Genomic DNA, 576716 nt, shown 5'->3' on the forward strand with positions numbered 1-576716 from the left:
GTTAGGCTTAGGTATAGGTTTTCTGGTAGGGGAAGAGTTAGGGTCCAGTTTAGGGTTAGTGTCAGGTTTGGGTTAAGGTTAGAGCTAGAATGAGGCTGAGGGTTAAGACTAGTAAAAGAGGGTTTAGGATAGGCTAAGGATTAGTGTTAGGACTAGGGTAGCATTAGGGTGAGGGTTTGGCTTAGGGTAATGGATAAAATTAAAGGCAGGATTAGGAATAGGAATAGAGTTATGGATAGGGTTAGGGTTAGGGTTACTGTTAGGAATAGGTTTAGGGTAAGGGTTGCGGTTTGAGTTAGTGTTAGGGTTAGAGTTAAGGTTAGGGATAGTGTTAGTGTTTGGGTTAGGGTTATAGTTAGGTTTAGGATTAGTGTTATGTTTAGGGTTATGGTTAGTGTTAGGTTTAAGGTTAGGATTAGGTGAGTGTTAGGTTAAGGGTAAGAGTTAGGGTTAGGGTTAGTATTAGGATTAAGTTTAGGTTTAGAGACAGTGTTAAGTTTAGGGATAGGGTTAGGGTTAGGGTTAGGGTTACCGTTAGGGTTACTGTAAGGTTTAGTGTTAGGGTTAGGGTTATTTGTTTTAGGGTTAGGGTTTGGTTTAGGCTTAGTGTTAGAGGTAAGATTAAGGTTACGCTTAGGGTTAGGTTTAGTGTTAGGGTTAGGGGTAGGGTTATTGTTAGGGTTAAGGTTAGTGTTTGTGATAGGGTTAGGTTTAGGCTTAGAGTTAAGCTTAGGGTTAGGGTTAGTTTTAGAGTTAGGGTTAGGGTTGGCTTTAGGGTTAGGGTTAGTGTTAGGGTTAGTGTTAGGGTTAGGTTTAGGTTTACAGTTAGGGTTAGGGTTAGTGTTACAGTTAGGGTTAAGTTTAGGGTTAGGATTACTCTTTGGGTTAGTGTTAGAGTTAGGTTTACGATTACTGTTAGGGTTAGTGTTAGGGTTAGTGTACAGTTAGGGTTAGGATTTGTGTTAGGGTTAGGGTTAAAGTTATCATTAGGGTTATGGTTAAATTAGAGATAGAATTAGGGATAGGGTTAGGGTTATTGTTAGGGTTAGGGTTAGTGTTAGGTTTAGGTTTTGGTTTAGAATTAGTTATAGTGTTAAGTTTGGGGTTAGGGTTAGTGTTAGGGTTAGGTTTAGGATTACGTTTAGGTAGGAGTTAGGGTTAGGTTAGGATTAGAGTTATGGTTTGGTTAGGGTTTCTTTTAGGGTTAGTGTTAGGTTAAGGGTTTATCTTAGGGTTAGTGTTAGGGTGTGGGTTAGTGTTAGGGTTATGATTAGGATTAGGTTAAGGTTTCGTGTTAGAGTTAGGGTTAGGCTTAGTGATAGGGTTATTGTTAGGATTAGGTTTAGGGTTCATGTCAGAGCTAGGGTTAGGGTTAGGGTTAGGTGTAGGTTTACATTGAGGGTTAGGGTTAGTGTTACAGTTAGGTTTAAGTTAAGGGTTAGGATTACTCTTTGGGTTAGTGTTAGAGTTAGGTTTAGGATTACTGTTAGGGTTAGGTTTACAGTACGTGTTAGGATTAGGGTTATGTTTATGGTGAGGTTTAGTGTTAGTGTTAGTGTTAAGGTTAATGTTAGTGATAGGGTTAGGGTTAAGTTTATGGTTAGTGTTAGGGTTAGGTTTAGTGTTAGGGTAAGGGTTAGGTTTAGGATAGTTTTAGGGTTAGGGTTAAGAATAGTGTTAGGGTTAGGGTTCGTGTTAGGGTTAGACTTTGTTGTAGAGTTAGGGTTAGGGTTAGTGATAGGATTAGGATTAGGGTTACAATAAGTGGTAAGTTTAGGGTTAGGGTAATGTTAGAGTTAGTGTTAGTGTTAGGTTTAGGATTAGATTTAGGGTTTGTGTTAGGGTTAGGGTTAAGGGAGGTTTAGGGATAGTGTTAGGGTTAGGGTTGTGTTTGTGTAAGGGTTAGGGTTAGTGTTAGGTTTAGGTTAGTGTTAGGGTTAATGTTAGTGTTAGGCTTAGTGTTCGGGTTCAGAATAGTGTTAGGGTTTGTGTTAATTTTAGGTTATTTGTAGAATAAGGTTAGGGTTAGGGTTAGTGTTACGGTTAGGTTTAGTGTTAGGGTTAGGTTTAGTGTTAGGTTTATTGTTAGGGTTAGTGTTAGGATTAGGTTAGGGTTAGTGTTATTCTAACGGTAAGAGTTAGGGTTAGAGTTAGGGTTAGGCTTAGAGTTTAGATTAGGGTTAATGTTAGGGATAGGGTTAGGGTAAGTGTTATGGTGAGGATTAGGGTTAGGTTTTGTGTTAGATTTAGAGTTAGGGTTATGGTAGGATTTGGTTTAGCGTTAGGGTTAGGGTAAGTGTAGGGTTACTTTTAGGGTTAAGGGTAAGATTAGGGTTAGGGTTAAGGTCAGTGTTAGGGTTACAGTTAGGGTTAATATTAGGTTTAGCGTTAGGGTTATGGTTAGGTTAGTGATAGGTTTACTGTTAGTGTTACATAAAGGTTAGGGTTTCGGTTAGATTAGGTTTAGGTTTATCGTTTGGATTAGGGTTTGTGTTCAGGTTAGGGATTGGGTTAGGGATAAGGTTACGGTTAGTGTTAGGATTAGTGTTAGGATTAGGATTGGGGTCATGGTTCATGTTAGAATAAAGGTTAGGGTTAGGATTACTCTTTGGGTCAGGCTTAAAAATAGGTTTAAGGTTATTGTTAGTTTTAGGGTTAATGTTAATGTTAGGGTTAGTGTTAGGTTTAGGTTAGGGTTAGGATTTGGTTAGGGGAATGGTTAGGGTTAGGGTTAGGGGCGTGTTAGGTTTAGATTCAGGGTTAGTGTTAGGTTTAGGTTTAGGGTTAGGTTTAGAATTAGGGTTAGGGTTATGATTAGGGTTAGGGTTTGTGATAGGTTAGAGTTACAGTTAGGGTCAGGTTGAGGATTAGGGAGAGAGTTAGTGTTTGAGTTAGGTTTAGGTTTAAATTTAGGTTTAGAGTTAGGGTTAGTGTGAGGGTTAAGATTAGTCTTGGGATTACGGTGAGAGTTCCAGTTAGGGTTATGATTACGGTTAGTTATTAGGGTTAGGGTTAAATTTAGGGTTATTATAAGGGTTATTATTAGTGTTTTGGTTAGGTTTAGTGTTAGGGTTAGTGTTAGGGTTAGAGTTAGGGTTTGTGTTAGGTTAGGGTACGGGTTGGTTTAGTGTTAGGGTTAGGGTTAGGCTTAGGGTTAGGCTTAGGGTATGCATTAGGGTTAGGGTTAGGGTTAGTATTAGCGTTTTGGTTAGGTTTAGTTTTAGGGCTAGTGTTAGGGTTAGGGTTAGGGCTAGTGTTATGTAACTGTTGCAGTTAGGGTTAGTGTTAGGGTTAGGGTGAGAATTCCTGTTAGGGTTAGGGTTAGGGTTAGGGTTAGGGTTAGTGTTAGGGTTACTGTTGCAGTTAGGGTTAGTGGTAGGGTTAGAGTGTGAAGTCTTTTTAGGGTTAGGGTTAGGGTTAGTGTTAGGGTTAGTGTTAGAATTAGTATTAGTGTTTTGGTTAGGTTTAGGGTTAGGGTTATTATTACTTTTAGGGTTAGGGTTAGTGTTAGGTTAGGGTAAGGGTTAGGGTTAGGGTTAGTGTTAGGGTTAGGGTAAAGTTTAGGGCTAGGGTTAGGGTTAAGAAAAGAGTGTTAGTGTTAGGGTTAGGGTTAGGTTGAGGGTGAGGTTTAAAGTTAGGGTTAGTGTTATTGTTAGGGTTGTGTTAGGGTTATGGTTAGGGTTAAGTTTAGAGTTATGGTTACAATTAGGATTCAGGTTAAGTTTAAAGTTAGGTTTAGTGTTAGGGTTATGTTTAGTGTTAGGTTTAAGGTTTGTGTTTCTGTTGGGTTTAGAGTTAGGATTATATTTCTGGTTACGATTATGGTTAAAGATAGGATTAATGTTAAGGATATGTTTAGGCTATTGTTATATTAGGGTTAGGGTTAGGGTTAGTGTTAGTTTTAGGTTAGGGTTAGTGTTAGGTTTAGGTTAAGGTTGAGGGTTAGAGTTAGGGTGAGTGTTAGGAATAGGGTTAGGATAAGTGATAGGTTTAGGTTTAGGGTTAGGGTTATTGTTAGGGTTAGGGTGAGGTTTAGTGTTAGGGTTAGTGTTAGGGTTAGGGTTAGTGTTTGGATTAGGTATAGGGTTAGGGTTAGTGTTAAGTATTGGGATAGGTTTAGGTTAGAGTTAGGGTTAGTGTTAGGATTAGGGTTAGGTTTCATGTTTGGGTTATGGATAGAGTTAGTGTTAAGTGTAGGGTTAAGTTTAGGGTTAGTGATAGTGTTAAGGTTGGGGTTAGGGTTAGGGTTAGTGTTAGTGTTACCATTAGGAAAAGGTTTAAGTTTCAGTTTCGTGGTAGGGTTAGGGTTATGTTTAGTGTTAGGGTTAGGACAAAGGTTATGGTTATTAATCGGGTTAGGGATAGGTTTAGGGTTATTGTTAGGTTAGAGTTAGTGTTAGGGTTAGGTTAAGGTTAGGGTTATGGTTAGAGATAGGGTTTGTGTTACAGTTAGGGTTAGTGTTGGGGTTACTGTTAGTGTTAGGGTTAAAGTTAGTGTTAGGATTAGGTTTAGGGTTAGGGTTAGGTAAAGGTTTAGGATTAGGGTTAGGTTTAGGGTTAGAATTCTTGTTAGGTTGAAATTAGGGATAGGATTTGTGTTAGTTTTAGGGTTAGGGTTAATTGTAGGGTTAGGGTTAGGTTTTGTGGTAGGGTTACTGTTGGGGTTATGTTTAGAGTTATGGTTATGGTTTGGATTAGGGTTAGGGTTAGGGCTAGTGTTAGGGTAGGTTTGGGTTGGGGTTAGGGTTAAGGTTAGTGTTAGGGTTAGGTTTAGGGTTAGTGTTAGGGTTAGAGTTAGGGTTAGGGTTAAGGTTAGGGATAGGGTTCGTGTTAGGTTTAGGATTAGGGTTGGTGTTAGGTTTAGGTTTAGGGTTTGGGTTAGGGTTAAGATTAGTGTTAGGGTTAGGGTTAGTGTTTGTGTTAGCATTACTGTTTGGGTTAAAGTTATACTTAGGTTTAGAATGAGTGTTAGTGTTAGAGTTAGGGTGACTGTAAGGTTTAGGGTTAGGGTTAGTGTGAGGGTTAGGATTAGGTTTAGGGTTAGGGTTATTTTTAAGGTTAGGTTAGGGTGAGGATTACAGTTAGGTTTAAAGTTAAGGTTAGATTTATTGTTAGAGTTAGTGTTAGGGTTACGGTTTCTGTTAGGATTAGCGTTAGGTTTAGGTTTGGGGTTAGAGTTAGGGTTAGGTTTAGGGTTAGGGTGAGGGTTAGGATTAGTGGTATCATTAGGTTAAGTGTTTGTGTTAAAGTTACTGGTAGAGTTAGTGTTAGGGTTAGTGTGAGTGTCAGGATTACGGTTAGGGTTAGGTAAGCTTTAGCTTTAGGGTTAGGTTAGGGTTAGGCTTATGGTTTAGGCTTAGGGTTAGTGTTTGGCTTAGGTTTATGGTTTAAGTTAGGGTTAGAGTTAGGGTTAGTGTTAGAGATAGTTTAGGTTTAGTGTTAGGGTTAGGGTTAGGTTTGTGTTAGGGTTACAGCTAAGGTTATGGTCAAGGTTACATTTAAAATTATTGTTAAGGTTCATTTTAGGTTTATCGTTAGGTTTAGGTTAGAATAAGAGTTAGGGTTAGGTTAGGATTAGGTTTATGGTTAGGGTTCGTGTTAGGGTTAAGGTTAGGGATAGTGTTAGATTTAGATTTAGGGTTAGGGTTAGGTTACGGTTAGTGTTAGTGTTAGGGTTAAGGTTAGCATTAGAATTTGGGTTAGGGTTAGAAATAGTTTTAGGGTTACTGTTAGAATTAGAGTTAAGGTGAGTGTTTGGTTTAGGGTTAGGTTTAGGGTGAGGATTAGGGTTAGGTTTATTGTTATTGTTAGGATTAGGGTTAGCCTTTGGGTTAGGGTTAGGGTTAGGGTTAGGTTTAGTGTTAAGTTTAGTGTTATAGTTAGGTTTAGGTTTAGGATTATAATTCGTTTTAAACTTAGGGTTAGCGTTAGTGTTAGGTTTAGTGTCAAGGTTAAAATTAATGATATGGTTAGTGTTGGGGTTAGGGTTAGGGTTAGTGTTATGGTTAGTTTTAGGTTTAGATTTAAGGTTCGTGTTAGGGTTAAGCTTAGGATTAGTGTTAGGATCAGGATAAGGGTTATAATTTGTGAGAAGGTTAGGTTTATGTTTAGGGTTATGGTTACGGTTAGTGTTAGGGTTAAAGTTAGTGATAAGTTTAGGTTTAGGGTTAGGGTTAGTTTAGGTTAGGCTTAGGGTTAGGGTTATGTTAAAGTTCGGGTTATGGTTAGGGTTTGGGTTTGAGTTACGGTTAGGATTGTGGTTAGGGTTAGTTTTAGGTTTAGGGTTAAAGTTAGTTTTAGGGTTAGGATTAGGATTAGGTTAAGGTTTAGGTTTAGATTTAGGGTTATGTTTAGAATTAGTGTTAGTGTAAAGTTAGGGTTAGGATTAGTGTTAGGATTAGGGTTAGGGTTAGTGTTAGGGTTAGTGTTAGGGTTAGGGTTTGTGTTAGGGTTAATGATAGGGTTACATATAGGCTTACAGTTATGGTTAGGATTAGGGTTAGGGTTACGGACAGTTTTAGGGTAGGTAAGGGTTAGGGTTAGGGTTAAAGTTATTGTTAGGGTTAGGGTTAGGGTTCGTGTTAGGTTTAGGGTTACAGTTAGGGTTAGGTTAGGGTTTGGGCTAGGGTTAGGGTTAGAGTAAGGGTTAGCATTAGTGTTTGGTTTCAGGTTTTAATGAGGTTTAGGGTTAGTGTTAGGGCTAGAGTTAGTGTTAGGGCTAGAGTTAGTGTTAGGATTAGGGATAGGGCTCTGGTGAGTGTTAGGTTTAGGTTTAGGGTTAGGGTTATCGTTAGGGTTAGTATTAGGGTTAGGGTTAGGATAAAAGGGTTAGGGTTAGTGTTAGGGTTGTGGTTATGGTTTGGGTGAGAGTTAGGCTTAGTGGTATGGTTAGGGTTAGGGTTTGTGTTAGAGTTAGGGTTATGGTTACTGTTAACGTTAGTGTTAGTGTTAAAATTTGGGTTTCCTTAGGTAAGCGTTAGTATACGGTTAGGTAAAAGTTAGGGTTATGGTTTTGGTAGGGTTGTTATTAGGTACACGACTAGGGTTAGGGTTTGTGTTAGGGTTAGGGATACGGTTAGGCTTTGTGTTAGGGTTACAGTTAGTTTTATGGTTAGGGTTAGTGTTAGTGTTGGGGTTAGGGTTAGTGTTAGATTTAGGGATAGGCTTATGGTGAGGGTTAGGTTTAGGTTTAGGGTAATTGTCAGGGTTAGGATTAGGGTTAGGGTTAGAATTAAAGTTAGGTTTAGGGTTAGTGTTAGGGTTAGGGTTAGTGTTAGGATTAGGGTTTCTGTTTGGGTTAGGGATAGGGTTAGTGTTAGCGTTAGTGTTAGGTTTGGGGTTATGTTTTGGGTGAGGTTTAGGCTTAGAGGTATGGTTAGGTTTAAGGTTTGTGTTAGGGTTAGTGTTAGTGTTAAAATTTGGGTTTGGTTAGGTAAGCTTTAGTGTTAGGGTTAGGTAAAAGTTATTTTTATGATTTTGGTTAGGGTTGTGGTTAGGTATAGGATTAGGGTTAGCTTTTGTGTTAGGGTTAGAGTTAGGTTTAGGTTTTGTGTTAGGGTTATGGTTAGTTTTATGGTTACGGTTACAGTTAATGTTACTGTTAGGGTTCTGGTTAGGGTTCGGGATAGGATTATGTTAGGGTTAGTTTTGGGGTTAGGGTTAGGTTAGGGTAAGTTTCAGGGTTATGGTTCATGTTAGGGTTAGGGTCAGGATTAGGGTTAGTGTTAAGTTTAGGTTTATGGTTAGAGTTAGGGTAGTGTTACGGTTAGAGTTAAGATTAGGGTTTCTTTTAGTTTTGGGGTTAGGGTTACAGTTAGGTTTAGGTTTAGTGTTGGGATTAGGGTTAGGATTAGTGTTAGGTTTAGGGTTAGGGTTAGGGTTATGGTGAGGGTTAGGGTTAGAGTTATGTTTATTTTTAAGTTTATATTTAGCGTTAGGTTTAGCATTAGGGTTACTGTTAGGGTTAGGGTTAGGGTTAGGGTTAGAATTAGGGTTAGGGTTAGGGTTATTGTTAGGGTTAGGTTTAAGGTTAAGCTTCGTGTTATGGTTAGGGTTAAGGTTAGAGTAAGTGTGAGGGTTAGGGTTGGGGTTATGGATAGGGTTAGTGTTATGGTTAGTGTTAGGGTTAGGGTTAAATTTATGGTTAGGATTAAAATTTGGGTTAGTGTTAAGGTTTGATTTAGGGTTAGGGTTAGTGTTTCTGTTAGTGTTAGGGTTAGTGTTAGGTAAGGGTGAGGGTTAGGGATAGATTAGGGTTAAGATTATGGTTGGGTTAGGGTTTGTATTAGGGTTAGAGTTAGAGTTAATGTTAGTGTTAGTGTTAAGGTTAGGATTAGGATTAGTGTTAGTGTTAAGGTTAGTTTTAGTTTTAGTGTTCGGGTTACGGATAGGTTTGAGGTTTGGGTTAATTTTGGGCTTAATGGAATCATTAGGGTTAGTGTTAGGGTTAGTGTTATGGTTATGGTTAAGGTTAGGTATAGTGTTCAGGTTAGGGTAAGGTTTAGGTTTAGGGTAAAGTTTGGGGTTAAGTTGATTGTTATGTTTAGTGTTAGGGTTAGATTTAGGGTTATTGTCAGGTTTAGGGTTTGGGTTAAGGTTAGGGTTAGGGTTAGATTTAGTTTTAGTGTTAGGATTAGTGTTACTGTTAGGGTTGTTTTAGGGTTAGTTTTAAGGTTAGGGTTAGGTCTAGTGTTAGGGTTATGGTTAGGGTTAGTTTTAGGGTTAAGGTAAGTGTTAGGGTAGGGTTGGAAATAGAGTTGGTTTAGGGTTATGGTTGGTCATAGGGTTAGGGTTAGGATTAGTGTAATGGCTAGGGTTAGGGTTAATGTTAGAACTAGTGTTAGTGTTAGGGTTAGGGTAAGTGTTAGGGTTATGGATCGTGTTAGGTTTAGGAATAGGTATGGGTTAGCGTTACGATTAGGGTTATGGTTAGGAATAAGGTTAGTGTTAGGGTTAGGGTTATGGTTAAGGTTAGTGTTAGGGTATGGGTTAGGGTTAGGCTTAGGCTTAGGATTAGTTTAGTTTTAGGTTTAAGTTTAGAATTTGTGTTAGGATTATGGTTAGGTTAGTGTTAGCATTAGAGATATGTTTAGGATTATGTTAGGTTTAGTGTTAGTGTTAAATTTTGCATTAGGTTTAGGGTTAAGGTTAATAGTAGGTTTAGAGTTAGGGTTAGGGTTAGTATGAGCGTTGGGGTTGGGGTTAAGTTTAGGGTTAGAGTTTGGGTTAAGGTAAGTGTTAGGATTAGCGTTAGGGTTAGTGTTAGGTTTAGAATTAGGGTTTATGTTAAGGATAGGGTTATGGTGAGTGTTAGGGTTAAAGTTAGGTTTAGGTTTAGTGTTAGTGTTTGTTTTAGGGTTAAGTATAGGGTTAATTATATTGTTAGGGTTAAAGATGATTTAGAGTTATTGTGTTGGTTACTGTTAGTTTTAGTGTAGTATTTGGTCAGGGTTAGGGTTCGGGTTAAGGTTAGTGATAGGGTTTGGTTTAGGGTTAAGATTATTGTTAGTTTAAGAGTTAGGGTTAGGGTTAGGTTTAGGGTTAGAGTTATTGTTAGGTTTAGGGTTAGAGTTAGGATTAGGTTAGGGTTAGGGTGGATGTGTAGTGTTAAATTTTGTGTTAGGGTTAGTGTTAGGGTTAGTGTTAGGATTAGGTTTAGGGTGAGGGTTAGTGTTAGAATTAGGGTTAGGATTGGGAAAGTTTTAGGGATAGGGTTAGGGTTAAGTTTAAAGTTACTGTTAGGGTTAGGATTAGGGTTTGGGTTAGTGTTAGTGTTTGAATAAGTGATTGATTGTGTTAGGGTTCGGGTTCAGCTGAGTGTTGGTGTTAGGGTTAGGATTAGGTTTGTGATACGGTTAGGGTTTGGGGTAATTATAGTGTTACTGTTAGGAATAGGTTAGAATTAGTGTTAGTGTTAGGGTTAGGGTTAGAATTAAGGTTAGGGTTATGGTTAGGTTTATTGTTAGTGTTATTTTTAAGGTTAGTGTTATGGTAAGGGTTAGGTTTAGGGTTAGTTTTAGGGTTCGTGTTAGGTTTATGGTTAGGTTTAGGTTTAGTGTTAGAGTTAGTGTTAGGGTTAGTGTTAGGGTTATGTTTAGTTAGGGTTTGGGTTAGGGATAGGGTTAGGGTTAGGATTTGTATAAGGTTTAGGGTTAGGGTTAGTGTTAGGGTTACGGATAAGATTATGGTTATATTTAGGGTTAGAATTAGGGTTAGATTTACTGTTAGGATTATGATTTAGGTTTAGAGTTATAGTTAATGTTAGTGTTAGGGTTAGGGGTAGAGTTAGGGTTAGTGTTAGCGTTAGGGTTTTGGTTAGGGTTAGTGTTATTGTTAGGTTTGGGGTTATGTTTAGGTTAAGAATTAGTGATAGGATTAGAATTGGGGTTAGGTTTATTGTTAGGGTTAGGTTTAAGGCTAGGGTTAGTTTATGGTTGGTGTTAGTGTTAGAGTTAGAATTAGGGTTAGTGTTAGGTTTAGTGTTAGAGTTAGGGTTAGACATAGGGTTCGTGTTAGAGTTCAGGTTATGGTTTGCATTAGGGTTAGTGTTAGGGTTAGGGTTAGGTTTAGGGTTGGGTTTAGGGATAGATTTAGTGTTAGTGCTAGGGTGAGTTTTAAGGTTAGGGTTAAGGTTAAGTTTAAGGTTCGTTTTAGGGTTAAATGTACAATTAGGATGAGTGTTAGGGTTAGAATAAATGTTCGTGTTAGGGTTAGGGTTAGTGTGAAATGTAGGGTTATGGTTAGGTTTAGCGTTAGTGTTTGTGATTGTGTTAGTGTTAGGGTTCATTATACTGTTCAGGTTAGGGATAGGTTTAGAGTTAGTTTTAGGGTTAGGGTTAGGTTTAGGGTGAGTGTTATGAATTGTGTTAGGGTTAAGATTAGTGTTATGCTTAAGATTAGTGTTAGGTTTTGGGTTAAGATTAGTGATAGGGTTTGGTTTAGGGTTAAGGTTACTTTTAGGATAAGCGTTAGGGTTAGGGTTAGGGTTAGTTTTAGGGTTAGGTTTAGGGTTTGATTTAGGAATAGGGTTAGGGTTATTGTTAGGGTTAGGGTTACAGTTAGGATTAGGTTAGGGTTAGAGTTAATGTTATTGTTAAGTTTTGTGTTAGGGTTAGTGTTAGTTTTAAGTTTATGTTTTCTTTTTTTTTTAAGTTTAGAGTTAGGGTTAGGGTTAGTATTAGGGTTAGAGTTAATGACAAGTTTAGGGTTAGTGTTAGGGTTAAGGTGAGGGTTAGGATTAGGGTTAGTGTTAGTGTTAGTGTTAGAGTTTGTGTTAGGGTTCGGGTTATGGTTAGTGTTAGTGTTAGAGTTAGGGTTGGGGTTAGGTTTGTTTTAGGGTTAGGGTTAGGGTTAATTATACTGTTAGGTATAGGGATTGGATTAGAGTTAGTGTTACGGTTAGGGTTAGGGTTATATTTAGGGTTAGGTTTATGGTTAGTGTTAGTTGTAGGGTTATGGTTAGGGTTAGTGTTAGTGTTAGGGTTAGGGTTTGTATTAGGTTAGTGTTAGGGTTAGGGTTAGTTAGGGTTAGGATTAAGTTTATTGTTAGGGTTAGGGTTAGGGTTAGTGTTATGGTTAGTGTTAGTGTTAGGGTTAGGGTTAGGGTTAATGTTAGTGTTAGGGTTAGAGTTAGACTTCGATTTTGTGTTAGAGTTAGGTTTATAGTTTGGATTAGGGTTAGTGTTAGGGTTAGGTTTAGGGTTGGGTTAGAGTTAGGGTTAGGGTTAGCATTAGGGTTAGGGTCAAAATTATTTTTAATGTTAGAGTTAAGGTTAAGTTTAAGGTTGGTGTTAGTGTTAAGTTAAAAGTTAAAATTATGGTCAGGTATAGTGTTACAATTAAAATTAATGTTCAGTTTAGTGTTGGGTTTACGGTGAGTGTAAGGGTTAGGGTGAGGGATAGGGTTAGGGTTAAATTTACTGTCAGTGTTTGTGTTAGGGTTAGGGTTAGGGTTTATTATACTGTTAGGGTAATGGATAGTTTTAGAGGTAGTGTTAGGCTTAGGGTTAGGTTTAGGGTTAGTGTTATATTAATGTAAGGGTTAGGGTTAAGGTTAGTGTTAGGGTAAGGGTTACGGTTAGGGTTCATGTTAGGGTTAGGGTTAGTGTTAGGGTTAGAGTTATTGTTAGGGTTAGGGTTAGGGTTATGGTTAGTGTTAGTTTTAGGGTTAAAATTAGTGTTAGGGTTAGGGTTAGACTTAGGGTTCGTGTTAGGGTTAGTGTTAGGTTTAGGATTAGTGTTAGTGTTAGGGTTAGGGTTAGGATTAGGATTAGGTTTGGGATAAGGGTTAGAGTTAGTGTTGGTGTTCGAGTTTGAGTTAGGTTTAGGTTTAGGGTTATTGTTTGGGTTAGGATTACATTTAGAATTAGGATAGGGTTAGAGTTAATGTTAGTGTTAAATTTTGTGTTAGGGTTAGTGTTAGGATTATGTTTAGAGATAAGGTTAGTGTTAGAATTAGGGGTAGGGGTAGGGTTAGATTTAGTGTTAGGATTAGGTTTAAGTTTAGGGTTAGTATTAGGGTTAAGGTAATAGTTAGGATTAGGGTTAGGATTAGTGTTAGTTTTAGGGTTAGTGTTACAGTTAGTGTTAGTGTAAGGGTTAGGGTTAGGGTGAGTATTAACGTTAGGTTTAGGGTTAGGGTTAGGTTTGTGTTAGTGTTTGTGTTACAGTTATGTTTAAGTTTAATTATAGTGTTAGGGTTAGGGGTAGGTTTAGAGTTAGTGTTAGGGTTAGTGTTACAGTTAGTGTTAGTGTAAGGCTTAGGGTTAGGGTGAGTATTAACGTTAGGTTTAGGTTTAGGGTTAGGTTTGTGTTAGTGTTTGTGTTACAGTTATGTTTAAGTTTAATTATAGGTTTAGAGTTAGTGTTAGAGTTAGGGTTACTGTTAGGGTAAGGGTTAGGTTTAGGTTTAGGATTAATTTGGGGGTTAGTGTTAAAGTTAGTGTTATGGTTAGGGTAAGTTTTAGAGTTAGGGTTAGAGTTAGGGTTAGGGTTAGAGTTAGGTTTAGTGTTAGGAATAGGGTTAGGGTTTGTGTTAGGGTTAAGTTTACAGGTAGGATTTTGTTAGGGTTAGGGTTAGTGTTAGGGTTACAAATAGGATTAGGGTTATATTTAGGGTTATAATTAGGGTTAGGTTTAGTGTTAGGATTATGGTAAGGTTTAGAGTTAAAGTTAGTGTTAGTGTTAGGGTTAGGGTTAGGGTTAGGGTTAGTGTTAGTGTTAGTTTTAGGGTTAAGGTTAGTATTATGGTTAGTGTTAGTGTTAGGGTTAGTGTTAGGGTTAGGGTTAGACTTAGGGTTCATGTTAGGGTTAGGGTTAGGATTAGGGTTAGTGTTATGGTTAGGGTTAGAATTTTTAGGGTTGGGTTAAGAGTTAGAGTTAGTGTTAGTGTCAGGGTTAACTTTAGTGTTAGTTTTAGGGTAGGGTTATGGTTAGTGTTAGGGTTAGGTTTAGGGTTACTCTTAGGTTTTGTGTTAGGGTTAAGTTTAGGGTTAGTTTTAGGGTTAGGATTATGATTAGGGTTAGGGATAGGGTTAATGTTAGGGTTAGTGTTTCTTTTATTGTTTGGTTACTGTTAGGGTTAGGGTTCGGGTTGGTATAATGGTTAGAATTAGACTTAGGTTTGGGTTAGGGTTAGGGTTAGTGTTAGGGTTAGGGTTAGAAGTAGGGTTAGAGTTAGTGTTAGGGTTAAGGTTAGGGTTAGTGTTTGTGTTCGTGTTAGGGTTAAGTTTGGACTTAGGGTTTGTATTAGGTTTAGGGTTAGATTTAGGTTTAGGGTTACAGTTAGGGTTAGAGTTATGGTTAGGGTTAGCTTGAGTATTAGGGTTATGTTTAGAGTTAGGTTTAGGGTTATGGTTATGGTTAAGGTTAGATTTAGTGTTAGGTTTAGGGTTAGGGTTAGAGTTAGGATTAATGTTCGCTTTAGGGTTAGTGTTTGTGTTAGTGTTAGGGTTAGGTTTAGATTTAGAATTTTTGTTAGCTACAGGTTTAGAGTTAGGGTTACAGTTAAAGTTAGGATTAGGGTTAGGGTTATTATTAGGGTTAGTGTTAGGTTTAGGGTTATTATTAGGGTTAGTGTTAGAGGGTGTGTGTTAGGGTTAGGGTTATTCTTAGAATAGGGTTATGTGAGGAATAGGGATAGGGTTAGTGTTCATGTTAGTGTTTGGGTTTTCACTAAGGTTAGTGATAGCATTAGTTTTAGTGTTAGTGTTAGGTTTGGGTTAGGGTTAGTGTTAGGGTTAGGGTTAGAATTTGTGTTAGGGTTAGTGTTAGGGTTTGGGGTAAGTTTAGGATTAGTGTTAGTGTCAGGGTTAGGGTTAGGTTTAGTGTTAGTGTTAGGGTTAGGTTTAGTGTTAGCAATACTTTAATTAGAAATAGGTTGAGATTTAGGGTTAGGGTTAGGGTTAATGTTATAATTAGGGTTAGAGTTAAGGATAGGGTTAGCATTAGGGTTACATTAAGGGTTAGTGTTAAGGTTAGCATTATGGTTAGGGTTAGGTTTATTTTTAGGGTTAATGTTAGTTTTACGTTAGTGTTAGGGTTAAAGTTATGGTTAGGGTTAGTATTATGTTTAGGGTCATTGTTATGGTTAGATTTATGATTAGGGTTTTGGTTAGCGTAAGGTTTAGTGTTTAGGTAAGGGTTATGGTTAGGTTTAGTCTTAGGTTTAGTTTTAGGATTAGCTTTAGTGTTAGTGTTAGTGTTTGGTTTGAGGTTAGGGTTAGTGTTAGGGTTTGTGTTAGGTTTAGGGTTAGTGTTAGGGTAAGGTTTACAATAACGATTAGGGTTAGGTTTATGGTTAGGTTTATATTTTGGGGGTTAGTGTTAGGGTATGTGTTATGGTTAGGGTTAGTGTTAGGGTTAGGCTTAGGTTTAGGATTAGTGTTAGGGTTATTGTTAGGGATAGGGTTAGAAATAGTGTTAGGTTTAGGAATAGGTTTAGATTTATAGTTAGGGTTAGGGTTAGGGTTAGTATTAGGTTTAGGTTTAGGGTTAGGGTTAGGTTTAGTGATATGTTTATGGTTGGTTTAGGGTTAGTGTTTCTTTTAGGGTTAGGGTTATGGTTTTTGTTAGGGTTGGGGTTAGGTTTACAGTAAGTGTTAGGGTTAGTTTTAGGGTTAGGGTGATGTTTAGCATTAGGGTTATTGTTAGAGTTAGGTTTAGTGTCAGGGTTAGTGTTAGGTTAAGGGTAAGGGTTAGGGTTAGCTTTAGTGTTAGGGTTATGGATAGGTTTAGGGTTAGTGTTAGGGATAGTTTTTAAAAACATCAGAAATTTATTCGTTCCTCAAAACATTACATTGATCTTGACATATCATATATCATACATTTGTTTCAAATGGGTTATTAATTCTTATTTTTCCCCCATGTATACATTGTAGGATCAAGTTGATTATACAGCCACGTTTATACATACTGCCAAACAAGTGTCTGTTGTATTCTGCTGCTCCTCCTATCCCCTTCCTATTCCCTCTCTCCTCCCCTCCCTCTACCCCATCTACCATAACTCATTTCTCTCATTCTCTCTTATTTTTTCCTCCCCTTCACCTCACATCCTCTTATATGTATTTTTGTATAACAATGCTAGCCTCCTTCCCTCTTCTGTGCAATTCCCCCTCTCTCTCCCATTCCCTCCCACCTCTTGTCCCTATTTGATGGTAATCTTCTTCTCATGCTCTTCCTCCCTGCTCTGTTTTGAGTTGCCTTCTTTATATCAAAGAAGACATTCGGTATTTGTGTTTAAGGGATTGGCTGACTTCACTTAGCATAATCTGCTCTAATGCCATCCATTTCCCTGCAAATGCCATGATTTTGTTGTTTTTATTGCTGAGTAATATTCTGTTGTGTATATGTGCCACATTTGTTTAATCCATTCATCTATTGAAGGGCATCTAGGTTGGTTCCACAGTCTAGCTATTGTGAATTGTGCTGCTATGAACATTGATGACCCTGTATCACTGTAGTATGCTGTTTTTAGGTATTTTGGGAATAGTCCGAGAGGAGGAATAGCTGGGTCGAATGGTGGTTCCATTCCCAGCTTTTGGAGGAATCTCCATACTGATTTCCAAATTTGTCGAACCAGTTTGCAGTCCCACCAGCAATGCACAAGTGTACCCTTTTCCCCACATCCTCACCAGCACTTGTTGTTGTTTGACTTCATAATTGCTGCCTTTCTTACTGGGGTGAGATGGTACCTTAGAGTGGTTTTAATTTGCATTTCTCTGATTGATATAGATGGTGAACATTTTTTCATGTATTTGCTGACTGATTGTATATCCTCCTCTGAGAAGTGTCTGTTCAAATCCTTGGCCCATTTGTTGATTGGGTTGTTTGTTTTCTTATTGTTTAATTTTTTGAGTTCTTTGTATACTCTGGAGATTAGGGCTCTATCTGAAGTGTGAGGGGTAAAAATTTGTTCCCAGGATATAGGCTCCCTATTTACCTCTCTTACTGTTTCTCTTGCTGAGAAAAAACTTTTTAGTTTGAGTAAGTCCCATTTGTTGATTCTTGATTTTAACTCTTGAGCTACAGGTGTCTTATTAAGGAATTTGGAGCCCACCCCAACAAGGTGAAGATTAGAGCCAACTTTTTCTTCTATTAGACGCAGAGTTTCTGGTTTGATTCCTAGCTCCTTAATCCATTTTGGGTTAACTTTTGTGCCTGGTGAGAGACAGGGATTCAATTTCATTTTGTTGCATATGGTTTTCCAGTTCTCCCATCACCATTTGTTGAAGATGCTATTCTTTCTCCATTGCATGCTTTTATCACCTTTTTCTAATATAAGGTAGTTGTAATTTTGTGGATTGGTTTCTGTGTCCTCCATCTTGTACCATTGTTCTACCCACCTGTTTTGGTACCAGTACCATGCTGCTTTTGTTACTATTGTTCTGTAGTATAGTTTAAAATATGGTATCGCTATACCACCTGATTCACTCTTCCTGCTTAGGATTGTTTTTGCTATTCTGGGTCTCCTATTTTTCCAGATGAATTTCATGATAGCTTTTCCTATTTCTGCGAGAAATACCATTGGGATTTTGATTGGCATTGCATTAAACCTGTAGAGTACTTTTGGTAGTATCGCCATTTTAATGATGTTGGTTCTGCCTATCCATGAACAAGGTATATCTTTCCATCTTCTAGATCTTCTTCTATTTCTCTCTTTAGGGTTCTGTAGTTTTCATTGTATAGGTCCTTCACCTCTTTTGTTAGGTTTATTCCCAACTATTTCATTTTTTTGAGGATATTCCAAATGGGCTGGTTGTCTTCATTTCCATTTCAGTGGATTTGTCACTGATATACAGGAATGCCTTTGATTTATGTGTGTTGATTTTATATCCTGCCACTTTGCTGAATTCATTTACTAGCTCTAGAAGTTTCTGGGTAGAACATTTTGGGTCTTCTAGGTATAGGAGCATGTCTTCCGCAAATAGTGCTAATTTAAGTTCCTCTTTCCCTATCTTTATGCCTTTAATTTTTTTGTCTGTCTAATTGTTCCAGCCAGTGTTTCGAGAACTATGTTGAAAAGAAGTGGTGAGAGAGAGCATCCCTCTCTAGTTCCAGATTTTAGAAGGAATGCCTTCAATTTTTCTCTGTTTAGAATGATGTTTGCTTGAGGCTTAGCATACATAGCTTTTACAATGTTGAGATAAGTTCATGTTATCCCTAATTTTTCTAGTGTTTTAAAAATAAAGGGATGCTGTACTTTGTTGAATGCTTTCTCTGCATCTATGGAGATGATCATATGGTTCTTATCTTTAAGTCTATTGAAGTGGTGAATAACATTTATTTATTTCCATATGTTGAACCAGCCTTGCATCCCAGGTATGAATCCTACTTGATCATGGTGCACAATCTTTTTGATATAATTTTGTATCTGATTTGCCAGAATTTTATTGAGGATTTTTGCATCTATGTTCATTAGAGATATTGGTCTGTAATTTTTTTTCTTTGAGGCGTCTTTTTCTAGTTTTGGAATCAGGGTGATGTTGGCCTCATAAAATGAATTTGGAAGAGCTCCATCTTTTTCTATTTCCTGAAGTAGCTTGAAAAGTATTGGTATTAGTTCTTCTTTAAAGGTTTTGTAAAACTCTGCTGTATACCCATCTGGTCCTGGGTTTTCTTGGTTGGTAGTCTTTTGATAGCTTCTTCTATTTCCTCCTTTGATATTGGTCTGTTTAAGTTGTGTGTATCCTCTTGACTCAGTGTTGTGTGTATCCTCTTGACTCAATCTGGGTAAATTATATGACTTAAGAAATTTATCAATGTCTTCACTATCCTCTATTTTACTGGAATATAATGTTTCAAAATAATTTCTGATTATCTTCTGTATTTCTCTGGTGTCTGTTGTGATATTGCCTTTTTCATCACATATGCTGGTAATTTGAGTTCTCTCTCTTCTTCTCTTCATTAGCCTGGCTAAGGGTCTCTCAATCTTATTTATTTTTTCAAAGAACCAACTTTTCGTTTTGTCCATTTTTTCAATTGTTTCTTTTGTTTCAATTTCATTGATTTCAGCTCTGATTTTAATTATTTCTTGTCTTCTACTACATTTGCTGTTGTTTTTCTCTTCTTTTTCTAGGGTTTTGAGTTGAAGTGTGAGATCATTTTTTTGCGGAATGAACTCCAAGCAATAAATTTTCCTCTTAAAACTGCTTTCATTGTGTCCTATAGAATCCGATATGTTGTGTCTGTGTTTTCATTTATCTATAAGAATTTTTTTTATTTCCTCCTTTATGTCTTCTGTAACCCATTCATCATTCAGTAACATATAACCTGTTAGGGATAGATTTAAAGTTAGGATTATGAATAGGGTTAGGGTTAGGATTTTTGTAAAGGTTAGGGTTAAGGTTAGAATTACAGATAGGTTTATGGTTAGATAAAGTTTAGGGTTAGAGATAGCGTTAGTGTTAGGCTTATGTTTAGGGTTAGTGTTAGGTTTAGGGTTAGTTTTAGGGTTAGGGTTAGAGTTAATGTTAGGTTTAGGGTTAGGGTTAGGGTTAGTGATAGGGTAAGGGTTCGGGTTCGGGTTACTATTAGGGTTAGTATTAGGGTTACGGTTAAGGTGGGTGAGGTAAGGGTTAGGGTTCCGTTAGGGTTAGGGTTATGGTTTAGGTTAGGGTTTGTGTTTGGGTTAGGGTTTGTGTTAGGGTTAGGATCAGGGTTATGGTTAGGGTTAGGGTTAGGGTTACGGTTATGTGTAGGGTTAGGGTTAGGGTTAGTGTTAGGGTTAGGTTTAAAATTAGTGTTAGGGTTAGCATTAGGGTTATGGATAGGGTAATATTTAGGGTGAATTTTAGTTTTAGGGTTAGTTAATTAGGGTTAGTGTTACAGTTAGGGTTAGGTTTAGAGTTATAGTAAGGGTTAGGTTTAGGGTTACTGTTATGGTTAGGGTTAGGGTTAGTGTTAGGGTTAAGGTTAAGGTTCGTGTTAGGGTTATGGTTAGGGTGAGTGTTAGGGTTAGGTTTAAGATTAGGGTTAGTGTTAGTAATTGGGTTAGTTTTAGGGTTAGGGTTGTGGACAGTGTTAGGGTTAGGAAAAGGTTTAAGGTTAATATTAGATGTAGGGTGAGGGTTAGTGTTACGTTTAAGGTTAGGGTTCAGTTTAGTTTTAGTGTTAGGTTTAGATTTAGGGTTAGGTTTAGTGTTAGGATAAAAATTAAGGTTAGGGTTAGTGTTAAGTTTACGGTTAGGTTTAGGGATAGGTGTAGTGTTACTGTTAGTTTAGGGTTAGAATTAGGGTTAGTGTTAGTGTTAGGGTTAGGATTAGGATTAGGGTTAGGCTTAGTGATAGATTAAGGGATATGTTTAGGGTTATTGTTAGTGATAGGGTTAGGATTGGGGTTGTAGTTAGTGTTAGTGTTATGGTTAGGATTAGAGTAAGAGTTAGTGTTAGTGTTAGGGATAGGGTTTAGTGTTAGGTTTATGGTTATGGTTAGGGTTAGGGTTCATCTTATGGTTAGGATTAGAGTTATGGTTAGGCTTAGGATTAGGGTTAGGGTAAGTGTAAGGGTTAGGTTTATGATTACGGATAGAGTTAGTGTTAGGGTTAGGGTTAGAGTTAGTGTTAGGGTTAGGGTTATGGTTAGGGTTAGGATTAGGGTTAGGGTTAGTGTTAGGGTTAGTGTTAGGTTTTCTGATAGGGTGCGGGTTAAGTTTAGATTTAGGGATATGGTTACAGTTAGGATTCAGGTTAGAGTTAGGGATTGGGGTAGGATTGTGTTAGGGTTAGAGTTAACGTTTGTGTTAGGGTTAGATTTAGGATTAGGTTTTGGGTAGGGTTAGTGTTAGGGTTATAATTAGATTTAGGGATAAGGTTAGCTTTAGGGTTAGGGTTAGGGTAAGGGTTAGGTTAGGGTTAGGGTTAGGGTTAGGGTTAGGGTAAGGGTTAGGTTAGGGTTAGGGTTAGGTTGAGGTTGGGGTTAGGGTATGGTTAGCATTAGGGTTTGTGTTAGGGTTATGGTTAATATTAGAGTTAGAGTTAGGGTTAAGTTTAGTGTTAGGGAAAGGGTTAGGGTTAGAGTTAGGTTTTTTGTTAGGTTTAGGGTTAGTTTTTTTGTAGGGTTAGCGATACAGATAGGGTTACAGTTAGGATTAGTTTTAGATTTAGAATTAGGGTTAGGGTTAGGCTTAGGGTTAGTGTTACGGTTAGGGTCATGGTTAGGGTTAGGTTTAGTGTTAGGGTTAGTATTAGGTTTAGGAATAGGGTTAGGTTTATTGTAAGAGTTTGGTTTAGTGTTAGGTTTAGGGTTATTGTTTGTGTTAGGGTTAAGGTTAGAGTAAGACGTAGGGTTTGCTTTAGGTTTAGGGATAGAGTTAGGCAGGATTATGGTTAGCTTTAGGGTTAGTGATAGAGTTAGGGTTAGTGTTACATTTAGGGTTATGGTTAGGTTTAGGTATTCTCTTAGGGTTAGTGTTATGGTTAAGGTTAGAGGTAGGGTTAATGTTCACTTGAGGGTAAGTTTTAGGGTTAGGTTAAGAATTAGCATTAGTTTAGGGTTAGGGTTAGGGTTAGGTTTAAAATTATGGTTAGGGTTAGGGTTAATGTTATATTTAGTGTTAAAATTAAGGATAGGGTTAGTGTTAGGGTTAGCGTTACGGTTAGGTTTAGGGTTAGAGTTAGTGTTAGTGTTAAGCTTAGGGTTAGGGTTAGTTTTAGGTTTATGTTACAGTTAGGGTTACTGTTAGATTTAGGCTTAAGATTAGGGTTAAGTTTGGTGTTAGCATTAGGCTTATTGTTGGGTTTAGGTTTATTGTTTGTGTTAGGGTAAGGTTTAGGGTTAGGTTTACTGTTAGGTTTAGGGTTAGGGTTAGTGTTAGGGTTAGGCTTTGGGTTAAAGTTAGGGTTATGGTAAGTGATAGGGTTAGTGATAGGGTTTGTGTTAGGTTTAGGGTTAGTATTAGGGTTAGAGTTACAGTTAGGTTTAGGATTAAATTTAGGATTAGTGTTAGGGTTAGGGTCAGGGTTATGTTTGTGTTAGGTTTAGGGTTAGGGTTTGTGTTAGGGTTAGGGTTAGTGTTAGTGTTATGGTTATGGTAAGAATTAGGATTACTGTTACTGGTAGGGTTAGTGTTAAGTTTAGGGTTAAGATTAGGTTTAGTGTTAGGGTTCGGGTTACGGATAGGGTTAGTGTTAGTGTTAGGTTTAGGTTTTTGGTTAGGTTTCAGGGTACCGTAAGTGTTAGGTGAGGTTTAGACTTAGGATTAGGGTTAGGGTTAGGGTTAGGGTTAGGGTTAGTGTTAAGCTTAGGGTTAGGGTTAGTTTTAGGTTTATGTTACAGTTAGGGTTACTGTTAGAGTTAGGCTTAAGATTAGGGTTAAGTTTGGTTTTAGCATTAGGGTTATTGTTAGGTTTAGGTTTATTGTTTGGGTTAGGTTAAGGTTTAGGTTTAGGTTTACTGTTAGGTTTAGGATTAGGGTTAGTGTTAGGGTTAGGCTTTGGGTTAAAGTTAGGGTTAGGGTAAGTGATAGGGTTAGTGATAGGGTTTGTGTTAGGTTTAGGGTTAGTATTAGAGTTAGAGTTACAGTTAGGATTAGGATTAAATTTAGGATTAGTGTTAGGGTTAGTGTTAGGGTTAGGGTCAGGGTTATGTTTAGTGTTAGGTTTAGGGTTAGGGTTAGTGTTAGTGTTAGGGTTATGGTAAGGATTAGGATTAGTGTTACTGGTAGGGTTGGTGTTAAGTTTAGGGTTAGGATTAGGTTTAGTGTTAGGGTTCGGGTTATGGATAGGGTTAGTGTTAGTGTTACGTTTAGGTTTTTGGTTAGGTTTCGGGGTACTATAAGTGTTAGGTTAGGTTTAGACTTAGGATTAGGGTTAGGGTTAGGATTAGTGTTACAGTTAGGTTTGCACTATGGTAGGTGTTTAGGGTTATTGTTAGGGTTAGGGTTAAGGTTGGGTTAGGGTTATTGTTAGGTTAAGGTTGGGATAGGGTTAGTGTTAGGGTTAGGGTTTGTGTTAGGGTTAGTGTTAGGGTTAGAATAAGATTTTGGATTAGTGTTAGGCATAGGGATAGGGTTGGGGTCAGGCTTAGGGTTAATGTTAGGGTTAGGGTTAGAGTTCATGTTAGGGTTAGTGTTAGGGTTGGTTTTGGGGTTAGTGTTATTGTTTGTTTTAGGATGAGTTTTAGCAATAGTGTTAGGGTTAGGGATAGGTTTACGTTTAGTGTTAGGGTTAGGGTTAGTGTTAGGGTTAGTGTTATATTTAGGGTTTGGTATAGGGATAAGGGTAGTGTTAGGGTTACACTTAGGATTAGGTTTAGGTTTAGTGTTGGGTTAGAATTATGGTTAGGTTTAGGGTTAGTTTTAGTAATAGTGTTAGGATAAGGGTTAGTGTTAGGGTGAGGGTTATGGTTAGGTTTAGGTTCAGTATTAGGCTTAGTGTTATGTTTAGGGTTAGTGTTAGTGTTTGGATTTGGGTAACGTTAGGGTTAAATTAAGGTTTAGGGTTAGTTTTAGGGTTAGAGTTAGTGTTAGGGTTTGCTTTAAGGCTATTGTTAGGGTTAGGATTAGTGTTAGGGTTTGTGTTAGGGTTAGGGTTATTGTTAAATTTAGGGTTACAGTTAGGATTAGGGTTAGGTTTAGGGTTAGTGTTAGGGTTAGATTTGGGGTTAGGTTTAGAGTTAGGTTTGGGGTTAAATTTTGTGTTAGGTTTAGGGTTAGGTTTAGTGTTAGTTTTAGGGTTACATTTAATGTTAGGTTTGTGTTCGGATTAGTGCTATGGTTAGGGTTAGGGTTAGTGTTAGATGTTAGGTTTAGTGTTAGATGTTCTGCTAGGTTTAGAGTGAGGGTTAGTTTTAGTGTTAGGGTTAGGGTTAGGGTTAGAGTTAGGGTTAGGGTTAGGTTTACTGTTAGGGTACAAGTTAGGCTTAGGGTTAGTGTTAGGATTAGGGTTAGGGTTTGATTTAGCATTAGGGTTTGGGTTAGGGTTAGGGCTAGAGTTACATTTAGGATTACGGTTTGGGTTATTGTTAGTGTTACTGTTAAACTTTGCATTAGAAACAGTGTTAGGGTTAGTGTTAGGGTTAGGTTTATGGTTATGGTTAGTGTTAGGGTTAGGGTTAGGGATAAGTTTAGGTTTAGTATTCGGGTTAGGGTTAGGGTTATGTTTATGGTAAGGGTTAGTGTTAGGGTTAGGATTGGGGTGCATGTTATGGTTAGGTTTAGCATGAGTGTTAGGGATAGGGTTAGGTTTAAGTATAATGTTAGTATTTCTGTTAGGTTTAGTGTTAGGGTTAAGGATATTGTTGGGGTTAGTGAAAGGTTTAGAGTTAGTGTTAGGATTAGTGTTATGGTTATTGTTATGGTTAGGGTCAGATTTAGGTCTAGGGTTAGTGTTAGTGTAAGATTTAGGTTTATGGTTACTGTTAGTGTTAATGTTAGGATTAAGGTTTGTGTTAGGTTTAGTGTGAGGGTTAGTGTTACATTTAGTGTTATGTTTTGTGTTACTGTTAGGGTTAGGGTTAGTGTTAGTTTTACGTTTAGAGTTATGGTTAGGGTTAGGGTTACAGTTAGTGTTAGATTTAGGGTTAGGGTTAGTATTAGGGTGAGGGTTAGGTTTAGGGTTAGTATTAGGGTTAGGGCTAGGGTTATTTGTTGTGTTAAGGTTTGAGTTAGTGTTAATGTTAGGGTTAAGGTTAGGGTTAGGATTAAGTTATGATTAGTTTTAGTGTTTGTGTTAGGGTTAGGGTTGGGATTACGGTTAGGATTAGCGTTAGGGTTAGGGTTAGGGTTAGGTTAGGTTTATTGTTAGGGTTTGGGTAGGGTTAGGGTTAGTGTTAGGGTTAGCATTACAGTTAGGTTTAGAGTTAGTGTTAGGGTTAAGGTTAGGGTTCGGGTTAGTGTTAGGGTTAGCATTACAGTTAGGTTTAGGGTTAGTGTTAGGGTTAAGGTTAGGGTTCATGTTAGGGATAGGTTTATCGTGAGTGTTAAGATTATTGTTAGATTTAGGTTTGGTGTTAGTGTTTGGGTTAGGGTTATGTTTAGGGGTAGTTTTAGGATTAGGGATAGGGTTAGGTTTCATGTTAGGGTTAGGTTTAGCGTGAGTGTTAAGATTATGGTTAGATTCATGTTTGGTGTTAGTGTTTGGGTTAGGGTTAGGGTTAGTGTTAGGGCTAGTGTTAGTTTTGTGTAATGGTTAGGATTAGGGTAAGACTTAGAATTTGTGTTCGGTTTAGGGTTAAAGCTAGGGTTAGGGTTACAATAAGGCTTATGGTTAGGGTTAGGGTTAGTGTTAACGTTTATGTGTTACTGTTAGTGATATGGTTAGGGTTATGTTTTGATTTAGGGTTAATTTTAGGGTTAGTGTTAGGTTAGGTTTACGGGTAGGATTAGGGTTTTGGTTAGAATTAATGTTAGTGATAGGGTTTGGATAGGGTTAGTGTTCTTGTTAGGGTTAGGGTTGGGTTAGGATTAGTGTTAAATTTAGGGTTATGGTTTTTGTTTGGGTTAGTGTTAGGGTTATGGTTAGGTTTAGGATTAGTGTTAGGGTTAGGGTTAGGGTTTGAGTTATGGTGAGAGTTAGGTTTAGTGATAGGTTTAGTGTTAGGGTTAGCATTAGGGTTAGGTTTAGGATTAGTGTTAGGGTTAATGTTAAGGATAGGGTTAGGGTTAGGATTAGGGAAAGTGTTAGGGTTATGGTTAGTGTTACTGTGAGTGTTAGGTTTAGGTTTAGAGGTAGAGTTAGGTTTTGTGTTAGGGTTAGGATTAGGGTTAGGTATAAGTTTGTGTTTGGGGTTAGATTAGGGTGAGATTTTACTGTTAGGATTAGGGTTAGGGTTATTAGGGTTAGGGTTAGGGTTAGGTTTAGGGTTAGTGTTATGGTTATTGTTAGGGTTAGGGTCGGGTTAGTTTTAGGGTTAGTGTTAGTGTTAGGGTTTGGTATAGGGTTAGTGTTAGGGTTAGTGTTAGGGTTAATTTAGGCTTAGGATTTGTGTTAGGCTTAGGTTTAATGATAGGGTTAGGTTTAGGGTTAGTATGAGGGTTAGGATTAGAATTAGTTTTGGGGTTGATATAGGGTTAGGGTTAGGTAAGTGTTAGGTTTAGGGTTGGGGTTACAGTTAGAGTTAGTTTTAGGGTTTGGTTTCAGGTTAGGGTTAGTTAGGGATAGGGTTAGTTATAGGATTAGTGTTAGGGTTAGGATAAGTGTTTATGTTAGGTTTAAATTTAATGTTTGTGTTAGGTTTAGGGTTAGGGTTAGGGTTAGCGTTAGGATTAATATTAGTGTTAGGGTTAGTGTTACAGATAGGTTTAGGGTAAGGGTTAGGGTTAGAGTTAGGGTTTGTATTAGGGTTAGGTTTAGGGTTAGGCTTTGTATTAGGGTTAGTGTTAGGACTAGGTTTAGGCTTATGGTTAGGATTAGGCTTAGAGTTCAGTTTAGGGTTAGGGTTTGGGTTAGTGTTAGGATTAGCGTAGGTGTTAGGTTTAGGATTAGAGTTAGGGTGAGTGTTAGCATTAGGGTTAGGTTTATTCTTATGGTTAGGGTTCGAGTTTGGGTTAAGGTTAGGGTTAGGCTCTTTCGCTTCGCTCCAGGCAGAAAAGGTGAATGTGTAATCAGCAGTGGATTGTAAGTACCCTAGGCAAAGAAAGCTCAGTGAGCCCTGCCTTTTTTTTTTTTGAATATTTTTTATATAGGGAGAGTTTGTGGATTGGGATCGTTGGCTGGGCTGCGGTTTCTGTGCCGAAAATCCACTCCGCGAGAGCCGCCATTTGCTTTCTGCCGGCTGTCTTGATGGATATGGCTACATTGTCCCGCAGCCACACCTAGAGGTTGGAGCTGGGCTGCTGCGTGCCGAACCCTGTCCTCCAAAGGCTGCACCGCAGCCTTGAGCGCCTGGGTCGCCTGTTGGCCGCTGCACCCTCGGGCAGAGCCTGCTCTGGGGTCGTTCTGCATGCCCCTGTGAGGGGACCCATGCTTCAGAGGAGGGAGCTGGAGAACCGCGGCGGCAGCCGCTTGGGCCCCAGGGGCTGGGCACCGGTCGGCGGCGCAGCTAAGGTCGCGAACGAGTGCAGTGCCCCTGAGCATGGCCCCGGGGAAGAGGCGACGGCGGCAGGGTTTAATTTCTAGAAATCTGGACTGGAAACAGAAGCAGCAGCTTGTATAATCCCAAGAACTTGCTTATGCCAGGAAGCTGTAAGGGCAACATGAATATCATTGAGGAGATATAACATGGCAGCGGGCCGGGAGAGATCAAGTCTCTGACCTCTTCAACTGCGTGGGCATAGGGAGCTGTAAACTGTATAAATGCTGTTTGTTCAGGATCACTAGGCAATGCTGAACTGACGTGGATCTGGGGTGTACAGTCTGGGCCCCTCAGAACACACACACCGAGCCCGGATCGGCTGCATCCAAGCTCCGGTTCGCCTGCTTCTCGTGACACAGCACTAACAATCCCACTGAAATAACGGGTTGGCCCTTAGGAACTTTCAGAGGTAAAAACCAACCAAGCCTTCATAGGCAGTGGCTACAGGATTGAAACGGGGATTGGGAGAGACAGTCAGGACCCACCCGTTGCATTGGTCACCTGGCAAAGGGAACGAACAGTCACCATTTACATGTGATACCACCTTGGCAGAGAACTGACGTCACGGGCGGAGGAGATAACTGCATTGAAACCAGCGCAACAGGGCTCCCAGGAGCAGCAGACATGGCGTGTAGCCAGTATTGTGGTGAGCGTCACAGGTGAGCGAGGCCTGGCTTGAGGAAACACAAGAGAAGGCCCTAGGCACTCAGGATTGGAGACCCGCCCAGTCTGTGAGGAAGAGCTGCTACACAGTGATTGGTTCCCACTTTGTGAGAGGAGAAGGTTGACCCAGTGGGCACAGCTCCACCTACTGGAAAATAAATTAATCGAACTCTATGACTGCATTTATTATTATTATTATTATTATCATTTTTTTTCTTTTTCTTTTTTTCTTTCATTTTCAATTTTTTTGTTGTTGTTCTTTAACTTTTTTTAATGTTTCAATTTTTTTAATTTTTTAATTTTTATCATTATAATTTTTTAATTTTAATTTTCATTATTTTTATTATCATTATTATTTTTGTAAAATTTTTTTTTCTTTTTCTCTATTTTCTAACTTTTTTGTGTGTGTTTTGTTTTTGTTTCTTTTGTCTTTTCATTTCTTTTTAATTTTCTTATTCCTCCTTCCTTGAATTCTACCTGCCTACTCTCATTCTCTTTAGTGACTTCTTCCCTTCCCTTCTAATATCTTTTCTCCCAAGCATCAAATAAATTTATAAGAGTAAACAGTAACTCAGCAGTCAAACAGAACAAGAAGTAACATGAGCAGCATAAAAAAGCAAGGAAGAAAAGGGGTACAAACAATGAAGGACAGCCTAAATATGCAGGAGGACCCAGAGTCAGCAGAAAAATGGTCATAAAAAGAACTCAAGGAATACCTTAGACAGATGGAATGGAACCTTAAAGATGATACGAGACAGCAAATCCAAACAGTGAAAGAACACTTTGAAACTGAATTACATAAACAGATAAAAGAAAAAGTTAAGCATCTTTATCAGGAGATAGAGATTATTAAAAAAAATCAAACAATAATTCTAGAAATGAAGGAAACGATAAACCAAATTAAAAACTCAATTGAGAGTGTCACTAACAGAGTGGAGCAAGTAGAAGCCAGAACATCAGATAATGAAGACAAAATATATCATCTTGAAAAGAGCCTAGCCAACTCAGAAAGGCTGGTTAAAATCACGAGAGAAACATCCAAGAGATATGGGATAACATAAAAAAAACCAAACCTACGAGTCATCAGGATAGAAGAAGGTACAGAGATTCAAACCAAAGGAATGAGTAGCCTGCTGAATGAAATAATTACAGAAAACTTTCCAGAAATAAAAAAGGAAACGGATATACAAGTTTTAGATGCATACAGGACACCGAGCACACAAAATCACAGTAGACCAATGCCAAGACACATTGTTATGAAGATATCCAATATACAGAACAAAGAGAAAATATTAAAAGCTACAAGAGAAAGGAGGCAGATTACATTCAGGGGTAAACCAATAAGGTTAACAATGGATTTTTCATCACAGACGCTGAAAGCGAGAAGATCCTGGAACAACGTATTTCAAACACTGAAAGACAATGGATGCCAACCAAGAATTCTGTATCCAGCAAAATTAAGCTTCAGGTACGACAACGAAATAAAAATCTTTCATGATAAACAAAAGCTAAAAGAATTTGCAGCCAGAAAACCAGCATTGCAAAGCATCTTGAGCAAAACACTACATGAGGAAGAAATAAAAAACAATAACCAAAACCATCAGTGGGAAGTGCCTCTATAAAAACAGAGGGCGGGGGGAAAGCTAACCATGGAGAAACAAACTAAATAAAATAATAAAAAAAGAAGATAAATAATCAAACATGGCTGGAAGTACAAACCATATATCAATAGTAACTCTAAATGTTAATGGCTTAAACTCTCCAATAAAGCGACATAGGCTGGTAACATGGATTAAAAAAACAAATCCAACAATATGCTGCCTCCAGGAGACACATCTGATTGCAAAAAACATACACAGGCTGAAGGTGAAAGGTTGGGAAAAAATATACCATGCACACGGTCCTCGTAAGCAAGCAGGGGTGGCCATCCTCATATCGAATAAAATCGACTTCAAGACTAAGTTAATCAAAAGGGATAAGGAAGGACATTATACACTGTTAAAAGGAACCATTCACCAACAAGACATAACAATTATCAATATTTATGCACCAAATAATGGTGCTGCGAGGTTCATAAAACAAATTCTCCTCAAGTTCAAGAATCAAATAGACCACAACACAATAATTATGGGTGACTTCAACACACCTCTCTCACCATTTGACAGATCCTCCAAACAAAAGTTGAATAAAGAAACTATAGAACTCAATATCACAATCAACAACCTAGACTTAACTGACATATATAGAATATATCAACCATCATCAAGTGGATATACTTTTTTTCTCAGCAGCACGTGGATCCTTCTCAAAAATAGACCATATATTATGCCATAGAGCAACCCTCAGTAAATATACAGGGGTGGAGATAATCCCATGCATTTTATCTGATCATAATGGAATGAAACTGGAAATCAATGATAAAAGAAGGAAGGAAAAATCCTACATCACATGGAAAATGAACAATATGTTACTGAATGATCAATGGGTTACAGAAGACATAAAGGAGGAAATCAAAAAATTCTTAGAGATAAAAGAAAATACGGACACAACATATTGGAATCTATGGGACACAATGAAAGCAGTTTTAAGAGGGAAATTCATCACCTGGAGGTCATTCCTCAAAAAAAGGAAAAAACAACAAATAAATGAGCTCACACTGCATCTCAAAGCCCTAGAAAAGGAAGAGCAAAACAACAGCAAATGTAGCAGAAGGCAAGAAATAATTAAAATCAGAGCAGAAATCAACGAAATTGAAACAAAAGGAACTATTGAAAAAATTAACAAAACTAAAAGTTGGTTCTTTGAAAAAATAAATAAGATCGACAGACCCTTAGCCATGCTAATGAAGAGAAGAAGAGACAGAACTCAAATTACTAACATACGGGATGAAAAAGGCAATATCACAACAGACGCTACAGAAATACAGAAGACAATTAGAAATTATTTTGAAAACCTATATTTCAATAAAATAGAAGATAGTGAAGACATTGATAAATTCCTTAAGTCATATGATTTGCCCAGACTGAGTCAGGAGGATACTCACAACTTAAACAGACCAATATAAATAGATGAAATAGAAGAAGCAATCAAAAGACTTCCAACCAAGAAAAGCCCAGGACCAGATGGGTATACAGCGGAGTTTTACAAAACCTTTAAGGAAGAATTAATACCAATACTTTCCAAGGTATTTCAGGAAATAGAAAAAGAGGGAGCTCTGCCAAATTCATTCTATGAGGCCAACATCACCCTGATTCCGAAACCAGACAAAGACACCTCAAAGAAAGAAATCTACAGACCAATATCTCTGATGAACCTAGATGCAAAAATCCTCAATAAAATTCTGGTGAATCGGATACAAAGACACATCAAAAAAATTGTGCACCATGATCAAGTAGGATTCATCCCTGGGATGCAAGGATGGTTCAATATACAGAAATCAATAAATGTTATTCACCACATCAATAGACTTAAAGATAAGAACCATATGATCATCTCAATAGAAGCAGAAAAAGCATTCGACAAAGTACAGCATCCCTTTATGTTCAAAACATTAGAAAAACTAGGAATAACAGGAACTTACCTCGACATAGTAAAAGCTATCTATGCTAAGCCTCAGGCTAGCATCATTCTCAACGGAGAAAAATTGAAGGCATTCCCCCTAAAATCTGGAAAAACACAGGGATGCCCTCTCTCACCACTTCTATTCAATATAGTTCTCGAAACACTGGTCAGAGCAATTAGACAGACGAAAGAAATTAAAGGCATAAGAATAGGAAAGGAAGAACTTAAATTATCACTATTTTCAGGTGACATGATTCTATACCTAGAAGACCCAAAACGGTCTACAAAAAAACTACTAGAACTAATAAATGAATTCAGCAAAGTGGCAGGATATAAAATCAACATGCATAAATCAAAGGCATTTCTGTATATCAGTGACAAAACTTCTGAAACGGAAATGAGGAAAAACACTCCATTCACAATATCCTCAAAAAAATAAAATACTTGGGAATCAACCTAACAAAAGAGGTGAAGGATTTATACAATGAAAACTACAAAACCCTAAAAAGAGAAGTAGAAGATCTTAGAAGATGGAAAAATATACCCTGTTCATGGATAGGCAGAACTAACATCATCAAAATGGCGATATTACCAAAAGTTCTCTATAGGTTTAATGCAATGCCAATCAAAATCCCAATTGCATTTCTTGTAGAAATAGAGAAAGCAATCATGAAATTCATATGGAAAAATAAAAGACCCAGAATAGCAAAAGCAATTCTAAGCAGGAAGTGTGAATCAGGTGGTATAGCGATACCGGATTTAAAACTATATTACAGAGCAATAGTAACAAAAACAGCATGGTACTGGTACCAAAACAGGGGGGTGGACCAATGGTACAGAATAGAGGACACAGAGACTAATCCACAAAGCTACAACTATCTTATATTTGATAAAGGGGCTAAAAGCATGCAATGGAGGAAGGATAGCATTTTCAACAAATGGTGTTGGGAAAACTGGAAATCCATATGCAACAAAATGAAACTGATTCCCCTCCTCTCGCCATGCACAAAAGTTAACTCAAAGTGGATCAAGGAGCTAGATATCAAATCAGAGACTCTACTTCTGATAGAAGAAAAAGTTGGCTCCGATCTACATATTGTGTGGTCGGGCTCCAAATTCCTTAATAGGACGCCCATAGCACAAGAGTTAATAACAAGAATCAACAAATGGGACTTACTTAAACTGAAAAGTTTTCTCTCAGCAAGAGAAACAATAAAAGAGGTAAATAGGGAGCCTACATCATGGGAACAATTTTTTACTCCTCACACTTCAGATAGAGTCCTAATATCCAGAGTATACAAAGAACTCAAAAAATTAAACAATAAGAAAACAAATAACCCAATCAACAAATGGGCCAAGGACCTGAACAGACACTTCTCAGAGGAGGACATACAATCAATCAACAAGCACATGAAAAAATGCTCACCATCTCTAGCAGTCAGAGAAATGCAAATCAAAACCACCCTAAGATACCATCTCACTCCAGTAAGATTGGCAGCCATTATAAAGTCAAACAACAACAAGTGTTGGCGAGGATGTGGGGAAAAGGGTACTCTTGTACATTGCTGGTGGGACTGCAAACTGGTGCGGCCAATTTGGAAAGCAGTATGGAGATTCCTGGGAAAGCTGGGAATGGAACCACCATTTGACCCAGCTATTGCCCTTCTCGGACTATTCCCTGAAGACCTTAAAAGAGCGTACTACAGGGATACTGCTACATCGATGTTCATAGAAGCACAATTCACAATTGCTAGACTGTGGAACCAACCCAGATGCCCTTCAATAGATGAATGGATTAAAAAAATGTGGCATTTATACACAATGGAGTATTATACAGCACTAAAAAATGACAAAATCATGGAATTTGCAGGGAAATGGATGGCACTAGAGCAGATTATGCTTAGTGAAGCTAGCCAATCTCTAAGAAACAAATACCAAATGTCTTCTTGGATATAATGGGAGCAACTAAGAACAACGCAGGGAGGAAGAGCAGGAAGAAAAGATTAACATTAAACAGATACATGAGGTGGGAGGGAAAGGGAGAGAAAAGGGAAATTGCATGGTAATTGAGGGAGATCCTCATTGTTATACAAAATTACATATAAGAGGTTGTGAGGGGAATTGGAAAATAAACAAGGAGAGAAATGAATTACAGTAGATGGGGTAGAGAGAGAAGATGGGAGGGGAGGGGAGGGGAGATAGTAGAGGATAGGAAAGGTAGCAGAATACAACAGTTACTAATAGGGCATTATGTAAAAATGTGGATGTGTAACCGACGTGATTCTGCAATCTGTATTTGGGGTAAAATTGGGAGTTCAAAACCCACTTGAATCAAATGTATGAAATATGATATGTCAAGAGCTTTGTAATGTTTTAAACAACCAATAAAAAAAAGGTTAGGGTTAGTGTTAGGGTTAGGTTTAGTGTTAGTGTTGGGGTTAGTGTTAGGGGTAGGGTTGGAGTAAGGGTTGTGGTTAGTGTTAGGGTTAGGGTTATTGTTAGGGTTAAGGATCAGGTTCTAGTTAGGGTTAGGTTTAGTTTTAGGGTTAGAGTTAGGGTTAGGTTTATGGTTAGTGTTTGGGTTAGCATTAGGATTTAAGTTGGGATTAATGTTAGGGCTAGCGTTAGGGTTAGGGTTCGGGTTATTTTTAGGATTAGGGTTAGGGTTAAGTTTAGAGTTGGTGTTAGTGTGAGGGTTAGGGTTAGGGTTAGTGTTAGGGTTAGGGTTTGTGTTAGATTTAGAGTTAGATTTAGGGTGAAGTTCAGGGTTAGGGTTAGGGCTTGGCTTATTTTAGGGTTAGGTTTAGGGTTGGCGATATGTTAAGGGTTAGTGTTATGGTTTGGGTTAGGGTTATAGTTATTGTTAGTGTTAGGATTATGGATAGGGATACGGTTAGGATTAGCATTAAGGTTAGGATTTGAGTAGAGGTTAGTTTTAGGTTTTGGGTAGGGGTTAGTGTTAGAGTATTTTAGGATTATGGTTGCTGTTAGATTTAAGGTTACACATAGGATGAGGGTTAGGTTTAGGGTTAGGTTTAGGTTTAGGGTTAGTGTTAATGTTAATTTTAGGGTTAGGATTAGTGTTATTGTTAGGGTTAGGGTTAGGGTTAGAAATAGGTTTAGGGATAGTTTTAGTGTTAGTGTTAGAGTTAGGGTGAGGGTTAGGTTTAGGGTTAGTGTTACTGTAAGTGTTAGGTTTAGGGTTAGTGGTAGTGTTAGGGTTAGTGATTTTGTTAGATTTGTGGTTAAGGTTAGGGTTTGTGTTAGGGTTAATAATTAGAGTAAGGGTTAGGGTTAGGTTCATTATTAAGGATACGGTTAGGGTTAGGGTTAATATAAGTTTTATGGTTAGGTTTGGTGTTAGGGTTAGGGTTAGATTTATGGTTAGAATTAGTATTAGGGTTAGTGTTAGGGATAGGGTTAGTGTAAGGGATAGGGTTAGTATAAGGGATAGGATTAGGGTTAGGATTAGGTTTAGAGTTAGGGATAGGGTTAGGGTTTGTGTTTGGGTTAGTGTTAGCGCTAGGGTTAGAGTTAGTGTTAGGTTTAAAGTTAGGGTTAGGTTTAGTGTTAGGGTAAGTGTTAGGGTTAGGGTTAGTGTAGTGATTGGGTTAGGGTTCGGGTTAGGGTATGTGTTAGGGTTATTGTTAAGGATAGGATTTGTGTTAGGGTTAGGTTTAGGGTTATGGTTGGATTATGATTTGAATTAGGGTTATATTTAGGGTTAGGGTTAGTGTTAGGGTTAAGGGTAGGGTTAGGGTTAGAGTTAGGGTTAGGGTTAGGGTTAGGATTAGTGTTAGTCTTAGGGTTAGGGTTAGTGTTAAATTAGGGTTAGTGTTAGGTTGAGGATTAGGTTTACGGTTAGGGTTAGTGAAAGGGTTAGGGTTAGGTTTAGGTTTAGTATTACATAAGGGTTAGGGTTATTGTTAGTGTACTGGTTATGGTTAGGTTCAGGGTTAGTTTTAGAATTAGGGTGAGGATCAGAATTAGTGATTGGGTTAGAGTTAAGATTAGTTTAAGGGTTAGGATTAGGGTTACGATCAGGGTTAGTGTTAGGGTCAGTGTTAGGGTTAGTGTTATGTTTTGTGTTAGGTTGAGATTTAGTGTTAGTGTTTGAGTTAAGGTTAGAGTTAGGGTTATGTTTGAATTAGGGTTAGAGTTAGGGTTAGGGTTAGGGTTAGTGTTAGGTTTAAGGGTAGGGTTAGGGTTAGTGTTATGATTAGGTTTAGGATTAGGGTTAGTGTTAGGGTTAGGGTTAGGGTTAGGATTAGGGTTAGGGTTAGTGTTAAAGTTAGGGTTAGTGTTAGGTTTATGGTTACGGTTATGGTTAGGGTTAATGATAGGGTTAGTTTTAGGGTTAGTTTTAGAATTAGGGTTTGGTTCAGAGATAGGGATTGGTTTAGGGTTAGGGTTAGTTTAAGAGTTAGGATTAGGGTTAGTTCTAGTGTTAGTGATAGGGTTAGTGTTAGGGTTAGGGTTATGGTTTTTGTTAGGTTGAGGGTTATGGTTAGGGTTTGGCTTAGGGTTAGAGTTACGGTTACATTTCGATTAGGTTTAGAGTTAGGTTAAGGTTCTGGTTAGGGTTAGTGTTAGAGTTAAGAATAGGTTTATGCTAAGGGTTAGGGTTATGATTAGTTTTAGGGTAAGGGTTAAGGTTAGAGATAGGGTTAGGAGTGGGTTTAGGATTAGTGTCAGTGATAGGGTTAGGATTTGGTTTAGGGTTAGGGTTAGGGTTAGGGTTAGTATTATGGTTAGTGTTAGGTTTCATGTTAACATTAGGTTTAGGGTTAGTGTCAGGTTTAGGTGTGGGGTTAGGGTTAGGTTTAGTGTAACGTTTAGGGTTACTGTTAGGGTTAGGGTTAGAGTTCATGTTAGGGTTAGGGTTAGTGTAAATTTTAGCATTAAGGTTAGGGTTATGGTTAGTTTTAGGGTGAGATATAGGGGTTTTGTTAAGTTTAGGGTTAGGGTAATGGTTAGAGTTAGGATTAGGTTTAGCATTAGGGTTAGTGTTAGGTTAGTGTTAGGGTTAGGGTAAGTTTAGGGTTACAGTTATGGTTTGGGTTAGGGTTTGGGTTATCGTTAGGGTTAGTTTAGTGTTAGAGTTAATGTTAGGGTTAATGTTAGGGTTAGGGTTAGGGTTAGTGTTAGTGTTAGGTTTAGGGTTAAGGTAAGGTTTAGGGTTAGGGTAAGGATTATGATTAAAGTTAATGTTACTGTTAGGATTAGGGTTTCGGTGAGTGTTAGGATAATAGTTAGGGTTAGGATTAAGGTTAGTGTTAGGTTTCGGGTTAGTGTTAGGATTAGGAATAGGGTTAGAGTTAAGTTTAGGGTTAGGGTTAAGTTAGGGTGAGGTTTAGGTTAGAGTTAGTGTTAGGGATAGGGTTGGGGTTATGGTTAGGTTTTCTTAGGGTTAGGGTTAGGGTTAGGGTTAGGGTTATGTTTAGGTTTAGGGTTAGTGTTATTATTAGGGTTAGGTTATGTGTTAGGGTTAGTGTTAGGGATAGGATTTGTGTTAGGGTTACGTTTAGGGTTATGGTTGGGTTATGATTTGAGTTAAGGTTAGATTTAGGGTTAGGGTTAGGGTTAGGATTAGGGTTAGTCTTAGGTTTAGGGTTAGTGTTAAGTTAGGGTTAGTGTTAGGTTGAGGGTTAGGTTTACAGTTAGGGTTAGGTTTTGGGTTAGCATAGGTTTAGGGTTAGGTTTAGGGTTAGGGTTAGGTTTAGGGTTAGGGTTAGTGTTAGCATTAGGGTTACGGTTAGGGTTATCATTAGTGTTGGGGTTAGGATTAGGGTTTGTGTTTGGATTAGGGTTATGGTTAGTGTTAGGATTAGCGTTAGGTTTAGGGTTAAGCTTACTGTTAGTGTTAGTGATAGGGTTAGGGTTAAGAATAATGTTAGGTTTAGGGATAGGTTTAGAGATAGTGTTAGGGTTATGGTTAAGATGAGGGTTAGTGTTGTGTTTCAGTTTCTGTTTAGGTTTAGTTTAAATTTAAGGGTTAGGGTTATGGTTACGGTTAATGTTAGGGTTTGGGTTAGTGTTAGAATTAGGGTTAGGGTTAGCGTTAGGATTAGTATTAGGGTTTGTGTTAGGTTTAGGATTAGGCTTTGTGTCAGGGTTATGTTTAGGGTTATTGTTAGGCTTAGAGTTTGTGTTACAATTAGGGTAAGGCTTAAGTTTAGGATTAGTGTTTGTGTAAGGTTTAGAATTAGGTTTAAGGTTAGTGTTAGGGTTATGGTTAGGTTTAGTGTTAGGTTTAGGTTTAAGTTTAGGGTTAGGGTTAGTGTGAGTTTTCAGGTTTGGGTTACAGTTAGAGTAGCGATTAGTGTTACGGTTATGGTAAGGGTTAGTGTTTGTGTTAGGGTTAGGATTAGGATTAGTGTTAGGTCAGTGTTAGGGTTACAGTTAGGGTTAGAGTTCGTGTAGGGTTAATATTAAGGTTAGGTTTAGTGTTAGAGATACGGTAAGGGTTAGGGTTATGTTAGGGTTAGGGTTAAGGTTAAGGTTAGGGATAATGTTAGGTTTAAGTTAGGGTTAGGTTTAGGGTTACTGTTAGTTTTAGAGTTAGGGTTAGGATGAGAGTTAGGGTTAGGGTTTGAGTTAAGGTAAAGGTTATTGTTAGGTTTAGGATTAATGTTAGGCTTAGGTAAAGGTTAGGGTTAGGGTTAAGATTAGGGTTGTCTTTGTGATTAGGGTTAGGTTTAGGGTTAAAATTAGGGTTAATTTTAGGGTTAATTTTAGGTTTAGGGATAGGTTTAGGGTTAGTGATAGTGTTAGTTCAGGTTTAGGGTTATGGTTAATGTTAGGGTTATGGTTAGGATTAGGTTTAAAGTTAGTTTAGGGTTAGCATATGGTTTAGTTATAGGGTTAGTGTTAGTGTTAGTTTTAGGGTTATGGTTACAGTTAGGTTTAGTGTTAGGTTTAGGTTTCATGTAAGTGTTAGGCTTATGGTTAGTGTTGGTTTTAGGGTTAAGGTTAGGATTAGTGTTAGTGTTAGGTCAGTGTTAGTGTTATTGTTAGGTTTAGTGTAAGGTTTGATGTTAGGGTTATTATTAGAATTATGTTTAGGGTTCAAGTTAGCATTATGGTTAGGGTTGTTGTTAGGTTTAGGTTTATGGTTAGTGTTAGTGTTAGGGATAGGTTTATGGATTGTGTTAGGGTTAGGGATAGGTTTAGTGCTAGTGTTAGGGTTAGGCCTAATGTTAGGGTTAGAGTTAGTGTTACGTTTATGTTTAGTTTTAGGTTTAGGGTTAGGGTTATGGTGAGTTTTAGGATTAGTGTAAGGGTAAGGGTTAGGGTTAGTTTTAGTGTTAGGAGTAGGGTTCATGTTAGTGTGAGAGTTAGAGTTTGTGTTTGGGATTAGGATTAGCTTTGGGGTTAGCTTTAGTGTTTGTTAGGGTTAGGGTTAGGAATAATGTTAGGGTTAGGGATATGTTTAGAGTTAGGGCTAGGGGTAGGGGTAGGGTTATTGTTATGGTTAGGGTTATGGTTAGTGTTAGGGTTAGTTTTAGAGTTAGGATTAGGGTTATGTTTAGGGTTAGTTTTAGGCTTAGGTTTAGAGTTAATGTTTGGGTTATGTTTAGAGTTAGTTTTAAGGTTAGGGTTAGTTTTAATATTAGTGTTAGGTTCAGGGATATGTTTTGTGTTAGGTTAAGGGTTAGGTTTAAGGTTTCTGGTGGGTTAGTGATAGGATTAGGTTTAGAGTTATGGTTAGGATTAGAGTTAGAATGAGGCTTTGGGTTATGAACTCCCATTTTTAGTAACTGTTGTATTCTGCTACCTTTCCTATCCTCTAACCCACTTGAATATAATGTATGAAATATAATATGTCAAGAGCTTTGTAATGTTTTGAACAACCAATAAAAAAAACATAAAAAAAAGAATGAGGCTTTGGATTAGGTTTAGGGTTAGTTTTAGGGTTACAGGTAGGATAGGGTTAGTGTTAGTATTATGGTTAGTGTTATGGTAAGGGTTACGGTTAGAGTTTTTGTTCGGTTTAGGGTTAGTGTTAGGTTTAAGGTTAGGGTTAGGTTTAGTGTATGTATTAGTGTTACTGGTAGTGTTAGAGTTAAAGTAACGGATAATGTTGGGGTTAGGGATATGTTTAAGGTTACTTTTAGGGTTAAGGTTAGGGCTAGAATTAGTGTTACGGTAGGGTTAGTGTTTGGTTAATGTTAGGGTTAGGGTTAGGGTTAAGGTTAGTTTTGGGGTTAGGGTAAAGGTTAGGGTTTGGGTTAGGGTTAGGGTTAGTTTTAGAATTAGCAATAGGGTTAGGGTTATGGTTAGTGTTAGGGTAAGAATTATGGTTTGTGTTAGGGTAAGGTTTAGGTTTAGGATTTCTGTAAGAGTTAGGGTTAAAAGATAGGTTTAGTGTTAAGGTTAGGTTTAGTGTTAGTGTTATGTTTAGGGTAATGGTTAGGTTTAAAATTAGTGTTTGGTTTAGTGTTATACATAGATTTAGGGTTTGTGTAAGGGTTAGAGTTCGAGTTTGTTTTACACTTAGGGTTATGTTTAGTAAGAGGGAAGAGTGAGGCATAGGGTTAAGGTTAGGTTTAGTTATATGGTTACGGATAGGATAGGTATAGGGTTAAGGTTAGTGTTACTGTTAGTGTTAGGGTTAGGGTTAGTGACAAAGTTAGTGGTGGGGTTAGGGTTAGTGTTAGATTAGGGTTAGGGTTAGGGTTAGTGTTTGTGTTAGGGTTAGGGTTAGGGTTAAGTAAGGGTTAGGATTAGTGTTAGGTTATGGTTAGGGTTATGTTTTCCTATAGGGTTTGTGTTAACTTTATGTTAGGGGTAGGGTTAGGGTAAAATTAGGGTTAGGATTAGGGTTAGTGTTAGTGTTAGGGTTAGGGTTAGGGTTAGTGTAAGGGTTATGTTTAGGGTTAGGGTTAAGGTTAGTGTTAGGTTTATGGTTATGGTTAGGATTCATGTTCGGGTTAGGATTAGGGTTAGTGTTAGGGTTAGGTTTAGGGTTAGGGTTAAGTTTAGGGTTAGGGTTATGTTTAGAGTTATGGTTAGGTTAGGATTAGATTTTGGGTTAGTGTTAGGATTAGATTTAGGGTTAGTGTAGGGTTAGAGATAGGGTTAGTGTTATGGTTAGGGTTAGGGTAAAAATAACTTAGTTTGAGGTTAGGGTTAGGTTAAGGTTTGGGTTATTATTAGGGTTAGGGTCAGGGTTGGTTTTAGGTTTAGGGATAGAGTTAGGGTTAGTGTTAGTGATATGTTAGGGATAGGGTTAGAGTTAGGGATAGGGATAGGTTTAGAATTAGGGTTAGGTTTAGGTTTAAAGTTATTGTTATGATTTGGATTAGGTTTAGTTTGAGGGTTAGGGCTAGGGTTATTGTTAGGTTTAGGGTTATAGTAAGGGTTAAGGTAAGGTTTAGGGTAAGGGTTAGGGTAAGGTTTAGTGTTAGTGTTAGGGTTAGGGTTAGTGTTAGGGTTAGGGTTAAAATTTGTCCTAGGGTTATTGTAAGGATTATGTTTAAGGTTCCGGTTACAGTTAGGATTAGGGTTAGATTTAAAGTTAGGGTTAGGTGAATTAGGGTTCAAGATAAAGTTAGGATTAGTGTTAATATTAGGGTTAGGTTTGGGATTAGGTTTAGGTCAGGGTTAGTGTCGCGACCCCTTGCCCGCAAGGAAGACGCAACACTCAGGAATCTTCTCTCAGCAGTTTATTCAGGTCCCTTGATATTTCTTATTCTTTCTTCTTCTCTTCTTCTCTCTCCCCCGGATGCCCTCCCAGCCTTAATAAAGCATCCCAAGCCCCAATGCAAAGCTGCCGTGTGGAGCTTTCTCACAGGGTGGTGAAAAATCATGTGCCAACTCTCTCAGATAAGGAGTTGTTTGTCACATACCACAGCGGAGCCAGCGCCATCTCGTAATGGTGACCATAGTCTGCAGAAACGGCAGAAGCGGCTCACCACAGGTTAGGTTTAGGTTTAGGGTTTGTGTTAAATTTAAGGTTAGGGTTAGTGTTAACTTTAGTTTTAAGGTTAGGGTTAGGGTTAGGGTTATATTTAGGTATAGGGTTAGTGTTAGGATAAGGGTTAGGTTTAGGTTTAGCTTACGGTTAGAATTAGGGTGAGGGTTAGATTTAGGATTAGGGTTATTGTTAGGGTTAGTGATAGATCTACTTTAGATCAAGTAATGATGAAAATACAGCTTTATTTTTGTACCGTTTTATGCTTAGAAAGCATGTTGCTAAGTCAGGAAGCTTGGCTTCCAGAATTCATTGGTAATCCAGGGTGAAAAAAAAATAAGTATCACCCAGATGGCAGTTGCAGGAGATTATTTATTGATAATCCTTTCTTTTTTATCTCTCTCTTTTTTTCTTTAATTTTTATTGTTGGTTGTTCAAAACATTACATAGTTCTTGACAAATCATATTTCACACTTTGATTCAAGTGGGTTATGAACAAATCTTTACTCCTCACACTTCAGATAGAGCCCTAATATCCAGAAAAATAGTGTTTCTAATTTTTTTTTTTAGTTTTCTGTGGACACAACATCTTTATTTATTGGTATGTGATGCTGAGGATCAAACCCAGCACCCTGCACATGCCAGGCGAGCACGCTAATTCTTGAGCCACATTCCCAGCCTCTAAACCTAGCTTTAACCCTAAACATAAATTGAACCCTAACCTAAAAAAAGCCCTAATATTATACATAACCCTACCCCTAATCATAAGTCTAAACTTACATATTACCCTAATGATAAACATTATGCTAACCATAAGCCTAACCCTAACCCTATCCATTACACTGAACCACACCTAAACCCTAAACCTAAACATTTCATTACCTTAACCTGAAATCCTAATGATAATTCCAGCCCTAAACCTAAACCCTAACTTAACACAAACCCTCACCTTGATTCTGATAGTAACAATAACCCTAGCTCTAAAACTGACCTTTAGTATAAACCTAACCCCTACACTGGTCCAAGCCATAAACCTAACACTAAATCTATCCCTAACTATAACTGTATACCTGACATTAGCCCTAGACCTATTACTAGCCCTAACCATAACACAAACATTAGCCCTCATCCTATCCCTAAACCTAGCTTTAATCATAACACTAAACCTAAACCTAGCCCTAGCCCTAATTCTAACCCTGGCCCTAGCCCTCAAACAAGCTATAACCCTAATTTAGACCTATCCCTAACCCTAACCCTAAACATAACCCTAGCCCTAAAACTAACTCTAACTCTCATACTAGCCCTATCACTAGTTCTAACCCTATCCCTTACCATAATCCTAAATCTAACCCAAACCTTAGTCCTAACCCTTGCCATATCCTCAGCCCAAGCCCTAACCTTAGAACAAAACCTAACTCTAGATCTAATCGTAACATGAAGTGAAAGCCTACATATTATAAACACATTTATATTTAGACTCTGGGTGTACAGATATTGGCTTCAATTATTGTTTAGAATATAGTCATTAGTTTCATGAAAGGCATACCATTTCTCATGGTTTATAGAGAACTGAGGGACAGGGGTAGGATGCTATGTTAAGGCGGAAAGGAATGAGAGTATGAGATTAATCTAACTTAGCAACTTTGGAGGAGAACTCTACTGAATAGACAGGAGGAATTTATGAAAGAAGGTATAAATTCAAACTCCTTATATGTATTCATAAAATTATCCTATGTATACATAGTAAAAGTTAGGAGGCTGAAAGTGGGATAGAGGGAGAAAAAAGAGAAGAAAAAATAACAAGGAAAAATAAAGAGAGAGAGAAAGAAAATAAGAGCAAATAAAGAGGTGTGAGGTGGGGCCTATGCAATTCCTCTATATTATACAATTCTAGTGATTCAGTTTTTAAAGTCCAATTTCATGAAAAGTTCTTGGTTTCACATATGTTGAAGTCGTGAGGACCAGAGGAGAAAGAGTAGAGGAGAGTGGATGATAAGAGCAGAAAGGAAAAGTAAGAAAGAAAAAAAAAATGTCTCTCAGAACTCTGTTTTCTTTTCTTGCATTAGGTAGAGTTGTATATTACTAGCTTGAGTCACTTTGCTCAGGGTGGCGGAGGTAGCCAGGGTGAGAGGGCTTGAGCTTCTACCTGGAGCCTCCCTAATCTTAGTCTCTAAAATGGAAACCAAATGCCTGTAGAGTTGCTGTTCAGCAATGATAGATACACCCCCCAAAACTTGTGAGAAAAATCTTGAGTTATCACAGCTGGAGGTAGGGGAGTTGGAAACTGGGTACCTGATAAGCTGCAGAACCAAGCTGGTAGCCATGCCCACTGATAGATGGCGAGTAAGGTTTTGCAAGATGGATTCCATCTATTACCCATGTATGGTGTTTTGTGTGGTTGGTGGTTCTGGAGTGACCTTGTGCTGTGTCCAGAGCTCGGTCTGGTGACAAGGAAGCAAAGCCTCTTTGTTCTCTACTGCCTTCCATCTGTGCAGAGAGTGCTTGTGTGGCTGAGACTGCTGTGTGCGCCCAGAGAAACTGCACAGCCAAGCCTTCCATCTGCACCAAGAGCAACCATGCGGCCTTTGTTTTCTTCAAATTTCTATGATACTGCTCAGGATTCATCTTTTACTTAGCCATCCTATGGACCACAGGTTTGGGCCTTGTCGGTTCAATGGTTCACTGTCAGTAACAGTTTGTATTTTAAGGTTTCCCTTCATTATCGTTTATTGATGTGAATTAAAATTGAGCTGGATATCAAACAGGGATGGTACGACGTGCTTGAAACTTCACACAATCAGTTTTCAGTGGGCACTCCCTGGTTTCTTTCTTTTGAAAGTAGACCAAAGATGAAGCATAAAAAAGAAACTGTATCACAGAGCACTTAAGGAGAAAACAAAGAAATATGTATGTACTGAAATAAGTATCCGAAAAATTTGATCAGATTTCTTTGATACTACACAGTATTCATCTTTTGGCTTGCTCCACTAGGCTCCCCAAGGTTGGCACTTCTAGGATCAATGGTTCTCTAAAAAGGTAAGGGTTAGTTTTACGGTTATGGTTATTGCTAGCTTTAGAGCTAGTGTTGGGGTTAGAGTTTGTTTTGTTCAAATTTCTTTGATACTGGGAAGATTTATCTTTTACCCAGCCTCACTATGTGCCCCAGTTTGGGGCTTTCTTGGTTCAAAGTTTCGCTGTTTGGGATAGTTTGTTTTTAATGTCTCACTTCATTTTGATCTATATGGATAAATGAGAATGAAGCTGGAAATCAGAGGGTTGGTGCTAGCTGGTTGAAACTTCACATACTCAATTAGTTGTCTGTGGGCACTCTCTGGTTTCTTTCTTTTAAATGTATCAATAAGTTGAAGCATGCAAAACGAGTTTATCCAAGAACACTTGAGGAGAAAACAGGGCAATATATATGTACTTAAATACCTCCCTCAATTATTTGATAATATTTCTTTGATACTGTGCAGGATTCATATGTAAGCTTGCCCCACTAGTGTCCACAAGTTTAAAAATTTTATGATCAAAGGTTCTCTTAACAGGTTAGGTTAGTGTTATGGGTTAGAGTTAGGATTGTAACTAGTGTTAGGGTTAGAGTTAGTTTTTTTCAGCCTTTTGGATACTGGGCAGGATTTATCTTTTTCCTATTCTTAGTATGCTCCCATTCTTTGGGCCTTCCAGTAAAAGGGTTTACTCTCAGGAGCAGTTTCAATTTTCATGTTTCACTACATTTTGCCCTATAGGGGTGAATGGAAGCGGAGCTGGACTTCAACAAGGTTTTTGCTAGCTGCTTGAAACTTCACACACTTAATCAGTTATCAGTGCACACTCTCTCAATTGTTTCTTGCGGTAGTAACCCAAAGCTGAATTAGAAAGAAACAGCTTTATCTGTGAGCACGTTAGGAACAAGCTTCAATGTTTTTTTTTTTTTTTTGTTTTGTTTTTTTTTTTTTATGGATAACTTTAATATTGTACAGGATTCATCCTTTTCCTAGTCTTAGTAGGATCCCCATGTTTGGATTTTCAAGGTTTGTCAGTTCACTGTCAGGAACAGTTTGAATTTTTAGGTTTCACTTTATTATGGTCTATAGATGTGAATGAAACTGGAGCTGGAATTCAAACAGAGTTAGTACTAGCTGCTTGAAACTTCACACACTCAATCAGCTCTCCGTGGGCACTCTCTGGTTGCTCCTTGTAAAAAAAACCTTAAAGTGAAGCATGAAAAAATAATTTATCCAAAAGCACCTTAGGAGAAAACAGGGAAATATGCACATACTGAAATACCTCCCTCCAATTATTTGGTCAGATTTATTTGATACTGCACAGTATTCATCTGTTAGCTTGCCCCAGTAGGCTCTGCAATGTTGGCACTTCTAGGATAAATGGTTCTCTAAACAGGTAAGTGTTAGTGTTAAGGTTACAGGTAGGGCTAGCTTTAGAGCTAGTGTTAGGGTTAGAATTTTTTTTGTTCAAATTTCTTTGATACTGGGAAGATTTATCTTTTACCTAGCCTTACTATGTGCCCCAGTTTGGGGCCTTCTCAGTTCAAAGGTTCGCTGTTGGGGATAGTTTGTTTTTAATGTCTCACTTCATTTTGACCTATATGGGTAAATGACAATGGAGCTGGAAATCAGAGGGTTGGTGGTAGCTGGTTGAAACTTCACATACTCCTATGATCAATGGTTTTCTAAACAGGTTAGTTTAGATTTAGTATTAGGTTTGGGCTAGGGTTACAGCTAGTGCTTTGTTAGATTTAGTTTTGTTCAAATTTCTTTGATACTGGACAGGATTCAACTTTTACCTAGCCTTACTATATTCTTTAGGTTGGGGCCTCTTGGGTCAAGGGTTTGTTTTCAAATTTCTATGATACTGTGCAGGATTCATCTTTATTTTATTTTATTTTATTTTAAATTTGGCTATACTCCAAAAGTCTGGGCCTCCTACATAAAGGGTTTGTCTTCAGGAACAGTTTCAATTCTCATGTTTCTCTTCTTTTTGCCCTGTAGGGGTGAATGCAAATAAAGCTGGAAATCAAACACAGTTTGGGCTAGCTGCTTGAAACTTCACACACTCCATCAAATTTCAGTGAGCATAATCTTGTGTTTTCCATGCAAATAGCCCTAAGATGAAGTAGAACATAACAGCTTTATCTCTGAGTGCTTTAGGAGCAAGCAAAATACCCATGTAATGAAAGAGCTTCAAATATTTTTTGGTTGGATTAATTTGATACTGTACAGGACACATCATTGACCTAGCCTTAGTAGGCTCCCCAAGTTTGGTCCTTCAATGTTCAATGGTTCAGTGTCAGGAAAAGTTTGAATTTTTAGGTTTCACTTCATTATGGCCTATGTGTGTGAATGAAATGGAGCTGGAAATCAATTAGGGTTGGGGCTAGCTGCATGAAACTTCACACACTCAATCAGCACTCTGTGGGCACTCTTTGATTTTTCTTTGTGAAAGTACCTTCAGCTGAAGCATAAAAAAACAATTTATCCATGAGAACTTTAAGAAAACAAACAGGGAAATATTAATGTACTAAAATACTTCCCCAAATTTTTCATCAAATTTCTTTGATACTGCACAATATTCATCTCATAAGTTGTGCTGGTAGGCTCCCCGAGTTTGGGACTTCTATGGTCATAGGTACTCTAAACAGGTTAGAATTAGTTTAGGGTTGGGTTAGATCTAGTGTTAGAGTTAGAGTGAATTTTGTTCAAATTCATTTGATACCTGGCATAATTCATCTTTTACATAGCCTTACTATTTTCCCCAGGTTTGGGCCTTATCCCTTCAATGGTTTGCTGTCAGGAATGGTTTATATTTTAAGGTTTCCTTCAATTTGACTTTTATGGGTAAATGGAAATGGAATTTGAAATCAAACAGGGTTAGAACGCTGCTTAAAACTGCACACACTCAATCAGTTCTATGTGGGCACTCTGGTTTCTTCCTTGTGAAAGTATCCCAAAGATGAAACATGCAAAAACATCTTTATCCAAAAATACTGTTGGAGACAACAGAGAAATATACATGTACTGAAACACCTCCCCGAATTATTTCGTCAGATTTCTTTGATCCTGCACAAGATTCATCTGTTAGCTTGCCCCACTTGGACCCCTTAATTTTTGACTTCTATGATAAAAGATTCTCTAAACAGATTAGGGTTAGTGTAAGGGCTATGTTTAAACCTAGTGTTAGGGTTAGAGTCAATTTTGTTCATGTATCTTTGATACTGGGCAGGATTCATCTTTTACCTAGTCTTACTTGGTTCCCTAGGTTTGGGCGCTTTAGGTTCATTGGTTTCTGTCAGTATTTCAGTTTTATTTTGAGGTTTCACTTCAATGTGACCTATATGTGTAAATGGAAATGGAGCTGGAAATCAAACAGGGTTTTTGCAACCCGATTGAAACTTCACACACTCAATCACTTCTCTGTGAGGATGCAATGGATTTATCCTTGTGAAATATCCCAAAGATGAAGCATGCAAAAACAACATTATGCAAGAGCATTTTAGGAGACAACAGGAAAATATACATGTACTGAACTACCTCCCCAATCATTTGGGCAGATTTCTTTGATACTGGGCAGGATTCATATGTTAGCTTTCCCCACTAGGCTCCTCAAATTTGAGACTTCTATGATCAATGGTTCTCGAAAAAGGTTAGTTTAGAGTTTGGTCTAGTGTTAGGGTAAGAGTTTGTCTTGTTCAAATTTCTTTGATACTGGGTAGGATACATTTATACCTAGCCTTACTATGTTCCCCAGGTTTTGGCCTTCTTGGTTCAATTCTTTGCTGACAGGAACAATTTGTATTTTACAGATTCACTTCATTTTGACCTACATTGGTAAAAGGACATGGACATGTAAATCAAACAAGGTTGGTGCTAACTGCTTTAAGCTTTACACAATCAATTCTCTGTGGGTACTCTCTGGTTTGTTCCTTGTGAAATTAGTAATAAGCTGAAGCATGCAATACAAATTTATCTGAGAAAACTTTAGGAGAAAACAGGGAAATATGCATGTACTGAAATAGCTCCCCCAATTATTTTGTCAGATTTCTTCCAAACTGCCCATGATTCATCTGTAAGCTTCCCCACTTGACTCCCCAATTTTGAAACTTCTATGATCTAAGATTCTCTAAACAGATTCGGTTTAGGGTTAGACTTAATATTAGGACTAGGTTTAGACCTGGTGTTAGGGTTAGAGTTAGTTTTTTTAAAAAAATTTCTATGATACTGGTCAGGATTCACCTTTTTCCTATTTTTACTATACCCCAAATATTTGGGCCTCCTACATAAAAGGGTTTTCTCTCAGGAACAGTTTCAATTTTCATGTTTCTCTTCTTTTTGCCATATAGGGGTGAATGGAAATGAAGCTAGAAATCAAACAGGGTTTGTGCTACATGCTTGAAACTTCACACACTTAATCTGTTCTCAGTGAGCATTCTCTGGTTTGCTTCCTGTGAAGTATCCCTAAGCTGAAGTAGAAAGAAACAACTTTATCTCTGAGTGCTTTAGGAGCAAGCAAAATACACATGTACTGAAAGGGTTTTGATTTTTTTTTTGTCAGATTAATTTGATACTGTACAGGATTCATCTTTGACCAACCTTAGTAGGCTTCCCAAGTTTGGGCCTTCAAGGTTCAATGGTTCAGTGTCAGGAACAGTTTGAATTTTTAGTTTTCACTTCATTATGGCCTATAGGTGTGAATGCAAATGGAGCTGGAAATCAAACAGGTTTGGTGCTAGCTGCATTAAACTTCACACACTCAATCTCTTTGCTGTGTGCATGCTGTTGTTTTTTCCTTGTGAAAGTACCTTAAGCTGAAGCATAAAAAAACAATTTATCCAAGAGCATTTTAGTAGAAAACAGGGGAAATAGGCATGTACTGAAATACCTTCCCCAATTATTGGTCAGAATTTTTGATACTGGGGAGGATTCATCTATTACCTTTCCCTCCTGGGAACCCCAAGTTTGGGCCTTTTATCGTCAATCTCTATAAACAAGAAAGGCCTAGTTTTAGGATTAGGGTTAGGGCTAGGGTTAGAACTAATGTTCGGGTTAGAGTTAGTTTTGTTCAAATTTCTTTGATAACAGTCAGAATTCATCTTTTACCTAGCATTACTATATTTCCCAGGTTGGGCCTTCTCTGTTCAATGTTCACTGTCAGGAACAGTTTGTGTTTTAATGTTTCACTTCATCTTGACTTCTATGTGTTAGGGTTAGGGTTAGCTTTAGGGCTATAGCTTGGTTTTGTTTAAGCACTAGGGCTAGGGTTAGGGCTATATTTTGAATTAGTGTTAGGGTTAGGGTTAGTTTTAGGGTGAGGTTTATGGTTGGGGTTAGGGTTATATTTAGAGATAGGGTTAGATCCAGGTTTAGGGTTAGGGCTAGTGTTAGTGTTATGGTAAGGGATAGGATTAGAACGAGGGAAATGGCTAGGACAAGAGTTAGATTTAGATTATGATTAGACTTAGGGTTAGGGTTAGGGTTAAAGCTAAAATAGGGCTAGGATTAGGGCTAGTGTTAGGGTTAGGGTTAGGCCTAGGGGTAGGGGTAGGTTTAGGATTAGCATTGGGGTCAGGATTAAGTTTAGGGGAATGGGTGGATTTATAGATAGCTTTAGGGCTAGGGAGAGGGTTATAATTAGGATTAAAGCAAGGGTTAGTGTTTAGGTTAGGATTAAGGCTAGGTTTAGGGCTAGAGTTTCTGTTATGTTCATGGCTAGAACTAGGGCTAGGGCTAATATCAAGTCAAGGGTTATTAATAGGATAGTTTTAAGGTTAGATTATGGCTAGGTCTAGTGTCAGAGCTATGTTTAGGGTTATTGGTCAGGTTTAGAGTTAGGGATATTATTAGGTTTAGGGTCCTGGTTAGTGTTTTGTTTAGGTCAGAGTTTAGGTTTAGGGCTTGAATTAGTGTTATGTTTAGGCTTAGGGTTAGGGTAAATGATAGGGTTATGTTTAGGTTTCAGTTAAGGTTTAGGTTAATGGATTCATTAGATTTAGCAATACGGTTAAGGTTAGCATTAGGTTAGGATTATGTTTACTATAATTAATAGATTTAGAGCTAGGGTTAGGGCTAGGTTATGGTTTGGATTAGTCTAAAATTAGAGTAAGGTTTAGGGATAGGGCTAGGGTTTGGTTTTACGCTAAGTGTTACGTTTAGGGATAGTGTTATTGTTAGGATAGGGTAAGGGTCACTCTTTGAGCTAGGGTAATGGCTAGGGCGATGGTTAAGTTTACGTTCAGGTCTAGGGATATGTTTATGTTTAAGGTTTGGTTTCGGATTTGGGTTATGGCTAGAGTTTTCCTTACAGTTAAGGTTAGGTTTAGGGTAATGGATAATGTTAGATTTAGGGTTAGGGTTAAGGTTTGGATTAGAGCTAGTCTTAAGATTAGGTTTAGTGTAAGGCTTAACATTTTTTCTAGGGTTAGGGCTATGGTGAGGTTTAGGTTTATGGTTAGGTCTTGAGATACGTTTATTGTTAGAGTTAGGTTTAGTGTTAGGTATTGGGTTATAATTAGGGTAATTGACATGGTTAGAACTAAAGTTTGTGCTAGGATTAAGGTTCAGATTAGAACTAGGGTTAGGGTTATGGTTTAGGATAGGGCTAGGGTAATATTTAGGGTAAGGGTATAGCTTTGAGCTAGGGTTAGGTCTAAGGCAAGTGTTAGTATTAGGGTTAGTGTTAGGGCTAGGGTTAGGTTTAGAGTTATGCTTAGGGCTAAGTTTAGGCCTAGGATTATGGCTCGGTTTTGTGTTAGGTTTAGGGCTAGGATTAGGACTATGGTTATGGTTAGGGCTACTGTTAGGATAAGATTAGTGTTAAAATAGTGTTAGTGTTAGGGTTATTTTTAGGACTAGTATTAGGTTTAGGGTTATGGCTAGGTCTAGTGTTAGGACTAGGTTTGGGGTTAGTGTAAGGTTTAGAGATAGGTTAATGTTAGGGTCAGAGTCAGTGTTCCCGATAGGTTTAGGGTTAGGTTTAGAGCCAGAATTAGGACTACTGTTAGGTCTATGGGTAGGGTATGTGTTTAGTTTAGGTTAAGGGTTATAGTTAGGGATAGATCCAGGATTATGTTTAGGTCTAGGGCTAGAATTATAGCTATATTTATGATTAGTTTTTGGTTTAGATCTATATTAGGGTTAGGTTTAGGTATAGTCTTAGTGGTAGGGCTAGTGTTAGGCTTTGGTTTAGAGTTAGGGTCAGGTTTAGACATAGGTTTACTGTTAGGGTCAGAATAAGGATCAGGGTTAGGGTTGGAACTTGAATGAGGACTAGAGTTAGAACTAGTAATACTGTTAGAGTTTAAGATAGGCTAAGGATTAGGGTTAGGACTAGGGTTAGCATTTGGTGTAGGGTTTCACTTAGGGTAAGGGATAGGTTCAGGTATAGGGTTAGGGCTAGGGTTAGGGTTAATGTTAGGGCTAGGGTTAGGGTTAAGAGTAGGGTTTAAGCTAGGGTTATTACTAGAATTAGGGGTAGGATTTGTGTTAGGGTTAGGGCTAGGGTAATGACAACAACTAATGTACAAACTAAGGTTACATTTAGGGCTAGTTTTAAGGTTAGGGTTAAGGCTAGGTCTGGTGTTAGGGTTGATTTAAATTTAGGGTGATGTTTAGAGCTAGGATTAGTGTTAGGATCAGTGTCAGGTTTAGGGTTATTTTTACAGTTAGGGTTAGGGTTAGGTGTAGGTTTATGGTTTGTTTTAGGTTAAGGGTTAGGGTTAAGGTTATCACGTGCTTTTGTTTTAAGACTAGGGCTAAAAGTAAGGGAAGTTTTAGGATTAGCATTATTGTTAGGGCTAGTGTTAGGATTTGGTTTTGAATTGTTGTTATGTTTAAATTTAGAGTTAGGTTTAAATTTAGAGTTAGGTTTAGATCTAGGTTTGGGCTAGGGCTAAGTATAGAACTAGGGCTAGGGCTACAGCAAGAGTTAGAGTTAGCCTTAAGGCTAGGTTTAGGGTTAGGATAGGAGAAAATTAGGATTAGTGCTAGGCTTAGTGTTAGGTTATGTCTAGGGTTAGGACAAGGGTTAGGATTAGGTTTAAGATTTTGGTTAGGTTTAGGTTATGGTTAGGTTTAGGGTAAGGGATGGGGTTATAGCTAGTTTTTGGGCTAGGGCGAGGGTTAGAATTAGGGTTAAACCTCGTTTTATGGTTCGAGTTAGAATTAAGGCTAGATTTAGGGCTAAAATTAGTGCTAGGGATAATTGAAGGTACAGCTTTACTCTTAAAGATTGTTTAGGTTTAGGTTAGATATAGTGTAAATGTTAGGTTTAGAGTTAATACCAGGTTTAGAGCTAAGGTTATTGTTTGGGTCAGAGTTATGATTACTGTTTCTGATAGGTTAAGGTTTAAATTTAGGGGTCAAATTAGCATGGGTTTAGGATTAGGGTAATGATATACTTAGGTTATATTTCAAGTTTGGTTCAGGGTAATGGATAGGGTTAGGATTAGGGACATGGTAAGGTTTAATCCTAGTGTTAGCATTAAGTTTAGGATTATGGTTAGGGTAATGGATAGGGTTAGAGCTAGATTTAGAGCTAAGTTTATGGTTATTATTAGTGCTAGGTTTAGGTTTACTATTAAGGTTAGGGTTAAAGCTCCATTTAGGGCTCAGATTAGGCTAGGTTTTGGGTTACATTAGGCCTAGGGTTAGGGTTATGGTTAATGTAAGTACTAGGGTTACAATTAGGGCTAGTATTAGGGATAGGATTAGGGTTAGGGCTAGGTCTATTGTTATGTTTAGGGTTATGTTTAGGGTAATGCTTAAAGCTAGGGTTAGTGTTAGGGTCAGAATCAGGGTTAGGGTTAGTTTTAGGGTTCTGCTTAAAACTAGAATTAGGGCTAGAGTTGGGAAAATGTGCAGGGTCAGGGTTTGGTTTAGGTTAAGGGTTAGGGTTAGGTCTATGGCTCGGTTTTGTATTAGGGCTAGGAGTGGATTTAGGGCTAGTTTTAGGAGTGGTGTTAGGGTTAGGTTTAGGGTAAATGTTAGGTTTAGGCTTAGGCTTTGCATTAGGGTTAGATTTAGAGTTAAGGTTAGATCTATGTTTAGGGCTAGGGCTAAGAAAATGGCTAGGGTTAGGCCTATGGTTAGGGCTAGGTTTAAAGTTCCAGTATGGAATTGGGTTACAACTAGTTTTATGGTTGGGGAGAGAATTAGACTTAGTTTTATGGCTAGAGTTAGGGTTAGGTTTAGGGATATGGCTAAGTTAGGTCTAAGATTATGAATAGGATTAGTTTTAAGTTAGGCCTAAGTTTAAAGTTAGGGTTATGATTAAGGCTATGTTTAGTGCTAATATTTGCTAGAGTTTGTGTTCAGGTTAGGGCTAGGATTATATCTAGGTCTAATGTCAGTTCTGGGGTTATGGTTATGGATTGTTTTAGTGTTAGGTTTTGGCTAAGTCTAATGCAAGGGCTAGGTTTAGGGTAAAGGTCAGTTTGGAGCTGGAGGAATTATTAAGATCAGGGTCATGGTTAGGGTTTCTTTAAGTTTGAGTTTAGCGTTAGGCCTTAAATTAGCATTAGGGTTATGGTTAAGATAATGATAGGGTTGGATTTGGGGTTCAAGTTAAGTTTATTGTAATTGATAGGGTTGGAGTTAGTGATAGGTTTCGTTTAGGCCTAGGGTTAGCATTTGGGGAAGACTTATGTTTACGGTAATGGATACTGTTAGAGTTAAGGTTAGGGCTAAGGTTATGTTTAGGATTAGGTCTTGAGAAAGGGTTAGGCCTTGAATTAGTGTATGGGTTATGATTAGGGTAATGGATACAGTTAGAGGTAAGGTTATAGCTAGAATTATGGTAAGGATTTGGTCTTGAGTTAGTGTTAGGGTATGTGTTAGAACTAGGTTTAGGGTTAGTGTTATGTTTAGTGTAAGAGTTAGGTTCTGAGCTATGATTAGGTTTAGAACAAGGGTTAGGTTCAGGGTTATGTTTAGGAATAGGATAACAGTAAGTTTAAGTTTAGGGTTAGGGCTAGGGGAATGGTTATAATTAAGGTTAGGGTTAGGGTTAGGTCTATGGTAAGGTTATGTTTAGGTTTATGTTAAGGGTTAGGGTTTGATTTAATTAGGGCTTTAGCAAATATTAGCTTAGGGTTATGTCTAGGGTTAGATTTCTGTTTAGGGTTAGGATTATGGTTAGGGTTAAGGTTAGGGTTACAATTAGGGTTAGGGTTAGGGTAATGGGTAAGTTTAGAGCTAGAATTAGGGCTTGTGTTAAGGTTAGGATTAGGACTTGATTTACAATTAGATTCAGGGATAGTTCTAGGTTTATGTTTATACTTAGGGTTAGGTTTTGAGCTAGGATTAGGACTAAGGCGAAGATTAGGCTTGGGTTATGGCTAGGTTAGGGTTAGGTTTATGCTTAGGGCTAGGTTAAGGCATAGGTTAGCTCTAGATCTTGTTTTAGGTTTAGGCCTAGGGTTAAAGCTGAGGGTAATGTAAGAGCTGGGATTATGATTAGGGCTAGTTTTGGGGTTAGAGTTATGGAAAGATCTAGTGTTATGTTTAGATTTTCAGTTAGGGTCATGTTTAGAATTATGTTTACTTTTAAAGGCAGAGTCAGTGTTTGGGTTAGAGTTCAAGTTAGGGTTAAAGCCAGAATTAGGAGTAGGTTTAGGTCTAGGTGTAGGGTTAGTGTTTGGGTTAGGATAAGGGTTATTGGTAGGCCTAGGCTAGGTTTATGTTTAGGTCGAGGGCAAGTGAAAAGGCTAGATTTAGGATTAACTTTAGGTCCAGGGCTAGTGTTTTTTTCTAGTCTAGTGTTAGGTTCAGGTTTAGAACTAGGGTTTGTATTAGGGTCAGGATAAGGTCAGGGTTAGTGTTCGGATTTGGGATAGGATTAGAGCTAGAATGAGGGCTAGGGTCAGCACTATTAATAAGGATAGGATTTTGGTTAGCCTATGGATTAGGCATAGGTATAGGGCTACCATTATGGTTAGGGTAATTCATAGGGTAAAAGATGGCCTTAGAGCTAGGGTTAGGGCTAGATTTAGGGTTAAGGTTAAATGTGGGTTTAGGGCTCAGATTAGGGCTAGTTTTTGGGTTAGGGTTAAGGCTAATGATAGGATAATTGCTAATGTAAGAACTAGGGTTACAATGAGGGTTAGTTTTAGGTTTCAGATTAGGGGAAGGTGTAGTGTTAGGGTTAGATTTAAGGTTATGTGATATTTAGAGCTAGGGATAGTGTTAGGTTATGAGTCAGGGTTAGGGTGAGAGTTAGGACTTTAATTAGGAATAGGTTTACTTTTAGGTTTCATTTTAAGATTAGGAGGGTTTTAGAGCTAGGGTGAGTGTTAGGATATGAGTCAGGGTCTGGGTTAGATTTAAGGTTAGGGTTAAAATTCGAATTAAGGCTATGGTTAGTTCTAGGTGTAGGGTTAGGGTTTGGTTTAAGTTAAGGTTTATGGTTAGGGCTATTGTTCAGTTTGTTTTACTTTTAGGGTTAGGGTTAGGGCTAGTTTTACCATTAGCATTAGGGTTAGGGCTTGTTTTAGTGTTTGGCTTAGGCTTAGGGTTAGGGTTAGATTTTGAGTTAGGATTAGATCTAGGGTTAGGGCTAGGAATATGGATAAGGCAAGGGTTAGGCCTAGGGTTAGGGTCATGATAATGATAAGCTTAGAACTAGGGATAGGAATAGTGTGAGAGTTAGAGTTAGTTTTAGGTCTACGGTTAGGTTTAGGCTTATGTATAAGTTAGCATTATGGCCAGTGTTAGGGTTTTCTCTAGGTTGAGGGTCATTTTTAGACCTAGGTTTTTTTTTTTTTTTTTTTTTTTTTTGTCAGAATAAGGGTCAGGGTTAGGGTAAGGGTTTGGGATAGGAGTAGAGCTAGAATGAGGGCTAGGGTCAGGACTATTAATAGGATTTGGATTTTGGTTAGCCTAAAGATTAGGGATAGATCTAGGTTTACAATTAGGGTTAAGGTTTCACTTAGGGTAAAGGAGAGTGTTAGAGCTAAGTTTAGGGCTAGAGTTAGGATATGGTTAGGGTTAAAGTTAGGTTTAGTGTTCAGATTAGGACTAGTTTTGTGTTAGAGTTAGGGCTAGAAAGAGGGCAATCGCTAATATAAAAATTAGGGTTACAATTAGGGTTAGTTTTAGGGTTAGGGTTAGTGGTAGTTTTAGTGTTATGGTTAATTTTAAGGTTAGGGTGATATTTAGATCTAGGGTTAGTTTTAGGATATGCATCCAGGTTAGGGTTAGGGTTAGGACTCACATAAGGTCTAGGGTTACTGTTAAGCTTTGTTTTAAGTTTAGGATGGTTTTTCGAGCTAGGGTGAGTTTAGCATATGAGTCAGTGTCAGGTATACTTTTAAAGTTAAGGTTAGGACTAGAATTAAGGCTATGGTTATGTCTAGGTGTAGTGATAGGGTTTGGTTTAAGTTAGGTTTAGGGTTAGGTATTTTGTTCTGTTTCTTTTTACTGCACATAGTAGGGTTAGGGCTAGTTTTATGATTAGAGTTAGGATTAGGTTTAGTGTTAGCATGAGGCTTAGGCTTAGGTTTAGGGCTAGGACAAAGGATTGTGCAAGGGTTAGGGCTAGGGTTAGGGTAAGGTAAGGGCTAGGATTAGCACTAGTGATAGGGCTAGTGTGAGAATTTTTGTTAGTCTTAGGGCTAAGGTTAGGGTTAGGGATAAGAATAGGGCTAAATTAAGGCTAGAATTAGGTATATGGTTAGTGTTCAGTTTAAGCATAAAATTAGCATTAGATTTAGGATTTAGTTTAGGGTAAAGGATGGTGTTGTGCTAGTTTTAGAGGTAGGGTGATGTTTAGAATAAGGGTTAGGATTTGGGTTATGATTAAGGCTATGTTTAGGGCTAGGATGAGGGCCATGGTTTGTTTTAGGGTTAAGGCTAGGATTAGGAGTATGGCTAATTTCAAGTCTAGAATTATGTTTAAAGATAGTTTTAAGGTTAGAATTATGGGAACGTCTAGTGTAAGTTTTAGGTTTAGGGTTAGGGGTATTATTAGCGTGAAGGTCTCAGAATAGGTTAAGGCTTAAAGTTAGGGATTGGATTAGCATTAGGGTAAGGGTTTGGGTAATTATAGGCTTAGAATTAGGGTTCATGTTAGGTTTAGGGAAATAAATAGGAATAGGATTAGAGATAGGGTTAGGTTTAGGCCTAGGGTTAGCATTAGGGTTAGGGTTATTGTTATGGCAATGTATAGGGTTAGGTCTAGGGTTATGATTAGGTTATGTATAGGATTAGGGCTATGGTTATGATCAGGGCTAGTGCTAGGTTTTGGTTTAGGGTTAGGGGTAAAGCTTGGATTAGGACTTGAATTAGGGCTAGGATTTGGGGTAAGTTAGTGCTAGGGTTAGGATTATGGCTAATGTAAGTACAATGGTTATGATTAAGTCTAATTTTAGGGTTAAGATTAGGGCTAGGTTTAGTGTTAGGGTTAGTGTTAGGATTAGGGTGAGGTTTAGAGCTAGAATTAGTGTTATAGTTAGAGTCAGTGTCAGTTTTAGTTTTAGTGCTCAGCTTAAAACTCAAATTAGGTCTAGGGTTAGGGGTAGGTGTATGGTTAGGGTTTGCATTAGTTTAAGGGTTAGGGATAAAGCTTATGGCTCAGTTTTGTTTTAGGGCTAGGGCTAGAATTAGGGCTAGTTTTAAGATTAGTGTTAGGGTCAGGGCTAGTCTTAGAGTTAGCCTTAGGCTTTGGGTCAGGGTTAGATTTAGAGATAGATTATGATCTAAAGATAGTACTTGGGCTATGGATAGGGCATGGGTTAGGACTAAATTTAGGGCTAATTTAGGTTTATGTTAAGGGATTGGATTAGAACTGGTGATATGGGTTTTGTGTGAGTTAGATTTATTCTTAGGTCTAGGGTTATGGTTAGGTTTAAAGATAGGGTGAAATTAGGGCTAAGATTAGGGGTAGGATTACTATTGGGTTTAGAGCTAGGGTTAGGGTTAGGGTTAGGGTTAATCTAGGTTTAGGGCTAAGATAAGTGCTGAGGTTTTTGTTAGGGTTAGGGCTAGGGCTTATTTTAGGTGTGGGATTACATTTCAGAAAGGATAATTTTAGGATTAGGTTTATAGGTAGTTCTAGTTTAAGGGTTAGGTTTAGGGTTAAGGGTAAGATTTAGAGCTAGGGGAATTATTAGGGTCAGGATCAGGTAAGAGTTTGGTTGAGGTTAGGGTTTAGGGTTTGGGCTCAAATAAGCCTTAGGTCAGGGTTAGAATAATGATAGTTTTTTTTGTTGTTGTTGTTTAGGGTTCAGGTTAGGTTTACGGTAATTGACAGGGTTAGGTTTAGCAATAGGGTTTGTGTTAGACCTAGGGTTAGTATTAGGGTAAGGGTAATGGTTAGGATAATGGATAGGGTTAGAGCTAAATTTAGGGCTAGGGTTATGGTCAGAAATATGTCTTGAGTTAGGGTTAAGGTTAGGGTTAGAAATAGGGTTAGTTTTAGGGTTATGTTTAGCATAAGGGTTAGGTTTTGAGCTAGGGTTAGGGCTAGGATGAGGGTTAGGCTTAGAGTTAGGTCTAGGGATAAGATTAGAGTATAGTTATGGTTAGGATTGGAATAGTGCTAGCAACATCATTAGGGGTAAGTGTAGGGTTAGAGTAATGGGTATGCTTAGATGTAGGCATAGGGTTATGTTTTGTGTTATATTGAAGTTTCAGTTTAGGGTTAGGGCTATGGTTATGTTTAGGTTTATGATAAGGTTTTGGCTTTTACCTAGAGCTAGGTATATGGCAAGTGTGAGGTTTAGGGTTAGGTCTAGTGTTAGTTTTCTGGTTAGGTTTAGGGTTAGGATTAGGCCTGGGGTTATTAATAGGTTTAGGTTTAGTTTTAGTGTAATGGGTAGGTTTAGAGCTAGGTTTAGGGCTAGTGTTAAGTTTAGGATTATAGCTAGTGTTAGGGGATTTTTTAGGGAAAGGTGTAAGTTTAGGTTTATGATAAGGGACAGACATTGAGCTAGGGTTAGGACTAATTAAGTGGTAAGTTAGGGTTAGGGTTAGGGTTATGCTTAGGCTTAGGACTAGCTCTAGGTTTTGTGTTAGGTGTAGGCCTAGGGTTAGTGATATGGGTGATGTAAGATCTAGGGTTATGATTAGGCCTAGTTTGCGGGTTGGGATTTTGGCCAGGTCTAGTGTTAGGTTTAGATTTTTGGTTACGGTTAGGTTTAGAGTTAGGTTTACTCTTAAAACAGGGTCAGTGTTTGGGTTAGAGTTAGAGTTAGGGTTACAGCCAGAATTAGAAATACGTTTAGGTCTAGGGGTAGTGTTTGTGTTAAGGATTACTTTAAGGGCTAGGTATAGGTTTTTGTTTAGGTCTTGGGATAGAGTTAAGGCTAGATTTAGGATTTTATTTAGGTCTAGGTCTAGTGTTAAGGTTTGGTCTAGGGTTAGGGCCAGGTTTAGACCTAGGGTTAGTGTTAGGGTGAAAATAATGATCATGGATAACATTTTAGTTTGAAATAGGTTTAGAGCTAGAGTGAGGGTAGGGTTATGACTATTAATAGGGTTAGGGCTTTGGTTAGCTTAAGGATTACTGATAGGTCTCTGGTTTCCTTTAGGGTTAGGGTTTCGCTTTGGTTAAGAGATAGGCTTAGAGCTAGGGTTAGGGCAAGAGTTAGGGTTAGGGTTAGGGTTTAATCCATGTTTGAGCTCAGATTTGGGTTAATTTTTGTGTTCAGGTTAGGGATAATGTTAGGAAATGGATCATGTAAAAACTAGGTTACAATTAGGGGTTGGCGTCCGGGTAGGTCTAGTGTTAGGTTAGGTTTAATGTTAGGGTGATATTTATAGCTAGGTTAATATTAGGATATGATTCAGAGACAGTGTTAGGGTTAGATTTAGGACTCAAATAACTTCAAGGATTACTTTTAGGGTTCAGTTTAAGGTGAGGGTTGTCTTTATAGCTAGGGTGACTATTAGGATATGAGTCAGCATCAGAGTTAGTTTTAAGGTTAGTGTTATTACTCGAATTAAGGCTAGGGTTACTGTTAGGGTTTGGTTTAAGTTTAGGGTGGTTTTTAGACCTAGGGTGAGTGTTAGGATATGATTCGGTTTCAGGGTTAGTTTAAGGTTATGGTTAGGACTCGAATTAGTGCTAGGGTTAGGACTAGGTGTAGTGTTAGGGTTTGGTTTATGTTAAGGTTTGAGATTAGGACGATTACTCAGTTTTTTTTTTTATAGAGAGAGAGAGAGAGAGAGAGAGAGAGAGAGAGAGAGAGAGAGAGAATTTTTAAATATTTTTTATTATTTAGTTTTTGGTGGACAAAACATCTTTTATTTAATTATATTTTTTGTTTTTGCTGAGGATTGAACCCAGCACCCTGCGAATGCCAGGTGAATATGGTACCACTTGAGCCACATCCTCAGCCTATATTGCTCAGTTTTATATTTGTCCTAGGTTATATGATTAGCATTAGGATTAGGGCAATTGTTTGTGTTAGGCTTAGGCTTAGGATTAGGTTAAGTCTTGGAGTTAGGGTTAGATCTAGGGTTAGGGCTAGGTCTAAGTATAGGGCCAGGCTTAGTGCTAGGTTTAGGGTTATGGTAAATGATTGAGATAGAACTAGGCATAAAGCTAGAGTGAGAGTTAGAGTTAGTCGTAGGGCTAGAGTTATTGTTAGTTTTAGAGATAGGGCTAAATCAGGGCAAGGATTAGAACTAGGGTTAGTGTTCAGCTTAGGCCTAGCATTAGGGCTAGGTTTAGGTTAAGTTTAGGGTAAGGGATGTGTTTTAGCAAGGTTTAGAGGTAGAGTGAGGGTTAGAATAAGGATTAGGGCTAGGGTTATGGTTATGGTTATGATTAAGGCTAGATTTAGGGCTAGTATGAGGGCTAGGGTTTATTGTAGGGTTAGGTCTAGAATTAGGGCTAGGGGTAATGTCAGGTCTATTGTTACAGTTAGGGGTAGATTTAGGATTAGGTCTATATCTTAGTCTAAGGTAACTTTTAAGTTTAGGGTAAGGGTCAGTTTTAGAGCTGGGGGTATTTTTATGTTCAAGGTCACAGTTATGGTTTTAATTAGGTTAAGATTTAGGGATAGGGCTCAAATGAGAATTACGGATAAAGTTAGGATTAGGGTAATGAATATGGTTAGGCTTAGGGTTCAGGGTAGGTTTTGGGTAATGGAGAAATTTAGGTTTTGAGATAGAGTTAGGGTTAAGCCAAGGGTTAGCTTTAGGAATAGGGTTATCATAAGGGTAATGTATAGGGTTAGGGTTAGGGTTAGAATTAATGTTAGGGTTAGGGTTAGGGTTATTGTTAGGGATAAGGCCAGGGTTATATTTAGGACAAAGGTTAGGCTTTGAGCTATGTTTAGGTCTAAGGTGAGGGTTAGGCTTAGGGTTAGGGCTAGTTTTAGGTTTAGGGTTATGGCTAGGTCTAGTGTTAGGTTTAGATTTTGGTTTAGAGTCAATTTTAGAGGTATGTTTAGTACTAGTGTCAGGGTCATTGTTAAGATTAGAGTTAGGGTGAAAGTGAGAATCAGGAGTAGAATTAGTGTTGGGGGTAAAGTTATTGTTTGGTTTAGCTTAAGGGTTATTTTTAGGGCTAGGACTAATTTTTTGTTTAGGTCTAGGGCTAGAGTTATTGCTAGATTTAGTATTAGGTTTAGGTCTACTGGTAGTGTTAGGGTTAGGCTTAGGTAAAATTTTACCGCTAGGGCTAGTTTCAGGGTTCAGTTTAGGGTTAGGATCAGGTTTAGACCTATAATTAGTGTTATGTCAGAATAAAGGTGAACATTAGGGTTAGGTTTTGAGTTAGGTTTAGAGCTAGAATGAGGGCTAGGGTTTGGACTAGTAATAGGGTTAGTGTTTGATTTAGGCTAAGGATTACGGTTAGGACTAGGGTTAGCATTCTGGATAGGGTTTGGCTTAGGATAAGTGATAGGGTTATAGTTTAGGACTAGGGTTAGGTTTAGGGTTAAATCTAGTTTTAGGGCTCAGAATAGGGCTATTTTTGTTTTGGGGTTAGGGCTAGGGTTAGCACTATGGCTAATGTAAGAACTAGGGTTAATATTAGGGTTAGTTTTACAGTTAGGGTTTGGGCTAGGAATAGTGTTAGCATTTGCTTTATGGTTAAGGAGATATATAGAGCTAGGATTAGTGTTTGGATATGAGTCAGGGTAAGGGTTAGTTTTAGTCCTAGGACTCGAATTTGACCTAGGGTTATGGCTAGTTGTAGAAAGAGTGTTTGGTTTAGGTTAGGTTTATGGTTAGGATACTGGCTCAGTTTTTTTAAGGCTAGGGCTAGTGCTAGTGTTAGTTTTATGATTAGCGATAGTATTCAGCTAGTGGTAGGGTGAATTTTAGGCTTAAGGTTAGGGTTAGATTTAGAGTTTATAACCATAATTTAGAGTTATAGTTAGATCTAGAGTTAGGGCTAAGTTTAGGGCTAGTATTAGGGTTATGGTAATGGACAGGTTTAGAAATAGAAATAGGTCTAGGTTGAGATTTAGAATTATTCTTAGGGCTAGAGTTAGGGATTTGCTTAAGTTTAGAGCTAAATTAGGGCTAGATTACTGCTAGGTTTACTGTTAGGGTTAGGCCCATGGTTAGGGCTAGAATTAGGGTTAGTGTTAGTGTTAGGGTTATGGTTAGTTTTAGGGGAAGGAATGAGGTTATGGTTAGGTTCAGGAGTAGGGCGAGGGTTAAAAGTAGTTATAGGAATAGGATGAGTGTTTGGGTTAGTATTAAGGTTAGGTTTAGGGCTAGCATGAGGGCAACAATTTGTGTTAGTTTTAGAGCTAGGATAAGAGCTAGGGCTAATATCAGGTCTAGGCTTATGGTTAGGAATAGTGTTAACTTTAGGTTTATGGCTAGGTTTAGTGGAAAATTTGGTTTAGGGTAAATGTCAGGTTTAGAACTAGGTGTATTATTATAGTTAGAGTCCGGTTCAGGTTTTGGTTAAGGATAACATTTAGGGTTAGGGCTCAAATTAGCTTTAGGTTTAGGGTTAAAGTAATGGATAATGTTAGGTTTAGGGTTAAGGTTAGGTTTAGAGTAATAGATAGGGTTAGTGTTAGCGATAGGATTAGGGTTAGGCCTAATGTTAACATTTGGGTTAGGTTTATGTGTAGGGTAAAGGATAGGGTTAGTGCTATTGTTAGTGCTTGTGTTAACGTTAGGATTTTGGCTAGGTTTAGATATAGGCCTAGGGTTATTGTTAGTGTTAGGTTTAGTAGAAGTGTTAGAGTTTGAGCTAGGGTTAGGGCTAGGGTGAGGGTTTGAGCTAGAGTCAGGGCTATGGTTAGGTTTAGGCTTAGGGTTATGGCTTGGGTTATCATTAGGGTTAGGTTTATGTTTAAGGCAATGGATAGAGTTTGTGCTAGGATTTGTGCTATGGTTACAGTTAGGATTAGGGCTAAGTTTAGGGTTATGTTGAGGGTTAGGGCTATTGTTTTGTCTAGGATAAGAATTAGAATTTGAGTAGTGTTAGGGATGAGGCCAGTGTTAGGGCTAAGGTTAGTGGTAGGGATAGGGTTAGGGTTATGCTTAGGTCTAGGTTTAGGGCTAGGATTAGGGCTAGGTTGCATGTGAATTTAGGGCTAGTGTTAGGTGTAGGGGTAAATGTAAGACCTAAGGTTATGATTATGGGTAGATTTAGGGTTTGTCTAGTATTAGGGTTAGTTTTTCAGTTAGGATAAGGTTTAGAGCTAGGGTTTGTGTTAAGGTAAGTGTCTAGGGTTAAGTCTAGGGTTATGGTTAGGGATAGATTTAGGGTTATGTTTAAGGTTAGGTCTAGTGTAAGGGTTAGATTTAGGGTAAGGGTCAAGTTTAGTGCTAGATATATTATTAAGGTCATGGTATGGCTTATGGTTCAGTTTAGGTTAAAATTTAGGTTTAGGGCTTTAATTAGCGTTAGGGTTAGAGTTAGGGTTAAGATAAAGAATAGGCTTATGATTAGAATAGAGGACAGTTTTACAGTAATGGATAGGTTTAGAGATTGGGATAGTGTTAGGGTTAAGCTTTGGGTTAGAATTAGGGTTAGGATTATGTTTAGGGTAATGGATAGGATTAGAGCTAGGGTTAGGGCTAGGGTTAAGGTTAGGATTAGGTCTAAGAGTAGGGTAGTGTATAGAATTAGAGTTATGGTTAGGGCTATGGTTAAGGGTAGGATTAGGGCTAGGGTTAGGTTAGGGTTTGGGATAGGGCTAGGTATATGTTTAGGGTAAATTTTAGGATTTGAGCTAGGATTAGGTCTAAGGGGAAGGATAGGTTTAGAGATAAGGCTATGGTTAGGTTAGGCTCAGACTTAGCGCTAGGTTTAGGCCTCGGATTATGGCTGGGTTTTGTGTTATTTTAGGCCTTGTGTTAGGGCCATGGGTAGTTAAGAGCTAGGAATATGATTAGGGCTATTTTTAGGATTAGGGTTATGGCTAGGTGTTAGGATTAGGTTTTGATTTAGGGTGAGCTTGGAGCTAGGTTTATATTAGGTTCAGGGTCTGGGTTCATGTTATAGTGAGTGTTGGGGTAAGTGCCAGTATTAAGACTAAGGTTAGGTGTAGAAGTAGGGTTAGTGTTTGGGTTATGGTAAGGGTGATTTTTAGGGCTAGGGCAAGTTATGGCTAGATTTAGGATTAGGTTCTTTTCTATGACTAGTGTAAGGCTTATGTTTAGGTATAATATTACCAGTAGGGCTAATGTTAGGGTTCAGGTTCTGGTTCGGGTCTGGTTTAGACTACGGTTAGTGTTAGGGTCAGCATAAGTTTCAGGGTTAGGATTAGGGTTTGGGTTATGGTTAGAACTAGAATGAGGGCTAGGGTTAGGACTAGTAATAGGGTTATGATTTGGGTTAAGCTATGGATTCGGGTTAGGACTAGGGTTAGCATTAGGTTTATGGTTTGGCTTAAGGTAACAAATAGGATAATGCTAGGATTAGGAAAGGGTTAGGGACTGGCTTATGACTAGGGTTAGTGTTAGGGTTAAAGCTAGGATTAGCGCTTGGGTTAGGGCCAGGTTTTGGGTTAGGTTAGGGCTAGAGTTAGGGCTACAGCTAATGTAAAATCTAGGGTATGATTAGGGCAAGTTTTTGGGTTAGTGTTAAGGCTAGGTCAAGTGTTATGGTTAGGGTTAGATTTAGCATGATGTTTAGAGCTGGAGTTAGTGTTAGGGTAAGGATCAGTGTTCAGGTTAAAGTTAGCTTTAGGGTTAAAGCCAGAATTATCACTAGGGTTAGGTCTAGGCATAGGGTTAGTGTTTGGGTTAGGTTATGGTTTATTATTAGGGGTAGGGCTAGGTTTTTGTTTATGTCAAGGGCTAGAGATATGGCTAGATTTGGGATTAGGTTTAGGTCTAGGGCTATGTTAAGTTTAGGTTTAGGAATTGGTTTATTTCTAGTGCTAGTGTAAAGGTTCAGTATAGGGTTAGGGTGAGGTCTGGACCTACGGTTACCATTAGATTCAGAATAAGTGTCAGTTTTGTGTTATGTTTAGAGCTAGAATGAGGGCTAGGGTTTGGACTAGTAGTAGGATTAGGGTTAGGACTAGGTTTAGACCTACGTTAAGGGCTATATTTAGAGTAGGTTTAGGGCTAGTGTTATGATTATGTTTAATTTTAAACCTAGAGGTAGGTTTCAGATTAGGGCTAAATTTTGGTTAGAGTTAAGGCTAGGTTTAGAGTTACAGCCAATGTTGCAGTAGAGTTACGATTTAGGCTAGTTATAAGATTGCGGTTAGGACTAGGTCTAATGTTAGTGTTTTGTTTACCATTAGGGTGATGTTTAGAGCTAGGTTTTGTATTAGGTTCAAAATTAAGGTCAGGGGTAGTTTTAGGGTTAGGGTTTGGACTTTAATTAGACCTAGTGTTAGGGCTAGGTTTAGAGTTAGTTTTTCATTTAGGTTAAGCCTTAATGTTAGGGCTATGGCTCATTTTTATTTTAGGGCTAGGGTTATGGTTAGGGCTTCTTTTAAGATTAGCATTAGGTTTAGGACTACTTAGTAATCCTAACTCTAAATCTAACTCTAAACCTAAGACTAGCATTAGAAATAAACCTATTCCTAAACCTAACCCTAACACTAGTCTTAGGTTTAGAGTTAGATTTAGAGTTAGGATTAAATCTAGGGAAAGGTCTAGAGCTAAGGATATGGCTAGCATTAGTTCTAGATTTATAGCTAGGATTAGGGTTATGATAAAAAATAGTGTTAGAACTAGGGATAGGGATAGGGCGAGAGTGAGAGTTAGTTTTAGGGCTAGGCTTAGTGTTTGGTTGGTATAGGGCTTAATTAGGGCTAGGAATAGGACTAGATTTAGGTTTATGTTTAGGCCTAGGGTTAGTGTAAAGAATGGGGTTAGAGCTAGGTTTAGGGCTAGGATGAAGATTAGAATTAGCATTAGGGCTAGGGTTTCATTAGAGTTATGATTAAGGCTAGGTTAAAGGCTAGGATGAGGGCTAGGGATTGTGTTTTGGTTAGGGCCAGGATTAGTGCTAGGACAAATGTTAGTTCTATTGTTATGGTTAGGGATAGTTTTAGGGTTAGATTTATGGTTAGGTTTAGTGTAAGGGTTAGATTTAGGGTAAGGGTCAAATTTAGAGCTAGGGATATTATTAGTCTCAGGGTCATGTTTAGGGTTTGGTTAGGTTAGAGTTTAGGGTTAGGGATCAAATTAGCATGAGGGTTTGGGTTAGGGTAATGACAGGTTTAGGTTTAGGCTCTAGGTAAGGTTTAGCACGATGGATAGGGTTACGGTTAGGCATAGGGTTAGTTTTACGCCAAGGGTGAGCATTAGAATTAGGGCTATGTTTAGGGTAATTGATAGTATTAGAGCTAAGTTTAGGGCTAGGGTTATAAATAGGATTAGGGCTAGGGTTAGGGTTAGGGTTAGGGCTATGTTTTGTGTTAAGTTTGAGGCTAGGATTATGGCTAGGGCAATGTCAGATCTATGATTACATTAGGAATAGTTTTAGTGTTAGGTTTATGGCTATGTATAGTGTATGATTTAGGTTTAGAGGGAGGGTTAGGGTTAGAACTAGGTATATTATTACAGGAATTGTCATGTTAGGGTTTGGCTTAGAATAAGTTTAGGATTAGGGCTCAAATTAGTATTAGGGTTAGGGTAATGATAGGGTTAGGTTTAGGGTTCAGGTTAGGTTTAGGTTAATGAATTAGGTTAGGGTTAGCAATAAGTTTAGGGTTAGGCCTAGGATTATGGTTATGGTTAGGGTATGAATAGGTTTAGAGCTAGTGATAAGGCTAGGGTTATGGTTAGAAATCTGGCTAGTGTTAGGGTAAGATTTAGGGGTAGGTTTTGGGTTAGGGTTAGGTTTAAAACTAGGTTTAAGTCTCAAATAAGGGCTAGCTTTTGGGTTTGGATAGGCTTAGGGTTAGGGCTATGGCTAATGTATGAATTAGTGTTACAACTAATGCCAGTTTTAGGGTTAGGGTTAGGGTGATGTTTAGAGCAAGGGTTGTATTTAGGGTCAGTGTCAAGGTCAGGGTTAGTTTTAGTGTTATGTTTAGGACTCAAATTAGGGCTAAAGTTACTGCTATGTTTAGGGTTAGGCTTTGGTTTAGGTTAAGGGTTATGGTTAGGGCTATGGCTCAGTTTTTTTTTAAGGCTAGGGCTAGGGTTAAGGCTAGGTTTTGGATTAGCGTCAGGGTTAGAGCTAGTGTTAGAGTGAAGTTTAGGCTTAGGGTTAGGGTTGGATTTACAGTTAGGGTTGATCTAGAATTAGGGCTCATGCTAGGGTTAGGGATAGGGTTAGAGTTATGCTAACGAATGTTTAGAACTAGGGATAAGTCTAAGGTGATAATTAGAATTATTCTTAGGAGTAGGCTATGATGAGTATTAGGGCTAATTTAGGCCTAGAATTAAGACTAGGGTTTGTGTTAGGGTTAAGCCTAGGCTTTGGGCTAGGTTTAGATTTAGCACTGGGGTTAGGGTTAAGTTTAGAGGAATGGGTGGGGTTATAGCTATGTTTAGGCCTAGGACGAGTGTTAGAATTATGATTAGGCCTAGGGTTATGGTTCAGTTTAGGATTAAGGCTAGGATTAGGACTAGGATGAGGGGTAGTTTTTCTGATAGGGTTAGGGCTATGAATCTGATAGAGATAATATCATGTTTAGGGTAATGGTTAAGGATAGTTTTAGGGTTAGGTTATGGCTAGGTCTAGTGTAAGGGTTATGTTTATGTTAAAGATCAGCTTTAGAGGGAGAATTATTATTTTTGTCATGGTCAGGGTCAGGGTTAGCATTTGGTTTATGTTAAGATTAAGGGGTGAGGGCTCAAATTAGTGTTAGGGTTATGATTAGAGTTAAGGTAATGGCTGGGTTTACTTTAGGTTTTAGTTAAGATTTAAGATAATAAATGGGTTATGTTTCAGCAATCAGGTTAGGGTTAGCATTAGGGTTAGGATTATGTTTAGTGTAATGGATAATTTTAGAGCTAGGGTTAGGGCTAGGTTATGGTTTGGATTAAGTCCAGGATTAGGGTTAGGTTTAGGGATAGGGCTAGGGTTTGGTTTAGGGTAAGTGTTATGTTTAGGGTAAGTGTTAGTTTAGGGTTAAGGTTATGGTTAGGTTAGGATAAGGGTTAGTGTTTGAGCTAGGGTTAGGGCTAGTGCGAGGGTTAGGTTTAGGTTCTCTTATGAGATTATGGTTAGAGTTAGGTTTAGTGTTAGGGATAGGATTTTAGGTTTAGGGTTAGGGTAATGGATATGGTTAAAGCTAAAGTTTGGGCTATGGTTAAGTTTGGATTAGGGCCAGGGTTAGGATTACGATTTAGGATAGGTCTAGGTTTATTTTTAGTGTAAGGGTTAGGCTTTGAGTTAGCGTTAGGTCTAAGGAGAGTTTTAGGGTTAGTGTTAGGCTTAGGTTAGGGCCAAGCTTAGGTTTATGCTCAGAGCTAAGTTTAGGCCTAGGATTAGCTCTAGGTTTTGTGTTAGGTTTAGGGATAGGGTTAACACTATGGGTAATGGAAAAGCTAGGGTTATGTTTAGGGCTAGTTTTAGGTTTAGTGTTATAGCTAGGTCTAGTGTTAGGTCTATATTATGGGCTAGTGTCAGATTTAAAGCTAGTTTAAGTGTTAGGATTAATGTCAGTGTTCGGGATAGGGTTAGGTTTAGCGTTAGAGCCAGAATTAGGACCAGGGTTAAGTCTATGGATAGGCTAAGTGTTTGGTTTAGGTTAAGGTTTGGTGTTAGTTCTAGTGCTAGGATTTTGTTTAGGTCTAGAGGTAGATTTATAGCTATATTTAGGATTAGCTTTGGATCTAGGTCTAGAGTTAGGCTTAGGTATAATATAGGGTTACCGGTAGGTCTAGTGTTAGGATTTGGTTTAGGGTTAGGGTCAGGTTTAGACCTAGGGTTACTTTTAGGGTCAGATGAGGGTCAGGGTTAGGTTTAGATGTAGAAAGAGGGCTTGGGTTAAGATTAGTATTATGGTTAGAGTTTAAGTTAGGCTAAGGATTAGGATTGGGACTAGGGTTAGCATTTGGTTTAAGGTTTGGCTTAGGGTAAGGGACAGGGTTAGAGCTAGGGTTAGTTTCAGGTTTGGGTTAGGGTTAGGGATAGGGTTATGGTTAACATTAGGGCTTCAGCTCGTTTTAGGACTAGAATTAGGGGTAGTATTTGTGTTAGGGTTAGGGCTAGGGTTATGACAACGACTAATGTATGAACTAGGGTTACAATTACAGCTAGTTTTAGGATTACAGTTAAGGCTAGGACTAGTGTTAGTTTTAATTTAAGTTAGGGTTATGATTAGAGCTAGGATGATTTTTAGGGTCAGCCTCAGGTTCAGAGTAATTTTTAGAGTTATAGTTAGGGCTAGGTGTAAGGTTTGGGTTTGGTTAAGTTAAGGGTTTGGGCTAGGCATATCACTTGGTTTTGTTTTATGTCTATGACCAGGGCTAGGGCCAGTTTAAGGATTAGCATTATGGTTGGGGTAGTGTTAGGGTTTGATTTGGCTTAGGATTACAGTTAAATTTAGAGTTAGGTTTAGATTTAGAGTTAGGTTTAGATCTAGATTTAGGATAGGGCTAAGGATAGAACTAGGGCTAGGGCTAGGGCAAGAGTTATAGATATAGGTTTAGGGTTAGGTTTAGGATAGGATTAATTTAGGGCTAGGATTAGCACTAGGCTTAGTTTTAGTATTAGGTCTAGTGTTACGGCAGGAGTTTGGGTTAGGTTTAGGGTTATGGTTAGGTTTATTGCAATGGGTGGTGTTATAAGTAGGTTTTGGGCTAGGGTGAGGGTTAGAATTAGGGTTAGGGCTCTGGTTATGGCTTGGATTAGGATTAAGTCTAGGTTCAGAGCTAGGATTACTGTCAGGGCTAATTTCAGGTCAAGATTTATGGTTAAAAATAGTTTAAGTTCAGGTTTATGGTTATGCCTTGTTTAAGCATTAGGTTTAGAGTTAGGATCAGGATTAGAGATAAGGATATTATTAGGGTCATTTTCATGATTAGTGTTTTGGATATATTAAGGTTTAAATTTAGGACTCCAATTAGTATTAAGGTTAGGATCAGCAGAATGATAGGGTTAGGTTTAGGTTTCAAGTTAGATTTAGGGTAATGGATAGCTTGAAGATTACGGATAGGGCTAGGTTTAGGCCTAGGGTTAGCATTAGGGTTAGGGTTATGGTTAGGGTAATGCATAGGGTTAGAGCTAGGGTTAGAGCTAGGGTTATGATTACAAATAGTGATAGGGTTAGTGTTAGGTTTAGTGTTAAAACTAGGATTAGGGCTCGGAATTGGGCTAGAATTTTGGTTAAGTTAGGGCTAGGGTTAGGGTTATGGCTAATGTAAGTACTAGGGTTATGATAAGGGCTAATTTTAGTGTTAGGGGTTAGCACTGGGTCTAGTGTTAAGTTTGGGTTTAGGTTTAGACCTATGATTAGTGTTAAGGTCAAAGTCAGGGTGAGGGTTATTTTTAGGGTTCAGCTTAAGACTCAAATTATTGCTAGTGTTAGGGCTAGGTGTAGGATTAGGGTTAGGTTTATATTAAGGATTAGGGTTAGGTCTATGGCTTGGTTTAGTTTTAGAGCTAGGGCTAGGGTTATGGCTAGTTTTAGGATTAGCCTTAGGGTTTGGGCTAGGTTAGGTGTAGGCTTAGGCTTATTGTTAGGGTTAGATTTAGAGTTTTAGGGTTAGATCTAAGGTTATGGACAGGGATATGAATAGGGCTAGGGTTAGACCTATGGTTCAGGCTAGGTTTAGGCTTACAGTAAAGTATAGGTTTAGAACTAGAGTACCTATAGGGTGAATGTTAGAGTTAGTCTTTGGGCTAGGGTTAGAGTTAGGGTTAGTGATAGGGCTAAATTATTGCTAAGATTAGGGCTATGGTTAGTGTTAGGTTTAGGCCTAGGGTTATGGTTAAGGTTATAATTAAGGCTATGTTTAGGGCTAGGTTAAGGATTAGGGTTTGTGCTAGGGTTAGGGCTAGAATTATGGCTAGGGCTAAAGTCAGGTCTAGGGTTATGGTTAGGGACACTTTTATGGTTAGGTTTATGGCTAAGTCTAGTGTAAGTGTTATGTATAGGGTAATAGTCAGGTTTAGAGCTAGGGGAATTATTAATGTCAGGGTCAGTGTTGGGCTTTGTTTTAGGTTTGAGATTAGGGATAGGGCTTGAATTAGCATGAGAGTTAGCATTATGGTAATGAAAGGTTAGGTTTATGGTTCAGGTTAAATTTAGGGTAATTGACAGTTTGGGGGATAGTGATAGGGTTAAGGTTAGGCCTAGTGTTATATTAGTGTAAGGGTAATGTTTAGGATAATGGATACAGTTAGAGTTAAGGTTATGGCTAGGGTTATGGTTAGGATTTGGTCTTGAGTTAGGGTTAGGTTGAGGGTTAGATCAAGGGTTAGTTTTATGGTTATGTTTAGCATAAGGGTTACGTTCTGAGCTATGTTTAAGGATAGGCTGGGAGTTAGCTTCAGGATTAGGTCTATGGATAAAATTGCCATAGGTTTTGGGTTAGAGTTAGACCTAGGATTAGTGGTAGGGTCAGTATAATGGTCAGGGTTAGGGTTAGAATTTGGGATAGGGTTAGAGCTAAAATGAGAGCTAGGGTTAGGGCTATTAATAGATTTAGGGTTTTGGTTAGCCTAAGGATTAGGGATAGGTCTAGGGTTACCCTTAGGTTAAGGGTTTTGATAAGGGTAAGGGATTGGTTTAGAGCTAAGTTTAAGGCTATGGTTATGGTTAGATTTAGGGTTAAATTTAAGTTTAGGGCTAGTGTTTGTGTTTGGGTTAGGTAAAGGATTAGGGTCACGGCTAATATAAGAACTAGGATTAAAATTCGGTTAGTTTTAGAGTTATGGTTAGGTTTAGTGTTCGGGTTAGGTTTACGTTTAGGTTAATATTTATAGCTAGCGTTTGTGTTAGGATAAGAGTCAGGTCAGAGTTCGTTTTAGGTTTAGGGATAGGACTCAAATTATGGGTAGGGTTATTATTAGCATTCAGTTTAAGGTGAGGGTGGTGTTTAGAGGTAGGTTGAGTGTTAGGATATAAGTCAAGGTCAGTGTTAGTTTTAAAGTTAGAGTTAGAACTCAAATTTGGGCTAGGCATAGGTCTAAGTTTAGTGTTAGAGTTTGGTTTCAGTTAATGTTTAGGGTTAGGGCTATTGCTTGGTTTTGGTTTAGTCCTGAGGTTAGGTTTAGGGATAGTGTAAGTGTTAATCTTAGGCTTAGGGTTAGGGTTAGATTTGGAGTTAAGATTAGATCTAGGGTTAGGGCTGGGACTAAGAATAGGGCAATGGTTAGGACTAGGGATAGGGTTATGATAATGGATAGGGTTAGAACAAGGGATCAGTATAGGCCAAGAGTTAGATTCTTAGGGTTAGGGTTAGAGTTAGGGTTGGAGATAAGGCTACATTAGCACTAGGATTAGGGCTATGTTTATTGTTTGGCTTAAGCCTAGTGTTAGGGTTAGCGTTAAGTTTAAGTTTAGGGTAAGAGATGGAATTGTAGCTAGGTATAGATTTAGGGTGAGGGTTACAATTTGTGTTAAGGGTAGGGTTAGGGTCAGGGTTATGATTGAAGCTTGGTGTAGGGCTAGGATGAGGGCTAGGATTTTTTTAGGTTAGGACTATGATTAGCACTAGGGGTAATTTCAGGTCCAGAATTATGGTTAAAGATAATTTTAGGGTTAAAATTATGGCTTCGTCAAGAGTAAGGGTTAGGTGTAGGGTTATGTTCAAGTTTAGAGCTAGGGGTTTTATTAAAGTCAAGATCAGGATTAGGGTTTGGGATAGGCTAAGGTTTAAAGTTAGGGCTTGAATTAGTGTTAATGTTAGTGTTAGTGTAATGATAGGGTTAGGATTTGGTTCAGGTTAGCTTCAGGGTAATAGATTGGGTTAAGATTAGGGTTCATGCCTAGGGTAAGCATTAGGGTTATGGTTTTTGTTATGGTAATGGATAGAGTTAGAGATCAGTTTAGGGCTAGGTTTATAGTTACAAATGGGGCTAGGGTTAAAGCTAGGATTAGTGGTAGGTTTAGAGTTAAGTTAGGGATAGGGTTAGGGTAAGGGCCAATGTAAATACTAGGGTGATGTTTAGGGCTACTTTTAGGGTTTTAGGGCTAGAGTTAGTGTTAAGGTTAGTTTTAGGGTTAGGGTGATATTTAGAGATAATAGTGTTAGGGTCCACTGTCAGGTTCAGGGTTAGTTAAAAGTTTTGATTACAACTCATTTTAGGGCTAGGGTTAAGGCTAGGTTTAAGGTTAGGTTTTGTTTTCTGTTAAGGTTTAGGGTTATAGCTATAGCTAGGATTTGTTTTAGGGCTAGTGCTAAGGTTAGGGCTAGTTTTAGGATTAGTGTCATGGTTTGGGCTAGTGTTATGGTTTAGCTTAATCTTCGGTTTAGGGCTTGATTTAGAGTTAGGGTTTTTCTAAGGTTAATGCTAGGGCAAAGGATAGGGCCATTTTTAGGGCTAGGGTTAGTGTTATGGTAAGGGTTAAGGTTAGAATGAGTGAAAGGTCTAAGGTTATATTTAGAGTTAGTCTTAGGGCTAGTATTAGGGATATGAATAAATTAGGGCTAAGATTAGGGTTAGGATTAGTGTCAGGGTTAGGCCTAGAGTTTTGATTAGGATTGCAATTAAGCCTATGTTTAGGGCTAGGATAATGGCTAGTGTTTGTTTTAGGGAAGGACTAGAATTATGGCTAGGGCTAATGTCAGGTCTAGGGTTACAGTTAGGGATAGTTTTAATGAAAGGTTTATGGCTAGGTCTATTGTAAGGGTTAGGTTTAGGATAAGAGTCAGGTTTAGAGGTAGGAGAATTATTAGAGCCAGGGTCAATATTAGGGCTTATTTTAGGTTGTGTTTAGAATTACGGCTCAAATTAGAGTTATGGTTATGGTTAAAATAAAGATAGGGTTAGGTTTAGGGTTTAGGTTATGGTTAGGGTAATTGATTGTTTTGGAGAGAGTGATAGGTTTAGGATTAGTCTTAGGGTTAGCATTAGGATAAGCGTTATTTTTAGGGTAATGGATATAGTTAGAATTAAGGTTAGGGCTAGAGTTTTGTTTAGGATTAGGTCTTGGGTTAGGGTGAGGTTGAGGGTTAGGATTAAGGCTATGTTTGTGGCTCAGATGAGGGTTTGTGTTAGGGCTAGGGCTAGGATTAAGGCTAGGGCTAATGTCAGGACTAGCATTACATTTAAGGGTAGTTGTAGGGTTTGGTTATGAATAAATATACTATAAAGGTTAAGTTTAGGGTAAAGGTCAGGTTTAAAGCTAGGTGAATTATTATGGTCAGGGTCAGGATTAGGAATCTCTTTTGGTTAAGGTTCAGGGTTAAGGCTCAAATTAGCATTAGGTTTAGAGTAATGGATATGGTTAGGTTTAGGGTTCAGGTTAGGTTTAGTTTTTGAATAACCTTAGGGATAGCTATTGAGTTAGGTTTAGTCCTATTGTTAGCATTTGTGTTATGCTTCAGTATAGGGTAAAAGATAGGATTACAGCTAGGTTTAAGGCTACGTTTATGGTTAGAATTTGGGCTAGTGTTAGGGTTAGTGTTAAGGTTATGGTTAGGCCTAGGGTTAAGGTTAGGTTTAGGGTAAGTACTATGGTTGCAGCTAGATTATTGAGAGGGTGAGGGTTAGGGTTAGAGCAGGTCTAGGGTAAATGTTAGGGTTAGGGCTGCATTTAGCACTAGGTTTAGGGTTAGAGTTATGGTAATGGGTAGAGTTAGAGCTAGGGTTTGGGAAATGGTTACATTCAAAATTAGGGTTAAAGATAAGTTTAGGTATAGGGCTATGTTAATATTTTGGGTTAGGATTAGGGCTCAGTTTAGAGGTAGTGTTAGAGTTAGAATTAATTTATTCAAATATCTTTGATACAATCCAAGATTCCTCTTTAACTAAATTTACTCTGTTTCCCAGGTTTAGGCATTTTGGTTCAACGTTTTGGTGTCCAGATCAGTTAATATTTTTACTTTACTTCATTTTGACCTGTATGAGTAAATGTAAATGGACCTGGAAAACAAACAGAGTTTATGCTAGTTGCTTGAAACTGCACACACAACCTCAGTTCTTTGTGTGGACACTCTGGTATGTTCCTTGTGAGTGTAGGCCTAAGATGAAGCATGCAAAAACAACTTTATCTGAGAGCTGTTTAGGAGAAATCAGGGAATATGCATGCACTGAAATTCCCCCATAATTATTTTGTTAGATTAGTTTGATACTGAGTAGCATTCATTATTTAGCTTTCCCCACAAAGCTCTCAATGTTTGGGAATTCTAGGATCAATGCTTCTCTACTCAGGTTAGTGTTAGTGTTAGCTTTGGCTTTAGGGTTAGGGTTAGAAATAGTGTTAGGTTAAGAATAAGTTTTGTACAAATTTCTTTGATACTTGGAAGGAGTCATCTTTTACCTAGCCTTACTATGCTCCTCAGGTTTGGGCCTTCTCATTTCAATGGTATGCTAGCAGGGACACTCTGTATTTTAAGGTTTAACTTCATATTGACCTACATATGTAAATGAAAATGGAGGTTGAAATCAAACCGGGGTGGTGCTAGCTGTTTGAAACTTCAAACACTAAATCAGTTCTCTGTGGGAACTCTCTGGTTTGTTCCTTGTGAAAGTAGCCCTAAGATAAAGATGGCAAAAACAACTTCATCCGAGAGCCCTTTAGCAGAAAACAGAGAAATATGCATGAACTGAAATACCAGCTCAATTATTTGGTCATATTTTTTGATACTGCATAGGATTCATCTGATTGCTTAGCCCACTAGTCTCCCCACGTTTGGGAATTCTAGGATCAACAGTTTTTCAAACAGGTTAGGGTTTTTATTAAGGATAGTGTTAGGGCTAGTGTTTAGAGATAGTATTAGGATTAGAGTTTTTTTTTTTTTTTTCAAATTTCTTTGATACTGGGCAGGATTTATTTTTCTCCTTCTCTTCCTATACTCCACATATTTGAGCCTCCTAGGTTCAATGGTTCACTGTAAGTAACATTTTGTATTTTAAACTTTCAGTTCATTTTGTCCTACACAGGTAAAAGGAAATGGAGCTGGAAATCAAACAGCATTGGTGCTAGCTGCTTGAAATTTCACACTTCATCAATACTATGTGAGCAATCTCTGGTTTGTTCTTGTTACAGTAGGCCTATAATAAAGCATGTAAAAAGAACTTTACCCAAGAGTCCTTTAGGAGATAACAGAGAAATATGCATGTACTGATATACTCCATCAACTTTTTGGACAGATTTCTTTGATAATGTGTAGCATTTATCCCTTAGCTTGCCAACTAGGGTGCCCAAGTTTGGAAATTCTATGGTCAAAGGTTTCATAAAAAAAGTTAGGTTTAGGGGAAGAGCTAGAGTTAGAGCTAGTTTTAGGGTTAAAATTAGTTTTATTCAAAATACTTTGATACTTGGCAGGATTTATCTTTTAGCTAGATTTACTCTGTTCCCCAGGTTTACGCCTTCTCTATTCACAGGTTCGCTGTAAGGAATATTTTGTATTTTAAGATTTCACTTTTTTTTGACCTACATGGGAAAGTTAATGGAGTTGAAAATCAAACAGGATTTGTGCTAGCTAATTGAAACTTCACATACTTCATTAGTTCTCTGAAGGGACTCTTGTATGTTCCTTGTAAAAGTAGGCCTATACTTAAGCATGCAAAAACAATTATTCTGAGAGCCCTTTGGGAGAATACAGGAAAATATGTATGTACTGAAATACCTCCCATAATTATTTGAGCAGATTCATTGGATGTTGTGTAGGATTCATCACTTAGCTTGCCCCACAAGACTCCCCAAGTGTGGGCATTCTAGGATCAATGGTTCTCTAATCAGGTTAGGGTTAATGTTAGGTTTAGTGTTATGGCTAGGGCTAGGCTTAGAGGTATTTGTAAGAGTGAGAGTTAGTTTTATTCAAATTTCATTGATACTGGGCAGGAGTCATATTTCATCTATCCTTAGTATGCTCCCAAGGTATGTTCTTCACAATTCAATGGTTCACTATCATGAACACTTTGTATTTTAAGGTTTCACTTCATTTTGACACCTATGGGTAAATTGAAATGGAGATGGAAATCAAACAGGAAGCCCCCTTCCCCTAATCCTAACCCTAAGCCTAACCATAAATATAGCCCTAATACTAAGCCTAAGCCTAACATTAATACTAGAACTATCCCTATCCCTAATTAGCCTTAACCCTAACCCAAACTCTTGCACTAAGACTAATTCTAACTCTTGCCATAGCCCAATTTCTAGTTATAACACTATCCTTTACCATAAACCATACAGTAGCCCTAATCTTAGCTCTAACACTAGCCATAGCCCTAACCTTAGATTTAACCATAACTCTAAATCTTCTCCTAAGCCTAATCTCACCCTATATGTAGCAATAACACTAACACTAATCATAAAACTACCCTTAACTTTATCTTTATTCCTAAAAGAAAACCGAGCCATAGGACAAACACTAAACCTTAACCTAAACCAAATCCTAACCCTACATCTAGCCCTAATACTACCCCTAATTTGAGTCAAATCCCTAACCATGAAATGAATCATGAGTCTTACTCTGACCCTAACAGTAACCATATTTAAAAAAAAAAACACCCTAAACATAAACATAATCCTAAACCTAGTCTCAGTCATAAATGTATCCCTAGCACTAGACCTAATCATAACCTTAGTTGTTACATTAGCTGTATCCCTAAGAAGAGTGCTAACATAACCCAAAACCTAGCCCTAATCCAAGACACAACCCTAGCTTTAATCCTAACTCTAACCCTAAATCTAGCCCTAATCCTTATTCTAAACCTAACACTAAATTTAATCCTTGCACTAAACCTAAAACTAACCCTACCCCTAGCCCTTAATCTAACCATAACCCTAACCGTAACCCTAGCTCCAACCCTATCCATTACCTTAACCCTAACCCTAACCCTAATGCTAATCCTCAGCCTGACCCTACCACTAACCCTAAACCTAACCTATTCATTACCGATAACCTAACCTGAACCTAATGCTAAAATTATTATTACCCTAACTGTAACCTTAGTCCTAATGCTAACTCGAGCCTTAAACCTAACACTAAACCTAAACCTAACCATAACTCTATTCCTCACACTAACACTAATCATAAAACTAACCCTAAACCTAACCCGAATGCTAACCCTACCACTAACACTAAACCTAACCCTGACACTAACACTAATACAAACATTAACCCTATCCCTAAACCTACCTAAACCTAACACTAAACCTAACACTAACCCTAAACCTATCCCTAACCCTAATATTATCGTTAACTGAAATCCTAACCCTAACTGTAACCCTAATAAGAAACCTAACCCAAAACCTAACAATAACCCTAACATTAACCCTAACAATAACACTAATCCTAAACCTAATCGTAAACCTAACATTAACCCTAACACAAACCCTAACCCTAACCCTAAAACTAACCCTAATCCAAACGTAAAAATAACCATAACACTAACCCTAACACAAACCATAATGCAAAACTTAACACTAACACTAATCCTAATCCTAACCCTATCCTACCCATTAACCTAACCTAAACCTTACCATAACTCTAACCCTAAACCTATCCCTAACATGAACAAAAACCCTAACCATAACCCTTACCCTAACACTGACCCTAAACCTAATCCTAAACCTAACACAAAATTAACCCTAACCCTAACCCAAACACTAAGGCTAACCCTAATATTAAACTAAACTAAACCTAACACTAAACATAAACCTAACCCTAACCCAAACCTTACACTAACCCTAACCCTAATCCAAAATCTAACACAAACCCTAACATTAAACTTAACCCTAACACTAACCCTAAACATAAATTTAACCCTAATGCTAATTCTAAACATAATCCCAACCCTAACACAACCGTAAGCCTAACACAAACCCTAACCCTATCCATAACACTAAACCTAACGCTAAACCTAAAACTAACACTAAACAAAAGACAAAATTTAACCCAAACCATAATTCTAAACTTAACCTAACCCTAACCCTAATCACAACCTAGCTCTAACCCAAAACTTAACAGTAACCATAACAATGAAACTAATCCTAACACTAACCCTAACTCCAAATGTAAACCTGTCACTGACCCTAACTGTAAACGTAACTCTAAACCTAACAAAAACCCTAACCCTAACACTAACAGTAACGTTAAAATAAACCATAAACCTAACACTAAACTTAAACCTAAAACTAACAGTAACCCTAACAGTAACCCCAACACTTACCCTAACTCTAATTCTAATTCTAACCCTAATTCTATCTTTAACCCTAACCCTAAACTTAAACCTAATTCTAAAACAAACCCTAACCCTAAAACTGAACCAAACTCTTAAACTAACCCTAACCCTTAACATAACCCTAACCCTAACAGTTACACTAAACCTAAGCCTAAACCTAACCCTAAACCTAACACCAAACCTAACCCTAAACCTAACACCAAACATAACCTTAAACCTTACCAGAAACCTAAACCTAACCCTATCCTGAACATTAAACCTAACACTAACCCAAACAATAACACTAACGCTAACCAAAACCTAACCCTAATCAGAAACCTAACACTAACAATAACGCTAAGCATAAGACTAACCCTAAAACTAACCAGAACACTAACCCTAATGCTAACTGTAACATTAAGCCTTAACCTAACCCTAATGATAACCCTAAGACTAACTCTATCCTTAAACATAACCCTAAACATAACAATAACCCTAACCCTGACCCTAACACAACCCTAACCCAAACCTAAACATAAAGCTAACACTAACCTGATAACAAACACAAACACTTACACCAACCCTAACCATAAAACTAATCCTACCCATAAATCTAACCTAACACTAAAACTAATCTTAACCCTAACACAAAACCTAACAATAACATTAACACTAACCGTAAAACTAAGCCTAACCATATCCTAGTTGCAACCGTAACCCTAACTCTAACCCTAAAACTAACACAAAACCTAAGTCTTCTACTAACCCTACACCTAACACAAACACTAAAACTAAATGTAAAACTAATAATAACTCTAACCCTAACCCTAACACTAACCCTAAACCTAACAATAACTCTAACCCTAACACTAAAAGTAACCCAACCTGTAATCATAAAACTAACCCTAAATCTAACCCTAATGCTAACCCTAACACTAATCTTAACCCAAAACCCAACCCTAAATCTAATCCTAATCATAATCCTAACCCTAACCCTAACCACAACCCTGACACAAACACTAACACTAACCATACCGCTAAACCAAAACCTAAACTTAACACTAACCATAAACATATTATTAACACTAACATAAACCCTAACACAAACACTGACCCTAACCCAAATATAAAACTAAAACTCACTGTAATCTTAGCCCTAAACATAATTTTAATCATAAACCTAAACTTAACCTAACCCTAAACCTAACACAAAACCTAACCCTAAATCTAATGATACCCCTAACACAAAACATAACACTAACCCTAAACCTAAACCTAACACTAAACATAACACTAACCCTAAACCTAACACTAAATTTATCCCTAAAATTAACACTAACCCTGACCGTAAACATAACTTTAACATTAACACTAACCCTAACCCCAACCCTAAACCAATATCTAACACTACAATAATACTAACCCTAACACTAATCCTAACCCTAACACGAACCCTAACCCTAATCCTAATACTAACCCTAACACTAACACTAACACTAAACCTATCACTAAATCTAACCCTAAACCTAACACTAAACTTAACCCTAACACAAAACCAGACCCTAACTCTAAACCTAACCCTAACCCTAACACTAAACCTAAACCTAACCCTAACCCTAAATCTAACCCTAATTTAATCATATACCTAACACTTACCCTAAGGCGAACCCTATAAAAAGTCTAACCCTAACCGTAAACCTACCACAAACCCTAACACTAACAGTAACACTAAACCTAACACTAACCCTAAACCTAACTCAAACCCTGACTCTAAAACTGACCCTAACCCTAAACCCAACACTAAACCTAATGCTAACCCTAACACTAATCCTAAGCTTAACACTGACCCTAACACTAACACTAAACCTAAAAATAACCCTAAACATAACCATAACACTAACCCAAACAATAACTCTAAACCTATTCCTAACCCTTACACTATCCTTAATACTCACCTTAACCCTAAACCAAAAACTAACACTAAACCTAAACATAACCCTAATCCTAAATATCATGTTAACCCTAAGCTAACACAAACCCTAAACCTAACCCTAACACTAACCATAATCATAAACCTAACCCTAACACTAACCCTAACACAAAACCTATAATTATCCATAATCTTAATACTAACACTAACACTAACCCTCAACCTAACCTTAAACCTAACACTAACACTAACCCTAAATTTAAACCTAACCCTGACACTAAACCTAACACTGACTCTAATGCAAAGTTTAGCACTAAAAAAAACCCTAACATTATCCATAATCCTACCCGTAAATCTAAACTTTTACTTACCTTGAACGTAACATTAACACAAACCCTGACCCTAATCCTAACACTAACCTTATTCCTACCTGTAAAACTAACCTTACACTTACCTTAAACCTAATCTTAACACAAACCGTAACCCTAACCTTAACACTAACCCTATCTCTAACTCAAACCATAACATTGACCCTAACCCTAAACCTCACCATAACACTAACTCTAATGCAAAATTTAACACTAACCCTAAACCTAACCTTAACCCTAAACCTAATTCGAATCCTTACCCTAAATTTAAAGTGACCCTAAAATTAATACTAACCCTAACACTAACACTAAACCTAACTTTTGGGTTAGGGTTCTAACCCTATCCCAAACCCAAACCTAAACCTTAAACCTGACACAAACAATAAATCTAACTTTTACCCTAACCTTAATGCCAACACTAACACTAACTCTAAACATATCCCTAATGCTAACCTAATGCTAATCTAACCATAACCCAACCCTTATATTTACCCTAACCCTAACCAAAACCAAACACTAATCCTAACCATAACCTTAAAGCTAATATTAAACCTAATCCTAAAACTAACCCTAATCCTAAAACTAACCCTAATCATAACACTATCACAAACACTAACCCTAACCCTAATACTATCCCTAAACGTAACTAAAACCAAATCACTAACCCTAACCATTATTCTAAAAGTGACACTAAACCTAACACCAAACCTAAACCTAATCATAAGCATAACCCTAAAAATAACACTAACCCTAATGCTAACCCTAACATTAACCCTTAACTACAATGCTAATCCTAAAACTAACCCTAACCTTAACCCAACCCTAACACTAACCCTAACCCTTACCCTAAACCGAAAACTAACCCTAATGCAAATCCAAAACATAATGCTAATTTTGACCTTAATACTAATCTTAAAACTAACACTAAACTTAACCTACACCCTAACCCTAACCATAATGCTAACCCTAACCCTGACCTAATGCTAACCCTAACATTAATATTAACCCAAACCCTACCACAAAAACTAATGATAATCCTAACCCTAACACTATACTAAAACATAATTCTAAAACTAAGTCTAACCCTAATCCTAATCTTAACCCTAACCCTATCCCTAACCCTAACACAAACCCTCACCCTAACCCTAACACTAACACTAACCATAACACCAACCCTAACACTAACCCTATCACAAACCATAACCATAACCTAACGCTAATTCTAATCAAAACCTTACCCTAAACCTAATCCTAACACTAACTCTAAAACTAACCTTAACCATAAATCTAAAGTTATCACTAACAATAACCCTAACCCAATAGCTAAACCTAAATTTAACCCTAACCCAAACCTTTACTCTAACCCTAACCCAAACCTAACCCTAAACATAAACCTAACCTGAATCCTAACCATAACCATTAACCTAATCCTAACCCTAAACTTCAATCTAATAGTAACCCTAAAACTAACCATAACACTAACCCTAACCCTAAACACTAACCCTAACCCTAAACCAAACAATAATTCTATCCGTAACCATAACTCTAACCCTAACACTTACCCTAATCTTAACCCTAACCCTAATGCTAAACCCAACACGACCCCTAATTCGAACAGTAACCTTAACACTAAACTTAACCATATCCCTAACACTAACACTAACCCTAACACTAATCCTAACCCTAACCTAACACCAACCCTAACACTATCACTAACACTAACCCTAACGATAACCCTAAACCTATCACTATCACTAACACTAACCCTAACCTGAACACTAACACTAACCCTAACCCTAACACTAACCTAACAATGACACCAAACCTAATCTTGAAAATAAACATAAACTTAACACTGACCCTAACCCTAACCCTTACCCTAACAATAACCATATCCCTAAACCTAACTCTAACTCTAACTGTAACACTAACCCTAACCTTAAGCCAAACAGTAAACCTAAACCTATCCCTAACACTACCACTATCCGTAAACCTAACACTAACTTTAACCCAAGCAATAAAACATACTATAACCCTCAACCTCAACCTAAACCCAACTCTAACACTCATCTTAACCCTAAACTTAACACAAAAATTATCCCTAATTCAAACACTAACCCTAACCATATTTCTAACCATAAAACTAACCTTAAACCTAACCCTTACAAAAACTCTAACTGTAACCCCAATGCTATCAATAACCCTAACTGTAACCCTAACCCTAACACTAACACTAACCCTAAACCTAAACCTAACCCTAATCTGAACTGTAACCCTAAACCTAATACTTACCCTAACCTAAACAAACCCTAACACTAAGCCTAAAACTTACCTTAACCTAACCCTTACCCTAACCCTAAACCTAACTCAAAGCTTAACACTAAACCTAACCTTCAACCTAAAACTAAGCCTAATCCTAAACCTTACCCTACGTTATCCCTAACTTAACACCTAAACCTAACCCTATCACTAACCCTAACACTAATCCTAACCCTAACCTTAACCCTAAAACTTACCCTAAACCTAACCCTAACCATAATGTTAACATTAACACTAAATCTAATCCGAAACCTACCACTAACCCTAACCCTAACACTAACACTAACTCTATTCTTAATCGTAACCCTACCCCTAAATCAAAGCCTAATGCAAACCCTAACAAAAACCTTATCCTGAAACCTAACACAACCCTAACCATAACATTACTGAATTCTAAACCTAACTGTAACAGTAATCATAAATCTAAAGCTAAAACTAAACCTAAACCTAACATAAACCCTAGCCCTAACCCTAATCCTAACCATAACACTAACTGTAACCCTAACCCTAACCCTAATATTAGCCCCAAACCTATACCTAAACCAACACTATACCTAACACTAACTATAACCCTAACACTAACACTAAACCTAACACTAAAACCAACCGTATCCGTGTTGCTAAAACTAACACTAGCAGGAACCCTAACCCTAATCCTAATAATAACCCTAACCCTAACTCTATTACTAATACTAATCCTTACCCTAGTCCTAACCCTAATCCTCACCCTAACCCTAAAACTAACCCTAACCCTAATCTTAACCATAACCCTACCATAACCCTAGCTATAACCCTAATGCGAAACCCAATCAGAACCTTAACCCTAAGCCTATCACTCACCTAAACCTAACCCTAAACCTACACTAATCCTAACCCTAACACTAACCCTGTCTGTAACCCAAATCTTCACCCTAAACATTACCCTAACTGTACACCTAACCCTAACCCTAACACTAAATCTAACTGTAAACCTAACACTAACCCTAACCACAACCATAACCCTTACCCTAAAATAATTCTAACTCTAACCTAACCCTAACCCTAACCCTAATCTTTACCATTACTCTATCCCTAACCCTAAGCCTAACCTAACCCTAAACCTAACATTAACGCTAATCCTAATGCTAACCCTAACACTAAGCCTAAATGCAACACTAAGCCTAAACCAAACCATAACTCTAACCCAAACCCTAACCATAACACTAACCTAACCGGAATCTGAACTGAAATCCTAAGCCTAAACCTGATCTAAACACAAATCTTAACCCTAATCCTAACAATAACCATAACCCTAACCCTAACTAAACCTAAACCTAATAGTAAAACTAACACTAAACCTAATTCTAACCCTAACACTAACACTAACTCTAACCTTAATGCTAACACTTTCACTAAAACTAAACCTAACCCTAATACTAACTATAACACTAAACTTAACCCTAACTCTAACCCTAACACTAACTCTAAACCTATCCCTAACATTAACACTATCCATAACACTAACACTAACCCTAAACCTAATCCTAACACTAACTCTAAACCTAATACAAACACTGACTCTAAGCTTAATCCTAAACTTTACCCTAATCCTATCCTGAACCCTAACACAAAACCTAATCCTAACACTAACACTAACCCTAACAGAAACCCGAACCATAACACTTACCGTAATCCTAAACTTCACCTTAAGCCTAACACTAAAACTAACCCTAAAACAAAACCTCATGCTTACCCTAACCCTAACCCTAACCTAACCCTAACCCTAAACCTAACCTAAACCTTACCCTAACCCTAACACTAAACAGAAAACTAACCTTAATCTAAATCTAATGATAATACTAACAATAAACTTAACCCTAATCCTAAACCTAAATTTAACCATAACACAAACCTTAACCCTAACACTAACTTGAACCTAACCGTATCCCAACACTAACCCTAATCCGAATCCTAACTGTAACCGGAACCCTAACCCTAAACCTAAACCTCACCCTAAGGAAAACCCTTAAACTAAAGCTAACACTAAACCAAACCCTAACCCTAACCCTAACCTTAACCATAACCCTAACACTAACCCAAATCCTAATCCTAACACTAAATCTAACTCTTTCCATAACCATAATCCTAACCCTAATGATTACCCTAACACTAACCTTACCCCTATACCTAACACTAACACTAATGCTAACACTAATCCTAACCCTAACCCGAACACTAACCTTAACCCCAACACTTACCCTATCACTAAACTAACCCTAAACATAAGCCTAACAGTAACCCTAAAACTATCTCTAATCCTAACACTAACCATAACCCTAACCATAAAACTAACCCACACAATAAAACTAACCCAAACCTAAAACTAAACATAACACTAATCCTAAAACTCACTCTAACCCAAACCTTAACACGAACCTTAACGCTAACACTAACACTAACTCTAATTCTATCCCTAAACTTAACACTAACCCTAAACCTAACTCTTACCATAACTCTCAATCTAAACCTAACCCTAACACTAACCCTAACCCTAACACTAACATTAATATTAACCCTAAACATAAACCTAAACCTAATTCGAACTGTAAGCCTTACCCTTACACAAACCCTAACACTAAGACAAAAACTAACCCTAACCTAACTCTAACACTAAATCTAACCTTAAACCTAAATCCAAACCTAACCCTAAAACTTACCCTAACCCTAAGCATAAACCGACCACTAATGATAACCCTCAGCCTAACCCTAACTCTAAACCTAACCCTAACCTTAACATTAACCCTATCACTAAACTTAACTCTATCTCTAACACTAAACCTAACCCTAAAACTAATCCTAACCCTAACCCAAAAACTGACCATAAACTGAACCCTAACCCTATCACTAACACTAAACTTAAACATAACCCTAAACCTATCACTAACCCTAACCCTAACCGTAATACTAACACTAACTCTAACCCTAACCCTAACCTAAAAAATAACACTAACCCTAACCCTAAAACTAAACGTAAACTTAACACTAACCCTATAACTAACCTTTATCCTAACACTAACACTATCCCTAAACCTAAACCTAACACTAATCCTAAAAATAATAAGTAACCCTAACTGTAACATTCACCCTGAACTTCAGACTAACACTAACCCTAAATCTATCCCTAACCCTAACACTATCCGTAACCCTAACCCTAACTTTAACTAAAACACTAAAACTAACACTAAACCTAATCCTAACCCTAATCCTAACACTCACACTTACTCTAACCCTTACAAAAATTCTAACCTTAACTCTAACACTAACACTAACACTATACCTATTCCTAACACTAACCGTAAACCTATCCCTTACAATAACTGTAACCCCAAACCTAAATCTAGAGCTAAACCTAACACTAACCCTAAACCTAACTTTATCACTAACCCTAACACTTAACCTAACCCTGATCCAAACTGTAACCCTAAACTTAATACAAACCCTAACCCTAACACAAACCCTAACACTAAGCCTAAAACTAACCCTAACCTAACCCTAACACTAAACCTCACCCTACCTCTAAACCCCAACCCTAACACTAAACCTAACCTTAAACCTAAACCTAAACCTAACCCTCAACCTCAACCTAACCCTAACCCTAAACCGAACACTAACGCTAACCCTAATCCTAACCCTAACACTTACCCTAACACTAACCCTAATCCTAACAGTAACCTTAATTTTAACATTAAACTTAAAACTTGCCCTAACCTTAACACTAACCCTCACCCTAATGCTAACCCAAACACTAATTCTAAACCTTACCCTAAATATAACTCTAACACTAATCCTATTCCCAACCTAAATTTAACCCTAACCCTAAACTTAATCCTAACACAAACCCTAAGCCAAACCATAACATTAAAACTAACCCAAAAACCTAAACCTAACTCTGACCCTAAACCTTACTCTAAACATAACCATAACATTGACACTAACTCTAACCCTAACAGTAACCCTAAACCTATCCATAATGGTAATACTGTATTTAAAATTGACCCTAACCCTAACCCTAACACTAAACCAAACTCTAACAATAACCCTAAACCTAAGAGTAACCCTAAACCTAACCATAACCCTAATACTAACACTAACCCTAAACCTATCCCTAACCCTAACACTAAACCTAAACCTAACCCTAACCCTAAACTTATCCCAAACATGAAACCTAACCCTAAACCTAACATTAACCCTAACCCTAAAACTAACCCTAACACTAAACCTAATCCTAACCCTAAACCTAACCCTATCATTGACCCTAACACTAACCCTAACACTAACCCTAACCCTAACCCAAACATGAAACCTAACCCTATCATTGACCCTAACACTAACCCTAACCCTAACCCAAACATGAAACCTAGCCCTAACCCTCACACTATCCCTAAATCTAAACCTAACACTCTCTTTAACACTATCCTTAATCCTAACACTAACCTAAACCTATCACAAAACCTAACACAAACCCTAACCCTAACCCTAACCCGAACACTATACCTACCACTAAAACTCACCCTAACCCTAACACTAACCATAAACTAAAACTTATCACATATCCTAATTTCAACCCTAACACTCAACCTACACTAACCTTCAACCTTAACATAAAACTAACACTAATCCTAACCGAAAACTAACATTAACCCTAAACCTAATGTAACACAAACCCCAAACCTATCCCTAATCCTAATCCTAATTTAACCATACCATAACAATAACTATAACCCTAACTGTAATCCTAACACTAACTCTAACTTTAACACTAAACATAACCTTAAAACTTACCCTAACCCTAACCTTACACTAACCCTAAGCCTCACCCTAATCCTAACACTAACCCTAAACCTAAACATAACCCTAACATGAACCCTAAAACTAATCCTAAACCTAACCCTAATCCTACCCCTAACACTAACCCTAACACAAACCCTAACCCTCACTCTAAAAATAACCTTAACCCTAATTAACCATTAACCCTAACCCTAATCCTAACCCTAACCCTAACATGAACCCTATCCCTAAGCCTAACCCTAAACCTAATACTAATACTAACACTAAAACTAACCCTAAACCTAACCCTAAACTAACACTAACCCAAATTAGGATTAGGGCTAGGGTTAGAATTAATGTTCGGGTTAGAGTTAGTTTTGTTCAAATTTCTATGATACCGGTCAGGATTAATCGTTTACCTAGCATTACTATGTTTTCCAGGTTGGGCCTTCTCAGTTCAAGGTTCGCTGTCAGGAACAGTTTGTGTTTTAAAGTTTAAATTCATCTTGACTTCTATGGTTTAGGGTTAGTTTTAGGTTTAGGGCTATGTCTCAGTTTTGTTTTAGGGCTAGGGATAGGGTTAGGGCTAGATTTTGAATTAGTGTTATGGTTAGGGCTAGTGTTAGGGTGAGGTTTAGGCTGGGGGTTAGGGTTAGATTTAGAGTTAGGGTTAGTTTTATGTTAAGGGATAGGGTTAGGATTAGGGAAATGGCTAGGACAAGAGTTAGATATAGATTATAATTACATTTAGGGTTAGGGTTAGAATTAAAGATAAAATAGGGCTAGGATTAGGGCTAGTGTTAGTGTTATGGTTAGACATAGGGGTAGGGCTAGTTTTAGGATTTGCATTTGGGTTAGAATTAAGTTTAGGGGAATGGGTGGGGTTATAGCTAGCTTTATGACAAGGGATTTTTTTATGGTAAGGGATAGGGTTAGAATTAGAATTAGGGTTAGGGTTACCTTAGGATTAAGGCTAGGTTTAGGGCTAGAGTTTCTGTTATGTTCAGGGCTAGAACTAGGGCTAGGGCTAATTTCAAGCCTAGGGTTATGATTAAGTATAGTTTTAGGGTTAGTTTATTGCTAGGTCTAGTTTCAGAGCTATGTTTAGGGTAAGAGTCAGGTTTAGAGTTAGGGTATTTTTAGGTTTAGGGTCAGGGTTAGCATTTGGTTTCAGTCAAAGTGTAGGTGTAGGGCTTGAATTAGTGTTAGGTTTAGTCTGAGGGTTAGGGTAATTGATAGGATTATGTTTAGGTTTCAGTTAAGGTTTAGGGTAATGGGTGGGTTAGGTTTAGCAATAAGGTAAGGTTAGCATTAGGTTAGGATTATGTTTACTATAATGGATAGATTTAGAGCTAGGTTTAGGGCAAGGTTATGGTTTGGATTAAGTCTAAAATTAGAGTTAGGTTAAGGGATAGGGCTAGGGTTAGGTTTTACGGTAAGTGTTAGGTTTAGGGCTAGGGTTATTGTTAGGTTAGGGAATGGGTTACTGTCTGAGCTAGCATAGTGGCTAGGGCGAGGTTTAGGTTTACGTTCAGGTCTAGTGATATGTTTACGGTTAGGGTTTGGTTTAGGGTTCAGGTTATGGCTAGAGTTTTCATTACAGTAAGAGTTAGGTTTAGGGTAATGGAAAATGTTAAATTTAGGGTTAGGGTTAGGGTTAGGTTTAGGTTTAGATTTGGATTAGGGCTAGTCTTAGGATTAGGTATAGTGTATGGCTTAATATTTTCACTAAGTTTAGGGCTATGGTGAGGTTTAGGTTTATGTTTAGGTCTTGGGATATGTTTTATAGTTAGAATTAGTTTTAGTGTTAGGGATTGGTTTATAATTAGGGTAATTGACAGGGTTAAAACTAAAGTTTGAGCTAGGTTTAAGGTTAGGATATGAGCTAGGGTTAGGGTTATGGTTTAGGATAGGGTTAGGGTAATATTGAGGGTAAGGGTTAGGCTTTGAGCTAAGGTTAGTTCTAAGGCAAGTGTTAGTGTAAGGGTTAGTGTTAGTGCTAGGGGCAGAGTTCAGGTTATGCTTAGGTCTAAGTTTAGGCCTAGCATTATTGATAGGTTTTGTGTTATGTTTAGGGCTAGGGTTAGGACTATGGTTATGGTTAGGGCTACTGTTAAGGTTAAGATCAGGGTTAAAATAAGGTTAGGGCTAGTGTTATATTTACGGCTAGTATTAGGGTTAGAGTTATGGCTAGGTCTAGTGTTAGGACTAGGTTTTGGGTTCGGGTCAGGTTAAGAGATAGGCTAATGTTAGGGTCAGGGTCAGTGTTCCGGATAGGAATAGGGTTAGGGTCAGAGCCAGAATTAGGACGAATGTTAGGTGTATGGGTAGAGTAAAAGTTTAGTTTAGGTTAAGGGTTATATTTAAGGCTAGAGCTAGGATTTTGTTTAGGTCTAGGTCTAGAATTATGGCTATATTTACGATTTGTTTTTGGGTCTAGTTCTATGTTAGGGTTAGGTATAGGTATAGGCTTACTGGTAGGGCTAGTGTTAGGGTTTGGTTTAGGGTTAGGGTCAGATTTAGACCTAGGGTTACTGTTAGGATCAGAATAAGTGTCAGGTTTAAAATTAGATCTAGAATGAGGACTAGGGTTAGGACAAGTAATACTGTTAGTGTTTAAGTTAGGCTAAGGATTAGGGTTAGGACTAGGGTTAGCATTTGGTTTACCATTTGGCTTAGGATAAGGGATATGGTTAAAGCTAGGGTTAGTGCTAGTGTTAGGGTTAAAATTAGGGTTTAAGGTAGATTTATTACTAGAATTAGGGGTAGGATTTGTGTTAAGGTTAGGGCTAAGTTTATGACAACAACTAATATATGAACTAGGGTTACAAATAGGGCTAGTTTTATGGTTAGGGTTATGGCTAGGTCTGGTGTTAGGGTTTATTTAAGGCTAGGGTGATGTTTAGAGCTAGGATTAGTGTTAGGATCAGTGTCAGGGTCAATTTTATTTTTAGAGTTAGGGTTAGGGCTAGGTGTAGGTTTATGGTTTGTTTCAGGTTAAGGGTTAGGGATAGGGATATGGCTTGGTTTTGTTTTAAGGCTAGGGCTAGGGGTAAGGCAAGTTTTAGGATTAGCATTATTGTTAGGGCTAGTGTTAGGGTTTGGTTTAGGATTATGTTTATGTTTAAGTTCAGAGTTAGGTTTAAATTTAGAGTTAAGATTAAATCCAGGGTTGGGCTGAGGTTAAGGATAGATCTAGGGATAGGGCTAGGGCAAGAGTTAGAGTTAGGCTTAAGGCTAGGTTTAGGGTTACAATAGGACTAAATTAGGATTAGTTCTAGGCTTCCTGTTAGGGTTAGGCCTAGGGGTAGGGCTAGTGTTGTGTGTAGGTTTAAGATTATGTTTACGTTTAGGGTTATGGTTAGGTTTAGGGTAAAGGATGAGATTATAGCTAGGTTTAGGGCTAGGGCAAGGGTTAGAATTTGGGTTAAACTTCAGGTTATGGTTGGGGTTAGATTTAAGGCTAGGTATAGGGCTACGATTAGGGCTTGGTCTAATTTCAGGTCCAGCTTTACAGTTAAAGATAGTTTAGGATTAGGTTAGATATAGTGTAAGGGTTAGGTTTAGGATTCGGGTCAGGTTTCGAGCTAACAGTATTGTTTAAGTCAGGGTCGTGGTTAGTGTTTGGGATAGGTTAAGATTGTAGTGTATTCTGCAATCTGTATATGGGGTAAAAATGGGAGCTCATAACCCACTTGAATCAAATTGTGAAATATGATATATCAAGAACTATGTAATGTTTTGAACAGCCAACAATAAAAAATTAAAAAAAAAAAAAAATAAATAAATAAAATACTCAATTTAAAAAAAAAAAGATTGTAGTGTAGTGCTCAAATTTGCATAGGTTTAGGATTAGGGTAATGATATAGTTATGTTTTTGTTTCAAGTTATGTTTATGTTAATGGATAGGTTTAGGATTAGGAATATGGTAAGGTTTAGGCCTAGGGTTAGCATTAGGGGTAGGATTTTGGTTAGGGTAATGGATAGGGTTACAGCTAGATTTAGATCTAAGGTTATGGTTATTATTAGTGCTAGGTTTAGGTTTACTGTTAGGGTTAGGATTAAAGCTCAGTTTAGGGCTCAGATTAGGCTAGGTTTTGGGTTAAGCATTTAGGGTTAGGGTTAGGGCTAGGGTTAGGGTTATGTCTAATGTAAGTACTAAGGTTACAATTAGGGATATTTTTAGGGTTAGGGTTAGGGTTAGGGCTAGGTATAGTGTTATGTTTAAGGTTATGTTTAGGGTGATGTTTAAATCTAGGGTTCGTGTTAGCCTCAGAATAAGGGTTAGGGTTAATTTTAGGGTTTGGCTTAAAACTAGAATTAGAGCTAGATTTAGGACAAGGTTCAGGGTTAGGTTTTGGTTTAGGTTAAGGTTTAGGGTTAGGGCTATGGCTCGGTTTTGTGTTAGGTCTAGGGCTAGAGTTAGGGCTAGTTTTAGGAGAAGCATTATGGTTAGGGTTAGGTTTATTGTTAGGTTTAGGCTTAGGCTTTGTGTTAGGGTTAGATTTAGAGTTAAGGTTAGATCTAGGGTTAGGGCTAGGGCTAAGGAAAGGGTTAGGCTTAGGCCTAGGGTTAGGACTGACTAGGTTTAGAATTCCAGTAAGGGATAGGTTTAGAACTAGTTTTAGGGCTAGGGGAGAGTTAGACTTAGTTTGAGGGCTAGGGTTAGGGTTAGTGTTAGGGATAGGGCTAAGTTAGGTCTAAGATTAAGGATAGGGTTGGTTTTAAGTTAGGCCTAGGATTAAAGTTAGGGTTATGATTAAGGCTATGTTTAGTGTTAACATGGACTAGGGTTTTTGTTCTGGATAGGGCTAGGATTATATCTAGGGCTAATATCAGGTCTAGGGTTTTGGCTATGTCTAATGTAAGGATTAGGTTTAGGGCAAGGGTCAGGATAGAGTTAGGGGAATTATTAGGGTCAGGGTCATGATTATTTTTATTTTTTTAGGTTTGAGTTTAGGGTTAGCGCTTAAATTAGCATTAGGGTTATGGTTAGGGTAATGATAGGGTTCGATTTAGGGTTCAGGTTAGGTTTAGTGTAATTGATAGGGTTGAGGTTAGTGATAGGTTTAGGGTTAGGCCTAGGGTTAGCATTAGTGAAAGGGTTATATTTAGGGTAATGGATACAGTTAGAGTTAAGTTTAGGGCTAGGGTTATGGTTAAGATTTTGTCTTGAGATAGGGTTAGGCCTAACATTAGCATTGGGTTATGGGTTATATTTAGGGTAATGGATACAGTTAGAACTAAGTTTATAGCTAGACTTATGGTTAGGATTAGGTCTTGAGTTATTTTTAAGGTATGGGTTAGAACTAGGGTTAGTGTTGTTATTATGTTTAGTGTAAGAGTTAGGTTCTGTGCTATGATTACGGTAGAGCAAGGATTAGGTTCAGGGTTATGTTTAGAGATAGGATAATGGTAAGTTTATGGTTAGAGTTAGGGTTAGGGGAATGATTATAATTAAGTTTAGGTTTAGGGTTAGGGTAATAAATATGATTCCATGTAGGTTTAGGTTTAGGGACAGGGCAAGATTTAAGTTTAGCGTTAGGGTTAGGTATATGGTTATGTTTTGGTTTATGGTAATGGTTAGGGTTTGATTTATGGTTGGGCTATAGCCAATATAAGTTTAGGGTTAGGTCTAGGGTTAGTTTTCTCTTTAGGGTTAGGATTATGGTTTGGGTTAAGGGTAGGGTTACAATTAGGGTTAGGGTTAGGGTTAGGGGTTGGGTAATGGGTAAGTTCAAAGCTAGGGTTGGTCTTATATTAAGGTTAGGATTAGAACTAGATTTAGGGTTAGATTCAGGGATAGTTCTAGGTTTATGTTTATAGTAAGGGTTAAGTTTTGAGTTAGGGTTAGGACTAAGGCAAGGTTTAGGTTTGGGTTAGTGCCAGAGTTAGGGTTAGGGTTATGCTTAGGGCTAGGTTAAGACCTAGGATTAGCTCTAGGTTTTGTGTTAGGTTTAGTCCTAGGGTAAAGCTTAGGGTAATGTAAGAGCTAGAATTATGATTAGGGCTAGTTTTAGGGTTAGGTTTATTCCAATATCTAGTGTTAGGTTTAGATTTTCAGTTATGGTCATGTTTAGAAGTAGGTTTACTGTTAAAGGCAGAGTCAGTGTTGGATTAGCTTTCAAGTTATGGTTACAGCCAGAATTAGGACTAGGTTTAGGTCTAGGGGTAGAGTTAGTGTTTGTGTTAGGATAAGGGTTATTTTTAGGCCTAGGACTAGGTTTTTGTTTAGGTCTAGGGCTAGAGATAAGCCTAGATTTAGAATTAGGTTTAGGTCAAGGTCTAGTGTTAGGTTTTAGTCTAGTGTTAGTGTTAGGGCCAGAATAATGGTCAGGGTTAGTGTTCCGATTTGGGATATGATTGGAGCTAGAATGAGGGCTAGGGTCAGGACTATTAATAAGGTTAGGATTTTGGTTAGCCTAAGGATTAGGCATAGTTCTAGGGCTACCATTATGGTTAGGGTTATTCCTAGGGTAAGTGATAGCCTTATAGCTAGGGTTAGGGCTAGAGTTAGGGTTAGGGTTCTATCTAGCTTTAGGGCTCATATTAGGGCTACTTTTTGGGTTAGGGTTAGGGCTAATGATAGGTCAATGGCTAATATAAGAAGTAGGTTTACAATAAGGGTTAGTTTTAGGTTTTGGGTTAGGGATAAGTCTAGTGTTAAGGTTAGGTTAAAGGTTAGGATGAGATTTAGAGCTAGGTTTAGTGTTAAAATATGAGTCAGGGTCAGGGTTACTGTTAGGATTTAAATTAAGAGTAGGTTTACTTTTAGGTTTTAGTTTAAGGTTAGGAGGTGTTTAAAGCTAGGGTGAGTGTTAGGATATGAGTCAGGGTCAGGGTTAGATTTAAGGTTAGTGTTAGGATTTAAATAAAGGCTATGGTTAGGTCTAGGTATAGTGGTAGGGTTTGGTTTAAGTTAAGGTTTATGGTTAGTGCTATTGCTCAGTTTGTTTTCTGCTAGGGTTAGGGGTAGGGCTAGTTTTACGATTAGCATTTGGGTTAGGGCTAGTTTTAGTGTTAGGCTTAGGCTTAGGTTTAGGGTTAGATTTTTAGTTAGGGTTAGATCTAGGGTTAGGTCTAGGACTAAGGTTATGGCAAGGTTTAGGGCTAGGGTTAGGGTTAGGGTAATGGATAGGCTTAGCACTAGGTATAGGGATAGTATGAGAGTTAGAGTTATTCTTAGGTCTAGGGTTAGAGTTAGGTTTATGTATGAGTTAGCAGTATGGCCAGTGTTAGTTTTTGCTCTAGGTTGAGGGTAAGTTTTAGACCTAGGTTTTGTGTTAGCCTTAGGGTATGTATCAAGGTTATTTTACGGGTTTGGAATAGGATTAGAGCTAGAATGAGGGCTATTAATAGGGTTCGGATTTTGATTAGCCTAAGGATTAGGGATAGGTCTGGGTTTACCAGTAGGTTTAGGGTTTCACTTAGGGTAAGGGAGAGAGTTAGAGCTAGAGATAGGGATAGATTTATGGTAGGGTTAGTGTTAAAGTTAGATTTAGGGTTCAGATTAGGGCTAGTTTTGTGTTAGGGTAAGGACTAGGGTTAGGACAATCACTTATATAAGAACTAGGGTTACAATTAGGGTTAGTTTTAGGGTTAGGGTTAATGGTAGGGGAAGTTTTAGTTTTTGGGTTAAGTTTAAGATTAGGGTGATATTTAGGGCTAGAGTTAGTATTAGGATGAGTCAGGGTCAGGGTTAGGGTTAGGACTCAGTAAGGGCTAAGGTTACTGTTAAGTTTTGTTTAAAGTTTAGGATGGTGTTTCGAGCTATGGTAAATTTAGCATATGAGTCAGTGTCTGGTATACTTTTACTTTTAGGGTTAGGACTCGAATTAGGTCTAGGTGTAGTGTTAGGGTTTGATTTAAGTTAGATTTAGGGTTAGGGTATTGCTCGGTTTTGTTTTACTGCTAGTTTTAGGGTTATGGCTAGTTTTATGATTAATGTTAGGATTCGGTTTAGTGTTAGTGTAATCTTAGGCTTAGGGTTAGGGCTAGGACTAAGGATTGGGCAAGGGTAAGTGCTATGGTTAGGGTTATGGTAAGGGCTAGGATTAGAATGAATGATAAGGCTAGTGTGAGGATTATTGTTAAACTTAGGGCTAAGGTTAGATTTAGGGTTTGGGATAGGGTTAAATTAGGGCTAGGATTAGGTCTATGGTTAGTGTTCAGTTTATGTATAGAATTAGTGTTAGATTTAGGATTAAGTTTAGGGTAAGCTAGGTTAGTTTTAGAGGTAGAGTGATGTTTATGATAAAGTTTATGATTAGGGTTATAATTAAGGCTAGGTTTAGGGCTAGGATGAGGGCTAGTGTTTGTTTTAAGGTTAGGGCTGGGATTAGGAGTATGGCTAATTTCAAGTATAGAATTATGTTTAAAGTTATTTTTTAGGGTTAGGATTATGAGTATGTCTTGTGTAGGTTTAAGCTTAGGGTTAGGGTCAGGCTTAGGGCCAGGAGTATTATTAAGGTGAATGTCTAGTTTAGGGATTGGAATAGGTTAAGGCTTAAATTTAGGGATTGAATTAGCATTAGGGTAAGGGTTTGTGTAATGATAGGCTTAGAATTAGGATTCATGTTAGGTTTAGGGAAATGGATAAGAATAGGATTAGAGATAGTGTTAGGTTTAGGCCTAGGGTTAGAATTAGAATTAGGGTTATTGTTATGGTAATATATAGGGTTAGGATTATGGTTATGGTTATGACTGGGGCTAGGGCTAATTTTAAATTCAGGGTTAGGGTTAAAGCTCGTGTTAGGGCTCAGATTAGGGCAAGAATTTGGGGTAAGTTAGTGCTAGCATAAGGATTATGGCTAATGTAAGTACAAGGGTTACAATTAGGGGTTATTTTTGGGTTAGGTTTAGTGTTAGAGTTAGTGTTAGAATTAGGGTGATGTTTAGAGCTAGGATTAGCGTTAATGTCAGAGTCAGTGTCAGGGTTAGTTTTAGGGTTCAGCTTAAAACTCGAATTAGGACTAGGGTTAGTGGTAGGTGTATGGTTAGGGTTTGTTTTAGTTTAAGGGTTAGGGATAAATCTTATGGCTCAGTTTTGTTTTAGGGCTAGGGCTAGAATTAGGGCTGGTTGTAGAATCAGTGTTAGGGTTAGTGCTAGTGTTAGGGTTAGGCTTAGGCTTCGGGTCAGTGTTAGATTTAGAGATAGATTATGATCTAAGGTTAGTGCTTGGGCTAAAGATAGAGCAAGGATTAAGACTAAGTTTAAGGCTTGGGTTAGGTTTATGTTAAGGGATAGGGTTAGAACTAGTGTTAGGGCTAGTGTGAGAGTTAGATTTATTTTTAGGTCTGGGATTATGGTTAGGTTTATAGAGAAGGTGAAAATAGGGCTAAGATGAGGGCTAGGGTTAGTATTGGGGTTAGAGCTAGGGTTAGGGTTAGGGTTAGGATTAATCTAAGTTTAGGGCTAAGATAAAAGCTGGGGATTTTGTTAGGCTTAGGGCTAGGATTAGGGTTAGGGATAATGTCAGGGGATGGGTAACTATTGAGGAAAGGACAGTTTTAGAATTAGGTTAATGGCTAGGTCTAATTTAAGGTTTAGGTTTAGGCTTAAGGGTCAGGTTTAGAGCTAGGGGAATTATTAGGGTGCGGATCAGATTAGAATTTGGTTGTGGATAAGGTTTAGGATTAGGGCTTAAATAAGCATTAGGCTCAGTGTTTGGGTTATGATAGGATTTGTTTAGGGTTCAGGTTATGTTTACGGTAATTGATAGGGTTAGGTTTAGTGATAGTGTTTGTTTTAGGCCGAGGGTTAGCATTAGGGTAAGGGTAATGGTTAGGATAATGGATAGGGTTGGAGGTAAGGTTAGAGCTAGGGTTATGGTCAGCAATAGGTCTTGAGTTAGTGTTAGGGTTACGGTTAGAACAAGGGTGAGTTTTAGGGTTATGCTTAGCGTAAGGTTTAGGTTTTGAGCTAGGGTTAGGGCTAGGGCAAGGGTTAGCTTTAGATTTAGGTCTACGGATAAGATTAGAGTTTGTTTATAGTTAGTATTGGATTAGAGCTAGCATCATCATTAGGTGTAGGTTAGGGTTATAGTAATTGATATGGTTAGATGTAGGCATAGGGTTATGGTTAGTGTTAGATTGAGGTTTAAGTTTAGGCTTAGGGCTATAGTTATGTTTAAGTTTATGGTAAGGGTTAGGGTTTGAGCTAGAGTTAGGCCTATGGCCAGTGTGAGGTTTTGGGTTAGTTCTAGTGTTATTTTTCTGTTTAGGTTTAGGTTTAGCGTTACCTATAGGTTTAGGTTTAGTTTTAGGGTAATGGGTAGGTTTAAAGCTAGGCTTAGGGCTAGGGTTAATTTTAGGATTAGGGCTAGTGTTAGGGGTATATATAGGGATAGGTGTAGGTTTATGTTTATTATAAGTATTAGGCTTTTTGCTAGGGTTAGGACTAATCAAGTGTTAGGTTAGGGTTAGGGTTATGGTTATGCTTAGACTTAGGATTAGATATAGGTTTTATGTTAGGTTTAGGCCTAGTGTTTGGGCTGTGGATAATGTAAGAGCTAGGGTTATGATTAGGGCTAGTTTGCGAGTGAGGAATTTGGCTAGGTCTATCGTTAGATTTAGATTTTTGGTGAGGGTCAGGTTTAGAGGTAGGTTACTCTTAAAGGCAGGGTCAGTGTTTGGGTTATAGTTAGAATTAGGTTACAGCCAGAATTAGAACTAGGTTTAGGTCTAGGGGTAGGATTAGTGTTTGTGTTAGGTTAAGCGTTGCTTAAGTGCTAGGGATAGGTTTTTGTTTAGGTCTAGGGGTAGAGTTAAGGCTAGATTTAGGAATTGGTTTAGGTCTATGTCAAGTTTTATGGTTTGGTCTAGGGTTAGGGACAGGTTTAGACCTAGGGTTAGCATTAGGGTCAAAATAATGGTCAAGTTAACATTAGGGTTTGGAATAGGGTTAAAGCTACAGTGAGGGTAGGGTTATGACTATTAATAGGGTTAGGGCTTTGGTTAGCTTAAGGATTAGGGATAGGTCTAGGATTACCATTAGGGTTAGGGTTTCTCATTGAGTAAGGGATAGGCTTAGAGCTAGGGTTAGGGCTAAAGTTAAGGTTAGGGTTAGGGTTAAATATAGGTTTAGGGCTCAGTTTAGGGCTAACTTATGTGTTAGGGTTAGGGCTAATGTTATGGCAATTGATAATGTGAGAACTAAGTTACAATTAGGGTTGGGGTAGGGGTAGGTCTAGTGTTAGGGTGATATTTATAGCTAGGTTAGAATTAGGGTATAATTCAGAGACAGTGTTAGTTTTAGGGTTAGGTTTAGGACTCAAATAATGGCTAGGATTACTTTTAGGGTTCAGTTCAATGTAAGGGCGGTCTTTTTTTTAATTTTATTTTATTTATTTTATTTATTTATTTTTTTTGAGAGAGAGAGAGAGAGAGAGAGAGAGAGAGAGAGAGAGAGAGAGAGAGAGAGAGAATTCTTTAATATTCATTTTCTATTTTTCGGCAGACACAACATCTTTGGTTGTATGTGGTGCTGAGGCCACACGCATGCCAGGCGAGGGTGCTACCGCTTGAGCCACATCCCCAGCCCATAAGGGCGGTCTTTAGAGTTAGGGTTACTGTTAGTATATGAGTCAGCATCAGGGTGAGTTCTAAGGTTAGGGTTATGACTCAAGTTAAGGCTAGGGTTACTGTTAGAGTTCGGTTTAAGTTTAGGGTGGTGTTTAGACCTAGTGTGAGTGTTAGGATATGATTTGGGGTCAGGGTTAGTTTAAGGCTATGTTTAGGACTCGAATTAGAGCTAGGGTTAGGTCTAGGTGTAGTTTTAGGGTTTGGATTAAGTTAAGGTTGAACATTAGGACTATTGCTCAGTTTTTTTAGACAGAGGGAGAGAGAGAGAGAGAGAGAGAGAGAGAGAATTTTTAATTTTTTTTATGTTTTTAGTTTTTGGTGGACACAACATCTTTTTTTAAAATTATATTTTTATTTTTGCTGAGGATCGAACCCAGTACCCCGTGCATTCCAGGCAAATGCGCTACCGCTTGAGCCACATCCTCAGTCCCTATTGCTCAGTTTTGTTTTAGTTCTAGCTTATATGATTAGCATTAGGATTAGGGCTAGTGTTTGTGTTAGGCATAAACTTCGGGTTAGGTTAATACTTGAAGTTAGGGTTAGATCTACAGTTAGGGATAGGTCTAAGAATAGGGCAAAGCTTAGTGCTAGGTTTAGTGTTATGGTAAATGATAGGGATAGAACTAGGGAAAAGGCTAGGGTGAGAGTTAGAGTTTGTCTTAGGGCTAGGGTTATGATTAGTTTTAGGGATAGGGCTAAATCAGGGCAAGGATTAAACCTAGGGTTAGTGTTCAGCTTAGGCTTAGCATTAGGGCTAGGTTTAGGTTAAGTTTAGGGTAAGGGATGTGGTATAGCTATGTTTAGAGGTAGAGTGAGGGTTAGAATTAGGAATAGGGCTAGGGTTAGGGTAGGGGTTATGATTAAGGCTAGGTATAGGGCTAGGATGAGGGCTAGGGTTTGTTATAGGGTTAGGTCTAGAATTAGGGTTAGGAATAATATCAGGTCTAGTGTTACAGTTAGGAATAGATTAAGGATTAGGTCTACGTCATAGTCTAGTGTAAGAATTAAGTTTAGGGTAATGGTCAGTTTTAGAGCTAGGGGTACTTTTAAGTTCAGGGTCAGGGTTATGGTTTGTATTAGGTTAAGATTTAGGGATAGGGCTCAAATGAGCATTAAGGTTAGATTTAGGATTAGCATAATGAATAGGGTTAGGTTTAGGGTTCATGTAGATTTTGGGTAATGGATCGATTTAGGGTTTGCAATAGGGCTAGTATTAGTCCTAGTGTTAGCATTAGGGATAGGTTTATCATAAGGGTAATGTATAGGTTTAGGGTTAGTTTTAGGTTTAGGGCTAGGGTTAGGGTTATTGTTAGGGATAAGGCCATTGTTATTTTTAGGTCAAAGGTTAGGATTTGAGCTATGGTTAGGTCTAAGGTGAGGGTTAGGCTTAGGGTTAGGGCTAGGTTTAGGGTTAGGGTTATGCTTATGGTAGGTTTAGGCCTTGGATTAGGGCTAGGTTTTATGTTAGGTTTATGTCTAGGGTTAGTGCTATGGGTAATGTAAAATCTAGGGTTCTTATTAGGGCTAGTTTTAGGGTTAGGGTTATGGCTAGTTCTCGTGTTAGGTTTAGATTTTGCTTTAGAGTCATTTTTAGAGCTAAGTTTAGTGTTAGTGTCAGGGTCAGTGTTCAGATTAAATTTAGGGTGAAAGCCAAAATCAGGAGTAGAGTTAGTTCTGGGGGTAATGCTATTGTTTGGTTTAGGTTAAGGATTATTGATAGGGCTAGGACTAAGTTTTTGTTTAGGTCTAGGGCTAGAGTTATTGCTAGATTTAGGATTAGGTTTAGGTCTAGAAGTAGTATTAGGGTTAGGTTTAGGTAAAAGTTCAGTGTTAGGGCTAGTTTCAGGTTTCAGTTTAGGGTTAGGGTCAGGTTTAGACCTATAATTAGTGTTATGGACAGAATCAGGGTAAAGGTTAGAGTTAGGATTTGGGTTAGTTTTAGAGCTAGAATGAGGGCTAGGTTTGGACTAGTAATACGATTAGTGTTTGATTTTTGCTAAGAATTATGATTAGGACTAGGGTTAGCATTATGGCTAGGGTTTGGCTTAGGATAAGGGATAGGGTTAGATCTAGGCTTAGAGCTAGTGTTAGGGTTAGGGTTAGTGTTAGGGTTAAATCTAGTTTTAGGGCTCAGATTAGGGCTATTTTTGTTTTGGGGTTAGGGCTAGTGTTAGAACTATGGCTAATGTAAGAACTAGGGTTATTATTAGGGTTAGTTTTATGGTTAGGGTTTGGGCTAGGAATGGTGTTAGCATTTCCTTTATGGTAAGGGTGATATATAGAGCTAGGGTTAGTGTTTGGATATGAGTCAGGGTAAGGGTTAGTTTTAGTCCTAGGACTCGATTTTGAGCTAGGGTTATGGCTAGTTGTAGGGTCATGTTTTGGTTTAAGTTAGGTTTAGGGTTAGGGTAATGGCTCAGTTTTGTTTCACAGCTAGAGCTAGGGTTAGTGTTAGTTTTATGATTAGCAATAGTGTTCCACTAGTTATAGGCTGAGGGTTAGGCTTAAGGTTAGGGTTAGATTTAGAGTTTATATCCATAATTTAGAATTGTGTTTAGATCTAGTGTTAGGGCTAAATTTAGGACTAGTGTTAGCCTTACAGTAATAGAAAGGTTTAGAAATAGTAATAGGGCTAAGTTGAGAGTTATCCTTAGGGCTAGAGTTAGGGATTTTCTTAGGGTTAGGGCTAAACTAGGGGTACATTAGCACTAGGTTTAGTGTTAGGTTTAGGCCTGTTGTTAGGGCTAGAATTAGGGTTAGTGTTAATGTTATGGTTATAGTTAGTTTGGGGGCAAGGGATGATATTATGGCTAGGTTCAGGGCTAGGATGAGGTTTAAAATTAGATATAGGAATAGGGTAAGTGTTCGGGTAAAGATTAAGACTAGGTTTAGGGCTAGGATGAGGGCTAGGGTTTGTGTTACGTTTAGAGCTAGGATTAGAGCTAGGGCTAATGTCAGGTCTAGGGTTATGTTTAGGGATAGTGTTAACTTTAGGTTTATGTCTATGTCTAGTGGAAAGTTAGGTTTAGGGTAAAGGTCAGGTTCAGAAGTAGGTGTATTGTCATGTTTGGAGTCTGGTTTAGGGTTTGGTTTCGGATAAGGTTTAGGTTTAGGGTTCAAATTAGCATTAGGACTAGGGTTAAAGTAATGGATAGTGTTAGGTTTAGGGTTCAGATTAAGTTTAGAGTAATAGATAGGGTTAGTGTTAGTGATGGGATTAGGGTTAAGCCTAGGATTAGCATTTGGGTTAGGTTTATGTTTAGGAAAAGGATAGGGTTAGTGCTAGTGTTAGGGCTTATGTTAACATTAGGATTTTGGCTAGGTTTAGAGATAGGCCTCGGGTTATTGTTAGTGTTAGGTTTAGCAGAAGTGTTAAGGTTTGAGCTAGGGTTAGGTCTAAGGTGAGTGTAAGAGTTAGAGTCAGGGCTATGGTTAGGGTTAGGGTTAGGTTTATGGCTTGGGTTAGCATTAGGGTTAGTGTTATGTTTAAGGGAATGGATAGAGCTTGTGCTAGGATTTGTGCGATGGTTACAGTTAGGATTAGGGTTAGGTTTAGGGTTCTGTTGAGCGCTAGGGCTATTGTTATGTTTAGGGTAAAGATTAGAGTTTGAGTAGGGTTAGGGCCATGACCAGTGTTAGGGTTATGGTTAGTGCTAGGGATAGGGTTAGGGTTACTCTTAGGTCTAGGTTTAGGGCTAGGATTAGGGCTAGGTTGTGTGTGAGGTTTAGAGGTAGTGTTAGGTGTATGGGTAACATAAGAATAGGGTTATGGTTATGAGTAGATTTAGGGTTTGTCTAGTGTTAGGGTTAGTTTTTCAGTTAGGATAAGGTTTAGAGCTAGGGTTTGTGTTAGGGTAAGTGGTTAGGATTAAGTCTAAGGTTATGGTTAGGGATGGGTTTAGAGTTATGTTTATGGTTAGGTCTAGTGAAAGGGTTAGATTTAGGGTAAGGGTCAAGTTAAGAGCTAGATGTATTATTAAGGTCAGGGTATGGCTTATGGTTCAGTTTAGGTTAATGTTTAGGTTTAGGGCTTTAATTAGCTTTAGGGTTAGTGTTAGGGTTAGGGTAATGAATAGGCTTAGGTAAGGGATAGGTTAGTTTTAGGGTAATGGATAGGTTTAGAGATTGTGATAGTGTTGGGTTAAGCCTAGGGTTAGAATTAGTGTCCAGATTATGTTTAGGGTATTGGATAGGATTAGAGCTAGAATTAGAGCTAGGGTTATGGTTAGTATTAGGGCTAGGGTTAGGTTAGGATTTTGGATAGGGCTAGGGTTATGTTTAGGGTAAAGTTTCAACTTTGAGATAAGGTTAGGTCTAAGTGGAAGGTTAGGGTTAGGGCTAAGGTTAGTTTAGGGTTACACTTAGGGCTAGGTTTAGGCCTAGGATTATGGCTATGTTTTGTGTTATTTTAGGCCTAGGGTTAGGGCCATGGGTAGTTAAGAGCTAGCATTATGATTGGGGTAGTTTTACGGTTAGTGTCATGGCTATGTGTAGTGTTAGGATTAGATTTCGAGTTAGGGTCAGCTTTGGAGCTAGGTTTATGTTAGGGTCAGGGTCAGTGTTCCAGTTACAGTGAGTGTTGGGGTTAATGCCAAAATTAGGACTAGGTTTAGGTCTATATGTAGGGTTAGTGTTTGGGTTATTTTAAGGGTGATTTTTAGGGCTAGGGCAAGGTTGTTGTTCAGCTCTAGGGCTAGAGTTATGGCTAGATTGAGGATTAGGTTTAGGTCTAGGACTAGTGTTAGGTTTAAGTTTGGGTATAGGATTATCAGTAGGGCTCATGTTAAGGTTTGGGTTCGCTTAGCGCCAAGTTTAGACATATGGTTAGTGTTAGGGTCAGTATAAGTTTCAAGGTTAGGATTTGGGTTTGTGTTATGGTTAGATCTAGAATGAGGGCTAGGGTTAGGACTAGTAATATGGTAAGTATTTGGGTTAGGCTATGGATTAGGATTAGGAATAGGGTTAGCATTAGGTTTATGGTTTGGCTTAAGGTAACAAATAGAAAAACAGCTAGGGTTAGGGAAGTGTTAGGGACTGGCTTATGGCTAGGGTTATTGTTAGGGTTAAAGCTAGGATTAGTGCTCAGATTAGGGCCAGGTTTTGAGTTAGGTTAAGGCTAATGTAAGGGCTACAGCTATTGTACAATTAGGGTTATGATTAGGGCAAGTTTTTGGGTTAGTTTTGGCTAGGTCAAATATTAGGGTTAGGGTTAGTGTTAGTGTGATATTTAGAGCAAGTGTTAGTGTGATGTTTAGAGCTAGTGTTAGTGTTAGGGTCAAGGTCAGTGTTCAGGTTAGAGTTACCTTTAGGGTTCAAGCCAGAATTACCACTAGGGTTAGGTCTAGGGGTAGGGTTAGTGTTTGTGTTAGGTTAAGGTTTATTATTAGGGCTATGGCTAGGTTTTTGTTTATATATATGGCTAGAAATATGGATAGATTTGGATTAGGTTTAGGTCTAGGCCTAGTGTTAGGGTTAGGTTTAGGAATAGGTTTATTTCTAGTGCTTGTCTTAGATTTCAGTGTAGTGTTAGGGTCAGGTTTTGACCTAAGGTTACAATTAGAGTAAGAATAATTGTCAGCTTTGAGTTATGGTTAGAGCTAGAATGAGGGTTAGGGTTAGGACTAGTAATAGGATTAGGGTTAGGACTAGGTTTAGCATTAGGGTTAGGTTTGGCTTAGGTTAAGGCATAGGCTTAGACCTATGGTTACGGCTACATTTAGGGTAGGGTTAGGGCTAGTGTTAGGATTAGGTTTAGTGTTAAAGCTAGGGTTAGGTTTTAGATTAGGGCTAAATTTTGGTCATAGTTAGGGCTAGGTTTAGAATTACAGCCAATGTTTGCAGTAGCATTCCGCAGTCTGGCTGGCACAAATCACAAGACACTGAAGCAGGAACAAACTTTATTTCTGAACTCCCGTGAATGCCACACATGCAGCCTTCTCCCAGAACACACCACACGGACTGGAAATCTCTCCTCCAGCACTTCCCCAACCAATGGGTACTCTCTGTGAATCCCTGGGAGAACTCCAAAGTAGCATGAGAACTCCAAAGTAGCAGGCTGAACTGGACAGCAGGGGTCTAATATACAGTTGAATACACAGCTTAACATAACCATTATCATCTCAATGGCTTGCTAGCATCACCTCTCAACCACTCTTTTCTGGCAAAAATGCCATGCATCATTCTGACTTGGCTATGACTCTCAGCAGTAGAGTTAGCATTTGGGCTAGTTATAAGATTGGGAATAGGACTAGGTCTAGTGTTAGGGTTAGGTTTAATATTAGGATGATGTTTAGAGATAGGATTAGTATTAGGGTCAAAATTAAGTTCAGGGTTAGTGTTAGGGTTAGGATTTGGACTCAAATTAGGGCTAGGTTTAGGGCTAGGTCTAGAGTTAGGTTTTGGTTTAGGTTAAGCTTAAAACTTAGGGCTATCTTGGTTTCGTTTTATGGCTAGAGATATGTTTAGGACTAGTTTTAAGATTAACATTAGTTTTAGGACTAGTGTAGTATTCCTAACTCTAAATCTAACTCTAAACCTAAGACTAGCACTAGAAATAATCCTATTCCTAAGCCTAAATCTAACCCTAACACTATTCTTAGGTTTAGAGTTAGATTTAGAGTTAGGATTAGATTTAGAGCTAAGGATATGGGTAGTGTAAGTTCTAGGTTTATAGCTAGGATTACTGTTATGATATAAATAGGGTTAGAATTAAGGATAGGGCTAGGGCAAGATTGAGAGTTATTTTTAGGGCTAGGCTTAGTATTTGGTTAGGTATAGGGCTTAATTAGGGCTAGGAATAGGGCTAGGTTTATGTTTATGTTTAGGCTTAGGGTTAGTTTTGTGCTTACAGTGAGGTTTAGTGTAAATAATGGGGTTAGAGCTAGGTTTAGGGTGAGGATGAAGTTTAGAATTAGGCTTAGGGCTAGGGTTTTGTTAGAGTTATGATTAAGGCTAGGTTAAGGGCTAGGATGAGGGCTAGCATTTGTGTTTTGGTTAGGGCTAGGATTAGTGTTAGGGCAAATGTCAGTTCTAGGGTTATGGTTAAAGACAGTTTTAGGGTTAGGTTCATGGTTATTTTTAGTGTAAGGATTAGATATAGGGTAGGGGTCAAATTTAGAGCTAGGTTTATTATTATGGTCCGGGTAAGGGTCATGTTTAGGATTTTGTTTAGCTTCAGCTTTAGGGTTAGGGCTCAAATTAGCATTAGGGTTTGGATTAGGGTAATGATAGGGTTAGGTATAGGGTTCAGGTTATGTTTAGCATAATGGATAGGGTTACATTTAGGCATAGGATTAGATTTAGGCCTAGGCTAAGCATTAGAATTAGGGCTATGTTTAGGGTAATTGATAGGGTTTGAGCTAAGTTTAGGGCTAGGGTTATGGATTGGATTAGGGCTAGGGTTAGGGTTAGAGTTAGGGTTAGGGCTATGGTTTGTGTTAAGGTTAGTTCTAGGATTACAGCTAGGGCAAATGTCAGGTCTATGGTTACATTAGGAATAGTTTTAGGGTTAGGTTTATGGCTAGGTCTAGTATAAGGGTTAGGTTTAGGGGTAGAGTCAGGGTTAGAGCTAGGTATATTATTATGGGAAGTGTCAGATTTAGGGTTTGGCTTATGTTAAGTTTAGGATTAGGGCTAAAATTAGCATTGGGATTAGGGTTAGGGCAACGATAGAGTTAGGTTTAGGATTCAGTTTAGGTTTAGGTTAATGAATAAGGTTAGGGTTAGTGATAAGGTTAGGGTTAAGCCTAGGGTTACCACTAGGGTTATGGTTATGTTTAGGGTAATGGATAGGGTTAGAGCTAGTGATAAGCGTAGGGTTATGGTTAGGATTCTGGCTAGGCTCAGACTAAGTTTTAGAGCTAGGTTTTTGGTAAGGCTTAGGTTTAAAACTAGGGTTAATTCTCAAAAAAGTGCTAGAATTTGGGTTTGGTTAGGGCTAGGGTTAGGGATATGGCTAATGTATGATCTAGTATTACAATTAGTTCCTGTTTTAGGGTTAGGTAAGGGTGATATTTAGAGCAAGGGTTATGTTTAGGGTCAGTATCAAGGTCAGGGTTAATTTTAGTGTTATGTTTAGGACTCAAATTAGTGCAAAAGTTATTAATAAGTGTAGGATTAGGTTTTGGTTTAGGTTAAGGGTTACAGTTAGGGCTATGGCTCAGTTTTGTTTTAGGGCTAGGGCTAGGGTTAAGGACAGATTTTGGATTAGCTTCAGTGTTAGGCCTAGTGTTAGAGTGAACTTTAGTCTTAGGGTTAGGGTTAGATTTAGAGTTAGGGTTGATATAGAATTGGGGCTCGTTCTAGGGTTAGGGCTAGGGTTAGGATTATGGTAAGGAATATGGTAACAAGTAGGGATACGTCTAGGGTGAGAATTAGAGTTATTCTTATGAGTAAGCTTAGTGTGAGTGTTAGGGTTAGGGCTAAATTAGGACTAGTGTTATTGTTCGGGTTAAGCCTAGGGATTGGGATAGTGTTAGTGTTAGCCCTGAAGTTATTTTTCAGTTTATAGGAATGGGTGGGCTTATAGCTAGGTTTAGGGCTAGGGTGAGGGTTAGGATTAGGATTAGGCCTAAAGTTATGGTTCAGTTTAAGATTAAGGCTAGGATTAAGGCTAGGATGAGGGGTTGGTTTTCTGATAGGGTTAGGGCTACAACTCAGGCTAGGGATAATATCATGTCTAGGGTTATGGTTAAGGATAGTTTTAGGGTTGGTTTATGGCTAGTTCTAGTGTAAGGGTTAGGTGTTTATGAAAGGTCAGCTTTAGAGCTAGAATTATTATTTGTGTCACAGTCACAGTCAGGGTTAGCATTTGGTTTATGTTAATGTTAAGGGGTTAGGGCTCAAATTTGTGTTAGGTTTAAGTTTAGATTTAAGGTAATGGAAATGTTTACTTTAGGTTTCTGTTAAGTTTTAAGATAACAGATGGATTAGGTTTCAGTGAGCGGGTTAGGGTTAGTGCTAGGATATGGTTTGGATTAAGTCTAGGATTAGGATTAGGTTTAGGGATAGGGCTAGTGTTTGGTTTAGGGTAAGTTTTAGGGTTACCGTAAGTGTTAGTTTAGGGTTAAGGTTATGGTTAGGTTAGGATAAGGGTTTGTGTTTGAGTTAGGGTTGGGCTACTGCGAGAGTTAGATTGAGGTTTACTTCTAAATTCCAGATTATGGTTATACTTAGATTTAGTGTTAGGGATAGGGTTTTAATTAGGGTCAGGGTTATGGTTATGATAATGTATATGGTTAGAGCTGAAGTTTGGGTTAGGGTTAAGTTTAGGATTAGAGCTAGTGTTAGCATTAGGATTTATGATAGGTCTAGGGTTATGTTTAGTGTAAGGCTTAGGCTTTGAGCTAGAGTTAGGTCTAAGGAGATGGTTAGGGTTAGAGTTAATGTTAGGGTTAGGGCTAGGCTTAGGTTTATGCTTAGAGGTAAGTTTAGGCCTATGATTAGCTCTAGGTTTTGTGTTAGGTTTGGGGCTATGGTTAGGACTATGGAAAATGTAAAATCTAGGGTTATGTTTAGGACTAGTTTTAGGTTTAGAGTTATGGTTAGGTCTACTGTTAGGATTAGGGTCAGTGTTCAGGATATGGTTAGGTTTAGGTTTAGAGCCAGAATTAGGACTAGGGTTAGGTCCAGGGATAAGGTAAGTGTTTGGTTTAAGTTAAGGGTTATTGTTAGGGCTAGTGCTATGTTTTTGTTTAGGACTAGGGCAGGAGTTATAGCTATATTTAAAATTAGCTTTGGGTCTAGGACCAGTGTTAGGCTTAGGTATAAGTATAGGGTTAACAGTAGGTCTAGTGTTAGGTTTGGTTTAGGTCTAGGGTCAGGTTTTGACCTAGGGTTCCTTTTATGGTCAAATGAGGGTCAGTGTTATGGTTAGAATTAGAATGAGGGCTAGGGTTTGGACTAGTTATAATGTTAGCATTTAAGTTAGGCTAAGGATTAGGGTTAGGACCAGGGTTAGCATTTTGGTTAGGGTTTGGCTTAGGGTAAGGGATAAGGTTAGAGTTAGGGTTAGGGCTCGGGTTAGGGTTAGGGTTAGGGCTAGTGTTAGGATTAAGATTAGGATTAAGCTAGGGTGAAGACTAGAATTAGGGTAGAATTTGTGTTAGGGTTAGGGCTACATTTAGGACAATGACTAATGTAAGAACTAGGGTTACAATTAAGGCTAGTTTTAGGGTTACATTTAATACTAGGTCTAGTGTTAGGGTTAATTTAAGTTAGGGTGATGATTAGAGCTAGGATTGTTTTTAGAGTCAGCTTCAGGTTCAGAGTAGTTTTTTAGAGTTAGAGTTATGGCTATGTGTAAGGTTTGGGTTTGGTTTAGTTTAAAGGTTTGGGTTAAGGATATGGCAAGTTTTGTTTTATGGCTAGGTCCAGGGCTAGGGCAAGTTTTAGGTTTAGCATTATGGTTAGGGGTAGTGTTAGGATTTTGGTTTGGTTTATGATTACAGTTAAATTTAGAGTTAGGTTTAGATTTATAGTGAGACTTAGATCTAGATTTAGGATAGGGCTAAGGATAGAACTAGGGTTAGGGCTAAAGCAAGAGATATAGTTAGTCTTAGGACTGGGTTTAGGGTTAGGGTAGAATTAAATTAGGGCTATGATTAGTGCTATGATTAGTGTTAGTATTTGGCCTAGGGGTAGGGTAGGAGTTAGGGTTAGGTTTAGGGTTATGGTTAAGTTTATGGTAAGGAATGTTGTTATAGGTAGTTTTAGGGTGAGGACACTAAAATCTAGCTCTAGGATTTATCTTTTATGTGGCCTTCTCCATTCATTGGTGCACTCTCAGCAACATTTTGTATTTTAAGATTTCACTTAATATTTACCTATACAGGAAAGTTAAGGGAGTTGAAAATCAAACAGGTTTTGTGCTAGCTGCTTTAAACTTCACACACTCCATCAGTTCTCTTTAGGGACTCTGGTATATTCCTTGTAAAAGTAGGCCTATGCTTAAGCATGCAAAAGCAACTTAATCTGAGAGCTCTTTAGGAGAAAAAAGGAAAATATGCATGCACTGAAATACTTCCCATAATTATTTGGTCAGACTTGTTTGATGTTGCATAGATTTCATCACTTAGCTTGCCCCACAAGGCTCCCCAAGGTTGGGAATCCTAAGATCAATGATTCTATAATCAGGTTAGAGTTAAGTTTAGGTTTAAGGTTACGGCTTGGTTTAGGGTTAGAGTTAATGGTAGGGTGAGAGTTAGTTTTGTTCTAATTTCTTTCATACTGGGCAGGAGTCATCTTTTATCTAGCTTTAGTATGCTCCCAAGGTATGTTCTTCTCAATTCAATGGTTCACTATCATGAACACTTTGTATTTTAAGGTTTCACTTTATTTTGACAACTTTGGGTAAATGGAAATGGAGGTAGAAATCAAACAGTCAGCCCTTCCCCTAAACGTAACCCTAAATCTAACCATAAAATAACCCTAATCCTAGGCCTAAGCCTAACACTAATCCTAAACCTATTCCTAGCCCTAATTTAGCTTTAACCCTAACCCAAAATCTAGCCCTAAAACTAACTCTAACTCTGGCCATAGCCCTATTCCTAGTTTTAAGCCTATCCTTTACCATACCCCAAATACTAGCCCTAATCTTAGCTCTAACCCTAGCCATAGCCCTTACCCTAGAATTAACAATAACTCTAAATATACTCCTAAGCCTAAACTCACCCTATCAGTAGCAATAACACTAATGCTAATCATAAAACTTCCCTTAAGATTAGCTTAAGTTATAAAACAAAATTTAGCCGTAGGACTAACCCTAAACCTAAACCTAAACTGAATCCTAACCCTACATTTAGCCCTAAGCATAACCCTAATTTGAGTCCTATCACTAATCATAAAATGAATAGTGATTTTGACTCTTAACCTAACACTAACCCTAGTTAAAAACATCACCCTAAACCTAAGCATAATCCTAAAACTAGACTCATTCCTAAATGTAACCCTAAAAGTAGCCCTAATCGTAACCTTATTATTACATTAGCCATATCCCTAAAATGAGCCCTAACATAACCCAAAACCTTGCTCTAATCCAAGACTCAACCATAGCTTTAACTCTAACTCAAACCCTAAACCTAACCCTAACCCTTGCCCTATAACTAACCCTTACTTTTTTTTTTTGGCTTTGATCCAGTTCAATTTTTTTTTTCTTTTTTTTATTGGTTGTTCAAAACATTACAAAGCTCATGACATATCATCTTCCATACATTTGATTCAAGTGGGTTATGAACTCCCATTTTTTACCCCAAATACAAGTTGCAGAATCACATTGGTTACACATCCACATTTTCTTTAATTCTTGAACTAAACCTAAACCTAAACCTACCACTAGCCCTTACTCTAACCATAACCCTAGGTCTAACCGTAGCTCTAACCTTATCCATTACAATAACCTTAACCCAAACCCAAATACTAATCCTCAGCCTTACCCTACCACTATCCTTAAACCTAACCTATCCATTACCCTAAACCTAACGTGAACCTAAACCTAAAAATATCATTACCCAAACTGTAACCTTAATCCTAAAGCTAACTCGAGCCCTAAACCTAACACTAAACCTCTCCCTAACCATAACCCTAACACTAACACTAACCCTAACCCTAACAAGAACCCTAGAAGTAATTCTAAACCTAACCTGAATGCTAAACTTACCATTAACCCTAAACCTAATCCAAACACTAACACTAACACTAACCCTATCCCAAAGCCTAACCCTAAACATAACACTAACCCTAATCCTAACCCTAACAAAAACCTGAAAAATAACCCTAACACTAACACTATTGTTAACCCTAAACCTAACCCTAACACCAACCCTAAACCTAATCCTAACAATAACACTTACCTGAACCTTAACCCTAAAACAAACACTAATCTTAAACCTAATCCTAAACCTAACACAAACCCTAACACAAACCATAACCCTAACCCTAAAACTAACCCTAATCAAAACCTAACCATAACATTAATACTAACCTTAACACTAACCCTAGTGCAAAACCTAACAGTAACACTAACTCTAATCGTAACCATATCCTACCTGTAAACCTAACCTAACACTTACCAAACCCTAACCCTAACACAAAACATAAACCTAAACCTAACCCTAACACTAACCATAATCCTAACCATAACCCTAACCCTAAAACTGACCCTAACCCTAACCCAATCCCTAAAACAAACTTTAACCCTAACCCTAACTCAAACACTATGGCTAACCCTAACATTAACTCTGAACCTAAACCTAATGCTAAGCCTAACACTAACCCTAACACTAACCCCAAATCTAACACAAACCCTAACCATACACTTAACCCTAACACTAACCCTATCGCTAATATTAACCCTAATGCTCATCCTAACAATAATCTCAACCCTAACACAAACCCTAACCATAACCATAAAACTAAACCTAACCCTAACCCTACCCCAAAACTGACCCTAAACCTAAGACAATCCCTAACCCAAACAATAATTCTAAACTTAACTTAACGCTAACCCTAACCACAAACTAATCTAAACCTAACCCTAACCGTAACAGTAACCCTAACACTAACCCTAGCCCTAACCGTAACACTAACCCAAACTCCAAACATAAACCTATCACTGACCCTAACTGTAAACGTAACCCTAAACCTAACACTAATTCTAACCCTAACAATAAGAATAACCCTAACAAAACCCATAACCCTGTCCCTAAACTTAAATCTAAAACTAAGAGTAACCCTAACTGTAACACTAACAGTTACCCTAACCCTAACCCTAACCCAAACTCTAACCCTAATCCTATCTGTAACCCTAACCCTAACCCTAAACATAATGCTAAAAAACCCTAACCCTAAACCTGAACCTAACTCTTAAACTAATTTTAACCCTTACCATAACCCGAACCCTAACACGAAGCCTAACCCTAACACTAAAACTAACACTGAACCTAACCCTAAACCTTACCATAACCCTAAACCAAACCCTAACCTTAACATTAAACCTAACCCTAACAATAACACTAACGCTAACACCAAACCTAACCCTAATCAGAAACCTAACACTAACAATAACCCTAAGCATAACACTAAACCTAAAACTAAGCCTAACATTAACACGAATGCTAACCCAAAATCTAACACAAACCCTAACCATAAACGTAACTCTAAATTTTATTTAAACCTAACCCTAGCACTAACCCTAACACTAACCCTATTCTTAACCATAAACCTAAACATAACAATAAACCTCAACCTAACCTTAATCTTAAACCTAAAAATATACCTAATCCTTACCCTAACAAAAACCCTAACCCTAACACTAACCCTAATCTGAACCTATCCCTAACCCTAACTCTAACACTAAACTCAAAACAAACACTAACACTAACACTAAACATAACTATAACCCTAATCCTACCTGTAAACCTAACCTAACACTAAACTTACCCTTAAGCCTAACACAAAACCTAACAATAATCCTAAAACTAACTGTAACCCTAAAGCCTAACCAAATCATAATTGCAACCCTAACCCTAATTCTAACCCTAAAACTAACACAAAACTTAATCCTTCCCCTAACACTAAACCTACCTACAAACACTAACCCTAAACATAAAACTAATCATAACTCTAACCCTAACCCTAAATCTAACTCTAACCCTAACACTTACCCTAACAGTAAACATAAACCTAATGGTAACCCTAAAAATTACCCTAAATCTAACCGTAAGGCTAACCCTATTACTAACCTTAAAATTAACCCCAATCCTAAATCTAATCCTAACCATAATCCCAACCCTAAACATAACCACAACCCTGACACAAACCGTAACTTAAACCATACCACTAAACTGAACCCTAACCTTAACCCTAACCCTAAATCTAATATTAACACTAACCCAAACCGTAACAAAAACAATAAGCTTAACCCTAACCCTAAAACTAACCGTAACCTAAACCTAACCGTAATTTTAACTGTAAACCTAAACCTAAACTAACCCTAACCCTAACACAAAAACTTACCCTAACACTAACCCTAAGCCTGTCACAAACCCTAACCAAAACTTTAACCCTAACCCTAACACTAACACTGAACCTAACACTAACACTAAAGCTAACACAAACCCTAATGCTAACTATATCCTATTCCCAACCTAACCCTAACCCTAACGTAAACCTTACTCTAACTCTAAACCTAACACTAACTCTAAAACTAACCTTAACCCTAAATCTAAAGATAACACTAACAATAACCCTAACCCAAAACCTAATCCTAAACTTTACCCTAACACAAACTTTAACCCTAATCCTAACCCATAAATAACCCTAACGATAAACCTAACCTGAATCCTAAGTGTAACCAAAAACCTAACCCTAACCCTAAACTTTACCCTAACATGAATCCTAACCATAACCAAAAACAAAACCCTATCCCTCAACTTCACCCTAATACAGTCCCTAACACTAACCCTAACACTAATCATAACACTAATTCTAAACTTAACACTAACCCTAAACCTATCCCTTACCCTAACACTATCCATAACCCTATAACTAATTTTAACCCAAGAACTAAATCTTACCCTAACACTAAACCTAACCGTAACACTCACCTTAACCCTAACACGAACCCTAAACCTAATTCTAACACTAACCCTAACCCTATTTCTAACCCCAAAACTAACCTTAAACTTAACCCTTAATATTACTCTAACCATAATCCCAACGGTAAAAATAACCCTAAATCTAAACCTAATCCTAACACTTACACTAACCTTAAACCTAAACCTAACCCTAATCGGAACTGTAAACCTAATCCTAATACAAACCCTACCCTAAAACAAACGCTAACACTGAGCCTCAAACTTACCCTAACCTAGCATTAAACCTAATCCTTACCCAAACCTTAACACTAAAACTAATCTTAAACCTTAACCTAACCCTAACCATAAACCTTACCCTAAACCTATCCCTAAACCAAGACCTAACCCTAACCTTATCACTTACCCTAACACAAACCCTAACACTAATCATAACCTTAACACTTTACCTAAAAATTACCCTAACCCTAACCAAAACCTAACACTAAATCTAAACCTAACGCTACCACTAACCTTAACATTAACACTAACCCTAACCCTACAACTAATCATAAACCTAATCCTAACTCTAAGAATAATACAAACCGTAACACAAACCATAACCCTAAACCTAACCCAAACATTACTCTAACATTACCAAATTCTAACCCTAACTCTAACACTAACCATAAAAATAAAGCTAAAACTAATCCTAACCAAACACAAACCTTAACCCTAACCCTAATCCTAACTGTAACACTAACCGTAATCCTAACACTGACACTAACACTAAACCAATCCCTAACCCTTACACTATACCTAACACTAACCATAACACTAACTCTAACACTAACCCTAACACTAAACCTAACCGTATCCGTATAACTAAAACTAACCCTAGCAGGAACCCTAACCTTAATCCTAACACTAACCCTATTACTAACACTAATCCTAATCCTTAACCTAACACTAACACTAACCCTAAACTTTATCCTACACTACACCTAAAACTAACACTAACCTAATACGAACACGTACCCTAACTCTAACCATAATCATAACACAAACCCTAACCACAACCATAATCCTCACCCTAGAATAATCCAAACCATATCCTAACCCTAACCCTAACACTAACACTAACCCTAATACTAACCATTACTCTATCATTAACCCTAAGGCTATCCCTAACCATAAATCTAACACGAATGCTAATCCTAATCCTAACTCTAACCCTAACCCTAAATGAAACACAAAGGTTAACTCAAACTGTAACACTAACCCAAACCCTAACCCTAACACTAAACTACCCTAATCTGAACTGAAATCCTAACCATGAACCTGACCTTAACACAAACCTTAACCTTAACTGTAACACTAACCCTAACCCTAACTCGAACTAATCCTAAACCTAATGATAACCCTAACACTATACCTAAACCTAACTCTAAAACTAATACTAACACTAACAATAATCCTAAACTTAATGCTAACACTTTCACTAAACCTAAACAACACCCTAATCCTAACCCTGACACTAAACCTAACACTAACCCTAATTCCAACCCTAACTCTAACCCTAAACCTAAACCTATCCCTAACATTAACACTATCCCAAACACTAACACTAATCTTAATGCTAACACTAACTATGACCCTAATCCTAAATTTTACCCTATACCTATCCTGAACCCTAACACAAAACCTAACCCTAATCTTAACACTAACACAAACCCTAAACCTAACCCTAACACTAATCCTAAACCTAAACTTAACCCTAACCCTAACACTAACCCTTAACCTAACACAAACCCTCATGATAAACATAACCCTAACCCTAACCTAACCCTAAACCTAAACCTAACTTAAACCTTACCCTAACCATAAACTTAACCCTAAACCTAAAACAAACCTTAACCTAAATCTAATGATAATACTAACAAAAAATTTAACCCTAAACCTAACCCTCAATCTAACCCTAGCAGAAATCTTAACACTAACACTAAACCAAACCTAACTGTGCCCCAACACTAAACCTAATCTGAATCCTTACCGTAACTGTAACCCTAACCCTAAACCTAACCCTCACCCTAACACAAACCCAGCACTAACCCTAACACTACCCCTAAAACTAACCCTAACCTTAACCATAACCCTAACACTAACCCTAAACCTAACCCTAACACTAACATTAACTCTATCCTTAACCTTAATCCTAACCCTTATACTTAAGCTAACACTAACCTTAACCCTACCCACTAATGCTAACACTAATTCTAACACTAACCTGAACACTAACCCTAACCCCAACCCTAATCCTTTCACTAAGACTAACCCTAAACATAAGCTTAACAGTAACCCTAAACCTAACACTAACCCAAACAGGAAAACCAACCCAACCTTAAACATAACCCTAAACCTAAACTTAACACTCAACCTAAACCTAACCATAACACAAACCCTACACTAAGCCTAACACTTACCCTAATTCTATCCCTAACACTAACACTAACCCTAATCCTAACCCTTACAATAAGTCTAATTCTAATGCTAACACTAACACTAACCTTAACCCTAACACTAACTCTAACATTAACCCTGACCCTAACCCTAATGTGAAATGTAACTCTTCCCGTAAAACAAACCCTAACAGTAAGCCTAAAACTAACCCTAACCTAACTCTAACACTAACACTAACAATAAACCAAACCCTAACACTAAATCTAACCCTTAACCTAAACCTAACCCTAACCCTAAACCTTACCCTAACACTAACCCTAAACTGAGCACAAAACCTAACCCTAACCCTGACCCTTACCCTAACTGTAACACCAAAGCTAAACCAAACCCTAACCCTAACACTAACCGTAAACTTAAACCTATCCATATCCTTAACACTATCCCTAATCTTAATCCTAACATTAACCCTAACCCTAATCCTGACCCTAAACCTAAACCTAACACAAACCCTAAACTTTATTTTACCACTCAGTCTAAACATAACCCAAATTCTAACCCAAACTCTAACACTAATTTTAACTCTAACCCTAACCATTATGCTAATACTAACCCTAACACCAACCCTAACCCTAACTGTATCCCTAACACTAACCCTAACCCTTACACAAACCTAAAACTAATCTTAACCCTAACACTAACCCTAATTATAACCCTAACTTTAACCCAAACCATAAACCTAACCATCAACCTAACACTAACCCGAACCCTAACATTAACCCTAACCCTAAACCTAACCCTAACCTGAAGGCTAATACTAACCCTAAGCCAAACCCTATCCCTAACCCAAATCCTAACACTAGAACCAAACCTAACATTAGAAAGAAACCTAACACTAACCCTATAAAAAGAATTAATCCTAACCGTAAACATAACCCTAACCATAAACTAAACATAAGACTGATCCTAAACATATCCCTAACAGGAACTCTAACCCTAACCTTAACCATAACTTTAACATGAACCCTAACCCTAACCCTAAACTTAACCCTAACCTGAATCCTAACCGTAACCATAACCATAATCCTAAACCTAAACCTCACCCTAACACAAACCTTAACACTAATCATAAAAATAACCCTATCTCTAACACTAACTCTATCCGTAACCGTAACCCTAACCCTCACACTTACCCTAACCCTAAACCTCACCCTAACCCTAACCTAAACCCTAAACATAACCCTAATCCTAACATTAACCCTAAAATTAACTTTAACCCTATCCCTAACACCAACACTAACCCTAACAATAATCTTAACCCTAACCCAAACACTGATCCTAGCCCAAATCCTAAGCATATCACTAAATGTAACTATAAACATAACTGTAAACTTATCACTAACCCTGACACTAACCCTAATACTAACAATAATCCTAACCCTAACCTAAAAGTAACACTAAACCTAACCCTCAAACTAAGTGTAAACTTAACCCTAACGCTAAAACTAACCCTCATCCTAACACTAACCATGTTCCTAAACCTAACCCTAATACTAACACTAAAAATAACACTAATCCTAAACCTAACATTAATCCTGAACTTCCTCCTAACTCTAACCCTAAATCTATCCCTAAATCTAACACTATCCATAATCTAACCCTAACATTATCTCAAACACTAAAACTCATCCTAACTCTAAACCTAACACTACCACTCACCCTAACACTCACCCTAACTCTAACACTAACATGAACCCTAACCTTCTCCATAACTCTAAGCCAAACATTATCCATAATCCTAAAAATAACCCTAAAATCTATCCCTTTACATAACTCTAACACTAACCCTAATGCTAACCATAACACTTACACTAACACTAATCCTAATCCTAATATGAAGTGTAACCCTAAACATAATACTAACACTTACCCTTACACAAACACTAACACTAGCCTAAAACTAACCCTAAACTAATCCTAACACTAACCCTCACCCTATCCCAATCCCTAACACTAAATATAACCTTAAACCTAAACCTAACCCTAACCCTCAACCTTAACCTAACCCTAACCTGAGCACTAACCCTAATCCTAATCCTAAACCTAACACTAACCCTAACACTAACACTAACCATTAAAGAAACCCTAAAATTTACCCTAACCCTAAACCTAACCCTTACCCTAACACTAATTTTAAACCATACCTAACTTTATCTCAACAATAATCCTAAATCTAAACCGAATCCTAAACCTAACTTTAACCCTAACCCTAAACCTAATTCTGACACAAACCCTAACACAATCCATATTCATAAAACTAACCCAACCCTAAACCTAACACTTACCTAACCCCAACCCTAATCCTAACACTAACCATAAAACTAACTCTAACTCTAACCGTAACACTAAAAGTAACTTTAACCCTAACACTAACCCTAACCCTAAACCTAAACCTAAGTGTATACCTACACCTAACCATAACTGTAACACTAACACTAACCCTATCACTAAACCTAAACCTAACACTAAACCTAAACACAATTCTAACCCTAACCCTAACCTAATAAATAACACAAATCGTAACCCTAACATGAACCATAGCAATAATCCTAACACTAACCTTAACCCTAACACTAACCAAAAACCTAATCCTAACACTAACCCTAACACTAACCATAAACATAACCTTAACAGGAAACCTAACCTGAAGCCTAACACTAATTCTCTCACTAACCTAATGCTAACCCTAAATCTACACTAACCCTAACCCTAACCCTAAGACTAACACTTACCCTAACCCTAACCCTAACACAAACCCTAACTACAACCATAACCCTCACCCTAAAATAACCCTAACCCTATCCTTACCATAATGCTAACATTAACCGTAATACCAATCATTAATCTATCACTAACCCTAAGCCTAATCCTAACCCTAAGCCTAACACTAATGTTAATCCTAATCCTAACACTAACCCTAATGCTAAATGACAAACTAAGCCTAACCCAAACCATAACACTAATCCAAACCCTAACCCTAACACTAAACTACCATAATCTGAACTGAAATCCTAACAATAAACCTGACCCTAACACAAACCTTTACCTTAACTTTTGTACCACTAACCCTAACCCTAACCCTAATTAACCCTAAACCTAATGCTAACCCTAACACTAAACCTAAACCTAACCCTATCCCTAACACTAATACTAACACTAAACTTAATGATAACACTTTCACAAACCCTAAACCTAACCCTAATATTAACCCTAACACTATACGTAACCTAACCATAACTCCAACCCTAACTCTAAAACTAACCTAAACTTATCCCTAACATTAACTGAATCCTAACCCTAACACTAACCCTAACCCTAATGCTAACACTAACTGTTACCCTAATCATAACCTTTACCATATACCTATCCCGAACCCTAACACAAAACCTAACCGTAACCCTAACCCTAACCCTAACACAACCCTAAACCTAAACTTCACCCTATCCCTAACGCTAACCCTAACCCTAACACAAACCCTCATGCTAACCATAACCTAACCCTAACCAAACCCTAACCCTTAACCTAACTTAATCCTTACCTTAACCCTAAACCTAACCCTAAACATAAAACTAACCTTAACCTAAATCTAACGATAATATTAACAATAAGCTTAACCCAAAACCTAACCCTAAATTTAACCCTAACAGAAACCTTAACACTAACACTAAACCAAACCTAACCATGCCCCAACACTAACCCTAATCTGAATCCTAACTGTAACCATAATCCTAAACCTAAACCTAACCCTCATCCTAAAACAAACACTAACACTAACACTAACCTAACCCTAGCATTAAATTAACTCTATCCTTAATCGTAATCCTAACCCTTATACTAAACTAACACTAACCTTAACCCTATCCCTAATACTGACACTAAAACTAACACTACATCCTAACCCTAACCAGAACTCTAACCCTAAACCCAACCCTATCACTATCACTAACACTAACCCTAAACATAAGCCTAACACTAACCCCAAACCTATCCCAAAACCTAACACTATCCATAACCATAAACCTAACACTAACCAAACATTAAAACCAACCCAAACTAAACCTAACCCTAACCCTAACCCTAATACTCAACCTAACCCTAACCCCTAAACGAACCCAATGCTAAGCCTAACACTAACCTAATTCTATCCCTAATCCTAACAGTAACCCTAAACCTAACCCTTACCATAACTCTAATTGTAACGCTATACCCTAACACTAACTCTAACCCTAAAACTAACACTAACATTATCTTTTAACCCTAACCCTAAACCTAATCTGAACTGTAACTCTTACCCTAACACAAACCCTAACACTAAGCCTAAAACTAACCCTAACCTAACTCTAACACTAACCCTAACCATAATCCAAACCCTAACACTAGACCTAACCTTAATCTAAACCTAACCCTAACCCTAAACGTAACACCTAACCTAAACCAATCCCTAAGCTTAAACTATCCCTAACCCTTATCCTAACACTAACCCTAAACCTATTCCTGATTCTAAACCTAACCTTAACACAAACCTAAACATTATCCTACCACTCAACCTAACCATATCCCAAATTCTAACCCATATCCTAACACTAATTTTAACTTTAACCCTAACCATTACCCTAATACTAACCCGTACACCAAACCTAAACTAACCTTAACCTAAACCTAACCATTAAACAAACCTAAAACTAATCTTAAGCCTAACACTAACCCTAACCATAACCCTAACTTTAACCCTAACCCTAAACCTAACCCTAACCCTAAAGCTAATACTAACTCTAAACCTCGCCATATCCCTAACCCTAATCCTAACATTAGAACTAAACCTAACACTAACCCTAAAATAAGCTTTAATCCTAACCCTAATCCTAACCCTAATCCTAAACTAAACATAACACTAAACCTAAACATATCACTAACAGGAACCTTAACCCTAAACTTAACTGTAATTTTAACATGAACCCTAACCCTAACCCTGATCTTAACCCTAACCTGAATCTTAACCGTAACTATAATCATAATTCTAAACCTAACCCTCACCCTAACACAAACCTTAACACTAATCATAACAATAACCCTATCTCTAACACTACCTCTATCTGTAACCATAACACTAACCCTTACACTTACCCTAACCCTAATCCTCACCCTAACCCTAACCTGAACTTTATATCTAACCCAACCCTAACACTAAACCTAACAATAAATTCAACCCTATCCCTAACACCAACACTAACCCTAACACTAATCCGAACTCTTACACAAACACTGACCCTAACCCGAAACCTAACCCTATCACTAAACCTAAGCTTAAACATAACCCTAAAACTATCACTAACCGTAACCCCTAAACCTGATACTAACACTAACCCTAACCTTAAACTTAACCTAAAGTAACACTAAACCTAAACCTGAAATTAAATGTAAACTTAACACTAACGTTAAAACTAACCCTCATCCTAACACTAACTATGTCATTAAACCTAAACCTAACACTAACCCTAAAACTAACACTAACCTTAACCATAACATTAACCCTGAACCTTAGCCTAACTGTAACCCTAAATCTATCACTAACCCTAATACTATCCATAACCCTAACCCTAACTTTAACTCAAATACTAAAACTAACCCTAACCCTAAACCTAAATCTAACCCTAAACTTAACACTCACCCTAAATCTAACCCTAACATGAACACTAAACTTAACCATAACACTAATCCTAACATAATCCCTAATTCTAAAACTAACCCTAAATCTATCCCTTACCATAACTCTAACACTAACCCTATCACTAATCCTAACCCTAACCATAACACTTACCCTAACACTAAATAAAATCCTAATTGAACTGTAACCCTATCCCTAATACTAACCCTTACCCTAACACAAACACTAACACTAAGAATACAACTAACCCTAAACTAATCCCAACACTAACTCTCACCCTCACCCTATCCCAATCCCTAAAAGTAAAACTAATCTTAAAACTAAACCTAACCCTAACCCTCAACATTAACCTAAACCTAACCCGAGCACTAACCCTAATCCTAAAACTAAGTCTAACACTAATCCTGACACAAACCCTAACCCTAAAAGTAACCCTAAAATTTAAACTAAACCTAAATCTAACACTTACCCTAACACTAATTCTAAACCTTACCTAACTTCAACTCTAACACTAACCCTAAATCTAACCCTAATCCTAAACCTAATTTTAATCCTAACCCTATCCCTAAGTCTAACACAAACCCTAACCCAAACCATAATCCTAAACCTAACCCAAACCGAAACCTAATGCTTACCTAACCCTAACCCTAACCCTAACCCTAACCCTAACACTAACCCTAAACCTAACACTAATTCTAATCATAACACTAAACATATATTTAATCCTAACACTAACCCTAAACCTATCCCTAAACGTAACAGTATACCTAAACCTAACCACAACCCTAACCCTAACACTAACCCGAACACCAAAGATAAACCTAACACTAACCCTAAATGTAACACTAACCCTAAACTTAACCCAATCAATAACACTAATCCTAACTCTAACACAAACCCTAACATTAATCTTAACACTAACCTTAACCCTAACACTAACATTAAAACTAATCCTAACCCTAACTCTAACACTAGCCCTAATAAAAACCTTAACAGGAAATTGAACCCGAACCCTAACTCTAATTTTCTCACTAAACTAACCCTAACCCTAAATCTACACTAACCCTAACCCTAAGACTAACCCTAACACTAAATCTAACCATAACCCTAACACTAAAAATAATTCTAACCTTAACAATAACCCTGTCACTAACCTTAATCCTAAACCTAAACTTAATACAAACCCTAACCCTAACACTAACATTAAACCTAACCATAACCCCAAATGAATCACTAACCCTAAAACTAATCCTAACACTAAACTAATCCTAATCTTAACCAAATCCCTAAACCTAACCCAGACCCTAACACAAACCCTAATCCTAACACTAATAGTAACCTTAACCCTAACAATAATTCCAAAACTAAATTTAAGGCTAACTAGAAACCTAACACTAAACCAAATTTTTACACTAATACTAAAACTAACCCTAACACTAACCCTATCACCTACCTTAAACCTAATGCTAAACTTTACCGTAACCCTAACCCTAAACCTAACACTAACCCTAACTCTAAAACTATTCTTAATCTTGACACTATCCCTAAACCTAACACGCACACTAACCCTAACACTAACTAACCTAAATGTAAACATAATCTTAATAACACGAACCCTAAACCTTACCCTACCAACAACCCTAAACCTAATCCAAATTCTAACCCTTAACCTCACATTAACCCTAATGCTAACCCTAACCATTACCCTAATACTAACTTAAACACAAACCCTAACCCCAACCCAAAACATAACCCTAACCCTAACCCTTAAACAAACCCTAACCCTAACCCTAAAATTAACCTTAACCCTAACCCTAAACCTCAACCTAACCTAAATCCGAGTGCTAGCATTAACCCTTAATCTCATGCTATCACTAACCCTAACCCTGAAACTAATACTAAACCTAAACACTAACTCTAACCCAAACATTAAATTTAAGCCTAATCCTAACAGTGTCACTAACCCTATCCCTAACTCTAATCCTTAACCTAAACTAACCCTAAACATATCCCTAAAAATAACCCTAACACTAACACTAACCGTAACACTTACATGAACTCTAATCCTAACCCTAAAACTAACACTAACCATAAACCTAACCCTAAGCATAACACTAACCCAAAACCTAATCCTAACTTTAACACTAAACCTAACCCTAACCCTAAAACTAGCACTAACACTAACCCTAATACTAACACTAACCCTAACCCCAACACATTCACTAATCATAAACCTAACCCTAGCCATAACAATAACCCTAACTCTAACTTTAACACTAACTCTAATCATAAACCTAACCCTAACATTAAGTCTATGGCAAACCCTAATCTTAATCCTGTTTTAACACTAACCTTAACACTAATCTTAACACGAACTCTAACCCTAATCCTAACTGTAAACCTAACTCTTTCGCTAACCCTAGCACAAAACCTATCCCTAACCCTAACATTAACCCTAATATTTTTTGTAACCCTAAACATAACCCTAACACTAACCCTAAACCTATCCCTAACACAAACACTAATGCTAACAATAACCCTAAACCTAACCTAATCCTAATCCTAAAAATAACCTAAACCTTACCCTAACCCTAATCCTAACATTAAACTTAAAACTAACATTAACCTAAAACTAACGATAACCCTAACAGTAAACCTAACTCTAAATCTAGCCCTAAAATGAAAGTTAACCCCAAAACTAACCCTAACATAAACCTAACCCTAACCCTATCCTGAATCCTAAACTTAACCGTAATCCTATCCCTAACCCTTACCCTAACAGAAAACATAACACTAACCCTAACGCTAACTCTGAATTTAAGCTTAACCCTAAACCTAACACTAACACTAACCCTAACCCTAACACCAACTCTATCCGTAACCGTAACCCTAACCATAAAAGTTTCCCTAAACCTACCTTAACCCTAACTCTTACTTGATCCCTAACCCTAACACTAACATTAACACTAATACTAACCCTAACACTAAACTTAAGCCTATCCCTAACACTAACACTCACAGTAACACAAATCCAAACCCTAACCTGAAAACTAAACCTAACCGTAACCCTAACCCTATCACTAACACTAACCCTAAACATAATGCTAAAACATTCATTAACACTAACGCTAACCCTAACCCGAAAACTAACACTAACCCTAACCCTAACCTAACCTTATAGTAACATTAACCCTAACCCTAAACCTAAACTTAAACTTATCACTAACTCTAACACTAACACTTATTCTAACACTAACTGTATACCTAACCATAAACCTAACATTAACTCTTAACAAAACCCTAACCCTAAATGTAATACTAACCCTAAACCTAAGCCTAACACTAACCCTAAACCTATCTTTCAGCCTAACACTATCCATAACCCTAACAAAAACCCTATCCCGAAAAATAAAACTAACCATAACCCTAACACTAACACTCACCATAACCCTAAATCTAACCCAAACACTAAACCTAAACTTAAACATAAGCCTAACATGAACCCTAAACCTAACACTAACCCTAAACCTAACCATAAGCTAACACTAGCATTAACCCTAACCCTAACCCTAATTCTAATTTGAACTCTAACCCTAATACTGAACTTAACCATAACAAAATCCCTAACACTAAGCCTAAAATTAACCATAACCTAACCCTGACACTAACCCTAACTCTAATCCTAAAACAAAACCTCACACTAAACCTAAGCTTAATCCTAAACCTAACACTAAACGTTATCCTAACCCTAACCTTAAACCGAGGACTAACGCTAACCCTAACCCTAACCCTAAAACTTAACCTAAACCTAAACCTAACCCTAACCCTAACACTAACCCTAACACTAATTCTAAACCTAACCATAATGCTAATCCTAACACTAACCCTATACCTAAACCTAACCCTACACCTAACCCTAACCCTAACTCTTACACTAACACTAACACAAACCCTAACCCAAACCATAAACCGAAACCAAACCCAACCTTAACCATATCCTATATCTAATCCTTACCCTAACACTAACACTAACATAATAGTAAAGCTAAAACTAACCCTAACCATAACACTAATCCTAACCCTAACTCTAAACGTAACATTAACACTAAATTTAACTCTAACCCCAACCCTAAAACTAAAACTAAACCTATTCCTAACTCTATCACTACACCTTAACCTAACTGTAAACCTAACACTATCTATAACTTTAACACTAAACCTAACCCTAACCCTAACCCTAATCCTAACCATAAAATGAACCCTAACCGGAAACCTAACATTATCCTTAACCCTAAACCTATTAGTAAAACTAATCCTAACCCTAAACCTAACCCTGGCACTAACCCTAAACCTAATTGTAACCTTAACCCTAACATTTACCCTAAACTTAACCGTAACCCTAACAAAAAACCTAAACCATACCCTAAATCTAATCCTATCACTAACCTACCCTAACCCTAAAGCTAAAAAACCCTAACCCTATAAGTAATCAAAACCCTAAACCTAACCATAATCCTAACACTAACACTAATCCTTACACTAACACTGACCCTGTCCCTAACCCTAACCGTAACCCTAACCCTAACCCTAGCACTAACCCTATCACTAAGCCAAACATTAAACCTAACCCTAACACTAAGCCAAACCATAACCCTAACCCTAACACTAACCCTAATACGAACATTAAACCTAACCCTAACCCTAAATGTAACTATAACCCTAAACCTAAACATAATATTACCCTAATACTAACCCAAATACAAAACATAACCCTAACCCTAATCCTAACCCTTACACAAACACTAACCTTATCGTAACCCAACACTAACTCTAACCCCAAGTGTAATTTTAAAACTAACACAAACACTAACCCTAACCCTAAACATAGCACTAACTAAAATCATAACCCTAACCCTAACCCTACTCCTAACCATATCACAAGCCATAAACCTAATCTTAACCTAACACTAACCCTAACCCTAACTTGAAACCTAAAACTAATTTTAACCCTAAACACACACCTAACACTAACCGTAACCATAACACTAAAATTAAACCTAAGACTAACCCTAACCATAACACTAAACTTAAACCTAACACTAACCAGAATGCTAATACTAACCCTAAACCTCACCCAACCTTAACACTAACCCTAACACTATCCCTAAACCTAGCTGTAATCGTAACTAAAACACTAATACTAACCCTAACCCTAACCATAACCATAACACTAAACTAACCCTAAACCTAAAACCGTCACTAATCCTAAACCAACCCTAACATGAACCCTAATCCTAAACCAACCCTAACATGAACCCTAATCCTAAACCCTATCATGAAACCTAATTCTAACCCTAACCCTAACAGTAACACTAACCCTAAACCTAATCCTAACCCTTACACTAACCCTAAACCTAACATTAACACTAACTTTATCGCTAAGCCTAACTCTAATTCTGACCTTAAACTTAACCGTAACACTAATCCTAACCCAAACACAAACCCTAACTCCAACCATAACCCTAATCTTAACCTAACCATGATGCTAATCCATACCTAAACCTAACCATAATCCTAACCCTAACAATTGCCCTAACACTGTCCCTAATTCTAACATTAAATCTAACACGAACCCTAATCCTACACATTCCACTAAGCTCAACCCTCACCCAAACACTAACCCTAACCCTAAAACTAACCATAAACTGAACCATAACCTTAACAATAACAGTAAATCTAACCCTAACTCTATCCCTAACACTAACACTAACTCTAACTCTAAACCTAACACAACCCTAACCCTAAAAATAACCCTGATTATATTCCAACCCTGACCCTCACCCGTACATAACCTTAACCACTAATCCTAACCCAAACCACTAATCCTAACCTCAACTCTAACTAAACCTTAAAACTAAGCCTAACACTAACCCTAACCTTAAAAATAAACCTAACCCTAGCACTAACTCACCCTTACCCTAGCACTAACTCTAACCCTAACTCTATCCTTAACCATAAAAATTACTCTATCACTACCACTAACCCTAAAACAAATCTTAACCCTAACCCTAACCCTAACTCTTACCCTAACACTAACTGTAACGCTAATGCTAAACCTATACCGTAAACCTAACAATAACAATAACTCTAACCATAACCCTAACACTAACCCTAACCCTAAGCCTAACCTTCAATATAAGCCTAAACCAAAATCTAAACTTAACAAAAAACCAAAACCCAACCCATAACCAAACTGTAATGATAACCCTTACCTAAAACTAACCCTGACTCTAACCAGAACACTAACCTTAACGTTAACCCTAACCCGAAACATAACACGAACCCTAAGCCTAACTATACCACAAAGCTTAAGCCTCCACCTAACCCTAAACCTAACCCTAATACTAACCCTAAAACTAATCCTAACCTTAACACTAACACTAAACCAAACCATGACCCTAATCCTAACACTAACAGAAAGTCTAATACTAACCTTAAACCTAACCATAACCTTAAACCTAACCCTAACACTAACCCTAAACCTAACAATAACCCTAACCCAAACACTAACCCTAACCCTAACCCTAAAACTAACCCTAATTCTAACACGAAGCCTAAACCTAATACTAAACTTAAACCTAACCCTTACACATACCCTAACCCTAACAATAACCGTAACCCTAATACTAACCATAATCCTATCCCTAATACTAAAACTAACCCAAAACCTAATCATAACACTAACTCTAACCCTAATCCTAACCTAACACTAACCCAAAACATAACTCTGAAAGAAACCGTAACACAAACAATAACCCTGAAACTTATCTAAACCTAGCACTCACTATTACATAACCCTTATCCTAAACCTAACCCAAATACTCACCCTAACCCTAAAGCAAACCATAACACTAACCCTCATTCTAACCCTAAGACTAAAATTTTCACTAACCCTAACACTAACCGTAAACCTAATATAAGCCTAACACTAACTCTAATTATTACCCTAATCCTAAAAATAACACTTAACCTAAAACTAAACCTAAACATAAATCTTAACCTAACCCTAACCATAAACCTAACTTTAACACTAACTTCTACTCTAACCTTCACCCTAACTTTAACCCTAAACCTAACAATAACACAAACCCTAAACCTAAAACTAACCCTAACACTAACCAGAAACCTAAATCTACACCTAAACCTTACACTAACCCTAAACCTAATCATAATAAAATCCCAAACGAAAACACTATCCTAACCTTAAACCTAAAGATAATCTTAACCCTACCCTAACACTAACCCTAACCTAAACCTAACCTGAATGCTAACCCAAACCCTAACACTAACCTTAACCATAACCCTAACCATAACCCTATCTGTAAACCTAACAAAAAAACTAATCCTAACCCTAACACCCTAACACTAACCCTAACACTAACCCCAACTGTAACCATGACCCTAAACCTAACCCTAATCCTAACACAAACCCTAACTCTAAACCTAAAATACCCTAACCATAACCCTAAACCTAACTCTAAAACTAACCCTAACCCTAACCCAGGACTAATTCTAAAACTAACAATAACCCTAACAAGAAACCTAACCCTAACCCTAAATATTAATAACACTAAATGTAAGCCTACACTTAACCATAACTCTAAACCTAAACTTAACCCACACCATAACAAAAACCATAACTCTAACAATAACCCTAAACTTAATCTAACCTCTACACTAACCCTAACCCTATCACTAACCCTAAACCTAACCTAATCCTAACACTAACTCTAACTATAATCCTAACACTAACACTAACACTTAACCTTAACCCTAAACCTAACACTAACACAAACCCTAAACCTAACACTAACACAAACCCTAAACCTAAAACTAACCCTAACACTAACCTAACCCTACATTAACCCTGAACATAACCGTAACACAATCCCTAAACCTAACGAAAAACTAACCTGACCCTAAACCTAAACCTAATCCTAACAATACCCTAACACTAACCCTAACCTAAACCTATCCTGAAAGCTTACCAGAACCCTAACACTAACTTTAACAATAAACCTAACCATAACCGTATCTGTAAACCTAACACAAAACCTAATCCTAACCCTAACATTTAACATAACACTAACCCTTACACTAAACCTAAATGTAACCCTAACCCTAACCCTAAGACAAACCCTAACGCTAACCCTAATCCTAACACAAACCCTAAGCCTAAACCTAACAGTACCCTAACCCTAAACTTAACCCTAACTCTAAAACTAATGCTAACCCTAAACCTAACCCCAACTCTAAAACTAACACTAACCCTAACCAGAAACTTAACCCTAACCCTAACTCTTAATAAAACTAAATGTAACCCTACACTTAAACTTAACTCTAAACCTAAACCTAACCTTAACCCTAACTGGAACAATAACCCTAAACCTAACCCTAACTCCAACACTAACCCTAATCCTAAACCTCTTATTAAACTTAACAACTAATGCTAATCCTAACAATAACACTAACACTAACCCTATCACTAATACACACACTAACCCTATACCTAAATATAACCATAAAACGAACCCTAAACCTAATCCTACCACTCACCCTAACCCTAAGCCAAACCCTAAACACATCCCTAACATTAAACATGATGCTAACCCTTACCCTAAAACTAACCCAAACACCAACCCTAACCCTAACCGTAACCTTAAACCTAAACCTAATACAAACCGTAACCCTAACACTAACCTTAACACTAACCCTAACTGTAACCCTAAATTTAACCCTAACACTAACCCTAACCCTAAACCTAAACCTAACACAAAACCTAAACCTAATAAAAAACCTAAAACTAAACCTAACCCTAAACCTAATCCAAACCTTTAAACAAACCCTAATCCTGAACCTAACCCTAATGCTATCTAATTTGCTAACCTCATGTTACCTAATCCTAACCAAAATCCTAAACATAATTATAACCCTGACACTAACCCTAAACCTAACCTAACATGAACCATAACACTAACCATTTCACTAAGCCAAACGGAAACCCAAAACCTAAACTTAAACCTAACACTAACCCTATACCTAACCCTAACCTTAAATCTAAATATAACCATAATCCTAACACTAACACTAACACTAAGTCTACTTCTAACTCTAACACAACCCTAACACAAACCATAACCCTGACTCTAATCTAACCCTAACCCTCATCATTAATTAAACTTAACCCTAAACCTAAAACAAACAGTAACCCTAACCCTAACTCAAATGCTAACACTAACCCTAATACTATCCCTAAACTTAAAGTTAACTCTAACCCAAACCCTAACACTAATTCTAACTGTAAACCTAAACCTAACCCTCACTCTTACCCTAAAATTAACCCTTACCCTAACCCTAACCCTAACCCTAAACCAATGCCTAACACTAACCCTAACCCTAACACGAACCCCCAAACTAATCCTAACACTAACCTATCTCTAACCTATTCCTAACCTTAACCCTAACCCTAACCAAACCTGTTCCTAAGACTAAACTGAACCTTAACAGTAACTGTAACCGTAAACTGAACCATAACCTTTACCATAACCGTAGCACAAAACCTAAACCTAACACTAACATAACCCTAACCCTAACTGTAACACTAACCATAACCCTAAACCTAAACCTAACACAAAGCTTAAACCAAATCATAACCCTAACCCTAACATAACCCTAACTCTAAAGCTTAACTAACTCTAACCTAATCCTAAACCTAACACTAATCCTAAACCTAACCCTAACAAGAACCCTAAACCTAACAATACCACTTTGCCTAACCCTCCTCCAAACGCAAACCCCAAACCTAAACCTTACCCTAAAACTAATGAAAACCAGACCCTAACCATAACCCTAATCCTAACCCTAACCCTAAACATTAACCTAACCCTAAATCTATCCCTAACCCTAAACTTAATACTAGCCATAACCCTAACACTAACACTAACCCTAACCCTAAATATAACCCTAACCCAAACACTACCACTAACTCTTCACCTAGCCCTAACCCTAACTCTAAACCTAACCCTAACCCAAACCCTAAGCTGAAACCTAAACCTAACACTAACTCTAAACCTAAACCTAACACGAACCATAAACCTAACCCTAATCCCAACCCTAAACTCAACCTAATCCTAACCCTAACACTAAACTGTAAACCTAACCCTAACACTAATACTAATCTTATCCTTAAACCTAACCCTAACCTACTCTAAACCTAAACCTAAACATAACCATATCCTGACCATAACCGTAACCCTATACATAACCCTACCAGTATCCCAATAAAAAAAACCTAAACCTAAACCAAACATAACCCTAACCCTAATCCTAGCACTTCCCTAACCATAATTGTATACTAAGACTAATTCTATTCATAACCCTAAAACTAACCCTATACTTAATCCTAACCCTAACCCTAACCCTAAAGATAACCCTAACAGTAACACAAAACCTAACCCTTACCATAACGGTAACCTAACCTAACCCTAACCATATCCATAACTAAACAATAACCCTAAGCCTAAACCTGAACCTATCACTAAACCTAAACCTAACACTAACATGAATTCTAAAGTAACTATAACCATAGCACTAATCTTAATATTAACATTAGCCTATCATGATAACTAAAACTTATTCTACCCTTAACACTAACCCTAAGTCTAAACCTAACATCAACCCTAAACCTAACCCTAAAACAAATCCTAACACTAACCCTAAGCCTTACCTAATCCTAACCCTATCTTTAACCTTAACCCTAACACTAAACCTAACACTATACCTAACCCTAACCCTAACTCTAACAAGAACCCTAATACTAAACTAAAACCTAACAATAACTCTAACCCTAACAATAAACCTAACCCTTAATCTAACCGTAACCTTAACAATAACCCTAAGGCTAAACCTAACCCTAAACCTAACAATAACCCTAACCCTAATTTTTACCCTAACCCTAAAACTAACCCCAAAACTAATAATAACTTTTACCCTATGCATAACACTAACCCTAAACCTAAATATAACCCTATCCCAAACACTAATTTTAACCTAAGTCTAACCCTACCACTAACATTAACCTAACACTAAAAATAAACCTAAAATTAAACCTAACATTAACATTTACCCTAAACCCAATCCTAACTCTATCATTAACCCTAACCCTCACACTAAACCTAACACTAACCCTACCCCTAACACTAACTCTAACATGTACCTTAATTCCAAACCTAAACCAAACCATAACACTAAACGTAACACTAAACCGAACACTAACACTAACACTAACCCTAAGGCTAACCCTAACCCTAAACCTAACCCTAACCCTGACCCTAAACGTAATTCTAAACTAAACACTAATGGTTACCCTAAACCTAACAATAACCCTAACACAAACACTAATGTTAAACCTAACTTTAATTCTAACACTAATCCAAACCTAACCCTAACCGTAATCCATAAACCCTAAACCCTAACCTAACCCTAACCTATAATGTACCCTAACAATAACCATAATCCTACCCTAACCCTAACCCTTACCTAAACCTAATGATAACACTAACCTGAACCCTAACACTAAACGTAACCCTAACTTTAACAACAACCCTAAACATAACTCTAAAACAAAACCTAACACTCACTCTATCACTAACCCTATGCCTAACTCTAACCCTAAACCTAATCCTAACACAAACACAAAACCTAACCCAAACCATAACCATAACCCTACCCTAACCATAATGCTAATCCTTACCTAACCCTAACCATAATCCTAACCCTAACTATAAAACTAATCCTAACTGTAATCCTAACCCTAACCCTAACTCTAACCATAACCCTAACACAATTCCTTACCCTAAACATAACCCCAACACACACCATGACCTGAACCCTAACACTAAACCTAACACTAACCTTAAGCCTACACTTAATTCTAAAATAAAACCTAACCCTAACCCTAACCCTAACACTAACCCTAAATCTAACCCTAACCCTAACACTTACCCTTATAATAAACCTAACCCTACTCCACAACCTAACCTTAACCCTAAACCTAACACTAACCCTAACACTAACCTTTACCTAATCCTAACACTAATCCTATCACTAACACTAACCTAACTCTAACCCTAACACTAACACTAACCATATCATGAACCCAAACCCTAATACTAAAAATAACAGGAGCACTAACCCTGACACTAACCCTCAACTTGCCCCTAATCCTAACACTATTACTAACACTAACTCTAACACTTACCCTAACCCTAACACTAAACACAACATGATTTCTAACCCAAAACCAAACACAAACTCTAATCCTAATCCTAACCCTAAGAATAATCTTAAACCTAACCCTAACCCTAATACTAACCCTAACCTGAACCCTAACACTAACACTAAATCTAACCCTAACCCTAACACAAACACTAATCTAAACCATAACCCTGATGCTAACATATCCCTAACCTAACCCTTACCTAATCTAACCCTAACTCTAACCCTAAACCTAACAATAACCCTAACCCCATATCTAACCTTAACCCTAACCCTAACATGGAACCTCACTCTAACTCTAACATTAAACCTTACCCTAATCCTATCCTAAACTTAACACTAACTCTAAACCTAACCCTAACAGTATCCCTAACACTTAATCTAACACAAACCTTAACACTAACACTAATTGTAACACTAACCCTAATCCTAACCATAAACTGAACGATTACAGTGAACTTAATCCTAACACAAAACCTAACCCTAACACTAAACCTAAATCTAACCCTAATCCTAATATTAACCTTAACCCTAACACTAACCACAATCTTAACCTTAACACTAACACTGTCACTAACTGTAACCATAACCCTTACCTAAACCTAACCCTAAACTTAACTGTAACAGTATCACTTACCATAACCCTAATACTAACCTAACCCCAACCATAACCCTCTCACTAAACCTAACCCTAACCCTAAAACTAACCCTAAACCTAACCCTATCCCTAACCCTAATCAAAACACTTACCCTAAAACTAACCCTAACACTACCCGTAAATGTAAAACTAAACCTAAACCTAACCCTTATCTTAACTCTAACCCTAATCATTGTTGTAACTCTGAAGCTAACCCTAACACAACAGCTAAACTTAAACCTAACCCGAAAAAAACCCTAACCCTACCACTAAACTTAACCCTAACCCCAACACTAACCCTAACCCTACCACTAACCCAAACCCTAAACCTAAACTTAACCCTTACCCAAACACTAATCCTAACCCTAACCCTAGGCCTAACACTAAACCTAATCCTAACCATAAACAGAACCCTAACACTAAACCTAACATTAAACCTAACACTAACCCTAACCCTAATCATAGCCCTAAACCTAAGCAAAATCCTAACCTTAATATAAACCGTAACCCACATCATAAACATAACCCTAACCTAAACCTAATATTAACTGTGGACATAACTCTAAACTTAATCATATCCCTAACATGAACAGTGACACTAAACCTAACACTAACAATAAATCTAACCCCAACCCTAATCCTATCACAAAGCCTAACACTAACTTTAACCCTAAACCTAACACTAAACTTAACACTAACCCTAAGCTGATCCTAACCCTAACTAACCCTAAACTTAACAATAACTGTAACCATAACCCTAACTCTAACCCTAACCATAACACAATCACTAACTGTGACCATAACCCTAACACAAACCATAAACTGAACCCTAACACAAACCCTAACACTAACCTTAAACCAACACCTAATTCTAAAACTAAATCTAACCCTAACCCTAACCCTAATCTTAACCCTAACTCTAACCCTAACCCTAACCCTATCACTAAAACTAACCCTACTTCTAACCCTAACCCTAACACAATCCCTAACCCTCACCATAACCCTATCACAAGCCATATCCCGAACCCTATAACTAACCATAACACTAACCTTAAACTGACACCTAATTCTGAAACTAACCCTAACCCTAACATTAACACTAAACCTAAACCTAAAACTAAACCTAACACTTATGCTAACACTAAAACTAACTGTAATCCTAACCCTAACCTTAACACTAACCCTAACACTAATCTGAACCCTACCCTAACCCTAAGCATATCACTAACACTATCCCCAACTCTAAGCCTAACAGTAACACAATCACAAAACCTGACCATATCCCTAACACAAACTATAACCCGAACCCTAAAACTAACCCAAACACTAACATTAAACCGACACCTAATTCTAAAATTAACCCTTACCCTAAACCTAACACAAACCCAAACCATAACAAAAACCATAACCTGAACCCTAACACAAACCCTAAACCTAAGCTTAAACCTACACCTAAATCTAAAACTTGCTATCAACATAACCCCAACCCTAACAGTAATACTAACCCTAAACCTAAAAATAACCCTAATCTTAACCTAAACCCTAATACTAACACTAACCCAATCCATAACACTAATTATAAACTTAACCCTAACACTAATCCTAACACTAACTCTAACAATAACGCAAACACAAAACCTCACCCAATCCCTAACACTAACCATAATCCTAAACCTAATGCTAACTCTAACACTAATCCTAACACAAACCCTATACCTAACCCTAAAATTAAACCTAAAGCCAGCTCTACACCTAACACTAACACTAACCGTAACCCTAAACCTAACCTTAATCATAACTGTTACCCTAACACTACACTTAAACCTAACCCTAACCCTAACACTACCCTAACCATAAGCCTAAACATAACAGTAACACTATCCCTAACCCTAATTCTAACCCTAAAACTAAAATTAACCCTAAACCTATTCCTAACCCTAACACTATTCCTAAACCGAACCCTAACACTAACACTAACACAAAACCTAATCCTAAACCTAAACCTACTCCTAAACCTCACCCTAAACCTTACCCTAACACAAACCCTAAACCTAAACCTAACCCTAACACTAATCCTAACCCTAACCCTAACTCAAACAATAACCTACAAGTAACCCTAAAACTAACCCTAAACCTAAACCTCAGTCTCACTCTAACCTGAATCCTAAGCATAAACATAACCATAACCCTAACCCTAACCCTACCACAAACCCTAACCCTAACCCACCACTAAACCTAAACATAACGCTAACCCTAAACTTAACACTAACCTTGACCCTAATTCTAACCCTAAACCTAAAAGCAACTCTAAACCTATCCCTAACCCTATGACAATTCTAACCCTAACCCTAAAACTTATCCTAACACTTAATCTAACCCTAAACCTCACCCTACACATAACCCTCACCCTAACACTTACTTAACACAAACCATAACCCCAACACTAATCCTAACCTACAAGTAACCCTAAAACTAAAGCTAAACCTAACTCTAAACCTAACCCTAAGCCTCACTCTACTCCTAATCCTAACCATAACCATAACCCTTACCATATCCATAACCCTAACACAAACCCTAAACCAAAACCTTACCCTAACACACACACACAAAAAAAATCCCTCACACAAACACAATCCTAACACTAAACCTAACTCTAACCTGGACTCTAAAACAAACCCTAACTCGAACCCAAAGCCTAACACTAACTCTATCCCCAAAAGTAACCCTAAGCATAACTCAAAACCTAAGCCTAAAACTAACCATAACACTAACTGTAACACTAATACTAACCCTAACATTAGCCCTAACCCTCAACCTATTCCTAACCCTAATACTCACCCTAACTCTAAGCTTAACACTAAAACTAAAGCTAACCCTAAACCTAAACCTAACCCTAACACTAACTCTATGCCTAACAATAACCCTAACAATAACATTAACCCTCACTTAATTCTAAAACTAACCATAACCCTAACCCTAACACTAATCTAAACCTAACCCTAATCCTAACACTTACCCTAATTATAAACCTAACACTTTCCATAACAGTAACCCTAACCCTAACCCTAACACTAACACTAATACTAACCCAAACACAAACAATAACTCTAACCCTTACACTAAAAATTACCCTAACCCTAAATCTCACCCTAATTCTAACCGTAACCCTAACCGTAACACTAACCCTAACATAAACCCTAACATAAGCCTAAACCTAACCTTGTTCCTAACCCTAACCCTAAAACTAACACTAATCTTAAACCTAACTATAACACTAACCCAAACACTAAGGCTATCCCTAACATTAACCCTTTATGAATAATAATCGAAAACGCAACCCTAACCCTAAAACTAATCTTAACATTAAACCTAACCCTTACCCTATAGCTGACCCTAACACAAACCCGAACCCAAACACTATCCCGATGACAATTCTTAAACCTAACCCTAACACTTACCTTAACACTAAACCTAAACCTATCCCTAACACTAACATTAAACCTGACCATAAACCTAACCCTAAACATAACACTAAATCTAACACTAGCCCTAACACTAACAATATACCTATATGCAACCCTAACCCAAACACTATTCCTAAACCAAACCCTATCTCTAACTGGAACACTAACCCTAACCTTAACCGTAAACCTACACCTTACCCTAACACTTACCTCAAACCTAATATTAACACAAACCCAACCCTAACCGAAACCTAAGAGAAACCCACATATTAACAATAACCCTAATACAAATGCTAAATTTAACCCTAATCCTAACACAAACCCTAACACTAACACTAACTTAACCCTAAATCTTACCCTTGCCTAACCCTAACCCTAACACTAACACTAACACTAAGTTTAAACATAAAACTTACACAAATCCTAACTCCAACCATAACTCTATAATTAACACTAACCATAACCCTAAACCTAAACCTAAAACTAACCCTAAACCTAACCCTAACTCTAACCATAACACTAAAATTACCCCTAATCATAAACCTAACCTTCACAGTAACCCTAACCCTAATCCTAATGTGAAATCTAACCCTAACGCTAACCCGAACCCTAACCCTAAACCTAACACTAAACTTAAAAGTAAACCTAAACCTAACTCTAAGCCTAAATCTAAAACTAACCCTAACCCTAACCTGAACACTAACCATAACCTAAACCTATCAGAAACTCTAACCCTAAACCTAACACTAAACCTAACTCTAACCCTAACACTAACACTAACCCTAACTCTAAATATAACCCTAATTTTAACTGTAACCCTAACTATAACACAAACCCTATCCCTAACACAAACCCTGACACTAACACTAACACTAACCATAACCCTAAACAAACCTTAACCCTAAAACAAATTATAACCCTAAACTTAACCCTAACAATAATAAACCTAACCCTATCCCTAACCGTAACACTACCCCAACCATAAACCTTACCCTAACCCTAACACTAACCCTAACCCTAACTCTATCCCTAATCCTAAACATAACCCTAACCCTAACCCTAATAAAATACTCTAACCTAACCCTAAACCTAAACCTGTCCTATACCTAAACCTAACTCTAACATTAACCCTAACCCTGACCCTAACACTAACCCTAACACTCACTTAATCCTAACCCTAAACATAACACTAACCCTATCCCTAACCTTAACCCTAATCGTTAACCTAACTATAACCCAAACACTAATGCTAACCCTAAACTTAACTCTAACACTAACCCTAACCGTTACCATAACCCTAGCGCTACCTCTAACCCTATTCCTTACTCTAATCCAAATCCTCATCCTAATGCTACCCTAGTCCTTACCATAATTTTTTTAGTCTTCCCCAAACCCTAACTCTATTACGAGTCCTAAACATAGCGCTCATTCTAGATCTAACCCTAACACTAACCCTGTCCCTTTTTCTGACCCTCACACTAATCCTAGATCTAAACCTGACCCTAACCCCCAAACAAACCCTAACACTCCCTCTACTGGTAAACCTGTATCTAAACCTAACAGTAACAGTAGCACTAGGCAAACCTAATTTCAAATAGACCTAACGTAAAGACTAAACCTCTCACTAGACCCAACGCTAGTTCTAATTGTAGCTCTAAACATAAAACTAACCCTAACCCCACAATGATTCTTAATCTAATAAAAACCCTAGCTCCAAACCTTATCCTAAACCAAAACCTAACCCTGACACTAGACTTATCCATTACCCTTACCCCAAAACTAGCCATAACCATATCCCTTGCTCTTACATTACCCAAGCCCCAACGTTAGCCCTAAACATCACACAAAACCTAGCCCTTATCCTAGCCCTAAACCTAGACCTAATCAGAACCCTAAACATAACCTTAGACCTAACCCTAATGCTAACCATAGCCCTAGCCCTAACCCTACCTCAAATACTAATCCTTAGCCTAAAGATAACCCTAACCCTAAAACAAACACTATTCTTGACTGAAAACCTAACACTCACCATAGACCTATCCCTACCTAAAATTCCTACACTTACCCTAACCCTAAACCAAATATAAACCCTAGGCCTAACCCTAAACCTAACCCTAACCCTAACATTAACCCTAGGCCTAACCCTAACCCTAACCCTAATCCTAACCTTAACCCTAGCCCTAACCTTAGCTCTAACCCTATCCATTACTATAAAGAAATGCCTAACCCAAATGTTAACCCTAGGCCTAATAATAACCCTATCATTAACACTAACCCTATCCATTACTCTAAACTTAACCGGAACCATAAACCTAATTCTATCCTTTACCCAAACCCTAACCCAAAATCACTGCTAATTCAAGCATTAACACCAAATCTTAACCTAATCCAAACCCTAGCGTGACGCTGACCCTAATAATACACCTGGCTCAAACATTGACCCTTACCCTACACCTAAACATTACAATAGACATAGCCATAACCTAACACTAAAACTAATTCTAACCATAAACCTATACTTGACATTAGCCCTAGCTCTAATCCTAACCATAGTCCTAACACAAACCCTCAGGCTAGCCCTAAACCTAGTCTTAATCCTAACCCTAACCCTAATCTTAGTCCTCACCCTAATTCTAACCCTTGACCTAGCCCTAAATCTAACAATAACCCTATCCCTTCACCTAAACCTAATCCTAACCCTAACACTAAAACTAACAATAACCCTAGGCCTAATCCTAACACTAACCCTAGCAATAATCTGAGCCCTAATTTAGCCCTATCCCTAAACCTACCCCTAACCTTAGCCCAAAGACTAACTTGAACTCTCATCCTAGCCCTATTTATGGTTCTAACCCTATTTGATACCATAACTCTAACACTAGCCCTAAACTTATCCCTAACCCTAGCCATAGACATAAACCTAGATCTAAGCATAACAATAAATCTAAGCCTAAACTTCACCCTACCATTAGCTCTAACACTATTGCTTATCATAAAACTAGCCCTAACCCTTGGCCTAGTTCTAAATCAAAACTACTGAGCCACAGCCATATCCCTAACCTTTCCTAACCTTAACCCTAGACCTGAAATTAGCCCTAACCCTAGCTCTAATCCTAGTTCTAAACCCAATCTGAATCCTTACCTTGATCTTAACCCCAGCCCTATACCTAATTTTATTTCTTGTCCCAGCACTAAACATAGCTGTAACCTCATACCTTACCATAACACTAACGCTAACCTTAACCCTAGCCCTAAACCTAGGCCTAAACCTAACATTAACCCTTGCAATAATCCTAGCCCTAATTTATGCCTAACAGTAAACCTAACCCTATCCCTAACACTAAGAGTAACTCTAACTCTTGCCTAGCCCTATACCTAGTTCTAAATCTATCCCTTACTATAACCCAAAACATAGCCCTCTCTCTAGCACCAACCTTAGCCCTAAACTTTGCCCTATGCCTAAAACTGTATCAAACCCTAACCTTAAGCCTAAATCTCACCCTAAGAATAGCCATAACAGCAATGCTAATTGAAAAACTAGCCCTAACCCTAACCTAGCCCTAAAAGAAAACTGAGCCATAAACCTAACCCTAACCCTTAACGTAAACCATACACTAACACTAAACCTAGCCCTAAACCTTGCCATAATTTGAGTGCTAAATCTAACCCTAGAAGTAACCCTGAACCTGATTTGGTTTCTAACATTAACACTAGCTCTAAACATTACCTTAATGCTAAACCAAGAAGTAGCCCTAATCAAAAACCAAGTTCTTTCTTTAGTCATAGCCATAATGCTAACACATATCCTAGTGCTAATCCGAGCCCTAACCCTAGGTTGAATTCTAAGACTAACCCTAACCCTAACACTATCCCTAACCCTATCCCTAATCCTAATCCTACCTCTAATCCTACCCTTACCCTAATGCCACCCTAGTCCTAAAACTAATGCTTAGCCTATCCCAAACCCTAACTCTATTACTAGTCCTAACCCTAGGCCTCGTTCTATCTCTACCCTAACCCAAGCCCTGACCCTTATTCTGACCCTAACACTAACCTTACAAATAAACCTTTCACTAACCCTTAACCAGACCCTAACTCTACCTCTACCAGTAAACCTATACCTAAACATTACAGTAACACTAGCACAAGACCAAACCTAATCCTAAATAGAGTCATAAATCTAGCCCAAGCCCCAAACAAAAACCTTGAACTGGCCCTAACAATAACCCTTAACCTAACAAAAAGACTAACTGTATCCATAGACCCAACACTATTTCAAATTCTGGCCTAACCCTAACCCAAACACTGATGCTTACCCTAACACACACCCTATCTCTAAATCTTACCCTATCCCAAAGCCTAACCCTAACACTAGAGTTATCCATAACATTAACCCTAAAACTAGCCATAATAATAACCCAAACTCTTAGATTACACATAGCCCTAAGCTAGCCATAAACATCACACAAACCTAGTCATTGTCCTAGCCCTACACCTAGCCCCAATTGTAACCCTAACCATAACCCTAGACCTAACCCTAAAACTAACCTTCGCCCTAGTCCTAAACCTAGCTAAAACTCTAACCCTTTCCCTAATCATAACACTAACCCTAACCCTAACTCTAGCGCTGACTCTAACCCTAACCCTCACCCTAGACCTATCCCTAGCTCAAACCTAATACTTACCCTAAACCTAACCTTGACACTAACCCTAGGCCTAACCCTAACCCTAGCCATAAACTTAACCTTAATTCTAGCCCTAACCTTAACTCTAACCCTATCTATTATCCTAAAAATAAGCCTAAACCAAATGCTAACCCTAGGCCTAATGCTAATCCTATCGCCAACAATAACCATATCCATTACTCTAAACCTAACCTGAATCGTAAACCTAACCCTATCCATTACCCGAATCCTAAACCAAACCCTAATGCTAACACAAGCCTTAACCCTAAACCTTTGTTGAGGGCCACAGCCGATTTGGGGTGGAACCTGGCATTTTGCCAGAGAGAGTGGTTGAAAGGTGATGCCAGCGAGCCATTGAGATGATGATGGTTAAGTTAAGCTGTGTATTCAATTGTATATAGACCCTTGCTGTCTGCCTCGGGCGCCCGCTACTTTGGAGTTCTTGCTGGGATTCCTGTGGAGTTCGCGTTGGTGGGTGAAGTTCCGTTGGAGGGAGTTTGGTTGGAGTGGTGTTCCTGGAAGGGCCGCATGGGTGGCATTCGAGGGAGTTCCAGAATAAAGGAGTTCCTGTTTGAACCTACAAGTGCCTCATGGTGGCTTGGTTATTTTGTGCCCAGCCAGAAGGCAGCATTTGGTGGCCCTTTCGGGGAATGCCTGAGGGTAACTGGTAAGTTAAACTGCTCACTCCTGAGGGCAGTGCGAGAGGATGGGTAACCATTTAAAGATTCTTCTTTCATTTTGTTTCGCTTTTGTTTTAAGTTGCAAGTCCCTGGAGATGGGTGGGACGGAAGAAAAACCACTCACATCTGAGGAAAAACTATTTGCGTCTGAGGAACAGATAGAGAGAAAAGACAGATGGACATTTCAGGACAAAAGAAAGGCTGATATAATGAATTTTTCTTCCATTTTTGTTTCATTTTGTCTCAGTTTTGTTTTGCATTATCTTAGTGAGGGGTTTCTTTGTCACAGAAATATGGAATTAAAAATTAATAAGAACCAAATTGAAAGGGCGTTAAGTAAAGTGCTAAAGGAAGGAGGCATCTCAGTAAAATCAAACACAGGGCATATGTTAAGACGATACAAAGGTGGAGCCCATGGTTCATTAAAAAGGGTTGTTAAATATATCACAATGGCACCATCATGGTGAAGATTTTAAAAAGATACAAAAGGAAAGCCCAGGAACTCTGAGAGTTGGCACATTTCCATTATGGACGTTGGAACAATCTTATTTGCTTAGTCTATGAGAAGACATTTTAAATCAAATAAAAGAGGAAATCTCTCGAGTTAGACAGGGGAAAAAAGTTTAGAGAAGGAGGGGCTATCCAGAGAGATGTTACAATGGGAAGTTGCTACTAACACCTTTCTATCACCAGAGGGCGTAAGTGTCCAACCAACAGCTCCACCTATGGAGACAACATATACTGAGTAGCCATCAACCCCCGTAGTTGATTGATGGGATCCTGAGAGAAGACCTTAAAGATTAACATGCCCTGACTTGAGCAGGCAGGAGAAGCAAACTCACCATGTTTTAGATTACAAAACAGTGAAGCAGCTAAAAGAGGATGTAACAACGTATGATTCTCAAGCACCATTCATTGTAAGCATGGTAGAATCCATTACCAACTTGAACATGACACCAGCAGATTGGACTAGTATGTGTAATTTCACCAGGAGATAGAAGAGCACAGTTATTAATAATACCCAGCCTGCATGATAAATTTTCCACCCATACTGTACAAAGAGGTTCCAGGGGATTAGGTTCCACAGGTGTAGATTGGGCCATGCTTTCTTTAAATTTAGATTCTTGCCCAATGCTAAAACTAAATATTCAAAAACATGAATTTAATGGGCTACTGGACACAGGTGCAGACCTTAGCATCATTTCTTGTCAAGAATGGCCAAAACATTGGCCATTACAACAAGCCACTCAAACGCTTTGAGTCCTAGAAGTGGTGACTAATCCCAATAGAAGTGCAATGGTATTAGATTGGAAGGATCCTGAAGGATGTGAAGGAACTATAAGGCCATATATATTGGATCATCTTCCCGTAAATTTATGGGGACTAGATGTCCTAGTTCAATTAGGACTAATATTAACAAATAACACCAATCCAAATGCACCCACTATTATGGCTAGACAAGGTTGTAGAAAAGGAAAAAGATTAGAAAAACAAGAACAAGGTATATCAGCACCAATACAAATAGATCAAGAAACAGATAGACATGTGTCAAATTTATATTAACAAAGCAATCCAGCCACTTAGAAATCAAAATCCTGAACTACAAATATTTCACGATATGGATGATGTATTATTAGCACACAAAGATAAAAACACATTGCTAGAATGTTATGCCACACTTACAAACTTATTAAAGAATTATAATCTAGAGATAGCCATAGATAAAGTACAATTAAATTTTTCAACTAATTATTTAGGAGTTATATCATCCTCAACCATTGTCCGTCCACCAAAAATTCAAATACAAATAGATCAACTCAAATCACATAACGACTTTCAAAAGTTATTACCAGACATAAATTGGATAAGGCCTTATCTAGCCATACCAACAGGAGAGTTGGGGCCTTTATTTGATATCCTAAAAGGTCCATCAGATCAAAATTCACCCCGCATGTTAACTCCTGAAGCAAGAAAGACATTAAAAATAATTGAAACATATATGGAAAATATGCATTTGGATAGAATTGATATAAGTTTGCTTTTATTATTTATTGTACTACCAACAAAAAATATTCCTACAGGAGTATTTTGGTGAGGAGGTCCATATTTATGGATACATTTATCCTAATCTCCTAACACTATTGTTACTAGGTATCCTGAGGCTGTAGGACAATTAATACAAAGGAATAAAAGCAGCAAAGGGAGTGTTTGGAATTTCTCCAAATAAAATTTTTACTCCATATACAATGGATCAAATTGATGAGTTAGCTAATGAGTTAAATATTTGGGCAATAATCATGTGTAAATCTAATGTTTCATTTGATAACCACTTACTGTCTAACCATTTGTTGTCTTTTTGGTCTTTACATCATGTAGTTTTTCCAAAAATGACAAGAAAAACACCTATCATGAATGTTCCAAATATATTCACTGATGGGTCAAATAATGGTACAGCAGCAGTAGTTATCCCTGATCAAACTTTTATATTTTTAGTACTAAATAATCAGCTCAAAAGGTAGAGCTTAATGCACTATTACAAGCTTTTGTGATGTTTAAAGATTCTGTATTTAATTTATTTTCTGATAGTCAGTATATAGTTAATGCTATAGTATCCCTTGAAGATGCTGGTAGGATTTCCCCTTCCTCTACAGTTTTCTCTTTGTTTTTCAATATACAATGTCTAATCTGGGACAGAAAAGATCCTTTCTTTATAGGACATATCAGGGCACATACAGGATTGCCTGGAGCCCTTAGTTTGGGCAATGATTTAGCAGATAAAACTACACATGACAGACATATTTTCTCTACACTAGAAGAAGGTACAAATTTTCATAAAAAGGTTCCATGTCAATGCTAATACTTTATAAAAGTGTTTTAAAATAACTAAGGAAAAATCTAGACAAATAATAAAACAATGTCAAAGTTGTGTGACATTTTTTACCACACGTTAATCTTGGAGTCAATCCTAGAGGACTAATACCTAACCATATTTGGCAGATGGACATCACACACTTGACAGAATTTGGAAAATTAAAATATTTGCATGTTACAGTTGATACTTATTCCGGAATTTTATGGGCTCCCTTCATGCCAGATAAAAAAATAAATATATTATAGTTCATTGCTTAAATATTTTGCCACTGTGGGCATTCCAATACATTTAAAAACAGATAATGGCCCTCATTATACTTCTACCTCTTTTAAACAATTTTGCTCATTGTTTGGCATTACTCATATAACAGGAATCCCATACAATCCACAGGGATGAGGCATAGTTGAAAGAGCTCATCAAACTATTAAAATGTACTTATTAAAGCAAAAAGAGGTGATTGGGAAGGGGTATATATCCCCCAAAGATAAACTTAAAATAACCCTTTTTACTCTAAAAATTTTAAATTTGAATTCATCAGGTTTAGTGCTGCAGAAAGGCATATGTGTCCAAAAAATATACATAAATCCAAGGTACTTTGGAAGGATATTCTAACAGGACAATGGAAAGTTCATGACCCAGTGATTGTATGGATTTGGGGGTCTGGTTTTGTGTTTCCACAGGGAGAACAGCAGCCGATTTGGATTCCAGAGAGATAAACTAAAGCCATTTCTACAGACCAAAATAAGATGACTTTGCTCAAATCCATAATAGCTCATATCCTTACATCTGAAGAGTGGTTTTCCCACACCTGGAGGCTAATGATAATGAACACCACTAAAGCATATTTCAAATGTAAAAAACCTTGGGGCTTGCTTGTGGGAATACCTTAAGACCCATTATGCAAGTTACAGGAAGAAGAATGGAATATCAAAAGAAGAGTTAAACCTAGGTGGTAACCAGGATGCCTTTTAAAAATATCTATTTTATTATTGCCTTTTCCCATATCATGACGTTATATTTTATTTTTTGATCTCCTGCAGACCTAGGTTAATGTTTTTCTGATCAGTTCTATTTTTTGACTGTGGAGTTTTTAAACATTGCAATGGAGATTTCATCTGTGAAAAGCTACAAGGCCTTTACTATTGTCTTATGTGTTGTATGTTATGTGTGAACACTTGTGTTTTGTGTTGTTTGTATGTGCCTATGTCCATATATCATACATGAGGAGTGCTCATGAAAACAATGGATCCAAACATTTTTATTATTATTATTATTATTCACATGATTTATATGGTTCAATTTAAATTGGGTAAACAGCTGTTGAGGATTGTTTAGATATGTGAACAAAAAAGGAGGTTAACAGATCTGTTTGTTTACTTTCACCTTTACTTTTCATTATATTTAATATTTCTTTTCAGGATAATGTAAATTATTCAGAAAATGTTTTTTCTTAGTGCATGCTGAAATGTTACATATTTTTTTAGCCATCATTACCAGAATTCCTATCTTCATCCCAGTGCCGGTGAAGACAAAGATAAAACCAAACTACAGCTTCTGCAATAGCTATCACAAAAAAAAAAAAAAAAAAAAAAAAAAAAAAAAAAAAAACAAAAAAAAAACTGTATGAACTGATGCATTAATGAATAATGTAACTCAACAAGTGGTGCTGAATCAAGGAGTTAATTTACTTTGGGAGGAAATGGACATATTAATAGATTCCTCTGCTTTGAACTGCTTGCAGAACTTGCTTGGACTATGTATCTCTTGTATGCATGGTAAACTATCTGTTGATGCAGTGAATTGTGGTAGTGCATGAGTATCTTTGCTGATGGTGTCACTGGTGGTACAATTTTTCTAAAAGAGCCATCATTTGGCTTGGTGTCATGGCATTTTGCATCCCCTCCCTTCTGCTTGAGAAAGTCTAAAATTTGGTAGTCAACATAGGTGAGGCAAAGAACCTCACCCACCTTAATGGAATTTGGGCTCCAACAGAGGTGAGGCAAATAACCTAATGCCCCCCACTGGTATTTGGGGGCCAATAGAGGTGAGGCAAAAACCTTATCTCCCCACTAGTATTTGGGGGCCAACAGAGGTGAGGCAAAGAACCTCACCCCCCACTGGTGTAAAGGCCTATCCACAAGTATGGCTGTATGCTTGACCAATAGTCAATGATGGGTAAGATCCAATTCCAATGGTACCAACCTAAGACAGGAGGCTGACACCTGAGGTCAGCTCATCCGATAATGGGTAAGGACCATATGTAGTATTGGAAAACCTAAGACAGGCATGGTCCCTAAGCCACATGCTTGTTGTTTAATTAAACAGAAGGGGAGAGATGTTGAGGCCCACAGACGAGTCGGGGTGGCAGCTGGCATTTTGCCTGAGGGAGTGGTTAAAAGGTGACGCCAGGGAGACATTGAGATGATGATGGTTAAGCTGTGTATTCAATTGTATATAGACCCCTTCGGTCCACCTCAGGTGCCTGCTACTTTGGAGTTCTTGCTGGGATTCCTGTGGAGTTCGCTTGGTGGGTGAAGTTCAGTTGGAGGGAGTTCCGGTTGGAGTGGTGTTCCTGGACTGGCTGCGTGGGTGACATTCTTGGGAGTTCGGGAATAAAGGAGTTCCTGTTTGAACCTACAAGTGCCTCATGGTGGCTCGGTTATTTTCTGCCCAGCAAGACTGTGGCAAACCTTAACCTAAATCAAACCATACTCAGACCCTGACTGTAATAAAACACCTAGCTCTAAACCTGACCCTTATCCTAAACCTACACCTTACACTAAATCTAGCCATAACCAAACAATAAAACTACCACTTACTTTGAACCTAGACCTGACATTAGCCCTAGCTCTAATCTTAGCCCTAGCCCTAACACACACTCTCATCCTGGCACTAAAACTAGCCTTAATTCTTACCCAAACCCTAACTCTTGCCCTAAATCAAATTCTAACCCGAACCCTAGCTCTAAACCTAGCTATAATCCCATCCCTTCCCATAAATCTAACCTTAACCCTAACACTACCACTAACCAAAACCCTAGACCTTACTCTAGGCCTAACCCTAACACTAACCCTAGCGTTAATCCTAGCCCTAATTTAGCCCTAACCCTAAACCGACTCCGAACCCTAGCCAAAAGAATAACTCTAATCACAGCCCAGTCTTATTTCTATTTCTAACCTTATCCATTACCATAAACCTAAAACCAGACATAACATTAATCCTAGTGCTGGCCCTTGCCCTAAACCTGGATCTAACCATAACAATAAATCTAAGCATAAACCACAACCTACCACTAATCCTAACACTATCACTAATCGTAAAACTATTCCTAACCCTAGCCCTAGCTCTAAACAAAACTGAGCCATAGCCCTAACCCTAACCCTAGCTTAACAGTAATGCTAGACCTGATATTATCCTTATCCCTAATTCTTTCCCTAACCCTAAAACAAAACCTAACCCTACACCTAACCTTAATCCTAGTCCTAATTCAATTCGTATCCCTAACCCTGATCAGTAACACTGATCCTGACAATGATCCTAACACTAACCCTATCTCTAATCATCTCCCTAAACCTAAACCTAATATAAACACTAGACCTTGACCTAGACCTAATGCTATCTCTAAAACTAAATTTAATCTTAACTCCAGTTCTTACAATAGCCGTAGTCCTACCTTATCTCTAACCTAAAACAAAACCCAGCCTTAATCTCATCCCTAACCATAGCTTTAACTCTATCCCTTACCATAACACTACCCCTAACACTTAATCTAATCCTAACCAAAAAACTAAACCTTGAACTGAACCGAACCATGACCCTACTCCTAACCATAACCCTAACTCTAAACTTATCCCTAAACTTATTTATTACCCTAACCATAACGTAACAAGATTCTTACCCTAGGCCTAACACTAATCATAGCCCTACCCTAACAATAACTCTAGCCCTAACTGTAGCTCTAATTCTATCAATTACCCTAACCATACCGTAACTTAATTCTATCCATAGGCCTAACCTTAACACTATCCCTAAGCCTAAGGCTGTCCATTACCTTAAACTGAAACTGAACCTAAACCTCACCATATCTATTACCCTAACCCTAACACTAAACCTAATGCTAATTTGAGCTCTAACCCTTAACCTTAACCTAACACATACCCTAACCCTGATTCCAACCCTAATAATACCCTGGCTGCAAAGCTGACCCTAACACTCAACCTAACACTTGCAATAGATCTGGCTATAAACCTAAACCTAAAACAATCCCTAAACATAACCCTAGACCTGACATTAGCCCTAGCTCTATTCCTAGCCCTATCCCTAACACAAGCCCTAGCCTTATCCTAGCACTAAGCCTAGCCTTAATCCTAACCATAAACTGAACCCTAGTCTTATCCCTAATTTTGTCTCTTGACGTAACCCAAAATGTAGCTGTAACATCATACCTTACACAAACCCTACCACTAAACCTAGGCCTAAACCTAACACTAACTCTAGCACTAACCCTAGCCCTAATTTAGCCCTAACCCTAAAACTAAACCTATCCCTAGCCCTAAGAATAACTCTCTCAACATAACCCTATCCCTAGTTCTAAACCTATCACTTACCATAACCCAAACTCTATCCCTATCCCTAGCCCCAACCATAGCCCCAAAATTTGCCTTAATCTTAAACGTGAATATAACCCTAACCTTAAGCCTAAAACTCACCCTAACACTAGCCCTGTCCCTAATGCTAGTTGGAAAACTAGCCCTAACCCTAACCTAGCCCTAAAAGAAAACTGAGCAGTAAACCTAACACTAATCCTTAACCTAACCAAACACTCACCCTAAACCTAGCTCTAAACATTGCCATAATTTGCGTGCTAAACCTAACCTTAGGAGTAACCCTGACCCTGACTCTGAACCTAACATTAACCCTGCTCTATACATTGCCCTAACACTAACCCTAGAACCGACCCTAATCAGAAACCAAGTTTTTTTTCATTAGCCATAGCCCTAAAGCGAACAAAAATCTTAGCACTAATCCAAGCTCTAACCCTAGGTTTAACCCTAAGACTAACCCTAAACCTAACCCAAGCCCTAAAGCTATCCATAACCCTAAAACCATCCCTTTCCCTAATCCAAACGCTCAACCAAATGTTACCTAGTCCTAACACTAATCCTTAGCCTAAAACAATCCCCAACTCTATTACTTGTCCTAAGTCTAGCCTTCATTCTAGTTGTAACTCTAACCTAAACCCTGACCTTAGTCTGACTTTAACACTATCCCTAGAACTAAAGCTCATACTAACCCTTACACAAACACTCAAACCTAGACCTAAATCTAGCCTTACTCATAACCCGAACCCTAACCTAGCCCAAACCCTAATTCTACTCTCGCCATATCCCTAAACCTAGCAATATCCCCATACATTTCCCTAAACCTAACACTATCACTAACACTAACTCTAATCCTAGCCCTAACCCTAACACTAACCCTAGCACTAATTTAACTGTAACCTTAAACATACCCCTAACCCTAGCCCTAAGACTAACTCTAACTCTTGCCCTAGCCCGATTTCTAGTTCTAACCCTGTTATCACAACTGTAACACTAGCTCTAACTTTAGCCCTAACCATAACCCTAAACCTAAACCTAGATCTAACCATAACAATTAATATAAGATTTAACCTAACCTTACTAGTAGCCCTAACACTATCGCTAATACCAAAACTAGCCATAACCATAGCCCTAGCTCTAAAACAAAACTGAGCCATAGCCCCAACCCTAACCCTAACCTAAACATAATCCTACACCTGACACTAGCCCTATCCTTAATTCCTATCCTAACACTAACACAAATCCTAAGCCTACACCTAGTCTTACCACTCGCCCTAATTTGAGTCCTATTCCTAATCCTAAAATTAACACTGATCTGACTCTGACTGTAACACTAACCTTATCTCTAATCACCCCCCTTAACCTAAACCTAATATAAACACTAGACCTAGTTCTAATGCTAACCATAATACTAGCCCTAATCGAAACCCCAGTTCTTACATTAGCTGTAGTCCTACACTAGCCCTAACCTAACCCAAAACCTAGCCCTCATCCGAGCCCTAACCTAGTTTTAATCATAGTCCTAACCCTATACCTAGCCCTAACACTTAACCTAAAACTAACTCTAAACATAAAACCTTGTCCTAACCTGAACCAAACCATAGCCCTATTCCTAACCATAAGAGTAGCCCTAATCCTAGATATAATTTTATCCATTACACTAACCATAACCCTAAGAAAATTCTAATCCTAAGCCTAACTCTAACCATAGCCCTCACCTAATCATAATCTTAGTCCTAACTGTAGCTCTAATACTATCCATTACATGAACAATACCTTTAACCAAATTCTATCACTAGGCCTAGCTCTAACCCTATGAATTACACTAACATTGTCCATTATACTAAACCTAACCAGAATCTGACACCTAACCATATTCATTACCCTAATCCCAATGCTAATATTAGCCCTAAACCTAAACCTTAACCTAATTCATACCTTAACCCTGACTCTGACCCTAATAATACCCCTAGCTCTAAACATGACCATAACACTCAATGTACCCCTTACAATAGACCTGGCTATAAACCTAAACCTAAAACTATACCTAGCCATAACCCTAGAAATGACATTAGCCCTAGACCTAATTAGCCCTAATTGTAACACAAACCCTACACCTAATCCTAGCCCTAAGACTAACCTTAGTCCTAATCCTAACATTAACCAAACCCCTAACTCTAATTTTATCCCATTCCCTAGCCCAAAATGTAGCTGTAACATCATACCTTACACTAACCCTAACCCTAACTCTTGGTCAAAACCTAACACTAACTCTAAGGCTAATCCTAGCTCTAATTTAACCCTAATCCTAAAACAAATCCTATTCCTAGACCTAAGACTAACTCTAACTCACGCCCAAGCCCTATCCAAGGTTCAAAACCTATCACCTTACCATAACCCAAAACCTAACTCTACACCCTAGCCCCAACCCTAACTCTATCCATCACCCTAGCCCTAAACCTGATTGTAAAACGTAACCTTAAGACTAAACTTCACCAAAACACTAGCCCTAAACGTAAAGCTAATTGGAAAAATAGACTTAACCCTACCCTACCCCTAAAACAAAACTGAGCCATAATCCTAACCCTAACCCTTAACCTAAACCAAACACTAAACTTAAACCTATGCCTGAACTTAGCCCTTTTTTTGTGTCCTAACCTAACCATAGAAATAACCCTGACCCTGAGTCGGACCCTAACAGTACTCCTAGCTCTAAACATTGCCATAATGCTAAACCTAGAACTAGCCCTAATCAGAAAACTAGTTCTTTCATTAGCCATAGCCCTAATGCTAACAAATTCTAGCCCTATTCCTAGCCCTGACTCTAATGCTAACCCTACCCGTACCTCTAACCCATTCCTTACCCTAAGCCAAACCCTCACCCTAATGCTACTCTAGTCCTAACCTTAATCCTTAGCCTACCCCAAACCCTAACTCTGTTACTAGTCCTAAACCTAGGCTTAATTTTAGCTTTAACCCTAATCCTATCCCTGACCCTTATTCAGACCCTAACACTAAACCTAGATCTAAAACTGACCCTAACCCTAAACCGAACCCTAACACTACCCCTACTGGTAAACCAATACTTAAACCTAACGTTAAAACTAGCACTAGACAAAACCTAATCCTAAAAAGAGTCATAAATCTAGCCTTAGGTCTAAAAAAAACCTAGCACTAGCCCTAACAATAACCCTTAACCTAAGGCAAAGACTAAACCTATCACTAGACCAAACGCTAGTCCTAATTGTGGCCCTAACCATAAAACTAACCCTAACCCAATGATGAACCTTAATCTAATAGAAACCCTAGCTCCAAACCTTCTCCTAAAGCAAAACCTAACCCTAACACTAGACTTATCCATAACCCTGACACTAACACTAGCCATAATTATATCACCAGATCTTACATTACCCATAGCCCTAACATTAGTCCTAAACATCACACAAAATCTATCCCTTATCCTAGCCTTAAACTTAGCTATAATCATAACCCAACCCATAACCTTAGACCTAACCCTACTGCTAATGCTCGCCCTAGACCTAAACCTAGCTCAGACTCTAATCCTTTGTCTAAACATAATGCTAACCCTAAACCTAACCCTAGCCCTGACTAAAACCCTAACCCTCGCCTAGGCAAAACCCTAGCTCAAATGCCAACACTTACAATAAACCTAACCCTAACATTAACCCTAGGCCTAACTCTAACCCTAACCCTAAACCTAACCTTAAGCCTAGCCCTAACTTTAGCTCTAACTCTATGCATTACCCTAAAGATAACCCTAGGCCTAATGATAACCATATCACTAACACTAACCCTATTCATTACTCTAAACTGAGCCAGAACCATAACCTAATTCTATCCATTTTCCTAACCCTAAGCCTAACCCACTGCTAATTCAAGTATTAAACCTAAATCTGAAGCAAACCAAACCCTACCTGTACCCTGACACTAATGATACACCTAGCTCTAAACCTGATCCCTAACCTAAACCTAACCCTTATACTAGACATAGCCATAACCTAACACTAAACTAATACTAACCAAGAACCTAGACCTGAAATTAGCCCTAGCCCTGATCCTAGGCCTAGCCCTAACACAAACCTTCAGCTTAACCCTAAAACTAGCCTTAATCCTAACAGAAATCCTATCCTTAGTCCTAACCCTAATTCTAACCATTGTCCTAGCCCTAAACCTAGCTATAACCCTATCCATTACTCTAGACCTAATCCTAACCCTAATACTACACTAACCCTAACTCTAGGCCTAAGCCTAACACTAACCCTAGTGCTAATCCTAGCCCTAATTTACCCCAACCATAAACCTACTCCTAACCATAGTCCAAAGACTAATTCAAACTCTCGCCCTAGCCCTATTTCTAGTTCTAATCCTGTTCACTACCATAACCCTAACATTAGCCCTAAACTTAGCCTTAACCCTAGTCATAGCCCTAAACCTAGATATAACCATAACATAAATCTAAGCCTAAACTTCACCCTACCCCTAGCCCAAACACTATCACTAATCATAAAACTACACCTAAAAATAGGCCTAGTTCTAAAACAAAACTGAGCCATAGCCCTATCCCTAACACTAGCCTAACCTTAACCCAAGACCTGACATTAGCCCTATCCTTAGACGTAACCCTAGTTCTAAGCACAGCCTTTATCCTTACTCTGATCTTAACCCCAGCCCTATCCCTAATTTTATCCCTTGTCTTAGCACTAAACATAGCTGTAACATCATACCTTACCCTAACCCTAATGCTAACCCTAACCCTAGCCCTAAAACTAGGCCTAAATCTAACACTAACCCTAGCACTAATCCTATAATAATTTAGCCCTAACAGTAAACCTAAACCTATCCCTATCCCTAAGACAAACTCTAACTCTTTCCCTAGCCCTATCCATAGTTCTAAACCTATCCCTTACCATAACCCAAAAGCTAGCCCTATCCCTAGCCCAAACTTAGTGCTAATGTTTGCCCAAGGCTTTAACCTGGATCTAAAAGTAAAATTAGGTATAAACCTCACCCTAAAACTAGCCCTAACCCTAATGCTAATTGGAAAACTAGCCCTAAATCTACCCTAAACCTAAAACAAAATCGAGCCATAACAATAACCCTTAACCTAATCCAAACCCTAAACACACCTAGTCCTAAACCTAGCCCTAATTTGAGTCCTAACCTAACCCTACAAATAACCCTGACACTAAATCGGTCCCTAAACTAACCCTAGCTCTAAACATTGCCCTAACACTAACACTAGAACTAACAAAAAAGAGAAACCTTGTTTTTTTATTAGCCATAGCATTATGCTAACACAAATCCTAGTCTGAATCCAAGAACTAACCCTATATTTTATCTCTAACCCTAACCCTAACCTTAGTCCTAAACTGGACACCAACCCTAATCCTACCTTAAACCCTATCTCTTTCCCTAAGTCAAACTCTAACACTAATGCTACCATAGTCCTAAAATTAATTTTTTGCCTTCCCCAAACCCTAATTCTATTAGTAGTCCTCTCCTAGCCCTCATTCTAGACTTTACCCTAATCCTAACCCTGACCCTTATTCTGATTCTAACACTAACCCTAGATATAAACCTGACCCTAACCATAAACCGAACCCTAACACTATCCCTACTGGTAAACCTATACTTAAACCTAACAGTAACACTGGCAGTAGATGAAAGCTAATTATAAATATAGTCATAAATCTAGCCCTAGTCCTAAACAAAAACCTAGAACTATCCCTCAAAATAATCATTAACCAAATTTACAGACTAACCCTATCCCTAGACCCAACGTTAGTCGTAATTCTGGCACTCACCCGAAACCTAACCCTATCCTGAAAAATGACTCTTAACCCTAAACAAACTCTAGCTCTAAAACTTATCCTAATACAAAACCTAACCCTAACACTAGACATTCCAATAACCCTGACCCTAAAACTAGCCATAAACATATTCCTAGCTTTTATATTTTAGATAGACCTTATGTTAGCCCTAAACCTCACACAAAACCTAGCCATTATCCTAGCCCTAAACTAAGCCCTTATCATAACCCTAACCATAATCCTAGGCCTAAGCCTAATACTATACTCGCCAAAGCCCTAAACCTAGCTCAAACTCTAACCCTTAACCTAAATATAAACCTAAACCTAATCCTAGCCCTGATTGTGAATCTAACCTTCGCCCAAGCGCTAACCCTAGCTCAAATGCTAATACTTACCCTAAAACTATGCCTGACACTAACCCTAGGCCTAACCCTAACCCTAGCCCTAATTGTAACCTTATCCCTAGCCCTAACGTTAGCTTTAACACTATCCATTACCCTAAAGATGAGCCTAACTCATATGCTAACCCTAGGTGTAATGCTAACCCTATCGCTAACACTAACCTTATCCATTATTCTAAATCTAACCTGAACCCTAAACCTAATCCTATCCATTACCCAATCTGTAACCCTAACCCTAAAGCTAATTTAATCCTTAACCCTAAAACTTAACCTAAACCAAACCCTACCCAGACTCTGACCCTAATACTACACCTAGCTTTAAATCTGACCGTTAATTAAACCTAACCCTTACACTAGACCTAGCCGTAACCTAACCCTAAAACTAACACTAACCATAAATCTAGGCCTGACATTAGCCGTATCCCTATTCCTAGCCCTAGCCCTAACACAAACCCTCATCCTAGCACTAAACATAGCCTTAATCCTAACCCTAGCTCTAATCCTAATTCTAACCGTTGAACTAGACCTAAACCTAGATATAACCCCATCCCTTCCCCTAAAGCTAACCCTAACCCTAGGCCTAACCATAACACCAACCCTAGCCCTAAATCTAGCCCTAATTTAGCCCTAACCCTAACCCTAGCCCTAAGACTAAGTTTAACTCTCGCTCTAGCTCTATTTCTAGTTCTAATTCTATCCATTAATAAACCTTACACTAGCCCTAACCTTAGCCTTAAACATAGTCATAGCCCTAAACTTGGATATAACCATAAAAATAAATCTGGGCCTAAAACTCACCATACCACTAGTGCTAACACTATCACTAATCATAAAGTAGACCTAGCTGTAAAACAAAACTGTGACAAAGCCCTAAAGTTAACCCTAACAAAATCATAATCCTAGACTTGAAATTAGACCTATCCCTAACTATTACCCTAACCCTTACACAAACCCTACCCTTTACCTAGCATTAACCCTAGCCCTAAATCGAGTCTATTCCTAACTCTGATCAGTAACACTGATCCTGACTCTGACGGTAACAGGAACCCTATCTCTAATCATCACCCTAAACCTAAACCTAATCTATACACTAGATTTAGACATAATGCTAAACTTAACACTAGCCATAATAATAACCCTAGTTCTAACATTAGTCCTAGACCTAAATAGCCCTAATCTAACTCAAAACCTAGACCTAATCAGAGCCCTAACCCTAGTTTTAACCCTATACCTAACCCTAACCATAGCCCTAATACTTAACCTAAACCTAACCATAAACCTAAACCTTGTCCTAACCCGTAATCTAACCCAAATCATAGCCCTAATCCTAACCATAAACCTAACCCTACCCCTAGCTCTAATCTTATCCATTACCCTAACCATAACCCTAACCAAATTCTAAATCTAGACCAAACCCTAACCATAGCTCTAACCTAACCATAACCCTAGTCCTAACTATATCTCTAATCCAATCAATTACCCTAAACATAACCCTAACTAAATTCTATCTCTAGGCCTAAACCTAGCCCTATCCCTAACCCTAAACCTGTCCATTACTCAAAATCTAACCTTAACCTAAACTTAACCGTATCCATTACCCTAACCCTAACACTAACCATAATGCTAATTTGAGCCCTAAGCCTAATCCTTAACCTAACACATACCCTAACCCTGACTCTGACCTTAGTAATATCCCTAGCTCTAAACCGGACCCTAATCTTCAACTAACACATACAATAGATCTGGCCATAATCCTTACTTTAAAACTATCCCTAACTATAACCCTAGATCTGACATTAGCCCTATCCCTAATCCTAGCCCTAACCCTAACATAAATACTAGCCCAAATCCTATCCCTAAGCCTAGCCTTAATTCTAACCCTTACATTAACCCTAGCCCTAACCCTAATTTTATGCTTTGCCCTAGCCCTAAATGTAGCTGTAACATCATACCTTACCCTAACCCTAATGTTAACCCTAACCCTAGCCCTAAACATAGGCCTAAACCTATTACTAACCATAGCTCTAATCTAGCCCTAATTTTGCCCTAACCCTAAACCTAACACTATCCCTAGCCCTAAGTCTAACTCTAATTCTCGCCCTAGCCCTATCCCTAGTTCTAAACCTATCTGTTACCTCAACCCAAACCTTATTTCTATATCAAGCACCAACCCTAGCCCTAACATTCACACTTGCCCTAAACTTGGATCTAAACCTAACCTTAAGCCTAAAGCATACTCTAACACTAGCCCTAACACTAATGCTAATAGGAAAACTAGCCCTAACAGTACCCTAGACCTAAAACAAAATTGAGCCGTAAACCTAACCCTAAACCTTAACCTAAACCAAATGCTAACCCTACACCTAGCCCTAAATGTAGCACTAATGTGAGTCCGAACCCTAAACCTAGAAATAATCCTGACCCTTACTCAGACCCTAACAGTAAACCTAGCTCTAAACATTGCCATAACACTAAACGTAGAAATAACACTAATCAGTATCCTAGTTCTTTCATTAGCTGTAGACCAAATAATAACACAAATCCTTACCCTATTCCGAGGACTGAACCTAGGTATAAACCTAAACCTAACCCTAACCCTTACTCAACCCTAAATCTACCTCTAACACTATATCTTACCCTAAGCCAAACCCTCATCCTAATGCTACCATAGTCCTAACCATAATCCTTAGCCTACCTCAAAACCTATCTCTATTACTACACCAAACCCTACCCCTCATTCTATCTCTAACCCTAACTCTAACCCTGACCCTTATTCTGACCATAACACTAACCCTAGATCTAAACCTGACACTAACCCTAAAGCAAACCCTACCCCTACCCCTACTGGTAAAACTATACCTAATCCTAACAGTAAAACTAGACGAGACCAAACCTAATCCTAAATAGAGTCATAAATCTAGCCTTAGCCCTAAGCAAAAACCTAGCACTAGCCCTAACAATTACCATTAACCTTACTTAAAGACTAACTCTATCCCTAGACCCAACGATAGTTCTAAATCTGGCCCTCACAATACACCTAACTCTACCAGAACAATGACCATTACCCTAAAACAAACCCTAGCTCTAAATCTTATCCTAACCCAAAATCTAACTAGAAAACTAGACTTATCCATATTAACCCTAAAACTAGCCATAAACATATCCCTAGCTCTTACATTACCCATAGCCTTAATGCTAGCCATAAACCTCACACAAATGTAGCCCTTATCCTAGCCCTAAACCTAGCCCTTATTGTAACCTTCACAAGAATCCTAGACCTAACCTTAACCCTAACCCTCACCCTAACCCTAATTCTAGCTCAAACTCTAACCTTAACATAAACATAAACCTAACCCTAACCCTAACATTAGGCCTGACTCTAACCCTAACCCTCACGCTAGCCCTAATCCTAGCTCAAATGCTAACACTTACCCAAAGAATAACCCTGACACAAACCTCAGGCCAAACCCTAACCCTAGTCCTAATTGTAACCTTAACTCTAGCCATAAACTTAGCTCTAACTCTATCCATTACCCTAAAGTTAAGGCTAACACAAATGCTATCCCTAGCCCTAATCCTAACACTATTGCTAACACTAACCCTATTCATTACTGTAAACATAACCTGAACCCTGAAACTAACCTATCGATTATCCTATCCTGAACCCTAACCCTATCCCTAATGTAATTCAAGCCTTACCCTAAAACTTAACTAAACCGAACCCTACTCGAATACTAACCCTAATAGTACACTTAGATTTAAACCTGACCCTTAACCTAAACCTAACCCTTGCACAAGACCTACCATAACCTCACCCTAAAACTAACCATAACCATTAATCCAGACCTGACATTAGCCCCAGCCTTAATCCTAGCCCTAACCCTAACACAAACACTAGTCCTCATCTTAGGCCTATACCTAGCCTTAATCCTAACCCAAACCTAACTCTAGACCTATCTATAATTTTAACCCTTGCCCTAGACCTGAACTCAGGTATAACCCCATCCTTTCCCCTAACCCTAACACTAATGATCTCTCTAGCCCTAACCCTAGTCCTAACCATAACACTAACCCTAGCACTAATCCTAGCTCTAATTTAGCCCTAACCCTAACTCTACCACTAACCTTGGCCTAAGACTAACTCTAAATCTCCCCCTAGCCCTATTTCTAGATTTAACCCTATCCATTACAATAAACCTAACAGAAGTCCTAAACTTAGCCCTAAACCTAGCCCTGGACCCTACCCTAGATCTAATCATAGCTCTACATTTGACCCTAGCCCTAAGCTAATCCTCAACCTACCACTTGACCTAACACTATCGCTAATCCTAAAACTAGCCGTAACCCTAGCCTTATCTCTTAAACAAAGCCAAGCCATTGTGCTAACACTAAATGTTAACTTAAACCAAACCCTAACGCTAAACCTAGCCATAACCTTCTATCTCTAATTCATGTCCTAGTCCTAAAATTAACACTGACCCTGACTTATATTCTAACATTAACCTGAATTCTAAATATCACACTAACACTAAAGATAGCACTAACACTAGATCTCGACCAAATACTAACTGTAATCATAACCTTAGTTCTTATATTAGCCCTAGCCCTAACCCTAGCCCCAATCTTAAAAGGAAGATGAGCCCTAATCTGAGCCCTAACCCTAGAAGTAAACCGAAACCTAAATCTAGCCCTAGCTTTAACCCTAACACAAACCCTAGCCTTACCCCTAGCTCTAACTCTATCACCCTAAGTCAAACTCTATGCATAATGTTAAACTTAGTCCTAATACTAATCCATATCCTCATCCAAACCCTAACCCTTTTACTAGTCCTAACCCTAGCCCTAATTCTAGCTCTAACCCTAAATCAAATCCTTACCCTAACACAAAATCTCAGTCTAAATCTGACCTTAACACTGAATCAAACCCTAAAACTAGCCCTACCAGTAATCTTATACCTAAATATAAGCCTAATACTAGCCCTAGACTTAAGCCTAAATCTAAATATAGCCATAACTCTAGACCTAGAACAACAACAAAAAAAACAAAAACAAAAAAAAAAAAAAACAAACCCTGGGCCCTAGCCCTAACATAATCCTTAACCTAAAGCAAACACTAACCTTATCCCTAGACCTAAACCTTGTCCTAATTCTGACTTTCATCCTAAATCTAACTCTAACATGAACACCGACCTTAGCACTAACAATATTTCTAGCTCTAAACCTGAACCTAACTCAAAACCTAAACCTCTCACTAGACATAGCCATAACTCTAACCCTAAAACTAGCTCTAATCAGAACCCTAGATGTAACATTACAATAGCCTTAACCCTGGGCCTAAACCTAACACAAAACCTAGCCCTAACCCAAGGAGTAAACCTACCCTAAGCATAACAATAATCCTAAATGTAGCCTTAACCCTAACCCTCGCCTTAGACATAACCCTAGCTCAAAGCTTAACCCTTAGCATAAACATAACCTTAGCCCTATTTGTAGACATATACCTAACACTAGCCCTAATCCTAAACTTAAATTTGTACTAAACCTAGCTCTAAATAAAACATTACCCTAACCCTAACCCTAACCCTAATAATGACCCTAGCCTTAAACCTAACCCTATTTCTAACCCTAATCATAAACCTAACCCTCGACCTAACACTTTACCTAACCCTTGATATAAACTTAAACCTAAACCTTACCATGAATCAAAAGTAAACCTATCCTTAAACCTAAATTTAGCCATACCCTAAACATAATCCTAAACCTAATCTTACATCTAATCCAATACATTACTCCAAAACTAACCCTAACCCTAATGAAAACCATAGCCCTAACCCCAACCCTAACCATAACCATAACCATAACAATAATCTAGGCTTATCACTAAACCTAACACTCCCCCTAGCCCTAACCGTAGATTAAACCCTAACCCTTGCCCTAGCCCTAATCATAACCTTAACTCTAGTCTTAATCCTAACATTAAACCTAGCCCTAATCCTAGCCCTAATATAGCTCTCTTCCTAACCTTAACCCAAAACCTAGAATTAAGACTATAATTCTCACACAAGACCTATGCATACTTCTAACCCTATCCCTTACCAAAACCCTAATCCAAGCCCTAACCCTAGTCATAACTCTTGCACTATCCTTAGCCCTAGCATTAACTCTACATCAAAACCGATCTCTAAAACTAACCCTAACCTGATGCCTCAGCCTAACCCTGAAACTAGCTCTAACCCTAATGCTAATCCTAAAATTAGACCTAACCCAAGCCCTAGCCCTAAAAAATACGGAGCTATACCCCTAAAACTAACCCTTACCCTAGACCAAACCCTAACCCTACACCAGCCCTAACCCTATCCCTAATTTGAAACCTAACCCTAACCCTAAAATTAACCATTACCCTGACTCATATCCAAACACTAAAGCTAGCTCTAAACATCATCCTAACATTAAACCTAACCCTAATACTAGACCTAGCCCTAAACTTAACCCTAAAACTAACACTAATTGTAACCCTATTTCTTACAATAGACATAACCATAACACTAGCCCTTACCCTAATACAAAACTCGTGCTAATCCAAGCCCTAACACGAATTTAACCCTAAACCTAACATTAACCCTAGTCCTAAACCTGGCTTTAACCCTATCCCTTACCCTAAGCCAAACCCACACCCTAATGCTAACCATATTTTTAGCACTAATCCTTAGCCTAACAAAAACCTAACTCTGTAACTAGTCCTAAATCTTACCTTAATTCTAGATCTAACCATTTCCTAAAGTCTAACCCTATTCCTGACCATTATTCTGACCCTAACACTAATCTTAAGTCTAAATCTAAAACTATCCCTAAACTGAATCCTAATAATAGCCCTACTGGTAAACTTATACCTAAACCTAACCCTAACACTACCCCTAGACCTAAACCTAATTCTAAATCTATCCTTAACTGTAGCTCTAGACTTAAAACAAACTACACCTAGCTTTAACAGTAATCCTTAATCTAACCCAAACTCTAACCCTACATCTAGACCTAACACTAGTACTAATTCTGGATTTAACCCTAACCAATACACTACCTGAATATTGTCCCTGGCACTAACACTAACACTAGCTCTAAACTTCACTCTTACACTAAAACTAACCCCAAAACTACACCTAGCCCTAACATTAACCATAAAACTAGTCTTAACCATTAGACTAGTTCTTACATTAGCCATAGCCCTAATCTATCACAAAGCCTAGCCCTAATTCAAGCCCCACCTTAGCTTTCAGCCTAAAGTTAAATCTAACAATAACCCTAGCCCTAGCTATAACCCTAAGCCTAAACCTACACCTAATCCTAACCATAACACTAGCCCTAACCCTAGCACTAACCCTATTCATTACCCTAAGATACCTACAATCCTTATGCTAACCCTAGGTGGAACCCTAATCCTAGCACTAGCCTTAACCTATTCATTAACTTACACCAAATCTGAAACCTAAACCTAACTGTGTCATTACCCGATCCCTAAACATAAAACTTACTTGAGCCCTAAACCTAAACCTTAAAATAAGCCAAACCCTAACCTTGACTCACTCTAATAATACCCATAGCTCTAATCCTGACCCTAACAAGAAACCTAACCTTTACAATAGACCTAGCCACAAACCAACCCTAAAACTATCCCTAACTGTATCCTAGACCTGACATTAGCCCTAGCTGTAATCCTAGCCCTAACCCTAATACAAAAGTTAGCCCAAATCCTAGCCATGAACCTCACCTTAATCATAACCCTAACCCTAACATTAGCCCTAAACTTAAACATAAATCTCACCGTAGTCCTAAAACTAGCTATATTCCCATCCCTTACCCTAAATCTAACCCTAACCCTAAACCTAACACTAACCCTAGCCCTAACGCTAAACCTAACCCTAACACTAACCCTAGCCCTAATCCAAGCCCTAATTTAGCCCTATCCATAACCCTAACCCTAGCCCTAAGACTAAATCTAACTCTCAGAGTAGCCTTATAACTAGTTGTAAAGCTATCCTTTACCATCACCATACACCCAGCCTAAATGTAGCCCTACCCTAGCCCTATACTTAGCCCTATCACAAAACCTAGATTTAAACCTTACTCTAAATTTAACCCTAACCCTAAGACTAAACCTAACCATAACTCTACATTTGTCCCTAATACTTAACCTAATCCTAAATCTCACACGTACACTAGACCTAACCTTAAGACTAATCTTAAAACTAGCCCTAACCCCACCCCTAGCCCTAAAACAAAACTGAGTCATAGGTATAACCTTAATCCTTATCCTAAACCAAACCCTAACCCTATACCTATCCCTAACCCTATCACTAATTATAGTCTAACACTAACCCAAAAACTAACCCTGACCCTGACTCTGACCCTAACACTAACCCTGGCTCTAAACATCATCATCACGGTAAATCTAAACTTAATATTAGACCTAGACCTAACTCTAACTCTAAAACTAGCTGTAATCATAAACCTACTTCATATGTTAGTGGTAGCCTTAACCCTAGCCCTAAACTAACCCAAAACCTAGCCTTAATACGAATCCTAAACCTAGTTTTAAACCTAAACTTAACCCTATCCCAAACACTAGCTTTAATCCAATACATAACCCTAGCCCTAACCTTAGGGCTAACCCTATCCATTACCCTAACGATAACCCGAACACTTCTGATAACCCTAGGCCTAACCCTAACCCTATATATTACACTAAACCAAATCTAAACCTTAAACCTAACCCTGTCATTACCCTAACCCTATATCTAACACTAATTCGAGCCCTGCACCTAAACAGTAACTTAACCCAAACCCTAAACCTGACCCTGATTTTAAAAATAACCCTAGATCTAAACTTGACCCTAACCAAAACCTAACCCTTACACTGGACCAATCAATAAACCTAACACTAAATCTATCTCGAACTGTAACCCTAGACTTTACATTAGCCATATCCCTTATAATATTCCTAAACCTAAAAAAAATCCTAGCCCTCATTGTAGTCCTAAACATAGTCTTAATCATAACCCTAACCCTAAACCTAGTTCTAACCCTAATATTAACCTTCACATTTTCCTAAACCTAGCTATAACCACAACCTTAGGCTAAATTAAAGCCTAACTCTAACCCTAAACCTAATGTTAACCCCTGCCTTATTCTTAGCCTTAGCACTAACCATATATCAAAAGCTAAACCTAAATCTAATCTCAACTCAGTGCCTAAGCCAAATCCCCAAACTAGCCCTAACCCTAGCCCTAATATAACCCTAACCATAATTTAGCCCTATCGGTAAACCTAACACTGACCCTAGCCCTAAGACTAACTCTAACTCTCACACTAGCTTTATCACTCATTCTAACCCTGTCCCTTACCATAACCCTAACCTTAGCCCTAACCCTAGTACTAACACTTGCCCTATCCTTAACCCTAGCACTAACCTTAGGCAAAACATAACTCTTAATCTAGGCCTAACACGAAGCCTAAGCCTACCTCTAACACTAGCCCAAATCATAATATTAATCCTAAAACGAGCCCTAACATTAGCCCTATCCCTAAAAAAAAGAGCCATAGCTCTAACCCTAAGCAATAACCTAAATCACACCCTAACCTTACACCTAGACCTAACCCTAGCCCTAATTTGAATTGGAAGCTGAACCCTAAAACTAACCCTGAACCTGACACTGACCCTAACAATTTTAGCTCTAAACATCACCCTAACACTAAACCTAACCCTAATTCTAAACCTAGCACTAAAACCTTAAAAGTAGCACTAATTGTAAACCTAGTACTTACATTAGCTGTAATCCTAAATCTAGCCCTAACATAACCCCAAATCTAGCCCTAATCCAATCCCTAACCCTAGCTTTAAACCTAACCTAACCCTAAAACTATCCCTAATTGTAACAATAAATCTAGCCTTAAGCTGTTCTCTATCTATATCCATTACCATAAGCATAACCCTAACCATAATGATAACCCTAGGCATAAACATAACCCTATCCCTAATTCTATCACTTCCATTATCCTAAACCTAACCTTAATCCTTAACCTAACCCTATCATTACCCTAACCCTAATCCTAAAACTAATTCAAGCCCAAATTTGAAACCCTAACTTATCCCAAAGCCTAATCCACACCTTGACCCTAATAATACACCTAGCTCTAAACTTAACCATAACCCAACACCTAACCCTTAGTGTAGAGGTAGCCAAAAACCTAATCCTAAAACTATCTTTAACCATAATTTTGGACCTGAAATTGGCCCTAGCCCTAATCCTAGCCCTAACCCTAAAAACACACCTAGCCCTCATCCTAGCCCTAAACCTAGCCTTAATCATAAACTTAACTGTAGCCCTACAACTAAGCCTGATTCTAACCCTCACCCTACCTCTAAACCTAGCTATAATGCTATCCCTTACCCTAAATTTAAACCTAACCCTAGGCTTAAGTTAAACACAAAACCTAGCCCTAATCCTATCCCTAAACCTAATCCTAACACTAGACCTCAACCTAAACCTAAACCTAAAACTAGCCCTAATCATAATCCCAGTTCTTAAATTAGCCATAGCCCTAAACCTAACACAAAACCTAGCCCTAATCCAAGGCCTAACCCTAGCTTTAACACTAACCCTAACCCTGGCCCCAACCTTAACCCTATCCCTAGTCCTAATCCTAGCTCTAACCCTATATTTTAAACTTAGTGAAACCCTCACCTTATTGCTACCCTAGTCCTAACCCTAATTCTATGCCTATCCCAAAAACTAACTCTATTATTAGTGCTAAAGCTAGCCCTCATTCTAGCTCTAAACATAACCCAAACTCTAAACCTAATGCTGACACTTATTCTGACCCTAACACTAAACCTAGGTTTAAACATTACCCAAACCCTTATCAGAAACCTAACACTAGCCCTATGAAAACCCTAACCATAAACCTAACACTAACACTAGCCCTGGACCTAAACCTAATTCTAAATATAGCCATAATCTTAACCTTAGCCCTAACAATAACCCTTAACCTAAACCAAATACTAACTTTACCCATAGACCTACTGTATTCCTCATTCTGGACCTAACCCTAAACCTAATCCTAACCTGAAGCCTGACACTTACCCTAACATAAACCCTAACTCTAAACCTTATCCTTTCACAAAAAGTAACCCTAACATTAGACAAACTATAAATTAGCCATAAAGATAAGTCTAGCTCTTACATTAACCATATACCTAAAACTAGCCCTAAACTTCACACAAAACCTAGCCCTAATTACAGTCCTAAACTGAACCCTAAGCATAACCCTTACCCTAAACCTAGCCCTAACCATAACCCTAACGCTCGTTCTAGCCCTAACCCTAGCTCCAACACTAAACCTTACACTAAACATAACCCTAGCCCAGACCCTAAACCTCACCCTAAATCTAGGCCTAATCCTAACTGTAACCATAGCCCAAACCCTATCTCTAATTCTATCCATTACACTAAACGTAAACTTAAAACTAATGCTAAACCTAGCCCTAAATGTAATCCTAACACTACCCTACCCAGACTGTAACCCTAACCCTCGCCCTATCCCTAAATCTAGCTCATCTCCTAATCCTTACACTTAACCTAACCCTAACACTAAGCCAAGGCCTAACCCTAAACCTATCCTAGCCCTAATCTTAACCTTAACCCTAGTCCTAACCTAGTTTGAAACATACCCAATACCCTAACCCTAAACTTAACACTAATGATAACATTAGAACTAAAGCTAAACCTACCCTAACTCTAGACATAAACCTAATCCTAGAACTAACAGTGAACCTCATCCTAACCCTAAATCTAAGCTAGGTCAAATCCTAACCCTAAACTTAAACCTAAACCTAACACTAACCTCAATCCACCACTATCTTTAACCTGATATCTAAATCTATTACCCAAACCCTAATGATAACCCTAGCCCTAACCATAACATTAACCATGACCAAAACCTAGACTAAACCCTAAATTAACCTTAGCCATAGCAAAAATCTTAGCTCAAACCCTAAACCGTACCCTAAACCTAATCCTAAGTGGAACACTTGCCCTAACCCTGATCCTACCACTAACTCTAGCCCTAATCCTAACCATTATCCTACCCCTAACCCTAGGTCTAACCCTATAAATTACGCTAACTATAACCATAACCGTAATGCTAACCCTAGGCCTACCTTAAACCTATCACAAACCCTAACCTTATTGATTACCTTAAACCTAACCTGAACCCTAAACCTAACAATATCCATTACCCTAATGCTAATTCTAAACTTAATGCTAATTTGAACCTTAACCCTAAACCTTAACCTAATCCATACTCAAAGCCTGACTCTAACCCTAATAATACCCCAGCTCTTAATCTGAAAGTTTTCCTAAACCTAACACTTTAATTTGACCTAGCCATAAAATTCACACTAAAAATATCACTAATATAAACCTAGACCTGACATTAGTCCTAGCCCTAATTCTAGCCCTAAACCTAACACAAAACCTAGCCATAATCCTAGCCTTACATCTAGCCTTAATCCTCAACCTAATCATAACCCCAGCCCTAACCCTAAAGCTAATCATAAAACTAGCCCTAACCCTAATCATAGCACTAAAACAAAACCGAGAAACAGGCCTAACACTAACGTTAACTTAAACCAAAACCTAACACTACACCTAGATCTAACCCTAGCCCTAATTCAAATCCTAATCATAACCTTAAAAATAACCCTGAACCTTACTTATATTCTAACACTCATCCTAGCTCTAAACACCACTTTAAATTAAACTGAAACCTAACAGTAAACCTAGCCCTAATTCGAGTCCTAACACTAACCTTAAAACTTACCCTGACCTGACTGATATCCTAACACTAACTCTAGCTATAAATATCACCCTAATTTTAAACCAAACCTTAAGACTTGACAAACCCCTACCCCTAACCCTAATTGTATCCCTAGTTCTTAAACTAGCTGTTGCCCTACTCTAGCCTTAAACCTCACACAAAAACTAGCCCAAATGTGTGGCCTAAACCTAGCTTTAAGCCTAACCTAAACCTAACCCTAGCCTTAACCATATGCCTTACCCTGAGCAAAACCTTAATCCTGAATGTAATCCTAGACCTATCCCTAAGTCTTAGGCTAACCAAATCCTAACCCTTTAAATAGTCCTAACACTAGATCTCATTCTATCTCTAACGCTATTCCAAATCCCAACCCTAACCCTGACCCTTATTCTGAAAATAACATAAACCCTAGAATAAGCCTGGCCCTAACCCTAGACCAAACCCTAACACTAGCCCTACTTGTAACCTTATTCATACATAAGCCTAACCCTACCACTAGCTCTAGACCTAAACCTAATTCTAAATCTAGCCTTAACTCTATCTCTAGACCTAAACAAAATCCTAGCCCTAGCACTAAAATAACCTTTACCTAACCCAAACACTAACTCTAGCCCTAAACCTAAACCTAGTCCTAATTCTGCCTTTAACCCTAACTTTAACTCTAACCCAAACACTGATCATGGCTTTAACACTAAACCTAGCTCTAAACCTGACACTAACCAAAATCTAAACCTAATTCTAGACCCAGCCATAACCCTAACCCTAAAACTAGCCATAATCATAACCCTAGATCTTACATTACCCATAACCCTAACCTTAGGCCTAAACCTAACTCTAAACATAGAACTAAATTTAGGGCTAAACCTAGCCCTAAGCATAACCCTAACCCTAACACTAATCCTATACCTAACCCTAGCCCTCACCTTAGTCCTAAGATAGATAAAACCCTAACCCTTACCTAAAAATAAGCCTAGATCTATCCCTAACTCTCACAGTAATCCTAAGCCAAATCCTAAACTTAACCTAGCCCTAATCCTAGCTGTTAACCTACCAATTACCCTAGCCCTAAACCTAAACTTATTGATAATCCTAGCCTGAAACCTAATGTTAACCCTAACCCTAACTGGAAAACTAACAATAGACATAACCCTAAAATTAAAGTCACCATAGCCCTAACTCTAGATCAAACCATAAACCTAACCATAAACCTAAACATAACCGTAGCTCTAATCCTAACCCTATAACTAATTCTAATTCTAAACTTAGCCTAACCCTTCCCGTTACCTTAACCCTAACCCTAATGTTAACGATAACACTAGCCCAGCCTCTAACCCTAACCCTAACCATAATCCTATCTCTAGACCTAACCCTAAACCTAGCCCTAACCGTAGCTCAAAACCTAAACTTTATGTTAAACATAACCCTAAACCTAACCCTCACCCTAGTTCTAATACTAAATCTAACCCTAACTAAAGGCATAGTCCTAAGCATAACTATAGTTTTAACCTAAACTCTAACCCTATCAGTTACCCTAACCATAACCCTTACACTAATGCTAACCCTAAACTTAACCCTAGCCCTATCACTAACACTAACTGCATCAATTACCCTAAACCAAACCTGAAACTTAAAACAAACCCTAACTATACCCCTAACCCTAATGCTAATTTGAGCCATAAACCTAAATCATTACCTAAGCCAAATCCTAATCCTAATAATTCCCCGAGCTCTAAACCTGACCCTTCCCCTAAACCTAAACATTACACTAGACATAGCCATAAGCCTAACCCTAAAACTATCTTTAACCATAACCCTCGAAATAATATTAGCCTTGGCACTAATCCTAGCTCTGAATCTAATACAAACACTAGCCCTCATCCTAGACCTAAACCTAGCCTTAATCATAACTCTAACCCAAACCCTAGCACTTACCGTAACTCTATCCCTCACCCTATGTCTAAACCTAGCTATAACGCCATTCTTTATGCTAAACTTAAACATAACCCTATCCCTATCTCTAGGCCTAAGCTGAACACTAACCCTAGTCTTACTCCTAGCCCTAATTTAACCCTATCCCAAACCCTAACTCTAATTTTAGCCCTATCACTAACTCTAACTCTCACACTAGCCCTATTCTTAGTTCTAAACCTATCCCTTACCATAACTCTGACCCTGTCCCTAATGTTTGTCCTATTTTTAATCCTAGCCTAATCCTAGATCTAAACTAACTATAAATGTAACCGTAATTATAAGTCTAAGCCTAAAAGTAACACTAGCCCTAACCCTAATACTAATTGTAAAACTAGCCCTAACTAAACCCTAGTTCTAAAACAAAAGAGAGTAATAGACCTAAAACTAAACCTTAACTTAAACAAAACTCTAAACTACTACAAAAACTCATGGTAGCCCTAATCAAGTCCTAACCCCAACCTTAAAACTAACCCTGACCCTGACTCATATCGTAACACTCACCCTAGCTCTAAACATGACGCTAACCATAAACCAAACCCTAGCAGTAAACCTAGCCCTAATTCGAGTCCTAACTCAAACCCTAAAACTAACCCTGACACTGACTCCTAACCAAAAAATAACTCTAGTTCTAAATATCATCATAACTTTAAATCTAACACTAACACTGAAACGACCCCTAGCCCTACCCCAAAAGCTAACCCTAATTGTAACCCTGGTTCTAACATTATCTGTTGTCCTAACCCTAGCCCTAACACTAACACAAAAATTAGCCCTAATCAGAGCCCTACACCTAGTTTTAACCCTAACCCTAACCCTAACCTTACCACTAACACTTTATCTAACCCGGTCCCAAACCCTAAGCAAAACCCTAAACCTAATTGTAACCCTAGACTTATCCCTAATCCTCAGCCTAATCAAACCTCTCACCATATTATTAGTCCTAGCCCTAGCCCTCATTATAGCTCTAAACCTATCCCAAAACTTAACCCTAACCTGACCATTATTCAGACCATAAAACTAACCTAGGTCTAAATCTGAACCTAACGTTAGACCAAACTGTAACACTTGCCCTACCAATAAGCTTATACCTAAACCAGACCCTATCACTAACCCTAGACCTTAACCTAAACCTAAATCTAGACTTAACTCTAGTTCTAGACCTAAGCAAAAACCTAGTCTTAGCCCTAACAATAACCCTTAACATAACGCAAAGTCTAACCATACCTCTAGACATAAACCTAGTCCCAACTCTGGCTTTAACCTTAACTCTAACTCTAACCTGAACACTGACTCTGCCGTTAACACAACACCTATCTCTAAACCTGACCTAACCAAAAACCTAAACCTAATAGCCATTACCCTAAACCTCCAACTAGCCCTAATCATAATCCTAGCTCTTACATTACCCATAGCCCTAACTCTATGCCTTAACCTAACACAAAACCTAGAACAAATTCTAGGACTAAATCTAGCCCTAAGCGTAACCCCAACCCTAAACCTAGCCCTAACCCTAACCCTAAACCTAACCCTAGCCTTAGGCTTAAACCTCACTCAAAACCTAACCCTTACCATAAATATAAACTTAGAAATATACCTTAATTTAACCCTAACCCTAGCCCTAAATCTGAACTTAACCCTATCTCTAAACCTAGCTCTAAACCTACACCTTACATATCCCTACACCTAAGTGTATTGATAACCCTAGCCTTGATTCTAACCGTAACCCTAACCTTAACCCAAAAACTAACAATAGACCTAACTCTAAAACTAACACTCACCATTGCCCTAACGTTAGCTCAAAACCTAACCAGTACCATAAACCTAAACATAACCATAGCCTTAACATTAGCCCTAAAACTGAATCTAACCCAAAACCTAAACCTAAACCTACATCTAACCATATCCATTATACTAACCCATATCCTAACCCTAACGATAACCATAGCCCTAACATTAACCTAACCCTAAACCTACCATAATCCTAACCCTAGACTTAAGACTGAACCTAATCCTCAACCTCTCCCTACCACAAAAAAAAAAATAGCTCAAACCCTAGCCCTTACCCTAAACGTTAACTGAGCCCAAACCCTAACCCCATCCTAGCCCTAATCCTAATTGTAACCATTGCCCAAACCCTAGCTCTAACTCTATTCATTACCCTAACCATAACCCTAAACCTGATGCTAAACCTATCCCTAACCGTAACACTAACCCTAACTCTATCCCTATTCCTGATTCTAACCTTAAGCCTCAACCTAGCCCTGGCACTTACTCAATCCCTGACCCTTACCCTTAACCTAACCTTAAGAAAATGATAAGCCTAACCCTAACCCTAACCCTAGCCCTAATCTTAAACTTAAATCTAGACTTCAACTTAGCTCTAACCCCACCCATTACCCTAAACCTAAACTTAAACATCATGATAACCCTAGTCCTAACCCTAAACCTACTCTAACCCTAAATGTAAACCTAACTCTAGACTGAACTATAAACCTAACCCTTGCCATACTCCTAACTCTAGCTCAAACTCTAACAATTATGCTAACCTTAACACTAACACAAGCCCAAAACCTAAACCTAACCATAACCCTAACCCAACATCTAAACCTGTCCATTACCTTAACCTAATGGTAACCCAAATCCTAACCCTAGACCTAATCCTAAACCTAACCCTATCCTTAGCACTAACCCTAGTTCATAACTTAACCCATACCCTAACCCTAACACTAGCCTTAACCCTAACCCTAACTTTAATTCTAGCCCTAATCCTAAACATAACTCTAGCTCTAAGCCTATCCATTACCCTAATGATAACCATAAACCTAACGCTAACCCTATGCCTAACCCTAACCCTATCCATTACCCTGAGTCTAACCTGAGCCCTAAACCTAAACTGAAGTCTAAACCTAACCTTATCCAGTACCCTAACCCTATCTCAAACCTAATGCTAATTTGAGCCATAACCCTAAACCTCAACCTAACCAAAACCCAAAACCTGACTCTTACTACTATAATACCCCTAGCTCTCAAATTGAACCTCACCCTAAACCTAACTCTGAAACTAGACCTAGCCATAAATCTTACTCAAAAACTATCCCGAACCATAACCCTACACCTGATATTTGCCCTAGCCCTAACTCTTGCCATAACCCTAACACAAATGCTAGTCCTCATCCTAGTCCTAAATCTAGCCTTGATCCTAACCTGAAACCTAACTATAGCTCTATCCCTAATTTTATCCCTTGCCCTAGTTCTGAACCTTGTTATAACCCCATTCCTTCCTGGAAATCTACCCCTAACTCTAACTCTAGACTTAAACCTTATACTAATCTTAGACCTGATCCTAGCCCTTATTTAGCTCTAATCCTACCACTGGCACTAGAAATACCTCTAACTCTTGCCCTAGCACTATTCTGATATCTAAACATATCCCTTACCATAATCCTAACACTTGCCCTAACTGTAGCCCTAACCCTAGCCCTATACCTAACCCTAGAACTAACCATAACTCTAAGTACAACAGTAACCCTAAGCTTAAACCTCACACTAACACTAGCCATAACACTAACACTAATCATAAAACTAGCCCTAATTTATTTCAAGCCCTAAAACAAAACCGAGCCTAGACCTAAACCTAACCCTTAATCTAAACCAAAACCTAACCCTACACCTAGCCGTAACCTTAGCCCTAACTCAAGTCCTAACCTAACCCTAAAACTAACATTGAGCCTGACTCTGACCTTACACTAACCTTAGCTCTAACATCACCCTAAAAGTATACCTAACCTTATCAATTACTCTAACCCTAACTCTAAAACTAATCTTAATGTTAATTCGAGCCCTAAAACTAAACCAAAACCTAACCCAGACTCTGAGCAAGACAAAGACTCACTAGCTCTAAAGTGACCCTTACCCTAAGTATAACCCTTAAACTAGAACTAGCCATAAAACTAACCCTAATATTATTCCTAACTGTAACCCTAGCCCTGAAATTAGCACTCTATATAATTCTTGCCATTAACCTAACACATATCTGAGCCCTCATCCTACTACTAAATCTATACTTAATCCTAACCCGAACCCTAACCCTAGCCCAAATGCAAATTTCAACCCTTGCCCTAGTTCTGAACCTAGGTATAACCACATCCTTTCCCCTATTCCTTACCCTAACCATAACTCTACCACTAACACTAGCCATAGCCCTATTCCTAGGCCTAATCCTAACACTAGCAATAGCTCTAATCTTATCCCTAATTTATTGCTAATTGTAACCCTAACTCTAATTCTAGCCCTAAGACTAAACCTAACTCTAGCCCTAGACCTATTTCTAGTACCAAACTTATCTATTGCCTAACCCTAAAACTAGCCCTAACCTTAGTTCTAAACCTAGCCATAGTCCTAAACCTAGAACTAACCCTAACTCTAAATCTAACCCTAAATCTAAACCTAAAACTCACCCTAACTCTAGCTCTAACTCTAATTTGAAAACTAGCCCTAAACCTAGACAGCCCCCCCCCCCCAAAAAAAAAAACAACAAAAAAAAAAAGAAAGAAAACTGAGCTATAGCCCTAAAACTAACCCTTAACCTAAACCAAATCCTAACTCTACACCTAGTCCTAACCCTATCCCTACAACTAATACTGACCCTGGCTCTGACCCTAAAACTATCCCTATTCTGAACATCACTCTAAATCTAAACATAACCCAAACAGTAGACTTAGTCCTGATCCTCACCCTAAAACTACCTCTAACCGTAAAGCTAGTTCTTACATTATCCATAGCCCTAACCCTAACACAAAACCTAGCACTAATCTGAGCCTCAACCCTAGCTTTACCCCTAACCCAAACACTAACCCTAACACTAACACTAACCCAAACCCTAGCTCTAAAACTATTCCTTACCCTAAGCCCAAATCTCACCCTAATGCTACCCTAGTTCTAACCCTAATCCTTAATTTACCCCAAAACATAACTATATTATTAGTCCTAAACCTAGCTCTCATTCTATCTCTAACTCAAACCCGAAGCCTAAGCCTAATCCTTACCCTTATTCTGATCCTAACACTAACACTAGGTCAAAGCCTGACCTTAACACTAAACTCAACCCTAAGACTAGCCCCACAAGTAAATCTAAACCTAAACCTAACCATAACACTAGCACTAGACCTAAACTTAATCCTAAATATATGATTAACTCTAGCCCTAGTCCTAAACAAAAGCATAGCCCTAGCCCTAAAATAACCATTAACCTAACAAAAAGACTAACCCTAGCCCTAGGGATAACCCAAGTTCTAATTCTGGCCCTAACAATAAACCCAATGCTAGCCCGAACACTGATGCTTATCCTAACACAAACCCTAGCTCTAAACCTTATCCTAACCCAAAACTTAAACCTAACACTAGATATATTTATAAACCTAACCCCCCAAAAAATAGCCATAAACATAACTCTAGCTCTTATATTACACATAGCCCTAGCACTACCCATAAATCTCACACAAAACCTAGCCCCAATACAAGCCCTAAACCTAGACCTAAGCACTACCTTAAACCTAACCCTAGCACAAACACTAAACCTAATGCTTGCTCTAGCTCTAACCCTAGCTCTAACCCTAGCTCAAAATCTAACCCTTATTCTAAATATAACCATAGGTCTAAACCTAACCCTAGCACTATCCCTAATCCTAAGTGTAACCATAGCCCAAATTCTAGCTCTAACTTTATCCATTTCCTTAAACATAACACTAAATCTAATGCTAACCCTAGCAGTAACCCTAACCCTAACCCTAACCCTAACCATAACCCTAAACGTAACCCTAACCGTAGCCCTAATCATAGCCCTGATTCTAACTCTAACCCTTGCCCTAGCCCTATAGTTAGCTCAAACCCTAATACTTACCCTAAACCCAACCCTAACACTAACCCTAGGGGTAACCCAAACCCTAGCCCTAATCCTAACCTTAACCTAAGCCCTAACACTAGCACTAAATTTATTCATTTGGTTAGCCTAAACCAAATGCTAACTTTTGGCCTAATCCTAACCCTATCCCTAACACTAACCCTATATATTCCTCTAAACCTAACCTGAACTGTTTACCTAACTCTATCCATTACTGTCACCCCAACCCTAACCCTAATGCTAATTTGAGCCCTAACATGAAACCTTAACCCAAACCAAATCCTAAGCCATACTCTGACCCTAAAAATAACCTAGCTCTATACCTGACCCCTACACTAAACGTAACCCACTAGACCTAGCCATAAACCTATCCCTAACACTATCCCTAACCATAATCCTAGACCTGACATTATCCCTAGCACTAATCATAGCCCTAAACTTAACACAAACCCTAGCCTTCATCCTAGCCCTAAAACTATATTTAATCCTAACCCGAACACTCACCCTATCCCTATCCCTAAATATAACCCTTGCCCTAGCATTGAACCTAGCTATATAACCCCATCCCATACCCTAAAACTAAACTAACCCTAGCCCTAACCATAGGCCTAACCCTAACACTAATTCTAGCAAAAATCCTAGCCTAATTTGAACCCTAACCTTAACCCTACCCCTAATCCTAGACCTAAGACTAACTCTAACTCACACCCTAGCTCTATTTCTATTTATAACCCTATTAATTACCATAACTCTCACAATAGCCCTAACCTGAGTCCTAACGCTAGTCATAGCCCTAACCCTAGATCTAACCATAACTCTAAATCTACCCCTAATCTTAAGCCTAAACCTCATTCTACCACTAGCTCAAACACTATTGCTAATTCAAAAATTAGTCTTAATCCAAGCCGTAGCTCTAAAACAAAACCGAACCATTGCTCTAACCTTAATCCTTAACATAAACCAAAACTTTCCAATAACTAGCCATTACCCAAGCTCTCATTCGAGTCCTAGGCCTAAAAAACCCTCACCCTGACTCAATCCAAACATAAACAAAACTCTAAATATCACCCTAAACATAAAACTAATGCTAACACTAGACCTAGCCAAAACTCTAACCCTAAAACTAACCATAATCATAACCCTAGTTCTTTCATTGGCCTTAGCCAAACCCTAGCCCTAACTCTAATACAAAATAGGCCTAATCCAAGCCCTAACACTAGATTTAACCCTAACCTTAACCCTAAAAATAGCCCTAAACCTAACCCTAATCCTAGCCCTAAACCTAGCTCTAATTCTATCCATTAGCCTAAGCAAAACCCTATTCATAATGATAAATCTAGTACTAATCCTAAGCCTTAGCCAAACCCAAACAATAACCCTATTACTAGTTCTAACACCAGCCCTCATTCTAGATTTTACCCTAACCCAAAACCTCACACTAACCTCCACCCTTATTGTGACCCTAACACAAATTATAGGTCTAAACCTGACCCTAAACCAAAACCGAAACCTGAAACTAGCCCTACCAGTAAACTTATACCTAAACCTTAACCCAACACTAGCCCCAGACCTAAATCTAATACTAAATCTAGCTATTACTCTAGCCCTTGACCTAAACAAAAATTTAGTGCTAGCCCTAACAATAAACTTTAACCTAAACCAAACACTAACCCTACCACTAGACCTAAACCTAGTCCTATTCTGGCTTTCACCCTAACTCTAACACTAACCTGAACACTGGCCCTGACACTAACATTAAACCAAGCTCTAAACCTGACCCTAACCCAAAAGCTAAACATAACAATAGACCTAGCCATAACCCTAATTCTAAAACTAGCTCAAATCAGAACCCTAGATCTTATATTACACATAGCACTAACCCTAGGCCTAAAACTAATACAAAACATAAATAAACTTAACCCTAATTGAGGCCTAAACCTACCCTAATAATAACCCTCAACCTAAGACTAAACCTAGTCCTAACCCTAACCCTAACCCTCACCTTAGTCATAACCCTAGTTCAAAGCCTAATCCTTAGCATAAACATAACCCTAGCACTATTCCTAAGCATAACCCTAACCATAGACCTAATCCTAAACTAACCCTAGACCTAACACTAGCTCTAACCCTAGCCATTACCATAACTCTATCCCTAACCCTAATGATAACCCTATCCAAAACCCTAACTGAAACCCTAACCCAAAAGATAAACCTAACTCTAGACCTAACCCTAAACCTAAACCTTGGCATAGCCATAACCCTAACTAAAACCCTTACACTTACCCTAAAACCTACAGTAATCCTAGCCCTATCTGTAGCCCTGATCTTAAACCTAACCTTAACCATAAAGCTAACCTTACATCTAAACTAATCTATTACCCTAAACTTAATCCTAACCCTAATAAAATCCTAGCCCTCACCCTAAAGTTAACCCTGAACTTAACACTAAACATAACACTAGTCCTAGACACAACCCTAGCTCAAAACATAAACTTTACCCTAAATATAACCCTAACCCTAACCTTAAGCTAGGTTTACTAGTCCTAACCCAAAACCTAAGCAAACTCAAGCACTAATCCTAACCTAACCCTAACCTTAACAACAGATCTAAACCTATATATTATCCTTATGATAACCATAATCCTAATGCTAACCCTAGGCCTAAACATAACCCTAACCCTAACCCTAAAGCTCTCCAAGCCCTAAACCTACCCTGAAACCTGAACAAAACCCAATCAATCACCCTAACCCTAACTCTAACCCTAATGCTCATTTGAGCCCTATCCCTAAAACTTAACCTAAAACAAACCCAAACACTGATCCTGACCCAAAAAATACACTTAGCTCTAAACCTGACCCTTACCTGAAGTCTAACACTTCCACTAGACATAGACACAAACCTAACCCAAAATCTACCCCAAACTGTAACACTAGACCTGACCTTAGCCCTAGCCCTAATTTTAGACCTAACCCTACAACAAACCCGAGGCCTCATCCTAGCCCCTAACCTAGCCTTAATCATAATCCTAACCCTAACCCTAGGCCTAACCCTAATTCTAAACCCCAGCCTACCTCTAAACCTAGCTATAACACCACACCTTACCCTAAAATTAACTATAACCCTAGCCCTAACACTAGCCCTATGCTGAACACAAACCCTAGCCCTAATCCTAGCCCTAACTTAGCCCTATACCTAAAACTAACCAAAACCCTAGGCCTAAGACTAACTCTAACTCTCACCCTTGCCCTAGCCCTAGTTCTAACCCTATCTGTTACCATAACCATAACCCTAGTCCTAACCCTTGCCCTATAGTTCGATCTAGCCCTCATCCTAGATCTAACGGTAAATCCAAACCACCGTAAAACAAAGCCTAATAGTAACACTAACACTAGCTCCAACCCAAATGCTAATCTTATAACTAGCACAAATCCGAAACCTAGGACTAAAACAAAATGGAGCAACAGCCCTAACCCTAACCTGAACTTAAATAGAACCCTAACACCACACCTAGACCTAACCCTGGACTTAATTCGAGTCCTAGCCATAACCTTAAAACTTACCCTGATCCTGACTCATATCCTAACACTGACCCTAGCTCTAAAGACCACCCTAAACTTCAACCAAACCATAACAGTAACTCTAGCCCTAATTCAAGTCATAACCCTAACCTTAAAGCTAACCCTGAACCTGACTGATATCCTAACAGTCACCCTAGCTCTAAACACAGCCCTCAGCTTAAACCGAACACTAGTAACTCTAGCCTTTAATTTGAGTCCTAAACCAAATCCTAAAAATAACCTCTAATACCTACTCATATCCTAACAATAACCCTAGCTCTAAATATTACCCTAACCTTAAACCTAAACCTAACACTAGACTTACCACTAACCCTAACCCTAAAAGTAACCCTAATTGTAACCCTAGCTCTTACACTAGCCAATGCCCAAATCTAACCTTAACTCTAACAGAAAAACTAGCCCTAATCCGAGCTCTAAACCTATATTTAACCCTAACTCTAACCATAAAAATAGCATTAACCCTACCTCTAAGGCTATCCCTTAACCTAAGAAAAACCCTAACCCTAATGGTAACCCTAGACCTATCTCTAATCCTTAGGCTAACCAAAACTGTAACCCTATTAATAGTCCTAACCCTAGCCCTCATTCTAGCTCTAACCCTATTCCAAACCCTAATGCTAACCCTGACCCTTAGTTTGATCATAACACTAACCTTTGGTCTAAAACTGACCCTAACCCTAGACCAAACACTAACACTAGTCCTAGGCCTAAACCAAATCCTAAATCTAGTCTTAACTCTAGCCCTAGACCTAAACATAAACCTAGCCATAGCCCTAACAATAATCCTTAACATAAATCAAACACTAACCCTAAACCTAGACAAAAACATAGTCTGAATACTGTCTGTAACCCTAAACTAACTCTATCCCAAACACCGACAATGCTTTTAGAGTAAACCAATCTCTAAATCTGACCCTACCTGAAAATCTAAACCTAACACTAGACCTAGCCATAACCCTAACACTAGACCTAGCCCTCAAAATAACCCTAGCTCTTAAATTACCCATAGCCCTAACACTAGGCCTAAACGTAATACAAAACCTAGAGCTAACTCTAGGCCTAAATCAAGCCTTAAGCATTACCCTAACCCTAACCCTAGCCCTAACCCTAACCTAACGTTTGCCTTAGTCGTAACCCTAGCTCAAATCCTAAACATTACTCTAAATATAAACCTACACCTATCCCTCAATCTAACCCTAAAACTAGCCCTAATCCTAACTTAAACCCTAGCCCTAAACCTAGCTCTGAACTTCCCCATTACTCTAAACATAAACCTAATATTATTGATAATACTAGGTTTAATGCTAAACCTAAACCTAACTGGAAAACTAACCCTAGACCTAACCTTAAACCTCACACTTGCCATAGACCTAACCCTAGTCAAACCCTTACCATTACTATAAACCTAAAAATAAACATAGCCCTAACAATAAGCCTAAACCTGAATCTAATGTTAAACATAGCCCTAAATCTACAACTAATCGTATAAATTACCCTAAACCTAAACCTATCCCTAATGATGTCCCTAGCCCTAATCCTAACTCTAACCCTATAAGTACTATATTTTTATCCTTAGAGTAACTCTAAACCTAACCCTCACCCTAGCCCTAACCCTAGCTCAAAACCTATCCCTTATGCTAAACATAAACCTAAACCTAACCCTAGTTTTAACCCTAACCCTAATCCTAATTCAAGACCTATTCTTAAGCATAAACCTAGCCCTAAACTTAGCTCTAACTCTATCCATTATACTAACCATAACCCTTACCCTAATGTGAACCCTAAGCATATCTTTAACCCTATCGATAACCCTAACCCTATCAATTACCCTAAAACTAATGTAAACTCTAAACAAAACCCTATCATTACCCTAACCAACACCCTAGAGCTAATTGAAGCCCTAACCCTAAAACCTAACCTCAAAAAAAAATCTAACACTGACTCTGACCCTAATAAATCTGCTAGCTCTAAGGAAGACCTTTGCATTAAACCTAACCCTTACACTGGACATAGCCATAACACTGATCCTAAAATGATCCCCAACCATAAGCTTAGAACTGACATTAGCAATAGCCCTAATCCTAGCCCTAAACCTAACACAAACCCCAGCCCTTATCCTAGCCCTAAACCTAGCCTTAATCCTAACCCAAAACTAAACTTAGGCCTAACCCAAGAACTAACCCTAGCCCCAACCTTAGCACTAATTTAGTCCTATTCATAACCCTAACCCTAACCCTAGCCCTACGACTATCTCTAACTCTCACCCTAGCCCCATCCCTAGTTATAACCCTATCCCTTACTGGAACCCTAATCCTAGCTCAAAACCCAGCCCTAACCCTAACCCTATCATTAGCTCTAGCCCTAACCTAGATCTAATTTTAACTCTAAATCAAACCCTAACCCTAAGACTAACCCTAACTCTAAATTTAACTTTAAATCTATCCCTGGAACAAAATGGAGCCATAGCCATAACCCTAACTTTTAACCTAAACCAACCCTTAACCCTAAACCTAACCTTAGCTCTAATTCTTGTTTTAAGCTGAAAACTAGAACACTGACCCTGACTCTGACCATAATAATAAACCTAGTCTAAACATCACCCTAACCCTAACACTAAACCTAACACTAGACCTACCACTAACACTAACCCTAAATTTAACCCTAATTGTAACCCTGGTACTTATATTAGCCTTACGCATAACCCTAGAACTAACTTAACCCTAAACCTAGCCATAATCCATGCCCTAACCCGAGATTTAACCTGACCGTAATCCTAACCCTAGCCCTAATCAAACACATTACCATAGGCCTAACCCTATTTCTAACCCTATCCATTGTCGTAACCATAACTCTAGGCCTAAACATAATTCTATCCCTAATCCTAAACCTATGCATTATTCTAAACCAAACCTAAACCCTAAACCTCATCCCATCATTACACTAGCACTAACAATAATGCTAATTAGAGCCCTAACTTTAAGCATTAACCTATCCCAAACTTCTAACCCAGACCTTGACCCTAATAATACCCCTAGCTCTAAACCTATCCCTAACCCTGTACCTAACCCTTATATTACATGTAGCCATAAACCTAACCCTAAAACTATCTTTAACAATAACTCTCTATATCTCATATTAGCCCTACCCAAATCCTAGCCCTAAAACTAAAATAAACCATAGCCCTCATCCTACCCCTAAACCTAGCCTTAATCATTACCCTAACCCTAACCATAGCCCTAACCCTAATTCTAAACTTCACCTTACCTCTAAACCTAGCTATAATGCCATTCCTTACAATAAACATAACCCCAACCCTAACCCTAACCCTAACCCTAACTCTAGGCCTAAGGTGAACACTAACCCTAGCCCTAATCCTAGCCCTAATTTAACCCTATCTCTAACCCTAGCTCTAATGCTAGCCCTAAGACTAACTCTAACTCTCACACTAGCCCTATCCCTACATCTAACACAATCTATTACCATAATCCTAACCTTACCCCTAAACCTAGCCATAACCATTGCCAAATTCCTAGTCCTAACCCTAGATCTAACCTAACTCTAAATCTAACTCTAACCCTAAGCCTAAACCTAACATTAACACTAGACCTGGCCCTAATGCTAATCATAAAACTAATAATAACCCTTGCAGCAAAACAAAACTGAGCAATATCCCTAAACCTAAACCTTAACTAAAACCAAACCTTAACACTACACCTAGACCTAACCCTAGCCCTAATTTGAGTCCTAATCTTAATGTTAATAATAACCCTAACTCTGACTCATATCCTAACACTCACCTTAGCTCTAAACACCATCCTAACCTGAAACTGAACCCTTACAGTGACCCTAGCCTTAATTCGAGTCATAACCCTAACCCTAAAACTAAACCTGACCCTGACTTTTAACCTAACACTAACAAAAGCTATAAACTTCACCCTAAACTTAAACCTAATCCTAACACTAGAGGTTTAACCCCTAACCATAACCCTAAAACTAACCCTAAAGCCACATTTCTTACATTATCCATTGTTCTAACCCTAGCCATAACGCTAACACAAAACTAGCCCTAATCCGAGCCCTAAACCTAGCTTTAACCATAACCTTAGCCATAACCCTAGCTATAACCCTATCACTTACCCTATGCCAAACCCTAAACCTAATGCTAAACCTAATCTAATCCTAATTCTATTCCTTAACCTAACCCAAACCCTAAACCTATTAGTAGTCCTAACCCTAGTCCTCTTCTAGCTCTAACCATAACCCAAACCCTAATCATAACCCTGACCCTTATTCTGACTCTAACACTAATCATAGGTCTAAACCTTAACCTAACCCTAAACCGAACCATAACATTAGTCCTACTTGTAATATTATACCTAAACCTAACCCTAACACTAGCCCTAGACCTAAACCTAATCCTAAATCTAGTGATAACTCGAACCCTAGACCTAATGAAAAACCCAGATAAAGCCCTAACAATAACCCTTAGGTATTAGTCTAGTGTTAAGGTCAGGTTTACAACTAAGGTTTGTTTTAGGGTCAGGATAAGGATCTGGGTTAGCGTTCGGGTTTGGGATAGGATTAGAGATAGAATGAGGGCTAAGGTCAGGACTATTAATAAGGTTAGGATTTTGGTTAGCCTAAGGATTAGGCATAGATCTAGGGCTACCATTAGGGTTAGGGTTATTCATAAGTTAAGGGATAGCCTTAAAGCTAGGGTTGGTGCTAGAGTTAGGGTTAGCATTCAATCTAGCTTTAGGGCTTAGATTAGGGCTAGTTTTGGGGTTAGGGTTAGGGCTAATGATAGGGCAATGTCTAATGTAAGAACTAGGGTTAAAATGAAGGTTAGTTTTAGCATTTTGGTTAGGGGTAGTTCTAGTCTTAAGGCTAGGTTTATGGTTAGGATGATATTTAGAGCTAGGCTTAGTGTTAGGATATGAGTCAAGGTCAGGGTTAGGGTTAGGACTCGAATTAAAAATAGGTTTACTTTTAGGTTTTAGTTTAAGGTTAGGAGGGTGTTTAGAGATAGGGTGAGTGTTAGGATATGAGTCAGAGTCAGGGTTAGATTTAAGGTTAGGGTTAGAATTCGAATTAAGTCTATTGTTAAGTCCAGGTGTAGTGTTAGGGTTTAAGTTAAGATTTATGTTTAGGGCTAATGCTCTGTTTGTTTTACTGTTAGGGTTAGGGTTAGGTCTAGTTTTATGATTAGCATTAGGGTTAGGGCTAGTTTTAGTGTTTGGCTTAGGCTTAGGGTTAGGGTTAGATTGCAAGTTAGTTTTAGGTCTAGGGTTACGGCTAAGACTAAGGATATGGCAAGGGTTAGGGCTATGGCTATGATTTTGGTAATGGATAGGCTTAAAATTAGGGATAGTGATTGTGAGAGTTAGAGTTAGTCTTAGGTCTAGGGTACGGGTTAGGTTTAGTTATAACTTAGCGGTATGGCCAGTGTTAGGGTTTGCTCTAGGTTAAGGGTTAGTTTTAGACCTAGGGTTTTTGTTGCGGTCAGAATAGGGGTCAGTGTTAGTGTAAGGGTTTGGGATAGGATTCAAGCTAGAATGAGGGCTAGGGTCAGGACTATTAATGGTGTTCGGATTTTGGTTAGCCTAAGGATTAGTGATAGATCTAGGTTTACCATTAGGTTTATGGTTTCACTTAGGGTGAGGGAGAGATTTAGAGCTAGATTTAGGGCTAGAGTTAGGGAAGGGTTAGGTTTAAAGTGAGGTTTAGTGTTCGGATTTGGGCTAGTTTTGTGTTAGGGTTAGGACTAGAAAAAGGGAATCGCTAATATAAGAACTAGTGTTACAATTAGGGTTACTTTTAGGGTTAGGGTTAGGGTTAGGGATAGATTTAGTATCAGTGTTAAGTTTAAGATTAGGGTGATATTTAGATCTAGGGTTTGTTTTAGGATATGAGTCAGGGTCATGGTTAGTGTAAGCACTCACATAAGGACTAGGGTTAGGGTTAAGTTTTGGTTTAAGTTTAGGATGGTGTTTCAAGCTAGGGTGAGTTTAGCATATGAGTCAATGTCAGGTATAATTTTAACGTTAGGGTTAGGACTCAAATTAAGGCTATGGTTAGGTCTAGGTGTAGTGTTAGGGTTTGGTTTAAGTTAGGTTTAGGGTTAGGGCTTTTGCTCAGTTTGTTTTATTGCTAGTGGTAGGGTTAGGTCTAGTTTTATGATTAGCATTAGGATTAGGTTTAGTTTTAGTGTGAGTCTTAGGCTTTGGGTTAGTGCTAGGACTAAGGATTGTGCAAGGGTTAGGGCTAGGGTTAGGGTTATGGTAAGGGCTAGGATTAGAACTAGTGATAGGGCTAGTGTGAGAATTATTGTTTGTCTTAGGGCTAAGGTTATTATAGTTATGGTTAGGAATAGGGCTAAATTAGGGCTAGGATTAGGTCTATGGTTAGTGTTCAGTTTAAGTGTAGAATTAGGGTTAGATTTAGGATTTAGTTTAGGGTAAGGGATGGTGTCATGCTAGTTTTAAAGGTAGGTTGATATTTAGAATAAGGTTTAGGATTAGGGTTATGATTAATGTTAGGTTTAGGGCTAGTTTGAGAGCAATGATTTGTTTTAGTGTTAGGGCTAGGATTAGGAGTATGGCTAATTTCAATTCTAGAATTATGTTTAAAGAGTTTTAGGGTTAGAATTATGGCTATGTCTAGTGTAAGGTTTAGGTTTAGGGTTATGGTCAGGTTTAGGGCTAGGGGTATTTTTAAGGTGAAGGTCTAGGTTAGGGTTTGGAATAGTTTAAGGCTTAAATTTAGGGATTTAATTAACATTAGGGTAAGGTTTGGGGTAATAATAGGCTTATAATTAGGGTTCATGTTATGTTTAGGGAAATGGATAGGGATAGGATTATAGATATGGTTAGGTTTAGGCCTAGGGTTAGCATTATGATTAGGTAATGTATAGAGTTAGGGCTAGGGTTTTGGTTATGATTAGGGCTAGGGCTAGGGCTAGGGTTAGGGTTAGGGTTAGGTTTAAAGCTCGGGTTAGAGCTCAGATTAGGGCTACAATTTTGGTTAAGTTAGTGCTAGGGTTAGGATCATGGTTAATGTAAGTACAAGGGTTATGATTATGGCTAATTTTAGGGTTAAGATTATGGCTAGGTTTAGTGTTAGGTTTAGTGTTAGGATTAGGGTGATGTTTAGAGCTAGGGTTTGTGTTAGTGTCAGAGTCAGTGTCAGGGTTAGTTTTAGGATTCAGCTTAAAACTCAAATTAGGGCTAGGGTTATGGGTAGGTGTATGGTAAGGGTTTGGTTTAGTTAAAAGGTTAGGGATAGAGCTTATGGCTCGGTTTTGTTTTAGGGCTAGGGCTAGGATTAGGGCTAGTTTTAGGATTAGTTTTAGGGTTAGGGCTAGTGTTCGGGTTATGCTTTTGCTTCAGATAAGGGTTAGATTTAGAAATAGATTATGATCTAAGGTTCATTCTTGGGCTATGGATAGGGCAAGGTTTAGGACTAAGTTTAGGGCTAGGGTTAGGGTTACATTAAGGGATAGGGCTAGAACTAGTGTTAGGGCTCATGTGAGAGTTAGATTTATTCTTGGGTCTAGGGTTATGTTTAGGTTTAAAGATAGGTTGAAATTTGGGCTAAGATTAGTGCTAGGGTTAGTATTGGGTTTAGAGCTAGGATTAGGGTTAGGTTAGAATTAATCTAGGTTTAGGGCTAGGATAAGGGCTGCGATTTTTTTTTTTTTTTTTTTTTTTTTTTTTTTAGGGTTAGGGCTAGGATTAGGGCCAGGGCTAAAGTCAAGTGTGGGGTTATGATTGAGGAGAGGACAGTTTTAGGATTAGTTTATGGCTAGGTCTAGTTTAGGTTTAGGATTAATGGTCAGGTTTAGAGCTAGGGGAATTATTAGTTTCAGGATCAGGTTAGAGTTTAGTTGAGGTTAGGGTTTAGGGTAAGGGCTCAAATAAGCATTATGGTCAGGGTTAGGGTAATGATAGGGTTTTTGGGGGGTTCAGGTTAGGTTTATGGTAATTGATAGGATTAGGTTTAGTGATAGGGATTGTGTTAGGTATAGGGTTAGGATTAGGGTAAGGGTAATGGTTTGGATAATGGATAGGATTAGAGCTAAGTTTGGGGCTAGGTTTATGGTCAAGAATAGATCTTGAGTTAGGGTTAAGGTTAGGGTTAGAACTAGGGTTAGTGATAGGATGATGTTTAGCATAAAGGTTAGGTTTTGAGCTAGGGTTAAGGCTAGGGCGAGGGTTAGGTGTAGAGTTAGGCCTAGGTATAAGATTAGAGTGTGGTTAGGGTTAGGATTGGATTAGGGCTAGCATCATCATTAGGGTTAGGTTTAGGTTTAGAGTAATGAATATGGTTAGATGTAAGCATAGGGTTATGGTTAGTGTTAGATTGAGGTTTAGGTTTAGGGTTAGGGCTATGGTTATGTTTAGGTTTATGGTGAGGGTCAGGTATTTTGAGCTAGAGTTAAGTCTATGGCAAATGTGAGGTTTAGGGTTAGGTCTAATGTTAGTTTTCTGGTTAAGTTTAGGGTTAGGGTTAGGCCTAGTGTTATTAATAGGTTTAGTGTTAGTTTTAGGGTAATGGGTAGGTTTAGAGCTAGGTTTAGGCCTAGTGTTAAGTTTCGGATTATAGCTAGTGTTAGGGGTATATTAAGGGATAGGTTTAGGAAAAGGTTCAGGCTTTGAGCTAGGGTTAGGACTAATCAAGTGTTAGGTTAGGGTTAGGGTTAGGGTTATGCTTAGGCCTAGGATTAGCTCTAGGTTTTGTGTATGGTTTATGCCTAGGGTTAGGGCTGTGTGTAATGTAAGAGCTAGGGTTATGATTAGGGCTAGTCTGAGGGTTAGGATTTTGGCTGGGTCTAGTGTTAGTTTTAGATATTTGGTTAGGGTCAGGTTTAGAGGTAGGTTTACTCTTAAAGGCAGTGTCAGTGTTTGGGTTAGAGTTAGAGTTAGGGTTACAGCCAGAATTAGAACTACATTTATGACTATTAATAGGGTTAGGGCTTTGGTTAGCTTAAGGATTAGGGATAGGTTTAGGGTTACCATTAGGGTTAGGGTTTTGCTTTGGGTAAGGGGTAGGCTTAGAGCTAGGGTTAGGGCTAGAGTTTGGGTTAGGCTTAGGGTTAAATCCTGGTTTAGGGCTCAGATTAGGGCTAATTTTTGTGTGACGGTTAGGGCTAATGTTATGGCAATGGTTAATGTAAGAACTAGTTTACAATTAGGGTTAGGGGTAGGGGTAGATATAGTGTTAGGGTTAGGTTTAATGTTAGGGTGATATTTAGAGCTAGGTTAGTATTAAAATATAATTCAGAGACAGCATTAGTTTTACAGTTAGGGTTAGGACTCAAATAAGGGCTAGGACTACTTTTAGGTTTCATTTTCAGGTGAGGGTGGTCTTTAGAGTTAGGGTGACTGTTAGGATAGGAGTCAGCATCAGGGTTAGTTTTAAGGTTAGGGTTATGACTCGAATTAAGGCTAGGGTTACTGTTAGGGTTTGGTTTAAATTTAGGGTGGTGTTTAGACCTAGTGTGAGTGTTAGGATATGATACCGGGTCAGCGTTAGTTTAAGTTTATGGTTAGGACTCAAATTATGGGTAGGGTTCGGTCTAGGTGTAGTGTTAGTGTTTGGTTTAAGTTAAGGCTCAAAATTAGGTGTATTACACAATTTTTTTTTTTTTAGAAAGAGAGAAAGAGAGAGAGAATTTTAAAATATTTATTTATTTATTTTTATTGTTTTAGTTTTTTGTGGACACTACATTTTTTTAAAATTATATTTCTATTGTTGCTGAGGATCGAACCCAGCACCCTGTGCATGCCAGGCCAATGGGCTAACGCTTGAGCCACATCTTCAGCCCCTATTGCTCAGTTTGTTTTTTCCTAGATTATATGATTAGCATTAGGATTAGGTAGAGTGTTTGTGTTAGGCTTAGGCTTAGGGTTAGGTTAAGACTTGGAGTTAGGGTAGATCTAGGGTTAGGGCTAGGTCTAAGGATAGGCAAGGATTAGGGCTATGTTTAGGATTATGGTAAATGATAGGGGCAGAACTAGGGATAAGGTTAATGGAGAGATTTAGGGTTTGCAATAGGATAAGGGTTAGGCCTAGGGTTAGCATTAGGAATAGGGTTATCATAAGGGTAATGTATAGGGTTAGGGTTAGTGATAGGTTTATGGTTAGGGCTAGGGTTAGTGTTATTGTTAGGGATAAGGCCAGTGTTATGTTTAGGCAAAAGATTAGGGTTTGAGCTATGGTTAGATGTAAGGTGAGGGTTAGACTTAGGTTTAGGGCTAGGTTTAGGGTTAGGGTTATGCTTATGGTAGGTTTAGACCTTGGATTAGGGCTACGTTTTTTGTAAGGTTTAGGTCTAGGTTTAGTGCTATGGGTAATGTAAGATTTAGGGTTCTAATTAGGGCTAGTTTTAAGGTTAGGGTTATGGCTAGTTCTAGTGTTATGTTTAGATTTTGGTATGGAGTCTTTTTTAGAGCTAGGTTTATTGTTAGTGTCAGGGTCAGTTTTTAGATTAGAGTTAGGGTGAAAGCCAGAATCAGGAGTAGGGTTAGTTCTGGGGGTAATGCTATTGTTTGGTTTAGGTTAAGGGTTATTGTTAGTTCTAGGTCTAAGTTTTTGTTTAGGTCTAGGGCTAGAGTTATTGCTAGATTTAGGGTTAGGTTTAGGTCTAGAGATAGTGTTAGGGTTAGGTAACTGGTAAGGCTAGTTTCAGGGTTTAGTTTAGGGTTAGGGTCAGGTTTAGACCTATAATTAGTGTTCTGGTCAAAATCAGGGTTACAGTTAGAGTTAGGTATTGGGCAAGGTTTAGAGCTAAAATGAGGTCTAGGCTTTGGACTAATAATAGGGTTAGTGTTTGATTTAGGCTAAGGATTATGATTAGGACTAGGGTTAGCATTATGGATAGGTTTTGGCTTAGGATAAGGGATAGGGTTAGATCTAGGCTTAGAGCTAGTGTTAGGGTTAGGTTTAGGGCTAGTGTAAGTGTTAGGGTTAGGGTTAAATCTAGTTTTAGGGCTCAGATTAGGGCTATTTGGGGGGTTAGGGCTAGGGTTAGGACTATGGCTAATGTAAGAACTAGGGTTATTATTATGGTTAGTTTTAGTGTTAGGGTTTGGGCTAGGAATGGTGATAGCATTTGCTTTATGGTTAGGGTGATATATAGAGCTAGGGTTAGTGTTTGGATATGAGTAAGTGTAAGGGTTACTTTTAGTCCTAGGACTCGAAATTGAGCTAGGGTTATGATTAGTTGTAGGGTTAGGTTTTGGTTTAGGTTAGGTTTAGGGTTTGGGTAATGGCTCAGTTTTGTTTTAGGGCTAGGGCTTGGGTTAGGGTTAGTTTTATGATTAGCGATAGTGTTCAGCTAGTGGTAGGCTGAGGTTCAGGCTTCAGGTTAGGGTTTAGAGATTATAACCATAATTTAGAGTTATGGTTAGATCTATGGTTAGGACTAAGGATAGGGCTAGTGTTAGGGTTACGGTAATGGTCAGGTTTAGAAATAGAAATAGGGCTAGGTTGAGAGTTATTCTTAGGGCTACAGTTAGGGATTTGATTAGAGTTAGGGCTAAATTAGGGTTAGATTAGCACTAGGTTTAGTGTTTGGGTTAAGCCTGTGGTTAGGGCTAGAGTTAGGTTTAGTGGTAGTGTTAGGGTTATGGTTAGTTTTAGGGGAAGGGATGAGATTATGGCTAGGTTCAGGGCTAGGGTGAGGGTTAAAATTAGGTATAGGAATAGGATAAGTGTTCAGGTTATGAGTAAGGCTAGGTTTAGGTCTAGGATGAGGGCTAAGGTTTACGTTACATTTAGAGCTAGGATTAGAGCTAGGGCTAATGTCAGGTCTAGGGTTATGGTTAGAAATAGTGTTAACTTTAGGTTTATGGCTTCATATAATGGAAAGTTAGGTTTAGGGTAAAGGTTAGGTTTAGAGCTAGGTGTATTATTATGTTCAGAGTCCGGTTTAGAGTTTTGTTTAGGATAAGGTTTAGAGTTAGGGCTCAAATTAGCATTAGGGTTAGGGTTAAAGTAATGAATAGTGTTAGGTTTAGGGTTCAGATTAGGTTTAGAGTAATAGATAGGGTTAGTGTTAGTAATAGGATTAGGGATAAGCCTAGGATTAGCATTTGGGTTATTTTTATGTTTAGGGTAAAGGATAGAGTTAGTTCTATAATTATGGCTTGTGTTAACATTAGGATTTTGGCTAGGTTTAGAGATAGGCCTAGGGTTAGTGTCAGTGTTAGGTTTAGAAGAAGTTTTAGGGTTTGAGCTTGGGTTACAACTAGGGTGAGTGTAAGAGTAAGAGTCAGGGCTATGGTTAGGGTTAGGGTTAGGTTTATGGCTTGGGTTAGCTTTAGGGTTAGGGTTATGTTTAAGATAACATATAGACCTTGTGCTAGGTTTTGTGCCATGGTTACAGTTAGGATTAGGGCTAGGTTAGGGTTAGGTTGATTGTTAGGGTTATTGTTATGTTTAGGATAAGGATTAGAGTTTGAGTAGGGTTAGGGCCAGGGCTAGTGTTAGGGCTAAATTTAGTGCTAGGGATAGGGTTAGGGTTATGCTTAGGTCTAGGTTTAGGGTAGAATTAGGGCTAGGTTGTGTGAGGTTTAGGGCTAGTGTTAGGTGTATGGGTAATGTAAGATCTAGGGTTATGGTTATGAGTAGATTTAGGGTTTGTCTAATGTTAGGGTTAGTTTTTCAGTTAAGATAAGGTTTAGAGCTAGGGTTTGTGATTTGATAAGTGTCTAGGATTAAGTCTAGAGTTACATTTAGGGATAAATTTAGGGTTATGTTTATGGTTAGGTCTAGTGTAAGGGTTAGATTTAGGGTAAGGGTCAAGTTTAGAGCTAGATTTATTATTAAGGCCAGTGTATGGCTTTCGGTTCAGTTTAGGTTAAGGTTTAGGTTTAGGTCTTTAATTAGTGTTAGGGTTAGAGTTATGGTTAGGGTAATGAATAGGCTTAAGTAAGGGATAAGTTAGTTTCAGGGTAATGGATAGGTTTAGAGATTGTGATAGGGTTAAGCCTAGGTTTAGAATTAGAGTTAGGATTATGGTTAGGATAATGGATTGGATTAGTGCTAGGGTTAGGGCTTTGGTTATGGTTAGGATTAGGTCTAGGGTTAGGGTATTGTATAGAATTGGAGCTATGCTTAGGGCTATGGTTAATGGTACTTTTAGGGCTAGGTTTAGGTTAGGGTTTTGGATAGGGCTAGGGTTATGTTTAGGGTAAAGGTTAGGTTTTCAGCTAAGGCTATGTCTAAGGGGAAGGTTAGAGTTGGGGATAGGGCTATGGTTAGTTTAGGATCACACTTGTGGCTAGGTTTAGGCCTAAGATTAGGGCTAGGGTTTTTGTTATTTTAGGCCTAGGGTTAGGGCCATGGGTTGTTAAGAGCTAGGGTTATGGTTAGTTCTAGTTTTAGGGTTAGGGTTATGACTAGGAGTATTGTTAGGATTAGGTTTTGAGTTAAGTTGAGCTTTGGATCTAGGTTTCTGATAGGGTCAGGTTCAGTGTTCAGGTTAGTGATTGTTGGGGTTAGTGCCATAATTAGGACTAGGATTAGGTGTAGAAGTAGGGTTTGTGTTTGGTTTATTTTAAGGTTGATTGTTAGGGCTAGGGCAAAGTTGTTTTTCAGGTCTAGGGCCAGAGTTATGGCTAGATTTAGGATTAGGATTAGGTCTAGGACTATTGTTAGGTTTAGGTTTAGGTATAGGATTACCAGTATGGCTAATGTTGGGGTTTGGGTTCGGGTTAGAGTCAGGTTTATACCTACGGTTATTGTTAGTTTCAGTATGTTTCAGGTTTAGGATTAGGTTTTGGGTTATGGTTAGAGCTGGAATGAGGGCTAGAGTTAGGACTAGTAATAGGGTTAGTATTTTGGTTAGGCTAGGAATTAGGGTTAGGACTAGGGTTAGCATTATGTTTATGGTTTGGCTTAGGTAACAAATAGGATAAGAGCTAGGTTTGGGAAGGGTTAGGGGCTGGCTTAGGGCTAGGGTAAGTGTTAGGGTTAAAGCTAGGGTTAGTGCTCGGATTAGGGCAAGGTTTGGGGTTAGGTTAGGGCTAGTGTTAGGGTTACAGCCAATGTAAGAACTAGGGTTATGATTAGGGCCAGATTTGTGTTAGTGTTTTGGCTAAGTAAAGTGTTAGTGTTAGGGTTACTGTTAGCGTGATGTTTAGAGCTAGAGTTAGTGTTAGGATAAGGGTGAGCATTCAGTTTAGAGTTAGCTTTAGGGTTAAAGCCAGAATTATCACTCTGGTTAGGTCTAGGGGTAGGGTTTCTCTTTGTGTTAGGTTACGGTTTATTATTAGGGCTAGGGCTAGGTTTTTGTTTATGTCTAGGTCTAGAGATATTGCTGGATTTAGGATTAGGTTTATGTCCATGGTTGGTGTTAGGTTTAGGTTTAGGAATAGGTTTATTTCTAGTGCTAGTGTTAGCGTTCAGAATAGGGTTAGGGTCATTTTTAGACCTATGGTTACCATTAGGGTTAGAATAGGTGTCAGGTTTGAGTTATGGTTAGAGCTAGAATGAGGGCTAGATTTAGGACTAGTAATAGGATTAGGGTTATGACTAGGGTTAACATTAGGGTTAGGTTTGGCTTTTGGTAAGGGATAGCATGAGACCTAGGTTAGGGCTACATTTAGGGTATGGTTAGGGCTAGTGTTTCGATTAGGTTTAGCTTTAAAAGCTAGGGTTAGTTTTCAGTTTAGAGCTAAATTTTGGTTAGAGTTAGGGCAAGGTGTAGAATTACAGCCAATGTTTGAAGTAGAGTTATGATTAGGGCTAGTTATAAGATTGGGGTTAAGACTAGGTCTAGTGTTGAGGTTAGGTTTAATATTATGGTGATGTATGGAGGTATGGTTAGTATTAGAGTCAAAATTAAGGTCAGGGTTTGTTTTAGGATTAGGGTTTGGACTCGAATAAGGGCTAGGTTTAGGGCTAGGTTTAGAGTTAGGTTTTGGTTTAGGTAAGCTTTAAAGTTAGGGCTACAGCTTGGTTTTGTTTTAGGCTAGAGATATGGTTAGGGCTAGTTTTAAGATTAGCATTATGTTTAGGACTAGTGTAGTAATCCGAACTCTAAATCTAACTCTAATCCTATGACTAGTACTAGAAATAAATCTATTCCTAAACCTAACCCTAACACTAGTCTTAGGTTTAGATTTAGATTTAGAGTTAGGATTATATCTAGGATTAGGTCTAGGGCTAAGGATATGGCTGGCATTAGTTCTAGATTTATAATTAGGTTTAGTGCTATGATACAAATAGTGTTAGAACTAGGGATAGCGCTAGGGTGAGAGTCAGATTTAGTCTTAGGGCTAGGCTTAGGGTTTTGTTAGGTATAGGGCTTAATTAAGGCTAGGAATAGGGCTAGGTTTATGTTTATGTTTAGGCCTAGGGTTTGTTTTGGTCTTAGGGTTATGTTTAGTGCAAATAATGGGGTTAGAGCTAGGTTTAGGGTTAGGAGGAATGTTAGAATTAGGGTTAGTGCTAGTGTTTCTCTTGAGTTATGATTAAGGCTAGGTTAAGGGCTAGGATGAGAGCTAGGGTTGTGTTAGGGTTAGGGCTAGGATTAGTGTTTTGGCGAATGTCAGTTCTAGTGGTACAGTTAGGGATAGTTTTAGGGTTAGATTTATGGTTTATGTTTAGTGTAAGGGTTAGATTTAGGGTAAAGGTCAAATTAAGAGCTAGGGGTATTATTAGGGTCAGGGTAATGTTAAGGATTTTATTTAGGTTAGGGTTTAGGATTAGGGCTCAAATTAGCATTAGGGTTTGGGTTAGGGTACTGATAGTGTTAGGTTTAGTGTTCAGGTTAGGTTTAGCATAATGGATAGAGTTTCGGTTAGGCCTAGTGTTAGATTTAGGTCTAGGGTTAGCATTAGAATTAGGGCTATGTTTAGGGTAATTGATAAGGTTAGAGCTCAGTTTAGGGCTAGGGTTATGGATAGGATTAGGGTAGAATTAGGGTTCTTGTTAGGGTTAGGTCTATGGTTTGTGTTAAGGTTAGGGCTAGGATTACAGCTAGGGCAAATGTCAGGTCTATGTTTACATTAGGAGTAGTTTTAGGGTTTGGTTTATGGCTATGTCTAGAATCAGGGTTAGGTTTAGGTGTAGGGTCAGGGTAGAGCTAAGTATATAATTAAGGGAAAGCACAGAGTTAGGGTTTGGCTTAGGTTAAGTTTTGGATTAGGTCTTAAATTAGAATTACAGTTAGGGTTAGGGTAATGATAGGGTTAGGTTTAGGTTTTAGGTTAGGATTAGGTTAATGAATAAGGTTAAGGTTAGTGATAAGATTTGGGTTAGGCTATGGTTACCATTAGTCTTATGATAATGTTTAGACTAATGGATAAGGTTACAGCTAGTGATAAGGCTTGTGTTATGATTAGGAATCTGGCTAGGGTTCGGGTAAGGTTTAGGGCTAGGTTTTGGGTTATTGTTAGGCGTAAACCTAGGGTTAATTGACAAATAAAGGTTAGGTTTTGGATTTGGTTAAGGATAGGGTTAGGGCTATTGCTAATATATGAACTAGTATTACAATTAGTGCCAATATTAAGATTAGGGTTAGGCTGATGTTTAGAGCAAGGGTTATATTTAGGGTCAGTGTCAGGGTCAGGGTTACTTTTAGGGTTAGGTTTAGGACTCGAATTAGGGCTAAAGTTAGTGCTAGGTTTAGGGTTAGGTTTTGGTTTAGGTTAAGGGTTATGGTTAGCGTGATGGCTCAGTTTTGTTTTAGGGCTAGTGTTAGTGTTAGATTTAGAGTTAAATTTTGAGTTAGATTTTGAATTAGCGTCAGTGTTAGGGCTAGTGTTAGAGTGAAGTTTAGGCTTAGGGTTAGGGTTAGATTTAGAGTTAAGGTTGATACAGAGTTAGGGCTCATGCTAGGGTTAGGGCTAGATATAGGGTTATGGTAAGGAATATGGTAAAAACTAGGGATACGTCTAGGGTGAGAATTAGTTATTATTAGGAGTAGGCTTAGGTTGAGAGTTAGGGTTAAGACTAAATTAGGTCTAGGATTAGGACTAGGGTTAATTGTAGGTTTAAGCCTAGGGGTTGGACTAGGGTTAGGGTTAGCACAGGGGTTCAGGTTAAGTTTAGAGGAATGGGTGGTGTTATAGATAGGTTTAGGGCTAGGATGAGGGTTAGAATTAGGATTAGGCCTAGGGATATGGTTCAGTTTAGGATTAAGGCTAGGATTAGTGCTAGGATGAGGGGTAGGTTTTCTGATAGGGTTAGGGCTAGGAATCGGGCTAGGGATAACATCAGGTCTAGGGTTATGTTTAAGAATAGTTTTAGGGTTAGATTATGGCTAGGTCTAGAGAAAAGGTTAGGTTTATGGTAAAGGTCAGCTTTAGAGCTAGAATTATTATTTGTGTCAGAGTCAGGGTCAGGGTTAGCGTTTGGTTTACATTAAGGTTAAGGGGTTAGGGATCAAATTAACTTTAGGGTTAGGATTAGAGTTAAGGTAATTTAATTGTTTACTTTAGGTTTTAGTTAAGGTTTTAGGAAATGGATGGGTTAGGTTTCAGCAAGCAGGTTAGGGTTAGCATTAAGGTTTGGGTTATGTTTAGTGTAATGGATAGTTTTAGGGCTAGGGTTAGGGATAGGTTATGGTTTGGATTAAGTCTAGGATGAGGATTAGGTTTAGGGATAGGGCTAGGGTTTGGTTTACGGTAAGTGTTAGGGTTAGGTTAAGTGTTAGTTTAGGGTTAAGATTATGGTTAGGTTAGGATAAGGGTTAGAGTTTGAGCTAGGGTTAGGGCAAGTGCGAGGGTTAGGTTTACATTTATTTCTGAGTTCAAGATTATGGTTAGAGTTAGGTTTAGTGATAGGGATAGGGTTTAGGGTTAGAGTTTAGGGTTAGAGTTAGGGTAATGGATATGGTTAGAGCTAAAATTGGGCTAGGGTTAAGGTTAGGATTAGGGCTAGGTTTAGGATTATGATTTAGGATAGGTCTAGGGTTTTGTTTAGTGTAAAATTTAGGCTTTTATCTAGGGTTAGGGTTAGGGTTAGGGCTAGGCTTAGGTTTATGCTTAGAGCTAAGTTTAGGCATAGGATTAGCTTTAGGTTTTGTGTTAGGTTTAGGGCTAGGGTTAGGACTATGGGTAATGTACAAGTTAGGGTTATTTTGAGGGCTAATTTTAGGTTTAGGGTTATGACTAGGTCTAGTGTTAGGTCCAGGTTTTGTTTTAGTGTCAGGTTTAAACCTAGTTTAAGTGTTAGGATCAGGTTCAGTTTTGGGGATAGGGTTAAGTTTAGGGTTAGAGCCAGAATTAGGACTAGGATTAGGTTTAGGTATAGGGTAAGTGTTTGGGAGGTCAAGGTTTATTGTTAGGGCTAGAGCTAGGATTTTGTTTAGTCTAGGGCTAGAGTTATAGCTATATTTAGGATTAGCTTTGTGTTTATGTCTAGTGTTCGCCTTAGGTATAAGCATAGGGTTACTGATAGATCTAGTGTTAGGTTTTGGTTTAGGTTTAGGGTCAGGTTTAGACCTAGGGTTACTTTTATGGTCAAATGAGTGTCAGGGTTAGGTTTAGAACTAAAATGAGGGCTAGGGTTAGGACTAGTAATACTGTTAGTGTTTAAGTTAGGCTAAGGATTAGGGTTAGGACTAGTGTTAGCATTTTGGTTAGGGTTTGGCTAAGGGTAAGGGATAGGGTTAGAACTATGGTTAGGTCTTGTGTTAGGGTTAGGGTTAGGACTAGTGTTAGGTTTAAGATTAGGGTTTAAGCTAGGGTTAGGACTAGAATTATGGGTAGGGTTTGTGTTAGGGTTAGGGCTAGGGTTATGACAATGATTAATGTATGAACTAGTGTTACAATTAAGGCTAGTTTTAGAGTTATGGTTAAGGCTAGGTCTAGTGTTATAGTTAATTTAAGTTAGGGTGATGAGTAGAGCTAGGATTAGTGTTAGGGTTAGCGTCAGGGTAAGAGTAATTTTTAGAGTTAGGGTTAGGGCTAGGTGTAAGGTTTGGGTTTTGTTTAGGTTAAGGGTTTGGGTTAGGAATATGGCTTGGTTTTGTTTTATGGCTACGGCCAGGGTTAGGGCAAGTTTTAGGAATAGCCTTATGGTTAGGGGTAGTGTTGGGGTTTGGTTTGGCTTATGATTACAGTTAAATTTGGAGCTAGGTTTAGATTTAGAGTTAGGTTTAGATCTAGATTTAGGATAGTGCTAAGGATAGAACTTGGGCTAGAGCTAGGGCAAAAGTTATAGTTAGTCTTAGGGCTAGGGTTAGGGTTAGGATAGGATTAAATTAGGGTTAGCATAAGTGCTAGGCTTAGTGTTAGTATTAGGTCTAGGGTTAGGGCTGGAGGTATGGTTAGGTTTAGGGTTATGTTTAGGTAAATGGTAATGGATGGGTTTCTAGGTAGGTTTAGGGCTAAGGTGAGTTTTAGAATTAGGATTAGGGCTTGGGTTATAGTTCAGGTTAGGATTAAGGCTAGGTTTAGGGCTAGGATTATATTTAAGGCTACTTCCAGGTGTAGGTTTATGGTTAAAGATAGTTTAAGTTTAGGTTTATGGTTATGCCTTGTGTAAGCATTAGGTTTAGTGTTAGGGTCAGGTGTAGAGCTAAGGGTATTGTTTGGATCATGTTAATGATTAGTGTTTTTGATAGGTTAAAGTTTAAAGTTAGGACTCAAATTAGCATTAAGTTTAGGTTCAGAATAATGATAGGGGTAGGTTTATGTTTCATGTTAGATTTAGGGTAATGGATATGGAGAAGATTAAGGATAGGTTTAGGTTTAGGCCTAGGGTTAGCATTAAGGTTAGGGTTATGTTTAGGTTAATGGTTAGGGTTAGAGATAGGGTTACAGCTAGCATTATGTTAACAATTAGTGATAGATTTAGAGTTAGGTTTAGGGTTTACCTGACTTTAGGCCTAGCCATTATCCTAGCCCTAAACCTAGCACAAACCCTAGTCCTTATCTTAGCCCTAAACATAGCCTTAATTATAACTCTAACCCTAACCCTAGGCCTAACCCTAACACTAAACATAGCCCTAATCTTAGCCCTAAGTTATCCCTATCCCTAACCCTAACCCTAACCCTAGCTGAAAGACTAACTGTAACTCTCACCTTAGCCCTAGCTCTAGTTCTAACCCTATACTTTAATGGAAGCCTAATGCTTGCCTGAACCATTGGTCTAACCCCTAAGGTTAGGGCTCAGAATAGGGCTAGGAATTCGGGTTAAGTTAGGGCTAGGGTTAGGATTACAGCTAATGTAAGTACTAGGGTTATGATTAGCCTAATTTTAGTGTTAGGGTTAAGGACTAGGTCTAGTGTTAGGTTTAGGTTTTGGGTTAGGTGACGTTTAGACCTAGGAAGACTTTCAAGATCAGAGTCAGGGTGTTTAGGGTTTAGTTTTAGGGTTTGGCTTAAGACTCAAATTATTGCTAGGGTTAGGGCTAGGTGTAGGATTAGGGCTTGGTTTATGTTAAGGATTAGGGTAAGTTCTATGGCTTGGTTTACTTTTAGAGCTAGAGCTAGGGTTAAGGATAGTTTTAGGATTAGCCTTAGGGTTAGGGCTAGGGTTAGGTTCAGGCTTAGGCTTATTGTTAGGGTTAGATTTAGTGTTAGGGTTAGATCTAGGGTTATGACCAGGGATATGAATAGGTATAGGGTTAGACCTAAGGTTCAGGCTAGAATTAGGCTTCCAATAAATTATAGGGTTAGAACTAGAGTTAAGGCTAGAGTGAGAGTTAGATTTAGTCTTTGGGCTAGGGTTAGGCTTAAGGTTAGTGATAGGGCTAAATTAGGGCTAAGATTAGGGTTATGGTTATTGATAGGGTTAGGCCTAGAGTTAAGTTAGAGTTACAATTAAGGTTATGTTTAGCACTAGGAAAAGGCCTAGGGTTTGTGATAGGTTTAGGGTTAGGATTAAGGTTAGGGCTAAAGTAAGGTCTAGAGTTATGTTTAGGAATAGTTTTAGGGTTAGGTTTATGGCTAAGTCTAGTGTAAGGTTTAGGTATAGGGTAATAGTCAGGTTTAGAGCTAGGGGAATTATTAATGTCAGGGTCAGTGTTGGACTTTGCTTTACGTTTGAGTTTAGGGTTAGGGCTCTAATTAGCATCAGGGTTAGCATTTGGGTAATGATAAGATAAGGTTTAGGGTTAAGCTTAGGTTTAGGGTAATTGACAGTTTGGGGGATAGTAAGAGGGTTAGTCCTAGGGTTACATTAGTGTAAGGGTAATGTTTAGGATAATGGATACAGTTAGAGTAAAGGTTATGGCTAGGGTTATAGTTAGGATTAGGTCTTGAGTTAGAATTAGGGTGAGGGTTAGACCTAGGTTGAGGTTTATGGATATGTTTAGTGTAAGGGTTAGGTTCTAAGCTATGGTTAGAACTTGGCTTGAAGTTAGCTTCAGGGTTAGGTCTAGGGATAGGATTACCATAGGTTTTGGGTTAGAGTTAGTGTTAGAGTGTGAATTGGATTTAGTGGTATGGTCAGTATAAGGATAAGGGTTAGGGTTAGAATTTGGGATAGGTTTAGAGCTAGATGAGAGCAAAGTCAGGGCTATTAATAGAGATAGGATTTGTTTAGTCTAAGGATTAAGGATAGGTCTAGGGTTACCCTTAGGTTTAGGGTTTTGCTTAGGTTAGATGATTGATTTAGAGCTAGGTTTAGGGTTATGGTTAGGGTTAGTTTGAGGGTTAAATCTAGGTTTAGGGCTCAGATCAGGGCTAGGGTTTTTGTTTGGCTTAAGGATAGGATTAGGACCATGGCTAATGTAAGAACTAGGGTTAAAAATTAGGTTACCTGTAGTATTATGATTAGGTTAAGTGTTAGGGTTAGGTTTAAGTTTAGGATGATATTTATAGCTAGGGTTTCTGTTAGGATAAGAGTGAGGTCATGGTTCATTTTAGGGTTAGGGATAGGACTGAAATTATTGTTAGGGTTATTCTTAGCATTTGGTTTAAGGTAGGGCAGTGTTTAGAGCTAGGTTGAGTTTTGGGATATGAGTTAGTGTCAGTGTTAGTTTTAAAGTTAGTGTTAGAACTCGAATTGGGGCAAGGGATAGGTCTAGGTTTAGTGTTAGGGTTTGGTTTAAGTTAATGTTTAGGGTTAGGGCTATTGCTTGGTTTTGGTTTAGTCCTAGGGTTTTGTTTAGGGATAGTGTAAGTGTTAAGCTTAGGCTTAGCTTAGGGTTATATTTGAAATTAGGTTTAGATCTAGGGTTATGGTTGGGACTAAGGTTAGGGCAAGAGTTAGGGCTAGGGATAGGGTTATGGTAAAGAATAGGATTAGAACAAGGGATAGGTATAGTGCAAGAGTTAGAGAGAGTCTTAGGGCTAGGGTTAGTGTTAGGTTTTGATACTGCATAGGATTCATCTGATAACTTAGCCCCCTAGGTTCCCCACATTTGGGACTTCTAGGATCAACAGTTTTACAAACTGGTTAGGGTTTTTGTTAAGGATAGTGTTAGTGCTAGTGTTAGAGCTAGTATTAGGATTAGAGTTAGTTTTGTTCAAATTTCTTTGATACTGGGAAGGATTTATTTTTCTCCTACTCTATATTCCACATGTTTGGGCCTCCTAGGTTCAATGGTTCACTGTAAGGAAATGTTTGTATTTTAGAGTTTCAGTTCATTTTGTCCTATATAGTTAAATGGAAATGGAGCTGGAAAGCAAAGAGCATTGGTGCTAGCTGCTTGAAACTTCACACTCCATCAATTCTCTGTGAGCAATCTCTGGTTTGTTCTTGTGACAGTAGGACAAAGCTGAAGCATGTAAAAACAATTTTATCCAAGAGTTCTTTAAGAGATAACAGTGAAATATGCATGTACTGATATACTCCATCAACTTTTTGGACAGATTTCATTGATGCTCTGCAGCATTCATCACTTATCTTTCCCCACCAAGCTGCCCAAGTTTGTAAATTCTACGGTCAAAGGTTTCATAAAAAAGATAGGGTTAGGGGAAGAGCTAGGGTTAGAGCTACTGTTAAGGTTAGATATTTTTTATTCAAAATTCATTGATACTTCTAAGGATTTATCTTTTAGCTTACTCTGTTCCCCAGGTTTAGGCCTCCTCTGTTCACTGGTAGCTGTAAGTAACCATTTGTATTTTAAGATATAACTTAATTTTGACCTATATGCGAAAGTTAATGTAGTTGAAAATCAAACAGGGTTTTTACTAGCTGCTTGAAACTTCACAAACTTCATCAGTTCTCTGTAGGTACTCTGGTATGTTCCTTGTAAAAGTAGGACTATGCTTAAGCATGGGAAAACAACTTGATTTGAGAGCCCTTTATGAGAAAACAGGAAAACATGCATATACTGAAATACCTCCCATAATTATTTGGTCAGATTTGTTTGATGTTGTGAAGGATTCATCACTTACCTTGCCCCTCAAGGCTCCCCAAGCGTGGGAATTCTAGGATCAATGGTTCTCTAATCTGGTTAGGTTTAATGTTAGGTTTAGGGTTATGGCTAGGGCTAGGGTTAGAGATAATGGTAGGGTGAGAGTTAGTTTTGTTCAAATTTCTTTGATACTGGACAGGAGTCATGTTTATCCAGCCTTAGTATGCTCCCAAGGTATGTTCTTCTCAATTCAATCATTCACCATCATGAACAAATTGTAATTTAAAGTTTAACTTCATTTTTTCACCTATGGGTAAATAGAAATAGAGGTGGAAATCAAACAGGCAGCTCTTCCCATAAAATTAACCCTAAGCCTAACCATAAACATAGACCTAATCCTAGGCCTAAGCCTAATAATAAGCCTAGACCTATTCCTAGCTCTAATTTAGCCCTAATCCTATCCCAAACTCTAGCCCTAATACTAACTCAAACTCTTGCCATAGCCCTATTCCTATTTCTAATCCATCCTTTAACATAACCCAAACACTAGCCCTAATTTTAGTTCTAACACTAGTCATAGCCCTAACCCTATAAATAACCATAACTCAAAATCTACTTCTAAGCCTAAACTCACCTTATCAGTATCAATAACACTAACGCTAATCATCAAACTACCCTTAACTTTAGATTTAGTCCTAAAACAAAACCGAGCAATAGGACTAACCCTAACCCTAAACCTAAACCAAATCCCAAGCCTACAACTCGCCCTAAGTCTACCCCTAATTTGAGTCATATCCCTAACCATAAATGAACCATGACCCTGACACAGAACCTAAAAGTAACCCTAGTTAAAAAAAATCACCTTAAACCTAAACCTAATCCTAAAAGTAGACTCAGTTCTAAATATAACCCTAAAACTTGCCCTGATTTTAACCTAAAGTTCTTACATTACCGTATCCCTAAGAAGAGGCCTAATGTAACCAAAAAAAGCCTTAATCCAAGACTCAAACCTAGATTTAACACTAACTCAAACCCTAAACCTAGCCCTAACCCTTACATTAAAAATAACACTAACTTTAATCCTTGCAATAAACCAAAACCTAACCCTACCCCTAGCCCTGACTCTAACCATAAACCTGGCCCTAACCCTAGTTTTAACCCTATACAATACACAATCTCTAAATAAAACCCTAATGCTAATCTTCGGTCTGACCTAGCAGTATCATTAAACCTAAAATATCCATTACCCTAAACCTAACCTGAACCCTAAACCTAAAAATATCATTAACCTAATTGTAACCTTAACCTTAATGCTAACTCAAGACCTAATACTAACACTAAAACCTAACCCTAACCATAACCCTAAAACTGACACTAAACCTAAACCTAAAAATAACCCTAAAATTAACACTAAACCTAACCCGAATGCTAACCCTACTAGTAAACCTAAACCTAAACCTAACACTAAAACTACCAGTAACACTAAACCTAATCCTAATGCTAGCACTAACACTAACAATATCCCTAAACATAACCCTAACTTTAAACATAACACTAACCCTAATCCTAACCCTAATTTAAGCATAACACTAACCTTAACCCTAACACTAACCCTAACCATAACAATAAACCTGACCCAAACTTAAGCCTAACACAAAATTTAACCCTAAGCCTAACTGAAACACTAAGGCTAAAACTAAAACTAAACCTAAACCTAACCCTAATTCTAACCCTAACACTAACTCTAACTCGAACCCAACGCTAACACTAACCCTAAACCTAACACAAAATCTAACACAAAACCTAACTGTAACCCAAATCCTCACACTAAAACTAAGCCTAACCCTAACCCTAAGTAGTTAATCCTAATCTTTATCCCAACCCTAACACTAACCACAACCCTGACACAAACCCTAATACTAAACATAACACTAAACCTAACCCTAACCCTAAAGCTAAACATTATATAAATACTAACCCAATTCCTAACACAAACACTAATCCTAACCCTAATCCTAAAAATAAAACTAACCATATCCCTAAACCTAACCATAATTTTAATTGAAAACCTAATCCTAACATAAACCTAACCCTAACCAAAACCTAAACCTAACTTAAACATAAACCTAACACAAATCCTAACCCTCCCTCTAACACTAACCCTAAGCCTAACTCTAACCCTAACATAACCCTAAACCAAACAGAAACCCTAACCAAAACCATAACCCTGAACCTAAGCTAACCCTAATGATAACCCTTACTAACCCTAACCCTAATACTAACCCTAAACTAAACATAAACCTAACCCTAACACAAAACGTAAACCTAACCATACCACTAAGCCTAAACCAATCCAAAAGAATATCCCTAAATCTAACACTAACCCTAAAATTAAACTTAGACCTAATCCTAACAGATATCCTTACCCTAACCCTAACTTTAACCCTAACACTAACCCTAAGCCTATTTTAACCTTAAATCTAACACTAACTCTGATCCTACTCCTAACAATTACCCTAACCCTAACTCTAAACCTAACACTAACCCTAGCCCTAATCCTAAACCTAACACTAATCCTAACCCCAAAAAACTAAAACTGAGCCAAAACCTAAGTATATCCCAACCCAAACACTAACGCCTAAATCAATCCCTAACACTAACCCAAACACAAACCCTAACCAAACCCTAAACCAAATCCTAACACTAAACCTAAGCCTAAACCTAACATGAACCCTAACAATAACCCCAACACTAACCTATCCCTAACACTAAAACTAGTACTTATTTAACCCTAACCGAAAACCTAACCTACCCTAATCTAAACCTAACTTTAACCCTAATCCTAACCGTAACCGAAACCCTAAACATAACCCTCACCATAAACTTATAAAAAGCCTAACGCTAACCATCCAACTAACCCTAACCCTAACCCTAATTTTACACTAAAACTAATTCTAACCACAACCCTAAACCTAACCCTAAACCTTAAACTAACCCTAACCCTAAACCTAAACCTAACACTAAATTTAAAACTAACACTAACTCTAAACCTAACCCTAAGCCTCACCATAACACAAACCCTAACTCTAACCATAACCTTAACATTAACCTAACATTAACCCTATCCCTAACCTAACACTAACCTTAACCCTAAAAATAAACCTAACCCTAACCCTAACACTAACCCTACACTAAACCTTACCCTAAACTTAACACTTACCCTATCTATAACCCTAAACCTATCACTAACACTAATCCTTATCCTAACCCTAAGACTATCCATAACCCTAATCCTATCAAGTACCCTGACCGTAATCATAAAACCAACATAACACTAACCCTAATTCTAACCCCAACACTAACCCTATCATTAATCCTAACTCTAACACTAAACCTTACACTAACCTGAACCCTTAAACTAAATCTAACATGAAATCTAATCCTAAATCTAACACTAAACATAACACTAACCCTAACACTGACCCTAACCCTTACCTTAAACCTAACCCTAAGCCTAAAACTAATCCTAAGGCTAACCCTAAATTTAACCCTAAACCTAACAATAACACTCACCCTAAACCTGACCATAAACCAAATACTAACCCTAATGCTCACCCTAACACTAAACCTAAATCTAAGCAAAACACTAATACTAAACCTAACCCTAAACCTAACGCTACCTCTAACCGCAATTCTAACCATTAACCTAACACTAACAGTAGCACTTAACCTAACCCTAACATAAACCGTAACAGTAACCCTAATTTAACCTAACCCTAACCCTAACCTCAACCCTAACACTAATCCTATCCCTAAGACTAACCCTAACCCATAAACTAACCCTAATCTTAACCCTCACCCTAAACTAACTCTAACCCTAACACTGAACCTAACACTAACCCTAATTCTACCCATAACCCTAAACTAAACCTAAACCTAAACCTAACCCTAACTCTAACACTAATTTTATCCGTAATGGTAACCCGAACCCTAACCGTATCACAAAAACTGACTATAACCATAACTCTAAAAAAACCTTAACACTTACCCTAACAATTACTTAAATCTAAACATAAACCTAACCCAACACTAAACCTAACACTAAACTTAACACTAACCCAAACACTAAGCGTAACCCAAAACATAACCCTATAACTTGCACTAAGTCTAACCATAATCCTATACCTAACACTAACCCTAATACTAACCCTAAGCCTAATTTTAAACCTAACTCTAACCCTAGTTCTAATTGTAGTCCTAACCATAAACCTAAATCTAAGACAAACCATTACCCGAACCCTAACACTAATACTAACACTAATCCTAAGCCTACATGTAACTCTAAAACGAACCTAACCCTAACACTAATTTTAACCCTAAACCTTACACTAACAATAACACTAACTCTAAACAAACCCTAACACAAATCCTAAACAAAACCATAATGATTACCCTAACCGAACATAAACCCTGACTGTTAATTAACCCAAACTCTAATGCAAACACTGAACCTAACCCTAAACCTAACCTAATACTAAGGCTAAAACTAAATGAAAACCTAACCGAAACCTAACCATAACACTAAAAATCTAACTGTAAACCTAATTCTATCCTTACAATTTATCCTATCCCTTATGCTAATCCTAACCCTAAAGTGAACCCTAAACCTAACCCTAACCCTAAAACTAACCCTAACATTAAACCTAATCCTAACCTTAATGCTAAACTGAATGCTAATCCCAACCCTAACTCTAACCCTAACAATAAACCTAACCCTAATCCTAACCTTAACAAGAACCCAAAACCTAACCATACCACTAACCCAAACCTTAAACCTAATCCTAAACATAACCCAAACACTAACCCTAAACCTAAACCCATTCCTAACACTAACACTAACAATATCCCTAACCCTATTCTAACCACAACACTAACACTAACTCTAAACCTAACCGTAACACAAACCCTAACCTAAACCATAACCCTGAACCTAACATAACCCAAACCCTAACCCTTACCTAAACTTAACACTAAACCTAACCCTAAACTTAACACTAACCGTAACCCCAACCATAACCAAAATTCTAACTCAAAACCTCACCCTCACATTAACACTAAAGCTAACCCTAACCCTAAACCTAACCCTAATATTAACTCTAACTCTAACACTAACACTATGCCTAACACTATCTCTAACACAAAACCTAACACTAAAACTAATACTAACACTAACCCTAATCCTAACTGTAACCCCAAATGATTACACTAACCCTAACCATAAGACTAACACAAATCCTAACCCTAATCTTAAAACTAACCCTAAATCTAACCATCACCCTAACAGTAACCCTAACCCTAAACCTAACCCTAACATTAATACTGACCTCAACCCTAACTTTAACCCTAACACTAATCCCAACTTTAACCCTAACCATTACCTAACCCTAAACCTAAATTTAACCATAACAGTAACCCTAACACTAACACTAAACCTAAAGCCACCCATAACCCTCTAAATAACCCTAACCCTAAGACTATCCCTAAAGCTAAACCTAACCCAAACCCTAATACTAATCCTAACCATTACTAAAACCCTAACCCTAAAACTAACAATAAACCTACCCGTATCTCTAAAACTAACCCTAAAACTAACACTAAACTTAACTCTAAGCCTAATCCTAACCATAACTCTAACCTTAAAACTAAACTTAACACAAAACACATCCATAACACTAACCCTAACACGAACCATAACCCTAACACTAACACCAATCCTAACATGATCCCAGCCCTACACTAATCCTAACTCTAACCCTGACCCTAAAAATAACATTAAACCTAACCCTAAACCGAATACTAACACTAATCCTAACACAAACCCTAACAATTACACTAACCCCAAACCTAACCCTAACCCTAACAATAACCCAAACACTAACCCTAACTCTAACACTAACCCTAAACTTAAACTTATCCCTTAACCTAACCCTAAAAATAACCTTAAACATAACCCTAAACCTAATACTAAAACTAACCATAACCCTGACCCTGACAGAAACCGTAAACCTAACAAAAACCAAAACCCTAACCATAACAATAAAACTAACAATAATCCTAACACTAACCAAAACAGAAAACGTAACCCTAACCCTAACCATATCACTAATGCTAACCCTAACTGCAACCCTAAACCCAAACCTAACCCTAACATTAATCCTAACCCTAACACGAACCCTAACCCTAACCCTAACCCAAATAATAACCCTAACACAAACCCTTATTTAACCCTAACAATAACCTAACCCTAACTCTAAACCTACACTAAACCTAACTCTAACCAGAATTATAACTCTAACCCTAACCATAATTCTAACATTAAAACTAAACCCAAACCTCACCCTATATGTAACCCCAACATAAACTAACTCTAAACATAATCATAAACCTAAATCTAAAGCTAAAAGAAATATTAATTTTAAACCTAAGCCGAACCCTATCCCTAATATAACCCTAAACTTAGCCCTAATCCTAAACCTAAGAATAACCAAACACAAAACCTAACCATAAACCTAAAAATGTCACTAAATCTAACCCTAAAACTAAACCTAAACCTTACCGAATGCCTAACACTAAACCTAACCGTAATCCTAACACTAACTCTAACTCTAACTCTATCCCTAAAGTAAACCTAACCCTAACACAAAACGTACTTTAAACCCTAACCCTAACCCTAATCTAAACCTAACCCTAACCCTTTCCTAACCCTAACACTAACCCTTAACCTAAACCTAAATCTAAACCTAACACTAACCGTAACACTAAAACTAACCCAAATCTTAATACTTACCCTTACCTCCACCTTAAACCTATCACGAAACCTAAGCCTAAACCTAACCTTAAACTTAATACTAACCTGAAGGCTAACCCTAACACTAATCCTAAACCTAAAAATAACCCTAATTGTAACTGTTTCCCTAAACCAAACGTAACCCTAAGCCTAACATTCACTCTAAACCTAACCCTAACACTAACCCTTATGCTAAATCTAAATGTAAGATTAACCTTTACCCTAACCCTAAACCTACACCTAATCCTAACTGTAACCCTAACCTTAAACATAACCCTTACCTAAACATAACCCTAAACCTACCCCTAACCCTAACAATAGCCCTAATTTTTATCCTAACGCAAACCCTAACTCTAACCCTCACTCTAACCTTAAACCTAAACCTAACACTACCAAAAACCAACTCTAACTCTATCCCTAAACCTAACTATAACACTAACCCAAACACTAACGAAACCCTTAACATAATTCTAACCTTAATCCTAACCCTAAACATAAATGTAAACCTAAACCTAACTTTCACCCTCACACTTACCCTAACATGAAACCTGACCCTAACCCTAACCATAAACATAACCCTAAGCATAACACTAACCCTAATACTAAACCAAATCTTAACACTAACCTTTACCCTAACACTAACCCTAACCCTAACCATAACACTAACCAAACACTAACACTAACCCTAACCTGAAATCTAACCCTCACCATAAACCTAAAGCTAACACTAACCATAATCCTAAACTTAACAAGAACACTAAACCTAACCATAACCCGAACCTAACCCTAACACTAACCTTCACCATAACACTAACTCTAACCCTAATACTAATGCAACACCTAAACCAAATCCTAAGTTTAACATAAACTTTACCGTAACCCAAAACCAACCCTAATCCTACACCTAAAGCTAACCCTAACCCTAATACTAACCTAAACTTCAACTTAACCCTAACACTAAACCCCCACACATAATCCTAACACTAACCTAAACCTAACTCCAACACTTCCCCAAACACTAGTCCTAAACCTAACCCTAATCCTAACCCTAACCCTAACACTAACCCTAACTCTAACCTTAAACCTAACCTTAACAATACAACTTAAACTAAACCTCACCTAACCCAAACCATAACCCTAACACTAATCTAACCCTAACCCTAATCCTAACACTAATCTTAACACTAACCCTAACCCTAACAAAAACCCTAAAGCTAACCATAACCCTAACACAAACCCTAACACTAACCCTAAACTTAACACTAATTCTAACCCTAACACTACCCAAAACACAACCCTATCCCCAACCATAACTCTAACCTGAAAACTAATCCTAATCCTAACCCTAACCCTAATCCTTACCATAACCATAACCTTAACCAAACCCTAAACATAATTCTAGTGTAAAACTAACCCTAACCCAAATTTATCCCTAACACTAATCCAAACCCTAACCGTAAACCTAACACTAACCATACCCTAAAACTCACCATAATTTTAACACTAATCCTAATCATAAAACTAACCATAATACTAACCCTAAAACTAACACTAAACCTAACACTAACTCTAGCCCTCACCCTAAACTTAACAATAACCTAAACCTAACCCAACACAAACCCTAACCCTACCCCTAAGCCCAACCTAACTCTAACACTAATCCTCATTGTAACACTAACCCTAACCCTCAACCAAATACTAACCTTAAACTAACCCTAACCCTATCCCTAACCCCAACCCTAAATCTAACCCTAAAGCTAAACCTAAATGTGACACTAAAACTAAGTCTCACTCTAACCCTAATTCGAAACCTAACACTAACCCTAAATTTAACTCTATCATTAACCTAAACACTAAACCTTCCCTTAACAGTAATTTTAATCATAACACTAACCCTAACACTAACATGACACCTAACCTAAACCTTAACCCTAACACTAACCCTAAATCTAACTCTAAACTTGACCCAAACACTAAACCTTATTTTAACCCTAATTCTAAACATAACACTAACCCTAACCACAATCCTAAACTTTACACTAACACGACCCCTAACCGTAACTCTAACACTATCTCTAACCATAGCCCTAAACCTAACCCTAAATCTAAACCTAAACCTAAAACTAATGCAAAACTTAACCCTTACCCTAACACGAATCGTAACCCTAACCCTAACCCTAATCCTAAACCTAATTCTAAACTTAACCCTAACCCTAACCCTAACATTATCTCTAACCCTAATCCTAAACCTAAAATAACCTAAGCCTAACCCTCAACCTAAATCTAACCCTAATCCTAACCTTTATCATAACCCTAACTATAAACATAACCCTAACCCCTATACAAACATTAATGCTAAACCTTACTCTTACCTAAATCCTAACCCTAACAATAACCCGAACCCTACTACTAAAACTAAAACTAACTCTAACTCTAACCATAAATCTAACCCTAAATTTTACCCTAACCATAACCGTTACACTAACCCTAACACGAACCATAAACCTAATCCTAACACATACCCTATGGTAACCCTAACCCTAACCCTAAAAGAAACCCTAAATTTAACCCTAAAACTTACCCTAACACTAATACTAATCCTAGCTTTAAACCTAACCCTAATCCTAAACCTAAACTTAACCATAACAATATCTCTAAACCAAACCCTAAACCTAAAGCTATCATTAAAACTAACCCTAATCCTAAAACTAACTCTAAATCTAAGTATAACCCTAACATTAACCCTAACACTAACCCTAACCATAACCCTAACCATAAACCTAAATCTAATACTTACTCTAACCTTAACCGTAACACAATCCCTAAAAATAAACCTAACCCTAACCTAACCCTAAACCTAAACTTAACCCTAACATTAACCATAATCCTAACCCTTACCCAAAACCTAACACTAACATTAACCCTGCCCTAACCCTATCCTAATCCTAACCATTACTTTAAAAATAATCCTAACACCAATCCTCATATTAACACCAATCCTCACATTAACACCAACCCTAAACCTAACCAAAACCCTAACTTTTATAGTATTTCTAACCCTAACCATAATGCTAACACTAACCCTAATCCTATCCTTAACCCTAATGGTAATCCTAATCCTAATCCTAACACTTACCCTAACCCTAACCTTATCCCTTACCCTAACACAAACCCTAACCCTTTCCATAACAGTAACCCTAACCCTAACCCTAACCCATTCCATAACAGTAACCCTAACCCTAACCCTAAGACTATCGCTAATTTTAACCTTAACACAAACAATAACCCAGACCTTAACACTAACCATTACCCTAACCCTAAACCTACCCCTAATCCTACATGTAACACTAGCCCTAACACAAACCTTAACCGAACCCTAAACCTAACTTTGTCCATAATTTTAACCCTAAGTCTAACACTAACACTAATTTTAACATTAACCATTACCCTAACACAAAAACTCATCTAATCCTAACCCTAACCCTGACTCTAACCCTAACCCTAAACCTAACACTAACCCTAATCCTTACTATTACCCTAACCCAAACACTAACGATAAACCTAACTTTAAACCTAACACTAATACTAACCCAATCCACAATCCTAACCCTAAAACTAATCCTAAGAGTAACCCTAAAGCTAACCCTAACCCTAAAGCTAACCCTAACACAAATCCTAACCCCCAAATAAAACGAAATTTAACACTAACCCTAACAATTATCCTAACACTAAACCTAAACCTAACCCTAACACTAACACTAAACCTCACCATAATCCTAACCCTAAACTTAACATTAAATCTAACCCTAACCCTAACACTAACAATTAAGCTAACTCTAACTCTAACCCTAACCAAAACAAAAATTCTAACCCAATCCCTAATCCTAACTGCAACACTAACTCTAAACTTAACCGTAAACCTACATATTACTGTAACAAGTAACCCTGTCACAAGCACTAACCCTAAAACTAACACTAACACTAACCCTAATCCTAAACCTAACCCTAACCTTAAATGTAACCCTAATCTTAATGGTAACCCTAACCCTAAACCAAACACTAACCCTAACACTAAATGTAACCCTAAACCTAACCGTAAACCTAACACTAATCCTAACTCTAACAATAAACTTAACCCTAACCCTAACACTAACCCTAAAGCTAAACCATCCCCTAACCTGAAAACTAACCCTAACCCTAACACTAACCCTAACCATAACCCTAACCCTATCCCTAAGCTTAACATAATCCTACCCATAAACCTAGCACTAACACAGACCCTAACCTAATCCTAAACCTAAACCTGTCCTAACCCTAACCCTAACCCTAACACTCACCTAATTCTAATCTTACACCTAACACTAACCATAACACTAACACTTAACCATACTATAACCAAAAACCAAACACTAATGCTCACCCTATTCCTTACTCTAACACTAACCCTAGCCCTACTTCTAACCCTATTCCTTACCCTAAGCCAAATCCTCAACCTAATGCTACCCTAGTCCTAAACATAATTCTTAGCCTTCCCCAAACCCTAACTCTATTACTATTCCTAAACGTAGCCCTCATTCTAACCCTAACCCTAAACCTGACCCTTATTCTGAACCTAACACTAACCCTAGATTTAAACCTGACCCTAACCATAAATTGAACCCTAACAATAAATCTACTGGTAATCTTATACCTAAACCTAACAGTAACAGTAGCACTAGACAAACCTAAATTTTAAAAGAGTCATAAATATAGCCTTAGCCCTAAAAACAACCTACCACTAGCCCTACCAATAACACTTAACCTAACATAAAGACTAAACCTCTCACTAGACGAAACGCTAGTCCTAATTGTGTCTCTAAACCTAAAACTATTCCTAACCCCACAATGACCCTTAATCAAATAGAAACTCTAGCTCTAAAACTTATCCTAAACCAAAACCCAACACTAACACTAGACTTATCCATTACCCTTACCCTAAATCTAGTCATAACCATATCTCTCGCTCTTACATTACCCAAGACCTAACGTTAGTCCTAAACATCACACAAAACCTAGCTCGTATCCTATCCCTAAACCTAGCCCTAATCATAAACCTAACCATAACCTTAGACCAAACCCTAATGCTGTTGAGAGCCACAGCCGAAGGGGCCCCAGCAAACTTCCAGCTGCCAGCAAACTTCCAGCTGCCGGCTGATGATTGGCTCACAGGGGCCCCAGCAACATCTAGCTGATTGGCTCCTCTGTGGTGATGCTCATTGGGCTGTTTCCCTGCCCTTTCAGACCACGGAGCTGCTCATTGGGGGACTTTTTTGGCTCCGCCTACGTGACCCAGCCAATCGGCCTCAAGAGCAGGAGGATTGTGGGAGGTGGAGAGAAGCCAGGGGAGAGAGAGGCTTGTGGAAAGCCAGTGGTGGCAGTTGGGCTCTGAGGGTTTTTCCTGAGGAGCTGTGTGGTTTGGTGTGTGGTTCTAAAAATAAAGTTAGTTTCTTTTGACAAGTGGCTCCTGATTGTGCCCAGCCAGACTGCGGCATTTGGTGGCTCGCACGGGGAGCGACTGAGGGTAAGTGAAACTGCTCACCCCTGAGGGCAGGGCGAGAGGATGGGTAGCCATTTTAAGATTCCTCTTTTATTTTGCTTCACTTTTGTTTTAAGTTGCCTGTCCCTGGAGATGAGTGAGACGGAAGAAAAACCGCTCACATCTGAGGAAAAATTATTTACGTCTGAGGAACAGATAGGGAGAAAGGACGGATGCACATGTCAGGAGGATAGAAAGGCTATAATGACTTTTTGTTGTTCCCTTTTTATTTGATTCTGTCTCGGTTTTGTTTGGCGTCATCTTGTTGGGTTGTATTATACTAGAAATACGGGATCAGAAATTAGTAAAAAACAAACTGAAAGAGTGTTAAGTAAATTGTTAGAGGAAGGAGGCATCTCAGTAAAATCAAGAACAGTCAGGGCATACGTTGATACAATACAAAAATGTAGCCCATGGCTTTTTAAGGAGGAGTTGTTAAATATATCACAATGGAACCATCATGGTGAAGATTTAAAAAGAATAGAAAAGAAAAGCCCAGGGACTCTGCCAGTTGGCACATTGCCATTGTGGACATTCGTATCTTGTTTGCTTAGTCCAAAGCCTTCAGTTCAGACAATGGTAGAGGAAGGAGAAGACATAATGATTCAAGTAAAAGAGAAGGTCTCTCAAGTTATTCAGACAGAGGAAAAGATTCAAGTAAAAGAGAAGGTCTCTCAAGTTAGTCAGACAGAGAAAGAAAGTGTAAAACAGAAAAAGCCATCAGGGGGAAAGTTACAACAGGAGACTGCTACTAACACCTTTCTATCACCAGAGGGTGTAAGTGTCCAACCAACAGCACCACCTCTACAGGAGACTGCTACTAACACCTTTCTATCACCAGAGGACATAAGTGTCCAACTAACAAGGCCACCTCCATATGCTGGGAGGTCCCCAACCCCCGCAGTTGATAGTTGGGATCCTGAGACAAGATCTCAAATATTAACATGCCCTGTATTTGAGGCAGGAGGGCAGCGATTTTACCAAGTTTTAAATTTCAAAACAGTGAAGCAGCTAAAAGAGGCTGTAACAACCTATGGTCCTCAAGCACCCTTCACTGTAAGCATGGTCCAATCCATTAACAACTTGAACATGACGCCAGCAGATTGGGCTAATATGTGTAAAGCTGTGCTAAATGGAGGACAATACCTGTTATGGAAGGTTGCCAATGAGGAATTTTGCAAGGAGACGGCTAGGCGAAATGCAGCAGCTGGTTATCCTCAGAGAAATCTAGATATGTTGTTAGGAAAGGGACCTTATGAGGATCAGCAGCAACAAATTGCATATGATCCTGGTGTATATGCACAAATTGCTGTAGATGCAATTAAGGCATGGAAGACTTTACAAGGACATGGAGGTTTACAAGGTCAATTATCTAAGGTAATACAAGGAGCTAATGAACCTTATGCTGAATTTGTAGATAGGCTTATTCAAACAGCTACCAGAGTTTTTGGGAATACAGAACAAGCAATGCCATTACTAAAACACCTGGCTTATGAGCAAGGGAATCGTTGGCGCAGAGATATCATTAGACCATGGAAACATGAAGATTTAAACACATATATTAAATTATGTAGAGACATTAATGAACAAGAGCAAGTTGTGGCAGCTGCAGTAAAATAGGCTTTAGATGCCAGAGACATTAATGAACAAGGGCAAATCGTGGCAGCTGCAGTAAAACAGGCTTTAGATGCCAGGCCAAGAACATGCTACAATTGTGAACAAACAGGACATTTTAAAAGGAATTGCCCCATTGGAGGAGGGTTTAACAAAACTAGGTATCAAAGGAGTAGAATACCAGGTATTTGCCCACGATGCCATAGAGGGAGACATTGGGCTAACGAATGCCATTCTCAAACCACCATAGAGGGTAATCCATTATCAAAAACGAACAAGGATCAGGTGTTTATCCACGATATCATGGAGAAAGGCATCAGGCTGCATTGCCAAAAAATGGACAGGGGGGCCCAATGCTCCGGGGCCCAAAACCACAAATATACGGAGCACTGGAGGAACCCAGCAACCCCATAAGTGTAGTGCCCAGGACACATTGTCCATCAGATCCCTCATCAGACAAACCAGATGGAGCGCAGGGTTGGACATCTGCGCCTCCGCCAGAGCAGTACTAACTCCAGCGATGGGAGTTCAAATCATTCCCACAGGGGTGAAAGGACCTCTTCCCAAAGGAACAGTAGGCTTATTATTGGGATGCAGCTCTTCTACTCTAAAAGGACTTATGATAAGTCCTGGGGTAATTGATCCCGATTATGAAGGTGAAATAAAAAATTATAGCCAGTTCTCCAAAGGGTATATCAGTAATTTCACCAGGAGATAGAATAGCACAGTTACTAATAATACCCAGCCTACATGATAAATTTTCCAGTCATACTGTAGAAAGAGGTTCCAAGGGATTAGGCTCCACAGGTGTAGATTGGGCTATGCTTTCTTTAAATTTAGATTCTCGTCCCATGCTAAAACTAAATATTCAAGGACATGAATTTAATGGGCTACTGGATACAGGTGCAGAACTTAGCATCATCTCTCGTCAAGAATGGCCAAAACATTGGCCATTACAACAAGCCACTCAAATGCTTCGAGGCCTAGGAATGGCAACTAATCCCCATAGAAGTGCAATGGTATTAGATTGGAAGGATCCTGAAGGATGTGAAGGAACTATACAGCCATATGTATTGGATCATCTTCCCGTAAATTTATGGGGACAAGATGTCCTAGATCAATTAGGTTTGACATTAACAAATAACACCAACCAAAATGCACCCACTATTATGACTAGACAAGGTTTTAGGAAAGGAAAAAGATTAGAAAAACAAGAACAAGGTATAGCAGTACCAATACAAATAGATCAAGGAACAGACAGACATGGGTTGGATTTTCAGAAAGGGCCACTGAGACAATAAAAATTACTTGGAAATCAGAAAGACCAGTATGGGTTCCTCAGTGGCCCCTGACTAAAGAAAAGATACAAGCAGCCCATGACCTGGTCAAACAACAATTAGCAGAAGGACATATACAACCTTCTGTATCTCCCCATAATACTCCCATTTTTGTCATCAAAAAGAAATCTGGTAAATGGAGATTATTGCAAGATTTAAGAGCCATTAATAATGAGATGGTTATTATGGGACCTGCTCAATCAGGGATTCCTCAGTTGTCTGCTTTGCCAAAAACCTGGTATGTTTTAGTTATAGATATTAAAGACTGTTTTTTTTTTTTTTTCAATTCCAATTCATCCTTAGGATAGTCCACGTTTTGCATTTACTATCCCTGCACTGAATCATGAAGGTCCTGATCAGAGATATGAATGGAAAGTACTCCCTCAAGGGATGGCTAACAGCCCAACTATGTGTCAAATTTATGTTAACAAAGCAATCCAGCCACTTAGAAATCAAAATCCTGAATTACAATTATTTCACTATATGGATGATGTATTATTAGCACACAAAGATAAAAACACATTGCTAGAATGTTATGCCACACTTACAAACTTATTAAAAAATTACAATCTAGAGATAGCAATAGATAAAGTACAATTAAATTTTCCAATTAATTATTTAGGAGTTCTATTATTCTCAACCATGGTCCATCCACCAAAAATTCAAATACGAGTAGATAAACTCAAATCACTTAATGACTTTCAAAAGTTATTAGGAGACATAAATTGGATAAGGCCTTATTTAGGTATACCAACAGGAGAGTTGGGACCTTTATTTGATATCCTAAAAGGTCCATCAGATCCAAATTCACCCCGAATGTTAACGCCTGAAGCAAGAAAGGCATTAAAATTCATTGAAACATATATGGAAAATATGCATTTGGATAGAATTGATATAAGTTTGCCTTTATTGTTTATTGTACTACCAACAAAAAATATTCCTACAGGAGTATTTTGGCAAGAAGGTCCATTATTATGGATACATTTATCTTATTCTCCTAACACTATTCTTACTAGGTATCCTGAGGCTGTAGGACAATTAATACTCAAAGGAATAAAAGCAGCAAAGGGGGTGTTTGGAATTTCTCCCAATAAAATTATTACTCGATATACTATGAATCAAATTAATGAGTTAGCTAATGAGTTAAATACTTGGGCAATAATCATGTGCAAATCTAATGTTTCATTTGATAACCACTTACCATCTAATCCTTTATTGTCTTTTTGGTCATCACATCCTGTAATTTTTCCAAAAATGACAAGAAAAACACCTATCATGAATGCTCCAAATATATTCACTGATGGGTCAAATAATGGTACAGCAGCAGTAGTTACCCCTGATCAAACTTTTACATTTTTAGTACCCAAACAATCAGCTCAAAAGGTAGAGATTAATGCAGTTTTACAAGCTTTTGTGATGTTTAAAGATTCTGTATTTAATTTATTTTCTGATAGTCAGTATGTAGTTAATGCTATAGTATCTCTTGAAGATGCTGGTAGGATTTCCCCTTCTTCTACTGTTTTCTCTTTGCTTTCCACTATACAAAGTCTAATCTGGGACAGAAAAGATCCATTCTTTATAGGACATATCAGGGCACATACAGGATTGCCTGGAGCCCTTAGTTTGGGCAATGATTTAGCAGATAAAACTACACATGACATACATATTTTCTCTACACTAGAAGAAGCAACAAATTTTCATAAAAAGTTCCATGTCAATGCTAATACTTTACAAAAGTACTTTAAAATAACTAAGGAACAAGCTAGACAAATAATAAAACAATGTCAAAATTGTGTGACCTTTTTACCACAAGTTAATCTTGGAGTCAAACCTAGAGGATTGATACCTAACCATATTTGGCAGATGGACATCACACACTTGCCAGAATTTGGAAAATTAAAATATTTGCATGTTACAGTTGATACTTCTTCTGGATTTTTGATGGGCTCCCTTCATGCCGGAGAAAAAACTAAAGGTGTTATAGCTCATTGCTTACAAAATTTTGCCACTGTGGGTGTTCCAAAACAGTTAAAAACAGATAATGCCCCTGGTTATTCTTGTACCTCTTTTAAACAATTTTGCTCAACATTTGGCATTACTCATATAACAGGAATACCACACAATCCACAGGGACAAGGCATAGTTAAAAGAGCTCATCAAACTATTAAAATGTACTTATTAAAGCAAAAAGAAGGAATTGGGAAGGGGTATATATTCCCCAAAGATAAACTTAAAATAACCCTTTTTACTCTAAACTTTTTAAATTTGGATTCATCAGGACTTAGTGCTGCAGAAAGGCATATGTGTCCAAAAAATGTGCATAAGCCCAAGGTACTTTGGAAGGATATTCTAACAAGACAATGGAAAGGTCCTGACCCAGTAATTGTCTGGAGTCGAGGGTCTGTTTGTGTGTTTCCACAGGGAGAACAGCAGCCAATTTGGATTCCAGAGAGATTAACCAAGGTCCTGACCCAGTGATTGTCTGGAGTCGGGGGTCTGTTTATGTGTTTCCACAGGGAGAACAGCAGCCGATTTGGATTCCAGAAAGATTAACTAAAGCGATTTCTACAGACCAAAAAGAAGATGATTTGGCTCAAATCCATAACAACTGATATCCAAAACTCCATTTTGGCTATTCTTACATCTGCAACAGAACCAGGATGCTTTTTTCAATATCTATTTTATTATTGCCCTTTGCCATATCATGAAGTTCTATTTTGTTTTTTGAGCTCATACAGACCTAGGTTAATGTTTTGCTGATCAGTTCTATTTTTTGACTATAGAGTTTTTAAACATTGCAATGGAGATTTCACCTGTAAAAAGTTATAAGGCCTTTACTATAATGTTATGTGTTGTATGTATTATATTATGTGTGCACACTTGTGTTTTGTGTTATATGTTTGAATGTATGTATGTCCATATATCATATATGATGAGCGCTCATGATAAAATGGATCCAAATATTTTTTTCAAGTGATTTATATGGTTTAATTTAAATTGGGTAAACAACTGTTGAGGATTGTTTTAATATGTAAACAAAAAAGAAGGTTAACAGATCTGTTTGTTTACTTTCACCTTTCCTTTTCATTATATTTAATAATTCTCTTAAAGATAATGTAAATTGTTAAGAAAATTGTTTTCTCTTAGTGCCTTCTGTAATGTTACATATTTTTTTTCTTTAGCCATTATTGCCAGAATTCCTATCTTCATCCCAGTGCTGGTGAAGTCAAAGATAAAACCAATCTACAGCTTCTACAATAGCCATCACTGAACTGCTTGCAGAACTTGCCTGGACACATTGTGAGCTCACCTGTATGCATTGTGAACTATCTGTTGGTGCAGCGACTTGTGGTAGTGTTGGGGTATTTTTGCTGATGATGTCATTGGTGGTACAATTTTTCCAAAAGGAGCCGTCAATTGGCTTGGTGTATCTTCCTCCCTTCTGCTTGTCATGATCGTCCAGCTAAAATTTGGGGGCCAACAGAGGTGAGGCAAAGAACCTCACCCCCCCGCTGGTACAAAGACCTCTCCACAGGTGTGGCTGTATACTGGACCAGTAGTCAGTGACGGGTAAGATCCAATTGCAATGGTACCAACCTAAGGACCATATGTACTATTGGACAACCTAAGGCAGGCACGGTCCCTAAGCCACATGCTTGTTGTTTAAACAGAGAGGGGGAGATGTTGAGAGCCACAGCCGAAGGGGCCCCAGCAAACTTCCAGCTGCCAGCAAACTTCCAGCTGCTGGCTGACGATTGGCTCACAGCGGCCCCAGCAACATCTAGCTGATTGTCTCCTCTGCGGTGATGCTCATTGGGCTGTTTCCCTGCCCTTTCAGACCACGGAGCTGCTCATTGGGGGACTTTTTTGGCTCCGCCTACGTGACCCAGCCAATCGGCCTCAAGAGCAGGAGGATTGTGGGAGGTGGAGAGAAGCCAGGGGAGAGAGAGGCTTGTGGAAAGCCGGTGGTGGCAGTTGGGCTCTGAGGGTTTTTCCTGAGGAGCTGTGTGGTTTGGTGTGTGGTTCTAAAAATAAAGTTAGTTTCTTTTGACAAGTGGCTCCTGATTGTGCCCAGCCAGACTGCGGCAAATGCTAACCCTCTCCCTAGCCCTAAACCTAGCTCAAATTCTAATCCTTAGCCTAAAGATAACCATAACCCTAAACCTAACACTAGCCTTGACTCAAAACCTAACCATCGCCCTAGACTTATCCCTACCTCAAATGCCTACACTTACCCTAACCCTAACCCTAAAATTAACCCAAGGCCTAACCCTAAGCCTAACCCTAAATGTAACCTTAACCCTAGCACTAACCTTAGCTCTAACCCTATCCATTACCCTAAAGAAATGCCTAAACCAAATGCTAACCCTAGGGCTAATGATAACCCTATATTTAACACTAACCCTATCCATTACTCTAAACCTAACTGGAACCATAAACCTATTTCTATCCATTACCCAAAACTTAACACAAATCCACTGCTAATTCAAGCATAAACCCTAAATCTTAACCTAAACCAAACCCTACCCTGACTCTGACCCTAATAATACACCTGGCTCTAACATTGATCCTTACCCTACACCTAAACCTTACAATAGACATAGCCATAACCCAACACTAAAACTAATACTAATGATAAACCTAGACTTGACATTAGCCCTATCCCTAATACTAGCCGTAGCCCTAACAGAAACACTCAGCCCTAAACCTACACTAAATCCTAACCCAAACCCTAACATTAGTCCTAACCCTAATTCTAACCCTTGCCCTAGCCCTAGAGCTAGCTATAACCCTATCCCTTCCCCTAAAACTAATCCTAACCCTAACACTAACACTAACACTAACCCTAACACTAGACCTAACTCTAACACTAACCCTAGCACTAATCCTAGCCCAAATTTAGCCCTAACCCTAAACATACACCTCACCTTAGCGCAAAGACTAACTTGAAATCTTAACCTAGCCCTGTTTCTAGTTCGAACCCTATCTGTTACCATAATCCTAACAAAAGCCCTAAACTTAGTCCTAACCCTAGCCATAGCCTTAAACATAGATCTATCCATAACAATAAATCTAAGCCTAAACTTCACCCTACCATTAGCCCTAACACTATTGCTAATCATAAAACTATCCCTAACCCTAGGCCCAGTTCTAAAACAAAACTAAGCCATAGCCCTATCACTAACCCTACATAACCTTAATGATAAGCCTGACATTAGCCCTATACCTAGCCCTAATCCTAGTTCTAAGCCAAGCCTTAATCCTCACCCTGATCTTAACGTCAGCCCTATCCCTAATTTTATCCCTTGTCCTAGCACTAAACATAGCTGTAACATCATATCTTACCATAACACTAACACCAACCTTAACCCTAGCCCTAAACCTAGGCCTAAACATAACACTAACCCTACCACTAATCCTAGCCCTAATTTTGGCCTAACACTAAACCTAACTCTATCCTTAGCCCTAAGACTAACTCTAACTCTCACCCTAGCCCTATCCCTAGTTCTAAACCTATCCCTTACCATAAACCAAAACCTAGCCCTATCCCTAGCCCAACCTTTGCCCTAACGTTTGCCTTACCCCTAAACCTGGATCAAACCCTAACCTTAAGCTTAAAACTCACACTAACACTAGCCCTAACAGCAATGATAATTGGAAAACTAGCCCTAACCCTAACCTAGCCCTAAAACAAAACTGAGCCATAATCCTATCCCTAACCCTTAACCTAAAACAAATACTAACCCTAAACCTAGCCCTAAACCTTGCCATAATCTGAGTACTAAACCTAACCCTAGAAGTTACCCTGACCATGAATCGGATCCTATCACTAACCCTAGCTCTATACATTGCCCTAACGCTAATCCTAGAAATAGCCATAATCACAAACCAAGTTTTTTCATTAGCCATAGCCCTAAAGCTAACACAAATCCTAGTGCTAATCCAAGCTCTAAGCCAAGGTTTAACCCTAAGACTAACCCTCACCCTAACATTAACCCTAGCCCTAAACTAATCCCTAACCCTAATCCTACCTCTAAACCCATCCCTTTCCCTAAGCCAAACCCTCACCCTAATGTTCCCTAGTCCTAATTCTAATCGTTAGCCTACCCCAATCCCCAACTCTATTACTAGTTCTAACCCTAGCCCTCATTCTAGCTGTCACTCTAACTCAAACACTGACCCTTATTCTGACTCTAAAACTAACCCTAGAATTAAACCTCACACTAACCATACACCGGACCCTAATCCTACCCCTACCAGTAAACCTGTTCCTAAACTTAACAGTAACACTAGCACGAGACTAAACCTAATCTTTAATATATTCATAAATCTAGCCCTAGCCCTAAACAAAAACTTTGCACTAGCCCTAAAAATAACACTTAAGCTAACCTAAAAATTAACAGTATCCCTAAACCCAACACTAGTCCTCATTATGGAACTAACTCTAACCCTAACCCTAACCCTAACCTATAGACCTAATACTAGCCATAAACACCACACAAACCTAGCCTTATCCTAGCCCTTAACCTAGCCCTAATCATAACCATAACCATAACCCTAGCCCTGACTCTAACCCTATCCATCTCCCTAGCCCTAAATCTAGCTCATACTCTACCACTTACCCTAAACCTAACCCTCGTCCTAATCCTAACCCCAGCACTAACCTTCGCTCTAACATTATCCATTACCCTAAAAAAAAGCCTTAAACAAATGCTTACCCTAGGCCTAACGATAACCCTATTGCTAACCATAACCCTATACATTACTCTAAACTTAATCATAAACGTAAACCTTATTCTATCCATTTCACTAACCCTAATCTGAACCCACTGCTAATCCAAGCATTAACCTTAATCTTAACCTAAACCAAACCCTACCCAGACACTGACCCTAATAATACAACTAGCTCTAAACTTGACCCTCACCCTACACCTAAACCTAACAATAGACATAGCCATAACCTAACACTGAAACTAATACTAACCATAAACCTAAACCTGAAACTAGCCCTAGCCCTAATACTAGCCCTAGCCCTAACGAAAACCCTCAGCCTAGCCCTAAACCTAGCCTTATCAAAACCCAAACCCTAACCTAGCCCTAACCCTAATTCTAACTCTCGCCCTATTCCTAAACCTAGCTATAGCCCCATCCCTTTCCCTAAACCTAACCCTATCCCTAACACTACCACTAACCCTAAACCTAGCCCTAACCCTAACACTAACCCTAGCGCTAATCCTACCCGTAATTTAAATGTTATTTTTTTTTTTAGAGAGAGAGAGAGAGAGAGAGAGAGAGAGAGAGAGAGAGAATTTTAATATTTAATTTTTAGTTTACAGCAGACACAACATTTGTTTGTATGTGGTGCTGAGGATCAAACTCTGGCTGTAGGCATGCCAGGCGAGCGCACTACCACTTGAGCCACATCCCCAGCCCCCTGGCCCTAATTTAGCCCTAACGTTAAGCCTACCTCTAATTCTAGCCCTAAGACTAACTCTAATCCTCGCCCTAGCCCTATTTCTAGTTCTAACACTGTTATCATAACCGTAACACTAGCCCTAACTTTAGCCCTAACCCTAGTCCTAAACATAAACCTAGATCTAACCATAACAATTAATATAAATTTAACCTCATGTTACTACTAGCCCTAACATATCACTAATCCCAAAACTAGCCCTAACCCTAGCCCTATCTCTAAAACAAAACTGAGCCATAGTCCCAACCCTAACCCTAACCAAAACGTAACCCTAGAACTGACATTAGCTCTATCCATAATTCTTAACCTAACACTAACACAAATCCTAACCCTACACCTAGCCTTAACCCTCACCCTAATTTGAGTCCTATACCTAATCCTAAAAGTAACACTGACCATGACTCTGACCCTAAAACTAACCCTATCTCCTTTCATCCCCCTAAATCTAAACCTAATATTAACACTAGACTTAGTCCTAATGCTAACCCTAATACTAGCCCTAATCGTAACCCAGGTTCTTATATTAGCTGTAGTCCTACACTTGCCCTACCCTAACCCAAAACCTATCCCTAATCCGAGCCCTAACTCTAGATTTAATCATATCCCTAATCCTAGCCCTAGCCCTAACACTTAACCTAACCTAAACCTATACCTAAACCTTATTCCAAACCTATACCGAACCATAGCCCTATTTTTAACCATAACATGAGCACTAAACCTAGATATAATTTTATCCATTACCCTAACCATAACCTTAAGCAAATTCAAACCCTAGGCCTAACCTAACCATAGCCCTAACCTAACCATAATCCTAGTCCTAACTGTAGCTCTAATTCTATACGTTACCTGAACCATATCTTTAAACAAATTCTATCCCAAGGCCTAACTCTAATCCTATGACTTACCCTAACCCTGTCCATTATACTAAACCTAACCTGAACCTGAAACCTAACCATATCCATTACTCTAACACTAATGCTAATTTTAGCCCTAAACCTAAACCTTAACAAAACCCATACCCTAACCCTGACTCTGATCCTAATAATACCCCTAGGTGTAAATCTGACCCTAATGCTCAATGTAACACTTACAATAGACCTAGCCACAAACCTAAACCTAAAACCATCCCTAACCATAATCCTAGAACTGACATTAGCCCTGGACATAACCTTAGCCCCAAACCTAACACAAACTCTACACCTAATCCTAGCCCTAAGCCTAGACTTAATCCTTATCCTAACCTTAACTGGAGCCCTAACCCTGATTTTATCCCATGCCCTAGCTGTAAAATTATACCTTACCCTAACCCTAATGCTAACCCTAACCCTCGCCCTAACTCTAGGCCAAAGCCTAACACTAACTCTAGGGCTAATCCTAGCCATAATTTAAACCTACTATTCAACATAATCCTATCCCTAGCTCTAAGACTAACTCTAACTCTTGCCCTGGCCCTATTCAAAGTTCAAAACTTATCCCTTACCATAACCCAAATCTAGCCATATCCCTAGACACAACCCTAATTATAACCATCACCATAGCCTTAAACCTGGTGGTAATCCCTAAACTTAAGCCAAAACCTCACCCTAACCCTATCCTTAAACCTAATGTTAATTGGAAAAGTAGCCCTAACACGTCCCTAGCCCTAAAACAAAACTGAGCCATAATCCTAACCCTAACCTTTAACCTAAATCTAACACTAACCTAAATCTATCCCTAAACTTATCTCTAATTTGAGTCCTAAACCTAATCATAGAAATAACCCTGACCCTTAGTCAGACCCTAACAGTACCCCTAGCTCTAAACATTGCCATAACCCTAACCCTAGAACTAGCCTAATCAGAAAACTAGTTCTTTTATTAGCCATAATCCTAATGCTAACACAAATCCTAGCCCTAATCCGAGCTCTGACTCTAACCCTAACTTTAACCGTACCTATAACCCTATGCCTTAACCTAAGGCAAACCCTCTCTCTAATGCTACTCTAGTCCTAAACTTAATCCTTAGCCAACACCAAACCCTAACTCTATTACTATTCCTAAACCTAGCCCTCATTCTAGCTTTAACCCTAATCCTAACACTGACCCTTACTCTGACCCTCACACTAACCCTAAATCTAAACCTGACCCTAACCTTAAACTGAACCCTAACACTACCTCTACCTGTAAACCTATACCTAAACCTAACAGTAACACTAGCACTAGACCAAACCTAATCCTAAATATAGTCATAAATCTAGCCTTAGCCCTAAACAAAAACCTAGCACTAGCCCTAACAATAACTCTTACCAAATGTAAAGATTAAACCTATCACTAGACCAAACACTAGTCCTAATTATGGCCCTAACCATAATACTAACCATAAAAGAACAATGACCCTTAACAAAATAGAAATCCTAGCTCTAAAACTTATCCTAAACCAAACTCTAAACCTAACACTAGAATTATCCATAACCCTGACCCTAACACTAGCCATAACCATATCCCTAGCTCTTACATTACCCAAAGCCCCAATGTTAGCCCTAAACATCACACAAAATCTAGCTCTTATCCTAGCCCTAAACCTAGCCCTAATCATAACCCTAACCATAACATTAGACCTAATCATAATTCTAACTATCTGCCTAGCCCTAACCCTAGCTCAAACTCTAACACTTAGCCTAAACATAACCCTAAACCTAAACCTAACCCTAGCCCTGACTCAAGCCCTAACCCTCACCCTATCCCTAACCCTAGCTCAAATGCCTACACTTACCCTAAACCTAATCCTAATCATAACCCTAGCCCTAACCTTAGCTCTAACCTTATCCATAACCATAAAGTTAAGGCTAACCCAAAGCTATGCCTAGGCCTAACAATAACCCTATGGCTAATACTAACCCTATCCATTACTCTAAACCTAACCGGAACCATGAACCCAATTCTATCCATTACCCTATCCGGAATCCTAACCCTAAAGCTAATTCAATCTTTAACCCTAAAATGTAACCTAAACAAAACCCTAGCCAGAGCCTGACCCTAATACTACTCATAGCTGTAAACCTGACCCCTACCCTAAACCTCTCCCTTATAGTAGACATAGCTATAACCTAACACTAAAACTAACACTAAACATAAAATTAAACCAAACCTTAGCCCTAGCCCTAATCCTAGCCCAAACCCTAACACAAACTCTCAGCTTAACTCTAAACCTAGCCTAAATCCTAACCCAAAACCTAACCTTACTCCTAACCCTAATTATAACACTCACCATAGACCTAATGCTAGCTATAAACCTATCCCTTCCCCTAAACCTGATCCTAACCCTAACACTAACACTAACCCTAACACTAGTTCTAACCCTAACACTAAGCCTAGTGCTAATCCTAGGCCCAATTTAGCCCTAACACTAAACCTACCCCTAATGCTAGCCCAAAGACTAACTCGAACTATCACCCTAGCCCTATTTCTAGTTCTAACACTATCCTTTACCATAACCATAACAATAGCCCTAACCTTAGCCTTAACCCTAGCCAGAGCCCTAAACCTAGATCTAACCATAACGAGAAATCAAAGCCTAAACTTCACCCTACCACTAGCCCTAACACTATGACTAATCATAAAACTAGCCCTAAACCTAGCCTTAGTTCTAAAACAAAACTGAGCAATAGCCCTATCCCTAACCCTAGACTAACCTTAACCCTAGACCTGACATTAGCCCTATCCATAGACCTAATCCTAGATCTAAGAATAGATTTGATCCTAACCCGAATTTTAATCCTAGCCCTAAACCTATTTTTTTAACCTAGGCCTACCTAATACTAACCCTAGCACTATTCCGAGCCCTAATTTAGCCCTAACAGTAAACCTAACTTTATCCCTAGCCATAAGACTAACTCTCACTCTCACCTTAGCCTTATCCCTAGTTTTTATCCTATTCCTTACCATAACCCAAACGCTAATCCTATCCCTAGCCCCAAACTTAGCCCTAACCTTTGCCCTAGGCTTAAACCTGTATCTAAAACTAAAATTAAGTATAAACCTCACCCTAACACTAGCCCTAACCCTAATGCTAATTGAAAAACTAGCCCTAAAAATACCCTAGGCCTAAAACAAAATAGATCAATAATCCTAACCCTAAACCTTAACCTATACCAAACCCTAACCCTAAACCTAGCCCTAAACCTATCCTAATTTGAGTTCAAATTCTAACCCTAGAAATAACCCTGACACTGACTCAGCCCCTAACACTAACCCTAGCTCTAAACATTGCCCTAACGCTAACCCTAGAAATAACCCTAAGCAGAAACCTAGTTCTTTCATTAGCCTTTATCACTAGTTCAATTCATAGCCTTAATGATAAAAAAGCCTTGCCCGAATCCAACACCTAACTCTATTTTTAACTTTAACCCTATCCCTAACCTTAGCCCTAAACCTAACTCTAACCCTAAGCCTACTTTAAACCCTATTTCTTTCCCTAAGCCAAACGCTCAATCTAATGCTACCCTTGTTGTAAACTTAATCCTTATCCTACATCAAATCCTAACTCTATTACTAGTCCTATCCTATCCCTCATTCTAGCTGGAAACCTAATTCTAACCTTTACCCTTATTCTGACCCTAACACTAACCCTAAGTCTAAACCTGACCCTAACACTAAACCAAACCCTAAAACTTCCCATACCAGTAAACCTATACTTAAACCTAACAGTAACACTAGCACTAGACGAAACCTAATCCTAAATATAGTCTTAAATCTAGCCCTAGTCCTAAACAAAGACTTAGCACTAGCCCTAAAAATAACCGTTAACCTAACTTATAGTCTAACCCTATCCCTAGAAGCAACACTAGTTGTAATTCTGGAACTCACACTAAATCTAACCCAATCCTGAACAATGACCTTTAACCCTAAACAAACTCTAGCTTTAAACCTTATCCTAACCCAATACCAAACCCTAACACTAGACATATCCATATCCTTTACCCTAAATCTAGCCATAAACATATTGCTAACTCTTATATTTCCCATAGCCCTATGTTGGCCCTAAACCTCACACAAAAACTAGCCCTTATCCTAGCCCTAAACCTAGCCCTAATCATAACCCTAGACATAAGCCTAATCCTACCCTCACACAATCCCTATACCTAGCTCAAAATCTAACCCTTACCCTAGACCTGACTCTAACCCTAACCCTCGCCCAAGACTTAACCCTAGCTCAAATGCTAATACTTAAACTAAAACTATCCCTGACACTAAACCTAGGCCTCACCCTCACCGTAGCCCTAATCATAACCTTATCCCTAGGCCTAACCTTAGCTTTAACACTATCCATTACCCAAAAGATGATCCTAACTCATATGATAACCCTAGGCATACTCTAAATCTAAGATGAACCCTAAACCTAATCCTATCAATTACCATATCTGTAACCCTAACCCTAAAGCTAATTCAATCCTTAACCCTAAAACTTAACCTAAAACAAACCCTACCTGGACTCTGACCCTAATAATAATACACCTAGGTTTAAACCTGACCCTTACCTAAACCTGACCCTTACACTAGACCTAGCCATAACCTAACCCTTAAACTAACACTACCATAAATCTAGACCTGACATTAGCCCTATCCCTAATCCTGACATTATCCCTAGCCCTAAAAAAAACCCCTCATCCTAGCACTAAACATAGCCTTAATCCTAACCCTAGCCCTGACCCAAATTCTAACCCTCACCCTAGCCCTAAACCTAGCTATAACCTTATCCCTTCCCCTTACCCGAACCCTAACTCTAGCCTTATATGTTGCCCTAATTTAGCCCTAACGATAAGCTAACCCTACCCCTAGTACTAAGACTAACACTAGCCCTAGCCCTATTTCTAGTTTTAACTCTATCCGTTAATAACCCTAACACTAGCCTTAACCTTAGCCCTAAACATAGTCATAGCCCTAAACCCAGATCTAACCATAACAATAAATCTAAGCCTAAAACTCACAATAACACTATCACTAGTCCTAAAAGTAGCCCTAGCTGTAAAACAAGACTGTGACAAAGCCCTAACCCTTACCATAACCAAACCATAATCCTATACTTGACATTAGACTTATCCCTAATTATTACCCTAACACTTACACAAACCATAACAATACACCTAGCCTTAACCCTAGGCATAATTTGAGGTTATCCTTAACTCTGATCAGTAACACTAACCCTATCTCTAATCATGAAACTGAACCTAAACCTAATCTACACACTATATTTAGACATACTGCTAAATTTAACACTAGTCCTAATCATAACCCTAGTTCTAACATTAGCCCTAGTCCTAAATAGCCCTAACCTAACTCAAAATCTAGACCTATCATAGCCCTAACCCTAGATTTAACCCTAGCCTTAGCCCTAACACTAGCCCTAAATTTTAACCTAAACTTATCCATAAACCTAAACTTTGTCCTAACCCAAAATCTAACCCAAACCATAGCCCTAATTCTAACCATAACCCTAACCCTATCCCTAGCTCTAACGTTATACATTACCCTAACCATAAACCTAACCAAATTCTAACACTAGGCCTAACCCTAACCATTGCTATAACCTAACCATAACCCTAGTCCTAACTGTAGCTCTTATACAATCTATTACCCTAACCATAATCCTAACTGAATTCTATCCCTAGGCCTAAACCTAACACTATCCCTAACCCTAAACCGGTTTATTACTCTAAACCTAATCTTAACCTAAACTGAACCATATCCATTACCCTAAATCTAACACTAACCCTAAAGCTAATTTGAACCCTAAGCCTAATCCTTAACCTAACACATACCCTAAACCTAAATCTGGCCCTAATAATACCCATAGCTGTAAACCTGACCCTAACCTTCAACCTAACACTTACAATAGATGTGGCCAAAATCTTTACCCTAAAACTATCCCTAACCATAACCCTAGACCTGAAATTAGCCCTATCCCTAATCCTAGCCCTAACCCTAACACAAATCCCAGGCCTAATCTTATCCCTAAGCCTAACTTTAATAGTAACCCTAACATTAACCCTAGCACTAACCCTAATTTCATGTTTGCCCTAGCCCTAAATGTAGCTGTAACATCATACCTTACACTAACCCTAATGTTAACACTAACCCTAGCCCTAAACTTAGCCCTAAACCTACCACTAACCATAGCTCTAATCTAGCCCTAATTTAGCCTTAACCGTAAACCTAAAACTATCTCTAGGCCTAAGACTAACTCTAACTCATGACATAGCCCTTTCTCTAATTCTAAACCTATCCGTTATCATAACCCAAACCTATCCCTATCCCTATCCCCCAATGCTAGCCCTAACCTTCACCCTAACCCTCATCTTTAGCCTAAAGCTCAATCTAATGCTAGCCCTAACCCTAACGCTAATTGGAAAAGTAGCTCAAACTGTACCCTAGCCCTAAATATAAAATAGAGCAAAAACCCTAACACTAACCCTTAACCTATACACCTAGCCCTGAACATAGCCCTAATTTGAGTCTTAACCCTAACCTTAAAAGTAACCCTGACCCTTATTCGGACCCTTACAGTAATCCCAGCTCTAAATATTGACCTAACACTACCACTAGAACTAGCCCAAATCAGAATCCTAGTTCTTTCATTAGCTATAGCCCTAATGCTAATACAAATCCTAGCCCTATTCCAAGCCTTAAACGTAGGTTTAACCCTAAACCTAACCCTAAGCCTAACACTAACCCTAACTCTATATCTAACCCTGTCCCTTACCCTAAGCCAAACCATCACCCTAATGCTACCCTAGTCCTAACCATAATCTTAGCCTACCTCAAATCCTATCTCTATTACTAGTTCTAACCCTAGCCCTCATTCTAGCTCTAATCTTAACTCTAACCTTGATCCTTATTCTGACCCTAATATTAACCCCAGGTCTAAGTCTAACATTAACTATAAAGCTAACCATGATACTACTACTATCAGTAAACCTATACCTAAACCTAACAGTAACACTAGCACTAGATCAAATCTAATCTTAAATAGAATCCTAAATCTAGCCTTAGCCCTAAACAAAAGCCTAGCACTAGCCCTAACAATAACTGTTAACCTATCGTAAAGACTAACTCTATGCCTAGATCCAATACTAGTCCTAAATCTGGCCCTCACCCTAAACCAAACCCTACCCTGAATAATGACCGTTACCCTAAAACAAACCCTAGCTCTAAATCTTATCGTAACCAAACACCTAACTAGAACACTAGATTTATCTATAACCCTAACCCTAAAACTAGCCATAACCATATCCCTAGCTCTTACATTACCCATAGCCCTAATGCTAGCCATAAACCTCACACAAAACATAACCCTTATCCTAGCCCTAAACTTAGCCCTTATTGTATCCCTAACAAGAAACATAGAGATAACCCTAACCCTAGAGCTCGCCCTAAACCTAATTCTAGCTCAAACTCTAACCTTAATCAAAACATAACCCTAACCCTAACATTAGCCCTGACTCTAACCCTAACCCTCACACTAGACCTAATCCTAGCTCAAATGCTGAAACTTACCCCAAGCCTAACCCTGACACTAACCGTAGGCCTAACCCTAACCCTAGTCCTAAATCTAACCTTAACTATAGCCCTAATCTTAGCTCTTACCCTATCCATTACCCTAAAGATAAGCCTAACGCAAATGCTAACCCTAGGCCTAATGCTAATACTATTGCTACCATTAAACCTATTCAGTAATCTAAACCTAACCTGAAACTTAAACCTAACCCTATCAATTACCCTAACCTGAACCCTAACCATATCCCTAATGCTAATTCAAGCCATAACCCTAAATCTTAACCTAATCCAAACCCTACTCAAACCGTGGCCCCAATAATACACCTAGCTTTAAACCTGACCCTTAACCTAAACCCAACCCTTACACTACACCTTGCCATAACCTAACCCTAAAACTATCCATAACAATAAACCCAGACCTGATATTAGCCCCCACCCTAATCCTAGCCCTAACCCTAACACAAACACTACTCCTCATCTTAGGCCTTTACCTAGCCTTAATCCTAACCCAAACTCTAACTCTAGCCATATCTCTAATTTTAACCCTCGCCCTATACTTGAACTTAGGTATAACCTCATCATTTCCCTTAACCCTATCTCTAACCCTAACCCTAACACAAACCATATCTCTAGCCTTAACCATAGGCCTAACCCTACCACTAACCGTAGCACTAATCCTATCCCTAATTTAGCCCTAACTTTAACTCTACCCCTAATCTTGGCCTAAGACTAACTCTAACTCTCTCCCTAGCTCTATTTCTAGTTCTAAAACTATCCATTACAATAAACCTAACACAAGCCCTAACCTTAGCCCTAACTCTAGCCCTAGACCCTACCCTAGATCTAACCATAACTGTACACTGGACCCTAACCCTAATCCTAATACTCAACCTACCACTAGAACTAACATGATTGCTAATCCTAAAACTAGCCGTAACCCTAGCCTAATCCCTTAAACAAAACTGAGCCATTGTCCTAATCCTAAATGTTAACCTAAACCAAACCCTAACCCTAAGCCTAGCCATAACCTTCTAGCTATAATTTTTGTCCTAGTCATAAAATTGACCCTGACCCTGACTTATATTCTAACACTAACCTTAATTCTAAATATCACACTAACCCTAAAGATAGTGCTAACACCAGATCTAGACCAAATACTAACTCTAATCATAATGTTAGTTCTTATAATAGCCATAGCCCTAACCCTATTCCTAAACCTAACAGAAAAACTAGTCCTAATCTGAGTGATAACCCTAGATGTAAACCTAAACCTAAACCTAGCCCTAGCCCTAACCCTAACCCTAAACTTAGCCCTAAACCTAGCTCTAACTCTATCACTTACCCTAAGACAAACCCTATCCATAATGCTAACCTTAGTCCTAATCCTAATCCATAGCCTAATCCAAACCCTAACCCCATTACTAGTCCTAAAGGGTTAGTTCTAGCTCTAACCCTAACTCAAATCATTACCCTAACACAAACCCTCATCTAAATCTGACCTTAACCCTAATCCAGACCCTAAAACTAGCAGTACCAGTAAACTTATACCTAAACCTAAGCCTAAAACTATCCCTAGATCTAAGCCTAATCCTAAATATAGCCATAACTCTAGACCTAGACCTAAAAAATCCTGAGCCCTAGCCCTAATATAATCCTTAACCTAAAGTGAACACTAACCCTATGCCTAGACCTAATCCTAGTCCTAATTCTGGCTTTCAACCTAAACCTAACTCTAACCTGAACACTGACCCTAACACTAACACTAAACCTAGCTCTAAACCTGAACCAAACCCAAAACCTAAACCTAACACTAGACATAGCCATAAACCTAACCACAAAACTAGCTCTAATAAGAACCCTATATCTTTTATTACACAAGCATTAACCCAGGGCCTAAACCTAACACAAAACCTAGCCCTATTCTGAGGCCTAATCCTACCCTAAGCATAACCATCATCCTAAATGTAGCCCTAACCCTAACCCTCGTCTTAGACATAAACCTAGCTCAAAGCCTAACCCTTAGCCTAAACATAACCCTAGTCCTATTTGTAAACAGAATCCTAAAACTAGCCCTAATCCTAAACTTAATCCTAGTACTAACTCTAGCTCTAAACCTAATATTACCCTAAGCCTAACCCTAACCATAATAATAACCCTATCCCTAAACCTAACCCTATCCCTAACCCTAATCATAAATCTAACCCTCGACTTAATCCTAAACCAAACCCTTGCCATAAACTTTACCCTAAACCTTACAATAAATCAATACTAAATCTATTTCTGAACCTAAATTTAACCATAACCTAAACTTAACCCTAAACTTAATCTTACATCTAATCCAATACATTACTCTAAAACTGACCCTAACCCTAATGAAAACCATAACCCTAACCCCAATCCTAACCATAACCATAACCATTACCATAACCTAGACCTAATGCTAAATCTAAAACTCCCCCTAACCCTAACCGTAGCTTAAACCCTAAACTTTACACTAATCCTAACCCTAGCCCTAGCCCTGATCATAACCCTAACTCTAGCCCTAACCCTAATATTAAATCTAGCCCTAATCCTAGCCCTAATAGAGCCCTATTCCTAACCCTAACCCTTACCCTAGAATTAAGACTAACTATAATTCTCACACAAGACCTGTCCCTACTTCTAACACTACCCCTTCCTGTAACCCTAACCCAATCCCTAACCCTAGTCATAACATTTGGCCTAGCACTAACCTATCTCTAAAACTAACCCTAACTTGAGGCCTCAGCTTAACACTGAAATTACCTCTAACCTTAATGCTATTCCTAAAATTAGCCCTAAACCTAGCCCTAGCCCTAAAAGAAAATTGAGCCATAAGCCTAACACTAACCCTTACCCTAGACCAAACCCTAACCCTACACCAGCCCTAACCCTAAAACTAACCATGACCCTGACTCATACCCAAATACTAAGCCTAGCTCTAAACATCACCCTAACCTTAAAACTAACACTAACACTAGGGCTAGCCCTAAACTCAACCATATAATTAACACTAATCATAACCCTAATTCTTACAATACCCAGAACCATAACACTAGCCCTAACCCTAATACAAACTAGCCCTAATCTGAGCCCTAAAAGGAGTTTTAACCCTAAACCTAACTCTAACCCTAGTCCTAATCTTAGCTTTTACCCTATTGATTACCCTAAGCCAAACCCTCACCCTAATTCTAACCATGTTCTTAGCACTAATCCTTAGCCTAACCAAAACCTAACACTATAACTAGTCCTAGCCTTAGCCTTCATTCTAGATCTAACCATAACCCAAACCCTAACCCTAACCCAGACCATTATTCTGACCCTAACACTAATCTTCTCTCTAAATCTAAACCTGTCCCTAAACCGAACCCTAACACTAGCCCTACTGGTAACCTTATACCTAAACCTAACCCTTAAACTAGCCTTAGACCTAAACCTAATCCTAAATCTAGCCATAACTATAGCTCTAGACCTAAAGACCAACTAGACCTAGCCTTAACAATAACCCTTAACCTAACACAAACTCTAACCCTACCTCTAGACCTAACCCTAATCCTAATTCTGGCTTTAACTCTAACTGTTACCCTACCTGAACACTGTCCCTGACAGTAACACTAACCCTAGCTCTAAACTTCACCCTAACCCTAAAACTATTTCTAAAACTACACCTAGCCCTAACATTAACCATAAAACTAGTCTTAACCATTACACTAGTTCTTACATTAGCCATAGCCCTAACCTTAGCTATCACAAATCCTAGCCCTAATTCAAGCCCTACCTGAGCTTTAACTCTAAAGCTTACCCTAACAATAACCCTAGCCCTAACTATAACCCTAAGCCTAACCCTAGACCTAATCCTAACAATAAACCTAGCCCTAACCCTAGCTCTAACCCTATCCATTACCCTAAGACAACTATAATCCTTATGCTAACCTTAGGCGGAACCCTAATCCTAGCACTAGCGTTAATCCTATCTATTAACCTAAACGTAACCTGAACCCTAAACATAACTGTGTCATTACCCGATCCATAAATATAAAACTAATTTGAGCCCTAAACATAAACCTTAACCTAACTTCTACCCTAAAATTCACACTGAGTCTAATAATACCCATAGCTCTAAACCAGACCCTAACAAGAAACGTAACCTTTACAATAGACCTAGCCATAAACCTTACCCTAAAACTATCCCTAAGCATAACCTAGACCTGACATTAGCCCTAGCTCCAATCTAGCCCAACCCTAATACAAAACTTAGCCCAAATCCTAGCAAAGAACCTCACCTTCATCATAACCCTAGCCCTAATGTTAACCCTATCCTTAACCCTATTTCTCACCCTTGTCTTAAATATAGCTATATTCCCATCCCTTCCCCTAAACCTAGCCTAACCCTAAACCTAACACTAACCCTAGCCCTAAACTTAGGCCAAACCATAACTCTAACCCTAGCCCTAATCCAAGCCCTAATTTAGCCCTATTCTTAACCCTAACCCTAGCCCTAAGACTAACTCTCTCACACTAGACCTGTACCTAGTTCTAACCCTATTCCTTACCATCACCATATACATCACCATAAACATAGCCCTAACCTAACCCTATACTTAGCCCTATCAAAAAACCTAGATCTAAACCTAACTCTAAATTTAAGCCTAACCATAAGACTAAACCTAACAATAACTCTACTCTTATACTTAATCCTTAACCTAAGCATAAATCTCACACTCACAGTAGCCCTAACCTTAAGACTAATCATAAAACTAGCCCTAACCCTACCCATAGCCCCAAAACAAAACCAATTCATAGTCCTAATCTTAACCTTTAACCTAAACCAAATTCTAACCCTACACTTAGCCCTAACCCTATCCCTAATTATAGTCTAACCATAACCCGAAAAATAAAACTGACCCTGAGTCTGACCCTAACACTAACCCTGGCTCTAAACATCATCATCACCATAAACCTAACCTTAACACTATACCTAAACCTTAACCTAACTTCTACCTATAACCTAACTTCTAAACCTGTAACTAGCTGTAATCAAAAACCTACTTCATACATTAGCAGTAGCCTTAACCCTAGCCCTAACCTAACCCAAAAGCTAGCCTTAATCATAGACCTAAATCTAAATTTAACCCTGAACTTAAACCTAACACTAACCCAAACAGTAGCCCTAATTCTATACATAAACCTAGCCCTAACCTTAGGGCTAACCCTATCCATTACCCTAATGATAACCCTAACCCTCTGATAACCCTAGGCCTAACTCTAACCCTATACATTATACTAAACTAAACCTAAAACCTAAACCTAACCCTGTCATTACCCTAACCCTAAATCTAACACTAATTCAAGCCCTGCACCTAAACACTAAATAAACCCAAACCCTAATCCTGACCCTGATTCTAAAAATAGCCCTACATCTAAATCTGATCCTATCCAAAAACCCAACCCTTACACTGGACCAAGCCATAAAACTAATACTAAATTTATCCCTAACTGTAACACTAAACCTGACATTAGCCATAGCCCTAATATTAGCCCTAACCCTAAGACAAATCCTAGTCCTCATCGTAGCCCTAAATATAGCCTTAATCATAACCCTAACCCTAACCCTAGTTCTAACCCTAATACTAAACCTCGCCCTTGCCCTAAGCCTAGCTATAACCACATCCCTTACCCTAAATTAAACCCTAACTCTAACCCTAAACCTAGTGGTAACCTTTGCCTTATCCTTAGCCCTAGCGCTAACATAGATAAAAATCTAAATCTAAATCTAACCCTACCTCGATGCCTAAGCTTAATCCTAAAACTAGCCCTAATCCTAGCCCTAACATAACCCTAGCTGTAATTTAGCCCTATCCCTAAACCTAACCCTAATCCTAGCCCTAAGACTAACTCTCTCATACTAGCCGTATCACTCATTCTAACCCTATCCCTTACCGTAACTCTAACCCTAGCCATAATCCTAGTGATAACCCTTTCCCTATCCTTATCCCTAGCACTAACTTTAGGCAAAATATAACTCTAAAACTAGCCTTAACCTGAAGCCTAAGCCTATACCTAACACTAGCCCAAACCATAACAATTTTTCTAAAATGAGCCTGAACTCTCATAAAACAATACTGAGCCAGAGCTCTAACCCTAAACATGAACCTAAAACAAACCCTAACCTTACACCTAGACCTAAACCTAGACTTATTTGAGTCGGAAACCGAGCCCTAAAACTAATCCTGAACCTGACACTGACCCTAATACTTCTAGCTCCAAACATCACCCTAACAGTAACCCTAACCCTAACACTAAATCTAGCACTAAAACCCTAAAACTAGCCCTAATTTTGAACCTAGTACTTACATTAGCTGTAACCTAACCCTATCCCTAACATAACACAAAACCTATCCCTAATCAGAGCCCTAAGCCTAGGTTTAAACCTAACCTAATTCTAACACTAGCTCTAATTGTAACCATAACTTTAGCCTTAAATTTATCTCTCACTGTATCCATTAATATAACTATAACCCAAACCATAATGATACCCCTAAGCATAAACCTAACCCTATCCCAAATCCTAAAGCTTCCATTACCCTATACCTAACCTAAATCCTATATCTAATTCTATCATTACCCTAAACCTAATCCTAAAACTAATTCAAGCTAAAAATTGAAACCTTAACATATCTCAAACACTAACCCAGACCTTGACCCTAATAATACCCGTAGATCTAAACTTGACCATAACCCATCACCTAACCCTTAGCCTAGACTTAGCCATAAACCTAACCCTAAACTATCTTTAACCATAATTCTGTACCTGAAATTATCCCTAGCTCTAATCCTAGACCTAACCCTAAAAACACACCTAGCCCTAATTCTTGTCCTAAACCTAGCCTAATTCATAACCCTATCTCTAGCCCAAACCTAACAATAATTTTAACCCTCACCCTATCTCTAAATCAGGCTATAATGTCATCCCTTACTCTAAATTTAAACCTAACCGTAACCCTAAACCTAGGCTTAAGCTAAACACAAAACCTATCCCTAATCATAGCCTTAATTTAGCTCTATCTCTAACCCTATCCTAACCCCAGACCGAAGACTAACTCTAACTCTTGCCCTTGCCCACTTTCTATCCCTGTCTGCTACCATAAACCTAACACTTGCCCTAAAGTTAGTCCCAGCCCTAACCATAAGTCTAAATCTAACCTTAAACCTAAGCCTAATCCTAACACTAACACTAGCCCTAACCCCAATGATAATTGTAAAACTAGGCCTAACCCAATCTTAGCAGTAAACCAAAACCGAGCGTTAGCGTTAGCCCTAACCCTAAACCTTAACTTAAACCAAACCCTAACACTATTACCAGACCTATCCCTAGACCTAGTTCGAGCCCTAACAATAACCTTAAAACCAACCCTGATGCTGACTCATATCCTAACACTCACCCTAGCTCTAAACACCGCCCTAAACTCAAAACGAACAATAACATTAACAATAGCCCTAATTCGAGTCTTAATGCTAACCTTAACACAAAACCTGACCTGAATCCTATCCTAACAAGAACTATAGCTATAAATATCACCCTAACATTAAACCTAACCCTAGCACTCAAACTACCCCTACCCCTAACCCTAAAAATTACCCTAATGGTAACCCTAGTTCTTACATTATCCATTACTGTAATCCTAGTACTAAACCTAACACAAAAACTAGACCTAAACCGAGCTCTAAACCTAGTTTCAACTCTAATTCTAACCCTATACATGGCCCTAACCCTAGATCTAAATCAACCCCTTACCCTAAGTGAAACCCTTAAACTAAGAGTAACCCTGAACCTATCCCTAGTCTTTAGACTAACTAAAACACTAACCCTATTAATAGTCCTAACCCTAGCCTTCATTTTAGCTCTAACACTATCCCAAACCCTAACCCTAACCCTGACCCTTATTTGGACCCTAACAATAAACCTAGGTCTAACCCTAACCTCAACCCGAACCCAAAATCTACCATAATTCTATCCCTAGACCTAATTCAGAACGTAACTCTCAGAAACAAACACTTATGCTAAACATAACACCAAACCTAATCCTAGTTCTAACTCTCACCTTAACTCTAACACAAGACCTAATTTTAACCATAACCCTAGCCCTAACCTTAACTCTAACTGTATCCATTACCCTAAACATAACCCTTACCATAATGCTAACCCTAGGTTTAACCCTAAAGCTATCACTTTCCCAAAACCTATCAAATACCCTAACCTACCCTGAACAGTAAACCTAATCCAATTATTGCACTAACCATAACCCGAATGCTAATTTGAGCCCTAACCCTAACCTCAAAACTAAACCAAACCCTAATACTAATCGTGACCCTGATAATTCCCCTAGTTATATACCTGATTCTTACCCTACCAAACCATTACACTAGACCTAGATATAAACCTAACCCTAAAACTATTTCTAACCTTAACCCTAGACATGATATTAACCCTAGCCATAATCCTAGACCTAACCATAACACAAACCCTATCTCTAACACAAACTCTGTCCCTTATCCTAGCTCTAAACATAGCCTTAATGTTTTCCCTAACAAAAGTGCTAGGCCTAACCATAACATTGACCCTAGCCGTAATCTTAGCTCTAATTTAGTCCTATCCCTAAACCTAACCGTAACCCTAGCCCAAAGAATAACTCTAACTCTCACCCTAAACCTAAACCTAGTTCCAACCCTTTCCCTTACTAGAACCCTAATCCTAGACCTAACCCTTGGTCTAACCCTAGCCATATTCATGGCCCTGGCCATGACCCTAGATCTAACCCTAACTCTAAATCTAACCCTAACCCTAAACCTAAACCTAAATCTAACACTAGCCCTAACACTAAATGCTAATCCTAAAACTTGCCCTAAAACTAGCCCTAGCCCTGAAACAAAACCGAGCCATAGCAGTAACCCTAACCCTTATCCTAAACCAAACCCTAACCCTACATCTAGTACTAACCATATCCTAATTCTAGTCCTAACCCTAACCCAAAAACTATCCCTGACGCTGACTCTTACCCTAACACTGACCCTGGCTCTAAACATCATCAACATCGTAAACCTCAACCTTACACTAGACATAGCCCTAACCCTAACAATATAACTAGTGCTAAACATAACCTTAATTTATACATTATCCATAGCATTAACCCTAGGCTAACCTAACCCCAAAACTAGCTTTAAACAGAATAGTAAACCTAGCTTTAACCCTAAACTTAAACCTAACTCTAACCCCAAACTAGCCCTAATCCTATACATAACTCTAGCCCTAAACTTAGGTCTAAACCTATCCATTACCCTAACAATAACCCTCACTGTTAAGCTAACCCTAGACATAACCCTGACACTATACATTACACTAAACCAAGTGTAAACCCTATAACTAACTCTGACATTACACTAAGCATAAACTCTAACCTTACTCAATCCCTAACCCTGACCCTGACCTAAAACTAACCCTAGATATAAACCTGAATCTTACCCTAAACCTAATCTTTACACTGGACCAAGCCATAAACCTAACACTAAATCTAGCTCTAACTATAACACTAGACCTGACATTAGGCCTAGCCCTAATACTATCTCTAACCCTAACACAAATGCTAAACCTCATCCTAGCCATAAAGCTAGCCTTAATCATAACCCTAACCCTAACTCTAGCCCTAACCCTAATACTACCCCTTGCCATAGCCCTAAACCTAGCAAAAAGCACATCCCTTAACCTAAATGTAACCCTAACTCTAACCCTAACCCTTTTCATCAAAATTTCCCTACCCTTAGCCCTAGCTTTAACACTATATCAAAATCCAATTTTAAATCTAACCCTAACTCAATGCCTAAGCCTAAAACTAGCTCTAGCCCTGATGCTAATTCTAAAACTAGCTTTAACCCTAGCCCTAACACTAACCTTAGCCATAATTTAGCCCTATCCCTAACCTTAACCCTAACCCTAGCCCTAAGAATAACTCTAAATCTCACACTGGCCCTATCACTCATTCTAATCCTATCCCTTCCCATAGACCTAAACCTATCCCAAATCCTAGTCCTAACCCTTGCCTTATCCTTAGCCCTAGCACTAACCTTAGATAAAAACTTAACTCTAAATTTAACCCTAAACCGAAGCCTAAGCCTAATTCTAAAAATAGCCCTAACCCTAACACTAATCCTAAAAAATTCACTAACCCTAACCCTGGCCCTAAAACCAAACTGAGCCAAAGCTCTAACCATAACTGTTAACCTAAACCAAGCCCTAACCCTATACCTAGCCCTAACCCAAGCCGTAATTAGACTTTTAAGCCAAACCATAAACTAGCCCTGACCCTTACTCTGACCATAACACTAATACAAGGTCTAAACATCACCCTAAACCTAAACCTAACAGTAAACCTGTCCTAAAACACTAAAATTAGCCATAATCATAACCCTAGTACTTACAATAGCCATAGCCCTAACCCTAGCAATACCTTAATCCACAACCTAGCCCTAATCATAACCATAACCCTAGCCATAAACTGATTTTTAACTCTATCCATTACCATAACCTAATACTAACCCTAATGCTAATCCAAACACTTCCTTTAAACCTTAACCTTTCCCAAACCCTAACCCAGAACTTGACCCTAATAATACCCCTAGCTCTAAAACTGACGCTAACTCTAAACCTAATATTTACACTAGACCTACCCATAATCCTAATCCTAAAACTATCTTTAACCATAATTCTTGACCTGAAATTACCCTTGACACTAATTCCTCATCCTATCCCTTAACCTAGGCTTAATCATAACCCTAACCCTAACCACAGCCCTAACCCTAATTATAACCCTCACGCTACCTCTAAACCTAGCTATAAAGCCAACCATTACCACAAACTTTGCCCTAACGTTAAACCTAAATTCTAAATGCTAAGCCTAAACTCTAAACCTAACCCTAATCTTAATCCTAACCCTAACACTAGGCTTAAACTTAACACTAAACCTAGCCCTAATCCTAGCCCTAATTTAGCCCTATCTCTAACCCTAAGCATAACCCTAGCCCAAAGACTAACTCTTGCCCTAGTCCTATTCCTAGTTCTGACCCTGTCCCTTACCAAAACCCTAAACCTAGCCATAACCCTTGCCCTATCTATAGTCCTAGCCCTAACCCAAGGTCTAAACTTAATTCCAAATTTAACCCTAACACTAAGCCTAAGACTAACACTAACAGTAGCAAAACCCTAACCATAGGACTAAAACAAAACCAAGCATTAGCCCTATCCCTAAACCTCAATTTAAACCAAACCCTAGACCTGACCCTAGCCCTAGTTCGAGTCCTAACCCTAACCTTAAAGCAACCCTGATGCTGACTCATAACCAAAACACTCACCCTAACTCTAAACACTGCCCTCACCTTAAACTGATCCCTAACAGTAACCCTAGCCCTAATTCGACTTCCAACTCTAACTCTAAAACTGAGCCTGACCCTGACTCCTATTCTAACATGAATCCTAGCTAAAAATATCAACCTAACCTTAAACCTAACCCTAATACTAAACCTAAGCCATACACTAACACTGAACTAACCCTGATGGAAACCCTAGTTCTTACATTAGCCATTGCCCTAATCCTAGCCCTAACCCTAACACAAAACCTAGGCTTAATCACAGCCCTAAACCTAGCTTTAACCCTAACTCTAAATATAACCATAGCCCTAACGCTAGCTCTAAACCAATCCCTTACTTAAGAAAAACCTTAAACATATTGGTAACACTTGACCGATCCCTAATCCTTAGGCTAACCAAACACTAACCTTATTAATAGCCCTTACCCTTGCCCTCATTCTAGATCTAACCCTATCCAAAAGCCTAACACTAACTCTAACCCTTTTACTGACCTTACCATTAATCCTAGGTCTAATCCTAAACATAACCCTAACCCAAAAAGTACCGTAATCCTATCCCTAGACCTAATCCTGAACCTAACACTCAGCCTAGCCATATCCACATCTCAGAACCTAACCTTTACACTAAACATAACTTTAACCTAACCCTAGTTCTCACACTCACCCTAACCCTAAATCAAGACCTAATTCTAACCATTACTTAGCCCTAACCTTATGTCTAACTGTATAATTAACCTAAACATAACCTTTACCCTAATGCTAACCCTAGGCCTAACCCTAAACGAATCACAATCCCCAAGCTTATCAATTACCCTAAACCTATCCTGAACCCTAGACCTAATCCAATCATTACCCTGACCCTAACCATAATGATAATTCGAGCCCTTACCCTAAACTCAAACCAAAACCACACCCTAACACTGAAACTGACCCTAATAATTCCCTTAGATCTAAACCTCACTCTTAAACAATAACTAACCCTTACACCAGACCTAGCCATATAACGAACCCCCAAACTATCCCTAAGCATAAACTTAGACCTGATATTAGCCTTAGCCATGATACTAGCCCTAACACTAACGCAACCCCTAGCCCTTATCCAAGTTCTAAACATAGCATTAATTATAACTCTAACCATAAACCTAGGCTTAACTCTAACACTAAGCCTAGCCCTAATCTTAGATCTAATTTAGCCCTATTCCTAACCTTAAACCAAACCCTCGCCCAAAGACTAAATCTAACTATCACCTTAGTCATAACACTAGTTCTAAACCTATACTTTACAGGAACCCATATCCTAGCCCAAACCATAGGTCTAACACTAGCCGAATTCATAGTCCTAGCAGAAACCCTAGATCTAACCCTAACTCTAAATATAACCCTAACCCTTAGCCTAAAGCTAAACTTAACAGTAGCCCTAACCCTAAGGCTAATCCTAAAACTAGCACTAAACCTAGCCCTAAAAAAACAAGCCATAGACCTAATCCTATCCCTTAATAAAAAGTAAGCCCCAAACCTACACTTAGCCATAACTCTAGCCATAATTTGAATTTTAAGCCAAACCCTAAAACTAACCCTGACCCTGACTCTGACCTTAACACTAACCCTAGATCTAAACATCACCTTAACCCTATAACTAAACCTAACAATAGACCTAGCCCTAACCCTAACCCTAAAATTAGCCCTAATCACAACCAAGGTACTTATATTACCCGTTACCCTAAACCTAGCCTTATTCTGAGGACTATATCTAGATTTACCCCTAACACTAACCTTATCACTAATCATAACTATAACCCTAGGTGTAACCCTAGATTTAATCCTAAACCGACCCCTAAGCCTAACCCTATCAATAATCATAACAATAACCCTAGCCATACCCCTATCTCTAACCCTATCCATTGCCCTAACCATAACCTTAACCCTAATGCTAAAACTGGGCCTAAACCTAACCCTATCCCTAATCGTAACCCTATCCATTACCCTAAACCTAACCTGAAAACTAAACCTAACACTATTTTTACCCGAATCTTAACTCTAATGCTAATTTGAGCCCTAACATTAAACCTTAACCTATCCAAAACACTAATTGCAACTCTGATCCTAAGAGTATGCTTAGCTGTAAACCTGACCCGAAACCTAAACCTAACCCTTATATTAGATGTAGCCATAAACCTAAACCTAAAACTATTTTTAACTGTAACACTAGACCTGAAATTATCCCTAGCTCTAATCATAGCCCTAAACCTAGGCTTAATCCTAGCCTGAAACATAACCCGAGCCCTAAACCTAATTCTATTTATTCGTCACTCTAGCCCTAAACCTACGTATAACCTCATGCTATACCCAAAAACTAACCATAAGCCTAAATATAACCCTAACCCACACCTTAAAGCTAGGCCTAACACAAAGCCTAGTGCTAATCCTAGCCTTTATTTAATCCTATCCTTACCCTAAACCTAGCAATAAGACTAACTCTAACTCTTGGCCTAGCCCTAGCTCTAGTTCAATCCTTAGCCTTAATCCTAATCCCACATCTAAGCCTAGGTCTAAATCTAAACCTAACTCTAAATTTAATTGTAACAATAAGCCTAAACCAAACCCTAATACTACCCCTAATCATAATGCTGATCCTAAAATGTGCCCTATCCCTAGCCCTAGGCATAAACCAAAACCAAGCCACAACCCTAATTCTAACCCTTAACCTAAATCAAACCCTAAACCTACAACCAACTCTGAAACTAACTCTAAATCTAACCCTGACCCTGACACCTATCCTTACAGTAATCCTAGCTGTAAACATCACCCTAACCTAAAATTAACCCTAACACTCTGTCTAGCATTAACCTAACCCTAAATCTAGCCTTAATCATAACCCTAGTTCATACTTTAGTCATTGTCCTAATTGTAGCCCAAACATAAAACAAATTCTACCACTAATCTGAGCCCTAACCCTAGCTTTAAACATAATACTAGCCGTAACCCTAACCCTAACCCTAACACTATCCCTAACCCTAACTCTAACCCTATTCCTTACACTAATCCAAACCCTAAACCAAATGCTAACCCTAGTCCTAATCCTAATCCATAGCATAACTTAGACTCTAACCATAATACTAGTATTAACCCTAGCCCTTGTTCTACCTCTAAACCTAACCTTGACCTTAATCTGACAAAACAGTAAACCAAGGTCTAAACCTAACCCTAACCCTAAACCAAAACCTAACACTAGCCCTACTGGTAACACTATACCTATACCTAAGTCTAACACTAGACCTAGACCCAAAGCTAATGTTAACTATAGCTGTTAACTCTAGCCGTAGACCTAAACAAAAATGTAGCACTAGCACTAACAATAACCCTTTACTAAACCGAACACTTACCCTACCCCTAGACCTAAACCTAGTCCTATTTCTGGCTCTAACCCTAACACTAAACCTATCCCCAAAACTGACCCTAATTCTAACACTGAATCTAGCTTTAAGCATGACATTAACTCAAAACCTACACCTAACACTAGACCTAGCAATAACCCTAACACTAAAACTAGCCCTAGCTCTTACATTAACCATAGTCCTAACCCTAGCCCTAAACCTAACATAAAACCTAGACCTAATCCTAGGCCTAAACTTAGCTATAAGCATAACACTTAGCCTAACCCTAGACCAAAACCTCACCCTAACCTAAGCCTTGCCTTAGACTTAACCCTAGCTGAAAGCCTAAGCTTTACACTAGACATAACCCTAGCTCTATCCTAAACCCTATCCCTAACCCTATTCCTAATCCTAACATTAAACCTAGCCTGAACTTTAGCTCTAACCATATCCATTACCCTAACCCTAACCCTAACCCTAATTAAAACCCCATCCTTAACACTAAACCTAACTCTCACCATAAATGTAAACCTTGACCTAAACCTAAACCTAACCCTCTCTCTAGCCCTAACTCTAGCTCAAACACAAACCCTTACCCTAACCTAACCATAATCCTAGCCCTAAACCTACCACTTATCCTAACCCTAAAACTTACCCCAAATCACACCCTATCCCTATGCCTAAACCTAACCCTAATCCTAGACTTAATCCAAATCATAACCTAGCCCTAACCCTAGATCTAAAACTATCCATTACACTAAACATAACCCTAACCCTAATGGTAACCCTAACCCAATTACTAAACCTAACTCATCCATTACCCTAAACCATAACTGAAACCTCAACTAAACCCTATCCATTACTCTAATCCTAAACATAAAGTTAATTCTAATTTGAGCCTTAACACCAAACATTTAACTAAACCAAATGCTAACTCTAACCCTGACCCTTACCCTAATAATAACCCTAGCCCTAAAGCTGACCTTTAACCTAAACCTAACTCTTACATAGACCTAGCCATAACCTAATCCTAAAACTATTTTTAACATTAACCCTAGACCTGATATTAGCCCTAGACCTGGTCTTAGCCATAACACTCACAGAAACCCTAGCCCTTAATCTAGCCCTATACCTACCCTTAATCCTAATCTGAAACCTAACCCTAGGCCTAATCCTAATTCTAACACTCACCCTATTCCTAAAGCTAGCTAAAACATCACACATTTCCCTAAACTTAACCTTAACACCAATGCTAACCCTAACTCTAGCCCAACCCCTTAGTCTAACCCTAACACTAACCCTAGCCCTAATCCTAAGCCCTAATTTAGCTCTAACCCTATCCCTAACTCTAGCCCTAATCCTAGCCATAATTAAGCATTAACTCTAACACTAATTCTAGCCCTAATCCTAGCCCCAAATTAGCCCTAACCCTAGCCCTCATTTAGCCCTAACTCTAACCCTAATCCTAAAACTACTACTATGACTAATTCTAATTCCCACACTAGACATATCCCTAGTTCTAACCATATTCGTTACCATAACCCTAATCCTCACCCTAACCCTAGCCCTAGGCCTAACCCTAGATATAACCCTAACTCAAAACCTTAATTATAATGCTAACCCTAGGTCTAAATCTAAGGCTACCCCTAACGGTAACACTATTCATTATGTTAAATCTAACCTGAACCCTAAACAATCCCCTATCATTACTCTAACCCAAACCCTAATGCTAATTAGAGTTCTAACCCTAAACTCTAACCTAAACAAAACCCTAAACCTGACCCTGACCGTAATCATAACCCTAGCTCTAAATTTGACCCCTACCCCAAACCTAACACTTACACTAAACATAGCCATAAACCTAACCCTAACACTATCTCTAACAGTATCCCTAGACCTGACATTCACCCTAACACTAATCCTAGCCCTAACCCTTACACTAGCCCAAGCGCTCATCCTAGCACTAAACCTAGCCTTAATCATAACTCTAATGAACCCCTAGCCCTAACCTTAATTCTAACCTTCATCCTAGCCCTATCCCTAGCTCTAACCCCATCAATTACACGAAAAATAACCTTAAGGCTAAAACTAGCATTAGGCCAAAACGTAACCATAAACCTAGCCCTATTCCTAGCCCTAATTAAACCCTATACATAATCAAACACTAAGCTAAGCAATAAGACTAACTCTCACTCTCACCCTAGTCCTATTCCTAGTTCTAACCATATCCCTTACCATAATTCTAATCCTAGCCATAAACCAAGGCCTAACAGTAGACCTATCCATATCCCTAGACCTAATCCTAGATTTAATTCTAAATCGAAATCTAACTTTAAACCTAAGCCTAAACCTAAACCTAACACTAGCCCTAAACCTAATGCTAAGCCTAAAACTAGCCCTAAACATAGCCCTAGATCCCCCCCCAAAAAAATGCCATAGCCCTAACTTTATCTAGTGGTAACACTTACCCAAAAAGTAGCGCTAATCATAACCCTGGTTTTTGCATTAGTTTTAGGCCTAACACTAGACCCAACCTAACCCAAAACCTGGACCTAAGACAAGTAATAACCCTAGTTTTAAACCTAACTCTAAATCTATCCCTAATACATACCCTAACCCTAGATCTGAACCTAGCTTTTACGCTGACAATACCATAAGCTACACCCTAAACCTAATTCTAACCCTAGTCCTAACCCTAATCCTTACCCTAACCCAAACCCTAACCTTATCCTTGACACTTATTCTGACCCTTAACACTAACCATAGGTATAAACCTGACCCTAACCCGAAAGCAAACCCTAAAATTAACCCTACCAGTAATCATATACTTAAACCTAAACTTAACAGGAGACAAAGACTTAAAATTAATCCTAAATCTATCCATATCTCTAGCCCCAGACCTGAACAACAACCTAGCACTAGCCCTAACAATAATCCTTAACCTAACCCAAACACTAACCCTACCCCTAGACCTAACCCTAGATCTAATTCTGGCTCTAAACGAAACACTAACTCTAACCTGAACACTGGTCCTGACCCTAACAAAATCCTAGGTCCAAAGCTCACTCTAAACAAAAACCTAATCCTAATATTAGACTTAGCCATAACCCTAACCCTAAAAGTAGCCCTAATCATAACCCTAGCTCTTACATTACCCATGGCCCTAACACTAGGCCTAAACTAAAACAAAACCTAGCCGTAATTTTAGGCCTGAACATAGCCCTAAACCTAACCCTAGCCCTAAAACTAACCCTAAGCCTCGCTTTGGATCTAATCCTAGCTCAAAGCCTAAACTTTACCCTTAACATAACGCTAGCCCTATCCCAAACCTAAACCTAACACTAGTCCTAATCCTAACATTAAACATAGCCCTAAACATAGCTCTGCTTTTATCAACTACCCTAATCCTGATCCTAACCATAATCCTAGCCCTAAACCTAGCTCTAATTCTATCCACTACCCTAACCATAATCCTAACCCTAATGCTAATCCTAAACTTAACAATCACCCAATCACAATCCCTAAACCTATCCATTGCCCTAAACTAACTTGAATCCTAATCCTAATCCTATTCATTACCATAACCCTAACTCTAACCCTAATGCTAATTCGAGCCCTAAATCTAAACCTTAACTTAAACCAAACCTTAAGCCAAACACTGACCCTAATAATACACATAACTGTAAACTTGACCCTTACCCTAAATCTAACGCTTATACTAGACCTAACCATAAACATAAAACAAAACCTATCTCTAATGTAACCATAGACCTGACATTAGCCCTAGCCCTAATCCTAGCCCTAACCCTAACAGGAACACTAGCTCTCATCCTAACCTAAAATTTAGCCTTAATCATAACCCTAACCCTAATGCTAACTCTTTCCGTAGCCCTAAAACTAGATATAACCCCATTGCTTAGCCTAAACATAACCCAAACCCAAACCCTAACACTAAACCTGGCCCTGACTTTAACCCTAGGACTAACCCTAATATTAACCCTAGCCCTAATCCTAAAGCTAACCCTAATCCTACCTTTAACACTATCTATAACTCCCGCCCTAGCCCTAGCCCTAACTCTAACCCTATCACTTACCGTAACCTTATTCCTAGCCATAGCCTAGAATAACCCTGGCCTTACATTACACCTTGCGTTAACACTATTTCTAAACTTAACACTAAATCTAACCCTAATTCTACACCTAAACCTAACCCTAACACTAATCCTAACCCTAACGCTAATCTTAAAACTACCCCTAACCATAGGCTTAGACCTAAATAAAAACTGAGCCATAACACAAACCATAAACTTTTATCTAAATCAAATGCTAACCTTATATCAAGCCCTAAGCCTAGCGCTAATTTTGAGTCCTAAACTTAATTGTAAAAGTACCCCTAAACCTGTCTCTGACATTAACACTAACCCTACCTCTAAACATCACCCTAAACTTAAACCTTAACCTAACACTAGACCTGGTCCTAACCCTAAATATAAAACTAGTTGTAATCAAACCCTAGATCATACATTAGCTGTAACCTTAAACCTAATGCTAACCCAAACCTAGCCCAAATCTGATACCTAACCCTAGCATTCACCCTAACTCTAACCCTAACACTAGCCCTAACCCTAATGCGAACCCTAGCTCTAACCCTAGCTCTAACCTTATACTGTACCCAAGCCAAATCCCAACCCTAATGCTAAACCTAGCCCTAAAACTAATCCTTAGTCTAACCCAAACACTAAACCTATTACTAGTCCTAAACCTAGCCCTCAATCTTGTTATAACTATAACACAAATTCTAACCTTATCCCTGACCCTTATTCTGACCCTGAACCTAAATGAAACCCTAACACTAGCCCTACCCATAACCCTATATCTAAACCTAACCCTATCACTAGCCCAAGATTAAACCTAATCCTAAATCTAGCCATATCTTTAACCAAGATCTAAACAAAAAACTAGACCTAGCTCTAAGGATAATCCTTAACCTAAGCCAAATATTAACCATACCTCTAGACCAATCCAATCCTAATTCTAGCTCTAGGCTAACACTAACCCTAATCCAAATACAGAACCTGACACTAACACTAACCCTAGCTATAAAACTGACCCTAACCAAATCCTAAACCTAACACTAGACTTAGCCATAACCATAAACATAACACTTACATTACCATAGCACTGAAACTAGCTCTAAACCTAACACAAAATGTAGGCCTAAAACTAGCCCAAAGCATAACCCTAATCCTAACCTAAACTTATACCTTACCTTAAGCCTAAACCTCACTCTAACCTTAAACCTCGCCTTACAACTAACCCTAGATAAAACCCAAAACTGTACCCTAAACATAAATCTAGCCCTATCCCTAAAGCTATTACTTATCCTAGCTCTAGTCATAATGTTAACACTATCCCTAATACTATCTCTAAAATTATCCATTACCCTAAACCGAACATTAACCCTAATGATAACCCTAGCTCTAATCATTATTGTAAACCTAATCCTAGACCTACCCCTAAACCTAACACTCATCGTAGCCTTAACCCTAGATAAAACCCTAACCCTTATTCTAACACTAACCCTAGCCCAAAACCTAATATTGAAACTAAACCTGAAACTACCCATAACCCTAGCCTGACAACAAACCCTATCCATTACCCTAACTCAAATGATAATTTTAGCCCTAAACTTAACAGTAAACCTAAACCTAAAACTACTCATAAACCTAACCCAACATCTAACCCTATCCATTAACCTAACTCTAAAGATAACCTTAGCCCTAACCCTAACACTAGCCCTAACCTTAACCGTGAATCTAACCCTAGACATAATCCTAAACCTAACCCTCACCCTAGCACTAACCCTATCTCAAAACCTAACCTGAACCCTAAACCTAACCCAAAAGGTAAAAGTAGCCCTAGCCCTAACCTTAACTCTAGCCCTAATCCTATCCAAAACCCTAGCCCTAACCCTAGCTCTAATGCTACTCATTATGCTAACAATAACCCTAACCCAATTGCTAACCCTAGGCCTAACCCTAACCCTATCACTAACCCTAACCCTACAAATTACCCTAATCTTAACCTGAATCCTAAACCTAAACCTATCCATACACCTAACCCTAATTCTAAGCCTAATGCTAATTTGAGCTCTAACCCTAATAATTAACCAAACACAAACCTGAAACCTGACCCTAAAAATACACCTTACTCTTAAACTGGGCCTTTCCCTAAACCTATCATTAGACCTAGCCATGAAAATAACCCTATAACTATCCCTAGCTGTAACCCTAAATTTGACATTATCCCTATCCCTAAAACTTGCTCTAACCCTATCACAAACCCTAGCCCTTAACCTAACACCAAATCTAGCGTTAATTCTAACACAAACCTAACAATAGACCTAAACCTAATTCTAATCATCGGCCTATCCCTAAACCTAGCTATAACCCTTTCCCTAAACCTAACCCTAAACCTAATCTTAAATATAGCCCTAACCATAGGCCTAACCCTAATACTAATCCTAGACATATTCCTAGCCCTAATTTATCCCTAAACTTAACCCTAACCCTAGCCTTAAGGCTAACTCTAACTATTGCCCTAGCTCTATACCTAGTTCTAACCCTATCCCTTACCATAACCCAAATACTAGACATAACCTTAGCCCTAACTCTAGCCATAGCCCTAACCGTACAATTAACCATAACTCTAAATGTACCCCTAAGCCTAAACTCACCCTATCACTAGTAATAACACTAACATTAATTATAAAACTACCCTTAACTTTATCCTTAGCCCTAAAACCTAAGGAGCCATAGCACTAACCCTAACCCTTAACCTAAACCAAATCCTAACCCTACATATAGCCCTAAGTCTACCCCTAATTCAAGTCCTATCCCCAATCCTAAAAGTAATGCTGACCCTGACTCTGAACCTAAACTAACCCTAGCTCAAAACATCACCCTGAACTTAAACCTAATCATGAAAGTAGACTTAGCAATAACCGTAACCCTAAAATGAACCCCAATCATAACCCTAGTTCTTACATTAGCTGTATCCCTAACACTAGCCCTAATTTTACCCAAAATCTAGGCCTACTGCAAGCCCCAACACTAGCTTTAATCTTAACTCTAAACCTAAACCAAGTCCTAACGCTTACCCTAAAACTAACCCTGACTTTAATCTTTGCACTAATCCTAAACCTAACACCCTAACACTAACACTAACCATAACACTAGCCCTAACCCTAGCTATAACCCTAACCAACCCTAACCCTAATCCTAATCCTAATGCTAACTCTCAGCCTAACCCTAATCCATTCGCTAACCCTACCTATCCATTACCCTAAACATAACCCTAACACTAAACCTAAGCAAACAGTAAACCTAGACGGAACACTAACCCTAAACTGGCCCTAATTGTAACCTTAGTTCTTACATTAGCCATAGTCCTAAAGCTAACACAAAATCTAGCCTAGCCCCAATCCAAGCTCTAACCATAGCTTTAAACCTAACCCTTAACCTAACCCTATCCATAGCCCTAACACTAGCACTAACCATATCCCTTACCCTAAGCCAAACTCTAAACTCAAATGTACCCTAGTCCTAAACCTAATACTGAGCTTAACTCAAAACCTAACTCTATTACTAGTCCTACCCTTAATCCTCAATCTAGCTCTATCACTATCCCAAACCCTAAATCTAACCCTGAACTTTATTCTGACCCTAACATTAACCATAGGTCTAAACCTGACCCTAACCCTAAACCGACCCCTAATATTGGCACTACCTGTAACCCTATAACTAAACCTTACCCAACACTAGACCTAGATCTACACTTAATCCTTTATCTAGTAATAATTCTAAGCCAAGGCTTAAACAAAAACGTATTCCTAGCCCTAATAATAACCCGTAACCTAACCCAAACACTAACCCTATCCCTAGACCAAATCCTAGTCTTAATGGTTGCCCTAACAATAAACCTAACCCTAAACTGAACACTGACCCTTATCCTAACACAAACCCTAGCTCTAAAACTTATCTTTACAAAACACATAACCCTAACACTAGACCTAGCCATATCACTAACCCTGAAACTAGCCATCACCATAGGCCAAAACCTACCTCTAACTCTATCCATTACCCTAATCCTAAACCTAACCCTAATGCTAAACCTAGGCCTAACCCTCACACTGATTCTTACCCTAGTACAAACATTAGCTCAATCCCTAACCCTTAAACTTAACCTAACCCTAACACTAACCCATGGCCTAAACCTAAACCTAACCTTAAATCTAGACCTATTCCTAACATTAACCCTATCCCTAACCCTAGCTCTAAGCCTACATATTGCCCAACTCTCACCCTAAACTTAATGATAACCCTAGCCCTAACCCTATCTCTAACCCCACTCATTACCCTAAACCTAAACCTAGCCCTGATGATAACCCCAGCCCTTTCCCTAAATCTACCCTAACACTAACCCTAGACATAACCATAAACCTAACCTTTGCCATAGAGCTAACCCTTGTTCAAACTTTAACCATTACCCTAAACCTAACACTAAACCTATCCCCAACCATAACCTTAAGCCTAAACCTAATCCTAAACCTAACCCTAACACAACATTAAACTCTATCCAATACCCTAAACCTAATGTAAACCCTAGCCCTAAACTTAACATTAACCTTGAACCTAAACATAACTATAACCTAGACGTAACCCTAAACCTAACCCTTGCCCAACTGCTAACCATTGTTCAAACTCTAAACTATACACTAAACCTAAACCTAACCCTAACCCTAGGCCTAACCCTAACTCTTGCCTTAATAATAACCATAACCCTAGGCCTAACCATAGCCCTTACCTTAAGCACAACCATAACCCTAAGGCTAACCCTAGGCATAACCCTAACACTTTTGCTAACTCTAACCCTATCAATAACCCTAAACGTATCATGAACACTATACCAAAACCTATCATTACCCTAAACAAACCTTAATGCTAATTAAAGTCTAAAACTAAACCCTAACCTAAACCATACCTGAAACCTAATTCTAACCCTAATAATACCCCTAGCTCTAAACCTGACCCTTACCCTAACCCGAACCCTTACAATAGACCTACCGGTAAATGTAACCCTCAATCTATCCCTAATGTAAGCCTAGACCTGACACTAGCCCTAGACCTAATTCTTTCCATAACCCTAACACAAACCCTAGCCATCATCCTAGCCCTCATTCTAGACTTATTACTAAATCAAACCATAACCCTAGCCCTAACAGAAATTCTCACCTTTGACCTAGCCCCAAAACTAGTTCTAACCCCATCCCTTTCCCTAAACCTAACACTATCCCTAAACCTAAACCTAAGCCTAAACTAGGCATAACCTTAATATAAACATTAGACCTAATCCTAGCCCTAATTTGGTCCTAAACCTAATGTAACACTAGCCTTAAGACTAACTCTTTCTCTCGCTCTAGCCATATTTCTAGTTCTAACCCCATCCCTTACCATAATCTTATCATTTACATTAGCCCTAAACTTAGCTCTAGCCCTAATCCTATATCAAACCCTAACTCTAAATCTAATGCTAACCCTAAGCTAAACCTCTCACTAACACAAGATGTAACACTAATGCTAGTCCTAAAAATAGACCTAACCAAGCCCTAGCCCTACAAAAAAAAAAAAAAAAAAAAAAAAAAAAAACTGAGCCATAGCCCTAACCATAACCTTTAACCTCAACCAAACCCTAAGCCTACACCTAGCCCTAAACCTAGCTCTAATTAGAGTCCAATTCCTAACCCTAAAACAAATCCTGACCCTGACTCTGACCCTAACACTAACCCTAGCTCTAAACATCACTCAAAACCTAAACCTAAACCTAACCCTAGACCTAGGCCTAACCCTAACCCTAACCCTAACACTAACCCTAACCCTAGTTCTTACATTGGTTGGAGCCCTAAACCTAGCCCTATCCTAACACAAAACCTATCCCTAATTGGAGCCATAACACTACATTTAACCCTAACCATAACCCTAATTCCTGCACTAACACTTACCCTAGAGCTAACCCTAACCCTAACCCCTGAGGTAACCCAAAACCTATCCATAACCCTAGCCTTAATCCTAACCATAAACCTAGACCTAACCCAAGCTGTAACCCTATCCATTATACTAATTCTAATCTTAAACCAAATGCTAAACCTAGAATAACCCTAAACCTATTCCTAAATCTAAACTTATAAATTACACTAAACCTCAAAACCCTAAACCTAACCATATCCATAAATCTAATCCTAACCCTAATAATCTTAACCCTAAAACTATCTCTAATCATAACCCTAGAACTGACATTAGCCATAGCCCTAATGAAGCCCTAATTTTAAGCCTCGCCATAGTTCTAAAGCTAGCCATAACATCATAACTAACCATTACCACAACCATAACCCAAGCCATAAACCCAGGTTCAGCCTTAATACTAACCCTAGCTCTAATTCTAGCTCTAATTAAGCCCTAATTCTAACCCTAAATGTAATCCTAACACTAACTCTTGCCCTAGCCCTATCCCTAGTTCTAACTCTATCCATTATGATAAATCAAACCCTAGTCCTAACCCTAGCACTAACCTTAGCTGTAGCCCTAAACCTAGATCAAACCCTAACTCTAAATCTAAATCTAACCCTAAAACTAAACCACACCCTAACACTAGCTCTAACCTAATGCTAATTTGAAAACTACCCCTAACCCAAGCCCTAGCTCTCAAGCAAAACTGAGCCATTTCACTGACCCTAATCCTTAACCTAAACCAAAACCTAACCCTAGAGCTAGCCCTAACCCTAGCCATAATTGGGGTACTAACCCTAACCCTAGAAATAATACTAACCCTGACTCTAACCTTAACACTAACCCTAGCTTTACACATCACCCTATCCCAAAACCTAATCCTAACACTAGACCTCATCCTAAATCTAAGCCTAAAACTAGCCCTAATCGTAATACCAGTTCTTAAATTAGCCATAGCCCTAAACCTAACAAAAAACCTAGCCCTAATAAAAGGCCTCACTCTAGCTTTAACCCTAATTCTATCCCTAGTCCTAATCCTAGCTCTAACTCTATTTCTTACACTTAATAAACCCTCACCCTATTGCTACCCTAGTCCTAACCCTAATTCTACACCAACCCCTAACCCTAACTCTATTACTAGTTTTAATCCTAACCCTCATTCTAGCACTAAACTTAACCCAAACCCTAACTCTAACCCTGACACTTATTCTGAACCTAACCATTATCTGAAAACTAACACTAGCCCTACCATTAACCCTAAACCTAAATCTAACAATAACACTAGCCCTAGCCTAAATCTAATCCTAAATATAGCCATAACCCTAGCCTTAGCCCTAACAATAACCCTTAACTTAACCCAAACACTAACTGTACCCCTACAACTAACCCTAGTCCTCATTCAGGACCTAACCCTAAACCTAATCCTAACCTGAACCATGACATTTACCCTAACAAAAACCCTAGCTATAAACCTTATCCTAACCCAAAAACTAACCCCAAAACTAGCCAAACTCTAAATATAGCCATAACCATAAATCTAGCTCTTACATTACCCATATAACTAACAGTAGTTCTAAACCTCACACAAAACCTAGCCCTAATTACAGCCCTAAACCTAACCCTAAGCATAACTCTAACGCTAAACCTAGCCCTAACCCAAAACACTAACCCTCGTTCTAGCCCTAACACTAGCTCAAACACTAATATTTACTCTAAAATAATCCAAGCCCAAACACTAAACCTCAGCCTAATTCTAGCCCTAATTCTAACTGTAACCATAGCCGAAACCCTAGCTCTAATTATATCCATTATACTAACAATAACCCTGTAACTAATGCTAACCCTAGCCCTAAACATAACCATAAACCTACTCTAGCCCAGACTGTAAACCTTACCCTCACCCTAGCCCAAACCTAGCTCAATCACTAACCCTTATACTTAATCTAACCCTAACAATACCCCCAAGGTCTAACCCTAAACCTAACCCCAGCCCTAATCCGAACCTTAACCAAAGCCCTAAACTTAGCTTGATCCCTACCCATTCCTCTAACCCTAAACTTAACCCCAATGATAACACTAGACCTAAAGCTAAACCTACCCTAATACTAAACATAAATCTAACCATAAAATTAACAGTGAACCTAATCCTAATCCTAAGCCTAATCCTAGCCCAAATGGTATCCTAATCATAAACCTAAACCTAACACTAACCTAAACCAAAACCTATCTTTAACTTGACATCTAAACCTATTACCCTAAACCTAATGATAACTCTAGCCCTAACCATTACTCTAACCATGACCATAACCCTAGACCAAACCATAAATTAATCTTAGCCATAGCAAAACTCCTAGCACAAACCCTAAACTGTACCCTAAACCTAAACCTAAGTGTAACCCTCACCCTAACCCTGACCCTAACCATAAATGTAGCCCTAATGCTAACAATTATCTTAGCCCTAACCCTAGGTTGAACCCTATAAATTACCCTAACGATAACCATAACCCTAATGCTAACCCTAGGCCAAAATCTAAACCTATCACAAACCCTAACCATATCCATTACCTTAAACCTAACCTAACCATAAACCTAATACTATCCATGACCCTATCCCTAATTCTAACCTTAATGCTAATTTGAGCCTTAACACTAAACCTTAACATAACCCAAAACCAAAGCCTGACCCAGACCCTAATAATAGCCCAGCTCTTAATCTGACCCTTTCCCTAAAAATAAGACTTTAATTTGGCCTAGCCATAAACTTAATCCTAAAAATATCAATAAGTATAAACCTTTACCTGACATTAGTCTTAGACCTAATTCTTGCCCTAAACTTAACACAAAACCTAGCCCTAATCCTAGCCTTAAATCTAGCCTTAATCCTAAACCTAACCATAACACTAGCCCTAACCTTAAAGCTAATCATAAAACTATCCCTAACCCTAACCATAGCACTAAAAGAAAACGGAGCAACAGGCCTAACACTAACCTTAACTTAAACAAAACCCTAGCTCTGCACCAAGATATAACCCTAGCCCTAATTCGAGTCCTAATCATAACCTTATAAATAAGCCTGAACCTGATTTAATCCTAACACTCATCCTAGTTCAAAACACCACCCTTACCCTAAAACTACGCTAGATCTAACCCTAAACCTAGCCCTAAACCTAGCTCAAAACCTAAACGTTATGCTAAACATAACCCTAAACCTAACCCTAAACCTAGTTCTAACACTAACTCTAACCCTAACTCAAGGCATATTCCTAACCATAACTCTAGTTCTAACCCTATCAATTACCCTAACCATAACCCCTACCCTAATGCTAATCCTAAGCCTAAACCTAGCCCTATCACTAATGCTAACCCTATCAATTACCCTAAAAAAACCTGAACCTTACAACAAACCCTAACTATACTCTAACCCTAACCCTAATGTTAATTTGAGCCATAAACCTAAATACTTACCTAAGCCAAATCCTACCCTAATAATTCCTTGAGCACTAAACCTGACCCTTAACCTAAACCTAAACCTTACACTAGACATAGCCATAAGCCTAACCCTAAAACTATCTTTAACCATAACCCTAGATCTGATATTAGCCCTAGCACTAATCCTAGCCCTAATCTAAAATGAACACTATCCCTCATCCTAGCCCTACACCTAGCCTTAAACATAACCCTTACTCCAACTCCATCCCTAACCTTAACTCTAACCCTCACCCTACATCTAAACCTAGCTATAACACCATTCTTTATTCTAAACTTAAACCTAACCCTTTCCCTATCGCTAGGCCTAAGCAAAACACTAACCCTAGTCCTAATTCTAGCCTTAATTTAACCCTATCACAAACCCTAAATCTAATTTAGCCCTATCACAAAGTCTAATTCTCACACTAGCCCTAAACCTAATGCTAATCATAAAACTAGCCGTAACCCTAACCCTAAAACAAAACTGAAAAATAGCCCTAACCCTAACCCTTAACCTAAACAAAACCCTTACCCTAACCCTAGCCCCAAATGAGTTTTAAACCGAACCCTAAAACTAACTCTGACCCTGACTCTGACCATGACACTAACCCTAGCTCTAAACATAAACCTAATCCTAACCCTAAACCTAACACTAGACATAGCAATAACCCTAACCCTTAATTTAGCCCTAAACATAACCCCAGTACTTACATTAGCCATAACCCTAACTCTAGAAATAATTTAACACAAAACCTAGACCTCATCCAAGCTTTAACCCAGGTTTTAACCCTAAACCTAACCCTAAACCTAGCCCTAATCATAAAGATAACACTAGCCCTAAGCTTATCTCTAACCCTATCCATTGCTATAAACATAACCCTAACTCTAATGCCAAACCTAGACCTAATCCTAACCCTAACCCTAATCCTAACCCTATCCATTACCCTAATCTAAGCCTAGACTCTAAACCTCACCCTATCATTAACCTAACACCAACCCTAATGCTAATTTGAGCCCTAACTTTAAAACATAACCTATACAAAACCCTAAACCAGACCCTGACTGTAAAAATAGTCCTAGCTCTAAATCTGACCCTAACCCTAAAACTAACCCTTAGACTACATGTAGCCATAAACCTAACACTAAAACTATCTTCAACCATAACCCAAGACCTGATATTAGCCCTAGCCCTAATCCTAGCCCTAAATTTAAAACAAACCCTATCACTCATCCTAGCCCTAAACCTAAACCTAATCATAACCCTAACCTTAACCATAAACCTAACCTAATTCTAACCCTCAACCTCCCACTAAACCTACCTTTAACACCATCCCTTACCCATCCCTTACCCTAAACTTAATCCGAACCCTAACCCTAACACTAGACATAAGCTGAACACTAACCCTAGCCCTAATAATAGCCTTAATTTAACCATATCCCTAATTATAATGCTAACCATAGCCCTAAGACTAACTCTGACTAACTAAGACTAACTCACACTAGCCATATCCCTACTTCTAACACTATCCCTTAACTTAACCCTAACCCTAGCCCTAAACATAGCCATAAACCTATCCATAACACTTGCCTAATCCATATTCCTAGTCCTAACCCTAGATCTAACTCTAACTCTAACACTTACCTTAAGACTAAGCCAAACATTAATACTAGCACTAACACTAACACTAAATATGAAACTAGCCCTAAACCTAACCCTAGCAGTAAAACAAAACCGAGTAATAGCACTAACACTAAACCTTAACTTAAACCAAATCCTAATACTCCTAGACCTAACCCTAGCCCTAATTTGAGTCCTAACCTTAACCTTAATAACCCTTACTCTGACTTATATCCTAACACTCACCCTAGCTGTAAACACCACCCTAACCTTAGACCAAACCCTTACAGTAAATCGAGCCTGATATCGAGTCCTATCCCTAACTCTAAAACTAACTCTGACCCTGACTATTAACCTAATACTAACACTCGCTCTAAATATCACCCTGACCTTAAACCTAATCCTAACTCTAGAGGTTTAACCCCTAACAATAACCCCAAAATTCATCCTTATTGTAACCCTAGTTCCTATGTTAGACATAACCTAGCCCTAAACCTAACACAAAACTAGCCCAAATCCGAGCCCTAAACCTAGCTTTAACCCCAACCCTTGCCCTAATCCAAGCCCTAACTCTAGCTCAAACCCTAACCCTAATGCTAACCTTAATCCTTAACTTAACACAAACCCTAAACCTATTACTCATCCGAACCCTAGCACTCATTCTAGCTCTAACCATAACCCAAACCCTAACCCTAACCATCACCCTTATTCTGACATTAACACTAATCGTAGGTCTAAACCTGAACCTAATCCTAAACTGAACCCTAACAGTAGCACTTCCGGTAAACTTATACCTAAACCTAATGATAACACCAGTCCTAGAACTAAACCTAATCCTAAATCTAGCCATAACTCGAACGCTAGACCTAATGAAAAACCTAGACATATCGCTAAAAATAAAACTTAGCCTCAACCAAACACTAACTCTTCCCCTAGACCTAATTCTGGCTTTAATTCTAATCATAACACTAACCTGAACACTGACCCTGACACTAACAGTAATCCTAGCTCTAAACACCACCCCAACCCTAAACTTAACCCTAAAATTATACCTAGCCCTAACATTAACCCTAAACTAGCCTGAATCATAACAAGTTCTTACATTAGCTGTAGCCCTAACCTATTGCAAAACCTAGCCCTAATCCAAGGCCTACCCTAGCTTTAACCATAAAGCTAATCCCAATCTTAACCATAGCCCCAACCCTAAGCCTAAACCTAACCCTAGACCTAATCCTTAGCATAACCCTAGCCCTAACAGTAGCTCTAAAATATCCATTACTCTAAAGATAAAAATAACCCTTATGATAACCCTAGGCCAAACTCTAGTCCTATCCCTAACCCTAACCCTATCCATTACACTACAATTAACCTGAACCCTAAACCTAAAACTATCATTACCTTATCCTTAACAATAATGCTAATTTGAGCCCTAAACCGAAACCTAAACCTAACAAAAACCCTAAACCTGAACCTAACCCTAATAATAATCTTACCTCTAAACTTGACCCTAACCATAAACCTAACCCTTAAAATAGACCTAGCTATAAACCTAACCTTAAACGATCCCTAACTGTAACCCTAGACCTGACTTTTGCCCTAGCTCTAATCCTGGTCCTAACCCTAACACAAACATTAGCCCACATCCTAGCCATAAATTGCAGCTTAATAGTAAACCTAACCCTAACCCTAATAATAACCCTCACCCTAGCCATAAAATTAGTTGTAATCCCAACCCTTACCCTAAACCTAACTGTAACCCTAAACCTAAAATTAACCCTAGCCCTAATCCTAGGCCTAACCCTAACACTAACCCTTGTCCTAAGATTAACTTTAACTCTCACCCTGGCCCTATACCGCATTCTAACCCAAATTTTTACCATCATCCCAAACCTATCCCTAAACTTAGCCCTAACCCCAGCCCTATCTCTTGCCCTAGCTAAAATCCTAGATCTAAACCTAAATCTAAATCTAACCCTAAACCTAAGCCTAAACCTCACACTAACACTAGCCCTAACCCTAACACTAATTCTAAAACTAGCCCTGACCCTACCCCTAGCCCTAAAACAAAACCGAGTCATAGCCCTAATCTGAACCCTTAACGTAAAGCAAACCCTAACCTTACACCTAGCCCTACACCTATCTCTAATTCCAGTCCTAAATCTAACCTGAAAAGTAATACAGACACTGACTCTGAACCTAACACTAACTCTAGCTCTAAATATTGTAATAACCATAAACATAACCCTAACACTAGACCTAGCCCTAAACCTAACCCTATAACTAGCGCTAATCATAACCCTGCTTCGTACATTACCCAAAGCCTTAACCCTAACCTTAACCTAACCCAAAACCTAGCCTAATCAGAGTCCTAAACCTAGCTTTAACCCTAAACTTAAACGTAACCCTAACCCGAACAAAAGCCCTAATCCTATACATATCCCTATCCCTAATCATAGGTCTAACCCTATCCATTACCATAATGATAACTCTAACCCTTATGCTAAACATTAGGCCTAACCTTAACCCTATCTGTTAAACTAAACCACATCTAAACCCTAAACCTAACTCTGTCATTAACCCTAACCCTAAACCTAACGCTAATTCTAGCCCTAAACAATACCTCTAACATAAATCAAACCCTAAACTTGAACCTGACCCTAATAATAACCCTAGCTCTAAACCTAACCCTTACCCTAAACCTAACCCTTACACTGGAGCAAGCCATAAACCTAATACTTAATCTATCCCTAACTGTAACCCTAGACCTGACATTAGCCCTAGCCCTATTACTAGCCCTAACCCTAACACAAACACTAGCCTTCATTCTAGCCCTCAGCCTTCCCTTAATCATAACCCTAACCCTAACACAAACACTAGCCTTCATTCTAGCCCTCAGCCTTCCCTTAATCATAACCCTAACCCTAACCCTAGCCCTAACCCTAATACTAACCCTCACCCTAGCCCTCAACTTAGCTTTAACCCACTCCCTTACCCTACATGTAACCCTAACTCTAACCCTAACCTGAGGTCTAAACCTAACACTAACGCTAGTCCTAATTTATCCCTATCCCTAAAAATAACCCTACTTATAGCCCTATCACTAACTCTAACTCTCACACTAGCCTATCACTAGTTCTAACCCTATCCCTTAATATAACCCTAACCCTAGTCCTAACCCTTGCCTTATCCTTAGTCCTAGCCCTAACCATAGATCAAATCCTAACTCTAAATATAACCCTAACCTGAAGCTTAAGCCTAACCATTATAAATATATTTATATTTAGATTCCGTGTCTACAGATGTTGGCTTCAATTATTATTTAAAATATAGTCATTAGTTTCATAAAAGGAATACCATTTCTGGTGGTATATAGAGAACTGATGGTCAGGAGTAAGATGCTATGTTAAGGGGGAATTGAGTGTGGGTATTAGATTAATCTATCTTAGCAAATTGGAGGAGAACTGTAATGAATAGACAGAGGTAATTTATGGAAGAATTTATAAATTCAAATTCCTTATCTGTATTCATAAAATTACCCTATGTATAAATAGTAAAATTTTGGAGGTTGAAAGTGGGATAGAGGGAGGAAGAAAAAAAGAAGAAAATAAAACAAGGAAAGAAAGAGAGGGAGAATGAAAATAAGATAAATAAAGGGGGGTGAGGTGGGCCTATGCAATTCCTCTACATTAAACTATTCTGGTGATTCAGTTCTTAAAGTCCATTTTCATACAAAGTTCTTGGTTTCACATATGTTGAGATTGTGAGGGCCAGAGGGGGAAGAGTAGAGGAGAATAGATGAGAAGAGCAAGAATAGAAAAGTCTCTCAGAACTCTGTTTTCTTCCAATAGGTGGAGTTTTCTATTCCTAGCTTGAGTCTCTGTGCTAAGGGTGGTGGAGGTAGCCAGTTTGAGAGGGCTTTAGCTTCTACCTGCAGCCTCCCTACTCTTAGGCTCTGATTTGGAAACCAGGTACCTGGACATTTGCTGTTCTGCATTGATAGCTGTGCCCCCCCCCCCAAAAAAAAAAAAAAAAAAAGCTTGTGAGAAAAATCTTGAATTATCACAGCTGGAGGTAGGGGAGTTGGAAACCGGGTACCTGAGCAGCCACAGAACTGAGCTGGTAGCCATGGCCACCAATAGATGGTGAGTAAGTTTTTCCAAGATGGATTCCATCTGTTACCTGTGTAGGGTGTTTGGTGAGGTGGGTGATTCTGGGGTGACCTTTGGCCGCGTCCAGAGCTTGGTCTTGTGACCCACAAGCAAAGCCTCTGTGTTCTGTGCTACCTATCCTCTGCTCCAAAGGCGCCTGCATGGCCGAGGTTTCCATCTGAGCTGAGAGCAAACCCACTGCCAAGACTTCTGTCTTCACCAAGAGCTCACTCGTGGCTGAGCCTTCCATCTGAGCTGAGAGCACATGCACAGCCACGACTTCCGTCTGTGCTTAGAGCTCATGTGTGGCCGAGACTTCCGACTTCCGACTGAGCTGAGAGGAACCACATAGCAGAGCCTTCCATCTGCACAGAGAGCTCCAGCATGATCCTAGTTGTCTTCAAATTTATATGATATTGGGCAAGATTCATCTTTTATTTAGCCTTACTATGCTCCACAGGTTTGGGCCTTCTCAGTTCAATGGTTCGCTGTCAGGAACAGTGTGTATTTTAAGATTTTCCTTCATTATGGCTTATTGATGTGAATGAAAATTGAGCTGGAAATCAAACAGGGTTGGTAGGAGGTGCTTGAAACTTTGCAAGTCAGTTCTATGTGGGCACTTTCTGGTTTCTTTCTTTTGAAGGTAGGCCAAAGCTGAAGCATGCAAAAGCAATTGTATCTGAAAGCCTTTAAGGAGAAAACACAGGAATATGTATGTATTAAAATAAGTCTCCCAATGATTTGATCAGATTTCTTTGATACTACACAGTATTCATCTTTTAGCTTGCTCCACTAGGCTCCCCAAGGTTGGAACTTCTAGGATCAATTGTACTCTAAACATAGGGTTAGTGTTACGTTTAGGGTTAGGGCTAGATTTAGAGCTAGTGTTAGGGTTAGAATTTGTTTTGTTCAAATTTCTTTGATACTGGAAAGATTTATCTTTTACCTAGCCTTAATATGAGCCCCAGTTTTGGGTATTCTCTTTTCAATGATTCCCTGTTGGGAATAGTTTGTTTTTAATGTCTCACTTCATTTTGACCTATATGGGTAAATAGAAATAGAGCTTGAAATCAAACAGAGTTGGTTTGAAAGTTTGCTTGAATCTTCACACACTCAATCGGTTCTCAGTGTGCATTTAGTGGTTTGTTTCTTGTGGAAGTAGCCCTATGCTGACATAGAAAAAAATAGCTTCATCTGTGAGTGCTTTAGGAGCAATCTTCAATATTTTTTGGTCAAATTACTTTGATAATGTACAGGATTCATCCTTTACCTAGCCTTAATAGGATCCCCAATTTGTAGCCTTTAAGTTCAACGGTTCACTGTCAGAAACAGTTTGAATTTTTAGGTGTCACTTCATTATGGCTTATAGGTGTGAATGCCAATGAAGCTGGAAATCAAACAGGGTTGGTACTAGCAGCTTGATATGTCACACACTCAATTAGTTCTCTAAGAGAACTCTCTGCTTTCTTTCTATTGTATATAGGCCAAAGGAGAAGCATGCAAAAACAACTTTATCCGAGAGCACTTTAGGAGACAACAGGGAAATAAGCATGTAATGAACTACCTCCCGCAATTATTTGGTCAGATTTCTTTGATACTGTGCATTTGTCATCTCTTAGCTTGCCCCACTAGGCTTCACATCTTTGGGACTTCTATGATCAAAGGTTATCTAAACAGATTAGGGTTAAGATTACCATTAGGGTTAGGGCTAGGTTTAGACTTAGTGTTGGTTTAGAGTTAGTTTTGTTCAAATTTTCTTGATGCTGGGCAGGATTCATCTTTTACCTAGCCTTACTATGTTCACCAGGTTTGGGCCTTCTCAGTTCAATTGTTCACTGACAGTAACAGTTTGTGTTTTTAGGTTTCACTTCATTTTGATCTATATGGTAAAGGGAAATGGAGCTCGAAATCAAAGAGGGTTGGTGCTAGCTGATTGAAACATCTCACACTTAATCAGTTCTCTGTGTGCACTCTCTGGTTTGTTCCTTGTGAATGTAACCCTAAGCTGAAGCATGCAAAGCAACTTTATCTGAGAGTAATTTAGGGGAAAACAAGAAAATAGGCATGAACTGAACTATCTCCCCTAATTATTTGGTCAGATTTCTTAGATGCTGCACAGGATTCATCTGTTAGCTTGCCCCATTGAGCTCCCCACGTTTGGGATATTTAGAATCAATGATTTTCTAAACAGGTTAGGGTTAGTTTTAGGATTAGTGTTAGGGCTAGCTTTAGAGATAGTGTTAGTGTTAGAGTTTGTTTTGTTCAAATTTCTTTGACACTAGGAATGATTCATCTTTTACCTAGCCTTATTATATGCCCCAGTTTTGGGCCTTCTTTGTTCTATGATTCGCTCTCAGGAATAGTTTGTTTTTAATGTCTCCCTTCATTTTGACCTATATGGGTAAATGCAAATGGAGCTAGAAATCAGAGGGTTGGTGCTAGCTGTTAGAAACTTCTCATACTCAATCAGTTGTCTTTGGGCACTCTCTGGTTTCTTCCTTGTGAAGGTAGCTGTAAGATGAAGCATGCAAAACTAATTTATCCAAGATCACTTTAGGAGAAAACAGGGCAATATGCATGTAGTGAAATATCACCCCCAATTATTTATTCAGAATTTTTTGATACTGTGCAGAGTTCATCTGTAAGCTTGCCCCACTAGTCTCCCCAAGTTTGAAACTATTATGATCAAAGGTTCTCTAAACAGGTTTAGTATAAGTTAGGGCTAGGTTTAGAGCTAGCGTTTTGTTATATTTAGTTTTGTTCAAATTTTTTTGATACTGGGTAGGATTCAGCTATTACATAGTCTTACTATATTCCCTAGGTTTTGGCCCCTTGGGTCAAGGGTTAACTGTCTGGAACAGTTTGTATTTTAAGTTTTCACTTTATTTTGACCTATGTGTGTAAATAGAAATGAAACTGAAAATCAAACAGTGTTAGTGCTTGCTACTTCAAGCCTCACACACTCAATCAGTTATCTATGGGCATTCTCTGGTTTATTCTTTGTGAAAGTAGCCCTTAGTGGAAGCATGCAAAGCAACTTTAGGAGAAACTGGGAATATGCATGTACTGAACTACATCCCCCAAATATTTGTTCAGATTTTTTGATACTGTGAAAGATTCAACTGTTAGCCTGCCCCACTTGGATCCACGAGTGCAAAACTTCTAGGATCAAAGGGACTCTAAACAGGTTAAGGTTAGTGTTACAGTTAGTGTTAGGACTAGGTTTAGACTTAGTATAAAGGTAAGAGTTAGTTTTGTTCTCAAATTTCTATGATACTGTGCAGGATTCATCTTTTTCCTATTTTGACTATACTCTAAATTTTTGGGCCTCCTACAAAAAGTATTTGCTTTCAGGAACAGTTTCAATTTTCATGTTTCTCTTCTTTTTGCCCTATAGGGTTGAATGGAAATGAAGCTGTAAATCAAACAGGGTTTGCACTAGCTGCTTGAAACATCACACACTCAATCAGTTCTCATTGCAGATTTTCTGGTTTGTTTCCTTTTGAAGTATCCCTAATCTGAAGTAGAAAGAAACAGCTCTATCTGAGTGCATTAGGAGCAAGCAGAATACACATGTACTGAAAGAGCTTTGATTATTTTTTTTGGTCAGATTACTTTGATACTATACAGGATTCATTCTTGAACTAGCAATAGTAAGCTTCCCAAGTTTGGGCCTTCAAGATTCAATGGTTTGCTTTCAGGAACAGTTTCTATTTTAATCTTTCATTTCATTTTGACCTAAATGGAATTGGAGTTAGAAATATAATAGGGTTGGTGCTGGCTGCTTCAAACTTTACAAACTCAATCAGTTCTCTGTGAGCACTCTCTGGTTTGTTCCTTGTGAATATATCTCTAAGCTGAAGCATGAAAAGTAAGTTTATCCGAGAGTACTTTAGGAGAAAAGAGGGAAATATGAATATATTGAAATATCTTCCCCAATTAATTGGTTATATTTCTTTGATACTTTGCAGGATTCATCTACTAGCTTGACCCACTAGGATCCCTAATTTTGGGCTTCTATGATCATAGGTTCTCTAAACAGCTTAGCGTTAGGGTTGAGGATAGAGTTAAATCAAGCATTAGAGTTACAGTTAGATTTGTTCAAATTTATTTGATACTGGGAAGTATTCATCTTTTCCTTACCCTTGTTAAGTTCCCCAGTTTTGGACCTTCTCAGTTCAAATGTTCACTCTCAGCAACACTGTATATTTTAAGGGTTCTTTTCATTTTGATCTCTATGGGTAAATGGGAATGGAACTCGAAATCAAACAGTGTTGGTGCTAGCTGCTTGAAACTTCACATCCTCAATCAATTCCCTGTCGGTACTCTCTTATTTCTTCCTTGTGAAAGTATCCCAAAGCAGAAGCATGGGAAAAAAAAAAAAAAAAAAAAAAAAAAAAAAAAAAAAAAAAAAAAAAAAAAAAAAAAAAAAAAAAAAAACTTTATCTGAAGGCACTTCAGGAGACAACAGAAAAATATGCATGTACTGAACTACGTCGCCCAGTAATTTGGCCAGATTTCTTTGATACTGCACAGGATTCATCTGTTAGCTTTCCCCACAAGTCTCCACAAGTTTGGAACTTCTATGTTCAAAGGTTCTCTAAACAGGTTAGGGTTTCTTTTAGGGTTAGGGTTAGGGCTAGTGTTAGAGCGAGTGTTAGGGTTAGAGTTAGTTTTGTTCAAATTTCTTTGATATTGGGCAGGAGTCATCTTTAACCTAGCCTTACTAGGTTCACCAGTTTTTGGCCTTCTTGTTTCAAGGTTCACTATCAGAAACAGTTTGAGTTTTAAGGTTTCACTCCATTTGAACCTATACAGATAAATGGAAATGGAGCTAGAAATCAAACAGTATTTGTGCTAGCTGCTTGAAACTTCACACACTCATTTGGTTCTCTGTGGGCACTCCATGGTTTCTCCTTTTAAAAGTAGCTCTAAGCACAAACATGCAAAAACAACTTTATCCAAGAGCACTTTATGAGAAATCAGGCAAATATGCATGTCCTGAACTACTTCCCCCTAATTATTTGGTCAGATTTGTTTGACACTGCAGAAGATTCATCTGCTAGCTTGCTGCCCTGGGTTCCCCCAGTATGGGACTTGTATGATCAAAGCTCTATAAACAGGATAGGTTTAGGGTTAGTGTTAGATTTAGAACTAGCATTAGCACTAGTGTTATGGTTAGAGTTATTTTTGTTCAAATTTCTTTGATACTGGGTAGGATTTCCCTTTTACCTAGGCTTATTATGTCCCCCAGTTTTGTGCCTTCCAATTTCAATTGTTCACTGTCAGGAACAGTTTGTAATTTAAAGTTTCTCTTCAAGTTGTCCTATATGGGTAAATGAAAATGGAGCTGGTAATCAAGCAGGGTTGGTGCTAGCTGCTTGAAATTTTACACACTCAATCAGTTCTCTTTGGGCACTCTCTGGTTCTTCCTAGTGAAAGTTTTTCCAAAGCCATGGCAATGAAAAGAACATTATGCAAGAGTACTTTAGGAAAACACAGGGTAAATATGCATGTACTGAAACAACTCCCCCAATTATTTTGTCAATTTTTTTATACTGGGCAGGATTGATATGTTACCTTTTCCTACTAGGCACCCCAAGTTTGTGTCTTCTATGATCAAAGGTACTGTAAACAGGTTAGGGTTAGGGTTAGGGTTAGGGTTAGGGCTAGGTTTATAATTAGTGTTGGGGTTAGAGTTAGTTTTGTTCAAATTTCTTTGATACCAGAGAGGATTCAATTTTTACCTAGCCTTACTATATTCCCCATGTTTGGGCCTTCTCAGTTCATTTTTTGCTGTCAGGAAGAGTTTGTGTTTAAGGTTTCACTTTATCTTAACTTATATATGTAATTGGAAATGGAGCTGGATAACAAATAGGGTTGGTGTTAGCTGCTTGAAACTTCACACACTCAATCAGTTCTCTGTGAGCACGTTCTGATTTGTTCCTTGTGAATGTAGCCCTATGCTGAAGCAGGCAAATCATAGGCTTAGGGTGAGAGTGATGTATAGGTCTAGGTTTAGTGTTAGGGTCAGAGTCAGGGTAAGGGTTAGTTTTAAAGTTAGGATTATGTCTCTATTTAGGGCTAAAGTTAGGTCTAGGTGTGGAGTTAGGGTTTGGTTTAAGTTAAAGTTTAGGGTTAGGGCTATGGGTTGGTTTTGTTTTAGGGCTAGGACTAAAGTTAGGGCTAGATTTTGGATTAGTGTTAGAGTTAGGGCTACTTTAGGATGAGGTTTAAGATTAGGTTTAGAGTTAGATTTAGATTTAGGTTTAGATTTAGGACTAGGGCTAGGGCTAGGTTAGGGTTCTGGATATGGCTAGGAAGAGAGTTAGTTTTAGACTTAGTACCAGGCTTAGGTTAGGGTAAGGTTTACAACTAAATTCGGGCTAGGATTATGGCTAGGGTTAGTGTTAGGGTTAGGCCTAGAGTTAGGGCTATGTTTAGGGTTAGCATTGGGGTCAAGGTTAAGTTTAGGGAAATGGGTGGTGTTATAACTAGCTTTAGGTCTAGGATGAGGGTTAGAATTAGGATTAGTGTTAGGGTAAGTGTTGAGGGTAGGATTAAGGTAGGTTTAGGGCTAGAATGATGGCTAGGGTTTCTGCTAGGTTTAGGGCTAGGATTAAGACTAGGACTAATGTCAGATCTAGGGTTATGTTAGGGATAGTTTTAGGATTATGTTATGCCTAGTTCTAGTGATTTATGTTTAGTGTAAGGGTCAGGTTTAGAGCTTGGGGTTTTGTTAGGGTTAGTGTCAAGGTTGGCATTTGTTTAGGTTAAAGTTAATGGTTAAGGCTTGAGTTATTGGTAGGTTTAAGTTTAGGGTTAGGGTAATGGATATTGTTAGGTTTAGGTTTCAGTTAAGGTTTAGGGTAAAAAATGGGTTAGTTTAATTGATAGAGTTAGGATTAGCATTAGGGTTAGTGTTATGTTTAGTGTAATGGATAGGTTTAGAGCTCAGGTTAGGGCTAGATATGGTTTGGATTGAGTCTAGAATTAGGGTTAGGTTTAGGGATAGGGCTAGGGTTTTGTTTAGGGTAAGTATTAGGGTTAGTGTAAGTGTTAGGTTTTGGGCTAGGTTTATGGTTAGGTTAGAGTAAAGTTTAGAGTTTAAGCAAGGGTTAGAGCTAGGGCGAGGGTTTGGTTTAAGTTTAGGCCTAGGGTTATGTTTAAGGTTATGGTTTGGTTTAGGGTTAGGGTTATGGGTAGGGTTGTAATTAGGGTTAAGTTTAAGTTTAGGGGAATGGATAATATTAGATTGTAGGGTTAGGTTAGGGTATGTGTTAGGGCTAGTGTCAGGATTAGGTTTAGTGAATGGCTTAATGTTTCAGCTAAGGTTAGGGCTATTGCAAGGGTTAAGTTTCGGGTAAGGTCTAGGTTTCATTTATTTTTAAGGTTAGGTTTAATTTTAGGGATGTGGTTATAATTAGGGTTAGTGTAAGTGTAATGGATAGGGTTATAGATAATAGTTGGGCTTGGATTAAATTTAGGATTAGAGCTAGGATCAGGGTTAGGTTTTAGGATGGGTCTAGGGCTATGTTTAGTGAAATGTTTTTCCTTGAGCTAAGGTTAGGTTTAAGAGACATATTAGGGTTAGGGTTAGTCTTAGGGCTATGATTAGGGTTAGGGTTATGCTTAGGACTAAGTTTAGGACTAGGATTAGGGCTAGGTTTCATGTTAGGTTTAGGGCTAGGATTAGAACTATGGGTAATGTAAGCGCTAGGGTTATGTTTAGGGCTAGTTTTAGGGTTAGAGTTATGGCTAGGTTTTTAATAAGGGTTAAGGTTAAGTTTAGGGTAATGGATAACATTAGAGGTAGGGTTAGGGTTAGGGTTAGGGTATGGGTTAGGGCTAGTGTTAGGACTAGGTTTAGTGTAAGGCTTAATATTTCAGCTAAGGTTAGGGCTATTGCAAGGTTTAGGTTTCGTGTTAGGTCTAGGGTTACATTTATGTTTAAGGTTAGGTTTAGTGTTAGGGATAGGTTTATAATTAGGGTTAGGTTAAGGGTAATGGATAGGGTTAGAGCTAACATTTGACCTAGGATTAAAGTTAGGATTAGAGCTAGGATTAGGGTTAGGGTTTAGGATGGGTCTAGTGATATGTTTAGTGAAAGGGTTTTCCTTGAGCTAGGGTTAGGTCTACGATATGAGTTAGGTTTACGGTTAGTGTTAGGGCTATGATTATGGTTAGGATTATGCTTAGGACTAAGTTTATGCCTAGGATTAGGGCTAGGTTTTATGTTAGGTTTAGTTCTAGTGTTAGATCTATCGGTAACGTAAGAGCTAGGGTTATGTTTAGGGCTAGTTTTAGGGTTATGGTTATGGCTAGGTCTAGTGTTAGGTCTAGGTTTGGGGATAGGGTCAGGTTTTGAGCTATGTTTATTGTTAGGGTAAGGGTCAGTGTTCAGGATAGGGTTAGGGTTAGGGTTATAGCTCGAATTAGGACTAGGTTAACTGTAGGTGTAGGGTTAGTGTTTGGTTTAGTTAAGGGTTATTGTGAGGGCTATAGCTAGGAATTTTTTTAGGTCTAGGGCTAAAGTTATAGCTACTTTTAGGATTAACTTTAGGTCTAGGTCTAGGGTTAGGGTTAAATATACATATAGGGTTACCTGTAGGGCTAGTTTTAGGGTTTGGTTTAGGGATAGGGTCAGGTTTAGACCCAGGGTTAGTGTTAGGGTCAGAATAAGGGTCAGGATTAGCGTTAGAGCTAGAATGAGTGCTAGGGTTCGGAATAGTAATATGGTTAGAGTATAAGTCTGGCTAAGATTTAGGGTTAGTATTAGGGTTAGCATTTGTGTTATGGTTTGGCTTTGGGTAAGGGAAAGGGTTAGGGCTAAGTTTAGGGTAGGTCTAGTGTGAGGGTTAAGATTTGGGTTAAATCTAGGATTAGGGCTTAGATTATGGATATGATTTGTGTTAGGGTTATGGGTAGGGTTAGGACAACGACTAATATGTGAACTAGTGTTATGGTTGGGGTTAGTGTTATGGTTACTGTTAAAGCTAGGTTTACTGCTAGACTTAATTTAAGGTTAGGTTAATGTTTAGAGATAGAATTAGTGTTAGGGTAAGCGTCAGGTTCAGGGTTAGTTTTAGAGTTAGTGTTAGGGCTAACTGTAGGGTTAGAGTTTCTTTTAGAATAAGGGATAATGTTAGGGATATGCTTGGTTTAGTTTTATGACTAGGGCTAGGCATAGTTCAAATTTTAGGATTAGAATTATTTTTAGGACTTTGTTAGAGGTTGGTTTAGGCTTATGGTTAGAGTTAAATTTAGAGTTAAGTTTATCTTTAGAGTTAGGATTAGGGCTAGGACTAAGGATAGAACTAGTGATAGCGCTAGGGCAAGAGTTAGTCTTAGGGCTAAGGTTAGGGCTTGGATAGGACTAAATTAGGGCTAGGATTAGTGCTAGACTTAGTGTTATTGTTAGGCCTAGGTTTAGGGCGATGGGGTAGGGTTAGGTTTTGGGTTATGGTTAGGTTTAGTGCTAGGGCAAGGGATAGAATTAGGTTTAAATTTGGATTTTTGTTTGGGTTAGGGATAGGACTAATTTCAAGTCCAGAATTATGGTTAAAGATATCTTTAGCATTAGGTTTATGGCTACATCTAGTTTAATGGTAGGTTTAAGGTTAGGGTAAGGTTTAGAGCTAAAGGTATTATTAGGGTAAGGGTCATTTTAGTGTTTGGGATAGGTTAAGATTTTAAGTTAGGGCTCAAATTAACATTAGGGTTAAAATTAGGGTAATGATAGGGTTAGGTTTAATTATCAGGTTAGGTTTATTGTAATGAATAAGGTTATGAGTATGGATAGGGTTAGGTTCAAGCCTAGGGGTACCATTAGGGATAGGGTTATGGTTAGGGTAATGAATATGTTTAGAGCTAAGGTTATGGCTAGGATTATGGTTGCAAATAGTGCTAGTGTTATGGTTAAGGTTAGGGTTAGGGTTAAACTACGGTTAGGGCAGAGATTCTGGCTAGGATTTGGATTAAGTTAAGGCTTTGGTTAGGGTTATGTCTAATATAAGTACTAGGGATATGATAAAAGCTAGTTTTATGGTTAGGGTTAGAGCTAAGTCTAGTGTTAGATTTTGGGTTAGGGTTTGAGTGATGTTTAGAGCTAGGTTTAAGGTTAAGTCAGGTTCAGGTTTAGTTTTTGTTTTTGGCTTAAAACTCAAATTAGGGCTAAGGATAGGGCTAGATATAGGGTTAAGTTTTGATTTAGTTTAAGGGTCAGGGTTAGAGCTATGGCTTGGTTTTGTATTAGGGCTATGGCTAGAGTTAGGACTTGTTTTAGGATTAGCATTGGGGTTAGGGTTAGGGCTAGTGTTAGGTTTAGTGTAGGCTTAGGGTTAGGGTTAGATTTAGATTTAAGGTTAGATCTAGGGTAAGGGCTAAGACTAAGAAAAGGTCTAGGGTTAGGCCTAGGGTTAGAACTACGATTAGGGTTCCAGTAAGGGATAGGGTTAGAACTAGTCTTATGGCAAGGGTGAGAGTTAGACTTAGTCTTAGGGCTAGGTTAGGATGAGGGTTAGGGATACAGTTAAATTAGGGCTAAGATTAAGGCTAGGGTTAGTGTTATAGTTAGGCCCAGTTTTATGGTTAGTGTTATGATTAAGGCTATGTTTAGGGCTAAGTTAAGAGCTAGGGTTTGTTTTAGGGTTAGGGCTAGGATTATGGCTATGGCTAATATCAGGTCTAGGGTTACGGTTAGGGAAATTTTCAAGCTTAGGTTTTTGCCTAGGTCTAGTGTAAGGGTTAGGTTTAGGGTAAGGGTCAGGTTTAGAGCTAGGGAAATTATTAGGGTCATGTTCAGATTTAGGTTTGGTTTTGGTTTCAGTTTAGGGTTAGAGCTCGAATTGGCATTAAATGTTAGTGTTATTGTAATAAGAGGGTTAGGTTTAGGTTTCAGGTTAGGTTTAGGATAATTGATAGGGTTGGGGCTAGTGATAGGGTTAGTGTTAGGCCTAGGGTTATCATTAGGGTAAGTTTTATGTTTAGGGCAATGGATACAGTTGGAGTTTAGTTTAGGGCTAGGGTTATGATTAGGATTAGGTCTTGAGTTTGGGTTAGGGTGAGGGTTAGAACTAGGATTATGTTTAGCATAAAGGTTAGTTTATGAGCTATGGGTAGGGCTAGAGCAAGGGTCAGGTTAAAAGATTAGCATTTGGGCTAGGGCTAGTGTTAATATTAGGCTTAGGCTTAGGCTTAGGGTTACATTTATAATTAGGTTTAGATCTAGGCTTAGGAATAGAAATAACAATTTCACAATGGTTATGGCTAGGTTTAGGGCTAGAGTTAGGGCTAGGTTTAGGATTACAGTAATGGATAGGGTTAGATGTTGGGATAGAGCTAGTGTGAGAGCAGAGTTAGTCTTATGGCTAGAGTTAGGGTTAGGGTTAGGGATAGGATTAAATTAGGGCTAGGATTAGGGCTAGGGTTAGTGTTCATCTTAGGCTTAGAGTTAGGGTTAGGGTTAGTGTTAAGTTTAGGGTAAGGGATGACATTATAGCTAGGTTTAGAGATAAGGGGGAGGTTAGAATTAGGGTTAGTGTTAGGGTTTGTGTTAGGGTAATGATTAAGGCTATGTTTGGGTCTAGGATGAGGGCTATGGCTTATTTTAGTGTTAGAGCTAGGGTTAGGCTAGGGCTAATATCAGATCTAGGGTTATGGTTAAAGATAGTTTTAAGTTTACATTTATGGCTACATGTAATGTAAGGGTTAGGTTTAGGGTTAGGGTCAGTTTTAGAGCTAGGGGTATTATTAGGGTCAAGGTCTGGGTTAGAAATTTTGGATAGGTTAAGTTTTAAAGTTAGGGCTCAAATTAGCATTATGGTTGGTATTAGTGTAATGATAGGATGAGGTTTAGGGCTTAGGTTTGGTTTAGAATAATGCATAGGTTTAGGATTAGGGATAGGATTAGGTTTAGGCCTAGAGTTATGGTTATTGCAATGGATAGACTTAGAGATAGGATTAGGGCTAGGGTTATGGTTTTGATTTGGGCTCAGGTTAGGATTAGAGTTAGCGTTTAAAGCTCTGGTTAGGGCTTGGATTAGGGCTAGGTTTTGAGTTAAGTTAGTGCTAGGGTTAGGGGTAAGGCTAATGTAAGTACCAGGGTTACAATGAGGGTTAAATATAGGGTTAGGGTTAGTGGTAGATCTAGTGTTAGGTTTAGGGATAGGGTTATGGTGATGTTTAGACTAGGGTTAGTATTATGGTCAGAGTCAGGGTCAGTGTTATTTCTAGTTTTCACCTTAAAACTAGAATTAGAGCTAGGTTAGGGTTAGGGATAAGGTTGGTTTATGTTAAGGGTTATGTTTATGGCTATTGCTCAGTTTTATTTTAGGGCTAGTGTTAAAGTTAGATTAAGAATTAGGGTTAGAGTTAGGGCTCGGCTTAGGGTTAGGATTTGATTTAGATTTAAAATTAGATCTAGGTTAAGGCTTCAGTTAATGATAGGGCTAGGGTTAGGTCTGGGTTTAGGGCTAGGATTAGGGTTTCAGTAAGGGATAGAGTTAGAACTAGAGATGGGTCTAGGGTGAGAGTTAGAATTAGTCGTAGGGCTAGGGTTAGGTGTAGGGTTATGAATAGGACTAAATTAGTGCTGAGATTAGGGGTAGGGTTAGTTCTTGGGTTAGGCCAAATGTTAGGTTTAGGGTTAGGATTAAGGCTAGGTTTAGGGTTAGGGATAAGTGTTGGGGTTTGTGTTGGGTTTAGGGCTAGTATTAGGGCTATGGCTAATGTCAGGTCTAAGCTTATGGTTGGAGATAGTTTTAGGATTAGTTTAATGGCTAGGTCTATTGTAAGGGTTAGGGTTAGTGTAAAAGTCATCCTTAGAGCAAGGAAATTTATTAGGGTCAGGGTCAGTGTTAGAGTTTGTTTGAGGTTAGGTTTTAGGGTTAGGGCTTGAATTAGCACTTGGGGGTGGGTTAGGGTAATTAAAAGGGCTTTTTTAGAGTTAACATTCGGTTTAAGGTAATTGATAGGTTTAGGGTTAGCTATAGGATTAAGGTTAGGCCTAGGTTCGCATTAGGGTAATAGTTATAATTAGTATAATGCTTAGGATTAGAGCTAAGTTTAGGGCTAGGTTTATGGTTAAGAATAGGTTTAGAAATAGGTTTAGGGTTATGGTTAAAACTAGGGTTAGGTTTAGGTTTATGCTTAGCATAAGGGCTAAGTTTTGATCTATGGTTAGTGCTAGGGTGAGGGTTAGGTTTAGGGTTACTTCAAGGGATAAGATTATTGTACTCATAAGGTTAGGGTTAGGATTAGGGCTATTGACATTATTAGGGATAGGGTTAGGATTAGGGTAATTTATACGATTAGATGTAGATTTAGGGCTATGTTTAAGGTTAGATTGAGGTTTAGGATTAAATTTAGGGCTATTGTTATGTTTAGGTTTATATTAAGGGTTAGGATTTGAGCTAGAGTTAGGTCTATGACAAATGTGAAGTTTAAGGTTAGGTGTAGGGTTAGTTTTCCAGTTAGGTATAGGTTTAGCATTAAGATGATGATTATCAATAAAGTTAGATTTAGGATTAGAGTAATGAGTTGGTTTAGAACTAGGTTTAGGGCTAGGGTTAAAGTTAGGATTAGGGCTAAGGTTAGGGTTAGATTGAGGGATAGGTGTAGGTTTAAGTTTAGAGTAATGGTTAGGCTTTGAGCTAGGATTAGGACTAAGGTGAAGGTTAGGTTAGGGTTAGGGCTAGGGTTAGGGTTAGGGTTATGCTTAAGGCTTGATTTAGGTGTATGATTAGCTCTAGGTTTTGTGTTAGGTTTAGGCCTAGGGTTAGGGCTATGGGTAATGTAAGAGCTAGGGTTATGTTGAGAGCTAGCTGTAGGTTTAGGGTTATGGCTAGGTGTAGTGTTAGGTTTAGATTTTGGGGTAGGTTCAGATTTACATATAGGTTTACTCTAAATGCAGGGTCAGGTTTTGGGTTAGAGTTAGTGTTAGGGTTACAGCCAGAATTAGGTCTTTGTTTAGTTCTAGGGTTAGGGTTAGTGTTTGAGTTATGTTAAAGGTTATTGTTATGGCTAGGACTAGGTTTATGTTTAGGTCTAGGGCTAGAGATAAGGCTAGATTTAGGATTTGGTTTAGGTCTATGGCTAGTCTGAGGGTTTGGTCTAGGGATAGGTTCAGTTTGAGACCTAGGGTTAATGTTAGGGTCAGAATAAGGTTCAGGGTTATTGTTGGTTTTGTGATAGGGTTAGAGCTAGAATGATGGCTAGGGTTAGGACTATTAATAGGGTTAGGGTTTTGGTTAGCCTAAGGATTAGAGATAGGTCTAGGGTTACCATTAGGGTTAGAGTTTTTATTAGGTTAAGAGATAGCCGTAGCGGTAGGACTAATGCTAGAGTTAGTGTTAGGGTTAGGGCTAAATATAGTTTTAGAGCTCAGATTAGGGTTAGTTTTTGTGTTAGGGTTAGGTCGAGATTTGGGCATTGGCTAATGTAAGAGCCAGGGTTACAATTAGGATTAGTTTTAGGTTGAGGGTTAGGGGTAGGTCTAGTGTTTGGTTTAAGTTTAAGGTTAGGGTAATATTTAGAGCTAGGTTTACTGTTATATGAGTCAGCATTAGGGTTAGTTTAAGGGTTAGGATTAGGACTCAAATAAGGGCTAGGTTTACTGTAGTGTTTGGTTTAATGTGAGAGCTGTGTTTAGAGCTAGGGTGACTGTTAGGATATCAGTCATGTCAGGGTTACCTTTAAGGTTAGGGTTATGACTTGAATTAGGGCTAGGGTTACTATTAGGGTTTGGTTGAAGTTTAGGGTGGTCTTTAGAGCTAGGGTCTGTGTTAGGATATGAATCTCAGTGTTAGGATATGAGTCAGGTTCCGGGTAAGTTTTAAGGTTAGAGTTAGGACTCGAATTAGGGCCAGGGTTATGTCTAGATGTAGTGTTAGGGTTTGGTGTAAGTTAAGGTTTAGGGTTAGGGCTGTTGCTTAGTTTTGTTTTAGTCGTAGGTTTAGGGTTTGGGCTAGTTATAAGATTAGCATTTGGGTTAGGGCTAGTGTTAGTTGTAAGGCTTATGCTTTAGGTTAGGTTTAGATTTGGATTTAGCATTAGATCTAGATTTAAGGCTAGGTCTAACTATAGGGAAAGGGTTGAGGCTAAGGTTATGGTTATGGTAACAGATAGGGTTAGATCTAGGGCTAGCGTTAGGGTGAGAGTTAGAGTTATTCTTAGGGCAAGATTTTGGTTAGTTTTAGGGATAGGGCTAAGTTAGGGCTAGGATTAAGGCTAGGGTTAGTGTTCAGCTTAGGCCTAGTGTTAGGGCTAGGGTTATAGTTAATTTTAGGGTAAGGTATGATGTTATAGCTAGATTTAGAGGTAGGGTGAGGGTTAGAATTAGGGTTAGGGCTAGGGTTAGGGTTAAGGTTATGATTATGACTTAGTTTATTGCTAGGATGAGGGCTAGGGTTTGTTTTAAGTTATGTCTAGAATTAGAGCTAGGGCTAATTTCAGGTCTAGTGTTTCAGTTTGGGGTAGATTTAGGGATAGGTTTGTGTCTAAGTTTAGTGTAAGTGTTAGGCTTAGGATAAGGGTCAGGTTTAGAGCTAGGTGTATTTTTAGAATCACTATCATGGTTAATGTTTGTTTTACATTAAGGTTTAGGGCTCAAATGAGCATAAGGTTTAGGGTTATATTTAGAGTAATTGATTGGGTTAGGTTTAGGTTTCAGGGTAGGTTTAGGGCAATGGAGAGCTTTAGGTTTAGCAAAAGGATTAGGGTTATGCCTAGGGTTAGCATTAGGATTAGGGTTATCATAAGGATACTATAAGTGTTAGAGCTATCGTTACGGCTAGGTTTAGGTTAGGGTTATGGCTAGAGTTAGGTTAGGGTTTTGGGTTAAGGCTATTAACCCTAGCTTATGGTAGGGATATGTTTAGATTTAGGATAAAGGTTAGGTTTTGAGCTAGGTTTAGGTCTAGGACGATGGTTATGTTTAGTGTTATGGTCAGGGTTAGGTATAGGGTTAGGGCTAGGGATTTCATTAGGTTTAGGATTAGGTTTAGTGTAATAGATTGGGTTAGATGTAAGGTTAGCTTTATGGTTAAGGTTAGGTTAAGATTTAAGTTTAGTTTTAGGGCAAGGTTTACTTTTGGTTTTAGGGTAAGAGATAGGTTTTGAGTTAGGGTTAAGGCTATGGCAAGCTTTAGGGTTAGGTCTGGGGTCAGATTTAAGGTTTGGGTTAGGGTCTCAGTTAGGGTTAGGGGTAGGGTTATAATTAGGTTTATGTTAGAGTTAGGGTAATGGCTAGCATTAGAGCTAGTGTTAGATCTAGTGTTAAGGTTAGGATTAGGGCTACAGTTTTAGTTATTGTTAGGGATAATGCTAGGGTTATGTTTAGGCTAAGGATTAGGCTTTGAGCTAGGGTTAGAACTAAGGTGAGGTTTAGGGTTAGGGTTAGCACTAGGGTTAGTTTTAGGGTGAGGGTTATGCTTAGGGTAGGTTTAGGCCTCGATTAGGGTTAGGATTATTTAAGTTTTTTGTTAGGTTTAGGCCCAGGGTTAGTGCTATTTGTAATGTAAGATGTAGGTTTTTGATTAGAGCTAGTTTTATGGTTAGGGTTATGGCTAGGTCTAGTATTAGGTTTAGGTTTTCGGTTAGGGTAAGGTTTAGAGCCAGGTTTAATGTTAGTATCAGGGCCAGTGTTAAGGTTAATGTTAGGGTTAGGTGAAAGCCAGAATAGGACTAGGGTTTGGTCTATTGGTAGGGTTAGTGTTTGATTTAGGTTAAGGGTTATGGTTAGGGCAAGAACTAAGTTTTGGTTTAGGTCAAGGGCTAGAGTTATAGCTAGATGTAGGATTAGGTTTAGGTATAGAGCTACTGTTAGTGTTAGGTTTAGATATAAGTTTACTGGTAGGGCTAGTTACAGGTTTCGATTTTGGTTTAGCGTCAGGTTTAGTCCTATAATTAATGTTAGGGTCAGAATAAGGGTGAAGGTTAGGGTAAGGTTTTGGGTTAGGGTTAGATCTAGAATGAGGGCTAGTGTTAGGACTAGTAATAGGGTTATTATTTGGGTTTGGCTAAGGAGTAGGATTAGGACTAGAGTTAGCATTATTAATAGGGTTTGGCTTAGGGTAATGGATTGATTTAGATTAGAGCTAGGATTAGAGCTAGGATTAGGATTAGGTTTAGGGCTAGTTTTAGGGTTAAGGTTAGGCTTAAATCTAGTGTTAGTGCTCTGATTAAGGTTATTTTTGAGTTAGAGTTAGGGCTAGGGTTTGGCTAAAGGCCAAAGTAAGAACTAGGGTTACGATTAGGGTTAGTTTTAGAGTTAGGGTTTTTGCTAGGTTAGCATAAGTTTTAGGGTTAGGGTGATACTTAGAGCTGGGTTTGTGTTTGGATATGAGTCAGAGTGAGGGTTAGTTTTAGGCCTATGACTCAAATTAGAGCTCGGGTTATGGCTATTTTTGGGTTAGGGTTTGTTTTAGGTTAAGGTTTAGGGTTAGTACACTGGCTCGGTTTTGTTTTAGGGCTACCCCTTGGATTAGGGCTAGTTTTTGGATTAGCAATAGTGTTAGAGCTAGTGGTCGAATGAGGTTTAGACTTAAGTTTAGGGTTAGATGAGTTATGCTTACATCTAGGGTTAGGGCTATAGCTAGGGTTAAGGTTCGGGTTAGGTCTATTGTGAGGGTTATGATAACAAATAGGGTTATAAATAGAAATAGGGCTGGGTTGTGAGTTAGAGTTAGTCTTAGGGCTAGGGTTAGGGGTAGGGTTATGGTTAGGGTTCAAATAGGGCTAGGATTAGCGCTATGAAAAGTGTTAGGGTTAGGCCTATGGTTAGGGCTAGTGTTAGGGTTAGTTTTAGGGGAAGGGATGGGGTTATATAGCTAGGTTTAGTGCTAGGGCGAGGGTTATATTTATGGATAGTCTAGGGTGAGTGTTTGTGTTAGGATTAAGTCTAGGTTTTGGGATCAGATAAAGGATAGAGTCTGTGTTAGAGTTAGGGCTAGGATTAGGGCTAGGGCTAATGTCAGGTTTAGGGATATGGTTAGTTACAGTGTTATTGATAGGTTTATGGCTAAGTCTAGTGTAAGGGTTAGGTTTAGGGTAGGGGCTAGGTATGGAGCTAGGTTATTATTAGGGTCATAGTCTGGGTTAGGGTTTGGTTTGGGTTAAGGTTTAAGGTTAGGGCTCAAATTAGCATTAGGGTTAGGGTTTGGGTTAGAGAATGAATAGAGTTAGGTTTACAGTTCAGGTTAGGTTTAGTGTTAGGGATAGGGTTAGGGTTAGGCCTAGAGTTAGCATTTGGTTTAGCTTATGTTTAGAGTAATGGATAGGTTTAGTTCTAATGTTAGGGCTTAGGTTAAGGTAAGAATCAGGGCTATGGTTTGGGTTACTCCTAAAGTTAGTGTTAGGGTTAGGTTTAGGGTAAGTGTTAGGGTTTGAGTTAGGGTTAGGGCTAGGGCGATGGTTGGCATTAGAATCATGGATAGGTTAGTATTTGGGTTAGGGTTAGAATAAAGTCTAGGGTTAGGGTTAGGTTTAGGGTTATGTTTAAGGAAATGGTTACAGTTATGATTAGGGATAGGGTTAGGGTTAGGGTTAGAGCTAGGGTGATGTTTAGGGTAAGAGTAGGATTTTGAGCTAGGCTTAGGGCTAGAGCAAGCATTAGGTTTAGGGTTTGGTCTAGGATTAGGGTTAGGGTTATGCTTAGGTCTAGGTTTAGGGCTTGTATTAGGGCTAGGTTTTGTGTGAGGTTTATGGCTAGTGTTAGGGCTATGGGTAATGTAAGAGCTAGGGTTATGGTTATGGCTAGTTTTTGGGTTAGGGTTATAGACATGTCTAGTGTTAGGTTTAAGTTTTGGGTTAAGATACGTTTTAGAGATAGGGTTTGTGTTAGGGTAAGTGTCAGTGTTCGGTTTAGCATTGGGTTAGGGCTAGAATTAGAACTAGGGTTAGGTCTAGGGATAGGGTTAGACTTTGCATTAGGTTAATGGATATTTTAGGGATATGGCTAGGTTTTTGCTTAGGACTAGGAATAGAGTTATGGCTATATTTAAGTTTAGGTCTAGTGCTAGTGTTATGGTTAAGTTTAGGTATAATTTTACTGGTAGGTCTAGTGTTAGGGTTTGGTTTAATGTTAAGTTCAGGCTTTGACCTTGGGTTAGTGTTAGGGTCAGAATAAGGGTAAAGGTTAGGCTTCGGCTTCGGGTTAGGGTTAAAGATGGAATGAGGGCCAGGTTTAGGACTAGTAATAGAGTTAGGGTTTGGGGTAAGCTAAGGATTAGTGTTAGAACTAGGGTAGCATAAGGGTGAGTGTTTGACTTAGGGTAATGTATCAGTTTAGAGCTAGGGTTTGGGTTAGTGTTAGCGTTAGGATTAGGGTTAGGGTTACAGTTAAATCTAAGGTTGATGCTCAGTTTAGGGCTAGGTTTTGTGTTAGAGTTAGGGCTATGGCTAATGTAAGAACTAGCTTTATGTTTAGGGATAGTTTTAGGGTGAGGATTAGGGCTAGGTCTAGTGTATGGGTTTAGTGTTAGGGTGATTTTTAGAAGTAGTTTTAGGGTCAGAGTCAGGCTCAGAATTAGTTGTAGGGATAGGGTTAGGACTAGGTGTAGCATTAAGATTGGGTTTAGGTTAAGAGTTAGTATTAGGACTATAGCTCAGTTTTGTTTGTGGGCTATGGCTAGTTCAATTTAGAATTAGGGTTAGGGCTAGTGTTAGAGTGAGGTTTAGGTTTAGAATTAGGGATAGGTTTAGAGTTAGGTTTAGTTCTAGGTTTAGGACTAGAGCTAGGGTTAGGACTAAGGTTAGGGCTAGTGTTAGAGTTAGGCAATAGATAAGGTTGGTACCAGAAATAGGTCTAGGGATAGAGTTGAGGTTAGTCTTAGGGTTAGGGTTAGAGTTAGGTTTACAGTTAGCAATAAATTAGAGCTAGGATTAGAGCTATGGTTAGTGTTAAGATTAGGCCTAGAGTTATGTTGAGGGTTATTGTTAGTGACAGTGTTAGGGTTAGGGTTAGTGTGAGGCTTAGGGGAAGGGATGTGTTTATACCTAGGGTCAGAACTAGGGCAAGGGTTGATATTAGGATTTGGGCTAAGGCTAGGGTTAAGGATCAGGGTTAGGATAAAGGCTAGTTTTAGGGCTAGGATGAGGGCTCAGGTTTGTGTTAGGTTTAAGGCAAGAATTTGGTAGAGTGCTAATGTGAGGTCTAGGCTTATGGTTAGGGATACTGTTAGGGTTAGATTTTTAGCTAGGTCTAGTTCAAGGTTTATGTTTAGGGTAAGAGACAGGTTTAGAGCTAGGTGTGTTATTAGAGTCAGTGTCTTGTTCAGAGTTTGGGTTAGGTTTAGGTTTAATTTTAGGGCTCGGATTAGCATTAGGGTTAGGGTTAGGGTTAGGGTTAGCATAATTTATAGGGTTAGGTTTAGTGTTCAGGTTAGGTTTAGGTAATGGATAGGGATAGTGTTAGTGATAGCTTTAGGGTTAGGCCTAAATGGATAGGGTTAGATTTAGGTTTAGGACTATGTTTTGTGTTAGGTTTAGCATAACTCTTAGGGTTTGAGCTAGGATTAGGGCTATGGCAAGGGTTAGGTTTATGGTTAGGTATAGGGTTAGGTTTACTGTTAGGGTTAGAGTAGGTTTAGGGTTAGGACTAGGGTTAATTTTAAAGTTAGTGTTAAAGTAGGTTTAGGATTAGGGCTAGTTTTATCATGACATTTATAGTTAGGATTAGAGTAATGGGTGGGGTTAGAGCTATGTTTACATCTATGTTTGGTTTAGGTTTATGTTAAGGGTATTGGATAGGTTTAGGTCTAGGGTTATGGTTAGGATTAGGGCTAGGGTTATGGTTAGGGTTAGCCCTAGGGTTAGGGTTAGTGTTAGGTTTAGGGTAAGTGTTAGGGATTGAGCTATGTTTAGGGCTAGGGCAACGGTTAGGGTTAGTGTCACATTTAGGTTTTAGGGATTAGGGTTAAGTTTAATGCTAGGTTTAGCATTATGGTTAGGGTTATTATTAGGGTAATGGATAGGGTTAGAGCTAGAGTTAGGGCTAGAATTATGGTTAGGATTAAGTCTAGGTTTAGGTTTAGGGTTAAGGCCAGTTTTAGGGTTTGGTTCAAGTATAAGATAATGGTTAGGGCTTGGTTTAGGATTACGGTTACAACAAGATGTAGGGTTCAGTTTAGGGCTAGGTTTTGTGTTAGGTTAAGGCTAGAATTAGGGCTATGGCTAATGTAAGAACTGGGGTTATGATTTGGGCTACTTTTAGGACTATGGTTAGGGATAGTTCTAGTTTTAGGTTTAGGTATACTTTTAGGTTGACTTTAGAACTAGGGTGTGTGTAATGTCAGAGTCAGGCTCAAGGTTAGTTTTAGGGTTAGGTTAAGACTGGAATTAAGGCTAAGGTTAGGGCTAGGTGTAGGGTTAGGTTTTGGTTTAGGTTAAGGTTTAGGGACAGGGCTAGGGCTCCATTTTGTTTTAGGGCTTGAACTAGATTAGGGCTAGTTTCAGGACTAGTGTTAGTGTTAGGGCTAGTGTTAGTGTGAGGTTTAGGCTTAGGGTAAGGGTTGGACTTAGAGTTATGGTTAGTTCTAGGGTTAAATCTAGGACTAGTGTTAGGGCTAAGGTTAGGGCAAGTATTAGGGTTATGGTAAGGGATAGAGTTAGATCTCAGAATAGGGCTAGGGTGAGATTTAGAGTTAGTCTTAGTGTTTGTGGTAGCGTTAGGGCTAAATTAGGGATAGGATCAGGTCTATGATTAGTGTAAGTGATAAGGAGTTAGAGTTATATTTGGGGGAAGGTATGGGGTTATAGCAAGGTTAAAAAATAGGGTGAGGGTTAAATTTCGGGATAGGGCTAGAGTTAGGTTTCAGGTTAGTATCAAGGCCATTTATAGGGATAGGATTAAGGCTAGTGTTTGGGTAGGGTTATGGCAAGAATTAGGGCTAGGGCTAATATCAGGTTTAGGGCTATGATTAGGGATAGATTTCTGGTAAGATTTATGTCTAGGACTATTGTCAGAGTTAGGTTTACGGTGAGGTTCAAGTAGAGGGCTAGGGGTACTGTAATAGTCAGAGTCAGGTTTTTGTTTTGGGTTAGGTTGTGTTTTAGGGTTATGGCTCAAATAAGCATTAGGTTTGAGTTAGGGTTAGGGTAATGGATAAGGTTATGTTCAGGCTTCAGGTTAGGTTTAGGACTCAGGTTAGATTTAGGGTACTGGATAGGGTTAGGGTTAGGCCTAGGGTTAGCATTAGGTTTATTGTTATCATTAGGGTAATGGATAGGGCTAGAGCTAGGGTTAGGGCTAGGGTTATGTTTAGGATTAGGGCTAGAGTTAGGTTTAGGGTTAGGGTTAAGGCTAGTGTTAGGTTTAGGTATGGGTTAGGGTTTGAGCTAGATTTAGTGCTAAGGATAGGGTTAGGTTTAGGATTAGGTCTAGGGTTAGGATTAGGATAATCATTAGGGTAAAGGTAATGGACATATTTAGATGTCGTGTTAGGTTTAGGTTTAGGATTAGGGATAGGGTTAGTGTTAAGCTTAGCATAATTTTTAGAGTTTGAGCTAGTGTTAGGACTATGGCAAGGGTTAGGTTTATGGTTAGGTCTTTGGTTAGATTTACAGTTAGGGTTAGAGTAGGTTTAGGGTTAGTTCTAGGGTTATCATGACATTTGTGGTTAGGTTTAAGGTAATGGGTGGGGTTAGAGCTAAGATTAAGTCTAGTTTTAAGTTTAGGATTTGCGCTAGGCTTAGGGTTAAGTTTAGGCTTATAATTTTTTTATAGTTGGATTAAGGGTAAAGGTCAGGGATTGAGTAAGTGTTAGGGCTAGGTTGATGCTTCAGGTTAGAATCAGGGAATGGGATAGAGTTAGGGTTAGGGTTAGGGTTAGCACTAGGTTTAGCCTTAGGTTTAGGGTTATGGTTAGTGTAATGGATAAAGTTAAAGCTAGAATTTTGGCTATGGTTATGTTTTGGATTAGGGCTAGGATTGGGGTAAGTTTTGGGCTAGGGTTATGTTTAGGGTAAGGTCTAGGGTTTGAGCTAATGTTATTGCTAAGGATAGGTCAAGGAGTAGGTTCAGCCTTAGGTCTAGGGACAGGATTTTTTTAGGTTTATGGTTAGGCCTAGGATTATCATTAACGTTAGGAGAAAGGTTAGTGTAATGCATATGGTTAGATGTAGGTGTAGGTTTAGATTTAGGTTTAGGGTTATATTTAGTTTTAGGGTTAATGTTAAGGCTACAGATATGTTTAGGTTTATGGTATGGGTTAGGTTTTGACCTAGGGTTAGGGCTATGGCAAGTGTTAGTTTTAGAGTTAGGTCTATTGTTAGTTTTCTGGTTAGGATTAGGTTTATGGTTAGGGTTAAGGCTAGGGTTACTGTTAGGGTTCAGTTTAATGTTAGTGTCATGTTTAGAGCTATAGTGATTGTTAGGTTATGAGTCACGTTCAGGGTTATTTTATAGGTTAGGTTTAGGAATCAATTAGGGCTAAAATTAATTTTTGTTGTATTTTAGTTTTTGTATTAAGTTAAGGTTTAGGATTACATCTATTGATCGGTTTTGTTTTAATCCTAGCGTTAGTTAGGGCTATTTTTACATTTAGTATTAGGGTTAGGGCTAGTGTTAATGTTAGGATTAGACTTTCACTTAGGGTTACATTTATAATTAGGTTAGATCTAGGATTAGGTTAGGATTAAGGATAGGGCAAGGGTTAGGTCCAGGGTTAGAGTTATGGAAAGGGATAGGTTTAGAACTAGGGATAAGACTAGTGTGAGAGTTAGAGTTAATGATAGGTCTAAAATTAGAGTTAGGGTTTGGGATAGGGTTAAATTAGGTTTAGGATTAGGGCTAAGGTTAGTGTTCAGCTTAGGCCTAGCGATAGAGATAAGGTTAGGTTTAAGTTTAGGATAAAGAATGACATTATAGCTAGGTTTAGACATAGGGTGAGGGTTAGAGTTAGGGTTAGGGCTAGGGTTGGGGTTAGGGCTATGATTAACGCTAGGTTTAGGTCTAGGATGAGCGTGATTTTTTGTATTAGAATAAGGGCTAGGTTTAGTGCTAGGGCTAAAATCAGGTCTAGGGTTATGGTTAAAGATATTTTTAGGGTTAGGCTTATGGCTACATCTATTGTAAGTGTTAGGTTTACAGTAAGGGTCAGGTTCAGAGCTCGGAGAATTATTAGCATTAGGATTTGGCTTAGGTAAGGATTTAGGTTTATGGCTCAAATTAGCATTAGGTTTAGGGTTAGGTTATATTTAGGGTTTGTTTTAAGTTTCAGGTTTGGTTTAGGGTAATTGATACAGTTAGCATTAGTGATAGGGCTAGGGTTAGGCTCAGAGTTACCATTAGGGTTAGGTTTGTGTTTAGGGTATTTAGTAGGGTCAGAGCTAAAGTTAGAACTAGAGATATGGTTAGGAATATGCCTTGAGTTAGGGTGACATTTACTGTTACAACTAGGGTTAGGGTTAGGTTTCGGGTTATGTTTAGCATAAAGTTTAGGTTTTGAGCTAGGGTTAGGGCTAGGTTTAGGGTTAGGTCTAGGGATAGGATTATGGTAGGTTTAGGGTTAGGGTTAGAGTTCTGGCTAGGGTTACCATTAACGTTAGGATTAGGGTTAAGGTAACGGATAGGGTTAGGTTAGGTTTAGATTTGGTTTAGAGTTAGAATTAGTGATAGAGTTAGGATTAGCGCTATGGTTATGTTTAGGTTTATGGTTATTTTTATGGTTTGATTTACAGTTAGGGCTATGCTGAGTTTAATTTTAGGGTTATATCTATGGTTATTTTTCTGGTTAGGGTTAGGGTTAACATTAGTGTCCGGGCTAGGATTATCAATAAGTTTATGTTTAGGGTTAGGGAAATGGGTAGGTTTAGAGCTAGGTTTAGGGCTAAGCTAAATGTATGATTTGGGCTAGGGTTAGGGTGAGAGTTAGGGATAGGTCTAGGCTTATGTTTAGGGTAAGGTTTAGGCTTTGACCTATCTTAGGACTAAAGTGAGTGTTAAGGTTATGTATAGGGATAGTGTTAGGGTTAGGTTATGTTTAGGGCTAGGTTTAGGCCTAAAATTAGCTCTATGTTTAGAGTTAGGTTTAGGCCTATGGTTAGGTCTATGGTTAATGTAAGATCTAGCATTACGATTAGGGCTGGTTTTAGGGTTAGGGTTATGCCTGGGTCTAGAATTAGGTTTAGTTTTTGGTTAGTTTCAGGTTTATAGTTAGTTTTAGTGTTAAAGCCAGGGTCAGTGTTAGGGTTAGAGTTAAAGATAGGGTTAATGCCACAATTAGGACTAGGTTAAGGTCTAGAGGTAGAGTTAGTGTTTGGGTTAGGTAAAAGTTTTTGTTTTTTTTTTTTATTAATTAATTAATTAATTAATTTTTTTTAGGGCTAGGGCTAGGATTTTGTTTAGGTCTAGATCTAGAGTTCAGGCTAGATTTAGGATTAGGTTTAGGTCTAGAGCTAGTAGTAGGGTTAGGTGTAGGTATAAGGTTACAATTAGGGCTAGTATTAGGGTTTGGTTTAGGATTAGGGCCAGGTTTAGATCTTGGGTTTGTGTTAGGGTCAGAATAAGGGTCAGGGTTAGGGTTAGGGTTTGGGATACCATTAGAAATTGAATGAGATCTAGTGTTAGAACTATTAATAGGGTTAGGATTTGGTTAGCCTAAGGATTATAGATATGTCTAGGGTTACCATTAAGGTTAAGGTTTTGCTCAGTTTAAGGCATAGGGTTAGGGTTAGTGTTAGGTTTATGGTTAGGGTTAAAGCTAGGTTTAGGGCTCAGATTAGGTCTAGTATTTGTGTGAGGTTTAAGGCTAGGGTTAGGGCAATGGCTAATATAAGAACAAGGGTTACAATTAAGGTTAGGGGTAGGGGTAGGTCAATTGTTATTGTTAGATTTAAGATTAGGGTGATATTTGTATTTAAGGTTAGTGTTAGGATATCAGTCAGGTCAGTGTTAGTTTTAGGGTTAGGGTTAGGACTCAAATTAGGGCTAGGTTTACTGTTAGGGTTCAGTTTAATTTATTATGGTGTTCAGAGCTAGGATGAGTGTTAGGATATAAGTCAGGTTTAGGGTTATTAATAAGGTTAAGTTTAGGACTCGAATTAGGGCTAGGGTTAGATCTAGGTGTAGTGCTCAGTTTGATTTAAGTTAAGGTTAGTGTGAGGCCTTTTGCTCGGTTTGGTTTTAGTGCTATTATTAGTGTTAGGGCTAGTTTTATGATTAGCTTTAGGGTAAGGGCTAGGGTTATGGTTAGGTTTAGAATTAATGCTAGATTTAAGGCTAGGATGAGGGCTAGGTTTTGTGTTAGGTTTAGAGCAATAATTAGTACTAGGACTAATGTCAGGTCTAGGTTTATAGTTCGTGATATTTTTAGTGTTAGGTTTATAGCTAGGTCAAATTAAAGTGTTATGTATAGGGAAAAGGTCAGATTAAGAGCTGGGGTATTATTAAGGTCAGGGTCAGGGTTTGGGTTAGGTTAAGGTTTAGAGTTAATGCTCAAATTATCATTAAGTTTAGAATTAGGGTTAGGGTAATGGATAGTGTTAGGTTTAGGTTTCAGTTTAGGTTTAAGGTAATGGATATGTTTAGGGTTTGTGATAGATTTCGGGTTAGGCCTAGGGTTAGTATTATGGTTATGGTTATTGTTAGGGTAATTTATAGGGGTAGAATTAGGGTTAGGGCTAGGATAATGGTTAGGATTAGGGATAGAATTAGGGTTAGGTTCATCGTTAGGGCGAGGGTTACACTTAGGTTTAGGTTTAGGGTACAGTTTAGGGTTTGAGCTAGGAATTTTGCTGTGGCTAAGTTTAATTTAAGGTTTGGTCTAGAGTTATAGTCATGATTAGTGTAATGTTTAGGGCTAGGGTTATCATTAGGGTTAGGGTAATAGGTTTAGATGTCAGTTTAAAGATAGGTTTTGGTTTATGTTAGCGTTAGGTTTAGGTTTTGAATTCGGTTTAGAGTTTGATCTAGCTTAGATTTAGGGTCAGGGTTAGGTTCACTGTTAGTTCTAGTATTTGGCTTATGTTTAGGGTTAGGGTAGGTTTAGCTTTATGTCTTGTGTTATCATTAGGGTTAAGTTTAGGGTTAGGGTATTGAGTAGGGTGGGATCTAGGGTTGGGGCTAGGGTTAGGGCTAGGATTAGGGCTGGTGTTAGGGTTAGGATCAGGCCTTGGGTTAGTGTTACGTTTAGGTTAAGTATAAGGATTAGGGATTGAGCTAGGTTTAGGCCTAGGGCGAGGGTTAGGTCTGGGCTAGGGTAGAGTTAGGGTTAGGTTTAGGGCTAAGGTAAGAATTAGTTTTAGGGTTATTGTTAGTGTAATGGATATATTTAGAGCTAGGTTTAAGCTATGGTTACAGTTAGAATTAGGGCTAGGTTTATGGTTAAAGTTATGCTTACGTATGATGTTATAGCTATCTTTAGAATTAGGGCAAAAGTTAAAATTAGGGTTAGGTCTATGGTTAGGGTTAGTTTTAGGATTAAGGCTAAGATTAGCACTAGGATTAGGGCTAGAGGTTTTTTTTTTTTTTTTTTTTTTTTTTTTTTAGGGTTAAGGCTTCATTAGGGCTAGGGCTAAAGTCAGGTCTAGGGTTATGGTTAGAGACATTTTGAGAATTAATATTATTAGGGTTAGGATTAGGTTTATGGATATGATAAGGTTTAGGGTTCAGGTTAGATTTAGGGTAATGTGTAGGTTTAAATTTTGGAATAGGTTTAGTGTCATCCTAGTGTTAGCATTAGGGTTAGGATTAGCATTAGGGTAATGTATAGGGTTACAGCTTGGGTTAGGACTAGGTTTATGGTTAGGATTAAGGCTAGGGTTAGGGTTATGTTTTGGGTTATGTCAAGGGTTAGGTGGTTTAGAGTTAGATTTAGGGTAAGTGTTAGGGCTAGAATTAGGGTTATGGTTAGGGTTAAATGTAGTGTTTGGGCTCCAATTAGGGATAGGTTTGGGGTTAGGTTAGGGCTAGGTTTAGGGCTAGAACCAATGTAAAAACTACGGTTATGATTAGAACTAGTTTTTGGGTAGGGTTATGGCTAGGTCTAGGGTTAGGTTTAGGCTGAGGTTTTGAGTGATGTTTAGAGCTAGGGTTAGTGCTAGGGTCAGAGTCAGGGTCAGGGTTTGTTTTAGGGTTAGGGATAGGACTCAAAGTAGAGTTAGGTTTATGGCTAGGTGTAGGCTTAGGGTTTGGTTTTATGTTAAAATTTAGGGTAAGGGCTATGGCTCAGTGTTTTTGTAGGGCTAGGTGTAGTTTAGGGCTAGTTTTAGGCCTAGCATTAGTGTTATGGCTTGCGTTAGTGAGAGGTTTAGCTTAGGGTTAGGGTTAGATTTAGATTGGGTTAGATATAGGATTAGGGCTAGAGCTAGTGTTAGGGCTAATGTAAAGGCCAGCGATAGGATTATAGTAAGGGACAGGGTTAGAACTAGAGATAGGACTAAGGCGAGAGTTTGATTTAGTCTTCGGGCTAGGGTTAGGTTAAGTTTAGAGCTAAATTACAGCTAGGATTAGATCTAGTGTTTGTATTAGGGTTAGGCCAAGTTTTAAGCTTAGGTTTAGGTTTAGGTATAGGGTTAAGTTTAGGGGAAGGGATGGGGATAGAGCTAGTTTAAGAGCTAGCTTGAAGGTTAGAATTTTGGTTAGGGCAAGGGTAATGGTTTGGTTTAGTAATAAGTCTAGGTTTAGGGATAGGATGAGGCTAGGGCTTGTTATAGGGTTATAGCAAGAATTAGGGCTAGGGCCAGTATCAGGTCTAGGCTTACATTAGGGATAGATTGAGGGTTACATTTCTGGCTAGGTTTAGTGTAAAAGTTCTGTTTAGGGTAAGGGTCAGGTTTAGAGCTAGGGGTATTATTAGAATTAGAATAAGGTTTCAGGATTGGTTTAGGTTAGAGTTTAGGTCTAGAACTTGAATTAGCATTAGGGTTTGTTTAGGGTAATGAGAGGTTTAGGTTTATGGTTCATGTTAAGTGTAGTGTAATTGATAGGGTTAGAGTTAGCAAAAGACTTAGGGTTAGGCCTAGGGTTAGCCTTAGGGTTACGGTTGTGCTTAGGATAATGGATAAGGTTAGGGCTAGGGTTATTTTTTGTATTAGGGCTAGAGTTGGGATTAGGCCTAGGGTTATGGTTAGGTTTAGGTATAGGATATGGTTTAGAGTTTGAGCTAAGGTTAGCTCTAGGTCAAGGGTTAGGTTTAGGGTTAGGTCTAGGTTATACTTACGGTTAGTGTCAAGGTTAGTGTTAAGGTCAGGGCTAGGGTTATCATTAGGTTTAGGGTATTGGACAGGGTTTGATGTCGTGTTAGGTTTAAGATTAGTGTTAGGTTTTGGCTTAATTTTAGGATTAGGGATAAGCTTAGGGTTAGGTTTAGGGTTATGTTTAGGGTTTGAGCAAAGGTTAGCTCTATGACAAGGGTTAGGTTTATGGTTATCTCTAGGGTTAGGGTTAGGGTAGATTTAGGGTAAAGTTTGGGTTATCATCAGGGTTAGGGTTAGGGTTAGGGTAATGGGTAGTGTTAGAGCTGGGATTTGGGCTAGGGTTATCATTAAGGTTAGGGTTAGAGTTAAGGTAATATGTAGGCTTAGAGCTAGAGTTAGGTATAGTGTTAAGGTTAGGATTAGGGCTAGGGTTAAGGTTAGGTTAAGGTTTAGGCCATGGTTTTGTGTTAGGGTTAGGTTAAGTTTAAGGGTTAGGGATTGAGCTAGTGTTTGTTCTAAGACAAAGTTTAGGTTTAGAGTCAGTGTGAGAGTTAGTGCTAGGGTAGCATTAGGGTTAGGGTTAGGCTTAAGGTAATGGATAGAGTTAGAGGTAGGTTTTGGCCTATGGTAATGGCTAGTTTCAGGGTTTGTCATATGGCTAGGTCTAGTGTTAGGGTTATGTTTTTGTTAGGATAAGGTTTAGAGCTAGAGTTTTTGTTAAGGTAAGGGTCAGTGTTTGGTTTAGGGTTAGGTTTATTTTTAGGGCCAGCATGAGGTCTAGGGTTTGGTCTATGGGTAGGGTTAGTGTTTGGGTTAGGTTAAAGGTTATTATTAGGTCTAGGATTAAGTTTTTGTTTAGGGCTAGGCCTAGAGTTATCACTAGATAAAGCATTAAGTGTAGGTCTAGGTCTATTTTTAGGGTAAGTTTTAGTTATAGGGTTACAGTTAGTGCCAATGTTAGGGGTCATCTTAGGATTAGGGTCAGGTTTAGAACTATGGTTAGTGTTAGGGTCAGAATAAGGGTCATGGTTAGGTATATGGTTTGGTATAGTTATAGAGCTAGATTGAGAATTAGTGTTAGGACTACTTATAGAGTTAGGTTTTGTGTTAGGCTAAGAATTAGATTTAGTACTAGGGTAGATTTAGGGTTAGAGTTTGGTTTAGGGTAAGGGATAGGTTTAGTGCTAGTGTTAGGGCTAGAGTTAGGGTTAGGTTTAGGGCTAGGGTTAGGTTAGGGTTAGGGTTAAAGCTAGGGTTAGATCTTGGATTGGGGCTAGGCTAGGTTTTGTGTTAGCTTTAGGGCTATGGCTAAAGTAAGAACTAGGGTTACAATTAGGGCCAATTTTAGGGTTAGTGTTATGTCTAGGTTTAATATTTGGTTAGGTTTAGGGTTAGGGTTATGTTTTGGGTAGTGGATAGGTTAGGGTATGCAAATGTGTTAGGGTTAGGCAAAGGGTTAGCATTAGGCTTAGAATTAAATTTAGGGTTAGGGTAATAGATAGGGTTAGAGATAGGTTTTAGTCTAAGTCAAGGGTTAGGGTTAGGGTGAGGATTAAGCTTAGTTTTAGTGTTATGGTTACAGTTAGGTTTAGGGTTAGTGCAAGGATTAAATTTAGGGTTAGTTTTAGGGTAAGGGTTAGGACTTGGTTTAGGTTTAGAGTTAGGGTTTAAGCTAGGGTTGGATCTCACATTAGGGCTTGATTTTTGGTAACATTAGGGCTAGTGTTAGGGATACAGCTTATGTAAGAACTAGGGTAATGATCAGGGCTAATTTTAGTGTTAAGGTTAGGGCTAAGTCTAGTTTTATGGTTAGGTTTAAGTTCGGGGTGATGTTTTGAGTTAGGGTTTGTGTTAGGTTCAGAGACAGGGTCAGGGTTAGTTTTAGGGTTGAGGATAGGACTGGAATTAGGGGTTGGCTTAGGACTAGATGTAGGGTTACGATTTGGTTTAGGTTAAGGTTTAGATTTAGTGCTATGGCTTGTTATTTTTTAGGGCTAAGGATAAATTTAAGGGTAGTTTTACAATTAATGTTAGTTTTATTGCTAGTGATAGGGTGAGTTTAGGCTTAGGGGTATATTTAGAGTTATGGTTAACTTTAGAGTTAGTGCTATGGCTAGGGTTAGGTCTAAGGTTAGGTCTAGTGTTTGTGTTACAGTAAGAGGCAGGATTAGAACTAGGAATAGAGCTAGGGCGATAGTTAGAGTTAGTCTTAAGACTAGGGTTAGGGTTAAGATTAGTTCTAAATTAGGGCTAGGAATATGTCTAGGATTGGAGTTAGGGTTAGGCCTATGGTTAGGGCTATGTTTAGGATTAGGTTTAGGGTTAGGTTTATGGGAAGGGATGGGGTTATAGCTAGGTTTAGGGCTAGGGCGATGATTAGAATTAGGTTTAGGTCTAGGGATAGTTTTGTGTTAGAATTAAGGATGGATTTGGAGTTAGGATGAGGGCTAAGGTTTGTGTTAGGATTAGGGCAAGATTTAGGGATAAGGATAATTTCAAGTTTAGGGTTATGGCTATTGATAGTTATAGGGTTAGGTTCATGGCTAGGTCTAATGTTAGGTTAAGGTAAGGCTCAGGTTTAGTGTAAGGTGTAATTCTAGGGTCAGGGTCAGGTTTCAGGTTTGTGTTTTGTTAATTATTAGGGATAGTGCTCAAATTAGCGTTAGGGTTAAAATTAGGGTTAGGTTTATGGAAAGGTTTAGTTTTAGGATTCAGGTTAAAATTAGGGTAATTGGTAGTATTAGGGTGAGTGATAGGGTTAGGGTTTGGCCTAGGGTTAGTATTTGGGTTAGGGTTATTGTTAGGGTAATGAATAGCATTAGAGCTAGGGTTAGGGCTAGGGTGTTGGACAGGATTAGGGCTAGAGTTGGGGTTAGGTTAGGCTAGGGCTAGGGTAATGGTTTGGGTTAGGTTTAGGGTACAGGTTAGGTTATGAGCTAGGGTTAGTGCTAGGGTGAGGATTAGGTGTAGAATTATATCTAGGGTTAGATTTAGTGTTAAGTTTTTGGTCAGTGGTAGGGTTATGGCTAAGGTTATCTTTAGAGTAAGGTTAATGGAGAGGGTTAGATGTCGGGTTAGGTTTAGTGGTAGTTTTAAATTTAGAGTTAGTGTTAGTGTTAGGGCTAAGATTATCATTAGAGTTAGTGTAATGGATAGGGTTAGATGTCAGTTTTGGTTTAGGGGTAGTTTTAGGGTTAGGGTTAGTGTTAGAATTTTGGCTATGTAAGTGTTAGTGTTTTTATCTAGGGTTAAGGCTACAATGAGGGTTAGGTTTAGGTTTAGGTCTAGGATTAGGTTTGAAATTAGGATTAGAACTAGGATTATCATTAGGGTTAAGGTTCAGTTTAGGGTGATGATTAATTTTAGAGATATTATTATGGCTAGTGTTAACAATATGATTAGGGGTAGGGTTAGGATTAGGTTTAGGGATATGGCTAGGATTATATTTAGGGTTCACTTTTGGGTTTTACCTAGGTTTAGGTCTAAGGCAAAGGTTAGGGTTAGTGTGAGGTTTAGGTGTAGGGTAAGGGATAAGTTTAGGTTAGGGTTAGGATTACACTTTGGGCTAGATTTAGGCCTAGAATTAGGGCTAGGTTTTGTCTTAGGTTTAGAGCTAGTTTTAGTGCTATGTTAATGTATCGATTATGTTTCCGGTTATGGCTAGGTCTAGTGTTAGTTTTAGGTTTCAGTTAGTGTCAGTTTTATAGCTAGGGTTAATTTTAGTGTCAGAGTCTGTGTTTAGATTTGGGTTAGGATTAGGGTGAGAGCCAGAATTAGGATTGGTTAGGTCAAGAGTTAAGGTTAGTGTTTGGCTTACGTTAAGTGTTATCATTAGAGCTAGGACATTTTTTTTTGTTTGTTTGTTTAGGTCTTGATTCAAGATATGGCTAGATTTAGGATTAGGTTTAATCTAGGGCTAGTGTTAGGGTTAGGTTTAGATATAGGGTTATAGGTAGGGCTAGTGTTAGGGTTTGGATTAGATTCAGGGTCAAAATAAGGGTCAGGGTTAGGGTTAGGATTTTGGTTATGGTTGAAACAAGAATTTGAGCTAGGTTTAGGACTAGTAATAGGGTTAGGGCTTGGGTTAGACTAAGGATTAGTTTTAGGAGTAGGGTTAGCATTAGGACTATGTTTAGCATTAGGGTTGCAGTTCGGCTAGGGTAAAAGATAAGGTTAGAGCTAGGGTTAGAGCTAGGGTTTGGGTTAGGTTTAGGGCTAGTGTTAGGGTTAGAGTTAGGGTGAAAGCTAGGGTTAGGTTTACTGTTACCATGACATTTAGAGCTAGGGTGAGTGTTAATGTCAGGGTCAGTGTTTGGGTTATAGTTAGGGTTATGGTTAAACCCAGAATTATCGCTAGAGTTAGGTCTAGGGATAGGGTTAATATTTGTGTTAGGTTAAGGTTTATCATTAGGGCTACGGCTAAGTTTTGTTTAGTCTAGGGCTAGAAATATGGCTAGTTTTAGGATTAGGTTTAGGTCTACGGCTATTCTTATGGTTAGATTTAGGTATAGGTTTATTGCTAGTGCTAATGTTAGGGTACGGTTTATGGTTTGGGTCAGGTTTAGACATACAGTTACCTTTAGGGTCAGAATAAGTATGAGGGTTAGGTTGAGTGTTTGGGTTATGGTTAGAGCTAGAATGAGGGTTAGGCTTAGGGGAAGTGATAGGGTGAGAGTTTGGGTTAGGCTAAGGTTCAGTGATAGGCCTAGGGTTAACATTAGGGTTAGGGTTAGCATAGGGTAAGGGATAGGATTAGACCTAGGATGAGGGCTATGTTTAGGGTTAGGGTTAGGGCTAGTGTTAGGTTTAGGTTTAGGGTTAAAATTAGGGTTAGGTCTTGCATTAAGGCTAGGTTTTGGTTAGAGTTTGGGCTAGTTTTAGAGTTATGGCCAATATGGACTAGGGTTACAATTTGGGCTAGTTATAGAATTAGGGTTAGGACTAGGTCTAGTGGTAGGGTTAGGTATAATGTTTAGAGCGAGGATTAGTGTTAGGGTCAAATTCAAAGTCAGAATAGTTTTAGGGTTATGGTTTTGACTCGAGTTAAGTCTAGGGTGAGGGCTAAGTGTAGAGTTAGGTTTTGGTTTAGGTGAAGTTTTAAAGTTAGAGCTATGGCTCGGTTTTTACTTAGGGCTAGGGCTATGGTTATGGCTAGCTTTAGGCTTAGCATTAGATTTAACGCTAGTGTTAGGTTTAGTTTAGGCTTAGGTTTAAAGTTAGATTTAGAATTAGGATTAAATCTAGAGTTAGGTCACAGCTAAGGTTAGGGCTACTCTTAGGTCTTGGTTTATGGCTAGGATTAGGGTAATGGTAATGGATAAGATTAGAACTAGGAATAGGGCTAGAGTGAGAGACAGTGTTATTCTTACGGCTAAGCTTAGAGTATGGTTAGGTATAGGGCTTAATTAGGGCTAGGTTTATAGTTATGTTTAGATCTAGGATTAGTTTTAGGCTTGGGGTCATTTTTAGTGTAAGTGATAGGGTAAGAGCTAGGGATAGGGCTAGAGTGAATGTTAGAATTAGGGTTAGGGCTAGGGTTTCATTAGAGTTATGATTAATGCTAGGTTTAGGTCTAGAATGAGAGCTAGGGTTTGTGTTAGGGTTAGGGCTAGGATTAGTGATAGGGCGAATATCAGATCTAGTGTTATGGTTAGGGATAGTTTTAGAGTTAGGTTTATGGCAATGTTTAGTGTAAGTGTTAAGTTTAGATGAAAGATAAAGTTTAGACCTAGGGGTATTATTAGTGTCAGGGTTAGGTTTAGGGTTTTTTATAGGTTAGGGTTTAGGGTTAGCGCTCATATTAGTGTGAGGGTTTGGGTTAGCGTAATTATAGGGTTTGGTTTAGGGTTCAGGTTAGATTTAGCATAATGGATAAGGTTGTGTTTAGGGATAGGGTTAGATTTAGGCCAAGGGTTAGAATTATAATTAGGGTTATGTTTAGGGTAATTGATAGGGTTAGAGCTATATTTAGGGCTAATTTTATGAATATGATTAGGGCTAGGGTTATGGTTAGGGTTATGGGTTTGGTTTGTTTTAAGTTTAGGGCTAGAATTACGGCTAGGGAAAAAGTCAGGTCTAGGGTTATGGTTAGGAGTAGTTTTAGGGTTAGGTGTATGGCTAAGTCTAGTATAAGGGTTAGGTTTAGGGGTAGGGTCAGTGTTAGAGCTAGGTATATTATCACACGAAGGGTCAGGATTAGGGTTTGGGTTAGGTTAAATTTAGGTTAGGGCTTGAATTAGCACTGGGGTTAGTGTTAGAGTAATGATAGGCTTAGGTTTAGGGTTCAGGTTAGGTTTAGGTTAATGAAATAGGTTAGAGTTAGAGATAAGTTTAGGGTTAGGCCTAGTGTTACCATTAGAGTTATGGTTATGATTTGGGTAATGGATTGTGTTATAGCTAGTGATATATCTAGGGTTATGGTTAGAATTCTGGCTAGTGTTAGGGTAAGGTTTAGGGCTAGGTTCTGGTTTAGGTTTAGGTTTAGGTTTAGCATTAGCATTAAATTCAGGGTTAAGCCTCAGATTAGGGATTGGTTTGGGGATTAGTTAGGGCTACGGTTAGGGTTATGTCTAATGTATGAATTAGTGTTGCAATTAGTGCTAGTTTTATGTTTATGCTTAGGGCTAGGTCTAGTGTTATGGTTAGGTTTTGGGTTAGGGTGATGTTTTGAGCAAGGGTTATTGTTAGGGTCAGTATCAGAGTCAGGGATAGTTTTAGGGTTAGGGTTAGAACTCGAATTAGGGCTAAATTTAGTACTACATGTATGGTTAGGGTTTGGTTTAGGTTAAGGGTTAGGGATATAGGTTGGGTTTGTATTAGGGATAGGGCTATGGTTACGGCTTGTTTATGGATTAGCATAAGGTTTAGGGCTAGTGTTAAGTTGAGGTATAGGCTTAGGTTTAGGGTTAGATTTAGAGTTAAAGTTAGATCTAGGGTTATTGCTCGGGCTAGGACTAGGGTTAGGGTTATGGTAATGAACATGGTTAGAACTAGGGATACGGCTCGGGCAAGAATTAGAGTTTGCCATAGTAGTACATTTAAGGTTAGGGTTAAGGTTAGGGCTAAATTAGGGCTATGGTTTGTGCTAGGGTTAGGGCTAAATTAGGCCTTGGATTAGGACTATGGTTAGGGCTCATGTTAGGGCTAAATTAGGTCTATGATTAGGGCTAGGGTTAGTGTTAGGGTTAGGGCTCTATTATGGCTAGGATTAGGGCTAGAGTTAGTGTTGGGGTAGAGCTAAATTAGGGCTAGGAGTAGGGCTGGGGTTAGTGTAAGGGTTAGGGCTAAATTAGGACCAGTATTAAAGCTAGGATTAGTGTTAAGATTAGACCAAGGGGTTGGGCTAGAGGTTAGAGTTATCATTGGTGTTAAGGTTAAGTTTAGGGGAATGAGTGGGGTTATAGCTAGCTTTAGGGCTAGGGTGAGTGTTTGAATTAGGTTTAGGCCTAGGGTTATGGTTTAGTTTAGGATTAAGGCTAGGTTTATGGCTAGGTTAAGGCCTAGGATTTCAGATAGGGTTATAGCTAGTGCTAGTTTCAGGTCTGATATCAGGTCTAGGGTTAATATCTAGGGCTAATATCAGTTGTAGGGTTAATGTTAAAATAGTTTTAGGGTTAGATTATGGCTATGTCTAGTGTAAGAGTTAGGTTTAGATTAAAGGTCAGCTTTAGGGCTAGGGTTAATATTAGAGTCAGGATCAGAGTCAGGTTCAGGGTTAGCATTTGGTTTAGGTAAAGGTTTAAGATTAGGGCTCGAATTAGCTTTAGGGTGAGGTTTAGGTGTAGCGTAATGGATCGGGTTTAGTTTCGGTTTCAGTTAAGGTTTAGGGTAATGGATGGGTTAGGTTTAGCAATTGGGTTAGGTATAGCATTAGGGTTAGGGTTATGTTTAGTGAAATGGATAGGTTTAGAGCTAGGGTTAGGTCTAGGTTATAGTTAGGATTAAGTCTAGGATTAGGGCTAGGTTTAGGGATAGGGCTAGGGTGTGATTTAGGGTAAGTTTTGGGGTTAAGGTAAGTGTTAGGTTTAGGGCTAGGGTTATGGTTAGGTTAGGGAAAGGGTTAGTGTTTGAGGTAGGTTTAGGGTTAGGGCGAGGGTTAGGTTTAGGTTTAGGTCTAGGTTTACATTTATGGTTAGAGTTATGTTTAATGTTACAGATAGGGTTTTAATTAAGGTTAGGGTTATGTTTAAAGTAATGGATATGTTTAGATCTAAAGTTCAGGCTAGGTTTAAAGTTAGGATTAGGGTTAGGGTTAGGGTTAGGTTTAGGGTTTAGGATAGAGCTAGGTTTATGTTTAGTGTAAGGTTAGGCTTTGAGCTAGGGTTAGATCTAAGGCGAGGCTTATGTTAGGGCTAGGATTAGGGCAAGGGTTAGGCTGAGGGTTATTCTTAGAGCTAAGTTTAGGCCTAGGATTAGGCCTAGGTGTTGTGATAGGTTTAGGTCTAGGGTTAGGACTATGGGTAATGTAAGGGCTAGGGTTATGCTGATGGCTAGTTTTAGGGTTAGGGTTATGACTAGGTCTAGGGTTAGGTCTAGGTTTTGGGTTAGTGTCAGGTTTAAAGCTAGGTTCAGGGTTAGAATCAGGGTCATTTGGGGGATAGGGTTAGGGTTAGGGTTAGATCCAGAATTAGGACTAGGTTTAGGTCTAGGTGTAGGGCAAGTGTTCAGTTTAGGTTAAGGGTTATTGTTAGTGCTAGTGCTACATTTTTGTTTAGGTCTAGGGCTAGAGTTATAGCTATAGTTAGGATTAGCTTTGCATCTAGGTCTAGTGTTAGGCTTAGATATAGGTATAGGGTTACCAGGAGGGCTACTGTTAGGGTTTGGTTTAGGGTTATTGTCAGGTTCAGACCTAGGGTTACTGTTAGGTCATATAAGGGTCACGGTTAGGTTAAAGGTAGAATGAGAACTAGGGTTAAGACTAGTATTATGATTAGAGTTTAAGTTAGGCTAAGGATTAAGATTAGGACTAGGATTAGCATTTGGGTTTTGGTATGGCTTAGTGTAAGGAATAAATTTAGAGTTAGGTTTAGTGCTAATGTTAGTGTGAGGTTTAGGCCTAGTATTAGGCTAAAAGCTAGAGTTAGGGCTCTGATTAGGTGTAGAATTTGTGTTAGGGTTAGGGCTACGGTTTGATAATGACTAAAGTATGAACTAGGGTTATGATTAAAGCTAGATTTAGGGTTAGGTTAAGGCTAGATATAGCGTTAGGGTTAATTTTAGGTTAGGGTGATGTTTAGAGCTAGGATTAGTGTTAGGGTCAGTGTCAGGGTCAAGGTTAGTTTTAGAGTTAGTTTTTAGTGTAGTTTTAGGGTTAGAGTTTGATTTAGGTTAAGGGTTAGGATGAGGGCTATGGCTTTGTTTTGGTTTATGACAAGGTTTAGGGATAGGGCATGTTTTAGGAATAGCATTATGGTTAGGGGTAGTGTTAAGATTTGGTTTAGGCTTATTTTTACAGTTAAATTTAGAGTTAAGTTTAGATTTAGATTTAGGCTTAGATATAGGATTAGGATTAAGGCTAAGTATAGAACTAGGGCTAGGATTAGGGATAAGGCAAGAGTTAGAGTTAGTCTTATGGCTAGGTTTAGGATAAGGATAGGATTACATAAAGGCTAGGATTAGCAATAGGCTTTGTGTTAGGCCTAGGTTTAGGGTGAGGGTTAGGGTTAGGTTTAGGGTTATGGTAAGTTTTGGGGTACAGGATGAGGTTATAGATAGTTTTAGGCCTATGGTGAGGAATAGAATTAGGGTTAGGGCTCGGATAATGGTTCAGGTTAGGTTTAAGTCTTGATTTAGTGCTAGGATTAAGGCTAGGGCTAATTTGAGATCCAGTGTTATGGTTAAAAATAGTTTTAGGGTTAGGTTTATGGCTACGTCTAGTGTAAGGGTTAGGTTTAGAGTTAGTGTCAGGTTTAGAGCTAAGGGTACTATTAGGGTGAGAGTAAAGATTAGTGTTTTAGATAGGTTAAAGTTTAATATTAGGGCTCAAATTAGCATTAGAGTTATGATTAGGGTAAAGACAGTGTTAGATTTCAGTTTCAGGTTAGGTTTAGTGTAATGGATAGGGTTAGAATTAGGTATTCGTTTAGGTTTAGGCCAAGGTTTAGCATTAGGGTTAGGGTTAGGGTTAGGGTAATGGATAGGGTTAGAAATAGGTGTACGGCTATGGTTATTGTTACAATTCTTGATAGGGTTAGGTTTAGGGTTCGGGTTAGGGTTAAATCTAGGGTTACACCTAGGGTTAGAGTTATGATTAGTGATAGGGTTAGGGTTAGGGGTAAATCTAGGGATAGTGCTCGGAATAAGGCTAGATTTTGGTTTAAGTTAAGGCTAAGTTTAAGGTAACAACTAATGTAAGTACCAGGTTTGCAATTAGGGCTAATTTTAATGTTAGGGTTAGGGCTAGGTCTATTGTTATGTTTAGGTATAGGGTTAGGGTGATGTTTAGAGCTAGGGTTAGTGTTAAGTTCAGAGACAAGGTCAGGGTTAGTTTTAGGGTTTGGCTTAAAACTCAAATTAGGGCTAGAATCATGGCTTAGTGTAGGGTTAGGGCTTAGTTTATATTAAGGGTTAGAGTTAGTTCTATGGCTTGGTTTTGTTTTAGGGCTATGGTTAGTGCTAGTTTTAGGATTAGCCTTAGTGTTAGGGCTAGTGGTAGGTTTAGGTTTAGGCTAAGGCTTAGGGTTAGAATTAGAGTTAGGGTTAGATTTAGGATTGCTGCTAGGGATATGAATAGGGCTAGTGATAGATCTATGCTTTGGGCTAGGATTAGGGTTCCAGTAAAGTATAGGGTTAGAACTAGTGTTAGGACTAATGTGAAAGTTAGTTAGTCTTTGAGCTAGGGGTAGGGCTAAAGTTAGGTCCAGGGCTAAATTAGGTCTAAGATTAAGGCTAAATTTAGTGTTAAATTTAGGCCTAGGGTTATGATTATGTTTATAATTAGGCTATGGTTAGGGCTAGGGTAAGGGCTAGGGGTTTGTGTTAGGGTTATGGCTAGTATCATGGATAGGGTTAATATCAGGTTTAGGATTATGCTTATGAATAGTTTTAGGGTTAGTTTTATGGCTAGGTCTAGTGTAAGAGTTAGGTATAAGGTAAGAGTGAGGTTTAGAGCTAGGGGAATTATTAGGGTCATTGTCAGTGTTAGGAATTAATTTAGGTTTGAGTTTAGGGTTAGGGCTCAAATTATCTTTAGGTTTAGGGTTAGGGTAATGATTGGATTAGGTCTAGAGTTCAGGGTAGTTTTAGGGAAATTGATAAGTTTGGTGATAGTGATATGTTTAGGTTTAGGCCTATGGTTAGCATTAGGGTAACGTTTATGTTTACGGTAATGATACAGTTAGACTTAAGGTTAGGGCTAGGGTTATGGTTAGGATTAGGTCTTGATTTAGGGTTAAATTTGGAATTAGGGTTAGATCTAGGGTTAGTGTTATAACTAAGGAGAGTGTATGGATTGTGACTAGGTTAGGGTTATGGTAAGGGATAGGGTTAGAACTACGGATAGGACTAGGGAGAGATTTAGTCTTAGGTCTAGGTTTAGGGTAAGAATTAGATATAGGGCTAAATTAGGGCTTGGATTAGGACTAGGTTTATTGTTTAGTTTAAGCCTAGGGTTAGGGTTAAGGTTAGGGTTAGGGTTAGGTTTAGCAGTTAGAATTAGTGTTTAGAGTTTAGGTTTAGAGTTAGGACAAAGTTTGGGGTAAGGGATAGATTTATATCTAGTTTAGAGGTAGGGTGAGGGTTATAATTAGGGTTAGAGTTGTGGTTAGTGTTAGGGTTATGATGAAGCCTAGGTTTAGGGCTATGATGAGAGCTAGTTTTTTTTTTTTTTTTTTATAGTTCGGGCTATCAATTAGTGCTAGGACTAATTTCAGGTCCAGAATTATGGTTACAGATAGTTTTAGGATTAGAATTATGGGTACGTCTAGTGTAAGGGTTAGGTTTATAGTTAGCGTGAGGTTTAGAGCTGGGGGTATTATTAGCGTGAAGTTCTGGGGTAAGGTTTGGGTTAGGTTAAGTTTTAAAGTTAGGGATCGAATTAGCATTAGGGTTAGGGATAGGGTTATGGTAATTGATAGAGTTAGAAATCAGTTTAGGGCTAGGGTTATGGTTATGATTAGTGCTAGGTTTTTGCTTAAGTTAGTGCTAGGTTTACGGTTACAGCTAATGTAAGTACTAAGGTTATGATTACGGCTAATTCTAGTGTTTTAGGGCTGACTTTACTATTAGGTTTAGGGTGATGTTTAGACCTCAGGTAAGTGTTTTTGTCGGGGTAAGGGTCAGGGTTAGTTTTATGGTTTGGCTTAAAACTCGAATTAGGGATTTTGTTAGGGCTAGGTGTAGGGTTAGGGCTTGGATTAGGTTCAGGGTTAGGGTTAGAGCTTTGACTCAGTTTGGTTTTAGGGCTAGGGTTAGGGTTATTGAAATTTTTAGGATTAGTGTTAGGAATAGGGTTTGTCTTAGATTTAGGCTCAGGCTTCGGTTTAGGGTTAAATTTAGAGTTAAGTTTTTATCTAAGGTTAGTGCTAGGGCTAAGGATAGGGCAAGGGTTAGGACTAAGATTTAGGATAGCATTAGTTTTATGGTAAAGGATAGGATTAGAACGAGTGATAGGGCCAATGTGAGAGTTAGAGTTATTCTTAGGGCTAGGGTTCGGGTTAGGGTTAGGGATAGGGCTAAATTAAGGCTAGGGTTAGTGTTAGAGCTAGGGTTAGAGCTAGCTTTAGAATTAGTATAAGCGTTAGGGCTAGTTTTAGGCTTACACATCGATTTAGGGTTAGATTTTAAAGTTAGGTTTTGATCTAGTGTTAAAGCTAGGGCTAAGGATAGGACAATTGTGACAAAAAAAGTATTAGGGTTAGAGTTAGGGTTATGTTTAGGGTAAGAGATGTGGTTTTGGCTAGGGTAAGGGCTAGGGCAAGGTTAGTATTAGGGTTAGGGCTAGAATTAGGTTTAGGGTTAAGATTAAGGCTAGGTTTATGGCTAGGATGAGGTTTAGGGTTTCTGTTAGGGATAGGAATAATATTAGGCCTAGGTCTAATGTCAGGTCTAGGGTTATAGTTAGAGCTAGATTTAGTGTTAGATTTATGGCTTGGTCCAGTGTAAAGATCAGGTTTAGGTTAAGATTCAGGTTTATATCTTGGGTTAATTTTAGGTCAGGGTCAGGGTTAGGGATTGAGTTAGGTTAGAGTTTATGTTTAGGGTAATGTCAGAATTAGTTATAGGGTTTATGCTTGGTTTAGTGTAATGGATAGTGTTAGGGTTAGGTCTAGGGTTAGCTTAAGGGTTAGGGCTATTTTTAGTGTAATGGATAGGTTTAGACCTATGTTTAGGGCTAGGGTTATGTATGGGACTAGGGCTAGTTTGGGGTTAGGGTTAGGTTTAATTTAGGGTTAAAGTTAGGTTTAGGACCCAGTTTAAGCTAGGTTTTGCGTTAGGTTAGGGCTAGTTGAATGTATGAAGTAGGGTTATGATTATTGTTAGTTGTAAGGTTAGGGTTAGGGCTAGTTCTAGTGTTAGGTTGAGGTTTATAGTGATGATGATGTTTATAGCCAGGGTTAGTGTTAGGGTATGGGTCAGAGTCAGGGTTAGTTTTTGGGTTAGGGTTAGAACTAGAATTAGGGATATGGTCAGGGCTAGGTGTAGGGTTAGGGTTTGGTTTAGGTTAAGGTTTAGGGTTACTGCTATGGCTCAGTTTTGTTTTAGGGCTAGGGCTAGTGTTAGGGCTAGTTTTAGGATTAACATTAGCATTAGGGCTAGTGTTAGGTTTAGGTTTAGGCTTACGGTTAGGGTTAGATTTAGTGTTAGTGTTAGATCTAGGGTTATGGCCGTGTCTGTGAATAGGGCAGGATTAGACCAAGAGTTAGGGCTAGGATTAGGGTTTTAGTAAGGGATATGGTTAGAACAAATTTAGGTTTAGGGTGAGAGTTAGAGTTATTCTTTGGGCTAGGGTTAGGGTTAGGGTTAGGGATTGGGCTAAATTAAGGCTAAGATTAGTGCTAGGATTAGTGTTAGTGTCAGGCCTAGGTTTTGGGTTAAGAATTAAATTAAGGCTATCTTTAGGACTAGGATAAGGGCAAGGTTTGTGTCAGGATTAGGGCTAGGATTATGGCTAGGGTTAATATCACATCTAGTGTTAAGGTTAGGAATAATTTTAGGGTTAGTTTTATGGCTAGGTCTAGTGTAAGAGTCAGGTTTATACCTAGGGAAATTATTAGGATAACGGTCAGTGTTAGGGTTTGTTTTAGGTTTGAGGTTAGCTTTAGGGCTAGAATTAACATAAGGGTTAGGTTTAGCATAATGATAGGGTTAGGTTTAGGGTAATTGATAGGTTTGGCGAGAGTGATACGTTTAGGGTTAAGCCTAGGGTTAGCATTATGGTAAGGGTTATGTTTAGGGTAATGGATAAAGTTAGAGTTAAGGTTAGGGCTAGGGTTATGGTTAGGATTATGTCTTGTGTTAGGGTTAAGGTGAGGGTTAGAACTAGAATTAGTTTTAGGGTTATGTTTGGCATAAGGGTTACTCTCTGAGCTATGGCTAGGGCTAGGGTGAGAGGTTCAGAGTTATGTCTAGGGATAAGATTACGGTAAAATTGGTGTTAGGGTTAGGGTTGGGGTTAGACCTAGGTTTTGTGTTAGGGTCAGAATAAGGGTCATGGTTAGGGTTAGGGTTTGGGATAGTGTTAGAGCTAAAATGAAGGCTAGGGTTAGGACTATTAATAGGGTTAGGGTTTTAGTTAGTCTAAGGATTAGGGATAGGTCCAGGGTTACTCTTAGGTTTAGGGTTTCACTTAGGGTAAGGTGTTGATTTAGATCTAGAGTTAGGGCTATGGTTAGGGTTAGAATTAGAGTTGAAACTGGGTTTAGAGCTTGGTTTAGGGCTAGTTTTTCTGTTAGGTTTAGGGCTAGGATTACTGTAATGGCTAATGTAAGAACTATGGTTACCATTAGTGTTATTTTTAGGGTTAGGCTTAGGGGTAGTTTGAGTGCTAGGGTTAGGTTTACTGTTAGGGTGATATTTATAGGTATAATTCTTGTTAGGATAGGAGTCAGGGTCAGGGTTTGTGTTAGGGTTAGCATTAAGACTCGAATTAGGGCTATTGTTAATGTTATAGTTCGTTTTGAGTTTAGGGTGGTGTTTTGAGCTAGGGTGAGTGTTAAGATATGAGTCAGGGTCAGGATTAGTTTTAAGGTGTGGCTTAGGACCCGAATTAAGGCTAGGTTTATGTCTAGGTGTAGTGTTAGTTTTTGGTTTAAGTTGAAGTTTAGGTTTAGGGCTATTGCTCGGTTTTGGTTTACTGCTAGGTTTAGGCTTAGGGTTAGTTTTATGATTATCATTAGGGATAGGGCTAGTGTTAATATTAGGCTTAAGCTTAGGTTTAAAGTTAGATTTAGAGTTAGGGTTAAGGCTGGGACTAATTTAAGGCAAGGGTTTAGGCTAGTGTTAGGTTTACAGTAGCGGATAGGAATAGAAATAGAGATAGGGATAGGGATAGGGCAAGAATTAGAGTTAGTCGTAGGCCTGGGGTTAGGATAGCGTTAGAGATAGAGCTAAATTAGGGCTAGGATTAGGGTTAGGTTTTGTGTTTAGCTTAAGCCTAGGCTTAGGGTTAGTGTTAGGTTTAAATTTAGAGTAAGTTATGACATTATAACTAGTTTAAAGGTAGGGTGAGGGTTAGAATTAGGGTTAGGTGTAGGGCTAGAATTAGGGTTATGATTACGTCTAGGTTTAGGGCTAGGATGAGGGTTAGGTGTGTTTTTATGGTTAGGACTAGGATTAGGGCTAGAACAAATTTCAGGTCCAGAATTATGATTAAAGATAGTTTTAGTGTTAGGTTTATGGCTACATCTAGACTAAGGTTTAGGTGTTGGGTTATGGTCAAGTTTAGAGTTAGGGGTATTATTAGGGTCAAGGTCTGGGTTTGGGTTTGGATTAGGTTAAGGTTTCATTTTGGGCTTGAATTAGTTTTAGAATTAAGTTTAGGGTAATGATAGGGTTAGGTTTAGGATTCATGTTAGGTTTACAGTAATGGAAAGATTAGGATTCAGGATAGTGTTAGGTTTATGCCTAGGTTTATCATTATGGTTATGGTTATGTTTATGTTAATGGATACATTTAGAGATCAGTTTAAGGCTAGAGTTATGATTACAATTATGTTAGGATTAGGTTAGGTTTAAAGCTAGGGTTAGGGCTCTGATTAGGGCTAGGTTTTGGGTTATGCTAGGGCTAGTGTTAGAATTAGAGCTAATGTAAGTACTACATTTACAATTAGGGCTAGTTTAGGGTTTTAGTGCTAGATTTAATGTTAGGGTTAGGTTTATTGTTAGGGTGATGTTTAGAGCTAGAAGTGTTAGGGGCAGTGGCAGTTCAGGGTTAGTTCTAGGCTTCGACTTCCAACTCGAATTAGGGCTAGGAATAGGTATAAGTGTAAGGTTAAGGTTTGGTTTAGGTTAATGGTTAGGGTTAGAGCTATGGCTGGGTTTTGTTTAAGGGGTAAACTAACGTTAGGACTCATTATAGGATTAGAGTTATGGTTTGGGCTAGTGTTAGGGTTAGGCTTAGGCTTTGGGTTAGGGCTAGATTTAGAGTTACGTTTTGCCTAAGGTTAGTGATAGGGAAAGGGTTAGCACTAGGGTTAGGGCTAGGATTAGGTTAATGGTTAAGGATAGGGTTAGAATGAGTGGTAGGGCTAGTGTGAGAGTTAGAGTTAGTCTTAGGGCTAGGGTTAGGGTTAGGTTTAAGGATAGGGCTAAATTACTGCTAGGGTTATGTTAGGGCTAGGGTTAGGGCTAGTTTTAGGATTATTCTTAGGCATCGAGTTAGGGTTAGATTTAGAGTTAAGTTTCTATCTAGGGTTAGTGATAGGGCTAAGGATAAGGCAAGGGTTACCACTAGGTTTAGGGTTAGAGTTAGGGTTTATTATAGGGTAAAGCATGTGTTTATACCTAGGTTTAGGGCATAGGTGAGGGTTAGTATTAGGGTTAGAACTAGTGTTATGTTTAGGGCTACGAAGAGGACTAGGAGTCGTTTTAGGGTTGGGGATAGTATTAGGGCTATGGCTAATGTCAGGTCTAGTATTATAGTTAGAGCTAGATTTAGTGTTAGGTTTATGGCTTGGTCCAGTGTAATGTTTAGGTTTTTGGTTAGAGTCCAGTTTAGATCTAGGGTGGAATCAGGGTCAGGATTAGGGTTTGGGTTAAGTTAGTGTTTAGGTGCAGGGCTCAAATTAGTGTTAGATTTAGGGTTAGGGTAATGACAGGGTTAGATTTAGGGTTTAAGTTTGGTTTAGTGTAATTTATAGGGTTAGGGTTAGGCCTAGGGTTATCATAAGGGTTAGGGTTACTGGTAGGGTAATGGCTAGGGTTAGCACTAAGGTTAGGGCTAGGGGTATGTATAGGAATAGGGCTAGTGTTTGGGTTAGGGTTAGGTTTAAATTTAGGGTTAAAGCTAGGTTTAGGACTTGGATTAAGGCTAGGTTTTGGGTTAGTTTAGGGCTAGGGTTAAGGCTACCACTATTGTATTAAGTAGGTTTATGGTTACAGCTAGTTATAGGGTTAGACTTAGGTCTAGGTCTAGTGTTAAGGTTAGGTTTATGGTGTTGATGATGCTTAAAGCCAGGGTTAGTGTTAGGGTAAGAGTCAGGGTCAGGGTTAGTTTTCGGGGTAGGATTAGACTATAATTAGGGATAGATTAAGGTTAGGTGTATGGTTAGGGTTTGGTTTAGTTTAAGGGTTAAGGTTACAGCTATTAATTGGTTTTGTTTTAGGGCTAGGGGTAGGGTTAGGGTTAGTTTTATGATTAGTCTTAGGGTTAGGACTAGTGTCAGTGTGAGATTTAGGCTTAGGTTAACGTTTAGGGATAGGAGTAGAGTTATGGCTAGATTTAGTCTTACTGTTAGGGTTAAATTTAGAGTTAGGTTGAGATCTAGGTTTTCAGATAGGGCTAAGTATAGGGCTATGGTAGGGCTATGTTTAGGGCTAGCTGTATGGTTATGGTAAAGGATAGGGTTAGAACTAGGTATAGAGCTAGTGTGAGAGTTAGAGTTAGTCTTAGGGTTAGGGTTAGGGTTAGGGATAGGGCTAAATTAGGGCTTGGATTAAGGCTAGGGTTAGAGTTAGGTTTAGGCCTACAGTTAGGGATAGGGTTAGTGTTAGGTTTTTACCTAGGGTTAGGTTTAGGGAAAGGAATAGGAATAGAGCTAATTTTAGTACTAGGGTGAGAGGATAAAGGTTATGATTAACGTTAGGGTTAAGTTTATGATTAAGGTGAGGTTCATTGCTAGGATGTTGGCTAAGTTTTGTATTAGGGTTAGGGCTAGGATTAGAGCTAGGGCTAATGTCAGGTCTACGAAAGAGTTAGGGATAGTTTTAGAGTTACGTTTATGGCTAGGTCTATTGTAAAGTTTATGTTTCTTGCTAGGGTCAGGTTTAGAACTATGGGTCAAGGTTAGGGTTAGGTTAAGGTTTAGGTTTAGGGCTCATATTAGTCTTATGTTTATGGCTCAGGTAATGACATTTAGGTTTAGGGTTGAGGTTAGGTATAGGTTAATGAATAGGGTTAAAACTAGTGCTAGTATTAGGGTCCCGCCTAGGTTTAGCATAAGGATTATAGTTATCTTAGTGTAATAAATAGGGTTATAGCTTGTGTTAGGGCTAGGGTTAGGTTAGGATTTGTTCTAGGGTTAGGCATAGGGTTATAGTTAGGGTTAGGGTTATTGTTAGGGTTAGCTTAAAGTTAAATCAAAGTAATCTAATAAGGCTTGGATTAGGGCTACTTTTTGTGCTAGGTTAGGGCTATGGCTAAAGTAAGATCTAGTGTAATGATTAAGACTAGTTTTATGGTTAATGTTAGGGCTAGGTGTAGTTTTAGGGTTAGTTTTGGGGTTAGGGTGAAGTTTAGAGCTAGGATTAGTGTTCGTTTCAGGGACAATGTTCGGGTAGAGTAATGGTTAGGGTTAAAGCCAGAATTAGGAATAGGTTTAGGTCTACAGGTAGGGTTAGACTTTGGGTTAAGTTAAGGGTTATTGTTAAGTCTAGGTCTAGTTTGTCTTTAGATCTAGAGCTATAGTTATGGCTAGATTTAGGATTAGGTTTAGGTCTAGGGCTAGTGTTAGGTTTAGGTTTATGTACAAGGTTACCAGTAGGGGTAGTGTTAGGTTTCAGTTTAGGGTTAGGTTTAGATTTAGACCTAAGATTAGTGTTAGGATCAGAATAAAGGTCAGGGATAGGGTTAGCATTTGGGTTATGGATAGATATAGAAGGAAGGCTAGGGTTAGGACTAGTTATAAATTTAGGCTTTGATTAGGCTAAGGATTAGTGATAAGAATACATTTAGAATTAGGGTGAGGGTTGGCTTAGGGGAAGGCATTGGGTTAGAGCTAGGGTTAGGACTAGTGTTAGAGTTATGTTTAGAGTTAAAGCTAGTGTTATGGATTGGATTAAGGTTAGATTTGTATTAGGGTTAGGGCTAGTGTTATGGTTATGGTTGTGGCTATTTTAAGAAATAGGGTTACAATTAGGGTAGGTTTTTGGGTTAAGGTTAGGGCTCGGTCTATTGTTAAGGTTAGGTTTAAATTTAGGTTAATGTTTAGAGCTAGGTTTAGTGTTTGGATATGAGTCAGTATCATGGTTAGGTTTTGGGTTAGTGTTAGGTTTCAAATTAGGGCTAGGGTTACGGGTGGTGTAGGGTTAGTGTTTGGTCTAGGGTAATGGTTAGTGTTAGGGGTATAGCTCGGTTTTGTTTTAGAGCTAGGGCTAGGGTTAGAGCTAATTTTAGGATTAGCATTAGGGTTAGATCTAGTTCCAGGGTTAGGCTAAGGCATCAGTTTAGGGTTAGTTTTAGAGGTAGGTTTCGATCTAGAGTTAGTGTTATGGCTAAGGATAGTGCAAGGCTTATGACTAGGGTTACAGATTGGGTTAGGTTTATGGTAAGGGATAGGGTTAGAAATAGGGATAGGTCTTGTGTGAGAATTATAGTTAGTCTTAATTCTAGTTCAGGTTAGGGATAGGAATAGGGCTATATTAGGGCTAGGACTAGGGATAGGTTTAATATTAGGTTAAGGGCTAGAGTTAGGGTTATGATTAAGGCTAGGGCTAGGGTGAGGTTTAGGGTAAGTGTTAGGCTTTAAGCTACGGTTAGGGGTAGGGTGAGTGTTAGGTTTAGTGTTAGATCAAGGTTAGGGTTATGGTTATGGTTTTGGTTAGGGTTGGGGTTAGGGCTAGGGTTTTCATTAGGGTTAAGTTTAGTTTTGGAGTAATTTATTGGATTAGATGTAAGATTAGGTTTAGAGTTAAGTTTAGGTTATGGTTAAATTTAGGATTAGGAATAGATTAGTTTTGATTCATTGGAAGGTTTAGGGTTAAGTTTATGGCAAGGGTTAGGTTGAGGGTTAGGTCGAGGGTTAGGTTTATGATTAGGGTTAGGAAGAGGGTTAGGTTTATGACTAGGGTTATTATTAGGGTTAGGGTTAGAATTAGGATTAGGGTAATGTTAGGGTTAGAACTTGGGTTAGTACTAGGGTTAAGGTTAAAATTAGGGCTAGTGTTAGGCTTATGTTTACGAATAGGGCTAGGGTTATTTTTAGGCTAAGGGTTAGACTTTGAGCTAGGGTTATGTTAAGGCGAGGGTTAGGGTTAGGGCTACATTTAGGATTATGGCTATACTTAGTGTAGGTTTAGGCCTCGGATTAGGGCTATGTTTTGTGTTAAGTTTTGGCCCAACATTAAGGTTATGTGTAATGTAAGATCTAGGCTTCTGATTAGAGCAGGTTTTAGGGTTAGGGTTATGGCTATGTCTAGTGTTAGGTTTAGGTTTTTCTTTAAGTTCAGGTTTAGAGCTAGGTTTTGTGTTAGTGTTAGGGTCAGTGTTCAGGTTAGAGTTAGGTTTAGGGTGAAAGCCAGAATTAGGGCTAGGATTAGGTCTAGGGATAGGTTTAGTGTTTGCTTTTGGTTAATTATTATATTAGGGCTAGGGATCAGGTATTTTTTTAGGTCTAGGTCTAGAGTTATTGCTATATTTAGGATTAGGCTTAGGTCTGGGGCTTGTGTTAGGGTTAGGTTTAGGTATAAGTTTACTGATAGGGCTAGTTTTAGGGTTTTGGTTTAGGGTTAGGGTCAGATTTAGACTGAGAGTTTCTGTTAGAGTAAGAATTTGATTTAGGGTTAGAGCTAGAATGAGAGCTAGGGTTAGGACTCGTAATAGGGTTAGGGTTTGAATTAGGCTATTGATTAGGATTATGACTAAGGTTAGCATTATGTATAGGGTTTGGCTTGGGGTAAGTGATAGAGTTAGATCTAGGGTTACATTAGTATTATGGTTAGGGCTAGGGCTAGATATAGGTTTAGGTTTACTTCTAGGGTTAGGGCTGAGATCAGGGATAGTTTTTCTGTTAGGTTTAGGGCTAGGGTTAGGGCTATGGCTAATATAAGAACTGAGGTTATTATTACAGTTAATATTTGGTCTAGATCTAGCATTAGTGCTATCTTTAGGGTTAGTGTGATATTTATAATTAAGTTTAGTGTTAGAATATAAGTCAGGGTCAGGGTTAGTTTTAGGACTAGGACATGAATTAGAGGTAGAATGTTATGGCTAGGTTTAGGGTTAGGGTTTGGTTTAGGTTAACAATTAGTGTTAGGACAATGGCTCACTTTTGTTTAAGGGATAAAGCTAGGGTTATGGATAGTTTTAGAATTAGCAATATTGTTAGGTCTAGTTGTAGGTTGAGGATTAGGCTTAGGGTTAATGTCAAATGTATAGTTATGGTTAGATCTAGGGTAGGGTCTAGGGATAGGGTTTGGGCTAAGATTAAGGGCTGTGTTAGGCTTATTGTAATGGATAGCGTTAGAACTAGAAATAGGTCTGGGGAGAGTTAGAGTTAGTCTTAGGCCAAGGTTAGGGATAGAGTTAGGGTTAGGGCTCAATTAGAGCTAGGATTACTGCTAGGGTTACTGTTAGGGTTAGGTCTATGGTTAGGGAAAGAGATACGGTTAGTATTAGGGTTAGGATTAGTGATAGGGTTAGGGTAAAGGATGGGGTTATACCTAAGTTCAGGTCTAGGGCGTGGGTAAAAATTAGAGAGAGGGTTTGGGTTATGATTAAAGCTAGTTATAAATCTAAGATGAGGACTAGTGTTTGTGTTAGGGTTAGGGCTAGGATTAGGGCTAGGGCTAATGTCATGTCTGTGTTTATGGTTATGGTTAGTTTTAGGGTTAGGTTATGGCTAGGTCTAGTGTAAGGGTTAGGTTTAGGTTAAGGGTCAAGTTTAAAGCTAGGTGTATTATTAGGGTCAGGGTTCGAGTAGTGTTTGGTTTAGGTTAAGATTTAGGGTTAAGGTTTGAATTACCATTAGGGATAGGGTTAGGGTTCAGGTTAGGGTAATTGATAGGGTTAGGTTCAGGGTTCAGATTAGGTTTACAGTAATGAATAGGGTTAGTGTTAGCAATAGTGTTAGAGTTAGGCCTCGGGTTAGCATTAGGGTTAGGCTTATCTTTATGGTAATGGATAGGATAAGAGCTTAGATTAGGCCTAGGGTTAAGTTTAGAATTAGGACTAGGGTTTAGGTTAGGCCTAGGGTTCGTGTCAGGGGTAGGTTTGATGTAAGTGTTAGCATTTGAGCTAGGATTAGGGCTAGTGTGAGGATTAGGTTTAGAGTCAGGGCTAATGTTAGGGTTAGGGTTAGGGTTATGTTTAGATTAAGGTTAAAGTTTGAGCTAGAATTAGGGTTAGGGCGATGTTGAGGGTTAGGGTTAGGTCTAGGCTTTTTGTTAGGGTGACAATAAGGGCTAGGTTTAGGGCTAGGATTATGGCTACATTTGTGTGAGATTTATGGCTAGCATTAAGGCTATGAGTAATGTAAGAGTTAGGGATATGGTTATGGCTAGTTTTAGGGTTAGGGATATGGATAAGTCTAGTGTTCTAGTTAGGTTTTGGGTTAGGATAAGATTTAGACCTAGGGTTTGTTTTAGGTTAACAGTCATTATTCGGGTTAAGGTTAGGTTTAGGGTGAGGGCCAGATTTAGGACTAGCGTTGGGTCTAGGGATAGAGTTAGTCATTACATTATGTTATTATTAGGGCTAGTGCTAGGTTTTTGCTTAGGGTTAATGCTAGATTTATGAGTCTATTTAGGATTAGGTTTGGTCTAGTGCTAATGTTATTTTAAGTTTAGGTATAGGTCTACCAGTATGGGTAGGGTTAGGGTTTTCTTTAGGGTTAATGCCAGGTTTAGACATAGGGTTAGTGTTAGGGTCAGAATAAGGGACAGTGTTAGAGTTAGGATTAGAGCTAGAATGAGGGCTAGGTTTAGGAATCGTAATAGAGATAGGGTTTGAGGTAGGCTAAGTATTATGGTTAGGACTAGGGTAGCATTAGGGTGAGGGTTTGGCTCAGGGTAAGGGATAGGATTAGAGGTAGAGTTAGGGGTGAGTTAGGGTTAGCATTATATATAGGGTTATATCTATGTTTAGGCCTCAGAATAGGGCAAGGATTTGTGTTAGCATAAGGGCTACATTTAATGAAAGAACTAGGATTCTGTTTAGGGCTAGTTCTAGGATTAGCTTTAGGGCAATGTTTAGAGCTAGGGTTACTGTTAGGGTCCGAATAAGGGTCAGGGTAACTCCTAGGGTTAGGGTTAGGACTCAAATTAAGGCTAGGTTTAGGGTTAGGTGTAGGTTTAGCATTAGGCTTAGGTTAAGAGTTACTGTTAGGGTTATGGCTCGATTTTGTTTTAGGGCTAGGGTACTGTTAGGGCTAGTTTTCCAATTAGCATTAGGGTTAGATCTAGTTTTAGAGTGAGCTTTAGGCTTAAGGTTTTGGTTATATCCAGGTTTAGGTCTAGGGTGAAAGTTAGGGCTAGGGTTGTGGCTAGGGATATGGATAGGTTTTCGGTTATGGTAAGGGATCATTTTAGAACTAGGGATAGGGCTAGGGCAAGAGTTAGATTTAGTCTTAGGGCTAGGGATAGTGTTAGGTTTAAGGTTAGGTCTAAATTAGGCTAGATTAGAGCTCTGGTTTGTTGTAGGTTTAGACATAGTTTTAGGGCTAGGGTTAGGGATAGCATTAGGGTTAGGGTAAGGTATGATGTTACAGGAACATTTAGTGCTAGGACAAAACATAAAATTAGGGATAGAGATAGGGTTAATGTTAGGGTTAGGATTAAGGCTAGACTTAGGGATAGATTATGGCTAGGATTTGTTTTAGATTTTGGGCTAGGTTTAGGTATAGGGCTTATGTCAAGTCTAGGGTTATGGTTAGTGATAGTTTTAGGCTAAGGATTATGGACAGATCTATTGTAAGTGTTAGGTTGACAGTTAGGGTCAGGTTTACAGCTAGGGGTATTATTAAGGTCAGAGTCAGGGTTAGGGTATGTGTTAGGTTAAGGATTAGGCTTAGGGCTCAAATTAGCATTAGGGTTAGTGTTAGGTTAGGGTAATGGAAAGGGTTAAGTTTAGGGTAAATGTTAGATTTAGAGTAATGGACAGGTTTAGGTCTAGGAATAGGGTTAGGTTTAGGCCTAGGGATAGAATACAGTTAGGGTTATGGTTAGGGTAATAGATTGAAGTAGAGCTACAGTTAGGACTAGGGTTATGGTTAGGTTAGAGCTATGGTTAGGGTTAGGTCTAGGGTTAGAATTTGGTTAAGGTTATGGTTAGGGTAATGGATAAAATTAGAGTAGGGATAGGGCTAAGATTATGGTTAGGATTAGTGCTATGGTTTTGGTTAGATTTCTGGTTAGGACAAGGTTTAGATTTATGGTTAGGTTTAGGTTAATTATTAGGGCTAGTGTTATTGTTAGGGCTAGGGTAAAAGCTAGGTTTAGGGCTCTGATGAGGTATAGGTTTTGAGTTACGTGAGGCCTACTTAGGACTAGGGCTAATGTTAGAACTAAGGTTATGATTAGGGCTAGTGTTAAGTTTAGTATTATATCTAAATCTAGTGTGTAGATTAGATTTAGGCTTAGGGTGATGATTAGAGATAGGGTTCATGTTACAGTCAGAGTCAGTATCAGTGTTACTGATCACAGTTAGGGATAGACTCAAATTAGGGTTAGGGTTAAGGGTAGGTCTAGGATTATGCTTTGTGCAAGGGTTATGATAAGAATTAGGGATAGGTCTAATGTCATGTCTAGGGTTATGGTTTGGTTATGGTTAGCGTTAGGGTTTTGTCACAGTTTTGTTTTACAGCTAGGGCTACTTTAGGATGAACGATAGTGTTAGCACTAGTGGTATGGTGATTTTTAGGCTTAGACTTATTGTTATGGTTAGATCTATGTTTAAGGCTATGTTTAGGGCTAAGGTTAGGGCTAGTTTTAGGGTTATTAACAGATAGAGTTAAAACTAGAAATAGGGCTAGGGTGAGAGTTAGAGTTAGTCTTAGTGCTAGGGTTATGGTTAGGTTTAGGGGAAGGGATGGGGTTATAGCTAGGTTTAGATCTGGGGCGAGTATTAGAATTAGGGTTAGAGCTAGGGTTAGGATTAAGGCTATTTTTAGTGCTAGGATGAGGGTTTGTGTTAGAGCCTGGGCTAGGATTAGGGATACGTCTAATGTCCGGTCTAGATTTATGGTTAGTGTTAGTTTTAGGGTTAGGTTATGGCTAGGTCTAATGTAAGGGTTATGTTTAGGTAAGTTTCAGGTTTAAAGCTAGGTGTATTATTAGGGTCAGAGTCTGGGTAGGTTTTGGTTTAGGTTAAGTTTTAGGTTAAGAATTGAATTAGCTTTAGATTTAGGGTTACAGATAATGTAATGGATAGGGTTAAGTTTAGGGTTCAGTTTAAATTTAGAGTACTGGATAGGGTTAGTGTTAGCGATAGGGTTAGCATTACACCTAGGGTTAGCATATGACTTAGACTCATCTTTAGGGTAATGGATAGTATTAGAGCTAAGGTTAGGACTAGGGATAAAGTTACAATTAGGGCTAGGGTTAGGGTGAGGCCTAGGGTTAGTGTCAGGCATAGTTTTAGGGTTAGTATTAGCATTTGAGCTAGGGTTGGGTCTTGGGCGAGGGTCAGGGTTAGAGTCAGGGATAGGGTTAGGGTTAGGTTTATATTTAGGGTAAGGGTTAGAGTTTGAGCTAGGTTTAGGGCTAGGGTGAGTGTAGAATTAGGCTTAGGTCTAGGATTATGGTTAGGGTTACAATTAGGGCTAGGTTTAGGGCTAGAATATGGGCTAGGTTTTGTGTGAGGTTTAGGGCTAACATTAGGGCTATGGGAAATATAACAGCTAAGAATATGTTTATGGCTAGTTTTAGGGTCAGAGTTATGGATATGTCTAGTGTTAGAGTTAGATTTTGGGTTAGGATAAACTTTAGAGCTAGAGTTTGTTTAGGGTTAAGGGTCATTCTTCAGGACAGGGTTAGGTTTAGGGTGAGTGCCAGAATTACGATTAGCGTTGGGTCTAGGGATAGGGTTAGTCTTTAAGTTAGATTAACGGTTATTGTTAGGGCTAGTGCTAGGTAGTTGTTTAGGGCTAGATCTAGATTTATGACTATATTTAGGATTAGGTTTCGTCTAGTGCTAGTGTTACTGTTAGGTTTAAGTATAGGTTTACCGGTATGGGAAGTGTTAAGTTTTGGTTTAGTTTTAGGGTCAAGTTTAGACTTAGGGTTAGTGTTAGGGTAAGAATAAAGGTCAGGGTTAGGGTTCAGTTTAGAGCTAGAATGAGGACTAGGATAGGACCAGTAATAGAGTTAGGGTTTGGGGTAGGTGAGGGATTAATTTTATGAGTAAGGTAGCATTAGGGTTTGACTTAGGAAAAGGAATAGGGTTTAATGTAGCGTTAGAGTTAGGGTTAGGTTTAGGGCTAGGGATAGGTTTAGTGTTAGAGTTAAAAAATAGGGTTAGGTCTCAGATTCGGCCTAGGATTTGTGTTATCATTATGGCTATGGCTAGTGAAAGAACTAGGTTTCTGTTTAGGGTTAGTTCTAGGGTTAGTGTTAGGGCAATGTTTAGAGCTAGGGTTAGTGTTAAGGGCCGAGTTAGTGTCAGGGTTATTTCTAGGGTTAGGGTTAGGACTCAAATTAGGGCCAAGTTTAGGACTAGGTTTAGCTTTAGGGTTTGGTTTAGGTTAAGGGTTAGGGTTATGGCTCTGTTTTGTTTTAGGGTTAGGGTAGATTTAGGGCTAGTTTTCCAATTAGCATTAGGGCTAGGGCTAGTGTTAGTGTAAGGTTTATACTTAATTTTAGTTTTATATCCAGGTTTAAGCCTTGGGCGAAGGTTAGGGCAATGTTTGCGGCTAGGGATAGGCCTAGCTTTTCATTTATGGTAAGGGATAGGTTTAGAACTAGGGATAGGGCTAGGGCGAGAGTTAGAGTTAGTCTTGGAGATAGGCATAAGGTTAGGTTTACTGTTAGGGCTAAATTGGGGCTTGAAATAGTGCTAGGGTTAGTGTTAGATTTAGGCCTAGGTTTAGGGCTATGGTTAGGGTTAGCATTAGGGTTAGGGTGAGGTATGATGTTACAGCTATATTTAGTGCTAGAACAAGAGATAAAATTAGGGTTAGGGATAGGGTTAAAATTAGGTTTGGGATTAAGCCTGGGCTTAAAACTAGGATTAGGTCTAGGGATAGGGATAATGTCAGGTCTCGAGTTAAGTTTAGGCTAGGGTTAGGGATAGGGCTGTGGCTCAATTTTCTTTTAGAACTAGGCCTAGGTAAGGGCTACTTCTATGATTAGCGATAGTGTTAGGGCTTGTGGTAGGGTGAAGTTTAGGCTTCGATTTATTGTTATGGTTAGATCTAGGTTTAGGGCTATGGCTAGGGTTAAGGCTAAGGTTAGGGCTAGTGTTAGGGTTATGGTAACGAATAGGGTTAGAATTAGAAATAGGGCTAGGTTGAGAGTTCGAGTTAGTCTTTGAGCTAGGGTTAGTGGTAGGTTTAGGGTTAGGGCTAAATTAGGGCCAGGATTAGCACTAGGGTTAGTTTTAGGATTAGGCCTAGGGTTAGGGTTAGCATTAGTGTTAGGTTTACGATTAGGTTTAGGGGAAGGGATAGGGTTATAGCTAGGGTAGGTCTAGGGCGAGGGTTAGAATTAGGGTTACAACTAAGGATAGGGTTTGGGTTATGATTAAGTCTAGATTTAGGGTTAAGCTTAGTGTTTGTGTTAGGGCTAGGGCTAAGATTAGAGCTGGGACTAATGTCAGGTCTAGTTTCATGGTTAGTATTAGTTTTGGTGTTAGGTTATGGCTATGTCTAGTATAAGGGTTAGGTTAATGGTAGGGGTCAGGTTTAGAGATAGGTGTATTATTAGGGTCAGAGTCCCTGTAGGGTTTGGTTTAGGTTAAGATTTAGGGTCAATGCTTGAATTAGTAGTTAGGGTTAGGGTTAGGGTAATGGATAGAATTAGGTTTATGGTTCCTGTAAGGTTTAGAGTAATGGATAGCCTTAGTGTTAGCGATAGGGTTATCATTAGGCCTAGGGATAGCATTTGGGTTAGGCTTAACTTTAGGGTAATGGATAAGGTTAGAGCTAAGATTAGGGCTAGGCTTAATTTAAGGTTTAGGGTTAGGGTTAGGGCTAGGCCTAGGGTTAATGTTATGGTTAGGGTTAGGATAAGTGTAGGCATTTGAGCTAGGGTTAGGCCTAGGGCGAGTTTTAGGTTTTGAGTCAGGTCTAGGGTTAGGTTTAGTGTTTGGGTTATGTTTAGACTAAGGATTAGAGTTTGAGCTAGGGTTAAGTCTAGGGTGAGCGTTAGCATTAGGGTTAGGTCTAAGGTTATGGTTTGGGTTGTGAATAAGGCTAGGTTTAGGGCTAGGATAAGGGCTTGGGTTTGTGTGATGTTTAGGGCTAATGTTAGGGCTATGGGTAATGTATGTGCTAGGGATATGGTTATGGCTAGTGTTAGGGTCAGGCTTATGGATAAGTCTAGTGTTAGGGTAAGGTTTTGGTTTATGATAATGTTTAGAGCTAGGGTTTCTATTAGATTGAGCGTCATCATTGGATTAGGTTTAGTTTTATGTTTAGGGCCACAATTAGGACTAGCATTTAGTCTAGTGATACGTTTAGTCTTTACGTTAGGTTATGGGTTATTGTTAGGGCTAGTGCTAGGTTTTGGTTTAGGCCTAAGGCTAGATTTATGACTCTATTTAGGATTAGGTTTCGTCTAGTGCTAGTGTTAAGGTTAGGTTTAAGTATAGGTTTACTGGTAGGGGTAGTGTTAGGGTTATGTTTAGGGTTAGGGTCAGCTTTAGATCTAGGGTTAGTGTTAGTGTCAGGATAAGGGTCAGGGTTAAAATTAGGGCTAAAGGTAGAATCAGGCCCAGGTTTAGGACTTGAAATCGTGTTAGGGTTTAGGATATTCTAAGGATTAGTATTAGGACTAGGGTTAGGCTTAGTGTAAGGGATAGGATTAGAGGTAAGGTTAGGATTAGTGATAGGGTTAGGGATAGGTTCAGGGTTAGGGCTCGTCTTAGAGTTAAACCTATGTTTAGGGCTCGGATTAGCACTGGTATATATGTTAGCATTAGGGCTATGGCTAATGAAAAATCTTAATTTCTGATTAGGGCTAATTTTGGTTTAGCATTAATGAAATGTTTAGAGCTAGGGTTAGTATTAGGATCCGAGTCAGGATCAGGGTTACTCCTAAGGTTAGGTTTAGCACTCAAATTATGTAAGGTTTAGGGCTAGGTTTAGGGTGAGTGTTTGGTTTAGGTTAAGGGTTAGGGTTAGGTTTATGGCTCAGTTTTGTTTTGGGGTTAGTTTAGGGTTAGGGCTAGTTTTCCAATTAGCATTAGGGTCAGGGCTAGTGTTAGGGTGAGCTTTAGGCTTAAGTTTACATTATATTCAAGTTTTGTTCTAGGGCAGAGATTAGGGCTAAGTTTGGGGCTAGGGATAGGGCTAGAATTTGGGTAATATTAATGGATAGGTTTAGAACTAGGGATACTGCTTGGGTGAGAGAGTTATTCTTAGGGCTAGGGATAAGGTTAGGTTTAGGTTAGGGCTAAATTAGGGTTAGGATTAGTGCTAGGGTTAGTGTTAGTTTTAGGCCTAGTTTTACTGCTAGGTTTAGGATAAGCTATGATGTTACAGCTACGTTTTGGGCTAGGTCAAGGGATAAAATTAGGGATAGGGCTAGGGTTATGGTTATGGTTAGGGTTAAGGCTAGGCTTAGTGCTAGGATTATGGCTAGGATGTGTGTTTGGGTTAGGGCTTGCATTACGGTCTAATGTCTGGTCTAGGGTTATGATTAGGTATTGTTTTATAGTTAGGTTTATAGCTGGATCTATTGTAAGGGTTAGGTTGAGTATTAGGGACAGCTTTGCAGCTAGAGTATTATTAGGGTCGGAATCAGGGTTGGGGTATGTGTTATGTTAAAGGTTAGGGTTAGGGCTCAAATTAGCCTTAGGTTTAGTGTTAGGGTTAGGATAATGGATATGGTTAGGTTTAGGGTTCAGTTTAGGTTTAGGGTAATGGACAGCCTTAGGGTTAGGGATAGTGTTAAGGTTAGGCCTAGGGATTGAATTCAGTTATGGTTATGGTTAGGGTAATGGATAGGATTAGAGCTACAGTTAGGGCTAGGGTTATTGTTAGGTTAAGGCTATAGTTAGTGTTAGCCCTAGTGTTAGAATTCTGTTAGGGTTAAGTTTAGGGTAATAAATAAGATTAGAGATAAGGTTAGGGTTAGGGTTAGGGTTAGGATTAAGGCCATGGTTCGGGTTAGTTCAAGGTTTAGTTTTTGGACTAGGTTTAGATTAAGTGTTGGGGCTAGTATTCGGGTAAGGAGTAGGGTTAAAGTTTGGGTTAGGGCTCAGATTAGGGCTAGGTTTTGGGTTAGGTTAGCGATAAGGTAGGACTATGGCTATTGTAAGAACTAGAGTTAAGATTAGGGCTAGTTTTAGAGATAAAATTAGGTCTAGGTCAAGGTCTAGTGTTTAGATTAGGTTTAGGTTTAGGGAGATCATTAAAGTAAGGGTTAGTGTTAGGGTCAGAATCAGGATCAGTGTTACTGTTCAGGGTTAGTGATAGGAATTAGGGCTAGGATTAAGGCTAGTTGTAGGGTTAGGTTTTGTGTTAGGGTTATGGTAAAAATCAGGGATAGGGCTATTATCTGGTCTAGCATTAGGGTTAGGGTTAGGGTATGGCTCAGTTTTGTTTTAGATCTAGGGCTAGGGTTTGGGCTAGTTTTAGGATTAGAGATAGTGTTAGGGCTAGTGGTAGAAGGAGATTTATGCTTAGTTTTATTGTTATGGTTAGCCCTAGGTTTAGGGCTAGGGCGGATTAAGGTTAGGGCTAGTGTTAGGGTTACAGTAATGGATAGGTTTAGAAAATAAATAGGACTGGGCTGCAATTAGAGTTATTCTTTGGGCTAGGGTTAGGGGTAGGTTTAGGGTTAGGGCTAAATTAGGGTTGGGATAAGCACTAGGGTTAAAGTTATGGTTAGGCCTAGGGTAAGGGCTAGGGTTATGGTTAGTGTTAGTGTTAGGGTTAGAGTTAGATTTAGGGGAAGGGATGGGGTTATAGCTAGCTTTAGAGCTAGGGTTTGGGTTAGAATTTGATTTAGGGCTAAGTTTAGGTTTAGGGTTAATATTAAAACTATGTTTAGTGCCAGGATAAGGGTATGCATTAGGGTAGGTCTAATGTCAGGTCTATGTTCAAAGTAGGTAGTTTTATGGTTATGTTATGGCTAGGTCTAGTGTAAGGGTTAGGTTTAGGGTAAGAGCCTGGTTTAGGGCTAGGTGTTTTATTAGGGTCAGGGTCCGGGTATGGTTTGGTTTAGTTTAAGATTTAGGGTTAAGGCTTGTATTAGCATTAGGTTTAGTTTAGGATTAGGATAATGGATAGGGTTAGGTTTAGGGCTAATGTCAGAGTAATGGATACGGTTATTGTGAGCAATATGGTTTGCATTAGGCCTAGGGTTAGCATTTGGTTTAGGCTTACCTTTAGCGTAATAGATAGGGTTAGAGCTAAGGTTAGAGCTAGAATTAAGGTTAAGTTTATGGCTAGGGTTAGGGTTAGGCCTAGGGTTCGTGTCAGGGTTTGGTTTGGTAAGTATTAGGGTTTTAGCTAGGGTTAGGTCTAGGGTAATGGTTAGGGTTATAGTCATGGCTAAGGTTAGGGTTAGGGTTAGTGTTATGCTTAGGGAAAGGGTTAAAGTTTGAGCTAGGTTTAGGACTAGAGCGAGGGTTAGGGTTAGGGTTAGGTCTATGGTTATGGTTAGGGTTATAATTAGGGCGAAGTTTAGAGCTAGGATAAGGGCTAGGTTTGTGTGATGTTTATGGCTAGCATTAGGGCTATGGGTAATGTAAGTGCTTGGGTTATGGTTATGGCTAGTTTTGGGGTTAAGGTTATGGATAATTCTAGTGTTATGTTTAGGTTTTGGGTTAGGATAAGTTTAAGAGTTAGGGTTTGTGTTAGGGTAATCATCAGTGTTTGGGTTGGTGTTAGGTCCACAATTAGGAATAGCACTGGGTCTATGGATACGATTAGTCTTTTTTGTTAGGTTAAGGGTTATTGTTAAGGCAAGTTCAAGTTTATTGCTAGGGCTAGATTTATGACTCTGTTTAGGATTAGGTTTGGTCTAGTGCTTGTGTTACATTTAGGCTTAAGTATAGGTTTACCAGTAGGGGTAGAATTTTGGTCTGGTTTAGGGTTAGTGTCAGGTTTAGATCTAGGGTTAGTGTTAGGGTCAGGATAAGGGTCAGGGTTTGGGGTAGGGCTAAAGCTAGAATGAGGCCTATGTTTAGTACTAGTAATAGAGTTAGGGTTTGGGATAGTCTAAGGATTAGTGTTAAGACTAGGATAGCATTAGGGTTAGGGTTCGGCATAGGGTAAGGGATAGGATTAGAGGTAGATTTAAGATTAGGGATAGGGTTAGGGTTAGGGTTAGTCTTAGAGTTAAACCTAGGGTTAGGACTCACATTAGTTCTAGTATATGTGTTAGCATTAGGGCTATGGCTAATGAAAGAACTTAATTTCTAATTAGGTCTACTTCTTGGTTTAGCATTAAGGCAATGTTTAGAGCTAGGGTTAGTATTAGGATCCGAGTCAGGGTCAGGGTTATTCCTAGGATTAAGTTTAGCAATAAAATTATGGCAAGGTTTAGGGCTAGGTTTAGGGTTAGTGTTTGGCTAAGGTTAAGGGTTAGGGTTAGGTTTATGGCTCAGTTTTGTTTTAGGGCTAAGTTAGGGTTAGGGCTACTTTTCCAATTAGCATTAGGCATAGGGCTAGAGTTAGGGTGAGATTTAGGATTCAGTTTTGGTTTTAATCCAAGTTTAGGCATAGGGCAAATATTAGAGCTAAGATTGGGGCTAGGGATAGAGGTAGAGTTTGGGTTATGGTAAGGGATAGTTTTAGAACTAGGAATAGGGCTAGGGTGAACGTTAGAGTTAGTCTTAGGGATAGAGATAGGGTTAGGTTTAGTATTACTCCCAAATTAGGGCTAGGATTAGTGCTAGGGTGAGTGTAATTTTAGGCTTAGGTTTAGGGCTAGGGTTAAGGTTAGCGTTAGTGTTATGGTAAGATATGATGTTACAGCTATGTTTAGTGCTAGGACAAGGGATAAAATTAGGGATAGGGCTGGGGTTAATATCAGGGTAAAGATAAAGCCTGGGTTTAGAATTATGATTAGGGCTAGGGATAGTGCTAATGTCAGGTCTTGGTTATGGTTCGGTAGGGTTAGGGATAGGGCTATGGCTCAGTTATGTTTTAAAACTAGGCTTAGGGTTAGGGCTATTTTTATAATAGCAATAGTCTTAGGGCTACTGGTAGGGTGAAGTATAGGCTTACATTTATTGTTATGGCTAGATCTAGGTTTAGGTCTATGGCTAGGGTTAGGGCTAAGTTTAGGGCTAGTGTTAGGGTTATTGTAACAGATAGGTTAGAACTAGAAATAGGGCTAGGTTGAGAGTTCAATTTAGTCTTTGTGCTAAAGTTAGGTTTAGGTTTAGGGTTAGGACTAAATTTGTGTAGGATTAGCACTTGGGTTAGTGTTACAGTTAAGCCTAGGGTTAGGGTTACTGTTAGTGTTAGGGTTAGGATTAGGTTTAGGGGAAGGGATATGTTTATAGCTAGCTCTAGGGCTAGGGAAAGGGTTATAAATAGGGTTAGAAATAAGGTTAGGGTTTGGGTTAGGATTAAGACTAGTTTTAGGTCTAGGCTGAGGGTTTGTGTTAGGGCTATGGGTAGGATTTGGGCTAGGGCTAATTTTGTCAAGTCTAGGTTTATGGTTAGTATTAGTTTTAGTGTTATGTTATGGCTATGTCTATTGTAAGTTTTAGGTATAAGGTAGTGTCAATGTTAGAGCCAGGTGTATTACTAGGGTCAGGGTCAAGGTAGGGTTTGGTTTAGGTTAAGATTTAGGGTTTATGCTTGAATTAGCTGTGGGTTCAGAGTAGGGTTTGCGTAATGGATAGAGTTAGGTTTATGGTTCCAGTTAGGTTTAGAGTAATGGATAGGATTAGTGTTAAATATAGGGTTATAATTTTGCCTAGGGTTCGCATTTGGTTTAGGCATTTCTTTAGAGTAATGGATAGGGTTAGAGCTAAATTTAGGGCTAGGGTTAAGGTTAGTATTAGGTTTAGGGTTAGGGTTAGGCCTAGGGTTAATTTTAGGTTTAGGGTTAGGGTGAGTGTAGGCATTTGAGTTACAGATAGGGCTAGGGTGAGGGTTAGGTTTTGAGTCAAGGCTAGTGTTAGGTTTTGAGTTAGGGTTATCTTTAGGCTGAGAATTAGAATTTGAGCTAGAGTTGTGGCTAGGGCAAGGGTTTACAATTAGGGTTAGGTCTAAATTTATGGTTAGGGTTATGATTAGGGCTAGGTTTAGGGCTAGGATAAGGACTAGTTTTTGTGTGATGTTAAGGGCTAACATTGGGGCTTGGGTAATGTAAGAGTGATGAATAAGTTTATGGCTAGTTTTGGGGTATGGGTAATGGATAAGTCTAGTGTTAGGGTTAGGTTTTGGTTTAGAATAAGGTTTAGAGCTAGGGTTTCTATTAGATTAAGGGTCATTGTGGGATTAGGGTTAGTTTTATGTTTAGAGCCACAATTAGGACTAGCATTTGGTCTAGTGAGAGGTTTAGTCTTTACGTTGGGTTAATGGTTATTGTTAGGGCTGGTGCTAGGTTTTTGTTTATGCTAGGGTTAGATTTATTATTCTATTTAAAATTAGGTTTGTCTAGTGCTATTGTTACTGTTAGGTTTAGGTATAGGTTTACAGTTAGAGGTAGTGTCAAAGTTCAGTTTAGGGTTAGGGTCAGGTTTATATCTAGGGTTAGTGTTAGGGTCAGAATAAGGGTGAGGGTTATGGTTAGAGTTAGAGCTACAATGAGGGCTATGTTTAGGACTCATAATAGAGATAGGGTTTGGGGAAGGCTAAGAATTATGGTTAGGACTAGGGTAGCATTAGAAAGAGGATTTGGCTTAGGGTAAGGAATAGTGATAGAGGTAGAGCTAGGGTAAGGGTAAGGATTAGGGTTGGTGTTAGAGTTAAGGTTAGGGTTAGCATTAGTGTTTGGGTTTGGGTTATAGTTAGGTTAAGGGTTAGTGTTAGGATTAGGGATAGGGGTAGTGTTAGGATTTGGATTAGGATTAGGTGAGTGTTAGGGTTAGGGTTAGGGTCAGGGTTAGGGTTACTGTTAGGGTTAGGGTTAGAGTTAAGTTTATTGTTAGGGTTAAGGTTAGGATTAGGATTAGTGTTAGGGCTAAGTTTAGATTAGGGTTACGGATACTGTTATGGTTAGTTTTAGGGTTTGAGTTACGGTTAGATTTTGGGTTAGTGTTAGGGTTAGAGTTAAGATTAGGGTTATATTTAGGGTTAAGATTAGGGTTACATTTAAGGTTAGGGTTACATTTAGGTAAGGGTTAGGTTTAGGGTAGGGTTAGGGTTAGGGTTCAGGTTAGGTTTAGGGTTAATTTTAGAATAAGGGTTAGAGTTAGGTTTAAATTTAGTGTTAGGTTTTCTGTTAGGTTTAGGTTTAGGGTTTGTGTTAGTGTAAGTTGTCAGGTTAGCATTAGGGTTAGATTTAGCGTTTGGATTAGAGGTAGGGTTAGGGTTATCTTTATGGTAGGGTTATGTTTAGAGGTAATTTTAGTGTTACGGTTAGAATTAGTGTTAGGTAAGGTTAGTGTTAGGTTTAGGCTTGTGTTAGGGTTAGTGTTAGTTATAGAGTTATGGTTGGGTTTAGCATTTGTGTTAGTTTTATGGTTAAAGTTAGTGTTAGAGTTAAATTAGGTTCAGGGTTAGGCAAGGGTAAGAGTTAGAATTAAGTTAGGGTTAGGGTTTGTGTTAGAGTTAGGGTTAAAGTTAGGGTTTGTACTAGTGTTATTGTTAGGATGTGGGTTAGTGTTATGGTTCGTGGTAAGGTTAGGTTTGGGGTTAGTGTTAGAGTAAGGTGTAGGTTTACAGTTAAGATTGAGGTTAGTGTTAAAGCTAGGATTAGGGTTTGGTTTAGGATTAGTGTATGGGTTAGGGTTACAGTTAGGTTTATGGTTAATGTTAGGATTAGGATTAGAATTGTGTTAAGTTTAGGGTTAGGTTTATGGTGAAGTTGAGTGTTAGTGTTAGGGTTAGGTTTAGGTTTAGTGTTAGGGTAAGGTTTAAGGTTAAGTTTAGGGTTAGTGTTTGGGTTAGGGTTTGTGTTAGGGTTAGCTTTAGGGTTAGGGTTAGGGTTATGGTTGGGATTAGGTTCAAGTTTAGGGTTGCGGTTTGGGTTAGAATTAGTGTTAGGTTAAGGTTAGGGTTAGCATTAGTGTTTGGGTTAGGGTTATAATTATGTTTAGGTTTAGTTTTAAGTTTAGGATTAGGATTAGTGTTAGGTTTAGTGTTAGGAATAGGTGAGTGTTAGGGTTAGGGTAATGGTTAAGATTAGTGTTAGTGTTAGGGTTAGGGTTAGGGTTAGGGACAAGGTTAGGTTTAGGGTTAGCTTAGGGTTTGTGTTAGGGTCAGCGTTAGGATTAGGGTAATGGTTAGGAATAAGGTTATGTTTACGGTTAGGGTATAGGTTAGTTTTTGGATTAGGGTAAATGTTTGTGTTAGGGTTGAGATTATTGTTAGTGTTAGGGGTAGGGTTAGGGTTACTGTTATACAAAGGTTAGGGTTTGTATTAGGATTAGGTTTAGGTTTAGGGTTAGGGTTACGATTAGGATTACCTTTAAGGTTAAGGATAGTTTTAGGGTTAGTGTTCGCGTTAAGATTAGGGTTAGGAATAGTGTAAAACTTACCGTTAGGTTTAGGTTTAGGATTGGTTTTAGGGTTTTTTTTTTTTTTTTAGGTTTAGGGTTAGGATTAGGTTTAGTGTTATGGTTAGTATTAGGGTTAGGTTTAGGTTTAGTGTTATATTTAGCATAAGGAATAGAGTTAAGGTTAGGGTTAGTGTTAGCATTATGGTTAGGGTTAGGGTTAAGGTTAGTTTTAGTGTTTGTGTTATGTTTAGGGTTAGGTTTAATGTTATGGTTAGTGTTAGGTTTTTGATTAGAATTAGGGTTAGCGTTAGTGTTCGTGTTAGGGTTATGGTTATGGTAAGCTTTAGGATTTATGTTAGTGTTAGTGTTAGGATTAAGTTTAGGGTTAGGGTTAAGCTTAGGCTTAGGGTGAGTGTTAGGTTTAGTGTTAGATTTTGGGTTATGCTTAGGTTTAGGGTTAGTGTTAGGTTTAGTGTTAGTGTTTGTGTTATGTTTAGGGTTTGGTTTAGGGTAAGGTTTACAATGATGATTAGGGTTACAGGTAGGGTATGGGTTAGTATTAGGGTTAGGGTTAGGTTTGAGATTAGGGTTAGAGTTAATGTTAGGGTTAGTGTTAATCTTTGTGATAGGGTCAGGTATAGGGTAAGGTATAGGGTTAGGGTTCAGGTTAGGTTTAGGGTTAGTTTTAGAGTTAGAGTTAGGTTTGTCTTTTTTCTTAGTGTTACTGTTAGGGTTAGGTTAGTGTTTGTGATAGGGAAATTGTTAAGGTTATTGTTATGGTTATGGTTAAGATTAGAGTTAGATTTAGGGCTAGGGTTAGGGTTAAGTTTAGTGTTATGATTGTTGTTAGGTTTAGGGTTAGGTTTAGGGTTACAGATAGTTATAGGATAAGGGTTGGTGTTGGGGTTAGGGTTAGTGTTAGGGTTAGGTTCACGGTTAGTGTTAGGGTTAGGGTTAGGGTTAGGTAAGCATTCGGGTTAAATTTAGATTAGTTTTAGGGGTTGATTAGGGTTTGTGTTAGCATTAGGGTTAGGGTTATGGTTTGTGTTAGGGTTAGTGTTAGGGTGTGTGATAGTGTTAGGGTTACGGTTAGGGTTAGGTTAATCTTCGTGTTAGAGTTTCAGTTAGGGATAGTTTTAGGGTTAGTTGTAGTTTTATGGTTAGGATTAGGGTTAGTGTTACAGTTAGGATTAGGGTTAGGGTTCAGATTAGTGTTTGGGATAGTATTAGCATTATGTTGAAGCTTAGTGTTAGCATTAGTTTTAGAGTAAGTGTTAGGGTTAGGTTATGTTTGTGGTTAGATTTAGGGTTAGTGTTAGTGTTAAAATTAGGGTTCATGAGAGTGTTAGTATTAGGATTAGGGTTACTTTTAGGATTAGTGTTAGGGTTAGGTTTAGGTTTATTGTAAGCATTAGTGTTAGTGTTTGTGTTAGTGTTAGGGATAGTGTTAGGCTTAGGGATAGGTTTAAGGTTAGTATTAGGTTTAGGGCTGGGGTTAGGTTTAGGTTTACAATCCATGTTAGGGTTAGGGTTAGGGTTATGTTTAGGGTTAGTTTTAGGTTTAGGGTTATGTTTAGGTTTAAGGTTAGTGTTTTAGGCTTAGGGTTAGGGTTCGGGTTAGTGTTAAGGATAGCGTTATTGTTAGGGTTAGGGTTAGGTTTACCGTTAGCTTTAGTGTTAATGTTAGGGTTAGGGTTAGGGTTAGGGCACTGTTAGTGTTAGGAATAGGTTTAGGGCTAGGGCTATGGTTAGGGTTAGTGTAGTGTTACATTTAGGTTTAGGGTTAGTTTTATGGTTGGTTTTAGGGTTAGGTTTAGGGTTATTTTTAGGGTTAGTTTTAGAACTAGGGTTAGTTTTAGGGTTTGGGTTAGTGTTAGGGTTAGTTTTAGAGTTCAGATTAGTTTTAGGGTTAGTGTTAGAATTGTGTGTGTGTGTCAGGGATATGGTTTGTGTTAGGGTAAGGTTTAGGTTTATGATTTCTGTTAGGGTTAGGAATAGGGTAAGTGTTAGGTTTAGGTTTAGGAGTAGGGCTAGAGTGAGGCTTAGAATTAGGTTTAGGTTTAGTTTTGTTTTATTTGTAGGTTAGGTTTAGTGTTAGTGTTAGGGTTAGGATTAGTGTTAGGGTTAGGATTAGTGTTAGGTTTAGATTTTGTATCAGGTAAGAGTTAGGGTGAGGGTTAGTGATAGGGTTAGGTTTAGGGTTAGGTTCAGTGTTACTGTTAGTGTTAGGGTTAGGTTTTGGGATAGTCTTAAGGTTAGGGATAGTTTTACGGTTACTTTAAGTTTTAAAGTTAGAATCAGGTTTAGGGTTATTGTTACCATTAGGATTAGGGTTATGGTTAGGTTTAGTGTTGGGTTATGGTTAGGTTTATGGGTAAGGTTAGTTTATGGGTTAGGGTTCGGGTTGGGGTTCAGGTTAGGGTTAAGATAAGGTTTAGAATTAGGGTTAGGCTTTGAGTTAGTGTTAGTATTAAGATTAGAGTTAGGGTAAGTATTATAGTTTGTGTTAAGTTAAGGGTTACATTTAGGTTTGGTTTAGGTTAGAGTTAAAATTAAGCTTTTGTTTATGATTAGAAAGAAGGTTTGAGTCAGGTAAAGGATTAGGGTTAGGGTTAGTTTTAAATTAAGGGTAGTTTAGGTATAGTGTTAGGGTTAGGGTTAGAATAAGGTTTTATGGTTAATTGTAGGTTAGAGTTTGTGTTAGCGTAAGGGTTACGATTAGTGTTAGGGTTAGGTTTACGTTTATGGTTTGTTTTAGGGTAAGGTTTATGGTAATGGTTAGGGTTAGGGTTAGGTTTAGGTTTGGTTCAGTGTTAGTGTTAGTGTTAGGGTTAGGTTTAGGGTTAGGGTTAGGAATAGTGTTAGATTTAGGGATAGGTTTGGTGTTACTTTTAGGTTGAGGGTTAGAATTATGATTAGGGTTAGTGTTATGGTTAGGGTTAGGCTTATGGTTAGGGTTAGTGTTAGGGATAGGTTTAGGCTTATGGTTAGGATTAGTGTTAGGGTTAGGGTTAGGTTTATGGTTAAGGTTAGTTTTGGGGTTAGAGTTAGCGTTAGGGTTCAAGTTAGGGTTAGGATTAGTTTTAGTATTAGGGTTAGGGTTTTGGCTAGGGTTAGTGTTTGGCTTAGTGTTCGGGTAAGAATTATGGTTTGTATTAGGGTAAGGGTTAGGTTTTGGTTTTGTTTTAGGTTAGAGTTAAAATTAGTGTTTTGGTAATGATTAGAAAGAGGGTTAGAGTGAGGCGTATGGTCGGGGTTAGGGTTAGGTTTAGGGTTACAGGTAGTTTAGGTATAGTGTTAGCGTTAGGGTTAGGGTTAGTGTTAGTGTTAGGGTTTAAGAAAGGGTTAGGAATAGGGTTACTGTTAGGTTTATGGTTAAGCTTAGGGTTAGGGTTAGTGATATGGTTAGTGTTGGAGTTACAGTTAGTATTAGGATTAGGGTTAGGTTTAGTGTTCGAGTTAGTGTTAGGTTTGGGGTTAGGTTTAGGATTATTGTAAGTGTTAGTGTTAAGATTAGTTTAAGGGTTAGTGTTAGGGTTAGGGTTAGGTTTAGTGTAAGCTTTAGTGTTAATGTTAGGGTTAGGAGAGTGTTAGTTTTAGGGATAGGTTTAGGATTAGGGCTAAGGTTAGGGTTAGGTTTAGTGTTATTATTAGGGTTAGGGTTAGGGTTCGTTTTAGGGTTAGGGTTAGGGTTATATTTAATGTTAGTTCTAGGATTAGAGGTAGGGTTAGGGTTAGGTTTAGGTTTAGGTTTAGATTAGGGTTAGGTTAGGGTTATGGTTTGGATTAGGGTTAGGATTAGTGTTCATGTGAGGAATATGGTTTGTTTTAGAGTAAGGGTTAAGGTTATGGTTAGGATTAGGGTTAGAGTGAGGCTTAGGGTTAAGTTTAGTGTTATTTTAATGGTTACTTGTAGGTTATGGTTAGTGTTAGTGTAAGGGTTATGATTACTGTTAGAATTAGGGTTAGGGTTTGTGTTAGGGTAAGGTTTAGGGTGAGGGTTAGCGGTAGGGTTAGGTTTAGGGTTAGGTTCAGTGTTAGTGTTAGTGTTAGGGTTAGGGTTCTGAGTAGTTTTAGGGTTAGAGAATTGTTTAGGTTTACTTCTTAGGTTTAGTGTTAGAATTAGGGTTAGGGATAGTGTTACGATTAGGGTTAGGCTTATGGTTAGGGTTGGTGTTAGGGTTAGGATTAGGCTTATGGTTAAGGTTAGTTTTTCGGTTAGGGTTAGGGTTAGGGTACAATTTAGGGTTAGGCTTAGATTTAGAAGTAGGGTTAGGGTTTCAGTTAAGATTAATGTTCAGCTTCGTGTTCAGGTAAGAATTATGGTTTGTGTTAGGGTAAAGGTTGGGTTTATGTTTTGTGTTAGGTTTGATTTAAAATTAGGTTTGTTCTTATAATTCGAAAGATGGTTAGAGTGAGGCTTAGGGTTATTGTTAGGGTTAGTTTTAGGGTTATGGGTAGTTTAGGTATAGTGTTACCATTAGTGCTAGGGTTAGTGTTAGTATTAGGGTTTAAATAAGGGTTAGGGATAGGGTTACTCTTAGGTTTATGGTTAGACTTAGGTTTAGCATTAGTAATATTGTTAGGGCTGGGGTTAGGGTTAGTGTAAGGGTTAGGGTTATGTTTAGAATTAGTGTTAGGTTTAGGGTTAAGTTTAGGGTTAGTGTAAGGGTTAGGTTTAAGATCAGTCTCAGGGTTAGTGTTAGGATTAGGATTAGGTTTAGGGTTAGCTTTAGTGTTAGTGTTAGTTTTAGGTTTAGAGAGAGTGTTAGGGTTAGGGATAGGCTTAGGTTTAGGGCTAAGGTTATGGTTAGTGTTAGTGTTACGCTTAGGTTTAGGGTTAGGTTTTGTTTTAGGGTTAGGATTAGTGTTATGTTTAGTGTTAGTTCTAAAGTTAGGGTTAGGGTTAGGGTTCAGTTTAGGTTTAGGTTTAGTTTTAGAGTTCCGGTTAGGGATAGGGTTAGGGTTAGTGTTAGTATTAGTGTTCATGTGAGGAAAATGGTGTGTGTTAGGGTAAGGGTTAGGGTTATGGTTAGGATTAGCATTAGAGTGAGGCTTAAGTTTAGGTTTAGGGTTAGTTTAAAGGTTACTTATAGGTTAGGTTTAGTGTTAGGGTAAGGGTTAGTTTTAGTGTTAGGGTTAGGGTTAGGGTTTGTTGTAGGGGAAGTTTTAGTGTGAGGGATGGGATAGAGTTAAGTTTAGAGTTAGATTCTTTGTTAATGTTAGGTTTAAGGATAGTCTTAGGCTTAGGGAAAGGATTAGGGTTACTTTTAGGTTTAGTGTTAGAATTAGGGTTAAGGTTAGTGTTACCGTTAGGAATAGAGTTAGGTTTAGTGTTAGGGTTAGGGTTATGTTTATGGTTAAGGTTAGTTTTGGGGTTAGGGTTAGGGTTCTGTTTAGGGTTAGGGTTAGTTTTAGAAATGAGGTTAGGGTTTGGTTTAGGGTTAGTGTTAAGGTCAGTGTTAGGGTAAAAATTATGGTTTGTGTTAGGGTAAGGGTTAGGTTTAGGTTTTGTTTTGGGTTAGAGTTAAAATTAGGGTTTTGGTTATGAATGGAAAGAGGGTTAGAATGAGGTGTAGGGTTAGGGTTAGGGTTAGTTTTAGAGTAACAGGTAATTTGGTTATAGTGTTAAAGTAAGGTTTAGGTTTCATGTTATGTTTAGGGTTAAAGTAAGGGTCAGAGATAAAATTAATGTTAGGTTTAGAATTAGGCTTAGGGTTAGGGTTACTTATAGGGTTATTGTTGGGGTTATGGTTAGTGTTAGGATTAGGGTTATGTTCAGTGTTAGTATTTGTGTTAGGTTTAGGGTGAGGTAAGGGTCAGGGTTAGGGTTAGGGTTCAGTTAGGGTTAGGGTTAGTGTTAGGTTTAGGGTTAGGGTTAACGTTAGGGTTAGTTATAAGGTTAGGGTTGTGGTTAGGTTTAGTGCTAGGGTTAATGATAGTTTTATGGTTAGTGTTATGTTGAGAGTTCGGGTTAGTTTTAGGTAAGTGTTAGGACTAGGTTTATGGTTAGGGTTAGTGTAAGGATTAGTGTTAGCAATAGGATTAGATTCAGTGTTAGGGTTAGGGTTAGGGTTAGGTTTAGGGTTAGGGTTATGTTTAGGGTTAGTGTTATGGTTCATGTAGTGTTACTGATATGCTTAGGGTTATGTTAAATATAATATGTTATATTTACGGTTAGTCTTAGTGTTAGGGTTAGGGATAGTTTTAGTGTTAGTGTTAGGGTTAGTGTTAGGTAAAAGTTAGGGTTAGTGTTTATGGTTATGTTTATGTTAAGTTTAGGGTTTTGATTTGGGTTAGGAATTGAGTTAGGGTTATGGTTATGGTTAGGGTTAGGTTTACATTAGGTTAAGGGTTAGGGTTAGGATAACTGTAAGGGTTAGTGATAGGTTAGGTTTAGGGTTAGATTTAGGTTTAGTGCTATGGTTATTGTTAATTTTAGGGTTAGTGTTAGGGTTAGGGTTAGGTTTAGAGTTTGTGTTAGTGTTAGAGTTAGGATTAGGGTTAAGGTTAGTTTTAGGATTAGGTTTACAATTTGTGTTAGGGTTATGGTTAGGATTATGTTTAGGGTTCCGGTTATGATTAGGATTAGCCTTAGGGTTAGATTTAGTGTTAGGTTAGGGTTAGTGCAGGGTTAAAGTTAATGTTAGGGTACGGGTAAGGGTTAGGATTAGGGTTAATACTAAAGTTAGATTTAGGTTGATGGTTAGGGTTATGGTTAGGGTTAGTGTTTGGTTTAGGGTTATGTTTATACTTTGGTTTAGAAATAGTGTTAAAATTAGGGTTAGTTTTAGGGATAACTTTAGGTTTAGTGTTCGGTTTAGAGATATTGTTACAGTTAGGATTAGGTTTAGGATTAAAGTTAGGGTTAAAGTTAGGATTAGTGTTAGTGTTAGGGTTAGTTTTAGGGTTAGCATTAGCGTTTTTTATGATTAGGGTTAGGGTTATGGTAAGGTTTTTGTTAGGATTAGGATTAGGGTTAATATTAGGGCTAGAGTTAGGGTTACGGTTAGGGTAATATTTAGGGATAGGTTTAGGGTTACGGTTAGAGTTAGTGTTAATATTAGGGTTATGGTTATTGGTAAGATTAGGGTTTAGGTTAATGTAAGGTTTAGCGTAAGGTTTGTGGAGGTGTTAGGCTTAGCATTATATTTAGGGTTATGGTACATGTTAGAATTAAGGTTAGAGTTAGGTTGAGGTTTAGGGTTAGGTTTGGGTTAAGGTTAGGGTTAGCATTAGAGATAATTTTAGGGTTAGGGTTAGGATTAGTGTTAGGATTAGTGTTAGGCTTAGTGTTAATTTAGGGTTAGTGTTAGGGTTACGGTTCATGTTAGAGTTAGGGTTATGGTTTGTGTTAGATTTATGTTTAGGTTTAGGTTTAGGCTTAGGTATAGTGATAGGGATAGGTTTAGGGTTATGGTTAAAGTTAGTGTTAGGTTTAGGATCCAGGGTCGTGTTAGTGTTAGGGTTAGGGATATGATTAGTGTTAGTGTTAAAGTTAGAGTTAGGGTAAAGTTTAAATTTAGTGTTTGGGTTAAGTTTAGAGTTATGATTAGTGTTAGGGTTAGGGTTAGTGTTACAGTGAGATTTGGTGTTAGAGTTAGGTTTGGGTTAGGGGTACGGTTAGGGTTCGTGTTTGGTTTAGGGTTAGGGTTATTGTTAAGTTTAGGGTGAGTGTTAGATTTAGGGTTAGGTTTAGTGTTAGTCTTAGGCTAGTGTTAGGGTTATGGTTAGGGTAAGTGTTAGTGTTATGTTTAGGGTTAGGTATAGAATTATGTATGGTTAGGGTGAGGGTTAGTGTTAGTGACAGGGTTAGAGTTAGGGTAAGTTTTAGGTTTAGGGTTAGGTTTAGGGTTAGGCTTAGGGTTAGGGTTAGAGGTAAGGTTAGGGTTAAGGTTAGTGTTAGTGTTATTGTTAGGGTTAGTAATAGTGTTTGAGTTAAGTTTAGGTTTAGGGTTAGCATTAGAATTAGGAATAGTTTTTGTGTTAGTATAATGGTTAGTTTTATGGTTAGGGTTAGTGTTAAAATTAGGGTTAGGGTTATGGTATGGTTAGTGTTAGGGTTGTGATTAGGGTTTGGCTTAGTGTTAGGAATAAAATTTGGGTTAGGGTTAGTGTTACATTAGGGTTAGAGTTAGGGATAGTATTATGGTAAGGGTTAGGTTTAGGGTTAGGGTTGGGGAAAAGTTTGGGTTTGGGTTAGTGTTAGGGTTAGGATTAGTATTTGGGTTAGGTTTAGGGTTAGTGTTTGTGTTTGGGTTAGGGTTAAATTTAGGGTTTGTGTTAGGTTTAGAGTTAAATTTAGGGTTTGTGTTAGGTTTACGTTTAGTCTTAGGATTAGTTTTAGCATTAATGTTAGTGTTAGATTTGTGTCAGTGTTAGGGTTTGGGTTTGATGAGGTTTGGGGTAACTTTTATGGTTAGGGTTATGGTTACGGTTAGAGTTAGTGTTAGGTTTAGGTTTAGTGTTAGGGTTAGTGTTAGGGTTAAGTTTAGGGTTAGGGTTAGGGTTAGTGTAATGTTACGGTTAGGGTTAGGGTTAGGAGTAGTGTTTAGGTAAGGGTTAGAGTTAGCTTTAGGGTTAGTGTTAGGATTACTGTTAGTTTTAGTGTCATGTTTAGGTTTAGGTTTAGGGTGAAGTTAAGGGTTAGTGTGAGGGTTAGTCTTAGCTTTAGGATTAGGGTTAGGGTTGTGGTTTGGGTTAGGATAAGGGTTATGTAAAAGTTAAAATTTGTTTTAAGTTCTGTTTTAGTGTTAGGGTTAGTGTTATGGTGAAGGTTATTGTTACAGTTAGGTTCGGGTTAGGGTTAGGTTTAGGTTTCGTGTTAAGTTTAGGATTAGGTTTAGTGTTTGCTTTAGGTTTAGGGTGAGGGTTAGAGTTAGGGTTAGGGTTAATGTTAGTGTTATTACACTGTTATGGTTAGGGTTAGGGTTAGTGTTAGGATAAAGGTTAGGTTTAGTATTTTGTTTAGTGTTAGGTTTAGTGTTTTGGTTAGGGTTAGGCTAGAGTTAGGGTTAGGGTTAGGGTTTGTTTTAGGGTAAGGGTTAGTGTGAAAATTAGGTTTAGGTTTAGATTTATGGTTAGGGTTAGTGTTAGTGTTAGGGTTAGTGTTAGGGTTAGCGTCAGTGTTGTGTTAGGGTTATAGGTTTAGTGTCACTCTTCGTTAGGATTAGTAATATAATTAGGGTTGTGTTAGGGTTAGTGTTTGGTTTATGGTTAGGGTTAGGGTGAGTGTTAGAGTTAGGGTTTGGTTTAGGATAAGGTTTAGGTTTATTGTTAGGGTTAGAGTTAGGGTTTGGTTTATGTTTAGGTAAGGGTTACGTGTAAGGTTAGGGTTACAGTTATGATTAGGTTTTGGTTTAGGGTTAGGGTTAAAGTTAGTCTTAGGTTTAGGTTTACCGTTAGGGTTAGTATTAGGTTTTGGTTAGGGTTAGAGTTAGGGTTAGGCTTAGGGTTAGGGTTTGTTTAGGGTCACTGTTAGAATTAGGGTTAGTATTAGGGTTACGGTCATGGTTAGTGTTAGGTATAAGGTTAGGTTTAGGGTTAGGGATCGTGATAGGGTTAGGGTAGGGGTAAGGTTTAGTGTTAAGATTTGGGTTAGGTTTAGGTTTAGGTAAGTATTAGGTTTAGTGTTAGGGTTATGGTGAGTGTTAGGGTAAGTTTTAGTGTTATGTTTCTGGTAAGGTTTAGGGTTAGTTTTCGGGTTAAAGTTAGTATTATTTTTAGGGTTAGGGTTAGGGTTAATTTTTGGTTAGTCTTATGTTTAGGATTAGAGCTAGGGTTAGGGATACTGTTAGGGATAGGGTTAGGTTTAGGTTTGAAATTAGTGTTTGGGTTAGGTTTAGAGTTAGTTTTATGGTTATTTTAGGGATAATGTTAGGTTAGGGTTATATTTAGGGTGAAGTTTAGGGTTAGTGTTAGTGTTAGGGTTATGGTTAGGGTTACAATAAAAATTAGGTTTAGGGTTAGTGTAGATTTATTGTAAGGTTATGGTTAGTGTTAGGGTTAAAGTAAGGGTTAGGATTAGGGTTAGTATTTGGATTATGGTTAGGGTTAAAATTAGGGTTATGTTTAGGGTTAGGGTTAGGGTTATTGTTAGTTTTGGGGTTAGGGTTTGTGTTACTTTTAGTGTTAGGGTTAGTGTTAGTATAACAGAAAGATTAGGGTTAGGTTTAGGATTAGGGTTAGTGTTAGTGTTAGGTGTAAGGTTAGGTTTAGAGTTAGTTTTAGGGTTAGGTTTAGGGTTAGGGTTAGGATTGGTTTTAGGTTAGCATTAGGTTTACAGTTACATTTAGTGTTAGGTTAGGGTTAGGTTTTGTGTTTTGGTTAGTTTTAGGGTTAGTGTTAGATTTGGTGTGAAGGTTAGGTTTATATTTACTACTATGGTTAGGGTTGGTTTTAGCATTAGGCTTAGGGTTTGGGTTATGTTTATGGCTAGTTTTACAGTTAGGTGTAGGTTTAAAGTTAGTGTTAGGGTTTGTGTTAGGGTTCAGGTTATGTTTTTTTTTAAGGTGAAGTTTTGTGTTAGGGTTAGGGTTAGGGTTAGTTTTAGTATTAGGGTTAGGGTTAGGTTTAAGTTTATTGTTAGGTTTAGGGTAAGGCTTAGGGTTAGGTTGAGGGTTAGGGTTAAGTTTAGAGTTATTGTTAGGTTTATTGTTAGGGTAAGTGTTAGGTTCAGGGTTAAAATTAGCATCATTTTTACGTTTATGTTTAGGGTTAGGGTTAGGTTTGGGGTTAGTTTATGGTTAGGGTTAGTGTTAGGGTTAGTGCTAGTATTAAGGTTAGAGTTACGTTTAATATTATTGTTAGGGTTAGGGTTAGAGTTATGGTTAATCTTAGGGTTAGGTTTAGTATTCATGTTATATTTAGTGTTAGGTTTAGGTTTAGGGTTAAGTTTAGTGTTTGGTTTAGGGTTAGTTATACTGTTAGTGTTAGGGGCAGGTTTAAGGTTACTGTTAGGGTTGGGGTTAGGTTTAGTGTTAATGTTAAGGTTAAGGTTCATTTTATGTCTAGTGTAAGCGTTAGGGTTAGAGTTAGGGTTAGTGTTAGTGATAGGCTTATGTTTAGGTTTAGGTTTATGGTTAGTGTTAAGATTAGGATTAGGGTTAGTGTTAAAGTTAGGTTAGGATTCGGTTTAGATTTATTGTTAGGGTAAGTGTTAGATTTAGCTTTAGGTTTAGGCTTAGTGTTAGGTTAAAGGTTAGCGTTACTTTTTGAATTAGGTGTAGGCTTAACTTTAGTATTAGGGTTCGGGTCATAGTTTGTGTTAGGGTTACGTCAGGGCTAGGGATTGTGTTAGGGTTAGGATTAGATTTAGGGTGATGGTTAGGGTTACGGTTAAGATTAGGGTTAGTTAGGGTTAGGTTTAGCATTAGGGTTAGTGTTAGGAGTATTGTTAGGTTTAAGGTTAAGGTTAGTATTAGGCTTTGTGGTAGGGGTAGGTTGAGTTTAGGTGTAGTGTTAGTGTTAGGGTCAGTGTCACTATTTGTGTTAGGGATAGAATTAGGTTTAGGCTTAGGGATATGTTTAGGATTAGGATGAGTTTAGGGTTAGGGTTATTTTGTGACTTACGGTTTATATTAGGGTGAGAGTTATGCTTAGGTTTAGGGATATGGTTAGGGTTTGGGCTAGGAATAGGGTTACAGTTAGGGTTAGGGTTAGGGTTAGGTTTAGAGTTAGGTTTAGTGTTAGGGTTCTGCTTATGGATAGGGTTAGTTTTAGTGTCAGACCTAGGGTCAGGGTTAGGGTTAGTGTTTGGGTAAGGGTTAGGGTTAGGTTTAGGTTTTTGGTTAGTGTTAGGTTTAGGGTTAGAGTTTGGGTTAGGGTTAAGTTTAGTGTTCGGGTTAGGGATTTCTTTCGAATTAGGGTTAGGGCTAATTGTAGATTTAGGGTTAGGTTTAGAATTATGGATAGGATTAGGGTTAAAGTTAAGTTTAGGTTTATGTTTACGGTTAGTTTTAGGGTTACAGGTAGTGTAAGGGTTAGTTTTAAGGTAAGGGTTTTGGTTAGGGTTATGGTTATGGTTAGGGTTAGGTTTAGGTTTAGGGTTAGTGTTAGGGTTAAGGTTAGAGAGACAGTTATCATTGGGGGGAGCGTTAGTGTTAGGGTTATGGTTAAGGTTACTGTTATGGTTAGGTTTAGGGTTAGGGTTAGGTAAGGGTTAGGGTTCAATTTTGTGTTAGTGTTAGTGTTAAGATTAGGATTGCGATTAGTGTTAGGGTTAGGGTTAATGTTGGGGTTAGGGAAAGATTTAGATTTAGTGTTAGGGCTAGGATTATGATTTATGTTAGAATTAGGGTTACTTAATCGTTAGGGTTACTCTTAGCATTAGGGTTAGGATTAGGATTAGTGTTAGTGTGAGGGATTTTTTTAGAGTTAGTATTAGGGATAGTGTTATTGTTAGAGTTAGGGTTAGGGTTAGGATTAGGTTTAGGATTAGGGTTACTTTTAATGTCAGATTTAGGGTGATTTTTTGTGTTAGGGTTAGGGTTAGTGTTAGGATTGGGTTAGGTTTATTGTTAGGTTAAGGGGTAAGGTTAGTGTTAGGTTTAGGTATAGGGTTAGGTAAGTTTTAGGGTTAGGGTTACTTAAGGGTCAGGGTGATTGTTTAGGTAAGGGTCGTTTTTTAGTTTAGGGTTAGATTTAGTGTTAGTATTTGGGTTAGGGTTAATATTAGGGTTAGGTTTAGGTTTAAGATTATTGTTAGGTTTAGGTTTAAGTTTAGGGTTAGGGTTAGTGTTTGGTTTAGGGTTAGGGATCATGTTATGCTTAATGTTAGAGTCAGGGTTAGGGTTAGAATTAATGTTAGGGTTAGGGGTAGGAATACTTTTAGGGTTAGGGGCAAGTTTAGGTTTAGTGCAAGGGTTAGGGTTAGGTCAGTGTTAGATTTAGGTTTAGGGTTCATGTTATGGTAAGTGTTCAAGTTAGGGTTAGAGTTAGAGTTAGTGTGAGTGATAGGTTTAGGGTTAGAGTTAGGGTTAGTGTTAGTGTTAAGTTTAGGGTTAGGTTTAGGTTGCGATTAAGTTTAGGTTTAGTATTAGGATACATGTTAGGGTTAGGGTTAGGCATAGGGTTAGCTTTAATAGTAGAGTTAGGGTGATGTTTTGTGTTAGGGTTAGTGTTAGGGTTAGGGTTTGGATTAGGTTTATTTTTAGGTTTACTGTTAAGGTTAGTGTTAGTTTTAGGGTTAGGTTTAGGTAAGGGTTAGGGTTAGGGTTATGTTAGGGTCAGGCTTATGGTTTAGTTTAGGGTTTTGTTCAGCTTAGGGTTAGATTTAGTGTTAGTGTGAGGGTTAGGGTTAGGGATAATATTAGGGTTATGGTTAGGTTTAAGATTATTGTTAGGTTTAGGTTTAAGTTTAGGGTAAGGTTAGTGTTTTGTTTAGGGTTAGGATCATGTTATGTTTAGTGTTAGGGTTAAGGTTAGGGTTAGAGTTAGTGTTAGAGTTAGTGTTAGGAATACTTTTAGAGTTGGGACAAGTTTAGGTTTAGTGTCAGTGTTAGTGTTCGTGTTCTGTTTAGTGTTAAACTTGGGGTTAGAGTTAGAGTTAGTGTTAGTGATAGGTTTAGGGTGAGTGTTAGGTTTAGGCTCAGGGTTAGGTTGCAGGTTAGGGTTAGGTATATTATTAGGATAAGTGTTAGAGTTTGGGTTAGGGTTAGGGCTAGTGTTAGGGTTAGGGTTAGTGTTACATTTAAAATTAGGTGTAGACTTAAGTTTAGTGTTAGGGTTCAGGTTATGGTGTGTGATAGGGTTATGGTCAGGTTTAGGAATTGTGATAGTGTTAGGTTAAATTTATGTTTAGGTTTAGCGTTAGGATTAGGGTTAGGGTTAGGGTTAAAATTAGGGTTATATTTAAAGTTAGGATTAGTGTTAGGGTTAGTGTTAGGTTTAGGGTTAGGGGTAAGTTGAGCCTTAGTGATAGGGTTAGGTTTGGGTTTAGGTTTAGTGTTTATGTTAGGGTTAGTGTTAGTGTCACTGTTTGTGTTAGAGATAGGGTTAGTGTTAGGGTTTGGGCTACAGTTAGGATTAGGTTTAGGTTAGGTTTAGGGTTATGAGGTAGGTTATAGTTAAGATTAGGGTTAGGATTATGTTCTGTTTAGGGCTATGGTTAGGGTTATGTTTAGGGATAGTTTTACGGTTAGGGTTAGGTTAGTGTTAGGTTTTGTGTTACGTTTCTGTTTATGGTTAGTTTTATGTTTAGTGTTAGGGCTATGGTTAGGTTTTGGGTTAGTATTTATGTAAGGGTTAGGATTAGGCTTTGGGATTTGGTTAGTTTTAGGTTTAGGGTCATGGTTGGGATTAGGGTTAGGTTTAATTTTACTGGTAGGGATAGGTATCAAATTAGGGTTATGGATAGTTATCCTATTAAGGTTAGGTTCAGGATTATGGTTAGTGTTAGGGTTAGTGTTAGTGTTAGGGTTATGGTTCGTGTTAAGGTGAGTGTTATGAATAGGTTTTGTGCTAAGTTAAGGTTAGGGTTAGAGTAACGGTTAGGATTAGGTTTAGAGTTAGGATTAGTTTTAGGTTTAGGGTTATTTTTAGGGTTATGGTTAGGGTTATGGTTACTTTTAGAATTAAGGTTTTAGTTAGGGTTATGATTAGTGTTAGTGTTAGGGTTAGGATTAGTTTTAGGGTTAGTTTTAGTGTTATGGTTAATGATAGGTTTAGGGTTGGGGTGTGTATTAGGGTTAGTGTTAGGTTTAGGTTTAGGTTAGGGTTAGGTTAGGGTTAGTATTAGTGTTAGAGTTCAGGTTTAAAATTAGTATTTGGTTTAGGGTTATATTTAGATTTAGGGTTAGTGTTAGGTTTCGGGTAAGGGTTAGTGTTAGGTTTGGAGTTCAGTTTAGGGTTAGGGTGAGGATTAGTGTTATTGTCAGGTTTAGGGTTAAGGTTATCTTTAGAGTTACTGTTAGTGTTAGGATTAGGTTTAGGGTTAGGTTTAGGTTTAGAATTAGGGTTCATGTTAGAGTTAGATTTAGGGTTAGTTTTAGTGTTAGGGTTAGGGTTAATGATTTGGTTAGTGTTCACATTAGGGTTAGGTTTAGTGTTAAGATTTGTTTTAGGGTTAGGGTTAGGGTTAGGGTTAGTGTTAGGGTTAGGGTTAGGGTTAGGGTTAGGTTAAGGTTAGGGTTATGGTCAGGGTTATTTTTTGTGCTATTGTTAGTGTTAGGTTTAGGGTTAGTGGACTTGTTAGTGTTAATGTTAGTTTTAGGGTTAGGTTTAGGTTATGGTTTATGGTTAGGTTTAGAATTATTGTTAGAATTAGTGTTAGTGTAAAATTATTGTTAGGATTAGGGCTAGGATTAGGGTTAAGGTTAGTGTTTGGTTTAGATTAGGGTTTTTGTTCGGGTTAATGTTAGGGTTATGTTTAGGTTTACGGTTATGTTTAGAATTTGGTTTAGGTTTAGTGTAGGTTAGGTTTAGGGTTATGGTTAATATTAGTGTTAGTTTTGGGGTTAAGTTTAGATTTAGTGTAAGTGTTAGAGTTAGGGTTAGTTTTAGGGTTAGGTTCGTGTTAGGGTTATTGCTAGTTTTAGGTTTAAGTTTAGGGTTTAGGTTAAGGTGAGGTGTGGATTTAGGGTTAGGGTTAGGGTTAGTGTTAGGTTTTCTGTTAAATTTATGGTTTGCATTAGTTTTAGGGTAAGTTTTAGGTTTGGGTTTATGGTTTGGTTGAGGGTTAGGCATAGTGGTATTTTTAGGTTTAGGATTCGTGTTAGGGGTAGGTTTATTGTTAGTGTTTGGGTTAGGATTCGGGTTATGGTTTGGTAAGTGTTATATTTAGGGTTAGGTTAGGGTTAGGGTTATGATTTGGGTTAGGCATTGTGTTAGGTTTAGGGTTAGGTTTAGTGTTACAGTTAGAGATAGGGTTAGTGTTAGTGTTAGGATGAGGTTTTGTGATAGGGTTATGATAAAGGTTTTGTTTAGGGTTACAGTTAGGGTTACTGTTAGTTTTTAGGATAGTTTTAGGGTTAGATTTAAGTTAGGGTAAGGTTTAGGTTTCAGGTTAGGGATAGGTTAGGGTTAGGATTATGTTTAGGGTTCGGGTTAGTGTTAGGGTTAGTGTCACAGTTTGGTTTTGGTTTAGGGTTAAGTTTAGTGCTAGTTTTAGAGTAAGGATTAGGGTTAGGGTAAGATTGAGGGTTAGGTTTAGGGTTATGGTTAGAGAGAGTTTAGGGTTAGTGTTAGGGTTAGTTTTAAGATTAGGTTAGGTATAGGTTCAGGGTTAGGTTTAGGGATTGGGTTAGGGTTAGGGTTACTGTTTTTGTTAGGGTTAGGGTTAATTAAGGGTGAGGGTTAGGGTTAGATTTTAGAATCAGACTTATTGTTAGTGTTAGTGTTGGGGTTAGGGTTAATTTTAGAGTTAAATTTAGGGTTACATTTAAGATTAGTGTTACGGTTAGGATTAGGGTTTGGCATATTGTTGGGCTTGTGGAATGATTAGTGCTATGGTTTGTGTTAGCTTAGGGTTAGGTTTAGTGTCAGTGTTATTGTTAGGTTTAGGATTATGGTTAGAATTAGTTAACGCATAACATTAGGGTTAGGTTCATGGTTAGGTTTAGGTTTAAGGTTAGTGTTAGTGTTACGGTTAGTTTATGGTTAGTATTAGGGTTAGGGTTAGTGTATGGTTAGTGTTAGTGTTAGGGTTGGGTTACATTTAGTGTTAGGTTTAGTGTTAGGTTTAGGGTTAGTGTTAGGTTTAGGTTTAGAGTTAGGGTCGGTGTTAGGGTGAAAGTGAGGGCTATGGTTAGGGTTAGTGTTAGAGTTATAGAGGAGCCAATCAGCTGGCAGCTTAGGTTTTGTGCTCACAACGCCAAGGTCGTGGGTTCAATCCCTCTATGGGCCACCAAATGCCATAGTCTGGCTGGGCACAATTCATGAGCCACTTTTCAAGAATAAACGAACTTTATTTTTACAACACACATGCCGCAACAAACGAGCTCTTCAGGAATTCCCTCAGAACCCAACTGCCACCACCGGCTTCCCAAGAGCCTCTCAACCCCCCTCCTTTCGCTCTTGAGGCCGGTTGGCTGGGTCGCGTAGGCGAGCCAAAAGATTCAGGCAATTAGCAGATCCGTGGTCTGAAAGGGTAGAGAAAAAGCCTAATGAACATCACCACAGATGAGCCAATCAGCTGGCAGCTGGAAGCTTGCTGGGGCAAAGGTGAGCCAATCAGCTGGAAGTTTGCTGGGGTCCCTTCGCCTGTGGCTCTCAAAAGGTTATGATTTGTGTTAGGGTTAGAGTTAGGGCTAGGGTTACTTTTAGGATTAGGATTGGTGTTTGGGTTAGTTTTAGGGTAAGGGTTAGTGTTAAGCTTAGTGTTAGGGTTAAGGTTAGTGTTTTGGATAGGGTTAGGTTTAGTGGTAGGATTAGGGTTAGGGTTCGTTTTATGGTTAAGTTTAGGTTTAGGGTTTGTGTGTTAGTGTTAGTGTTAGTCTTATGGTTAGGGTTAAGATTAGAGTTAGATGTTAAGTTTAGTGAGAGGTTTTAGGGTTGGCATTAAGTTTAGGGTTAGTGTTAGGGTTAGGATTAGGATTAAGTTCAGTTTTAGGGTTAGTGTTAGGGTTAGAGTTTGTGTTAAAATTACATTTAGGTTAAAGTTTATGTTTCGTGTTAGAAATAAGTTTAGGGTTCGTGTTATTTTTAGGTATAGGGTTAAGTTCAGGATTAATGTTTTGGTTAGGTTTAGTGATAGTTTAGAGTTAGGATTAGGATTAGGTTGAGTTTTAGTGTTAGCATTAGCTTTCGGGTTAGCGTTAGGTTTAGGGTTAGGGTTAGGGTTAGGGATAGGGTTAATGTTAGGTTTAGGGTTAGGTCAGGGTTAGTGTTAGGGTTAAGTTAGGTTTAGAGTTTGGGTTAGTGTTGGATTAGGTTTAGGGTTAGTGTTAAGTTTAGGGTTAGTTTTTGGGTTAGGGTTAGGGTACATGTTAGGGTTAAGGTTAGGGTTACTGTTAGGGTTAGGTTTAATGTTAAAGTTAGTCTTAATATTAGGGTTATGGTTAGGGTTAGGTATAGTGTTAGGATTAGGGATAGCTTTAGGTTTGGTGTTAATGTTAGAGTTACATTTAGTGTTATGGTTAGGGTTCGAGTTAGGGTTAGGATTAGTGTTAGGGTTTTGGGTTAGTTTTAGCTTTAGATTTATGGTTTGTGATGGGTTAGTCTTAGGCATATGTAAGGGTTAGTGTTAGGGTTTTTTAGGTTTAGGGTTATGGTTTTGTTTAGGGTTTGTGTTAGGGTTAAGTTTAGGGATAGGGTTATGGTTAAGGTTTGTTTTAGGGTTAGGTTTAGGGATAGGGTTATTGTTAAGTGTAAGGTTAGGGTTAGTGTTAGGTTTAGCGTTAGGGTTAGGTTTAGAATTAGTGTTAGGGATAGTGTTAGGGTTAGTGTTAGGGTTAGGGTTAGGGAAAGTTTTAGGTTTAGTGTTAGGGTTAGTGTTAGGGATAGGGTTAGGGTAAGTACTCGGGTTAGGTTTAGGGTTAGGGTAAGGTTTAGGGTTAGGGTTAGGTTTAGGTTTAAGGTTAGGTTTAGTGTTAGATGTTGGGTTAGTTTTAGGGTTAGGGTTAGTGTTCAGGTTAGGATAGGGTTAGTTTTAGACTTAGTGTTAGATTTAGGGTTAGGGTTAGTATAAATATTTGGTTTACAATTCGAATTATGTTTAGGTTTAGGGTTATGGTTAATGTCAGTGTTAGTGTTAGTGTTAGAGTTAGGGTTAGGATTAGTGTTAGGGTAGTTATAGAGTTATTAAAAGGGTTAGGTTTAGGTTTAGTGTTATGGTTACTGATAGGGTTAGGGTTAGTGTTAGGGTTATGGTGAGTTTTCATGTTAGGGTTAGGTTTATGGTGAGTGTTAGGTTTAGGTTTAGGATCAGGGTTAGGGTGAGGGTTAGTTTTTGTGTTCAGTGTTGTGTTAGGGTTAGATTTATGGATAGAATTAGGGTTATGGTTAGTTTTAGCTTTAGTTTTATGTTTAGTGTTAGTGTTAGGGTTAGGGTTAGGAAAGGGTTAGGGTTAGGGTTGGGTTACATTTAGTTATGGTTTGGGATACGGTTTGTGTTAGGGTTAGGGTTAGGATTGCTGTTAGGTGTATGGTTTGGGTTAGTGTTAGTGTTAGTGTTAGGGTTAGAGTTAGGGTTAGGTTTAGAATTAGTTTTAGGATAGCATTAAACTTAGTGATGTTGTTAGGGTTGGGGTAAGTTCTAGGGTTAGTGTTAGGGTTAGAGTTAGGGTTATTGTTAGGTTTAGGATTAGAGTTAGGGTGAGAGATATTGTTATGTTTAGGGTTATGATAAAGGATAGGGTTAGTGTTAGGGTTAGGTTTAGGCTTAGTGTTATGGTTAGCATTAGGGTTAATGTTAGGGTTAGTTTTAGGGTTAGTGTTATGCTTAGGGTTATTGTTAGGGTTAGGTTTCTGATTAGGGTTAGGCTGGGTTTTAGTGTTAGTTTTAGTTTTAGGATTAGGGTTAGGTTTAATGTTCGGGTTAGGATAAGGTTTAGTGTTAGATTTAGTATTAGGTTTAGAGTTAGGGTTAGGCTTAGAGTTAAGGTAAGTGATAAGGTTAGGGTTATGGTAAGGGTTAGGTTTATGGTAAAGGTTAGGCTTAGGGTTATTTTAGGATTAGGTTTAGGGTTAAGATTAGGGTTACAGATAGTATTAGTGTTCGAGTTAGTGTTACTGTTAGGGTTAAGGTAAGTGTTAGGGTTACAGTTAGGGTTTCTGTTAGTTTTAGATTTAAGTTTAGGATTAGGTTTATGGTTTCTGTTAAGGTTATTGTTAATGTTAGGTTTAGGGTTAGTGTGAGGATTAGGGTTATGTTTACAGTTAGGGTCATTTAAAGTTTTAGGTTTGGACTTATGTTTGGTGTTAGAGTTTGTTTTAGGGTTACTTTTAGGGTTAGGGTTATTTTGTGGTTAGTGTTAGGTTTAAGTTAAGTTTAGAATTATGGTTTGGGTTAGGGATTGTTTTATGTTTAGGGTTAGTTTAAGGTTTATGGTTAGGGTTACATTTAGTGTTATGGTTATGGTTAGAGTTTGTTTTAGTGTTGGGAATAGGGTTAGCATTAGCATTAGGGTTAAGGTTAGGTAAAGGTTACGGTTATTTTGTGTTATATTTTTGTTAGTGTTAGGGTTAAACTTAGGGTTATATTTAGGGTTAATTTTAGGGTTAGCCTTAGCATTTGGGTTAGGGTTAGAGTCAAAGTTTGTCTTAGGGTTAGGGTTAGGGTTAGGATCAGGATCAGTGTTAGGGTTAGGGTTATGGTTAGGGTTAGGGTAAGTGTTAGGGTTAAGTTTAGGTTTAGGTTTATGGTTAGGGTTAAGATTAAGGTAAGTGTTAGGTTAGGTTTATAGGTAAGATAGGATTAGGATTAGAGTTAGTGTTAGCGTTAGGTTTTGGTTAGGGTTAGTGTTAGGGTTACTTTAATGTTATGCTTAGGTTTGGATTAGGATTAGTTTCAGTGTTAGGGTTAGGGTTTGTTTTTAGGTTTGTGTTAGGTTTATGATAAGGTTTAGGATTACTGTTAGGTTTATGGTTAGGGTTAATGTCAGGGTTATTGTTAGGGTTAGGGTTAGGGTTTGTGTTAGGATTAGGGTTATGTTTAGAGTTAGGGTTAACAATAGTGTTAGGGTTAGGGATATGTTTAGGGTTAGTGTTAGGGTTAGGGTTAGTGTTATGTTTAGGGTTAGGCTTAGGAATAGGGTTAGGGTTAGGGTTAGTGTTAGGGTTTGGTTTCGGGTTAGTAGAAGGGTTAGCCTTACTGTTTGGGTAAGTGTTAGTGTTCAAGTTTGTGTTAGAGTTAGTGTTAGGCATAGGGTTATGGTTATGGTTAGGGTTAGATTTAGTGTTAGGTTTAGGTCTCGAACTAGCATTAGGATTAATGTTACAATGAGGGTAATGATGTTTTTAGGGTTAGGTTCAGGTTAGTTTTAGGGTAATGCATAGGTTAGGTTTATGGATAGTGGTAGGGTCATGCTGATGATTTGCCTTAGGGTTAGGGTTAGGTTTAGGATAATGGATAGGAGTAGAGCTAGTGTTAGAGCTGTGATTATTGTTACAGACAGGATAGTGTAGGCTTAGGTTTAGGTTTAGTGCAAGGAGTAATGTTAGGGTTAGGTATCAGGTAAGGCTTAGGGCAAGGTTTAGGGTTCGAGTTAGGGTTAAAGCTAGGGTTGAGTCTTGGATTAGGGCTACGTTTTTGGTTACATTAGGGCTCTTCTTAGGGATCTGGCTAATGTAAGAACTAAGGTTACAATTAGGACTAGTTTTAGGCTTACATTTAGGACTGAGTCTAGTTTTCTGAATTTGTTTAGGTATAGGGTTATGTTATTAACTAGGATTAGTGTTAGGGTCAGAGTCAGAATCATGATTCATTTTATTGATAGGTATAGGAGTCAAATTAGTGGTAGGCTTAGAGCTAGAAATAGGGTTAGGATTTGATTTAGATTAAAAGTTAGGGTTAGTCCTATGGCTCGGTTTTGTTTTAGGACTAAAGCTAAAGTTAAGGGTAGTTTTATGATTTGCACTATTGTTATTGCTACTGATAGGGTAAGTTTAGACTTAGGATTAGATTTAGAGTTATGGTTAATTCTAGGCTTAGGCCTATGGCTAGTGTTGGAGATAAGATTAGGACTAGTGTTATGGTTACAGTAAAGGATAGGGTTATAACTAGGAATAGGTCTATCGCAAGAGTTAGAGTTAGTATCAGGGCAAGATTTTGGGTTAGAGCCTAGTCTAAATTAGGGCTAGAATTAGGTCTAGGATTAGGCTTAGGCCTCAGATTAGGACTATTTTTATGGTAAGGTTTAGGGCTAGGTTTAGGGGAAGGTCTGCCTGTTTGATTTCCACCGACACTTCCATTTAACTATAGGTGTCAAAAAGAAGGGAAACCTTAAAATACAAAGTGTTCATGATACTGAACCACTGAATTGAGAAGAACATACCCTGGGAGCATATTAAGGCTAGATAAAACATGGCTCCTGCCCAGTATCAAAGAAATTTGAAAAAAAAAAAAAAAAAACAACTAACTCTCACCCTAACATTACCTCTAACCCTTGCCGTAGCCGTAACCCTAAACCTAATATTAACCCTAACCTGATTAGATAACCATTGATCCTAGAATTCCACCCCTTGGGGAGCCTTGTGGGGCAAGCTAAGTGATGAATCCTATGCAACATCAAACGAATCTGACCAAAAAATTTATGGGAGGTATTTCAATACATGCATATTTTCCTGTTTTCTCCTAAAGGTCTCTCAGATTAAGTTGCTTTTGCACGCTTATGCATAGGCCTAATTTTACAAGGAACATACCAGAATCCCTACAGAGAACTGATAAATGTGTGAAGTTTCAAGCAGCTAGCACAAATCCTGTTTGATTTTCAACTCCATTAACTTTTCCGTATAGGTGAAAATAAAGTGAAATCTTAAAATACAAAATGTTGCTGACAGCAAACCAGTGAACAGAGAAGGCTTAAAACTGGGGAACAGAATATATCTAGCTAAAAGATAAATACTTCAAAGTATCAGAGAATTTTGAATAAAACTAACTCTAACCCTAACACTAGCTTTAACCCTACCTCTTCCCCTAACACTAACGTTTTTATGCAACTTTTGACCATAGAATATCCAAACTTGGGCACATAGTGGGGAAAGCTAAGGGATGAATGCTGCACAGTATCAAATAAATCTGTCCAAAAAGTTCATGGAGTATATCAGTACATGCATATTTCTCTGTAATCTCCTGAAAGACTCGTGGATATATTTGTTTTTACAGGCTTCAGCTTAGGCCTACTGTCACAAGAACAAACCAGAGATTTCTCACAGTGAATTGATGGAGTGTGAAGTTTCAAGCAGCTTGCACCAATGCTGTTTGATTTCCAGGTTCATTTCCATTTACCTGTATAGGACAAAATGACCTGAAACTTTAAAATATAAACTGTTCCTTACAGTGAACCATTGAAGCTATGAGGCCCAGACATGTGGAGTATAGGAAGGATAGGATAAAAATGAATCCTGCCCAGTATCAAAGAAATTTGAACAAAACTAACTCTAATCCTAATACTAGCTCTAACACTAACCCTAACACTATCCTTAACACAAACTCTAACCTGTTTGAAAAACTGTTGATCCTAGAAGTCCCAAAATTGGGAAGCCAAGGGGGCTAAGCTATCAGATGAATCCTATGTAGGGTCAAAGAAATATGACCAAATAATTGATGTGGTATTTCAGTTCATGCATATTTCTCTGTTTTCTGCTAAATGGCTCTTGGAAAAAGTTGTTTTTTGCCATCTTCATCATAGTGCTACTTTCACAAGGAACAAACCAGAGATTTTTCCACAGAGAACTGATTCAGTGTTTGAAGTTTCAAGCAGCTAGCAACAACCTGGTTTGATTTCAACCTTCATTTTCATTTACCTATATAGGTCAATATGAAGTGAAACCTTAAAATACAGAGTACCACTTTTAGCAAACCATTTAATTGAGAAGGCCCAAACCTGAGGAGCACATTAAGACTAGGTAAAAGATGACTCCTTCAATGTATCAAATAAATTTGTACAAAACTTATTCTCACACTAACACTACATCTAAACCTAGCCCTAAACCCAAACCTAAAACTAACCCTAACCTGATTAGAGAACCAATGATCCTAGAAGTTCCACACGTGGAGAGCTTTGTGGGGCAAGCTAAATAATAAATCCTACTCAGTATCAAACAAATCTGACAAAATAATTATGGGAGAAATTTCAGTGCATGCATATTCCCTGCTTTCTCCTAAAGGGCTCTTAGATAAAGTTGTTTTTGCATGATTCATCTTAGCCCTACACTCACAAGGAGCATACCAGAGTGTCCCAAAAAGAATTGAGGGTGTGTGTGCAGTTTCATGCAGCTAGCATAAAACCTGTTTTATTTCCAGGTCCATTTACATTTACTCATATAGGTTAAAATGATGTAAAATGGAATTATTAACTGTTCTGGACATCAAAACGTTGAACCAAAATGCATAAACCTGGGAAACAGAATAAAGTTAGTTAAAGATGAATCCTGGATTGTATCACAGAAATTTGCATAAAGTAACTCTAACCCTAACACTACTTCTAAACTGAGCCTTAATCCTAACCCTAAACATTAACTTAGCCCTATCCCTAACCCTAACTTTAACCCTAATTTTAACTGTAACCATTGCCCAAACCCTAGCTCTAAATCTATCCATTACCGTAACTCTAACCCTAACCCTAATGCTAAATGTAGCCCTAACCCCAACATTTACTTTAGAACTGCTCTAACCCTAATCTCACTCGAACCCTAAATCCAGCTCAAATCATAACACTTAACTTAAACCTAACCCTAACCCTAGGCCTAAACCTAACCCTAACTCTAACCCTAACACTAGTTCTAATTCTAACCATAAACAAAGCCCTAACCTATCTTTAATCCTATCTTTTAGTCTAAACTTAAGCCTAACACAAATGCTAACAATAGGACTAAAACTAACTGTATAAGTTTACCTAAGGCTATTAAAAGCTCTAAGACTTACCTGAACCCTAAACCTAAACATATCCATTACTCTAAACTTTATTCTAATTTGAGCCTTAACCCTAAACCTTAATCAAAACCAATCTCTAATCCTGACCCTGACCATAATAATACACCTAGCTCTAAACCTGACCTTTACCCTAAACCTATTCCTTAGAGTAGAACTATTCAATACCAAACCAAAAAATGACCCTTAACTGTAATGCTAGACCTGACATTAGCCCTAGTCTTAATCATAGCCCTAGCTCTAACACAAACCCTCATCCATGCTGTAAACCTAACCTTAATCCTAACCCTTACCCTAACCCTAACCCAAGATCTAATCCTAAACATAACCCTAGCCCTAAACTTAACTCTAACTGTATCCATTACCCTAAACATAACCCTTATCCTAATGCTAACCCTAAGGCTTACCCTAACCCTATCACTATCCCCAAAACTATCAATTACCCTAAACCTAACCCTATCTTTACCCTAACCCTAACCCTAACTCTAATTTGAGCCATAACCTTAAACTCAAACCTAAACCAAGCCCTAACACTGGCTCTGGTCCTAATAATTTTCCTAGCTCTAAACCTGATTTTTACCAACCCTTACAATAGGCTTAGCCATAAAAATTTCCCTAAATCTATCCCTAACTGTAATGCTAGACCTGACATTAGACCTAGCCACAATTCTAGCCCTAACCCTAACACAAACCCTAGCACTTATCCTAGCCCTAAATGTAGCCTTAATTACAATCCTAACCCAAACTTTAGGCCTAACACTGACACTAACCCTAGCTTTAATCTTAGCCCTAATTTAGCCCTCTCCCTAACACTAGTCCTAAGACTATCTCTAACTCTCATATTAGACCTTTCACTCGTTCTAAACATATTCTTTACTGTAACCACAACCCTAGACCTAACCCTTGCCCTATCCTTTGCCCTAGCACTAACCTTAGACAAAACCTAACTCTAAATTGAGCCCTAACCCAAAGACTAAGCCAAATCCTAACACTAGCCCAAACCATAACAATAATCCTAAAAGTAGCCCTAACCCTAGCCCTAAAACAAAGCCTAGCTATAGCTATAACCCTAACCCTTAACCTAGACTAAACCCTAACCTTAAACCTCGCCCTAACCCTAGCCCTAACATGACTTGTAAGCTGAACCCTTAAACTAACCATGAACCTGACACTGACCTTAACACTACTAGCTTTAAACATCACCCTAACCCTAAACCTAACCCTAACACTAATTCTAGACCTAAAACCCTAAAACTAGCCCTAAACATCACCTTTGTACTTACATTAGCCCTAACCCTAACCATATCTCTAACTTAACCCCAAACCAAGTCTTAATCCTAGTTTTAACCCTAGCCCTTTTTGTAACCATAAACCTAGCCCTAATCCAATCTCTAACTCTATCCATTACCATAACAAATGCTAATCCTAGGCATGAACCCTAATCTTAACCCAATCTATTACCCTGGACCTAACCTGAATGTAAACCTAACCTTACCATTACCCTAACCCTAAAACTAACACTAATTCAAGCCCTAATTTTAAACCTTAACCTATCCCAACCCCTAACCATGACCTTGACCCTAATGAAACCCCTAGCTTTAAACTTGAACATAACCCTATACTTAATTCTTACCCAGGATGAAGCCATAATCCTAACCCTAAAACTATCTTTAGCCATAATTCTGGACCTGAAATGAGCCCTAGCCCTAATCCTAGTCCTAAACCTAAAACAAACCCTAGCCCTCATCCAAGCCCTACACCTAGCTTTAATCATAACCCTAACCCTAACCCTACCCCTAACACAAATTTTAACCCTCTCACTACCTCTATACCTAGCTATAATGCCATCCCTTACCCTAAACTTAAACCTAACCCTAACCCTAACTCTAGGCTTAAGCCAAAAAATAAACCTAGCCTTAACCTAGCAAAAATTTAGCCCTATTTCCAACACTAACACTAACCCTAGCCCTAAGACTCACTCTAACTCTTGGCCTATAACTATCCCTAGTTCTAACCCTATCCCTTTCCATAACCCTATCCCTAGCCCTAACCCTTGCCCTATTCTTTGTCCCAGCCCTAACCCTAGATCTAATGCTAATTCCACATCTAACCCTAACCCTAAGCCTAAGATTAACTCTTACACTATCCCTAAACCTAACCCTAGGACTAAAACAAAACCAAGCAATAGCCCTAACCCTAAACATTAACACAAACCAAACTGTAACACTAAACCTAGACCTATACCTAGCCATAATTTGAGTTCTAACACTAACTTTAAAACTAACACTGTCACTGACTCATATCCTAACACTCAATCTAGCTCTAAACACTGCCCTCACCTTAAACCGAATGCTAAGAATAACCCTAACAATAATTTGAGTTCTATCTCTAACCCTAAAATGAACACTGACCTAACTCTAATCCTAACACAAACCCTAGCTATAAATATCACCCTAAACTTAAACCTAACCCTAACACTAAACCAGACCATAACACTAAAACTAACCTAAATTTAACCTTATTTCTCACATTAGCCATGGCCCTAATTTTATCCCTAATATTAACACAGACATTAGTCCTAATCCGAGCCCTAAACCTAGATTTAAACCTAACTTTAACCCTAACCATAGCCCTAAACCTAGCTCTAAACCAATCCCTTATCCTAAGCAGTCCCCTAAACCTAAGGGTAACCCTAGACCTATCCCTAATCCATAGTCTAACCAAAACCCTAACTTTATTAATAGCCCTACACCTAGCTCACATTCTAGCTCTAACCCTATCCCAAATTCTAACCCTAACCCTGCCCTGTATACTGACCCTACCACTAATCCTAGGCCTAATTGTAACCCTAATTATAGCCCAAAACCTATGGTAATCCTATCCCTAGACATAACCCTGAAGCTAACTCCCATCCTAGACCTAACCATAGCTCAGAACCTAACCCTTACTATAAACATTTAACTTAAACATAACCTGAACCCTAAACCTAAACTTATCATTACCCTAATGCTAACCATAATGCTAATTCGAGCCCTAACCCTAAACTCAAATCTAAGCCAAAGCCCAACACTGACCCTGACATTAATAATTCCCCTAGCTCTAAACCTGACTAGTACCCTATACCTAACCCTTACACTAGACTTAGCCATAAACCTAACCCTAAAACTATCCCTAATCATAACCCTAGACCTGATTTTAGCCCTAGCCATAATCCTACCCCTAACCCTAGCACAAACCCTAGTCCTTATCCTAGCCCTAAACATAGCCTTAAATATAACCCTAACCCTAAACTCAGGCCTAACCCAAACACTAACTCTAGCTCTAATCTTAGACCTAATTTAGCCCTATCCCTAACCCTAACCCTAACATTAGCCCAAAGACTAACTCTAACTCTCACCCTAGCCCTAACACTAGTTCTAACGCTATACTTCACTGGAAGCCTAATTCTAGCCTAAACCGTAGGTCTAACCCTAGCCCTATTCATAATTATGGCCATAAACCTAGATCTAAGCCTAAATCTAAATCTAACAGTAACAATAAGCCTAAGTGTAAACCTAACACTAGCCCTAGCTCTAAAACAAAACAGAGACATAGACCTAACCCTAATCCTTACATAAACCAAGCACTAATCATACACCAAGCCCTAACCCTAGCAATAAATCGAGACTTAAGCTGAACCCTAAAACTAACCCTCACCCTTACTCTGACCTTAACCCTAACCCTAGGTCTAAACATCACCCTAACCCTAAACCTAAACCCAGCACTAGACATAGTCTTAACCCATAACACTAAAATTAGCCCTAATCATAACCCTAGTACTTTCATTAGCCATAACCCTAACCCTAGCCCTAACTTAACCCAAATCCTAGCCTATTCTGAGACCTAACCCTAGATTTAACCCTAAACCTAACTCTATCCCTATCAGTAATTGTAACCATAACCCTAGCTGTAACCCCAGATCTAACCCTATCCATTATTCTAACCCTAACCCTAACCCTAATGCTAACCCTAGGCATAAACCTAACCCTATCCCTAATCTTCACCCTATTCATTGCCCTAAATCTAACCTGAAACTTAAACCTATCCCTATAATTTCGCTGATCCTAACCTTAATGCTAATTCGAGTCCTAACTTTAAACTTTAACCTATCCAAAACACTAATGATGACCATGACCCTAATAATACCCTTAGCTCTAAACCTGACCTTAACTCCAAACCTAATGCTTACACATGGCGCAGCCATTAAGCTAACCTTAAACTATATTTAACCATAACCATTTACCTGAAATTATCCCTAACCATAATTTTAGCCTTACACCTAGCCTTAATCCTAACCCAAATCATAAGCTGAGCCCTAACCCTAATTCTAACCTTCAACTTAGCCCTAAACTTACCTATAACCCCATCCCTTAACATAAACCTAAACATAACCCTAAACCTAACCCTTACTCCTCCCCTAACCCTCTGCCTAAAACTGACACTAAGCCTAGCACTAATCCTAGCCCTAAATTAATCCTATCTTAACCCTATCCTTAGCCCTAAGACTAACTATAACTCTTGCCCTAGCCCTAGCCCTAGTTCTACCCTTAGTCCTATCCTGAATCTAGATCTAAACTTAACTCTAAATCTAAGCCAAACTCTAAATTTAGCTGAAATCATAAGCCAAACCAAACCCTAACACTACCCCTAACCATAATGCTAATCCTAAAACTTGCCCTAGCCCTGGCCCTAGCCAAAAAAAAAAAAAAAAAAAGCCATATCCCTAACCCAAAACCTTAACCTAAACCAAACCCAAAATTTAACCTTGCCCTAACCCTAACTCTAATAATTATTCTGACCCTGACGATGACCATAACACTAATCATAGCTCTAATCATCACTCTAATCATCACCCTAATCATCACCCTAACTTAAACTAATCCTAACACTAGACCTAGTCTTGACAATAACCCTAAAACTAGCCTCAATTGTAACCTTAGTTCGTACATTAGTCGTTGTAATAACCCTAGACCTAATCCTAACACAAATTTTACCCCTAATTCTAGTCCTAACCCTCACTTAAAACCTAATCTTAACCCTAACACTAGCCCTAACCATAACCCTAACCGGAGCCCTAACCAAATGCTAACCTAGACATAACCCTGAAGCTAACTCCCATCCTAGACCTAACCATAGCTAATCTGAGCCCTTAACCTAGATTTAACTCTAACACAAACCCTAAATCTAGCCCTAAACTTAGCTCTAAGCCTTTACCTTACCCAAAGTCCAAACCCTATTAATAGTCATAACCCTACCCTCACTCTAGCTCTAAACCTAATCCAAAACCTAATGTTAACCCTGACCATTATTTTCACCCTAACACTAACCCTAGGTCTAATGCTGGCCATAACCCTAGACCAAACCATTACACAAGCTCTAGACCTAAAAAAAAACCTATTCCTAGCCCTTAAAGTAACCCTTAAACTAACACAAACAATAAGCCTACCACTAGTCCTAAACCTAGTTCTAATTCTGGCTGTAAGCCTAACTCTAACTCTAATCCAAACACTGACCCTGCCTTTAAAATAAATATACTTTTAAACCTGACTCTAACAAAAAATCTAAACCTAACACTAGACCAAGCCAAAATCCTAACAATCAAACTAGCTCTAATCATAACCCAAGCTCATACATTACCCATATTTCTTACCCTTGGCCTAAACCTAACACAAAACCTAGAGCTAATCCTAGGGCAAAGCAAAACCCTAACCCAAACTCTAACCTAACAGATGATTAGTCTTAATCCTAGCTCAAAGCCTGACCATTATCCTAAACATAAACCTACACCTATCCCTAAATATACCCCTAACAGTATCCCAAATCCTAAACTTAATCTTAGCTCTAAACCTAGCTCTAAATGTACCCATTACACTAAAACTAACCCTAAACCTATTGATAACCCTATGCCTAACCCTAACCCTAAACCTAACCAGAAAACTAACACTAGACCTAACCCTAAACTTCACACTTGCCATTAACCTAACTCTCGCTCAAACCCTAACCCTTACCATAAACCTAAGCATAACCATAGCCCTAACCCTAAATCTAAACCTCAATCTAACACTAACCATAACCCTATGCCTATATCTAAAGATATCCATTACTCTAACCCTAACCCTACCTCTTATGATGATGCTAGCCCTATGCAATCCTAACCCTAACCATACTCTAATCTTATCCCTAGACCTAAATCTAAACCTAAACATTGCCCTAGCACTAACCCTAGCTCAAAAACTAACACTTATGCCAAACATAACCCTAACAGTCACCCTATTTCCAACATTAACCATAACCATAACTCAAGACCTATTCCTGACCATAACCCTAGCCCTAACCTTAGTTCTAACCCTGTCCATTATCCTAACCATTACCCTTACCCTAATGCTAATCCTAGGCCTAACAAAACCCTATCGCTAAACCTAACCTTATCAAATACCGTAAACCTAACCTGAACCCTAAACAAAAACATATCATTACCCTAACCCTGAACCTAATGCTTATTTGAGCCCTAACCCCAAAACCTAACCTCAACCAAACTCTAACCTGATCCTGACCCTAATAATTCCCCTAATCTAAACCTGACCCTAAACCATAAACCTAACCCTTAAACTAGACCTAGCCATAAACCTAATCCTAAAATTGTCCTCTCCTCAACTGTAACCGCACACCTAGCCCTATCCCTAACCCTAACAAAAACCCCAGCCTTATCCTAGCCCTAAACCTAGATTAATCCTAAGCCTAACCCTAGCTCTAACCCCAATACTAATCTTAGCCCTAATCTTATCCCTAATTTCAACCTATCTTTAAACCTAACCATAACGTTAGACCTAAGAATAAATCTAACTCTCACAATAGCCCTATCACTAGTTCTAAACCTATATCTTAACATAACCCTAAACCTAGCCCTAAACTTAGTCCTAACCCTTGCCTTATTCATAGCCCAAGGACTAACCTTAGATCATAATCTACTTCTAAATCTAACACTGACCTGAAGCCTAAGCCTAACCCTAAAACTAGCCCTGACCTAAACCTAACCATCCACCTACGCCTTACCCTAGCCCTAATTCGAGTTTTAATCTGAACCCTAAAACTAACCCTGAAACTGACTCTGACACTAACACTTATGCTAGCTCTAAACATCACCCTAATCGTAACACTAACCCTAACACTAAACCTAGCCCCAACCTTAACCCTAAAATTAGCCCTAATTTTAACCCTTGCACTTACATTAGCCATAATCCTAACACTAGCATTAATTTAACCAAAATCATAGCCCTAATCTGAGCCCTAACCTGAGCTTTAACCCTAACCCTAAACCTAACCCTAGCCCTAATCATAACCATAAACCTAGCCATAACCCTATACATTACCATAACAATAATCCTAACCCTAATGCTAACCCTAGGCCTAAACCTAACCCTATCTCTAATCCTATCCCTATCCATTACCCCAAACCTAACATGAAACCTAATTCTAAACCTATCATTACCCAAACCCTTACCCTAATGCTAATTCAATCCCTAAATTTAAGCCTTAACATATTCAAAACCCCAACCTTGATCTTCATCTTAATAATACCCCTAGCCCTAAACCTGACCCTAACCCTAAACCTAAACCTTACACTAGACTTACCCATAATCCTAACCCTAACTATCTTTAAACATAATTCTAGACTTGAAATTAGCCATACTCCTAATCCTAGCCTTAACCCTAAAACAAACGATAGCCCGCATTTTAGCCCTAAACCTAGATTTAATCATAATGCTAATCCTAACCATTATTCTAAACATCACCCTATCTCTAAAATGAGAAAACACCATCCCTTACCCTAAACTAAATCCTAAATCTAACCATAATTTTATGCTTAAAATGAACACTAACCATAGACCTAATCCTAGCCTTGATTTAGCCATATTTTTAACCCTAACCATAAACTCAGCCCTAAGACTAACAATAATTCTCACATTAGCCCTATCACTATTTCTAATCCTAGCCCTTACCATAACCCTACCCCTAAACCTAACCCTTGGCCAATCCTTAGTCCTAGCCCTAACCCTAAGCCTAAGCCTCATGCTAACACTAAACCTAATCCTTACTCTAATCATAAAACTAGCCCTAACCCTATGACTAACAGTAAAACAAAACTGAGCAATAGTCCTAACCCAAAACCTAACTTAAACCAAACCCTAACACTACACCTAGACCTAATCATAGCCTTAATTCGCGTCCTAACCCTAACCTTAAAAGTATACTTAACATTGACTCATATGCTAAACTCAGCCTAGCTTGAAACACCATCCTAAACTTAAACCAAAACTTAACATTAACCCTTGCCCTTATGTGAGTCCTAACCATAATTCTGACCCTGACTCATATCCAAAAACTAACCCTAGATCTAATATCACCCTAACCTTAAACTTAACCCTAACACTAAAACTACCCCTACCCCTAACCCTAACCCTAAAACTAACCCTAATTGTAACCCTAGTTCTTATATTAGCAATTACACTAACCCTATTCCTAACCCTAACACAAAACAAGCCCTAATCCGAACACTAAACCTCACTTTAACCTAACCCTACCCAAATTCTAGCCCTAAACATAGCTCTAACTCTTTCTCTTACACTAAGTGAAACCATAACCCTAATGGTAAACCTAGATCTATCCTTAATCCTTAGGCTAACCAAAATACGAACCCTATTAATAGTCCTGATTCTAGCCCTCATTCTAACTCTAATCCTATCCCAAACCCTTACCCTAACTCTGATCCTGATCCTGACCATTTTTCTGATCCTAACAAAAACCCTAGGTCTAAAACTGACCCTCAACCTAGAGCAAACCCTAACACTGGCCATTCCACTAACTTATAACTAAACCTAATGCTAATTCTAGACCTAAGACTAACTCTAACTCTCACACTATCCCTATCACTAGTTCTAAGCCTACCCATTACCATAACCCTAACCCTATCCCTAACACTTGTTCTATCCTTAGTCCTAGCCCTAACCCCTGATCTAAACCTAACTCAAAATATAACTCTAACCCTAAGCCTAAGCCAAACACTAAAACTAGCCCTAACCCTAATGCTAATGGTAAACCTAGCCCTAACCCTAATCCTAGCAGTAAAACAATCTGAGCAATAGACCTAACCATAAACCTTAACTTAAACCAAACCCTAACACTACACCTAGACCTAATCATAGCCTTAATTTGAATTCTAAACTTAACCTTAAATCTCACCCTTAACCTGACTCATATCTTAACACTCACCCGAGCTCTAAACATCCTCCTAAACTTAAACTGAAACCTAAAAAATAAACCTATTCTTATTCGAGTCCTAACCCTAACCCTGACCCTGACTCATATCCTAACACTAACCCTAGCTCTAAATATAATCATAACCTTAAATCTAACCCTAACACTAGACCTTCCCCTAACCCAAATCCTAAAACTAACCCTCATTGTAACCCTAGGTCTTACATTAGCAATTGCCCTATCATTAGCCCTAACCAAAACCCAAAATCTAGCCCTAATCTGAGCCCTAAACCCAGATTTAACCCTAACCGTAAATCTAGCCCTAACCCTAGCTCTAAGGCTATCCCTTACCCTATGAATAACCCTAATACTAATGGTAGCCCTAGAACTATGCCTAATCCTTAGGCTAACCAAAATCCTAACCTTATTAATAGTCTTGACCCTAGCCCTCATTCTCCCTCTAATCCTATCCCAAATCCGGAATCCTGACCGTTATTCTAACCCTAACACAAACCCTAGTTCTAAACCTATCCCTAACACTAGACTAAAACCTAAAACTAGCCCTGGACTTAAACCTAATCCTAAATCTAGCTTTATCTCTAGCCCTAGACCTAAACAAAAACCTAGGTCCTAGGCCTAACAATAACCCTTATCTTAACACAAACACTAATCCTACCCCTATACCTAAACCTTGTCCTAATTCTGGCTGTAACCCTAACTTGAACTCTAACCCAAACACTGACTCTGCCTTTAACAGTAAACATAATTCTAAACCTCACCCTTACTGAAAATCTAAACCTAACACTAGATGTTGGCATAACCCTAACCTTAAAACTAGCCCTAATTACAATCCTACCTCTTACATTACCTTCAGATTTAACCCTAGGCCTAAACCTAAGACAAAACCTAGAGTTAATCCTAGGCCGTAACCTAGCCCTAAGCATAAACCTAACCCTAACCCTAGCCCTAACCCAAACCTAACACTTGCCTTAGTCCTAACCCTAGCTCAAACTGTAACCTTACTATAAACATAAACCTAGAACTATCCCTGAATCAAACACTAAACTTAATCCTAATCCTAACCTTAACACAAGCCCTAATCCTAGCTCTAAATTTACCCATTATATTAACCCCAACCCTAACCCTAATTGTAACCCTAGCCTTAACCCTAAACATAATCCTAACTGTAAACAGAAAACTAAACCTAGACCTAACCCTAACCTAATATTCGCTATAGCCCTAACAGTAAATCAAACCCTAACACTTATCAGAAACCTAAATATAACCATAGACCTAAACCTAACCCTAAACTTAAATCTAGCCCTGTCCCTAACCCTAAACCTAAATCTAACCATATTCATTACCCTAACCCTAACCCTAAACATAATTGTAACCATTCCCCTAACCCTAAACCTAAACCTAAACCAATTGTAATATTATCCCTAAACATAACCCAGAACCTAACCCTTTCTCTAAACCTAATCATAGCTCAGAACCTCACTCTTACTCTAAACATAACACTAACCCTAAACCTAGTTCAAACCCATACCCTAACACTAACTCAAGACCTAATCTTAACCATAAGTCTAGCTGTAAGCTTAGCTCTAACTGTATCCATTACGCTAATCCTAACCCATACCCTAATGCTAATTAAAGGCCTAACCCTATCTCAAGACCTAATCCTAACCATAACCCTAGCCCTAACCTTAACTCTAACTGTACACATTACCCTAAACATTACTCTTTCCCTAATTCTAACCCTAGGCCTAACCCTAAACCTATCAGTAACCCCAACACTATCAATTACCCTAACCTTAACCTGAATCCTAAATCTTACCCTATCATTACCCTAACCATGACCCTAATTCTAATTTGAGCCCTAACCCTAAACTCAAACTTAAAACAAACCCTAACCATGACCTTGACCCTAATAATTCCCCTAGCTCTAACCTGACCCTTACCCTGAACCTAATCCTTACATTATACCCAGCCAAAACTTAACCCTAAAACTATCCATAACCATAAACCTAGACCTGACATTAGCCCTAGATATAATCCTAGCCCTAACCCAAACACAAACCCTAGCCCATATTAACACTAAACATAGCCTTAATCATAACCCTAACCTTAAACATAGGCCTAACTTAAAACCAACCCTATCTCTAATCTTAGACCTAACTTAGCCCTATCCCTAACCCTAACCCTAACCCTAGCCCTCAAACTAAGTCTAACTCTCTCCCTGGCCTCTAAAATTAGTTCTAACCCTATTCCTTACTGGAACTCTAAACCTAGCCCTAACCTTATGCCTAACCCTAGCCATTTCCTTATCCCTAGCCCTTACCCTATATCTAATCTTAACTCTAAATATAGCCCTAAAACAAAGCCTAAGCCTAAACCTAACATTAACCCTAACTCTAACCCTAACACTACTCCTAAAACTCCTAAAACTAGCCCTAACTCTAGCCCTAGCCCTAATACAAAAACGAGCCATGGCCCTAACCCTAACCCTTAACCTAAACCAAACCCTAACCCTACACCTAGACCTAACCCTAGACCTAATTCTAGTTTTAAGCAGAACCCTAAAACTAACCCTAACCCTGATTCTGATGCTAACACAAACCCTAGCTTTCAACATCACCCTAAACATAACCATAAACGTAACAATAGACCTATCCCTAACCCTAACCCTAACCCTAAACCAAGCCCTAATTGTAATCCCAGTATTTACATTAGCCATAACCCGAAACCGAGCCCTAATTTAAGCAAAAACCTAGCCTAATCTGAGCCCTAAACCGAGCTTTAACCCTATCCATAACCTTAATCATAAACCTAGCACTAAGAATAACCATAACCTTAGCTCTAACCCTAGCTCTAAACCTATCCATCACCCTAACCATAATCCTAAACATATGCTAATCCTAGGCCTAAACCTTACCACATCCATAATCCTAACCCTATCCATTACCCTAAATATAACTTGAAACATAAACCTAACTATATCATTACCCTAATCCTAAAACTATGCTAATTTGAGCCCTAAATTTAAACCTTAACCTATCCCATACACTAATCACGACCCTGACCCAAACAATACCATTCGCTCTAAACCTGAACCTAACCCTAAACCTAACCTTTACTCTACATCTAACCTAACCCTAAATTATTTTTAACTGTAAGGCTGGACCTGAAATTAGTCCTAACACTGATCCTAGCCCTAAACCTAGCCTTAATTGTAACCTGAGGTTTAACCCTAATTCTAATCCTCACTCTAGCCCTAAACCTAGCTATAACCCCATCCCTTACCCTAAACATAACTATAACCCTAAACCTAACCATAATATGAAACTTAACCCTAATGGTTGCCCTAACCCTAGATCTAACCCTAAAACTAAGCCTAGCACAAACCCTAATTTAGTCCTATTGTAACCCTAAACCTAGCCTTAAGCATAAATCTAACTCTTGCCATAGCCCTATCCCTAGTTCTATCCTTAGCCCTAGCCCAACCCTGGATCTAAACCTAACTCTAAATTTCAATCTAACTCAAAATTTAACCATAACCATAATGCTAAACCAAACCCTAACACGAGCCCTAACAATAATGCTAATCCTAAAGCTTGCCTTACCCCTAGCCCTAGCCTTAAAATAAAACCAAGCCATATCCCTAACCATAAACCTTAACCTAAACCAAACCATAAACCTACACCTAGCCCTAACCCTAACTCTAAAAATAACCCTGAAACTGACACTGATCCTAACCCTCATCCTAGTTCTAAACATCACTCTAACCTTAAATTAACCCTAACACCAGACCTGGCCTTAACCCTATCCCTAAAACTAGCCCTAATCATAACTCTAGTTCATTCATTAGTCTAACCCTAACCCTAACCCTAATCTTAACCCTAACACTAGCCCTAAACCTACGCTAACCCTAGCCCTAACCCTATCACTTACCCTAAGTCAAACCCTAAACCAAATGCTAAACCTAGTCCTAACCCTAATCCTTAGCCTAACTTAAACACTAACAGTATTACTAATACTAACCCTAGTTCCTCATTCTAGTTCTAACCCTAACCCTGACCCTTATTCTGATCCTAACTGTAACCCTAGGTCTAAAGCTGACCATAACCTTAAACCAAACCCTCACACTAGTCCTAACGGTAAGACTATACCTATACCAAACCCTAACATAGATATAGAGCCCGAACTAATCCTAAATATAGCTATAATTCTAGCCCTAGACCTAAACAAAATCTTAGCTCTAGCCCTAACAATAGCGCTTAACCTAAACTAAACACTTACCATACCCGTAGACCTAACACTAGTTCTAAATCTGGCTCTAACCCTAACCCTAACCCTATCAGGAGCACTGAACCTGAACCTAACATTAACCTATCTATAAACCTGATCCTAACCCAAAACCTAGTCCTAACGCTAGACCTAGCCATAAACCTAGCCCTAATACTATCCCTAAATATAACCCTAGCACAAAATCTATTTTAACACTAAACTTAACCCTAATAGTAGCCCTAACCATAACCATAGTCCTATCCCTAGCCCTAAACCTAACACAAAACCTAGCCATAATCCCAGGCCTAAACTTAGCCCAAAGCATAACCCTAAACATAACCCTAGCCCTAACACTATCACTTGCCTTAGACCTAACCCTAAATCAAAGCCAAACCCTTATCCTAAACATTACCCTAGCCCTATCCTAAACCATAACCCTAACCTTTGCTCTTATCCTAACCTTGCTCCTAGCTCGAACGTTAGTTCTAACCCTGTCAATTATCCTAACTATAACCTAATCCCTAACACAAAAACTAAATGTAACCATAAACGTATCCCAAGACCTAACCATAAACCTGAACTTCATCATAGCCCTAACCCTAGCAGAAATATTAAGCCTTACACTAAAACTAATCCAAAGACTAGCCCTAATTCAAACCCTAACACTAACCCTACATCTAACCTTATCCATTATGCTAAACCTAACCATAAATGTAATAAAAACTCAAGCCATAACCCAATCCCTAAACGAAACCCTAACCATAAACCTATCCCTAGACCTGAACATAAACGTATACCTCACCCTAGTCATTACCCTACCTCAAACAATAATGCTTACCCTAAACTAAACATGACCCTAGCCCTTAACCTATCACTTACCGTAAACCAAACTCTAGTTCTATCCCTAAACCTAACTCTAATTTCAGAATTAATCCAAACCATAACCTAGCCTTACCCCAGCTCTAAATCTATCCATTATACTAAATATAATCCTAACCTAATGCTAACCTTAACCCTATTGCTAAACCTAACCCATCCATTACCCTAAACCTTAACTGAAACCTAAACCTAACCCTATTCATTACCCTAACCCTAAGCCTAACCATAACACTAATTCAAGCCCGAAACCTAAACTTTGACTGAAAACAAATGCTAAACCTGACCCTAAACCTAATAATAACCCTAACTCTAAACCTGACCCTTACCCTAAACATAGCTCTGACACTAGACCTAGCCATACCCTAACCCTAAAACTAGCCTTAATCATAACACTATACTTCACATTAGCCTTAGCCCTAGTTCTATCCCTGAAGCTAACAGAAACCCTAGCCCTAAACCTAGCCTTAATCCTAACCTAAACACTAACCCTAGCCCTAATTTTAATTCTAACCCTCTCCCTAGCCATAAAGCTAGCTATAACTCCACCCATTCCCCTAAACTTAATCCTAACCACAATGCTAATCCTAATTCTATCCCTACAACTAGGCCTAACCCTAACACTAACCCTAGCCTTAATCCTAGCCCTATTTTAGCTTTTACCCAAAACCTAACCCTAAGTCTAGTTCTAATTCTAAATCTATCTCTCGTCCTAGCCATTCCCATAGTTCTAACCCTATCTCTTACTGTAATACTAACCCTAGCCCTAACCCTAATGCTGGATCTAAAGCTAACTCTAAATATAACCATAACCCTAAGCCTAAACCTCACCCAAACACTAGCCCTAACCATAAAACTAATTCAAAATATACCCCTAACCCTAGCCCTACCCCTACAACCACACCGAGCCATAGCCCTAAACTTAACCCTAATCCTAACCCATAGAAGTCAAGATGAAGTGAAACCTTGAAACACAAACTATTCCTGACAGTGAACATTGAACTGAGAAGGCCCAACATGGGAAACATAGTAAAGCTAGGTAAAAGATGAATCCTGACTGGTATCAAAGATATTTGAACAAAACTAACTCTACCACGAACATTAGTTCTAACCCTAGCCCTAACCCTAATCTTAAAACTAAGCCTTTTTTGTTTGTAGAGCTTGATGATAAAAGTCACCAAACTTGGGGTTCCTAGTAGGGGAGGTAATAGATGAATCTTGCCCAGTATCAAAAATTCTGACCAATAATTGGGGAAGGTGTTTCAGTACATGCCTACTTCCCCTGTATTCTCCTAAATTGTTTTTTTCACGCTTCAGCTTAAGGTACTTTCACAAGGAAAAAAAAACAGAGCATGCCCACAGTGAAGTGATTTAGTTTGTGAAGTTTCATGCAGCTAGCATCAACCCTGTTTTATTTCCAGCTCCATTTCCATTAACACCTCTAGGCCACAATGTAGTGAAAACTAAAAATCCAAACTGTTCATGACACTAAACCACAGAATCTTGAAGGCCCAAACTTGTGAAATCTATTAAGATTGGTTAAAGATAAATCCTGTACAGTATCAAAGTAATCTGACAAAAAAAAATTCGAAGATCTTTCAATACATGTGTATTTTGCATGCTCCTAAAGCACTCAGACATAAAGTTGTTTCTTCATAATTCAGCTTAGGGATAATTCACAGGAAACAAACCAAAGAATGCTCACCGACATCTGATTGAGTGTGTGAAGTTTCCAGAAGCTAGCACAAACCCTGTTTGATTTCCAGCTTCATTTCCATTCTCCTCTACAGGGCAAAAAGAAGAGAAACATGAAAATTGAAACTGTTCCTGAGAGAAAACCCTTTTATGTAGAAGGCCAAATATTTGGAGTATAGTAAAAAATAAGAAAAAAGTGAATCCTTCCCAGTATCATAGAAATAAATTAAAAAAAAAAAAACTAATTCTAACCCTAACACCAGGTCTAAACCTAGTCCTAAACTAAGTCTAACCCTAAACCTAATCTGTTTAGAGAACCTTTGATCATAGAAGTTTCGAAATTGGGGAGTCTAGTGGGGCAATCTTACATATGAATCATGGGCAGTTACAAAGAAATTAAAAAAAAAAAAAATTGGGGGAGCTATTTCAGTAAATGCATATTTTTCTGTTTTCTCCTAAACTGTTTTGAGATAAATTTGTATTGCATGCTTCAGCTCATTATTAATTTCACAAGGAACAAACCAGAGAGTGCCCACAGAGAATTGATTGTGTGAAGTTTCAAGCAGTTAGCACCAACCTTGTATGATTTCCAGCTCCATGTCCATTTACCTATGTAGGTGAAAATGAAATGAATCCATAAAATATTAATTGTTCCTGTCAGCAAAGAATTGAGCTGAGAAAGCTGAAACCTGGGGAACATAGTAAGGCTAGGTAAAATTTTATCCTGCCCAGTATCACAGAAATTTGAACAAGAAAAACTCTAATTCTAACACTAGACTTAACTCTAACCTAACCTGTTTAGAGAAACATTGATCATAGAAATCTCAAAGTTGAGGAGCCTAGTGGGGAAAGCTAACAGATGAATCCTGCCCAGTATCACCCAGTATCAAAGAAATCTGTTCAAATGATTGGGGGAGGTAGTTCAGTACATGCATATTTTCCTGTTGTCTCCTAAAATGCTCTCACATAATGTTGTTTTTGCATGCTTCATCTTGGGATACTTTCACAGGATAAAACCAGAGTGTCCTCACAAAGAACTGATTGAGAGCGTGAAGTTTTAAGCAGCTAGCAAAAACTGTTTGATTTCCAGCTCCATGTCCATTTACCCATATAGGTCAAAATGAAGTGAAACCTCAAAATAAAAACTGAAATATTGACAGCAAACCAGTGAACCTGGAAGGCCCAAACCTAAGTAACATAGTAACGCTAGGTAAAAGATAAATCCTTCCTAGTATCAAAGAAATTTGAAAAAAACTACTGTAAACCTAACTCTAGATCTATCCTTAATCTTAACCCTACAGGTCACCCTAGCCTGTTTAGAGAACCTTTGAACATAGAAGTCCCCCCAAAACGGGAGCTTGATGGGGCAAGCTAACAGAGGAATCCTGCAAAGAATCAAATAAATCTGAGCAAATAATTGGGGCAAGGGTTTCAGTACTTGCATATTTCCTTGATATCTCCAAAAGTGCTCTGGGATAAAATTTCTTTGCATGTTTCAGCTGAGGGCAACATTCACAAGGAACAAACCAGAGAGTGTGCACAGAGAACTGATTGAGTGTGTGCAGTTTCAAGCAGCTATCACTGACCCTTTTTGATTTTGTGCTCCATTGCTCTTCAACAAAATAGTTCAAAATCAAGTGAAACCTTAAAATACAAACTGTTCCTGACAGCAAACCATTGAACCAAGAACGCCCAAACCAGGGAACATTGTGAAGCTAGGAAAAGATGAATCCTGCCCAGTATTAAAGATACATGAACAAAACTGACTCTAACCCTAACACTAGTTATAAATCTAGCCCTTAACCTAACCCTAATCTGTTTAGAGAACCTTTGATCATAGATGTCCCAAATTAAGGGAGCCTAGTGGGGCAAGCTAACAGATTAATCTTGTGCAATATCAAAGAAATCTGACCAAATAATTTGGGGAGGTAGTACAATACATGTATATTTCCCTGTTGTCTCCAACAGTACTATTGGATAAAGATGTTTTTGCATGCTTCAACTTTGGAAAATTTTCACAAGGAAGAAACCAGATTGTCTTCATAGAACTGATTGAGTGTGTGCAGTTTTAAGCAGCAAGCACAAACCCTGTTTTTTTTCAAGTTCCATTTCCATTTACCCGTATAGGTCAAAATGAAGGAAAAATTAAAATACAAACTGTTCCTGACAGCAAACCATTGGAAGGGATAAGACCCAAACCTGGGGAAAGTAGTAAGGTTAGGTAAAAGATGAATTATGCCAAGAATCAAATTATTTTAAACTAAATTCACTCTAACTCTAATACTAGATCTAACCCAACCCTAAACTAATTCTTACCTGTTTAGAGTACCTATGATCATAGAAGTCCCAAACGTGGGGAGACTAGAGGCACAACTTAACAGATGAATCTTGTACAGTATTAAAAAATTTGATGAAAAATTGGGGGAGGTATTTTAATAAATTCATATTTCCCTGTTTTATTTTCTTAAAGTGCTCATGGATAAACTGTTTTTCATTATTCTGCTTAAGGTACTTTCACAAAGAATAACCAAAGAGTGCCCACAGAGAGCTGATTGAGTGTGTGAAGTTTATGCAGCTAGCACAAACTCTGTTTGATTTCCAGCTCCATTGCATTCACACCTACAGGTCATAATGAAGTGAAACCTAAAAATTCAAACTGTTTCTGATACTGAACCATTGAACCTTGAATGCCCAAACTTGGGGAGCCTACTAAGGCTAGGTCAAGGATGAATCCTGTACAGTATCAAATTAATCCAACCAAAAAAATTGAAGCTCTTTCAGTACATGGGAATTCTGCTTGCTCCTAAATCACTCAGAGATAAAGCAGTTATGTTCTACTTCATCTTAGGGATACTTCCATGGCAAACACCACATTATGCTCACTGAATATTGATGGAGTGTGTGAAGTTTCAAGCAGGTAGCCCAAATCCTGTTCGATTTCCAGCTTCATTTCCATTCACCCCTACAGGGCAAAAAGAAGAGAAACATGAAAATTGAAACTGTTCCTGAAGGCAAACCATTTATGTAGGAGGCCCAAATATTTGGAGTATAGTCAAAATAGAAAAAAAAAAGATGAATCCTGCACAGTATTATAAAAATTTGAAAACAAAAGTAACTGTTACCTTAACACTAGTTCTAACCCTAGTCCTATCACTAACCCTAACACTAACCTTAACCTGTTCAGAGTCTCTTTGTTCCTAGAAGTCCCACACTTGGGGAGACAAGTTGTGTAGGCTAACAGATGAATCTTTCACAATATCAAATAAATCTGACCAAATAATTGGGGAGGTAGTTCAGTACATGCATATTTCTCTGTTTTCTCCTAAAGTCCTCTCACATAATGTTGCTTTGCATGCTTCAGCTTAGGGCTACAATTACAAGGAATAAACCAGAGAATGCCTATAGAAAACTGATTGAGTGTGTGAGGATTGAAGTAGCTAGCACCAACCCTGTTGGATTTCCAGCTCAATTTCCATTTGCACTCATAGGTCAAGATGAAATGAAAACTTGAAATATAAACTGTTCAGGAGAGCCAACCCTTGAGCCAAGAGGCCCAAAACTAAAGAATATTGTATGGCTAGGTAAAAGTTTAATCCTGCCCAGTATCAAAGAAATTTGAACAAAACTAAATCTAACAAAACACTAGCTGTAACCCTAGCCCTAAACTAATACTAAATCTAATCTAACCTGTTTAGAAAACCACTGATCAAAGTTGTCCCCAAATAAAGGAGCCCAGTGGGGCAAGCTAACAGATGAATCCTGTGCAGTATCAAAGAAATATGATCAAGTAATTGGGTGAGGTATTTTAGTACCTACATATTTCCCTGTTTTCTCCTCATGTGCTCTTGGATAAATTATTTTTTCATGCTCCACTTTAAGGTACTTTAACAAGGAACAACCAGAGAGTGCCCACAGAGAGCTGATTGAGTGTGTGAAGTTTCAAGCAGCTAGTACTAACTCTGCTTGATTTCCAGCTCCATTTTCATTCACGACTATAGGCCATAATAAAGTGAAACCTAAAACTTCAATCTGTTCTGACAGTGAACTGGCAAACCTTGAAAACCCAAACTTGGGGATCCTACTAAGACTAGGAAAAGGATAAATCCTGTACAATATAAAAGTAATCTATGCAAAAAATTGAAGCTTGCTCCTAAAGTGCTCCCAGATGAAGCTGTTTTTTTTTTTTTTTTTTTTTTTTTTTTTTTTTTTTTTTTTTTTTTTTTTTTTTTTAATTCAGCTTTGTTCTACTACCACAAGAAACAAATGAGAGAATATGCCCTGAGAACTGGTTGAGTGTGTGAAGTTTCAAGCAGCTAGCACAAACCCTGTTCGAGTGCAGCTCCATTTCCAATCACCCCTATAGATCAAAATGAATTGAAACATGACAATTAAAACTCCTTCTGAGAGCAAACCCTTTTACTAGGAGTCCCAAACTTGGGGAGCATACTAAGAATAGGAAAAAGATAAATCCTTCCCAGGATCCAAAAGGTTGAAAAAATCTAACACTAACCCTAACACTAGTTACAATCCTAACTAACCATAACCCTAATCATAACCTGTTAAGAGAACCTTTGATCATAAAGTTTTAAACTTGGGGAGACTAGTGGGGAAAGCTTACATATGAATACTGCAGAGTATCAAAGAATTCTCACCAAATAATTGGGGGAGGAATTTATGTACATGCATATTGCCCTGTTTTCTTCTAAAGTTCTCTTGGATAAACTTGTTTTGCATTCTTCAACTTATCAATACTTTTACAAGGAAGAAATCAGAGAGTGCCCACAGACAACTGATTGAGTATGTGAAGTTTCAAACAGCTAGAACCAACCCTCTGATTCCCAGCTCCATTCTCATTTACCCATATATTTCAAAATGAAGTGAGACATTAAAAACAAACTATTCCCAATAGCGAACCATTGAACTGAGAAGTCCCCACCCTGGGGCACATAGTAAGGCTAGGTAAAAGATAAATCTTCCCAGTATCAAAGAAATTTGAACAAAACAAACTCTAACCCTAACACTAGCTCTTAAGCTAGCCCTCAACCTAAACGTAACACTAACCCTTACCTGTTTAGAGGATCATTTATCCTAGAAGTGCCAACCTTGAGGAGCCTAGTTGAGCAAGCTAAAAGATCAATACTGCATAGTATCAAAGAAATCTGATCAAATTTTTGGGAGACTTATTTCAGTACATACATGTTTCTCTGTTTGCTCCTTTAGGGCTCTCAGATAGAGTTTATTTTGCATGCTTCATCTTTGGCCTACATTCAAAAGACAAAAACCAGAGAGTGCCCACTGAGAACTGATTGTGTGAAGTTTCAAGCATATCCTGCCAACCTGTTTGATTTCCAGCTCAATTTTCATTCACATCAATAAGCCATAATGAAGGTAATCCTGAAAATTCAAACTGTTCCTGACAGCAAACCATTGAACCAAAAAGTCCCAAACCTGTGGAGCATAGTAAGGCCAAGTAAATGATGAATCCTGCCCAGTATCATAGAAATTTGAAGAAAACTAGGGCTGCATGGGTGCTCTCAGCACTGATAAAAGGCTGGGCTGTGCAGTTTCTCTAGGCACAGACAGCAGTCTCAGCCACACAGGTGCTCTCTTCACAGTTGAAGGCAGCACAGAACACAGAGGCTTTGCTTGTGGGTCACCAGACCAAGCTCTGAACACAGCTCAAGGTCACTCCAGAACCACCCACCTCACCAAAAACCATACATGAGTAATAGATGGAATCCATCTTGCAAAACCTTACTCACCATCTATCAGTGGGTGTGGTTAGTAGCTTGGTTCTGCAGCTTATCAGGTAACCGGTTTCCAACTCCCCTACCTCCAGGTGTGATAACTCAAGATTTTTTTCATCAGTTGTTTGGGGGTGTACTATCAATGCAGAACAGCAACTGTACAGACACCTGGTTTCCAATTCAGAGACTAAGAGTAGGGAGGCTCCAGTTAGAAGCTCAAGCCCTCTCACCCTGGCTACTTCCACCACCCTGAGTACAGAGACTCAAGTTAGGAATAGACAACTTCACCTACTTCAAGAAAAGAAAACAGAGTTCTGAGAGACTCTTTTTTTCTTTCTTACTTTTCTTTTCTTGCTCTTCTCATCCATTCTCTTCTATCCTTCCCCCTCTGGTCCTCACAACCTCAACATATGTGAAACCATGAACTTTCAATGAAATTGAACTTTAAGAACTGAATCACTAGAATTGTATAACATAGACGAATTGCATAGACCCCACCTCACCACCTCTTTATTTGCTCTTATTTTCTTTCTCCCTCTCTTTCTTTTTTTGTTGTTATTTTTTCTTCTTTTTTATTTCTCCCTCTATCCTAAATTCAGCCTCCTAAATTTTACTATTTATACATAGGGAAATTTTATGAATACAGATAAGGAGTTTGAATTTATACCTTCTTCCATAAATTCCATCTGTCCATTCATTAGAGTTCTCCTCCAATATTGCTAAGTTAGATTAATCAAATACCCTCATTCCTTTCCCCCTTAACATAGCATCCTACCCCTGACCCTCAGTTCTCTATACACCACCAGAAATGGTATGCCTTTTATGAAACTAATGATTATATTCTAAATAATAATTAAAGCCAACATCTGTAGAACTAGAGTCTAAATATAAATGTATTTATAATGGTTAGGCTTACGCTTTGGGTTAGGGTTAGATTTAGAGTTAGGTTTTGATCTATGGTTAGGGCTAGGGCCAAGGATAGGGCAAAGGTTAGGACTAAAGTATGGGTTAGGTTTAGGATTATGTTAAAATATAGGGTTAGAACTAATGATAGGGCTAGTATGAGAATTAGAGTTAGTCTTAGGTCTAGGATTAGGGTTAGGGTTAGGGATAGGGCTAAATTAGGGCTAGTGTTAGTGTTAGGTTTAGGCATTGGGTTAGGGTTAGAGTTAGGATTATGTTTAGGGTAAGGTATTGGGTTATAGCTAGGTTGAGGGCTATGGCAAGGGTTAGTATTAGGGTTAGGGCTAAGGTTATTTTTAGCGTTATGACTAAAGGTAGGTTTAGGGCTAGCATGAGGGCTAATGTTTGTGTTAGGGTTAGGGCTAGTATTAGGGATAAGGCTAATATCAAGTCTAGGGCAACAGTTAGGGATAGATTTATTGTTATGTTTATGGTTTGGTCCAGTGTAGGGGTTAGTTTTATACCAAGGGTCAGTTTTAGAGCTAGGGTTCTTATTAGGGTCAGGATCATTGTGAGGGTTTGGGTTTGGTTAGGGTTTAGGTTTTGGCCTTGAATTATCATTAGGGTTTTGGGTTAAGGTAATGAAAGTGTTAGGTTTAGGGTTTAGGTGTGGTTTAGTGTAATGGATAGGATTAGGGTTAGGCCTAGGGTTTGCATAAGGGTGATCTTTAGGGTAATGGTTAGGGTTAGACCTAATATTAGGGGTAGGGTTCTGTATAGGATTAGGGCTTTTGTTTGGGTTAGGGTTAGATTTACATTTAGGATCAAAACTTGGTTTCATGGCTGGGGATGTGTCTCAAGGAGTAGCGTGCTTGCCTGGCATGTGCAGGGTGCTGGGTTCGATCCTCAGCACCACTAACCAATAAAATAAAGTTGTTGTGTCCACCAAAAACTAAATAATAAATTTTAAACAAACTAGGTTTAGAAATAAGATTAATGCTAGGTTTTGGGTTACGTTAGGGCTAGGGTTAAGGCTATGGCTAATTGACAAAGTAGCGTTATGTTTAGAGCTAGTGATAGTGAAAAGGTTAGGGCTACGTCTAGTGTTAAGTTTAAGTTTATGGTTATGATGATGTTTAGAGCTAGGTTTAATATTAGGGTCAGAGTCAGGGTCCAGATTATTTTTCAGGATAGGGTTAGGACTAGAAACAGAGATAGGATTAGGGCTAAGTGTAGGGTTAGTGTGTGGTTGAGGTTAAGTATTAGGGTTAGGATTATGTTTCAATTTTGTTTTAGGACTAGGGGTAAAGTTAGAACTAGCTTTTGGACTAATGTAAGGAATAGGGCCAGTGTTAGTGTGAGGTTTAGGCTTAGGTTTTGGGTTAGATTTAGAGTTAAGTTTAGATCTAGGCTTTGAGCAAGGGCTAAGGATAGGGCTAGGATTAGGGCTAAGTTTAGGGCTAGGTTTAGGGTGATGATAAGGAATAGGGTTAGAACTAGGTATAAGTGTAGGATGAGAGTTTTAGTTGGTCTTAGGGCTAGGGTTAGGGTTGGGTTAGGGATAGGGCTAAATTAGGGCTGGGATTATGACTAGGGTTAGTGTTAGGGTTAGGCCTAGGTTTAGGGTTAGGGTTAGTGTTAGTGTTAGGGTTAGTTTTATGGTTACGGTTAGGTTTAGGTTAAAGGGTGGGATTATAGCTACTTTTAGGACTAGGGTGAGGATTAGAATTAGGGTTATGATTAGGGTTAGATTTAAGATTAAGGCAAGGTTTATGTCTAGGATGTGGTCTAAGTTTTGTGTTAGGATTAGGACTAGGATTAAAGCTAGGCTAATGTCAGGTCTAGGGTTACATTTAGGGAGAGTTTTAAGGTTAGTTTTATAGCTAGGTCAATTGTAAATGTCAGGTTTCTTGTTAGGTTCAGGTTTAGAGATATGTGTATTATTAGGGTCAGAGTCAGGGTTAGGGTTTTTATTAGATTAAGGTTTATGTTTAAGGCTGGAGTTATCATTACTGTTAGGGATAGGTTAATGATAGTTTTAAGTTTAGAGTTCAGATTAGGTGTAGGGTAATGGATAGGGTTAGGGTTAGGGATAGGATTAGGGTTCAGCCAAGAGTTAGCAGAAACATTAGGGTTATCATTAGGGTAATGGATAAGGTTCGAGCTAGTGACAGGGCTAGTCTATGCTTAGGGATATGTCTAGGGTTATACCTAGGTTTAGGGTTAGGGCTAAGGTAAGGGTGATGGTTAGCTTTGGGTTAAAACTAGTGTAGGGATTGGGTTAGGGCTAGGTTTTGCAATAGGTTTGGGCTATGGCAAATGTAAGAAATTTGTAATGATTAGGGCTAGTTTTAGTGTTTATGTTAGAGCTAAGTATAGTTTTAGGCTTAGGTATAGGGTTAGGGTGATGTTTAGAGCTAGGGTTAGTATTAGTTTCAGGGTCAGTGTTCAGTTTAGGGTTATGGTTAATGGGAAAGCCAGAATTAGCACTAGGGTTAAGTCTAGGGAAAGGGTTTGTGTTTGGCTTTAGGCTAAGTGTTATTACTATGGCTAGAGCTAGGTTTTTCTTTAGGTCTATGGCTAGGGGTATGGATAGGTTAGGATTAGGTTTAGGTCTAGGGCTAGTGTTAGGGTTAGGTTTAGGTATAAGATTGCCAGTAGGGCTAGTGGTAGAGTTCGGTTTAGGGTTAGGTTCAGTTTTAGATCTATGATTGTTGTTAGGGTCAGAATAAGGATCAGCGTTAGGGTTAGGATTTGGGTTATTGTTAGAGCTAGAATGAGGACTAGGGTTAGGACTACTAATATGTTTAGAGTTTGGGTTAGGTTAAGGATTAGGATTAGGATTATGATTAGTATTAGCATTAGATTTAGGGTTTGGCATAGGGTAAGGGATCAGATTAGAGCTAGGATTAGGGCTAGTGTTAGGGTTAAAGCTAGGTTTAGGGCTCAGATTAGGGCTAGTATTTGTGTTAGGGTTATGGCTAGGGTTAGAGCAATGGCTAATGTAAGAACTAGGGTTTTAGGATTATGGCTAGGGGATAAATCTCTAGTGTTCGGATGAGGCTTAATTTTAGGTTGAAATTTAGAGCTAGTGTTAATGTTAGGTTAATAATAGTATCAGTCAGGTTTAGTTTTAGGGATAGAGTTAGAACTCGAATTAAGGCTAAGGTTACTATAAGGGTTTGGTTTAAGGTTAGGGTGGTGTTCAGAGCTAGGCTGAGTGTTAGGATATGAGTCAGAGTTAGGGCTAGTATTAAGGTTAAGATTAGGACTCGAATTAGGGATAGGTTTAGATCTAGGTGTAGTGTTAAATTTTGGTTTAAGTTAAGGTTTATTTTTATGGCTATTGGTCGGTTTTGTTTTATTGCAAGGGTTAGTTTTAGGGCTAGTTTTATGATTAGCATTAGGGCTAGAGCTAGTGTTAATGTTAGGCTTAGGATTAGGCTTAGAGTTAAATTAAGAGTTAGGGTTAGATCTAGGGCTAGGAGTAGGAATAAGAATTTGGCAATAGTTATGGCTAAATTTAGGGCTAGGCTTAGGATTACAGTAATGGATAGTGTTAAAAGTAGGGATAGGGCTAGTGTGAGAGTTAGAATTAGTTTTAAGTCTAGGGTTTGGGTTAGGTTTAGGGATAGGGTTAAATTAGATCTAGGATTAGGGCTAGGGTTAGTGTTCACCTTAGGCCTTGAGTTTGGTTTAGGGTTAGGGTTAAGTTTAGGGTAAGGAATGGCATCATAAATATGTTTAGAGATAAGGTGAAAGTTAAAATTAGGTTTAGAGCTATGGTTAGGGTTAGGGTAAAGATTAAGGCTAGGTTTGTGGCTAGGATTAGGGCTATGGTTTATTTTAGTGTTAGGCCTAGTATTACGGCTAAGGCTAATATCAGATCTAGGGTTATGGTTAAGCACAGTTTTAGGGTTAGGTTTATGGCTTCATGTAATATAAGGTTTAGGTTTAGGGTTAGGGTCACGTTTAGAGCTAGAGTCAAGGTCTGGGTTAGAAGTTTGGGATAGGTTAAGGTTTAAATTAGAGCCCGAATTAGCATTATGGTTGGTGTTAGTGTAATGGTAGGATTAGGTTTAGGTTTTAGGTTTGGTTTAGAATAATGCATAGGTTTAGGATTAGGAATAGGGTTAGGTTTAGGACTAGAGTTATGGTTATGGCATTGGATAGGGTTAGAGATAGGGTCAGGGCTAGGGTTATGGTTTGATTAGGGCTAGGTTTAGGATTAGGTTTAGGGTTAAAGATTGGGTATGAGCTTGGATTAGGACTAGGTTTTGGGTTTAGTTAGTGCTAGGGTTAAGGGTTAGGCTAATGTAAATACCAGGGTTACAATTAGGGTTAAATTTAGGGTTAGGGTTAGTGGTAGGTCTAGTGTTAAGTTTAGGGTTAGGGTTAGGGTGATGTTTAGACTAGGGTTATTATTATTAACAGAGTCAGGTCAGTGTTAGTTCTCGTTTTCATCTTAAATCTAGAATTAGAGCTAAGGTTAGGGTTAGGGTTAAGGGTTGGTTTAGGTTAAAGGTTAGAGTTAGGGCTATGGCTGTTTTTTTTTTTTTTTTTAGGGCTAGGGTTAATGGTAGATTTAGAGTTAGAGTTAGGGTTACAGTTAGGCTTAGGTCTCGGGTTTGATTTAGAGTTAAAATTAGATCTAGGTTAGGGCTAGAGTTAATGATAGGGCTCGCGTTAGGGCCGGGTTTAGGGCTAGGATTAGGGTTCCAGTAAGGGATAGGGTTAGAACTAGGGATGGGGCTATGGTGAGAGTTAGAGTTAGTCGTAGGGCTAGGCTTAGGGCTAGGGTTATGTATAGGACTAAATTAGTGCTAAGTTTAGGGGTAGGGTTAGTTTTTGGTTTAGGCCTAAAGTTAGGTTTTGGGTTAGGATTAAGGCTGGGTTTAGGGATAGGATAAGGGCTGGGGTTTGTGTTAGGTTTAGTGCTAGGATTAGGGCTAGGGCTAATGTCAGACATAAGCTTATGGTTGGTGATAATTTTAGGATTAGGGTTATGGATAGGTCTAATATAAGGGTTAGGTTTAGTGTTAAAATCAGTTTTAGAGCTGGGAAATTTATGAAGGTCAGGGTCAGTGTTAGAGTTGTTTGAGTTTAAGGTTTAGGGTTAGGGCTTGAATTATCACTAGTGTGTGTGTTAGGGTAATGATAGGGATTTTTTTAGAGTTCACATTAGGTTTAGGGTAATTGATAGGGTTAGGATTAGTGATAGGGTTAAGTTTAGGCCTAGGGTTTGCATTAGGGTAGGGGTTATGGTTAGTGTAATGGATAGGATTAGAGCTAAGCTTAGGGCAAGGTTTATGGTTAGGAATACATCTTGAATTAGGGTTAGGGTTAGTATTAAAACTAGGGTTATGCTTAGGTTTATTTTTAGCATAAGGGTTAGGTTTTGAGCTAGGGTTAGTGCTAGATTGAGGGTTAGGTTTAGGTTTACTTCTAGGGATAATATTATAGTACTCATAGGATTAGGGGTAGGATTAGGGCTAGTGACATCAATAGGGATAGGGTTAGGTTTAGGTTAATGTACAAGATTAGATGTAGATTTAGGGTTATGTTTAATGTTAGATTGAGGTTTAGGCTTAGAGTTAGGACTACGGTTATATTTATGTTTATACTAAGAATTAGGGTTTGAGCTAGGGTTAGGTCTATGGCAAGTATGAGGTTTAAAAATAGGTCTAGGGTTAATTTTCCAGTTAGGTTTAGGTTTAGCATTAAGTCTGGTATTATCAATAATGTTAGGTTTCTGTTTAGAGTAATGCATAAGTTTAGAGCTAGGTTTAGGGCTAGCATTAAGTTTAGGATTAGGGCTAGGTTTAGAATTAGATTGAGGGATAAGTGTACGTTTATGTTTAGAGTAATGTTTAGGCTTTGAACTAGGATTAGGAATAATGTGAGGGTTAGGGTAGGGTTAGTTCTAGGGTTAGAGTTAGGGTTATGCTTAAGGCTTGATTTAGGCCTAGGATTATCTTTAAGTTTTGTGCTAGGTTTAGTCCTAGGGTTAGGGCTATGGGTAATGTAAGAGCTATGGTTATATTGAGGGCTAGCTCTAGGGTTAGGGTTATGGCTAGGTCTAGTGTTAGGTTTAGATTTTCGGGTAGTGTCAGATTTAGAAATAGTTTTACTCTAAAGGCAGGGTCAGTGTTTGGGTTAGAGTTAGTGTTAGTGTAACAGCCAGAATTAGCTCTATGTTTAGGTCTAGAGTTAGGGTTAGTGTTTGAGTTAGGTGAAAGATTATTGTTACAGCTAGGGCTAGGTTTATGTTTAGGTCTAGGGCTAGAGTTAAGGCTAGATTTAGGATTTGGTTTAGGTCTAGGTATACTGTTAGTGTTTGGTCTAGGGTTAGGTTCAGTTTTAGACCTAGGGTTAGTATTAGGGTGAGAAAAAGGGTCAGCGCTATTGTTAAGGTTTGGGATAGGTTTAGAGCTAGAATGAGGGCTAGGGTTAGGACTATTAATAGGGTTAGGGTTTTGGTTACCCTTAGGATAAGAGATAGTTTAGGGTTACAATTAGAGTTAGGGTTTTTCTTAGGTTAAGGGATAGCCGTAGAGGTAGGATTAATGCTAGAGTTAGGGTTAGGGTTAGGGTTAAATATAGGTTTAGAGCTCAGATTAGGGCTAGTTTTTGTGTTAGCGTTAGGGCTACATTTGGGCATTGGCTAATGTAAGAGCCAGGGTTACAATTAGGATTAGTTTTAGGTTGAGGGTTAGGGGTAGGTCTAGTGTATCGTTTAAGTTTAAGGTTAGGGTAATATTTAGAGCTAGGTTTACTGTTATATAAGTCAGCATCAGGGTTAGTTTTAGGGTTAGGATTAGGACTCAAATAAGGGCTAGGGTTACTGTTAGTGTTTGGTTTATGGTGAGGGCTGTGTTTAGAGCTAGGGTGATTGTTAGGATAATTAGTCAGGTCAGATTTACCTTTAAGGTTAGGGTTATGACTTTAATTAGGGCTAGGGTTACTGTTAGGGTTTGGTTGAAGTTTAGGGTGGTCTTTAGAGCTATGGTCAGGGTTAGGTATGATTAGGTTTAGGGTTTGATTACTCTCAGGTTTAGAGTTAGGTTTAGTGTTAAATCCAGGTTCAGTGTTTGGGTTAGAGTTAAAGTTAGGGTTAAAGCCAAAATTATGACTAGGTTTAGGTCTAGGGGTAGAATTAGTATTTGGGTTAGTTAAAGGTTTTTAGGGCTAGTGCTAGGATTTTTTTTTAGGTCTAGAGCTAGAGTTGAGGCTAGATTAAAGATTAGGTTTAGGTCTAGAGCTAGTGGTAGGGTTAGGTTTAGGTATAAGTTTACAAGTAGGTCTAATCTTATGGTTTGGTTTAGGGTTAGGGTCAGGTTTAGACCTAGGGTTTATGTTATGGTCAGAATAAGGATCAGGGTTGGGGTTAGGGTTTGGGATAGCATTAGAGCTAGAATGAGATCTAGTGTTAGTACTATTAATAGAATTAGGATTTGGTTAGCCTAAGGATTAGGGATAGGTCAAGGGTTACCATTAGGTTTAAGGTTATGCTCAGGGTAAGTCATATGTTTATGGCTAGGGTTAGGTTTATGGTGAGGGATAAAGATAGGTTTAGGGCTTAGATTAGGGATAGATTTGTGTGAGGTTTAAGGCTAGGGTTAGAAGAATGGCTAATATAAGAACTACGGTTACAATTAGGGTTAGGGTATGAGGTAGGTCAAGTGTTATGGTTAGGTTTAAGATTAGGGTGATATTTATACCTAGGGTTAGTGTTAGGATATCAGTCAAGTCAGTGTTAGTTTTAAGGTTAGAGTTAGAACTCGAATTATGGCTAGGTTTACTGTTAGGTTTCAGTTTTAGTTTAGGGTGGTGTTTAGGGCTAGTAAGAGTGTTAGGATATAAGTCAGGTTCAGAGTTATTTTTAAGGTTATGGTTAGGACTCAAATTAGGGCTATGTTTAGATCTAGGTGTAGTGCTAGGGTTTGGTTAAGTTAAGGTTAGTGTTAGGCCTTTTGCTCGGTTTTGTTTTAGTGCTATGGTTAGGACTAGGGCTAGTTTTATGATTAGCTTTAGGGTTAGAGCTAGAGTTATGGTTAGGTTTAGGATTAAGGCTAGATTTAAGGCGAGGATTAGGGCTAGGATTCGTGTTAGGTTTAGGACAAGAATTAGCACTAGGACTAATGTCAGGTCTAGGTTTATAGTTAGTGATATTTTTATGGTTAAGTTTATGGCTAGGTCAAATTAAAATGTTACGTTTAGGGAAAGGGTCAGATTAAGAGCTGGGGTATTATTAGGGTCTGAGCCAGGCTTCAGGTTTGCGTTAGGTTAAGGTTTAGGGTTAAGGCTCAAATAAGCATTAAGGTTAGAATTAGGGTTAGGACAATGGATAGTGTTAGGTTTAGGGTTCAGGTTAAGTTTAAGGTAATGGATACGGTTAAGGTTTGTGATAGGTTTAGGGTTAGACCTAGATTAAAGTTAGGATTATGGTTATAGTTAGGGTAATTTATAGGGTTAGATCTAGGGTTAGGGATAGGATAATGGTTAGAAATAGAGCTAGAGTTAGGGTTAGAGTCAGTTTTAGGATGAGGGTTACACTTTGGATTAGGTTTAGGGTACTCTTTAGGGTTTGAGCTAGGATTTTTGCTATGGCTAATGTTAATTTAGGGTTTGGTCTAGGGTTATAATCATGGTTAGTGTTATGGATAGGGCTAGGGACATCATTAGAGTTATGGTAATAGGGTTAGATATCAGGTTAAAGATAGTTTTAGGTTGAGGTTTGCATTAGGTTTAGGTATAGGATAAGGGTTAGGGTTTGATCTAGCTTAGATTTAGGGTTAGGTTTAGGTTCACTGTTAATCTAGGGTTGGGATTATATTTAGGGTTAGGGTAGGTTTAGCTTGAGGTCTAGTAATATCATTAGGGTTAAGTTTAGGCTTAGGGTATTGGGTAGGGTTCGAACTAGGTTTAGGACTAAGGTTAAGGTTAGGATTAGGGCTGGGGTTAGGGTTAGAGTTAGGCCCTGTGTTAGTGTTAGCTTTAGGATAAGTGTAAGTTTTAGGGATTTAACTAGTTTAGGGCTAGGGCGAGGGTTAGGGTTAAAGTCTGGGCTAGGATAGGGTTAGGGTTAGGTTTAGGGCTAGGGTTAACATTAGTTTTAGGGTTATGTTTAGTGTAATTGATAGAGTTAGATCTAGGGTATGGGCTATAGTTAAAGTTAAGATTAGGGCTAGAGTTAGGGTGAGATTTACTGTTTGGGCTAGGGTTGTATTTAGGGTAAGATTTAGGGTTTGAGCTAGGGTTAGGGCTAGAACTAGGGTTAGGGTTAAGGTTAGGGCTAGGTTTAGCATTAGCGTTATGCTTAGGGTTCAGTTTAGGGCTGTAATTATGGCTAGGTTTTTTGTGAGGTTTAGAGCTAGTGTTAGGTATATAGGTAATGTAAGAGCTAGAGTTAGGGTTTTGGCTAGATTTAGAGTTTGTCTAGTGTTAGGGTTAGTTTGGTGGTTAGGATAAGGTTTAGAGCTAGGGTTTTTGTTAGGGTAAGTCAGAGTTCAGGTTAGGATTATGTTTAAGGTTATGTGCAGAATGAGGACTAGGGTTAGGTCTTGGGGTAGAGTTCATGTTTCATTTAGGTTAAGGGTTATTGTTAGAGCTAAGACTAGGTTTATGGCTATATTTAGGATTAGGTTTAGGTCTAGGGCTATTGTTTGTGTTAGATTTGGATTAGAGTTACTGATAGGGCTAGTGGTAGGTTTCAGATAACAGTTAGGATCAGGTTTAAACCTAGGTTTAGTGTTAGGGTAAGAATAAGTGTCAGCATTAGGTTTAGGGTTTGGGTTAAGTGTAGAGCTAGAATGAGGGCTAAGTTTGGGACTAGTAATAGAGTTAGGGTTTGGGGTAGGCATAGATTTAGGGTTAGGACTAGGGTAGCAATAGGGTGAGGGTTTGACTAAGTGTACGGAATAGGTTTAGAGCAAGGATTAGGACTAGCGACAGGGTTAAGGTTAGGCCCAGAGTTAGGGTGAGGGTTAAAGCTAGGTTTAAGCCTTCAATTAGGGCTAGGTTTTGTGTTAGGTTTAGTGCTATGGCTAATTTAAGAACTGGCATTACAATTAGAGCTAGTTTTAGGTTGAGGTCTATTGTTAGGATTAGGTTTAGGGATAGGGTGATTTGTAGAGCTAGAGTTAGTGTTAAGGTCAGAGTCGTGGTTAGTATCACTTCTAGGGTTAGAGTTAGGACTCGAATTAGGGCTAGATTTAGGGCTAGGTGTAGGATTAGGGTTTGGTTTATGTTAAGATTAAGCGTCAGTGCTATAACTCAGTTTTGCTTGAGTGCTAGGGATAGGTTTAGGGCCACTTTTCAAATTAGCATTAGGGTTAGAGCTAGTGTTAGGGTGTGGTTGAGGCTTAGGGTTAGTGTTAGATTGAAGTTTAAGGCTACAGCAAAGGTTAGGGCTAGGTTTAGGGCTAGGGTTTGAGTCATCATAAGGGATAGCATTAGAACTAGGGATAGGAATAGGGAGAGAGTTAGAGTTAGTGTTAGGTGTAAATTTAGGGTTAGAATTAGGGCTTAATTATGGCTAGGATTAGAGATCGTGTTAGTATAAAGGCTAAGTCTAGATTTATGGTTAGGGTTATGGTTATGTATGATGTTATAGTTAGTTTTAGAACTAGAACAAGGGTTAAAATTATGTTTAGTTCTATGTTAGGTTAGGTTTAGGATTAAGGCTAAGATTGGGGCTAGGATTAAGGCTAGAGTTTGTTTTAGGGTTAGGGCTTCATTATGGCTAGGGATAATGTCTAGGGTTATGGTTAGAAATAGTTTTAGGTTTAAGATTATTTCTGTTAGGATTAGGATTATGGATGTGGTTAGGTCTAGGGTTCAGGTTAGGGTTAGGGTAATGTATAGGTTTAGGGTTAGGAATTCATTTAAGGTCATCCTAGGGTTAGATTTAGGTTTAGGATTGGGATTAGGGAAATGGATATGGTTATAGCTTGGGATAGGACTAGGTTTATGGTTAGGATTAAGGCTAGGGTTGGGGTTAGGTTTTGGGTCATGTCAAGATTTAGTGTTAGAGATACGTTTAGGGTAAGGGTTAGTGCTAGAATTAGGGTTATGGTTAGGGTTAAAGGTAGTGTTATGGCTCTGATTAGGAATAGGTTTTGGGTTAGGTTAGGGCTAGGTTTAGGACTACAGCCAATGTAAGAACTAGAGTTAGAATTAGAACTAGTTTTAGGGTTAGGGTTAGGGCTAGGTCTAGGCTTAAGTTTTGGTTTAGGTTTTGAGTAATGTTTAGAGCTAGGATTAGTGTTATGATCAGAATCAGGGTCAGGGTTTTTTTTAGGGTTAGGGATAGGACTCGAATTAGAGCTATGCTTAGGGATAGGTGTAGGCTTAGGGTTTTGCTTATGTTAAAGGTTAGGGTTAGGGCTATGGCTCAGTTGTTTTGTAGGGCTAGGGCTAGGGTAGGGCTAGTTTTAGGATTAGCGTTAGTGTTATGGCTTGTGTTAGTGAGAGGTTTAGCTTAGGGTTAGTATTAGATTTAGAGTTAGGACTAGATATAGTATCAGGGCTAGAACTAGGGTTAGGGCTATTGTAAACACAAGTGATAGGATTATGGTAAGTGATAGGTGAGAAATAGAAATAGGACTAAGGCGAGCGTTAGAGTTAGTCTTAGAGCTAGGATTAGGTTAGGTTTAGGGCTAAATTAGGGCTAGGATTATGTGTAGCATTTGTATGAGGGTTAGGCCTAGTTTTAGGCTTAGGTTTAGATTTAAGGATAGGGTTAGGTTTAGGGGAAGGGATGGAGTTAGAGCTAGTTTAGGGCTAGGTTGATGGTAAGAATTCAGTTAAGGCAAGGGTTATGGTTTGGTTTTGTAATAAGGCTAGGTTTAGGGCTAGTATGAGGGCTAGGGTTTATTTTAGGGATATGGCAAGGATTAGGGCTAGGGCTAGTGTCAGGTCTAGGCTTACATTAGGGATATATTGAGGGTTAGATTTATAGCTAGCTCTAGTATAAGGGTACGGTTTAAGGTAAGGGTCAGGGTTAGAGCTAGGTGTATTATTAGGGTTAGAATTAATTTTAAGGTTTTGTTTAGGTTAGGGTTTAGGTCTAGAGCTTGAATTAGCATTAGGGTTTGGTTAGGGTATTAATAGGTTTAGGTATAGGATTCATGTTCGGTGTAGTGTAATTGATAGTGTTATAGTGAGCAAGAGGGTTAGGGTTAGGCCTAGGGTTAGCCTTAGGGTTATGGTTGTGCTTAGGATAATTGATAGGGTTAGGGCTAGGGTTATGGTTTGTATTAGGGCTAGAGTTGGGCTTAGGCCTAGGGTTAGGTTTAGGTTTAGGTTTAGGATATGGTTTAGAGTTTGAGCTACATTTAGTGCTAGGTCAAGGGTTATGTTTAGGGTTAGGTCTAGGTTATACTTATGATTAGGGTCAAGGTAAGTGTTAAGGTTAGGGCTAGGGTTATCATTAGGTTTAGGGTATTGGACAAGGTTTGATGTCATATTAGGTTTATGGTTAGGGTTTGTTTTTGGTTTAAGTTTAGGATTAGGGATAAGCTTAGGTTTAGGTTTAGGGTAATGGTTAGGGTTTGATCAAGGGTTAGCTCTATGCAAGTGTTAGGTTTATGGTTATATCTAGGGTTAGGGTTAGGGTAAATTTAGGGTAAGGGCTCAGTTTATCATAAGGGTTAGGGTTAGGGTTTTCGTGAAGGGTAGGTTTAGAGCTATGGTTTGGTCTAGGGTTATCATTAAGGTTAGGGTTACAGTTAGGGTAATATGTATGCTTAAAAATAGAGTTAGGTATAGGGTTAAGGTTAGGATTAGAGCTAAGGTTAAGGTTAGGTTTAGGTTTAGGCCAGAGTTTAGAATTAGGGCTAGGTTAAGTTTAAGAATTTGCAGTTGAGTTAATGTTTGGACTAGGATGAGGTTTAGGGTTTGAGTCACTGTGAGGGTAGGGCTAGGGTTAGAATTAGGGTCAGGGCTAGGGTTAGTGTTTGGGATTGTGACAGAGCTGGATTCAGGATTAGGGTTAGGAGTAGTAATATAGTTAGGTTTTAGGTAAGGCTAAGAATTAGGTTTAGAACTAGGGTAGCTTTAGGGTATAGCTTAGGGTAAGGGGTAGAGTTAGTACTAGTGTTAGGGCTAGGGTTAGGGTTAGAGTTAGGGTTAGGGTTAGGTTTAATATTAGGGTTAAATCTAGGGTTAGAGCTTGGATTAGGGCTAGGCTAGGTTTTGTTTTAGCTTTAGGGCTATGGCTAATGTAAGAACTAGGGTTACAATTAGAGCCAGTTTTAGGGTTAGTGTTACGTCTAGGTTTAGTGTTTGTTTAGGTTTAGGGTTACGGTTATGTTTAGGGTAATGGATAGGTTAGGGTTAGCAAATGTGTTAGGGTTAGGCCAAGTGTTAGCATTAGGGTTAGGATTAAATTTAGGGTTAGGCTAATGGATAGGGTTAGAGCTAGGGTTAGGGCTAGGGTTATGGTTAGTGTTAGTGTTAGGTTTAGTGTTAGGTTTAGGGTTAGTTCAAGGATTAAATTTAGGGTTATGTTTAGGGTAAGGTTTAGGAGTTGGTTTAGGTTTACAGTTACGGCTAAAGCTAGGTTTGGGGCTCGCATTAGGGCTAGATTTTGGGTAACATAGGGCTAGTGTTAGGAATACAGCTAATGTAAGAAGTAGGGTTATGAATAGGGCTAATTTTAGTGTTACGGTTAGGGCTAAGTCTAGTTTTATGGTTAGGTTTATGTTTAGGGTGATGTTTTGAGCTAGGGTTAGTGTTTGGTTCACAGTCAGGGTCAGGGTTAGTTTTAGGTTTGGGGATAGGGCTCGAATTAGGGGTAGGCTTAGGACTAGATGTAGGGTTAGGATTTGGTTTAGGTTAAGAGTTAGGGTTAGTGCTATGGCTCATTATTTTTTAGGGCTAAGGATAAAGTTAAGGGTAGTTTTACAATTAATGTTAGTGTTATTGCTAGTGATAGTGTGAGTTTAGGTTTAGGGGTATATTTAAAGTTATGGTTAATTCTAGGGTTAGCTCTATAGCTAGGGTTAGGTCTAAGGTTAGATCTAGTGTTCGGGTTATGGTAAAGGATAGGTTTAGAACTAGAAATAGAGCTAGGGCAATAGTTAGAGTTAGTCTTAAGGCTAGGTTTAGGGTTAAGTTTAGGGATAAATTAGGGCTAGGAATAGGTTTAGGATTGGTGTTAATATTAAGCCTAAGGTTAGGGTTATGTTTAGGATAAGGATTAGGTTTAGGTTTAGGTTTAGAGGAAGGGATGGGGTTATAGCTAAGTTTAGGGCTAGGGCGATGATTAGAATTAGATATAGGTCTAGGGTTAGGTTTGTGTTTGAATTAAGACTAGATGTGGGGTTAGGATGAAGGCTAGGGTTTGTGTTAGGGTTAGGCAAATTTTTAGTGATAGGGATAATGTCAGTTTTAGGGTTACGGCTAGGGATATTTAAAGGGTTAAGTTCATGGCTAGGTCTCATGTTTGGTTAAGGTAAGGCCCCGCTTAAGAGTAGGGTGTATGTTTAGGCTCAGGGTCAGTTTTCAGGTTTGTGTTAGGTTAATTATTACGGTTAGGGATCAAATTATCATTAGGGTTTAATTAGGGTTAGGTTTATGGATATGATTAGGTTTAGGATTCAGGTTAAGATTAGAGTTATTGGTAGGGTTAGGGTGAGTGATAGGGTTAGGATTAGGCCTAGGGTAAGTATTTTAGTTAGGGTTATTTTTAAGGTAATTAATAGCATTAGAGCTAGGGTTAGGGCTAGGGTTTTGGATAGGATTAGGGCTAGAGTTAGGGTTAGGGTTAGGCTAGGTCTAGGGTAAGGGTTTGGGTTAGGTTTAGGGTACAGGTTAGGTTTTGAGCTAGGGTTCATGCTAGGGTGAGGGTTAGGTTTAGGATTATGTCTAGGGTTATATTTAGGGTTAAGGTTTGGGTTAGTGTTAGGGTTACGGCTAAGGTTATTTTTAGAGTTAGGTTAATGAATAGGGTTAGATGTCGGTTTAGTGGTAGGGGTAGTTGTAGGTTTAGGATTAGTGTTAGGTTTTGGGCTAAGATTATCACTAGAGTTAGGGTAATGGATAGGGTTAGATGTCAGGTTAGGTTTAGGGGTAGTTTTAGGTTTAGGTGTAGTGTTAGGGTTATGGCTAAGGTTAGTGTTAGAGTAAGGGTTAGTGTTTTATCTAGAGTTAAGGCTACAATGAGGGTTAGGTTTAAGGTTAGGTCTAGGATTAGGTTTACAATTGGGATTAGAGCTAGGGTTATCATTAGGGTTAAGTTTCAGTTTAGGGTAATGGATAATTTTGGAGACAGGATTAGGGCTATTGTTAACATTATGACTAGGGGTATCATTTTGATTAGGTTTTGGGATAGGGTTAGGGTTATGTTTAGGTTTTGGTTTTAGGTTTTATCTAGGGTTAGGTCTAAGGCGAGGGTTAGGGATAGTGTGAGGGTTAGGGGTAGGGTAAGGGATAAGGTTAGGTTAGTGTTAGGATTATGCTTTGTCCTAGATTTAGGCCTAGGATTAGGGCTAGGTTTTGGGTTAGGTTTAGAGTTCGTTTTAGTGCTATGGTCAGGTAAGGGTTATGTTTACAGTTATGGCTAGGTCTAGTGTTAGGTTTAGGTTTCGGTTAGGGTTATTTTATAGCTAGGGTTAGTGTTAGTGTCAGGGTCTGTGTTAGGATTAGTGTTAGGGTTAGGGCAAGAGCTAGAATTATGATTGATTAGGTCTAGAGAAAAGGTTAGTGTTTGGCTTAGGTTAAGGGTTATCATTAGAGCTAGGGCTAGTTTTTTGTTTAAGTCTTGGTTAAATATATGGCTAGATTTAGGATTAGGTTTAATCTTGGGATAGTGTTAGGGTTAGGTTTATATATATGGTTATGATTTGGGCTAGTGTTATGGTTTGTTTTAGGTTCAGGTCAGAATAAGGGTCATGGTTAGGGTTAAGTTTTGGGTTATTGTTAAAACAAGAATGAGGGCTAGTGTTGGGACTAGTAATAGGGTTAGGGTTTGGGTTAGACTAAGGATTAGCATTAGGACTAGTGTTAGCATTAGGGTTGGGGTTTGTGAAGGGTAAATATAATGTTAGAGCTAGGGTTAGAACTAGGGTTAGGGTTAGGGTTAGGGCTAGTGTTAGGGTTAGGCTTAGGGTGAAAGATAGGGTTAGGTCTCAGATTTGGGCTAGGTTTTGGTAGAATTAGGTTTAACATTATGGCTAATGTATGATCTATGGTTAAGGTTAGAACTAATATTAGAATTAGGGTTAGGACTCGGTCTAGTGTTAGGGTAAGGTTTAGGTTTAGGGTGATGTTTAGAGGTAGGGTTAGTGTTAATGTCAGAGACAGGTTAAGGCATAGTTTTAGGGTTAAGATTAGGACTTGAATTAGTGCTAGACTTAGGGCTAGATGTAAGGTTAGAGTTTGGTTGAGGTAAAAAATTTAGAGGTAGTGTTATGGCTCAGTTTTGTTTTAGGGCTAAGCCTATGGTTAGGACTAGTTTTAAGATTAGCATTAGGGTTAGGGCTAGTGTTAGCGTTAAGTTTAGGTGTAGAATTTGGGTTAGATTTAGATCTATGATTAGGGCAAGTTGTAAGTTTGGGGTTTTGTTATTCTAGGCTTAGGGCTAGGAATAAGGTTACGGTAAGTGATAGGTTTAGAATTAGTGCTAGGACTAGGGTGAGAGTTATAGTTAGTCTTAAAGCTATTGTTAGGGTTAGGCTTAAGATTAGACTAGGGTTTGTGTTAGGGTTAGTCCTAGGGTTAAGGTTATAGCTAGGGTTAGTGTTAGGGTTAGGGTTTGGTTTAAGTTTAGGTTAAGCGATGTGGTTTAACTAGGTTTAGGGCTAGGGAAAGGGTTAGAATTAGGTTAGTTTATGATTAAGTCAAGGTTTGGGGCTAGGATGAGAACTAGTGTTTGTGTTAGTGTTAGGGGTAGCATTAGGGCTAGGGTAATATCAGATCTAGGGTTATCGTTAGGGATTGGTTTTGGGTTAGCTTTATGGTTAGGTCTAGTGTAAGGGTTAGATTTAGGGTAAGGGTCAATTTACAGCTATGTGTATTATTAGGGTCAGTGTACGGCTTAAGGTTTGGTTTAAGTTAAGGTTTAAGTTTAGGGCTCTAATTAGCATTAAGTTTAGAGTTAGGGTTAGGGTAATGAATAGTTCTAGGTTTAGGGTTCAGGTTAGTTTTAGGGTAGTTGATAGGTTTAGGGATTGCATTAGGGTTAGGGTTAAGCATAGGTTTAGCATTGGGTTAGGATTGTGGTTAGGGTAATGGATAGAATTAGAACTAGGGTTAGGGCTAGGCTTATGGTTAGGATTAGGGATAGGGTTAGGGTAGTGGATATAATTAGAGCTGTAGTTAGGGCTATGGTTAAGGTTAGGATTAGGGCAAGTGTAAGGTTAGGTTTTGGGATAGGGCTAGGGTTAATTTAAGGTTAAAGTTTAGGCTTTGTGCAAAGGTTAGGTCTAAAGCGAGGCTTAGAATCAGGGTTTGAGCTAGGGTTATGTTTACGGTTACACTTAGGGCTATATTCAGGCCTAGGATTAGGGCTAGGTTTCGTGTTAGTTTAGGCCTAGGGTTAGGGCCATGGGTAATATAAAAGCTAGGGTTGTGATTAGGGCTAGTTTTAGGGTTAGGGTTATGGCTAGGTCTATTCTTAGGATTAGGTTTTTGGGTTAGGGTGAGCTTTATACCTAGGGTTATATTTGGGTCAGGGCCAGTGCTAGGTTAGAGTTAGTTTTGTGGTTAGTGCCAGAATTAAGACTAGGGTTAGGTCTAGTGGTAGGGTTAGTATTTGGGTTAGGTTAAGGGTTATTGTTAGCGCTAGGGCTAGGTTGTTTTTCAGGTCTAGGGCTAGAGATATGGCTAGATTTAGGATTAGATTTAGGTCTAAGTCTAGTGTTATTTTAGGGTCATAATAACTGTCAGGGTTAGCTTTTGGGTTTGGGTTAGGATGAGAGCTAGAACAAAGATTAGAGTTAGGACTAGTAATAGGGTTAGTATTTGGGTTAGGCTCTGGATAAGGGTTTGGACTAGGTTTAGCATTAGGTTTAAAGGTTTAGCTTAAGGTAATGGATAGGATAAGAGCTAGGATTAGAGCTAGGGTTAGGGTATGGGTTAGGGCTAGTTTTAGGGTTAGGGTTAAAAATAGGGTTAGGGCTCAGATTAGGGCCACGTTTGGGGTTAGGTTGGGGCTAGTGTTAGGCCTACAACTAATGTTTGAACCAGGGTTATGATTAGGGCTACTTTTTGGGTAAGTGTTTTGGCTAGGTAAAGTTTTAGGGTTAGGGTCAGGGTTAGTGTTAGCATGATTCTTAGAGCAATGGTTAGTGTTAGGGTCAGGGTCAGTTTTCGGGTTATAGTTAGGGTTCGGTTTAAACCCAGAATTTTCACTAGAGTTAGGTCTAGGGTTAGGGATAGTGTTTGTTTTAGGTTAAGTTTTATCATTAGGGCTAGGGCTGGGTGTTTTTTTTTTTATGTCTAGGGCTAGTGATATGGCTAGATTTAGGATTAGGTTTAGGTCTAGGGATAGTGTTAGGGTTAGTTTTAGGAATAGGTTTATTTCTAGTTCTAGTTTTAGGATTCACTAAAGGGTTAGGGTTAGGTTTAGACCTATGGTTACCATTAGGGTCAGAAAAAGTGTCAGGTTTGAGTTATGGTTAGAGCTAGAATGAGGGCTAGGGTTAGTACAAGTAATAGGGTTAGGGGTTGGGTTAGGCTATGGATTAGGGTTTGGACTAGGTTTAGCATTAGGTTTAAGGTTTAGCTTAAGGTAATGGGTAGGGTAAGATCTAGGATTAGAGTTAGGTTTAGGGTATGGGTTAGGGCTAGTTTTATGGTTAGGGTTAAAAATAGGGTTAGCGCTCAGATTAAGGCGAAGTTTGGGGTTAGGTTGGGCTAGTGTTAAGCCTACTATTAATGTTTGAACCAGGGTTACTATTAGGGCTACTCATGAGGTAAGTGTTTTGTCTAGGTGAAGGGTTAAGGTTAGGGTTAGGGTTAGTTTTAGCGTGATGTTTAAAGCTAGGGTTAGTTTTAGGGTCAGGGTCAGTGTTCGGGTTATAGTTAGGGTTAGGGTTAAACCCAGAATTATCACTAGAGTTAGGTCTAGGTGAAGGGTTAGTGTTTGTGTTAGGTTAAGGTTTATCATTAGGGCTAGGGCTAGGTTTTTGTTTATGTCTAGGTCTAGAGATATGGCTAGATTTAGGATTAGGTTTAGGTCTAGGGCTAGTGTTAGGGTTAGGTTTAGGAATAGGTTTATTTCTAGGTCTAGTTTTAGAATTCACTAAAGGGTTAGGGTTAGGTTTAGACATATGGTTACCATTAGGGTCAGAATAAGTGTCAGGTTTGAGTTATGGTTAGAGCTAGAATGAGGGCTAGGTTTAGCACTAGTAATAGGGTTAGGATTTGGATTAGACTAAAGATTAGGGTTAGGCCTAGGGTTAGCATTATGGTTAGAGTTAGCTTAGGATAAGGGATAGGATCAGAGCTAGGGTTAGGGCTATGTTTATGTTTAGGGTTAGGGCTAGTGTTAGCTTTAGGTTAAGGGTTAAAGCTATTGTTAGGTCTTGCATTAAGGCTAGGTTTTGGTTAGAGTTAGGGCTATATTTAGAGATATGGCCAATGTATGGAGTAGGGTTTCGATTTGGGCTATTTATAGGATTAGGGTTAAGACTAGGTCTAGTGGTAAGATTAATTAGGTATAACATTAAGGTGATGTTTATAGCTAGGTTTATTTTTAGGGTCAAATTCAAGGTCAAAGTAGTTTTACGGTTACAGTTTGTTCTCGAATTAGGGCTAGGGTTAGGGCTAGGTGTAGGGTTAGGTTTTGGTTTAGGTTAAGTTTTAAAGTTAGGGCTGTGGCTCAGTTTTGTTTTAGGGCTAGGGCTATGGTTAGGGCTAGTTTTAGGCTTAGCATTAGGTTTAGGGCTAGTGTTAGGTTTAGGTTTAGGCTTAGGTTAAAGTTAGATTTCAATTTAGGATTAAATCTAGGGTTAGGTCTAGGGCTAATGATAGGGCTACTGTTAGATCTTGGTTATGGCTAGGATTAGGGTAATGGTAAGGGATAGGGTTAGAACTAGGAATAGGGCTAGGGTGAGAGTGAGAGTTAGTCTTATGGCTAACCTTAGGGTTCGGTTAGGGATAGGGCATAATTAGGGCTAGTAAAGGCTTGGTTTAGTTTTAGGCTTGGGGTTAGGTTTTGTCTAAGCAATAGGGTTAAAGCTAGGGATAGGTCTAGGGTGAAGTTGAGAATTAGGGTTAGGGCTAGGGTATCATTTGAGTTATGATTAATGCTAGTTTTAGGGCTAGGATGAGGGCTAGAGTTTTTGTGAGGGTTAGGGCTAGGATTAGTGTTATAGCGAATGTCAGATTTAGGGTTAAGGTTAGGGATAATTTTAGGGTAAGGTTTATGGCTATATTTAGTGTGTTAGGTTTAGGGGAAGGATCAATTTTAGAGCTAGGGGTATTATTAGGGTCAGGGTCAGGTTTAGGGTTTTGTTTTGGTAGGGTTTAGTGTTAGAGCTTCAATTAGCATTAGGTTTTTGGGTTAGGGTAATGTTAGGGTTTGGTTTAGGGTTCAGGTTAGATTTAGCATAGTGGATAGGGTTATGGTTAGGGATAGGGTTAGATTTAGGCCTAGGGTTAACATTATAATTAGGTTTATGTTTATGGTAATTATGATTATGGTTAGATCTAAATTTAGGGCTAGGTTTATGGATAGGATTAGGTCTAGGGTGAGGATTAAGGTTATGTTTTTTTGTGGGTGTGTGTTTAGTGTAGGGCTAGAATTATGGCTAGGGCAAATGTCAGGTCTAGCATTAAGGTTAGGGTAAGTTTTAGGGTTAGATTTATGTCTAGGTCTAGTATAAAGGTTAGGATTAAGGGTAGGGTAAAAGCTAGAGCTATATATATTATTATGGGAAGGTTCAGAATTAGGGTTTGCATTAGGTTAATGTTTAGGGTTAGGGCTAGAATTAGCATTAGGGTTAGGGTTAGGGTAATGATAGGGTTAGGTTTAGGGTTCAGGTTAGGTTTAGGTTAATATAATATGTTAGGGTTCGGGATAAGAATAGGGTTAGGCCTAGGGTTGCCATTAGAGTTATGGTTATGGTTAGGGTAATAGATTGGATTAGAGCTAGTGATAGGGATAGGGTAATGGTTAGAATTCTGTCTCGTGTTAGGGTAAGGTTTAGGGCTAGGTTCTGAGTTAGTGTTAGGGTAAGGGTTAAACTATGGTTAAGCCTCAGATTAGGGCTTGGTTTGGGGTTTTGTTAGGGCTAGGGTTAGGGCTATGTCTAATGTATGAACTAGTGTTGAAATTAGTGCTAGTTTTAGGGTTAGGGTTAGGGTTAGGGTTAGGGCTAAGTCTAGTATTACAGTTAGGTTTAGGGTTTGGGTGATATTTAGAGCAAGGGTTATTATTGGGTCACTGTCAGAGTCAGGGTTAATTTTAGGGTTAGGGTTAGAACTTGAATTATGGCTAAAGTTACTACTAGGTGTATGGTTAGGGTTTTGTTTAGTTTAAGATTTAGGAATATAGCTTGATTTTGTATTAGGGATAGGACTACGGTTACAGCTAGATTATGAATTAGCATCAGGGTTAGGGCTGGTGTTAGGTTGAAGTTTAGGCTTAGAGTTAGGGTTAGATTTAGAGTTAGGGTTAGATCTAGGGTTAGGTCTAGGGCTATGGCTAGGGTTATGGCAAAGTTTAGTGTTATGGTAACGAATATGATTAGAACTAGGGATACAGCTAGGGTGAGAATTAGAGTTAGTCTTAGTAGTAGTGTTAGGGTTAGGGTAAATTAGGGATAGGATTAGGGCTAAGGTTAGGGCTAGGGTTAGGGCTAAATTAGGGCTAGAATTAGGGCTAGGGTTAGTTATAGGGTTAGGGCTAAATTAGGGCTAGTATTAGGGCTAGCATTAGGGTTAGGTTTAGGTCTAAATTAGGGCTAGTATTAAGGCTAGGTTTATTGTTGGGGTTAGGCCAAGGGGTTTGGCTAGAGTTAGGGTTAGCATTGGTGTTAAGGTTAAGTTTAGCGGAATGGGTGGGTTTATAGCTAGCTTTATGGCAAGGGTGAGGGTTAGAATTAGGATTAGGCCTAGGGTTATTGTTCAGTTTAGGATTTTGGCTAGGTTTAGTGCTAGGTTAAGGACTAGTGATTCTGTTTGGGTTATGGCTAGGACCAGGTCTAGGGCTAACATCAGGTCTAGGGTTAATTTTAAGGATAGTTTTAGGGTTAGGTTATGGCTAGGTCTAGTGTAAGATTTAGGTTTAGGTAAAAGGTCAGCTTTAGCGCTAGGGTTATTATTAGGGTCTGGTTAAGGGTCAGGGTTAGAATTTGGTTTAGCTAAAGGTTTAAGGTTAGGGCTTGAATTAGCCTTAGTGTTAGGTTTAGAGTTAGTATAATGGATAATATTTAGTTTAGGTTTCAGTTAAGGTTTAGGGTAATGGATGGGTAAGGTTTAGCGATTGGGTTAGGTTTATGTTTAGTGTAATGGATATGTTTATAGCTAGGGTTAGGACTAGGTTATGGTTTAGATTAAGTATATGATTAGGCCTAGGTTTAAGGATAGGGCTAGGGTGTGATTTAGGGTAAGTTTTAGGCTTAGGTTATGTGTTAGGTTTATGGCTAGCATTATGGTTAGGTTAGGGTAAAGGTTAGTGTTTGAGCTAGGGTTAGGGCTAGGGTGAGGGTTAGATTTAGGTTTAGGTCTAGGTTTACATTCATGGTTAGAGTTAGGTTTAGTGTTAGGGATAGAGTTTTAATTAGGGGTAGGGTAAGTGTTAGGGTAATGGATGTGGTTAGAGCTAAAGTTCAGGCTAGGTTTAACGTTAGGATTAGTCTTAAGGTTAGGTTTAGGATAGAGCTAGGGTTATGTTTAGTGTAAAGGTTAGGCTTTGAGCTACCGTTAAATCTAAGGTGAGGCTTATGTTAGGGCTAGGTTTAGGGCTAGGGTTAAGTGGAGGGTTATGCTTAGAGCTAAGATGAGGCATAGGTTTAGGGCTAGGTTTTGTGTTAGATTTTGTGTTAGGTTTTGTGTTATGTTTAGGACAATGGGTAATATATTAAGTAGGGTTATGTTTAGGGCTAGATTTAGGGTTAGGATTATGGCTAGGTCTAGTGTTAGATCTAGGTTTTTGGTTAGTGTCAGTTTTAAAGCTAGGTTCAGTGTTAGAATCAGGGTCAGTTTTGGGGATAGGGTTAGGGTTAGGGTTACAGCCAGAATTAGCACTAGGTTAAGGTCTAGGGGTAGGGTAAGTGTTCAGTTTAGGTTAAGGTTTACTGTTAGGGCTAGTGGTAGGGTTTTGTTTAGGTCTAGGGCTAGAGTTATAGCTATATTTAGGAATAGATTTGGTTCTAGGTCAAGTGTTAGTCTTAGGTATAGGATTACCAGTAGGGCTAGTGTTAGGTTTTGGTTTAGGGTTAGGGTCAGGTTTATACCTAGGGTTACTGTTATGGTCAGATGAGGGTCAGAGTTATGTTTATATGTAGAATGAGGGCTAGGGTTAAGACTAGTATTATGGTTAGAGTTTAAGTTAGGCTAAGGTTTAGGATTAGAACTAGGGTTAGCATTTGGTTTAGGGTTTGGCTTAATGTAAGGAATAGGGTTAGAGTTAGGCTTAAGGCTAGTGTTAGGTTTAGGTTGAGGAATAGTATTAGGGTTAATGCAAGTTTAGGTATCAGATTAGGGGTAGAATTTGTGTTAGGGTTATGGCTACTTTTAGGACAATGATTAATATACAAACTAGGATTATGATTAAGGCTAGTTTTAGGGTTAGGTTAAGGGTAGATATAGTGTTAGGGTTAATTTAAGGTTAGGGTAATTTTTAGAGCTAGGATTAGTGTTAGGGTCATTATCAGGGTCAGGGTTAGTTTTAGAGTTAGTTTCAGGGCTAGTTGTAGGGTTAGGGTTTGATTTAGGATAAGGGTTAGGATTAGGGCTATGGCTTGGTTTTGGTTTATGGTTAGGGCTAGGGAGATGGCAAGTATTAGGATTAGCATTATGGGTAGGGGTAGTGTTAGGGTTTGGTTTAGGCTTATTGTTACAGTTATATTTAGAGTTGGGTTAGATTTAGACTTAGGCTTAGATCTATGATTAGGATTAAGGCTAAGGATAGAACTAGGGCTAGGGCTAGGGCAAGAGCTAGAGTTAGTCTTATGGCTAGGTTTAGGGATAGACCTAAATTAAATAAGGGCTAGGATTAGCACTAGGCTTAGTGTTAGGCCTATGTTTAGGGCGAGGGTTAGGGTTAGGTTTAGGGTTATGGTTAGATTTTAGTTTCAGGATGAGGTTATAGGTAGATTGAAGGCTAGGGAGAAGAATAGAATTAGGGTTAGGGCTGGGGTTTTGGTTTGGGTTAGGATTAAGCCTAGGTTTAGAGCTAGGATTATGGCTAGGGCTAATTCCAAGTCTAGTGTTATAGTTAAAAATAGCTTTAGGGTTAGGTTTATGGCTACGTCTAGTGTAAGGGTTAGGTTTAGGGTTAGGATCAGGTTTAGAACTAAGGGTACTGTTAGGGTTAGGGTCGAGATTAGGGTTTTGGATAGGTTAATGCTTAATATTAGGGCTCAAATTAGCATTTGAGTTAGGATTAGGGTAAAGATAGTGTTAGGTTTAGGTTTACGGTCATGGATAGGGTTAGGATTAGGTGTACATATAAGTTTAGGCCCAGGTTTAGCATTAGGGTTAGGGTAATGGAAAGGGTTAGAGTTAGGGGTACAGCTAGAGTCAATGTTGTGATTATCGATAGGGTTAAGCTTAGGGTTAGGGTTTAATCTAGGTTTACGGATAGGGTTAGAGTTAAGTTTAGTGATAGGTTTAGGGTTAGGTGTAAATCTAGGGATAGTGCTTGGAATTAGGCTAGGTTTTGAGTTAAGTTAAGGCTAGGTTTAGGGTAATGGCTAATGTAAGCACCAGGGTTGTGATTAGGCTAATTTTAGCATTAGGGTTAGGCCTAGTTCTATTGTTATGTTTAGGTATATGGTTAGGGTGGTGTTTAGAGCTAGGGTTAGTGTTAAGGTCACAGTCAGGGTGAGGATTAGTTTTAGGGTTTGGCTTAAAACTTGAATTAGGGCTAGAGTTATGGCTAAGTGTAGGGTTAGGGCTTAGTTTATATTAAGGATTAGGGTTAGGTCTATGGCTTGGTTTTTGTTTTAGGGCTAGGGTTAGTTCTAGTTTTAGGATTAGCCTTAGGGTTAAGGGTAGTGTTAGGTTTAGTTTTACGCTATGGTTTAGTGTTAAATTTAGAGTTATGGTTAGATCTAGGGAAGTTGCTAGGGCTATGAATAGGGCTAGTGTTAGACCTATAGTTTAAGCTAGGATTGGGTTTCTTGTAAATTATAGGGTTAGAACTAGGGTTAAGACTAAGGTGAGAGTTAGAATTAGTTATTGGACTAGGGTTAGGGTTAAGATTAGGGATAAGCCTAAATTATACCTAATGTCAGGTCTACATTTAGTGTTAGGTTTAGGCCTAAAGTTATGTTTAGGCTTATAATTAAGGCTATGTTTAGGGCTAGGATAAAGGCTAGGGTTTGTGTTAGGTTTAGGGCTAGTATCATGGCTAGGGCTAATGTCAGGTCTAGGGTTATGCTTATGGATAGTTTTAGGGTTAGTTTTATGGCTAGGTCTAGTGTAAGTGTTAGTTATAGGGTAAGAGTGAGGTTTAAAGATAGGGTTATTATTAGGGTCAGTGTCAGTGTTAGGGTTTGGTATAGTTTTGAGTTTAGGCTCCAATTAGCATTAGGTTTAGGGCTAGCGTAATGATTGGATTAGAGGTAGGGTTCAGGATACGTTTAGGTTAATTGATAAGTTTGGGGATAGTGATATGTTTAGGGTTAGGCCTAGGATTAGCATTAGGGTAAGGGTTATGTTTAGTGTAATGATATAATTAGACTTAAGTTTAGGGCTAGGGTTATGGTTAGGATTAGGTCTTGATTTATGGTTAGGGTGAGAGTTAGAACTAGGTTTAGGTTAGGGTTATGTATAGTGTAAAGTTTAGGTTCTGAGCTATGGTTTAGTCTAGGCTGAGAGTTAGGTTCAGGATTAGGTCTAGGGATAAGATTATGGTAGATTTTGGGTTAGGTTTAGGGTTAGGATTAGAACTAGGATTAGTGGTAGGGTCAGTAAAAGGTCAGGGTTAGTGTTAGGGTTTTGGATAGGGTTAGTTCTAGAATGAGGGCAGGGTAAGGGATATTAATAGGGTTAGTGTTTTGGTTAGCCTAAGGATTAGGGATAGGTCTAGGGTTATCCTTAGGTTTAGGGTTTTGCTTTGCTAAGGGATTTGTTTAGAGCTAGGATTATGGTAATGTTTATGATTAGAGTTAGGGTTAAAGCTAGATTTAGTGCTCAGATTAGGCCTAGGTCTTGTGTTAGGGTTAGAACTAGTGTTAGGGCAATGGCTAATGTAAGAACTGGGGTTACCATTAGGATTAGTTTTATTGTTAGGTATGGGTTAAGTTTAGTGTTAGGGTTAGTTTTAAGTTTAGGGTGATTTTTATAGCTAGGGTTTATGTTAGGATAGGAGTCAGGGTCAGACTTAGTTCTGGGTTGGATTTACGACTTGAATTAGGGCTTGGGTTACTGTTAGGGTTCAGTTTATGGTGAGGGCATTTTGTAGAGCTACTGTGTTAGGATATGAGTCAGGGTCAGGGTTGGTTTTATTTTTTTTTTTTTTTTTTTTTTTTTTGGTGGTGCTGGGGATTGAACCCAGGGCCTTGTGCATACAAGGCAAGCACTCTACCAACTGAGCTACAACCCCAGCCCCCCATGGGTTGGTTTTAAAGTTAGGGTTAGGACTCAAATTAGGGCAGGGTTAAGTCTAGTTGTAGTGTTAGGATTTGGTTTAAGTGAAGTTTTAGGGTTAGGGCTCATACTCGGTTTTGTTTTAGTCCTAGAGTTAGGGTTAGGGCTAGTGTTAGTGTTAGACTTAGGCTTAGGGTTAGGGTTAAATTTGGAATTAGGGTTAAATCTAGTATTAGTGCTAGAACTAAGGATACTGCAAGGGTTATGACTAGGTTTAGGGTTATGGTAAGTGATAGGGTTAGAACTAGGGATAGGGCTAGGGAGATTTAGTCTTAGCGCTGGGGTTAGGCTTAAGTTTAGAGATAGGGCTAAATTTGGGCTAGGATTTGGGCTAGGTTTAGTGTTTAGATTAAGCCTATTGTTAGAGTTAGTGTTAGGATTAGAGTTTAGATTTTCAGTTTAGAGTTTAGGTTTACAGTTAGGGCAAAGTTTGGGGTAAGGGATGGCTTTATAGCCTGGTTTAGAGGTAGTGTGAGGGTTAGAAATTGGGTTAGGGCTGTGGTTAGTGTTAGGGTTATTATTAAGGCTAGGTTTAGGGCTAGGATGAGGGCTAGGGATTTTTTTTAGGATTAGTGCTAGGGGTAATTTTAGGTCCAGAATTATGGTTAAATATAGTTTTAGGGTTAGGATTATGGGAATGTCTAGTGTAAGGTTTAGGTTTAGGTTTAGCGTCAGGTTTAGAGCTAGGGGTATTATTAGGGTCAAGTTCTGTGTTAGGGTTTGTAACAGGTTAAGGTTTAAAGGTAGGGTTTGAATTATCATTGGGGTTAGGGTTATGGTTATGGTAATGAATAGAGTTAGAAAACAGTTTATGGCTATGTTTATGGTTATCATTAGGGCTAGGTTTTGGGTTAAGTTAGTGCAATGTTAGGGTTATGGGTAATGTAAATACTAGAGTTATGATTATGGCTAATTTTAGTGTTTTAGGGCTAGGTTTACTGTTAGGTTTAAGTTTAGTAGGTTAGGGTGATGTTTAGACCTCGGGTTTGTGTTATTGTCAGAGTAAAGGTCACGGTTCATTTTAGGGTTTGGCTTAAAACTCGAATTAGGGCTGGGGTTAGGGCTAGGTGTTGGGTTAAGCCTTTTTTTAGCTTAAGAATTAGGGTTACAGCTTTGGCTCGGTTTGGTTTTAGGGCTAAGGTTAGGGTTAGTGAAATTTTTAGGATTAGTGTTAGGATTAGGCCTAGTCTTAGATTTAGGCTTAGGCTTCGGTTTAGGGTAAATTTAGAGTTAGGTTTTTATCTAAGTTTAGTGCTAGGGCTAAGAACTGGGCAAGGATTAAGACTAGGATTTGAGATAGGATTAGGTTTATTGAAAGAAATAGGATTAGAAAGAGTGATAGGGCCAGTGTTAGAGTTAGCGTTATTCATAGGGCTAGGGTTAGGGTTAGGGATAGGGCTAAATTACGGCTAGGGTCAGTGTTAGGGCTAGGGTTAAGGCTAGTTTTAGAATTTGCATCAGGTTTAGGGCTAGTTTTAGGCATAGGCATCGAGTTAGGGTTAGAGTTAAAATTAGGTTTCGATATAGTGTTAAAGCTAGGGCTAAGTATAGGGCAATTTTGACAACAAAGAATAGGGTTAGAGTTAGGGTTACGTTTAGAGTAATGGAAGTGGAAGTGGTTTTTGCTAGTTTTGGAGCTGGGGCAAGGTTTATTAGTAGGGTTAGAGCTTAGTTAGTGTTAGGGTTATGATTAAGGCTAGGTTTATAGATAGGATGAGGTTTAAGATTTGTGTTAGGGTTAGAGATAGTGTTAGGGCAAGGGTTAATGTGAGGTCGAGGGTTAGAGTTAGGGCTAGATTTAGTGTTAGATTAGTGGCTTCGTCCAGTGTAAGAATTTTGTTTAGGGTAAGATTCAGGTTTATATCTAGGTTTATTTTTAGGGTCAGGTTCAGGGTTACGGTTTGGGTTAGGTTATTGTTTATGTTTAGGGCAATGACAGTGTTAGTTTTAGGGTTTAGGTTTGGTTCAGTGTAATGGATAGGGTTAGGGTTAGGCCTAGGGTTAGCTTAAGGGTTATGATTATCGTTAGGGTAATGGATAGGTTTAGACCTAAGGTTAGGGCTAGGGTTATGTATAAGATTTGTGCAAGTTTTTGGTTGTTGTTCGGTTTAAGTTTAGGGTTAAAGCTAGGTTTAGGACTCAGATTAAGGCTAGGTTTTGGGTTAGGTTAGTTCTAGGTTTAAGGCTATGGCTAATGTATGAAGTAGGGTTATGATAAGTGCTAATTATAGGGTTAGAGTTAGGGCTAGGTCTAGTGTTAGGTTGAGGTTTATGGTGATGATTATGTTTAGAGCTAGGTTTAGTGTTAGGGTCAGAGACAGGGTTAGGGTTAGTTTTCGGGTTAGGGATAGGACTAGAATTAAGGATCTGTTTAGGGCTAGATGTAGGTTTAGGGTTTGGTTTAGGTTAAGGGTTAGGGTTATGGCTATGACTCGGTTTTGTTCTAAGTCTAGAGCTAGAGTTAGAGCTAGTTTTAGGATTAGAATTAGTGTTAGGGCTAGTGTTAGGTTGAGGTTTAGGCTTAGGATTAGGGTTAGATTTATGGTTACTGTTAGATCTAGGGTTATGGCCAGGGCTATGAATAGGGCTAGGGTTACACCAAGGGTTAGGACCAGGATTAGGGTTCTAGTAAGGACTAGAGTTAGAACTAGTATTAGGGTTAGGGTGAGAGTTAGAGTTAGTCTTTCTGCTAGAGTTAGGGTTAGGGTTAGGAATAGGGCTAAATTAGGGCTAAGTTTAGGGCTAGGGTTAATGTTAGGGTTAGACCTAGGGTTTGGGTTAGGGATAAAATTAAGGCTATGTTTACAGGTAGGATAAGATCTAGGGTTTGTATTAGGGTTAGGGCTAGAATTAAGGCTAGGGTTAATATCAGTTCTAGGGTTAAGATTAGGAATAGTTTTAGAGTTAGGTTTATGGCTAGGTCTAGTGTAAGTATTAGATAGGGTAAGAGTCAAGTTAATATCTAGGGGAATTATTAGGGTCATGATCAGTGTTAGGGTTTAGATTTGAGGTTAGTTTAGGGCTCAAATTAATATTAGTGTTAGGGTTAGCGTAATGATTGGGTTAGGTTTAGGGTTCAGGGTAGGTTTAGGGTAATTGATAGGTTTGAGGAAAGTGATAGGGTTAGGGTTAAGCCTAGGGTTAGCATTATGGTAAGGGTTACTTTTAGGGTAATGGATATAGTTAGAGTTAAGATTAGGGCTTGGGTTATGGTTAGGATTAGGTCTTGTGTTAGGGTTAAGTTGAGGGTTAGAACTAAGATTAGGTTTAGGGTTATGTTTAATGTAAGGATTAGGTTCGGAGCTATGATTAGGGCTAGGCTGAGAGTTAGGTTCAGAGTTAGGTCTAGGGATAGGATTATGGTAAATTTTGGGTTAGGGTTGGGGTTAGGGTTAGACCTAGGTTTAGTGTTATGGTCAGAATAAGGGTCAGGGATAGGGTTAGTGTTAGGGTTAGTGTTAGAGCTAAAATGAAGTCTAGGGTTAGGACTATTAATAAGGTTAGTGTTTTGGATAGTCTAAGGAATAATAATAGGTCTAGGGTTACTCTTAGGTTTAGGGTTTCGTTATGGTAAGGGATTGATTTAGATCTAGGGTTAGAGCTATGGTTAGGGTTAGAGTTAGAGTTAAATCTGGGTTTATGGCTCGGTTTAGGATTTTTTTTGTGTGTGTGTTCAGGTTAGGTCTAGGATTAGGGCAATGACTAATTTAAGAACTAGGGTTACCATTAGGGTTAGTTTTAGGGTTACGGTTAGGGGTAGATTGAGTGGTAGGGTTAGGTTTAAGTTTAGGGTAATATTTATAGCTAAGGTTCTTGTTAGGATAGGAGTCAGGGTCAGGGTTAGTTTTATGGGTAGTGTTAAGACTCGAATTAGGGCCATTGTTAATGTTAGTGTTCGGTTTTAGTTTAGGGCAGTGTTTAGAGCTAGGGTGAGTGTTAGGATATGAGTCAGGGTCAGGATTAGTTTTAAGGTGAGGCTTAGGACTCGAATTAGGGCTAGGTTTATGTCTATGTGTAGTGTTAGTGCTTAGTTTAAGTTAAGATTTAGGGTTAGGGCTATTCAGTTTTGGTTCACTGCTCGGATTAGGGCTAGGGCTACATACATTTACGATTAGCATTAGTATTAGTGCTAGTGTTAGTGTAAGGCATAAGGTTAGATTTAGAGTTAGGGTCAGGGATGGGACAAACTTTAGGTCAAATGCTAGGGCTAGTGTTAGGTTTACGGTAGTGTATATGGATAGAACTAGGGATAGGGCTAGGGCAAGAGTTAGAGTTATTCTTAGAGCTAGGGTTTGAAGAGGGTTAGAGATAGAGGTAAATTAGGGCCAGTATTAGGGCTAGGTTTTGAGTTTAGCTTAGGCCTAGGGTTAGGGTTAGGTTTAAATTTAGGATAAGGGATGATATTATAGCTAGGTTTAGAGGTAGGGTGAGTGTTAGAATTACAGTTAGGTGTAGGGCTAGAGTTAGGTTTATGATTACGGGTAGGTTTAAGGCTAGGATGAGGGCTAGATGTTTTTAGGGTTAGAGATAGAATTACGGCTAGAGCTAATTTCAGGTTTAGAATTATGGTTCAAGATAGTTTTAGGATTAGGTTATGGCTACATCTAGGCAAAGGGTTAGGTTTTGAGTTATGGTCAAGTTTAGAGCTAGGGGTATTATTAGGGTCAAGATCTGGGTTAGGGTTTGGGATAGGTTAAGGTTTCAAGTTTGGGCTTGAATTAGTTTTAGGATTAGGGTTAGGGTAATGATAGGTTTAGGTTTAGGATTCAGGTTAGGTTTAGGGTAATGGAAGTGTTACGATTCGGGATAGGGTTAGATTTATGCCTAGGGTTATCATTAACCCTAACGGGTTATGGTTATGGTAATGGATAGAGTTAGATATCAGTTTAAGGTTAGAGTTGTGGTGACAATTCGGGCTAGTGTGAGGCTTAGGTTTAAGTTTAGCGTTAAAGCTAGGTTTAGGACTCAGATTAAGTTTACATTTTGTGTTAATTTAGGGCTAGGGTTAAGGCTACCACTAATTTATTAAGTAGGTTTATGATTACAGCTATTTATAGAGTTAGAGTTAGATGTAGGTCTAGTGTTAAGGTTAGGTTTACCATAATGATAATTTTTAGAACCTGGGTTAGTGTTAGGGTCAGTGTCAGGGTCAGGGTTATTTTTCAGGTTAGGGTTAGACTATAATTAGAGATAGGGTTATGACTAGGTGTAGGTTCAGGGTTTGGTTTAGGATAAGGGTTAATGTTAGGGCTAGAACTCGGTTTTGTTTTAGGGCTAGGGGATGTTTAGGGCTAGTTTAAGATTAGTCTTAGGGTTAGGGCTAGTGTCAATGTGAGATTTAGGCTTAGGTAAAGGATTAGGGATAAGAATAGAGTTATGGATACATTTAGTCTTAGGGTTAGAGTTAAATTTCGAGTTAGGATTAGATCTAGGTTTTGAGATAGGGTAAAGTATAGGGCTAGGGTAGGGCTACGTTTAGGTCTAGGTGTATGGTGATGGTAAGGGATAGGGTTAGAACTAGGTATAAGGCTAGTTTGAAAGTTAGAGTTAGTCTTAGTGCTAGGGTTAGGGTTAGGAATAGGGATAAATTAGGGCTAGGATTAGGGCTAGGTTTAGTGTTAGGGTTAGGCCTAGAGTTAGGACCAGGGTTAGTGTTAGGTTTAGGATTAGGGTTACGTTTATGTTAAGGGATGAGAATATAGCTACTTTTAGGACTAGGGTGAGATTTAGGTTTAAGGTTAGGGTTAACGTTAGGGTTTGGGTTATGATTAAGGCAAGGTTCATGGATAGGATGTGGGCTAAGTTTTGTATTAGGGTTAGGGCTAGGATTAGAGCTAGGGCTAATGTCAGGTCTAGGGTATGGTTAGGGATAAATTTAGGGTTAGGTTTATGGCTAGGTCTATTGTAAAGTTTAAGTTTCTTGCTAGGGTCAGGTTTAGACCGATGGGTATTATTAGAGTGAGGGTAAAGTTTAGGGTTTGGGTTAGGTTAAGGTTTAGGTTTAGGGCTCAAATTAGTCTTATATTTAGGGATCAGGTAATGACACATTTAGGTTTAGGGTTCAGGTTAAGAGTAGGTTAATGGACAGAAATAAGGCTAGTGCTAGGATTAGGGTTCCACCTAGGGTTAGCAAGAGGATTATAGTGATCTTAGGGTAATGAATAGGGTTAGAGCTAGGGTTAAGTATAGGGTTATGCTTATTGTTATATTTAGGGCTAGCATGATTGTTAGGGTTACCTTTAGTGTTAAAGCTAATGTAGGCAAGGATTAGGGCTAGCTTTTTTTATAGGGTAAGGCTATGGCTAATGTAAGACTAGTGTAATGATTAAGACTAAAATTTAGATAGTGCTAGGGCTAGGTGAAGTTTTAGAGATAGTTTTAGGTTTACGGTGAAGTTTAGAGCTAGGGTTAGTGTTAGTGTCAGGGACAGTGTTCGGGTAGGGTAATGGTTAGGGTTAAAGCCAGAATTAGAATTAGGGTTAGGTCTAGAGATAGGGTTAGAGTTTGGGTTAGGTTAAGGGTTATTGTTAAGACTACGTCTAGTTTGGCTTTAGTTTTAGAGCTATAGATATGGCTAGATTTAGGATTAGGTTTAGGTCTAGGTCTAGTATTAGGGTTAGGCTTAGGTATAAGGTTACCAGTAGGGCTAGTGTTAGGTTTTGGTTTAGGGTTACGTTTAGATATAGACCTAAGTTTAGTGTTAGGGTCAGAATAATGGTCAGGGATAGGGTTAAGGTTTGGATTATGGATAGATCTAGAATTAAGGCTAGTGTTAGGACTAATTATAGACTTAGGGTTTTGGTTAGGCTAAGGATTAGTGCTAGGAATACGGTTAGCACTAGGGTGAGGGTTTGGCTTAGGGTAAGGGATAGGGTTAGAGCTAGGGTTAAAACCAGGTTTCGGGTTAGGTTTAGGGTTAACGCTCGTGTTAGGAAGTGGACTAGGGCTAATTTTATATTAGTGTTAGGGCTAGTGTTATGGTTACAGCTATTATAAAAACTAGGGTTACAATTAGAATTAGTTTTAGTGTTAGGTTTAGGGCTAGTTCTAGTGTTAGGGTTAGTTTGAAGGTTAGGATGATATTTAGAGCTAGCTTTAGTGTTTGGATATGAGTCAGGGTCATGGTTATATTTAGGGTTAGTTTTAGGTTTCAAAGTAGAGATAGGTTTATGGCTGGTGTAGGGTTAGGTTTTGGTCTAGTTTATGGGTTAGTGTTAGGGTATGGCTTGGTATTCTTTTAGGGCTAGGGCTAGGGTTAGGGCTAAATTTAGGATTAAAATTAGGGTAAGAGATGGTTTCAAGTTTAGGCTGAGCCATCTGGTTAGGGTTAATTTTAGAGATAAGTTTTGATCTAGAGTTAGTGGTAGCGGTAAGGTTAGTGCAAGGGTTAGGACTAGGGTTAGAGCTTGGGTTAGGGTTATCGTAATGGATATGGTTAGAAGTAGGGATAGGTCTTGTGTGAAAATTATAATTAGTCTTAATTCTAGGATTTGGGTTCAGGTTATGAATAGGGTTAAATTAGGTCTAGGATAAGAGCTAGGTTTAGTGTTAGGGTTAGGGCTAGATTTAGCATTATGTTTAGGGCTAGGACTCGTTTTAGTATTATGGTAAGGGTTAGGGATTAAGCTATGCTTAGGGCTAGGGTAAGTGTTAGGTTTAGTGTTAGGTTTGGGTTAGGGTTATGGTTATGGTTAGGGTTAGCATTGCCGTTAGGGCTAGGGTTTTCATTATGGTTAGTGTTAGTTTTAGAGTGATGTATTGGATTAGATGTAAGATTAGGTTTAGGATTAAGTTTAGGTTAAATTTAGGTTTAGGGATAGGTTTAGTTTTGATTTATGGTAAGGATTATGGTTAAGTTTATGCCAAGGGTTAGGTTTAGGGTTAGGTCGAGTTTTAGGTTTATGATTAGGGTTAGGGATAGGGTTAGATTTAGGTCTAGGGTTATTATTAGGGGTAGGGGTAGGGTTAAAGTAATGTTAGGGTTAGAGCTAGTTTTAGTACTAGGGTTAAGGTTAGGATTAGGTCTAAGTTTAGGTTTACGTTTAAGAATAGGGCTAGGGTTATGTTTAGGCTTAGGGTTAGGCTTTGAGCTAAATTTATGTGTAAGGCAAGGGTTAGGGTTAGGGTAAATTTAGGATTATGGTTATGCTTAGGGTAGGTTTAGGCCTCAGATTAGGGCTAGGTTTTGTGTTAGGTTTAGGCCCAGGGTTAAGGCTATGTGTAATGTAAAATCTAAGGTTCTGATTAGAGCTAGTTTTAGGGTTAGAGTTATGGCTATGTCTAGTGTTAGGTTTCAGTTTGGCAATAGGTTCAGTTTAGAGCTAGGTTTAGTGTTAGTGTTAGGGTTATTGTTCAGGTTAGTGTAAGATTTTAAGTGAAAGGCAGAATTAGGACTAGAGTTAGGTCTAGGTATAGGGTTAGTGTTTGCTTTTGGTTGAGGCTAGGATTAGGATTATGTTAGGGCTAGGGCTCAGGTTTTTTTTAGGTCCAGGTCTAGAGTTATGGCAATATTTATAATTAGGCTTAGGTCTAGAGCTAGTGTTAGGATTAGGTTTAGGTGTAAGTTTACTCGTAGGGCTAGCTTTAGTGTTTGGTTCAGGGTTAGGATCAGATTTAGACTGAGAGATTGTGTTAGGTTAAGGATTTGAGTTAGGGTTAGAGCTAGAATGAGGGGTAGAGTTAGGACTAGTAATAGGGTTAGGGTTTGTATTACGCTATGGATTAGGATTAGTACTAAGGTTAGCATTATGGATAGGGTTTGGCTTAGAGGAAGTGATAGAGTTAGAGCTAGGTTTAGGGTTAGGTTTAGGGTTAGGGTTAAGGCTACGTTTAGATTTAGGTTTAGGTTTACTTCCAGGGTTAGGGCTCAGTTTAGGGCTCAGATTAGTTTTTCTGTTAGTTTTAGGGCTAGGGTCAGGGCTATGGTTAATATAAGAACTAAGGTTATGATTATAGTTAGTATTTGGTCTAGATCTAGTGTTAGCATTATCTTTAGGGTTACTGTGATATTTAGAATTAAGGTTAGTGTTAGAATATAAGACAGGGACAGGGTTAATTTTAGGAATAGGACATGAATTGGAGCTAGAAGGTTATGTTGAGGCTTAGGGTTACAGTTTGGTTTAGGTTAATATTTATGGTTAGAACAATGGTTCAGTTTTGTTTAATGGATAAGGCTAGGGTTGTGGCTAGTTTTAGGATTAGCAATAATGTTAGCTCTAGTGGTAGGTTGAGGATTAGGAATAGAGTTATGGTCAAATATAGAGTTATGGTTAGATCAAGAGTAAGGTCTAGGGCTAGGGTTAGGGCTAAAGTTAGGGCTTGTGTTAGGTTTATTGTAATGGATAGGGTTAGAACTAGAAATAGGGCTGGGGAGTGTTAGAGTTAGTCTTAGGCCAAAGTTAGGGATAGAGTTAGGGTTAGGGCTAAATTAGGGCTCGGATTAGTGCTAGGGTTAGTGTTACCGTTAGGCTTATGTTTAGGGCTAGAGATACGGTTAGTGTTAGGGTTAGAGTTTGTGATAGGGTTAGGGGAGTGGATTGGGTTATACCTAAGTTCAGGTCTAGGGTGTGGGTTAAAATTAGAGATAGGGCTAGTGTTAGAGTTTGGGATAGGATTAAGGCTAGGTATAGGCTAAGATGAGGGCTAGTGTTTGTGTCAAGGTTAGGGCTAGGATTAGGACTGGGGCTAATGTCAGGTCTGGGTTTATGGTTATGGTTATATTATGGCTAAGTCTACTGTGAGGTTTAGGTTTAGGTTAACGTTCAGGTTTAAAGCTAGGTGTATTTTTAGAGTCAGGATGATTCAAGTAGGGTTTGGTTTAGGTTAAGATTCATGGTTAAGGCTTGAATTAGCATTAGGGATATGTTTACGGTCCAGGTTAGGATAATTGATAGGTTTAGGTTTAGGGTTCAGGTTAGGTTTAGAGTAATGAATAGTGTTAGTGTTAGCAATAGTGTTAGCAATAGGCCTAGGGTTAGCATTTGGGTTAGGCTTATCTTTAGGGTAATGGATAGGGTTAGAGCTAAGTTTAGGGCTAGGTTTAAGTTTAGAATTAGGACTAGGGTTAGGATCTGGGTTAGGGTAATTTATAGGGTTAGGTTTAACGTTCAGGTTAGTTTTAGAGAAATGAATAGTGTTAGTGTTAGCAATAGTGTTTTAGGGCTATGTCAATAGTGTTAGTGTTAGGCCTAGGGTTAGCATTTGGGTTAGGTTCATCTTTAAGGTAATTGATAGGTTTAGAGCTAAGGTTAGGGCTAGAGTTTAGGTTAGAATTAGGACTTGGGTTAGGGTTAGGCCTAGGGTTCATGTCAGGTTAGGTTTGTGGTAAGAATTAGCATTTGAGCTAGGATTAGGCTAGCATGAGTGTTAGGGTTAGAGTGAGGGCTAATGTTAGGTTTAGGGTTAGGGTTAGGGTTTTGTTTAGATTAAGGTTAGAGTTTGAGCTAGAATTAGTGTTAGAGCGAGTGTTAGTGTTAGGGTTAGGTCTATGCTTATGGTTAGGGTTACAATAAGTGCTAGGTTTAGGGCTAGGATAAGGTTAATGTTTTGTGTGAGGTTTATGGCTATCATTAGGGCTATGGGTAATTCAAGAGCTACGGATATGGTTATGGCTAGTTTTAGGTTTAGGGTTATGGATAAGTCTAGTGTTGTATTTAGATTTTGAGTTAGGATAAGATTTAGATATAAGATTTGTTTTAGACTAACGGTCATTGTTCAGGACAGGGTTAGGTTTAGGGTGAGAGCCAGATTTAGGACTAGCATTGGGTCTAGATATAGAGTTAGTCTTTATGTTAGGTTAATGGTTATTGTTAGGGCTAGTGCTAGGTTTTTGCTTAGGGCTAAACCTAGATTTATGACTCTATTTAGGATTAGGTTTGGTCTAGTGCTAGTGTTACTATTAGATTTAGGTATAGGTTTACCGGTAGGGGTAGGGTTAGGGTTCTCTTTAGGTTGTCAGATTTAGACCTAGGTTTAGTGTTAGGGTCAGAATAAGGGTCAGGGTTAGAGTTAGGGTTAGAGGTAGAATGAGGTTTAGAGTTAGGACTAGTAATAGAGATAGGGTTTGAGGTAGGCTAAGGATTAATGTTAGGACTAGGGTAGCATTAGGGTGAGGGTTTGGCTTAGGGTAAGGGATAGGTTTAGAGGTAGAGTGAGGGTTAGGGTTAGGGTTAGGGTTAGGGTTAGGGTTAAACCTAGGTTTAGGGCTCGAAATAGGGCTAGAATTTGTGTTAGCATTAGGGCTACAGCTAATGAAAGAACTAGGATTCTGATTAGGTCTAGTTCTAGTGTTAGCATTAGGACAATGTTTGGAGCTGAGGTTACTGTTAGGGCCGAGTAAGGGTCAGGGTTACTTCTAGGGATAGGGTTAGGATTCAAATTAGGGCTATGTTCAGGGCTAGGTGTAGTGTTAATGTTTGGTTTAGGTTAAGGGTTAGGTTTACGATTATGGCTCAATTTTGTTTTAGGGCTAGGGTGCTGTTAGGGCTAGTTTTCCAATTAGCATTTGGTTATGTCTAGTGTTAGAGTGAGCTTTAGGCTAAAGGTTAGAGATAGATCCAGGTTTATGGCTAGGGTGAATATTAGGGCTAGGGTTGGTGCTAGGTATAGGGATAGGGTTTGAGTTATGGTAACGGATAGATTTAGAACTAGGGATAGGGCTAGGGTGAGAGTTAGAGTTAGTCTTAGGGCTAGGAATAGTGTTAGGTTTATGATTAGGGCTAAATTAGGGCTAGATTAGAGATATGGTTAGTGGTAGGTTTAGGACAATTTTAGGGCTAGGGTTAGGGTTAGCATTAGGGTTAGGGTAAGGTATGATGTTACAGCTACATTTAGGGCTAGGGCAAAGAATAAAATTAGGGTTAGGGCTAGGGTTAATGTTAGGGTTAGGATTATAGATAGGCTTAGGTATAGGATTAGGGCTAGGATTTATGTTAAGGTTAGGATAGGTTTAGGAATAGGGCTAATGTCAGATCTAGGGTTATGGTTAGGGATAGTTTTAGGCTAAGGATTCTGGCAAGGTCTATTGTAACTGTTAGTTTGAAGGTTAAGTTCAGGTTAACACCTAGAGGTATTATTAGGGTCAGAGTCGGGGTTAGGGTATGGGTTAGGTTAAGGATTAGGCTTAGGGCTCAAATTAGCATTAGGATTAGTATTAGGATTAGGGTAATGGATATGGTTAAGTTTAGAGCTAAGTTTAGAATTAGAGTTATGGACAGGTTTAGGGTTAGGGATAGGGTTAGTTTTAGGCCTAGGGATAGAATTCGGTTAGGGTTATTGTTAGGGTAATATATTGGATTACAGCTGCAGTTAGGACTAGTATTATGATTAGGTTAGAGCTTTGGTTAGGGTTAGGCCTAGGGTTAGAATTTTGTTAGGGTTATGGTTAGGGTAATGGATAAGTTTAGAGCTAATGGATAAGATAGGGCTAGGATTATGGTTAGGATTAGAGCTATGTTTTGGGTTAGATTTTGGGTTAAGACAAGGTTTAGGTTTATGGTTATGTTTAGGTTAAGTGTTAGGGCTGGGATTAGGGTTAGGGCTAGGGTTAAATCTAGGGTTATGGCTCCTATTAGGTCTAAGTTTTGAGTTATGTTAGGGCTATTTATTACTAGGGCTAATGTTAGAACTACGGTTATGATTAGGACTAGTGTTAAGTTTAGCATTAAATCTAAATCTTGTGTGTAGATTAGGTTTACGTTTACGGTGATGATGAGAGATAGGGTTTGTTTACCATCAGAGTCAAGATCAGTGTTACTGATCAGAGTTAGGGATAGACTTGATTTAGGGCTAGGGTTAAGGCTAGGTGTAGGGTTAGGGTTTGTGTAAAGGTTAGGGTACAAATTAGGGATAGGTATAATATCAAGTCTAGGATTATGGTTTGGTTAGGGTTAATGTTAGGGCTTTGTCACAGTTTTGTTTTACAGCTAGGGCTACTTTTAGGATTAGCAATAGTGTTGGCGCTAGTGGTATGGTGAGGTTTAGGCTTAGGTTTACTGTTATGGTTAGATCTATGTTTAGGGCTATGGCTAGGTTTAGGACTAAGGTTAGAGCTAGTGTTAGCATTATTAACAGATAGAGTTAGAACTAGAAATTGGGCTAGGGTGAGAGTTAGAGTTAGTCTTAGGGCTACGGTTAGTGTTAGGTATAGGTTAGGTATAAATTAGGGCTAAATTTAGGGCTAGGGTTAGTGTTAGGTATAAGGTTAGGGATAAATTAGGGCTAGATTTAGGGCTAGGGTTAGTGTGACTGTTAGGCCTAGGGTTAGGGTTAGGGTTCAGGGAAGGAATGGGTTTATTGCTAGGTTTAGGGCTAGGGCAAGGTTTAGAATTAGTGTTAGAGCTATTGTTAGGATTATGGCTATGTTTAGTGCTAGGGTGAACGTTTGTGTTAGGGTTAGGGCTAGGATTAGGGATAGGGCTAATGTCAGGTCTAGATTTATAGTTAGTGTTAGTTCTAGGATTAGCTTCAGACTAGATCTAGTTTAAGGGTTAGGTTTAGGTAAGGGGCAGGTTTAAAGTTAGGTGTATTATTAGGGTCAGGGTCTGGATTGGGTTTGATTTAGGTTAAGTTTTAGGGTTAAGATTTGAATTAGATTTAGGGTTAAGGTTACAGATAGGGTAATGGATAGAATTAGGTTTATGGTTTCAGTTAGGTTTAGAGTAATGGATAGGTTTAGTGTTAGCGATAGGGTTATCGTTAGGCCTAGGGATAGCATTTGGGTTAGGCTTATCTTTAGGGTAATGAATAGAGTTAGAGCTAAGATTAAGGCTAGTGTTAAGGTTAGGTTTAGCATTAGGTTTCGGGTTCGGCCTAGGGTTAATATTAGGGTTAGGTTTAGGGTAATTGTAGGCATTTGAGTTAGACTTAGGGCTAGGACAAGGTTTAGGGTATGATTCAAGGCTAGGGTTTGGTTTTGTTAGGGTTATCTTTAGGTTAAGGATTAGAGTTTGAGCTAGGGTTAAGGCTAGGTTGAGAGTTAGCATTAGGGTTAGGTCTAAGGTTATGGTTAGGGTTATGATTAGGGCTAGGTTTAGGTCTAGGTTTTGTTTGATGTTTAGGGCTAACATTAGGGCAATGGGTAATGTAAGAGCTATGGATACGGTTATGGCTAGTGTTAAGGTCAGGGTTATGGATGATTCTATGTTAGGGTTAAGTTTTGGTTTAGGATAAGGTTTAGAGCTAGGGTTTCTATTAGGTTAAGGGTCATAGTTGGGTTAGGATTAGTTTTATGGTTAAGGCCACAATCAGGACTAGCATTTGGTCTAGTGATATGTTTAGTCCTTATGTTAGGTTAAGGGTTATTTTTATGGCTATTTCTAAGGTTTTTTTAGGAATAAGGCTAGATTTATTACTCTATTTAGGATTAGGATTGGTCTAGTGCTAGTGTTACTGTTAGGTGTAAGTATAAGTTTACCGGTAAGGGTAGTGTTATGTTTCGGTTTTGGATTAGGGTCAGGTTTAGATGTAGGGTTAGTGTTAGGATTAGAATAAGGGTCAGGGTTTGGATTAGGGTTAAAGCTAGAATGAGGGCTAGGCTTAGGACTAATAATAGAGTTAGGGTTTGGGGTAGACTAAAGATTAAGTTTAGAACTAGAGTAGCATTAGGAAGAGGGTTTGCTTAGAGTAAGGGATAGGGTTAGAGTTAGGGTTAGGGTTAGTGTTAGAGTCTTGGCTTGGAATAGGCTAGTATTTGTGTTAGTATTAGAGCTACAGCTAAGGACAGAACTAGTTTTCTGATTAGGGCTAGTTCTTGGGTTAGTGTTAGGGCAATGTTAAGAGCTAGGGGTACTATTAGGGTCCCAGTCATGGTCAGTGTTATTTCTATGGTTAGAGTTATTACACAAATTAGGGCTAAGTTTAGGGATAGGTATAAGGTTAGTGTTTGGTTTAGGGTAAGGGTTAGGGTTAAGATTATGGCTCCATTTTGTTTTAGGCCTAGGGTAGGCTTAGGGCTAGTTTTCCAATTAACATTAGGTTTAGGGTAGTGTTAGGGTGAGGTTTGGCCTTAAGGTTAGGGTTTACAATGAGGTTTAGGGTTTGGATGATGGTTAGAGTTAGGGTTGGGGCTAGGGATAGGGCTAGGTTTAGGGTTATGGAAAGTGATAGGTTTTGAACTTTGGATAGGGCTAGGGCGAGAGTTAAAGTTAGTCTTTGGGCTAGGGATAGAATTAGGTTTAGGATTAGGTTTAAATTAAGGCTAGGATTTGTGCTAGTGTTAGTGTTAGATTTTGGCCTAGAGTTAGGGCTAGGGTTAGGATTAACGTTAGGGTTAGGTTAAGGTATGATGTTACAGCTACATTTGGGTCTAGGGCATGGGATAAATTTAGGGTTAGGGCTCTGGTTAAGGTTAGGATTAGGATTAAGGCTAGGCTTAAGGCTAGGATTAAGGTTAGGATCAGGTTTACAGCTAGGGGTATTATTAGGGTCAGAGGAATTATTAGGGTATGGGTTAAGTTAAGGTTTAGGGATAGGGCTAAAATTAACATTAGGGTTAGGGTAATGATGTGGTTAGGTTTCAGATTTAGGTTATGTTTAGTATAATGGACAGAGTTAGAGTAAGACATAGGGTTAGAGTTAGGCCTAAGGATAGTATTTGGTTAAAGATATGGTTCAGGTAATGGGTAGGATTAGAACTACAGTTAAAATTAGGGTTATGGTTAGGTTAGGGCTATGGTTATGGTTAGGCCTAGAGTTAGGATTTGCTTAGGGTTATGGTTAGGGTAATGGGTAAAATTATATGTAGGTTGAGTAGTAGTGTTATGGTTAGGAATAGGGCTATGGTTCGTTTTCGGTTTTGGGTTAGGACAAGGTTTAGGTTTAGGGTTAGTTTTAGGTTAAGTGTTAGGGCTAGGGATAGGGTTAGGTCTACGATTAAAACAAGAGTTAGGGCTCGAATTAGGACTGGGTTTTGGGTTAGGTTAGGGCTACTGTAGGACTACGGCTAATGTAAGAACTAGGGTTATTATTAGAGATAGCATTATGTCTTGGTCAATGTCTAGTGTTTAGATTAGGTTTAGGTTTAGAGAGATGATTAGAGATAGGGTTAGTGTTAGGGTCAGAGTCAGGATCAGTATCACTGATCAGTGTTAGGGATAGGACTCAAATTATGGCTAGGATTAAGGCTAGATGTAGGGTTAGGTTTTGTGTTAGGGTTAGGGTAAGAATTAGAGATAGGGCTAATGTCAGGTCTAGCGTTACCTTTAGGCTAGTGTTAGGTTAGGGCTATGGCTCAGTTTTGCTTTAGAGCTAGTACTAGGGTTAGGGCTAGTTTTAGGATTAGCAATAGTGTTAGGGTTAGTGGTAGGATGAGGTTTAGGCTTAGATTTATTGTTATTGTTAGATCTAGGTTAGGGCTAGGGCCTGCATTAGGGTAAGGTTAGGACTAGTGTTAGGGTTACGGTAATTGATAGGGTTAGAACTAGAAATAGGACTGGGGTGCAATTAGAGTTATTCTTTGGGCTAGAGTTAGGGGTAGGTTTAGGGTTAGGGCTCAATTAGGGCTAGGATTAGTGCTAGCATTAGTGTTAGGGTTAGGCCTAGGGTTAGGGCTAGGGTTATGGTTAGTGTTAGGGTTAAGGTTACGGTTAGATTTAGGGTAAGGGGGTTATAGCTTGGTATAAAGCTAGGGTTCAGGTTAGAATTTGATTTAGGCCTAGGGTTAGGGTTTGGGTTAGAATTAAGGCTTGGTTTAATGCCAGGATGGGGGTATGTGTTAGGGCTAGGGCTAAGATTAGGGATAGGGCTAATGTCAGGTCTAGGTTCAAAGTAAGTGGTAGTTTTATGGTTGGGTTATGTCTAGGTGTAGTATAAGGGGTAGTTTTAGGGTAAGGGTCAGGTTTAGAGCTAGGTGTTTTATTAGGTTCTGGTTCTGGGTATGGTTTGATTTAGGTTAAGGTTTACGGTTAAGGCTTGTATTAGCACTAGGGTTCAGTTTAGGATTCGGGTAATAAATTGGGTTAGGTTTAAGATTCAGGTTAGGTTTAGGGTAATGGATATAATTATTGTTAGTGATAGTGTTAGCGTTAGGCCTAGGGTTAGAATTTGTTTTAGGCTTATCTTTAGGGTAATGGATAGGGTTAGAGCTAAGGTTAAGTCTAGGTTTAAGGTTAAGTTTATGGATAGGGTTAGGTTTAGGCTTAGGGTTAGTGTCAGGGTTTGATTTAGGGTAAGTATTAGGGTTTGAGCTAGGGTTAGGTCTAGGGAGAGGGTTAGGGTTAGAGTCACAGGTAGGGTTAGGTTTAATGTTAGTGTTATGATTAAGGAAAGGGTTAGAGTTTGAACTAGGTTTATGACTAGGTTGAGGGTTAGGGTTAGGGTTAAGGCTAGTTTAACGGTTTGAGTTTCAATTAGAGCTAGGTTTGCGGCTAGGATAAGGGCTAGGTTTGTGTGATGTTTATGGCTAGCGTTAGGGCTTTGGTTTATGGTTATGGCTAGTTTTAGGGTTAGAGTTATGGATAAGTAAAGTGTTAGGTTTAGATTATGGGTTAGGATAAGGTTTAGAGCTAGGGTTTGTTTAGGTTAGTGTTAGGGCCAGAATTAGGAATAGCGTTGGGTCTAGGCATAGGTTTAGTCTTTGTGTTAGGTGTAGGGTTATTGTTAGGGCTAGATCAAGGTTTTGTTTTAGGGTTGGGGCTAGATTTATGACTATATTTGTGATTAGGTTTGGTCTAGTGCTAGTGTTACTGTTAGGTTTTTGTATAGGTTTACTTGTAGGGGGAAGAGTTAGGGTCAAGTTTAGGGTTAGTGTCAAGTATAGATCTAGGGTTAGTGTTAGGGTCAGAATAAGGGTCAGGTTTTGAGTTAAGGCTAGAGCAAGAATGAGGCCAAGGGTTAGGACTAGTAAAAGAGTTAAGGTTTGGGATAGGCTAAGGATACACTTTAGGACTAGGGTAGCATTAGTGTGAGTGTTTGACTTAGGGTAATGGATAGGATTAGAGGTAGAGTTAGGGTTAGGGATAGGGTTAGGGATAGTGTTAGGGTTAGGGTTAGGGTTACTGTTAGGATTAGGTTTAGGGTTAGACTTGTGGTATGAGTTAGAGTTAGGGTTAGGATTACAGTTAGGGATAGCCATAGTTTTGGGGTTAGTGTTATAGTTATGTTTAGGATTAGTGTTAGGTTTAGGGTTAGGATTAGTGTTAGGTTTAGGGTTAGGATTAGTTGAGTGTTAGGGTTAGGGTAAAAGTTAGGGTAATGGTTAGTGTTAGGGTTAAGGTTATGGTTAGAGACAGGGTTAGATTTAGGGATAGGGTTACTGTTAGTGTTAGGGTTAGGGTTAGTGTTAGTGTTAGTGTTAGGTTTATTGTTAGGATTTGTGCTAGGGTTGGGGTTTGGGTTAGGCTTAGGGTTACAGTTAAGATTAGGGTAATGCTTAGGGTTAGGGTTAGTATTAGAGTTAGGTGTAAGGTTAGTGTTGAGATTAGAGTTAGTGTTTGTGATAGGGTTAGGTTTAGACGGAGGGTTCAGGTTAGGGTTAGGGCTAGTTTTAGAGTTAGGGTTAGGCTTGGCATTAGGGGTAGTGTTAGGGTTAATGTTAGGGTTAGTGTATGGTTAGGGTTAGGGTTTGTGTTAGGGTTAGGGTTTGTGTTAGGGTTAAGGTTAAGATTAGAGTTACAATTAGGTTTAGGGTTAAGATTAGTGTTAGAAATAGGTTAGGGTTAGGGTTAGGGTTTTTGTTAGGGTTAGTGTTAGTGTTTGGGTTAGGGATAGGTTTAAGACTAGGTTTATATAGATATTAGGGTTAGGTTAGTGTTAGGGTTATGGTTTCGTTAGGGTTTTTGTTAGGGTTTTCATTAGGTTAAGTGTTAGTGTTAGGGTTAGGTATAGGGTATGTGTTAGAGTTAGGGTTAAGGTTAGGATTAGATTTAGGTTTTGTGTTAGAAATATGGTTAGAGTTAGTGTTAGGGTTATGGTTAAGATTAGGTTCAGGGATTGTGTTAGTGTTAGGTGTAGGTTTATGGTTACGGATAGGGTTAGTGTTATATTTAAGGTTAGGTTTAGGTTTAGAATTAATCTTTGTGTGAGTGTTAGAGTTAGGTTTAGGGTTAGTTTTAGGATTAGGTTTAGAGTAGGTTTTAGAGTTAGGGTTACGTTTCTGGTGATGTTTAGTGTTAGTGTTAGTGTTATGGTTAGTACTAGTGATATGGTTAGGTTTATGTTTAGGGTTAGTTTTAGGGTTAGGGTTAGGGTTAGGTTTACAGTTAAGATAAGAATTATTTTTAAGAAAGTGTTAGGGATAGGTTTAAGATTATTGTTAGGTTTAGTGTTAGGGTTAGGGTTCATGTTGGGGTTAGGCTTCGTTTTAGGGTTATGGTTAGGGTTAGAGTTAGGGTTAGGGTTATGGTTAGGATACATGTTACGGTTAGGGTTAGGGTAGTGTTACTATTTGTGTTGGGTTTAGGTTTAGTTTTAGGGTTAGTGTTAGGGTTAAGGTTAGTGTTAGGGTTAATGTTAAGGTTAGCTTTAGGATTAGGTTTAGGTAGGTGTTAGGGTTAGGTTAGGGTTAGGGTTATGGTTTCTTTAGGGTTTTTGTTAGGGTTAGCATTATGTTAAGGGTTTGTCTTAGGTTTAACTTAGGCTGTGGGTTAGTGTTAGGGTTATGGTTAGGATTTGGTTTAGGTTTTGGGTTAGAGGTAGGTTTAGGGTTAGTGTTGGGGTTACGGTTAGGATTAGGTTTAGGGTTTGTGTTAGAGTTAGGGTTAGGCTTTGTGTTAGGGTTAAGTGTAGATTTAGGGTTAGGGTTAGGGTTAGTATTACAGTTAGGTTTAGGTTTAGGTTTTAAATTATTCTTTGGGTTAGTGTTAGATTTAGGTTTAGGGTTAGTGTTAGGGTTAGATTTTGTGTAAGTGTTAGGATTAGGGTTATGTTTAAGGTGAGGTTTAGTGTTAGTTTTAGTGTTAGTGATTGTGATAAGGTTAGGTTTAGGTTTAGGGTTAGTGTTAGGGTTACGGTTACGGTTAGGGTTAGGTTTACTGTTAGGTTAAGGATTAGGTTTAGGAAAGGGTTAGGGTTAGGGTGAAGATTATGGTTAGGTTTACTGATAGTGTTAGGGTTTGTGTTAGGATTAGGCTTCCTTGTAGGGTTAGGTTAGTGTTATTCTTAATGTTAGTTTTAGGTTTAGATTTAGGGTTAGTGTTCGGTTAGGGTTAGGGTAGTGTTAAGTTTAGGGATAGTGTTAGGTTTAGGTTAGGGTTCACATAAGGATTAGGGTTATGGTTACTGTTAGGGTTAAGTTAGAGTTAGGGTTAGGGTTTGGATTAGGGATAGTGTTAGGGTTAGGGTTAATTTTAGGGTTAGTGTTAGAGGTAGGGTTAGAATTAGGGGTAGTGTTATGGTTAGGTTTAGGGTTAGGGTTAGGTTTAGTGTTAGGTTTATGGTTAGGGTTTTATGATTAGGGTTAGGGTTAGTGTTAGTCTTAGGGTAAGGGTTAGCATTAGGCTTAGTGTTAAGCTTAGAGTTTGGGTTAGGCTTATGGTTAGGGTTAGGATTATGATTTGGGTTAGGTTTAGGTAAAGGGTTAGAGTTAGGATTAGAATTAGGGTTTGTGTTAGGGTTATTTTTATGATTACGGTAGGATTTGGTTTAAATTTAGGGTGAGGGTAAGTGTAGTGTAAATTTTAGGGTTAAGTGTGTTATTATGGTTAGTGTTAGGGTCTGTGTTAGGGTTAAGGTTAGGGTTAATGTTAGGATTAGTGTTAGGGTTATGGTTAGTTTAATGATATTGTTAGTGTTTGGGTTAGGGTTAGTGTTAAGATTAGTTTTATGTAAGGGTTAGGGGTTGGGTTAGATTAGGTTTAGGTTTTTCCTTTGGATTAGGGTTTCTGTTCAAGCTAGAAATTTGGTTATAAATAAGGTTACGGTTAGTGTTAGGATTAGTGTTAGGGTTAGGGTTGGGGTTAGGGTTCATGTTAGAAAAAGTGTTAGGGTTAGGATTACTCTTGGCTTAGGATTAGAGATAGGTTTAGGGTTATTGTTAGGTTTAGGGTTAGTGTTAGTGTTAGGGTTAGTGTTAGGCTTAGGTTAATGTTAGGGTTACGGTTAGATTAAAATAGGGTTAGTTTTAGGAATAGCATTAGTATTAGGGTTAGTTTTAATGTTAATGGTAGGGTTAGGGTTCCGTTAGTGGAATGTTTGTGTTAGAGATAGGTTTAGAGTTATTATTAGGTAGGGTTAGGGTTATGGTTACGGTTATGTTAGTAAGCATTAGGTTTAGGGTTAGATTTACAGTTTGAATTAGGTTTAGGTTTAAAGTTAGGGTTAGAGTTAGTCTTAGGGTTAGTTTTAATGTTAGGGTTAGTGTTAATATTAGTGATAACGTTAGGGTTATCATTTGTGATAGGGTTAGGATTATTTTTAGGTTATTTTTTAGGGTTAGGTTTAGAGATAGTTTTATGTTTAGTATTAGCATTAGCGTGATGCTTAGGGTTAGTTTTATGGTGACGATTAGTGTTAGTGTTAGTGTTAGGTTTAGGTTTAGTGTTAGGTTTAGGGTATAGTTAGGGTTAAGATTAGGGTTAGGTTTATGATTAGGGTTAGGGCTAGGTTTTGTATAAAGTTAGGGTTGGGGTAAGGTTTAGTGTTAAGATTTGGGTTTGAATTAGTGTTATGGTTACAGGTTGGGTTAGGGTTATGTTATGGTTAGGGTTAGCATTAGAATTAGGGTTATATTAGGGTTAAATTTAGGTTTAGGGTTTAGATTACTGTTAGCTTTAGGGTTAGGGATTGTGTTGGGGTTACAGTTAGGGTTATTGTTAGACTTATGGTAAACTTTAAATTTAGGATTAGAGTTAGGTTTAGGGTTAGGGTTAGGTTAACTTTAGGGTTAGGATTAGGGTGAGTGTTTGGGTTAGGGTAAGGGTTAGAATTAAGATTAGTGTTTGGTTTAGGGTTAGGGTTCAAGTTAAATTAAGGTTAGGGTTAGATTTATGTTTCATGTTAGGATTAAAGTTAGGATTCGTGTTAGGTTTATGTTTAGGGTTAGGTTTAGGTTTAGGGTTTGGGTTATATTTAGTGTTAGGGTTAGGGTTAGAGTTAATTTCACTTTAGGGTTAGGTTTAGAATTTGGTTTAGGTTTAGGTTAGGGTTGAGGTTAGAATTAGGTATAGTGTTAAGGTTAGGGTAAAAGTTAGGGTTAAGATTATTGTTAGTCTTAGGGATAGGGTTAGTGTTAGGGTTAGGAAAAGGGTTAGGGTTAAGATTTGTGGTAGGGTTAAGGTTAGGGTTTGAGTTAAATTAGGGCTAGGTTTAGATTTATGGTTCATGTTAGGATTAAGGTTAGGGTTTGTGTTAGGTTTAGGTTTAGGGTTAGGGTTATGGTTAGGGTTAGTGTTTGGTTGGGTTATATTTAGTGTTAGTGTTAGTGTTAGGGTTACTGTTAGTGTTATGTTTAGGAATAGGGTTAGAGTTAGGTTTAGGGTAAGGATTAGGGTTAGTGTTAGGGTTAAGGTAAAATTTAGAGTTAAGATTAGTGTTAGTGTTAGGGTTAGGGTTAGTGTTAGGTTTAGGGTAAGGGTTAGGGTAGAGATTAATGTTAGGGTTAAGGTTAGGGTTAGGTTTAGGGTTAGGATAAGGTTAGGGTTAAGATTTGTGTTAGGGTTAGGGTTAGGGTTTGAGTTAAATTTGGGTTAGGGTTAGATTTATGGTTCATGTTATGATTAAGGTTAGGGTTTGTGTTAGGTTTTGGTTTTGTGTTAGGGTTAGGTTTAGGGTTAGTGTTTGGGTTGGGTTATATTTAGTGTTAGTGTTAGGGTTAGGGTTAGTGCTAGGGTTACAATTAGGATTAGGGTTAGGTTTAGTGTTACAGTTAAGATTAGGTTTAGGGTTAGGTTTGGTGTTTGGGTTAGGGTTAGTGTTAGGTTTAAAATTAGGGTTAGATTGAGGCTTAGGTTAATTTTCAAGGTGAGGGTTAGCTTTTTGATTAAGATTAGGGTTGTGGTTAGGCTTAGGACTAGGGTTAGGTTAAGGTTAGTGTTTAGTTATGGTTTGTGTTATAGTTATGTTTAGGGTTAGTGTTACAGGAGAGGGTTAGTGTTAGGGTTGTTTCGGGTTAGGATTAGGTTTATGGTTCATGTTAGGGATAGGGTTAGGGTTAGTGTTAGGTTTTGGATTAGGGTGAGAGTTATAGTTAGGGTTAGGGATAATGTTAGTATTACTATTATCTTAGGGTTGGGGTTAGGGTTAGGGTTAGGTATAGGATAAGGTTAAGTGTATTAGGGTTATGGTTATGGTTAGGTTAGGGTTACATTAGGGTTCATGTTAGGGTTAGGGTTAGTGTAAGTTTTAATATTAAGTTTAGGGTTAGTATTAGAGTTAGCATTAGTGTTTGGGTTTGGGTTATACTTATTAACGGTAAGTGTTAGTGTTTGAATTAGGGTTAGTATTAGGTTTAGAGTTAGGATTAGTGAACGGGTTAGTGTTAGGGTACAGGTGAGGGTAAGGATTAGGGTTATGTAAGGGTTAAGTACAGGTTTAGTTTAAGTTAAGGGTTATTTTCTAGGTTAGGATTTGTGTTAGAAATTGGGGTATGGTTAGAGTTTGACTTACTTTAGGATTACAGTTAGGGTGAGGGTTAGGGTTAGGATTTGGGCTAGAATTAGGGTTATTGTTAGGGTTAGGGTTAGAGTTAATGTTATATTTAGGTAAGGGTTAGGTTTAGGGTTAGGGTTATGGTTAGGATCAGTGTCAGGTTTAAATTTAGGGTTAGGGTTAGACGTAAGTTTAGTTTTAGCGTTAGGGTTAGTGTTAGAATTAGTGTTAGAGTGATCGTTTGAGATAGGGTTAGGAATAGGTTTAGTGTTTTTGTTAGGGTTAGGTTTAGGGATAGTTTTGTGGTTAGTATTAGGATTAGAGTGAGGCTTAGGGTTACTTTTAGTGTTATCATTAGGGTTAGGGTTAGTGTTAGGATTAGGTTTAGTGTTAGGGTTAGGGTATACTTAGGGTTAGGTTACTGTTAGGTTTAGGGTTAGGGTTAGATTTAGGTTTAGTATAGGGTCAGGGTTGTGGTAAATGTTATTTTTAAGATTTGGGTTCATTTTAGTGTTAGGTTTACAGATAGGATTACGGTTAGGGTTATGTAAGGTTTAGGTTTAAGTTTAGGTTAGGGCGTTAGGTTTAGGGTTATGGTTTGGGCTATGGTTTTTGTTAGGGTTAATATTAGGTTTACATTAGGGTTAGGATTAGAGTTAGGGTTAGCGTTAGTGTTAGTGTTAGGGTTAAGTTTAGCGTTACGTTTATGTTTAATGTTAGGTTATGTTTAGGTTTAGGGTTAGTTTTATGGTTAGGGTAAGTGTTAGTTTATGGGTTAGGGTTAGGGATTTAGGCTTAGGGTGAGGGATATGGTTAAGGTTGGTGTTTGAGTTACAGCTAGGGTTACGGTGAGGGATAGGTTAGGGTTAATTTTGGATTAGAATTATGGTTAAGTTTAGTGTTACTGTCAGGGTTAGGATTAAGATTAGGGTTAGTGTTAGGATGAAATTTAGGATTATGGTTAGGGATTGTTTTTGGTTTAGAATTAGATTTAGAGTTCGGGTTATGTTTAGGGTTAGGATTAGGGTTAGGGTTAGTGTTAGGGTTCGTGTTATGGTTAGGGTTAGGGTTAGCATTAGGGTTTGTAAAAAATTTAGGGTTAGGGTTAGTGTTATTGTCAGGTATATTGTAAGGGTTAAGATTAATGATAAATTTAAAGTGGGGGTTAGATTTAGTTTTAATGTTACTGTTACTGTTACGGTTACAATAAGGGTTTGTTTAGGGTCCGTGGAAAGGTTACAGTTAGGGTTAGTGTTAGAGTTAGGATAAAGGATAGGGTTAATGATAGGATTAGGGTTAGGTTTAGGGTTATTTTTAGGTTAGGGTTAGGTTTAGGGTTAGGTTAAGTTTAGGGTTATTGTTAGAATTAGGATATGTGTTATGCATAGGGTTAGTGTTGTTGTTTGTGTTATGGTTAGGTTAAAGTTAGTGTTAGGATTTGGTTTAGGGTTAGGTTTAGAATTAGGTTTAGGGTTAGGTTTAGAATTCCTAAATTAGTGTAAAATTAGGTTTAGGGTTTGTGTTAGGGTTAGAGTTAGTGTTAGTAGTAGGGTTAGGGTTAGGGTTTCTGTTAGGGTTACCATTAGGATTATGTATAAAGTTACAGTTATGATTAGGATTAGGGTTAAAATTAGGGTTAGTGTTAGGGTAGATTTGGTTAAGGGTAAGGGTAAAAGTTAGTGTTAGGGGTAGGGTTAAGGTGAAGTTTAATATTAGGGTTAGTTTAAGTTTTAGGTTTAGGTTTGGGGTTAGGGTTATTGTTAGGATTAGTTTTACGTTTAGGATTAATGTTTGTTAGTGTTAGTGTTTAGGTTAGGATCATCCTAGGTTTTAGGGTGACAGTGTTGGGGTTAGGGTTAGTGTTAGGTTTCTATTTAGGGTTAGTTTTAGGGTTAGGTTTAGGGTTAGGGTTAGGGTTAGGTTATTGTTATGGGTTAGGATTAGGATTATGGTTAGGTTTAAAGATAGGTTTCGTGTTAGTGTTTGCATTAGGGTTAGGGTTTATGTTAGGATTTCTTTTAGGGTTAGGTTTAGGTTTAGGGTTAGGGTTATTGTTAGGGTTTGGATGAGGGTTTTGCTTAGTGATATGGTTAGGTTTAGGATCTGTGTTAAAGTTATTGGTAGAGTTATTGTTAGGGTTAGTGTTAAGGTTAGGATTATGGTTAGGTATAGGTAAGTGTTAGCGTTAGAGTTAGGTTAGGGTTTGTGTCAGGTTTAGTGTTAAGGTTAGGGTTCGGGTTAGGGTATTGTTAGTGCTACAGTTAGGGATAGGGTTAGAAGTAGTTATTCAGTTAGGTTTAGGGTTACGGTTACTGTTAGGGTTAGGTTAATGTTCGGGTTACGGTTAGGTTTGGGGTTTGTGTTTGGTTTAGTGTTATAATGAGGTTTAGGGTTAGTGTTAGTGTTAGTGTTTATGGTTAGTGTTAGGTTTAGGGATAGAGTTATGGTTAGAGTTAGGTTTAGGGTTAGGGTTAGGGTTAGGATTAGGTTTAGGTTTAGGGTTAGTGTTAAAGTTAGGGATAGGGTTAGTGTTAGGGTTAGACTTAGCGTTAGGGTTTCTGTTAGGGTTAGAAATAGGGTTAGTTTTAGGGTAAGTGTTAGGGTTGGAGTTATGGTTTTGGTGAGGGTTAGGCTTAGTGGTATGGTTAGGTTTACTTTTCATGTTAGAGTTACGGTTAGCGTTAGTGTTAGGGTTAGTGTTACTGTTAGGATTTGGGTTTGGTTAGGTAAGTGTTAGTGTTAGAGTTAGGTAAAAGTTAGTTTTATGGTTTGAGTTAGAGTTGTTGTTAGGCTTAGAATTAGGGTCAGTGTTAGTTTTAGGGTTCGGGTTAGGGTTAGGTTTTGTGTTAGGGTTAAGTTTAGTTTTATGTTTAGAGTTATGATTATGGTTAATGTTAGGGTTCGGGTTAGGGTTAGGGATAGGGTTATTTTAGGGTTAGGGTTAGAGTTAGGGTTAGGTTAGGGTTAGTGTTAAGTTGACGGTTAGGTTTATGGTTAGTGTGAGGGTTAGGGTTAGACTTAGAATTATATTTAGGTTTATCATTAGTGTTAGGGTTAGCATTATGGTTAGTGTCTGGGTTAGGTTTATGGTTAGGGTTAAGATTAGGGTTAGTGTTACATTTAGGGTTATGTTTAGTGTTAAGCTTCATGTTATGGTTATATTTAGGGTTAGGGTAAGTGTGAAGGTGAGGGTTAGTGTTACAATTAGAGTTAGTGTTTTGGTTAGGGTTAGGGTGAGTCTTAATGTTAGGGTTAGAGTTAGGTTTAGGGATAGTGTTAGTGTTTGATTTAGGGATATGGTTAGTGTTTGTGTTAGAGTTAGGTTTATGATTAGGTAAGTGTAAGTGTTAGGGTTAGATTAGGTTCAGGATTATGGTTAAATTAAGGTTTGTGTTAGCATTAGCATTAGAGTTAATTTTAGTGTTTGTGTTATGGTTAGAGTTAGGATTAGTGTTAGTGTTAAGGTTACGATTGTGTTTAGGATTAGTTTTTGGGTTAGAGTTAGGGCTTGGGTTAGGGTTGGGCTTAGTGGAATGGTTAGGGTTAGTGTTAGGATTAGTGTTATAGTTATGGTTAGGGTTAGGTTTAGTGTTTGGTTTTAGGGTAAGGTTTAGGATAGGGTAAGTGTTAGGGTTAGGCTTAGTGTTGCGTTTAGGTTTATGGTTACGATTAGGGTTACTGTGAGGGTTAGGTTTTGTGTTAAGGTTAGATTTAGGTTTAGTGTTAGTGTTAGGATAAGAGTTAGTGTTAGGGTTTGCCTTAGGTTAGTGCTATGGTTAGGATTAGGTTTAATGTTAAGATTAGGGTTAGGGTTACTGTTAGGGTTAGGGTTAACTTTATGTTGAGGTTAGTTTTAGGCTTATGGTTATTGTTTGTCTTAGGGTTAGGGTTAGGTTTAGTGTAATGGCTAGGGTTAGAGTTAAAGTTAGAATTAGTGTTAGTGTTAGGATTAGGTTAAGGGTTAGAGTTAGGGATCATGTTAGGTTTTTGAAATAGTTATGGGTTAGTGTTAAGTTTAGCGTTGTGTTGGGGTTAAGGTTTTTGTTAGGGTTATGGTTAAGTTTAAATTTAGTGTAAGGGTATGGGTTAAGGTAAGGGTTCGGCTTTAGGTTATGTTAGTTTTAGGGTTAAATTTAGAATTTGATTTAGGATTAGGGATAGTGTTAGTTTTAAATTTTGCGTTAGGGTTAGTGTTATGGTAAGTGTTAGTGTTAGGGTTAGGGTAAGGGTGAGTTTTAGGTTTAGGGTTAGTGTTAGGGTTATGTTTTTGTTAGTGTTTGTGTTAGGGTTAGGTTTAGGTTTAATAATAATGTTGTTTATGGATAGGATTAGAATTAGTGTTAGCATTAGGGTGAGGGTTAGTTTTTGGGTAAGGTTTAGGTTTAGGTGTAAGTTTAGGGTTAGTGTTAAAATTAATGTTAGGGTTAGGGTTATTTTTAGAGTTAGGGTTAGAGTTAGGGTTAGGGGTAGAGTTAGGTTTAGTGTTAGGAATAGGGTTAGGGTTTGTGTTAGGTTTAAGTGTAGGGGTAGGTTTTTGTAAGGGTTAGGGTTAGCGTTAGTGTTAGGGTTACAAATAGGATTAGGGTTATATTTAGGGTTAGAATTGAGGTTAGGTTTAGTGTTAGGATTACAAAAGATTTAGAGTTAGAGTTAGAGTTAGTATTAGTGTTAGAATTAGAGGTAGGGTTAGGGTTAGTGTTAGTGTTAGGGTTAGTGTTATTGTTAGAGTTCGGATTAGGGTTAGTGTTATGTTAAATGTTAGTGTTAGGGTTAAAGTTAGGCTTAGTGTTATTGTTAGGGTTAGACTTAGGTTTTTTGTTAGAGTGACGGTTAGGTTTACGATTAGTATTAGAGTTAGGGTTAGGATTATGTTTAGGAATAGTGTTGGGTTAAAGGTTAGAGTTAGTGGTTGTGTTACCCTTAGGTGTAGTTTTAGGGTTAGGGTTACTGTTAGTGTTGGGTTTAGGGTTACAGTTAGGTTTTGTGTTAGGGTTAGCGATAGAGTTAGGGTTAGTGTTAGGGGTAGGGTTACGGTTAGGATTATCATTAGGGTAAGGGTTAGGGTTAGGGTTAGGGTGGTTAGTTTTAGGCTTAGGTTTAGGGTTAGTGTTAGTGTTAGTGTTAGGGTTAGGGTTAGACTTCGGGTTTGTGTTAGAGTTACGGTTACAGTTTGGATTATTGCTAGAGTTAGTTTTAGGTTTAGGTTTGGGTTTAGGTTTATTTTTAAGATTAGTGTTAGGGTTATGATTAAAATTATTTTTAAGGTTAGGGTTAGGGTTAAGTTTAAGTTTTGGGTTCGGGTTAAGTTAAGGGTTAGGATTATGGTTAGGGTTCGTGTTAGGGTTAAAATTAGTTTTCGGGTTAGTGTTAGTGTTACAGAGAGTTTTAGGGTTAGGATTAGGGTTGGGGTGATGATAGGTTTAGGGTTAGGCTTAGTGACAGTGTTTGTGTTAGGGTTAGGGTTCTTGTTAGGTTCAGGATTAGTATTAGGTTTAGTTTAGGGTTAGAGTTAGGATTAGGGTTATGGTTATTGTTAGGGTTAGGGTTACACTTAGGATAAGGATAAGGTTAGGCTTAAAGTTAGTGTTAAAATTTATTGTAGGTTTAGTGTTAGGATTAGGTTTAGGGTTAGGGTTAGTGTTCCAATTAGGGCTAGGGTTAATGTAAGGGTTAGATATATGTAAGGGTTATGTTAAGTTTAGGGTTAGTGTTAGGGTTAAGGTAATAGTTAGGATTAGGGTTAGGGTTAGTGTTAGTGTTACGGTTAGTGTTATGCTTAGTGTTAGTGTTAGGGTTAGGGTGAGTATTAGGTTTAGGTTTAGGGTTAGGGTTAGTGTTAGGGTAAGGTTTAGGTTAAGGTGTAGGTTTAGGGTTAGTGTTAAAATTAATGTTAGGGTTAGTGTTATTTTTAGAGTTAGTGTTAGAGTTAGGGGTAGTGTTAGGATTAGGGGGTAGGGTTAGGGTTAGTGCTAGTGTTAAGGTTAGGGTTATTATTAGGGTTAGGGTTAGTGTTTTGTTTAGTGTTAGTGTTAGGGTTAAAGTTAGGTTTAGTATCAGGGTTAGGGTTAGACTTAGGGTTCGTGTTAGTGTTAAAATTAGGTTTTTGATTAGGTTTAGTGTTAGGGTTAGGATTATGTTTAGGAATAGGGTTGGGTTAAAGGTTAGAGTTATTGTTAGTGTTAGGGTTACCGTTAGGTGTAGTATTACGTTTAAGGTTATGGTTAGTGTTACGGTTGGCTTTAGGTTTACAGTTAGGTTTTGAGTTAGGGTTAGGTTTAGAGTTAGGGTTAGTGTTTGTGTTAGGGTTACTTTTAAAATTATTTTTAGGGTTAAGGTTATGGTTAGGGTTAGTGTTAGGGTTTGGGTAAGTTTTAGGGTTAGCATTAAAGTTGTATAATGGTTAGGGTTACTGCTGGGTTATCATTAGGTGTAGTGTTAGGGTTAGGGTTAAGGTTAGTGTTAGTGGTAGGTTTATGGTTGAACTAGATTCATTGTTGTGTTAGGGTAGGGTTATGGTTTTACTTAGGTTTAGTGTTAGGGTTAGAGTTAGGGTTAGGGTTAGATTTAGGGTCAGTTTTAGGATTACGGTTAGAAGTAGGGTTAGGGTAAGTGCTTGTGATAGTGTTAGGGTTAGTGTTGGACTCAGGGTATGTGTTTAGGTTTACAGTTTGTGTAGGGTAATAGTTAGGATTAGGTTTAGGGTTAGGATTAGGGTTAGGGTTATGGTTATGGTTAGGTTAAGTGTTAGGATTAGGGTTAGAGTTAGGTATAGGGTTAAGGTTATGGTTAGAGTAGTTGTTATGTTTATGTTTAGGGTTGGGGTAGTGTTTGGGTTAGGATAAGGTTTAGGGTTTGGGTAAAACTTAAGGTTAAATTTAATGTTAGGTTTAGTGTTAGGATTAGCAATAGTGTTAGTGTTAGGGCTAAGGTTTGTGTTATGGTTAGAGTTAGTGTTATGGTTAAACTTAGGTTTATGATTAGTGTTTGAGTTAGTGTTAGGGATAAGGTTAGAAATAGTTTTAGGTTTAGGAATAGGTTTAGATGTATTGTTAAAATTAGGGTATTAGGGTTAGGGTTAGTATTAAGTTTAGATTTAGGGTTAGCGTTAGTGATAGAGTTATGGTTGGTTTAAGGTTAGTGTTAGTTCTAGGGTTAGAGATAGGGATTTGTTAGGGTTAGGTTTTGGGTTACGGTAAGTGTCAGGGTTAGTGTTAGGGTTAGGGTGATGTTTAGCTTTAGGGTTATTGTTAGTGTTAGGGTTAATTTTAGGTAAAGGGTAAGGTTTAGGGTTAGGGTTAGGGTTAGCTTTAGTATTAGGGCTAAGGATAGGATTAGGGTTAGCATTAGGGTAAATATTAAAGTTAGGATTAGGGTTACAGTTAGGATTAAGATATTTTTTTAAGTTTAGGTTTAGGGTTAGAATTACAGATAGGTTTATGGTTAGATTAAAGTGTATGGTTAGAGTTAGTATTAGTGTTAGGTTACGTTTAGGGTTGGGTAAGGGTTAGGGTTAGTGTTCTTTTAGGTTTAGGTTTCTGGTTTGAGTTAGGGTTTCTATTAGGGTTAGGGTTAAACTTAAGTTTACAGTTATGGTTATGTGTAGACCTATGTGTAGGATTAGGGTTAGGGTTATTGTTAGGGTTATTGTTAGGGTTATTGTTAGGGTTAGATTTAGAATTAGTATTAGGGTTAGCATTAGGGTTAGTGTTAGGGTTAGGGTTATGGCAAGTTTTAGGATTAGTTTTAGTTTTAGTGTTAGTGTTAGGGTTAATGTTACTTAATGTTTGTGATAATGTTAGGGTTAGTGTTCCGGTTAATTTTTGGGTTAGGGTAATGTTTAGTGTTACAGTTATTGTTAGGGTTATGTTTAGTGTTATGGGTTGGGTTACTGTTGGGGTTAGGGTTAGTGTTAGGGTTATGGTTAGGGTTATTTTTAGGCGTAGTGTTAGGGTTAGGTTTAGTATTAAGTTTAGCCTTACATTTCAGATTAGGGTTAGGGTTAGAGTTAGGGTTAGGGTTAGGGTTAGTGTTAGGGTTAGGTTTAGGTTAAGGGTTAGTGTTACAGTTAGGGTTAGGGTTACATTTAAGATAAGGTTTAGGTTTAGGGTTGGTTTTAGTGTTAGGTTTGGGTTAAAGTTAGGATTAAGGTTAGAGTTAGTAATTGGGTTAGTGTTAGGGTAAGGTTTATGGATAGTGTTAGGGTTAGGAATAGGTGTAAGGTTAATATTAGGTGAAGGGTGAGTGTTCGTGTTATAGTCAGTGTTAGGGTTTGGTTTACCTTTAGTGTTAAGTTTAGATTTAGGGTTAGGTTTAGTGTTAGTGTAAGGGTTACAGTTAAGTTTATGGATAGGATTACGGTTAGGGGTAGTGTTACTGTTAGGTTAGTTTTAGAATTAGGATCAGTGTTAGTGTTAGGGTTAGGTTAGGATTTTAGTTAGTGTTAGTGATAGGTTTATGGATAGGTTTAGAGATAGTGTTAGTGATAGGGTTATGGTAGGGTTAGAGTCAGTGTTAGAGTCATGTTTAAGATTAGTGTAAGACTTAGTATTAGTGTTAGGGATAGGTTCGAGTTTAGTGTTAGGGCTAGTGTTAGGGTTAGATTTAGGGTTACGGTTAGGCTTAGGATTAAGGTTAGAGTAAGTGTAAGGGTTAGGTTTACGGTTACAGTTAAAGTTAGTGTTTAGGTTAGGATTCGGGTTAATGTTAGGTTTAGGGTTAGGGTTAGTGTTAGGGTTAGTGTTATTGTTTCTCTTAGGGTTTATGTAAGCGTAAGGCTTAAGGTTAGATTTAGGGTTATGGCTATAGTTAGAATTCATATTAGAGTTAGGGTTAGGGTTAGGTTTGGGTTAGAGTTAGATTTAAGGTTTGTGTTAGGGTTAGATTTAGGGTTAGGTTTTGGGTAGGGTTAGTGTTAGGGTTATCGTTAGATTTAGGGTTAAGGTTCGTTTTAGGGAATAGTTTTAGTGTTAGAGTTAGGATAAGTGTTAGGTTAGGGTTAGAGTTAGGGTAGGTTGGGGTTAGAGTTTTGATTATCATTAGGGTTTGTGTTAGAGTTAGGGTTAGTGTTAGGGATAGTGTTAGGGTTAGGTTTAGTGATAGGAAAGTGGTTTTGATTAGGGTTAGGGTTTTTTTATTAGGGTTAGTGATAGGGTTAGGTTTTTTTAGGGTTAGGGATAGGGTTAGGATTACAGTTAGGATTATGGTTAGTGTTAGTATTAGTGTTAGGGTTAGGATTCGTGTTAGGGTTAGTTCAATTGTGAGGGTTAGCCTTAGTGTTAGTATTACAGTTAGGGTTATGGTTAGGGTTAGGTTTAGTTTTAGGGTTTGTAATAGAATTAGGGATAGGGTTAGGTTTAGAGTTAGAGTTAGGGTTAGAGAAAGAGTTAGGTTTAGTGTTAGGTTTAGGGTAATTTTTTGTGTTAGGTTTAAGGTTAGGGTAACACTTAGTGTTTGTTTAAGTTTTAGGGTTTGATTTAGGGTTAGCATTAGGGTTAGGATTAGGGTTAGTTTTAGAATTAGTGATAGGATTGGGTTAGGGTTACGTTTAGAGTTGTGGTGAGATTAGGTTTTCTCTTAGGGTTAGTGTTATGGTTAAGGTTATTGTTAGGGTTATTGTTCAGATTAGGGTAAGATTTAGGGTTAGATTAAGGATTAGAGTTAAATTAGTGTTAGGGTTAGGGTTAGAGTTAGGGTTAGGGTTGGTGTTAGGGTTAGGTTTAGGGTTTTTTTAGGTTAGGTTTTCAGGTAGGATTCTGGTTAAGGTTAGGGTTAATGTTTGTGTTAGGGTTAAGGTTAGGGTTAGTGTTTGGTTTAGGGTTTGTGTTAGTGTTAGCTTTACATTTAGGATTTGTTATAGGTTTAGTGTTATGGTTAGTTTTCGTGTTATTGTTTGGGTTATGTTTCATGTTAGGTTTAAAGGTAGTATTAGTGTAAGTGTTAGAGTTAAGGTTAGGGTTAAAGTTAGCAATAGTTTAGGGTTAGGGAGAGGTTTAGTGTTGGGTTAGTGTTAGAGTTAGTGTTAGTGTTATGTGTAGATCTAGTTTTAGTGTTAGGGTTAGTGTTAGGGTTAGCATTAGTCTTAGGTTTAGGGTTAGAGTTAGGTTTAGGGTTAGGGTTAGGATTAAGGTTAGTTTTAGGATTAGTGATAGGGTTAGGTTTATGATTAGGTTTAGGGTTATGTTTAGGTTTAGGTTTGTCTTAGGGTTAGTGTTGGGGTTAGGGTAAATTTAGGGTTAGTTTAATAGTTAGTGTTAGGTTTTTCTTAGATTTAGTTTTACTTACAGGGTTAGGGTTAGTGGTAGCATTAGGGTTTGGTTCAAGTTTACAGTTAGGGTTAGGCTTAGTGTTAGGTTTTTTGTTCGGGAAAAGGTTTTTGTTAGAGATAGGGTTACAATTAGGTTTAGGGTTAGGTTTAGGGTTAGTGTTAGGGTTAGTTTTGGGGTTAGGTTTAGGGTTAGGTTTAATGTTAGGTTTTGGGTTTGGGTTTGTGTTAGGGTTATTGTTACTCGTAGTGTTACCATTAGGATTAGGGTTAGTTTTAAGATTAGTGTTTGTGTCAGGATGTTCGTTAGGGTTAGTGTAAAATTAGTGTCAAAGTTAAGATCAGGGTTAGAGTTAGGGTTAAAATTAGGGTTAGTGTTAGTGTTTGGATTAATATTAAGGTTAGGGTTAGTGTTAGGTTTAGGTTTAAGGTTCATCCTAGTGCTAGAATTAGAGTTAGATTTTGGATTAATGTTAGGGTCCAGGTTAGGGTTCGTGTTAGAGTTAGGGTTACATTAGTTATAGTGTTAGATTTAGCAATATCTTTAGGGTTAGTGTTAGGTTTAGGGTTAGTGTTATGGTTACGGTTAGGGTTAGGGTTAGGGTTATTTTTAGGGTTAGGGTTAGGTTTAGAGTTAGGGTGTGTTTTAGGATTAAGGTGAGTATTAAGTATTTATTAGGTTTTATATAGGATTATGGTTCGGGTTAGTGTTAAGGCTAGCTTTACAGTTAGGATTAGGTTTTGGGTTAGGGTAAGTGTTAGTGTTAAACTTTGCATTAGAGAGTTAGTGTTAGGGTTAGTGTTAGGGTTAGGTTAATGGTTACATTTAGTCTTAGGTTTAGGGTTAGGGATAAGTTTAGTGTTAGTATTATGGTTATGTTTATGGTTAGGGTTAGTGTTAGGATTAGGAATAGGGTTCATATTAGTGTTAGGTTTAACGTAAGTTTTAGGGTTAGGGACATGTTTAGGTTTGGTTTTACTGTTTTGGTTAGGGTTAGGGTTAGGATTAAAGATAGTGTTAGGTTTAGTGATAGGTTTGGAGTTAGTTTTAGGGTTAGGGTTATGGTTATTGTTATAGATAAGGTTATGGATAGGGTTAGGTTTTGTGTTAGTGTTACCATTAGGGTTTGGTTTAGGTTTACATCTAGAATTATGGTTTGGGTTAGGGTTACAGTTAGTGCTAGGGTTAGGTTTAGTGTTAGTGGTAGGGTTAGGGTTTGTGGTTGTATTAGGGTTTGGGTTAATGTTAATGTTAGGGCTAGGGTTAAGTTTAGGATTAAGTTATGGGTAGTTTTAATGATGTGTTAGGGTTAGTATTGGGGTTAGGGTTGGGATTACAGTTAGGATTAGCATTATGGTAATGGATGAGTTTAAGTTTAGGGTTAGTTTTAGGAATTGGGTTAGGTTTAAGGTTACTCTTAGGGTTTGGTAAGGGTTAGGGTTCATGTTAGGGTTAGATTTAGGGTTAGTGTTAGGGTTAGAGTTAGGGTTCATGTTAGGGTTAGGTTTAGCGTTAGTGTTAGGGTTAGGGTTAGGTTAAGGTTTGTTGTTAGTGTTTGTGTTAGGGTTAGCATTAGTATTAGGGTTAGGTATAGGGTAAAGATTAGTGTTAGGTTTAGGGTTAGGTTGAGATTTAGTGTTAGGGTTAGTGTTAAAGTTATGATTATGGTTATGGTTAGAGTTAAATTTAGTGTTAGGATTAGCGTTAGTGTTAATGTTAGGGTTAAGATTTATATTATGGTTAGATTTAGTGTTAGGATTAGACTTAGGTTTATGATTAGTGTTTGAGTTAGTGTTAGGAATAAGGTTAGAAATAGTGTTAGGGAGTTGTTTAGTTTCAGAGTTACTGTTAGTGTTAGGGTTAGTGTTAGGTTAAGGGTCAGGTTTAGGGTTAGGGTTAGGGTTAGCTTTAGTGTTAGGGTTAAGGATAGGATTAGGGTTAGTGTTAGGGTAAATTTTAAAGTTAGGATTAGGGTTATGGTTAGGATTAGGATATTTCTAAGGGTTAGGTTAGGGTTAGAATTACAGATAGTGTTACGGTTAGATGAAAGTTTATTGTTAGAGTTAGTATTAGTGTTAGGGTTACGTTAGGGTTGGGTAAGGGTTAGGGTTAGGGTTGTTTTGGGTTTAGGTTTCTGGTTTCAGTTAGGGTTTTTTATTAGGGTTATGGTTAAGGTTAGGTGCACGGTTACGGTTATGTGTAGATCTATGTGTAAGTTTAGGGTTAGGGTTAGTGTTAGGGTTAGTGTTAAGGTTAGGTTTAGACTTAGTATTAGGGTTAGCATTAGTGTTAGTGTTAGGGTTAGGTTTAGGGCAAGTTTTAGGATTAGTGTTAGTTTTAGTGTTAGGGTTAGTATTCGTGTTAGTGATAGTGTTAGGGTTAGTGTTCTGGTTAATTTTTGGGTTAGGGTAATGTTTAGTGTTACAGTTATTGTTAGGGTTATGTTTAGTGTTATGGGTTGGGTTACTGTTAGGGTTAGGGTTAGTGTTAGGGTTATGGTTAGGGTTATTTTTAGGCTTAGTGTTAGGGTTAAGTTTAGTATTAAGTTTAGCCTTACATTTCAGATTAGGGTTAGGGTTAGAGTTAGAGTTAGGGTTAGTGTTAGGGTTAGGATTAGGTTAAGGGTTAGTGTTACTGTTAGGGTTAGGTATAGATTTATGGTAAGAGTTAGGTTTAGGGTTAGTGTTAGTGTTAGGTTATGGTTAAAGTTAGGATTAGGGTTAGTGTTAGTAATTGGGTTAGTGTTAGGGTAAGGTTTATGGATAGTATTAGGGTTAGGAATAGGTTTAAGGTTAATATTAGGCGAAGGATGAGTGTTATTGTTATGGTTAGGGTTAGGATTCAGTTTATGTTTAGTGTTAAGTTTAGATTTAGGTTTAGGTTTAGTGTTAGGGTAAGGGTTACTGTTAAGTTTACAGATAGGTTTAGGGTTTGGGTAGTGTTACTGTTAGGTTAGCATTAGAATTAGGATCAGTGTTAGTGTTAGGGTTAGGTTTAGGATTAGGGTTAGTGTTAGTGATAGGTTTATGGATAGGTTTAAAATTAATGTTAGTGATAGGGTTAGGGTAGCGGTTAGTGTTAGAGTTAAAGTTATGTTTAGGATTAGTGTAAGACTTAGTGTTAGGGATAGGGTTAAGTTTAGTGTTAGGGTTAGTGTTAGAGTTAGGTTTAGGGTTCATCTTAGGGTTAGGGTTAGGGTAAGTATAAGGGTTAGGGTAACAGTTACAGATAAAGTTAGTGTTTAGGGTAGGGTTAGGGTTAGTGTTTGGATTAGTGTTAGGCTTTCTCTTAGGGTTTTTGTAAGTGTAAGGTTTAAGGTTAGATTTAGGGTTTTGCTTACAGTTAGAATTTAGTTTAGAGTTAGCGTTAGTGTTAGATTTGGTTTAGTGTTAGAGTTAAGGTTTGTGTTAGGGTTAGATTTAAGTTTAGGTTTTGGGTAGGGTTAGTGTTTGTGTTTTCATTAGATTTAGGGTTAAGGTTAGATTTAGGGTTAGGGTTAGGATAAGGGTTAGGTTAGAATTAGGGTTAGGGTAGGTTGGGGTAAGGTTATGATTATCATTAGTGTTTGATTTAGAGTTAGGGTTAGTGTTAGGGATAGTGTTAGCGTTAGGTTTAGTGATAGTAAACGGGTTATGGTTAGGGTTAGGTTTTTTTGTTAGGGTTAGTGATAGGGTTAGGTTTTTTTTTTAGGGTTAGGGATAGGGTTAGGATTACAGTTAGGATTATATTTAGTGTCAGTATTTGTGTTAGGGTTAGGGTTTGGGTTAGGGTTAGTTCAAGTGTTAGGGTTAGCCTTAGGGTTAGTGTTACAGTTAGGGTTAGGGTTAGGGTTAGGTTTAGTTTTAGGTTTAGTATTAGAGTTAGAGATAGTGTTACGTTTAGGGTTAGAGTTAGGGTTAGGTTAAGAGATAAGTTTAGTGTTAGGTTTAGGGTTATTTTTTGTGTTAGGGTTAAGGTTAGGGTAACACTTAGTGTTTGTTTAAGGTTTAGGGTTAGAGTTAGGGTTAGCATTAAGGTTAGGATTACGGTTAATTTTAGGATTAGTGATAGAATTGGGTTAGGGTTACGTTAGGCTTGTGTTTAGGATTAGGTTTAGTCTTAGGGTTAGTGTCATGGTTAAGGTTAGAGTTAGGGTTAGTGTTTGGGTTAGGGTAAGATTTAGGGTTAGATTAAAATTAGAGTTAGATTAGTGTTAGTGTTAGGGTTAGAGTTTGGGTTAGGGTTGGTGTTAGAGTTAGGTTTAGGGTAATTTTTAGGTTAAGTTTACAGGTAGGATTCGGGTTAAGGATAAGGTTAGTGTTAGTGTTAGTATTAGGGTTAGGGTTAAGTTTAGTGTTAGGTTTAGGTTTTGTGTTAGGGTTAGCTTTTCATTTAGGATTTGTTATAGGTTTAGAGTTAGGGTTAGTTTTCATGTTAGGTTTTGGGTTTGTGTTTGTGTTAGGGTATTGTTACTCTTAGTGTTACCATTAGGATTAGTGTTAGTGTTAGGTTTTACTTTAGGGTTAGTGTAAAGATTAGTGTCATAGTTAAGAATAGGGCAAGTGTTAGGGTTAGAATTAGGGTTAGTGTTAATGTTTGGGTTAGTGTTAATGTTAGGGTTAGTGTTAAGGTTAGGGTTACTCTTAGGGTTAGGTTTAAGGTTCATTATAGTGTTAGGATTAGTGTTAGATTTAGGATTAATATTAGGGTTCAAGTTAGGGTTAGTGTTAGGGTTAGGTTACATTAGTTATAGTGTTAGATTTAGCAATATGTTTAGGGTTAGTGTTAGGGTTAGTGTTAGGTTTAGGGTTAGTGTTTTGGTTATGGTTAGGGTTAGGTTTAGGTTTATTTTTAGGGTTAGGGTTAAGTTTTTCGTTAAGGTACATTTTAGGTTTAGGGTGAGTGTTAGGGATAACATTAAGGTTTTAGTTAGGTTTAGGGTTTGGGTTAGGGTTAGAGCTAGCTTTACAGTTAGGATTAGGGTTTGGGTTTGGTTTAGTGTTAGTGTTAAACTTTGCGTTAGAGTTAGTGTTAGGGTTAGTGTTAGGGTTAGGTTAATGGTTACAGTTAGTGTTAGGTTTATGGTTAGGGATAAGTTTAGGGTTACTATTAGGGTTAGGTTTAGGGTTATGTTTATGGTTAGTGTTAGTGTTAGGGTTAGGAATAGGGTTTATATTTGGGTTAGGTTGAGCATAAGTTTTAGGGTTAGGGCTAGGTTTTGGTTTGGTTTTACTGTTTGGGTTAGGGTTAGGGTTAGGATTAAACATAGTGTTAGGTTAAGGGATAGTTTTGGAGTTAGTTTTAGGGTTAGAATTATGGTTAGTGTTATAGTTATGGTTATGGTTATGGTTAGGTTTTGTGTTAATGTTAGGATTAGTGTTTGGTTTAGGTTTACATTTAGAATTATTATTTGGGTTAGGGTTACAGTTTGTGTTGTGGTTAGGTTTAGTGTTAGGGTTAGGGTTTGTGGTTGTGTTAGGGTTTGGGTTAGTGTTAATATTAGGGTTAGGGTTAGGTTTAGGATTAAGTTATGGGTAGTTTTAATGTTTGTGTTAGGGTTAGTATTAGGGTCAGGATTGGTATTACGGTTAGGATTAGCATTATGTTTATGGTTGAGTTTAAGTTTAGGATCAGTTTTAGGAATTGGGTTAGGTTTAAATTACTCTTAGTGTTTGGTAAGGGTTAGGGTTCGTTATAGCGTTAGGTTTAGGGTTAATGTTAGGGTTAGTGTTAGGTTTTATGTTAGGGTTAGGTTTAGCATTAATTTTTGGCTTAGGGTTAGGGTTAGGTTTGGTGTTAGTGTTTGGGTTATGGTTAGCATTAGTGTTAAGTTTAGGTATACAGTTAGGGTTAGTGTTAGGTTTAGGTTTAGGTTTAAATTTAGTGTTAGGTTAGTGTTAAAGTTATGGTTATGTTTAGGGTTAGCGATAGAGTTAGGTTTACTGTTAGGTTTAGGGTTAGTTTTTGTGTTATGGTTAGGATTAGGGTACGACTTACAGTTTGTTTTAGGTATAGGGTTAATGATAGGGTCAGGGTTACAATTAAGCTTAGGGTTAGTTTAGGGTTAGAGTTAGGATTAGTGTAAGTGCTTGCGTTAGGGTTAGTTTTATGGTTAAGGTTATGTTTTGATTTAGGGTTAAAGTTAACTTTAGTGTTGGGTTATATTTATGGGTAGAATTAGGGTTTTGGTTTGAATTTCTGCTGGTGATAGAGTATGGATAGGTTTAGTGTTATGGTTATTATGGTTGTGTTAGGGTTAGTATTAGGGTTAGTGTTATGGTTTATGTTCGGGTTAGTGTTACGGTTATGGTTAGGTTTAGGATTAAGGTTAGTTTTACCATTAGGGTTAGGATTAGTGTTATGTTAAGAGTTAATGTTAAGGAGAGTTTTAATGTTAGGGTTAGCATTAGGGTTAGGTTTAGGTTTAGTGTTAGGTTTAGTGTTAAGTTTAGGGTTAAAGTTAGGGTTAGGGTTAGGTTTGCATTTTGGGTTAGAGTTAGGGTGAGTTTTACTGTTAAGACAAAAGTTAGGGTTATTATTAAGGTTATGGTTGGGTTCGATTTAGGGTTAGTATTATGGTTATTGTTAGGGTTAGGGTAGGGTTAGTGTTAGTGTTAGTGTTAGAGTGAGGGTTTGGTTTAGGTTTAGTTTTAGCGTTAGGGTGAGGTTAGGCTTAAGGTTTGTGTTAGGGTTAGGTTTAGTGATAGGGTTAGGTTTAGGGTTAGTATAATGGATCTGGTTAGGATTAATGTTAGGGTTGATACAGGGTTAGGGTTAAGGTAAGTGTAATCTTTAGTGTTAGGTTTAAGGTTATAGTTAGTTTTAAGTTTAGGGTTAGTTTAGGGTTAGTTAGGGATAGGGTCAGGGTTAGGGTTGGTGTTAGGTTAAGGATAAGGGATTGTGGTAGGTTTACATTTAGGGTTAGGGTTATGTTTAAGGTTACAATAAGGATTTGAGCTAGAATATGTGGTATGTTATGGTTAAGGTAAGGTTAGGTTTATTGGTAGGTTTAGGGTTTGTGTTAGGATTAGATTTATATTAGGGTTATGGTTAGCATTAAGGTTATTTTTAGGGTTAGGTTCAGGTTAGGGCAAGGATTTCTGTTAGGGTTAGATTTAGGGTTAGGTTTAGGGTTATGTTTAGGGATAGAGTTAGTGTTAAGTTTAAATTTCGGGTTAGATTTTGGTTAGGTTTAGGGTTAGGGATAGGTTAGGTGTAGAATTCAGGTTAGGTTAGGGTTAGGATTATGGTTAGGTTTAGGGTTTGTGTTATGGTGAGTGTTAGTATTAAGGCTGGGCTTCAGGTTAGGGATAGGGTTTGTGTTATACTTATGGTTAGGATTAGGTTTAGGGTTTGTGCTACAGTTAGAGTTAGCATTAGTGTTAGAATTTGTGTTAGGGTTAGAGGCAGGGTTAGGGTTATGGTGACAGATAGGTAAAGGGTTGGATTTAGGGTTAGGGTTAGAGTTAAGGTTACTGTTATGGTTACAGTTACAGTTAGGGTTACTGTTAGGATTAGGGTTAGTGTAAGTGTTATTTTTAGGTTTAGGTTTAGAGTTAGGTTTAGGGTGGTAGGGTTAGATTTATGTTTAGGTTTAGCATTAGGCTTAGTTTTCAGGTGAGGGTTAAGGCTAGATTACAGTTTAGGGTTAGAGTTTATGTTACGGTTAGGTTTAGTTTGAGGGTTATGTTTAGGGTTAGCGTTAGGGTAGATGTTAAGTTTTGTGTTAGCATCAGGGTTAGTGTTATGGTTAGTGTTACAGTTAAGATTAGGGTTAGATTTAGGGTTACAATTAGGGTTAGTGCTAAGTTTAGGGTTAGTGTTAGGGTTAGGGATAGGGTTAGGATTAAGTTTAGTATTAGGTTAAGGGGTTATGTTAGGGTTAGGTTTAGTGTTAGGGTTAGGCATATGTAAAGGATTAATTTTAGACTTAGTGTTACAGTTTTGTTTAGCGTTAGTATAAAGGTTAGTGTTAGGGTTAGGGTATGAGTTAGGCTTAGGGTTAGGTTTCAGAGTTGTGTTAGGATTAGGTTTAGGGTTATGAATAAGATTAAGTTTAAATTTAGTGTTAGAGTTATGAATATGATTAAGTTTAGATTTAGGGTTAGGGTTATTGTTAGGTTTAGGTTTAGGTAAGTGATAGTGTTAGGGTTGGGGTTAGGGTTTGTGTTAGAATTCGGGTTATGGTTTGTGTTAGTGTTAGTGATAGGGTTAGGTTTAGGGATATAGTTAGGTAAGAGTTAGAGTTAGGGTTATGTTACATTTAGTGTTATGGATTGGGTTAGTGTTTTTTTAAGTCTTAGGGTTAGGGTTTCGGTTATAGTTATGGTTAGGGTTAGGGTTTGTGTTAGGGTTAGTGTTAGTTTTAGTGTTAAGGCTGGTGATAGCGTAAGGAATAGGTTTAGGATTAGTGATAGGTTTAGTGTTAGGTTTAGGGTTAGTGTTAAGGTTAGGGTTATGGCTAGGGTTAGATTTAGGGTTAGGGTTAGGGTGACCATAATGGTTAGAGTTAGTGTTAGGGTTAAGGTTAGAATTTGAGTTTTGGTTAGGATTAGTGTTATTGTTAGGGTTAAGCTTAGGGTTAGGTTTAGGTTATGGTAGGGTTAGGGTAAGTGTTTGTGTTAGTGTTAGATCTAGGGTTAGGTTTAGGGTTAGGGCTAGGGTTTGTATTATGGTTAGTCTTAGGGTTAGGTTTAGGCTTATGGTTATGATGAGACTTAGAGTTAAATATAGGGTTTGCGTTTTGGTTAGTATTAAGGTTAGGCTTAGGGTTAGTGTTATGGTTAGGTTTAGGTTTAGGGTGAGTGTTAGGGTTAGGGTTAGGGTTAGGGTTAGGTTTAGTGTTAGTGTTAGTGTTAGGGTTAGGGTTGGGGTAAGAGTTGTGGTTAGGTAGATCCAACATGGCGGCGGGCAGCGAGGCAGCTCTTTCAATACCTCCTCATTAATGGGGTCAGAAAGACACATTGATATGCTTCAATTCTACCTGCTGAGAGTCTCCTGGTGAAATTCCACTGAAGAGAGACCAGCCTGCAATTGGTAGGATTTTTGGAGGTTACAGTTTGCCCCAGACAAGAGAATCTCCGCCATGCAACGCAGAAGTCCGGACCTGCCAGCCGCTGCTCGCGCGACTTGGTGACCATTGGCCGCCTGCCCGTGGTCCCTGGTACCGGGCTGCTAGCCTCTGAGGCATGGGTCAGCAGGTGTGGCGCAGGGACGCTAGAAAGAGGTCTAGCCAGGCCTTCATGAAATAGCGAACTGGAACTGTGAACAACCAGAGACAGACCAGTCCCACCCCTCCTTTCAGACACTCCCGCAAGGAGCCTGGGGCCCGCCATAGCAGAGAGGTGACGTCACTGGTGTTTGGCCGACAGAATTCCTTCCCAGAAGAATCAACTTTAGTAGGTGTGTGACTCCAACCCCCTCCAGATACAAGCAGCCAGGAAACCTCAGGAATCTCTCTAGGGGCATATATGTAGGGAAGCAGAGGGGATTCCTGATCCCCAACTCCCCTTACCACCAGCGGCAACACCCAAGGTCTTAGCCGCCAGTTTCCGAGGTCATTCCCACCAAAGGGGTCAGGAAAAATTAAACTGTTGGTCCCCAGATCACCACACCACAGCACTGGGGCTTAGATGAATGACAGAGAGAGTGCTCAGTCTTTCGGGAAATAGGACACGCGGTGGGGATGCAAGTGTAACCAGATCTTTGGTGAACCGCCTCCAGTGAACAGGACCTGGCTGGCTGGCTGGCAGGAGGAAGTTGGGGAGGGGCCTGAGAAGTGAAATGGCTCTGGACTAACAGTATTGAGAGACTCCTAGGAGCCACCTTACAGGGATTGCTATCGGCACATAGAGGGCAGAAGCTCGGCTAGGAGGGCACAGCTCCACCTACTGGAAGAGAAGAAAATGGATCTCTAAGACTTCATTTTTTTTCTCTCTCTGTTCTTTTCTCCCCTTTTCCTTCATTCTTTCTTTCCTGTTTCAAGTTTTATTGTTCTTTCCATTCTCCTCTGATCTATCTATCTCTATCTCTCTCTCCTTCTTTCTTTTTAAGAGCACCTTCCTTCCCCTACCCCCCAACTTTCATCCCAAACATTACGTCCTCCATTACGTGTAATTGTCTAAATGAAAATAGGTGAAAGTTTTGAGGCTGTCTATAGAGCTCCTAAATATCTAGCTACTAACAACACCCTGATCCAATCACCTGTTAGTATCCCCCTTCAGTAGAGCAATCTTCTAAAGTAGCCAAGACATACTAACCCTCATACCATCATAGCACCTAACCTAAACATAAATTCCTAAGAACAGAAAACAAATCACTATATGCATACAGAATCCGGAAGCCTTTTATGAATTGAATGAATCAGCTTTACAGTACAATAAAGCCCAACATTTCTAGGCATAGTCTCCCACCACAAAGGAGAGACAACAGAGATGTACAAAACCAAAACAAATTTGTAGGAGAAAGCAGAAACACAGCAGTCAAATAGAACTGGAAAATAACATGAACAACATGAAAAAAAAGGAAAAAAGGATTACAAACAATGAAGGAAAACTTAAATCTTCAGGAGGACCTAGAGGCATCAGAAAAATGGACAGAGAAAGAACTCAAGGCACACCTAACTCAGATGGAACGGGATATTAGAGAAGATGTGAGACAGCAAGTCCAAGCAATGAAAGTATATTTTGAAAATGAATTAAACAAACAAATTCAAATGGTTAAGAATGAGCTCTACCAGGAGATAGAGATTTAAAAAAAATCTAACAGTAATCCTAGAAATGCAGGAAACCATAAACCAAATTAAAAACTTAGATGAGAATATTACAAATAGACTAGATCAAGTAGAAGTCAGAACATCAGAAAATGAAGACAAAGTTTATCAACTTGAAAAGAATATAGTAAAAACAGAAAGGATGCTTAAAACTCATGAGCAATCTATCCAAGAGATAAGGGATGTCAAAAAAAAAAAAAAAAAAAAAACAAACAAACAAAAAAAAACTTGAGAGTCATTGGGATAGAAGAAGGTATAGAGGTTCAAACCAAAGGAATGGACAACTTCTTAAATGAAATAATCCTAGAAAATGTCCCAGATATGAAATATGGAATGGATTACCAAATCCTGGAAACCTACAGGACCCCAAACATTCAAAACCATAATACACCAACTCCAAGACACATAATTATGAAGATACCCAACATACAGAACAAGGAGAAAATATTAAAAGCTACGAGATAAAGGAGGCAGATTACATTCAGGGGTAAACCAATTAGGTTAACGGCTGATTTTTCATCACAAACGTTGAAAGCGAGAAGAACCTGGAACAACATATTTCAAAGGCTGAAAAATAATGGGTTTCAACCAAGAATATTGTACCCAGCAAAATTAAGCTTCAGATTTGACAATGAAATTAAAATATTTCATGATAAACAAAAGTTAAAAGAATTTGCAGCCAGAAAACCAGGACTGCAAAGCATTTTGAGCAAAATATTACAAGAGGAATTGAAAAATAGCACCCAAAACTAACAGTGGGAGGTATCTCAGTAAAGAGGGAGAAAAATATCCAAAGAGGAAAAGTTAACCAAACTAAAATAAATAAATAAATAAACATGACTGGAATTGCAAACCATATTTCAATAGTAACCTTAAATATTAATGGCTTAAATTCATCAATCAAGAGACACAGGCTAGTAACCTGGATTAAAAAAAAAAAAAAAAAAAAAAAAAAAAAAAACAGATCCAACAGTATGCTGCATTCAGGAGACTCATATGATAGGATAAGACATACGCAGGCTGAAGGTGAAAGGTTGGGAAAAATCATACCACTCACATGGCCCTCGGAAGCAAGCAGGAGTGGCCATACTCATATCGAATAAAATCAACTTAAAACCTAAGCTAATCAAAAAGGATAAAGAAGGACACTATATACTGTTAAAAGGAACCATCCACCAAGAAGACATAACAATTATTAATATGTATGCACCAAATAATGGTGCTACAACGTACATAAAACAAACTCTCCTCAAGTTCAAGAGTCAAATAGACCACAACACAATAATTATGGGTGATGGGTGACTTCAACACATCGCTCTCTCCATTAGACAGATCCTCCAGACAAAAGCTGAATAAAGAAACTGTAGAACTCAATAACACAAACAATAACCTAGACTTAAACAACATATATAGAATATATCAACCATCATCAAGTGGATACATGTTCTTCTCAGCAGCACATGGATCTTACTCAAAGATAGACCATATACTATGCCATATGGCAACTCTTAGTAAATATAAAATTGTGGAGATAATACCATGCACCTTATCTGATCATAATGGAATGAAACTGGAAATCAATAATAAAAACAGGAAGGAAAAATCCTGCATCACCTGGAAGATGAACAATATGTTACTGAATGATCAAGGGGTTACAGAGGACATAAAAGAGGAAATAAAAAAACTTCTTAGAGATAAATGACAATACAGACACAACATACCGGAATCTATGGGACACAATGAAAGCAGTTTTAAGAGGGAAATTCATTTCCTGGAGTTCATTCTTCAAAAAAAGAAAAAAAAAATGAACTCACACTTCATCTCAAAACCCTAGAAAAGGAAGAGCAAAACAACAGCAAATGTAGTAGAAGACAAGAAATAATTAAAATCAGAGTGGAAATCAATGAAATTGAAACAAAAAAAATCATTGAAAAAATTGATAATACTAAAAGTTGATTCTTTGAAAAAAATAAATGAGATCAACAGACCCTTAGCCACGATAACAAAGAGAAGAGAGAGAATTCAAATTACTAACATACGGGATGAAAAAAGGCAATATCACAATGGACACGACAGAAATACAGAAGATAATTAGAAAGTATTTTGAAACACTATATTCCAATAAAATAGAAGATAGTGAAGATATCAATAAATTTCTTAAGTCATATGATATGCCCAGATTGAGTCAGGAAGACACACACAATTTAAAAAAGACCAATAACAAAAGAAGAAATAGAAGAAGCCATCAAAAGACTACCAACCAAGAAAAGCCCTGGACCGGATGGGTATACAGCGGAGTTTTACAAAACCTTCAAAGAAGAATTAATACCAATACTTTTCAAGCTATATCAAGCAAGAGAAAAAGAGGGAGCTGTTCCAAATTCATTCTATGAGGCCAACATAACCCTGATCCCGAAACCAGACAAAGACACTTCAAAGAAAGAAAACTACAGACCAATATCTCTAATGAACTTAGATGCAAAAATTCTCAATAAAATCCTGGTGAATCGAATACAAAAGCATATCAAAAAAAATGTGCATCATGATCAAGTAGTATTCATCCCTGGGATGCAAGGATGGTTCAATATATGGAAATCAATAAATGTTATTCACCACATCAATAGACTTAAAGATAAGAACCATATGATCATCTTGATAGATGCAGAAAAAGCATTCGACAAAGTACAGTATCCTTTATGTTCAAAACACTAGAAAAACTAGGGATAACAGGAACTTACCTCAACATTGTAAAAGCTATATATGCTAAGCCTCAGGCTAGCATCATTCTAAATGGAGAAAAACTGAAGGCATTCCCTCTAAAATCTGGAACAAGACAGGGATGCCCTCTCTCACCACTTCTATTCAATTTAGTTCTTGAAATACTAGGCAGAGCAATTAGACAGACAAAAGAAATTAAAGGCATAAAAATAGGGAAAAAAGAACTTAAATTATCACTATTTGCGGATGATATGATCCTATACTTAGAAGACCCAAAAGGGTCTACAAAGAAACTACTAGAAGTAATAAATGAATTCAGCAAAGTGGCAGGATATAAAATCAACACGCATAAATCAAAGGCATTCCTGTATATCAGCAACAAAACTTCTGAAATGGAAATGAGGAAAACCACTCTGTACACAATATCCTCAAAAAAAAAAAATAATACTTGGGAATCAACCTAACAAAAGAGGTGAAAGATTTATACAATGAAAACTACAGAACCCTAAAGAGAGAGATAGAAGAAGATCTTAGAAGATGGAAAAATATACCCTGTTCATGGATAGGCAGAACTAACATCATCAAAATGGCGATATTAACCAAAGTTCTCTATAGGTTTAATGTGATGCCAATCAAAATCCCAAAGGCATTTCTTGTAGAAATTGATAAAGCAGTCATGAAATTCATATGGAAAAACAAAAGACAAAGAATAGCAAAAGCAATTCTAAGCAGGAAGTGTGAATCTGGAGGTATAGCCATACCAGATTTCAAACTGTACTACAGAGCAATAGTAACAAAAATAGCATGGTACTGGTACCAAAACAGGCAGGTGGACCAATGGTACAGAATAGAGGACACAGAAACCAATCCACAAAATTACAACTTCCTTATATTTGAAAAAGGGGCTAAAAGCATGCAATGGAGGAAGGATAGCATCTTCAACAAATGGTTCTGGGAAAACTGGAAATCCATATGCAACAAAATGAAACTGAACCCCTTTCTCTTGCCATGCACAAAAGTTAACTCAAAATGGATCAAAGAGCTTGATATCAAATCAGAGACTTTGCGCTTGATAGAAGAAAAAGTTGGCTCCAATCTACATATTATGGGGTCGGGCTCCAAATTCCTTAATAGGACGCCCATAGCCCAAGAGTTAATAACAAGAATAAACAAATGGGACTTACTTAAACTAAAAAGTTTTTTCTCAGCAAGAGAAACAATAAGAGAGGTAAATAGGGAGCCTACATCCTGGGAACAAATTTTTACCCCTCACACTTCAGATAGAACCCTAATATCCAGAATATACAAAGAACTCAAAAAAATAAACAATAAGATAACAAATAACCCAATCAAAAAATGGGCCAAGGACCTGAACAGACACTTCTCAGAGGAGGACATACAATCAATCAACAAGTACATGAAAAAATGCTCAGCATCTACAGCAGTCAGAGAAATGCAAATCAAAACCACCCTAAGATACCATCTCACTCCAGTAAGATTGGCAGCCATTATGAAGTCAAACAACAATAAGTGCTGGCGAGGATGTGGGGAAAAGGGTACACTTGTACATTGCTGGTGGGACTGCAAATTGGTGCTGCCAATTTGGAAAGCAGTATGGAGATTCCTGGGAAAGCTGAGAATGGAATCACCATTTGACCCAGCTACCGCCCTTCCCGGACTATTCCCTGAGGACCTTAAAAGAGCGTACTATAGGAATACTGCAACATCAATGATCGTAGCATCACAATTCACAATAGCTAGACTGTAGAACCAACCTAGATGCCCTTCAATAGATGAATGGATAAAAAAAGTGGCATTTATACACAATGGAGTATTACACAGCACTAAAAAATGACAAAATCATGGAATTTGCAGGGAAATGGATGGCATTAGAGCAGTTTATGCTAAGTGAAGCTAGCCAATCCTTAAAAAACAAATGCCAAATATCTTCTTTGATATAAGGAGAGCAATTAAGAACAGAGCAGGGAGGAAGAGCATGAGGAAAAGATTAACATTAAACAGAGATGAGTGGTGGGAGGGAAAGGGAGAAGGGAAATTGTATGGAAATGGAAGGAGACCCTCAATGTTACACAAAATTACATATAAGAAGTTGTGAGGGGAAAGGGGGGAAAAACAAGGGAGAGAATTGAACAACAGCAGATGAAGTAGAGAGGGAAGATGGGAGGCGAGGGGAAGGGGTATAGGAAAGGTAGCAGAATACAACAGCCACTAATATGGCATTATGTAAAAATGTGAATGTGTATCCGATGTGATTCTGCAATTTGTATTTGGGGTAAAAATGGGAGTTCATAACCCACTTGAATCAAATGTATGAAAGATGATATGTCATGAGCTTTGTAATGTTTTGAACAACCAATAAAAAAAAAAAAAAAGAGTTGTGGTTAGTATTGGTTAGGGTTAGTGTTAGGGTTAAGAATCAGGTTTGGGTTAGGGTTCAGTTTAGTTTTAGGGTTAGAGTTAAGATTAGTTTTATGGTTAGTGTTCGGATTATCATTAGGGTTAGAGTTAGGGTTAGTGTTAGTGTTAGCGTTAGGGTTAGGGTTAGTGTTAGGATTAGGGATAGGGTTGGGGTTAGAGTTAGGGCTAGTGTTAGGGTTAGGGTTAGGGTTATTGTTTGTGTTAGGTTTATGTTTATGGTTACGTTCAGTGTTAGGGTTAGTGTTAGGTTTTGATTTAAGTTTAGGTAAGTGTTCACGTTAGTGTAAGGTTTATGATTTTGGTAAGGGTTAGGATTAGGTTTAGTGTTAGCATTAGGGTTAAGTTTAGGGTGAAGGTTACTTTTAAGGTTAGGGTTTGGTTTATGTTTAGGGTTAGAGTTAGTGTTAGGATTGGTGTTAATGTTTATATTAGGGTTAGAGTTAGTGTTAGGAATAAGGTTTCATTTAGGTTTAGCTTTTGTGTTAGGGTTTCGGATAGGGTTAGGGTTTAGATTATGGTTAGGATTTGAGTTAGGGTTAGGGTTAGGGTTAGGTTAGGGTTAGTTTTAGGGTTAGATTTAGTGTAAGGATTAGGGTTAGCTTTAGAGTTAGTGTTAAGGTTAGGGTTACAGTTAGTTTTAGTGTTAGGTTTAAGGTTAGGTTAGGGGTAGCCTTAGGGTTAGTGTTAGGTTTAGGGTGAGAGTTAGATTTAGGGTTAGGGTTAGAATTAATTTAGGGTTAGGTTTAGGGTTAGAGATAGGTTTAGGGTTAGTGTTAGGGATTGCGTTAGTGTTACCATTATTTTCAGTGTTAGGTTTAGGGATAGGGTTAAGATTAGGATTAACATTAAATTTAGGTTTCGGGTAGGGGTTAGTGTTAATTTTAGTGTTAGAGTTTGTGTTAGGATTATGGTTAGTGTTAGATTTAGGGTTAAACATAGGAGGTTGGTTAGTTTTAGAGTAAGTATTAGGTTTAGTGTTAGTGTTAATAATAGGGTTAGGGTTAGAATTAGTGTTCTTGTTATGGTTAGGATTAGGGTTAGCCATAGGTTAGAGATAGTTTGAGGGTTAGTGTAAGTGTGAGGGTTAGTGTTAGGTTTAGGGTTAGTGTTATGGTCAGTGTTATGATTAGGGTTAGAATTAGGGTTAGGGTAAATGTTAGGATTAGGTTTAGTGTTAGGTTTATGGTGAGTTTTACAGTTAAGTATAGGGTTAGAGTTAGTTTTAGGGTTAGAGGTAGTTTTAGGGTGAGTGTTTTTGTTAGGTTCACTCATAGGGTTAGGGTTTGTGTTAGGGTTAAGAGTTAGGGTTTGGCTTAGTGTTAGGTTGAGTATTAAGGTTGCAGTTAGAATTAAAGTAAGGTTTAGGGTTAATATTAGTTTTATGGGTAGAGTTACTGTTAAGGTAAGTGTCAGGGTTAGGGTTAGATTTATGCTTAGAATTAGTGTTTGGGTTAGTGTTATGCATAGGGTTAGTGTAAGGGTTAAGCTTAGGGTTAGGATTAGGGTTAGAGTTAGGGATAAGGTTAGGGTTGGTGTTAGGATTAGTGTTAGGGTTAGTGTTAGAGTTAGTGTTAGGTTTAGGGTTATGGTTAGGGTTAGGGTTAGGGTAAGGGAAACGGTTAGGTTTAGTGTTAGTTTTAGTATTTGGTTAGGGTTAGGGTTCGGGTTAGGTTATGTTCTGGTGTTAGGGTTAGGGATAGGATTTGTGTTAGGGTTAGGTTTAGGGTTAGGGTTGGATTATGATTTGAGTTAGGGTTACCATTAGTTTTAGGGTTAGTGTTAGGGTTAATGGTAGCTTTAGGATTAGAGAAAGGGTTAGGGTTAGGATTAGGGTTAATGTTAGTGTTAGCATTAGTGATAGGTTTAGTCTTAAAGTTAGGGTTTGTGTTAGGTTGAGTGTTATGGTTATGGTTAGGTTTAGTGTTAGGATAGGGTTAGGTTTAGAGTTACAATTAGGGAAGTGTTAGGGTTATTTTCAGGGTAGTGGTTAGGGTTAGGTTCAGGGTTAGTTTTAGTATTAGTGTGAGGATCAGGGTTAGGGATCGGGTTACAGTTAAAGTTAGTTTAAGATTTACGATTAGGCTTAGGATTAGGTTTAATGTTAGGGTCAGTGTTAGTGTTAGGGTTATGGTTTGTGATACGATGAGATTTAGGGTGAAGATTTGGGTTCAGGTAAAATTTAGGGTTATGGTTGGATTAGGGTTAGAGTTAGGATTATGGTTAGGATTAGTGTTAGGTTTAAGGGTAAGGTTAGGGTTATTGTTACGATTAGGGTTATGATTAGCATTAGTGTTAGTATTAGGGTTAAGGTTAGTGTTAATATTAGTTTTAGTGTTAGGATTAAGGTTAGAATCATGTTTAGGGTTAATTATAAGATGAGGGTTAGCTTTAGGGTTAGTATAAGTAAGGGTAATGGTTATTGTTAGGATAGGGGTTAGGGTGATGCTTAGAGTTAGTTTTACAATTAGGGTGAGGTTCAGGGATAAGAATCGGGTTAGGGTTAGGGGTAGTTTAAGAGTTAGGATTTTGTTTATGTTAGTGTTAGTGTTAGAGTTATGGTTATGTTTTGTGTTAGGTTGAGGGTTAGGTTAGGGTTTGGGTTAGTGTTAGAGTTAGAGTTATGGTAGGATTAGGGTTAGAGTTAGTGTTAAGATAGGATTAGGGTTAGTTTTAGCATTAAGAATAGGGTTAGGCCAAGGGTTAGGGTTAGGGTTAGATTTAGGGTAGGGGTTTGGGTTATTCTTTGTGTTAAGGTTAGGGTAAAGGTTAGGTTTTGTGTTAGGTTTAGGGTTAGGTTATGGGTTTGTGTTAGGGTTACTGTTAGGGTTAGTGTTAGGTTTCGTGTTAGGGTTAGGGCTAGGTTTAGTGTTAGGGTTAGGTGTAAGTTTTTGGTTAGGTTTATGGTTAGGGTTAGGATTAGTGTTTTGCTTAGGTTTAGAGTTAGGTTTAGGGTTTGTGTTAGGTTTAGGTTTAGGGTTAGGATTAATGTTGCGAATAGGTTTAGAGTTAGGATTAGGGTTTTTGTTAGGTTTAGGGTTAGAGATAATGTTAGGGCTAGGGTTAGGTTTTGGGTGAAGTTCAGAGTAAGGGTAAGGGTTAGGTTTAGGTTTAGGATTAGAGTTATGTTTAGGGTTACGGTTAGGGTTAGTGTTAGGTTTATTAGTGTTAGTTTTAGGGTTAGGGTTAGTGATACAGTAAGGATTATGGTTAGAATTACAATTAGGATTAGGTGTAGGTTTAGTGTTTGGGTTAGTGTTAAAAATAAGCTAGTATTAGTTAATGGTTAGGGTTAGGTTTAGGTTAGGGTTAGGATTATGGTTTGTGTTAGGGTTTGTGTTAGGGTTACAGTTAGAATTAGGGACAGGATTGAGGTTATGTTTAGGGTTACAATTAGGGTTAGGGTTAGGGCTTTTGTTAGGTTTCATGTTAGTGTTAGTGTAAGGATTAGGGTCAGGGTTAGTGTTAAGTTTATTATTAGCGTTAGGTTTAGGATTAGTGTTTGGCTGAGGGTTATATTTAGGGTTAGTGTAGTGTTAGGGTTATGGTTAGGGTGAGTGTTATGTTTAGTGTTAGGTTTAGGTTAGGGTTAGGGTTATGGTTAGGTTAAGATTAGGGTTGATTTATGGTTAGGTTTAGGATTCATTTTATGTTTAGTGTTAGGGTTATGTTAGGGTTATGTTTAGGTTTTGGTTCATAGTAGGGTAGGGTTAGTGTTAGTGTTAGGTTTAGGTTTAAGGTTAGGTTTAGACTTAGGGTTAAATTTACAGTTAGTTTTAGGGTTAGTGATAGTGTTAGGGTTAGGGTTAGGGTTAGTGTTAGGGTTAGGTTTTGGTTTAGGGTTAAAGTTAGTGTTAAGGTTAGGTTTTGGGTTAGGTCTAGGTTTAATATTAATGTTAGGTCTAGTGTAGGGTAAGTTTTAGGTTTTCAGATTAGAGTTTGTGTTAGGGTTAGTGTGAGTATTAGGGTTATGTTACGGTTTGGGTTATTGTTAAAGTTATTTTTAGTGTTTGGGTAAAGTTTAGGATTATGGTTATTGTTAGGTTTATGGTTAGTGTAAATTTCGGGTTAGGAATAGGGTTAGGTGAGGGTTAGGGTTATGTTTAAGTTTATGGTTTATGTTATTGTTAGTGTTAGGTTTAGGATTAGGGTTAGGGTTGCAGTTAGGATTAGGGTTAGGTTTAGGGTTAGGGATGGTGTTAGGATTAGAGTTAGTGTTAGTTTTAGGGTTATGTTCACCGTTAGGATAAGTTTTAGGTTTAGGTTTAGGGTTATAATTAGATTTAGTGTTAGTATTAGTGTTGGGGTTAGGGTTAAGTTTAGTATCAGCATTGGGGTTAGGTTTTGTTTTAGGGTTCATGTTAAGGATAGGGTTAGGGTTAGATTTAGGTTACCGTTAGGTTTGGCATAGGGTTCATGTTAGGGTTAGGGTTAGAGGTGGTGTTAGGTTTAGGTTTAGGGTTACTGTTAGGGTTAATGTAAGGGTTACAGTTCGGGTTAGCTTTAGTGTTTGTTTTAGCGTTATAATTAGGTTTACTTTTAGAGTTAGGGTTAGGATTAGGGTTAATGTCAGGCTTAGAGTTAGGTTTAGTTTTTATGTAAGGTTTAGGGTTAGGTATAGGTTTGGGTTTGGGTTAGAGTTAGGGTCTGGGTTAGGGTTCGGTTGAGGTTTTGGTTTAGGGTTAAGGTTGATGTTATTGTTAGGGTTAGGGTTACTGTTAGGGTTTGGTAAGGGTTAGGATTAGGGTTAGGCTTAGTGTTATGTTTAGGATTAGGGTTAGGTTTAGGGTTAGGATATGGTTAGGGTTAGGTTTCGGGTTAGGGTTAGGGTTAGTGTTAGAGTTAGTTTTATGGTTAGGTTTAGGTTAAGGTTAGGTTTAAAGTAAGGATTAGTGTTACTGTTAGGATTATGGTTAGAGTTTGTATTAGATTTAGGGTTAGGGTTAGTGTAAGTTGTAGGATTACAGTTATGCTTATGATTAATTTTAGGGTTTGAGTTGGTGTTTGGTTTAGGTTTAGTGTTAGGTTAATGGGTAGAGTTAGGGTTATGTTTAGAATTAGTGTTAATATTAGGTTAGTGTTAGGGTTAGGGTAAAGTTTAGGTTTAGGGTTATGGTTAGGGTTATGGTTTGTGTTATATTTAGGGTTAGGTTAGGGTTAGGGTTAGTGTTATGAGTAATTCTAGGGTTAGTGTGAGTGGTAGTGTTAGGGTCAACATTAAGGTAAGCTTTAGGGTTAGTGTTAGGGTTACTGTAAGTTAGTGTTAGGGTTACTGTAAGTTAGTGTTAGGGTTAGAGTTAGGGTTATGATTATAGTTAGTGTTACAGTTAGGGTTAGCATATTGGTGAGTGTTAGGCCTAGGCTTGTGTTAGGGTTTAGGTTAGTGTTAGGTTCAGGTTTAGTGTTATGGTTAGGTTTAGTGTTATGATTAAGATTAGGGTTATGGTTAGGTTTAGGGTTAGGGTTAAGTTAGGGTTAGTTTTAGGTTAGGGTTACTGTTACAGTGAGGTTTAGGTTAGGGTTAGTGTTTGTGTTAGGGTTTGGGATAGGGTTATTATTACTTAGGGCTAGGGTTACTGTTAGTGTTTGTGTTAGTGTTAGGGTTATTATTAGTGTTAGGTTTAGGTTTAGGTTGAGTGTGAGGGTTAGGGTTAGGATTAATATTAGGGTTAGATTTAGGGTTACATTTCTGGTTACTGTTACAGTTAGGGTTAGGGATAGGGTTAGAGTTAAAGTTATGGTTAGGGTTAAATTTAGGTTTAAGATTAGTTTTAGAGTTAGGGTTAGGTTTATGTTTAGGGTTTGCATTACAGTTAGTGTTAGGGTTAGTTTTAGGCTTACAGTTATGATTAGGCTTATATATATATTTAGGGTTAGTGTTTTAGTTAGTGTTAGGGTTAGGCTTAGTGTTAATGTTTGGGTTAGGGTTAAAGATAGGGTGAGTTTTAGGGTTAAGGTTATGTTTATTGTTATGTTTAGGGTTCTATTTTGTGTTAAGGTTAGGGTTAATGTTAGGGTTAGGTTTAGTGTTAGTGCTAGGGTTACTGCTAGGGTTAGGGTAGGAGTAAGAGTTATGGGTAGTGTTAGCTTAGGGTTATTGTTATGGTTAAGGATTGGTTTTTGGGTTAGGGTTAGGTTTAGTTTTAGGATTAGAGTTAGAGATAGGTTTATGGTTAGTGTTCATGTTAGCATTAGGGTTAGAGTTAGGGTTTGTTTTAGGTTTAGCATTAAGGTTAGGGTTAGTGTTAGGATTAGGGACAGGGTTAGAGTTAGACTTAGTGTTAGGTTAGGGTTAGGTTTACAGTTAGGGTTAGTGTTTGTGTTAGGAATATTGTTATGGGTAGGGTTAGTGTTAGGGTTAGGATTAGGTCTAGGGTTAGTGTTAGTGTTAGGGATAGTTTAAGGTTAGTGTTAGGTTGAGGGTTAGGTTTAAGCTTAGTGTTATCGGTATGGTTAGGTTAAGGGTTAGTGTTAGTGTTTGGCTTAGGATTAGTTTTAGGGTTAGAATTAGTTTTAGGGTTAGGTAAGGGTTTTTGTTAGGGTTATATTAGTGTTAGGTAATGGTTAGTGTTAGAGTTAGGTCAGGATTAGGGTTAGGGTTAGGGTTAGTGTTGGTGTTAGGGTTAGTGTTAAGGTTAGGTTTAGGTTTAGGTTTAGTGTTATGGTTAGGGTTATTTTAGGGTTAGTGTTAGGGTTAGGGTTAGGGTTAGTGATAGGGTTAGGATTATGGTTAGTGGTAGGGTTAGTATTAGAGTTCGTTTTAGGTTTAGGTTTAGGCTTTGTGTTAGGGTTAGGTTTAGATTTAGTGTTAGCCTTAGTGTTTTTTTTTTTTTTTTTTTTTTTTTTACACATAGGGTTAGGGTCAAGTTTAGGATTAGTGTTTGGGTAAGGTTTAGGGATAGGTTTAGGGCTAGTGTTAGAGTTATGTTTAGGTTTAGTGTTAGGGTTAGGTTTAGGTTCAGGGTTAGGGTTAGAGTGAATTTTAAGGTTAGAGTTAGTCTTCGGGTTATGGCTAGTGTTATGGTTTTGGTTAAGATTAGGTTTTGGGTTAGGGTTAGGGTTAGGATTAATGTTAGGTTAGTGTTCAGATTACAATTAGAGTTAGTGTTAGGGGAGGGTTAATATTAAGGTTAGGTTTAGTGTTAGGTAAAGGCTTAGGGTTAAGGTTACATTAAGGTTAGGTTTAGGGTTCATGTTAGGGTTATGGTTAGGGATAATATTAGGTTTATGTTATGGTTAGTGTTATGGTTACTGTAAGTTATATGGTTAGGTTTAGGGTTCAGGTTAATGTAAGAGTTATTGTTAGATTTAGGGTTAATGTTAGGCTTAGGTAAGGGTTAGGGTTAGGGTTAGGGTTGTGTTTGAGGTTAAGGTTAAATTTAGGGTTAGAGTTATTTTTAGGTTTAGGTTTAGGGTTAGGGTTAGGTTTAGTGACAGGATGAGTTCAGGTTTAGGGTTATGGTTAGTTTTAGCATTAGGGTTAGGGTTTGTGGTAGAGTTAGGATTAGGTTTAGGTTTTTGTCAGGGTTAGTGTTAGCATTAGGGTTAGGGTAACATTTTGGTTTAGTGTAAGTTTTAGGTTTAGGTTTCATGTAAGTGTTAGGGTTGTGGTTACTGTTAGGTTTAGGGTTAACATTAGGGTTAGTGTTAGGGTTAGGTTTTGGGTAAGGATTTTTGTTAGCGGTAGGTTTAGGGATAGTGTTAGGGTTAAGGACAGGTTTTGGGTTAGTGTTAGGGTTAGGCCTAGTGTTAGGATTAGTATTAGTGTAAGGGTTATGTTTAGGGTTAGTTTTAGGTTTAGGGTTAGGGTTATTTTGGGATTTAGGGTTAGTGTAATTGTTAAGGTTATGGTTAGTTTTAGTGTTAGGTATAGCGTTCACTTTAGTGTGAGGGTTAATATTAGTGTTAGGGATAAGATTAGGTTTTGGGTTAGCTTTAGTATTAGTGTTAGGGTTAGTGTTAGGTATAGTGTTAGGCTTAGTGATAGCTTTAGCTATAGGGATAGGTTTAAGGTTAGGGTTAGTTTTATGTTTAGGGTTAAATTTAGTGTTATGGTTAGGTTTAGAGTTAGGAATAGGGTTATGGTTAGGGTTTATTTTAGTTTTAGAGTTAGAGTTAGGGTTTGGGTTAAGTTTAGGGTTAGTTTTAGAGTTAGGTTTAGGGTTAGTGTTAGTGTTAGTATTAGTGTTAGCTTTAGGGATATGTTTTGTGTTAGGAGTAAGTGTTAAGTTTAGGGTTTTTGTTAGGGTTAATGATAGAATTAGGGTTAGGTTTATGGTTAGAATTAAAACTAGAAAGGGGCTTAGGTTTAGGTTTAGGCTTAGTTTTAGGGTTATGGTTTAGGGTTAGTGTTTGGATAATGGAAAGGTTAGGGTAAGTGTTAGGGTTAAGTTTATTTTTCAGGTTATGGTTACGGTACAGGTAAGGTTTAGAGTTAATTTTAGATTTAGCGATATGTTTAGGATTATGGTAAGTTTTAGGTTAATATTAGGTTAAGAATTATGGTTTGTGTTAGGGTAATGTTTATGTTTAGGTTTTCTGTAAGGGTTAGGGTTAAAAGATAGGTTTAGTGTTAGGGTTAGTTTACATTTAGGTTTATGATTATATTGAGGAGTAGTGTTTGGGTTTGTGTTATATGAGGTTTAGGGTTAGTGTTAGGGTTAGAGATACAGTTAATGTTACAGTTAGGGTTATGGTTACAAAGAGGGTTATAGTGAGGCAAAGTGTTAGGGTTAGGTTTAGTTTTACGGTTACAGGTAAGTTAGGCATAGTTTAGGATTAGGGTTAGTATTACTGTTAGTGTTAGGGCAGGTTTATGGTTCATGACAAAGTTAGTGTTGTGGTTAGGGTTAGTGTTTGATTGTGGTTAGAGTTAGGGTTAGTGTTAGTGTTCATGGTATGGTTAGGGTTATGGTTAGGTAAGGGTTAGTGCTAGCGTTAGTGTTAGTGTTTGTGTTAGGGTTTGGGTTATGGTTAGGTAAGTGGTACGGTTAGTGTTAGGTTATGTTTAGGGTTATGTTTTGCTATAAGGTTTGTGCTAGGTTTATGGTTAGGCTAAAAATTAGTTTAATTAGTTTAATGTTAGTTTTAATGTTAAAGTTGTGCTTACGGTTAGCATTAGGGTTAGTGTTAGGGTTAGGTTTAAGTTTAGTGTGAGGGTTATGATTAGTTTTAGGGTTAGGGTTAGGGTTAGGGTTAGTGTTAGGTTTACAGTAACAGTTGGGATTCATGTTAGGGTTAGGGTTAAAATAATGTTAGGTTTATGGTTAGGGTTGGGTTATTCTTACGTTTAGGGTAATGTTATGTTTATATTTAATGTTATGGTTATGGTTATAATTAGGGTTAGAGTAAATTTTAGGGTTAGGATTAGGGTTATGATTACAATTAGTGTTAGTTTTAGTGTTAGGGTTAGGATTAGTGTTAGGGTTAGAGTTAGGTTTAGCTTAGGGTTTGTGTTGGGGTTCTGCTAACTGTTATAGTTTGGGTTATGATAAGGTTTAAGATTAGGGTTAGAGATTAGTTAGGGTTAGGGTTAGGGTTTGGATTAGGGTTAGGTTTAGAATTAATGTTTGTGTTAGGGTTAGTGTTAGGTTTTAATTAGGGTTAGAGTTAGAGTTAGGCTGCATGTTAGGGTTAGCGTTCGTGTTAGGTTTAGGTTTAGGGTTAGGGTTAAATTTAGGGTTAGTGTTACTGTTAGTGTTAGGGTTATTTTTAGGTTAAGGTTTAGTGTTAGTGTTTGGGATAGGGTTATATTTAGGTTTAGGTTTACTGTTAGTGTTAGAGTTAGGGTTAGTTATAAGTTTAATGATAGGGTTATGGTGAGGGTTAGGATGAGATTTAGGGTTACATTTAGGGTTAGGTATAGGTTTTGCATTAAAGAAAGTGTTACCGTTAGTTTTAGTGTTAGGAATAGGGTTAGGATTAGTGTTAGTATTAGTATTATGATAGGGTTAGGGATAGTGTTTGTGTTAGTTTTAGGGTAAGTGTTAGGGTTAGGGAAAAAGTTAAAATTCATGTTAGGGTTAGGATTAGAATTAGGTTTAAGTTAGTGTTTCGTTAGGGTTAGGGTTAGTGTTAGGTAGAGGTTTAGTATTAGGGTGAGATTTAGCGTTAATGTTAGGGTTAGGGATAGTTTTAGGGTTAGGTTTAGGGTTGGAGTTAGGGTTATGTTTAGGGTTAGGATAAGGTTAGTGTTTTGTTTAGGTTTTGGGTTAGTGTTAGTGTTAGAGTTAGGGTTACAGTTAAGATTAGTGTTAGTGTTAGGTTTGGGTTCGGGTTCGGTTTTGGGTTCCTGTTAAGGTTATGATAAGGGTTAGTGTTAGATTTATATTTTGGATGAGGTTTAGGTTTAGGGTGAGGGTTATTGTTAGTGTTAGGTTAGTTTTATGGTTAGGGTTAGGGTAGTGTTTGGTAGGGTTAAGGTTAGGGTTTGGTTTAGATTTAGTGTCAGGGTTAGAGTTAGGGTTAAGTTTGGTTAGGGTTATATTAAGGTTAGGGATAGGGTGAGGGTTAATGTTAGTGTAAGGGTTATTGTTAGTGTTAGTATTAGGTTTATGTTTATGGTTAGTGTTATGGTTAGTGTTACCTTATGGGTTAGGTTTAGCACTAAAGTTTGGGTTAGGGTTATAGTTAGGTTTAGCTTTAGTGTTAGGGTTCGTGTTAGTGTTAGTGTTAGGTTTAGAGTGAGGGCTAGTGTTAGGGTTGGGGTTAGGTTTAGGTTTAGCGTAATTGTTATTGTTACAGTTAGTGATAGGGTTATGTTTAGGTATGTTTTAGGTTTAGTGTCAGTATTACGGTTTGAATTATGTTTAGCTTTTTATGTACGGTTAGGGTTACTCGTGGGTTTAAGTGTAGTGTTAGGTTTAGTGTTAGGGTTAGGGTTAGGGTCATGGTTTGGATTAGGTTTATAGTGAGGCTTAGGGTTAGTGTTAGGGTAAGATTTAGGGTTATGATTAGGGTTAGGGTTAGGGTTACTATTAGGTTTAACTTGAGTGTTAGGTTTAGAGTTAGGTTTAGATTAAGGGTTAGTGATAGGTTTAGAGTTGTCTTAAGAGTTAGTGTTAACATGGGGGTTAGGGTTAGTGTTAGATTTAGTGTTAGGTTTAGGGTTAGGGTTATGTAAAGTTTAGTGTTAGGGTTAGGTAAGGGTTAGAGTTATGATTTGGGTTAGGGTTTGTGTAAGTGTTATTGTTAGGTTTAGGGTTATGTTATGGTTATGGTTATGGTTATGGTTATGGTTATGGTTAGGGTTAGGGTAAGTGTTAGGTTTACTGTTAGGGTTAGGGTTAAGTTTAAGTTTAGTATTCGGTTTTTGATTAGGTTTATGATTGTTGTTAGGGTTAGGGTTCCTGTTAGTTTTAGGGTTAGATTTAGGGTTAGAGTTAGTGTTAGTGTTAAGTTCAGGGTTAGGTTATGGGTTATGGTTCGTGTTATGGTTGGGATTAGGTTTAGAGTTAGGGTTGGGTTTAGGGTTACAGTTAGGGTTAGTGTTGGGATTAGGTTTAGGTAGAGGTTTAGGGTTAGTGTTAGGGTAAGTGTTAGGTTTAGAGTTAGTGTTAGGATTGGGTTTAGGGTTAGGTTTAGGGTTAGTGTTAAAGTTAAATTTAGGTTTAGGATTAGGGTTATTTTAGGATTAATGTTAGGATTTGGTTAGTGTTAAGTTTAGTGTTTGGTTAGGGTTACATTTACAAATTGTGTTAGTGTTGGTGTTTGTGTTATGGTTATAGTTATGGTTAGTGTAGTGTTAAGTTTTTTATTAGGTTTATGGTTAGTGTTAGGGTAAGAGTTAGTGTTAGTTTTCGGTTTGGGTTATGGTTGTTCTTAGTGTTAGATTTAGGGCTAGGTTTAGAATTATTGTTAGGGTGAGGGTTAGGGTTAGAATTAGCTTTAGCTTTAGGGTTCATGTTAGGGTTAATGTTAGGTTTAGAGTTAGGGTTAGTTTGAAGCTTAGGTTTAGTGTTAGGGTTTGGGTTAGGGTTAGGTTTAGGGTTATGGTTAGTGTTAGGGTTAGGGTTAGATTAAAGGTAGGGTTTGTATTAGGGTTATGGTTACAATTTGTGTTAGTTTAAGTCTTAGGGTTATGGTTAGGGTTAGGTTTAGTGTTAGGGTTAGCCTTATGTTTAATGTTACTGTTAAGGATAATGTTTGTTTTAGGGTTACAGTTAGGGTTATAATTATGTTTATGGTTATGTTTAAAAATAGGATTAGTGTTAGGGAGAGGGTTAGGCTAGTTTTACATTAGGGTTAGGGTTAGGGTTCAGGTTAGTTTCAGGTTAGGGTTTGTGTTCAGTTTAGGTTTAGTTTGAGGGTTAGAATTAGATTGAGGGTTAGTGTTTGGGTTAGGATAAGTGATAGGTTTAGGTTAGGGGTTAGGGTTAGTTTTAGGTTAGGGTGAAGTTTAGCATTAGGGTTAGTGTTAGTGTTAGGGTTAGTGTTTGGATTAGGTATAAGGTTAGGGTTAGTGTTAATTATTGGGATAGATTTAGGTTAGTGTTAGCGTTAGGGTTAGTGTTAGGGTTAGGGTTAGGGATAGTGTTAGTGTTAGGTTTCGTGTTTGGGTTAGGGTTAGTGTTAAGTGTAGGGTTAAGGTTAGGGTTATTGATAGTGATAGCATTGGGGTTAGGGTTTGGTTTAGTATTAGTGTTACCGTTAGGATAAGGGTTAAGTTTTGGTTTCGTTTTAGAGTTAGGGTTACGGTTAGTGTTAGGGTTTGGATAAAGGTTATTATGTTTACTAATAGGGTTAGGGTTAGATTTAAGGTTAGTGTTATGTTAGAGTTATTGTTAGGGTTAGGTTAATGTTAGAGTTATAGAAGAGATAAGGTTTTTGTTACAGTTAGGGTTAGTGTTGGGGATAGTGTTAGTTGTAGGGTTAAAGTTAATGTTTGGATTAGGTTTAGGTTTAGGGTTAGGTATAGGTTTAGGATTAGGCTTAGAGTTATGGTTAGAATTTGTGTTAGGTTAAAATTAGGAATAGGGTGTGTGTTAGGGTTAGGGTTATTGTTAGTTTCAGGGTTAGGGTTAGGTTTTGTGTTAGGCTTACCATTAGGGTTATTTTTAGATTTACAGTTATGGTTTGGATTAGGGTTATGTTTAGGGCAAGTGTTAGGTATGTTTGTGTTGGGTTTAGGGTTAGGGATAGGGTTAGGTGTAGGGTTAGTGTTAGGTTTAGAGTTAGGGTTAGGATTAGGGTTTGGTTAGGGTTAGGGTTAGGTTTAGGGATAGGATTCACATTAGGTTTAGGCTTAGGGTTAGTGTTAGGTTTAGGGTTACGATTAGGGTTAGGTTTAGGATTAGTGTTAGGGTTAGGGTTAGTGTTTGTGTTAGCATTAGTGTTTGGATTAAAGTTATACTTCGGTTTAGAATGAGTGTTAGTGTTAGAGTTAGGATTTGTGTTAGGTTTAGGGTTAGGGTTAGTGCAAGGGTTAGGTTTATGTTTAGGGTTAGGGTTATTGTTAGGGTTAAGTTTTGGGTGAGGGTTATGCTTAAGTTGAAAATTAGGGTTAGGTTTAGTGTTAGGTTTAGCTTTATAGTTAGTGTTTCTTTTAGAATTAGGGTTAGGGTTAAGTTTAGGGTTAATGTTAGGGTTAGGGTGAGGGTTAGACTTAGTGGTATCATTAGGTTTAGGCTTTGTGCTAAAGTTCCGGGTAGAGTTAGTGTTAGGGTTATTGTGAGGGTCAGAATTACATTTAGGGTTAGGTAAGCTTTAGCTTTAGGGTTAGGTTAGGATTAGGTTTATGGTTTAAGCTTAAGGTTAGTGTTATGTTTAAGTTTATGGTTTGGGTTAGGGTTTGTGTTAGCGTTAGGTTTAGGGTTAGAATTAAATTAGTGTTAGGGTTAGTTTTAGGTTTAGTGTTAGGGTAAAGTTTAGGTTTGTGTTAGGGTTACATTTAAATTTATGGTTAGGGTTACGGTTACAGTTAGTGTTAAGGTTCATTTTAGTTTTAGGGTTAGGTTTAGGTTAGGATAAGTTTTAGGGTGAGGTTAGGATAGGTTTATGGTTAGGGTTCGTGTTAGGGTTAAGATTAGTGTTAGTGTTAGGTTTAGATTTAGGGTGAAGGTTGGTTTAGAGTTAGTGTTAGGGTTAGTGTTATTTTTAGAATTAGTATGTTGGTTAGGGTTAGAGATACGCTTAGGGTTAGTGCTAGGAATAGGGTTAGGGTGAGTGTTTGGTTTAGGCTTAGGTTTAGGGTGAGGGTTAGTGTTAGGGGTATTGTTAGTGTTAGTGTTAGAATTAACCTTTGTGTTAGAGTTAGCGTTAGGGTTATTGTTAGGTTTAGTGTTATAGTTAGGTTTAGGTTTTTTGATTAGAATTCTTTTAAAACTTAGAGTTTTAGTTAAAGTTAGTTTTAGGTTTACTGTTAAGTTTAGGATTAATGATATGGTTAGTGTTGGGTTTAGTATTAGGGTTACTTTTAGGGTTAATTTTAGGGTTTAAGGTTTATGTTATGGTTAAGTTTAGGGTTAGTGTTAGGGTTAGGATAAGGGTTAGAATTCATGATAGGGTTAGATTTAGGGTAAGGGTTAGGTTATGGTTAGGGTTAGAGTAAGATTAGTGTTAGGGTTAGGGTTAGGGTTAAAGTTAGTGATAAGTTTAGGTTTAATGTTAAAGTTAGTGTTACGTTAGGCTTAGGGTTAGGGTTAGGTTCTATTTTGGGGTATGGTTAGGGTTGGGGTTGGTTTTACAGTTAGGATTGAAATTAGGGTTATTTTTAGGGTTAGGGTTAAAGTTAGTTTTAGGGTTAGAATTAGGATTAAGTTAAGGTTTAGGGTTAGGTTTAGGGTTATGTTTAGAATTATTTTTAATGTAAAGTTAGGTTTGGTTTAGGGTTAGGTTAGGGTTAGTTTTAGGGTGAGGTTTTATGTTAGGTTTAGTGTTAGGATTAGGGTAAGTGTTAAGTTTAGTTTTATGCTCAGTGTTAGTGTAGTGTTAGGATTAGGGTTAAGATTAGGGTTACTTTTAGTTTTTGATTTAGTGTTACAGTTTGTTTTAAGTTTAGTTTTAGGGTTAGGATCAGGGTTAGTGTTAGGTTTATGGTTAGGGTTAGGGTTAGATTGAGGGTTAGGTTTAGAGTTAGGGTTATTTTTAAGTTTATATTTAGGGTTAGTGTTAGCATTAGGGTTACTGTTAGGGTTAGGTTTAGGTTTAGGTTTAGTGTTAGATTTAGAGTTATGTTTAGGGTTAAGCTTCTTGTCATGGTTAGGGTTAGGGTTAGAGTATTTTGAGGGTTAAGTTTAGGGTTATGGATAGAGTTAGTGTTATGGTTAGTGTTAGGGTTTTCGTTATGTTTATGGTTAGAATTAGGATTAGGGTTAGAATTAAGGTTTGAATTAGGGTTAGGGTTAGTGTTTGTGCTAGGGTTGGGGATAGCGTTAGGTAAGGGTGAGGGTTAGGGATAGATTTGGGTCAGGATTATCGTTGGTTTACGGTTTGTGTTATGGTTAGTGTTAGAGTTAATGTTAGTGTTAGTTTTATGGTTACGGTTAGGATTCGTGCTAATGTTAAGGTTCGGATTAGGTTTAGGATTACTGTTAGCATTAGGGTTAGGTTTAGGGTTTGGGCTTTATGAAATCGTTAGGGTTAGTTTTAGGGTTAGTGTTATGGTTATGGTTAAGGTTAGGTTTGGTGTTCAGGTTACAGTAAGTGTTAGGGTTAGGGATCATGTTAGGTTTAAGAATAGGTATGAATTAGTGTTACAGTTAGGGTTATGGTTAGGATTAAGGTTAGGGTTAGGGTTACGGTTACAGTTAAGTTTAGTGTTAGGGTATGGGTAAGGATCAGGGTTAGGCTTAGGGTTAGTTTAATTTAGATTTAGGCTTAGAAAATGAGTTAGGATTAGGTTTAGGGTTAGTGTTAGCGTTAGGGATATGTTTAGGATTACTATAGGTTTAGTGTTAGTGTTAGTGTTAAATTTTGCATTAGTTTTAGTGTTAGGGTTAATGGTATGGTTAGAGTTTGGGTTAGATTTAGTATTAGGTTTAGGGTTAGGGTTAAGTTTAGGGTGAGAGTTTGGGTTAGGTAAGGGTTATGATTAGCGTTAGTGTTAGTGTTAGGTTTAGAATTAGGGTTCATGTTAAGGTTAGAATTAGGGTGAGTGTTAGGGTTAAGGTTAGGGTTGGGTTTCATGTTTCTGTTGGTTTTCGGGTTAGAGATAGGGTTAATTATATTATTAGGGTTAAAGAAAGGTTTAGAATCAGTGTTATGGTTACAGTTAGACTTAGGTTTAGTATTTGGACAGGGTTAGGGTTCAGGTTAAGTTTAGTGATAGGGTTAGGATTAGGGTTAAGGATATTGTTAGTTTAAGGGTTAGGGTTAGGGTTAGGGTTAGGGTAAGGATTAGGGTTTGAGTTAGGATTATGGTTAGAGTTATTGGTAGGTTTAGGGTTAGAGTTAGGATTTGGTTAGGGTTAGGGTTGATGTTATTCTTAAATTTTGTGTTAGGGTAATTGTTAGGGTTAGGGTTAGGTTTAGGGTGAGGTTAGTGTTAGAATAAGGGTTAGGGTTAGGGCTAGTTTTAGGGTTAGGGTTAGGGTTAAGTTTAAAGTTACTGTTAGGGTTAAGGTAAGGGTTAGGATTAGAGTTAGGGTTAGTTTTAGTGTTTGAATATGTGATTGTGTTAGGGTTCTTGTTTGGGTGAGTGTTAATGTTAGGGTTAGGGTTATATTTTTTATGGTTAGGGTTTGAGTAATTATAGTTTTACAGTTAGAAATAGGTGAGAGTTAATGTTAGGGTTAGGTTTAGTGTTAGTGTTAATGTAAGGGTTCGGCTTAGTGTTATGGTTATGGTTATGGTTAGGTTTATGGTTAGTGTTATTTTCAGGGTAAGTGTTATCTTTAGGATTAGTGTTAGGGTTAGTGTTAGGTTTAGGGTTAGGTTTAGCTTTAGTGTTAGGATTAGGGTTAGGGTTAGTTAGTGTTAGATTTAGGGTTAGGGTTAGGGTAAGTGTTAGGGTTAGGGATATGATTAGGGTTATATTTAGGGTTAGAATTAGGGTTAGGTTTACATTTAGGATTATGATTAGGTTGAGAGTTAGAGTTAATGTTAGTGTTAGGGTTATGTGTAGAGTTAGGGTTAGTGTTACGGTTAGGGTTATGATTAGCGCTATTGTTATTGATAGGTTTGGGGTTATGTTTAGATTTAGAATTAGTGATAGGATTAGAATCGGGGTTAGCTTTATTGGTAGGGTTAGAGTTACAGTTAGGATTAGGATGGGACCAGGGTTAATGTTAGTGTTAATTTTTGTGTTAGGCTTAGTGTTAGGATTAGGTTTACATACTTTTAAGTTTTGGGTTAAGGTTAGGGTTACTATTAGGGTTAGGGTTAATGTTAAGCTTAGGGTTAAGTTAAGGGTTAGGATTAGGGTTACTGTTAGTGTTAGTGGTAGAATTAGAGTTTGTGTTAGGTTTTGGGTTAGGGTGTTAGTGTTAGAGTTTTGGTTAGGATAAGATTTGTGTTAGGATTAGGGTTAATTATACTTTTAGGTTTAGGGATAGGATTATACTTAGTGTTAGGGTTAGGGTTATGATTAGGTTTATGGTTAAGTTTATGTTTAGTGTTAGTGGTAGGGTTATGGTTAGGGTTATTGTTAGTGGTAGGATTATTGTTAGGGTTAGTGTTAGGGTAACGGTTAGGTTTAGGGTTAGTGTTAGGTTTGTATTAGGTTAGTGTTAGGGTTATTGTTAGTTAGGGTTATGATTAGGTTTATTGTTAGGTTTTTTGTTAGGGTTAGGTTTAAGGTTATTGTTAGAGTTACGTATAAGATTAGGGTTATATTTAGGGTTTGAATCAGGGTTAGGTTCAGTTTTAGGATTATGATTAGGTTCAGAGTTAGAGTTAATATTAGTGTTAGTGTTGGGGTAGAGTTAGGTTAGTGTTAGTGTTAGGGTTAGGATTATGGTTAGGGTTAGGTTTAGTGTTAGGTTTGGTGTTATGGTTAACGGTTAGAATTAGTGATAGGAATAGGTTTGGGTTTAGGTTTATTCTTAGGTTTAGGATTAGGATTATGTTTAGTGTTTCGGTTAGTGTTCGTGTTAGGGTTAGGTTTAAAGTTAGGGTTAATTTTAGTGTCAGTGTTACAGTAAGACTTTGGGTTTGTTTTAGAGTGAGGGTTGCAGTTTGGATTAGGGTTAATGTTAGTGTTAGCATTAGGGTTATGATTAAGGTTGGGTTAGGGTTAGGGTTAGTGTTAGTGTTAGGGTTAAAATTAGTTATAGGGTTAGAGTTCGGGTTAAGTTTAGGGTTAGTGTTACTGTTAGGTTTTAGATTAGGGATAGTGTTAGTTTTAAGAATAGGTTTAGGGTTAGTGTTTGGTTTAGGGTTAGGTTTAGGTTAGGGTTAGTGTTAGGTTTAGGGTTAGGGTGAGTTTTATGGTTAGGTTTAGGGTTAGTGTTAGGGTAAGGGTTAGAGTAAGGTTTAGGGATAGGGGTACTGTTAGGGTTAGGGTTATGGTTTGGGTTAGGGTTATAGGGTTATGGTTATTGTTAGGGCTAGGGATACGGTTAGGATTAGCATTAAGTTTAGGGTTAATGTTAGTGTTTAATTTTGTGTTAGAGTTAGTGTTAGGGATACTGTTAAGGTTAGGGTTAGGTTGAGGGTTAGGTTTAGTGTTAGCGGTAAGTTTAGTGTTAGTGTTAATGTTAGTGTTAGGGTTAGGGTTAGGGTTAGGGTTAAGTTTAGTGTTAGTGTTTGGGTCAGGGTTAGGTTTAGTGTTAAGTATAGTGTTAGGTTTAGGAATAGGTGTGATGTAGTGTTAGGGTTAGGGTTAGGTTAATGCTATGGTTTGGGTTAGGCTTAGGTTAAAGATTAGTGTTATTTTTAGGGTTAGGGATAGAGTTACTTTAAGGCTAAGAATTAGGGTTAAGGTTAGGGTTAGGGTTAGTGTTAGGGTTAGGGTTAAGCTTAGGTTTATGGTTAGATTTAGTGTTACTATTAGGTTGAGTGTTACGGTTTGAGTTCGGATGTGTGTTACATTTAGGGTTAGGGTTATGGTTAGAATTGTTTCCAGGATTAGGTTTGTGGTTAGGTTTAGTTTTAGTTTTCAGGGAGGGTTAGTGTTAGTGTTACTGTTAGAGTTAGGGTTAAGGTGAGGGTTACTGTTAGGTTTAGGTTTAAGTATAGTGTTAGGGTTAGGGATAAGTTCAGAGGCAGTGTTGGGGTTAGGGTTATGTTTATGTTTAGGATTAGTTTTAGTTTTAGGGTTAGGGTTAGAGTTAGTTTAAGGGTAACAATTAGGATTAAGGTTAGGGTTAGGCTTAGTTTTAGAGTTAGGGTTAAGTTTAGGGTTATTTTTAGAGTTAGGGTTACAGTTAGGTTTATTGTTAGTTTTAGGTTGAGTGTTACGGTATGAGTTTGGGTTAGTGTTATGTTTAGGGTTAACATTATGATTAGAATTAGTGATAGTATTAAGGTTGGGGTTAGGTTTAGTGTTAGGTTTAGGGTGAGAATTAGTGTTAGGGTTACTGTTAGAATCAGGGTTAGGGTAAGGGTTAGTGTTAAGATTAGGCTGAGGCTTAGGGTTAGAATTTGTGTTAGGATTAAGTTTAGTGTTGGGGTTAGGGTTAGTATTAGGGTTGGGGTTAGGGTTATGGTTAGTTTTAGGTTTGGTGTTAGGGTTAGGGTTAGTGTTAGGGTAGTGGTTAGGATTAGGGATAGTGTTATGATTAGGATTACTGGTAGGGTTAGTGGTAACGTTAAGTATAATGTTAGTGTTATTTTTAGGGTTAGGTTTACATAAGGGTTAGGTTTATGGTTAAAATTATTGATAGGGATAGGTTTATGGTTAGTGTTAATGTTAGTGTTAAGGTTAAGGTTATCGTGAGTGTTAGAGTTAGGATAATTTTTATTGTTAGTGTTTGTGTAAGGGTTTTAGTTACTGTTAATGAAAGGGTTAGGGTTAGGGTTAATTTTAGTGTTATGGTTCGGGTTAGGGTTTGTGTTAGGTATAGGGTAAGGGTTAGGGTTGGAATTATGGATAGGATTAGCATTAGGTTTAGGGTTAGGGTTAGTGTTAGATTAAAGGTTAAGGTTACGGCTAGTGTTAGGGTTTGGGTTAGGGTTAGGGGTAGTGTTAGGATTGTGTTATGGTTAGTTTTAGGGTTATGTTTGGCATTAGGGATAGTTATAGTTTTAGTGTTAGTGTTAGCGTTAGGTTTAGGGTTAGCATTAGTGCAAAGGATAGGGTTAGGGTTAGGGTTAGTGTTATGGTTAGGGTTATGTTTAGGGTTAGGTTTATTGTTGGGGTTAGTATTAGGATAAGGAATAGTGTTAGGTTTAAGGTAAGAGTTAAGGTTAGGGTAAGAGTTAGGATTAGTGTTAGGTTTAGGATTATTTTTTGGGTTAGAGTTACTGTTATGGTAAGACTTAGGTTTTGTGTTAGGTTTAGGGTTAGAGTTAGAGTTAGCAATGGGGTTAGAATTAGGGTTAGTTATAGGATTAGTGATAGGATTAGTGTTAGTGTTAGTTTAGGTTTATGGTTAGGGTTAGGTTTTCTCTTAGTGTTAGTGTTATGGTTAAGGTTAGAGTTTGGGTTAGTGTTCAGGTTCGGGAAAGGTTTAGGGATAGGTTAACGATTAGGTATCAGTTATGGATTAGGGTTAATGTTAGGGTTAGGGTTAGGGTTAGTGTTATGTTTATGTTTAGGGTATGTGTTAGGCTAGGTTTATGGGTAGGGTTAAGGTTAATCTTAGTGTTAGTGTTAGTGTTAGGGTTTACGTTAGGGTTAGGGTTAGGGTTAGTATTAGGGATAGGGTTTGGGTCAGGGTTAGTGTTAGGTTTAGCATTAGGTTTAGAATTAGTTATAGGTTTAGTGTTAGGGTTAGTTTTAGTGTTAGTGTTAGGGTTAGGTTTCATGTTAGGTTAATGGTTAAATTTAGTGTTAGTGTTAGGGTTAGGGTTAGGTTTAGCAATAGGGTTAGGATTAGGGTTAGGGTTAGTATTAGGATTAGTTTTTGTGTTAGGGTTAGTTTTAGGGTTAGCATTAGGTTTAGAATTAGTGATAAGGTTAGGGTTAGTGTTAGTTTTAGTATTAGATTTAGGATTAAGATTCATGTTAGGGTTATGGTTAATGATAGGGTTTGTGTTAGGTAAAGTTTAGTGATAGGGTTTGTGTTAGGTTTAGGTTAGGGTAAGTTTTAGGTTAAATTCAGTGTTAGCGTAATGGTTAAATTTAGGGTAAGAGTTAGGTTTAGCATTAAAGTTAAGTTTAAGGTTAGTTTTAGGGTTAGTGATAGGGTTAGGGTTAGTGTTACATTTAGGGTTTTGGATAGGTTTAGGTTTTGTTTTATGGTTGGTGTTATGGTTAAAGTTAGTGTTATGGTTAGTGTTTGGGTTAGGGTAAGTTATAGGGTTAGGTTAGTGTTAGGTTTTGATTAGTTTTAGTTTGACTTACAGGATTAGGGTTAGTGTTAGGGTTTGTTTGAAGGTTAATGTTATGGTTAGGGTTACTGTTAAGGTTAGGGTTAGGTATAGTGTAAGGTTTAGGAAGAGGATTAGTGTGAGTGTTAGGGTTAGATTTAGTGTTAGTCTTATGGTTATGGTTAGGGTTAAGGTTAGGTTAGCGTTATTTTTAAAGTTAGGGTTTGTGTTAAGATTAGGTTTAGGGTAAGTGTTAGATTAGGTTTATGGGTAGGATTAGGGTTAAGGTTAGGGTTAGTGTTAGTGTTACGTTTTGCATTAGGGTTAGGGTTAGTATTAGTTTTATGGTTTGTGTTAGAGTTAGCATAATTTTAGGGTTAGTGTTAGGCTTAGGCTTAGAGTTAGTTTTAGGTTTAGTGTTAAGGTTAGTGTTAGTGTTAGTGTTATGTTTATGTTTAGTGTTAGGTGTGGTGTAAGCATTAGGTTTATTGTTAGATTTAGAGTTTGGTTTATTGTTCTGGTTGTGGTAAGGTTTAGGGTTAGGTAAGATTTAGGATTAGGTTTACTGCTAGGTTTAGGTCAGTGTTACTGTTAGGCTTTGGGTTAAAGTTAGTTCTAGGGTTAGTGATAGGGTTAGTATCAGGGTTTGTGTTAGATTTAGGGTTAGTGTAACGGTTAGGGTTACATTTAGGATTAGAGTTAGGGTTAGAATTTGTGTTAGGTTTATTGTTAGGGTTAGGTTTAGGTTTAGGGTTATGTTTTGTGTAAGGTTTTGTGTTAGTGTTAGGGTTATGGTTAGGGTTAGGGTTAGTGCTAGGGTTAGTTTTAGTGTTAGGGTTAGTGTTAGGGTTAGGTTTAGTGTTATTGATTCGGTTAGGGTTAGGATTACGGTTACATTTAGGTTTAGTGTTAGGGTTAGTTTTTCAGTTCTTCTTATGGTTGGGTAAGTGTTAGTGTTTGTGTTAAAGTTAGGGTTAGTGTTAGGGTTAGATTTAGGTTAGGGTTAGCATTATGATTAAGATTATTTTTAGGGTTAGGTTTAGGTTCAGGAAAGTGTTTAGGGTAAGTGTTAGTGATAGGGTTAGGTTTATGTTTAGTGTAACAAATAGAGATAGGTTTAGGCTTAGAGTAAGTGTTAGTGTTAGGGTTACAGTTAAAGTTAGTGTTATGCTAAGGATTAGGACTTGGTTTATGTTAAGTGTTAGGGTTAGTTTAAGAGTTAGGTTTAGTATTAAGGTTAGGGTTAGACTTAGAATTGGGTTTAGGATTAGGGTTAGTGTTAGGGTTAGTTTTACATTTAGGGTTAGGTTTGTGTTATGGTTAGTGTTAGGGTTAGGGTATATGTTAGGGTTCGTGTTAGGGTTAGGATTAGGGTTAGGTTCAGGGTTAGGGTTAGTTAAATAATCAGGTTTAGTGTTATGGTTATGGTTAGTTTTAGGTTAAAATTAGGGTTATATTTAGGGTTAGGTTTAGGTTTTGTGCTAGGTTAATGGATAGGGTTATGGTTAGAATTAGGTTTAGGTTAGGGTTAGGGTATGTGTTAGGGTTATGGTTAGGGTTATTGTTAGTGCTAGGTTTAGTTTTAGGGATGGGGTTAGGGTTAGGGTTAGGTTTACAGTTACCTTTATGTTTAGGGTAAATTATATGCTTAGGTTTGGAGTTAGGGTTAGGGTTAGGGTTAGGGTTAAGGTTAGTGTTAGGTTTAGGGTTCGGTTTAGTGTTAGTTGACAGTTAGGTTTATGATTATGTTAAATTTAGAATTATGTCTTGGTTTAAGGTTTGTCTTCGGTTTACGGTTAGTGTTATGGTTAGAGTTAGGGTTTCGGTTACGGGTAGGATTAGTTTTATGCTTATTTTTAGAGATTGTGTAATTGTTAGTGTTAGGATAGGATTGGGATAACGGTTATGATTAGAGTTAGGGTTAGTGGTATGGTTAAGATTATGGTTAGGGTTTGTGTTAGGATTTGGTTTAGGTTTAGGTTTAGTGTTACGGTTGGGTTCAGTTTTGAGTTCGTGTTAGGTTTAGCATTAGAGTTAAAATTAGGTTTATGGTTTGGGTTAGCTTTAGGTTTAGGGTTAGTGTTAGGGTTAGCCTTAGGTTTAGGTTTAGGTTTAGTGTTAGGGTTAGCATTATGGTTAGGTTTAGGGTTAGTTTTAGTGATAGTGTTAGGATTAGGTGTAGTGTTAGGGTTAGAGTTATGGTTAGGTTTAGGTTCAGTGTAAGGGTTAGTGTTATGGTTAGGGTTTGTGTTAGTGTTCGTGTTAGGGTAAGATATAGGTTCAGGTTAAAAATTAGGTTTAAGTTTTAGGTTAGGGGTAGGGTTAGAGTTAGTGTTAGGTTGTGGGTTAAGGTTAGTTTTAGGATTAGGATTAGAGTTAGGCTTTGTATTAGGGTTATGGTTATTTTTACTTTTAGTGATACAGTTATTATTATGGTTAACTTAATGTTTAGTTTTAGCGTTAATGTTGGGTTAAGGTTTAGGTTTAGGTTTAGTGTTAGTGTTTGGGTTAAAATTTGTATTAGTGTTAGGTTTAGGTCTAGTGTTAATTTTAATTTTACCTTTAGGATTAGAGTTATTTTTAGGATTAGTGTTAGTGTTAGGGATTGCATTAGGGTTAGGGTTAGGGTTAGTGTTACGATTAGGTTTAGGGTTAGTGTTAGGTTTTCTGCTAGGGTTAGAGTGAGGTTAGTGTTAGTGTTAGGTTTAGGGTGAGTGTTAGGTTTAGGTTTATGGTTAACGTTAGTGTTTTGATTAGGGTTAAGGTTCGTCATAGTGTTAGGGTTAGAGTTAGAGTTAGGATTAATCTTATGGTTAAGGTTAGGTTAGTGTTAAGGTTATGGTTAGGGTTAGGATTAGGGGAAATGTTAGGTTTAGGAATATGTTTAGGGTTAGTTTTAGGTTTAGGGTTAGTGTTATGGTTACGATTAAGGTTCGGGTTAGTGTTAGGGTTTGGGTTAGGTTTAGTGTTAGAGTAAGGGTTAGCGTGTAAGTGTTAGGGTTTGAGGTAGGGTTAGGGTTAGAGTTAGTGTTAGGGCTAGAATTACGATTAGGATTAGGCTTTGTGTTAGGGTTAGTGTTAGTGTTAAACTTTGCTTTAGAGTTAGTGTTAGGAATAATGTTAGGATTAGATGTAGTGTTAGTGTTAGAATTCATTTTTGCTTTAGGTTTAGTGTGAGTGTTAGGGATAGGGTTATGTTTAGGTTTGGTGTTAGGTTTTGTTTAGGGTTAGGATTAGGGTTAAGGATAGTGTTAGGGTGAGTTATAGGTTTAGTGTTAGTGTTAGGGTTAGGGTTATGTTTAGTGTTATTGTTAGATTTAGGGCTAGGTTCAGGGTTAGTTTTGCGTTTAGGATTAGTGTTGGGGCAAGGGTTAAAATTAGGGCAAGTTTTAAAATTAGGGTTGGATTTAGTGTTAGGGTTAGTCTTAGGATTAGTGTTAGTATTAGGGTTAGGGTTAGGATTTAAGTTAAGTTTAGGGTTAGGTTAGTGTTATGGTTACAGAGAGGATTAGGGTAAGATTTAGACTTTTGGATAGGATTAGCATTAGTTTAAGTGTTAGGGTTAGGGTTAGTGTTAGGGTTAGGGTTAATGCTAGACTAGGTTTAAAGATAGCATTAGTGGTAGTGCTAGAGTTAGTTTTAGTGTTAGTTTTTGTGTGAGGATTAGTGTTTGTGTTAGTTTTATGGTTAGGGTTAGGTTTGTGTTATGGTTAGGGTTTATGTTAGGGTTAGTTTTAGGGTTATAGTTAGGTTTAAAATTTGGTTAGAGTTAGAGTTATGTTAGGTTTAGGGTTATATTTAGGGTTAGGTTTAAGGATAGGGTTATTTTTAGGTTTAGCATTAGGGTTAGGTTTAGGGTTCTAGTTAGGGTTAGCATTAGGCTTAGGGTTAGAGTTACTTTAAGTTTAGGGTTAGGGTTCGGGTTAGTGTTAGGGTTAGGATTAGGGTTAGGATTAGCTATTGCTTTAGTGTTACTTTTAGGGTTAGTGTTAGAGTTAGCATTATGGCTAGGTTTATTTTAGGGTTAGAGTTAGGGTTACCATAATGGTTAGAGTTAGTGTTAGGGTTAAGGTTAGAATTTCTGTTAGGGTTAGGGGTAGTGTTAGTGTTAGGGTTAGGCTTAGGTTTAGTATCAGTATAGGGATAGAGTTAGGGTAAGGGTTTGTGTTAGGTTTAGATTTAAGGTTGGGTTACGTTTTAGTGTTAGGTTTAGGGTGAAGGTAAGTTTTAGGGTTAGGTTTAGAATTGGGGTTAGGTTTAGGGTTAAATTAAGGTAAGGGTTAGTGTTAGGGTTAGGGTTAGGTTAATTGTTAGGGTTAGGGTTCAGGTTCGGTTTAGGGTTAGTGTTAGTGTTTGGGTTAGCATTGGGGTTCTGTGTAGGGTTAGGTTTAGGGTTAGCGTTAGGGTTGGGGTTTAGGGTTGGGGTTAGGTTATGGATAGGGTTATGTTTAGTGTTAGGGTTAGTCTTAGGATTAGGGTAATTGTTTGGTTAGGGTTAGGGTTAGGGTTAGGTTTAAGTTTAGGAATAGGGTTAGGGTTAGATTTAGGGTTACATTTAGGCTTAGTGTTAGGGTTTTGGTTAGGCTTATATTTGAAGTAAGTTTTGGGTTAGGGTTAGAATTAGGGTTAGGGCTCGGGTTAGGTTTGTGTTAAGGTTTTGGTTAGTGTTAGGGTTAGTGTTATGGTTAGGGTTAGGATTAGGTTTAGAATAGGCTTAGGGTGTAGGTTAGCTTAGGGTTAGGGTTATGGTTAGGATAAGGGTTTGTTTTATGTATAGTGTTAGTGTTATGGTTATGGTTAGGTTTCAGGTTAGTGTTAGGGTTAAAGTTAGGGTTAGGGTTAGGATTTGTATTATTGTTAGTGTTCAGGTTAGGTTTAAGTATACGGTTATTATTAGGATCAGAGTTATTGTTAGGTTTAGGGTTAGTATTAGTGTTAGGTTTATGGTTAAGGTTAGTGTTAGGTTTTCAGTTAGATTTCAAGTGGGTGTTAGGGTGATTGTTAGGGTTAGGGTTTGTGTTAGATTTAGAGTTAGGTTTAGGGTGAGGGTGAGGGTTAGGGTTCGGTTTAGAGATAGGTTTAGAGTTAGTGTTAGGGTTCAAGTTAGGGTTAGAATTAGTATTAGGGTTAGGGTTAGGATTAGAGTTAGGGTTATTGTTAGGGTTAGGATTAGGTTTAGTGTTAGTGACTGTGTTAGGGTTATGGTTATGGTTAGGTTTACTCTTCTGGTTAGTGTTAGGTTTTGGTTTAGTTTTAGGATAAGTGTTTCCATTAGGATAAAGTTTATGGTTTGGGTAAGGGTTAGGGTTAGGTTTAGTGGTAGGTTTAGGGTTAGGTTTTCTGTTATTGTTAGGATTAAGGTTGGGGTTTGGTTTAGTTTTAGGATTAGAGTTAGTGTTAGGTTTAGTGTTAGGGTTTATATTAGGGTTACAATTAGTGTTAGTATTAACGTTACATTTAGGATTAGAGTTTGTGTTAGGGTTTCGTATAGGGTTAGGGTTAAGTTTATGGTTTAATTTCGGGTTAGGGTTAAGGTTAGGGTTAGGTTTACGATAGGGTTATGGTTATGGTTAGGGCTTGGGTTTCTTTTAAGTTTATATTTAGGGTAAGTTTTAGGGTTAGGGTTAGGGTTAGAGTTAGTGTTAAGGTTAGAGTTAGGTTTAGTGTTAGAGTTAGGGTTTGTGTTAGATTTAGAATTAGGTTTAGTGTGAGGGTTAGGGTTTTGGTTATGGTTAGGGTTATTTTTAGGTTTAAGTTTAGAGTTAGAGATAGGGTTAGTGTTAGTGTTAAGTTTTAGTTTAGGATTAGCATTATTGTTAGTTTTAGGGCTAGGGATATGGTAAAAATTAGCATTAAGCTTAGGTTTTGGGTAGGGGGTAATGTTAGGTTTACTGTTAGAGTTTGTGGTAGGATTATGGTTAATATTAGGTTTAGGGTTACACATAGGATTAGGGATAGGTTTAGGGTTAGGTTTACATTTAGGGTTAGTGTTAATGTTAGGAATAGGGTAAGGATTAGTGTTAGTGTTAGGGTTCGGGTTAGGTTTATTGAGAGTGTTAGGGATAGATTTAGGGTTAGTGTTATATTAGGGTTAAGGATAGTTTTAGGATGAGTGTTAGGTTTAGGGTTAGTGTTACAGTAAGTGTTAGGATTAGGGTTAGAATTAGGGTTAGGGTAAATATTAGGGTTATGTTTAGGGCTAGGTTTAGGGTGAGTTTTAGAGTTAAGTATAGGATTAGGGTTATTTTAGGGTTAGTGGTAGATTTAGGGTTAGTGATTTTGTTAGGTTTAGGCTTAGGTTTAGGGTTTGTGTTACGGTTAAAATTTAGGGTTAACTTTATGTTTAGGTTTAGTGTTAGGGTTACAGTTAGGGTTAGGGTAAGGATTAGTGTAAGTTTTATGATTAGGGTTAATGTTAGGGTGTTAGTTTTAGGGTTAGATTTATGGTTAGAATAGCTGTTTGGGTTAGGGTTAGGGATAGGATTAGTGTAAGGGTTAGGATTATGGTTTGAATTATTGTTAAAGTTAAGGATAAGTTTTAATGATAGGGTTAGGTTTAGTGTTAGGGTAAGGGTAAGGGTTAGGGTTAGGGTTAATGTTAGGGATTGTTTTAGTGTTAGATTTCGGGTTTATGTGTTGAAGTTAGGATTAGTGATAGGATTTGTATTAGGGTTAGGTTTAGGTTTATGGTTGGATTATGATTTGAGTTAGAGTTAGCTTTAGGGTTAGGGTAAGTGTTAGGGTTAAGGGTATGGTTACAGTTAGGGTTAGAATTAGGATTCAGTTTAGTGTTAGTGTTAAAGTTAGGGTTTTTGTGAAGTTGAAAGTTAGGGTTATGGTTAGGGTTATTGGTAGGGTTAGGTTTAGGTTTAGTATTAGTTAAGGGTTTGGATTATTTTTAGGGTACTGGTAAGTGTTGGTTCAGGGTTAGTTTTAAAATTAGGTTTAGGGTTAAGGGTTAAGATTAGTTTAAGATTAGGGTTAATGTTAGGTTTAGTTTTAGGGTCAGTGTTAGGGTCTGGGTAATTATTTGTGTTAGGTTGAGGGTTAGGGTTAGAGTTTGGGTTAGCGTTAGGGTTAGGGTTATGGTTAGGGTTGGATTAGGGATAGAGTTAGGGTTAGGGTTAGAGTTCGTACTAGGTTTAGGATTAGGTATACTTTGGGGTTAGTGTTGGTGTTTGAGTTAGGGTTATGGTTAGTGTCACAGTTAGGGTTACATTTAGGGTTAGGGTTAGAATTAGTGTTGGGTTTAGGTTTTAGGGTGAGTATTAGAGTAAGGGTTAGGGTCAGGGTGAGTGATAGGGTTTGTGTTTGGGTTAGAGTAAGGTTTAGGGTTAGGGTTATTGTTAGTGTTAGTGTTTGGGTTAGGGTTAGGTTTCCAGTTAGGTTTAGGATTTGTGTCAGAGTTAGCATTAGGTTTAGGTTTAGGGATAGTGTTAGGGTTAGTGTGAGGATTAGGGTTATGGCTTGTGTTAGGTTTAGGGTTAGGGTTAATGTATGGGTTTGGTTAGAGTTAGGGGTACAATTGAATTAGGGCTAGAGTTAGGGTTAGGATTAATTTGGGGTTCATATTAGGGTAGGATTAGGGTTAATGTTAGGTTTACACTTAGGGTTAGGTTTAAACTTAGTGTTATTGTTACAATTAGTGTTAGGGTTAGTGATAGGGTTAGGGTTAAGGTTAGGGTTAGAGTTAGGGTTAGGGTTTGGTTTAGGTTTAGGTTTAGTGTTAGGGTTAGGTTTAGGGTTAGGTTTAGTTTTAAGATTAGGGTTAGGTTTAGGGTTAGGTTTAGTTTTAAGATTAGGGTTAGGTTTAGGGTTAGGGTTAGTTTTAGGGTTTGGTTTAGAGTTCCTGTTAGGGTTAGGGCTAGGATTAGGGTTAGTGTTTGGGTTAGGGTTAGTGTAAATTTACGGTTAGGTAAGGGTTAGGGATATGGTTAAGTTTAAACTTTTTTTACGGATAGTGTTAGGTTTAGGATTGGGTTGGGGTTGCTTGTAGGATTAGTGTTAATGTAAGTATTAGGGATAGTGTTAGATTTAGGGTTAGTGTTAGAGTTAGGAATAGTTTCAGCGTTAGATTAATGTTTCAGTTTAATCTTAGGGTTATAATTCGAGTTAGTGTCAGTGTTTGGTTTAGGGTTAGGGTGAGTGTTAGGTTTAGTGTTAGTGTTAGTTTTGGGGTTTGTGTTAGGATTTGGTTTAAGTTAGGGTTAGGGTATGGGTTAGTGTTAGTTTTAGGGTTGGGGTTAGGTTTGTTTTTAGGATTCGTGTTAAGGATAGTGTTAGTGTTAGATTTAGGTTAGGGTTAGGGTTTGGCTTAGAGTTCATGTTAGTCTTAGGGTTAGGGGTAGTGTTAGTTTTAGGTTTAGTGTTAGTGTTAGGATTACTGTTAGGGTTACAGTTAGGGTTAGCATTAGTGTTTGGTTTAGGGTTAAAATTTTGTTTAGGGTTAGAGTTAGGGTTAGGATTAGCATTAATGTCAGCTTTAAAGATAGGTTTAGTTTTAATGTAAGATTTTGGGTTAGTGTTAGGTTTAAGGTAAGGGTTCGGTTTAGGTTTCGGGTATAGGGTTAGGGTTGATGTTATTTATAGGTTTAGGGTTACAGTTAGGGTTAGGTAAGGATTAGGGTTAAGGTTAGGGTTAGTGTTATAGTTAGGATTAGCATTAGGATTAGTGTTAGTATCACGGTTATTGTTGGGTTATGGATTAGGGTTAGGGTTAGTGTTAGTGTTAGTGTTAGGGTTAGGTTTTATGTTTAGGTTTAGAATTAGGTTTAGTTTTAGGGAATGGATTAGGGATACTGTTAGGGTTGGGGTTAGAGTTCATGTTAGAGTTAGGGTTAGGTTTATTGTAAGGTTTAGGATTAGGGTTAGGGTTACGTTTAGTTTTAGGTTTAGAGTTAGGGTTTGGTTTAGGTTCAAGGTTGGGATAATGCTTAGAATTAGGGTTAGGGTTACGAATAGTTTTAGTGTTAGGTTAGTGTTAGGGTTAGGGTAAGTTTAAGGTTAGGGTTATGGTTAGGGTTAGGGTTGTGTTATGGTTAGGGTTAGGTTAGGGTTAAGGTTAGTTTTAGGGTTAATGTTAGGGTTAGGGTTAGAGTTATTGCTAGTGTTAGGATTAAGGTAAAGGTAAGGTTTAGAGTTAAATTTAGGGTTATGATTAGAGTTACTGTTAGTGTTAAGATTAGGATTTTGGTGAGTTCTAGGCTTACTTTTAGAGTCAGGGGTCAGGTTAGTGTTAGGTTTAAGGTTAATGTAACAGTTAAGGTTAGTGTTAAGTTTATGATTAGGGTTAGAGTTAGTTTTAGGGTTAGAGTTATGTTAGGGTTGGGTTTATGTTAGGGTTAGTGTAAGAGTTATGTTTGGGGTTAGATTTTGGGTTAGGGTTAGGGTTAGATTTAATAGCATTAGGGTTAAGATTAGTGTTAGAGTTATGGTTAATGTTAGGTTTACATTTAGGTTTAGGGTTAGGCTTAGTGTTATTGTTAAGGTTAGGGTTAGGGTTAGCATTAGGATTAGGTATAGGTTTAAGCTTAATGTTAGTGTTAGGGTTAGTGTTAGGTTTATCGTTAGTGTTAGGGTTTAAATTAGGCTTTGTTAGTGTTAGGGTTAGTATTAGGATTAGGGTTAGGTTTAGGGTAAGGCATACTGTTAGTGTTATGGTTAGGGTTAGGGTAATAATTTGTATTAGGTTTAGGGATAGTTTTAGAGATAGTGTTAGGTTTAGGGTTAAGGTTAGGGTTAGTGTAACATTTAGGTTTAAGATTAGGGTTAGTGTTATGTTTCATTATAAAATTAGGTTTAGTTTAAATGTAAGTGTTAAACTTAGGGTTAGAGTTAGGTTTAGGGTTTTGGTTAGTGTTAGGGATAGGGTTAAGTTTAAGGTTGGGTTTAAATTTAGTTTTAGGGTTAGGGTTTCTGTTAGGTTTAGGGTTAGGTGTAAGTTTTGTGTTAGGGTTAGGTGTAGGGTTAGCTTATGGTTAATATTAGGGTTAGAGTTAGTGTTAGGTTTAGGGTTATTGTTAGGGTTAAGCTCAGTGTTGAGGTTAGTGTTAGGGTTAGTGTTAGTGTTAATGTTAGGTTTAGTGTTAAGGTTAGTGTTAGGTTTAGGGTTAGGTTTAAGGTTAGGTTTAGAAGAAGTCTTAGGGTTAGTGTTAGAATTAGTTTTAGGGTTAGGATTATGGTTAAATTTAGGCTTAGGCTTATTTTTAGTGTTAGGTTCATGGTTAAATTTAGGGTTAGGTTAATGTTTGTGTTAGGTTTATATTTAGGGTTAGGATGTGTAATAGTGTTAGGGTTAGGGATAGGTTTAGGGTTAGTGTTTTTATTAGGGTTAAAGTTTTGCTTAGTGTTATGTTTAGGATTAGGGTAGGGATAACCTTAGGGTTAGTATTAGTGTTAAGATTAGTGTCAGGGTTAGGATTAGTACTATGGTTAATTTTAGAGTTTGGGTTAGTGTTAGGATTAGGGATAGGTTTAGGGTTAGTGTTAGGCATAGTGTAAGGTTAATATTAGGTTTACAGTTAGTTTTAAACTTAGGGTTAATGATAGGGTTAGGGTTAGGTTTAATGTTAGCGTTAGTGTTAGGGTAAAGTTTAGGTTTAGGGTTAAGTAAGGGTTAGAGTTACAGTTAGGTCAGGATTAGGGTTAGGGTTAGGGTTATCGTTAGGTTTTGTGTTAGGTTTAGCTTTAGTGTTAGGGTTAGTTTAGGGTTATTATTAACGTTAGGGTTAGGTTCAGTGTTAGTGTTATGTTTAGGGTTAGGGTTAGTGTTAGGTTTCATGTAGGTTTAGGATTAGGCTTTGTGTTAGGATTGAATTTAGGGTTAGTGTTAAGCTTAGTGTTAGTGTTTGGGTAAGGTTTAGAGTTAGGTTTAGGATTAGTGTTAGGTATATAGTTAGTTTTAGTCTTAGGGTTAGCTTTTAGGGTTAGGGTTAGCGTTAGCTTGAGTTTTAAGGTAAGGTTTATGGTTAGAGTTATGGTTAGTGTTACTGTTATGGTAAGGATTAGGTTTTGGGTTAGGTTCAGGTTTAGGATAAATGTTAGGTTAGTGTTAAATTATGGTTATGGTTATTGTTAGGGTAGGGTTAATATTAAGGTTAGGTTTAATGTTAGAGATAGGGTTAAGTTTATGGTTATGTTAAGGATAGGGTTAGGGTTCATGTTAGGGTTAAGGTTAGTGATAATTTCAGGTTTACGTTAGGGTTAGGTTTAGGGTAAGGGTTGCTGTTTGTTTTAGGGTTAGGGTTAGGATGAGAGTTAGTGTTAGGGTTCAGGTGAAGGTTAGGGTTATGTTAGCTTTAGTGTTAAGTTAGGCTTAAGTAAGGATTAGGGTTAGGATGTGGGTTAGGGTTGTGTATGGGATTAGGGTTGGGTTTAGAGTTAGAGTGAGGGTTAATTTTATGTTTAGGGTTAGGTTAGGGTTAGTGATAGGGTTAGTTCAGGTTTAGGGTTATGGTTAGTGTTAGGGTTAGGGATATGGTTAATGTTAGGTTTAGGATAAAGTTTAGGTTTATGTTTAGTGTTATTTTTTGGGTTAGGTTAGGGTTATGGTTCGGTTTAGTGTTAGGTGTAGGTTTAGGTTTTGTGCAAGTGTTAGGGTTATGGTTAGTGTTAGTTCTAGGGTTAAGGTTAGGGGTAGTGTTAGGGTTAGGGTTAATGTTAGCTTTAGGTTTAGTGTAACAGTTAATGTTAGTGTTAGCATTAGGGTTAGGATTGGGGTTCCTGTTAGTGGTAGAGTAAGGGTAAATGTTAGGTTCAGTTTTAAGTCTTGTGTTAGAGTTTTTGTTAGGATTAAGGTTAGGGATAGTGTTATGGTTACAGATAGGTTTAGGCTTAGTGTTTGGGTTAGAATCAGTGATAGGATTATGTTTAAAATTAGTTTTAGGTTTATGGTTAGGGTTGTGGTGAGCTTTAGGTTAGTGAAAGGGTTAAGGTTAGGGTTAATTTTGTGTTAGGTATAGGGTTCGTGTTAGCATGAGGGTTAGGGTTAGTGTTATGGATAGGATTATGTTTGGGGATAGCTTTAGTGATAGTGTTAGGGTTAGGGTTATGGTTAGGGATAGTGTTAGAATTAGGGATAGGTTTAGGGTTAGGGTTAGTGTTATGGTTAGGGTTATGGTTAGGGTTAGGGTTAGTATTAGGGTTACTTTTAGAGTTAGGATTAATGTTATGATTAGGGTTAGTTTTAGTGTTAGGACTAGTGTCTAGTGTTAGTGTTTGTTTTAGTTTTAGGGTTAGTTTTAGAGTTAGGTTTAAGTTTAAGGTTAGTGTTAATCTTAGTGTTAGTTTCAGAGATATATTTTGTTTTAGGGTAAGGGTTAGGTTTAGGGGTTTTGTTAGTGTTAATGATAGGATTAGGGTTAGGGTTATGGTTTAAATTAGAGTTAGAATGATGCTTAGGATTAAGTTTAAGATTGCGGGTAGGATAGGGTTAGTGTTAGGGTTAGTTTTTCATTTAGGGTTAGTGTTTTTGTTAGCATTAGGGTTAGTGTGAGGGTTATGGTTAGGGTTAGTTTTAGTGTATGTGTTAGTGTTAGTGTTAGGGTTCAAGTTAGGAATAGTGTTAGGTTTAGGGATATGTTTAGAGTTATTTTAGGGTTAGGGTTAGTGCTAGAATTAGTGTTAAGGTAGGTTTAAGTTTTGGTTAATGTTAGGATTAGGGTTAGGGTTAGTGTTAAGGTTAGGTTTTGGGTTAGGGTGTGGGTTAGGATTCCGGTTAGGGGTAGGGTTCGTTTTAGAATTAGGGATACTGTTAGGGTTATGTTTAGTGTTAGATTAGTGTTAGGGTAAGAATTATGGTTTGTGTTAGGGTAAGGATTAGGTTTAGATATTCTGTAAGGGTTCACATTAAAATATAGGTTTAGTGTTAGTGTTAGGGTTAGGATTAGTGTTAAGTTTAGGGTTTCGGTTAGATTTAGGATTAGTGTTTAGGTTACTGTTATACATAGGTTTAGGAATAGTGTTAAGGTTATAATTAGGGTTAGTGTTACAGTTATGATTAAGTTTAAGAAGAGGGTTAGAGTGAGCCGTAATTTAGGTTTAGGGTTAGTTTTACGTTTACGGGTACGTTAGGTATAGTGTTAGGGTTAGGGTTAGTGTTACTGTTAGTTTTAGGGTTAGGGTTAGGGTTAGTTACAAATTTAGTGTTGTTTTTAGGGTTAGTGTTAGGTCAGGGTTAGAGTTAGTTTTAGGGTTAGTGTTCATGTTAGGGTTAGGGTTACACTTAGTTAAGGTTTAGGGTTAGTTTTAGGTTATGGTTATTGTTATGCTTTGCTAAAGGTTTTGTGATAGGTTTATGGTTAGCGTTAGCATTAGAGTAACGTTAGGTTTAGGGTTAGGGTTAGGGTTAGGGTTAGCATTAGGGTTAGTGTTAGGGTTAGGATTAGGGTTAGGTTTAAGATTAGTATTAGGTTTATGGTTAGTTTTATGGTTAGTGTTCGTTTTAGGGTTTGGGTTAGTTTTCCATTTACGGTTATGGTTAGTATTCGTGTTAGGGTTATGTTTAGGGTTAGTGTTAGGTTTAGGTTTAGCGTTAGAGTTATGGTTAGGGTTAATGTTACATTTAGGACTATGGTTAGGTTTAAGATTAGTTTTAGGGTTTGTATTAGACTTAAATTTGGGGTTAGTGTAGGGTTAGAGTTAGGGTTAGTGTTATGGTTAGGGTTAGGTTTCGGTGAGGCTTAGGGTTAGTGTTAGTTTAGGGTTAGTATTGGGGTTAGAGTAAGTGTTAGGGATAGAGTTAATTTTAGGGTTATTGTTAAGATTAGTTTAGGTTTAGGTTTAGGATTAGGGTTAGTTTTCGAGTTAAAATTACTGTTAGTTTGGGGGTTTGTTTTAAGGTTAGTTTTATGTTTTATGTCAGAATTAGGTTTAGGGTTAGTGTTAGGGTTCAGGCTAAGGTTAGTGTAAGGGTTAGGTTTAGTGTTAGAGTTAGGTTAAGTTTAGCATTATTATTATGAGTATGGTCAGGTTTGGGTTTAGGTTTAGGTATAGAGTTAAGGGTTAGGATTAGGATAAGTGTTAGGGTTAGTTTAGGGTTAGGATTATAATTAGTGTTAGTATTAGGGTTAAGGTTCGTGTTAGGTTTAGAGTTAGGATTAGGCTTAGGGTTAGTGTTATGGTTAGGATTAGGGTTAAGTTTATGGGTATGGTTAGTGTTCGGGTTTGAGTTATATTTAGTGTTAGGGTTAGGTTTAAGTTTAGGGTTAGGGTGAAAATAAGGGTTATGGTTAGTGTTACATTAAGGATAAGGTTTAGGGTTAGGTTTACTGTTTAGGTTACGTTTAGTGTCAGGGTTAGAGTGAGGGTTACGTTTAATTTCAGGTTGAGGGTTAGCTTTAGGGTTAGGATAAGGGTTGTGTTTAGGGTTAGGGTTAGGTTAATGTTAGTATTTAGTTTAGGGTTAATTTCAGGGTTATGGGTAGGGTTAGTGTTACTGACAGGGTTAGTGTTAGCATTGATTTCTGGTTAGGATTTGGTTTAGGGTTCATGTTAGGGATAGGGTTAGGGTTAGTGTTAGGTTTGGTTTAGGGTGAGTGTTGGAGTTATTGTTAGGGTTAGGGTTAGGTTAGTGTTAGGTTAGTGTTAGGGTTAGAGTTAGGGTTAGAGTTAAGTTAGGTTTATTATTATGTTAAATGTTAGGGTTATGGTTAGGGTTAGGTTAGGGTTGGGGTTAGGGTTATTGTTAGGGTCCATGTTAGGCTTAGTGTACAGGTTACTGTAAAGATTAAGGTTCGGGTTGGGGTTAGAATTAATATTAGTGTTTGGGTTTAGGTTTAGGGTTAGTGTTAATGTTTGAATTAGGGTTAGTATTAGGTTTAGCGCTAGGGTTCTGGAGTGGGTTAGCTTTAGGTTTCGGGTGACAGTTAGGGTTAAGTTTAGGGTTAGGTTAGTTATAGGGTTATGGTTTGGGTTAGGGTTTGTGTTATTATTAGGGTTAGGGATAGGGTTATTTTAGGGTTAGGGTTAGGGTGAGGGTTAGGGTTAGGATTCAAGTTAGGGATAGGTTTAGTGTTATTGTTAGTGATAGGGTTAGGGTTATGTTTAGGTGAACGGTAGGTTTATGGTTAGGGATAGGTTAAAATCAGGGTTAGGTGCATAGTAAGGGTTAGTGTTAGTCTTAAAGTTATTTTTAGTTTTAGAGCTTGAATATAATTAGTGTTAGCATTAGGGTTATCGTTTTTGACAGGGTTAGGGTTAGATTTCGGGTTTGTTTTTTTAGGGTTACTGTTAGGGATAGTTTTATGGTTAGAATTATGTATAGAGTGAGGCTTAGGGTTAGTTTTAGGGTTAGGGATAGTGTTAGGGCTAGTGTTAGGGTTAGGATTAGGGTTAATGTTAGGCTTTGGGTATAGTTAGGGTTAAGGTTAGTGTTAGGTTTAGGGTAAGGGTTATGGTTAGGTTTGGGGTAAGGGTTAGTGTTAAGATTTGTGTTGAATTAGTGTGAGGGTTATAGTTGGGATTAGGGTTAGGGTAATGTAAAGTGTAGCATTAGGGTTAGGGTTATGGATTTGGTTAGGGTTTTTTAGGGTTAGGATTATATTTACATTAGGGTTAGTGTTAGAGATAGGCTTAGGGTTGGATTAGTGATAGGTTTAGTGTTAGGATTAGGTTTATGTTTAATATTAGGTTATGTTTAAGTTTTGGGTTATTGTTATGTTTAGGGTAATGTTTGTTTAAATGTTAGGGTTAGCTATGGGGTTAGGGTTAGGCTTAGGATGAGGGCTAGGGTTAGGTTTAGGTGAGAGTAAGGGTTAGGTTTCAGGATAGGTTAGGGTTAATTTTTGGGTTAGGATTAGGTTAGGGTTAAGTTTGGGTTAGTTTTAGGATTACAGTTAGGGTTATGGTTAGGGTTAGTTTTTTGGTTATAATTAGAGTTAGAGTTCTGGTTATGTTTACGATTAGTAGTAGAGATAGGGTTAGGGTTAGGTTTAGGGTTAGTGTTAGAATTAGTATTATTGTTATAGTTATGATTTGTTTTAGGGTAAGTATTATGGTTAAGGTATGTATTAGGTCTAAAGTTAGATTTAGGTATTAAGTTATGGTTATTAAGGGGATTAAAGAGATGCATAGCCCTAGGTTAGAGTTAGTTTTATGGTTATGAGTAAGTTAGTGTTAGTGTTAGTGTTAGGGTTAAGGTTAGTGTTAGTGTTAGGGTTAAGGTTAGGTTTAGGGATAGGGTTATGGATAGGTTTAGGGTTAGGGTTAGGGTTAGGATTAGTGCTAAACCTAATCATAACCCTCATTCTTAACTAACCTTAACATAAACCCTAACCCTAATACTAACCCTAACCATAAACAAAACCCTCACACTAACCATAACATTAACCCTAAACTTATCCCTAACTTTAACCTAACCGTAACATTAAACCTACACTAACACTCCCCTTAATACTAACTCTAACGCAAAGTTTAACACTAACACTAACCCTAACCTAAACCCTAATCGTAACTGTAACCCTAGCCCTAACCCTAACTATAACCCAAAACCTAACACCAACTCAAACCCTAACCCTAACCCTAACACTAACCCTTACCCTAAGCCATACCGTAACACTAAACCTAACCCTAACTCTAACCATAACCATAACACTAACCCTAAATCTAACCCTAACCCTGACACTAACCCTAAACATTTACCTAAACCTAAACTATACCTAACTCTAACCCTATCTCTAATCCTAAAACTAACACTAACCTTAACCCTAACATTAATCCTAACTCTAACCCTAACACAATAATGAACCTTAATTCTAACCGTAAAACTAATCCTAACCCTAACCTTAAACCTAAAATTAACCCTAAACCTAACACTAAACCTTAAAACTAACACTAACCCTAATTCTAACCCTAACACTAAGCATAACCTTAATCATGACATTAACCTTTACACTAATACTAACGCAAATTTAAAACTAACACTAATCCTAACACTAACCCTAATTCTAATGGTAATCTATCAGTAACACTAACTCTAACCTTAACCCTAACACACACACAAACCCAAACTCTAATACTAAACCTAACCCCAATACTAACCCTAATACTAGTCCTAAACCTAACCCTAATCATAACTGTAACACTAACCTCAACAATAACTCTAACCCGAACAAACCCCTAACACTAACATTAATCCTAAACCTAATCTTAACCAAATCCCTAATGCTAACACTAAAACTAAACCTGTCCGTAAAACTAAACCTAACAAAATCCTCACACTAACCTTTAACCTAAACCTAAACTTTAACCTAACCTAAACACTAACGCTAACTATAACCTTAACCATAACACTAACTCTAAGACAAAACCTAAACCTAACCATAACCCTAAACATAACACTAACCCTAATCCTATCACTAAACCCAAAACTATCCCTAATTCTAACCCTTACGCTAAACTTAATTCTAACACTAAACCTAAACCTAACGCTAACCCTAACACTAACTCTAAAACTAACCCTACCTCTACATATAACACTAACCATAATCCTAACTCTAACCCTAACACTAAACCTCTACCTAAACCTGACACTATTGCTAACCCTAATCCTAACCTTAACTCTAACACAAACCCTAATCCTAACATGAACCTTAAACCTAACCATAACCCTAACTCTAACAATAAAACTAAACCTAACCCTAACCCTTCCACTACTCCTAAACCTAATGCTAATCCTAACACAAACCCTATACCTAACATGAACCCTAAAACTAACCCTCACCTTAACGCAAATCCTAACACTAACACTAACCATAACCTTAAACCTAATCCTATACCTTAACCCTAACATAACACTTACCATAAACCTAACCCTAATAAACCCTAACACTAATCCTAAACCTAACCCTAACCATAATGCTTAACTTAACCCAAACCCTAACCTAACACTAATCCTTAACCTAACCCAAAATATTACCCTAACATGAACACTAACCCTAACTCTAACCTTTACCATAAACCTAACACAAAGAGAAAACCTAACCCTAACCATAACACTAAACATAATCCTAACCCTAAACCTATCAAGAACCCTAAAACTAACCCTAATCTTAAACCTAATGCTTACCCTAACTGTAACACTAACCTTAACACAAACTCTAAGTCTTACCCTAACCTTAACCCTAACATAAACAATAACCCTAAAACCTAACACTAAACCTAACTCTTACCTTAACCCTAAATATAAACCTAAACCTAAACCTAACCCTATCCCTAAATCTAATACTAAACCTAACACTAAAGCTAACCCCAATAATAACTCTAACCATTATACTAACCCTATAACAAACACTAATACTAACTCTAACCCTAATCCTAACTGTACCCTAACCCTATACCTAAACCTAACAAAAAATCTAAATGTAACCCTAACTCTAACAAAAAAACTAACCCTAACCCTAAGCCTTTCCCTAACACTAAACCAAACCATAACTCTAAACCTAACACTAACCATAACCCTAACATAAACCCTAGTGCTAACCATAACCCTAACACCAACTTAATCCTAACCCTAACCTAATTCTTACCCTAACCCTAACCCTAAAACTAACCCTGAAACTAAACTCAGTCCTAAATCTAACGATAACCCTATCACTAACCCTACCCAAAACCTAACCATAAATGTAACCCTAACACTAACCTTATCTCTAACCCTAACCCAAACCTAACAATAACCCTAACTCTAAACTGAATTCTAAATGTAAGGGTAACCTTAATCTAACCTTGAACCTTACCCTAACAGAAACCCTAACACTAACCCTAGCACTAACCCTAACCCTAACCCTAACAGTAACTGTATTTGTAACTGTAACCCTAACCCTTACACTTAACCTATCCCTAATTCTAAACCTAACTGTAACCCTATCCCTATCCCTAATATGAAACATAACCCTAACCCGAACCCTAACTCTAACTGTAACACTAAATTAACCCTATCCCTAACACTAACACTAACCCTAACACGAATTCTAACCATAACCCTAACACTAAACTTAAGCCCAACCCTAACCCTATGAGTTACACTAACCCTAAAAATATTTCTAAACATATCAATGACCCTAACTAACAATAATGCTAAACCTAACCCTAACACTAACACTAACCCTAATTCTAAGGTAAACTAACAATTTCACTACCGCTAACACTAAACCTAAACCTAAACTTAACACTAACCCTAACCATAAATCTAAGACTAACTCTAAACCTAAACCGAACCCTAACCCTAAACTTCACCCTATGCCTAACATTAACCTTTAACCTATCCCTAATCCTAACACTATCCAAAACCATAACCCTAACACTAAACAAATCACTAACACTAACCCTAATCCGAAACTTAAACTTAACCCTAACCATAACACCTAACCTACCATAACCCTAATAGGAACCATAACCTTAACCCTAACACTAAGAATAACCAAAACCCAAACACTAATGCTAAACCTAACCCTTACAATAACTCTAAACCTAACCCTAACCCTAACACTAACTCTAACCCAAACACTAACCCTAAACCTAACTCTAACCCTAACCCTATTCCGAACTGTAAGCCGAAACGTAATATTAACCCTAACCCTAACACTATACCTAAAACTAACTCTATCCCTAACCCTAACACTAACCCTAACCCTAACCCTAATGGTAACACAAACCATAACACTAAACTTAACCCTAACCATAACCCAAACCCTAAACCTAACCATAACCCTAAACATTACCCTTACTCTAAACTTAACAAGAACACTAACCCAGCCTTAACGCTAAATCTAACACTAACCCTAACACTCACCAAAACCTAATACTAACATGCTAACTCTAACCCTAAACTTTAATCTAAATGTAAACCTATGTGTAATTCTAACACTAACCCTAACCCTAACAAAAATTCTAACCCTAACTTAATCCTAAACCTAAATTCAAAACTAACCAGAACACTAACCCTAACCCTATCCATAACCCTAACACTAAAGCCAACCCTAACCGTAACACTAACTCTTAGCCTAACTCTAAGCCTAACACAAACCCTAAACCTAACAATAACCCTAACCCTAAACATTACCCTAACACTAATCCTAACACCCTACCCTAAACCTAACCCAAACAAAACCCCTAAACCTAACCATAAAACAAACACTAACCCTAAATTAAGCATAACCCTACCACTAACTTGAACCCTAACCCTAAACCTAAACCTAATACTAACCCTAACCCTAACACTACCAATAAACCTAAAGCTATTCCTAAAAACAACACTATTTCTTACCCTACCCCTAAGACTAACCCTAATACTAATCCTAAACCTAACCCTTACCATAACACAAAACCTAACTGTAACAAAAACCCTAACATTAACCCCAAAACTAAGCTTAAACCTAACCCTAATCATTATTTAAACCTAACCCTAACAATAACCCTAAGCCTAACACAAACCCTAACACTAACCCTCACCTTAAGGCAATCCCTAACACTAACAAAACCCTAATGCTAATCCTAACACTAAACCTAACACTGAACCTAACTGTAAACCTACCCAAACCCTAAACATTACCCTAACATGAACACTAACCCTAACCCTAAATCTAACCATAAAAATAACCCTAATCATAAACCTAACTCTAACCCTAAACCTAAATCTAAACCTAACAATAACCTAACCCTAACCCTAAACCTAACAATAACCCTAAACTTAACCATAACACTAACCCTAACACTAACTCTAAACCTAACCCTCACACTCAACCTAACCCTAACCGTGACCCTAACCCTAACCCTAACATTAATCCTAACTGTAATTCTAACTCAAACTCTAACTCTAAACCTAAAAGAAACCCTACGTCAAAACCTAACCCAAATACTAACACAAACACTAACCCTAAACCTAAAACTAACTCAAACCCTACCTCTAACCCAAACCCTAACACTAACCCTATGCTTAACCATAACCCTAAATCTAACCCTAGCACTAAACCTAAGCCTATCTATAACACTACCCATACCCCTAACCCTACACTGACCTAACCCTATGCATAACCCTAAACCTAACAATAAACTTAACCCTAACCGTAACACTAAACCCTAACTCTAAATTTAACAGTAACCCTAATACTAAACTAACCAATACTAATACTAACTCAAATTTATTACTAAACCCTAGCACTAATTCTAAATTTTACACTAACACTAACCCTAACCCTAATGGAAAACCTAACACTAGCCTTAACCCTAACACAATCCGAACACTAACCCTAACACTTACACAAACCCTAACACTAACCCTAACCTTAACCTTAACCCTAACACTTACTGTAACGCTAACACCAACCTAATGCTAATTCTAACCACAATCTCAACCCAAAACCTAGTCCTAATATTAACAGTAACCCAAACCCTAAAACAAACACTAACACTAAACCTAAACCGAACACTAACCCTAACCCTAACCATAATCCTAATCATAACCCTAACCCTAACACTAACCCTAAAACTAACCATAACATAAACATAATTGTAACTCTTAACCTAACCCTAACACTAACCATATACTTAACCCTAACACTAAACCTAACGGTAACCCTAAAACTAAAATTAACTCTAACTTTTAACCTAACCCTAAGCCTAATTCTAACCCAAACCCTAACACTAAACCTAACCCTAAACCTAACCCTTTCCGTAACACAAACTGTAGTCTAACTCTAACCCTAACACTAACTTTAATTTTAACCCTTACTGTAACACTAATTATAACATTAAACCTAACCCTAATCGTAACTCTAAAAATAACCCTAACCCCTACACTAACACTAACCCAAACCCTACCGCTCACCCTAAAAATAACACTACCTCCAACTCTAAACCTTACTGAAATCCTAACACTAAACCTAACCTTTATTTTAACCCTAAATATAACCCTAATTTTATCTGTAACCCTAACACTAACCTTAACCCAATGCCTAAAAAAACCCTACCCCTAAACTTAACCCTATCACAAATGATAACCCTAATACTAACACTAATTTTAAAATTTACCCAAAACCCAACTCTAAATATAACCCTTACCCTAACATTAACCCTAACCCTAACACTATCTCTAAACCTATCCCTAACCCTAACACTAACTCTAAACCTATCCCTAACCCTAACACTATAATTAAACCTAACACTAACCCTAACACAAATACTTACACAAACATAAACCTAACCCTAACCCTAACACTAACTGTAACACTAACTCTAACCCTAACACTAAACCTAAACCTTATCCAAACTATTACCTTAACCCTAAAACTAAAACTAATCCTAGTTTTAACTCTGCCCCTAATTCTAACCCTAACCCTGACTCTAAACCTAATCCTAACACTAAACCTAACACAAAATTTAACATTAACATTAATCCTAACCCTATCCTAATTCTAACTGTAACCCTATCACTAACAATAACCTTAACCCAAATCCTAACTCAAACACTAAACCTAACCCTAACACAAACCCTAACCCTAACACAAACCCTAACCCTAACACAAACCCTAACCCTAACACTAACACTAACACTAATCCTAACCCTTACCCTAACACTAATCTTAACCCTAAACCTAACCCTATCACTAACCTTAACCCTAAATCTAACACTAATTATAACACTAACCCTAAACCTAACACTAACTCTGAGCCTATTTCTACCACAAACATTATAATAAGCCCTAACCCTAACCCTAACACAAACACTAACACTAAACCTAACCCTAATTCTATCTTTCACCCAAACCCTAACACTCACCATAAACCTAACACTAACACAAACACTAATTCTAACCCTATCACTAACGTTAACCCTAATCCTAACCCTTAACTAAATGTAACTACAACCTAACCCTAAAGATCCTTAAACTTAACCCTAACCCTAACCCTAAAATTAATCCTAAGCCTAACCCTAAACCTAACCCAAAACCCAAAGCAAAAACTTCACCTAAGCCTAACCCTAACTCTAACACTAATCCAAACCGTAACCCTAAATCTAAAAAGAACCCAAAGTCTAACCCTAACCCTAACACTAACACTAACACTAACTGTAACACTAACCCTAACCCTATCCCTAACAATAACCTAAACCCAAACCGAATCCTATCACTAATTCTTACACTAACCATATCCCCAAAACTATCACTAATGCTCATCCTAACTATAACCCTAACCTTAACTCTAACACTCACCCTAACTCTATCCATATCCCTAACACTAACATTAAATCTAATTCTAAACCTAATCATACACCTAAAACTAAACCGAACCCTAATTAGAACCCTGAATATAACCCTAATCTTATCTGTAATCCTAACCCTAACCCAAACAGAAACCCTAACCCTAACCATAACCCTAACCACAACAATAAGCCTAACCCTAACTAAATTTAACCCTAGCACTAATCTAATACTAAACCTAACACTAACCCTAAACCTAACACTTACCATAACACTAACCCTAAACATAACCCTAACTCTAACACTAACCATCAACCTAACCCTAAATATAACCAGAACCCTAACCCTAACCATAACCCTAACACTAACTCTAAACCTATCCCTAATCCTAACAGTATAATTAACCCTAACCCTAACACAAACTTAACCCTACCCCTAAAACTAACTATAAACCTATCCCTAAACCTAACAGTAAAATTAACCCTAACCCTATCCCTAAAACCAACCTAACCTTAACACTAACACTATCCCTAAACCTAACAATATAATTAACGCTAACCCGAAGCGTAATACAAACTCTAACACTAAGACTAATCCTAACTTTTAACTTTACTCAAACAGTAACACTAAACTTAACATTAACCATAACCATAAAACTAACTCTAATCCTAACCCTAACCCTAACCCTTACCTTAAATTAAGCTTAAACATAAACCTAAACTTATCACTAATTTTAACCCTATCCCTAACACTAATTATAACACTAACCCTAAACCTAACCATAAACCTTAAACTTACTGTAAACCTTTCCCTAACCTTAACAGTATAATATACACTAACACTAACCCTAACACAAACACTAACACTAAACCTAAACCTAACCCTATCCCAAACCATAACCCTAACCCTAACACAAACACTAAATCTAACACTAACACTGGCCCTAACACTAAACTTAACCCTAACATGAACCTTAACCTTAACTCTATCCCTAACTCTAAAACTAACGCTATCCGAAACCTAACCTTAACTCTAACCCTAAAACTAACCTTAATCCAAACCATAACCCTTAAACTAACACAAACCCTAAGTCTAACACTTACACTAACACCTTATCCAAACTATTACCTTAAACCTAAAACTAAAACTAATCCTAGTCCTAACCCTAAACTTACCATTAACCCTAACACTAACCCTAACACTAACACCAACCATAACACTAACCCTAACATTAACCCTAACCCTAACAATAAACCTAACCCAAAAATTAATCCTATCACTAATTCTAACACTTAACATAACCTCAAACCTAACACTAATCCTATCCCTAACCATAACCTCAACCCTAACAGTAACACTAAACCTAACTCTATCCTTAACTCTAACATGAATATTAACTCTAACTCTAAAACTAATCATAATCCAAACACTAAACCTAATCCTAATACTAACTCTAATAATAACACTAATCTTATCTGTAACCCTAACTCTAATGTTAACCAACCCAAACCCTATCACTAACCCTAACACTAACACTAACCATAAACCTAATCCTAACCCTAACCATAACACTAAAAATAACCCCATACCCTAACCCCAAAACTAACACTCACCCTAACACAAACCCTAACACAAACCCTAATTTGTACACTAAAATTAACCCTAACCCTAATCCTAACCCTTACTTAAACCTAACAGTAACCCTAAGCTTAACCCTAACCCTAACCCTAAAACTAATCCTAACCCTGATCCCAACCCTAATTTTAAACTAATCCTAACTCTAAACCTAATCCTAACACTAACCCTAACACTAACCCTAACACAAAATTTAATATTAACATTAACCCTAACCCTAACCAAATCCTAACTCTAAACCTAACCCTAAAAATAACTCTGTCCCTAATCCTAACTGAAACCGTAAACATAACCCTAAAACTAACCCATATCCTAACCCTTACCCTAACACTAATATTAACCCTAAACCTAACCCTATAACTAACCTTAACCCTAACCCTAAAACTAATATAACACTAACACTAAACCTAACTGTAACCATAACACTAACTCTAAACATATCCATAACGCTAACAGTATAATTAACCCTAACATTTACCCTAAAACAAACAGTAATGCTAACCCTCACATTAAACCTAACCTTAACCCTAACACTTACCCTAACCCTAAACTTAACAAGAACCCTAATTCTAAACCTAACACTAAACCTACCACTAATCCTAAGCCTTAATTTAACCCTAACACTAACCCTAAACTTAACCCTTACCAAAACGCTTAAAGTAACCCTAATCCTAACCCTACTCTAACATTAAAACTAACCATAAATCTAATGCAAAATTTAACACTAACACTAACACTAACCCTAATGTAATCGTAACAATAACCCTAAAGATAACACTAAGCCTAACCCTAATCCTAACTCCAAATCTAAACCTGATCCTAACACTAACCTAACCCTAAGCCTAACGCTAATCTTAACCCATACCCTAACACTAACCTTAACCTTAACCGAAACCCTAACCCTAACACTAATCATAACTCTAACCCTAACAATAGCCCATACATATTCCTAATCCTAACATGATCCCTAACACTGAACCTTACCCTAACCCTAACACTAACACTAATTCTAACATTAACCCTAACCCTAGACATTACACTAAACCTAACGTTTACCCTAAGATGAACCATAACTTAAAGCCTAAACCTAAATATAACACTAACCCTAACCCCAACACTAAACCTAACCCTAACCCTAAATCTTACCCTAACCCCAAAACTAAACCTAACCCTCACCATAATCATGACACTAAACCTAACACTAACCCTAACCATTACACTAAGCTCGACAATAACCCAAACCCTAATCCTAACGATAACACTAACTCTAACTGTAACCCTAATCCTAACCCTCACACTTACCATAGCCGTGACATTAACCCTAACACGAAGCTGAACCCAAACCTAACCCTAACCCTAACTTTAACCCTAACAATAAACCTAAACTTAACCCTAAACCTAACGCTAACACTAACCCTAAACATAAATTTAAAATAACCCTAAGCATAACCAGAGCCCTCACCATAAACCTAACCCTTACCCTAAATCTAACACTAAACCTAACCCTAACACTAAACCTAAACCTAACTTTAACCCTAACCCAAACACTAAAAGTAACTCTAATCTTAACACTAACCCTAACACTAACACTGACACTAATCCTAACCTAACACTAACCCAAACCGTAACCTTAACCATAACCTAATCCTATCCCTAACCCTAACTTGAACCCTAACACTAACCGTAACCATAATCCCATCCATAAAACTTACCGTAACCCTAAACAAAACATAACCCTAAACCTCACTCTAAAAATAACCCTAACTTTAATCCTAAACCTAACAACCACCCTAACCAAAACCATAAACCAACTTTTACCTAATTTTATATCTAAAGCTTACCCAACCAAACACACATCCTAAAAATAACACTAACCCTAACAGTAACTCTACAATCCTAACAAGAAACCTAAACCTAACCACACCACTAAGCCTAAACCTCAGCCAAACCATAACCCTAACCCTATACCTAACCTAACCCTAACTCTAACACTAACACTACCCATAACACTAAACCTAAACCTAACCCTAACCTTAACCCAAACACTAATCTTAACCCTAATCCTAAACCAAACATACCCTAACACTATCTCTAACCCTAAACCTAATCCAAACCATAACTGTAACTCTAAACATAACCCTAATTGTAACCCTAACATAAACCCTAGCCCTAACCCTACAACTAACACTAACCCTCACCCTAACACACACCCTAATCCTAATTTTACACTAACATGAATTCTAACCATAATCCTAAACCTAATCCTAAACCTTAACCTAACTCTAACACTAAACCTAAGCCTAAAACTAACTTTAACACTAACCGTAACATTAAACCAAACAAAAACCCTAACCTTAACAGAAACCCTACCTCTAACAGTAACCCTAAACTTAATTTAACCCTAAACCTAACCCTAACCTAAAATTAACCCTAAATCTAACTCTTACCCTATCACTAACCCAAAACTTTATCCTAACCGTAACACTAAACCCAACACTAACCCTAAACTTCAGCCTTATCCTAACTTTAACCCTAACACTAACACTAAAACTAAACCTAACCCTAACCCCAACTTTAAATTTTTTATTAACCCTAACCCTTACACTATGCCTGACACTAACACTAACTCTAACCCTAACTCTAAAACGAACCCTAATGTTAAACCTAACCCTAACCATAACACTAACCCTAGACTTAAACCTAACCCTAATGCAAAACCTAAACCTATACCTAACCCTAAGAACGACACTATCATTAAATCTCTCCCTAGCCCTAACCCTAAACCAAACACTGTCCCTAACCCTAACCCTAACACTAACCCTAAACCTTACTATAACACAAACCAAACACTAATGTTCAACCTAACTGTAACCTTAAAACTAACCCTAACCCTAAAGCTAAACCTAAACCTAAAAGTAACATTAAAATACAAACATGAACCCTAACATTGACCGTAACAATAGCCCTTACCTTAAACTACCCATAACCCTAACCTTTATCCTAACACTAATCCTAACACTAACCCTACCCTAACTCAAACACTAACACTAATCCTGACCCTAACAATATCCTAAACCTTACCTAACCCTAACCCTTATATAAAACTTAATTTTAACCCTAACTCTCACAAAAGCCATAATTGCAACTCTATCCCTAACCCTAACCCTAACTCTTACCTAAACCTAAACCTAATCCTAACCCTAAATCCAAACCTAATTCTAACAATAACCCTACACTAAATAACACGAACCCTAACTATAACCCTAACCCTAACACTAAAACAAACCCTAAACTTAAACCTAACTATAACACTAAAGCTAACCCTAACCCTAACACTAACAATAACCCTCAACCTGACCCTAAACCTAACACTAAACTTAAACCTAATAATAGTGCTAACCAAAACACGAAAACTAACCAGCACACTAAACCTAAACCTAACCCTAAACGTAAACTAACCCTAACCCTAAACGAAACCATAACCTTAATTCTAACATAACCCTAACACTAACCTTACCTAACCATAACAATAACTCTAACCCTAACACTAAACCTAACACTAACCTTAACCCTAACCTTAACACATACCCAAACACTAAACATACCATTAAACTTAACCTAAAACAAACCCTAACTCTAAAACTAAAACTAATCGCTAACCTAACCCTAATCCTAACATTAACACTAACATTAACTGTAACCCTAAAGCTTACAGAAACCCTAACCTAATTAATAACCCTTACCCTAGCTAACCCCAACACTTATACATATCAAATCCTAATCCTAATTATAATTCTAACACTAACCCTAAACCTAACCCTAAACCTAACTCTAACCCTAAACCCAACACTAACCCTATCCCTAACCTTAACAGGAAACTTAAACCTAACTCTAATACTAAAGCTAATCCTAAACCTAACCCTACAACTAACCCTAACCGTAATGCTAACATTAACCCTAACAGTAACATTAAACCTACACCTAATTTTAAAACTAACCTTAACCCTAACTGTAACCCTGACACTAACCCTAAACCTATCCTGAACCCTAACACTTACCCTAACCATAACCCCATCCCTAACACTAACCGTAACACTTACCTTAACTCTAATGCTAACCCAAACTTAGACACTGACAGTAACACTAACACTAACCCTAAACCTTCCCGTAAACCTAAAAACTAACTTTTACACTATCTCTAAACCTTATGCTAACCCTAACAATAAACTTATACCTAACCATAAACCTAATAATAACAAAAACCCTAAAACTAACCCTAACTCAAACCCTAGCTCTAAAACTAACCATAACCATAACCATAACCCTGACACTAAACCTAACACTAACCCTAAAACTTGCCATAACAGTAACACTAACTCTAACACTAACCATAACCCAAAACCTAACCCTAACACTGTCCCTAACCCTAAATCTAACCCTAACCATAACCATAACACTAACACTAACACTAACTATAAAACTAACAGTAACCATAAACCTATCCATAACCTTAACATTGGACTTAATTCCAACCCTAACCCTATCCCTAACCCTAACACTAAACCAAAACCTAAATCTAACCCTAAAATTATCTCCAACACGAAACATAACCATAACCCTAACACTAACCCTAAACCTAAACCTAAACCTAATACTAAACTTAACCCTAACCCTAAACCTAACCCTATCACTAACTCTAACATTAACCGTACAATTCACATGAACACTAATGCTAATCCAAACTCAAAACCTAAACCTAACCCTCACACTAAACCTAACCCTAACCCTAAACCTAATTCTATCTTTAACCTTTAGACTAAAACTAACCCTAACTTTATACCTATGCTTGATTGTAACCCTAACACTAACACTTACACAACCTCTAATTCTAACACTAACCCTAACCATATCCCTAACTCTAACATATCCCTGAGCCTAAACCTAACCCTAACACTAATGCTAATCACAAAACTATCCCTAACCATAACACTAACCCTAAACCTAAGACTAAACTTAACCTTAACCATAACCCTAACTCTAACACTCACCCTAACCCTAACCCTCAAGTAACACTAACTTTAATCATAACCATATTCCTAACCCTAAACCTTACCTTAACCCAAACCCTAACACTAACACTAACACTAACTTTAACCATAACCCTAACCCAAACACTAACACAAACAAGAACAATAACACTAACCCTAAACTGACCCTAAATGTAACAAAAACCCTAACCTTAACCATAACCATAACCCTAAACTTACCCTAACCCTACTACTCAACTAACACTAACCCTAATCTTAAAACAATCCCTAACTCTAACCATAACCCTAACACTAAACCTAACCAAAAATATAATTTAACCCTAAAACTAACACTAACTGTAACACTAACCTAAACCTTACACTAACCCTCACCCTAAATATAACATGAACTCTAACCCTAAGACAAACAGAAATCCTAACACTTGCCCTAACCATAACCATAACCCTAATCCTAAATCTAAACCCAACCCTAAACCTAACCCTAACACTACCCCTACCCCTAACCCTAACCCTAACCAGAAACAAAACAATAACCATAATCCTAACCTTAAAACTACCATAATCCTAACTATAACTCTAATCCTAACCCTAATCCTAACCCTTACCTAACCTTAACAATAACACTAAAAATAACATCAAACCTAATCCTAACCCAAAAACTAAACCTAACCTGAACCATAACGCTTACCCTAACCCTAACACTAACACTATTCCTAAACCTAAAATTAACCCTAATTCTAACCAAAACCCTAACACTAATCCTAACCCTAACACTAACCATAATCTAAACCAAAAAATCAACCCTAACCCTAACCCTAACATAACCCTAATCCTAACCCTAAATTTACACTAACCCCTACCCTATGGGAAACCTAACCCTAACACATACCCTAACACTAACTTTAACCATAACAGTAAACCTTACTCTAACCTAACCCAAACACTAACACTTACCCTAACCCTAACACTGACCCTAACCCTAATCTTTTCCCTAACCTAACACTAACCCTAATCCCAAAACTAACACTAACCCTAACCCTAAACCTAACCAAAACACTAATACTAACTCTAACAATTAACCTAATGCTAACCCTAACCCTAAAACTAACCCTCACCCTAACCCTAACTCTAACCTAATTTTAACTCTAACTTTAACTTTAACCCGAATCCTAACTGTAACCCTCACCCTAAACTTAACCCTAATCTTTGCCATAAAACAAATCTTAACACAACCCTAACCCTAAACCTCACCCTAACCCTAACACTAACACTAACTCTTTTTGTAACTCTAACCCTAGCGCTAAAACTTACCCTAACACTAACCCTAAAACTAACCCTAACCCAACCCCTACCCTTATCTAAGACTAACCCTAACCCTAAAACTAATATTAACCCTAACCCTAAAACTAACCAAAACACTAATACTAACTCTTACACTGACCCTAATGCTAACCAAAGTCCTAACACTCACCCTAACTCTAAACCTAAACGAAACACTAATACTAACACTAACACTAACCCTAAATTTAACCCTAACCCTAACAGGAACTCTCACCCTAAGCCTAACACTAACCCTAACCCTAAAACTAACTCTAACCATGGACTTAAACCTAAACCTAAACCTAACAGTAACCCTAACACTAATCCTCAACCTAACCCTATCCCTAACCCTAACCTATCAAAAACCCTAACCCTAATCATAACCCCATCCCTAATTCTAAATCTAACCCTAAACCTAAACCTAACACTAACCCTAAATCTAATCTTAACATACCCCTAACCATAACCCTAACCATTCTGCTATCCTAAACCTAACCCTAATCCTAACACTAAAACTAACCCTAACACTAACACTAGTCCTTAATCTAACCCTATCCTTAACTTAACCCTAATCATAACCCTAACCCTAATCTAAGCCTAACATTAACCCTCACAATAACACTAACCCTAAACCTAAAAATAACTGTATATAAAATTCTCTAACCCTAACCCAAACAGTACTTCTAGCCCTAACCCTTATTCTAACTTGAACCCTAACTTCAATCCTAACTATAACACTAATACTAACAATAACCATAACCATATCCCTAACCCAATTTCTAACCTGAACACAAACCCTAATCCAAACAATAAATCTAAACCTAATCTAACCCTAACCCTAAAGTATTCATAATACTAACACTAATCCTAACACTAACACTAACCCAAAGCCTAACCCTATCATTAAACCTAACTAAAACCCTAACGTGAAAACTAACATTAGCCCTAACTGTAACCCTGACACTGACCCTAACACTAACCCTAATTCTACCCTTAACCCTAAAACTTACCCTACAATTACCCTAACCATAAATGTAAACCTAATACTACCCTATACCTAACCCTAACACAAACCCTAAACTTATTCCTAACCCTAATCCTTAACCTAAAGCTAACCCAAACCAGAATTCTAACCCTAACCCCAGCCCTATCCCTAAACATAACCCTAAAGCAAACTCTAAGCCAAAAACTTATGCTAACTCTATCCCTTACCCTAACACTAACTCTAGCCCTAACCCTAATCCTAACACTAAACCTAACTGAAAATCTAACACTAAACCTAACCCTAAGGATAAACCTAACCATAACACTAACCTAACCCTACCCCTATCCCTAACCCTAACTCAAACTCTAACACTAACCATAAAATTAACCCTAACTCTAACACTATCCCTAAACCGAACCCTAACCTTAACACTAACACTAACAGTATCCTAACCCTAACACAACACTAAAACTAACCCTAATCCTTACACGAACCCTAACACTAACACTATCCCTAACCCTAACCCTAACACTAACCATAAAACTAAACCTAATCCTAAGACTAACACTAACACTATCCTAATCCTAACCCTAACACTAACACTAACCCTAACCCTAAACTTAACATGAACCCTAAACCTAAATCTAATACTGCCCAAAAGAGTGATGCTAACCCCAAACCTAACTGTAATAGTGATCCTAACCCTAACCGTAAACCTACACTTAACCCTTACACCAACCCTAACCCTTACTCTAACACGAACCCTAAACTTAATCCTAACCATAACTCTAAAACTAAACCTAAACCTAACTGTAACCCAACACCTAAACATAATATTAACCCTAACCCTAAAATTAACCCACACCCTAACCCTAACCTTAAGACAAACTGTTAACATAACGCTAACCCTAACACAAACCTTTACCAAACCATAACCCAAAACCTAAACTAACCCTAACCTTTACCAAAATCTAATCCTAAACCTAACCCTAAGAATAACCCTAACCCTAACACTAACCCTAACTCTAACAGTAACACTAACCCTAACCCCACCCCTAACCCTATACCTAACACTAAACCTAAACCTAACACTTACCCTAATCCTTACTGTAACCCTAACCCTAAACCTAATAATAATTCTAACTATAATCTTAACCATAACCCTAATGATAACCTTAACCCTAAACCTAACACAAACCCTAACCCTAACTGAACACTAACCCTAACACTGACCCTACAACTACCCCTAAAGCCAAACCTAACCCTAACTCTATAACTAACCCTAACCCTAACCTGAACCCTAAGCCTAAACTTAACCCTATCACAAACACTAATACTAACCCTAACACTAACCCAAACACTAACCCTACACCTAACACTAATACTAATACTAATCCTAAGTGTAACCCTAATCTTAACTGTAACCCTAAACCTAACCCAAAACCTAATGATAATACAAATGCTAACACTAAACCTAACACTAACCCTAACGCAAACCCTAAATTTAACCCTAACACTAACCCTAACCCTAACCCTAATCCTATCCCTAAAACTAACCCTGTCTCTAACCCTAATTTTAATCCTAACACTAATCCTAACCCTAACCCTTACCCTAAACCTAACATTCACCTAATCCTAACCCTAAACCTAACACTGACCATAACCCTAAACCTATCACTAATCCTAAACCTCACTATAACCCTAATCCAAACTTTAGCGATATCCCTAACCTTAACTCTAACCCTAACACTAGCTCAAACTGCAACCCTAACCCTAAACCGAATCCTAATAGTAACCATAACCCTAACCCTAACCCTAATCCTAATCCTAATCCTGCCTCTATTCCTATACATTACCCTAAACCAAACCCTCACCCTAGTGCTACCCTAGTCCTAACACTAATCCTTAGCCTATCCCAAACCCTAACTCTTTTACTATTCCTAACACTCGGTCTCATTCTAGTTCTAGCCTTAACACAAAACTGACCCTTATTCTGACCCTAACACTAACCCTGGATCTAAACCTGACCCTAACTCTACACGGACCCTAAATCTTCCCCTACCAGTAAATCTATACCTAAACCTAACAATAACACTAGCACTAGACCAAACCTAATCTTAAATAGAGTTATGAATCTAGGCTTAGCCCTAAACAAAATCTTTGAACTGGCCCTAACAATAACCCTTAACCTAACACAAAGACTAACCCTATCTCTAGATCCAAAGCTATCCCTAACCCAAACACTGATGCTTGCCCTAACACACATCCTAGCTCTAAACCATATCCTAACCCAAAACCTATCCCTAACACTAGACTCATCCATAACCCTGACCCTAAAACTAGTCATAACCATAACCCAAGCTCTTATATTACCCATAGCCCTAACCCTAGCCATAAACATCACACAAACCTAGCCCTTATATAGCCCTTAATCTAGCCCTAATTGTATCCCTAACCATAACACTAGACCTAACCCTAAACCTAACACTCGCCCTAGTACTAAACCTAGCTGAAACTCTAACCCTTTCCCTAATCATAAAACTAACCCTAAACCTAACCCTAGCCCTGACTCTAACCCTAACACTTGCCCTAGACCTAATGCTAACTCAAACCCTAATACTTACCCTAAATTGAACCCTGATACTAACCCTGGGCCTAACCCTAACCCTAGCCATAAACTTAACCTTAACCCTAGCCCCAACATTAGCTCTAACCCTATCCACACTACCCGAAAGATAAGCCTAAACCAAATGCTAACCCTAGGACTAATGCTAACCCTATCACTAGCAATAACCTTATAGATTACTGTAAACCTAACCTGAATCCTAAACCTACCCCTATCCATTACCTGAATCCTAAACCAAACCCTAAGGCTAATATGAGCTTTAACCCAAAACTTTAACCTAAACCAAACCATACCTGGACACTGACCCTAATAAAACACCTTGCTCTAGACCTTACCCTTACCCTAAACCTAACCCTTACACTAGACCTAGCCATAACCTAACCATAAAATTACCACTTACTTTCAACCTAGACCTGAAATTAGGCCTAGCCCTAATCTTAGCCCTAGCCCTAACACATATCCTCATTCTGGAACTAAACCTTAATTTTAACCCGAATCTTAACCCTTGCCCTAAATCAAATTCTAACCCGAACCCTAGCTCTAAAAGTAGCTATAACCCCCTTCCCCTAAATCTAACCCTAACACTAACACTAACCATAACCCTAGCCCGAACCCTAGGCCTAAACCTAACACTAACACTAGCGATAATCCTAGCCCCAATTTATCCCTAACCCTAAACCTACCCCTACACCTAGCCCAAAAAAATAACACTAATCGCACCACAGTCCTATTTCTAGTTCTAACCCTATCCATTACAGTAACCCTAACAATAGTCCTAACCTTAAAAATAATGCAGACCCCAGCCATAAACCTAGATCTAACCATAACAATAAATCTAAGCCTAAACCTCATCCTACCACTAGCCCTAACATTATCGCTAATTCTAAAACTACCCCTAAACCTAACCCTAGTTCTAAAACAAGAGCCATAGCCTTAACCTAACCCTAGCCTAATGGTAACACTAGACCTGACATTAGCCCTATCCCTAATTTTAACCCTAACCCTAACACAAAACCTAATCCGACACCTATCCTTAATCCTAGCCCTAATTCGAATTGTATCCCTAACCCTAAGTAACACTGATCCTTACTCTGACCCTAACATTAACCCTATCTATAATCATCTCCCTAAACCTAAAAGCAATCTAAACACTAGACCTTGACCTAGACCTAATGCTATCTCTAATCATAACCGTAGTTCTTACATTAGCCATAGTCCTACACTAGCCCTAACCTAACCCAAAACCTAGCCCTAATCCGAGCCCTATCTCTAGATTTAATCATAGCCCTAACCCTATCCCTAGCCCAAACACTTAACCTAAAGCTAAGCCTAAACCTAAAACTTGTCCTAACACAAAACCTAAACCGAAACATAGCACTATTCCTAACAATAACACTAGTCCTCAACCTAGATAATTTTGTCCATTACCCTAACCACAACCCTAAACAAATTCTCACCCTAGGCCTAACTCTAACTATAGCCCTAACCCAACCATAACCCTATTTCTAACTGTAGCTTTAATCCTATCCATTACCTGAATCCTATCTTTAAACAAATTTTATTCCTAGGCCTAACACTAACCTATGCCTTAGCCTAACCCTCTCCATTATACTAAACCTAACATGAACCTGAAATCTAACCATTTCATTACCCTAAACCTAATGCAAATTTAAGCATTAACTTTAACCCATACCCTAACCCTGATTCAGACCCTAATAATATGCCTAGATGTAAACCTGAACCTAACCCTCAATGTAACACTTACAATAGACCTGGTCATAAACCTAAACCTCAAACTATCCCTCACCATAACCCTAGAAATGACATTAGCCAAAGACCTAATCCTAACCCTAACCCTAGCACAAACCTTACCCCTAATCCTAGCCCTAAGACTAGCCTTAATCCTAATCCTAACCTTAACCAGAGCCCTAAACCTAATTTCATCCCATGCCTTAGACCAAAATGTAGGTGTAACATCTTACCTTACCCTAATCGTAATGCTAACCCTAACCCTAGCCCTAAACCTAGGCCTAAACCTACCACTAACCATATATCTAACTAGCCCTAATTTAGCTCTAACCCTAAACCTAACACTACCCCCAGCCCTAAGACTAAATCTAACTACTGCCCTATCCTATTACTAGTTCTAAACCTATCCGTTACCATAACCCAAACCCTATCCCTATCCCTAGCCCCAACACTAGCCCTAACCTGCACCCGAGACCTAAACCTGGATCTAACCCTAACCTTTAGCCTAAAGCTCACTCTAACACTAGCCTTAACCCAAATGCTAATTGGAAAACTAGCCCTAACAAAATTGAGCCATAACCCTATCCCTAAACCTAACCCTTAACCTAAACCAAACCCTAAACCTACAACTAGCCCTAAATATAGTCCTAATTTGGATCCTAAATCTAACCCTAGAAATAACCCTGACCCTTACTTGGACCCTAAGAGTAACCCTAGTTCTAAACATTGACCTAACACTAACACTAGAATTACACTTAATAGGAATCCTAGTTCTTTCATTAGCTGTAGCCCTAATGCTAACATAAATTTTATCTGTATTTCGAGCCCTAAACCTAGATTTAACCCTAAACCTAACCCTAACTCTACCTCTAACCCTATCATTTATACTAAGCCAAAACTTCACCCTAATGCTACCCTATCCTAACCATAATCCTTAGCCTACCTCAAACACTATCTCTATTACTAGTCCTAACCCTAGCCCTCATTCTAGCTCTAACCCTAACTCTAACCCTGATGCTTATTCTGACCCTAACACTAACCCTAAGTCTAAACCTGACATTCTAAAGTTAACCTTAACCCTACCCCTACCAGTAAACCTATACCTAACCCTAACAGTAACACTAGCACTAGACTAAACCTAATCCTAAATAGAGTCATAAATCTAGCCTTAGCCCTAAAAATACCTAGTACTAGCCCTAACAATAACTGTTAACCTAAATTAAAGACTAACTCTATCCCTAGACCCAACGCTAGTCCTAAATCTGGCCCTCACCCTAAACCTAACCCTAACCTGACAATGACAGTTACCTTAAAAAAAAAAAAAAAACCTAGAGCAGAGTATGCTTAGTGAAGCTAGCCAATCCCTAGAAAACAAATACCAAATGTCTTCTTTGATATAATGAGAGCAACTAAGAACAGAGCAGGGAGGAAGAGCAGGAAGAAAAGTTTAATATTAAACCGAGACATGAGGTTGGAGGGAAAGGGAGAGAAAAGGGAAATTGCATGGTAATGGGGGGAGACCCTCATTGTTATACAAAATTACATATAAGAGGTTGTGAGGGGAATGGGAAAATAAACAAGGAGAGAAAGGAATTACAGTAGATGGGGTAGAGAGAGAAGATGGGAGGGGAGAGGAGGGGGGATAGTAGAGGATAGGAAAGGTAGCAGAATACAACAGTTACTAATAGGGTATTATGTAAAATGTGGATGTGTAACCGATGTGATACTGCAATCTTTATTTGGGGTAAAATTGGGAGTTCATAACCAACTTGAATCTAATGTATGAAATATGATATGTCAAGAGTTTTGTAATGTTTTGAACAACCAATAAAAAAAAGTCTCAAAAAAACCCTAGCTCTAAATCTTATCCTAACCCCAGACATAACTAGAACACTAGACTTATCCATAATCCTAACCCTAAAACTAGCCATAACCATATCCCTAGCTCTTACATTACCCATAGCACTAATGATAGACATACACCTCACACAAATAATTGCCCTTATCCTAGCCCTAAACCTAGCCCTTATTGTAACCCTAACCATAAACCTAGACCTAACCCTAACCCTAAACCTCTCCCTAACCCTAATTATAGCTCAAAATCTAAACTTAATCTAAACATAACATTAATCCTAACTATAATATTAGCCCTCACTCTAACCCTAACCATCACACTAGTCCTAATTCTAGCTCAAATGCAAACACTTACCCCAAACCTAACCATGACATGAACCCTAGGCCTAACCCTAACCCTAGTCCTAATTCTAACCATAACCCCTGCCCTATCCCCAGCACTAACCCTATCCATTACCCTAAAGATAAGCCTAACCCTAAAGCTAACCCTAGGCTTAATGCTAACAATATTGCTAACACTTGCCACAGTCTGTCTGGACACAAATAACCTAGCTGCCACAAAGCCTTGTAGGTTCAAACACCAACTATCTATTCCCAAACTCTCCCAGGCACTCCACACACACTTCCTGAGAATACACTCCTTCCACCAGGCTCTGCACTCCAATTCTTTGGGAACCCAGCCAGAACTCCAAGGGAACTCCAAAGTAGCAGGTGCCTGAGGCAGAAGGATCCATCCTAATCCCTGAGCTGCCCTATTCCCAGAAGGATCCGCCCTAATCCTGGAGTCTCCCTATTCCCAGAGCAGGGTCACCTTTCAACCATTCCCTCTAGCAAAATGCCAGGTGTCATTCTGACTAAACTATGACACTCAACAAACACTATCCCTATACATTACTCAAAAACTAGCCTGAACCCTAAACCTAACCCTATCAATTACCCTAACCCAAACCCTAAACCTAGTCCTAATTCTAACCTTAACCTTAGCCCTAACCTTAGCTCTAACCCTATCCATTACTCTAAACATAAGCCTACCCCAAATGCTAATCCTAGGCCTAACGCTAACACCATTGTCCTAGCCCTAAAACACTATTGCTAACACTAACACTATTCATTTCTCTAAACCTAACCTGAACCCTAAACATAACCCTATAAATTAACCTAACCTGGACCCTAGACCTAGTCGTAATTCTAACCTTAACCCTAGCCCTAACCTTAGTTCTAACCCTATCCATTACCCTAAAGATAAGCCTAACCCAAATGCTAAACCTAGGCCTAACACTAACACAATTCCTAACATCCTATTCATTACTCCAAACCTAACCTGAGCCCTAAACCTAAACCCATCAATTACCCTAACCCGGACCCTAACCCTATACCTAAAGCTAATTCAAGACTTAACCCTGAATCTTAACCTAAACCAAACCCTACTCAAACCCTGACTCTAATAATACACCTAGCTTTAAACCTGACCATTAACCTAAACGTTAACCTTACACTAAACTTAGCCATAACCTAACCTTAAAACTAACCATAACCATAAACACAGACCTGACACTAACCCCAGCCCTAATCCTAGATCTAACCCTAAAATAAACACTAGTCCTCATCTTAGCCTATACCTAGCGTTAATCCTAACCCAAACCCTAACGCTAGCCCTATCTCTAATTTTAACACTTGCCCTAGACCTGAACTTAGGTGTAACCCCATCATTTTGCTTAATCCTATCAGTAACTCTATCCCTATCACTAACCATATCTCTAGCCCTAACAATAGGCCTAACCCTAACACTAACTCTAGCACTAATTCTAGCCCTAATTTAGCCCTAGCCCTTACTCTACCCATAACTTTAGCGTAAGAGTAACTCTAACCCTCCCCAGCTGTATTTCTAGTTCTAACCCTATTCATTACAATAAACCTAACACAAGCCCTAAACTTAGCTCCAACCCTAGCCCTAGACCCTACCCTACATCTATAACTTTACATTTGACCCTAAACCTAAGCCTAATCCTCAACCTACCACTAGACCTAACACTATCACTAATCCTAAAACTAGCCGTAACCCTAGCCTTATCCCTTAAACAAAACTGAGCCATTGGACTAACACTAAATATTAACCTAAACCAAGCCTTAACCCTAAGCCTCGCCATAACCTTCTAGCTCTAATTCATGTCCTAGACCTAAAATTAACACTGACCCTGACTTATATTCTAACACTAACCTTAATTCTAAATATCACACTAACACTAAAGATAATGCTAACACTAGATTTGGACCAAATACTAACTCTAATCATAACCTTAGTTCTTATATTAGCTACAGCCCTAACCCTAGTCCTAAACCTAACAGAAAATCTAGCCCTAATCTTTGCCCTAACCCTGGAAGTAAACCTAAACCTAAAACTAAACTTAGCCCTAACCCTAACCCTAACCCTAGTTGTAACCCCAGCTCTAAGTCTATCACTTACCCTAAGCCAAACCCTATCTATAATGCTAATCTTAGTCCTTATCCTAATCCATAGCCTAATCCAAACCCTGACACTATTACTAGTCCTAACTCTATTCCTCATTCTAGCTCTAACCCTAACACAAATCCTTACCCTAAGACAAACTCTCAGTCTAAATCTGACCCTAAGCCTGAACCAAACCATAAAATTAGCCCTATGAGTAAACTTATACTTAAATCTAACCCTAACACTAGCCCTAGACTTAATCCTTATCCTAAATATAGGCATAACTCTAGACCCAGACCTTAAAAAAACCCAAGCCCTAGGCCTAACATAATCCTTAACCTAAAGAAAACACTAACCCTATCCCTAGACCTAACTCTAGATCTAATTCTGGCTTTCACCTTAAATCTATCTCTAACCTGAACACTGACCCTAACACTAACACTAAACCTAGCTCTAAACCTGAAACTAACCGAAATCCTAAATCTAACACTAGACATAGCCATAACTCTAACCCTAAAAATAGCTCTAATCAGAAGCCTAGATCTTACATTACACACAGCCCTAACCCTGGGCCTAAACCTAACACAAAACCTAGCCCAATTCTGAGGCCTAAACCAACCATAAGCATAACCATAATCCTAAATGTAGACCTAACCCTAACCCTTGCCTTACACATAACCCTAGCTCAAAGCCTAATCCTTAGCCTAAACATAACCCTAGAATATTCCTAAACCTAAACCTATCCCTAGACCTAATCCTAAACTTAACGCTAGTACTAACACTATCTCTAACCCTAACATTACCCTAACCCTAATAATAACCCTATCACTAAGACTAACTCTATCACTAAACCTAATCATAAATCTAAAACGCGACCTAACCCTAAACCTAACCCTTGCCATAAACTTAACCATAACCCTTAATATAAATCAAAACTAAACCTATCCCTAAACCTAAATTAAACCATAACCTAAACTTAACTCTAAACCTAATCTTACATCTAATCCAAAACATTACTCTAAAACTAACCCTAACCCTAATGAAAACCCTAGCCCATAACCCAACCCTAACCATAACCATAGCCATAACCTTAAACCTAACCCAGACATAAAACTAAACCTATCACTCGCCCTAGGCGTAACCGTAGCTTAATCCCTAACCCTTACCCTAACACTAAATCTAGCCCTAGCCCTAAACAAAATGCTAATTCTAGCCCTAACTGTAACACTAAACCTAGCCCTTATCCTAGCCCTAATTTAGCACTATTCCTAAGTTTAACCCTAACCCTAGAATTAAGACTAACTATAATTCTCACACGAGACTTATCCCTAATTCTAACCTTATACATTAAGGTAACCCTAACCCAAGCTCTAACCCTAGTCTTATTCCTTGCACTATCTTTAGCCCTAGTACTAACTCTAGATCAAAACCTATCTCTAAAAACTAACTCTAACCCGATGCCTCAGCCGAACCCTAAAACTTGCTCTAACCCTAATGTTAATCCTAAAACTAGCCCTAAAACAATACCAAGCCATACCCCTAACACTACCCCTTACACTAGACCAAAACTTAACCCTACACCTGACCTAATTTTATCCCTAATTTGAAACCTAACCCTAACCCTAAACATAACCATGACCCTGACTCATATCGAAACACTACCTAACTTTAAATGTCACCCTAAACTTGAACCTAACCCTAACACTAGACTTAGCCCTAAACCTACCCGTAACCCTAAAACTAACTCTAATTGTAACCCTAGTTCTTACATTAGCCATAACCTCAACATTATCCCTAACCCTAATATAAAACTAGCCCTAAACCAAGCCCTAACATGAGCTTTAACCCTAAACCTAACCCTAAACCTGGTCCTAACCCTAGCTCTAAACCTATCCCTTACCCTAAACCAAACCCTTACCCTAATGCTAACCATATTCTTAGCACTAATCCTTAGCCTAACCAAAACCCTAAGTCTATAACTAGTCCTAACCCTAGCCTTCCTTCTAGATCTAACCATAACCCAAACCCTAACCCTATCCCTGACCATTATTCTGACCCTAACAATAATATTAGGTCTAAATCTAAACCTAAACCTTAACTGAAAATTAACACTAGCCCTACTGGTAACTTTATATCTAAACCTAACCCTAATACTAGACCTAGACTGAAGCCTAATCCTAAATCTAGCCATAACTATAGCTCTAGACCTAAAGACAAACTAGACCTAGCCTTACAATATCCCTTAACCTAACCAAAATTTTAACCCTACCTCTAGACCTAACCCTAGCCCTACTTCTGGCTTTAACCCTAACCATTACCCTACCCGAACACTGTCCCTGACACTAACACTAGCCCTAGCTCCTAAATTCACCCTAACCCTAAAACTAACCCTAAAACTACACCTAGCCCTAGCATTAAACATAAAACTAGTCTTAATCATTACACTAGTTCTTACATTAGCCATAGCCTATCACAAAACATAGCTATCACAAAAGCTGGCCCTAATCCAAGCACTACCTTAGCTTTAACCCTAAAGCTAAACCTAACAATAACCCTAGCCCTAACTTTTACCCTAAGCCTAACCCTAGACCTAATCCTAACCATAACCCTAGCCCTAACCCTAGCTCTAACCCTATTCATTACCCTAAGATAACTATAATCCTTATGCTAATACTAGGTGGAACCCTAATCCTAGCACTAGCCTTAACCTTGTCCATTAACTTACACCTAACCTGAAACGTAAACCTAACTGTGTCATTACCCAATCCCTAAACATAAGACAAATGTGACCCCAAAACATAAACATTAACCAACCACAAACCCCAAACTTGACCCTGACTCTAATAATACCTGTAGCTCTAAATCTGACCCTAACAAGAAACTTAAACTTTACAATAGACATAGCAATAATCCTAACCCTAAAACTATCACTAACTGTACCCTAGACCTGAAATTAGCCCTAGCTATAATCCTAGCCCTAAACCTAATACAAAACTTAGCCCACATTTAATCCATTAACCTAGCCTTAATCATAACCCTAACCAAAAGTTTAGCCCTAACCTAAACCTAAATCTCACCTTAGTCCTAAAAATAGCTATATTCCTATCCCTTATCCTAAACTTAACACTAACCCTAGCCATAACCCTAGGCCTAACCCTAACACTAACGCTAGCCCTAATTCTAGCCCTAATTTAGTCCTATCCCTAAACCTTAGCCTAGCCCTAAATCTAACTCTAACTCTCAAACTAGAACTATACCTAGTTCTATCCCTTTCCCTTACAATCACAATAAACCTAGCCCTAAATTTAGTCCTACCCTAGCACTATACTTATCCCTATCTCAAAACCTATATCTAAACTTAACTATAAATTTAACCCTAACCCTAGGACTAAATTTAACCATAAACCTACTCTTATCCCTAATCCTTAACCTAAGCCTAAATGTCACACTTATACCAGCCCTAACCCTAAGACTAATCTTAAAACTAGACCTAAACCAACACATAACCCTAAACTAATTATAGTCTAACCCTAACCCAAAAACTAACCCTGACCCTGACTCTGAACCTAACACTAACCCTGGCTCTAAACATCATCATCACCGTAAAACTAACCTAAACACTAGACCTAGAACTAACTCTAACTCTATAACTAGCTGTAATCATAAACCTACTTCATACATTAGTAGTAGCCTTAACCCTAGCCCTAAACTAACCCCAAACCTAGCCTTAATCCGAGTCCTAAACTTAGCTTTAACCTTAAAATTAAACCTAACACAAAACCAAACACTAGCTTTAATTCTATACATAACCCTAGCCCTAACCTTAGGGATAACCCTATTGATTACCCTAACGATAACCCTAACCCTTTTGATAATCCTAGGACTAACCCTAAACCTATAAATTACACTAAACCAAACCTAAATCCTAAACCCAACCCTGTCATTACCCTAACCCTAAGTCTAACACAAATTTGCGCCCTGCACCTTAACCCAAACCCTAATCCTGACCCTGATTCTAAAAATAACCCTAGATCTAAACCTGACACTATTCAAACTCCTAACCCTTACACTGGACCAAGCCATAAACCTAACACTAAATCTATCCCTAACTGTAACCCTAGGCCTGGCATTAGCCATAGCCCTAATAATATCCCTAAGCCTAAAACAAATCCTAGTCCTCATCGTAGCCCTAAACATAGCCTTAATAATACCCCTAACCCTAACCCTAGTTCTAACCCTAATACTAACTTTTACATTGCACTAAATCTAGCTATAACCACATGCTTAACCTAAACTAAACCCTGACTCTAACCCTAACCCTAATGGTAACCCATGCTTTATTCTTAGTACTAGCACTAACCCTAGATCAAAATCTAACTCTAAATCTAACACTAACTCGATGCCTAATTCTAAAACTAGCCCTAACATAACCCAAGCCATAATTTCGGCATATCCCTAAACCTAACCCTAACCCTAGCCCTAAGACTAAATCTAACTCTCCCACTAGCCCTATCACTCGTTCTAACCCTGTCCCTTAGTAACCCTAATGCTAGCACTAACCCTAGTACTAACCCTTACCCTATCCTTATCCCTAGCACTAACCTTAGGCAAAAGGTAACACTATATCTAGCCCTAACCCGAAGCTTAAGCCTACACCTTACACTAGCCCAAACTACAATATTAACCCTAAAATGAGCGGTAACCATAGCCCTAGCCCTATAACAAAATCGATCCATAGCTCTAACTTAAACCATTAATCTACACCAAACCCTAACCTTACAAATAGACATAACCCTAGCCCTAACTTGAATTGGAAGCTGAAACCTAAAAATAACACTTAACCTGTCACTTCCAGCTCTAAATATCACCCTAACCCTAAACCTAACCCTAACAGTAAACCTAGCACTAAAACCCTAAAACTAGCCCTAATTGTAAACCTAGTACTTTCATTAGCTGTAAGCCTAACCCTAGACATAACATAACCTAAAACATAGCCCTAATCAGAGTCCTAACCCTAGAGTTAAACCTAACCTAACCCTAACACTAGCCCTAATTGTAACGATAACTCTAGCCTTAAACTGATCTCTAACTCTATCCATTACCGTAACCATAACCCTAACCATACTGATAACCCTAGGCATAAACCTAACTCTATCCTGAATCCTAACACTTCCATTACCCTAAACCTAACCTGAATCCTAAACCAAACCCTATCATTACCCTAACCCTAATCCTAAAACTAATTCAAGCCCAAACTTGAAACCTTAACCTATCCAACTGTAACCCAGACCTTGACCCTAATAATACCCCTAGCTCTAAACTTGACCATAACCCAACACCTGACCCTTAGCCTAGACTTATCCATAAACCTAAGCCTAAAACTATCTTGAACCATAATTCTGGACATGAAATTAGCTCTAGCCGTAATCATAGCCCTAACCCTAAAAACACACTCAGCCCTCATCCTAGCCCTAAACCTAGCTTAATCCTAACCCTAACTCTAGCCCTACACCTAACCCTAATTCTAACTTTCACCCAACCTCTAAACCTAGCTATAATATCATCCTTTTCCCTAAATTTAAACCTAACCCTAACCCTAACCCTAGGCTTAAGCTAAACACAAAAACTAGCCTTAATCCTAGCCCTAATTTAGCTCTATCACTAACCCTATCCTAACTCTAGCCCAAAGACAAACTCTAACTCTTGCCCTAGCACTATCCCTAGTTCTATCCTTATTCGCTACAGTAAACCTAACACTAGCCCTAACACTTGCCCTAAAGTTTGTCCCAGCTCTAACCCTAACTCTAAATCTAACCTTAAACATAAGCCTAAGCCCAAATCCTAATGCTAATCATAAATCTAGTCCTGACCCTAATCCTAGCAGTGAACCAAAACTGAACAATAGCCCTAACCCTAAACCTTAACTTAAAACAAACACTAACACTACACCTAGACCTAAACCTAGCCCTAATTCGAGTCCTAAGCCTCACTTTAATACTATTTCCTACCCTGAATCATATCTTAACACTCACCCTAGCTCTAAACACTGCCCTAAACTCAAACCGAACACTAACATTAACAATAGCACTATTTCGAGTCTTAATGATAACCATAAAACTAACCCTGACCATGACTCCTATCCTAAAAAGAACCATAGCTATAAATATTACCCTTACCTTAAACCTAACCCTACAACTCAGCCTACCCTTACCCCTAACCCTAAAACTAACCCTAATGGTAACCTTAGATCTTACATTAGCCATTACCCTAATCCTAGCCCTAAACCTAACAGTAAAACTAGCCCTAAACTGAGCCCTAAACCTAGCTTTAACTCTAATTCTAACCCTAAACATAGTGCTAACCCTAGATCTAAATCAATCCCTTTCCCTATGCGAAACCCTTAACCTAAGAGTAACCCTAGACCTATCAATAGTCCTTAGATTATCCAAAACCGTAACCCTATTAATGGTCCTAACTCTAGCCTTCATTTTAGATCTAATACTATCCCAAAACCTAATCCTAACCCTGGGACTTATTCTGAAACTAAGACTAAACCTATATCTAACACTAACCACAACCCTAACCCATAATTTACCACAATCCTATTCTACACCTAACTCTGACCCTAACTCTCAGCCTAGCCCTAATCATAGCTCAGAACCTAACCTTACACTAAATATAACCCTAAACCTAATCCTAGTTCTAACCCTTACCTTAAACATAACACAAGACCTAATCCTAACTATAACCTTAGGTCTAACCTTAACTCTAACTGTATCCATTACCCTAAAAAAAACCCCTTACCATAATGCTAACCCTAGGCTTAACCCTAACCCTATCACTTTCCCCACACCTACCAACTACACTAAACATGCCCTGAAACCTAATCCTAACCCAATCATTACACTAACCCTAACCTAACCTCAAACCTAAACCAAACCCTAACACTGACAGTGACTCTAATAATTCCCCTAGGTATAAACTGGACTCTTACCTTACCTAACACTTACACTAGACCTAGCCATAAACCTAACCCTAAAACTATTCCTAACCTTAACCCTAAACCTGATATTAATCCTAGCCTTAATCCTAGCCCTAAAGCTAACACAAACCCTAACCCTTATCCTAGCCCTAAACATATCCTTAATTTTATCCCTAACCCAAACCCTAGGCCTAACCCTAACACTAACCCAAGCCCTAATCTTAGCCTTAATTTAGCCCTATTCCTAACCCCAACCCTAACTATAGCCAAAAGACCCTAATAATAGAGATAGCTGTATACTTGACCCTTACCCTAACCTAAACCTAAACCTTAACCTAACCCAAACACTAACCCTACCCCTAGAACTAACCCTACACCTAATTCTGGCACTAACCACAACACTAACTCTAACCTCAACACTAACTCTAATCTAACACTGGCCGTGACCCTAACATGATCCTTTACACTAGACCTAACCATAAACATAACCCGACACCCATCCCTAACTGTAACCCTAGACCTGACATTAGCCCTAGCCCTAATCCTAGCCCTAACACTAATATGAACTCTATCTCTCATCCTCGCCCACAACCTAGCTTTAATCATAACCTAACCCTAATTCTAACCCTTTCTCTAGCCCTAAATCTAGTTATAATCTCATTGCTTACCCTAAACCTAACCCAAACCCTAACTCTAACCCTTGCCCTAACCTTAACCCTAGGACTAACTCTAACACTAACCCTAGCCCTAATCCTAAACCTTACCCTAACCCTAGCTTTAAGACTAACTATAAATCTTGCTCTATCCCTAGCCCTAATTCTAACCTTATCAATTACCATCACCTTATTCCTAGCCCTAAACCTGGAATAAACCTAGCACTAACCTTACACCTTACCCTAACCGTAGATCTAAAAATAACTCTAAATCTAACCATAATTCTACACCTAATCCTAAACCTAATACTAGAACTAATTCTAAAGCTAATCCTAAAGCTAGTCCTAACCATTGGTTTAGCCCTAAAACAAAACTGAGCCATAACACTAACCCTAAACTTTTACTTCAACCAAACTCTATCCTAACATCTAACCCTAAGCCTAGCCCTAATTCGAGTCCTAATCTTAATGCTAAAACTATTCCTGAACCTGTCCCTGACATTATCACTATCCCTGCCTCTAAACATCATCCTAAATCTAAACCTTAACCAAACACTAGACGTAGTCCTAACCCTAATTCTAATCATAAACCTAGATCATACATTAGCTGTAACCTTAAACCTAATGCTAACAAAAACCTAGCCCAAATCTGAGACCTAAACCCAGCTTTCAACATAAACCTAAACCAAACACTAGCCCTAACCGTAACCCCAACACTAGCTCTAACTCTAGCTCTATCCTTAACTTTCACTCTAGCCAAACCACAACACTAATGCTAACCCTAGTCCTAAAACTAATCCTTAGTTTAACCCAAAACCTAACCATATTATTAGTCCTAAACCTAGCCCTCATTCTTGTTATAACCATAACCTAAATCCTAACACTAACCCTGACCCTTATTCTGACCCTGAAACTAAATGAAATTCTAACACTAGCCCTACCCATAACCCTATATCTAAACCTAAACCTAACACTAGCCCTAGATTACACCTAATCTTAAATCTAGCCATATCCTTAACAAAGACCTAAACAAAAACCTAGCCCTACCTTTAATTATAACCCTTAACATACCCCAAACACTAACCTTACCTCTAGACCCAACCAATCCTAATTCTGGCCCTAACCGTAACCCTAACCCTAATCCAAACACAGATGCTGACACTAACACTATACCTAGCTATAAAACTGACCCTAACTGAAACCAAACCTAAACCTAACACTAGACCAAAAACATAACCCTTACATTACCATAGAACTAAAACTTGCTCAAAACCTAACACAAAACCTCGCCTTAATCCTAGGCCTAAATCAAACCCAAAGCATAACCCTAACCATAACCTAATCTTATCCCTTACCCTAAGCCTAACCCTCACTTTAACCCTAACCCTCGTCTTTGACCTAATCCTAGATAAACCCAAAACTGAACCATAAACATAACCCTAGCCCTATCCCTAAACCTAATCCTAATCCTAGCCCTAATCATAATGTTAACACTAGCCCTAATACTGTCTCTAAAATTATCCATTACCCTAAACCAAAACTTGACCCTAAGGATAACCCTAGCTCTAATCCTAATCTAATGCTAATCCTAGACCTAACCCTAAACCTAAACCTCATCGTAGACTTAAGCCTAGATAAAACTCTAACCCTTACTCTAAGAGTAACCCTAAACCTAAAACTACCCATAACCCTAACCCGACATCTAACCCTATCAATTAACCTAACTCCAAAAATAACTTTAGCCATAACCCTAACACTAACCCTAAACTTAACCATAAATATAACCCTAGACATAATCCTAAACCTAACCCTCACCTTAGCTCTAACACTTGTTCAAAACCTAACATGTACCCTAAACCTAACCCAAAGCCTAACCATAGCCCTAGCCCTAACTATAATCCTAACTCTAGCCTTAATCCTATCCAAAACCTTAGCCTTAACACTAGCTCTAATGATATTCATTTACCTAAATATAATCCTAACCAAATAATAATCCTAATCCTAACTGTATATCTATCACTAACTCTAACCCTATTTACCAATTACCATAATTTAACTTGAATCCCAAACCTAAACCTATCTATTAACCAAACCCTAATTCTAACCCTAGTGCTAATTTGAGCCCTAACCCTAACAATTAACCTAACACAAACCCAGAACCTGACCCTGACCATAAAAATACACCTTTCCCTAAACCTAAATTTAGACTTAGCCATGAACATAACCATATAAATATCCCTAGACATAACCCTAGCTCTATCCTTAACTTTATCCCTATCCCTATCCCTAAAACTTGCCCTAACTTTAACAAAAACCCTAGCCCACATCCTAACCCCAAATCTAGCCTTAATCCTAACACAAAACTATCCCTAGACCTAAATCTAATTCTTATCATTGCCCTAGCCCTAAACCTAGCTATAACCCCATCCCTTCTCCTAAACCTAACCCTAAACCTAATCCTAAATATAGCATCAATCCTAGTCTTAACCCTAACACCAATTCTAGACATATTCGTAGCCCTAATTTAGCCCAAAACTTAACCCTAACCCTAACCTTAAGACTAACTCTATCACCCTAACTTTATACCTAGTTCTAACCCTATCCCTTTATGTAATCCAAACACTAGACCTATCTTTGGCCCTAACCCTAGCCATAGACCTAACCCTAGAATTAACCATAACTATAAATGTACCCCTAAACCTAAACTCACCCTATCACTAGGAATAACACAAACATTAATCGTAAAACTACATTTAACTTTAGCCTTAGCCCTAAAACATAACGAGCCACAACAGTAACCCTAACCCTTAACCTAAACCAAATCCTAACCCTAAATACAGCCCTAAGCCTACCCCTAATTTGAGTCCTATTCCCAACCCTAAAACTAACCTGGACCCTGACTCTGAACCTAAGAATAACCGTAGCTCAAAACATCACCCTGAACGTAACCTAACTATAAAACTAGACTTAGCCCTAACAGTAACCCTAAAATTAGCCTGAATCATAACCATTGTTCTTACATTAGCTGTATTCCTAACACTAGCCCAATGTGACCCAAAATCTAGCCCTAATGCGAGCCCCAACCCTAGCTTTAAGCTTAAATCTAAACCTAAACCAAGTCCTAACCCTTAATCTAAACCTAACCCTAACTTTAATCCTTGCACTAACCATAAATCTAACACTAACCCTAAAAAAAAACACTAACCATAAAACTAGCCCTAACCATAGCTCTAACCCTATCCATTACTCTAACACTAACCCTAAACCTAATCCTAACCCTAATGCTAAACCCCAACTTAACCCTAACAATTCACTAACCCTAACTTATCCATTACCCTAAACATAACCCTAACCCTAAACCTAATCAAACACTAAACCTAGACATGATACTAACCCTAAAACTAGCCCTAAATGTAACCCCAGTTCTTACATTACCCATAGCCCTAAAGCTAAAACAAAACATAGCCGAGTCCTAATCCAAGCTCTAACCCTAGCTTTAACCTTAAACCTAAATCTAACCCTAGCCCTAACTCTAACCCTAACAAAAACCCTAACACTAGTGCTAACCCTATCTCTTACCCTAAGCCAAACTCTAACCCTAAAGCTACCCTTGTCCTAAACCTAATTCTTAGCCTAACCCAAAACCTAACTCTCTTACTAGTTCTAACTTTAATATTCAATCTAGCTCTTTCACTATCCCAAACCCTAACCCTAAACCTGAACCTTATTCTGAACCTAACACTAACCATAGGTCTAAACTTGACCCTAACCTTAAACTGACCCCTGTAACTCAATAACTAAACCTTACCCTAACACTAGACCCAGAGTTACACTTAATACTTTATCTAGTGATAATTCTAGGGCTACCCCTAAACAAAATCTTAGTCCTAGCCCTAATAATAACCCTTAACCTAACTCAAACATTAACCCTACCCTAGAACAAACATTAGTCCTAATGCTGTCCATAACAATAAACCTAACCCTAAACCGAACACTGACCCTTACCCTAACACAAACCCTAGCTCTAAACTTATCCTAACAAAAAACATAACACTAACACTAGACCTAGCCATACAACTAACCCTGAATCTAGCCAAACCATAGGCCAAAACCTACCTCTAACTCTATCCATTACACTAAACCTAACACTAAACCTAATGCAAACCCTAGCCCTAATCCTCACACTGACTCTAACCCTAATCCTCATCCTAATCCAAAAACTAGCTCAATCCCTAACACTTAAGTTTAACCTAACCCTAACACTAACCCATGGCCTAAACCTAAATCTAACTTTAAACTTAGCCCTAATCCTAACCGTAATGCTATCCCTAACCCTAGCTCTAAGCCTACATATTACCTTTATTCTAACCTTAACCTTAATAATAAACCTAGCCCTAACCATAGCTCTAACCCTACCCATTACCCTAACCCTAACCATAACGCTGATGATAACCCTAGCCCTTACCCTAAATTTACCCTAACCCTAACCCTAGACAAAATCATAAACCTAATTGATGCCATAGATCAAACCCTTGCTCAAACCCTAAACATTACTGTAAACCTAAACCTAAGCATATCCCTAATCCTAACCTTAAGCCAAAACCTAACCCTAACCCTAACTGTAACATGTAATCAAACCCTATTCAATACCCTAAACCTAATGATAACCCAACCCTAACCTTAACAGTAACCTTGACCATAACCTTATCTATAACCTAGACCTAATCCTAAACCTAACCCTTGCCCTAGCGCTAACCCTAGCTCAAACTCTAAACCATATCCTAAACCTGAACCTAACCCTAACCCTGGGCCTAAAACTAACTCTAGCCCTAATACAAACCATAACCCTAGCCCTAACCCTATCCATTATCCTAAGCACAACCATAACCCTAAGGCTAACCCTAGGCCTAACCCTAACCCTTTTGCTGAATCTAACCCTATCAATTACCCTACACCTAACATGAACCCTAACATGAAGTCCTGACCCAGTGATTGTCTGGAGTCGGGGGTCTGTTTATGTGTTTCCACAGGGAGAACAGCAGCCGATTTGGATTCCAGAGAGATTAACTAAAGCGATTTCTACAGACCAAAAAGAAGATGATTTGACTCAAATCCATAACAACTGATATCCAAAACTCCAGTTTGGCTATTCTTACATCTGCAACAGAACCAGGATGCTTTTTTCAATATCTATTTTATTATTGCCCTTTGCCATATCATGAAGTTCTATTTTGTTTTTTGAGCTCATACAGACCTAGGTTAATGTTTTGCTGATCAGTTCTATTTTTTGACTATAGAGTTTTTAAACATTGCAATGGAGATTTCACCTGTAAAAAGTTATAAGGCCTTTACTATAATGTTATGTGTTGTATGTATTATGTTATGTGTGCACACTTGTGTTTTGTGTTATATGTTTGAATGTCCATATATCATATATGATGAGCGCTCATGATAAAATGGATCCAAATATTTTTTTTCACGTGATTTATATGGTTTAATTTATATTGGGTAAACAACTGTTGAGGATTGTTTTAATATGTAAACAAAAAAGAAGGTTAACAGATCTGTTTGTTTACTTTCACCTTTCCTTTTCATTATATTTAATAATTCTCTTAAAGATAATGTAAATTGTTAAGAAAATTGTTTTCTTTTAGTGCCTTCTGTAATGTTACATAATTTTTTCTTTAGCCATTATTGCCAGAATTCCTATCTTCATCCCAGTGCTGGTGAAGTCAAAGATAAAACCAATCTACACCTTCTACAATAGCCATCACTGAACTGCTTGCAGAACTTGCCTGGACACATTGTGAGCTCACCTGTATGCATTTTGAACTATCTGTTGGTGCAGCGACTTGTGGTAGTGTTGGGGTATTTTTGCTGATGATGTCACCGGTGGTACAATTTTTCAAAGGAGCCCTCAATTGGCTTAATGTCATGGCATTTTGCATCCTCCTCTACTAGTGATGGTCTAAAATTTGGGGGCCAACAGAGGTGAGGCAAAGAACCTCACCCCCCCACTGGTGCAAAGGCCTATCCACAAGTATAGCTGTATGCTGGACCGGTAGTCAGTGACGGGTATGATCCAATTGCAGTGGTACCAACCTAAGACAGGAGGCTGACGCCTAGAGGTCAGTTCATCCGATGACGGGTAAGGACCATATGTTGAATTGGACTGCCTAACAGGCACGGTCCCTAAGCCACATGCTTGTTGTTTAAACAGAGAGGGGGAGATGTTGAGAGCCACAGCCGAAGGGGCCCCAGCAAACTTCCAGCTGCCAGCAATCCAGCTGCCGGCTGATGATTGGCTCACAGCGGCCCCAGCAACATCTAGCTGATTGGCTCCTCGGCCCCAGCAACATCTAGCTGATTGGCTCCTCTGCGGTGATGCTCATTGGACTGTTTCCCTGCCCTTTCAGACCACGGAGCTGCTCATTGGGGGACTTTTTGGCTCTGCCCACGTGACCCAGCCAATCGGCCTCAAGAGCAGGAGGATTGTGGGAGGTGGGGAGAAGCTTGTGGGGGGAGAGACAGGCGTGTGGAAAGCCGGTGGTGGCAGTTGAGGCTCTGAGGGGTTTTTCCTGAGATGCTGTTTGTTTGGCGTGTTTGGTTCTAAAAATAAAGTTAGTTTCTTTTGACAAGTGGCTCCTGATTGTGCCCAGCCAGGCTGCGGCACCTAGCTCAAACTCTAAACCATATCCTAAACCTGAACCTAACCCTAACCCTGGGCCTAAAACTAACTCTAGCCCTAATACAAACCATAACCCTAGCCCTAACCCTATCCATTATCCTAAGCACAACCATAACCCTAAGGCTAACCCTAGGCCTAACCCTAACCCTTTTGCTGAATCTAACCCTATCAATTACCCTACACCTAACATGAACCCTAAACCCAAACCTATCATTACCCTAACCAAACCCTAATGCTAATTCAAGCTCTAAAACTAAACCCTAACCTAAACCAAACCCGAAACCTAATTCTAACCCTAATAATACCCCTATCTCTAAACCTGACCATTACCCTAAACTGAACACTTACACTAGACCTAGCCATAAATCTAACCTTCAATCTATCCCTAACATAAGCCTATTCCTGACACTAGCCCTAGTCCTAAATCTTGCCATAACCCTAAAACAAACCTAGCCCTCATCCTAGCCCTAAACCTAGCCTTATTACTAAACCAAATTATAACCCTAGCCCTAACCGAAATTCTAACCTTCAACCTAGCCCTTACATTAGCTCTAACCCCATCCCTTCCCCGAAACATTACGCTATCCCTAAACCTAAACCTAAACCCAAAACTAGGCCTGAACCTAACACAAACACTAGACCTAATTTTAGCCCTAATTTAGCCTTAAACCTAACCTAACCCTAGCCCTAAGACTAACTCTAACTCTCTCTCTAGTCCTAATTTTAGCTCTAACACTCTCCATTACCATAATCCTATCACTTGCCTTTACACTAGCCCTAACCATAGCCCTAGCCCTAATCCTATATCAAACCCTAACTCTAAATCTAACCCTAACCTTAAGCTAAACCTTTCACTAACACAAGCCATAACACTATTGCTAATCCTACAACTAGCCCTAACTTAGCCCTAGCCCTACAAAACAACAGAGACATAGCCCTAACCCTAACCTTTAACATAAACCAAACCCTAATCCTACACCTAGCCCTAAACCTAGCTCTAATTCGAGTCCTATCACTAACTCTAAAACAAACCCTGACTCTGAATCTGACACTCACATTAACATAAGCTCTAAATATCACTCAAAACCTAAACCTAAACCTAACCCTAGACCTGGTCATAACCCTAACCCTAACCCTAAAACTAGTTCTAATAGTAACCCTAGTTCTTACATTTGCTGTAGCCCTAAACCTAGCCCTAACCAAACCCAAAATGTGTAACTAATTGGAGCCCTAACACTACCTTTAACTCAAATAATAACCCTAATTCTAGCCCTAAACCTTACCATAAACCTAATCCTAAACCTAAATCTTGCCATAACCCAAAAACCTAACCCTAGTCTAAATCCTAACCATAAAATGAGCCCTAACCCCATCTTTAACTCTATCCATTATGCTAATCCTCATCCTAACCCTAATGCTAACCCTAGGATAACCCTAAACCTATTCATAACACTAAACCTATACATTACACTAAACCTAACCTGAAATCTAAACCTAACCATATCCATAAACCTAATCCTACCCTTAAAAAAATCTTAACCCTAAAACTACATCTAACCATAACCATAGACCTGACATTAGCTCTAGCTCTAATGAAGCCCAAACCCTAAAACAAATACTAGCCCTAATCCTAGCCCTTATTTTAGTCTTAAGCCTAAACCTAACCCTAACCATAGACCTAAACCTAATTTTAATCCTCACCGTAGTTCTAAATCTAGCTATACCATCATGTCTAACCATAACCAGAACCAGAACCTAGCCATAATCCTAGGCTCAGTCTTAATACTAACCCTACCTCTAATCCTAGACCTAATTAAGCACTAATTCTAACCCTAAATCTAACCATAACACTAACACTAACTCTAAGTCTCACCCTAGTCCTATCCCTAGTTCTAACCCTATCCCTTATGATAACTCAAACCCTAGCCCTAACATTAGCCCTAACCTTCGCTATAGCCCTAAACATAGATCTAACACTAACTCTAAATCTAACCCTAAAACTAAGCCAAAACCACACCTTAACACTATCTCTAACCCTAACGCTAATTTGAAAACTAGCCCTAACCCTAGTCCTAGCCCTCAAGCAAAACAGACCATAGCACTGACCCTAACAGTTAACCTAAACCAAACCCTAACACTACACCTAGCCCTAACCCTAACCCTAATTCGAGTCCTAACCCTAACCCTAGGACTAATACTAACCCTGACTCTGATCTTAACACTACCCCTAGATCTACACATCACCCTATCCCTAAACGCAATCCTAACACTAGGCCTCACCCTAATCTAAAACTAGCCCTAAACGTAATGCCAGTTCTTAAATTAGCCATAATTCTAAACCTAACACAAAACCTAGCCCTAAGCCAAGGCCTAATCCTAACCCTAACCCTGACCCTTATTCTGACCATAACATAAACCCTAGGTCTAAACCTGACCATAACCCTAAACCAAACCCTAACACTAGCCCTACTTGTAACCTAACTCCTAAACCTAACCCTACCACTAGCTCTAGACCTCAACCTAATCCTAAATCTAGCCTTAACTCTAGCTCTAGAACTAACAAAAATCCTAGTCCCAGCCCTAACAAAAACCTTTACTTAACCCAAACACTAACTCTAACCCTACACCTTAAAATAGAACTAATTCTGACATTAACCCTAACTTTAACTCTAACCCAAACACTGGCCCTGCCTTTAACATTAAACTTACTTGTAAACCTGAAAATAACCAAAACCTAAACCTAATTCTAGACCCAGCCATAACCTAATCCTAAAAATAGCCTTAATCATAACTGTAAACCTTACATTACCCATAGCCCTATCCCTAGGTCTAAACATAATACTAAACATAGAGCTAATTTTAGCCTAAACCTAGCCCTAAGCATAAATCTAACCCTAACACTAGCCCTATACCTAACCCTAGCCTTCGCCTTAGTCCTAAGATAGCTCAAAGCTTATCTCTTACCCTAAACATAAACCTAGACCTATCACTAACTCTCACCCTAAACCGAGCCCAAATCCTAAACTTAACCTAGCCCTAAACCTAGCTCTAAACCTACCCATTACCATAACCATAAACCTAAAATTATTGATAATCCTGGCCCAAACCATAATGTTAACCCTAACCCTAACTGGAAAACTAACCATAGACATAACCCTAAAATTAAGAATCAGCATAGCACTACCTCTAGATCAAACCATAAACCGAACCATAAACCTAAATATAATCATAGCTCTAATAATAAACCTATCACTAATTCTAACTCTAAACCAAAATTTAAACCTAACCTAACCCTATCTGTTACCTTAAACCTAACTTTAACATTAATTTGATAACCCTAGCCCTAACTCTAACCCTAACCCTAAAACTACCATAATCCTCTCCCTAGACCTAACCCTAAACCTAGCCCTAAACCTAGCTCAAAACCTAACCTTTATGCTAAACATAACCCTAAAACTAACCCTAACCCTAGCCCTAAACCTAGCTCAAAACCTAACCTTTATGCTAAACATAACCCTAAAACTAACCCTAACCCTAGTTCTAAAACTAACTCTAAACCTAATTCAAGGCATATTTCTAACCATAACTGTAGTTCTAACCTAACCTCTAACCCTATCAATTACCCTAACCATAACTCTTAAACTAATGCTAACCCTAAGCCTAACCCTCGCCCTATCACTAAAGCTAACTGTATCAATTTCCCTAAACAAAACCTGAACATTAAAACAAACCCTAACTATACCCTAACACTAATGCTAATGCTAATTTTATCCAGAAACCTAAATCCTTACCTAAGCCAAATCCTAATCCTAATAATTCCCTGAGCTCTAAACCTGACTCTTACCCTAAACCTGAGCCTTACATTAGACGTAGCTATAAGTCTAATTCTAAAACTATCTTTAACCATAAAGCTAGATCTGATATTATCCCTAGCACTAATCCTAGCCCTGAGTCTAAAAAAAAAACAAAACAAAACAACAACAACAACAAAAAAAAACACTAGCCTCATCCTAGCCATAAACCTAGCCTTAATTGTACCCTAAACTTAATCCTAAACCTAATGATAACTCTAACACTCACCCTACGTCTAAACCTAGATATAATGCCATCCTTTATCCTAAACTTAAACCTACCCCTATCCCTATCTCTAGGCATAAGCTGAACACTAACCCTAGCCCTAATTCTAGCCCTAATTTAACCCTATCCCAAACCCTAACTCTAAATTTAGCCCTATCACTAACTCTAACTCTCATATTAGCACTATTCCTAGTACTAACCATACCCCTTACCATAACTCTAACACTGGCCCTAACACTTGCCCTATCATTAATCCTAGCCTAATCCTAGATCTAAATCTAACTATAAATATAACCTTAACCCTAAATCGAAGCCAAACACTAACACTAGCTCTATCCTAATACTAATTGTAAAACTAGCCCTAACCCTAGGACTAAAACAAAACTGAACAATAGAACTAAACATAAACCTTAACTTAAACCAAACCCTATACTACTACAAAAACTAATCCTAGCCCTAATCGAGTCCTAATCCTAACCTAAAAACTAACATATCCTAACACTCACCTTAGCTCTAAACATGACACTAATTTTAAACTGAAACCTAACAGTAAACCTAGCCCTAATTTGACTCCTAAATCAAACCTTAAAACTAACCATGACCCTGACTCCTATCCTAAAAATAACTCTACCTCTGAATATCACCCTAACCTTAGATCTAACACTAATACTAGAACTACCCCTAAACCTAACACTAAAGCTAACCCTAATATTAACCCTGGTTCTTACATTATCTGTTGCCCTAACCCTAGCCCTAACACTAAAACAAAAACTAACCCTAATCTGAGCCCTACACCTAGCTTTAGCCATAACCCTAAACCTAACCCTAAACCTAACACTAGCTCTAACCCTATACCTAACCCTAAGAAAAAACCCTAACCCTAATGTTAACCCTGGACCTATCCCTAATCCTCAGCCTAATAAAAACTCTCACCATACAAATAGTTCTACCACAATATGTAGAGCGAATTTTAGGCCTAACTATAGCCCTAAGCATAAACACTACCCTAATCCTAGCTCTAACCCTAACACTAAACCTAACACTAGCCTTAGTTGTAAACCTTACTCAAAGCCTAACCCTTACCATAAATATAAACTTAGACCTATAACGTACTCTAAACCCTAATCGTAGCCCTAACCCTAAACTTAACCCTATCCCTAAACCGAGCTCTAAAACTACACCTTACCTAACCCTACAACTAACTGCATTGATAATCCTAGCCTTAACCCTAACTGTAAACCTAACCCTAACCAGAAAAATAACAATAGACCTAACCCTAAAACTGACACTCACCATAGCCCTAACCCTAGCTCAAAACGTAATCCATAACATAAACCTAAACATAACCGTAGCCTTAACATTAACCCTAAAATTAAATCTAACCCTAAACCTAAAACTAAACCTACATTTAAACATATCCATTACCTGAACCCTTATCCTAACCTTAAGGTAACCTTAGCCCTAACCTTAACCCTAACCCTATATCTACCATAATCCTGACCCTAGACCTAAGGCTGAAGTTAATCCTCGACTTAACCCTAGCACTAACATTAGCTCACACCCTAGCCCTAACCCTAAACATAACCCTAGCCCAAACCCTAACCCCAATCCTAGCCCTAATCCTAACCGTAACCATAGCCCAAACTCTAGCTCTAACTCTATCCATTACCCTAAATATAACCCTAAATCTAATGCTAAACCTAACCCTAATCCTAACCCTAACTATATCCCTAGCCCTGATCCTAACCTGAAGCCTTAACCTAGCCCTAATACTTACTCAATCCCTGACCCTTACCCTTAACCTAACCTTAAGAAAATGATAAGCCTAACCTAATCCTAACCCTAACCCTAGCCCTAATCCTAAACTTAAAACTAGACTTAACCTTAGCTCTAACCCCACCAATTACACTAACCCTAAACATAAACATCATGATAACATTAGCCCTAAACCCAAACCTACTCTAACCATAACTGTAAACCTAACTCTAGACCTAACCATATACCTAACCATTGCCATAGTCCTAACCCTAGCTCAAACCCTAATAATTATGCTAAATTTACAATAACCTTAGTCCTAAAACTAAACCTAACCATAACTGTGATATATAAACCTGTCCATTACCTTAATTTAATGATAACCCTAATCCTAACCCTAGATCTAATCCTAAACCTAACCATATCCTTAGCACTAATCCTAGCTCAAACCCTAACCCATAACCTAAACATAACCCTAGCCTTAACGTTAAACCTAACCCTAACTCTAGCCCTAAACTTAAACATAACCCTAGCCCTAACCCTAGCTCTAACCCTATTCATTACTCTAATGATAACCATAAACCTAATGCTAACCCTAGGCCTAACACTTACCCTGTCAATTCCCCTAAACCTGACCTGAGCCCTAAACCTAATATGAAGCCTAAACTTAACCTTGTCCATTACCCTAACCCTAACTCAAACCTAATGCTAATTTGAGCCATAACCCTAAACCTCAACCTAACCCAAACCCAAAACCTGACTCTGAATATTACAATACCCCTTGCTCTCAACTTGAGCCTCACCCTAAACCTAACTCTGATGTAAGACCTTCCCATAAATCTTACCCGAAAACAATCCATAAACATAACCCTAGACCTGATATTCGCCCTAGCCCTAATTCTACCCATAAACCTAACACAAACGCTAACCTACTTCCTAGCCCTATACCTAGACTTGATCCTTACCTGAACCCTAAATCTAACCCTATCTCTAATATTATCCGTTGCCATATTTCTGAACCTTGCTATAACCCCATCCCTTCCCCCAAATCTAAACCTAACTGTAACTCTAGTCTTAACAATTACACTAATTCTAGACCTGATCTTAGGCCTAATTTAGCCCTAACCCTACCACTAGCACTAAGACTAACTCTAACTCTCGACTTAGCACTATTCCTAGATCTAACACTATCCCTTACAATAACCCTAATACTTGCCCTAACCTTAGCCCTAACACTAGCCCTAGCCATAACCCTATAACTAACCATAACTCTAAGTCCAACCTTAACCCTAAGCCTAAACCCCACACTAACACTATCTCTAACAATAACACTAATCCTAAAACTATCCCTAATCTAGTTCAAGCCCCCCCCAAAAAAAGCCATAGCCCTAACGCTAACACTTAACCTAAACCAAAAACTAACCCTACACCTAGCCATAAGCTTAGCCATAATTCCAGTCCTAACCTAACCCTAAACCTAACTTTGAGCCTGACTCTGACCTTACACTAACCCTTGCTCTAACATCACCCTAAAAGTCTACCTAACTCTAAAACTAGAACTAGCGCTAACCAAGACCCTAAAAGTAGCCCTAATCATAACTCTAGTTCTTACATTAGACGTAGCCCTAACCTAACCCCAAATCTATTCCTAAACTGAGCCCTACACCTCGTTTTAAACCTAACCTTAACCCTAGCCCTAATCATTACCCTAAACCTAATCCTAACCCTAAATCTGGCCTTAATCCTAAACCTAACCCTAGACTTAATCCTAATCATAATCCTATCACTAACTTTAGCTCTAACCCTATCCATTATCCTAAACATAACCCTAACCCTAATGATAAACCTAGCCTTAAATTTAACCCTAATCCTAAACCTAGAACTGACAGTAACCCTATCCATCAACCTAGTCCTAACCATAGCTCAAACCCTAACACTTACAGTAAACCTAACACTAACAGTAGACCTAAACCTAACCCTAACTCTAGCCCTAATCCTAACAATATCCCTAGACCTAAACCTATCCATTACCCTAAACATAAGTTTAACAAAAACGTAGCTCTAAACATAGCTGTAACCCCACTCATTACCCTAACCCTAATTATAAACATCATGATAACACTACCCTAACACTAAACCTATTCTAACCCTAACTGTAAACTTAACCCTAGTTCTAAAGCTAAACCTACAATAACCCTAACTGTAAACCTAACCATAGAGCTAACTATAAACCTAACCCTTGCCATAGTCCTAATCCTATCTCCAACCCTAACAGTTATGCTAACCCTAACATTTATGCTAACCCTAACACTAACCCTAGTCCTAAACCTAAATCTAACCCTATCCATTTAGGCCTAACCCTAAACCTATCGCTAACACTAACCTTACACTTATCTAAACCTAAACTGAACACTAAACTAAACCCTATCATTTACTTTAACCCTAACTCCAACTCTAACCCTAATTCTAATTTGAGCCCTAAAACTAAAACTAACAAAAAAAAAAAAAAAAAAACCTAACCCATACTCTGAGCAAGACATTGACTCTAATAACGCCCTACCTCTAAACTGACCCTTACCCTAAACATATTACTTAAACTGGACCTAGCCATAAACTAATCCTAACAGTATCCCTAACTGTAAACCTAGACCTAACATTAGCACTTTACCTAATTCTTTCCTTAAACCTAACACAAACCCGAGCCCTCATCCTATCCCTAAACCTAGACTTAATCCTGATCCGAACCCTAACCCTAGCTGAAACCCTAATTTTAACCCTCACCCTATTTCCAAACGTAGGTATAACCACATCCTTTCCCCTATCCCTAACCCTAACCCTAACATTATCACTAACACTAACCCTAGTCCTAACCCTAGGCCTAATCCTAAAACTAACTATAACTCTAATCTTAACCCTAACTTAATGCTAAAAGTAAACCTAACTCTAACACTAGCCCTAAGACTAAACCTAACTCTAGCCCTGGATCTATTTCTATTACCAACCTTATCTATTGCCTAACCCTAACACTTGCCCTAACATTAGTCCTAACTCTAGCCATAGTCCTAAACCTAGAACTAACCATAACTCTAAATCTAACCCTAACTTTAAACCTAAACCTCACCCTAACACTAGCCCTAACTCTAATTCTACTTTGAAAACTTGCCCTAACCCTAGCCATAGCCCAAAATCAAAACTGAGCAATAGCCTTAATACTAACCCTTAACCTAAACCAAATCTGAACACTACACCTAGTCGTAACCCTATCCCTACAACTAATAATGACCCTGACTCTGACCTTAAAACTAACCCTACTCTAAACATCACTCTAACCCTAACCCTAAACCAAACACTAGACCTAGCCCTAATCCTAACAATAAAAATATTTCTAACTGTAAATCTAGTTCTTACATTAGCCATAGCCCTAAACCTAACACAAAATCTAGCACTAATCTGAGCGTCAACCCTAGCTTTAACCCTAACCCTAACCCTAACCCTAACACTAACACTAACCAAAACCCTAGCTCTAAAACTATTCTTTATCCTAAGAAAAACTCTCACCCTCATGCTACCCTAGTTCTAACCCTAATCCTCAGCTTACACCCGAACCTAACTCTATACTAGTCCTAAACCTAGCCCTCATTCTTTCTCTAACCCTGTCCCGAAGCCTAAGCATAAACCTTACACTTATTCTGACCTTAACACTAACCCAAGGTCAAAACCTGAACTTTACATTAAAACGAACCCTAACACTACCAGTAAACCTATACCTAAACCTAATCATAACACTAACACTAGACCTAAATTTAATCCTAAATATAGCCATAACTCTAGCCCTAGTCCTAAACAAAAACCTCATCCAAGACCTAAAATAACCATTAACCTAACACAAAGACTAACTCTACACATCAACGTAAACCTAGTCACAATTCTGGCTTTAACCTTAACTCTGACTGTACCCTGAACACTGGCCCTGCCTTTAACACTAAACCTATCTCTAAACCTGACCCTAACCAAAAACCTAAACGTAACACTAGACATAACCATAACCCTAACACTACAACTAAACCTAATCATAATCCTAGCTCTTACATTACCCATAGCCCTAACTATATGCCTTAACCAAACACAAAATATAGAGCGAATTCTAGGCCTAAATCTAGCCCTAAGTGTAACCCCAACCCTAACTTTAGCACTAATCCTAACCCTAAACCTAACACTTGCCTTAGTCTTAAACCTTACTCAAAGCCTAAGCCTTCCCATAAATATAAATTTAGACCTATACCTTACTCAAAACCCTGACCCTAGCCCTAACCCTGAACTTAACCCTATCCCTAAACCTAGCTCTAAACCTACACCTTACCTAATCCTACGCCTAACTGTATTGATAACACTAGCCTTAACCCTAAACGTAAACCTAACCCTAACCAGAAAATTAACAATACACCTAACCCTAAATCTAATACTTGCCATAGCCCTAACCTGGCTCAAAACCTAATCTGTAACATAAACCTAAACATAACCATAGCCTTAACATTAAACCTAAAACTAAATCTTACCCTAAAACTAAACCTAAACCTACATCTAACCATATCCATTACCAGTAACCCTTATCCTAACGCTAATGATAACCCTAGCCCTATCCTAAACTCTAACCCTTAACCTAATATAATCCTGTCCCTAGACATAAGGCTGAAACTAATCCTCAACCTAGCCCTATCACTAACACTAGCTCAAACCCTAGCCCTTACCCTAAACATAACCCTAGCCTAAAACCTAACCTCAATCCTAGTGCTAATCCTAACCATAACCATAGCCCAAACTCTAGCTCTAACTCAATCCATTACCCTAATCATAACCCTAAACCTAATGCTAAACCTAGCCCTAACCCTAACACTAACCCTAACTCTATCCCTAGCCCTGATTCTAACCTGAAGCCTCAACCTAGCCCTAACACTTAATCAATCCCTGACCCTTACCCTTGACCTAACCATAAGAAATGATAAGCCTAACCCTAACACTAAACCTAGCCCTAATCCTAAACTTAAAACTAGACTTAACCTTAGCTACAATCCCATCAATTACCCTAACAATAACAATAAACTTCATGATAACACTAGCCCTAACCCTAAACCTACTCTAACCCTAACTGTAAACTTAACCCTAGACCAAACCACAAACCTAACCCTTGCCGTAGTCAAAACTCTAACAATTATGCTAAACTTAACACTAACCCTAGTCCCAAACATACGCCTAACCCTAACTCTAACCCAACATCTAAACCTGTCCATTACCTTAACTATAATGGTAACCCTAATCCTAACCCTAGACCTAATCCTAAACCTAACACTATACTTAGCACTAATCCTAGCTCAAACCCTAAACCATACACTAAACCTAAGCCTAGCCTTAACCCTAAACCTAACCCTAACTCTTGCCCTAATCCTAAACATAACACTAGCTCTAACCCTAGCTCTAACCTATCCATTACCCTAATGATAACCATAAACTCAATGCTAACCCTAGGCCTAAACCAAACCCTATCTATTACCCTAAATCTAACCTGAGCCCTAAACCTAACCTGAAACCTAAACCTATCTTTATCCATTACCCTAACCCTAACTCAAACCTAATGCTAATTTGAGCCATAACACTACACATCAACCAAATCAAAACAACAACAAAAAAAAACCCTGACTCTAACTATTATAATACTCCTAGCTCTCTACTTGAACCTCACCCTAAACCTAACTCTGAAACTAAACCTAGCCATAAATCTTACCCAAAACTACCCCTAAACATAACCCTAGACCAGATATTAGCCATAGCCCTAATTCTTACCATAACCCTAACACAAAGGCTATCCCTCATCCTAGCCCTTAACATAGCCTTCATCCTAACCCAAACCCTAAGTCTAGCCCTATCCTTAATTTTGTACCTCGCCCTACTTCTAAACCTTGCTATAACCCCATACCTGTCCCCAAATCTAACCCTAACTGTAACTCTAGACTTAACCCTTACACAAATCCTAGACCTGAACCTAGTCCTAATTTAGCCCTAACCCTACCACTAGCACTAAGACTAACTCTAACTCTCGACTTAGCACTATTCCTAGATCTAACACTATCCCTTACCATGACCCTAATACTTGCCCTAACCTTAGCCCTAACACTAGACCTAGCCATAACCCTAGAACTAATCAAAACTCTAAGTCCAACCCTAATCCTAAGCCTAAACATCACACTAACACTAGCCCTAAAACTAACACTACTCCTAAAACTAGCCCTAATCTAGTTCAAGCCCTAAAACAGAACCGAGCCATAGCCCCAACCCTAAACCAAAACGTAACCCTACAGCTAGCTCTAAGCTTAGTCCTAATTCAAATTCTAACGTAACCCTAAAACTAATCTTCAGCCTGACTCTGACCTTGCACTAACCCTAGTTCTAACATCAACCTAAAAGTATACATAACCCTAAAACTAGAACTAGCCCTAACCATAACCCTAATAGTAGCCCTATTCATAACTCTAGTTATTTCATTAGCCATAGCCCTAATCCTAGTCCTAACTTAACCCCAAACCTAGCCCTAAACTGAGCCCTACACCTCGTTTTAACCCTAAATCTAACCCTAGCCCTAACCATAACCCTAAACCTAACACTAGCCCTAAAACTCACCTTAACCCTAAACCTAACCCTATACTTAATCCTAACCATAATCCTAGCACTAACTCTAGCACTAACCCTATCCATTACTCTCAACATAAGCATAACCCAAACATAGCTCTAAACATAGCTTTAAACACACCCATTACCCTAACCCTAACTATAAACATCATGATAACACTAGAGCTACCACTAAACCTACACTAACCCTAACTGTAAATTTAACCCTAGTCCTAACCCTAAGCCTACACTAACCCTAACTGTAAACCTAACCCTAAACCTTACCATAAGTTTAACCCTTGCCTTAGTCCTAATCCTAGCTCAAACCGTAAGAATTACGCTAAACCTAACATTAACCCTAGTCCTAAACCTAAATCTAATCCTATCCATTTAGGCCGAATCCTAAACCTATTGTTAACACTAACCTTATCCTTACCTAAACCTAACCTGAACAATAAACCTAACCCTATCAATTACTCTAACTCTAACCCAAAATGCTAATACATACCCTAAAATTAAACTAAAAACTAAAACAAAATCTGAGCAAGACACTGACTCTAAAATAACACACCTAGCTCTAAATCTGACCCTTACCCTAAACATAACCCTTAAACTAGACCAAGCCATAAAACTAAGCCTAACAGTGTCCCTAACCGTAACCCTAGACCTGACATTAGCACTCTACCTAATTCTTGCCTTAAACCTAACACAAACACGAGCCCTCATCTTAGCCCTAAAACTACCCTTAATCCTAACCTTAACCTCTTCCTAGCCCAAAACCTAATTTAAACCCTTGTCTTTATTCTTTACCTAGGTATAACCCCATCCTTTCCCCTAACACTAACCCTAACGCTATCACTAACACAAACAATATGCTAACATTAGGCCTAATCTTAACACTAACCATAGCTCTAATCCTAGCCCTAATTTGTTGCTAACTGTAACCCTAACTCTAAACCTAGCTCTTAGACTAACCCTAACTCTATCCCTAGACCTATATCTAGTACCAACCTTATCTACTGCCTAACCCTAATATTAGCCGTAACATTAGCCCTAACCCTAGCCATAGTCCTAAACCTAGAACTAACCATAACTCTAAATCAAACCCTAACTCCAAAACTAAACCTCACCCTAACACTAGCCCTAATCATAATTCTAATTTGAAAACTAGCCCTAACCCTAGCCATAGCCCACAAACAAATCTGAGCTATTGTCCTAATACTAACCCATAACCTAAACCAAATACTAATGTTACACCTAGTCTGAACCCTATCCTTACAACTAGTACTGACTCTAACTCTGAATCTAAAACTAATCCTAACTGTAAACATCACCCTAACCCTAAATCTGAACCAAAAAAGAGACCTAGCTCTAATCCTAACCCTAAAACTATCCCTAAACATAAGCTAGTTCTTATATTAGCCACAGCCATAACTCTAACAGAAAACCTAGCACTAATCTGAGCCTCAACACTAGCTTTAACCCTAATCTTAACCCTAACCCTAACACTAACACAAACCCTAGCTCTAAACCTATTCCTTACCCTACGCTGAATTCTCACCCTAATGCTACCCTAATTCTAACCCTAAACCTTAGCTTACCCCAAACACTAACTCTATACTATTCCTAACCCTAGCCCTCATTCTATCTCTAACCCTAACCTGAAGCCTAAAACTAAACCTTAACCTTATTTTGACCCTAACACTAACCCTAGGTCAAAGCCTGGCCTTAACACTAAACCGAAACCTAACACTAGCCCTACCATTAACCTATACCTAAAACTAACCATAACAATAGCACTAAACATAAACTTAATCCTAAATATAGCCATAACTACAACTCTAGTCCTAAAAAAAAAACCTAGCCCTAACCCTAAAATAACCATTGACCTAATGCAAAGGCTAACCCTAGCGCTAGACCTAACACTAGTACTAATTCTGGCCCTTACCATAAACCCAATGGTAACCCGAACACTGACGCTTACCCTAACACAAACCCTAGCTCTAAAACTTATCCTACGCCAAAACTTAAGCCTAACACTAGACATATCTATAACTCTAACACAAAAAACTAGCCATAACCATAACCCTAGCTTTTACATTACCCATAGCCATAACACTAGCCATAAACCTCACACAAAACCTCGCCTTAATACAAGCCCTAAACCTAGACCTAAGCATAATATTAAGCCCCCACCCTAGCACAAACCCTAAACCTAATTCTTTTGCTAGCCCTAACCCTAGCTCAAACTCTAACCATTACTCTAAACATAACCCTTGCTCTAAAACTAACCGTAACCCGATTCCTAATCCTAAGTGTAACCATTGCCCAAATCCTAGCTCAAAGTTTATGAATTACCTTAAACATAACCCTAACCCTAATGCTAACGCTAGCTCTAACCCTAACCCTAACCCTAACCATAGCCTTGATTCTTACCATAACACTAACCCTAGCCCTAACCTTAGCTCAATCCCTAACACTTGCCCTAACTGAACCCTAACACTAACCCAAGGAGTAAACCAAACCATAGTGCTAATCCTAACATTAACCTAAGCCCTAATGCTAGCACTAAACCTATTCATTTTGTTAGCCTAATCCAAATGCCAACCCTAGGCCTAACCCTAACCTTATCCCTAACACTAACCCTATACATTACTTTAAAACTAACCTGAAATGTAAATTTAACTCTATCCATTACTCTAACCCAACACTAACCCTAATGCTAATTTGAGCCTTAATCTTAAACCTTAAACCAAACCTAACACTAACCCATAGTCTGACCCTAATGATAACCTAGCTCTATACCTTACCACTACACTAAACCTAACCCTTACAGTAGACCTAGACATAAACCTATCCCTAACACTATCACAAACCATAACCCTAGACCTGACATTATCCCTGGGCCTAATCCTAACCCCAACCTTAACACAAACCCTAGCCCTTATCCTAGCCCTAAAACTAGACTTAATCCTAAGCCAAACCCGAACCCTAGCCCTACACCTAAATATAACCCTTGCCCTAGCACTGAACCTAGCTATATAACCCCATCCCTTCCCCTAAAACTAACCCTAACCCTAGCCCTAATTACAGGCCTAACCCTAACACTAATCATAGCACTAATCCTAGCCATATTTGAACCCTAAACTTAATGCTACCCCTAATTCTAGCCCTAAGATAAACTCTAATTCACACCCTAGCCCTATTTCTATTTATAACCCTATTCATTACCGTAACCCTCAAAATAGCCCTAGCCTGAGCCCTAAACTTAGCCATACCCCTATCCCTATTCTAACCATAACTCTAAATCTAACCCTAATGTTAAGCTTGAACCTCATTCTACAGCAGGCTCTAACACTATTGCTAATCCTAAAACTAGCCCTAATCTAAGCCCTAGCCCCAAAACAAAACCAAGCCATTGCTCTAACCATAATTCTTAACATAAACAAAACCATATCCCATAACTAGCCATAATTGAGCTCTAATTTGAGTCCTAGGCCTAAAACTAACCCTCCCCCAACTCATATCCAAACACAAAACCTAGCTCTAAATATCATCCTAACCCTAAAACTAATGCTAACACTAGACCTAGCCGAAACCCTAACTCTAAAACTAACCATAATCGTAACCCTAGTTCTTACATTGGCCTTAGCCAAACCCTAGCCCTAACTCTAACTTAAAAATAGCCCTAATTCGAGCCCTAACACTAGATTTAACCCTAACACTAACCCTAAAACTAGCCCTAAACCTAACCCTAATCCTAGCCCTAACCCTAGCTCTAATCCTAACCATTACCTACGCCAAACCATATTCATAATGCTAACTCTAGTCCTAATCCTAATCCTTAGCCAAACCCAAACCATAATCCTATTACTACTCCTAACACTAGCTCTCATTTTCTAGATCTAACCCTAACCCAAATCCTCATCCTAACCTGACCCTAAACTAATTATATGTCTAAACCTGACCCTAAACCGAAACCGAACCCTGAAACTAGCCCTACCAGTAAACTTATACCTAAACGTAACACTAGTGCCAGACCTAAAACTAATCCTAAATCTAGCTATTACTCTAGCCCTTGACCTAAACAAAAACTTAGTGCAAGCTCTAACAATAACCATTAACCTAAACCAAACACTAGTTCTACCACTATACTTAACCCTAGTCCTATTCTGGCTATCAACCTAATCCTAAATTTAACCTGAACACTGGCCCTGACATTAACATTAAACCTAGCTGTAAACCTGACCCTAGACCAAGCTGTAACCTTAATTCTAAACCCAAAAGCTAAACCTAACAATAGACCTAGCTGTAACCCTAATTGTAAAACTAGCTCTAATCAGAACCCTAGATCTTACATTACACATAGCACTAACACTAGACCTAAACCAAACACAAACCTTAAATAACCCTAACCCTGATTGAGGCCTAAACCTACCCTAAGCAAAACCCTCACCCTAACCCTAACCCTAGTCTTTACCATAACCCCAAAACTAGACTCACATTAGTCATAACCCTAGCTCAAAGCCTAACCCATAACATAAACATAACACTAGCACTATCCATAAACATAACCTTAACCATAGACCTAATCCTAAACTTAATACTAGACCTAACAATAGCTCTAACTCCAGCCATTACCCTAACTCTAACCCTAAAACTAATGATAACCCCATCCCTACCCTAAATGAAACCCTAACCTAACAAATCATAAACCTAACACTAGACCTAATCCTAAACCTAAACCTTGCCATAGCCTTAAACCTAACTCAAACCCTAAAACTTACCCCAGAACCAACAGTAAACCTAGCCCTAAAACTAAACTTAAATCTAAACCTAACCTTAACCATAAAGCTAACCTTACATCTAACCCAATGTATTACCCTAAACCTAATCCTAAACCTAGTGAAAACCCTAGCCCTAACCCTAAACATAACCCTGACCATAACACTAAACGTAACCATCTTCCTAGAACTAAACCTAGCTCAAAACCTGACATTTACCCTAAGTCTAACCCTAAACCCACCATAAGTTAGATATAATAGCCCTAACCCAAAACCTAACCTAACTCTAGCCCTGATCCTAACCAAATCCTAGCCATAAACATAGTTCTTTCCCTATATATTATCCTTATGATAACCCTAATCCTTATGCTAACCTTAGGTATAACCCTTATCATTTTGCTAACCCTAAAACTCTCCATTGCCCTAAACCTACCCTGAAACCTAAACCTAGTCAATTACCCTAACCCTAAGCATAATCCTAATGCTCATTTTAGCCCTATCCCTAAACCTTAACCTAAAACAAACCCTAACCCTGATCCTGACCCTAAAAATACACCTAGATCTAAACCTTACCCTTACCTGAAGCCTAACACTTATACTAGACCTAGACACAAACCTAACACTAAATCTACCCCAAACTGTAACACTAGACCTGACATTAGCCCTAGCCCTAATTCTAGACCTAACCCTACAAGAAACCCTATCCCTCATCCTAGCCATAAACTTAGCCTTAATCATAACCCTAATCCTAAACCTAGCCCTAGCCCTAACTTTAATCCTCACCCTACCTCTAAACCTAGCTATAACATCACACCTTACCCTAAAATTAACTATAACTCTAGCCCTAACACTAGGCCTAAGCTGAACACTAACCCTAGCCCTTATCCTAGCCCTAACTTAGCCCTACTCCTAAAACTAACCAAAACCCTAGGCCTAAGACTAACTCCAACTCTCACCCTAGCCCGAGCCCTTTTGCCCCCTATCTGTACCGTAACAATAACCCTAGCCCTAACTCTAGCCATAATCCTAGATCTAAGGCTAAATCCAAATCTAACCCTAACCCAAAGCCTAAGCCTAACACTAACACTAGACCTAACCCTAATGCTAATCTTATAAGTAGCCCAAACTATAAACCTAGGACTAATACCAAACTGAACAACAGCCCTAACCCTAAACCTTAACTTAACTCAAACCCTAACACTACACCTAGACATAACCTGAGACCTAATTTGAGTCGTAACCCTAACCTTAAAACTTACCCTGACCTGACACATATCCTAACCCTAAACATAGCTCCAAAGACTACCCTAAAATCAATCAAATCCTAACAGTAACCCTAGCCCTAATTCAAGTCATAACCCTAACCTTAATGGTAACCCTGACCATGTCTGATAACCTAACAAACATCCTAGCTCTAAACAAGGCCCTCACCTCAAGCCATACACTAACAGTAACCCTAGCCATTATTTGAGTCCTAACCCTAAGGCTAAAATTATCCCTGATGCTGACTCATATCCTAACAATAACCTAGCTCTAAATATTACCCTAAACTTAATCCTAAACCTAATACTAGACCTACCCCTAACCCTAACCCTAAAACTAACCCTAATTGTAACCCTGGCTCTTACATTAGCCAATGCCCAAATTTACCCCTAACCCTAATCCAAAAAATAGCCCTAATCCGAGCTCTAAACTTATATTTAACACTAACTCTAGCAATAACCCTAGCTCTAAGGCTATCCCTTAACCTAAGAAAAACCCTAAACCTAATGGTAACCCTAGGCCTATCTCTATTCCTTAGGCTAACCAAAACCCTAACCCTATTAATAGTCCTAACCCTAGCCCTCATTCTAGCTCTAACACTATCCCAAACCCTAATGCTAACCCTGACACTTATTCTGACCCTAACACTAACCCTAGGTCTAAAATTGACCCTAACCCCAGACCAAACCCTAACACTAGCCCTAGACCTAAACCAAATCCTATATCTAACCTTAACTCTAGTTCTAGACTTAAACATAAACCTAGCCCTAGCCCTAACATTAATATTTAACTTAACTCAAACACTAACCATAACTCTAGACCTAAACATAGTCCTAATTCTGGCTGGAACCTTAACACTAACTGTAACCCAAACACTGACCCTGCCTTTAGAGTAAACTTATCTCTAAATCTGACCCTACCCAAAAATCTAAACCTAATACTAGACCTAGCTATAAACCTAACCCTAAAAGTAGCCCTCAACATAACCCTAGCTCTTACATTACCCATAACCCCAACCTTAGGCCTAAACCTAACACAAAACCTAGAGCTAATCCTAGGCCTAAATCAAGCCTTAAACATAACCCTAAACCCAACACTAGCCCTAACCCTCGCCTTAGTCCTAATCCTAGCTCAAAGCCTAAACATTATTCTATACATAAACCTACACCTATCCCTCAATCGAACCCTAACACTATCCATGATCCTAACCTTAACTCTAGACCTAAACCTAGCTCTAAACCTACACTTTACTCCAAACTTAAACCTAACCTTATTGATAATCCTAGGCATAATGTGAAACCAAAAAAACCAGATAGGTTACCCTAAATGTAACCCCAACTCTAACCCTAACCCTTTTTGTCACAATTGCCCTATCCTTAGCCCTAGCTTTAACACTAGATCAACACCTAACTTTAAATCTAACCCTAACTCGAAGCCTAAGCCTAAAACTAGCCCTAAACCTGATGCTAATTCTAAAACTAGCTCTAACCCTAGCCTAAAACTAACCCTAGCCATAATTTAGCCCTATTCTTAACCCTAACCCTAACCCTAGCCCTAAGAATAACTCTAACTCTCACATTGGCCCTATCACTCATTCTAACCTATACATTCCTATAACCCTAACCCTATCCCAAATCCTAGTCCTAATCCTTGCCCTATCTTTAGCCCTAGCACTAACCTTAGATACAAACCTAACTCTAAATTTAACCCTAAACCAAATCCTAAGCCTAAATCTAAGAATAGCCCTAACCCTAACACTAATCCTAAAATTTCAATAACCCTAACCCTAGCCCTAAAAACAAACTGAGTCAAAGCTCTAACCCTAAACCTTAACCTAAACCAAGGCCTAACCCTACACCTAACCCTAACCCCAGCTCTAATTTGAATTTTAAGCCAAACCTTAAAACTAATTCTAACCCTTAATCTGACCATAACACTAAACCAATATCTAAATATCACCATAACCCAAAACTTGAACCTAACAGTAAACCTAGCCCTAAAACACTAAAATTAGCGGTAATCATACTCTAGTTCTTACATTAGCCATAACCCTAATCCTAGCACTAACTTAACCCAAAACCTTGCACTAATCATAACCAAAACCCCAGCCCTAAACTTATTTCTAACTCTATACATTACCAAAACTGTAGCCCTAACCCTAATGCTAATTTGAGCTCTAACTTTAAACCATAACCTACCCCAATCCCTACCACAGAATTTGACCCTAATAATACCCCTAACTCTAAACCTTATGCTAACATTAATCCTAACCCTTACATTAGACGTACCCGTAATCCTAATCATAAAATTATCTTTAACCATAATTCTGGACCTGAAATTAGCCCTAGCACTAATCCTATCCCTAACACTAAAATAATAATAATAATAATAATAATAATAATAATAATAATAATAATAATAATAACCCTAGCCAGCATCCTAGATCTAAACCTAGCCTTAATCATAACCCTAACCCTAACCACAGCCCTAAGTCTAATTATAACCCCCACCCTACTTCTATACCTAGCTATAAAGCCATCCCTTACCCCCAATTTGCCCTAACTCTAAAACTAAACTCTAATTCAAACCCCTAACCCTAACCCTAGGCTTAAACTAAACACTAAACCTAGCCCTAATTCTAGCCATAATTTAGCCCTATCCCTAACCCTAATCCTAACCCTAGCCCTAAGACTAACTCTCTATCTAGCCCTATCCCTAAATCTAACCCTATCACTTACCATAACTCTAAACATAGCCATAACACTTGTCCTATCCTTAGTTCTAGCTCTAACCCTAGATCTCACATTGATTCCAAATTTAAACCAAACACTAAGCCTAAGACTAACACTAACACTAGCCCTAACCCTAACCCTAGGACTAAAACAAAACCGAAAGTTAGCCCTAACTCTAAACCTTAACTGAAACCAAACCAAAACACTACTACTAGACCTAATCCTAGCCCTAGTTCGAGTCCTAATGCTAACCTTAAAAACATCCCTGACCCTGACTCATATTCTAACACTCACTCTATCTCTAAACACCACTCTCACCTTAAACTGAACTTTAACAATAACCCTAGATCTAATTCGAGTCCCAACTCTAACCCTAAAACTAAGCCTGGCCCTGATTGGTATCCTAACATGAACCCTAGCTATAAATATCACCCTAACCTTAAACCTAACGCTAACACTAAACCTAACCCATACCCTACCACTAAAACTAACCCTAATGCTAACCCTAGTTCTTACATTAGCAATTGCCCTAACCTTAGCCTTAAACCTAACACAAAACCTAGGCCTAATCCGAGTCCTAAACCTAGCTTTAACACTAACTCTAACCGTAACCATAGCCTTAAACCTAGCTCTAAACCAATCCCTTACCCTAAGCAAAACCCTAAACCTAACGGTAACCCTAAACCTATTACTAATCCTTAGGCTAACCAAAACACTAACCATATTAATAGCCCTTACCCTTGTCCTCATTCTAAATCTAACCCTATCCAAAACCCTAACACTAACCCTGACCCTTTTACTCACCCTACCACTAATCCTTGGTCTAATCGTACCCATAACCCTAACCCAATACCTACCATAATCCTATCCCTAGACCTAACCCTGAATCTAACTCTCAGCCTAGCCCTAATCATAGCTCAGAACCTAACTCTTACACTAAACATAACCTTAACCAAACACTACTTCTAACTCTCAACCTAATCCTAAATCAAGACCTAATCCTAACCATAACTCTAGCCCTAAACTTAAGTCTAACTGTATCATTACCCTAAACATAAATCTTACCCTAATTCTAACCCTAGGCCTAATCCTAAACATATAACTATCTCCAAACTTATCAGTTACCCTAAACCTACCCTGAACCCTATAACTAATCTAATCATTACTCTAACCCTAACACTAATGCTAATTTGAGCCCTAATACTAAACTCAAACCTAAATAAAACCCTAACACTGACACTGACCCTTACAATTCCCCTAGGTCTAAACCTCACTCTTACCATATACCTAACCCTTACATTAGATCTAGCCATAAAACTAACCCTAAAACTATCCCTAAGCATAACACTAGACCTGATATTAGCCCTAGCCATGACACTAGCCCTAGCCCTAAAACAAACCTTAGCCCTTATCGTAGCCCTAAACATAGCTTTAATTATAACCCTAACCATAACCCTAGGCCTAAATTTAGAGTTGGGATTAGGGTTAAAGATAGTGTTAGGTGTAGGTTTCAGGTTAGGTTTTAGGCTTCACTATAACCCTAGCCCTAATCTTAGACTTAATCTAGCCCTATACAGAACCTTAAGCCTAACTGTAGCTCAAAGACTAATTCTAACTCTCACCTTAGTCCTAACACTATTACTAACCCTATACTTTATAAGAACCCTAAACCTAGCCCAAACCACAGATCTAACACTAGCCTTATTCATAGGCATAGCAGCAATTCTAGATCTAACCCTAACTCTAAATCTAACCCTAACCCTTAGACTAAACCTAAACCTAACCCTTGCCCTAATCCTAAGGCTAATCCTAAAACTAGCACTAACCCTAGCCCTAAAACAAAACTAAGCAATAGACCAAACCCTAAACCTTAATATAAACTAAGCCCTAACCCTATACTTAGCCACAACTCTAGCCCTAATTCAAGTTTTAAGCCAAAACTTAAAAGTAACACTGACCCTGATTCTGACCTAACAATAACCCTAACTCTAAACATCACCCTACCCTATACCTAAACCTAACAATAGACCTAGCCCTAACCCTAACATTAAAATTAGCCCTAATCACAACCCTGGTACTTACATTAGTCGTTATCTAAACCTAGCCTTACCTTAACCCAACATCTAGCCTTATTCCAAGCACTATCCCTAGATTTAACCCTAACCCTAACCGTATCACTAATTGTAACTATAATCCTAGGCATAAACCTAGATTTAGCCCTAACCCTAACCTTAAGCCTTACCCTATCAATAATCGTAAAAAATAACCCTAGCCATACCCCTATCTCTAACCCTATCCATTACCCTAACCATAATCCTAACCCTAATTCTAAACCTGGGGTTAAACCTAACTGTATCCTTAATCCTAACCCTATCCATTACCCTAAACCTAATCTGGAACCTAAAGCTAACACTATCTTTACCCTAATCTTAAATCTAATGCTAATTTCAGCCCTAAAATTAAGCATTAACCTATCCAAAACACTAATCGTGACCCTGACCCTAAGAATACCCTTAGCTCTAAACCTGGCCCTAACCCTAAACCTAACCCTTACACTAAATGTAACCATAAACCTAACCCTAAAACAATTTTTAACCATAACACTGGACCTGAAGTTAGCCCTAGCCATAATCCTAGCCCTAAACCTAGGCTTAATCCTAACCTGAACCTTAAACAGAGCCCTAACCCTAATTCTATTCCTCAACATAGGCCTAAACCTACCTATAAACTCATCTTGTACCCAAAAACTAAACATAACCCTAAAACTATCCCTAAACCTTGCCCTAAACCTAGGCCTAACACAAAGCCTAGTGCTAATCCTAGCCTTTATTTAATCCTACCCTAACCCTAAAACTAGCCATAAGACTAACTCTAACTCTTGCCCTGGCCCCAGCACTAGTTCTATGGTTAGTCTTAATTGTAATCCTTGATCTAAGCCTAAATCTAAATCTAAACCTAAGTCTAAATTTAACTCTATCAATAAGCCTAAACCAAACCCTAAATCTCCCTATAACCATAATGTTAATCCTAAAACGTCCCCTTTCTCTAGCCCTAGCCATAAACCAAAGCCAAGCCATAGCCCCATTCCTAACCCTTATCCTAAATCAAACCTCAACCCTAAAACTAACCCTAAAATTAACTCTAAAACTAACCCTGACCCTGACCCTAACACTAATCCTAGCTCTAAACAACAACCTAACCTTAAATTAACTTTAACACTATATCTAGCGTTAACCTAACCCTAAATCTAGCCTTAATCATAATCCTAGTTTGTACAATAGTCATTGTTCTAACAGTAGACCTAACTGTAACACAAATTCTATACCTAATCTGAGTCCTAATACTAGCTTTTACCCTAGTTCTAGGCCTAACCCTAATCGTAACACTAGCCCTAACTCTATCTCTAATTTTATTCCTTACAGTAAGCCAAACCCTATACCAAATGCTAATCTTAGTCCTAATCCTAATCCTTATCCTAATTTAAACTCTAACCATAATACTAGTCTTTACCCTGGCCCTCATTCTACCTCTAAACCTAACCCTGATCCTCATTAGGCCCTAACAATAATCCTAGGTCTAAACCTGAACCTAAACCTAAACTGAACCCTAACACTAGCCCTGCTGATAACATTATACCTATACCTAAGCCTAACACTAGACCTAGACACAAAGCTAATCCTAAATATAGCTATAACTGTAGCCCTAGACCTAAACAAAAACGTAGCACTAGCCTTAACAATAACCCTTAAACTAATCTGATCACTTACACTACACCAAAACCTAAACTTAGTCCTAATTCTGGATCTAACCCTAACCCTAAACCTATCCCAAAAACTGACCCTGATTCTAACACTGAACCTAGCTTTAAACCTGACACTAACCGAAAACCTAGACCTAACACTAGACCTAGCCATAACACTAACCCTAAAACTAGCCCCTAAACATAACCCTAGATTTTACATTACACAAAGTCCTAACCGTAGCCCTAAACCTAACACAAATCTAGGCCTAATCCTAGGCTTAAATTTAGCTCTAAGCATAACCCTCATCCTAACCCTAGCCCTAAACCTAGGCCTAACCCAAGCCTTGCCTTAGACCTAACCCTAGCTCAAAGCCTAAACTTTACACAAACATAACCCTAGCTCTATCCTAAACAATAACCCTAAACCTAGCCCTACTCCTAACATTAAACCTAGCCTGAATTTTAGCTCTAACCATATCCATTACCATAACCCTAACCCTAATCATAATTAAAACCCTATCCCTAACACTAAACCTAACTCTAACCATAAAGGTAAACCTAGACCTAAACCTAAACCTAAACCTCACCCTAGCCCTAACCCTAGCTCAAACACTAACCCTTACCCTAACCTAACCATAACCGTAGCCCTAAACCTAACACATACCCTAACCCTAAAACTTACCCCAAATCACACCCTCACCCTATCCCTAAACCGAGCCCTAATCCTAGACTTAATCCAAACCATAACCTAGCCCTAACCCTATCTCTTAACCTACCCATTACACTAAACATAACCCTAACCCTAATGCTAATCCTAACCCAATCGCTAAACCTAACACATCCATTACCCTGAACCATAACTGAAACCTAAACTAAACCCTATCCATTATACTAACCCTAATCCTAAACCTAATGCTAATTCGAGCCCTAACACTAAACCTTTAGCTAAACCAAATGATAACCCTGACCCTGAAGCTGACCCTAATAATAACCCTAGCCCTAAAGCTATCCTTTAATCTAAACCAGACTCTTACACTAGACATAGCCATAACCTAACCCTAAAACTATGCTTAATATTAACCCAAGACCAGATATTAGCCCTAGACCTGGTCCTAGCCATAAATCTAAGAGAAACCCTAGCCCTTTACCTAGCCCTAAACCTAGCCTTAATTCTAAACTGAAACATAACCCTAGGCCTAATCTTAATTCTAACCCTCACCCTAGTCCTAAAGCTAGCTATAACCCCATTCATTCCCCTAAACTTAAAATTAACACCAATGATAACACTAACTCTAGCACAACTCCTTGGTCTAACACTAACCCTAGCTTTAATACTATCCCTAATTTAGCCTAAACCTAACACTAACCCGAGCCCTAATCCTAGCCTTAATTTAGCCCTAACCCTAGCCCTAACCCTAACCCTAAGACTATTACTATGACTAACTCTAATTCTCACCCTTGCCATATCCCTAGTTCTAACCATATTCGTTACGATAACCCTAATGTTCACACTCACCCTAGCTCTAGCCCTAGCCCTAACACTAGATCTAATCCTAACTCTAAATCTAACCCTCACCCTAAGCCTATACCTCAACCTTACACTAACCCTAACCCTGATGCTAATCCATAATCTACCTGTAACCATAGCCATAGACCTAAAACAACATCAACCTATATCCCTAACCCTTAACTAAACCAAACCCTCACAATACACCTAGTACTAACTTTAGCCCTAATTCGAGTTCTAACACTAACCCTAAAAAATCCCTGACTCTGACACTGACCCTAACAATAGCCCTTGCTCTAAACCTCATCTTAGCCCTAAACCTAACCATAACACTAGCCCTAGCCCTAACCCTAACCCTAAGACTAGTGCTCATTGCAACACTAGTTTATACATTAGACATAGCCCTTACCCAAGCCCTAACCAAACCCCAAACCAAGCCCTAATCCAAGCCTTAACCCTAGCTATAATCATAACTCTAAACCTAACAATAACACATAACCTAGCCCTAAACTTTACCTTAACACTAGCCAGAATTCTAACCATAACCCTAGCCATATCACTATCTCTAACCCTATCCATTACTCTAAGCATAACCATAACTCTAATAGTAACCCTAGTCCTAACCCTAAACTTATCTCTAACCATAATCTATTTCATTAACCTAAACCTAAACTGAACCCTAAACCTAACCCTATTATTGACCTAACCCTAACACTAATGCTAATTCAAGCTATAACCCTAAACCTTAACCTAACACAAACCCTAACTCTGACACTTCCCGTGATAATATACCTAGCTTTAACCCTGAACCTAACCCTAAACCTAATGCTTATACTAGACCTAGCCATAAACCTAACCCAAAAACTAACCCTCAACATAACCCTAGACCTGACATTTGCTCTAGCCATAATTCTAGCCCTAACCTTAACAGAAACCAAACACATAATCCTAACCCTAACCCTAGCCATAATCTTATACATAACCCTAGCCCTAAATTTAGCTCTGAACCTATCAATTATCCTAAACAAAACCCTAATTATGCTGCTAACCCTAGGCCTAAATCTAACCATATGCCTAAAAATAACCTGCTCCATTATGCTAAATCTAACCTGTACCCTAAACCAAACCCTATCCTTACCCTAACCCAAACCCTAACACTAGTTTGAGCCCTAACCCTAAACCCTAACCTAAACCAAACCCTAAAACTGACCCTGACCCTAATAATACCCATATCTCTAAACTTGACCCTTAACCTAAACCTAACACTCACACTAAACATAGCCTTAAACCTAACCATAAAACTATCCCTAATCATAACCCTAGATCTGACATTCACCCTAACACTAATCCAAGCCCTAACCCTAACCAAAACCCTAGCCCTCATCCTAGCCCGAAACCTAGCCTTAATCATAACTCTAATGTAACCCTAGCCCTAACCCTAACTCTAACTTTCACCCTAGCCCTATCTCTAGCTCGAACCCAACTGCTTACATTAAACCTAATTCTAAGCCTAAAACTAACCCTAGGCCTAAACATAACCATTAACCTAGCCCTATTACTAGCCCTAATTAAGCTCTATACCTAACCAAACTCTAAGCTTAGCTGTAAGACTAACTCTCACTCTCACCCTAGCCCTATTCCTAGTTCCAAACCTATCCTTTACCATAACCCTAATCCTAGCCATAAACCAAGACCTAACAGTAGCCCTATCCTTAGTCCTAGACCTAATCCTAGATTGAATCCTAAATCAAAATCTAACTTTAACTGTAAGCCTAAACCTAAACCTAACACTAGCCTTAAACCTAATGCTAAGCCTAAAACTAGCCCTAACCATAGCCCCAGCACTAAAACAAAACCAAGCCATAGCCCTAATGTTAAAACTTCACCTAAACCAAAACGTAACCCTACACATAGCCCTATCCCTAGCCCTAATTCGAGTCCAAACCCTAATCCAAAAACTACTCTGACCTTGAATTTGACCCTAAAACTTACCTTAGCTCTAAACGTTATACATAAGCTTAACACTAGACCTAGTCCTAACCCTGATCTTATAAATACCCCAAATTGTAACCCTAGGCCATAAATTGGCCATAACTCTAAAACTAGCCCTAACTTTAACCAGAACCTAGCCTTAATGCAAGACCTAATCCTAGCTTTAACCCTAAACCTAAACATAACACTAGCCCTAAACTTAACCGTAAACATAGCCCTAATCCTAGCTCTAATCCTATCTCTTGCCCTAAGCTAACCCTAATCCTAATGCTAACCCTAGGCCTAGACCTGAACAACAACCTAGCCCTAGACATAACAATAACCCTTAACCTGACCCAAACACTAATCCTACCTGTAGACCTAATCCTTGTCCTAATTTTGACACTAAACCCAACACTAACTCTAACCTGAAACCTGGACCTGACCCTAACATAATCCTAGCTCCAAAGCTCAACCTAAACCAAAACCTAATCCTAACACTAGACATAGCTATAACCTGAAACATAAAACTAGCCCTATTCATAACACTGGCTATTACATTACCTATGGCCCTCAACCTAGGCCTAAACTAACACAAAACCTAGCCCTTATTTTAGGCCTGAATATAGCCCTAAGTGTAACCCTAAACCTAACCCTAGCCCTAACCTTAACCCTAACCCTAAGCCTCACTTCAGACATAACCCTATCTCAAAGCCTAACCTTAACCCTTAACATAACCCTAGGCCTATCCCAAACTGTAATCTAACACTAGCCCTAATCCTAACATTAACCATAGCCCTAACCATAGCTCTAATTGTAACAACTACCCTCACCCTAGCCCTAATCCTAATGATAACCCTAGCCCTAACCCTAGCTCTAATTCTATCCATTACCCTAAACATTATCCTAACCCTAATGCTAACCCTAGGCTTAACCCTTGCCCTATCACAATCTTTAAACCTATCCATTGCTCCAAAACTAACATGAACCCTAATCCTAAGCCTATTCTTTACCCTAACCCTAACTCTAACCCTAATGCTAATTCGAGCCCTAAACCTAAACCTTAACCTAAACCAAACACTGACCCTAATAATACAAAGAGCTATAAAATTGAATGTTACCCTAAATCTAACCCTTACAGAAGACCTAATCATAAACATAAACCAAAAACTATCTCTAACTGTAACCCTATACCTGATATTAGCCCTAGCCCTAACCCTAACACGAAGACTAACTCTCATCCTAGCCCAAAACCTAGCCTTAATCATAACCCTAACCCTAATTCTAACACTTTTCTTCGGCCTAAACTTACTTATAACCCATTGCTTACCCTAAAACTAACCCAAACCCTAACCCTAAAAGTAAACCTAGCCCTAACCTTAACCCTAGAACTAACCCTAACACTAACCCTAGCCCTAATCCTAAACCCAACCCTAATTCTAGCTTTAATTCTAACTATAACTCTCGACCTAGCCCTAACTCTAATTCTAACCCATCACTTACCATAACCTTATTCCTAGCCATAGCCTAGAATAACCCTAGACCTAACCTTACACCTTTCCCTAACCCTAGATGAAAACATAACTCTAAATCAATCCCTAATTCTACAAGTAAACTTAATCCTAACACTAGTCCTAACCATAATGCTAATCATAAACTAGCACTAACCATAGGCTTAACCCTAAAACAAAACTGAGCCATAATACTAACCCTAAACTTTTACTTAAACTAAACCCTAACCTTATATCTTGCCCTAAGCCTAGCACTAATTTGAGTCCTAATCTTAACCTTAAAACTACCCCTAAACCTGTCTCTGACATTAACACTAACCCTACCTCTAAACATCACCCTAAACCTATAATTTAACCTAACACTAGACCTGGTCCTAACCCTAATTGTAAAACTAGTTCTAAATATAACCCGAGATAATCCATTAGCCATAACTTTAAACCTAATGCTAACCCAATCCTAGCCCAAATCTGATCCCTAACCCTAGCTTTCACAAAAACCCTAACCCTAACACTAACCCTAAACCTCACCCGAACCCTAGTTCTAACCCTAGCTCTAACCTTATACTTTACCCTAGCCAAACCCCAAGCCTAATGCTAACCCTAGTCCTAAAACTAATCCTTCATCTAACAGAAACCCTAGCCCTATTACTAGTCCTAACCCTAGTCCTCATTCTTGTTATAACCATAACCCAAATTCTAACCCTAACCCTGACCATTATTCTGACCCTGAACCTAAACCAAACCCTAACACTAGCCCTACACATAACCTTATATCTAAAGCTAACACTAACACTAGCCCTAGATTAAACCTAATAGTAAATATTGCCATATCTTTAACCAAGACCTAAACAAAAAACTAGTCCTAGCTCTAATGATAAGCATTAACCTAAGCCAAACACTAACCATACCTCTAGACCTAACCAATCCTAATTCTGGGTCTAGCCCTAACCCTACCCCTAACCTAAACACAGACCATGACACTATCACTAACCCTAGCTATAAAATTGACCCTAACCTAAACCTAAACCTAATACTAAACCTAGCCATAACCATAAACATACCACTTACATTACCATAGCACTAAAACTAGCTCTAAACCTAACACAAAATTTAGCCCTAATCATATGCCTAAATCTAGCCTAAAGCGGAAACCTAACCCTAACCTAACCTTATCCTTTACTTTAATCCTAACCCTCACACTAACCCTAACCCTCGCCTTAGACCTAACCCTTGATAAAACCAAAAACCAAACCCTGAACCTAACCATAGCCTTATCCCTAAACCTAAACCTAATCCTAGCCCTAATCAAAATGTTAACACTAGTCCTAATACTATCGCTAAAATTATCCATTACACTAACTGAACCTTAACCCTAATGATAACCCTAGCTCTAATCCTAAATGTAAACCTAATCCTAGACCTAACCCTAAACCTAACCCTCATTATATCCTTAACCCTAGATAAAAGCCTAACCCTACTCTAACAATAAACTTAGCCAAACCCTAACAATAGCCCTAAATCTAAAACTACTTCTAACCCTAACCTGACATCTAACCCTAACAAATACCCTAAACCTAATGATAATATTAGCCCTAACCCTAACACTAAACCTAAACCTAAAACTACCCCTAACCCTAACCCAAAATCTAACCCTATACATTAACATGCCTATAAAGATAACCTTTGTCCTAACCCTAACACTAAACCTAAACTTAACTGTTAATCTAACCTTAGACATAATCCTAAACCTAACCCTCACCATAGCACTAACCCTAGCTCAAAATCTAACCTGTACACTAAACCAGACCCAAAACCTAACCCTACCCCTAGCCCTATCCCTAACTGAGCCTATCCCTATAACTATCCGTATCCATAATCCTAAACCTGACAATATTCCTATCCCTAAAACTTGCCCTAACCCTAACACAAATTCTAGCCCTCATCCTAACCCCAAATCAGCCTTAATTCTAACACAAACCTAACCCTAGATCTAAACCTAAACCTAATTCTAATCAACGCCCTAGCCATAAACCTAGCTATAACCCTATCCCTTCCCCTAAACCTAACCCTAAACCTAATCTTAAACATAGCCCTAATTTTGCCCTAAACTTAACCCTAACCCTAGCCTTAAGACTAACTCTAACTATCGCCCTAGCTCTATTCTTAGTTCTAACCCTATCCCTTACCATTACCCAAACACTTAGACCTAATCTTAGCCCTAACCCTAGCCATAGCCCTAACCCTAGAATTAACAATAACTCTAAATGTACCCCTAAGCTTAAACTCACCCTATCACTAGCAATAACACTAACATTAATTGTAAAACTACTCTTAACTTTATCCTTAGCCCTAAAACATAAGGAGCCATAGCAATAACCCTAAAACTTAACATAAACCAAATCCTAACCCTTTATCTAGTCCTAAACCTACCCCTAATTCAAGTCCTATCCCCAATCCTAAAACTAACCCTGACACTGACTCTGAACCTAACACTAAACTTAGCTCAAAACATCACCCTGAACTTAAACCTAATGATAAAACTATACATAGCCCTAACCATAACCTTAAAATTAGCCTTAATCATAACCCAGGTTCTTACGTTAGCTGTATCCCTAACACTAGCTCTAATGTTACCCCAAATCCAGCCCTAATCCGAGCCCAAACCCTAGCTTGAACACTAAATCTAAACCTATACCAAGTCATATCCCTTATCCTGAACCTAATCTTAACTTTAATTCATGCACTAACTCTAAACCTAACACAAAACCTAACACTAATATTAACCATAACCATAGCCCTAAACCTAGCTCTAACTCTATCCATTACCCTAACCCTAACCCTAATCCTAACCACAAACCCTTGGCGTAACCCTAACACATTCACTAACCCTAACCTATCCAATTACCCTAAACATAACCTTAACCCTAAACCTAACCAAACACTAAACCTAGACGTAACACTAACCCTAAAACTGGCCCTAATTGTATCCCTACTTCTTATATTAGCCATACCCGTAAAGCTTACACAAAACCTAGTCTAGTACCAATTCAAGCTCTAACCTAGGGTTTGGTGTAGGTTATCATTATGGTTTAACCCGAACCCTAAACCAAACCCTAGCCCTAACCCTAACCCTAAACCTAGCCTATCACTAGTGCTAACCCTACACCATACCCTAAGCCAAACTCTAACCCTAAATCTACCCTAGTTCTAAACCTAATTCTTAGCCTTATCCAAAACCTAACTCTATTACTAGTCTAAACCCTAATCCTCAATCTAGCTCTATCATCCCAAAACCTAACCCTAGCCCTGACACTTATTCTGACCCTAACACTAACCATAGGTATAAACCTGACCCTAAACTAATCCTTTATCTGGTGATAACTCTAGGCCTAGCACTAAAAAAAAAAAAAAAAAAAAAAAAAAAAAAAAAAAAAACTTAAATAATAACCAAATAATAACCCTTAACCTAACCCAAACTGTAACCCTAGCCCTAGACCAAACCCTAGTCCTAATGCTGGCCCTAACAATAAACCTTACCCTAAACTGAGCACTGACCCTTAACCTAACAAAACCCTAGCTCTAAACCTTATCCTAACAAAACACATAACCCAAACACTAGACCTAGCCATATCACTAATCCTGAAACTAGCCATCATCATAGGCAAAACCAACCTCTAACTCTATCCCTTACCCCAACACTAACCCTAAACCTAATTCTAACCCTAGCACTAACCCTCACACTAACACTGACCCTAATCCTCGTCCTAGTCCAAACACTAGCTCAATACCTAACCCTTAAACTTAACCTAACCCTGACACTAACCCATGGCCTAAACGTAAACCTAAACCTAAACGAAACCCTAGCCCTAATCCTAACTTTAAACCTATCCCTAACCCTAGCTCTAAGTGTACATATTACACTAACTCTAACCTTAATCTTAATGATAACCCTAACCCTAACCCTAGCTCTAACCCTCTCCATTACCCTAACCCTAACCCTGATGATAACCTTAGACCTTACCCTAAATCTACTCTAACCCTAACAATAGACATAACCATAAACCTAACCCGTGCCATAGATCTAACCCTTGCTAAAACCCTAACCATTATCCGAAACCTAACACTAAACCTATGCCTAACCCTAATCTTAAGCCTAAACCTAACCCTAACCCTAACCCTAACATGATATAAAACCATATACAATACCCTAAACCTAATGATAACCCTAGACCTAACCTTAACATTAACCTTAACCCTAACCATAACTATAAACTAGACCTAACCCTAAACCTAACTTTTTCCCTATTGCTAACCGTAGCTCAAACTCTAATACTATTTCCACCTCTAAACCTAAACACTAACCTAAAGCAAACCCGAAACCTAATTCTAACCCTAATAATACACCTAGCTCTAAACCTGACCCTTACCCTAAACCGAACCCTTACACTAGACCTAGCCATAAATCTAACCCGCAATCTATTCCTAATGTAAGCCTAGACCTGACAGTAGCCCTAGCCCTAATTCTTGCCATAAGCCTAAAACAAACCCTAGCCCTCATTCTAGCCCTAGACCTAGCCTTATTACTAAATCAAACCATAACCCTAGCCCTAACTGAAATTCTACCCTTTGACCTAGTGCGAAAACAAGCTCTAACCCCATCACTTCACCTAAACCTAACCCTATCCCTAAACCTAAACCTAAGCCTAAGCTAGGCCTAATCCTAATAAAACACTAGACCTAATTCTAGCCCTAATTTAGCCCTAAATCTAACCTAACCCTAGCCTTAAGATTAACTCTAACTCTCGCCCTAGTCCTATTTCTAGTTATAACCCTATCCCTGATCATAATCCTATCACTTGCCTTTACATTATCCCTAACACTAGCTCTAACCCTAATCTTATATCTAACCCTAACTCTAAATCTAACCCTAACCCTAAGCTAAACCGCTCACTAACTCAAGCCGTAACACTAATGCTAATCCTAAAACTAGCCCTACCCTGGCACTAGCCCTTCAAAACAACCGAGCCATAGCCATAACCCTAACCTTTAATATAAACCAAACCCTAAGCTTACACCTAGCCCAAACCTAGCTCTAATTCGAGTCCTATCCCTAACCATAAAAACAAACCCTGACCCTGACTCTGACCCTAACACTAACCCTAGCTCTAAACATCACTCAAACTTAAACCTAAACCTAACCCTAGACCTAGCCCTAAACCTAACCTTAAACTAGTTTTAATCGTAACCCTATTTCTTACATGGGCTGTAGCCCTAAATTTAGTCCTAACCTTACCTAAAACCTATCCCTAATCAGAGCCGTAAAACTACCTTTAACCCTAACCATAACGCTAATTCTAGCCCTAACCCGTACCATAATCCTAACCCTAACCCTAAGCCCTGACATAAGCTAAAACCTAACCCTAACCCTAGCCTTAATCCTAACCATAAACCTAGCCCTAACCTGAGCTAAAACCCTATCCATTAACCTAACCCTAATCCTAACACTAATGCTAACCCTAGGATAACCCTAAACCTATTCATAACCCTAAACTTATACATTACCCTAAACCTAACCTAAACATTAACCCTAACAATATTCATAAATATAATCCTACCGTAATAATCTTAACCCTAAAACTATCTCTAACCATAACCCTAGACCTGACCTTAGCCCTAGCCCTAATGAAGCCTAACCATAAAACAAACTCTAGCCCTAATCGTAGTCCTAATCCTAAACCTAACCCTAACCTTAAATCTAACCCTAATTTTAACCCTCACCCTAGTTCTAAAGCTAGCTATAACATCTTACCTAATCAATAACATAACCATAACCCTAGCCATAAACCTAGGCTCAGCCTTAATACTAACCATAGCTCTAATCCTAGCTCTAATTAAGCCCTAATTCTAACCCTAAATCTAACTCTAACTCTAAGACTAGCTCTACCTCTCGCCCTAGCCCTGTCCCTAGTTCTAACCTATCCCTTATGATAACTCAAATCCTAGCCCTAATCCTAGCCCTAACTTTTGCTGTAGCCCTAAACCTAGATCTAACCCTAACTCTAAATCTAACCCTAACCCTAAGCCTAAACTGCACCCTAACACTAATGCTAATTTGAAAACTAGCCCTAAACAAAGCCCTAGCTCTCAAGCAAAACGGAGCCATTTCACTGACCCTAAATTTTAACCGAAACCAAATCCTAACCCTACACCTAGCCCTAACCCTACCGATAATTCGAGTCCTAAACCTAACCCTAGAACTAATACCAATCCTGACTATGAAATTAACACTAACCCTAGCTCTACACATCACCGTATCCATAAACCTAATCCTAACACTTGATGTAGCCCTAAACCTAACCCTAAAACTACCCAAAATTGTAATGCCAGTTCTTAAATTAGCCATAGCCCTAAACCTAACACAAAACCTAGCCTTAATCCAAGGCCTAACCCTAGCTTTAACCCTAACCCTAACCCTAACCCTAGCCCTAACACTAGTCCTAATCCTAGATGTAATCCTATATCTTACACTTAGTCAAACCCTCACCCTATTGCTACCCTAGTACTTACCCTAATTCTATGCCTACCCAAAAATCTAACTCTATTACTAGTCCTAACCCTAACCCTCATCCTATCTCTAAACTTAACCCAAACCCTAACTCTAACCTTGACCCTTATTCTGATGCTAACACTAAACCTAGGTTTAAACCTGACCCTAACCTTATCCAAAACCTATAACTAGCCCTACCATTAACCTAAAACCTAAACCTAACAATAACACTAGCCCTAGACCTAAACCTAATCCTAAATATAGACATAACACTATCCTTAGCCCTAACAATAACCCTTAATTTAGACAAAACACTAACTCTACCGCTAGACCTAAGCCTAGTCCTCATTCTGGACCTAAACCTAAACTTAATCCTAACCTGAACCTTGACACTTACCCTAAAAAAAACCCTAGCTCTAAAACTTATCCTAACCCAAAAACTAATCCTAACACTGATGAAGTCTAAATCTAGCCATAACCTTACCTGTAGGTCTTACATTAACCATAAACCTAAGACTAGTCCTAAACCTCACACAAAACCTAGCCCTAATTACAGCCCTAAACCTAACCCTAAGCATAACTCTAACCCTAAATCTAGCCCTAACCCTTACCCTAACCCTCATTCTATCTCTAACCCTAGCTCAAACCCTAAATCTTACCCTATAATAACCCTAGCCAAAATCATAAACCTCACCCTAACTCTAGCCTTAATCCTAGCTGTAATCATAGCTCAAACCCTAGTTCTAATTTTATCCATTACACTAAACATAACCCTAAAACTAATGATAACCCTAGCCCTAAACTTAACCCTAGCCCTCCCCTAGCCCAGACTGTAAACTAACCCTCGTCCTAGCCCTAAACCTAGCTCAACCCTAACCCTTACACTAAATCTAACACTAACACTAAACCAAGGTCTACACCTAAACCTAACCTCAGCCCTAAACCTAACCTTAACCCTAACCCTAACCCAAGCTCGAACCCTACCCATTACTCTAAC

The 576716-nt window shown here is 38.3% G+C and overlaps 1 non-coding gene across 1 annotated transcript; it reads right to left on the reverse strand.

The window, feature by feature from the left end:
- Positions 1-412835: 412835 nt before the first annotated feature.
- Trnat-ugu (transfer RNA threonine (anticodon UGU)) lies at positions 412836-412908 on the reverse strand. The gene has a single exon. It is a non-coding gene; the product is annotated as a tRNA-Thr (tRNA).
- Positions 412909-576716: the final 163808 nt, after the last annotated feature.

This window comes from Marmota flaviventris, chromosome 13 (assembly GCF_047511675.1).
Source record: "Marmota flaviventris isolate mMarFla1 chromosome 13, mMarFla1.hap1, whole genome shotgun sequence".
NCBI lineage: Eukaryota > Metazoa > Chordata > Mammalia > Rodentia > Sciuridae > Marmota > Marmota flaviventris.